A 558,049-nucleotide genomic window follows, 5' to 3' on the forward strand; every position below is an offset into this window, starting at 1 on the left:
ATAAATTAGCACATTTACTGGCTGCACCTGGCTCTCTTCTCAAGTCAGTTGACGCTTTACTCTCTCAAGGCCCTTAAAACTAAGGCAAAGTCGAAGTAGAAAACTCCCCATGACATGTTTAGTTTACAGACCATCCATAAATGGACTATGCAGGCATAGAAACATAAGACCTGAACCGGTTTCTTTTTTGGAGGATGGAAAAAGCAAACCGTTGGCAGATTCTGTGCACCTTTAACCAGTGTGGCGCGTCACTGTGGCTTCTCCTTTACCGTGATGCATGAACAGCGTAAACCCCTATATGCACCCAAAGACACCTCGGCGTTATTAGTAAAGAAATAACCATATACAGTACGTACCACGGCACGATTTGTCTGGTTTCAGTGACCTCATCAGCTTAATAACCTCAAGATCCGTGAAAGACGCTTAAACTAATAAATAACTATTGCATTCATCGTCATTTCCTAAGAAGCTTTGTTTTTTTGCAGTATTTCTTATTCTGTTTCTTTACATTAAAAATGTCACATCCAGTCGGTTCTGTGTCTCCGTCTTCCTTATTTCTGTAAAATCATTTTGTCATCCGGTTGCTTTATCCCCGCAACACCCGAGGCACGACTGAGGCACACCAGCTCCTCTTTGCGTCCAATCAGCGGGAGCTCTGCAGACTCTTCCTGCTGTAATTGGGTGGAGATGGGCGAGGAAACGCAGCCTTGGCACAACGTAAACACATGCTCGCCTTCTCCGCACCGCAGAGGGGAGTAGATGGAGTGAGAGAAACAACTAAGGAGACCGGGGATTTAAAGTTGATTTTGTCATCGTAGTTTATTGTTTTTTAAAGTAACTAACAGATAAACGGGTTATAAGTGATAACCCGTTCACGGATCTGAGAGGGTGTTGTTCCATATCCAACAGATCTGTGGATTACGCACGGCAGAGTTCCCGAGACAGAGAAAAGTTTTGAAGACTATTGTTTTGTTAAACTGTAATGTTCTATTGCGCATGTCTCAGCGCAGACAACCTACTATATAACTGCGTTTATATGGATTTTTCCCCCACAATATTTTCATTTTTTACATACAGACTGAAGTTATTCATGGATTAGAACTGGGACGTCAGCAGAACAGCAGACACGAGAAACATCTGAAGATTTATGCTTTGGGGGATGGCAACAGCAACATCAAGTCCATACCTTGCCAGCAGCAGGATTTTATCCGGGCCGGCCCTTCACTCCGATCGGAGGGGAGGCGGAATGCAGCCTGGCAGCACCGCTGTGACCACCGTGTCCAGCGGATACAGAGGGGAGCCTGCGGTAAAGATGGTGCAAGGTGACTTCATGCAGGGAGCCATGGTGGCGAGCAACGGGGGCCACATGCTAAGCCATGCCCACCAGTGGGTCACATCGTTGCCCCACGCCGCAGCTGCAGCCGCCGCGGCCGCAGTGGCGGCGGGCGAGGTGGGCTCTCCGTGGCCCCCCAACTCCCAGCCGCATGACACGAAGAGAGGAAGGGAGGATCTCCATACGGGCACCGCTCTGCACCACAGGTCCCCACATCTGGGACCCCACCAGGCGCACCCGGGAAGTTGGGGAGGCACCTCCGCGGCGCACAACAGCATCACCGAGGGGCAGCAGCAGCAGCAGCAGCAACAGCAGCCCCTCATCTACTCACAGCCCGGCGGGTTTACGGTCAACGGGATGCTGAGCTCGCACGTGGGACAGAGCCTCATGCACCAGGGGCTTGTGCGCGGGGAGTCCCCGGAACTGGACCACGGAAACCACCACCATCACCATCACCACCATAACCACCACACTCACCATCACCAGCATCACGGGGTGAATCACGAATCGCACTCAGACGAGGATACTCCGACGTCTGACGACTTGGAGCATTTTGCCAAACAGTTCAAACAGCGGCGGATCAAGCTGGGTTTCACTCAGGCAGACGTGGGCTTAGCTTTGGGCACCCTGTACGGCAACGTGTTCTCCCAGACCACCATCTGCAGGTTTGAAGCGCTCCAGCTGAGCTTTAAGAACATGTGTAAGCTGAAGCCCTTGTTGAACAAATGGCTTGAGGAGGCCGACTCGACCACCGGGAGCCCGACCAGTATCGATAAGATCGCCACTCAGGGCAGAAAGAGGAAAAAGCGCACGTCGATCGAGGTGAGCGTAAAAGGCGCGTTGGAGAGCCACTTCCTCAAGTGCCCCAAACCGTCCGCGCAGGAGATCAACTCTCTGGCGGACAATCTGCAGCTGGAGAAGGAGGTGGTCAGGGTCTGGTTCTGCAACCGCAGGCAGAAAGAAAAGCGCATGACGCCACCAGGACTGCCTCGGACCCCGGAGGACGCGTACTCACAGGTGGGCAGCATGGGTCCTGACACGCCGTCACCCTCCATAGACTGCAAGAGGATGTACAGCGACACGTGAAAATACGTGGGAAGATTTTAAATCCGAACAATGTAAGAAAATATTTGATGTTTCCCTCAATCCTAAGATAACTTTTCTTACGGCTCCCCGAAAATAACGTTGTCCAGTGTGTATTCTCCTCAGAGCGGGACAAAAGTCTACTTTTATGCATCTTCGGATATTTTTCTGCACTATGAATCAGCCTGCGGCACAGAACGGCTTATCTGCCTTCAGTAGCAAACAATTCCAAGTGTATTAAGGTCAAAGTTTGTTTACCAAAAAGTCTACTGAATGAGTAATGTCAATCTGATTCCACGCAGACCTATTCAGCATCTCTTTTAGAAATCAAAGTTCCCTTGTATTGCTGCAGAGTTTGGTGTTCCGCAGGCTTGACTGGACTGCATTGTTTCTTTTATATGAAATATCTCATGCGCTTTATTTAGCTTTGTTTTTATTGAGCAATAATTTACATTCCTTCTAACGTGTTTCTGACTTTTGTGTTGTGTGGCGGTGGATTTATGTTGTGACACAGTTTAAGAATTTACCAGTATTGTGTTTCCCTTAATAGAAAAGTCCTTTTTATCAAATTAGCAAATGTTCCGTTAAGTTTATGTACAAGTTAATCTTCTGTGTATTCATGTATAATGCTTTGGACTATTTATTTTCTCCCACTGTGTATATTTTCATGGAATAGACTAATTATTTAATAAATTTGACATAAGGAAATAATTATCTGAGAGGACAATCATTATTAAGGTTACTCCTGAAAGACACACCCACACACACACACACACACACACACACACACACACACACACACACACAGGCAAACACAAACACACCATCACCATGTGTCTTTTTAACTTACAATGATCCCTGATGCTTTTTAAATTGATATTGTCAAATGCCAAAACGAATGAGAAATGAGAAAACCTCTGCAGCAGTAAATAAATGAAGAAAATGAACAAAAACATGTTTGTGTGTATAGTTTAATGCTATTCTACCTGGGGTTTTTCTTTATAAGCAGCTTCTCACATGCCACAATAGCCCAATTATCCCAATGAGAAATAATCATCTGACAGAAAAGCTTTACGATCAATAACTTTTTTAGGGGGGTTAATGTTCCTCTTGTGATGTGATGATACCATGATTTTCTTCATTAATAATAATTCATTGAATATTTTGAAGTTTTTGACTGTTAGTCGAATAAAATAAACTATTGGAACATTATAAAAAGCATTTTTCATATTTGAATATATATATATATATAGACAACATGTTTAATCAAGAAATTAAGATTAAGCTTGTGAAAGCAGTTTGTTCAACTCCTAGCAGCGTCTTTAACAGATGAATGAATTAAAATAATCTGTCACTAACACCATTCACCCCTCTTAAAACTAATTCACCTCATCTCAGGAATCTCTTTTTGGAGTTCCCCTCCACATTTCTGTGTGATAAACGGCATGTAAGCCTGACCACATTCATCCTCTGGCAGTGCTGTGGACTTCAGCTTTGTGGAACGCGGCCATCAGAGGTCGGCTATCCCAGCTGGCGGTTCACCTCGGCAGCGGTTGCCAAGGTGACAGCGAGACGGAGGGACATAAGGCAGCAGATATTATGGTGCAGATGATGAGTTTGGCAGGTAGGCAGCCAGAAGCTCAGGACGCTTTGGGAAACAATCTGTGTGTCTTTTCTCTGTCGCTGATCCACACAAACATGACACACAATAACACATACGGGAATAAACATGCACATGAGCTGATATCCCAAATGGAATATCTTTATGAAGAGTGGAGTTGTGGAAAACAGAAAGACGAGGAGAAGAAGTGGTTTTGGTGGAACTTGGACGGATGTCAAAGGTCTGCTGGTACAGTACCTGCCAACAAACCAGACAGAACACTGAGAAATAAACATAAACCTGGAAGTTAATGGTTTACTGTAAATGTCACACTTTTAATTCTTCTTTGAGTATTTATTTTTTGGATCTCTTCCAGAAGATTGAGCTATATGTTTCATGGATTTCTGTCCCCTTTGAATTAACATGCCTCCTAACAATGCCAATTCTGAATAAGTCTCAATAACGCTGTCAAAAGACTTCTACAGACAAGCATACAAATATAGGAGAACGGTGTGTGTCTTCATTGAACATTGGCAGGATTTAGGGAAAACTCTGCTGTTGGTTATGAATAGCGCACCCATGAATGGGTGGTTTGAATGGGTCCTTACACGTTAGCCAATGCAGCCGTCATTACTCAGGTCAAATTTCAATCCGTTAACAGGCAGACGGGATGCGAGTAAAGACGGAAATATGACATTACTTCCCAAGTGTGCTGCTAAAAGAATGGAGGCGGATGCATTAGAGACAAGTGAACCAACTTTTTTAAAAGCTTTGTTAATTAGCATTTTTCACGAGCGTTTATAAAACCCTGTCAACTTTGGGGAGGTATACGTTATGTTTTCAGCTTCGTAAAGCTGCAGACATGTTGACCTAAAGAAAGAGTGTTCACATCAATGATTGTGTTTGTAGAAACACTTTTGACTGACTTTTCATGCTTGTCTGCATGGAGGGACTTGAACAACAACGACGCAAGGGACTCAGTCAGAAAAAGCAATCACAGTCCACATGTTGATGACTCCGTGTCAACGCAGAGGAAAACGCATCCTCTCAGCTTCCACAGCAATATCACGAATGGAGGACAAAATACACATATGGGGGCTCCACAGGTCACTGTAACCATCTTCTGATGCCTACTACATAAATATATTCCTGCCAATTCCTGTAAAATCTAAGCCTGTAGGATTTCAGTGTGATCCCTTAAAGCTTAGCGACGTAAAGATGGGAGATAAGGATGGAAATGGGGGATATAAAAGCTGTTTAAAAGGGGTTTGTCATCACACAACGCTTTGTCTTCCCTGAATAGTAATGCTGGGATCTGAAGGTACAAGCTGACGATGTTACGGTAACCTGGTAGTGAAGCTAAAACCCCTCAGTCAACAGAAACAGCTCGGCTCACCCGCTGTGAGTCAGTGCTCATGCATATAGAGCGCTGCAGGAATCAGTGCTGAAAACACCGGAAATGAGTCAGTACTTTCTCGAATCCGGTTCGCTCGTCTCAAAGCCTGAAATACATACGCTCAACACAGAGTTTTTTCCAGTTTTGATCCACGATGATAAATACGTCACTAAATATCTCACTGGTGAAATTTTAAGCTTTCTAGGAAATACCTGATTTATATTCAAGGTTTAAACCGTTTGTTGCTCATACACTTTAATGTGCTCATCCAGTGCGGGTCGGCCTACAACAATGTGTCATCCCTTTGGCCCTTTATACCTGCTACTCAAGCTACGTGCCAACTCCTCCTATGATGAGTGTTTTTTCTTCACCGAAACAGTATTGGAAGTAATCACCTCCTCCAATACGAGATGCTAATATTATTGTTCATGATTACTCATAGAGGTAAAGTCTTACGGACTTTACGCAAAGCAATTATTGCAAGATGATCCCACTCTTCATGCTTGTTGTTTGAGGTTAAACCCATTCAAAGAATATTGTAATGTACAACCTATTTCGCAGTGGGTTGCACATTATCTGTCGTGAATGTTTGGTGTTAATTATTCTCACAATGTGGAGATGGTTAACCACGTAAGTCTAACGCTGATTAACACACTGCGGCTTCCTCAGTGGGAATCAAAGCTCATGACACATTTTACTCCTACCTGGAGTCAGAAACAGTGGCAAGCATGCATAAATTACCCCAAAATTATATCTTATTTGGTTGTAATTTTGTGCTTGAATGTATTAGTGTAGCACAGATGTGTGCTCATCAAGTCAAAGTCAATGTCATTGATTGTGTAAGGTTTCCCCCCTTTCCAAATATTCTGATTTAGTGGTGAATGTTCTCCACTTTCCCTGTGTCTGCTTTTTGGGTAAATAATAGAGTACCAACATCTCTTCATCAAGGAGAAATTAAAGCAAACATCTGCAGAATAATAGACGGTGAAATGAATTCTCTCAGTAGCAAGCTTGTTGTGTGGGGGCCACTGAACGTGACGAGCATGCATGTGCTGGACCGGTGGAGTGGAACTCCTTTGATGGGCATGTTCAACACATGGGCGCGATGCCAATTTAGACAAGAATGCCCATGAAAACAATCAACGTCTGCATGCTAAGTGTGTGAATGTAACCGTGCATGTGTGACAATCCAACAGTTTTCTTTTTTTAAATTACTCACATTTAGAAACTAAATACGAAGAATTTATTAGTCTCGTAATTTAGTCAAATCTTAGTCAAATTCAAATCTGGAGTCAGACATGCAGCCTTCTGTCAGTGATGTGCACAATCTCCTCTTAAAACGTCCTAAAAATCCTACCAATATTTAAAACTTAAAGTGGGCATTATCAATGTTTTTCTAAAAAGAGATGCTGCAACTTCATATAAGCTCGAATTAAAAAAAAAGAAAAAAAAAGATATAGACATAGTGTATTTCTACAAACCTTAACATACCAATGCATAAGTGTCTAAAATTCAGAAAGTCACGGCCGAATGCTTTTAAGGCCCACTGCTGCCATCTCCTGCACAGCTCGATGCAGCGGATACTGATCTAACGGCAAAAGGAAAAATCATAACAATTAAACCATCTTCACGTTTGTTTTTATTCTAGATTAAGGATCATTGCATTCATTCATTATACCAGACTGCAAAACAATAAAATAATCCACAATCTAACCTCAGAGGCAGAGGATGTGATGGTGACTTTGTTGTCGCATCATATATAGTAGTGATTTATCATGTTTTTTTGTGTGATTAGTATTGTGTATAAGATTAGCTTATGACATGTTGCTGTTTGACTATTTATTTTAGGTACATTGCTGTAAATGTTGACCTTTTTCTGCTGAGACATTTATCATCCCCTTACGTCTCCTCAATGTGAATCTCCAATAAAACAATTCAACTGTGCAATTTAAATCAAACTCATTATCATTGTTATCAATCGAATGCTGATATCTTGTGCTGTTGTGTTTAGTAGAAGCCTGCTTTTTGGAAAACAAACCTGATGGTGTTATGTGAAGTTTTTACTCGCAGTCGGAGTAAAGAGTAACTCGATATGTTAAAATATCCATTAATAAGCAACAACGACATGCTGCGCGTTTGCACGGAAGCAGGTGCTGGAAAGGGCTTACATGACAGTCTGCAAAGAAACGCATTCCCCGCACTGCTCCTTTAATTCAGCGACCACCTGCGTGTCTGCCGTCAGCAGCCGCCGCGGCCGCCGCCATGGCGATCGATCCGCCCGTCAGATGTTCAAAGTGGCATATTTGGGGGAAAGCGCGACGTGCGCAGGGAGAGAAACGCGACAAACGGGTTCCCCGGCGCGAGGACAGACAATCCCGGGACCCGGTTTCCAGCGTTCGGTCGAGGTAGGCCCGTTCGTGTCATGCGTGATGCTCAGAATGGATCGCTGTGCTGCTTTCATCCGCTCTCATGGGGCGAGAATATGGCACATGCATGTTGTCTGTGATGCATCAGGAGATCGGCACCGGCTCGGAGCACACACACACACGCACACTCACGCACACGGACACACACACACACACACACACACACACATGCGCGCACACGTGTGATGGAGAGAAACGCGCTGACATGTAACGTTAAATGTGAAGGCACCGTGCAGGCGAATTGGCGGCGCTATGTAAACCGGGATAAGTGTTGGTTTATCGATACAGGGACGATTTGGGGCATCACACACGTGACCATGTAAATGTGCATCGAGGAGCTGATGCAGAGCATATTCCTCTCAGGTTGATTACGTCTGGATGCTGCTGCTTATTAAATGATGATATGGAATTGAAGACTATCAAGAATCGTATTTTATTTAGAAGTTATTATATTTTCCATTTTTGTATTGTCACATCAAAGCTGAGCAGAGCAGCTGAGTAAAAACGCTTGTTTTTGTTTAAATCGGAAGCTCGGAGCTCAGTCAGCTGATTGCCTTGATATATATAGAATTAATTAGCATTTACTCATTTTGAAAAGTGTTAACATTTCAAATTTGGAGGCATTCTATGTTGTATAGTTTTATTATAGCCTATATAATACCAGGGTTTATTTTGGCTCCTACATGCCTTTTTTCTCATTTGTATTTAGTTCTCTATTTCTACTTCTGATTCAATAGATGCTGAGCTTTATTGATTATTCCAAAAGAGAATGTCCTGAAATTAGAGGCGTTGTTTCAAGAAAAAATGTGAAACACTGTGAAACACACCATCTTTTTTCAAAGGGAATCAGAGTACAGGCTGCTTGTTGCTATGGAACTGGTGACCTAGTTGCCATGGGAACAGCCAGCTACACTATGCAGCGGCTTACAATGTGGTTGTGCAAGAATGTCAGTGGAGAGACTGTGGGTGAGTGGGGAGCACGGCCGTGAGGGTTGGCGGTTCGATCCCAGGCTCAGCTAACTGGCGTCCCGCTGTGTCTTTAGGCAGGACACTCAAGCCCAACATTGCTCCTGTAGCTCAGGACAAGAAGCGTGTTAATGATCAAGTCATTGATGGCCGAATTCAGTTTCTGGGTTCTGTTGTCTGACATATTTTGATATATTTTGGTAATAAATGTTTCCTGATTCCCTGCTGGGGTTATTGTGCTTGCTGGGACACTGTTAGGTCTTATAGGACATTTATCAAAGTCTTTGATATAGTAGTACATACTAGAAGAAGATATCTTCTGCATGGAGATGACAGCAAGATTGAAAAGGGTGAAAAGGAACTGAACATGAGACTCAATGACCCTGAACTCCTCTTCTTGTCTCCTAGCAAATAAGAGTCCACCTGGAAGGATCACATCTGAGACCTGAACGCCACAATGACTACCATGCATCGTCCCCACTGTCCCACTATCAGGAGCTGGAGGTGGAAACCATAGCAACGAACCTGTCCTGAGGAGAACTCTCTATTTTTTAATCAAAATTGCATCAGAGTCTGATGCATCATCCGAGAATGAGCTTCTGCTCAGTTGAAGGAAGACATGCTGCGCCATGGTTTGTACAATACTGTTGTGTATATGTGTGTATTTCTATTCATGTGGGAAGAATTGCATGTACTGTTTGCTTTGGAGGGTCGGTGGTGTGAATGTTTGTGTACGTGTCCATGTGAGTCTGAACAGCTGTTAATCATCAACCTCATTCAAGCCGGTGAGCGGCACATGTCTGTCCGGTGAGACTTTATCTCCCAATGAGGTGGCTCTGCCTTATATAATAGGGACTGTTTGTTTACAGGTTGCGTTTATGCTTTGTGTTTTTGTCAACATTCTTTTTATCACAGATATTACCATGGAGGACCATCTGCTGGAAGACACCTTAAAGTGCATACCTCGACAATAATCAAACATGTTCATTATTTTGGGCTGACATCCCTAAAAATAGCCGCGATGGCTTTTTGCAATGAAAGCCTGCTGGAGGAGGCGTGCGGCTTCATGGGGCCGGAGATGGTGGAAGAAGCAGCGGACAGCGTCCCTTCAGAGGCTGCTACTCCCCTCATACCGGTCACTCTGCGCGTGACCCTGGCCGCCATCATGATCTTCATGATCACGATCGGTTTCATCGGCAACGCAATCGTGTGTCTGATTGTTTACCAGAAACCTGCCATGCGTTCTGCTATCAATCTCCTCCTCGCCACGTTGGCCTTTTCGGACATTATGCTTTCCCTGCTCTGCATGCCCTTCACCGCGGTCACCGTGGCCACTGCCGACTGGAGCTTCGGAAGCGGCTTCTGCCGAGCCTCCATCATGCTGTACTGGCTGTTCGTCCTGGAGGGGGTGTCCATACTCCTCATAATCAGTGTGGACCGTTTCCTCATCATTGTGCAACGGCAGGACAAGTTGACCCCGCACAGGGCGAAGCTGTTGATCGCCGGTTCGTGGGTGCTGAGCCTCTGCGTGTCTCTGCCGTCTGTAGTCGGGTGGAGGACAGGCGCAGCGGGCATGGGGGCCGCCTGGGCGCCGCAGTGCGTGCTGGGTTACAGCGACTCCCTGGCGGACCGCGGCTACACGGTGCTGTTGGCGGTTGCGGTGTTCTTCGTACCGTTTGCCGTCATGCTTTACTCTTACATGTGCATCCTCAACACCGTGCGCCGCAACACCCTGCGCATCCACAACCACACCAGTGAGCATTCCTGCCTGCCAGCACTCAACCAAGTCAGCAAAATGAGACTTACCGGCCTGCAGCGGCCCCCTCAGATCAAGGTGGACATGAGCTTCAAGACCCGAGCCTTCACCACCATTCTCATCCTCTTCGTCGGTTTCTCCGTGTGCTGGTTGCCGCACACAGTGGTCAGCTTGCTGGCGGTGTTCAGCCGGCGGTTCTACTACAGCTCGGTCTTCTACCCAGTCAGCATAGGAGCCCTGTGGCTCAGCTACCTGAAGACGGTCTTCAACCCCGTCATCTACTGCTGGAGGATCAGAAAGTTCAGGGAGGCCTGTCAGGAGTTCATTCCCAAGAGCTGCAGACTGTGTCCCAGAGTGCCGGGCAGGAGCCGCAGGAGGGTGAGGCCGAGCAACATCTACGTGTGCAGCGAGACTCAGTCAGCTGTGTGAAGCGCGGAGGGACAGTCGGTTGATGCCCGTCCAGCAGGTGTTGACACGCACTGTTTTCAACTCTTACTTCCTCCTCATGAATAGGAATCAGAACTCAACTTAAACACTGTACTGTACTTGTCTTTGACAAAGCAATCGCACTGAAAGGATGAACTATCAATTGAAGCCAGCACTATGGTTTTGGAAATGTACTGCCAAGCAATTTCATATCATCCATTGTCAATTTAGTTCTCCATTTCATAATTAGTCTGTGATGTGTTTCATCGTGGCATTCTGTTTCTTCAGACTTTAGACAAAAGAAAAATCCTGCACAGTATAAGTGTTCAGTAATGTTCTCAGAGGAAAGTCAGTAAGCTTAACTGACTGTTAAAAAAAACATTTGTGCAGCAAAATGGCCTCATTGTGCAAGTTGAAACTGTTATTTAAAAATGTGTGTGTGTGTCATCAAAGAAGTGTGTCAGTTATTGAGCTGTGGATGTTTACATGTATGATCTTTTCATAAATAAAGATGAAAAATACAGTTTAGCCATCTGCGGGTTACCAAAGGCATCGATTCCCTTTGAGTGGATGCACAGTGTCTCCACAGCTATTCGTGTAGTCAATTATATCAGTTTACAATTCAGGTAATACCATTTGAAGGATGACTCCTGCACAGAAATGTTAAGGGTTCTTTAGCTATTGAACCCCAATGCTGAATGAACAAATTGAGTGAGTGCACTGTAGTGTTGAATATGTTTGGCATTTTTATTTAAATAAAGATTGTAGGTTGTATTGAAGTACCACATGAAACAGGAAGATGGTGCTGTTCATCTTTGCAAATTTTGACAGCTCCATGTCTTGCAAAATTCTCATGCTCATTAAAAGACCTAAATATAATTTTGTTTCACTTCATTCATTTAAAATAATTTCTGAACAAATGAGAGACCTTTGCATTGATCGCGTAGGTCTGGACCCAGGTCAGCGGAAAAACCTTTTCACAGTAAGACCTGGGTTGGTTTAGACATGGTCTCCTGATTTTGTGATCTGAGAGTATCAGATATATTCAAAATTGGTGAATCTAAATGTCCTAAATAGCAGATTTTTCATCACACAAGAAGAAGAAAAGCAGCAAATGCTCATTATGGTATACGAGAGGAATGAAAATAATCATGTTTGGAAGTTTAGCTTAAAATTCCTGAAACAATTTATGGATTCACAAAGTAGACAATATATTATTCTAGCCATGAACAAATCAATCAATCAATCAAGTCAGCTGTAGAAGTCATATTAACATTTTATACTGTGGCAGCTGGTACGCTTTAATGGTTAGGATGTTTAATGGCTACGGTGGAGTCCATCCAATCTTCATAAATGTTAAGATTCAATAACGTGACACACTTACTTACGCCAATACATTAAATCATGTGCCAACACATGACAGCCAACATGCTACCACTTCAATTAGATCACAAGGTTGCTTCTATATCACATTACTGTCTTGATGTAATCAGTTCTGTTCAACAACTCATTCATCTGAGAAGGGACTTTTTATGCTGTGACACGAGACTGAGACTGATCTGTAGTTTCCCACAACAGAAAAAGCTCAAGAACATGGTCTTTATATCAGTTTGAAATTTGAAACTTAGATAAATTTATTTACAGCAGTAAAAACAATTTCAAACATCAACTTGAGAGGATGTTAAAAGATAAATACTACCTGTGTCACATTTTCTTATATTTGTTGAGTTTGCCGGCATAGTAGGTCAACGCGCTTGATTTTGTTTGTGAAGTGTGTGAAATACATTTATGCTGTATATTGTATTGATACAGTTGAACCTGATGACAAGAAACACAGTTTAAAACCATTCAAACAGAACGTAATTAATCAAGAATGGTTTCCGTTGTTGGTTACAAACTGCGTAGAATTTGTAAATTCAAAGGGCTAAATGCTAATAGGCTAAAACGCTTGTTCACATATTTCTTCTACTTTATAAGGTAGGTAGGTATGTTGTATGTAAGTTTTGTTACACGGGTCTTGTTACTATATATGCCTGTCAGCTTTATGGTAGATGGTATATAGATCAGTCTTTCAAATCCTGTCCAGTAAAAAAAACATGGATCTTCAATGTGTGGCTTTTTAGGTGTTTGTGGAAAAGAGCGAAGGGTTGTTTTTTTCAAGAAGTTTATCCTCTTAAGCTAAATAAACGTAAGGCGTATAAGCTTTGTCACAGAAGTGAAAACGAGGCTGGTTTAGACACCTGGTTCTCATGATATCATTGGCACATTCAGTATATGCCAATTTTATAAAATATGATACATTGCTGTACAATACAATGTAACATAAACATGTATGCAGCAGTAATATGAATGTATTAGAACAGTGTTCTCAATACACAATGGCCAACGTTTCCTCTTCCTCTTAATGTAGCCTAAAAACAAACATATGTTAAAACGTGTAGCCAATCTGAGCCTTGTAAAAGTACATATTCACCTTTATTCTCTCTCATTTCAGCCTTTATGACACTTTTCTTGTCGGGGATTGTGGACTCGAGTCGACCGACCTGCGCGATGAGAACTGTCTCAATAAAGTTGGTCGAAAAGAAAAATACGCCGTGTTGTTATGACGCGCTGCATGCTGGGAAAATAATCGCATCCAATATGGCGACCCCCACGGAGCGAGACGGGAAAGCCGTCTGTAGCTCGGCCGTGGATCTATTACTGCACCCCGAGCTGTTGTCCCACGACTTCCTGCAGCTGATCTTACGGGAGGTGAGTTACTGTTGGCGGAGACACGGTGCGTGTGCGCCGGCTCGTCTCACCGGCGAGGCCTCGCTAATCTTCCTAATGTTAAGAAACAAGTTCAGCTAACAGGTTTCTTCTCGGTCCGAATCAGAAACACGTGAGCACCGGTGAGCGTGAAACTCGGGACCGGCTCACGGAGCTCTACCTGCGGCACGTCATCCCGCTGCCGCAGAGGACGTTGCCGGACAGCCGCTGGGGAAAGAGGATGGAGGCGATCCGAGGGCAGCGCGCCGCGGCCGGTCACACGTCCCACAGGTACCGCTCGCTCCCACGGAGGCTTTCGAGATGCTGGATGTGTTCCCAGTGTATGAGCTCCAAGGGATGTTAATGCTTTCAGTGTGAGCTGCCAGCTGTTTATTTTGTGCATCACTCATTTTAGCTTTATATTGAGACGGTATCACAATATGTTTTTGAAAAGTAATTCTTTACTAAGTATTTACAGAATGAGACTCGGAACATGACCAAAGATGTTGACAGAAGTGTCCACCATTTAAAGTCCCAAATAGTGAACTAAGGTGACCTCTGCAGCGATCTGCTCAGAGTGGTGGAGTAGTATAAAGCCCAAAATCCAGTAGTTTGAAGTGTTCTGCTGGCTACATGTTCGTGTAAACAAAGTAAAACTCTTGTAATTCTTGTTTGTTCGTTTTCAGTTCCAGGAACGACCACAACAGGAAAAGGCCTCCGATTGTATTTGATGGCAGTTCCTCACACTCTGGCCCGCTAAAAGTAAAGAAAACAGAGGGAACCTCCTTGTCGACGGGAACCATTGACCGGTTAAAACCTCCTCCTGCTTCAAACCTGTTTAACCCCGTCTGCAAGCTGTCTGGAAACACGCCTTCCTCGTCCATTCATTGCACCCCTGACACGGCAAACCTCCAACGGGAAGCAAACAACTCGGTAGGAACGTTTTGTTTTCTCTCCTCGGTTATGCATTACGTGTAAAAGTACCGTGTGAGTCAAGGAAAGTGTGCATTGATATCATCATTGTTACAGAGACTTTCCCGATACACTCGACTACATGACTACAAATACTGCAGATGAAGATAAAATCGTACCCCTAAAGAGGCATGGAGACATCCAGCAAAAAACAGGACATGCTATTATTTAACATACATGTTACATTAAATGTTTTTTCAGTTACAAATGATTTACAACAGAGATCAAATCAAGTGTTTTGCCAGAAAAAACGCTTCGATTCATAGTTCTAAACAGAAAACATGTAATAAACCACACATATCGTAATGCTAATTGATCAGTAACACATTACATTTGACCCCTTAAAAATGCCCTTTTAATGCTTCACCTTCCATCCCTTCAGGGATCATTGACGTCTCCAGAGGTGAAGAAGAAGATCCAGCATGTGACATGGCCCTGACCTCCGATATGCACACAGACCCTGAAGGACAGACCTCCTTTCCCACTGAATGTTGTATCTCAGTATCTGTGCTTGCCCCCATCACAGTTATCCAACTAGTTCTATCCCAAGAGGGATGGAACCCCGTGAACCTGTGTGTCCACCTCACTGCTCTCTTTCTCCCACGAGCTGACCGGATGGTTCCCCCTGGGGTTTTTGCTTTTAGAGTAACAAGCTTCCTTGTAGATTTCCACAACCGCAAGTGCCCTTACCATCTATGATCAGCAACTCTCCTCGTGTCCCACGCAGACACCTTCCCAAGGACAAAACAAGTAGCGCAACTTTTATTTTCTTTAATGGAAACAATGGTTGTCCGGTACTGATTTGCAAAAGGTGAGTGGGTGCTTCTCCTTTCTAGGTTTGTTTGAAGTGTGGTAAGTGATTCTACCGTGACATGAATAAATGGACCAACTTTAACACAAATGCTACAGACGCTCATAGTTTGGGATTACGACTGATGACCACATCTAAGATTAATTGTCAACACGTTATTAGGTGGTGCAAAGCAAAATAGTGTGTGTTTGAACTGGTGGTAGTAGTCGTTTTTTTCTTCTGAACTGATGTTTGGACTTTTAGGGTTTACTGTTTAGGGTTTTTAAATATTAGTTGTGCTTCTTTTTTTCCCTTTTTTTGAAGCTGTATACCAATCCAATGTTAAATAGCCATTTTGACACAGAAAGAAAGCTACATTTGTTATGTACTTGAACGCTGATAACAATTTCTACAAAAGAGGAAAATAGATTAAACCAGGAATATTGTTACTTTGGAAAGTATTCTAAATTGTGTATAGATTGACGTTGTTTCTTTCTTTGAAACCAATGAGATTTCATCAAAAAGAATTGCGATGCATTTTCAATCCATTGGGAAATCCAGTGTAAAGTTTGTACAGATGCTTTTTAAAATAAATATCTTTTGTTGAATTTTAGTGAAGTAGCTTTGTGGTCCATGTGTGATATGCTGTAAAGTACGCTTAAACAGACTTTGTAGAAAAAAAAATAAAGGAAATCTAAATTCTTAACAGTGTTCTTTTTTGCATCATTCGGTAAATAAATCCATAATTAAAGAGCTTATTGTTCAAGTGCTCTGAGCGAAAACAACCCTTCTGCAACTCCTTGCTAAACCCGGAAGACACAGGCTGAGGCTGAGCTGCAGCCATGGTAACCAGCAGGCTCAGCTATACGCACTGTTTTACCTCCATTATTGAAATGCTGATATCTAGCTATAGCCTTAAATCCCACGACTCCTCGCTCACTACTCTCTGCAGGCACAAGACTGTTAAAGGCCGCTAACGCAGCTGAGTCACCCATCCACAGTTATTTTTTGAGGGTGTGTCAGCTAAGCGATAACAGGACAACACACAGCTGCATCAGGCAGTGTGTTTATAGCGCAACGTTTGCTTTTTTATCCTGCCGAAGTATTGGACCCCCCCAACACCACCGTCTTTAAGAGGTCATCATCTCATCAATCTGCACTACGTTCAGTATGAAATGGATTTGCATTTTTTTGTTCAAAAGTTATGCAATGTACAGTACGAGTCAGACGTTTCCACACACTTTCTCAGTGAATTGAATGAGAACTTTTGACTGGTACTATAAATATTTTCACCCTTTTTTTGTACAAATAATTCTGAAATGTATGTGATAGCTTTGGTTGCCAATTAAAACAGTAAAGACACTTGATGAATGTATTTAATTGCTAATACAAGAACCTCATTCACGAAACCTCTACTAATTATGGCATCACGCTCGTCTGTGGGCAAAGCAACAATCATTACACTACAAAGTGGATAGTCTACACTAAATATTTCAAAACGCTTCATACAGTATCTATTTGCAACCATATTTCTGTCGCATAAGTCTTTACATTAATGTTATTTTATTAGTGATAACTTTTTCTTAGAGATTTCTTTTCTCTCAATCTATTAAAATGTATATAATACTGTTAGTAGTTTTTATTACTTGGCATACAACAATGTACATTCATAGTAATGCTAGGTCGTAAAGATGCTATGTTGTGTGTTAGGTGTATTTATTGCATCTTTGTCATCCCTCTACTGTAACATAATCCTCCAATCAGATGTATCCGCTGTCCTTCCGACGGAATTAGATGTCCTTGCCGCACTCCGGGCAGAGGATGTCATCCCGTTCGGTGAGGAAGCCACGGCCAACCAGGGACACGGCGCACTTCTTACAGTTGAAGCAGTCATTGTGCCACTGGCGCTCCTCAAAGGAAATGTACTTGCTGCCTCCAAGGCCTGAAAGGGAAGCACAAGTTAAAACAATGAAGAACGATGAATAAAGCACAGACTTTAATGCCATATCAACCAATGCTGACAGCATAAAGCGTATTTAAATATCCGCCTCTCACACTTTCCCAAAATTGCACGACAGGAAAAATAGTTTATTTGTGATTACCGCTAATGGGGGTGGTGCAGGAGGCACACTTCTTGGCATAAAGGTTGCAGAAGCAGTTGAGACAGTAGGCAAAGTCGTCTCTGGAGGTAAACCTCTGGCCAGACAGCTGCTGCTTGCAGCTGGTGCACAGGAAGCAGTCCTTGTGCCAGGGCTGGTCACGGTAGGTCACCCCACCAGTGGTGATGGGCTAATAAGAAGAATCAGGAATGTCATATGGCCCCACTTCAGGCGGTGTTTGTGTGTCTTTTAGTGAAGATGGGTAATAATTGAACGCTGCTTTGAACAGCAGTTCCAGGTGGGTGTCCTACCTTCTTGCAGTGCACACACTGCATGGCAAACTGCTTCTCATAGCAGGGCACACAGAAGTTGCTGTTGTCCTTCGGGATGAAGCTCTTGGTGCCAATAGGCTGCTGACATCTCTGGCAGGTGAAACATGTCTCGTGCCAGCTGTTCCCCTTATGCTCCATCTTCCTGGAGCCTTCGCAGACATACAACACGAGGGGTCGATTCAAGAAGAATTTAAAGAACTGAATGTGGGTTTTAGTGTCAAGAAAGAATGTACATTTAAATATATATTTGGTCTTGTTTGTGAGAACAACCGATTAGTTAGACTACCAACTCAATGTAAATAATGTTTTTACTTCATTTATTACACAACTTGTGGAACTTTAACAAATCACAAACCTAGCCTGTACATTTACATGGTGTTACAGACACATGTTCTCAACAGCTTGTGCGCTCTTTCCCTGAGATAATCACACATAATTCATTCAGCTTTGTAATGACACAATTCGCAGCATCATTTGTAAACCATCCACAGACACACCCATTTGTCAATGTCAAAAATTGGATTGCCCTATGTTGCTTCGGTGTAGACTCAACTCGAATATACACTAACCCAAACCCTTTGTAGTCTTCTTCCTACCTGGCATGATGGTTTTCTTGCATTCGTGGCACTTGGAGGAATACTCATTGGAGTAGCACTCGGTGCAGAGGAGCTTTTCGTCCTTGGTAGAGAAGGGCTTGTCCACAAGCGACCGCTTGCACTGGAAGCACATGAAGCACTCCTCGTGCCAGTGACGGTCCTTGTAAGACAGATCCTACAGGAACATCAGATGGATGGTTAGAGCCGAGCCCACTTGGGTGAAAAATGGGGTTCAAGACTGGAATGCACAGAAAGAGCCCATCAGGATCACATGCTCGATGTATTTCTTTGGTAGATCTTACCCTGGTGTTACATCCAATAGGCTTCTTGCACTCCTCACAGGTGTTGGAGTACAGGCTCTCATAACATTTCACACAATAGGGATTTTCCTCTCTCAGCACATACTTCTTCCCAAAAAGGGACTCTTTGCAGTAGTGGCAGTCGTATCGCTCAGTCATTTTCACAGAGAGCCTCTTAACCTAGAAGAGGGAAACACGAAGAGACGCAGGAAGTGAGGGAAGAGAGATTCTGTCTGAGGAATGCGACATTATGCACATTAACATAAAGCTTCTTAGGCAGTTTTGTCTTTTTCCTTCTCAGTTCAAAATATATTTCCACTGACGCTGACCACTTTTTAGGGATTGTTAATTCCAAGCAATACATGTTTTCAGTATCAAGATCCTTGTCCGATGTCGCATTTCGCTCCCTTTCATCTCTCTCCCCCATCTCTCAGCACTCCTTCATTTTGTTCTGCGCGTCAGAACTAGAAGGTGACAGATGAGAAGGACATAAATAACTTCTATCAGTCCTGCTTAGCGACGGTCAACTTTACCCCCATTGCATACCCGCTCTCCCCGTGCCGCTGCACACTGACTCATCCATCACCTCTGCGCCAGCTGTCAGCACCGTATCACTGTATCTCTTGTCATCGTGCGTGTGTGCGAGTGTGTCTCTGAATAAGTGGCTTTGAATGGCAGTAGTAATAATGGCTGCTCACAATCTGCAGCTGTTTGTGGTCTGCCTGTTAAGCCTTCTGGTTATCCCACCTGCGCCTAAACACTCTTGCTCTCTCTGGACCAACAATAGTACAGTCAATACATGTGTGAGGGCATCTTTACAAGGTGTGACAAAAGGTTATATGGGAAGATTTGAAATTAGCCTGAATATAGTGTTTATTAACACTATATTATCACACACACATATGTGTTCCACAAAGCTTTGACCCTACAAGGAGGCTAATAAAAAACTAACAAATCATGTCCGTCCTGACCACTCTTTTTCTTGAATTTCTTGTTCCTAATTCACCTGGACTCCTCAGTTGTTGTTCCCTTCATCTGTCTGTTGTATTGTGCTCGTACAGTCAGCGTTACTTCTCAACCACATGAAGACCTGTGCATGAATTGTTGGGGGTAGCCTCTTTTATCTGGCTCAAGTTGAGAGGTATTATCTGTTGGTTCTCAAGTTATTCTCCCTCCTCCCACATTCCCTCATTGTCTATCGCTCCAACCGTGACTCGCCTGGCTTATATAAGGATTTATCGGACTCCTAAAAATAAAAAAGGATAATCTCAACCGCCACAAATAAAACCTCCAGCTTTTCAAACCCGCCGTGCAGCTGTTTCCCAGCTCCGGGGGTCTCTTTGATGCTGCCCATCCGGGAGTCTCTCAGACCAAATCGCTTGATGGCAAACTAAGCGACGGCCACTTGGAGGGCAAGTGCTTGACCCTGGTGCTGCCTGATTTATCCCCCTCAAGCAACTCTGCAGTGCGTTTACTTACAAAAACGTTTTTGCAAGGAATCAATAATTTAGTTTGGCTGAAAAAAAATGTATGTATATATATATTATTTTTGCGATTTAAGAAAACCCAATGTCTACAGCTCTTCTACATCCTGCTCACATCAATGCCTTCTGCTTCAAAGCAACATGGCACCAAACAATTCCTCGTTAATTAAATGAGTCTTAATAACCGTCGGTAAGAACAAAATGTCCACTTGAATAAAGCCCTAAATTGAAGAATGTTCAAAAGAAATCCCGAAGTAAATGAAATACAAATTCAATTGACTGTTTAATAGTAAGCCCCCTTCACTAACACAGTTTAGCTGAAGGGAAAGTCTGAGGCTGATGAGAAAAGAGGACAGACAGTTGGAAAAGAACTCACAGGGGTCAACAGGGGTTGAACATTTCTTTTGGAGACAGATGATTTAATGAAAGAGGAAGTGCGTCTGTCTCTGAGACCGACAGTAAGGGCAGATAGATGGGGGGGTAGAAGAGGGGGTTAAATAGTGCAGGTACTGTGCAGGTGGAAAGAGGGGGAACATGAGCAGGTGGACGGCAGGATGCCAGAGCACAGGGAGCGTCTGTGTCCTGGAGGATGGAGGAAGACATAGTGAATGGAGACCAACGAAAGGATGGATGCGTGGAAAGGTGGAGGGGTGGATGGATGCATAGTGGAGCAGCTGAACAGAGTTGGGTCTTACCTTCCTGTTTGAGGAGTGTTTGCCTGTGCGGAGTCTGGGCAGACTGAGAGAGGAGGCTCCAGTTGAGGCGTAGTTACTCCTGATTGCATTACTCCACCCATCGAGGGCTAATTGAAAACCAGGGAGGGGCGAGTGGCGGGGGGACGAAGGGGGAGGGGTGGCAGGGAATGTTTTTAGAGATGGTCTATAAATACAGCGACGCTTCACAGCGATGACCCCTGGACCCCCTTTCACTCGCTCATTGAGCCACCGGCGAGGACGTGTGGCCTTTTAAGGTCACTCAGTTGTTCACTCTCTCACATACTCGGTGATTCACTTGCTCACTAACATGAATTTCCCTTCGTCTGTCTAATATTTGTGTTTCTCCACAGGAAGGCCTTATCATACCGTCCCTCTCAATCAAACTTTCTTGAGAAAAGCAACGTATCGATCGCTGTTTTCTCTACATTAGACAAATTTACTGTTATCAGTGTCATAATATTACGCACGCACACACACACACACACACACACACACACACACACACGCTGTTACATAATGATATAATCTTCCAATGGCCAGTTGATGAAAAAGATGCCAAGGACGTCATAGACTGTAGTCCTGTGAGATTTGCCCTGACTCAAATGTCTCGTCTGTCTTTGCCTCCCTCTACTTCGTCTCGCAGGGGAATGAGCATCCACTTCCAACCCGTCGGGTACAGTGTCCAGGCCCGGTAACGACAGACACCTGCATGGTTACTGACAAAATTATTTACACTATTTTCTGCAGCACCACTCACGCTAGTACACCACCCTCCATCAACCCCCGCTGCTCCCACTTCTGTCTTTCCTCATGCCATCACTGTCATTCTCTCTATTTGTATTGCTTTCTCTGTGTGTGTCTCTCTCTCTCTCACTTTCTCTCCCTGTCTCTCTCTCTTTCCCTGCATTTGTCTTGCTCCCTGTCTCTCTCTCTCCTTCCCAGGTCTTCCTGACCAAGTGGTCCCTTGACACTCTCTAGTGAGAAAATGCGTCACTAGTTTCAAGTGCTCTATTTTTGGGGCTCTGCAGAGTGTGTGTGTGTGTGTGTGTGTGTGTGTGTGTTGCGTCTACTTGAATGCATGTATTTAAGTTCATGTGTTGATGATGTGTTGTACGGCTGGTCCACCACTTCCAGGCTTCTGAACCATCTCAATGTGTTGAATTGAAAGGAGGATTCTGAACAGACATTTTGTACGGCCCCCATAGGATGAAGCCTATTGAATTGGGTGATTCCCTGGTTCCTATTTCTGGATGATCGGATCGTCAGAGACATCATGAGGTCATAGTTTTCACACATAATGGGATTATGACCAAAATCCTACACAACTAACGGTACTCCCATCAGGATCAGCAGTACTTTGTGTTTAGCGCCAAAATGCGGCTATGGGATGCGGGTATGAAGTGTGGTGTTATAAATAATAAAGATCGGTATCATAGCATGCTGACATTAGCATCTCAGATCAGCCTCACACGGTTGTCATCAAGGGTGTAAACTCTTAGTCTTGTTAAAGTAGCCGTTGCAAGAAGTACGGTTTTAATCAATTTGTTCTTGTTTTTTCTGTATTAAGCTGTGTTGTTTAACTTTTCAATGTTTAAATAGAGATGTTGGCTTGTTAACTCTGTCATGTCAAAAGGAAACTTGATTTAATCTTGTGGGTAAATTTGCAATAAATGCCCTGCTAAATTGGTTGGAAACAGGCAGCATGTACAAACAGGGACCTTTGACATTCGGACTCGTAGGCGAAATTGAAGTCCGATGACAGTTTGTTAAGACAAAAGAGGGTGTTGTGCTAGGTAAGAAGAAAAGATTGGGAATAGATTCCATTACTGCCCAACAAACATGGCACTTTCCCATTGCTTTATCCAATGTACTGAGATTCCCCACCCCTATAAATCACATATGTTCATAAATATATTACTATACATAGGCCCAATGTCTGCCTATTTAAATAACAGTTTTTCATTTTAGTTCACTTACTAGTCATTTTAGTTCACCTAAGTTCAGGCATGTGGTCTTATTAATGCCACAAGGGCCAATATGCTTTATGACCAACTGAAGTATTCAGACTGACTGAAGACTGCGAGCGCGTGCCCTCGGCCATTGTGCCCAAGCCCCCATGCAGCCTCTGCGTCTTGTTTGTCTTTGGCTGGTCCGCGGTCATTCCTCCCCCCACTCAGCTCCGGATGGAAGCCTCCAACTCAGCTGCTGAGGCCAGGGGATAACGGTGCAGCTGTTTAGGGCAATGCAAGGCTATCGTGATGCTAAAGCCTGGTGCTTACTTCAGCTGCAAATTCAGCCGTGTGGAAAGGTCAGGCAAGGCCAACCACATCACCACTAGTGGACCGTTAATCATTAATGCCACAGCAACCAATTGAACTGGGATTCCGCCGGGTCACCCAAGATCCAGTATGATCCTCTGGAGAAACTTCACTGCGCTGCCTGTCAAACTGGGGGAAATGGATCCCAGCAACTGACTTTAAAGAACGTGCATCTTCCCCTACGGAGGTCTCAAGTGGGCAATTAGCGCTGATGAAGAGGGACAGAATCATTTCGGGGTAAAATTAAACGTGTCACTATCGAACTTCTGACTACCACTTTGGATTTTGTGTTGATGACCCACAAATAGATTATTTTTAAACAATGTGTATTAATTAAATAGATTTAGATAAAAATCATAGTCTGTGTTTCTTGTGTGATCTTGAGATTTCCGTAATGGAATAAAAATGATTCTTTTTTTAATTTATTTTATTTTCTTATTGAGAGTTACGTGTGATGGTTTCCTAAATTTTACAGAAAGGTCCTAGTTTCTATTTTTTAGATACAATTTAGCCTGACTAGCCTCAATTTATTTAAAACTTGCTCCAATAACAAAAACAAAATTTTTTGCCAGATTGTTTTTCTTGGACAGGCCAATTGACATCATGTGTTATGGTCATCTGGTAGATATTAGTAAAGTACGCAGAATTTCACCACATAACCTCCCATCACAAAATGTCATTAGATTTGATTAAAGTATTCTACATTTTTCAAAAAGTAAAAAATCCCTTCCCAAACAGAACTGTGGGTTTCACTGTATGAATGAGAGCAAGAGTCAAATGAGGCTGGAAATCAAGCGTGTGTTTAAGTCAAAGAATATCTTCCATTCATGAACGTGTCCTGCATGGGTGGTTTGGCCTGAGGCCCCGTTGCTCACTGTGCATCTACAACAGAGAAGTGAGTCACTTTTCATGATATCTTGTATCTGCATCAGGATCATTTGAAACTGAAATCTAATTATTTTCCAAATAATTCAAATCAAAACTGGTTGGTTGGGTTTACTTGGCTGAAGAGGATTTAATGGGGAGAGTACAGCTCATTCTGGACAGTACATTTAAGAGGCCGGTGCTCAATAGTTCATGCATACATTGATCCTTAAATGCATACCTGTTAATATTTCTTAATTTCTTAACAATTAGGACAGATACATCCCCAAAACAAACCAAGAAAAACAAAACATATAACAAAAAAGAAATGTATGGTTTGCAAAAGCAACTAAATTATTTAAATTTTAAGTTTAAATTAGCGAAGACAGAATTACTTTCATCCCAAACTACAACACCTGTTCCTGTGCACTTTCCTCACCGTCGGTTTGTTTGCTTTGTTCCCTGACGTTCAAACTCATGACAATGATTAAAAGCCTCCTGTGCTCGTTTTCACTCTGTCTTCGCTCTGTGCCAAAGTAGTGATGTGGGTCTATCATATATAGACCCACACAGCAAATCTTCAGTCATTAAGCCCGGTGTTGTGTTCGCAGACCGCTAATACCCTGAAGGGGTTATGGGGATGCTTCAACCCCGCTAGTCACCCGACACTTTATTTTAGATGCTATTCAGATGTTTGTCTTTTGTCTTTGCTCCTTTTGCCTTTTATGTGTATAAAACCACGCAAAGAGCAGAACGAATACAGAATTAATACAATCTGAATCGTCTCATGTAACATTAGAAAGCACTGAGATCAATATAGAGGCTGAAAAAAGGGCAGAAAGGATCCTTAAAAATAATATTGAATATTTCAATCTTTACTGATATTGTCTATTGAAAAATAAAATAACAATAATTAAAAGGATTTATTGATCAGTGCCATTTTTTATGGTAAAACACTATGTGTGGGCATCTATGTGAGTGCAGAGAAATTCTGAGTATTTTGTTCCTTTATTGAGGGCTGATTGCCATCATCTCATCTGACAATGCGTGAGTCTGATGTCCAGATCGTTCCAAGAAGTTTCAGTAAGGATTCCCAGTCTTAATAACTTAATAGGTCCCTCCTTTTCTCGTGCTCCAGTCTCATCTGACATCTCTTATCCGGACAACAACTGCAGACCCCTCGGTCTCCGGCTGCATTTATCCTACTAATTCTGTCTGTTGCACAGCAAGGGCAGCTGTCATGGTGACACTGTGGCAACTAGAACCAAGACACATTTTCCAGAATACAGATCCAACAGGTCTGGGGGCCTGTGGAGTTTGGGGCCCGCGGGGGTGTGGCAGCTGGGGGGCCAACTGTGCCCACAGGCCCTTATTTTGTAATTCTGCTGTCTTTTATTATTGCCTACTATGACAGCATGGCCTGTATGTTTAGTTTATTTTCCCAAAAAGTAGTTTGAAACATTATTTCCTTCAGTTTAGTTCAAAGTACCTCGAAGTAGCCACTCGTACATGTTCTTTACCGCAAGAAAACATCAGTATTTGCATCAATAAGCAATGACTTCCCCAATTACAATGCTACATTTAACATGTCAGAGTAGAAAAGGAAAATGTATAAATGTGTAAATGATCAAATTCATGTCTGTATTCCGTTCAGGTGCATTAGTTTCAAGGTCCTGGCTGAACTTTACAGTATGCGTGGCAGACATTTTGACATGGTGTACAGAAGAAAACCGTAGGTGTGATTAATAATATAAAATTGCTCTGTATTTCCTCTATTTCGCATTAATAATTTCAGGGCCTTTCCACAGGGTCATCACACACTGTGCTATCACACAGTTCAATACAAACGTCTACATCAGAGCGGAACAAACAACAACTACCGAGTCCGTCAATGCCAAGAATACCAAGTTCCACCAAAGGATTTGGTGTTGCACATTTGTTCAAAGAATAACTGAACAGGGGTACATGGAGCCTCTCCAACTAGGAGCAGTACAGTTTGGGCCTGTGTCTGACAATTTGTGTTTGTCTGCATGCAAAGTATGTGGCTCAGAGAACTTTCTCTTTATTTTTTGCACAGTTTAAACAAATGAAATGGAAAGGTCTTGTTAGTGAGCTTGAGATGTGTGTGTTTTATTATCATCATTGTTTCCCCATGCGCCCTCTCTATGCGCTGAGCAGCTGCTTGCTGATGATGTAAATGAATTGCATGTGTTATCCCTCCCTGGCCTTAGCTTGGTACATTCAAAAAACTGCTGAGAATAAGTAGAAACAACTTGTAAGATTGAATCAGTTAATTCCATCATGTCTCTGAGCCCCACCGTGGACACGGTGTGTCCTGACGGCAGCGTTGCGTTCGCGAATTACAGCCCTGTGTCCTCTGAAGAACATTTTCCACACCGTACTGTCTGGCGATGGCACGCAGGAACGCAGGCAACCCCCCCCAAACTTCATCGTACACATTCCATGTAATTTCCATTTCACTCGGCCCGGAGGAGGCCTGCCACCGAATAGCCCGCATAGCTCAGGAGCCACCGGCTCATCACGCACATCATCCCTTCCCATCAGGTGGCCTTAGAGACGGACGCCAAAATAAACATCCAGTTTCATCAGCGTTGTAACTGTAGCTCTGCTCAGCGTCTCTCGGCGGGGGGGGCTCGGTGTGGCCGGTGAAAATATGAGGGGCGTGGATTTAATATAGAAGACATCCTGGTCATAGCGGTGACAGATAAAGTGTTGACAAGTGTTACTCTGCCTTGATTAATTAAGTCAAGCTCTCCTCGGGCTTAAAAGAGGAAGGCGCATGAAAGGCAAACCGTTCTAATCGCTTTGCACTTTCACGTCAGCTTTGATTGGTTGTAGAAATCGAACAGTGAAGTCTTGTGACACCAGCCTCACTTCTGAGGCAGATCCTTCCAATAGTCCTTGAATCCGCTGTGTTAAAAAACAATCTCAATTTAAGTTTGCTTGTAATTAATTTTTTTAATTGCTTCATAATCAGATGATACGGGTGATGAGTGTGGCGGAGTGAATATCCTGACACTATGATGTTGACTTGCGTGCATTCTGGCATGTTGGTTGAAGTGCACAAGTAATCAGGAGATTTCCTGTCAGCCATGCTCTGCCCTCTTGTGATGGCAGAGCATATTCTCTGTTTTCATTTCACTTTTTGTTTTTCATTGATTTAGTATTGACGTTTAGCTCAAAGAATCAAACGGTTGTTTTGCCCTCTGGTCTGTCATTTTTAGTTAGTGTGCCAGAACTTCAGGTTACTATAGAAACCTCAACTTTCCCCTCCGATGTAGGAATGAGGTTTAGACACGTGGAGGCGCTGTGGAACAAGAAACACGTGAGTAAAGTTGTTTAGTGTACCAGACCTGATGGAACTGTTTCAGAGATCAATGTCTCAAGACGTGTAAGTGGAAATGTGACTATGAAAGACGTACTTTCTAACTGAATGGACCGCTGTGTAGGCGGTGAGCTGGCTGTTATACGCTGTAGCTGCTGTGTAACTTGTGGCGTATAGGGGACATGGTGTAATCCTGGGTTTAACCAGTGTTTACGGTAGCTCCCTCTGTTGTTACAAACTGTTTGAAATCGTCAATAATAACCCAAAGACGTTTTCGTAAAACAAAAACAACTGTTCGAGTAAATAAACAGGAAAAGGTGGGTAATACCTTGAGTCAAAAGACAGATCTTATGATTGAGCTGGACCTTCTTTTGTGACCGGGGACTGACTCATGTTGACGTAGTTGTGGGTATAAAGCTCAAAGTTTACTCATCCGACACTCTTTCCACGACGTATAAATCAGCCCGTATAAATGCCGCCAGCATTGTTAAAGAGCACATCTACTTAGCAGTAAGCTATAGCATCTAGTTCATTCGTACATCTCATTTTCCCCCATTGAGTGAAGAAAATACTAATGAATCCACCTCTAATTCATTTTAGGAATTTATTCGAACGTCAAAATGAGGTCCATTCAGTTTCTGAATAAATACATTTAATGCCAATGATAAAAAATAACGTGATCCAAATTTGTCATTGTTCTCAGCAAGAGGCGCCATAGCCCCCAGAGTTTGTCCCTACTCCTCCGGCGTTGTCCTGTACCAGCCCCGGCGTTGGTGACGTCACCAACAAAACCGGCAATCAAGATGACCAAAATACACCGGAAAAAAATACTTTACAAAATTATAGTTTATTTTCAATGTTATTAAAACTGTGTTCAATCAGACAAAATGTATGTAAACAGCATAAAAATAAAATAAAAACCGTGTCTGTAATCTGTATCGACAGTACTTTTTGTGGTACCGATTTGTTTTTCTACCACTATTGCTGATAATGTCTAGAATCTAGACACAGAATCTGGATGCTCTTTCGTGAGTCCTTCACTTGTAACATCCGGTAGTTCCACTATATCACCGTTTTTATTAACGGAATTTTGAGCCCTTCCCAAACTATTTTTTGACAGTAAGAAATTAAATGAATAGTCTCTGTCATATGGTGATGGGAAACAGAAAAGTGCAACAGTCTATAGCAATATAACAGGTAATGGGGTATCCTGCATAGTTAGTACTTTTGCTACTTTTTTTTGATAATAATGATAATAACATCGACAAAGCCATTTCTATTTTTGTAAAGAATCTCAGCTCTTCCTCTATCGCCCGATAGTCACGGTCTGATTTCCAAATGCAGTCTTACTTTGAAATCTCCCGGCGGAAGTGGACCGCACATCCGGTCTAGCTTGACGCCAGTGATTGAGGTGGAGGCAGTCAGCCTGCGACAGGAAAAACTAAACGCGGAGAGGTCGAGCGGCACACAGTCGGTCTGTTTTAAAAGAGAAATAAATCGTGTGACCCGGGGACATGTGGAAGCAGACCGCCATCGCGTCGTCCTAACGCGGGCTCATTTAGCGTTTGTTTGTCCTTCCGGCGCAGCGCGTCCCCGTCTGCCCGTTGTCTCCGGAGGGAGCACTAAGGTAAGACCGCCGCCGCCGCGCAACTGTGGGGTGCAAGTTGGACGGGCGACTGTCCACTCAAGCGCCATTTAAACGTCCCCTATTGTTTGTGTTGTTTCCCCCCCTCATACAAATATGAATGACTTAATATTGATAAAAAAAGGAGGCTACGGTTGACTCCGCTCACTTTGTGGACGTGACGCCGGGTCTTTGTCTTTGCGGTTTAGCCAGACGTCGTCCGGGCGCGTTGCGGTGACACGGCGCGTTCTTTGTTGTCCTCACAACCGAAACACTTTAAGTTTTAATTCATCCGCTTGACCTTTTTGAAATATTCCATCGCGCCGCTTGTTAAAAGGCCCGTGGAGACCGGCGACCGCCGCACACTTCAGTTCTCCGGGACATTTCGTCGACTTAAATTCTACATTTTGTGTTCTTCGTGGACTTGTGTTCAAACCACAGGCGGACATTTGTCCATCGGCGTGGCGCGTGCCGCCGGAGCGTATTGTTTAAAACACGCGGTGACGTGCACGACGAACCACATTTGCCACAACGCCACAGACGCGTCCGTGCCACATGCCGTGTTTCCAGTGGCTCCGTCCCCCGATCCCAGCGCACACGACGGGGTTTCGTCGCCTCGCCTCCTTGTCTGGACCGGTTGCTCATTAATGAGAGAAATCCTCTCTACTAGTTTCCAAAAGTCGAGAATAATGTTGCGTCTTGAGGCGTCGGTGTCCGTGATTCGGCTCGTTTGTGCTCGCAGGTAAGGCACTTTGACGGCACACCTTTCTCTGCAGACACGCCCTCTGTGCAGGGCGGTCACGCGCAGATATGGGGAGTTTCGGGCATGTTGAAGTGACTGTCGGTCCTATATCGCAATCGCTTCCTATCTTGAATCACAAATCAATAAGTTTAACAGAAGGAAGGGATGTGGTTTGTAAATTCCTCGCACGTTTCTCATTTTTGAAATCTCACTACAATCAATTAAAGGTCGAGCTGTAGGACTCTCCTCAATTTGAGTTTTACTGTTACATGCTATTTCATTTTTCTTATCTTCTACATTTTTCACAATTTACTTTTTTAAATATCAAAGCTATAGTTATAACGATTTGGAACAAGGACAGCTGGACAAATAAGTTAAATAATAAGTAATATGTGTAAAAAGATATATGCCATGTACATTTCTTTACCAGTAACTAGGTACATACATTTACTACAAACACATTTTTCAAGAGGTCAACTATGTGGCCCTTCAAGTCTCACTTCGATTAAGCCTTCAAACATTTACCTGATACTGCTCGTAACTATTGAACGCCGTGGTAGTCAAACAGGTGAAAGCACGAAGCATTTCCCACACGTCTTGGAATAAGATTTAACCGGAAAGAAGATATTTTAAAACCGATCATCAGTCACAGACACATTTCTTTCATTCTTTAAATAGTACAAAGGCACTTGTGTTCCAGGCACACGGGCTGCTGCACGTCTGTCATGCTGCACCTGCAGGTTCAGCTTGTTGCAAATCCCTTCAGTGTGCGGTTGACTTGTCAGGTTGTTGTAAATTAAATATCCTGCGTGTTCGGACTGCTGTTTGGACCAATTTAATATGGACTCGGGCCTAACAAGTTTGTGATCAATCTTTTTTTAATTTGTTTTTAACCAAACATTTTCTGCCAATTTACATGCAAATAGATTGAGAAAACACTTGACTGATTCATTGAATTGCAAAAAACCTCTGTACATGGTGCACTTTGCTGTAATCCCCTGCGCGTTAATGATTAACGTCATCCCCGGACCGATACAAAGAACGAACAGGTCAGGTTGTTATTGCTTGACTTTCTTATTGACACCTCGCGGGGACATTTTCAGTGGTCTTACTGGTGAATAGCGCAACAAATTCCAGGGAGAGAAAATGTAGTCATGTTTTATTTCCCAATCCCCGACCAGATAAGGGTCAATCTGACTGAATCACGTGTGACGTGCTTGTGATGTGAAAAACTGGTGGTGTGGTCACCGTGGATCACGAGGACACTATGGGAGCCGCATCTACTCACTCACTCATAAGATGTTTGGTCTTTAAAAAACGAGTTAAAGGAGGCTGCTTCTTTTACCAGTTGGACTCAGGTCTATAGATACGTATATGGATATGTGTGTATGTTTGGTGTCACTTGTTGGTGGAAGCAAACAACATTTTAAAATGTGCATTGACTTGTATTCAACAATCGTACTTCCACGCGCAGGTTATGAATTGGCCTCTGCAGTGACTTTTGTCGCCTTGCATTTGATTTTTATTCTGTCTGATTTGTTTGCTTCTACGTCAAGCACTTGACACACAAACATGTCATTTAAATCCCATCTTAACAAATGCGATAATGAGCCCCATCCTCTTTCTTCTCTATATGCGATTGCACATTTATGAGCTGGGACTAATTTCTCTGCAGGTGTCTCTCGCGCTCATGTGCTTAATGGGCCTCAAATGTCTTCGCCCAATGGAAGCGATCGGATGTCGTGTAGCGCCGACGCGTGTAGCGTTTCTTTTTCGCCTTTAGTTCTGTGAGATTTTGACTGAACCAGAATATGAGATGCCATGACACGAAGGAGCATAATAATACATGCACCATTCTAGGAAAATTAAACGTTAAAGATGAATACGTTAATATGGTCTTATGTATTAATGTTATTTTAGTAGTTTAAGGTTTTTCTCTTTAGTGTGCGCGCTGTGACAAGAGTTTTAGCTTCAGTGTGTCGTTTTCTAACATTCCCATGGAGTTTCTCCTGGAAATTACATTTTAAATAGCTGCCCATTCCAAACAAAATCACCCAACATAACTTTATATTAACGTCTGTATTGATGCCAAATGGTTTTCAGTTCCATTGTTGCGTGTTGCAAGTGACCCTCTCTCTGCTGCAGGGAATAGAGATCAAAATGTGTTATTTTGGCTTAGCAGAAATGGATGTCGACCGCCCTGAGGAAATCCTAATCTCGCTGAGACGGAATTAATAAGTGAAAGCACAGATGGGTTCCTCATGAAGAGCGTCGCGTTGGTAGCGAGATAAAGGTCACTCTATTGTCATTGCAATCATCTGCAGTCTGGGGAATGTGTAGACATTAAACTGACAGCACGCACATGTATGACAAAAGACCTCCTTTCTATTACCCCATGACCTGGGAGCATCAACAGGATCTCTGCTAGTATTACAATGAGATGGCTGGTTTTATGTCTATTCATATCTTCCATGTGTTATGCAAGAGATGTCTTGATTATTATGCTTTTGTTGGACCAGCATGTAATGTTGGTTGGGCCGACATTTCAGTCCAAACTGCTGTTTGTTAACAAACATTGTGCTCCCAAATGGATGAATCTCAATGACTTTTGGTACTCCGATATTCATGAGGACAAAAACTAGACATTTATGTTTTCTAATGAGATATTCTTTGGTAGTACTTTAATATTTCTATTCAACATCGGCAAGTCAACACGTTAAATCGTGACCTTGCTAATGGACACAATGGTGCTTTAAACTGAACGCTTACAAGTACATAGCAGCCAGTGCCGCGGCCGGCTCTAAGTATTCTCAAACCCTTTTTTCAAACCCAGCAGTAGCCACACGCATTTTAATTCACACCTTTTGTTTGCATTGGAACTATTATTTTATTTTTGCTTCTTATCAGCAGTTTTGCGTTTCAGTGCTCGCTCTCTCCTGGGTGTTTTTCTTTTGTTCCTTGAGTACTGTCTCCTCCTCCAGCTCCATCATCACCTCTCTCACGTCCTCTGCCACCCGGCTCGAGTTCCTAATTCAAGCCCAACGCCTGAACCAACAGCCTCGGCTCCGGTGTCCCCGTGTCACCACTGGGCACCGCGCCTAATCCTCCTCTGCGACGCTGAGGGGACCCTGGAGCGAAGGAGAAGGGGGTCGGGGAGAGGATGAGGGTGGGAGGGAGTAAAGCCCTTTGTAGTAGTGGTGCAGTATCTCGGCTTTACACTCTTCTGCTCCACAAAGTCCCAGCCGCGGACTTTGTGATGGGCGGATGGTGCACAGAGACGCCTGAAAGGAGTGATGGCGGAAATGAATGAAGGAAATGCAAGAACGAGGGAGTAACGTGCGTGATTATGGGGTTTTTCCCCCGATCACCGATTGGATTTGACTGACTTTGAGGTTACGATTGGATGTTTGATTCTTGAAAAGTTTGCATCGAGTGACTCGCGCAAAGAGTTCATCTACTGTTCATAGTTGGTTCTATCGGGTTGTTTTCAGCGGAGGCCCTTCATGCTCTAATTGATTTAATTAAGCGGACATTTCCCCCCCTTTGGCACAAACCGGCTGCGTGCGGACAAACGGCGAGTTATCTCACCCGGAGCACGAGCCTCGCTCATCCGCAGTTCATCGAAACGATCCACAATCAGAGCGCCTAATGAACAGCGCCTCGGCAGTCCTGGGGAGGCCTCTTTACGACCTCTACTAGCAGCCTTTGATGGGCACAACCACATAGAGTAGGTGCTGGTGTCCTCTCAGTTATGATCATTCAAACGTTCGTTCACATTAGTCAAGAGTAGCACGTGTGCGCGTCGCACAACCCCCACACTGGGATTTGCCGGAGCAGCGGCTGTCGCTGAAATATGGTGTCTGTCACATGTTGAAATGAATAACATTTCTGGCAGCCAAAGATATCCGCTTCATCTTATTAAAGCGCATGTTGACAACTTTTGAATGCTGCGTGGTTATTGAGCAACAATTCGCAGGGTGATGAGTCGCCTCGATCAAAGCAATATCGCCGTCTTATTTCGATGTGTCAGACACACGCTCCTTATCTTCAGCTGCTCATTCGCTTTTCCAATTGCAGCCACAGGCCAAAACAAAACCATCAGACGGCAATCCTAAGCGCGGGGGGGTTGCACTGCACATATGCTAATGTTCTGCTACTATATTGTAATCACAGCAGAATGTGCTGCATTATGAAGCGGGTTAGCAGTATTTTAGCATTTACAGACTTTAGGGGAATAATTCTGAAGAGGTCCATTGGTTTGAGATGAGTTTTGAGATTGAATCGAATGCACCATTGTTGGTGGTGACGACGACTCTCGATTAGCCCTCCTTGAGTTATTGAATGAAGTTATATGAGGGTATTGTCTGTTTCTGCTCCGCGTGGAGGCTTAACTGTGTGTGGCCACGTTGGGTCTCATGCAAAGAAAACCAGCCCTCGCCGATCTGAACGACGTCACTGCGTTTGACTCCGTTGAGGTGTTGACATGAACATCAGCCAGCTAAAAAGTTTAACAGCGGTTCAAAGTGCACGCGCACTTACCGGGTACATCACCATTGAGATTATTACAACAACAAGATATGAAATCCCGTCTCGCGGCATTCGAACACTATATAAAGTCTTTAGTTTCCCGATGAAGCTTAAAGTCCACCACCAACATGGCCCTTCAGCACCTTTTGGTGTAGCATGTTTGCCTTTTTAAGCTGCAGTGACTTTACAAAGACGTTTCCAGATGAGTGGCTTCTTAAATTGACGTGCCCCACATTCTGGATCCACAGGATGAAGCACTTTTTTTTATTCTTCAGATTCGTCTTCAATTACTTTCTTTCTATGATTTCTGCTGGGTTTAGATCCTCGTGTGGCTTGTAACACATTTTCACACCGTGAGGATTATGCTGTATGTCCTTGACCTTTAAAAAAAAATCAGGTTACAACTATATTGTAGTAGCTGAAATAAACTCTTCTAGGCACATATCATGCCTTTAGTGTGGCGTCTGAAACCGCAGGAACTGTACATATAGATTAGACTGAACAACAGGCAAAAGTCACGTCTGACTGATCATCGCCAGCGATTCAGTGCTCAATAAGCCTGCACCAGGAAAGAATGCTTCATTTTTATATTTGATATCTTTTTTTTTTTTTAGCATTTAAGGCAGATTATTACCAGTTCATGTATTTTTCTTAACAAGGCGACCATAAAAATATGATGTCTTTATTTGTTTGTCCTAAAATCCGCTGCTGCTGCGTGCTTGGGAGTTGATTCAGTTGCTGCACGGAGGAATATAATAGGGCACAAAATGGATTAGAGGAGAAAGCCTTTCTCTCACACACACATGGCTGCACTCGTTGGAAATCCTGCTTTATTTATAAGATGTATAGCTCAGAGTGCCACAGGGTTCTCCTGAGAATTCAAGACTGCACACAAACAGTATTTGCCCTGTGGAGTCTGTTTTACACACACACACACACACACACACACACACACACACACTGCTGGAGGACATTTATTTACCTCATCTGCTGTTTTATCTTGGTAGAACCACAGTCATTTGACTGCGTCCTCGGCCGTGTGTGCAGACCTGCCAGCAGGTGCTTGCTGAGTGTGATGCTTTGGTGTTTTATGTGGCGGCGTTCAGTGGAAGCAGTAATGTCATCTGCTCAGGCCAAAGCGAAGAACCGAGGCGCCATTTGAGTGTTTTTAGTTGAATGTTAGATGCTAATGGGGAGAGCTTGCAGGGTGAGAATAAGTATTTGAACTTTTGACTATTTGAAACCCTTTTTTAGCCCTCGGCTAAAAGACAATAAAGAAAACTGGGTTGTGAATTTAGGTGTAAAAAAAAAACAACGTTTGTATAGTTGGTGAGCATTCAGCCAGATGTACATTCCATTTTAATGCTTGAGGGTAAGTAACGGATATTCTAAAAGCATCTTACAAGTGCAGAAATTGTAATAACTGTTTATCCAACGGTAATGTGATCACTTTAAAGAGTGAACTAAAGGCTGAAGCCACAGCTATTTTTATTAATGAGAAATAAATAGAAATAATTCCTAAATGTTTTTCTTATTCCTGACTTCCTCCACTTCTTCTCCAAATCAATCATGCTGTAATTTTGAGTATGCACCCAGGAAAAGGATGAACGGGTACAGAAAGATAACAGCAACCATTGTGTGTGTCTCTCTCTCTCTGGTGGTTTCCTAAACTTATTCCCTTAACTTCTCCTACTGGCCGTGGCGAATGTCTTCTTCAGAGCAAAGCCCGGGCTGATGCTGTGAAACAGGCCCACAGCAATACTCTGCCGTGGCTTTTGGGGCTTCTTTAGGAACTATGGTGCACATTCCACATGGACAGGAAAGTCATTTCTGTTTCCAACGGACTGTTCTGGTCTCTTTGTGCCGCTGACATCAACACTCTGTTATGTAACGGAGACAAATAAACACGTGGGGTAAAGAGCAGGATATTGGTAACGGCTCTCATGCTCCTCAGAAAGAGTTCACACATGTCTGGGAAAACCTGGATAAATTTAGACAGTCGTGGAAAATACGAGTCACTCATGGGAAATTAATGGCATGCTAAAATGTCCCAGAAAATGTTTTTCTTCCCAGCTAATATTTTAATAATTCTCATCTCCGTTTTCTGAAAACCAGACTGTTGCTAAAACTCTGATCACTTTGGATTTGGTCACGGTTTTGTAACAGAGAAACGTACTACTTTAGACACGTAACAAAAAGGCAATGTAATGAGCCACGAGGAAACGGTAGCCTCCTCTGCAACCGTTTTATTCCATCTATTTTTATTGGTTTTAGTCTGGAGACCTTTTTGCAAGAAGGCTTCTGGGTGAACCTTCAAAAGGTGGGAAAAGGAACTTTAAGGAAATAAAGGTCCTGTCTGCCTTCAGTTGTGGTGAAGACATGTGCCCTATCTGGGTTATCACCTTCTGTAGGAAATGATTTACTAGTTTCAGTTTGTATGCTCTACTTTAAGCCCGCTTGTGGCACGTACCATTGACATATTCACCGTGGACGGGCACAGTGAATAAATGCAAGTAAATGATCCACATCTGCACTTGGATGCTGGCGGTTTTAAGGCGTTCAACAGGTCCGCATGTCGGCGGTCTCTCTGCGTTGCTCACGCTGCGTTCTCTGTTGGGAGCCTTGGTCTGATCAAAGAGAATAATTCAGGTCCATAGCCGAGGGAGGAGACCGATGGAGCAGAAGGTACAAAGAGACGGTGAGCTCCAGCTGGGGTAGAGTCAACAGTGGTTTGTGATACACAGAGAACGAGGGTAAGAACATTTCTACGGACCTTTTTCGTACAGAGTTTCTGCTTCTCGTTTTACAAGATATTCTTTCGAAAGTTATATCGAGAGTAGGCTGTTTTTAAATGAGTTTGCAGCAACTTTATTTCCCTGTACGGCGTAATCAGCCTGCACGCTCATCACCTTGTGAAGCATATTGTGAATCACCTCAAAGATGCAAATTGTGGACACAGTAGATGCGGCGTGTTTAATTCCCCTCCCATGTTGCCTCATTAAGAGGCAAAAAATCTCTTCCTGCTATTGATCGCTTGCAGGGATCCTCACCAATGCACCATTATGTACATGAGAGTGAAGCGGTAGATATCGGATCCGATATGCTGCTCACATACTAGTACTCGTAGTCTTAAAACTATATCATGTGTCGCCAGGTGCCTTGAAACAGACAGTAACGCAGTAGCGTTTAGAGCTGGTATGCCGTAAGGTTTGTGGTGGAATGAATGCTACAACTCAAGAGGAGTGCCGTGCAAATTCCACGCGTCATCCGGCTGATGACTAAAGGGGCCCAAAGTTAGCAGTGACCTCTAAGAAGGAAATTGCTTTTGACAACAATGACAAGCCGCTTGTGACGAGCATCTGCACAAAGCTTTGACTTTTTAATACTTTGGTTTTTCCATTTTCAATTCTCATTTTAATCCATGTGTATATTGAGCAAAAGTACCCGAGGATTCTGGATTATCCAAAGAAGCTGCAGCATCGTCTCCGAGAGGCGACGTTGTCGTCGGTTTACTGGTGGGCAGCAGAAGCAACATGTTCTTCCAGTGAAATGTGGTGGAATCAGATAATGATCCGTGACGACGGAGATGTCTGTCTATAATTTCATTGTGATTCATCTACTCAAGTATGCTTAATGAATTATGAAACATTGGTTGAAAATAGTTATTTCTCTGAAAGCTAAAGCAGTCAATTAAGAAAAGCAAAGTAACCGATACGATCCGACCGTGTATGTTTTCAGCTCTACAAACGTGTTCCTGTGATTTATTCCTGAAAGCCTTCAGCATGTTCTTGGAATGTTTGCTCAGTCTCATTCACAGAAAGTCTGTCCTGTTGCTGCTGAGTGTCCGTCTTATATTGCCTCTGGATCGCTCAATTGACATTATTGATCACAAGAGAGTGTAAGACGAGCTGAAAAGCAGGGCCCGTTTAGCTGGGGGATTTTTTGTCTATTTGGTTCCACCAGCTGTTCATATTCAACAAAGTAATGTTTCAGAGCCAATAATACAGCGCAGTGGGGACATTTTTCTGTCCCTCCAGTCTCACAAAGGTCAATATTGCACAGAGCAAGAGCATCGCTTTTCTTCTGCTTGCTAAATTCACGCCCTGCTTCAGGTGAAAGTGTTGAACAACACTGGCAGCCAACTATTGTTTTGCTCCATATTTTGACAGGAAGTAGATGTTTCAGAGCTCGCAGGGAGAGAAAACCCCGAGTTGAATCTGTTTAGTCTGCGTGTTCTCAGAGAGAAGGGCCTTGGAGACATGCTTTACGACTACGGTTGGAAACATAAATACAACTTGTAGTAGTCCATTGTAGTGCGGTACAGTTCATTTGAAGAGCTCACTGTAGCTTAAAGCCCTTCCAACATCTCTGTTGTTTGACCTGGAAGTGACCCTTTTTTAACACACACACACACACACACACACACACACTTTATTTCTCTCGGGCACAAACACATCATCGCCCCGGGTTCTTCTCCGCCTCCTCCTGTCGAGGGATAACCGGCAGCATTGTACATCAAAGCTGTGTTCCCCACATTTGCCCTGCTGTGCTTTGCACTGCTTGCCTTTCTGTTGTTGTGCCAGAGCACACGGACACCAGACTGTCGCACGCACACATCGAGAGATAGGCGCTCCTTCCTGCTTCGCTTATGGACAAAAGCTACAATAAGGGCTAAAAAGGACGTGAGGCACACTGCGCTAACAGAGGACGGCTCTCAGCAGAGCGAGGTGCGGTGCAGAGGATTGTGTTTATAAACCTTGCATCGAACAAGCTGCCCCAAAGGAGCTGCCTCACCGTGCGCTCGGAGCGCAGTGAGGTGTGCACAGCGAACAAGGGCCGCACTGTTGTGAGCGAAGGTAGTGTGGCCGTCACGAGACGGAGGAGAGAAAACGGCCTGAAGACTGCGTTTTATGGCAGACGGGGAATGTAAGTTCTAAGGCGGAGAAGTGCGTTGCAGTGAGGTCTGCGTTGTTTACCGTCTCTCAGTGCAATCAGTATGATGGAATAACAATAGCAAATGAACACGATGCGCCACATTGTGCCACAAAGAAGCGGATACTAATTAAAACTGTACAATGGTTAAAATCGGGTGCTAAAGCAGGAAATATGCTACACAAAAACACCATCATACCAATTAGTTTTTGTGGACACTCTTGGAGATCTTTCTTTTTTTTTTTATTTGTGGGGGAAAAGAAAACCTTCTGTTAAACCATCAACATTTGCCTGTAGATTATTTTGTTGACTATTAAAGTGGATCTTTTGAAAAAAATATCAAAAAGAGTGAAGGGACACGAGTCCCATTCTTTTGGGGAATGACCGTGTCAGTAAAAAACGGGACCACACGTTGGCGATCGCCACGGAGACTCACGCAACAATGTTGGCTTCTCCCGGGAGAGGAGGGCTGAGGCAGTGACAGAGAATGGCCGGGACGTGTGAAACGTGGCTTGCAAAGGGAGGAGGGGGGAAGGGAGGTCTTTCTGTCATCAGCCCTTTTAGGCAGGTTGGGATTTAAGACATTTGTCTCAGGAAGTGTGTGAAAGAGAAACGTTGCAGCTGCCGTGGTCCACAAGGGTGGATTAGTAATACTGCCTCTTCTCTATGTTTATTAAATCTAGCGGGATGTCTTCCAGTTGCTTGCTTAGTTTGACCCAAAGGTCTGTGATTTTAGTACCTCAAAGAAGAAACGGCACATTGTACCCATTAAAACCGGTCTGAGTATCCGTTTGATATATTTTGCTGGAAACAGCAGCCTTGTGTTGGCTGCTTTTCACCTTCAAAGTTGTTGGACGCGGCTTTGGCTGCGCAGCGGGGGAGCGGCTTATCACTGATATGAGAATATCTGGTCCACCTTAAAGGTCAGTCCACCCCAATCTTCTGTCTGCCACGAAACACTCCCTCGTGCAACGGGAGTCAATTTGGGCATGTTGGGCTGCCGTACTTTGCAAAATAGAGTTCTTAATTGTGTCCAACTGCAAGTGACTTTACACAATTCACCAAAAATGTCAAAGTACATTTACCAGATGACCAAATAAATGAACAGGATTTTGCATCTCACAAATTATTTAGATATACTGGATGGATTTTGATATTGAATTTAATGGACACAGCCTGGCCTTTTTTAAAAGCTTTTTATGGTTTTGAGCCTCGGTATTTGAGATCTCCTCTTGTTCTGTTAAATAGTTTTCCGTGTTCAGAGATCATCAATGAACTGATGCCCATGCACAGTGCGAGTCAACATGCCGGATGCAGTTTGGGGCTCTTGAGAAGCACCGTCCCCCGTGAAGGCGAAGCCATCTGTGTGCAGAACGTTGGGAACCAGCTCAGCTGACAAGACCCACGAGAACAGTCAGTGCTTTTTGTGCCGAAGCAGCAAGAATTTAACCGAAAGTAAACTTAAAACGAGCTGTCTTGTTTTGATATGACTGAGCACCTTAAATGGGAAAGCACTGCTGCTCCGTAGAACAGCTGATGACTTTCACATTTAGTAATTGCTGGTTTAAATGTCTTTGCTGTTGTGAACCTCTGTAATCATCATCATTTAGAGATGGAAGCGGCGCCTCGCTCCTGCTCGTAGGCCGTGGTGGTCTGTGGGGTCCTGAGTGGATCATCTCCCCACTTCTATTTCCAGCCGACACGGAGAAGCTCCCTTGGTGCTGTGACTTGTAGTTGAGATATCCTTTGTTTTTGTTTTATTGATGACATCGACTTGTATGGAACCCGTTTTCTCTCCTGCCGCTGAAGGGGAGCAACCACTAACCTGATGATGAACGCACGTGGAAAGCCCTCCGTTTGGGGCCTGCTGCTGGATGGCTGTCTGTGGGTGACAGATTGAGAGCGCGTTACAGTCTCACAACAAAGCTGTCAGGATGTTTTTGTTCGTTTTGTTTGTAGCAGGAAGTATTTGATCGGAAGCAGACAAACATTTGGAAAACCTCCAGGTGTAAAAGGCGCCTAATTCCGCACTGTTTGGGCTTTGTTGACACGAGCGAATCAAATCTCCGGTCTGAGACCATCAGGCCTCTTCAAATCCCAGAGCCGTGTCCACAGAAGCTTCCTCAGGTTTCAGGCTGCCCACTGCGCTCCCAATGCTCCACACTGATTGCGAGCAGGGAGTAAAGCAGTCCTCCCCTCTGTGAGAAGCGACTACTGCAAACAGCGCGGAAAGGAAGGAAGGGGGAGGAGGGGAGGGGGGGTCGACGTGATCGCCAATTGGTGGAATTCTGTCCGTCTTTGACCTGAATGCCAAACTCCGAAAGCTCTGCCAGATGTTTTTCCTTTCTTTAAACATCCCCTCCTTTTTTCATAATCCTCTTTAACTTTCCCTTTCTCTTTGTGGTGTTGAAAGAGCCTGCGACCCCCCCCCCCCCCCCCCCCCCCCCCCCTCACTGAAGAGAGTATTGAAGTGCTGCTGAATCCCGGCTCAGCAGTCTGTCGCTCAGCTTTCCTCTTTTGGCTGCAGAGGAACGGGGGGGTCGTGAGGGGCACGAGCTCGTGCCTGCCTCTGTTTTAAACTTATTCTTTCCTCTTTCCTGTCCGATCTCTTGAGTGTGTTTCGATGCAGAAGCGGCGTGTTTCGTCAATGAATGTAAGTCCGTAGCTCCATGAATGATGAAATGTTCTGTTTTGTGGTTCCACCCACAGTTGAGGGGGAGCCGGCACGCTTTGAAACCGTCGGGAGTGGCGGCGTTGGAATGAGCAGCGGTACCGCTGCCTTTCTGACATACATGGTTGCCCACAGCACCGGGTGGTTGCGGTTTGGAGTGGCATTTGCCTCACTATCTATTGAGCAAGGTTGCCAAGGAAACAGAGAAATTGGTATCACGGGTGAGGAAAGGCCAAGTACTCGTGCTAGGATGAGAGCATACCACGTGGTATTCGGCCATCTTACATGAGGGGAAAATATTGGTGCCGAGTGATTTGTTAAAAAGGTTTCAGTGTCATTTTAGGGCGCTCTTGATGGAAAAATAATCCAGTTCATCTGTGACAATGTTTGACACACACCAGTCATCTGAGGGCGTTACAGCAGCAAGAAAGGACCATGCGCTGGTTTGGTTTGGTCACATCCACAATACATGGTTTCCATTTCAAAACATTTATCTTTTGCCGCGTTTACATTGAGCGTCGACATGGATCCGAAGTTTCGGAGAACCGTAAACCGCTGGAGCGCTTGGAAAGTCCTGCGGTGTTTCTTCAGTGTGGACGCACGGAACTGACGCAGTCCAGCAGCGCTATCAGCCCGGCAAAGAGGGCGTCCGAGGTCGCGGTTTGCGGCTTTACGGAAGGCATTCCTTTTCTTATCGATGCTTATTTAGTTCTGCACAAGTATTCTGAAGTTCACAAAGAAACTGATAAACAAAAGCATAAGTGCTCTTTTGTGCGAAAGGGACCTTCAGCCACCCGTCAGAGCTACGAGTGTGAGACGGGCGACAAGGAAACCGAGGGGGGAACGAGTGAGGAACAGGTTTTGACACAATTTATTGAGCCGTAATCTAGTAAACGAGTCAATTTTGAAAGTGAATTTAATGTTTTTGTGGGAGAGGGACAGATTGAGACCTGCAGGCTTAAGTCTGGAACAAAGAAAAAACATTTTTTTGAGGAAATGTTACAGAGGAAAAATGTATGCAGCACAAACTTACTCAATATGCAGGTGTATTTCTTTCACTTACACCAGCGTACCAACGTTGGCAAACAGACTTGTTGGTACCCGACTGCATTTCAAGTGAAGGTTGTTGTCGTTCATCAGACCAACCCATGGAGCTTCCAGCATACATGCCATTTCAACCTGTAGGGTGTGGTTGGATATTTTGGTAAAGTGGAAAGAGCAGGCGGGATAAAAAAAAAAAAAAATTCCTACTGAAAAAAGCCTGTTGCCAAATCTCCTCAAATGAAAGGAGCGAGCAGCACTTCCTCCAGAAGTCCCAGAGTCTGGAAACACAACGGCCCGGTTGGCGACGCTGAAGGCCCGTCCCTTCTGGTCTGCATCTAAAGCCAGAAACACTTCAGAACTATCATTTACACAGGAACACACAATAGATCTATGGATGCTATTGATGATTTTTACACTATATGTCATTTACCATTCACATCCATCCGTACACTGATGGTTGGCTGCCGTGCAACTAACGAGTCATTCACCCCAAAGACACATGAACGGAAGGAGCCGGGGATCGAACCGCCCTCCTTCAACCCGCTCCATCTGCTGGCCACAAATGGCCCAAACAAAAATATATGATCAGTACAAGGGTTAAAGAAGTAAAAATAAGTAACACGTCAACCAATTTACATTGGATTGTTGCGGCTATAAGTATCACTTTTCTTTCCATAAACATATAACGTACATTAACTCAAAACGAAGATCTATGTCGATTTGAGGAAATTCACCCAAAATTCACCCAAGTGTCGACACAACCTGCGTTGAGTCACCAGAACTTCCCCCACGTGGGGGTATGTGCGTAACACTGATGATACAAGATGACGTCACCGCGGCCGTTGCATAAATAACTTGCCTGTCCGATGACCTCGTCTTTATAGCTTGTGGTTTGACTGTAAAAAAAAGTCACGTGTGGCCTCACCACCCAGTGCAGGACCAATGGAGCGGCAGATGTGAAAATAACCTGCCGTCGTGCCTGGGCAGGAATTTTACGCAACTGGCCTGCTTTTGTGTGTTTTCAATATCTCAAATGTAGCGACGGGTAGATGGTGTGGAGCGTTCTCAACAGACGTCCCTCGGGTCTGCTCATCTACCTCTCATCTACTATGAAAGGCGACGGGTGGAAGGAAAGGTCTAATCCAGGGCTGCAGCCCGAGGCCGCGGCATGTTCACACACCTTTTAGAAAAGGTTACGTCACCGTCCCTCATCTTGTCATAAATCTGCCACCCCACCTTTTCCTGCCCCTGATCCACAGAACCACAGCTGCTTTTCTTCTCTGGTCCTGTACGTTTAACTGACCTCCTTTAATGCCTGTCTGGACCCGGGATGCCTTTTTGTTGCTGCAGTTAAAGTTGTCGCTGGAATGGGAAGTTGAGTAACTTTTTAACTTACTGTGACAGAAACTCTCCCCGTTGCGTGTTGCACAACTCCCACATTCCCCTCTTCCGCTGCGAAGAAATCCAGTTTGACTGCTTTGGTGACGGTAAGCAGAGGCACATTCGCAACTGCAGCCTCGTCCTGTGCAAGCTGTTGCACATGAACGTTTTATGGGGGGGGTGTAGCCACTCGCACGAGCGGCCATTCGCACAAATGTATTCGGCGAAGCCCGTGCCTTCTCTGTGCTCGTGGGGTAAATTGAGGTGGGATTGAATATCGGGGGTTGAAAAAACAGCCGGCGCCTCAAGTGCTCTCATTGGCGTTTCATGAAGAGTTCCATCTTTCCTGCAGTAATGGAATCTTAGATATGGTCTAATTTGTGCAGCTACACTTCTCATGGGTCATAGCTGCGTTTCGTGGTTACGCTTTATCTGTGCTCTGCCCTCTCATTACAGAATAAAAATGGAAATGACGGCGTGCGTTAGGGAATAGTCGATGCCTCTGCTCCGTAAACCTGGTTTGTTCTCTTTGTGTCTGCTCTGCCGGAAGAATGCTGTGCACGAATACTAAATATAATTACACACTGCCATAAATCCCAGCGTTCCTCAATAGCTACCGATGGCCTTCTGTGGGGTTAGAAATGAAGTGGCCAGTTCTATTTGATTATTTAAAGAAAAGCTTTACAACGCGAGTATTCATTCTTTTCTTTTGAATTGGCCCTTATCCAGAGAGCCGCTCTTCATCTGCATCTCCACTTCCTTCTTTATTGCAGTGGTCTTGTTCACTTGGCGGCGGGCTAAATATAAACCGGATGTCTCGGATAGTTCTCACACTCAGTGAAGCTTATTATCACAGAAGATGATTGGAATTGCTTCAAACTTTCCCGACGCCTTCATGGATCCAAACAATGATCCTCAACATGTAAAGGTCGTCCAGCAAAGCCACGTCCAATCAGCTCACCCAAGACCCTGTGATGTAGAGCGTGTAAGCGCTCACGGCCTCTCAGAAACGTGTGTGTGTGTGTGTGTGTGCGTGCGTGCGCAGAATGATCTCATACATTGATCTTGTGTTTTTTTTGTTCTGCTCTCTACCAAAGACTCAGAGAGGCTTTTTTGGGCTCTATGTTGCACTTTGGAGACACTCTTTCTGTCACCTGTCGTGCTCATCGTGTTTTCACCGGTTTGTCTTCAGGGGAGCGTCGAAGATGTGATGGGACTCATTCTGCTCTTGCTTCAATAGCTTAGCAGATAGCTACCAGCAGATCCACGGAATAAAGACCCAGGACTCCGACGTAGAATGTAGGGTCTTTAGTGAATTCTTCAATTTGTGAAACATGAAACACAACTTAATATTACCCTGAAAACCATTCACATACATATACAGACATATAGAAATGACTTGGCGTAAGGCCATCGTGCCAGAAATGACAAGAAGCCTTCAAGCAGCCATTAACATGACTGGTCTAAGCTAATTTTAACATTGATTTATGCTAATTGCGATTAGCATCTCTTGCTACAAAAGAAAACTGAACGAGTTAACAAACGGAATACGACTTGGTGCATATTTACATTGCTACATACAGAAACACTTCAAAGGTCTTCAAAGGCTGGCAAACAGTGAAGGTCACTGACAAAGGGAATTACTACTGTGAGAGCAGAACAAAAATGCCATAATATTTTACCCCACTTGGCGTTCCTTAATGCAACACATGTAAACCCGTTGCAGAATAGGACTCCTATATAGTTCATATTTGTTATACGATTGTGTAGTCCAACAATTTTGGCGGTTATCCTGATCTAAGTAACAATTGTAGTGCCAGTTAGATCTCTGGATGTTGTCATATTTGGTTTTACTTGTAATACTGGAAACCTGTTCAATGTGTTTCCTGTTCAATGCGCAATGCTTGGAAAAGCAGTTCAAAGCAAAACCGAGCCGCACACACAAACCCCTTGAAACACTCCTTTAAACTACAAATTGAATGTTGTATAAAAGATATGTTACGTACTCTTGTTTCAATGTTGCGGCCCACCATTAGACAAGATTTGGCACAAGTATAAATTATGAAGACGAACCCTTTCTTGAAAGTGTAAATTAGCTCATGAATCTAGTCAATAACTCGTTCACTTTGCACATTTCTTAATGTGCAAAGTGAACGAGTACATATGGGTACATACAGGAATCAATAATTCCTGTATGTACCCATCACCCACCGATTTGCCCCCTCAGTGGTTGTTTGAAGGTGAGACACTGGTGACAAGTGGTGGTTGGGACTAGTTGTCTAAGATTCCTCATCCTCACGCTGTGATGAATCGTTGCTATGGTTATTTTCACTCTAAAGCTGCGGGGGGTGTGTGTGTGTGTGTGTGTGTGTGTGGCGGTGTGTGAAGTGTGGTACCCCATGGCTCACCCCAGTGCCCGTCTCCTCCACAGGAGGACTCCATGAAAGATGACGGAGGAGGTGATTGTTGTAGCCAAGTGGGACTACACGGCCCAGCAGGACCAGGAACTTGACATCCGCAAAAATGAGCGTCTCCACCTCCTGGACGACACAAAGACCTGGTGGCGTGTGCGCAACGCCGGCAACCAAACGGGGTACGTGCCGTCAAACTACGTGGAGCGCAAGAACAGCCTGAAGAAAGGCTCGTTGGTGAAGAACATCAAAGACACACTGGGTAAGAAGAATTCATGTTCACGCCGCTTAAACTTGAATGTGTGTGTGTATATATACATGTATGTGTATGCTCCCCTCCCTGCATCTGCTGGGAGCCGTCACTGTGCACTCTGGAGAGGTGAGTTGGCCGCTGCTCTCAGCTGTCAGCACATTGTCTCCATCCCCAGTCATGACTGGAATACATTAGACTGTGTACGTAGCCGCAGCTGCCCCACGTGAGACACTGTCTGTGCATAAAGTATCACAGGATGTAGCCGGAGGCCTTATTTCTACTTTTATGCAATTAAGAAAAAACGAGAATAATCCACAAATGAAACAGACCAGGATGTAATAAAGAGATTTGTTACAAGTTCAAAAAAAGATTTCCTTTGAGGGTGAATTGCTAAAACAAAACCGAACACATAAATGTGTTGTTTTGTTCCAGAGGAGCTCTTTGCTGGAGCTGTCTGGAATAATCCTCAGCCCTGGCTTTTAAAACCTCTCAATTTATGTCATCCAGGAATCATGAAATTGGTTTGATTCTCTAAGACTGAGACAAAAGGTCTCATGTGAAAGCACTTCATTTTGTGACTTTGTCTTGGGAGGTGGAGGCACAACGTGATCGGTGTTGGGCCACTGAATCCTTTCATCCCCATGAGAGCACAGGTAGCCCCGACATGATCAGATGTCTGCCTAACTGTGTGTGGTATGTAGGTCGAGTAAAGAAAAGAATAGAGCGAAAAATGATCAGCTTGCTCTACTTTCTTCTAGCAGGAAAATGGCCGTCTGGAGCGCGGCGCTGAAACAGCCCCCGTGTTGACATTTCTTGCATCGGGGGGTGAAGAGGCAGGAGAAAATAGAAACATGTGGCAGAAATTCTAACAAGACAGGATGTTGGTAATGAAGGTGGTAACTTGATGGCCCTGAAAGGCAGACATGAGTTGAGAGGGAGGCAAGAGGGGAGGGAGATGAGGGACGGGGGGGGGGCTCCCTCAGGGAAACTGCAGCTTTGTACGGGCCAGCGTGGTACAGCCGGACACGGTCACCCTCCCCGGGGTCTGTGGTGTCTATACACACACACACACACACGTCCTCACTGACCCCATCAACCCCACTCTCCGTCACCGCAGGTCTCTGCTTTTGTCTGATCAGCAGATTGATTAGTGGAGAAATGATGGTTGCAGTGATGGATTAGTGTGCCGGACTTTGTTATTCATCGACTACAGCGTTACAACCTAATTCCATTTCGGTCTAAGTAGTTTTCTTCCATCCAGCCGGCTCTCGAGTGTTAAAAGCACGATCAAATCCAATAGGCAAGAACATTTTCCTGATGAGGCGGTGAGCAGTAGGTGAGGTCAGGGCCTAATGGATCTCACTCACACAGTTGAAGAGGGAATCCGATTGGCCGAGTGCGTGATTACTTCATCCTGTCTGCAGTCTCTGGCTCTCAGCAAACACACAGTGGGACGACGGACCTTGCAGAGCGCCTGTGGTTACCAGTATCCCCAGTTCCCCTCACTATTTACTGTGCTTCAGCACAGTTGTGTCACCGACATTCATTCAGGCAGAGTTGAATTGTAAATGGCATCATGCTGGTTTGTGCCCCATTTTCCCTTCACAGGAAAGTTCTACTCATTGCTGAAACTGGGCCAGAACTCACCAGTACACCGACGTGGGCAGTTGGATTGCTGACCTGAGATTCCACTTGAGGTCTGCGTGCCTGAGTGAATGTGAGGCATCACAGAGCACTTGGTCCAACATGAAAACGGTCCGTGGGGCCAAACGGGTTGGTGGCCGCTGGCCTAAAGCCTTTGAGCCGGTTTTACACACCGTAGAACAAGTGACGGTGTGTCATCAGTGAGAGAGCGACGGTGTTGGATGTATTTAAAAGAGCCAAATAGCTGTGAATCACAGATCTCATAGCTGTGATATCTGTGATTCCCTCAATGTACTCCAGGAAGTCACAGCATCCTGCAGACTTCATGTAGGAGCCAGGGTGTGCTTTTGATACCACTTCTTAAATATGTTGGGTTTTTCCGTATTGTATGGACTCTTTATTACAGTAACTTCCACAACCCCCCCGTGAGCGACGTAGTGTAGCAATATGCTGCAACCTGCGGTCTGCCAGGCTTTTATCGACTCACTTCCCTCTCACTCAGTGTCCTCTGGGCTTGAAAATCTCGTCTCCTTCCACAAGATGAAGAGGTGGGTGACGGTTGGGAGTGAATGTGTGGGAGGAGAGAACAGCAGGCCGGTGCCTTGAAGTGGAAATGAGTGAAGAAGAAAGGTGTGTGCGTTTTAAGTGTTTCCACTTTGCTCCAGCGTGTGTGCGTGTGTGTGTGCTTCTTTGTTACTTCGAGGCAGCGACGGTCTACTTTATTTTGACCAGATATCACCTGAAGAAGACTCAAGTCTTTGGCCCCCCCGGTCAGGAAACACTGGAGGAAGCAGACCGCCATCAGATATGTGGGATGCACACGGCTCTCCATAAACATCTGCTTGTTATTCGCGTCTCGCCCTTCTTTTCGTTGCGTCTTTGTCAGCTGGGACCTCTGATGTGCTCGTTCTAATGTTTGTGTGAGGAACAGCTGCCAAGGGACCCCTCGTCTTTCTTCACAGCCTCCCTCCTCTTCCTCTCCCTGCTCTCTCTGCCAACCACTGTCATGCCACTCTGTGTGAACCCAGCGGTTTTCCAACCAATGCAAATGTTGTACTGTGCTCTGACATTTCTGTGGCATTTCAGCCGGCTCGGTGGGACGAACCGGTGATTATCTGCCAAGACGTCTGCTGTTAGTCGCACACGTGAGCCTCCGTTGTATTTAGAAACTCACGGCCACACTTGAGTGTGCAAACACTTCGGACAGGTGAGGCAGGTGATCCAGCACATGCTCTTCAGTATGGAGGCCGTGGTACATGCTCCACTTTTCATTCCCTGTCTTCACCACCTATTCTCAGCCTTTTTGATTAGTGCAGATGTGCACACGGTGTGTAGATGCAGTTGACAGAATCCCAACTAGATAGCAAGCTGTCATTTTGTTGTGTTGGAGGAGAAGGACGTGGGGGGGAGGGGCGCTCCCCCAAGGCGATGTCTGTTAATTCTGTTATCAAGAGTTCGATCTGTCCTTCGCCGCTGAGGTATCCTGAGATATCCTGTATGCACTATTTCTACAGACGTTTTTGTGCCACGCAGCCTGAATTAGTTTCCTGCTGACCTAAACCGGCTCTTTCTCCCCGTGGGGCTCAAGCTTTTCTCTGCTGACTGAAACCTGCTTTCAGTCTTCACACTTAGAAGCTGGTTACCAAGAGAATGCTCATGTTTGCCGCATCAACTTCATAAGCTGATAATAGGTCCATTAATGCAGGTTAAAAATCCACCGTAGGCCAAATAGGTATCTGGTTCTCTAACGGCTCTCTTGTGTTTCTCTTCATGCTGCAGGTCTGGGAAGAACCAAGAGGAAGACGAGCGCCCGAGGTGCTTCCCCGACGCCCGGCTCGGACACGGAGTACCCCTCCAACGGCAGCGCGGGCGGAGCAGCTGAAAGGATCTACGACCTCAACATCCCCGCCGTAGTGAAGTTCGCCTACGCGGCGGAGCGGGACGACGAGCTGAGCCTCGTCAAGGGCACCCGGGTCACCGTGATGGAGAAGTGCAGTGACGGCTGGTGGCGGGGCGGCCAGGCCGGCCGCGTGGGCTGGTTCCCCTCCAACTACGTGCTGGAGGAGCTCGGTGGGGCAGAGGAAGGAGAGGACGGAGATCCGCCGCTGGTCTACCAGGGGGGCTCGCCGGGGACTTTGTTGGCCAATGGGCGAGCAGGAGGCGGCGGCGCTGCCGCGGTGCTGCACCTGGTCCAAACGCTCTACCCCTTCAGCTCTGTGACGGAGGAGGAGCTGAACTTTGAGAAGGGAGAGGTCATGGAGGTGGTGGAGAAGCCCGAGAACGACCCGGAGTGGTGGAGGTGTCAAAACTCCCGCGGCATGGTGGGCCTGGTTCCTAAAAACTATGTGGTGGTGCTGGATGAGCGGCCCGGCCCGCCCCCGTCCAGCGCCAGCTTCCTGCAGAACCGCCTGTTGGCGCCGGCCCGCTCGGGGAAGTTCGGCGGGCGCGACTGGTACTACGGCGGCATCACCAGACACCAGGCCGAGTCCGTGCTCAACGAGCGAGGGGAGGAGGGCGACTTCCTGGTACGAGACAGCGAGTCATCGGTGAGTCTGAGCGGCATCTGCTTTGGGAAATGGAGGCTATGCTTTATTGTCACAGCAACCTTTCCAAGCAGTGATTGGATGCTTATGGACACTTCCTCTAAAAGGTCCGTACATTTTCCACAAAAAAATGGCTGTTGTATCGCAATGATGCCGACAACAGTTACCTTAAAAACAATCCAGAATAAATACTAAACATACTATAAGATTCTGCTCAAATGGAGCCGGAGGTTTATAAGAAAATACCCTATTCAGAAGTATATCTCAAAGTAGCTGATATTGTATGTTTGAGTAGTGTTTTGTTTCCATATGTTTAAATGTGAGAGTACACTCCCCCCTGGTGGAGTAAAGCCGATTGTCTTTAAATGTCATTGGATGTGTAGTTCTGTCACACTTTCCTATTTCTGACCACATTGACGTTGTCTCTCTTTATTTTCAGCCCAATGACTTCTCAGTGTCTCTGAAGGCGGCCGGCAAGAACAAGCACTTTAAAGTGCAGCACTCGGAGGGAGTGTACTGTATCGGCCAGCGCAAGTTCAGCTCCATCGATGAGCTGGTGGAGCACTACAAGAAGGCCCCCATCTTCACCAGCGAACACGGGGAGAAGCTGTACCTGGTCAAAGCGCTGCCGTGATTCACTCACCGACACTGGATCCCACACACGAGACACCACGTTTATTCTTCTAATGCCGCCCCCAACTACGAACGACGTCCAGTTTTATCCGTCGCCTTCCAGCGGCGATCGGATGAGACTCTTTTCTGGCTCCCGCGAGACGGCGAGCGGCGCGCCGGGAGAGACGGCGGCTGCATCCTCCGCGCACGGCGCCGTCCTTCCTGCTGGACACGGGCAGCGAACACACCGGCTGCAGACGGAGCGCCTGAGGCCTTGTCTCTGATGTCGTACATAATGCCCGTTTACTACCACGCACATTGTAGGTCGCACCATTGCTCTTAACCCACACAGGAGGAAAGCCCCCACCTCCCCCCGTCCAATCGCTGGCCATCGTTTTATTCAGAAGATTTAGTTCATTTTAAAAAAGGAAATCCCTGCTCCCTGGTTCTTTTTTTTTAAATCCCTGTGTAGGTTTGAATTTGACTTTACGAAGTGACCAGAAACACGCTCTTGCCTTTTTTTCTCTTAATTTTCATCATTCCGTTACATAATTTGCTCCCATTTTGAATTTGTCTTCCGGCACCTTTACAAATTCTTTTGTCTCCACAATCCTTTGTGGTGATTGAAAATTGCATACAGTACTTCCTGTAATATTTCTAAAAGACCGTAGAGAAGGGGGGGGGGGCATTAATGCAATAGGGGAGACCTGTGAATTTCTGTAGAGATGAATGTTTTTCAGCGTAACCAAATGTGCCGCCCTGTTCCCATAGCGCTGGTCTGCACTGCACTCACCACACATGGCGTTCATCTGTAGCTCTGTGCTCATGCTTTATATTGTCACACTGGGCATCTTTCTGTAGGTCCAGAAGCTACGTGACGAGTCTGACTCAAGGAATGAAAAGACATTTTGATAACACTTTGCAATCAGAATGAATGCCGTTATAAAATAGGATCCCATCGTTTGTATTGTTTAAGTATATCTCTGGCTGTCATTTCACAGAAAAATCTATTGTAAAAAATAAATGATTCTTTCCCCACAATTAAGTGTTTGGCTGAGACGCAAACAATTAATGCCGAAACATCACTCACTGCCGTTTATATGTCAAACAGTTTGGAAATACTTTATCATTTTGGTGATCTGTGAAAATTGTCCTCTGAACGCGTTGTCAAGACAGCAATTGTCCAATGACAGCTTAGCAACTGTTACCCTGACACGACATGTCAGTGTACAAGATATTGATTAACTAATCAAATCTTCCAGCTACAGTGGATTTCGACTGCTTGACACGATGTCTGACGCGTCTACCAGCGTCCTCTGGTGAACTGCTATTAACTTCATTTTAAGCTGCAACAGAAAATAAGGGACCTAGGCTTAACAGTCAATCGGCGTCATCTTTTACTGCAAGAAACCAAATGTACAAATCTGATTTACGGAGAAGAAATATTTTACTTGTCTTTTCCTCTTTTCTTTCGTGCATTTGTTTACCAATGGAAGTGTTGTTGATCATGGGGTTCTCAGCTTTTATATGATATCTCTGAATGTTATTGAGCAATGCTATTTAATTCGTCTCCACTGTATGTATATATAAAAAAAATATTAGGTGCATATATGAATCGAGATCAAACAATGGTACTGACAACGCGGTGCCAATTTAAATACTTTTGTTCAATAAATCTTTTGAAAAATACTGATGTGATAGGCGGTCGTCTTTATTATTCTGCCAGATAACTGGCATTTCCACAATGCAGCTCAATGCTTTTATAGAACGCAACAAAATAAAGCTCACCACTTCAGGGGGGTCAGGCAAATATCCAGTTATAAAAAACTGGTATAGCGTATTATAAAAGTTTTTCCAAAAAGCTACAGTATGACATGAAAAAAAAGTAAAGTACATTGTAAGTTATACTATGTTGTGAAACATAGCATGGTATAACAAATATTTAGTAGAGTATGAAAGTGAACATGTTCTTGTATTTTAAATATGAAGTCAAAATAAGTCACAGCAGTTGGCTAGATAAGAAAATTAGTTAATCACAATAAATAGTATAGTACATAAAGTGCCAGTGCCTTATGTACAAAATCCTAATACTTCATAAAAAGTCCCTGCAGATTAGGGAATGAATAGGTCTAGATTACTAGAACTACTAGCAGTAGAGAAACCAGCAGGCAGTGCTAGTTAAAGTTAAACTCCTTCCAACAAGTTATTTTTAAGAACTAAGGGAAAGAAACGTAACCAGGCAAAACCATCCCACGTTGGCCGCAGTGCCTTCGCGGTCCACATGGTGGCGGTATTGAGCTTGATTTGATGTTGAAGCACAACTATTTTCCACTGGTTCAGTTTATTATTTATTTATAACAGTTATTTCATGGAAGTCAGTTTAGAAACAAGCACATGAAAGTAGAAAAAAAATGTTTCACAACTTTCTATGCAAAACGGGCACATAAAACGTAATTTAACTGGCTTCTGTTGCGTTAATAAAAGAAAATTAGTGGGAAAACTCAACACTGCAGCCACACTGAAAGGGGACACTGATTCTTAAAGGTTCTCCAGAGCAACACGCGTTCACATGACTGCCTCCCACGTGCACTTTAATGGAAATTAGTGGTTATTATCTTGTATTTTCTTTTACATTACTGGATCTACCTTGAATCCCAGGTAAAGCCTCTTTCTTCAGATATATGATTTGAGGTTTTGTGTATTTTTTGTCCTGCTGAGACAAAGCTGTCCTGAAGCAGGACTTCTGCGCAGCGATTGTTTTCCTCTTTAAGGACTTGGGGAAAGCCAAAAAAATCTTTGAAACCCACCAACTGTCAAACCACAGCCTCGATGCCATGAGCTGTGACTGAACATACAGGTGAAGACAGAATTCCCGACAGTGTGTTTGGATTAAATATCATGAAATAATCAAATTAAATATATGTAATTCCTATACCCAGAAGTTCACATTGTATCCGTGAATGCACCTTTTTCAGTGAGACTTTCCTGGTTTTAATGAAGGTTAAATAATGTATTTGATGCTTAAATGCACCATTTACTTCCGTTTGGCAAAAATAACCCACACTCACCAGCTGTTGTGTATTCATCTCTATCTCCTGAAATTAAACTATACATTTGTAAACTATTTTAAACATGTATATCTTAAGTAAATTGCATTTACGAAAAGTAAAGACTGTGCATTAAAGCGTCACAGACGAAGGTCGTCTGCTCTTTATGTGGAAGCTGACGCTCCGCGATGTTTGTGATGAGAAAGTCTGGATGAACAATGTGGAAACTGCTTGGTACAAACTTCTTTTCATCCGCTTTCGCCCTTGGTCTCTTTCACACATTGACAAGATCCAAACAACTGGCACTCACAATGAGCTGCTTTGTGATGTGTCCTTTCAATTCACATCCCCCTGCTGAAAAAACCCGTGTTAACACTTTAGGACATTTCTCACACCTTGTGGACTAGAAGATATAATGTTTCCTCCCTCTATAGAACGCTGATGGATGCGACAGAAGACAGAGGCCTCGCTGAAGTACTCTGGAGAGATTCAGGTTAAGGTGGGAATATGTGAAAGACAAACACATCCGCCTTCCCGTCTACTTCCAAACTAGAAGCAATCATCTTCCTGAGATCAGTGTGAGACAGACGGAAGGTGGGACAGGACCACGAGCTAATCTCCCTCTAATCCCTCACTGATCCAGGGAGGCAACAATAAAGATGATATTTGATGAAGATGTTATTGACACCTGGATTTTCTCCTTTCTAGATCCTGCGTTTTTTTATTTTTCTACAGCAAGTGTTCTCCTGAGCATATTGCATTCGGCTTTAAGGAGAATCGTGTCCTACACATTCTGAAGAGGTTCTTCATGCACATTTATGGTTTGTGTCTGAATTCTGCTCGAAGAGTGAGAGCTGTAGAAGAAAAAAGAAAAAGGCTATTGAGAAGATGTTGCCACTTTTGTGAAAGGCTCATCATTGAAATAAGGACACGCGTGTTCATCCACTCACGCGTTCTTCTGCCTTCCACCTCCTTCCTCTCCTCGGCCTTTTGTCATGTGGCTCACGTCAGCTTCGTTCCGAATCCACCCTGGAAGAAGTGCAGCCGCCGGCCAGCTTCTCGCTTTCCTGCATTCCAGCTCGGCCTGCGAGGGACACGGACCGCCGCTCCAGACCAACCGCTTCCACGTGTTCGAGTGAGTTCCTCAACACAAGCTGACGTGCAGCTCCTTTGATGAGACGCGGCGTCATTGAAGCAACGTTATAAGACAAAGTTAAATCCATGAGAACTAAAACAGCGTGTTGCTCAGTGGAGTGACCGGGTGCACGCGCACTGGGTTCCAGTACCACCAGTAGCTCCTTTGTTACAGTGGCCCAGTGCTTAATGGGGATCAAAGGCATCAGGGCGATGAAGCGTGCGCTTAGTCAGTTGGCTTTTGCACAGCAGGAGGTGGATAACAGTGGCATCCATCCGGGCTAAAGGTTATTAATTCATAACCCACAGGGAGGATTAGTGTAAAATCATTTTTTAAAAGCCACTTTGCATTCCGCTTCATCTGCAGCGTCACTAAAGAAGTGGCCTCAGAGAAAGAAAACCTCTTCAGTATTCTCGGCTGGTATGGAGACCCCCTCCCACAACTCCCCCCTCTTCCTCACCCAACGCTCTCTCAGCCTCCCATACATACATTAGTCGGGGGAATTATTGCCATTTTACACAAGAGCTTGGCCTGATTTAATGTTGAAATGAATCCATCCACTGTCCAGATTACACCTCAGTTACTTCAGTGTGACGTCAGTGATAAATAATAAACCGCTCAGACTCCTGCAACATATTTACAGATGCAGAGTTCGTGAGGCGGATAAATGCCAATCGTGCATCTTTCCACAGACAAACCACATCCAGGTGCGTAGGAGTTTCCTGCTTTTCCTTCCTTCCCAAAGCTGCTGGTGTACGGCTGCACGCACACGCACACACACACACACACACACACACACACACACACACACACACACACACACACACACACACACACACAGACGCAATGCAGAGAAGCAGCTTGGACACACATGAAAATTCATTTAGGAGCGGAAAGAATCCGCCACGCTGCAGTGTGCCGTCGAGGAGGTGGACGACATTCCAGCCTCGTAGGCAAGTTTCCACTTGGAAACTGGGAGTCGCCGCCCTCTCGCCGCTTGGCTGGGCAGCAGTTTTATGAGCAGTCGTTGCTCCGTAAGGACGCAGAGTGGATGCACAATGGCCTCCCAGCGGCTCTGTTTGAGGTTTTTGGGGCTGGCTGTGATGCTGACTTTCATGGCTTTTAGAGGTGAGCTCAACCCCCCTGTTTTCTTCTGCTTTGGGTTTTTGTTCCGTTGAAAAAGATCCTTGACTTGACGGTTGTACGAGAGAATGCTCATAAACATGCTCACAAAGAAAATGAAAAAACAGTCAAGGGATAATATGAACTCATTTAGAGCTCAAAAGATGGGATTTAAAAGCACCGTGTCTGTAGTTTTATCCAGATTCATTTCAAATCACTAAAATTTTCTGCTGCTCAATTTTGGAAGAACCACATTTAAAATGCTTTGCTGATCTTTAATGCGGGCGTTAATCACAGTGAACACTGTCTATTATTGCCTAAATTACACTATTATGTTTTTTGAACTAAACATGCGCGGCGGAGGTAGCAAGGATGCCAATTGCATTCATTCACCTCTTATCCATTGAATTTACGTTTAGACAACTTCTGATTAAACGACGCAAAATGAAATCCATCCGTGAATCTGGTTAATGGAAAAGTGAAGTATAGAACTACCGAGAATAATCAGAACATTTGCTGCACAGCAGCCAGATTAATCGCAGAATGAGAGCTTTGATGAACCATCTTCAGACACTGAATACAAACATCGTGAGTGAAGTTTGTGAAACGTCGGCTTGTATTATTGATCAACGGTCCAACTCACCCGAATTGTGCCGCACTCATTAGTTCTGCTGACTGTCCTTCTTAGACGTTTCCAGTAACAGCAGCCTGCTCAGGATCCTAAAGAAAAGAGATGGTAACATTTGCACTTAACATTGTTATTGTACCGATGCAAATATCAAACTCCACTAAACGCTATTTTGGGAAATGCCCTTTGGTGCTTGTGTGTGATTGATCTTCCCTCCAGTGGCAGGAGCTGCTTCTGCCCCCTCCAGGGCCTCCGTGGCCGTCCCCTCTTCCAAAGCCCTGGCGTTCCTGGGAAAGGTGAGCAGGACCAAGAGGAACCTTTGGGATCGCAGCAGACCAGACGTGCAGCAGTGGATCGCTCAGTTTATGTCCATGGGATTTGATGAGCAGGTGGGTTGTGGAGCTCTCGGGGGGGCGAGACCCCCCTCGGAGATTACCAACCCTTTACGCAGGAGTTTGGGGGAGAACAAAACACACACACACACACACACACACACACACACAGCAGAAACACTTGGGGTGGTTTGTTGAGACAGAAACAAAGCAGCAGGCAGATTTCTAAGACGTGAACACCTTGTTCCTGAGGTAAGGTGGTGATAGAAGTGCGCCAATAAACTGAATGAAAGCAACGGAAACATTTTCCTTACTGTTTCAAGCTGTAATAAATGAGTAAATGGTGAAACACGTGTTATTTCATACGTCGGTCTGTGCAGTTTTCTGTGTGATCTTCTCGCTGCTTTCAGGCGCTCAGGCTGCAGGTGGAGAGATGCGTCAAAGAATCCAGGATTCTTTATGGTGCCACAAGCGAAAACTCAATGTTTCTTAATAAGGCGTGTTGACACTTGTCAAACCACACCCAATCTGCTGAAGCCGTTTTTAACTCCTTAAACCCGGCCAAACACATTTTCCAGGCAGAAACAGATGAAGCAGAGAAAATGTAGTAATCTTGATCGGACATGTGGATGACAAATCCGTATTCGGCCGGTGTGAACTGTAATCATCTCTTGAAGTGTGAACGATGATATTTTCAAAAGGCCCAATTATCCCGACAATGTTGTCCAATCAATTCAATTCAAACGGCATTGCAACAACACAAACTCCCCCCCTCACAGCCCCACTTAGAGACAGTTTCAGTTTGCTTTCAGGTCAGCGTCTATCATGTGGAATTCACCAGGGACATCAAGGGGTGAAGGGGGCCGATAACAAGGGGTGAGGAGGGCGGCATTGTCTTGATGATTCTCACACAGCCCCATCCGCGACCCCTTATTGGTGTGCGTGTGCATGCGTGTGCCATGTTGAGCCCTGAAAGCTTCTTCTTCTTCTTCTTCCTGCTTCTCTGCACATCTTCTTGCCACAGCTGTGCCTTTGTTGGACACCTCATCAGCTGCCTCAAGTCTCATTAGTGTCAGATGTGTTGAGCCTGAGAAGTCTAGCGAGTCTCATCTGTGTTGTGTCCCCCCCCCACCCCCCAGAGGCTGGAGACCGACCTGTCGTACTGGATGGACCAAGCTCGCTCCAGAGACCAAGGTCGTCAACACCAATACGATGAAAACGCCCCCATCGGCCCGCGGGACCAGAGTTCCTACAGGCACGGCGCCGATGTCAACTACGACTACTACTGACTGGGATGTGTCAGTTTAACAAGAGCCGCGCAGGAGGGGAGGGGGGGGGGCGACACCCTCGTAACGCCGCAGCTGCTCTGCCAGTATAACCAATTATCTCAAATTAGCCATCGAGCAGCGGCGATGTTCACTGACAGTGAAAACACGATGTGTTATGTACGTTTTGAGGGAGCTGATTTGTGTGTAAAACTGTTCACGTCTGTGGCTTAACTCGTCTCTTTTCACTACATCATCGCAAATAAAGGCGTGGCTTCATACTGCGAGTCCCCCGCCTTTTCACTTCCACTAGACACGCGTAGAAATGTATCCCGCCACCCACATATCGCCTTCCTTGGGTACATCATATTTGAAATATTTTATTAAAATAGCATCTTATATTGATAACGCACATCCTGGCATGAGTTTTCACCAATCAGAACAGGATGACATTCTGACAAACATGTAATGTTGACATTAACGGCCTGGCTGACGCCAAGAAACATCCAGTGGAAAAACAAAGTCTCTAAATCTCTGGAGACAAAAGACCCTGAAACTGATTTAAAAAATAAAACAAAAAGCACTGATGCAGTGTGAGCCGTTTCCCACATTCTCACATCTGTCATTTAAATAACAAAAGCACAATTTCACAACGAAAAAGAAATGGTAGGATTTCTTGCCTCATATATTTATCTTTAGATTCAAGTCTGTCCATCCAACGCGAAAGCTCCGGTATGGAAAGTCCTTTTCCCGCAGTGCAGCGCCAACACAACACTTCAAGAGGCAGTGTCTCTGCTTCAAACAGGAAATAAGCGACCTCACAGCCGAGAGTGCTCCACTCAGCAGCGCACGTCACAGAGCTGCTCTGCAAGGCTCCTCCGAGGAGTCTGATCATCCTTCCGTGTTTCGGGAGAGTGAGCGGTGGAAAAAAAAAACCCGACCTCAGTTGTGTCTGGGTCGTCCTTTCTTCATGCGGGCGGCCTTCGGTTTGGGGATGTACTGGTTGTTGGCCTGGTGCTCGAGTTCCCGGCTGAAGTACTGGATCGTTTTGTTCAGGCCCTCCTCCAGGGGCACCTGTCCACACAACGCACAACGCACAAAGGTGCTGCCACCGAGTTCAAACAACAACAACACTCCTCGTCTAGTACACCAATAGTATTTCTTGTGCATTATGAAGTAATAAGCTGCGTTTCACGGTCATTGCGTGTGCATCGGCCGCGTATCACACGTACCACCGGCTCCCAGCCGAGCAGCATCTTGGCTTTTCGAATATCAGGTCGTCTTCTCTGTGGGTCGTCCTGGGCCTCTGGAAGGAACTGGATCTGACTTCGGCTCACTGTGTGTGTGAGAGTGAGTGAGAGAGAGAGTTTGCATGTATCAAATAATATAAATCAAATATTGTGTGTGAGAGATGAACCACATTAAATCAGCACAGTGGTGAGCAGGCTGCTTGCTTATTCCCCTCATTACACTAGAGATTATTCATAGTGAATAACAACATACTGTGAATGGAAACGACTAAAAAAATCTTCTAGTTCTGTATTTCAGCTAGATTTTATTTGGGAATTTAGAAAAGCCTTTTCCAATGGAAACCTGGGACACAGACATTGCTGAGTTATTCCTTGCGTACCTTTTTCTCTGAGGTGATTGCTGTTATATTGGATGAAAGGGAAAAAATGTCTACTCTGACCAATCAGCAAGGATAAGCACTTCAGAATCACAGGGAAATGTGTGTTACTGATTTAAAAATGTGCCTTTAAGATACAAAGAGGTAAGTGAGCGGGGACGGAGGCTGCAGAATGGACGCCATCTTGAATGAATGAATGAATGAATGGACGCCTTACCGACGAGACTTTTGATGAGACGAGCAAACTCCAAGATGGTGTGTTCCTCCGGGTTCCCCTGCAGACAGGCCACACACACTCTCAGTGTCATTTTCAATTCAAACCTAATTTTGAGAGAACTGGCAGGGTTTGATGAACTCACCAGGTTGACTGGACTGCTGATGTTACTGTTCATCAGCAACACGAGGCCATTCACCAGGTCACTGGTTCACACACACAGAAGCAGAGTCTTTCAAATGCATCGCCCTCGATTACGTTTCACTGCGCTTGTCTGATGCTTATTGTACGCAACGGATTTCACAGAGCGTGAGACCTTATTATCGTAATGGAGAAAATTGTTGCATTCTCTCGTAGGCCGAAACTGAAAGAGCGAAAGATCCGTACAACAAATCACCGTTTCCCAGGTCGCCACGGCAACAACTTCAATTGTCGCATTTCGAGATGATATTCAAGCAGTTTCTTTGAAACTCCTTCACTGCACCTCATCTTCCTCACACCCCCCATAACTGACTAACACTCTCAGCTCCCATAGCTCTGCTCCCCATGTGTCACTGTGCACACACTGCCCGATGATTAAGACAACCAATGTGCTATTTCTCCCTCCCTCCTGCATGCCCCCCCGTGATAGATAGAAACATTCAATCATAATCGAGGTTTCATATCACACATTGCATGTGTATTCTCAGAGATTGCGGCCTTAAGATTCTGATGCATTCGTTTTTCAATTAAGCCCGAGTTCAGTGAATGTATGATGCATTTTTGTGATTAAAAAGGCCGTTAGTAATGATTCATTTCAGCTCGGCCTTGGCATTTCGCTGTTCACATGATACCAAAGTCATACATGGCGGCGAGTTTGTGGTTCAAAGGGATTGAGGCCAGTCTCTGATTTCTCTTTTCCAAACTGATAATATTAATCTATCACCTCCGCACGGAGCAAAAATACCCCTTTAACCTGCCAGTTATTGCTTTCTGGCAGAGGGACGCAGAGAAATTGATCATTAATAACAAGCTTCAAAGTCCAATTTCTTTTACTCCTCCGTCTTGTTACACTGGTCTGCGTGAACATCAGCAGCCATACAAACATTTGATATATTTTAAACACCTAAACAGAAAAATAATAACATCTGAGAGGAGAGAAAAATAACAAACAACACTAAATATACCAGATAATTGGCAACTTTTAATTGCTATAATTTCGGTATAATATTAACTGATTTATTTTGAATTACAGTTTCATATTGTCTTGCTATAAGTGGATGGAGAGTAATAACTCCTCCATGACCAAGACTGAGGTAAAAATCAAAGAGAAATTGATGTGCTGCAGGGGGAAAAAAAGAAATATGTGAAAGTAAGCAGTCTCACCTTACGTATTGAAAGGCTCTTGTTTGGGCACCAGAACCGTACACCTAGAACAACAACAGATGATTATCATTTCTGCACAATGCGGACACTGAAGGATATGTGTTGCATAAAGCGATCTTCTTCTTCACAATCAAGTGTACTGGATTATTTCCAACATTCCTAATAATTGTATTTTCAGTTGCTTCAAAATGATTTGCTATTGAACCATATTTCAACTGTCCATTCAACCCGTAACACTAAACAAACACAGATCAGAAGCAAGGACATGTCTGACTTTTCAGTTAGAATCATGTTTGATGAGGAAGACTGGGGGGCTTTTTCGTTCACTTCAACATCGTTTAAGATGCACACAACAGAAACAAATCGATCATCACACTGAGGCTGTTTCAGTGTATGAATCCTCACACCAGAAGTCCTGAGGCGCCTAATGAATGTGCAGAAATGGTATATGCGTACGGTGAGAGGTTCTCCCTGCAGCGCCTGCAGGATGAAGTTGCTGACGACTCGTCCGTCGTTCATGTGCATTCGGGAGCCAAACGTGTTGAAGATTCTGGCCACTCTCACCTCCACTCCTTCCTGGAAGCAGAGAAACAAAAATGTGAGTGAATCACTAGTCATGAATCCAGTCTGTTGTTCCCTGGTATTGATATTGATCTCTGTATTGATTTCTGTGCTTTATACACGGTTTTCTTTTTTACATGGAATATAATCACAGCTAGTAGAGGTAGAATACTAATACGGCCACCATTAGCAAGCTGAATACACAGCAAAGTATTAACAACACAAATATTCACAAGACTGAGTGCACACTGTAATAGACGGGGCACTTTACATTAAATCACATACTTCTTTCTTTCATTTATGGACTAAAACCTCGACTATGGCGAGGGAATGTGTTTCTCTGACTTAACGGCCGGATTCAAAGGGCAAATTATCTGTCAATGAAACTCATTTAACATTTAGAAAGTACAATAATAATAATAATAATAATAATAATAATGTGAATCACATGCTACTCTGGCTAGTCTGAATACCAGGCGAGTATGACAATAGGATCTCCTCTATGGCCTTCATAATCCAGCCTCATGCATCAATACACGCTTCCTCAGATGAGATATTAATCCATCTTAGATCTTAAAACATGAATAAAAACATGAACGTTATGTAGATTGTTCTCTTGAAAATGTGGATCATGAAATGTCATGGCCACAACACGTATATGTGAGATACATACAAACGAAGTATTATCTAGTATATGTGTTAGCTTTAAATTCAGTCATGAACTATACCAAACAGAACTCTAAAACAAGTCCATCACTAAAATCCCATGAATCAACTGGTTTTCATCTTCTAAAATCCACACGGCTTAACGTTTCCTGAACTAACATCAAGTTGGCGCCACCGGCGTGTTTTCTCATGTTGCCCGTCTAATGAGGGCGACACCTGACAAGGGAATTCTCCACGCGATGTGTCATTGATCAGTTTGCTAATATTTGTCAAACACTGACGACTCTGCTCTTGGCAGGATACGAGCACTCATCTGAAAATGCACGTTTATATTTATCATCAGGCTCCTATTGATTTGATTGATGGGGAGGCTTGTGGGTATAAAACGTACATTCACGCAAACACAGTCCCTTTCATGCTTAATTGTGGCAACAACATCTGCACCTTCTTTTATAACTAGTTAGAGGGTGACATTATGGCACAAAAATGTTAATTGCTCGCATAGTCTTGTATAGTTATACAATATATAGTTATATAGTTTAATTGTAATGAATCAGTAATAGGACTTTCAGATATCTTCTACACTTTTTGTCCAAAATAAGAATATTAGTTGACCTTGGTTAATTTACCTGATCCAAAAGATCCTCATCCCTATATGTTACCTAACTTATTCTAATAAAGTTGCGCAGTAGGCCCCTAAATCACACAAACCACTGTACATAACTGCAGTGTTCATATTAAAACTTTGCTCACATGTCTAAAAACAACTAAAAATAAACCAACCGACAATTTCCCATTTTTAGAAGTTGGCCTTCCGTCTGATGAACAGGAAACATGTGGTTTCCTCCACTCACTTATGTTAAATGTTAATCAATTTTCACAACATAACTTGACCAAAGATGAAATGAGTGATAGTCTCGTCCCTGTGAACCAAAAACTGTCATCTGAACATTGAAAGCCGCCCATTTCCAAGAATTCTCCCAGTAGGTGTGAAAGAAATAATGAGTAGTCGAGGAGGAGCGGCAGACGAGGCAGATAAATAAATACCACCTGCCTGAGGGAAAGGCAAGAAGAGTCAATCATATCTGATCACCAAAGGCTGGCGTCAATCAAGACGCAACAGGGGGAAAAATGGTCTCTACATCATCCGGATTTTGAGTAAACATACATATGAAAACTTGTGCCAATGAAAGTCATGTGCCAATGAGAAAAGATGAACTGATATTTGTTTACGGATACGCCGCTATGTCCTCAAAATACACGCGTACACATAATACGCTTCACGGTCATCTTATTTTCATTATAGTGATAAAATAAGCGATTTCCTTATTGATGAGATTGTAGAGATCAAAGAACAAAAAAGGTAATAATACCATAACGGAAGGGTTCACTGACAGCTACAATATCAACTGTATTTTAGATATAAAAGGCTTTGTCAAATTATATCACAGCTTAATACGGATAAGACTAATTGAATGGTCATCGGTTCAAAGAGACAGAGACACATACTGACCTCCAAACTAAATACAACGATACTTACCCGAAGCCAAGAAGCAAGAAACGTAGGAGTGACTTTTGGTTGATTGTTAATTTGAAGGCAATTTCCATTTGGTGCAACGAAAAATAATTTTATTTGTTCATTTGATATTTTATGCAAAATATATAGCATGTTAACAATTCGGATTGCCGAAATGATTTAGAATATATTAAAGTCTCAATTGCTAGTTTCAAGTCTTCCTTCATATAAGCTTTGTAAAATATGGTCCCTTATCCTTTGGGGCGTGGCTACCTTTTGAGTGACAGGTTGCTTCCTCGCCCGTGTCTAGTTTTTGACTTGCTTGTGTTTGATCTCCCTAACAGTGTATTATCAGGTCATGAAAGTCAATTGTAACCTTATTGGTCTTCTTAAAACGTCTCATTCAGTGCTCAGTTATTAGTTGCTCAGCGTCGGTTTATGGTTTTTAAAAAATGAGACCGTGATGGCAAAATGCTGAATCTTCAATCCTTTAAAACACACAAACCAATAGATGAGTTCACAGTAATTCTGTTCCTTTCTTTCATACGGTTGACGTTTTCAACATTTAAATGTTCGGCATTTGCTTGGAAAGCACTTTCAAGTACATTTAATTTGCGTGAAAATTAATTTTTACAAATTAATTTTTTCAATCTTTAATATTTGATTTTATATGAAGAAATCTTAGAAATCAATCATAAAAGGAATACTTCTAGTCATTTCCTGATCGGATTTCAGCTATTTTGGAGTTTTGGCTCACGACTACACGAGTAGAATTGCAGTGTTGGTCCAAAGCATTTTACTTATTTAATTCACCAATGTGACCATCGATCATACAGAAATGAATGGCCTCTCTCTAGGCATGGTACCTGTTTCATGTAGGCGTAACACATGGTCTCGGCTACACGCTTCCCCTCGTCGTAGCACGCACGAGGGCCAATCGGATTCACGTGCCCCCAGTACTCCTCGTTCTGTGGGTGAACCTCTGGGTCTGCAACACAAACATTCGTGATGTAAAGGCCCTGCAATCTGCATGTGGGATAGCTTGCTTTCTATCTCACAGATTAACACACTAATATGAACATATTTACTGCATGTTTGCCTAGAAATGTCTGCTGCATTTTAGCAAGTAGAGAATGGATGACTGACATGCTGTACTATGATTTGATGGTTAAAAATGCTATAGTCTGGCCTAAAGGAAACAGCAGCCTGTACTTGACAAAAGGAACAAGGTGTGGCAGACAGCGTGTCTCTCAAAATATATTAAATATTTAAGGTTTGTTGGCCACGCTAGTAAAAAATTCAGCACATCATGATGCGTCAGTGTTTTCAAAAACTGGAAATGAAAAAAAAAAAAAGATCTTTGAGATGTTTTGAAACAAAAAAAGATGTCATGGGATGTGGGTGGTCGCGGCAACTTTCTTAGCTCAAGACGTCCATTGAGTTAATTTACATAAAAAGCAATTGCAGCTCTAGGATATGTAACGATGAGTGCATCTTCCTTACCTCCATAAACTTCAGAAGTGGAAGCCAGGAGCAGTCTGGCGCCCACGCGTTTGGCCAAACCTTGGGAGAAACAAAACAGTGAGAACACTCGCTAAACGCTTCTCTCCGGATCTCTCTGCCTCTTTTTTTGCAGCAGCAGCGGCAAACATCCGAGGTGCAAAAATTACTTTATTCCCAGTTGCAATCAAAATGATTCAACACCCCATTGCACATTAGGTTTATTGGCAAAATATACAATTTCTCAGCTGTTCGCAATAAACAAACCACACAAGAATTGTTTAAGTAGTTTAATGAAACTAATATTACAAAGGTTTTGCCAAATTCAACACAAAACGCTACTTTTAATGACTTTAATGAATTTACTGCAGTCTCAAAATTATTCAACCCCTTCATGACAAGCATCTTCAGTACTTAGTAGAGCACCCTTTTGCTGTTATGACCTGCTGCAAACGTGATGCATAGCCAGACACCAGCTTCTGACAGCGTTCCTGAGGAATCTTAGCCCGTTCCTCATGGGCAATGGCCTCCAGTTCAGTAATATTCTTTGGTGTGCGTTTTGCAACCGCCTTCTTCAAATCCTACCAGAGATTTTCGATGGGGTTCAAGTCATGCGACTGTGACGGCCACTCTAGAATCTTCCATTTCTTCTTCTGAAACCAAGCCTTGGTGGACTTTGAGGTTTGCTTGGGATCATTGTCCTGTTGGAAGGTCCAATGACGCCCAAGTTTCAGCTTCATCACAGACGGTATGCCGTTTTTTCCTAAGATTTCCTGATATTTGACTGAATCCATCGAGCCCTCCACACGCTGCAGGTTTCCAGTGCCAGAGGCAGCAAAGCAGCCCCGGAGCATCACTGAGCCACCGCCATGCTTCACTGTAGGCAGGGTGTTCTTTTCAGCATATGCTTCATTCTTCTTCCTCCAGACATAGCGCTGATCCATAGGCCCGAATAGTTCTAGTTTTGTCTCATCGCTCCACAGAACAGAATTCCAAAACTTCGGTGGCTTATTCATATGGTTTTCAGCATGTTGGAGCCGACTTTTCTTTGGCTTTTGGGTCAGTAATGGTGTGCGTCTTGGAGTCCGGGCATGGACCCCTTCAGTGTTTAGTATGCGCCTTACTGTGCAAACTGAAACCTCAGTGCCTGTTGCCACCAAGTCTTGCTGCAGGTGTTTTGCAGTCACTCGAGGGATTTTGACCACTTGCCTCCTCAGGAATCTGGTGGCAGCCGCTGACAGCTTCCTCTTTCTGCCACGTCCAGGTAGTGTAGCCACTGTTCCTTCATCTTTGAACCTGCGAACTATGCTTCCAACTGTATTTCTAGGGACATTCAGTGCTTTTGCTATCTTTTTGTATCCTTTTCCTTGTTTGTGCAAGGCAATGATCTCTTCTTTGAACTCTTTGGACAATTCTTTTGACTTAGGCATATTTCTAACATGCAATCAAACGTCACTCTGAACAAACCCGGAGCCAGACCAGGTATTTAAGTGTTCTATCTCAAGCACACCTGAACTAATGAAGCCCTTGATGTATTATCAGGTGTATTATCAGGTCATGAAAGTTGATACAGGGAGTTGAATCATTTCAAAGGGTGCTCTACCAAGTACTGAAGATGCTTGTCACGAAGGGGTTGAATAATTTTGAGACTGCGGTAAATTCATTAATCATTAAAAGTAGCATTTTGTGTTAAATTTGGATAAAATCTTTGTAATATTAGTTTCATTAAACTACTTGAACAATTATTGTGTAATTTGCTTATTGCAAACAGCTGAGAAATTGTATATTTTGCCAATAAACCTAATGTGCAATGGGGTGTTGAATAATTTTGATTGCAACTGTAGTATCGTATGTTCATTTTTGGTCTTCTGAAATGCTAGGACCCCTCGGAGAATATGGACATGTGGGATGACGTTTTGAAGCAGCAGCGTGAGCAGGAAGCTTAATGAAACACACATTAGGTATACAAGCGTATACGTTGTCATCGCTCATGTGTGTGTTATACATACTGTAAACTACTAGAAGTAGCACAGAAGTAGTACAGAAGTTCCCACACTGATCAGAAGAGGTGATTTCCTCCAACAAAAGAGACGGATTACAAGAATGTCTTAAAATGTAATAAAACATTTTGGCTCAAATCCATTTAGTGCTTGTACGAATACTGCATTTGAACAAAGTAGTAATCGAAAAGAGAAAATCTAAAATGCCTCCTCAAATGACACTATTGTCAATTTGAGCAATGCCAGTTTGCGCTTCTCATGATCAATCTTATTTCTTTTATCTTTATTGAATACGGGATTCTGTTGCCAAGTTTTAATAGTCCGAAAGAAAATAACCACAGTATGAACTCTACCACAGAACTGAAGCTTCACAAATTCCTTTCCTAAAGTGTAATATTTTTTTGATCAGAAATTGAAATACTGTTTTTGGTAAAAACATCACTCACCAAGCATGTTAAGAGTGCCAATGGTGTTGGTCTTGAGTGTTTTGATGGGATTGTACATGTAGTTGGGTGGTGAGGCTGGAGACGCCAGGTGGTAGATCTGGTCCACTGTGAAGAGAAAAGAAAATCAACTCTCTTCATAAAGGACACCAGAGTTATTTTCCTCAGTTGGCTGCAGCCTTTTTGTTATTTTGACCTTAAAGCTTTCACTAATAGCCAGCTGTACCTTTTCACTAAAGAATGCACTAATAGCCCGAAGGAGACAATGAGTCAGACAAAAAGGGTTTGTGTCAAGGGCCACATCGTCGGCTTCGGCGTTCTGACGACAATGGCAAACATAAGGCTGATTGTATATATGAAAGAATGTGGTGTGAAAAAGGACTTAGGGCTAAAAAAATAGGGGCCAGACATTAACTGTGTGCTTTTATTGTACAAGAAAGTCTTTTTGCCTTGTAATTTCAGCTTTTTCCACCCACGGCCATCTCTGACTGTGTTCTGCCACACTTCTCATCATCTACACATTTCCTCGACCACTCAGGCCTTTCTTCTCTCGTCAATACAAATGTTAAAACCTGTAGGTGGTCCGCTGTAGCGTCCTGGACCTCTTGATCCATGACTCAAAACATTTTAACTTTCAATTATTGTTTTATTCTCTTTTTGATCATTTCTCTCTTCATTGTAATACATTAACTAAGAGGAGAAGGACGAGTAGGAGTAGAAAGTCTCCAGGTGTCCTTTGTTAGTTCTGTTAGTCTTTTTCCATTTATGTACAAAATATGTGAATAGAACACTGAGGTCAGTAATGAGCCAACTCACTTTAAGGTGGCTTGGAAGAACTCTTACAAAAGATGGTTTTAAATGAATCAAACTGAAAACCCGACAAAAATGTCCTCTTCGCCCATTTCAACGTTCACTCGATAACTTCACATGAATTCATTCAATGATAATTCAGAGGGAGAAAACAGCAATGAGATGTATGCTATGCTGTTGTGTTCAATATAATGGATTTACACGGCTTGTATTGTGGTTACTGTGTGTGGTTACAATGCGTAATTAGGATTTATCACTGCTGCTGCTCTGTCTTTAGCACGGCCGTGTGCGCCGCCACGTAGCTGCATGCGAAACGCATGATGTCATCAGTGAATACATTTGATGTGTCAGACACACATAACATAGATATATGTATAATTGCAGAACCGCTAGCACTGTCCGTGATTTATATTATTCTATTGCTCGTCAATACTCATCCATTTAGCACCAGGGGCTGTTTAATACTGACTTCTGAAACCCATCCCCACCATTAGAAACTTAAAAATGAACACGGTAATCTAACTTGTCTAAGCACAACACTTAATGTCAGGTCATTATCCACTGGTCACAGTTATGAATATAGATTCCAGTTCTGTCCATTTATCCACCTCGTTGTTCATTTAACTTTTGGAAAGCTGGTGTAGCATGTCATGTGACGAGGAACAACCAATTACAGCTGGCAGATACCTTATATTACCTCTGTAAATTTCTGTCTATCATTATCTGAAAGTATTTCAGCATTTTATTTTGCTATCAACTGCAAACTGGCAAACAGCTCGGTGAGTGAAAAGGTAGTTTCTGTCTCATCAGACAACTTCCCACCAACTGCCTGAGTAAACAGGAGCTCGTTTACGAGCACTTGTCGTGGTTACGGCAGAGAAGCGGCGCTGATGCACGGCCTGCACAGAGCTGGGGCCGACATCTGCATATATTAAAATGAGAGCGTATCCATCATGCGAGAAAAACTGGTAGACTTAAGAGTCTAGAAAGGAGGTTTCACTCATTAAAACTCCCCAGCAGTGTTTTTTAAGGCATATCTGGCAGATTTGTGTGCTCTAAAGACTCCATTGTGGTAGTTTATATGGTGTTGATCATTTGTGTGTGCCATTAAACACAGCACATAAAAATAAACATTTCACTCCACAGAGATGCCTTTGTTGGGTTATGTCTACCCTTGTAGCTGCAGACACGCTGAATAAACTAAGTGAAGTGGAAAGCACACTGGGACTCACTCATCTGAACAGCAGCAAACATAAAAAGAGCTGAAATGCCTGCATGTCACCTGTGCTAATTTGATTTCTGATCACAATCCATAGTCCCGATAAATTTCATTGCTCAATGTTCTTTCGGACAGATTGAGTCGTTCTTCCCGTCTGCCAGAAACATGACACCAGGGTTTTCAGTCCATATAGTAGTAGTCCCTGGCAGGAAGCACAATTTAACAGCAAGTGTAACATTTGTGAATCCAGGTTCTTTGCTACTTTCCTACCACGTGTTACAATACCATTGCACATCTATCCAACGTTACTGCAGGAGACGTTATCATTATAGTAGAATTATTATGTCTAGAAGGAATCGTGAGCCCACCCTTGCCTTGCTCCTTCACAATTTGAACACACTTAGTTTGCTTTGGAAAATTTGGTCAAGACTTGAATACAAAAGATGCATCTACCCCCCCAAAGTTACTGTCTTGCTCACCCTCGATATAGAGAGGCTCCACCACATCGTGATTAATGAGCTCAAAGTTTTCGTGGCCAATCCAGTGCTCCACATTCCTTTTCCTTCCAGTGAAGAAGTTGTCCACCACGGTCACCTCGTGGCCATCCATCATCAGCTTGTCAGTCAGGTGGGAACCCACAAAACCAGCACCACCAGTGATCTGGTGGAAAGAAAACACGTGTTTATATTACGAACAGCAAACAAATAAGAGTCAGCCGAGACCTCTGACGTCATCAGTAGGTTTGCAGGTATTTAGTCATAAACTTAAAGAAAAGTAGTAGTAGTAGAAGTATCGGAAATATTAAAATGTGGATCTACCCTTTTCAATAGTTCCTAAATCATTTCACATCAATCCCAAGATGGTCAACTATATGGTGGTGTACGTCAACGGGGTCTACAAATTCAGCAGAATTCATCATTCTGGGACAATGAATAAAGGACATCAGCAGGACTTTCTGAGCCAGAAGTGAACTCCTCAAGCAGCACTGTGTTTTAGGATTTCCTTCCTCTAACTTCCTCTAATCAAATTGTTTGGGTCTACTCTTAGAGATTAGCCACAATCAGAGCTGAGGTTGTACTTTCAGTCTGCAAATAGCCTGTGAAACAGTGCGGCTGAAGGCACTCAAGTCCCAGTTACGTCCCAAGTATAATAGTTATCGTGAATGTGACCGTCGTCTGAAACGGTGTTTGTCGCATACCAAAATCCTCTTCCGATCCTTTTCTGACAGGAATTTCACTGGTGGGTATTTCTGAGAAAAACTAAAGAGAGAAGACAAAGACAAAATGAAACACCATGAGAAAGAAGCTGAAGAGAACAATTTCCATAATTTTTAATGTAAATCCAGTTCTTAAATGATACATTAAATGGCTTTATTGCATTATTCTGAAAGCTCTGCCCTCATAATTAAAGTGAATTGCTTATGGAGGAAGCAATGAAGCTGTACAGTCTCTTTCTTTAACATTTATATGGCACGACTTTTTCAATTATGTTTTTCATTAAATATTTCTATTTATTATCATTAATATATTTTTGTTTGTTTTAACTACAGTGAAACAATGAATTTCAAGACCTCCGCTGTTATTTCTGAAAGCAGAAGGTTGTTACACCTGATGTCTAAAACGCTGGCCAAAACATTGTAATCAAGCAAACTCGTTTATTTAACCAAATTAGCATTCACACATTCATGCCACATCAATGCTGTTTTTAAAGGCTCTTGTAATGTGCAGTATATGGCAGCTTGAAGGAAAGCACCACACAGGTGCATTGGACACAATCTCAACTATTTTTTTCTCATTAGCATTCAAGGCATTAAATGTGACTTCAATTATGCCGGCCTGCTGTGCTGAAGTCCCAACACTAGTATTACATTATTAAACATCTGGAAACTAGGTAGGAAAGCTACAAAAGCAGCACAGCTTGCTGCTCTCCCATGGACTGACACTGAACTGATGGATGTTCAAAGGAGCATTTCATTTAGTCATGTGGCTGGAATAATCACATTCTGGGTATATACGTTTATCTTTGAAAGAAAATGATATGTTTGGGAGAAGAAAATTGAAATAAATAAACATACGGTTTGTAATCTTTAAAAGGAATGTGGTTTTGGTAGAGATTCTCATAACATTCTGTTGGCGATCAATGAACTAAAAGTTCAGTACAAAAAAAGGAAATAAATGTGTAATAAGCCCGTCCAAACATTCATGCTATGGAGATGTCCACCTACCTGCTTGGGCAAAGGCTTACATTCATAATGAGACCTTGAGGTGAGTGGATTTGGAAGGAGGCCTAATGGAACGCGCAGTCAGTTTTGCCGACTCCAAATGTTTCTTTCTAGATTCCGACCATTGTGAAGCTGGTACTGAAAATTACTTTCAGCAGAATTGTTGGCTACACAAGTACAGTCCATTTACCTTTGTTCCAGATCCCGAATCTTCTCTCTGAGAGGAGCCACGGCCTAAAGAGAGCGGGGAAAAGAGGAATACGTGAGGCGCGAGCGAACGCTTGGTTCAGATTAAATTGACCCTGCAGTTTATCGTACGAGGCTTTGTGATGTCGATACGTGTTCAATGCAGTGACTCGCTGGGACCCACAGATGGTCATTTGAGTGCCCACATTTATGTTTTTGGACTGAATGTTGTGTTAAACTTATGTTTTATATTATATAATTATTTACATGTGTGTAGAAAATATATTTAAAAATAAAAAATAAGACAAACCTGAAAACTTTAAACATATAAAGTAAATATAATACGGAATGGATTCCAGATTTACAGCATATAAACTAAACCATCTGATGATCAAATATTCTATATTCTATAATATAATCTATAATATTCTATCTATAAATTGTTTTTTTATTTTGTTTTAATGCCAGGGAATAGTCGACAAAGATACAAAACATGCTGGATGGACAAAGCTGTGAAGCCTGTTTCTTCTCTTCGCAGATGCTCATCACCTTTGTTAATGGAAGGTTTGCGCCTCGATTTACATGCATTTGTGTGTATGGAACTAATATGAAAAACCAGCGTATATTCATTCTGTTTGAGTGATGAGAGGAAATAAACTACTCTGCCTCAATGCATTTATCTGCTATCATTTGAAAGGAATGTAACGTGTGTTAATGTCCTCATCATCACATGTGCATATATCAAAGTTGTCATTCACCAGATAAACATCTCTTAACGGCAGTAAAAATAATGTAATTTATAGATTGGACTCCCGGGGGCTCGTCTCGAAGAGCATTAATCCTTTGTAGCACCATGTGCAAAAAAAAGGTTCAGCAGCATGTTGAACTTACTTCATCAATTCTCTGCTCAATCTTCATTTCTCCGTGTTCTTGTATTGATCTAAAATGAGAATAAGATTAAGAGGATAAGAGGACGGCAGCTACTTTCACAAAGACAGAAAAGACAATATGTGTATATATATATATATATATATATATATATATATGACCTGATTTCAAACAGTGGAACGAATTTGGCACGGTAAAGAACAATTGTCAAGCCCTACATGGCACCACAAATTCTCAATAACTGAGTCCAATTTACACAACATCAAGGAGTGGAGTGGCTCAAGATAACATTCATCATGTACATTAAATAACCCTCATTGGAATATCCACTCATCCCATAAATTATGACTCATTGAGAGGAGAGTTGTCCTACAAAGCTGGTGTTACCAAGTTTTTTGGCAAATATTTCATATTTAAGAGTAAGTTAATTAACTAACGTAATTACTGTACCTCATGTTTGTATATGTTCCCCAGACAGCTGGAAGAGAAGGAAAAAGCATTATTACTGAAAAGTGCATCTAGAATACATTTTAGTACTGAACGATATCTATCTAGTGTTCAAAAAAGAAAAAGAGCAAATATACTACAAGCGAGTAAAAGACGTTTTCTCTCAGCTCCTACAACGTTCTGTCTGACAAGCGGATTGTAAATCATTAAACAGTTAGTAATAAACAACGCATTTCCAAATCTGTCAATCCTGGCTGATTTTCTATTTATTTCTGTCAGAAAAACTATTACTCGACACACTGGTGTAAAATCATCAAAACAGGACATTTAACGTTTGCAAAGAGGAGGCCGAGATGACACACATACAAGTCACGCGCCAAGCCGAATCAAAGGGTTTCATCTTCAGAGCAGGAATATATAGTTGGAAGATAAACATGCTGAAACAGGAGGCCGCTCTGGGCAAAACCCAGGGGCTGGTAGTCGACCTCAGATGTAGACGGTCATCTTTGGCACCACAAGATTATAAACATCGACGCACAAACATCTTGATGATCAGATGACCCAGAACACCGTGTGCCTCTATGTGAAAGATTCTGTGGTCTTTTGTCTCGATCGTGTCCACTGTTTCTAATATGGAGAAACATTAACCACAGTGATCTACATTCCCAAACTTCTCTTTATGTTCTGCACAGTATAAAGAACACTGCTGGGGATTTTCAACCATTTATTAATTCGGCTACAGTGCCACTATTAAAATTCCACTTCAGCCTTACAGAGCAATGAAAGTGTTACTATTAAAATGAATCAGCCATGATGAGAATCAAATATGAAAGCAACAGATGAGCTCAGCCACTTATCAAATACCTGCACTGCTGCCATACGAGTCGACAGAACGTGTTTCATACATATATAAATCAAAATGGAGTGCTTACTTTGAGTGAAAAGCTAAATGCATAAAAGGCATCATACCAGATTGGGCTGGTTTCTGTCCGAGTGGGCTATTTCTTTATTAAACTGCGTGGAGAAACTTGCCTGGCTAAATGTCAGTGCTTTGTCAAGATTACACTGCGTTTATGGAAGGTAGTGTGAGAACCATATTACCAAATAAGGATTCACTCGAAGGTCAAACCCAATAATTGAATTTAGTATATTTCTCTGTAATCACATGGTGATACACTAGCTGTATTTGTGTTGGATGTCAAGGCCCTGACGTCATCATAATTGACAGGGTCATTTGTGTGTTCATTATGAGTTGCAATAGCCTGTTTATTTAGCATTTTATCCTTGATTATTTTCAAGCGTTGATAATGTAATAATAACTAAAACAATAATAATGATTTGGTTGATTGATGAATTGGTGATTTAGTTATAGAAGGAGCTGGAAACTGGGCTACATTGGTGTTGAGTGGCACACTGTCCATCTAACGTTAGTCAATAAAATTCAGCTTGTTTTTTCAGGATCGGCAATAAAGTTACTTCATGCTGGCAGTTAAACGGTCGCGATACACTCAGTTTCAGAAAGTAGTGTACTTACAGGCAATGTAGGCGATCAATGCGAGGGCAAAAAGGAGCTTCATCATTCTTCTGTTTAATCCTGATATCAACCAGATGACCCGCTTCATCATCCGCTCAATGCAACAGGACACAGAACCGTACGAGCCACGCGTTCAAGCCCAACTAAAGCATTGTGGGTGACAATTGTTCATGTCTTCGAGACGTCCAAGTTTATTGGGCAGAGCTTCTATTTCATATCAATTTGATCTAGCTTGACAAGACAGGCGAACTAGGTGCTCCTGCTACGTCAACACCAAGCAGGAGCAGTTTACGTGGCTAGCAGGCTAACTGTTAGCTTGCAAACGTTAAGGTTAGACGGCAAGCTACACTGTTGTGGCAACACTTGCGACTAATTTATATGAAAACGTATCTATGGTCAACATTTCTCCAATTCCAATAAGCAAACAATTATATTAGATGAAAGGGATAATGTATCATGTTGCCAAACCAAACGCCTAAGTAACAAACAAGCAATCAAATGTTTAGCCGTTAGCACCACATTAGCAGTTAGCTTTGGCTAGCTGGCGAGCTACTTAACTGACAAGCGTAGTTTTTTTATGTCCATAGCTGTCACTGAAAAAACAACAAGCATGGATCCTGCTTCAGATTTAGATTCAGATAAACACCGGGAAAAGTATATATATTTTCATTTTAACGGTGCACAAATGCACACATGCCGGAGTTTGCTCCTCTCAGGTGGGGGAGCGGACTAGCAGATGGACGATTTGTCGTCGCTCGATTTAGCAGCCTGATTTTACCCGCAGAGACTGCGTGATGATAATTTGACTCGCCTCTACTATCAATAGTCGTTTTGTTTTATCGGTATGAGCGTTGCCATTTATAGGCTAATAGATAAGTATAAAGGTAGGTCTTATATTTACTATCATTTAATAAGGGTAACTGTACCTTTGCATGCAAGTTGCTTGAACATTTATTTTCAACACAGTGGCTCATTCATTCCATCACACGGAACTTTCCACAGTGCAGCTGACAGATCTTGTTAAATAACCACTTTAAGCTTTGGATTGTATCTGCATTCATAATATATGAGCTGACATTCCACGCCATGTATTAATCATAGTAGACGACCAAGGAAATTAGGGCTGCAAATTAATGATACTGTCGCTCGTCTAACTGGAGAACGTAAATTCAACTCAATGACAGACATGTTTTATTCTGTAAATACACATTGCAGGTACCATGCATACTAAACAGCAACAATTCCATGTTATATTATAGTGCATAAAACATTTTTTTTTTTTTTTAAAGAATGAAAAAAAAAAAATGCAATTAGGTATAACAAAATAAAGAATTCTTGAAAAAAAACATTGCTTCCTTACAGATTAAACAGCAAACAGGTTCATGAAGAGTTTTATTAGGAAATTACATAGTTATATATGTTGGGGACTTTTACTTCACTTTTCACAGTATTTATAGAGGACATTTGGGAATAAATAAAGCTAATACAGACAACAGACTGTGTAAACATTGTGCTAGTTCAATTCCCCCTTGACTATGGATAGACCAGTTGGTGACTTGACCAAAACAAACAAATGAACAGCCATAAGATTAACTGTATGTGAGATATACGCAATGAATCTACAATGCACACCTGGTGTAAACAACTAAGTAAATAAACAGGCAATTTCAGAAATTTTCTCGCTTCAGATGCATTACATTCCAGAATTGTTGAGAGTGACTTTTGTTAATAAAATGTAGGCCATTCAACACAAACTGCATGCATTAAGAGTGGACTTTAATAAATTGGTGCTACAAACAGACACATCTTCAACCATTAAATTCTTGGCAGTCTTTGTACTCGGAGTATAAACTACTGATATGACCATCTGGGGATAATCCACTTGTTCAGGTATTGAATGGAGCTTCTTTATCTCTTGGTATTCAGCTGCACACTTTGAATCACTGAGATGGCAGGAATCACAATTATTTCAAGTAACAGCTAAATCTTTCCGTCAGATGTTTTATTTCCACTTTCTTTAGCAGGTGTTGCTGAGGAGACAAGTGAACCTTGCCAACTTTTGTTGCACCTAGACATGCGGCAGGTTAAATATTAATATCCATTTGAAAGCCCAATTGAGCCAGTGTGAGTGTGGCTGTGAACACGTTTTGACTTGAGTGGGTTTCTCCCCCGGGAGGAATAGAATCTCCCCAAACAGAACCCTTTGGGACAGACTGTTTGACTTGCCTTTCTTTTTTCTCTCTTGAAATGTTGCTGTCAGCATGGAAAGAGAGCCTTTTGTCATTTGTGTAAGGAGTCTTTTGCAGTTTGGACAAATACTAACTTGCATATTTTCCTTTTATAGCAGAGAATTGGAAACTTTTGGCAGAATAAATATGCAGTCCAAGTCAACTTGAATATATTTATAATAATAATCTTGTTCAGTTTTTGAAGCCAGTCTAGGATTTGCGATTGTCCAGTAACGCAATAAAAAGGCTAAGCCATCGCTCAATATGACATACCTGAGTGACAACCTCATTTTAGTGTAAATTGATTGTAATTTATGCACATTTACGTGACTAAATGTGCACCAAATTATCTTTTGATAATTACAGCGTGGTCGATGATAGCCCTTCACACAGCCGATCTGTAATGTACATGATTTTTAATATAATGACCCTGCAGTCAAAATACCGCATGCAGTGTCGAGTTGAGTTGGGTTTTCATGCCTTTTGGAGACATTCCATTGACTCACATTCATTATCCTGGAGACCATAACCGCTTCCGGTGTTATACTAAACCTGACCTGAGTCTAGTCACTAAAACGGAACGGTTTGTCTCCACACGACAGGTGAATACTCCCACGCGCACACACACGCGCGCAGACGCACACACCTCTGTGGGCCCCTGTCATATAAGGATGTCTCGTGACGCAGGAGTTGCCCTTAAAAGAGTCTCGGCAGCGGAGCAGAGGGCACTTTACGCAACACCGCATCTTCCCTGAGCCGGACTGAGGGCGGATTACAATAGATATAAAAGTGGGAACTCGGACATGGCGGACATGCCCGAACACAAAACTCTTTGGAGAAGGTTTAATTGCAATTAAATGAATACGAGCGGACTTGACAACTCATTTTAAGACGTCAGAGGAACCCGGTGCACTCAATTGAACGCGCCGAATCCGAACAAGGGGACGCGCGATGCGTTGAGGTAACAGGTGTCCCTTTATGGGTACAACGGGGACAGGCTGGTAGGGGCGAGCCAGCTGCAACGGAAGTGGAGGAATGCGCGTTTTGAAACACCTGAAGCCCTGAGGTCCCGATGTCCCAGAAGACAAAACAGCATGGAGACAAAGCTACGCTCCTATGCGTAAAAAAAAACTTTCCGCGTTCGTAAGGGACCCCAACCCGTATAAGAACCCAAACGGCTCCAGCGTGACGAGCTCCGATGAATGGACAGCAGGATGGTTTTTGGTCAGGCTGGTCTGAATCACAGCTTCAACCTGAGCGATGACCGGGAGCTGCTGGACACGTCGGCGGGCAGGGCGAAGCTCTCCCCGACGGGCTTCGTGGTGCTGTCCGTGATGCTGGGCTTCATCATGACGTTCGGCTTCGTCAACAACCTCGTGGTGCTGCTTTTGTTTTGCAAATTCAAGAAGCTGCGGACGCCGGTGAACATGCTGCTGCTGAACATCAGCGTGAGCGACATGCTGGTGTGTTTGTTCGGCACCACGCTGAGCTTCGCCTCCAGCCTGCGGGGCAAGTGGCTGCTGGGGCGCAGCGGCTGCAGCTGGTACGGCTTCATCAACTCCTGCTTCGGTAAGCTTCTCTCTCCCCCCATGCTACTAGGCAACAAACAATAACTAAAAAAAAAAGGTTTAGAAATAAGCCAGGTTATAAATGTATCACTGTCCGATTTAGTTATTGCTTGGCCAATGTCTTTATCCCGGTGGTTGTGTTTTCACAATGATAGTTTGTATTCACTGGCCGGGAGAATGTACGCAAATTAAAATTGCAAATGCTGTTTATTATTTACGGAAATATTGTTACCTGTTCTTGCTTTATTGCACAGAAGGGTATTTGTAGTGTCAAAAGGGCATCAAACTAACTCATTAAAGGAATATCTTACCCCAGATAATAATGTATGCATCCATTATTTACCCTTTTTTTAACCTTGAATTCTTGAAGAGACCTTGTTTTTCTTGCATGCCTCCACAGTCTGAAGGTTTTAAGAGCAAAATGACCTTTTCTCACACAGGTGCTCTCGTGCATAATAATGGACATGTTAAGTTAAACGCTCACTCCTTCCCTTCCAGTGCATTTTCTCCCCCCCAAAAAGTACTATTTAAGCCACTTCGTATACTGTTCATAGCGTCTTTTTAAAAGAAACAAAAGACTGTTGATAATTTGACACAAAACCCTTTTGTGCATGATGTGTCTTGTATTTTAATGTTCCATAGACACCTGAAAGAACTGACGCCACACAGAGAAAATGTGCCTCTTTTTGCCGCCAAGTCAATTCTTTTCAGTGGCGTTTAGTGTTCAGTCTGTCTGCCAGAAGGAGACACAATAATGTACGAAATTGGAGGCAATAAGCTTCATGCCTACATCTTTCACCATTTGAAGTGACTCATTGATTCTTAAATGCGTTAATTGATTGTATATCCAATCCATGAAAGGGTTCATCACACTCACGTCCCCCAGCGCCCTCGTGATCGCTCCAGCAGTGTACCTTTTTAAAAGAAAATCATTGCTCAATAAGATCAATAGAATCATGAGTTTATTAAAGCCTTGACCACTAATGCCTTTAACATTTGTCACAATACATTGTCAAGCTTAAACTGGTCTTCAGTCGATATCAGCATGGCTGTCTTTGCTGTCTACAGTTATCAGGGCTAAAATGATTAACAATAACTACATCATCGAGACACATGTAACCGTTGACCATAATTACATCAATCAAATCAGTTTTTGGGCTAATGAAATTCAGTCATGTGTGTGTTGGGAGGAAGAGAGAAAGTCAGTAACCACAACTGCATATAACAGAAAAGATGCACTGAATTATCTCCACATTAATATCATGTTTATATTTAATTAACGTGGTACCAATATTTATTTCTTAATTTCACGATTTTTATCAATACCAGTCTATGTTGTCAACGCTTCCATTCAGCATATAGTTTTTTTCGGCGACTCTCAGTAAAGGGGGTTGTCCTTCGATCCCCAGCAGCGTTGCTCTGCGTCGGTGTGTCCTGTCGATGCATGATTAGGTATGGACGGGGTGCATGAAGGAGAATGAATCACATAGTCCGGATGAAGATCATTGTCGTAAATGTGTGAGTGCTTTCAGAACAGATTTAGAGCTGCGGCACACGAGTCAATTCAACACATGATCTTCTCTTAATTTCCTCTGTCCTCACAAACAGTTTCTTCACATTCTCATATCTGCGTCAAAATGGATGTTTGTATACTTTGTTTGTTTATTCACCTGCTGTGCTTCGTTATCCCTCACTGAAAAAAATAGAAGGTGAGACAAATTTCCATTTTATTAAAATCAGCAGGGATACTTTGACTCTCTCTCTTGTCTCCCTCTGGCATCATTACAGTGCTGAATACTGAAGATAATGTGTATCTCAGGCTGCTGTCCAGTGATACAGTGCCAGAAGACACATCCAATCATCGTTTCATGTTGCCTGCAGGGTTGTTTGTTCTATTACTGTCTAGGCAATAAAGCAGGCAACCTACGTACCCAACTATCTCCCACAACAAAGCTGATTGAATCAAGGAGATATTGACAAACTGCGAATAACAATATTAAGATCTTCCGTTTCTCAACCTTAATGTAAGATATCACTTAAGCACAGACAGAAATACGACCATTATATATTTCCTTTTAATCCTTTTTCTGTGCGTCTGCATGTAAATAACAGGAAGTTCACACAATGTAGACTCAGCAACAATTCAGTAGGTTGTTTTCAGTCTTGTCATGCAAATAAAAGATTTATACATGTAAATTATTCTATGAACATAAAATTGAATTAAAGTGACGTTGAGTAATGCCTCATTTTAAACAAATGAGGCATTAACAAACCGTTGTTCACAATAAGTGTGTGATTAATATTCGTTTAAGCGTCAGCAGCCTCACATCATCACAAACATCTGATTCTCACCATCAATTACGTTGCGAAAAGAACATTACCTCTTCACGTGTCCGCTGATGGTTGGCTACGCTTTAATATGTGCGAAGAGGGCCCGGCACTTTAGTTAAACCGCAAACCGCCATGTTAATGCCTGCTTTGAGCTATTAATTCCATCTATAAATCAGCTGGCCACCATCTCCGCCCTGCAGCCTGCCCTTCAGATGAGATAACGCAGGACGTCACCGGCGGGAAAACACGCTCAATACACGCTCATTGGACACGTAATATCGTTATTGACCACCATCAAATTTTGGGAAAATAAATCTTGTAAAGGATGTTGTTCATATTGTAAAGAGCAGTCAAGACGTGCAACAATCACCAAGGTCTTCTAAACATCTTTGACAGAGACCAGCATGACGCTGCATGAATCATCACGGATGTTACAGATTTCAAAAGCATTCGCCACCCACAAACATCTTGTCAGGTTCAAAGATTTTACGATACAGTGTGAGCCGTTGAGCTCTCTAGTTACGGCATAAAGGCAATTCTCCCAGCAAGTTTTAGCCACGCTAGCAGTTTCACAACATTCATAGTCTGTTCGCAGATGGTTTCTTCAAAAATGATACCAGCGAGGTGAAGGTCAGCACAACACATCGTAGTCTGTTAGTTTCATTTTAGGGAAACTATGTACGCAGGTCAACAGTGAGGGACAAATATTTGTTGGATCCCGTTAGATTTGTTTCATTAATTACAAATGTGACATTTGGTGATTTAAGAAATTGTTTTGCAAACCAGGAAAGTCAAATTTAGAGGTAGAGCCATTTATATTGTGTCAAACTACATCTCACCGTGTTGGTGTCACCAGTATAAACACGGCTGTGACCTTTGCTTGCTAGTTAGCTAGCTTACGTATATTCCATGCATAAATGTAACGTTAGCACACACCCTGTGTTTTATCAAGCGACTGTTTCTCAATTTGTTTCATCCCACGTTTGTGGCTCCTTTGTGTAGACTGAAGACACGAGTCATTCAAAATAAAAACTAAAGTTTTAATTTAGTAAAAAATGATAATTTCCTGTAGTTGAGGTTATGAGAGAAGAATCCGACCCAATCTGAGTATCAAAAAATTTAGGTTTTTAATCAGTGCTCAAAGCTCTCTCGCTTATTGTTTTTCTCTTACAACTTAAAAAGATTTAAAAACAACCTGTTTATAGAACATAATTCCCAATTCAAGTTGTCTAAGTAGCACAATTTACCGCAATTTACCTAGATTGTGTTGAATTTTAAAGTCTTACTAGTTCCTTGAGCTAGAATGAGCAAATCATTTTGTTATAGACTATTTCACCAAAAAAGAAAACAATGGCGTAAAAGGTTTTTCGATTCAATAAACTTATATCTGAGCTGGCAATCTGAATCACTTGTAAAGACCTTCTCTTCTCTCTGCAGAACAACTTGATGGAATGGCCTTACTCTCTCAGGGCCGTCACACCCAACACTCTTATTATTACTTTAGTCGAATACAAACCACCAGAAAATTCAAAGCAACATGGGGACGGATCTCATCTCACTGCTTATGGACGTTATGTTCTGTGTGGTAACGATTACACTGCAACAGAGGATGAGTCCGCTGACCCCATTTGATCTTTCAGTTAAAATATGAGATATAGGTGGGATTTTGGTTTCTCACATCAACGAGGTTGGAACAGGAGGGAAGTTCTCTGAGTTTAAGCTTCCCCTACGTGCTAAACACATGCAGGTTGGTTGAACTGACAACTCACATTCTGTGTTGGTCATGATCTGCATGTTTGTCAATTAGATATTCTACATTGTCCTTTAAAAATGTGGTTTCATATGTACGACTGGACATTTGAATTCATTTTATTTATCGTATCATGCTTCAAAGTGGTTTGCGTACCTCGTTTCAATGTGCCGTATTCTTAAGGGATGCAGGAAATCATGCCCTCTCTCTCGCCATCCCGGGAATGCCAGATGGTGATGGGGAGTCCTTTGAACTAAGGGGCACAACAATAACTCTCCTTTCTACGGCAAATACAAAGGGCGCTGAACCGTTGTTAACCTCATGTAGGAGTAAGGAACAGCAGCAGATGGGTCAACGCATTGCATTTGTTCGGGTTTTGGAATGGCCGTTTAGGGCGAATAAGGACTCAATAAAATGAACTGAACCCCTTTAAATGTGCACTGTTATCTTTTCTGGTAACGCACAAAGAATACCACAGAATCATAACACACGTACTGTGTTAGGACCCTGTGCTGCATCACAATGGGTTCACTGTGTGGAGACCAGCGGCATGTCCCAGTAGGGATTACAGCTGCATTGGCCACAGATAATAAAGGTAGAGAAACTCAGAAAAAGTGAGTGAAACTTGCATGTACCAACTGTAAAGTAGGATTGATAACAGATATGAATTAATTAGCGTTAGGCCCAACCAGAAAGAATGAGGACTGGTGCTCAAGTACAAAAGAGTAAGACAGTATAAGACATTTTAGAGCCACGGTATTTCCTAATTTATAGTGAGATTCATACACCATGGACACCTGGTACATGTCCACGTGGTGCACACAGCCATGTATTGTTATTGTCGCTGACACTTTATGGTTCCCTTTGATGATTTACACCACAAGATGATAGATGATACCGAACAAATATTCTTTTGTAATATCTTGTCACCCTACTTTCATGGGTTGAAAGCAAGTTCAGAAGTAATGTGAGCACAAGATGACGCACGGACCTAAGATATATATTCCAAAATACATGGAGTGTAGGACTTGTTGTGTACAGTATATATTCTTAACTACAGTAAAACTAGCAGAACTACCTTTTACAGAATAAAATGTTTGAAAAGTACGTTAAAGCCAATACGTGCCTTTATTTGACAATAATGAGCCATATTTGATTAGTTACTCAGTGGTCAATTATTAAGTGTGTAGCTTTTAGACATATCTATTGGAATTAATTGAACATAACACTAATAAGTATGTTTTGTTTGTGTTTTCATCTGCAAGTAAGAACCGTGGTTTTGTTACTCTAGAATGAGCAGCAATAATCAGATCCTTTTCATGTAGTCATCCAACACGTTTGGGCAGAAAACCACAACGGACACGGACTCTAGATATCATCATTATTGTTTTTATTGTTGTTGTTGTTTGTACTGTTGTTCCGCTACAGGCTTCACACACTGGATGAGTATAATTTGGTTACAATCTGCACCCAAACGTAGGTGGTAACATCGCGCCAGCAGACGGAGAATTTGCTCGTTAACCTGATTGTCATTTTTCCATCCCTGCCAAACGGGACTAGAGTCAATAAATAGACGTGGCTGAGTCATTTGTCACATAAATTAATGCGTATTGTAACCTTTCCCCCTGAATACCAAAGCCAGATGTGTGTGGGTTTTGTTGTGCCGACACATTGATTGAAATTCTGTGTTGCCGCTCGCTACACTTAAGTGCATCGGAATTGGAAGCAACATTTTTGAGAGTGCAATCCGGAGCTGAGTGACTTGCGGCAAAGAAACGTATGAAAGTCCAGAACATTCTGGCAGATTCTTCATTTACTCGGTTAAGCCCTTACAAATCAGAGGGGCACTTTTGAAGGCTTTGTCGAATACTCAATTGACTACAGTGCTGCCAGTTCAGTCTAGACTGTGACCTCATCCCTCCATGTAGACACTCATCTTCACCAAAGGATGGGACCTGATGACTTTAGTGATTTCCTGACCTTTCCTTCTGGGCCACCAGTAGCTCAAAGTCTTCATTTATCCAATGAAATACAGTATATACTCAATGTATATTCACAGAATTATGTAGCTCCAAAAGCACCGGGAGTTTCACGTGTGCGCTCTAGTTAAGTATATTTACAACCACAGCATGGACTGTCATGGAGTTTGGTCCACACATATGCACATCTAAAATAATGCATTGATGACTTCCAGATGTCTTCTTCCATACGTTCTCCTCTCTGTCTCTGTCAGGTATCGTGTCGCTGATCTCTCTGGTGATCCTCTCCTACGACCGATACAGCACTCTGACTGTATACAACAAGGCCGGGCCAGACTACCGCAAGCCCCTACTCGCTATTGGGGGCTCCTGGCTGTACTCCTTGTTCTGGACAGTGCCCCCTCTGCTGGGCTGGAGCAGCTACGGCATAGAGGGTGCAGGAACCAGCTGCTCTGTGTCCTGGACGGTTCAGACGGCCCAGTCTCACGCTTACATCATCTGCCTCTTTACTTTCTGCCTGGGTCTACCCATGCTGGTGATGATCTACTGCTATAGTCGGCTGTTGTTGGCGGTCAAACAGGTAGAGAGACAACAAAGTGTGTGTAAATGCTTGTCTTTTTCCTGTCTCATGTTAAAAGCAAAACCACAAATTGCTTAAATTGGTCCTCCGCTACCTACGCTTTGAGTAGCACCCTCCCCAATTTATGTTTCCAATGGTTTCCCATTTTTAAGGTGAAAAATATTCTCAGACTTTCAAACTAAAGATATAGGATAAAATGCATGCTCAATCGTCACCCCCGTAACAAACAAGGGGGTGAAGATCAGTGCCTACGGGAGTGGAGGTGGAGCGTTCGTTGAAGCAGAACTAACACAAACCGCCCTTTAACAGAGCACTTTTCTATCGGTGCAAGGTACAGGTTAAGGAATAAGCCTTTTGGAGCTTCTGGTCTTGTTGTAGACCAGGATATATAAATAAAAAAAGCTAAGTCTGACTGTCCTCTGCTGGGACCACAGAAATAGCATGCACTCTCTCCCGTGATGGCATTTGTGTTTCTTCCACCACAGTGAGCAATATTTAGTAAGAGGGTATACATTGTCACAGGCATGCTCATTTTAAGTATCCATAGCACGGCAACTGGTGCTGTCAGATTCTGAAGCTGGTTAGATCCTCTACACTCTCAGGGATTTACTTTGTTTATTCCTGAGAGCAGGATTGGTTTGGACCAGGGTATTATCATAGCATTAGTGCAGAAAGATCAGCTGCTGTTGCAGTGAGAGCCTAAAGGTATCCGCAAATCTTCTTCTTCTTTTTTTAGTTGTGATAATCCTTTATTTTTTTTGAAACACTTTGGATCTCAGTTTTAAAAAGACATGCAGATTATAAAATAATCACTGGACAGCTTGTATAGACAGAGAATCATTGACCCCTTAAAAGAAGGAGGAGCAGTTGCAGGACCCGAGGCATTGCTTTTAAGCTCCTCAGGTCTTATGTCCCAGGGACATTCCTGCAGGGATCTGTCTTCCTCTTACTGCTGGGCGGCTATTCCTAAAACCTTCTGATACCGATAAGCAACTTTGTTAAGAAGTGCCCTTCACCTATAATCACCTGCCCGGGGGGCATCTCACATTAGTTGAATTAGTTTCAGATCAGTCTCAGAACCTTTGTTTAGTCACTCTTTCAATCACCTAAAACCTTGAATCACCTTGAATAGTCCTTAAAAATGGACTCCACTGTCACTTAAGCACTATTTGGAGGTACATCTTCGCACCTAATTTCCCTTCACGTTGACTCAGAGTATTTTCAACATTGTGTGGATGGTGCTGCTGCGTAAAACCTACAATTAATGATAAAAATTGCACACATGATTATTATCAACAGGCAAAATAAAAGAAAAAAGGTCATTCGCTGAGCGCGTGTAGGTGCATGTGAAAAGTCATCATTGTGGTTTAGAGGGATTTTGCTCTTTGTAGGTGGATTCTCATCATCTAAAGCCTGTCTTACGCAGGTAGTCCATCTGGCGTCTGTGCACTCGCACACTGCTGATTGACTTGATTTAGCGACTTCACTCGATGACCTCTCAATGCTGAAGAAGCTGAGAGCAAAACTATAGTCTCACTGCTGTTATGTTATGTGTTGAGCAGAGCACAACGACACCAAGAGAACCTTCAGAAGTGTGCATGAGCAACAGCAACAGCCCTTCAAGAGTCAAGCCCATAGGAAGTAGAACAAATAATGTTTCCTCGGAACAAAAAGGCTCTACTCGTGGGGGGATCTATGGATTTGCCTCAGCACTTACATCAACAACACAAGTGAAAGGTCAGCACGTACAGAACAGATGTGGTTGGTGTGTAGGGAGATGTAGCAGTAAATAGCAGATCTGTAAAAGCGAAACGTGTCAAAGTATGATGGCAATAATGCAAGCGCAACTTGCTTAAAAAAGCTGTTTTACAGTGCGAGACATCATCCAAAAGCTGAGAGACAGCAGACGGACTCCAGTGAGTAATGTGCATGTTTAGTCGCACAACGCAGACGTAAACTCGGAGGCGAGAAGTGTCTCTTTTCCCGTGTGAGTGAGTGATTTTGTTTCATGTTCACGGATGCCATTTTGTGGTCCAGTATTCAGTTGACATAATATATAAGAAATGCAGCAACAGGCTGCTTATATGTCTGTAGTCCCAGCCAATCGATGGGAATCATCAGATGTAGAAGGGAATAAAGGTGACAGGAAAATGATTGCACTTAACTCAAGCATTCAAAGCCCATTTCGCACTGAACAAATACATCGACACCTGATTTTGTCTTTTGAGGGGAAGAGTACAAATCAATCTCCGGGCAGAAATGACGCAGTGATTTATCGCCGCCATCTCAGCTCGGCGGTGATGCAAACATGACACCGCGCTGTATCCGGACATTTTTTTGGGTGCAATGCCCCTGTGACGTGCGCTAAAGCAAACGAATGATAATAATAATGAATAGAAGCAACAGGGATTCTGGAGTCAACTTGTATCTAAAATAAAAGTGAATGGGACACATTCTTGCATTAGTGACCATCTTGTGCGTTTGAAGTGATCATGTCCATGAGCAGAGCTGAGCTCCTGCCCGGTTAGATCCCCAGCGATCCTTAAAACGGAGCATAATTTGCCTTCAGTGGGCTGTTCAGTGTTTGTCATGTAGGGAGCTGAACTCGTTTTATGTGTTCCTATGCATCAACAGAACAGAAGGTTGGAGGAAGAATAAAGAAAAGCTATCCGTGTGTGAGGAGATCCAAAGAGTTATGACTAATTGGATTAGGACACAGCTAGATGAGCTCTCTTAGAAATAGTCATCAAGAGAAAAAGTAGTAAAAGTAGATTTTTAGAATTTGTTCACCGGTGTAGATAATTATTTTTCTAACTGATCTCTGCCTTTGATTGGACACACGGGGCCTCCCGGGCCCTCGAAAGCTTAAGGTTCACTGCGTGGAAAAGTGATTAATTTAATCTGACACTAATGTACAATATCAAAGTACCTCATTATGACATGATTTGTGTTGCACTCAGATGAAGCATATTCCCACATTAAGTTGTAAAATACACAGAAAACCACTGGACAAGAAAAATGTATTCAACGAGTACTGAACATAATGGAAACTTACACAATGCATACAAATAGTAACAAAAAGGTTTTTTTTAATGGACAATGCAGTTAAATTCCAGTAAAAGTACAGACAGTTTAAATTTAGTAGACCCTAATAAACCACTCAGAGATCACTTTCCTGAAACAAGGTAAGCAAATTAGTAACTTATTTAAAATGTATCTTGCTGTCTGTAAGATTAGCATTGTAGTTTGTGCTGTTGGGGAAACCTGCAGAACATGCTTGAAAGTACAAACAGGGAGTTTTTTACAACCTTTAAGAGTTAAAAAATAACAACCAACCAAATCACCCACTTCTGACAAGGTCGGAAACGAACAACAGCGGCGATGCTTTGAAAAAACGTATTACACGTGAGGGGAGGTCCTATCGAACACACATCTCCTCTTCATCAACGCTCTCCGATTCTCATCCCCAGGTGGGTAGGATCCGAAAAACTGCAGCCCGGAGGAGAGAGTACCACATACTGTTTATGGTTCTGACTACAGCGGCCTGCTACATGTTGTGCTGGATGCCTTACGGCGTCGTGGCCATGATGGCGACATTCGGCCCACCCAACATCATCAGTCCCGTGGCCAGCGTGGTGCCGTCACTGCTGGCCAAGAGCAGCACGGTCATCAACCCGCTCATCTACATCCTCATGAATAAACAGGTGAGTCGCCAACAGCAAAACATGACATGTACAACAGCTTTATTTACACGGTAAAAAAAAGACAAATGACAGCAGGTGACATCATACAAATGGTCCATTTAAATATGAACTGCAGTGTAAGAAGAGATATTCATTGTCAAATCAGAGCCAAGAAGAACGCGCTAAGGCTGTCGCGAGTGAAACAAGATCTTCACTCTTATGTTGCAGGAAGCTGCACGAGGGAAATGTCCAAATACTTAAATGTTGAACAATCAATTAGAGGCAGCGTGGGGCAGAAATTCCCACATTAGGAAAAAACAAGGCGTGAAACATCGGCCTCAAGAGTAGAGAAAAATGAAATAAATGGTGTCTGCAAACACGTTTCTCTTCTTTACACGCAAACATTTCAGCATTATGTCCGGCGTTTAATCCTGCCAATAAAATTGCTGTCTTGAAGAGGATTAGAAATCCCAGAGCGAAACAATAGCACCTCAGAGGTCCTGCTATCAGTCCTCAACCAACCTTGACAAACCTAATTAAAAATGGAATTTGGCACATCCTTTTCACAAAATCGGGTGCCACCAGGGAACTACTAATAGCTGCACCGCGGCTGCTTGTGATTACCTTGTCCATAAGCATGCACTAAAATCTTCGTAATACCACTCTAGAAAGAAATAATCTTATAGCATAATGGCCTCACAACATTAATGACGATGGCGTCTACTTGCAGCACGGTACAGCAGATTAAGACTCTTAGCCCTGATCCTGATTTGCATGCTCTGTGCTTTGGAAATTAATCAATATTATCAAGAAATATACATCTACAATATGTTGAGGCTTTTTGTACCTTCAGTGTAATACAATCACAAGCAATAAAACATCATTTATGTCAAAAGAAAAACATAAAAGGTGGAAATCTGCATGATTTAAAACAAATGATAAAACCTCCTTAAAGTAAAACATATTTACAGTCCTTCAACAGTTTCTGACTTTACACGGTTCATTATTTAAGAGACTCTTCGAGCAGCCAATGCAATAATCCACCAGAAAGTGGGGCTGGGTATCGTCCCTAGTGCCATTTCTCTGTGCATTCTGGGCAACACGTGTCCATATCTGTCAAACAGATATGACCCTTGTATGTAACACGAGACCGCTCAACGGTGAGAGCTAGTTCTTAACAATTTATACACTGGCATCTGCAAACGGATGAGAATAACTGCTTTTTTTTGGCAATATGAGATTTACAGAATTTTGCATCAATGTGATGAAATCCTTATCATGTTTGTAATTCACTGAATTAGCCATTCCCATTAGTTTATTTTATCTCTACAGCCACTTAGTTTCCAGTTCAGGTCCACCTTGCAAAAAGCAATACTTTCTAATCTCTGCAATAAAGACATTTCAGAGGTTGTAATTTGCGGTGCTGTTGAGTTTTTTGCATTATAGAGATGTGGTTTCCAATATTTTGTCCACTGACATTTTTTAAAGGAGATTTTGTTAATTAACTAGATTTAAGGAAGTGTCAACTCAGAGTAGTCTCAGCAGAATTTCCCAAATCTAGATATCCAGTGTGGTAAAATACCCAAATAGAGGTTTTCGTCTGTCAAGCATTCAGGTGTTACAAAAAGCGTTTTTCTTGTTTGTAAAATAAATGTATTAGCGTGTGTTTCAGTAGCACTGACACATATTGCATGATACCCAGCCCTACTAAGCCGCATGTTGAGCTCCAGACTCCTCTACACACACGTACTACCAGAGCCATCTAATCCACCATCCACCAGACTATTCAAGGCAACATTTCTGAGACACGTTTTCACACCTTGTATCAAACCACAACCAATGGCACAACAACATTTTATAAAATAGCACACTTTGCAAAAGAAATCTTTTAAAAAGGCAAGATTTTTTTCGGACTGCCTGCAGATACAACCAGGCATCCCTTCCCACGCTGGACAAATACCTCTAGAGCCTGCTGCAGATGTGGCACAGACTGACTGGTTACCTAAAAATCATCTCAGCTGGAGGCAAAACAAATCCGCCGATATTACCGGTTCAAATTCCTCTTTCATAATTGTCTTCACTGAGCTGCTGACGGGTAGGAACCAATAATAGAGGATCCAGGAAATACGAAACAGAAATGGTTGTAAGAAACGAGCTTCAGTCTGTAACATAACAAGGAAATAACCCCTGGAGACCACATGTACTGCAGAGGTGAGCCGCAGGAGTGGTTTCATCATTACACACAAGAGGTACAATTACATTCAATAAAGAGTAAAGTGACAGTCGGAACCGGGGATGGTGATTGCTGAGACAAAGCTGAGAATCTCCTGCTCCCACACCTCTCAGGGCAATTACCTCCATGTCCCTGCAGTCTTGGCACAGTATGTACTGCATGTACCTAAACAGTCACAAGGCAACCAGAGGACGTGTTCAGTCGACCGACAGGCACACGGCTACGGCTGTTCCCAGCGCCGCTTTGTTCTGAACGTCGTTTTGGCCCCATTAAATTGGATTCGGCTAATCTGTCGGTAAAGAAAAAGGAATACGGGTAGGTGGGATGAACCCATAAACATAACAACCAGTGTGTTTCTCCCTGGCTCCTTGACACTGGACGAGAGGTCATCGTGAATGAGCGACAGACTGGCTGTTGTAAGCCGGCAAGCACGGGGAAGTCATTTAGTTTCAAGCTCAACAACTACAGCAGTGAGGCGTCCCGCCTGTGACCGGACAGAAAAACTTTCACAAGAAGATATCAGAGGAATGTCAAACCTGTGGTCTTTTACAATGTGCACTCTGCAAGTTCTTAATTCTGCAAGTTTGAAAGTGAGTGAATCTGTCAGTGCCTGTAGCGATGATGACATTCTGCGTGGAGGACTTTGGTGGCTTTATTACAACCCTTTTGAACCGGTACAAAAGCCAATCACAAATCATTATCAACCGGTTCATTTCCTCTTAGTGGAGAACCAACAATAAGAATTGAAATACACAGTTTACGCTTCTGCAACACCCAGTTATGGAAAATTCACTTGACTATCTAAAAACATCTGTTGCTACCCTAGTCAGCTCCACAGCTAACGTGGCTCAGCTGAAGCAGAGAGGAAGGTCTTGTCCAGCTTCATCTTGGAGACTTTTCCTGCCAGTCTCTTTTCTGGAAAACTTCTTTCAGAAGCCTCCATGTTGATCCCTCCCTAAGGGGTCTATGGCTTATGTTCTTCAAGGTCTCTAATTTGAAACATGTCAGCTCCAGCCTCCTCGTCTCCAGTGGCTTTATTGCACCTCTCCCTCCACCAGCCAGACGAGGCTGGAGTGTGTTTTTTTTTTTTTTTCGGGGTCAGAGGTTCAGGCTTCATCCTTCAGATATCACAGTTGACGGTGCTGAGGCCCGGAAGAGTGACCCGTCCCTTCCACCTAAGGTCATTCTTGGGGCCTGTGTGGATCCGCTGGATCAGGCTCTTCTCATACAGGAGGGGATGATAGGCACCCAGTGTACAGGCAGCGTCGTAGTAACGCTCGTGGTAGTGGCAAAGGTCCGTCTGCCTAATGGAGGGGATGTACTCGTACACGTGCAGCTGCTCGCATAGCGCCATCATCAGGAGAATGCCTGCAACGACAACAGAGAGAGAGCGAGTGAGACTGAAGTTCAGGTTTTAATGTTCAAAGATGCTTCCGGAGTCACAACTGGAAACAAGAACACAGAATGTATGAATTTACACCAAATGATATGCTGCCATCTTTTACCCACGTCTATCCAGGAATATTCCTTTAATGTCAACTCGTGTTAAATGACATTTTTTATTTCCATCCGCTCCAAGAACCTCTTGATACAGTCGGTCAAATGTGGAAATGTTATCATAAGTCTAAATGTGAAGTTTGCGTGTGCTGATTAAGCGCATGCACACTCAGCAAAACCGTCCTTAGATAAGGATAAAAATAGAACGTAATCCATAATGCATAAAAAATGACGACAGTGGGTTGGCCTGCCACAGCGTGCTCTGCTCTGCACCTTTCATACACTGACGTATACCAACTGAAACCAGTCCTAACCTATGCGTTTTCTTTTCCTTCCACCTTGCTTTCAAGGTCTGACAATTTCTGTCCATCCTTTCTCTTTCTGCTTGCAACTCTCTTGCTTCTCAATTGTTGCTGTGCAGCGTGGTCACAATCACCACAAATAACCAAGCAGAATCCGTGCCCCGTGATTGGCTGGAGCATTTTCTCTATAACATGTTTTGTAAGCAGAAGTTTGACCCTGTAATCTGACCAATTTAGATCTAATTTGATTATCCAATATCGTATTCATTATCATTTAAACACAATCTGTTAGACCAGTTTACAATAAATACCACCAACCTTTACTATGCAGCCCAACTAACAATATCCAGCAAACATTTATACTTCAGACCTTTACTTTTAGGCCTTTTTCCAGGAGGCAGGATTTTATGCTGATTCGACTGTGAGCAGACTTGTACTTTGAGTCTCCCTGCGAGCGTGAAGCAAAGGTCAACCACACCTCTCCGCTTGAGCCTCTATGTTGTGTTCACGCTGTCCCGTCTTTCCACCTCTTTCTCAGTTCTACAGGTGTTTCTTGATCCTGTTTCACTGCAAGCACTGGTCAGCAGAGAACCACAACACCTCCATGCCCTCCAAGACCACTGTGATCCATCTGAACCGCAGAGTCTGCAGCAACACGCTGGCTTGCACCGCCCAGGCCTCCACCGACGCCGCCAACCACTTCTGCAGCACCTCGGCCACCAAGCACACAAGCCCCCCCCTCCAAGGTCACGGCCTGAGCCTGAATGTTCTCAACATGATCAGACAGGAGAACCACAGTCACGATGAAGCAGCAAAGAATCAGCTCGACTGCCTGACTTAGGAGGTGACACCAATTTAAAAAAAAAACCCTGTTACCAGCCAGACTGAGTGACTGTTGTCAGTGGTTCTCACTTCCATTGCTTCAGATGGTTCAACCTGCAGCTCCCACATTGGGAACGTGGAAACTCCACAACGTGAATTTAAAGAACACAACCGTAGGTTTGAGAGACCCAACCACCATTTATGAAAATATTAAAAGGTTTGGATTAAAGGATACAAGCTGACCCATTCCTCCAGCTGAAACACGGCGCCATCCTTTGCCCACTGGAGATGGACTTTATCTTCTTGCATTCGTGTGCCGGCAATCAACTATAGATTTTAAAGGCCTTCTGGACCTACTACTGATTGAATCGGGCCCCTGAACCACATCTGTGAGGCTGATAAGGGCCATTGTATCGGCTGATAACAATCACAGTGGATGCGTGGAATGTCAACTAAAGCTTAATGCATTAAAAAAGTAAATGTACTTTATGTGAGCTTGTTTGTGCTTTTAATATGGACAGAAAAGAAAAACACAAAACGTCGAAACTAGACAGCCAAAAGTATGCGGACATCTGAACATTACAACATTATATAATTGTAAAAAAGAATATTTCCAAACAGCCTTCACGTTTACGGTAAAGCCGACATCAAGAACCGACACTACTTCAGCCTCAATGTGGCGCATTGTGTTGTCCGCTTCCAATTCATCCTTAAAAGAGTTTAGTTCAGCACATTCTTTATAGGTCTCACTTGTAATGTTGAAACTAACTAAAAGATCTTCCCCAAACTGCACATTATTGTCTAAAAAATTGTGTGTAACAGTCTTGGGATTTACCTTAAATTGTATTAAAGGAGTGTCGCACAAAGGATCTAAAGTACACAACAACGTGTACTTTTGGCCACATAGATTACTCGGTCCTCATTTTATGTTTTATGAACTCAATTGTAATTGTTGTAATAAAAAAGGTTTAAAGGATGTACTGTAGATGTTTATTATGAGCCCAACTGTCAATGTGATCACACATTTCCTCCCGATCACACTGGAAGTCGCTGCGCTGCTGTAAATGCAAAGCTCGTCCAGTCCAACGTTGTGCTTCTTCGATGAGTCTCATAAGTGGAGTGATGTTTTAAATCATGGTACTGACGTCTTTCCCTCCTCATTCCTCGTTGTCACACAACTTTTAAGCTGTATGTGCTTACTATTTGATAATGTTTATTTTATAGTGTCTGTTTTGGGGTTTCCTCTTTTAAGATGCCTTAAATGCTTTGTGTTGCTGCAGCATTTACTTGCATGCTTTATGTATATTGAATTCATCTTGGTGAACCTTGATTCCAATTATTCCACCTTCTCTTGGAGTCACTGGTCAAGTAAAAGCTGTGGCACTCAGTGGAAGCCATGGGAGGTTTCCACTGAGGAGACATTGATGCCGACACGTTAGACGCAGAGGAGCACATCAGAGGTTCCGTGGAAGGCCAGATGACTCCTACTTCATCTGGCTTCAATTCTCCATACTAGGAAGAGTGGGCCGGTTTGAGATCTAACTTGTTTACTTGTGGATTAGAGGGGAAGCAACAACAGTGAAGTGGAACACGCAAACCGTTTCAATTAAAAAGGTTAACCTTGAAACATGCAAACTTTTATTTTTATTTTATTAGCATCAAATATTCCCTGTGAGTGTCTGCGTGTGTGTGTGTGTGTGTGTGTGTGTGTGTGTGTGTGTGTGTGAGAGAGTGTGAGTGTGTGCGTGTGTGTGTGTGAGTGGCATCAGAGCGAGATGTGCTCCTGGAGTCACCTTCTGTGATGGGGAACCACCACAGATGAGGTTTGGAGTGCTTTGTCCGCGGGCTATTCGTTTTTGAACGCAGTAATGTGACGTAAACAGCGTTACAGTTGTGCATTTGAGATGAAAATGGAGGCTGAGCCCACCACGCTCACTTAAAGATAATTGCAGCTGGTGTTTCCCCATCACGAGATGGTCTCAAGTTGTTATTGTTTTAATTATTTAATAAACATTATTGCTGTGGAAGAGAATCATTAATGCTGTACTATAAAAAAAAGAGGCGGAGGTCGTTGTGAAAATGGCATGAAAACAACCCCCCCCAAAAAACGTGGAAAAACACAATCTTATAAAATTGAAATGTTAGGCACTTATCAACATTATGAAACATGACCGAAATTAAATGTCAGACCAATCTTTAAGTCAAAACAAAAATTGAGCTTGTGCTCCTTTAAAGGTTAAGCACACCCAAAGGCCTTTAAAGAAAGAGTCCCATCAATGGAAGGTTAATAAGCCCCATCGTCGCCTCACGCAGGAAGTACTACGTGGGCAATAGAAACACATAGAAATCTGTAAAATAATATGTTTAGAGGGTAAAATGTTTCAATTTTCAGTTTCTTTAATTCATGGTGGTTTCAGTAATACCCTGTATCTGAAGTCACCTTAAATACTAATGTAATCTTTATGACTTTCACACAGGAATGAAGGAGACCATCGTTAACTCACTTAACGGCCAAGTGGACTAAAGCAGAAGCTTGATGATGTAGTTTTTTTAGGAAAGCCATTACAAATATGTGGAGTTTAAATCAACCTGTCTGTTAGAAACTCTTATGGCTCACTGCACTTTGTACATTGACACATAAAACTACACTCGCCACTTTTTTACTTTTCTATTTGACTTATAAAAAGGAGATTACAACCGTCAAAGAAATAAAAGGTAATCAGACTCAAACACTGCAATTGATTTTTTTCCACAAAAAAAAGCCACAACCTTAGAATGTATATTAATGATGGTTTAGTTTATCAATTTATTTACATCAGACCATGCACATAAATGCATTGTTCTCAACAACAATAAAGAGGTTTTGTATCAAATTTTAGCTACGAGCTTATTTGCATCTGCAGTCCCTGGAAAGGTGAAAGAAAACAATTCAACAGAGAGCAAGACCGATCACGTCAGCTGGAATAGGACCAGCAACCCACTTATGCCCACGCAGTTAGGAAAATGTCAAAACAAGGCTCCCGACGCTGGTTGCTAAAAATCCATGTTCTCCAAGAGAAAATTGTGGCAGGTTGATCGTATTGAAAAAAATAATAATAATAATAATAATTGGGAAAAAGGAAAATGTCCTAAAGAGTTGACTTATGATGCAGGATGAGTTGATCGTCTCCGTTGAATAATTAGATTTTTGTGCTGAAAGAAGAAAAAGACAGATGAAGTGGTCAGACACCTTTATTGGAAACTACTTCGGAAAATGGGGTGCGGTCTTTGTTCCTCAACTTGATAACCCCCACATAATACCGCAAGAGACATGTTTAATATCAATATTTATACAATGCTATTTTGTAAATACCACTAATTTGCTGGCACATAAACTTCTCAATCAAATCTCAAATAGTTCCTCCCAATTTTCCTCTCCTGTATCTATCAAATCAAAAATGGGCCGAGCTGCAACATAATATTGACAAGTAATAATCAACAGTGACAAAGCCTGAAAGAATTCAGCCCTAGATTACCTTGGACTTAGCGTTTAGAAGTGTGAAATAGAAACTTTAATCATACAAGTAACATTGTGTCACAAACATATCGCTCTTCAGTATCATTAACTTTACTTTAATGGTCCTTACTTCAAAGTTTAAATGCTTAGTTAATCCCTTTATCCCACTAACAACCAGAAAAAGCAAACAGAAATCACAATACGTTGTAACCTTATTCAGTATGCGTCATTAACGCAGTTGTTAACTGTTAACCGTTTTCAGTTATCATTGTCTAAATCTACATATTTAGTGGTGGCAACATGTTCATTCTATTCAGCTTTGGTGATAATAAAATATATTACTTTAAATCTCTTACCTTAAAAGTCCATCACGAGCGGTGAATTGAGCTGCAACTCTATCGCGCTGCGCGCACACGCTGAGAAACACCTGGAACTATTTACAGCCATTGCTGTTAGAATTGTTCCATTGAAGTTATTGTGAATGAAGGAACTGTGAAGGGCTCCGATTACTCCCACTAAGTACGAAAGTGTCTGCCAAATACATGGAGTTGGGATTAATAAGTGTTTGGAAGAAAAAACGAACCAATTTGCACTCCTTTGTAAGTCTGCCATGTGTGCCACAGAAACATTTAAGATGGATAATTATGATAATTATAATGGAAATGCCTCTGACTAGAGACCGTGTTTGCATTTTATTAAAAAGGCCAGTCAGCTGGCTAAAATATAATCTAAACATACAGCATTTACTGTAGCAGAATGAACCAGAAATGACAAGAATAGAAACAAAAGGGTCCCTTTAACGAACACACTGACATTTCCGTTTTATTATAAAGGATGCAAGCAGTGAGGCATTAGAATTTAATAACACGCTAAATTCAAAGCCCTGCTGCCTTTCATTCCAGCCATCTAATCAGTGACAGCGTAGAGGACACTGCAATCAGCTACTGCAATCAAAACAGGAAAGCAGGCGCACTGTGGCTTCCAGCCAGCGCAGGACTAACAAGAGCTCTGCAGCTTGAGGTTGTGAAGCGGCCGGCGAGGTTTACGCCGTTTCATGAGATCAAAGTGATGCTTGTTGTTAGGTTGTTTTTAATTCTGTTCAATTTATTCTTTAAAAAAACATATATTATTTAGTATTCGGCCAATAATAATTAAATACAAAATAATGCTACAGACACAGAGAGAATTACACTGACACTTAAGTACACAGCTCCCCTCAAGTAACTCCCTCAACTCCCCGTAACTATGGGTTAGGGTTCTGCCCCTTATTTATAGCCGACAATTTTACTGTTTACTGTTCTCAACCGGTAGTCAGAGACAGATGGGTGCGTCCAGCTGTGTCCAGGTGTTATCTCTCTTGCTGCTAAAACAATTCAATGGCAGATATATTAGATGTATAGCCGTGCTGTGATGAGTAATAGATGTTCATAGTGGCCTCACGACACTGCAATAAAGCTACAGAATAGAACACAATCTGTCTTTTATGGTTTTGTCTCTGGCACCAAGCATCCCAGCGATGAGCTAATGTTGTAGAATCCACAGCAGGAGAATCAACGCGCTGCTTTGGAGGGCATCGCATCAACACATGCCGACACACGGAGGATAAAAGTGTCATATTTCTTAGCGTGTTGGCATCCGCTCCCCCAGCAGGCACGGAAGCGGATCCGACGTACGCCAAACGCATTTCGGCTTTATGAATGCGTTTGTGCGCGTACTCACCTATGAAGCCGGACGAGGGAGGATTGGGCTGGATGTTCTCCTGAGTGTTGCCCTGAATCACATCCCACAGTCGCCACACGTAGCTCGGGTGAAGGATGTAGAAGGGCTGGTCCGGGTGGAGTTTGCGGTGCTCGATGTACGGACCGAACAGGTTGTAGTCCGGACCGGCGTACCACTGACGAAGAAAGAGAGGGACAACTCAGCAGACAGCGGGGTTCTAAGTGGCAGAATGAAATCACTGTGGTGGTGTTTTAAAGTCGCCCCCTGTATCGCCTCCAAAACGATTACACTTTGACACAAAAAAGCGAGTAAAGAAAAATAGGCATCTTTTGTCTTGCAGTGAAAGATATTGGCCTGTTCATAACTTTGGAAAATTAAATTAAATTTAGGAGAAACACCAGATTGGACAAAAATGACAACAAAAAGTATTTTCTTAAAACATCGACAGAGAAACGATAATAAAATTAAAAATTGAATAGCACACTGAATCTAAATTTCAGTTTATATGCAGATAGGTGTCTTGGCCAAGGACACACCTTGCAGGGATTATGCACTGATCAGCCACGTCTCACGTGGTTGTCGTGGAAACGTAGTGCCCCTCCCCTCCCCGAGTAAGCATTGTGAGCGCGGTCAGGACTGGTGCTGTTTTTTGAGCAGTTTGCGCCGTTAGTGCACATCACTCATACTACATATTTAATACATGCGCAAAATATAATTGGTTGTAAAACATTTCTCTTCATCTTTCAAAAGCACCTCAGATCTTTTGCCACAACAAACGGAGAAAGCATCAGAGCTACAACACAACGTTTCTAATTATACTCAACATTTGTGTGTTTGTGAGGTTTAGAGACTTAAAACTGAAATGGAGAGTTTTCCTTCTTGAAAAAATCAATGATTTAAAACTAATGACAGATACACATTATGCCTTTAGGTCCACTAAATGTGAACATTCAAAAGTTGTACTTTTATAACTTTCTTGATGAAAGCTAAATATTTTCCTCAGAAGACAAGTTGGTTCTGAACTGCATTAAATGTGTGCTGATAAACACATATGCTTTTAGTTTTTTAGCATCAATAGATAAATAATGTGCGATTTAACAAAATCGTGGATAATAAAGTGGATTTTGTCCTCTTCAATAACCATGTCTTCGCATCGACTGAACATATTGGACGTGTTCAGTAGAGTGGCTGAAACTAGAACCATGGTGGTGAAATCAGCATATCAAATATTGATGAAAATATAGCAGAATGTAATGGATGTGCGGAAGAAACATCATAAATCAGTGAAACGATGTTCATCATCAGAGTGAACCAGCTCAGTAGATATAAAATAACCACAGGACAAAAACATTTTCATGCTATTGTCAATTGTCAAACCGCAACATTGTGATGCACGATAAGTCATCTAGATTGATATTAAAGTACTGCGCTGTTTCAGCGATGGGTCTTAAAACAATAGCTTGCCACCAGCCTTTTATTGTGTGACTCGCCGGGAAAATATTAGTGAGTGAGACGGGCTTTACATAACAAGCCCGAGCTCCTGTAGAGAAGTAAAGGTTAAAGCCTGAAAACTCATCATTGTTGATTTAAAAGGAAAACTGGGTCTATTATTATCCTGTGAAACAATTAGCATATGAAAATGAATAACAAAAAAGGACATTAATAATGTTCCAAGATAATAACAAATGGACAAATGATGCAAATTATTCAGAGAGAAACCCATAGAGAGAAGGCTAAGAATGTTAGTGACTGTGTTTTTTAGCTTATTAACCTGAACACTAAAGCCCCGCAGAAGTCTGGGAGCAGTCTATTCCCTGAATAACTATAACGGTAGGAACCGGGTTTTATCAAAAGTGTTCTGATGTTCATTGCGGTTTGGTCAGGACGCCGTTCTATGTGAAATACACGGCACATGTAACGAATTAAACGAGTGGGCCCTCTCCTCCCAGCGTGCGCCCTGCTGACACCGAGTATTTCTATTTAAGTGTTACGCTTGGGAGATGAAATATCTGTCGATTGGGGAGAATATAAAAAAATATCAAGTGGAAAATGTCTCTGTGGGGGCCAGTAAATGCAGTTAGAACGATGGTGACTTCAAAGATGAACTATATCTCCATGATGCTTCACTTCCTGGATCCGTGCTGCAGCGGTACAGGGAGGAAGTTAGGGATTACCTGTGGAATGGGAAGAATCCGAGAGTCCGTAACATTAAGCTATTTACCACCAAAGGGAGAGGAGGACTGGCATCGCCAAATATAGAATACATTATACATATTACTTAAATACTTAAAAGATGCAAACACTGGTCAGGGAGTGACTCACATTCGGACTGGATAGGATAAAGGAAGTCGATTATCTCCACTTTAGATGTAATATACTGACTCAAATACCATCAGAGTCCCCCCACCCGAGGGGGGAAAGGGGGGGGCAACTAAATCCATCACTTCAGCCCTCAGCAGAGATTTGGAGCAAAGTTCATAAAATGCTCAGCCTGCCACAACTAAAAGCTAATCATCTATATGGGGAAATGCTGCAATAAAGAGAGCGAGAAAAACGTATGTTGAAGGGGATGAGACATCAAGAGGTAACCTGTTGCACTTATTACCACATTTACTTAATGTGTCCACATTTGGTTCATTTGGGGTAATGGTAAAAACACACATTCCAGTTATAACATTTGTTTTTGATTAGATTGAATACAAAAATTCAAATTCCTTTGTACAAACTTTGTACACATTCCCTTTACTCGCGTGTACCTCTACTTCATGTCCACTTACCTCACATTTCACACCAAACAGGTGTGATTGCAGCTCTGTGGAATAGCCCCTCAGAAAACAAAACATAACAACCACTGCAGTCCGTTTTTTTCCAGGTCAAAGCACAATAACAACTGCAGTTTTAGTCATTATCTCTGAAATGAATAACATGCCACATGCAGTTCCTCTGGTTAGAAATAATAAGTCACAGTGTATCGCTCTATGAGAGGAAGAATCTACTCCCCACTTGATTTATTGCCTCAGTAAACATAAACATGAGCTTATGGTCTCAATCTCTAGGTGAAAGTATTCTTCAATACAGCATCAGGTTTATTTAATACAGTAAAGGTAAATACAAAGTCAAACAGATCATAAAAGCGGGTTATGTTCTAGGGCGTGTGAATGCTTTATGAATGACAGGTCATTACCATGGTGATGCCTAATAAATGTCTTATCCTAACTCTGGGTGTACTCAGTTCCACTCTAGTTTGTAAACTGGCTGCAGGATACGTCGGTGGATTAAAGACAGATTAACGGAGCTGTTATATGGCTGTGACAGCGGGAACATACCTTGTGTAAGTCGACCGTGTAGGGAGCAGGATCCCAGGCCACCAGGGTCACGTTCTTGTAGATGGAGCTAGTGTTGAATCGATGTTTAGGATTGGCCAAAATCTGTAAAAAGCAGGAGGTCCCAATTTTAAGGGGAGTTGTATTGATGCCTGAAGTCTCGTTGTCATCGTAAGGTCACCGGGATATTTGAAATAGCCAGCGTAGACATGCTGCTACACACATTGTTACCTCTGGACAGAGCCAGACGTCTGGCATCGTCCCGACATGCTAGACCATTGCAAATAGAACAATATCATTCAGAGCTGCTTGAATAGATTAAACCCAGAGATTGTTCAGCTTTTGGTTGATTGATGAGACATTTTCTTAGTTTTGTGCATGGTTAAAATCTTGAGTGCTACATAAGATTTTTGACTAAATTGAGGTGGCAGTTCATTTTTAAGCTGTGACTTTTGCTGGTGATGAGATTGTAGTTTAAGAAACGAGGTTACAATAATTTGTCATGGAAAAAAAAGCCCATTAATAAAACAACAGTCAGTTGGCTGTGACATGAATGATTTATATCTCCAGCATTTGTTTTACATGCGTTTGAGTGAGTGACACAGCCCTCCGAGTTGTACGTGCATCAATAATTCAATATTCTGCACCACGCAAGGCCGGACTCCCGCTCACCTGTGAGTTGATGATGCGGATGGTGGTTTTGCTCCCGACGTCTCGCTCGTATCCCTCCGTCGGCGCTGCGTTGAAGCGCAAGACTGCGTCGTGAGCATCTGAAAGAGAAAACAGGTCCTGGAGGTAATGAACTGACCTTTTAGTGCGCATGGTCCTGCGCAAAACACACACACACACATAAAATACAAAAACCTATTTGGCACCATAGAGTATGACACCAATTTTGTTTTGCCTCCAAGTTCTTTGAAGTTTTACTTCCTCCCACGAAAGGCAGCTCTTCATATCCAGGTGTTGTGCGTGACATTTTTGGATGCTTGTCACAGCCTCACATGAATTCAAACTGGGACAAGCAGCAGAAAAAATGTTCACGGCCTTGATGTGGTCACCGCTGAGTCTCTATTTCGGAGGCAACTTGTAAGAAATAAAGAATAGCTGCGTAAGAAGCCACACTGCGGCTCACAGAAACTTGAACAATAACGCAGTTGTTTGCATGTGAATGACGTCCCAATTATAGCTTGTTCACACACAAAGCTTTGTGTAGTTGGATGAATGCATGTTAGAGACGGATCAATGTGTTTGTGGCAAAAGTCATGATGCCAAAACGCTCACGGCGGCGATGTGAACCATGATCCGAGTATTTACAGCGATGCACGTCAGGCTTACAGACGTAACCAAAGTGCTCTCTAGTGGTTGGCGCCTGAAACTGACAAAACACAACCAATACAAAGAAAACATTCACTTTTCCCTCGATTCTGTGCATATCTTTGCTTGTTAGCAGCAGCGAGCCTCGCAGTTCACACATACACAGACATGAAGTCAGCGTGATGAATGCTCGCAGTAATAATTAGAAACATGCATCGTCCGCCTGAATATTGATCGGTCCATCAGTCGCTTCTCGTGTGTAGATCTGACACCAGAATGGATGATCCTCCAGCTTTTCATCCAATACTCCTTCCTCCATCCCTGCAGACACCTGACTGCCGATTGGTGCTCACAACACGACCGACTGCAAAACACTCAAAACGTGCTCACTGCCTTGACCTCGAGTTTGCCCTCCTGCTGCAATAGAATACAGAGAACACATCGGTTTCCTACAGGGCTCAACCGGACTGATGGATTTTGAAGAAGGGATCATACGTGTTCTATTCTACTGGAAAGAAGAGTGTAAAATAAGACATTTTCATAATTTGTATATGATACACACATATATATATATATATATATATATTTTTACATTTTTGATTATTGTTTAGTTATTTCTCTTTACAAATCTATATGGATGCAGTTTCCACCAATTCAAACTACAGTTGTTTATCAGTTCAACAGTAACCCAACCATGATCAATATCTAATCCTCATCTTGTTTTTGCAATTGACTTGTCTCACCAGTGGAACACATTTGTTCTTGTTGAACTGTGAGAGTTGTTATAATTATGGATAAAATAAAACCGTGGCTTTCTTTAAATCATCAGGAAATGCCAGAAGGTTTGTGACGACTACAGTGCCACAACACCATTACTCATACTCAGTCGTTGAATTGAGTCGGTGTCTGAGATTAAACTCTCCTGCTCTGCTCCTTTGTGGATGTCTGAGGTGATCTTCCTCTGACCTCGTGGAGGATTGCTGCAGTGTGGCGTCGACTCTTAAGAGTTTGTTCTGGCTCTTTGGGGCTCGTCAGATGCCTGATGACAGAGACGTATGCAACTACGTTGCAGTAGATGATGTGTTTTTTTTTCCAGATTTCCTTAAATTAGCTATATGATAAACATGCAGGTCCTTGTTACAATTACAAACCCATTATGTGACTGGGAGACATGCACAGAATTATTTTGGTGCTTTCTAAATAGAGTTTTACGAGTAAGACGTTCTTTTGTATTTACACAAATGTTATTCACTAAAAGCACAAACTATGATCCAAAATAGAGAAAATGACCAATGAGGTAAGTCAAAACTATTGTAACGAGGCTTACACTGGATAGTCATGTGTCTGTTATCTTCTCCAGCCTGTGTGTTTTTTTCCCCTCTGTTGGCCACACGATGGCAGCCACACATCACACAAACCACATAAAACAAACTGAACACTGTGCTGACAATCGAAATGTCAGTCTGCCTCATAAAAAGGGACAGAAAAAGACTGATTGCCACAGTCATCTGTCAGCTTTTTGTCACAATTCACAGCTGCAAAATGTAGGTTTTGATGCAGCGCAGCATTCTGGGGAAGGTCCGCCGGGTGAGAAGAAGCAGATAAGAGGGGGATCGATTGAGTTTGATTTCCTGATGAAGCCGAGCCTGATAATTGATGTAACAAAGTAGAGCTTTTCCAACACGGTCCGGAAGGACTCAGCTCCAGAACAATCAAACATTTGTGAGTTATTTAGTATAAGCAGCTGATCTCTGATCTGAAAACTCTTTTCTCAGGGACTGAATACTATGATGATGACACACTGAACCAATACTCTGACATATAGATGGATGTGTTTGCACTCACAGAATAAATGGCCATGAATTACATTTTTTTATTTGACAACAATCCTATATTCCCATAATGACTCTCTGGATGGCTCACCGGAGGCTTCAAATTGACTATGACAAGGTACACACATGCTGTGCCATGGTGCTAAAAAGGCAAGTGCAGTTCCCCTTTGATTATGTGCACGTGGGTCACATTATTGGACACAAACCAACAAGGAACATGGAGGGAGGGAGATTAACAAACACCTGCAGAGTCCAAGGCCTGCTGCTCAGAGCTGCAGACTGCCTCGTCAAAATTGGCTTCTCAAAATCTAAAACTCAGTAAAATGTTCTTTTTCCTCCAGCACTGAAAGAACCCTGAAATAGCAAAAACAGCTCAATATTCATCAATAAGCCAACCCGCAATCACTTAAAAGGGATTGGCTTCTCTTTTTCGGGCTATGCTGGTGTCTGTGGAACGCTGTCAGTATGCAGATGCATTATGCAATCATATAATATAAGGCATAAAGCCCTTAATAATAAATATTTTGCCTTCTTTGAGCAGCTGAATTCAGAAGAACATGCAAGGACGCTCTATGAAGGAGCCCGATTGGTTACCAGAGGGGGGTTGTGCTTTTTTCTGGTGAGCCATCTGTCACCGAGTTCACACTCTCCACACTTACCAAATAGCTGCCAAAGTCACTAAACCGAGAGCGGACGCATTGAAACACAGGGACATGCACTAGGCACACGCTCAAGCCTCTTTGTGATCTGCTTGACAACTTAATCCGAAAACGCCGCCCCCAAGAATGGAAGAACAGTTTTGCAGGGTGACCTTTAAAATTCAGTCATCATGCATGTATGTGTCTATGTACTGTACGCATGCATGAATAGCAAATATCTGAGCTCCTGGTAGTCTTGTTATACGTGTACAATTGAAGCACTTCAGTTAAAGCAAATAGCAGTTTCAATGAAATTATTCTAATTGAAAATGAATGATACCATCTCTCTATTGATCTTGACTTTTTTTTTTATGACCCCCTTCTTTGTGTCAACACACGCATCCAAATGTCAGGGCATGAAAGTTCCTTCAATTCCAGATGCCCGGAGGGGGAACCCTTTGTTCTTAAGGGAATTTGAGCTATTCATATTTTTTCATATATAAAATGTGCATCAAAAGGAAGTAAACCGTGTTAATCTTGTTTATTTCAGTGACTACATGGTGAAGATCATGCGCCGTCAAGTTTACAAGCAAATTTAGTGCAAAATCTAACCAAATATTAAATAAAAATATTTAATATTTAAGTATATTTTGCAGCCCTCTGATTGAGTGGAAGCTTGGTGCATGGGCATCACGTATTGAACGTAATAATTAAATCCGCCACGCCCTTTTCCACTTGCACTGTTGCATTGGACTTTATCGGATCACTTACTTCTCCATCTCAGCAAGTATTGGAAACTTCTCCCTCTAATTTCCGGCGTTTACACTCGTGAAAATGTGCGCATTCAAATTTCTGGCAGTAACATGTACGCTATTTTAGTAAAGACTTAACAGAGGAGCTGGTCTTGCCGCTTATACGTTTTGTAGCAGCGTGTCACAGGTTATCTTTTCTTGTCGACAGCAGGGTGGGTTTTTTTTTTCACGTCGCTTGCTTCACACAAACCTCTGTGGCCCCCCGCTGCCAACCCCCCAAACCCGTTCTGTCTCTCTCTCTCTCTCCTCCACTCACCGATCTCTTTCCCCAGCCCTGAGCGGAGGATGGCACCGGCCGACGTGACCACGGCGCAGGTCTTGAAGCTGCTGCGGTCCTGCCGTTTGTGCAGTCGCTCCAGGGGACGAGAGGGTACGAGCCGAGCCCAGCCGAGAGAGGAAAAGGGCTGCTCCGACCCGTCCACCGTCCGGAGCCGGGCCTGCTCCTTCATCTGACACAGAAGCTCATTGGCACTCTGGGCGGCCCTGCGGTGCCCCGTGTAGGAAACGCGGTGTTTGTTGGCACTGACGTAGTCCTTCATGGCGCGCTGCAGCCGAGGACTCAGCATGCCGGCGGACACGCGACCCCGCCACAACCGCTGCACCACCGAGCCCGACTCGGAGAAGTAATATTCCTCCAGGTCGGCGGAGTCGTCGCCGACCCTCCTGCCTGCTGGAGTCCTCTTTCGGAGTTCTTCGTCTACATTGTCCCTCTCATCATCTTCTTCCTCCTCCTCTTCCTCCCCGTCACCGCGGTAGCGTGAGGTGCTGATGTGGTTCTCGTACTGGGAAGTCCTCTCGCGACTCTGGATTGAAGGGTCTGAATGAGAGCCCACGTTCTCTGTCCCGAAGGAGGACCAGGCAGCCAGGCTCTGTGGGTCCAGGTAGTCGGGGCGGCTGGTCTCGTGGCTGCCATAAACGGCGTAGTGGGCACTCTTGGGGCTGTGGCTCATGTCCAGGCTGAGCTGTGGCGTCGCTGAGCTGGCAGAGGGCCGCGTCTCTGGCTCCACTCCGGGGTGGGTTGTAGTTAAGGTGGATGCCAGTTCAGGTCGGGGGCCCAAGTTGGCGTGCTGTTGGTGGGAGGCCTGGATAGAGGCAAGGCGCCGGGTGTCTGGGTGCTGGGAGAATAAAGAGCCTACAGACGTCAGGGGCTCGTTCACACGAGCGTCCAGGAAGTAGGAGAGGAGGCCGAGGAAGAGGAGAACCCAGGCCAGCATTCCCAGCAGCACCAGCCTCCGCCACTGCCTCATACTGGACTTCATCGCCTCTCACTCACGTACACGCTTGTTCCACTGGCCCTCCAACGACGACACCCCACGGCCAGTATTTAGCGCAGGTCAGCTGGGACCCTGAGGAGAGGAGAGGTCAAAGTTAGAGCTAAGCGTTGCCCGTGCATGCATGAGGCCGTGTGTGCGCGTGAAACAAAAACACACTTCTCACTAGGATCATAATGTACCTCCTGCTGGCCACAACTGGCTCAACTTGTTTACAGGTTTCTATTAACTGCAATACAATTATTGTGGTTCCATTCCTCAATGGGGGGGGGGGGGGGGGGGGGCAGCGGGGGACAACTAGGCCAGAGGGTGAAGAGACGGTATGAGAAAGAAAATAACTGCAAAGACACTGATGCAATTACTGCGACAAACACACGCACACACCTGAACAAACACACAAGGGGTAGGAGTCAGGCAGGGGGGGGGTGTCAGACAGCAGAGCAGAAGTTTGAGAGGCTCACCACAACGGATGCTTCTATTTCTTCATGACCGTGTGTCATCCAGGATTTGGGAGGACCCTGAGGAGAGGAGAGGTCAAAGTTAGAGTTAAGCGTTGCCCGTGCATGCATGAGGCCGTGTGTGCGCATGAAACAGAAACACACTGCTCACTAGGATCATAATGTACCTCCTGCTGGCCAGAGCTTGGCTCAACTTGTTTAGACGTGTCTTAACTTAGCTCAGTGAAAAACATGCCCTTTTACCACCTGGATATAACAACAGCTGGGCCGACGCACAAAAAGAACCCAGAAGAAGAAAAGCAGGAAATCACACCGCTGCTTAACGACAATTCATTTGCACAGAGAAACGGCTTCTATATGCAGCAGTGCTCAACAGAAGCCCACAGTGGAAATTGGTCCTCAAGTGTGTGTGTTCATTTAGGCATTTTTTGCAGTTTGCCTCACCTGGCGGCAATGAGGATGGGTGCTTCGCAATCGGCAGTGAAACAACATTAAAAGGTGGCGCAGATGGAGAGGCGGGGGTGGAGGACAGAGCCAGTCTTGTCAGGGCTACACAAAGAAACAGAACAAAACGGGAGAAATGGAAATGAGCCACCGGCAGCAAACCGATGACTAAATTACTCTTAGTTAGCAGCAGAAGGCGATGAACAAAGGAGCCTGATGGAATATAAGGCATAGATCTTGTAGAGAGCAAGATTCAATCTAGAAATCTGTTAGGGAGCAAGAGGAGATTGGTTCGAGTGCTTGTGGGTCATTTGCCGTCGGGAGGAGAACTATGAGAAGGAATGAATGAGAAGAAAACAATTGGAAAAATGAGCAGATGAATGTTGAACAGAAGGAACATTTGCTGTCGGGTCAAATCGTTCCATCGGAGCCCAAGGTCACTCTCCAAAACCCAAAGACAACCAGTCGAAAAGAAAAATAGTAAATAATCACATTCTAGGAACTATAAACAGACGTTTCTTTCGTTTTGGTTCACCACTATTTCTTTAACAATGACAGAAGAAATCAATCAACTGATGAAATGTTGTCGATACCGAGGATGGAAAACTTTTTAACTAACAATTTGGGTTTTAAGGTGACGGCTGTCAGTTTACATTAAATACACAGTAATGTTATCAAAATCCTGTAGAACACAATAGATTTTCCATTTTATCGGCCTAAACCCTAAATGCTTTCAAATCGGGTACCCATCCAAGGAAAAAAAATAATCAATTAATCTCCATAGAAATGACTGATGTGTCGAGGATGCTCAGACCAGACGCGATGACAGAGAACCTGGTCACAGGTCGTACAGCTGAAGTACGCGGGGGTTCAGTCCCTGACAGACTGACTTTGTCTGGGAGCGCGGTGTTGTTTTTGGTTACTGCTGTCGTTCCGTTCGATTCAATTATTGCTATTTTTGATGTTGTTTGTTTTCGAACGTGTCTGGACAACTTCTTATAAAGCGCTTTCCGTCACACATGTATGAGCTACGGAGTTGATTTTCCCTTTGTCTGCTAACCAACGCAAAATGTATGATTTATCGCTATTACATAAAGTAAAAAATAAAAAAAGATTACGTTTTTGTCTTCAAAAAAAAAAAAAAAAAGAAGACATTTGGATCATATTGGTGCAGGTTAGAATGATCTGCCTAAGTCTTCTTCTGGAGGGAGAAATTGGATTAGCGATAATATGCGAGCAAGATTAATTCAACTCCAATACGCCTGGAGTCTTTTTTGGAAATATGTACGTGACCAAAATCTAATTTTGACAACAATGACAATGTAAAATACAGTAACAAGAAAGAATATAAATACAGACCAAAATAGTAATACATCTCCCCTTACTGTTATAAAGGTAGGGAACTAAAGACTACCTATCAGCATAAAGCAATACAATCCCCCAGCACCACAACCTACATTCCATTTTGTCATCTGATGCCATTTACCAGGAAGGTGCAATGATAATGATTTATCTATTTTAAAGTGATACCAGAGTCTAAAATAAAGTTCAAAGACAGCTAGGAGCTGATTGGCTGATTGGAAACCACGATTCCATGAGGCAGCAGACACTTCTTCTTCTGTAATGTAACAAAAGCAACTTGAAGAGTGAAAGTATTGTTGCGAAACCTCGACAAGGAAAGCTACCAGACGTCATCTTGGTTGTTTCGCTTCATCAGTGGACGGCGCGCGAGCTACTGTGGGCCAAAACAGTTCACGCTGTTAAACTTTCTCCTTACAGGCTGAACCATCGGCTCCCGGTCACGGACAAACTCACACATGCTAGCAGGGCAACAACCAAACACGCCACTGCACTCTCTGCAAACCCCGATACGCTCACTTGTGTGACCATCCATGTTTGGAAGATAAAGCAAACATTTCCCTGAAAGGTGCATACAAAAAAAATAAAAAATAATAAATGGCCCAGCCAAAAGGAAAGAAGCACGAAATTATGACGTCATCCATGGTTTAATCGACGTGATCGGAGGAAAAGTGACATGAGAGAGGGGAATAAAAGTCAGACTAAACTAACCTTTTAGATTTGTTGTTGATTCTTTGTGAAACCCGTCCTTGTGAGCACAAAAATAAAACATTCCCCGCTGGTTGCTGCTCCGAGACTGCTCTCTCTCTCTCTCTCTCTCTCTCTCTCTTTTTAATGTGCCATTGTGGAAGCTGGAATGATCAACGTGTTTAACGTGTTTAACAGGGTCACAGGTCATGAGATAGTCGCTGACCTCCTGAACTCAGTAGAGGTTTAGCTGCCTGAAAGTACAACTAAATCGATATGGGGCATCTTGCTTTATTATTACTAGCAGTCATCTTTTTTGTCATATTCATTGTGGCTGTAATGACACATTGCTAAACAATTGTTATCCAAATCTCCTTTGTTCAAATGCTGATTCAGCAGTCATTCTTCTTCTTGATTAGTCAACCTCTAATCACCTCCACACATTGCATCATTTTTGGATAAAAAGCTAGAAAAGTTCCAACTATCTCTCAAATCCGCACTATTTCCACAAAGAATGCAGACTCTACAAGTTCTGTTGCGGCTCGGGTGAGTGGAGACAGAACTACAAATTGGCGCACACATACAGACACACACGCGGGTTATTAAATGGCAGGCCCACGCAAAGGCATTACACTTACAATTCCCTCCATGGGGCTTTTAATTTGAAAGGATTGGAGTGGGCCGGTCAAAAGCATTACAGTTGCAAATCTTTCTTTGCTTTTTTATTCTGAAATGGTATGTGGGACAGAGGGAGTGTGTATGGAAGGGACGGAGGGGCAGAAGGGTAAGATGTATGAGAAGAGAAGGCCCGTAAGAAAATCTCCAAACCAGGTGTTTGAGGCTCACTGGCAAACATTTATATACCGGTACCAATACTAATCCTGATACCACCAATCCTACTTTAACACAACTCAAACACACGCAATTGGGGGGAGTCATATCTTTACCGATGGGAGGGTTTTAGTGCAGAGGATGTTGTGAGTTCTCCAAAGCAAATTGGTGGTTTTGGGTTATTCAAAATAAAAGAGAGAGAGAGAGAGAGAAGAGGTGGCTGTAATGGAACGACGCTGAGGGAAGTTCTGATCAAGAAAGTTTAGAATTCCTGCCTAGATTTACTGAGAGGAGTCTTTTGTGAGAAGTTAACAGGGCTTTTGCAAGAGACAACTAGACTGCAACAATAGCAAAGGTCCACAACAACAAAAAACTGACTGACATTTTTAAAAAAAAATTGAAAAATTGAGTAACTCAAATCAAACTTAAAACATGTTTGTCAAACAATTACAAAATAATGATGCCAAAATAAATACAGCTTGAAACAAAGAAGAATTGAAGATGATGAAGGAAGCTCTTTTCCAGGCAGCCAAATAAAACCAGCAGAGTCAAATAGAGCGGCTATATTCATAGATGCGTTTATTCAGAGCCCTGCTGTAACATCCTCAATGTGTCTGGAGTCCAGGCATCAGCAGAGGTCACTGAACTGAACTCCACTACTTGACTGCCAGTGAGGTACTCGGACAAACCCTCGAGGGAATACAGCCGCAGAGCATCTCGCTGAAAATAATTCAGTCCGCCTCCTACGGTGTTCAGGCTGCGGAGGAACCGCGGTGGAGGTGTCATGAATGCTTTAAGCCCTTCCAACCAAGCAGAGGACTCCAAAGAAGCGGTTGTGACTTTGGCCACATGCAGTTTACAGAAGGTGCAAAGGAAACACTGTGAGGTTGGTTCAAAGAAACAGGTTCTCAACGCTTTCCTGTACAATAAAAGTTCATTCACAATGAGTGGGAGGATTCTGACTAGCCTAATAAAAAAATAACCACTGCTATTTAACACATTAAAATAGGGGAACAATAGAATAGTTCTCGATGACTTGAGGTTTTCAGCTCTTCAGAATGATCTGCAGTTCTATTGCCTTGCAGCTTGCCTCAAAAACAAAAAAACACTGATCAAAGACTCCGTATAAAATATTGAAACCACAAGAGTGGACTTGTTCACCACGGGAAAAAGAATGTTTTACTTGAATATTCACCTTGCAGCAGTTCAAGCCTCTACAGACTAATACATCACTGTGAGGTTGAATAAAGGCAACGGGACGACGTCCGATAAGCATTTTCGGACAGACAGACAAATTGTCTGGTCACGAGATATTTGGAATTACAGAATTCCCGATGATTTTGTGAAAAGAATGTGAGATAAATGCAAATAGAGTATGAAGTACAGATTATTAGGGAGACAGATTTAGAAATGCAGTAGAAAATGGTGCCGAGCGCATGAGTCTCCACTACAGGATCCCAGAGCCGCGTTCAAACGGCAGTTGGTTGAATCATTTTTTATCTTTTTAATTGAAGCAGTACGCCTGAGTCGCAGGGTGAAACACTATGAATCAACGCACACCTTGCTTATGCATTACTTTGTAATGGGAATATTGCATTTCCACTGTTTACCTCACAATCACAATGACACATGCACATAATAACAGAGTTATCGTTCCAAACGGTGCGTTTGAAAGCATTTATTTTACATTGCTCTTTGAGATAAACCGTGTTTTAGTTCACTGTGAGGATGAGGCAATCAGGCTTTTCATGACACCGTTATGCAGCTTTGTGTTAAGAAACTCTTAACTGAACCTGCCTCATAAGATGAGACAAAAAAAACGTTCCAAATATCAGTAAGAAAAAACAACAAGAAACCAGAGTATAGCTTTAATTAAATAAAAAATGTTATTCACACACACACAGATATTAATTATTATAATACGGGTAGATGAAATACAGCGTTCTGATTGCTTGAGAGTCACGAGTACATTATTGAGCGATAATTTACAGTTGTTCACATTGACCCGAGCGTTCCGTATCACTGCGCACTCAAAATCCCGATGCTGTTCACACACACGTACGGGGACTATTTTATCTCTAGACTAGTGAAATAAGATACTGTTTGAGGTTTGCCAGCCCTCCGTTCTGCCCAACAACACCCCCGAACTGCTGTGGACGTACAGCCTCTCGTACCTTATTGCTTTAGTAATAGACCGATATTATACATACAGACTAACTGGTATAACATCTTTAGCAGAGGTAGCAGGTATTCTGTGGTCTTGGAGCAGAGCGGTTGTGCGGTTTCCAACAGCATCGAGGTTCAGTCAGGTTTTAGTAGCATGAACTCAAAAGTACAGAAGTGACACAAACACCGACAATGGAGGCGATCTGTCCGATTCATGCTGCGGTCTGAACCATCATTTCAACACAACTTTCTTCTTCTTTTTGAGGTCAGCGCACATTTTGGAGATGTGAAACATTCCACTTTGAATGATTCAATTCCAAGTTCAACTTTGCTGGGTTTGAATACATTTTTAAACAGAGAGGCTGAATATCTGTTTGCAGAGAAGAAGTCATGAATTAATCCCACGGCCTGAGGGCAAGGTGTAAACTGGTGAAGCAGCTGATAAGCATTTCATCTTCCCATCTCAACTGTTACGTATGAGGCCAAAATCACACCAATGTAAATCCCCCATCTGATCAGCATCTAGTTCTTACACAGGTGAGTTGGAGTCAAAGCGAGGCCTTATCTATAAGCCTCAGACCGTGGCGTTCAAACCGATAAAAGAAATTGACGCCTGCAGGAATTCACTTTTCGCAAATGGAGTTCCAGTTACAAAACGGCCATTGATGCAGAGGCACTTATATGGGTATCGATCTCGTACCATTTCTAGGGGCTGCTGTCGTAATGTGAACCGTCCAAACTCAGCCCATGCAAGGCACGGTGTTCCATCGTGCAGCACACACACCGCTTTGATTTCTCAAGTCACATTAAAGATTTCTGTACGGTTGCAGATCAGACGGAGAAAAAAAAAAAAAAAAAAGGCCTGCCGACACCAGCAAAGACCGGCTGAAACTGGGACATCAGAAGCAGCTTGAAGTCAACTGAATTGAGATGCTTTAGCGTCACAAGAAAAGGCATATGCACAGACTGAATGAACAGCACATCTCTCGCTCTCTCTCCTCACTTAATGAAATGGTCCACCCAGCTCTACCCTCAGGAGGCAACGAGGTTATTACAGAAAAGGACATCAGACGTAGCCCTTTGTAATTAAACTGCCAGGGCCCGAGCGCTCCGATGGATCCGCTGCACATCACATCTTGAAACCCCAAAGTGCAGCTGTTAAGAGTAGCCTGTAGATGGAATGGCTACATGCGCCTATATAAGCGAGCAACTCAAAACACGAAGAACCAAAGGCGTGTGTTTCAATCTACGAACAATCCGGTAGAACGGTTTCATCCAACTTTTTCTTTCACTTGTTTGCCATTTATGCTAATGATGAAGCTTAGTTTCCAGACTTACACAGCAGGGAGAGAACAAGACAGGGCTGATGATAAACAGTATCTTTGTTGACATTTACCCTTTGCGTTTTATCTCTGGAAGGGAGAATAATCGCTTTTTACTTTCAAGGTAAAAGCTCACGTTCCAGGGTCAAAGGTCGCCTAATACACCTCGCCGAGCCCTAATCTTACCGCTGCTCCAGCATGATGACATAATGAAAGGCTTCCTCCTCACGTCCACTGCTTACCTTCTTTCCTTCCACCAAATCTTCCGTATTTTATAACCTACATTTAACTGTGTTGCCGGGCGTGCAGGCACAGCTCCACTGACGGATGCCCATGTGTGTTTGCTCTAAAGTCCGTTATTAACGTTATGCTGTACCCCCAAGACCAGAATTTTGATATATATGTGTATACATGTGTGTGTGTGGATACAGGAGTGCGGCTCTGCCTGCCAGTCTTTATGTTGAAATATGGCTTACTACCTGCAGTAGATCTACATGGCTCCTTGCCGCTGGCACCTGGCATGTGGAGCCGAGAACACACGGCAGGCAACACGGCTCATTCCAGCCATCCAACCGCCTGCCAATCACATGCACCAGAGCACGCAATCATCTGGCTGCACATAGTGCAGGAGGCACGCTGCAAAGATGAGCACGGGAATGTTTTGAAATCGTACAGCACACACTTTAGCAACAAATCCAATGAAGCGGACGGGAGGTTCAAGGGCAACACCTGCAACACAACAGGCAGTATAACATAACGTTCAAGCTAAAAAAAAAAAAAAAGAAAAGACAAAATAAGAAAAAAATATCGATCTCATAAGTCATCAGTATGTCCGTCAAATTGGCAGGATGCTTTCTTTTGTTCCCCAGCTAGTTGCTAACTGTGTATGTCTGCAGTTTTGGTGCAGGAAGTGTACAGGAAGTAACCGCAGCCAGATAGTAACTAGGAAGGTGAGATCAGCAAGAGAGAAGCAACGGAAAAACAGACGGCTCCTCACTAGAAGAGAGCGCTTTTAAATGACGCCGTGTCAACCATTGTTGATACGAAAAAGGTCATCAGGGCAGTTTCAAGATTGTTTCTTAAAGCAAATACGTCTTTGTCCGGGTGCATCTGAGCTTTATTGCAGCTTCAGGAGTCGCACACCGGCCAATCACGACTGCCACAAGCAAGCTTCTCAGCACCGCGTCAACAGACCGTTTCTCTCCTCGGCAGCTCTGCCTCCAAGGTAAAGCAGAAAACATATACATGAATCATGAGGCAGGGCTTCATGTGGTTGTAATACCAGCAAGGTCATTACTTTACATTACATGTCATTTAGCTGACGCTTTTATCCAAAGCGACTTACAATAAGTGCATTTAATCATAGGGATACAAACTCAGAAGAGCAAGAAAGTGCAATTTCCTCAAATAAGCCAATTTACAATTTGCTATAGCTAAGTGGCATTATAAGTACAATTTAAGTGCTACAATTTGTTAGTCTTTTAGTGGAGGTAGAGTCTGAAGAGGTGTGTCTTTGATGTGAAGGCTCTCTGTGGTGTCTTTAGAGAGCAAGGACAGCAAAGAGTCGTGATCTAGTCGAGTGTTTTGCTCTCGGTGAGGGAGGAACAAGCAGTTTTGCAGATGCTCAGAGGTCAGAGCACAAAGTACTAACTCCATTACAGTCTGATCCTGCTGATGCAGATTAGGTCTGTCCCTTCTCATGCCGCCCTCCTGTAACTGCAGCGCCGATCATATCAGCACAGCGAAAAATGTCTATTTCTGCAACCGTGTGGTGAGACCGCGATTAATCTTCCTCTAAAGAAGCGGCTGCACCAAATATTGGCCAAGAGGTGCGATGAGGCAGAAGTCGCTCTCTTTCTCACACACCCACACCCACACACACCCACACCCCCACACCCACACACACACACACACACACACACCCGTCACAGCCCATCTGCTGTACAGAATTCACACCTGATCCCTAAATCGGAGAGACGATACGACAGGGTCTGCGCGCACACAATGAGTCTACATTCTGTAGACGGCAAACATCCACAACACTGAGCCGACACCTGGACACACTAACACACATACACCTGGACAAGATCTCTGCGCCACCAATTAGCCTCCCTCTCTCTCCATCGGAGCGCCGTGTGAAGCGCCGTGTAATTACAAGGGCAAAGGACGCGTTTCATTGCAACGTAGAAAAAAATAAATAAAAGATAATAACGTCCGAATGAGCAAGAGAAAGTCTTCAGCCATCAGACACCGACTGGCCGCTCAACGTAAGACGGAGGCGGACTTAAAAGCTTGAATCCAACAACACAGTTCTTACTGTAAAAGCACTTTGCGAGTCACACAAGTGACGTACGGACATCTGACAAAATCACAAGGGCCGGGAGGAGTTGAATCACCCGGACCTCCTCAGCACATCCTCTGAGAAATCGCTTAAGACAGCAGTTTTCTGATGACAGGCTTTTCACGGCGCGCAGAGCCCTCCCCAACACAGCGAGGTCCTAGGTTAGAAATGCAGCTGGACGCCTCACCTCACGGCCCATAAATACAGCTGGGAGCGCTGACGCCCACGGCGGCCCAGCGTTTAGTTCAGTGGACGTCCACCCGAAGGCCATTTCACTCTGCTCCCGTTCTCTTTTTGTGACGACTGGATGTACATCACAATGCGCGACTGGTCACCCTCTTAAAACCTGCGTCGACCCTCATCCATGTCAGAACTAGGGATGAATTCAGAGGAGTTCAAACTCTCTGCTGTTGCTCCGAGACCTTAAACCAGCAACGTCAGTCGGGTCCAGCCACAAAGTAAGAGCAGATCTCACATATGCTCATGATTCAAAAAACAGATGCGGACAGGATTTGTTCATATCGGTGTTATTTACGGAGAAAATCCTGCCCGTAGAACAAGTCCACTAATCTACAGCACTACAGCCATCTTCATACAGTCTAACCCCCATAATCTGCCTCAACACTTGGACACTTCTGAACACAGACTGAGATTAGCAGCCTATCAGAGATTTACAGAGCAGCACATGAAAGCTGCGCCACAATAAGCTGCTCAAACCTTCCCAGGTCGTTTTAGAGGAGGAGCCCGACGTCTCACAGAAACCAGTCCTCTCAGGAAGTCAACCAACTCGTGAAGACGGCTAACGATCCCGGACGCCCACGTGCGTCTCATGAAAGAGTCCCGTCGTCCTCCTCTCAGCCGGTCCTGATGAGCTCAGGTGACTGCTGCTGGTTAACTGAAGTTACACCTCCACCTTCCCGGAGTGGCCTGCTCGTCCACTCCTTTGTGCGCAATCTCCACATCAACAGCCTTGAACACATAAAAAGGAAAACGACCTGTAGCTTTGGACGGTTACGAAGACAATTTTAAGAGTAACTAAAAAGCAGAAGTGAAAGCCTCATGAGGAGTTGAGGGAAGCTGAACTCTGAGATGAGGAAATAATATTTGGAATTTAAAAACTAGCATAAAAGCCAGATATTTTCCTTCATAGCAAAAGCCAAGTAATGATAATATGCTGGATGTGAAAGGGGGTTTGCTGAAATCTACCACATCAATTTAGGCGACAAAGGGTGGCAATGGGTCAATAGTAAAAACAATCTTTAATGCTCATTATCCCCCATTTGGTTTCCATCAATATAAATTATTAACAGACCTTCAAACCTTTTAATTTTTAAACCTTTTAATTTGAAGTTGACCATTTCTGACCTCATTCTTACGACAGACAACATCCTCTCGTGGTTGAATCATTGAGTTTTCTGTGCAGCCTCACAGCTGCAGTGTTTTCCAATTGAAAAGCTGCTTCACTCTGAGATGAACACTTTGCACATCGGTCTTTTAGACAGAACTTCTGTGGACATTATAGAAATGTGCTCATGGAGCATAAAACTGCTTCCTTTTCTGTTCTGGAATCGGATGTCCCGCTTCCCCTCAACGCTGTACAGTCAGTCACACACTCACCCTATAAACACTAAGATTATACATTCCAGGGGCTTCTGCTTTGCTCCGTATTAATTGAACTAATGTGAACATTAAAATTAAATCAGTACGCCTCACTGGGATTTGTGTTACGCTCCATCAGATTGAGCAGACCTCCTACTGCACACTATTCCACATAACTCACCTCTCATCAGAGCAGTCAATCTTTGATTAGTTACTTCTGTTACTGGGTCATCGCTGGCAGCAATTATGCATTTCATCAATAGGTATTTTTAGAACAGCGGCAAGTCCTCGCCGCTATTTTGTGGCTGAACTGACAGCGCTTAGCTCGAAGAGACGGTAGCGTTTTGGGGAAGAAACTACTCACTTTTGTATAATATTTTACCTGCGTCTCTTAAAAGATGACTTGTGTTTTTTTTCCTGTTAGGAGCTCAGCAAACATTACCCAACTAATATTTTCTTACACAAACGCAACGCTGTTGGTTGTCATGGTGACAACAGCATTACACATTGTTTCTCCCCACAAAGCGGGCAGCGGAGGCCAATTCAGTGTACAAGTCTGCTCATATGGAGGTCAGCCAAATAAATGAATGCAACCACCCTATAAATATGGGTGGGAACAAATCTTGTTCTCTTTGCTTTTTGGGACGATAGTGAACACCACAAGTGGAAAACAAGGGAACGCGGACGCGGAAAATGGCCGCAGGGCTGCAGTTTGGTGGTTTGTCATTGTAGAATAAAAGTGGCACATGTACATAGAAAGCTGCTCTCCTACTCACCTGTACTCTGCCTGCACACACAGAGAGTGTAATTACATTGTGTTTGCGTAACGGCAAATCTGTTGGGTTTGTGGGCCTTGGCTAAACATTAGCATATTCATTCATTCATCCTGAGGGAGTGGGTGGTGACATGTATAGTTCACTCCCTAGCAAAGAAAAGGATAAATAATTTAACTTTAGTTTTATATAATGTGTCATTCCAGCTGCACACCCAAAAGATTAAAAAAATTTCGAGGTCACACACACACACACACACACACACTTCTTGAGCGGCCGCACACACAAACAACACACCACACAACACTTTTCTGATGCAATGTCACTATAACCTGGAGAGGCTTTTCCCCCTCGTTTCGCAGCACAGGGACAAATTATAAATTACCCTCAATCATGTGATGTGAAGGTGAATGCGGAACATTTGGGTCACTGCCAGTGTTCAATTCAAAGCACTGAGGTGTTTTTCGTTCTTTTTTGATTGGTCAGAAAGGAAATTGCTTCGGATCAAAACCTACATGAGGAGCGAAGCACTGCAGCTGTGGATGTGGAAGGGCAGTCATGTGGAACCATGTGAAACACATTGGCACTCCTAAAATGAACTTTTTGTTGCCTGAACAACAGCAGCAGGCTTGTTCTATCATGACCCCAGAATGGCACAGACCAATAAATGCATGATCAACAATGAACGCCATAACAGGATGCAGCGGGTTGGAATGACACATTTAGTCATTAACATGACATTCAGGTGACTTTCTGTGGACGGCTGCTGATGTCGAATGGACTGCGTGAAGCTGTTAAACAAAAGCTAAAAGTACCGAGGTAACAAGTAACCAGCTCCTCAATGAGTCCAGGGCCTGTTCTCACGCTCAGCGTGGAGAACCACGATTTTCTTGCATCACTCAATGGCACCATCCAGATGAGCGGTTGGCACACACACGCACACAAACTCTGCAGCATGCGTTCATTTTGCATCCGAATGTCAATGAAGCCAATCGGTAGTGTGCAGCCCAAAGAGCCGAGGTGTTGTTGAACGAGCTTCCCGTGGTGATGATCCCCGGCCGTGCTGCTGGTAAAGTCACCCACACAAAGGATTCCCTCGAACACATTTCATCCGCGGGGCTCGATCCGAAGACAAATCCCCAAACATGCAACCGTTTTGGGGGTTGTTGTTTTTTTTTCCCCCCCTGGCAAACATCGTGCACGCACATCCTTCCCCACCGCGCGGCTCCGTCTCCTGCACGAAACGCGGGTCCGTGCGTGCGCGTGTGGAAACGCCGCCGTGGAGCGAAACAAAGCTTTTACCTCAAAAGCCGCGTCGGTCCTCGCCGGATGCCGCCGCCGCCGTCCGGCGGTCCAGTTCGGTCCAGCTCGGCTCGTTGCAGCACGGCGGGCGCGCGGGTCGGCTCGCCTCTGCCCTCCCGATCACGCAGGAGACATCCACTACTGCGCCGGGCAGAGCCGAGGGGCGGTGTGTGGTCTGTCACCCTCGCTCGATGGCCTCTTTCCTCGCATCCGACATCCACTCGGGGGGGAGGAGGCGGAGGAGAGGGGGCGGGGGGGGGGGGGGGGGGGGGGGCGGAGTCAGACGGCACTGGTTTTCCTGTTGGCCTTGAAGGGAAGGAAAGGAGGGGAGGGGAGAGGGAGCGAAGAAGGTGAGGAAGGAAAGGTAGACGGTGGGATTGAATTTGATACGCAGCGGGCACGCGGGAAACGGGAAGGACGGCATATTTATTTATGTATTATTATGAATGCTTGATAAGTGGCCAGCAGGTCTGTGGCATTGGGTGAGGAGAAAGGAACGTCTAAGGGAAACAGGCTACTTGCGGTCTTATGTGCAAAATGGGGCAATTCTAACAACCTTTGGAGAAATGTAATAAAAGCAATTACTTTAACATTATAATTTGTTTTTTTATTATTTATCTTGCAACACCCTTTGACTGATCCGGTGACCCCTGCAGAGAAGCTGGCCAGGGTCAAGAACTGCTACTTAACTGATGAGCAAAATAGGGAATCTGAACAATTTGAAGGATTCACTGTCCCAACCGTCAAGTAAATAAATAAAGTCAGGGGTAAATTTGTGTTTAATTTTGTTTCCCCCAGACCTTGGGTCAATGCAGGTGATGGTTTTGTTTTTTTGAAGCATTTATGCTAAGCTAACCAGTTCTGCCAGCTGTAGGTTACAATTTCTTTTCATAAGAAAGTAAATTGGTAGCCCCATTAGATGTTGATCTTAGTGCACAAAAAATGGAAATCGTTGATTTTTTTGATGACAACTGAGACCATGTGTGGTAATAAAGATGAATATTATGTGTCAAAGTGTGTGTGAGATAGCACAAGTATGAATTAGTTGTAACCCAAAAGTGATTTCTCATTGAGGTGGTGTGTATGCGCCACAGTAGTTGACAACTCAAATCAAATCAATTTAAAATACAATTTATTCCACTCAAAAACAGTCCAACTCAATATGAAAACAATGTCTAAAAGTAGTCTGAGATTTTGCAATACTGTAAAACCCCAGTAAAAGATGCATCTCCATTTAAAAAGACAAAATTAAAAAAGACGCCACATTGGGCCAGCACAGACAAAGCGAACGTGGCTAATCATGCCACCAGGACAATTTGTTTACCAATGTATTTAAAAGTCAAATGACAGACGGATTTCTAAAAGCTTTTTAAAACCACTGGTCCCAATTCTTTGGTCACTGTCCTCCTGTGCTGCTCCAACTGCGGCACCCCCCTGCGTCACACCAGGCTCTTTAAAGAGACGGAGTGGCTCACCTGCCGTCAATTCCGGGACGCACCTGTTGACCCTAATGAGACGCACCATTAAACAGAACAAATAAAACCGCGTTTGCAATAATACACACACAGATATTCAAAACATGCAAACAATAAAAATGAATAATAAAAATGGAAGCAAAAGCATACAGACACAAAAATCTAAAAATTACTGTATAATTAAAAGAAAGTGGTGTCTAACGGTTACATAGTTTGTTCTAGATTAATTTATTCATTTGGGCTTCATCAGATGCAGGCACTTCTCGCTGTATGCTGCAATTACTGCTGCACAGCCAAATGTGCCAATGCATAATAAATCACAACACTAAGAGATCTAACCAGCTGTCCGTGAACCGTAAGAACGACCGGAAAATAAACATGCACCGTGTTGCACTAACATGCAGTTGAAATGAGGCACAATGGCAGAAATCTTGATCCCAAAACGTTCGCAATAAACAACCACACACACATTCAAATATTTAGGGGGATTACGGTGTATGCAAACTCAAACTGCCGCCACAAAATAATGCAACCAGAGGCACCGACTCTGTTGCACACTTGCTGATCTCTTCAAAGGGAAGCTCCATTGTGGGGCATTTGGAGGCAGATGACTCACACAAACTCACTGGTGAGCTCAGAGACTGTGACAGAAATATGGAGAGTTTGAGTGGGCTCTGGGAATTGTGTTTCTGGCCCAGAGCAATATGTTAAGACGTTCATGCCAAAGTGTCTCCTACAGTCGTCCCAGCCGCTCCCCAGCAGGTCAGCAGCTCTTTGTTGAACACATGACTCAGGCTCTTATCGGCCTCCTCCAGGTGTCCGTCAGTCAGCCAAACTTCATTATACAGCGGCCTTTGTAGTGCACGACAAAGAAATAGAATCTCCCATTGAAGGGAGAGGAAGAGGTGAAAGTGTACGTGCGTTATGACAGAACAGGAGCGCACGTGTGCGCGCGTGCCTGAAAGCGTATTTCATTTTTTTTTTATCCTGCCCAGCTGCAGCACTTTTCAAACCCAAAATACCTGCGATCAAAAGGACCAATCAACCCTTTGCTATGTCCCTGACTATCCAGCTGTCAAGAATACCATTCTAGCATAGAGCCTACGGTGTCAGTGAAAGAACATTTCTGAATTCATAACAGTTGGTCCTTGATTTCAGAGAAAAGCAGCCTTTCATTTTGAGTCCAAAACCTTGGATTTTTCCATCTGAAATGACAAGTGTCATCTCCTGCTTGCTATAAGATGGTTAAAAACTCCATTTCCTGCAGACCCGTAGCAAAACTTGTAAAAGGCTATTAAAGGGATAGATTTCATGAGGTGGTGTTGTATGAGGCACTTATTCATAGTCTGTGTATTACCTGCAATGGTAGGCGGTCTGCACGCCCCCAGTTCAGAGAAACAAACAGGACAACCAGCACAAGAGCAAAGAAATGTACCGGCAAGATAAAACGTGTTCTAGCCACCCAGAACAGGCCCAAAATAAAATAATTCATTCATGTTTAAGAGTACACAGTATTTAGTATTGCCGTTTTTTTCCGACAGGCAACAAACGGTTTTGAAGCCATCCCTTACGTCCTCTCTGCTGTTTGCTGTGCTTTAAAATCAAAGCACAGATCCCATCATAACGCTCATCATCACTACCTGCGTAATCGTCATTAAGACCCATAACTGTGTCATTTAGATGAATCCGTCAAAGCTCTCCGCTGAAATCATATTTGAACATCTGGCCGTCTCTCCGATCGAGCCCACTTTGCTCTTCCCCTCAACTAATTGCGGCCATTAGAAATCTGTGAGAGCGTGACGGTCTCCATAGTGATACGCTGATGTGCTCTGCTGTTTAAACGTCCTGGTCATTTCATGCCATCTGTTTCCCCTGATTGCTAAAGCTCGACTGATAAATGGGAATTATGTGAGTCAACACATCGCGGTAGCCTCGCCGACTTAATGGGCTTGCTCGCGTCAACAAAATGCTGGTGGAGGTGTTCGGGGAAGGGCTGACAGATTGAAGGATGCAGCCTCTGAGAGCATTTGATCAGGTTTGCAGTCGATCCTCACACACTGCAGAGAGAAAACTAAACAAAGCACAGCTTGAGCTTTTCGTCATAGACAGGCTGAAGCGCCACTACATTACATTACAAGCGAGTGAACCAGCTGGCATTTGCATGGCTGAGGTTGGGTGTAAAGTTTCACCACGTCTCGGGTGTACAATGGGCCTGAACCATGTGCGAGTTGAGCAGCCTGCACTTACATCGCCTCCCGGGTCGCCAGCAAATGTGTTCTCCTAATGTTGTGGCGGATAAACCTGCAGAAGCTAAATGTTGCAGCGATGTTAGCAACTAGAGAGGTAAATGATCCTTCAGCATCCCACCTTGCCGGGCCCCGAGCCGGGCACAGAGTCCTGGATGCTAATAGGGATGAGATGAACGGGAGAGGACTTCGCTTGAAATCTTGTCACGTTGCGAGATGCCGGCCTGACATTCAGATATTCATTCGGCCACGTGGGTTTCAGTTAAAGGAAAAGACGGAATTAGTCGAAAATATGATATGAGAATATTTTTGCACTCTGCTCCTCATATGGATTATGCTCTGAGGAACAATGCAACACACCTTAATTGGATGAAAAGTACTGAAATGTCAACACTGGAATCTATTACTGGGACCCCACAACTTATCAAATACAGGTACAGACAAACATAAAAAGCTTTCTTGGATTAATTTACTCCGACGGTAATATAGACGTGTGGCCGTCTGCCTTCTGATCTCCAGTTCACTGTCTTTGTTCCACATTTATTTGTTCCTCCTGAATATTGCATGTGCCTTTTCCACATTTCTTCAATGTTCGACAGCGATGAATGTACTCAACACCCGATGGGGGATTTGTATGGAAAAATAGTGTTACCATTACCGGACACCTCTGCATGCACTCCGCATGTAAGAAAGAGCTGGAGCTCCATTATAGAGCCATTATCCCGTGTTTGGACCATTGTCTCCAGCTGACAACCATTGTTATCATGTAATAAAACACTTTCTTTTCAGGGGAAAATCAGCCATGTTTTATAAATCAACCTCTTCCAGTCAGACGTCCGAGGCAATTCAATCACTCGGGTGGCGGCCACAACTTGATTAAATCTAATGCAGCTTTTGAAATTTTCAGGTTACCGTTGTTGTGATGCAACAGACAGCCTTCATTCTCGTAAAGGAAAAATATTCTGTAATATTCTGTCATTTGGATGTAAAGGCTGTTTACATGTTTTTATGAATCATTAGAATGATTTGAATACTTTGACGTGTTTTTCTTTTGCTGCTCTTCTCGTGACTGATTTCCCTCTTCCTGCTACTTGACCCCAAAAACGTGAAATACTAGATATAGACATGGATTGTTGTATGTGATTACCAGTAAGTAAAATAATGATGCTTTTAAATTGCATCCAGCAGGGGTTTGGCTTGAGATGGGAAATTATTAGGAGGACGTGGAAGGGACTCATCACCAAACTAGACTGGATTTAAAAAAAACAGAACAATCTGTTCTTGTTGTACATTTTGACATCATAAGAAACAAGGGTTTGGGAATATAGTCTCCTGAATGGACAGAGCAGAAAACACTGCCATCGCATTTCTGGAAAATGTAGCTGTTGGAAAACAAGGATGATAATAAGCCTGGTCTGGAGGTTACGTGGAAGTTCATTAAAAATATTCCTTATGGCCTTCTTTCAGTCGTTTTAGGATTCATAATGCTGCCATCGTCATAAACCTTGTTTATGAACATCTCAGATGACTTTATGCTCATGAAACAGCTTTGATAGAGAGAGCCCAAAACAAAGGACAAGGGATATAGTGTGAATGACATCCAGTAATTGGCATTATGAAACAAGTTGCTGTGTTACCAGGTTTCCCATAAAACATCAATTTTATTGAGAGTGTTCAATTGTAAGCTTAAACTCAAAAGCACAGTGTACAGCAGGTGAAGATAGGAAGCAGGGGACTTAAAGAGGAGAGCTGGTTCTGTCCTGTTCAGTGTGATGCCAACATGGACAAAAAATCCCTAACGTGACCGGATTTGGAACATTTGCAGATCCATGGCAACTGGACAAAGTCCATCGGCCCAGAAAGATCGTTTACAATGGAAAGCTCCAGGACGGCCTCTAAATGAACCCTTTGACCGTCTAACTGGGCCCAACGGGACATTTTCAAAGGTCTTGTTCCACCAACAGCCCAAACCCTCCACTCTAATTCAATGAAATACAACAATTAAACAATGGTAACAGTTACTGTTCATCAATGAAATAATTTATTAGCAGATAAATAATTTCAGCTGTAAAAAGATTCAGCCGTTTTGTGTATTGCCTGATCGTTTCTTCTTCTTTGGTGCGGTAATCCTCTCAAAGTATGGCTGTACATAATGTTTCTTATTCTAAATCTAGATTTAAATGTGCCATCGTGATGAAAAACGCTTTGAACAGTTGAGCTCAGCCCATTTGAATGTAGCTCCTTATTAAAGTTGATCCGCGGATCGTTCGAACCCTGCTAGACGCTGTCACTCGCAGCTATATTTGTTTGTGCGGCTGCTTTCACAGCAGTGTTGAATCCCTTAAGGTTTCCCTCAGATTTCTTCACACTGTACCTGTCACTTCATGGAAGATGGCAGCCCCGTTCCCACAGCCGCCCGTGTGGCAATGGCAGACTCCGTCAGCTCACCTTTAGTACTCTCTCTCTCTCTCTCTCTCTCTCTCTCTCTCTCTCTCTCTCCCTCTCCCTCTCTCTCTCTCTCTCTCTCTCTCTCTCTCTCTCTCTCTCTCTGTCAGTGTCTCTCGGGCTTCAAGTTTGTTTTCCTATTTATTTTCTCGTCACAGTATTTCCTTGAGGCTTCACACTCTTCGACACAGCAGTTATGCGTCCTGTTTGTGTGACAGTGTGAGGTCACGATCATCCCTCTACCGATGAGATGACAGTTTGATGTTAATCCCTTAGAAACTATGTCATCCATTCACAAGCTTACCAAGTCTGTCTGTTTCCTTTTAGTGTTACATTTTTAATTGCAGCTTAGCGGGATGGCTCCATTTTTTCTGTCTTTCCTTTCCTGTTCGCGTCTCCTTCTCATCTTCTCTGGCTGTGCCTGTAATCTCGGCCTGTTATCTGACTGATGTAAGCCGGGTGTAATACCTTTAATGATTACGTGTTGTTGATAAGATAAGCCTTATTGTGCTCTTTGAAACTTTGGTATTAACCTCTCTGAATCTGCCTACCGTTTCCAGAGAAACGGGTGCAGAGGTGTTATGTGTCTTGTAATAATATAAATAATAAGCAACCACTTCTGAATGTGCCGTGTGTTTGGGATGTTGGCCTGTTTTCTAGTTGTGCATATTTTTGGTGCTGTAGCCAGAAATTGTGTTCTCATTTTGTAAAAAATGTGGTGGTCGCTTGAAAAGCAACACATCCCCAGGCAGGAACGGCGCCGTCTGGTCGTCCATTATATCGCTGCGCCCGCCTCGCGCTAGCTTGAAACTAGGTTGTTTCCATGGCGACCGAGTATTTGATGGACAGGTCTGTGTACAATGGCCAGTCCGCTGTTGGAGCCCCCACCCTCCGCTGTCATGAAGCTGAAGCTAAGGATGTAGCGTGTCGGCGTGTCCCCCAACTGTGACGTTTTGATTGCACATTTCACACTCCAAACTCCGTTTGTCTACTTTTAGGTACAAACGCCCACACAATATATTATTTTTTACAGCCAGTTCTACACTCCCACATCACAGTAACACAAAAGACGTGTGAAATTTTGCTTCACATTATGAGACAGCCCACAGAAAACAAACAAACACAGAGCCTGAAGATTCAAACATGGCAGCCTGTTATGTTCCTGAGGCTCCTCTAGCAGTTTGCATTAGAACGTGTTGTGTGACGCTCTCACCGAGTAAGAACTATGTACGTTTACTCAATCAGGCTACTACACTTTGGTGCAACTTTGGGGCACCTTACTTAAGTATTTACATTTCATGTTACTTTATTTTTTGTAAACCTCTTAATTTCGTGCACATAATATAACGATAACGGAGTATATTTTTGTACATTATGGGCAATCAATATTTTGATACTTTAAGTACATTTAACTAATGATACATCACTTGTGATTTCAGTTCACTACTTTTGCTTTTAACAGAGTACTTTTATGTTGTATGTATTTTCCTTCTACTTAAGTAAACAATCTGAAAATCCCTATTACTCATCTGTAGTAAATGTCAAACTGTAAGCGTAGTGCAACCAGTGTTAGTGCAACACAGTAAAACGAATCACTCATCCTCGATATCAACACAGACACTTGAAAGATTTCAAACTCTGAAAGAATTTGTTCAGAGTGATTTCTAATTTCTCGACAGAAGGAATTTCCTCTTAAATGCAGCATTTAGATATTTTTTTTCATGCTGAGAAAGAGTTGTGAAATAACTCTAAACCTCTTCTCTTTTCCAGCTATTTTCAGAAGGGATGTATCCGAGTGTGAAACGCAAAGCCCTCTCCAAAGGATTACTGTGTGAGTGGGATGCACAGTGCATGAAGACCATGTTGTTATCATCACTCCACTCAGGTAATAACACTAGCAATTTGCTTCTGTACGCAACAATAACAGCATCATCAAAAAAAAAGACCTTGGCGGAAGTAACTTTCATTGTAAAGTATAGAAGAGAATGAATGTTTCACTCTGTGCACACTTAAGATCTGCAATGCCCTGGTTAGAAGAACCCACACACAACAGAGGAAACTAGTTTTTATCCATGCTCATCACCAACTCTCACATATTTGGAATATCCCATTTAAACATTTAAGATGGAAAATACATTTTTCACTGGGCATTTCACTTAATTGAGGTCTTTCTGTTTAGCACACACGGTAATGCATGCTTCTCCACAATGCATATTCTCTTCCAGGCGTATTGTGATGCAGGTGAGGATTTGCATGACAAAACAAAAGATTAGGCAGAGGACTGAAGGAAATTGTCTTGGTCTTCTGAATAATTTCACAGCAAGAGCATCATTTCTGTTAAGGATGTGTGCAACCCAATTGTCAGTCAGCGTTGTTAGTATGCAGTCTTCATTCCCGGTGTGGCTGACTGTTACTGGAGAGCACAGCCGGGAGTAATTCTGCTGTGAGACAGTTTTCCATGCAACGTGAACTACACACACAGACACACGTGTCCGTGAACATGGTGTGTGTGTGTGTCACCACTTTGACCGCCACCTGAACCATTGTTGCTTCATGAGTATGTTGTTTTGAACAGCACTCTGCAATTTCAATCAAGCCCTGTAAAGGCTTTGAGCGTCTGCCTCCCCTCGACCCAAACTGGCCCGACTCCCCATCAGATATAATGAGGGAACATAGAAGCCAAGCTAGAGGTTCTGAAATGGTAATGAGAAAGAGTTCCCGGTACTAAATGAGACAGAAGGACTGATTTAGCACAGCAGAATTGGGGATTGGAAGACAGTAATAGGACACATTTCGATGGCAGACCTTTATTTAGCTGTGGAGATCAAGAAAAGGAAGCGAGGGAATATTTCAGGGTTAGATTTTTGCGGTGGATCCAGAAATGAAATGCATCCACGGAAGGAGATGGAGAACCAGTGTGAAATATTGACAAAGCCCATTCAGAGTGTGCTGAAGGGGAGGTGGAGGAGTCCAGTAAACAAATCATGTCCATTATGTCTCATTGCGTTGTTACTGATTTACCCCAAAGGTGACGTTGGTCGGGGTTTCCCTAAATCTAACTGAATAGCTTTGTAAATTTCCTTTTGGTAACATAAGGTCGTCCCGATAATAAATAAGGACAGTCCTTGTTGTGCTGTCATTATAAAACGTTTCCTACTGACCGTATGGCACCAACCCTCCGGAGACGCCTTTGCCTTTAAAAGACCTGCTTGTTCTCTTCTTCCATTGAGACAAAACACTCTTATTAGTAAAGAGGCTTCAGCCATGATGTCCCAAACACAATGTTTCTTATGCACCTTGAGTGTTTTTTTTATCCAAGCAGGAGCACATCGGGCGTCTAAGCAGCCTGCCATATAACTGACTTTCATATCCGTTATTCCAGATTATCACATACTCACACTTTGAGGGATGAATGTTATTTATATAATGTGGAGCTAGAGAACATATGAATTCATTGTTTTACCACAATCTTTTTAGTCATTTTTTGGACATTTGAATCTCTACAGAACAAGACCCAACAGACTCATGTCAGTGGGAAACGCACAACTGTGGTGACCCACAAGTAACGCTGGGGAGACATTCACTAGGGGACTGTACCTTTAAGGGAAAGTTTTGGATGTGAGGTTAACGTGCTGTCTGCAGTAGTTCTCACATGTTGTTCTGAGTGTTGAAGTGGAGAGTAAAGTTGACTCGCTGACACGCATCTCCGTCTCCTGTCTCGTCACTTTACACCCTCCACACAACAATGTTTAAATGGTATATTCATGGTACTCTATATATATTATATATTTACAATTGTTAAGGCAAGAAAGCTACTTGTTTAAGGTTAGCACACAATCATGGTCTGTATTAAGATAGTAACGTACCGATGTACAAAGTATATGATATAACCAGCACAAATAAATAGCATTGCACTTTCTGACCTCAAATGACCTAAAGTGCTCAACAACTTTTCACAACTGGCATAAAGCCTTTGCTTTCACACGGGACTTTCTTTCTCCGCGTGCCTTTCCTTTCTCAAAACGTGCACTGTATCACTCATAATACAGTCAATAGCTCATACATACAACAATAAATAATATGAAATATCAGCAGGTTTATCCTTTAACACACAATATGTTATTTCTGCCACTATTGTTTTCACTATTAAAACAATAAGTAAGAAGGGCGGATGGAAGTTGGAGCAAATGCATCTTTGCCTTGAAAAACCTCAAGATTTTTCTCTGTTTGATCGTCTTCGGAAACATGTGGGATCATTTAACATCGGGCAAATAAATAAATCGGTCTGTTGTTTTAGATCCTTTCTTTTTTTTAAGTCTAGGACAGTTTTGATATTTTAACTGCCCATGTTTTTCTCTGTCCTCAAAACAGCTGAGACACTGTTTTATGTCCTTACTTGTGCTATCCTTATCTGACACTAAGCTGTGTAATAGAAAGGACGACAAAATAACTCTTCAAGCTACCACTAATAAATGCGCCACATCTGGTCATTTCACTCACTATTCATGTATTACTCTGCCGCATCATACTGACATTAAATAACTAAGATCATGTCAACATTGTGTAACATTTCCTAACCATGTACGAGCTCATTTTCTCTCTCTTCATTGATCTGGTTCTGCAGTCGCCGACATTTGGAAATCCATTCCTGCCAATTCTCAGCTACAGTAGAGCCACAGCTGGCTCCCACTTCTTTCCCGTTGCATCTCTTGACCCCCTGCTTGGGGCGGTCCATTAGAGGCCTAGAATGAGAAGGTCTTTCTGCACGCTCCTCCAAGTGTGACGACCGGGTGCGGGGGGGAAGTGAGGGGAGGGGGGGATTGGGGGGCACATGGGTCATCACAGATACATTCCGGGCTTTCAGCCGCAGTGTTTGCCTGGCAAGCTGCCCCTAAAAGGTCAGCGGTCCATGAGATAACATTTATACAAGCATCTCATGCTTGGCTGGAGTGCTTTGGATGCAGGCGACGGCAGGAGCAGAGCCGGGTTGGTTGGAGCGAGCCTCAGGGTAAGAAGTACGAAAAAAGGCTAAGTAGTGGATAGAAGGGAAACTGCTTAAATCAGCCTGTGAGCCACTTTCACTGCGGGGTGCTGTTTATTCCACTAGTTGTTTGTTTTGGAGGCCGTGCGTCATTGATTTGAGAGGTGTGTGGGGAGGATCACTCTGTCGACACAAGTGGCGTTCATCTGAGATCAGGCCAGATTCAAGATTCACCTTTTAATTACATTTTGTCACCCCTTCAGTTGGGATCAGTCCATTGGGTGAATAAGCACACAGGCAAGACTAATGAAAACAGACAAAAGTAGTGTTGTGTGTGCAGCCACATGTCAAAGTGAAATGCAGGAGCATACAAACCCACAGACGATTGTCACCGTGCTTTCTAGTTCCTCTTCTACAGGGATTTGTTGTGTCTTTCAGCTCATTGTTTTGGGTTCACAGCCCGCGTGCTTCACCTCTCACTCGGGTTCGCTCTCCTCTGCAGCACAGCAAGAAAAACGTCACTTTCCTTCTGCAGCTCCCATAGCCAAACATTTCCCTCAGACGTCAGTGGAGACCATAAAAGAGCTAAAAGAAAAGAGAAATGTGACTGAAATGAGGTAGCCTGAAGAACAGCATGACATAATCCACATGCCCTCCAGAAAGCGGAACTTTCTACGCAAGTTGAGAGTTGGCCTCCCGACTCCGGTGTTGAGCAACAAAAGCACTTTGTTTTAAAGAAGATTGGGGTTGATGTTATATTTAATATTGCTGTTCCTCATAACACTGCTGACCTTTTTTGTATTCAATCTTATCTCACATATTATCCAAGTGCTGCCATTGGCCAAGCACAGCACAGAGCGCAAGATTGGACATTTTGGCAGAAAATGCATTAAGTTGTCGTGAGATTACTGATATATTATCCAACATTTTTGAGACCTCTATTTGTAGGTTAATCAATTGTATCGGGACAACAACAACTACTAAAAAATAAAAAAAATACCGGCTGTTTCAAAGTTGTATATTGATATGTATCTAAGACACAGGGTTGTGAGGTGATACATAATATTTCAATGTTATTATTAGAATTGTTGCAATGGTTATGGAAGTTGGGAAAAATAGGCAAGTAGAAATGATATGAGTGAGAGTGGTTAATTAAAAATATGAAACAAAGACACAAACACAAGAAAACCCTGAGAGAATACAAGCCGGTCCTTGGCTGATTAGACCTTTAGAGAAAATAGCACAAATAAGAGTGAGGCTGAAACTAAGGTTATGTGCTTCCTCCTTTCAAGCTTCTGGAGAGGAGATGAATCGTATTGTCTGAGTTGAGGTGTTAGAAAGAAGGGAGGAAATACGCATAATAACACCTCCGTTGGGATGAAGGCTTGATTCTACGGTAATTCTTTCAAAACGTTGAGCAGGCCTCCGTTAATGCATGATTTTTGTGTTGTCAGCACAAGGATAGATATATAGATATAGATATAGATACTGTATATGTATGGACAGATTTAAAAGAATTGTTATATTTCTGACACACTTAACCATTAACATTTCATAATCTCACAATAGACTCATGAAAACCAAAACTGACACTATGCACTCGATGCCGTGTGTGTTTGAATCCCTGATTCTATGAAGATTTTTGAATCTAAACATGAAAGTATTGCACATAAATCAATGGTGTGATGCTGGCTTTCAATTAATCCGGACCTCACTGTCAATGTTAGGTTCCTGGGTTGAAGAAAAACTCTCAAAGATGTATAAATGACGTGAATAGAACACTTGAAATGAAGGCGGTTTGGCTGCGGCCCGACAGCTGGTCAGTCATTACAAATGCATGCAGTGCTGCCAAACACTGATCAAACACACCGAGCAGATTTTCAGATTCTAGTCGAGATCCCGGCAACATCAAGTATGCGGCTGATTTAGGTGGAAAGACGGGCAAAAATGATCCACATGAACATTCACATTTGATTGATATGATACATAGAGCAAATCATTGTGTAAATATCTCAAACAGGGGTCCTTCAACAACCTTAAAGTGTCCCAGCCGGCCACTCACATAAACAGTCGCCGGGTTGAGGTGCCCTCAAGTTGGATCTGAGAGACATCATTACATTTAGGCAGAAAGAAGAACAGTGTAGAACAATTCGCGAGCAGCCGGGCGCTGGTTTTGCGACAACAAAAGATTTTTTTTACTATTCAAATATATGGAAGTATGTCATTTCCATCTCTTTGTATGAACTGCACGGACACGGATTACAAGAAGAAAGCAATTTGAATGTCCCGAACACAGCGGAATCATAGTTTGTTTGTTTGCCATTTGCTGTTGTTTTTTATTTATCTCCTTGGTTCTTCAATTCCTGTGTTTGTCGATATGCTTAAGAAAGACAGAATTCAGAGAGAACCTGTAGCCTCCACACAGACCTCCGTGTTGACCTGATCCGGATGGTCGCTCTGTTTTCACAACGCCGCCATAAGCTGAAACCAACGACTGACAGCAGAGCGGCAGCCAGGAGCCGTTCAGCTCAACAGAGACTTCCGATGAAATGTAGGTGCAACTGGCCCTGATAAGTCAACAAAGCATGGATCAGAACACGCTCGCCCACAGAGGGGGAACAACTTCAATCTCTGGTTCCCGCTGACTTTACTCCACTAAATCCTTACAGGGAAAACAATGGTTTGTTGCGACGTTAATGCTTTGAATTTCAAATTCAGAGATAAGTCAGGGCAACAGTTTTCGTGCTGCCGTGTTGGCAAATTACAAGTAAATCTCAATGTGAAAATATCCAGAAAAAGGACCTTTTTGCAAACCAAAAAAATGACCAACCATAAGGTTGCTTACACATGTTTTTTGTTAGTAATACAGCAATCAATCTGCTCTCACACCACAGCATCGACCAGAATACACTGTCTCCTGTCTCGCGTCATTAATCCTCGTGGAGTTTTCCTCTGGATTACACATGCAGCTGAAACCCTTCAGACCGGAACACTGCCTTTTGTGTCTGCGCTCTTTAACCTTGATAAAAAAAAACAGTGGAGCTCTGTGGGGATTGAGAGAATGTGGCTGCTGAAATGAGTTCAGTCACATGAAAGAGCAGCTGGAGGAAACGAACGTTCCCTCGAGGCCTGACTGCCGCTGCTGATACTTCCACAGATGCACCACAGGGAGACGGCTGAATAAGCATCATGGCGTGGTGAAGAACATGACCTTACGGTCCGGCTCATCTGCAGCAGTGACCCCACCCATACCACAAGGCAGTGCGCCGCTGCCCGCATGCTCTCCAACCCTCCCAATTCAACGGATGGGCTTTTCTAGGATTGCATGTACTCATGATTCCACAGTGCCTTCAGATTTGAGTGGAAAAGGGGGGTTTTTCATGACAACTTCCTCTTCCAGGGAACACCAAGGACACTGATCAGCAGAAAGTTTGCAAAGTCATAAAAGAAACTGCCCTGGTATCTGTTTTTGTGTGCCGGTGTGTTTGCATTGACTGTGAGGGAAATACAAACTTCAGCTTTTCAAACCAAGACCTTTACTTAGTTACCTAAAATTAGCATCATGACTTCAGTTTTTCATTGAAAATAGAATCTGGTTTAATGTGACTTCTTCTGTTTAAAATTATTCTACTTTTACTGTGGAAATTGGAGTTATGGTTAATCAGTGTTGTGTGATTTTACAAAATTGACGGATCCTGTCAAGACAGAGTTTTCTTGTTGTTTCATATAAGACGAGTGGAAGGAGAGGGGGAGGCTCAAAGGGAGTCGTGGACATGAGGACATGAGGAGAGAGGGGAAAAGACAACAAAAAGGGGAAATGCTGGGGAGGCAAAGTGAGGAGAGGATGTGTCTCCTTTGCACAGCCACATTGTGGAGATTTACCTTTCTTGTGTGCACAAAATACGTTGAGTCATTAAATTATAGGGAGAAGACTTGGTTTAATGTTAGAGTAGAGATAGGTTGAGGTTTGGATATAATATCCCCTGCAAAAAATATGAAAAGACATCTGTGTTAAATATATATATATATAAAATTGAGGTCTTTTAGAGACATCATTTGGCTAGTAAGACTGTACACTCTTTTTCATCATTTTATGACTTTTTATAGATAATCAACAGCAAAGACTGGCACTTGCAGCTCTCTCTGCAATATACTGTATGTAAATCTGGCCGGGGAAGGACATCATTTATCCAGAAATGTAAGTAAAATAATGATGAAAACACACACGAGTACCAATAAGAATACAGAGGATCTCAGAGGTGGAGGAGCAGATGCATGTACAGTCAGTGACTGTGGATGATAAATGTAGCGAGAAGGGTATGACAGATGGAGAGAAGAGAAAAAGGAGAATGTTTGATGACTTACACCCGTCAGCAATGAAAGGGAAGATAGATTGCATCCATTTACCGTGGCAGCAAGACTTCCTCTTGAAAGGCTTCCCGGGGGTGTTCTGTCTGCCCATAGCAGCATGGTCTCTGTCCACGCCGCTATCAATTCTGCTCTTTTCCAACGTGTTAGAGGACAATATCAGTGGCTTAACCCATTAGGTACATACAGAATATATGTAGTTTTTCATTAGGCTACATACAAGCATTTCTAAAATATATATATATAATATTAGACTACAATAGCTTTTAGTGTCTCCCTCATGTTGTTACTCACTTGATTTACATGCTTTAGTAACATACATAATCAAGTTAAGGTCAACCAACATCTTTTTCCTAAATCCAACTAAGTGGGTTTTTTGCCTGATTTTCCCGTGAAGGCAACAGTTTATTTTGACGCGTGTGTGTTGACACGCCATCACTGAGACGTGTAAATCTGACACCAGTGTCAAATCTGAGTAATGCCACCGGCCGAGCTGTACTATCTCGTTGTGCTTGGTGTGAGAATGAATTGACCATCAACAGAAGGCCGTCGAAGGATATTGCTCAAAAAAACCATATATATGATCCGGGCTTTCCCCTTCATTCACTCAACAACGTACCTGAGACACACTGTACAGAGCAATCTACCCCCATTTCTGTCCAAAATCACATTCCGCTTAAAGATACTCACTCAGACATTGTTTTTGCCTGTGTTTCTTTGTTAATGAGTCAGTCACAGTCCATCTGCAGCTTGCAGCTTGATGAACAGTGCAGCTGATGACATCAACATGCCGTCATTCAGGGCTACATCCTCTGGGGTGGATAGCAAGGTACAGTGACAGGGAAAGAATGTGTTTCCTCTGGGAAAACATTAATTGTGTCGCTCTCCTTTACACCCGCACCAAAGTTTGTGGACGTATCACAGAGTTGTGATGTTCTCCTTAGTTTGACTCCTGCCTGTGCTGCAGAGGAATCATAAGTCGTGCAATCAGCATGAGAGGCATGAGAGAAGAAATCTCCCTGAGATTCTTCAAGACGCTGCCAAATGTTCAAGGGCTAGCTGTCTATTCTCTGCCCATATGCTCTTATATTATAAGCTCTGCAAGCATGCACGGCAGAATGAAAATAAAATGAAATGCTGTCCCTAGGAGCACAAGCCCTACATGAACAAAAAGACTCATTCAGGTCTTCCGTTATACATGTGGGGACAAGGGCACAAGGGATGGAGGCAAAGAATTAGCTTATTCTGCACTATGCATTATTGCAGATGTGAGCTAATTAATTCTGAGCAACGGTAATTTATGATTCCATTCATGCATTCATTTTTCATGGGTGCCCAGTCATATGTTTTGTTCCCTTATTATGTAAGTGTTTCTTCTCGTTTTTCACAGTGGCTATTAGCTTCTTCAGTGTTTGTCTGCAACCAGATAAGACTTGAATCTGTCACTATCTCCGGCTCTTTGGTTCTGCCAAGGTCACTCTGGCTGATGAGGAGGCAAAGGAAGACAACAAACACTATTCACCCAGACAAGAGGTCGTAATCAGAGACAGCAAAGCTGTAATCAAACACACACCGCTGGCAGAAAACAGACAACGCGCGACAAAAGAATAGAGAAAAGAAATTACAGCGATATGGAGCGAGGGATTTAAGCAAAATAAACCTGAGACAAAGGGACAAAGGGGAGCGATGGGGTGAGAATTTAAAGCAAAAAGGGAGAATGAGTGGGAGAGGTGAACAGACGGACAGATGGTGGGATGGCCTGGACGGAGGGGTGCATGGAGTCAGTTTTTCCACATGTTGTCATCAAGGCCAGCGCATCAAACAAGGCCATTGTAGTAAACGTACTCTCTGTTTATCAGTCATACAGAGAAAAGCTGGTGGATGCCAGAGCAATTCTGTGGAAAGAAAGACTCAAATATCTTGTAAGAAAAGGGGATTTGGTGTTCACAGCATACGGAAATGAGGACAAAATTGAGTGAATTCCTCCTAACATAAATCTTATCCGTATGAAAGATTCTTCCCGTAGACTCGGAGGGTTTAATAAGCTCTGGGGGGAATGGGGGAGAGGGCGAGGCGGGGGGGAGGGGTGGGGGGGGGGGGTTGTTCACCATTCCTGTCTTCAGCAAGCTCACTGGGCTGAGGATGGCAGAGGAAGTAAACAGGGACGAGATGAGTCTTTTCTGAAGGCCGGGTGAAGACTGAAGGGAGGATGATATCAGTATAAGTATAATATCATACATATATATCTATATCTATATAGATATATATATATAGATATATAGATATAGATATATATACTGCATATATAATATCAGCAGTGTAATACTGCTGGCTGGGATTGTCAATGGATCCCAGCAGATCAGCTGAGACATTCTAGTCCAGGTGTCACTCAACTACTACACCTTCTTGTCTTCTCATTCAACAATCAGCAGCAGCATAATGAAAATGTGTCCCGTAAGGGAGTTCATTCAAACAACGCCATATTGTCACAATCCCACGTGGGCCGCGTCTTTTAATTACAGCATTGTTTTGAAAATGTGCGTTTTGTCATTTTGCCTGTTTTCCGTGATGAACTAATTTTCCCCTGCCCCTTTTCCCAGCTATGATGAATATTTATCCCGCTGCAGCGCAGTGTGTTACAGCGCTGAGCTGCGAGGGTCATTGATGAGCTGTGGGTCTGAGGATGCTCAAATCACACAGCAATCAGGCGTCGTCGCTCCTCTGGCCGGGAAATCACAGCAGGATTAAACACCCAGGTACATCCTGCCTCCTTCTTTTTCAAACAGGACGTGAAATTATCCGACCATTAAGTGGGTAAAGCCATCGTTGTTTGACGTTTTACATACTGAAGGGATGCATTGGGATGTTTTCTATAAACTCTGCTCAAGGGACGGAAAGTCTAATCCAACACAGAGGCGTGCGGGGGCATCCGGCTGGTGACGGGACGGTGGAGCCACAGCCAGAGAATTCAGATGGGAGTGGGATTGAGCAAGCCTTTAAACGTGTCTTGAGGGCTGGATAGCGGCGGTGATTATCCAAAGAATCATGACAGGAATCCAATGGCAGGCTTTTGTCCTCTGAAATTTCCCTCCTCCCTCAAGGATCCTTCTGTTTTCCCCTCACTTTCCATCGCTTCCTTTCTTCTCTATCCCTCTGCTGCTCTGTGGGGAACGAGTTAAAAGCATAATACTGGGAGCACTTGAGTGCTCAGGATACCTCTTGAATGCTAAACAGTCTTATCAAATAGCACAATGCAGCCCAGGATCTTAAGTACTGATGGGCAGTGAGGAGCAGAGCTGTCATCTGACAAGTCTGCATACTTTATGTATGTGTGTATGCGTGGTACAATGGATCTGAATCTACAGGCTTCAAAACATCCACATCATTAGCGAGTTGAGTTTCCTGTGAGATGCAGAGAACCAGAAACATTTGTGACATTAACATAGTTAAGTAACTATTCTGAGAAATGTTGCTTTTAAGCTCAATGAGCTAAAAAAAAAAGCTTTCAGTAATGCAGTATCTCCCCTTTGTGGTTCTCTGGCTCCAAATGTAACTGTGATTGAGTGTGATGGCTTTCACATCAAATAATTGAAGATTGTAAACTGGCTTATTGACAACAAACGTGGAAGCTAACTGCCGTCCTAAAATGGATCACAATAAACAAGTGTTGGACCAATAATTAGTTCAAAAGAAAATCTAAATGAGAGGTGGATTTATTTTTCTGCTTCGCTATATAAAGGTCACAAACGTGTCAAACATCTCGTCCGATAATTACACCAAAAACCTGTTTTAATTCAATTCATTTGTCTATTGTATTTGAAACACTTAACAAATATCGGATGCAAGTCTGAAGTAAGAATCCAGGCCATAAGAACCTTTTTACACAGAACTATATGCATTGTTCATCAATTTTCCTATTTTCTAATACTTTTCTTGGATAAAATTCATTAATCGATAATAATGGATGGAGTCATCATTTTCTCCCTGTGAGTTGAAGTGTAGTTCACGTCTTGTTAACTGGGTGTGGGATAGAAATCTGACCTGTTGATCACGCTGCGTGAAATCTACTATTAACACACCTACTTGGCATTCAGGGCACAGACAGCAGAAAGCTTTCACATTACAGCGCCTCTCACACACACACACACACACACACACACACACACACACACACTCACTCCCACATCCACAGACAAAACATTTCATCTGTATAACACTCCGCCTACACTGCTCCTTTTTGGGCTAAAATGAGCAGCACAGTGCGGCTCCGGGACGACGGCTTATGCAGGAGGATAGCGTGAGTGTGTGTGCGTGTGTGCGTGTGCGTGCTGACAAAACCTTTCTCGTGCTCCAACTCTGTTGTAATTCCACATTACAGTCTTTTCAGTGAGCGATGCAAAATAACAGCAAAGTTCAGACAGGAAACAGAAAACAGAGCAGAAATAACTTTCTCGCACAAACACACACCCTCACACACACACACACACACACACACACACACACACACACATGCAAACACACAGCATTGTAAGAGAACCTGGGTATAAAGATTTAATGTAACTGTAGGAGATGTCGTCTGGTGGTTCTTAAATTTTTAAATGTTGCTATTTCTTACTGCCACCGTGGGAAGAGACAGTTTCCTGTGGTAATCCCTTTGTAAGTGGTCGTCCTGCTCTTTGGCAACCACAATTTCCCTGAAGCATAAATACAAAAACTGTCCGTATGGTGTAAGCTTTGCATAACCCAATAATGTGCAGAGATACGGGAGCTGTAAAAGTGCCAAAAACTGAGGGTGATGAATGAGCAATACCAAAAGACAGAAAGAAACTCACCTCACCAATAATACATTTTTTTGTGGAAAAGGATTTGTAAAATATTGCAAGGACAACGTAACGGGTGTTGTTCCTTGTGCTGTGGGCATCGGGCCACCCGTTAAAAGATGCACACAGAGCATCGAGGGAATGAGGCTCCTTGGTAGAAGACTGCATGACGGAGGATGCACCTTGACTTGGGGTTTAATTTAATATGTGACATATATTTTATCTGACAGCTACTGCCCACTCACACTCAACTGCTCTCCCTCGCTCTCCCTCCCTCACACTTATTTTCTCTCTCTTTGCTCTGTCACTATCTGAAAGATAACCACACTTTTACAAAACTTGATGTTCATCCCCCCTGAGCTTCAATCTGGGGCGAGTATACATAAATAAAGACCCATCAAGAAGTTCAAAGGAAACCATAAAAACGGGCTGCGTCTGGCGGTAAAGCTTAACCATAACCAAGCCCTCGGCTTTGTGCGTTACAGGATGTTTGCGGCGCTCTGTGTGCCAGCAGGCCCGCGCAGCCGCTGAAAAGTACAACTAGGAATTCCAGTTGGATGATTTGCATGTGTGACAGTCCGCGGTGCATTCGTCCGGGTCGGGGGAAACGCCTACGCTGTTTCCACAATTCATCACTTACTGTAGTGTCAGTATAGATAATGTATTCAGAACCAAATGAAACAAGACAATAGGCTTTCACTGGACAATCTATGCCACTTATTGTTCGGGGCGACCACTGGGTTCGGCACAGTACAGTGCTTACGGTAAGCGTGTTGCGTCACTTCCTGTTACCAGCGTGTTTGATGTCATCGAACTTTTCACAGCTCTAGCTATACTGAGTTGAATGTAGCGTGATATTTTTCATCACAACGGTGAATTCTTATCTACGTGAGGCGCTGTTAAACGCCTCACCGTCTAGCAAATTTTCGCTCCATCGAATAGTTGCTTGGACGTTGTTTAGCGGCAACGTTACTTCTATTAGCGTTAGCATTAGCTTAGCAGCTAACCTGGTGATGTCTTCCCTCCCTGCCTCTCCTGCTCTTTCTTGCTCGGTGTGTCACATGTTTAGCTATTCCTCTGCCTCCCTTACCGATAACGGTACATGTAAGAAGTGTAGTATATTTGATAAATTGGAGGCGAGGCTTAGTGAGCTAGAAGCACGGCTCCGCACCATGGAAGCTCAGTCGTTAGCCGCTGTAGTTACCCCGCCCACCCCCGTAGCCGGTGCGGGCCACATAGACGTAGCGTTCGCTCCTGCTAGCCGTCCCCCGGCAACCCCCGAGCAGCCGGGAGGCTGGGTGACTGTCCGGAGTAAGCATAAGTCTAAGTCGAAGCACACGGTTAACCACCAACCACTTCACGTTTCAAACCGCTTCTCCCCACTCAGCGACACACCCGCTGAGAAGCCAACTCTGGTGATAGGTAGCTCCATTCTGAGGAACGTGAAGTTAGCGAAACCAGGGACCATAGTTACGTGTATACCGGGAGCCAGAGCGGGCGACATTGAGTCTTATCTTAAACTGCTGGCTAAGGATAAACGTAAATACAGTAAGATTGTAATACATGTCGGCGGTAATGACTCCCGATTACGTTGCTCGGAGGTCACTAAAGTTAATGTGGAATCGGTGTGTACATACGCTAAAACAATGTCGGACACCGTAGTTTTCTCTGGCCCCCTCCCAAACTTGACAAGTGACGACATGTATAGCCGCATGTCGTCATTCCGCCGCTGGTTGTCGAGGTGGTGCCCAGTAGATAATGTGGGCTTCGTTGATCACTGGAAGACGTTTTGGGGAGAGCCTGGTCTGATTAGGAGGGACGGCATCCATCCCACTTTGGACGGAGCTGAACTTCTTTCTAAGAACCTGACCCAGTTTCTTAGTGGACTTAATCCATGACCCAGAGTTCAGACCAGGGAGCAGAGTCGCAGTCTTACACACTTCTCTGCGCTTCAATCTGAGCAGTCACTCAGCATAATGAACCCTATAGAGACCTTGTCTGCCCCACGGACACACTTATCTAAGTTAAAGGTAAACAACCGAGGAGTTGTAGTAAATAACTTAATTAAAGTTAAAACTAATAATGCAATAGTGCAACAAAATAGGAGAATTAAAGGGGTCTTTTGAATATCAGATCTCTGTCATCTAAAGCTGTTTTGGTAAACGAACTAATATCAGATCACCATGTTGATGTATTTTGTCTTACTGAAACGTGGTTGTTGAATGGGGAATATTTCTGTTTAAATGAAGCGACTCCTCCGAGTCATGTTAATACTCATATTCCCCGAGGCACAGGCCGAGGGGGGGGAGTGGCAGCTATTTATGACTCCTGCCTTTTAATAAACTTTAAACCTAAGGTGGATTGTAACTCATTTGAAAGCCTGGTTTTCAGTCTTTCGCAACCGACCTGGAAAATAATCCAGCCGGTTCTCTTTGTAATAGTGTACAGGGCCCCAGGTCCTTATTCAGAATTTCTTTCTGAATTTTCACAGTTCTTAACGAGTTTGGTCCTTAAAACGGACAAGGTAATTATTGTGGGTGACTTTAACATTCATGTGGATGTCGACAACGACAGCCTTAGTACTGCATTTCTTTCATTGTTAGATTCAATTGGTTTCTGTCAGTGTGTAAATAAACCAACTCACTGTTTTAACCACACTCTCGACTTGGTTCTTGTGTATGGGATTGAGATTGAACATTTAACAATTTTTCCACAGAACCCTCTCCTGTCGGACCATTGTCTGATAACCTTTGAATTTCTACTATCAGAACCACCTCCTCCTGCCAAAGGTTTCTACAGTCGACGCTTATCGGATACCGCTGTAGCCTTATTTAAAGAAGCCATTCCTTCTGCTCTAAGTTCAGTGCCCTGCCTCAAGATACAAGAAGACTCCTGTGAAAACCTCAGTCCGTCTCAGATCGATAATTTTGTCGATACTGCTACAGGCTCTTTGAGAGTGGCGCTGGACGCTATTGCTCCTCTGGAAAGAAGAATAGCAACAAGAAGGAAGTCTGCTCCGTGGTATAACCCTCAAACACGGAACCTAAAGCAAACTGTGCGGAAGCTTGAACGATTATGGCGTTCCACCAAATCAGAAGGATCTAGGCTAGTTTGGCAAGACAGCCTTAAAACGTATAAGAAGGCTCTCCGTAACGCAAGAGCATCTTATTACTCATCATTAATAGAGAAAAATAAAAACAACTCCAGGTTTCTCTTCAGCACTGTAGCCCGACTGACAGAGAGTCACAGCTCTGTCGAGCCGTGTATTCCTTTGGACCTCACTAGTAACGACTTCATGAACTTCTTCAATGATAAGATTCTGACTATCAAAGAGAAAATTGATGGTCTCCTGCCTTCAACCAGTGCCGACCTGTCCTCCTTGGATGCAGCAGTGGGCCCTGATGCCTGTTTGGATGCCTTCTCTTCCATCAACCTTGATCAACTGACTTCTTTATTTTCAAAGTCTAAATCTTCTACTTGTCTCTTGGATCCGATTCCGACCAAACTGCTTAAGGAAGTTTTTCCTTTAGTTAGCACATCCTTATTAGATATTATCAATCTGTCTTTGTTAACAGGACATGTACCACAGTCCTTCAAGGTAGCTGTAATTAAACCTCTTCTTAAGAAACCTACTCTTGCTCCAGAGGTGTTGGCTAACTACAGACCTATCTCTAATCTTCCCTTCCTCTCTAAGATCCTTGAGAAATCCGTCGCAAATCAATTATGTGACTTTCTACAAAACAATGCTTTGTTCGAGGATTTCCAGTCAGGATTCCGAGTGCATCACAGTACAGAAACCGCACTGGTGAAAATTACGAATGATCTTCTACTTGCATCGGACCAAGGACTCATCTCTTTTCTTGTCTTGCTGGACCTCAGTGCCGCATTTGATACCATAGACCATTGTATCCTGTTGCAGAGACTAGAACATTTAATTGGTATCAAAGGAACTGCACTCAGCTGGTTTAAATCCTACCTATCGGACCGATCCCAGTTTGTGCTTGTAAACGGTGAATCCTCAAAGACCACCAATGTTGGTCACGGAGTCCCACAAGGTTCTGTACTTGGACCGATTTTATTTACCCTCTATATGCTTCCTTTGGGCGATCTTATCAGGAAACACCGCATAAACTTCCATTGTTATGCAGACGATACTCAACTGTATCTGTCGATCAAGCCAGAAGAGACGGACCAGTTAGTTAGACTCCAAGAATGTCTTGGAGACATCAAAACTTGGATGACCGGCAACTTCCTGATGCTAAACTCAGAAAAAACGGAAGTTATCCTGATAGGCCCAGAGCGCCTTCGAAGCCAGCTGTCGCGTGATACAGTTTTTATGGATGGAATTGCTCTGGTACCCAGCAGCACCGTCAGGAATCTGGGAGTTCTCTTCGACCAGGATATGACCTTCAACTCGCATATAAAGAAGACTTCAAGGACTGCCTATTTCCATCTACGTAACATATCAAAAATCAGGAACTTCCTGTCTCAAAGTGATGCAGAAAAATTAGTTCATGCGTTTGTCACTTCCAGACTGGACTACTGTAATTCTTTGTTATCAGGCTGCTCTTATAAATCTCTTAAGCCTCTCCAGCTGATTCAGAATGCTGCAGCACGTGTATTAACAAGAACTAAGAAAAGGGATCATATCACTCCTGTATTAACTTCTCTGCACTGGCTCCCTGTTAAATCAAGAATAGATTTTAAGGTACTTCTCCTCACCTACAAGGCACTTGCTGGTGAGGCACCGTTGTATCTTCAAGAGCTTGTAACACCGTATTGCCCTACAAGGCAACTGCGCTCCATAGATGCTGGGTTACTTGTTGTTCCTATGGTTTTAAAAAGTAGGCTGGGGGCCAGAGCCTTCAGTTATCAAGCTCCTCTTTTGTGGAACCAGGTTCCACTTTCAGTCCGGGGGGCAGATTCGGTCAGCTCTTTTAAAGTAAAACTTAAAACGTTCCTCTTTGATTCTGCCTCTCTTTCTACCATAATTCAAGTTTTATTAATGCACATGACTAATTCAGCTTCTTTCCGGGAGTTTTTTTTTTGTGCTTTCGCCCCTATCAGGTCTCCGTAGATCGTGGTTCCTTCGGGACCCTGGTCCTGACACCTACCGTGGCCATGCTGACGCCTGCTGCTGCCATCATCATCATCATCATCATTATTTTAGATATTAATCATATTACTTTACTCATAAACCGACATTACCCTCTCCTAAAATCTCTGTGCTCTCCCTCCCCACAGGATTCTGTGGATGGTGGTTCTATCTGATGGTGGTTGCCTCTGCAGTGGTCCTGCTGTGCGCCTGGCTTACTACTCACAATTACTTGAATCATTTCTGTCATAGGAATTGCATGTATTATACATTGTTCATTCTGTACACATGGCATCCATTGTAGTCTGTCCATCCCGGGAGTGGGATCCCTCCTCTGACGTTCTCCCTAAGGTTTCTTCCCTTTTTTTCCCTCTTGTAAGGGTTTTTTCATTTTTTGGGGAGTTTTTCCTGTGCCGATGGTGGGTTTCGGGGCAGAGGATGTCGTATGTGTACAGACTGTAAAGCCCTCTGAGGCAAATTTGTAATTTGCGATTCTGGGCTATACAAAATAAAATGACTTGACTTGACTTGACTTATTGTTAGGCTATTGACTACGTATCAGAGGGCAACTATTACTGCACCACACACTACATTTAACAGTTAGCTTATAGAATCTACTTATAGAAATGATGCATTCTGATTGACTAAAGGCTCCGCATACCCAGTGCTGCTGAATAGACCAGCTCCTCTGGGATCCGCAAAAGCTTTACTATACTTACAAGAATGATGAAGTGGTTACGTACGTCCTGCTAACAGTTTTTACACTTAATCTCAACCAGCTGTATTGGAACAGTTCATTATTTTTAGTACCAACTACTTACTTCTGGTGGAGTATTTTTTTTACATTTGCATTGTGGTATTGTTACTGTACTTTAGCAAAGAACCTAGACATTTAAAACGCACAGTATTTTCTGTCAATAGCTGCCACAAGAGCTACTTTTATATAAAACACAGGAGCAAGAGCAAACGTTGCCCGACACAATGCAGACAAAAGCAACACAGCAATTGTTCCTTTCGGTGATGACAGGTTTTCTGGCGTAGTCCTGTCTCAGTCCTCGTGGGCTTATGAATACATCCCCAAAAAACCTTCCACTAATTCAACTTGCATTGTCACTGTGCTCAAAGTAATCAAGTGGTCTCTCAGACCGCTGAGGAACATTTGCATATTTTAGAGCTGGACTGGAGTTGTTTCGTTGCAGTCGGAGTGGTTGATGGGAAAGGCTTGAGCACAGACAGTCATAGATCAATTAGATGCTCGTAATGCTGTGATTAGAGGGGGTTACGACCGCGCACCAGAACAGATTTCTGTCACTGGTTCCCGTCACTGGCTGTAACGTAGCGGTTACACATCATGCACAAGCCGGATGTAACAACATCCAAAACGCGTGTCCATTAACATGAACACGAGTCAGATATTTGAACCTTGAGTCCATGCACAGAGCATGCATCTTTGTCCAGCTGCAGCATGTCAGTGCTTTTCAATAAATGTAATTTATGAGCGGCAGGATACGCAGAAGAACGAGTACACAAGGGGGGAGAACAATAGTGCTGCTGTTCACAGTGAGATAATGGGTGAAGCTGTAGGCCTGTGCAGACGGAGCTGGTACGAGTGGAGTCAGTCAGTACTTTCATGCCATCTAGTGGTCATCACAGAAGTATTGATCACAGTCACCTACATTGTTTTCTGAACAAGGGAAGCTGCTTGATAGAAGGAAGATTAACAGGACAATGCACGCTAACCACATATTTTTCTTTTTGTGGATTGTTCTTCAAATTGTCCACATATTGATATGTTAGACACATGCTGTTTTTAATGGCATTGATCAAAGCTCCACTAAACGTCCCTCTGGCTGGCTTTGTACCCGCAATGTGTCAATAGACTCTGGGCCTTCTGTAGCTTTCATCTTTCTTTATTGAACAAGACATATATAAAAGAGTATCTACAATTCTTCCAAAGCATCGTTCAGTGTGTGCAGACACCCGTTCATCTGTTGCTCAATACCCATTCAAATTTATACAACCGAAGATTTATGAGATCAACACAACAAGCATATAGCAAAAGTGACATAGAGAAAAATAATAACTTCTAGTATAAACCAACATTTCTGTATCTAAAAATAAACAAAGGGCAATAAAAAGGATAAAATCTATACAGTAGCTCAGTATGTGTCTTGTACAAATAACACTTGTATATAGGTGGCGTAAGAGAGCTAAAACATGTGATACTGCAAACCTCAGATCAACTGGAAAGACAATCTAAGAAAACGTGTGATAACATTTGAAAGAGCTGAGTTAAACCCATATTTACAGACCTGTGAGTTTGTAGTATTGACTGCCTTTCAAACTATTAACCCATAAAAGCCAGAGCTTAGAAAGCATCGCGGTTTTTTTTAAATCTGTTTAACTCAGTTTTAGCTTAATGTCTGAAGATCTGTCCGTCCCAGAAAGCAGTGAGCCGTCCAAGCGTCTGCGGGTGGTTTGTCAACGTCAACGTGATCAGATCATGAAGGAGTGAGTTTGTTTGTAATGCTTGATCTGCAGAGAGAGGAGACACGTACATCCAATCAGTTCCTACAATTAGCTAGGGACCGTTATCGTCAACCCAACAGAATTTGAACAAGACGAGCCCCAGCACAATAATGATCACTCACATTGCGGATGGGAGGGGGGGGAGGAGGGTTGTAGGACATGGCACTGAAACACAAAGGGAGGCACTTCAGTCGGAGCTCATTAGCAGCGAATAACACGCATCTTCAGGCAAAGCAAGAATACAAATGACAAGTGAAACCGTTACCTTTTTGTCTTCTTGTCTTCTGTTCGGGGAAACAACAAAGAACAAAGGGTGACATTAATGATCACGTACATACTTGCCAAAGAAGCGTCACGTGACTCCTAATCGGTTGTCAGTGATGGATTGTATTAATTACATTTAAGCAAGCATGCATTAAGGCTGTTGTTTCTGTCCACTTGGACAACGTAAGTCCAGTAATCACTCTCTTGCAGCCCTCCGGAGGGAAATATCTGTCTAGTTAGCAGCTGAATGTTGCGCTACGTCATCATTGAGGCTTTTTTTGGTATTCGTACTTTATCTTAACTTTTACTTAAGGGGCTGATCTAAATACACAGTCTGAACTTGAAGCTGCACTTGTCTCCTAGACTGGCACTTGTCTCCTAGACTGGCCCCCTTAAGGGGCCCTGTTCCCCATGTTGTTTGCAACCTGCACAGAGACAGCACTCATTCAAGCCATTCTTTGACTTGATTATAGTTATATATTTTCACGATGCACATGATCTCCTTGCTGTGACAAAAGCCTGGCAGTTACTTAACAAAAAATGTATACTGTGTTACTGGAGACATGTCTGGGAACCTCAAAAACAATCAACATAAAACAAATGATTAATTGTTGTTGTTGCAGCTTCAGTCCAACAAAGACAGAAGATAAAACCTAGAAATACCAACCTCATAAGGGACTAAAAAGGGAATATTTAATCCAACTGTGGTGGATTTTGCCCATCACCTCATGTTTCATAAATGTCTCAAATGTAAAAGCAATGATTACCTCTTTCACACACGCAAACAAGCCGCCTCATATACAGTCTATTAAACATCCGTCACACTACTCACTCCTGCAGCAGCCTCGGTGTCGGCACACACACACGCAGATGCAACAGAAAAGGACGAGCGCCAGAATGCCTGCAGCACCTGTGATCAAATACGTCATGTTCCAAGGATCTAGAAGGAGAAGAGAGAGAGAGGGAAGTTCATCAGCCTTTGATGAGAGCAGCCAAACACATAAACGTGAAAGAGGGAACACCACATACATTCAATGACTTTCAGTTGTTGGGACACACAGCTCTTGGGCGCCCCGGCGCTGTTGGAAGACTCACAGCGGTACATCCCTGCGTCTGTCTTGGACACGCTCTTAAACTTCTGCTCCACACAAACACAAGAGGAGAGCGTATCAAATAACACAGTCTGTGGACCCCTCGGTGCACTGAGCGCGTGTAATTTCGAGTGAACTCACCAGCGTGCCCTTGTTAGTGTCAACGCTGTACGGAGAATCTGCGGTGGCCGTCAGGGCCTTGTTGTCTTTGTACCAGCGGTAGGTGGCGGGCGGCACGCTGAGTTTGTCCTTACAGAGAAGCTCCAGGCCCGAGCCCACAAACACAGAGCTCGGCACCTCACAGGACGGGACGTGAGGAGGCACTGAGGAGGCACAGGGGGGTACAAATCCCAGATGTACATTTCTGTCTACCTTCAAACACAAGGGGTTTAATGATTCACTCGCTCTATCAGTTGACAAGTTTTTGTCAGTATGTTTTACCATTTATCTTGTGAAATTAGATTTTTCATTTTGATGCCAATTTGTAGTGTGATATTTGTGATATTTTTCCCTGAAGAGCAGAAACTGTAAAGTAACCACATGGGAATGCTCGTTTTCGGCTAATCTAGCAAACGATCTTCCCTCACCGTGACACTGAAATGCAGAAAACGCTAAACTAAGTACCAGTACCAGTACCGGCTCGCATTATGGTACGTATGCAGCACGTAACCAGCTGTAACTGAGAGCATCAATCTAGTCTCTTGTCCCGCTTAATATGTGTCAGAGATCATTTTGAGTATTTCATCAAAAACATTTTTCTTCTTTTCCTGTTCCATTCACGTCTTGTTCAATTGACTGTCATTTGTCAAACACAAGATACAGTCACCACGACATGTGCAGGAAGCACGTGTTCCCTTCCTACCGAGCACATCGAGGGTCACGATGGCTTCCCCGAGGTTGACGTGGTCCTCGCCAGCAGTCACCTCACAGCGGTACTCCCCAGAGTCTTTCTGGGTAACAGAGTGTATTGTCAGCGTCGCTCCTTCCATCTCCGCCCGTCCTGCGTAGGAGCCTGTGGTGGGAGGTGATGGAGGATGGAGAAAAGCGTAACTAATGGTTTAAAAGAAAAGATAAATCAAAGGGTAATAATAGGAGGAAGGTGGGAGGAAAGCAGCAAAACATCAGCGATTTCAGCTCAGAGAATCAAATACATTTGGGCGGTAACGGTCTTTCACTGACCAGTGAACTTGTGATTAAAGTACACAAATGTCACGCCCTTTCCTTTCTTCTTCCACTCGATTCGAGGGTTCGGATCTTTCTCTGTCCGGAACTCACAGGCGAGCACAGCATCTGAGGACAGACAGCGAAGCAGGAACGCTGCTTTGTGAGCACAGCAGCAATCGTTTTGTATTAAGCATGTGTATTGTATTGTTCTGTTTTTCCCACTTTATTTTCCCTTAGTTAATATTCCAAATTATTCAAAAACATAGAATGTATCTGGTATTCTCATTTAAGATGGACTAAATAAATCATCTCACCCACTGTCTCATCTTTGATGTGAAATTATTCCTAAATGTGGCCATTACTTAATATCAACACCACTCAAGTCCCACTCATCTGATATTACAATTCGGACACCAAAACATAATGCAAACTTTTCTTTTGTTGTTATTACTATTTTTATTTCTACCAACTGGATGGAAAAACCCACTGGAAAATATGGTGAATTTGATAAAACAAAGACTTCAAGTTGGAAAAATATTCCAGACACATTATACAATGTTGTTCTGTAGCGTTGTGCTCAGTTGAGGTTTTGAAGGATGAACGGATGATGCTGCACAGTCTCACCTGTGTGCTCGTGGACCTCCACTTTGGGTTTACTGCTGCTCACCGTCACCGACACGGAGACCGGACCTGCAGGGGACAGCGCACCAACCAGTGGTCGTGAGTTGTTAGATGGTTTTACCGTCTTTTAGATACAGCATGTGTTGGAGCTTTTTGGACTCCAGTGCATCAGAAACATGAAGGTGTAAACAGGATAAAGACTCCAGCAGAATAAACATCAGTCCGCACAAAGCAGCCTTGTATTCATATAACAGTTGTAACAATTCACAGTGCATATCGGCTCTCTTTTAGTGTGGATGCACACATGAACCCTCAGACACGTATGTGTTTAGATTCATCCTGCTGGTACCAGGAGCGGTGGTGTGCAGGAATGTGGGTGATGGATGATTGTCTGACAAGAACCTTACACCGACCTGATAACCTCTGTCCCACCAGCACACACACACACACACACACACACACACACACACACACACACACACACACACACATTAAGTTCCCCCACAAAAATGCATAGAAGTACAAACATGCTGAAAATGACAATAATTGTTCAAATCCAGCGGCGGTAGTCAGCTTGTATTCCTTGATGATGGTTTTCTATGGCAACAAGTTTCCACACAAGCTTTACCAAAATATAAATGAATATTAGTATATTTCAATTGATTAAATGTGTGTTTTTTTTGTATAGCAAACATAAAATGCAATAAACCCAGTGCTGCTCCCTGTGAAGGACATAACTACAAAACATGACAGTTACATTGGAGACTCTTTTATTTGGGAAAAATCAAACCATGCGTCTGTTTTGGCATTATGAGGTGAACACATGGTGACGGTGAGTGTGTGTGTGTGTGTGTGTGTGTGTGTGTGTGTGTGTGTGTGTGTGTGTGTGTGTGTGTGTGTGTGTTTGCCACACGCGCACACATCTTTTGCAGACAGAGCAGGTCTTTGTGACAGTAACCCTACCCTCCCCAGCTGGCTCGATAACACACACCCAGATATCTGCACAACACACTTGTGAGGCCCCACGGTGATTGAACCTTTAACCCGACCCTCAGTCTAACCGAGACCTTTAACCTCTGAGCTGAATCGTTTTGCAGTGAACTGATGTTGACCTACAGCATACCTATGGGTCATGTTGAAGACATGATGTCCATATTGTCATTGATGTTATACATGTAATTCTGAAATGTCAAATGACATGAATGTGCACTGTTTAAAACCCTTATACCCTTTTTAATGCAGTACTAGCGATCAAAACACCATGACATTAGTATTTAAGAAGAAAAGGCCTCTCTTCGCCAGCCTTGTCCCAGCTGAGGATATCTGAATCTTTTAATCGCTTTGAGGAAATTTGGACCTCATTAGTAAAGTCAAGAAAGATCAAAACACACGTCAAAGCTGCAATTATCAACGTAAAGCATGTTGTTTGGACAGCAGACTCCTGCCCCTGAGAAATCCCACCGCAACTTCAAATGCATTTCTCCAGATAGCGAGTTGTCGTTTTCATCTGAGTCAGCGACAGGGTCAGCCGGGGGCCATCGTCAAACTGAAAGGTCGGGATCTGAGGCTCCTCCACAGGGCCGGGAGACGCGTTTCATCACCCTGTGGATCTTGAGTTTGATGTAAACAGGGAGCCCAAACGCTGCCACTCCCTGCACAACGTCACCCTCTGATGCAGGCCGGGAACACATCACAGGTCTCACGTGCACTAATTCAATCTTACAAATTAAGGATAATAAAAACATAGCAATCAGTCTGCTTCATGTTGAAGTCATTAGGAGTTCTAATCATCTAGTTAATTGGTTGCACGAAGCCAAAACTGCATCGCTTAGAGAAAAAAAATCTGTTATAAAAAAATGATTCTTCAATTAAATTGTTGGCAAATCGCATAATTTTTCAGTATTTCTGATTCATTGTTCCAAATATTTAGGAAGAAATGTAGTGCAGAAAAATGACAGAGGGTTATTCATCTTTTAATTTACACCCCAAAAAAGTAAAACAAGAGCAAAGTCAAAATGTCTTCTTTTTGTTAAAGTGAAACATTAGGCTGGACCCCCCACATCACTCCTTCGGTATCGGAAACACATTATTATTATATTATATTATTTTTAATGCACATCTTTAGAAAGGTTTATCATTTTAAGAGTTTCCTGTTGATAACACACAACGCCTGTGGGAATATAGACAAGCAGAATTCTAAAACGTGCCTATTAACACTTGCCCTGTTGCACAACTTAATGTACTTCTTCCTCTAAAAAAACTCTATCGATATCCCACATCTACAAGCCCATCAGCTTCTTCTTGTGCAATAAACCACTTCTCATTGTTTAACAAATAGAAATAAACTCACTGTGCATCAAAGCGAAGAGAAGAGGCAGCGCCAATAACTTCATGGTGTCCATGTCTGGTCCGTCCTGCTGGTTCGCATGTGTCTGTCCCGTGTGGACGTGAGTTTTACTCCAAACTCTCAGCAGCCTCCCCAAGTTGCATCTGCAGCAGGCGCGTGCGCTCTGGCGTCTCCTGGACAACTGTCGTGGAGCGTGCACAGGAGTGCAGAGCTGCTGCTGCTGCTGCCCTCCGACGCTCAGGGAGGCCAGCAGCGTGTCAACAGGCAGTCCGTTAAGTCTGAGGGTGAAATCATGCCACATTACCACTAGGTTTGTTTTTTTCTCAATAAACAGGATGCTTGAAGCTTGAAGCTGGAGACGTGAGCCATTGGGAGTGAGACATTGCTTGATTGTCTGAGTCACCACGTGCCTTGAAAGCGTAAACCAATAAAAATATATCATCACTATTATGTGCAAACTAAATCATTTAAACTAAACTTGCATGGAAGAAAGTTTTTAAAAAGTGGCATTGAGCTCTTGAGGTATCTGAAGAACAATTCCTCACAAGTACCAAGAAAAAAATCATTGTTCATTTAGAAGAACAAATAAGTATATAAATGTTTTTCTCAAGACGAAAAGAAATGTGCTTAGTTTTCTCAACTGCCTCGTTGGTGACATAATTTCTTAAAAACAAGTAATCCTCAGTGTAATTGCATAAAGACAAATATCCCCATGGTTAGAGCTGTGGGTGTAATAGGAGGTGCAGAGACGGGACAGCTGCTGGCTGAGCTACTGTGTCCTTGGCTATTAGGTTTCTCTCCACCACCGGCCACACAACAGCTCATTGTCGCTCATTCCCGTTAATGTGCACACATGCCTACACTTGTGGCCATATGTGCACACAAAGACACACACAGGGGCCATCCATGCAGACACGTGTGCATACGCGTACGAGAGGGATACAAAGTCGCCAAATGGCCACTGCGACACCTGTTGACAATCAGTGATCCCAGCTGCTCTGCTGAGAGCCGGACACACTGCTGTCGTGGTGCACACACACACACACACATCCGTGACAACACACTGTTCCCTTCAAACAAACATGGTTCACACGTGCAGTAGCAGTCAAAGGTTTGGACACGTTTTCTCATTCAATTCAATGAGAAAACGTGTCCCAACGTTTGCCTGGTTCTGCACACGTTTCTTCCAGATAGTGAAGCTCGTATGAACGAAGGCGGGACTTTAAGTGCGGTGGGATCGACGGTGACACAACCAGTGTGTGTCCTTCAACAGCTGTCCCACTCACACTCGACGGCACAAAGTTCAACAAAACACCGTGAACCTGGATTGATTTCATTTTAACATAAACATCTCTCTTTAAGGTCTGGAGAACCAAGATGTTTTACTAATAGTAAACAAGTTGAACATGTTTACGATTAGTAAAACATCTATCTACACATATATGTGTTTTATTTCAATTCCCAGTGTTCACCCTTTACTACGGTTTCCAGGTTGAATGACATGTTTCCTCAAAACTGTGTGAAAGCAGCATGAGACAGAACGACATTGCTGAATCAGCAATGATGCTCCATGAAAGTATGTCCCAATAAATGTATGTCGAATGCAATATTGCAAAAACACCAGGGTGCAGGGGGGGGGGCCCTGACCCACAATCCTCTGCGCAGCGCACACATGAGCACAAGAGTCAAAGTTCAAGGTGGGATGTTTTTATAATGAAGTAGTACGTTGGAATTAAACTGCAGTATGTACTTTGTAGGCAGCTTCAGTATGTTCAGCAGGTAAAAGATAGAAAATGAGATCGGGAACGCAATCAAAGATCAAACTTAGGAAGAAATACAAGAAATGTAATGATTGAAAACTTCACAATAAGTAATTTTCGTACTGTACTTTACAACCGAGTGAAGAAACAACAGAATTTAAGCAGGAGGGACAGCTAGTTTAAATCAACGCACAATAAATATCTTTATAATTGTAATTGTTTGTTCAATATTCCCGGAAAACACAACAACAACATGAGGCCCGGCGACGGCTGACACAGATCTAAAAAAATTAAAGGTGTTTTTTTCAGTTTCTCTGGGCCGGTTTGTTTCCTCCTGACAACAGTCTCGCCCTTTGTTATTTTATTAAAAAAGAAAACACCAGTTCTTAAGGAGTTCAATGACAAACACGACAACGGGAAATTTATAAGATCACTGAATTACAGTTAATGGTCAAAGTCTAATCCAAGAGGAAGCTCGGTGTGAGAATTGCACGTCAATTATTTAAGTTTTGTTGCTCGTTTGTGAGCAAAATAGTTTGTTTTGTTAGTCATATTTTATGTTGTGTTTTTTATTTAATATTGTGTCTGGAAACAATCTTCTTACTTACCTATTTTCCGTTTAGGAATCAATAAACTACTTTCTACTTCCTTAATTCTGTTGCTGCATTTCAAGAGGAAGCAAAAGAGAAAAATAAGAGCTTTTGATTAGATAAGGTAACTGTTGTTTATGACTTACAGACAGAAGTGGAATAAAAGGGGCAGGACTGATAGTGTCAATAAAGATCAACCAAACCCATAAATATCAGACGCAAAGAGAAGCAAGTGAAATCTTCGTCTTCTATCCTAAATACAGATTCATTCAAACAGATGAATATGAAGACGCTGGCGTTATTCTCACTCAGCCTGGCAGGTACGACATTTCGTTACAGCATTCCTCCACAAATGTTTACGTTTTTCCAATTCTGAGTTTGAGATCGGTCAAAGAAGACTATGTTTAAAGTTAAAATGCATTTACATGTGCTTTAGTAGGTAGGTTTGGTAACCTCCATGTAGAGAGTGAAGTTATCACCAACAGCGTGTTCATTTCATCAAAACAAGTACGAATCATTCTTATTGTTGTTTATTAAACTAGAGGATTGTAGCAACTACTAAACTTGAAAATCACCATATGAAAACACAACCTGACCTAACATGACTCAGCAGTTTCCTGTTTTACCGTCTGCATCCAAAGTCACATTTTCTAATAATTCCTACAATGGCGGCAGGTAAGGCAATCTGCATCATTTCACCAGCATTGGTATCTGTTATTTGGTCCCTGCAGTGGCTCTGGGAATGTCACCACTTGCTCCTGGTGTGGAACATAGCCCCGAGTTGAGTCCTATGCTGGGAGACCTGCTTCCTGTGCAGGGTCATGTGGTGGTGGAGGAACCTGCGCCACAAGTCAGGCCAGGATCCGAGGAGAAGAAGGAAGAATTGTCTCCGAAGCACAGTGGGGAAGTACTAGAGATCCGGGAAAAGCCACAAGTTGGCGAGGAGCCAGGCGGCGAAGTAAGCGCAGAGATTAAGAAAGAACCAGATGTCGAAGCGGGGCCAGATGTAAAGGAGGATCTAGAGGCTGAGGTGGAGCCAGAAGTTCATCTGAATCCAGAGGTTATGGTTAAAGTAAACGCCGATGCAGAGCCGGAGGTTGAGATGGCGCTGATTGACCTTGAAGGGAAGCTTGAAACGGGCCAGGATTTAGAAGAGAGGCACATTGACATGGAGGGAAAATATGGAATGGGTGAGCCAATCATGGAGCTGGAACCACTGGAGGAAGACAGCATGCAGTTTTCACAAGTGGAAAACCATTTGATGGCAGCGTTTCAGAATCACAATTCGGTCAGTCTCCCTCTCGCAAATAGGAGTGATATTGATTACGAAGAACCAATCATGGAGCTGGAGCCTGAAGAGGTCGGTCAGCAGGTCATGCCACGGGCTAGTATCGTGGAAGAAGGGGAGAAGCGGTCTTCAGTGGGTCTCCCAGAAATGGAAGGTCACAATAGTGTGGCATTGAGAAAACAGCCATTGAGGCAGGGAGTGAAAAACCCAGAAGAAACAAGACCATCACCAAATCAAGACAATGAAGGTAAAGACATAAACACAGCGAGGAAAGAGGGAATAAATGCAACAAGGACGAAATGTTGTTCTTTAGGTACACTGGAGTTTTGTTTAAGATTTGGAAAATAAAAGTGAACCTATCCTTAAATTTGAATCCAACCTGTCATTGCTGTAATTTCACATTTGACCACAGGGAAGAGCCATTGTCCTGGTGTGCTGCTCCACGGGACGTGTTACCAGTTCTTCACGGGGCCAAAGACGGCCTCGGATGCAGAGGTATTAACACTGTGTGTGCGTCATAGATTCACCAGGAAACCTTTATGAAATTAAACTTATTAAGCGACACACAGCACGGTCCATAATCTCACTCTGTCGAATCCCTTTCGTTGCAGTTCTTCTGCCAGGAGCATTTCGCCGCGGGACACCTGGCCTCCATCACCGGCCAACGCATCCACAGAGAGGTGATGAACATGATGCTGCAGCAAAACGGATTCCTCACTCGCACCTGGATCGGAGGATTACGATATTTAAAGGTGTGTGTGTGTAATGAGTCAGATAGTAACGGGTCTTATGATGCTCATGATGTATTCCCCACCTTCACTAATCACATAATCAAACGCGGTTTATTTCATTGCTGTGTTTGTATGTGGGAAATAAATTGAATTAACAAGCCCCTCATGTGATTATCCATCAATTAACCACCTGCTGTCTGTCAGACCGGCCGCTTTATCTGGTTGGACGGATCCCACTGGAGCTACGCTGACTGGCTGTGGGGGGAGCCCAATAACACGTCGAATCTTGAGGACTGTGTGGAAGTGCTGCCACGAGGTGAGAGTCACAATGCTGTAGCTGAACTGGAGGGAGAAAAATACTTTTATGTTACACTAAAGAAGAATGTCAACCGATGTGTCTGACTTTCGGATCTGCTTATTGTTTCAGGGAAGTTCAATGACTTCACATGCTGGGAAGCGCAGCCATTTATCTGCTCCTACCCCTTTCAGTGAGTTGGCTGCTCATTTGTGCAATTTGATGCATGATTGGCTGAAGGAATTAAACATAAAACATTTTATTCAATTCAACGGGAAGATCAGAACAACTATATATCCTGTAAATAAAAAATTACTTCTATTTATTCATGACCTTGTTGTGGTTATATCCCTAAAAAAGCAAGCCATAATTTCAATGTGTCCTTTGTACCTGTTGGGTTCCGTAAACGATCCATCCTTGTGGTGCCGTGCTAAGCCGATGAAAGCTGCTCACAATGAGATTTCAGGTTCACTGTCGGCAGCATTGCTGTCATTCTGTCAGAGTTGCATCTGGACTCACTGGATTCCAACCCTGGCCTTCCCTCTATAAAGTACAGCAGCTTAGCGCCCATTAACTGATATGCACACACTCGCGCTGCACATGCGGCTGATGTAAATCCTGCAGGGGCTCACATGTTGCAGTGTGTGACTCTGACTCATTTTCCACCGGCCACATCACCTTTTTCCTGAGCTTTGCAAGTGCAGGTGAGGATTACCGCCTCCAAAGCGATGACTGGCAGCTCCTCTTCCTGTTTTAATACCTCACTGCCCCTCCGGCTGTATAGATACAACCACCACCACACACACTCATTTGCTTATAGTGAAAATGTTACAATCCGTCACTGCATTAGTTGGCACGTGTGAGCGTTGCAGATTCTCCATTGTTCCACTACCTGGAAAAGGGTCTTCTGCTGGATTTAAGAGATCACCGTTTACGTCAATAAAACGTGAGCCATTTTGGCAAAAAAAGAACATCTGTGAATTCTACCATTCAGCTACAGTGATTGATGAATGGAGTAGCTGCCGTTGGATTTATGGCGTTGACATCGTAGCTCTCTGGAAATCCCAGAATACCTCGACAGCCTATTGTAGTGTTGCTGTTTAGAAGTAAGTGACTCAGTGGTGCTGCTCGCCATCTGTCAGTTCAAGTCATTTTTGAGCTTCTCCACCAGCTGCCCGCTGCCCTGTTTTGGTGCGAGTGAGTGTTCACACACACAGGCGGTGGATCCTCCCGACTGAGCTGAATGCCACTCTGTGCCACTTTGTGTCGCAGGCTGGACTGGAGTCAGGCTTTTAGTGCAGATATGAACAGTAGTACTAATCTGTATGTTTTGATGCATGCAAAAATAACAAACAACAAAGTGTGTGGTCAGAAAAAATACTTTTTGCTCATATCAAAGGTGCGAATGTAAAAGTCATATAATTGCCTCTTAGGTTTAAGTTTTAACAACAAATAATGCAGACTTTATAATATGTCTATCTTTTTAATGCATTGCACAACTTTAAGGTATTTTCCTATACATGTGTGCCTGTTTTCCTACTTTTCATTCATTGTGGTTTGAAAAAACTTTCATGATTTGTGAAATTACAATCAAAATAGTGAGGTAAGGCATTAATCATTTTAATCTGACTTACCTTGTGACAATGTTTCTTTCTGCATGTGATGTTCACTGTAACACAATATATTCTGCAATACATCATATACTTATTTATATATGTATATATATATATATATATATATGTGTGTGTGTTTTGTATGTATATATATATATACATACAAACACAGACCAATGGATGTTTGGATATGATTAAAAATATATGTGTGGAAGCTTATCAATGTTTGCTAAAGGGGATATTTGAGTCCATGTTCCACTTTAAGTGGCAGCTCAAGTCTGCAAAGACTGTTAAAGAGCAACAAGTATCAAGTTGCAGCATCACAACTCAGAAAAACAGTTTATCCCTCGCATTCATTTCCTCTCCCTATAGCGTCACTGTTTAATGAAGCAACAACCAAACGGCCCAAAATAATATTGATATTTCTTTTATTGATTGTTTATGCGGCGCGGAGGAGGCTGCAGTCACGAGGAAGGTTCAAAGTAAACATTAATAACCCAACTCAAAGGGAGTCATATCATCCCAATTATTCCTCAACATAACTGCTTTGAACGGTTGATTGTCTAATTGGAGCTAACTGGAGGAGGTATGATGAAGAAGCTTGCAGGTGGAGCGATGGCACATAGGGATGGAATAATGTTTGGTACAGAGGTGTCTGTGATCCAGGTTTTTCTCACTCTCCCGCTGATTGTTTTATAAACTATGACTATTTCATGTGAAGCCTGGCAGGTGGAAAAACATCCATCCCAAAAAATCTACATACGTACATGTATAAATATATTGGCACGGTGTGAAACTATGCAGTTCTCAAATATTTGCTTGTCCCTGCTGTCTTATATGAAACTATGATTAGTTGAAGATGAGAGGCAATCAAAAGGCATTCAGCATTTGTTGCCAAAGACTTTCAGAGGATACAAAATGCTGGATCTGATTTCAAAGCCTCAAAAGTCTACAGTGAGATGGATAATATACACACTGGCAGTTGTTGTTGGTGTGGTGGGAGGGGGCCGGGATGCTCATCTCTCTGTCACAGAATATAAATCTGCGCCCGAATACCCCCCCGCCCTCGCTCAGGGCTATATGTCACCAGCGACGCTGCGTTTAAGAACACCAGAACAAAGAGAAAAGAGGAGCCACAGGCGATTGCAGCATCCAGGTATGTTTTAGCAACGTAACGCTTTCACTCTGGTGGATGGGAAGTGATTCACTTACGTTCTGATGATAATGATTCTCTGTGGATTACATGCAACTGTGTCCTTTTAGAATGGAGATCCAGCTGAATGTGTTTCTGGGGTCAATGACGGGCCAAAGAGACGGGGGACTAACTAAATCTAGTCTTAGAGTGGACTAAATCTATCCACTCGTAACCCATTCCAACTTATACAGAGCAAAAATTAATTGCAAACACACATATAATTTAATTATGCGCACGAAATATAAAACGTTTTTGTTTTGGGGTAATCCAGATAACTAAAAAGTTAAAAGTCTTGTTAAGTTAAGTTTTTGTTGTTAAGTGAGCTTAAAATGACAGATAGTAAAGCTGTATGTATGTGCGAAATATTGCAGACAATCAACTGTTTTACAACTATTTGTGGCGAAACAGAAAAGACATGTGGGCCTATGGCTTTAGGGGGTCCTTCCACACACCAACGTTCTTACTTTCATAGAGATCAGTAACCAGAAAATCTTGGGCTTATTCAATTAACATTCTTCATAAAAACACTTTTTGCACATTTACTTGCCTCCTAATAATCATTTGAAAAAAATACATACATATTTCTTATAGTGCTTTTGTTTTTTACTATTTTTTTCTATTTCAGACCTGTATGTGAAAACCTAGTTGAAAAATAAACCATATTATGATTTAGGAAATCCAACATGTCCGACAGAAGCATCACGAAAGAAAAGAAGGAGGAGGATGACGAACAAGAGGCTAAACTGCTGGTGGAGCAGAGTCCCACAGATGGAGGTAGTGTTGGATGCAATGTGAATATCTGTGCTCTGCATCACTCGTCTGGGCGTCTGTGCTGCAGAGAAACACATGCAAACAGATGGATTTGTTCTAATGAACAGTCCCATAAATCGGCAGCATAATTCTCTCCTCTGCAGCGTTAACAGACCAGAACGCGATGGCACGAGAGGCTTTGGACAGGAGGAACATCTGGGAGCCGAGTGTCTACTACACGCTGGGCAGAGAGACTTTTTTAATCGCTGGTCACGACATCAGCATCCGTGAATCCATGGATACGTACGGCGCTCTGATCTGGCCGGGGGTACGCGTCCCGTGCACTTTCTCTCGACTCCTCTGCTGAGGCAAACGTGGTGACGAGAGTTTGTTTTGTAGGCCGTGGCTTTGAGCCAGTTCTTGGAGAACAACCAGCAACAAGTGAGCATGATGGACAAGGCGGTGCTAGAGATCGGGGCCGGGACCGGCTTGCTCTCCACGGTGGCCGGGCTGCTCGGTGAGTCTAAGTGCAGTTTACACTGCGCGTCAAACATTAAACATTCACCGGTACATCTTGACACTGAAATAATAACAGGACACATCAGACTAAAACTAATTATTTATTAAATTAGTGATTTTAGGACATTTTTGTAGAACTTGTTTTTAATGTATCATAGAAAAACATGTGCTGTGTTCAAACAGTGGTACTGTTTGAATGTGGTATTAAATTGTTACTGCATTAATATACGCTGCATATCTTCTGGTTAACTGCTCATACGTCACATTTTTACATTGGTGTTGGTGGAACTCGAGGACACCGGCCGGTCACCAAAACACTGCTTCATTGTCTGAGGAACATGAATATCCACCCACAACAATTTCTTTGCGTCACAAGTACGCCAGCGGGCTGTAGCTGTGAAGCTTTTCCTGTGATTGTCAGACTGACCTCGTGACCCTTTGGTCCGTCTTTCAATCATCCTTATACATAACAAACAGAAGCATCTTTTTATCAGTAAGAGTGACTGCTTCACCCGCCACAGCCGGATTCTACGACAACCTCACGGTGGTGCTGGAGGAAGAGTCGGGGGGATGGAATGTTGATGGAATTCATGCTCAGAGTCAAAAACTAAACACGGAGAAGCAGCGTTCAGTTTTTCTGCTCCACATATCTGAAAAAATCTCCAGGAAAGCTGCAGGTCTGCAGAGTCCCTCAGCTCCTTAAAATCCTGATTAAAATTTTTTTTTTTGCTGCTACTTTTAATTGACCATTTCTGCAATTTGGAATTCTTAAAGACATTCTTAGATTGCAAAAATTTCTTCTATTTTTAGTTTTTACGGCTGTTTTTCGTTTACGTATCACTCCATGTTGTAAACTGTTTGTAAATCTCTGTCTGTAAATGTTTGGATGTTTTTAATGTTTTTATGTGAATTACCTTGTTGTTGCCTTACCTTGCTCAATCCGCCACAATGGACCAGTCAGCAAAAAAAAACGTTTTTCCTTAGTCTGTATTTCAACCGCTATTTTCTTTCGCACTCTTTCCCAGGTGCCTGGGTGACAGCGACCGACCTGCCAGACATCCTGCCCAATCTGACTTTCAACCTTCTGCGGAACACCAAGGGCCGGTCCCGCTACGCCCCTCAGGTGGCCGCCCTCACCTGGGGCCAGGACCTGGGGCGAGACTTTCCCTACCCGTCCTTCCGCTACGACTACGTGCTGGCAGCAGATGTGGTCTACCCCCACGGCTGCCTCCAACAGCTGCTGGAAACCATGCGGCACTTTTGCCGAGCGGGGAGCCGAACCACGCTGCTGTGGGCCAACAAGGTGCGCTTCCAGTCGGACTTGAGGTTCACAGAGTGTTTTAGGAGAAGTTTCAACAGCACGCTGGTCCTTGAGCTCCCACAGCAGGAGGTGAGGATCTACAAGGCCACAGCCAAGGAGTGATGGAGGGGCTTCAGAAGGGGGGGGGGGGGGGGTGCTTTGATTTGAAAGGCTTTGTGTTCAAGTTTTAAAAGGGGAAAATGCAGCCGGTTTTCCTCACTGATTTTATATGTTCTAGAGAAAAAAAATTGATTTGTCCCATGCAGAGAAGTGTTGATCTAGTGAATAATAAACATTTGAAAGCAATAGAGAGCCTGAGAGGCTTATTATTCTGAATTTTCACCTGGACAGTCCAGAGCCAGCAGCTACTGCAGCACTGCACTGTGAAGGAACAGTCTGATGTTCATTCTATGTACTCACTTCCTTATTGACAGTTAGTTGACATAAATAGACAGCGTCATAAAGAATGCAGGAGTGTTTGACCCTCAATATTTTGTGGGGGACGGCAACCAGAGCCCCCTAATCTTGAAATGCAAATCTACATCCAAACAGCAGACTGAAATGAAGCTCAGATTTTAATTTGAACAAGCTCTTTTATTTGCCAGCACCTTTTCATACAGTTGATTTCTGATTCATTCAACAATGTTTTTTTTTTTTAAAGTAAAATGTTTTGTTGTAAACAAAATCTGAGTTGACTCATGACAACAGGACCAAAATAACCTATCTGCTGTGCTTTTTTGTCAGCAATTATGAAACATCTGACAATGCAGCTTTTGGTATTTTAACAGCAGAAGTTCATTAAGCTGCTGATAGTAAAAACTAAGGAGCCTAAACTCAAAGAAAAAAGCTCTTTCTATTAAATGGCATACACTCTACAGAAGCACATGTCCGTCTGTATGTGTGCTTTACGTATTTTCAAAGTGTTTCAATGACTATGATATGCAGCAGGTTGATGACTTTGGCTGCTCGAGGATCGACTCCCGGCGGAGATCGTTTGGGACGCCGCCGCGAGGACCCCAGATGTTGAGCTCTCCATAAATGCCCGTTTCGATCATCTCCTCCTGCCAGGGAATCGCAATGTTGCCCGAGGAAAACTCATCAAAAATGGTCTTGTCGGAGTCGTCCAATCCGACTCCCTTCACCGAGGAGAAAGCCCCGACATCATCCAGGCTCTTGGCGTACACCACTTTAGGGTCGGGGACGAACGGAGGAGGCACAATACCTGGAGGGGCGAGAAACAATGCAAATGTTTAACACAACCCTCAACACGAAACAAACGTGTAGAACAAAAAACAACACGGTACCTGCATTCAGTTTCCTCCAGTTGATGTCCCTGAAAAATGGGTGAGCTCTGATCTCATCACAGCATCCGTTCTTAAAACTCATCCTCTTATCAACCTCTTTGGCCAGCAGCCCGTCACAGAGCGCCTGCGCGTGCTCACTGAAATTATCCGGATAGGTAACGACCCTGGTGAGCATGCGCTCTTTCATCTCGTCGCGCTCAACCTAAACGAGAGACCAACGCTCTGAGTGTCAATCCTCTCACTTATTCCACAAAGTTGGCCATTTTGCCCGCGACGTGTTGAATGGTGAAACGTGACTGACCTTCTCCCCCCGGTTTCTGAACGGGTTCTTGGCAGCCATGAACTCAAACAGCGTCACTCCCAGAGTGAAGTAGTCGACTGAAAAGTCGTACTTCTCTCCTTTCAGCATCTCTGGAGCCATGTAGCCTGCAAGAGACAAAGCCGGACCATTGGGGGGCGGTTTATGTCGGGTACATTCACGGAGAAATCACGGCTCTCAATAGGACGCCGTCGGTACAGATGAGACCCACCTGGAGTCCCAGCATATCCTTTGGTCAGTGTTTTGCCTTCTTTCAGCTCCACGGCAAGACCCAGGTCAGAGATGCGCACATTCCCTGGTTGGACAACACGAAAATATCTTAATTAGTTCATATTTATACACGGGGGAGGGTTTTCTTGTGTATTGTTGAAATCAAAATGTCTTACCGTCGTTATCTAGGAGCACATTTTCGGGTTTGAGATCCCTGTAGATGATTCTTTTCTGGTTGAGGTGCTCCAAGCCTTGGATGATCTGAGCGATGTAAAAACAGGCTCTTGTCTCCTCAAAGCCCGGGTTGTTCTCATCCACCAGGTAGATGTGGTACCTTCAGGGAACAGAGAGCAGGTGAGATTGGGCTCCGTCCTAAAGGTATATCATCTGCATTAGGTCGCGCTGTTCTCATTTGGCAAACACTAGTCTGCACACATTCAAATGGGATTTTAAAGGGATTTATTTGAATGAAGACAACCTGATGTGACTTTAAGGGACGACACAGGGTTATTTTCGTCATGTTTTTGTAAAGCTCAACTTTGCATATAAACCGCAGTTCAGTGCATCTTTAAAAGATGTTACTGAACCTTTATTTCATGACTGTCAGTGAGAAACAAACTAATGTCCCCGTAGTTAGAGACCATTGCTCGGGGATGAATAGTGTTTGAGGACTGTATTCCCAGCATCAAAACATCTTTCTCACATCAGTCTTTTGTCAAGAGACGTCAGAGATATTGAAAAGGTATTGTAAAAAAAACAAAAAGTTCTGTTTGTCAAATAAGAAAAAGTGTGTGAAATTACTTGAGATCTCCTCCATTCATGATGGTCATGACCAGACAAAGTTCCTCCTTTGTCTGGAAGGCGTACGCCAATGACACAATGAAGCGACTGTGAACCTTCTCAAGAATCCTCTTCTCCACCGTCGCTCCCTACAGGAAGACATTAGAAAATTCCTTTTTTTTTTTACGACAATGGTATATTGACAATTTAAAACAAAAAAAGTTAAACTGAAGACTTTTCTTCTGTGGAGTTGAAGACAAACATGCCAATTGAAAAAGAGGTTAAAGTACATTTAAAAATGACCTTAGACAAGTCAAGGGCAAGAAGTAACTGTGCCAAGAAGTTCCATTCAGAAGAGCTTTTCACTAAAGCTCCCAGTAATCACTCTATCCTGGTCTCAGCATTTAATACTGCAGGATAAAGCCAAACGAGGCAGGGACAACGATGATTAATACCATCCAGCGCAGCGCCTTTTCTCTACAGCAGGACGCCAGCAAAATGCTTTTATTAAACAAATCGCTGCTTGCATTGCAGTCAAGTGCTTTCCGGAGGAAATGCTACAGAACCGCTCTCACTTTGTGGCACATTATGGAAAAGCTGAGGGTGGATTTATTATTAAGATGTCATTTTTCTTTTTTATTAATATTAATATTTGTAAATGCATCAACATACAAGAGACTAAAAAATATTGCATTTCCAAACTATTAATGACACTATAGTCATTAAAATATAAACATACTTCTCCAAGGATCCCCAATTGGATTTAATTGAATATGAGCAAGAGGGACGCTGGTTCTCTCACCTCATAGCCTTTCCTCTTCTTCAGCCTCTTCTTGTTGAGTTTCTTACAGGCGTACAACTTTCCCGTGGCTTTCATCTGACAGGCAGACACCTCCCCAAAGCCACCTTTCCCCAGCACACGGAAGTCTAGGAACCAGTCCGCGTCCATGGGCTGCATCTCCAGCCACTTCCACTGCAGATACCTTTTCAGAAACAAGCTCTCCAGGAAGGTGGCGTAGGGCGCCTCCCGCAGAAAGTCCAGCGTTGAGGCCATCGCCGCAGCAAACAAATCGTCGCCCGCAGCTCCCTGGCTTTCCTTCACCTTAGCTACGATGTCCTCTGACAGGAACGAGCAGTAGTGTTTGGCGGCGGGGTCCATGTAGCGCTCGACGATCTTTGAGGCCTTCTTTGCTCTGTCAGAGTCCTCCGCCAGGTCGTATCCCTCGATGTCCTTCCACAAGCGGCAAGCCCCGTGGTGCTCCGCGTTCGAATCCAGGAATTCCTTAAAGAGGCGCTTGCCTATAGGCTGTTCCACGCAGACGGTGTCAAAGGCCAAATCCAGGGTATCCCGCAGGTGCTCGCACACGGTGATGTGGGGCAGTTTGAGGCGAGAGTGGTACTTCTTATCCCGGGCTGCTGCGGTGCTGGTGCCATCGATGCTTCCACGAGCATTGATGTAAGCAGAGTTAGCTACCACTGTGGTCAGTCCTCCAATATCCATGCTGAGGGCCGGTGACTGTTAGGCAACGCAAAGGGGAGACATTACAAAAAGAGCAAACTGATGTAGCAGCTGCTTACTGATGGGAAAGAGGTAAAAGAATGAAGCGAAAGTGAGAAAAAGATGTGCACAGATCACAGAGCAGTGGGAGAGGCAGCATGAGAGCGAAATGGGAACTTGAGACTTATCTCAACTAGATCCCAGCACACAGAGTACTGCATCACCATCATTTGCGTACACACACACACACACACATACCTGAGTCAACACCTTTTGGTAATCCATTAACACCCTAATGCCCCAGACAAAGTGTGCAAGCACATGATGCAACAGAACAACACAAGAAGGGGGCATTTGAGTCCACTGACGGAGCGGACGCTAAACGCAAAGCGACCATGTTGGTGATTAACTCGGAAACCCACAGAGCCAAAGTCAAAATACAGTGGAATGTCGATCAGTGCAAAGGACGCGTCAGTATGTACAGCAGAGAGGAGCATTACTGGGCCCTACAGTGATGGTGATTTCGTGGGGAGTAAATAGTTGCATGGAATTGCATTGCATAACCACATTGCTAAATAAATGTCATTGCAATTTTCAGTACCGAGTAGATTTCAGTCCGATGGTGTCGCAACAGCGCGAAGTGCAGTCACAAAACTACACCGGCGTGTATTTGGGCAGAGTTAAAAAACACAGGACAGTGTAGAAAGAAATGGCCATTGTTACTGAATACAAAGCAACAATTATTTGTTACATTTTAAGAGATTAACCAGTGATGTGTAACTTATTACATTGAGTAAAAGTTCAAAGTTTCAACTCTACTACAGCAGAAACTGTAAAAAAGTACTTTCATTATTAAGTGTTGATACGTCTGTGGAGAGATCGCATTGAACAGCATCAAACTGCCAAAATGCAGTTACTTTACACCTGAAACTTGCAGATTGTAGTTGCGATCAAAATCGTTTAAAGATCAGAGCGGTCGGAGCAAGAGGGCCCGAAGCCCTTTGGCCCCGGGTGGAACCACAGCTGTACGGTGTGGGTTGCTGTAAAGGCTCCTCCGGCCCGACCGGCCACAAATAGAACAGCTGGAGGACAAACACTGCAGCCCTCGAGTTCAGCGGAACTTTTGAGGGGTTAAACAAGAGCATCTTGCGCTGAATACAACAGACCTTTCACAACTTCCTCCCCTCCTGCCCATCATTCCGTCCACAGGCAGAAAGGTTCATTGACACCCAGTGCTCCAAACCTCTTCTGTGGCTGGTCCAGCTGAAGTTCTTGCCACGATGGCTGACACTCATTGAAGGCCACGTGCCAGCGTCACGGCTGGTATCAAAGGGAGTCCTTATCTTTACAGGATGGAATCACTGCTTTGTGCCAAAGCCGCAGATTAGCAGGGAGACGTCGAGAAGACGAAATATGGGGTTCAGGAGGACACCCGCTTGTTTTGACCATCTCAGACTAATATCTGTGTCAGCTGAGTTTGACCCAAAGAACTACGCCCCCCTCACCCTCCTCATCATTTACACTGAAACTGCTTTAGGACGGTTTTGTGCAGACCAGAATGAGAACATTCAATGCACATATGCATCCATGTTCAAAGATGAAAATACCTGCTTGACGTCTGCTGCTTCAGGCTCTGACTCAATAAACAGGCGTCAGAAACTGAACAAAGCCTTCAAATCGTCCCCGCGGCACGTTCTCCATTTTGGCCCTCACCGATTCTCCATGTCAAAAACATTTGGGCTCCGCTTTTTTTTTTTTTTTAAAGGACACAGACGGCGAGTGCCCCTGTAACTCCGTCGTTATATGGAAATTAAAAGCCGCTGGTATCATGAGAGTTCAGGAGCACATAATCAATAGTTCTCACCTCACAGCTGTCCGCTTGAGAGTCTAACATGCAGCCGTCCTCTGAGAAGCCAACGCCTCCCAAAACCCGTCAACCGCACACTCAAGTCTGGGAACTAGTCTTCAGCCATTGGCTCTTTGTTAAAAGAACCACGTGTCTAGAATCAGTTGAGGGTCTTATAAACAGTCATTTTCAGTTTAAAAAAAAGGCAGAACAAATATCTGAGGAATAGAGCCCACAAATTATAGATACAAAATTATTAAAACAATCTATATTTTAATTTGCAAACTTATATTAGATTACAGAAAAGGTTTTTGGAAGAGTCAGTACATGTGTTGCTAAGTTTTAAAAGGGAGATCTTTGAAGGGAATACATAAAGACCTATGCAACCACACATTTTGTTACATCAATAATTGTGTACGTTCTATCTTTACCACTGGCCTCTAAAGGATACTATAAGCTACAATCGTCGTAGGATTCATATACGTAATTCACAAACAAAGCTTATTTACCTATTAGGAGCCTGGGTTGAAAAAAGTCTTTACCTTGCTGGTGCCATCATTTTGTAAACACTACCAAGGCGTTGACAGGGCGGTGATGGAGAACTCCAGAATACAAAAAAAAATAAAATAAAAAAATACTAGCAAACAAGATCAGGAAAGAAGCTGCCTACAGAACAGAAGGAAGCCGACCCAACACAATGGAGGTTAAGAAACTAACAAATTATTGCCGGGAACACAAAACAAAAAAAGTATCAACACTTCTGATGGAGTCCCATCCTGGGATGCCATGGCAACTGTATTAGTCATTCACAATCCGCGTGTTGCATGAACACACAGGACACTTTGGCCATCTCAGAACACTTTGATCATCGACATACGCAAATGCAAAGTAGTAGGGATAACTTTTCAAACGGGTACGGTATACATTCTCCAACAGCAGGTTTTACAGAGGTTAAGTAAGTGGGATGGCTTATTGAGAAGTGGGTTAAACATACAAAGGACTTCGGCGTGGGGGGCCGGGCCACAGACTATAGTCCCTTGGACGACACCTGCCCGAAGGCCGCCTTGCAGGGTCGGTAACAAAAAAGACGGTCGCAACGTACACCTCTGTTCTTTCAATATTCATCTACACCCCTGAGAAAGCCAGACAGAAAAACGGGCATGAGAAACGGGGGGGTGGGAGGGTCGAAGGAGCACAAACACAAAGGGGTCTAAATGCCCCGCGGTGACGGTGGTTTGAAGGACTGTGCTTGTTGGGAGTGGCGAGGCGCAGGCGGGTTAGTCTTCGTCGTCGTTCTCGTCGTACTCGTCCTCATCGTCCTCGTCCCCCATGTAAGACACTGGGGTCTCCACGCGGGACCCGCTGTAGTGAGAGTCATTCGAGCTGGAGGCCATGGTACCGTCGGTGCAGCCGTCACTACGGGCAGAGCGGAACTGAATTTGAATCTTTTTTTTTTGTGATCGTGGAGGGAAAGGGGGGAGAGATCAGACCTTGAAGGGGGAGGGGGGGGTAACGGGGAGGACTTCTCACCTGCTTGCAGGGTAACGGGTTCCATTTGCGGAGGAACCTCCAGTGATGTAGACGTTACTGATCGGACCCTTTGCCATCTCTGGGGAAATTCAAATTACATGGACATTAGATTATTGAATTATCACTCACATCTGCAAACGTTGTTTGATTAAGTACTTTTTTCAAACGACTTACGTAACATTTTCACACTGTACTCTGTGGGTAATGCTGGAGGCAAAAGGACGAATGAATCCACAAAACTACAATAATATAAATCTGCTTTGTCCATTGTAGGCCGAGACCAAGCTTCTAGTCCCATTTGGTTCAAGTATAACAAATTTAAGTCTAGATGAAAGTGAAAGCAAACTGACCCACCAGAGGATATTATGATTGCAGATATGTGGTTTGGCACAATGTCGAAAAGTTAAAACTAATTACTTAATTCAGCCTCTGATTATAACATCTGGTCAAAACAATGTTATTGAAATTAAAAATAAATAAAATAATAACAGAAGCCTTTCACCTGCAGATAGCCGCCTATTTTGGCCATTCTTTTTGATTTGCAAGAGCTTTTAATGTGAAGCGGAGAAATGGATGCGCCTGGTTTACATCAACAGTAGCCAACAAACGATGGACGGATGGGTCACTCTGGGGACTGTGGCACTGACCTATAACATAGGGCTCCAGAGCTTTGGGCACCAGGCTGCGTGCAACCTTCAGATCCTCTGGAGAGCACTTCCCCACCTCCAAACCACAAGCCATGCCCATACGCTTCAGCACCTCGATGTCATCGTGGATCTCGAACATGCTGTCGAAATTGAACAAATACTCGAACCTGCGGACGAGAGGGGGTAAGGACAGAAGACATAAGAAGGGTCGAGCAGGATTGTGGCCATCTTGCAACTGAAAAGCCACAATTAGGGTTCCCGCCTCAGCTCTCCTCTAGAGCCAACGATTGTTGCGTATTAGGTATACAGAATCTGTGAGGGGGAAACTCTGGAGATATAGAAGGAGAAAAAAAAAAGGGATTTCAGAGCAAAATTTTATTTTGACCCAGCATTTTCCCCCCCCTCTTTTGTCCTTTTGTTTCTTCAACCTCTTCAAATGTGCTCGTGGCACCTTTTCCTCGATGATAAATGAAAACGTTCTTAGTTCATTCATAAAACGTTGGATTTGAAAAGCTCTTCTGCGTTTTAAGAGGAAAGGAGAAACGCGGTGGGCTCGCTGTAGTTCCTTGATTCCAAAGTATTAGGGACATTCGCATATCGTCCATATGCAAACCTGTACCCTTGTCTTTTCCTCCTAAACTAGCTTTAGTCATCTTTGCAGCCCGATGAAAGGTCTCACGCTCGCTCAGCTGCTAAACAACAACATGCTCAACTGCCACATTCCCGAGAAACAGCATCCGTTTATCAACCTCATCACGAAACACAACCAGGCTCAAGATTCAGGAAAAAACAATGTTCTTTTGCTCTCAATTTGAAAGAACACGAGTCTTGAACTTTAACTTTCTATAGTAGCACGATCACGTACTTGTCATTGGAGATGCTGCAGTCGATGACCGTTTTCTTGCTGGTGTTGACGATAATGAAGGGGAGGTGGATGATGGAGTTGGGAGGTGGAGGTCTGTTTGCTTGCTGCTCCGTCTGTCTGTTCCGCTGAACCAGGTTCTTAAAAGCTATTTGCTGGAAGATGTGACAGAAAGATACAAATTTTCATCTGCAGTCCTGCTGTAAATGTCTCAAACAGAGCAGCTGACTTTGTAGCTCAGCACGTTTGTCGCTGATAGTTGATGCTGTGCATTTATCATTATCCCAAACTAATGCCACACGCCAGCTTTGATTCTCACTGCACAAAAATAATGTTCACTATTGAGCGACGCCGTCAGAGAGGTTTTCGCTACACGTTTACCATTAATGGGATAGTTTGCTGTGGTGTTGAAGAAGGCAGCATCACAGTGAGAGGTGTTGATATTTTTCTCCTTCCTACTTCAATAAAATAGGATATTTCAATCCCCCCCCAATGAAGTCGGTGCATTCCCACCTGCAGTATGAGCTCCTGAAGTTGCGATTGTTTCTGCTTAATTCTTTCCAGCCGCCTTTGTCTCTCCACCTGCAGTTAAAAGAAGGAAAAACAACAAGGATCATAAGACGTAAGGCGAGGCGTCCTTTAGATGAGCTGTAGTGAGAATAGTCTCGTGTTTGGTACCTCTAGGTTTTGGCACTCCTGCGCCGAGTTTGTGGGAAGGCCAATCCATTTGATTTCCTTCTTTTCTTTCGAGATTATGTTCATGGCCATAAGCACATTGAGTGCATCGTACACACGCCGCCGAATGTTCTTCTGGTCATACACATGCTAAAATGGATGGAAAAACAACATAAAAAATATTAACACCATTTTGAGATTGTAACAATCATCAAAAAATATAAAGAATTTCAATGAAAGTCAAGCAGTGCACTTAATGACTGTTTCCAATCCATTTCTAAATCACTCTGAAAGGATGCTACGCCGCTGCAGCACTCACTGCGTCATTGGGCGACATGTGGCTGTCCGCAGAGCTGAATTCTGCAACCAGTTCATCTGCCACTTCATTGTAGGTGGTTACTCCTTTCTTCTGCACCTTCTCACATACTTTCATGGAGAAATGCCTCAGGCCCTTCCCGTTCTTTTCCCCTTTCTTACCCCGTTTTCTGCAGAGAGAAAAGATACCCAATTCAATTTTCACATAAAACACAATGATGAACATCTTTACATTTTCTCCCTCGATATCAGATTCAATTAAAAACTTAAACATTTATTTCCCACATCGATCCAAAATGACGTTGAATGCTTTTAAAACCTAACTCTTTATTTGAAAACTTACCCTGATGACCAGGGAGAGGCGTCTGATGGTTGACTCTGAGTGAGGAACTGCGAACTGGGCGTATGTGGACTGTTTACCAAAATGGTATTAGATACAGTAGGCCTCTGTGGGGTTCCTATCACCTACAGGGGATAAATAAGGGGAAGACAATATTAACGCATAGTGATTATCAACTTATAGGCCATTGGAGATGTGAACTGAGGATTTTGCTTGACGTCTGGAACACTGATGTGCAGTTAGAGGTAGTTGTCCCTTGCTCCCCTTAAGTCTACCACTATTTGTTATTTCTTGGTTGACATTATGCGACAGGTTATTGTCCATGACTCAATACACACTTTTTATGTTGAGCGCTACAGCCACTATTTGTTGCTACAAGAAGAAGAGGCACAAGGACCCGGGTGAAATACTCCTTCACTCAGGTGATATCTAAGCTGATTTTCGTTACATATACATTCCACGAATATAATGGGATGATGAGTGTAATCCTGCTGACTGCAGAGTTGATAAGCTTAGGCTCAACTGCCTTCTACCTGCTGCCCGGTCACCTCACTGTGATAATGGGGGGGGGGGGGCTTACACAACAGCAAGACACAGCAAAGACTTCCAGCAAGACAAATCTATACATATATGCATCCGCGGGACACTGACACTTCAAAAAGCCCAACATTATTCTTATTGTATTGAGAAGTTCTAAGCGTGGTAGAGAAAGCCCAGAAGTCTGATTATACATTATATTGTGTGGTAGTTGTGTGTGGAGCATCACTCACCATGTGTGGCATATGTGCAGCAATGTTTACGTTGGACGGCCCAAGAGTTTTGGGTAGAAGCTGCTTGGCCACGGGGACAGCTGTAGGCTGGACAGTTACCAAAGAGAGGACACCTAATAGGGGACATGAGGAGAGCAGTAATTAGAGGAGCTCTTGATCGATACTGCATTGCCCCCTGTTGTCCAATAACGAGCACGTGGGCCTAAATGTTAAGAAACGTTCTTCCAGTTGTGGGACATGCAATCAATGAAACTAAACAGTAACATCTGCTTGTTGGATACATCCAATCTGGAATAAATCCCAATGGACAATATAGCATCCCTTTGCCATATTTGCAAAAGTAACTTATTAAAACGATGCATACCTTTGCTAGGGCTCAGATTCTGATCGATGAAAACCTTCAGCTCTCCGTTTGTTTCTATCAGACCAACCTGCAAAGGAAAGGGACTTAATGCGGTGATGTATAACAACATTAAAGCCATTGCATGAATCCAGAGGAGGAAACATACGGTTGTGGCATATAAACTACAAATTAAAAATAGTTACTTACATCTTTAGCCATGATCCCAAAGGACCGGAGGAGTTGAGCTTCAGGTTAAAAAAGAAAGTATTCCTCTTTTTGACACTTTTCAGACCCCTGAGGACAGAAAGCAAACAAACTCATAATATGTTCCCATAATGTTTCCATATTATTCCAGAGCGTTTGATTCATTTAATTTGTTTTAGTATAAGTGAACTTAAGTTCACGTTGAGGCCCATTTGGACTGCAGCACACTGTACAAAGCTACAGCTCCACCATTAGCTCGTGTCCCCCGGTATTGTTCCCACGGTGAGAAATTGACGGGAAAATGTCAATATTTCCGAACCATCTCAATCGCATAAACCTCTGTCGTAAATGTTTGGATGCACCGTGTGCGCGCAGAAGCACAATAGACCACCCAATGATGCCCACAACTTTTACTGCGCTAAGTGTGCCCAAGGCCTACTTCAGGTACCGAGCACGTCCGGAGGAGAGGCATCGTCCAACTTCTGCTACAGGTCACGCAGCCGATGCTAACTTTAGCACACCGGCGCACAACTAATAATGTGACCTAAGGAAAAGCGCCTCGTGTTTACAGATGTTTAAAAAGGTCACATGCGGTACAATCATCATTCATTCGGTACAAAAGATAGCAACGAACGAGCCCCCTTCCTCCCCTGAATGCTGCTAACGTTAGCTAGCAGCTAGCGTTGGGATCAGCTCGCTGGTGTTAGCTAGCTAGTTAGCTCGTGCACGCTTTGAAAGGATTGACACAAAATTGAGCGATTGTTGGGTCTTGTGCTGCGGATCGCAGACAGAGTTGAGTGTGGGTTGACGTCTAAGAGACGTGTAGGCATTTCGCACGGTGGGTGAGGTTAATATGACGATCCTGTGCACTTACGAGTGCACTCTCCTGCTTCTTCGGCGGCTGTTGTTGTTGGCATTTCAGAATGGAGGAAGAGGAGGTCTAAATCCCACCAAACAGGAAACAAAACTAAGCGCCGTTCAACTACTTTTTGATAATTCTGAGACTAATTCCGCCGAAAGATAAATGTATTGGTGCAAAGTGTTTAAGCATATGCTTCATTTTCTTCAACTTTCAGTGTGTCGTGGGGATCCGGGTAGTAATTGCCCGACGCGTCGAGCATTGGAGCTGTATTAAAAAGTGATCATTTACAGTTAATACAGACAGACGAGCCAGCGAAAGAAAAATAAAACATAATGTCAACACTTCATCAGAGGCGAGATGTGTTTGATTACAAATGTAATGAAACATTTGAACCTAGACCCCCCCATAAAAAAGATACTGTCAAAATGTTTGATGTATCGGTTATTTTCTGTCGATTAGATTAGTAATCAATGTGTTATCGCGGATTATTGACACTCTTGGGTCTCCAGTAGTCAGATACTGCCGGCTGCCTTTTAGAGACAAACAATACACTTGTGCAGAAGTTTATTCAGACAGATTATTTATTTATTCTGATAATAATAAACGTATAAACCTTTCTCCCTAACTAACGTTATGCTGATGTACATCTCACTGAATACAACACCGGGTTAAGATGGATACTGAGCGAACATACTGGTGTAAACACACGCATTGTATCGGTTTGTTTTCGTTTCGTTTTGATAAAATGTACCCTTTGGTCACAGAGGACCAGAGTCTGGCGAGCAGATGGACCACAATCAACAGTTTAACTAACCGCAGACCTGCCGGTGACCCCGCCGCCGTTTGCCTCATTCACACCGACGTTAACTTCGCAACTTGTCAGAGGATATGTTACGTGAACGGATGGAGTTTGGGTGGGGGGCGACTAGTATTGTGATAATTAATAGCAATGGCCGCGGAGTGTTTTAGCAGCAAGCTAACCGGCGATCTTCCATTTCTGAAAGCCAGGAGCGCCGGTGCTTTGTTAGCCAACTGTCGATCCTCAAGCGCGCAGCTAGCTAGCTAGCTAACCCACAGCTGTCAGCGACAACACTGACAGAATTAGCTGCTGTTTTACTACGTTGGCTTTGTGTCGGCTGGCAATATACATTTGAGACTTAGCCCCCCAAAAAAGGTAAAACGGACGTAAAACATCGACAGCGAGCCACAGGTGTATAAACGCGGCTTACCGGTGCACTTCCCAAGTTAGCAGGTCGCCTGTTAGCCTCCGCTATGCTCGCGCCGCTAGCCTCGCTACAGCAGCGCGTCTCACAATCTGATCTTGGCGGTGTCTCGATTTAGCGAAGTCTGATTGGACGGCACCGATGAGACGAAAGCACGCGAGTCGGTGTGGTTCATGCCCACAACTCTCGTCCCATGGATGCCAGATGGCGTCAAACGCACGTGTAGCGCCCCCTGCTGGACAGGAGGGTGAGGGTGCGTTTGACGTCCTGTGCTCCTCTCCAACACCATGAAGCTGCCTATTCAAGACGTTTTGGCGATCTGGGAGAAGAAATGTAAGAAACACATTCACGTGGAAGCACTCAGAACATAACAGTCTATTACCTAACTGTGTCTCAGATTCATCAATCCGCCCTAAATTATTATTATAATATGATCCCCGAACAAACTGGTAATCAACCACCCACTTCCGAACTGACATATTCTGCTTTAATTAATTAATTTACAAGTTTTTAATACCTTGTAAATTTATTGTAATTACCACTTAATTGATAGTAAACAATTGTAAATTTGTTCAGACATTTGTCTCCCATAGTCTCTGTCTCTGTGGTCGTTGTGGCGCAGGGGTTAGATGTTGTTGGTTCGATTCCAGGCTGCCCCATGTGCCATGTCGAAGTGTCCCTGAGCAAGACACCTAACCCCTAATTGCTCCCCGGGCAAAAATGTGAAAAAGCCATGGGTTTAAAGTGTAATGTAAGTCGCTTTGGATAAAAGCGTCTGCTAAATGACCTGTAATGTCTCTCTATTGCTTTGTGTTATCGGACCTCTTCTCTCTCACATCAGCATGGAGCTCAAAACAACTAATTCATCATTTTTTGTGAGAAACTATGATATTCTTTGTGAGGAACTATAATATGGAAGGATATCATAATAGCAGGATGTTGAATTGCTATATAGAGTTGTTTTCTACAATTTGAGTGTAGACTAAATTTTTTGTTACATAATTATAAGAAGTATTTTAGAATTAATACAATTGCTTGAGTACGATGATCGTAATACCCATGAATATGTTTTACAACTGGTATGAATAGCAAGACTTTTCCAAATCCGCCTGCTTATTCATGTTGTTTCACCGTAAAACCACAAAAAAAGGAAGACTGACATGCAAAGATACTTTATCAGTTTTCTATACACCCTTCACATTTGTTGAAGGGTGTATTCATTTTCACACGAGATAAAAACTCACACTCCACCCAGTAGACTATTTCTTCTCATGTTATATGCAGTACTACTAAATACTAAATTAAAACGTGTCTTTGGGTGTCAGTAGTCAGAGCGTGTAGGAGCACGGGGTGAAGGGTGGGGTTCAGATACATTTTTAAAGTGTTTTTAGGGAGTAGTCCTGTGGTGCACAGTGTGGCCTACAAAAGCAGTGTAAACTACCTCACTTGCACTTCCTCTCTCCCCCGACAAGACAAGACAAGCGCGAGGATTCATTTGGGCAAATGACAACCACAAAAGGGCAAATAACAGCACTTGCACAGTTACTGTAAAAGCCCCGCGTTTCCTTCCAAACGCCACAGACGACCAGAAACCCACGAAAAGCTGCTCGACCTACTTCCGCGCAGCCGCAGAATGAGCGACAGTCGGGCTGCCGAACTGGTCAAACAGCGGGTGTGAAAATGGTAGGTAACCAAAATAAACACGAACCCGGCCGCGGTGCCGCGGTGCCGTCCACGCGTGCGTGCTCGCGGCGTTAAGCGACGCGCCGTGTCGCGTTTCGCGAAGCCTTCAGCGACTAGTTACCGGCGCTCGCTGCCGTCACAGGGAAGGTCAGTGGGTGTTTTGTGGAGCAGCTAGCTAGCTACTCGTCCTCCCCTTTTACTGGCAGGCTGGTAAACTTCGGCTGTGATCGGGTTCAGCGGTTGGACCCCGAAGACAGAGACACACACACACGCGGGGTCGTTTGACTTAAATCCCGGCGACAGTCCGTTCCCGGTGATAGTTTCCCCCCCCTGGATGTCAGCGTTGCATTTAGGCTAACTCGGCTAGCATTAGCCGGCATAAGTTACCAGCTGGTGGAATGTGTCCATGCTAAGCTGTGGTTGCCCTCCTGCTCCGCGTGCACGGCGGTCGGGACGGTCACGGCCCTTGGACCCGGTGCCTGCTCTTAATACCAGAACTCTGCGCAGGCTGCAGCAGCTGGATGCACTCGCAGTGTTGCTCTCCGGTTTACAGGAAATGCTTCTCTTCGGTGTTGTGCAAGTGGCCATATTATAGTGCAGCCGGCGTGGGGGGGGCACGGTGGCTCGTGCACAGTGTGCAGGGACGCGATCACCATCAGGCTGGTGGATCGTTGGGTAAATAGTCAAAGGTGGTCATGGCAGTTCACCAGAGCCCCGAGGAGAATACTTCACTCGTGTTTGGTTTTGTCCAAAACAAACAGTCCAAAAACTCAGAGATATTCATTTGAATGTCAAAGAGGAAATGACCAAATCCTAATGAAATGCTTAATCAATTATCAATTTGTTGTCAATCAGCTACAGTTGTGAAACCAGAAATTGTCTTGAATTAGGTTAAAGTATGATCATAACTTTAATGGTTAGTTTTTGTTCGTCACCGGCCTTTAAAAGTTGCATTCCAGTTAAACGGCACTTTATTCTGAGTTTAAATTCTTAACTCGCAAAAATATTTTCAATAAAAGTGTCTCTACTGTGAAATATTGGTGTATACATTATTCTTACAACATTGCGAAATTAGATTTATCTTCTTCTTTTTTTTCTTTTTTTTTAAATGAACGCACCAGACTTGTTGCAGCTCATGGTCTGGGTGCTGGCATCCCGCTTCCCTACTCATGTTACAGCTATGACTCTAGTTATCTGAGCCCCCCCCTCCTGGGTACAGCATGTGCTCTGAGAATCCACAACATCCCCCTTCAGAAAAGCCCCTGTTGGATAGGACAGAATCCCCAGCGCCATGTCCCATAGCTTGATATACGAGTGTTCCACGAGTGTCTCGCGGTCGTCGCCTGGATGCCTGTGGATGTGTGCGTGTCGCTGTGTGTCCTCCTCTGTGTTTCGCTCTGTGTTTGCGCGCTGTTGTCCGTGTTCCCCGGTCTGATCGCGCCGGTGTCTGACAGCCCCTGTCCTGTACTTATGCAGCACAAGCTAAAGTCTTCGCAGAGGGACAAGGTACGGCAGTTCATGTCCTTCACGCAGGCTGGGGAGAAGACGGCCGTGTACTGCCTCACGCAGAATGATTGGAAACTAGAAGTGGCCACAGACAACTACTTTCAGAACCCAGATCTCTACTGCAAGGAATCCATGAAAACGTCGGTGGACCGAAAAAAGCTGGAGCAGCTGTACAATCGCTACAAAGGTAGGCGGGACTCCTGTGCAGTGACGTGACATGTTTACTAGAATAGAGTTGCTTTTCCCGTTATTTCCCCCCTCGATAGATCCCCAGGATGAAAACAAGATCGGCATTGACGGGATCCAACAGTTTTGTGACGACCTCTCACTGGACCCGGCCAGTATCAGCGTGCTTGTCGTCGCGTGGAAGTTTCGTGCTGCCACTCAGTGCGAGTTCACCAAGAAGGAGTTTCTGGATGGAATGACCGAGCTGGGGTGAGTGGTTACATCGGCGCCGGGCACACAGGAAAATAAGCACTTTGCCCCCGAAGTATCTTTGCACGGCGGTTCGCTCCGTGTGGCTGCAGGGAGGGAAGGTTGTCTATTTATAGAGCCTCTCCACCACAGGTTGAGTATTCTGTGTCTTCGTGGAATGACTCCGTGGAAGAGCTGCTGTGTTTTGACTGTTGAAGTTCACAAGTCAAAGTGCATGAAGGAAAAAACACGTGACTTTTTGTGTTTCTTCCATTTGTCTGTGTATTTATTGCTTGTGTTGTGTAAACGATGTAGGTGTGACAGCCCCGAAAAACTGAAGGCCCTCTTGCCACGGTTGGAGCAGGAGCTCAAAGATAGTGGGAAGTTCAAGGACTTCTACCAGTTCACCTTTAACTTTGCCAAAAATCCTGGCCAGAAGGGTCTAGGTAAGAAGAGTAACAACAACAACAACAACAACAACACAGCTCGCTGAGTGCTGTCACTGAATTGCAATCGCTTTGAATGAAGTGTTGTGCTTTCTGTCCGCGTGCAGACCTGGAGATGGCCGTAGCCTACTGGAACCTGGTTCTGTCGGGAAGGTTTAAGTTCCTCGATCTTTGGAACAGATTCCTTTTGGTGAGTCACGGTGAGATGAGGATCTGTGTCCCCGCAAACACGGATCTTATCAAGCAGATCGGCTTGTGCAGAAATGCAATGTTCTCCGTTGGTTAAATCAGCATTTTTGAAGGCATATAATACTCCCTGGCTTCGTTGTTCTTTACAGAAAGAAAAAAAAATGTTCGGTATAGTTGAGGATAGAGGAAATTAGGAAATTAAAGAAAAGGAAAATATGTAAATTTGAAAAATTGCGTTGCAGCATCACATGAGTGCACACGCATTGTGTTTGTCCTCTAGAACCAGAACCAGGGATTTACACTGCGGCGTGTGTGTACGGGGTTTACAGAGTTAAGGGGGGAAAATTAATACCAGCTGAATAAAAACATATTGATTTATATTGACCAGCACTTGTCCGTTACAGGAACATCATAAACGATCCATCCCAAAGGACACATGGAACCTATTGTTGGACTTTGGGAGCATGATTGCGGACGATATGGACAACTATGATGAGGAAGGTGAGTTTTGGATGACAAAGTTGCTCAACATTTGGCATTGAGCCGTTTGTCTTCTCTGTTGTGCTGCGAATATGAGCGTTTTTATTGAAACCGATGTGACACTGACAATATCCCGTTGTTTGTCTTTCTCAGGCGCGTGGCCGGTCCTTATAGATGATTTTGTGGAATTCGCCCGACCAATTGTAACAGGATCAAAACGTAAAACTCTCTAAATCCAATCCCGACTGGAGAGCCAGAACCTCGTTTCTTTTACAGTGACTTCATAGTTTTTTTTTTTTTTTTTCAAGACTTGTACAAAAAAACAACAACAAAAAAAACATTGCAGACTTTAAAGAGAAAACGGAAGCACTTTAACACCTTCCAGCGAGCGGACTGAACACTATGAGAAGTGGAGCAGCCGTGTTCTTTGAGGGGTCGTACGGACGCCGCCGGTCTCACCGACGTCTCTGCGGTTCTCCGCGTCCCGGACGTCCCTCTGCTCGGCTCCAGGAGGAGCGCCACGCGTCAGTGGGGGAGGGGGTTCATCGGCTGTTTGGACTCTAAAGGGACTGAAGAGGCAAAAACTGTGTTTTAAGACTCTCCCTCGTCAGCTTTGTTTTGTCACGTGAAGTTTAGGGGCAAAGGTGCAAAGCTTGTCTTACTCTTAACTTCAGGACCGAGTGCTCACTACACCAGCACCAACAGAACTACAGTTTTTACTGTACATACTGTATCTATTGGGACAGTTTACAAAGAGAGCTATACGAAGAATAATATAAATACGTTCAATTTATAAAGGCAGAAGGTGGTTATTTTATGTACAGTAAATGCTAAGATCCCCTATCGGGACGCCTCAACATAGTGGATGATATGCTGTCGGTTTAATTGTTAGATGGATCTGTCAAGTCATGGAATTGTGAGCTTCTCATTGAAAGCATGTTGAGCGCTTTTTACGTCCCCTCGGGCTGGTTTCACACATTCATTTTCACTAAAGTGAAGGCAAGGCTTTGATTTGGAAGGAAGTGATGTCGGTTGGTGGTATTCATTTGTCAGAATAATCCGCGGGGAGTCGGCCCTCGAATCCTTCGAGGGGCCGAGTCCACAGCACCAAAAAAAAAAAACCCATTTCTTTCTAACTGTTAAGGAACAGTATTTTGTCCCTTTTCTGATTCTGCAGCATTTAAATTGAATTCAAAGTGAAGAAAGAGACTTCCCCGTAGCATCGCATGATACATATCTGTATGTTACAGCGGCACAAAGCCTTAAGTTCAGAAGCCAGGACACTAAAGAGGGCAACAACCGGTCGAAAAAGTAAGCCTTAAGGATAAATATCTGTCTGTCCAATATTTATATTTCATACGCGCCCATCTGTCCAGTGTTACTGACAGTAGTGAAAGTTAGAATATATTGTTAATACATCATGTAAGTAGCCGAAGTATATTGTTCATTACAGAAAGATGGAATAAAGCATGAGTTTTCCCATAATCATTCACACAAATAGTTCATTTGTTGATCAGTAGCTGCTCACACACGCAAGGGTTTGAAAAGCAGTTATGGTAAACACAGCGTGAAAAAACGTGTGTTAAAGAAAGCTTTAATATTTTTTTTCTCCCTCTTTTTTTCAGATTTTCCCTCCATGTTGTTAATTGTTAATAATAAAGTTAATTTAACAAGATGTCTTCAGTACTTGCATGTGGTATTTGTACATTTGATGTTAAGGCTTTTAACAACAAACCCCATGAATTCCATATTGTTTGTTCTGTTTTGTTTCTGTTGCAACTTTACACTGTAATATGTCAGAGGTATATTGTGTATAATGAGGTGATGAAGACGTCTCTGGCATCAGACTGGTAGTGTAAAGTTTTAACATCCTCGCTGTACTTCCTAATACGCGGCAGGTCAGGTGATATTGAATCTACGTGCTGAGCCGTCTTCTGCAAAGGACTTCCAACTTCCAGTCAGCGTGAAATTGTGTTTCGCAAAAGTGGTTTTAAGGAGACGAGGAACTGAGAGCCTGCTCACGAACCACAACATTCTGCTCCAATAAGGTGACGGCCTTTGTTTCCGTAGTTTGCTTTAATAGCTGACCATCAACGTAAAGGCATAACGGAGGCACCAGTGAGAATGAAGGGAACAGCGGCAGAGCTGCTACTTGAATATATATATATATATTTTTCTTGTGTCTTTCCTAAGGACCCGTCACTTGCAATAGAAGCCACTGAGGCAGTTTCCTTTTGAATGTCCAGTGTGAATATTTACAGGAAGCTGAGCCTGTTACAGTGCACATACTGTCAATGACAAACCAATGTTGACACGTCGTTTATGGAAACCAGCATGTCCTCATTATCCTCTCGAGTAACAATCTCACAGTGAGTTTATATTTTACTGTTTGAACCGTTTTTGGGGGCGAAATAGCTGATTTCCGGCCACTCGTGAGCAGCATTGATATTAAATATTCCTCACAGTGTGGAGACACTTCAAATACCATTTAGGTCTTTTCAGATGCAACTGAAACTGCTGAACAATTGGTATTTCTAAAGGCGGGATTTCAAGGGAGGGGGAACGGGTTTGTGCTCTGTTCCTGAAAAGGGAACAATACTTCACCATCAACACTTTATTTTCGGTAAATCATGGGTAGATCATCATATGTAAAAGTGACACAAGTAACCATGACCTTTTCTCTTCCTCCAATTGTTTTGCATGCAAATGAAGCCCATACCTGTGGATCTCACCTGGGTGTTGCTCTAACTAGCCCCTCCTCTCGCAGTAAGCTGAGACATTCGAGACTCAGACTGCTTTGTTATTTACCTTTGCAGCAGCCGGATCTAATCCAAGGAAAAGAAATGGAATAAGCTCCTGTGTGCCGCTTGTTAAATATCCTCGGCGGACTTCTACCTGCAGCGGAAGGCACAATGGAAATGAAAGGAACCGCTTCTCAACCTCTTACATGTAATAACGGCAGTGAAAGGTGAGCTTGCTGGTGATGTCGCGTTCACTCTGACTTCATCACTTTCTGTTGGGTATCGTTGTTAAATGTTTGTTCTTTATTTATCTTCTTTATTATTATCAGCTTATTTTCATCAACTCTTTGCATTTGTAAGTTTTGTTTTATTCAAACATGTAACGCATTTATTTTTTAGAGGTCAAATACAAAGTAAAATATCCTAGCTGAGCATTACTTTGTGGAAAATATACTAGTTTATTCTGTTGAGCCTGAATGTTCCTCCAAGCCACCAATCTCACCTGAGAGTAATTTAAAACGGAGTAACCATCCAGCCACTTGATCTCCACACAGCAGAAACCCAACCTCTTGGAGGCTGTTGTAATGTCTGTCATCAGGGGACAGGAGCAAGGGGAAAGGGGTGGGGGGGGAGTGACCCCAGATGTCAGCCGCCGCTTCACACTCGTGAACTTAGTGCACGGCGGCCGCACGGTGCTGACCTGTGTGGATCTGCCTCCTCAGGATCGACCCCTACGGCTTCGAGAGACCTCACGACTTTGAATCCTACCAGGAGATGATGAACGAGTACGTAGCCGTCCTCGACCGCCGCTCGATGAGATGGTCCAAGCTCCTTCAGGAGAAACCACACGTGGAGAAGAACCTGACAGGTATCAGGCAACAGACGAACAATTGCTCTCTGGTGCCTCCGCGGTGGTCATGTGGCTTTAATTACAACATCTTTTTTACAAGTGAAACGCTACGTGCGTAAGGGCGTCCCCAATGAGCACCGGGCCAGGATTTGGATGGCAGCCAGCGGTGCACAGGAGCGCCTGGAGAGCAAACCGGGTCATTACCAGTCTCTGCTGGCCATGGAGCACGACACCAAGCTGAAGGAAACCATCCGTACAGGTGCACGCTAAAGGCATTTTGTCAACAAGTCAAAGTAAAGAGGATTTAATTCCATTCAGCTGCGTTAGTTTCAGGCTATTGGTATGTGGTGAATGCGACAGAGGCATCACCAATGTCAGTTAGAAGCACACAAAGAGTCTGGATGCCGTGAAGAAGGGTGCTCATCCCGTCTCCCCGGTCCCCACCACCCCAGACATGCACAGGACCTTTCCTGACAACGTCCTCTTCCAAAGCAGAGCAGAGCCCAGCCTGCAGGGGGCTTTGTACAATGTGCTGCTGGCCTACGGACACCACAACACGGAAGTGGGATACTGTCAGGTGAACAAATCCATTTCTCCTCCCCACTGTTAACATAGCATCTGTTTGCCCAAAGAACAGGACTGGCTGGTCTCTTATTATCAATTCATACACATGGGAAGAGTTTTCTCTAAATGGTTTGTTTGCTTGAGCAATATTCACTTTGTTTCCTGGACAGAAAACCCAATAAGGCACATTTTGCACCATCTTTAGGTCAAATAAAGGCAGAGGATGTTTACTAATGGTAAAGAATTAAAAGAGTACATTTACTTTATGCTTTCCCAGACATGCAAGAATGTCATCACAACTATATTGACGATATATTAGTGAGACATCCTTCACTAACTTTTTCAAATATGTTGTTGGATGTATCCGGTTCTGTCACGTGTTTGCACACACATGTCAGAATGAGCTACAGTAGTGAATGCCAGCAGGCTGTTCTGTTCATGTCAGGGCATGAACTTCATCGCGGGCTACCTCATGATCATCACCAAAGATGAAGAGAAGTCCTTCTGGCTCATGGACGCGTTGTTGGGCAGAATGCTCCCAGGTACCGTTTCTTTTTCTACCCACAGGCATTATTTGGCCCGGGAGTGGTTCGGTGCACTCATTTAACCCACCTGCAACAAAGGTTTGCACACGTTCCTCTTTATGAGGGGAAGAAAGACCAGATCATGTCACTGCTCGACCCCCTTTCATTCAAATGTGTTCTTCGTCATTTTATTATGCTGTAAAGTGATCCTCTTGTTACTTGTTTAAACCAATAACTGTATTTTTTTGTGGTGCACTTGCAGCAGGGTTTGGTCACTGATGTCTTAAATAAATATCAGGGTAGTTGAGGCAACGTATTTGTAATGACTGACACCTTCTGGACAAACGTAATATGCAACATTTAGATTTGATCTGAGAAACAGAAAGAAAGGGCCAGCGCACAACAAGCGATCACTACTGCACCCAGGAAGTATTGGACAAAGAAAATAAAAACCTCATCTACTTGGTGGATATTGCAGACTTCTACAGCCCGGCCATGATGGGCCTGAAGACTGACCAGGAGGTTCTCGGGGAGCTGGTGAAGGCCAAAGCCCCCGCAGTGGGACAGCTCATGGCCCAGTATCCCGGCATATGGACACTCGTGGTGTCCCGCTGGTTCATCTGCCTCTACATCGACATTCTCCCAATTGAGGTACGGAAGCGTTCTCTTTAACGCTGGAGACAAATGAGGAGTCCGTGGTGATGTTTTACAGGCGTCTGTGCACCGTTTCTCCTTTCTTGCAGACGGTTTTGCGAATTTGGGATTGCCTTTTCTACGAGGGCTCCAAGGTTCTTTTCCGCGCTGCGCTGACTCTCATCATTCACCACCAGCCAGAGATCCTCCGAGCTCGCTCATTGACCGACGTGTGCGAGTGCTTTAAACAAATCACCTGCGGCGCTTTCACCCTGGACTGCCACACCTTCATGCAGGTGCGGCGCGAAAGGAAAGCAAACTTAGTAGGTGGTGAAACCACGAGAAAAGCCAGATACCTCAAAATGTACACCCAAATATTTACAGTGTACTATTCATACGTGTATTCATTAATTTAGGAACATTTAAAAATATATATTTTCGTTTTTTTAAATCATCAGACGCTGGAAATAGTGGGGAATTCTTCCGTGTTGCATCTTTGACAGATTGCACAGAGAATAGATTATAGTATTATAATAATTAGAAAAATAAGTGCCATGTGAGGGATTTGATCCACTTCTGGAATGCAAAATCCTTGTTTGCAGAGAGTGTTATTCGTGGATAAGGTGAAGCTGAAGCTTATTCGGTCGGCCTTCTAGCTGCGTAAACGTCTTAAGAGGGAAATAATCCTGAACCTTCATCAATTTGGTGAAATTCTCTCAAACTCTGTTCACAGAAAATCTTCACAGAACCTGGGAGCTTGTCGACGGCGACCATTGATAAACTCAGAGAGAAATGTAGACACAGAATACTGGAGGAAGAATCCGGAAGGCCGTAAAGTGTTGGATTCAGCACCCCCCCCCCCCTCCCCCTCCCCCTCCATGTAACAACTGTACTATGATGACAGTTGATCCACCACCAGATGCACTACTGGGGGCTTCTTGTGTTGCTTGTGTTGAGATCTCACACTAAACAGAATGTCAGCTGCTATAAAAACATTCATTCATCAAACCTGATACTTATCTATTTAAAACTGCCACTGATTTTAGGACATGCACTATAGAAGTATTATTTTTGCAGTAGTTTGGGAGGGAAACAATTGCTTTGAAATTCCGTTTTATATTTATTTTAATTGAAAGAGGGAAATATATCTCAGTTAACCTGTTCAAACTACACAAACCTGTTAATCTCTCTAATCTTTTCCCTGATCTAGCTTACCGCAAAACTGCCTCTGCCAAATAAAGGGAAAGAAAAAAGGGTCATTTCAATGTTCCATTTTTGGTGCCTGGGGCCGATCGTAGCAGACAACACCATGTGTTTACCAAACACCGCGGGACGTCTTTCCTCCACGCTGCGAATACAGACGGACACACTGAGGAGCAGAGATGTGATGAAACTGGACAGTAACACTAAAGAGAATTTAATAATCAGTCATTCACACCTGCAGGATGTAAACCCCCTTACATGAAAAAAGGGCTCTAAACTATTCATGCATTTGCAGGATTCAACAGCACTATTATTCTAGAATAGTGCATTGACTCTTTTATTAAGTCCAAACAAACCAGAAACCAGTTTGACAACCGCTGAATGAACGTACAACGGCCAAAATGAATCAAATAGTGTTCATACACGTTTATTGACCTCTCCTTTAGAAAACGGCTCAAACAAATCAATTAAAACCCAATTAAATCACTACATGGACATTTAGATCACGGTGGATAAAAACATAACCAAGATAACAAACATCTGCACTTTCTCCCACATCAAACAATGCACATGCGTGGTAGTAACAGTATATGAGGGCTACGGGAGACACACAGACGGTGTCCCAGGCAGTGAGCAGGTACCTCCATGGTATTTACTTTAATCCCATCTATGTTACAGCTGGGAAGGCACTGAATAACACAGGACACATGTCCCTGGACACTTTAGTCCTTAGAAGACAATATTTGAGATAACTTTAGTGCAACTTCTTCCACTAAAGAAAAAAAAAAAAAAACACGGTATGAATCATATTTAGGGGAAAGGAAACAAAAACTAGACAACCAGTGGATTTAAAAACGTCCAGCGTGTTATTACACCTACAGGATGTCGTGAACGTTCTCATCCACCCGAGAGAAGTGGGTGTATGAGAGTGTATTTTAGTTTGTTTGAGGGAAACTCCTGTTTGGTGCAAACATTGTAACAGACTGCAAACCATCATTCCTCAAATAATGTCACATTTTGGGAAAATCTGTGCCTTGAATTTGGCCATAAACAATTATCTTACAAAGTACCCCTATAAAATCAGTTAGGTACCCTGAAGAGGGAAATAAGGGACATATTTCACACCCATTCCAGTGAACAAAATAAATTCCTAAATGCATTTTAACTTTGACTCCTTGCATGTCCTTTTTAAGATTAGTTCATTGTGATTTTAGTAGGTTCACATAAAATCTGCAAGCTAGGGCTGAAAAGAAACCTCAGATCTTTCCTGTATGAAGTGGATTAACTTAGTCAAAAATATTCCCTTTATAATAACAAACCTCATTTGGGGAAAGACCACAAAAAGGTCTTCAAAGCAGATGAACAACAAGAAAAGCTACAGTAGCTTTTCCATCAAAGTCACACAATCCCTCAAAGTTCCTTTCACAGAAATCATAAATAGTAGAATACAATTTGAGAACTCTTATTGATCAACATCCACGCTCAGCTTCACGTAGTACCGGTAGGTCCCCCCCCCCCCCCCCCCCCCCCAATTCATCTCAATCTCCAAACAAAGCCCCCTTTTCTTTCCAAAAATGAGCGCCCCAGTTCAGAAAAAAAAGGCTTATCAACCTCAAAGTGACAATGACTAGTGTTACTCATGAGGGCAAATAACAGCACACGCAGATGCAAGGAGAGGCGGGGGGGGGGGGGGTTTAGTAGTCTAATGAAACAGTGGTTAATCTTAAGAGTCGGCAGCTGCGCGCTCTGGTCTCTGGGGACATGAGACCTCAGATGGTCTGGTAGCCGGCGTGGCTCCGCTTCCTCCCGATGAGGTACGCCAGGAGCACGATGAGGACCAGGCCGGCAAGAGCTGCGCCCACTACGATGGGGATCAACATGTCGTCTTCATCCAACTGGCATTCCTCCGCTGAGAGAGAGCGAGAGAGAGAGAGGGGGGGGGGGGGCATTAAAGCGAGACGAAGCACATTCATTTGAACCTCGAGGCGACTGGGCGGAGGGCCTACCTGCTCCAAACTGATCTCCGCTGAGACCGAACGGCTGCACCTGCAGCTGGAAGGTGTTGATGGAGAAATTCTGGGCCACAGTCAGAGTCTGCTCCTCGTGGCACATGTACGAGAACCCAAAGGTGCCCCGCAGCGAGTCCAGACTGCGGTTGGTGGCTGAGAAGCGCTCTACAGCGGGAGCACGGGGAGGCACTCGTTACGGGAGTAGGAGCAGTGACGGGACCAACGAAACGTGACGCATTCAACGGTTACAGAGCGGCTGGTTTTCTACTGAAGGAAAGGTCTCTGTGTTAAAGTAAAACATTAAGTAGCACCTAGTCAAAATAGTTCCTTCCCCGTCTAAATTAAAAGTAGTTTACAACACAGAATCACTGCGTCTTTGTACATGTGACACGAAACCGCAAAAATCCAGATTAAATTACAAACAACGGAGTTGGATCACGTGCTTATTTAACCAGATAAAAGTAGTTGCCATAGGAACTGGTGGGTTTAATGGACTCACCTTTCATGTCTGGCAAGTCTGCTGACAGAGACACTTCACTCAGGTGGTACTTCTTGGACGTGGCATTCTGGAGAGAAGACAGTGAGACCGACAGAAGTCAGTTATGTTGCAGTAAAGGGAGTTTAACGCAAGCTCCATCTGGCGCCTAGTGGCTACTTCATGAAGTACAAGGGGTTTAGTGCACATGGTTGTGAGGGGGGGGCCTTTGTCCACCTTTCCTGGCTTAAGGCTGGCGCATGCTTCTGCGTCGTTAAGTAACGTGTTTTGGTCAAAGACGACCTAGAAACTCACGTCTTTGTATGTGGAAGTTGTTTGTTGGTTTATTTATTTATCATAGACTTTATTGCCCCGTGCATCGCCACTGTTGCTTTTTATCGCAGACGCATTTGTCCCGTATTTTCCTCCACAACATTGTGCACCTCTCGACCGGCAAACCGGCGTTTGCGGCGATTTCCCTCTGTGAATCCAACCCGCTTCTACAACCCGCCGATGGCGGCGTGTATAAGCGGTCATATTTACGGATTTCTTCCATCAAAGGTTCTTCAATCTGCTCCGTTCTCTCATAAACATTCTTCGTTTTAATAATGGCGGTATCGGGCTATGAAAGCGGAAATGTGAGACTCCGTAAAGGACGTAGTTAGCGGACCAATCGCAGCCTGGTGCGCTGCGGGAGGCTTGCGTCGCTTGCGTTGACAGCGACGCAAGCCTAGAAAAATGGGCAAGGGGGGCTTGCGTCTGCGTCGCTCTGAAAGCGCAGAAGCATAAACTAGGCTTAAGATTGACAAGTCCGAGGAGCATGAAGCGCGGACACACAAAATAAGCAGGCAACAAATACCCTCAGTGACTTACCAGAGTGAAGATAAAGGTGAGGTTGATCTTCTCTGCCTCCGACGAGAGCAGCAGGGAGGCCCTGTCCGACTCACATGACCCGGAGGCCTTTGTCACATTGGGCCGAAGGTTCAGAACCTCCTGCACCGTCTGTAGAACAGACGTTAACATTTAGCATTGCAAACTTGTTAATGCGTCTGTATATTTAGCTCCAGCGGAATTCAGACATCTGCGCGGTGGGTTATATTTAGGCACCTTATTTTGTGAGTTGAAGGTGACGTTGAGCTGGAGACCCATGGACGCCAGTAAACAGGCAGTACCGTTGCTACTGGCGACCACGTAGTTTCCTTTCTCAGGCCTGCCGGGGTCTTTGTGCGGGGCGGCAGTGGTTTGGGCTGTTGTCGGAGGGGCCACTGTAGCCAAACCCTGGTGCAGCACAGCAGCTGCAAGAAGCGTATGTTGAGAGTCTAGACGAGGATCACTGAGATGTACATTAAATAAATAGGATTTCAACCAACAGTAATAAATAAAACACTTCTGAATTTAAGTTAAAGGCTTAGGTTTTTTCAATCTGCATGATGGGCTCATTTTGATTACAGGATTTCACTATAAGTGAGTAAAGACCCCGATTGGAGTTCAACCTTAAGATTTTCCTTTCCATTTTTATCTGAAAATGCCTATTTTCTCTTGGTCTTGTTAGGTTAGGCTGGGACAAGCTTAATCGGTATTCAGACCCTTGACTAGTTAACATACGTTTAAAAATACACACGCAAGTCATGTCATATTCGATACCAGGCTCGCAGTGACATCTAAAAACCAATAATTCATTTGGATCTCGAAGAAAAACTTGTTTTTAGAAGAGTATTTTAAATGGTTGATAAAGGAGAAGTAACTCCGTGGTGTGATTATCAAACACAAGGAGGAAGTGGATTGAACCGTAGAGCCCCACGCTTTAAGTAGTACGTACCACAATAAGCCAAACCCTATATGGTTTATTATAGTAATAAAGAACAGGGCTGGAAATCAATCTTTCTGTCGATAAAACGCCAGAAACTAGTGAGACGGACGTGCACGAGGAGGGGAATTCCTTTAATAGGCCACGTCCAAACGACGGCTAAAACCATCTCAAATAACAAAAACATTGCAAATTGAAGTTATGCGGATTATTTGTCTGTCCACTTGTTAAACAACTCATTGTCCCAACTTCTATCAAGTCAGAATATTTGCCACGAAGATCCAGTGACGTTGCAGCAGCATAATGCAATATAATATGGAATACTTCTGGCTGTATCCGTGCAGTACAATGTGTGGAGAGTTTGAGAATAGAAAGAACAATAACTTAACGTTTCATTTCCGTGAAGTCGTTGCAGATTAAATGCCCATGAAGCAGAGGAGCCGGTGGCTAACTGAAGCTCTCCCCGGCGCTGCGGCGCTGGTTGGGGGCAGTTCATCTGTGACCTTCGGTAACGGTACAGTTTTGCTCGCTGTGTAATTGTTAATAAAAGAAAGTAAACACGAGGGATAATCACCTAAAATCAACTGCAACGTCACTCCCAGGAACCATGGCTGCACACCGCCGATCTGCGTCATGTTCCTCGGGTTCGTCTCTGGCTGCTCGTCGGGGAGAATCACAGCAACACAAGAGTTAGCTAACGCTAGCTTAGCGGCTAGTCGGGCTAACGTTACCTCAACAACAACAAGCAAAAAAAGAGAAACAAAACTCAAGCGCACGGATTCGTTAGGATGATGAGGCGCAAATCCCAGAAAAAACCCACTAATAAACTTCTTATATTGGCATACTGGCAGCTTTAAGGTCAGTTTAGTTCCTCTTTTTTACACTTTATGACCAACGCTTTAGCAAAGAAGTCTAACATCAGGGTCATGTGACTTTAAGACACACCCAGGGAGTCACGTGTTCAACAGCAGACACACGCCCTGCTCATTTAAACATTTATTTAGTTATTCAAGTTTAAACACAACACACTGACATGACTTTATGTTTGTCATGGACTGTCTTAAGACTACAATTTTGAGACACAATACTTGTGTACTTTACTCAAACATCTTGTTTAACATCAGATTCGAATTCAATAATAACCTTTCAGACGATGATTTCCATTAACAAGACATCAGACCGCTAACTCTAACGTCAACACAATACAAAACATTGTAAAATTATAAATCAGTGGCCCCTAACATTTTTATCTTGCTATCAATAATCTCGTTGTCACGTTTCAGATGTTTAGCAGCTCCGCCAAAAACCCTCAAATTTTAGCCAATTGATTAAGGACTGTAACGGTACGCTACAATTATATAATATTATACAAAAGAGCAACAATTCCAGTCCAGAAAATGAAAATGGATTTCTGTAGGAAAACATTGCTTTCATTTATTAAGTCACCTGTTAATCAGAAACAGATTCACTAGAGAACAGGACTGTTGGACTGTAGCCTAAATGCAAAGAAATATAAACTAGGTCATCCATGACACTTATGTATCAGTCTAATCCTTCTAATAATATCACATATGATTAAATATTAGTCACACGTTCAACATTTCAAGCATGACTAACAATACCTTTTATAAGTTATTTTAAGTATTGTGTTTTAATTTGAATTGAAGGTGCAGCGGAGGATTTAGCTGAATCCAGCCACGATGTAAAGGATTGCAACCAAGTGAAACTACTGAAGATTGTCTTATGATTTTAGTGACACGCCCCAAATTTTGCCACTGTGGCCTACATGAGGTCTGAGGTGTCAATCAAGGGGTCTCGGGTCGGGCTTGATAAAGCACACTGATCTGCTCCGGAGTCAGATGCAAACAGCTTATTCACAGACGGTGTCCAGAAGCTTCAATGTGGGCGTGTAATGAAAGGCCTCAGGAGTCAGGACTCAGTCACAAGCCCCTGAACATTTTACGTCTAAATGTAAAAATAAAGTCAACTTCCTGAATTTTCAACTGCTTTTGCTTTCATCGCTGCTTGTTCCATCGTCTCTGTCAGTGTCACAGATCAGTGCGATTATGCAACTGAAGACTGACGCAACTTTGTGGAAAGGTCTCATTTCTGTAACCTCTTCCTTTACACAGACACACACTGACATTTGCGTATAATGGGGGTCAACTTATCTCAAATGACCTTTTGAACACAGTTACTTAAACGGGCCGTAACCAGATGCAAATGTCAAAATCAATCCCCCTGCAGTCAGCGGACGGACTCTTTATATTTCTCTAGTTGTTCACCGACGGGCGCATTTTGTATTTAACAATCTCGATAATCTGATTTCTACTCTGATAACTTCCGGTTTAGTCTTCCTGCCACATTTCTAAATACAGCCCTGTGACATATACTGCTTTTTAAAATGTTATTCTTCCCTACAACTACCTTGAAAAGCGGATGCAATGCAGTTTAGGAGAATAAAGGAACACAATTCATCACATGTCAGATTGTTGTCTAATATATAACCTCTATTAAATCTAATTTTCAGAAATTGTGAGTTGACTGTACATGTGAACTAGTTTTGTAGTTTTAGCACAACTAGTATTTCAAGGGGTTTGAACTTGACGTGGGGGCTGACGGATGTTCAGCACTTTGAAGGTCCCACAGCCGACGTCTCAGTCCATTGACAGTTCAGCCACTTCCTCTGATCACAGAGAGTAAGAGTGAAGCAACCAGAGGCAACAAAGAGAGACAGAACGAAAGAGAAGCACAGAACAGAGCACAGAGAGAGACATGGGCGCGATGAGGACAGGTGTGTTGGTGCTGTTTGGGCTCCTGGTGCCCGTTGCCTCAACTGGTAAGACGCTTTCTTGACTTTGTGATTGAGTTTGGGCTGAAATGTTTGTCTATGGGCTGAAGGACGCCGAAATAACCGGGCCGGCGTCGGAAAACAGCAGCGGGTTTAATAGACTGATGGTGAATCAGTTTATGACTGAACCCGACTGCGTCTTAATATTCAACATCTGTAATAAAAATCTCTGTAAGGCCTTTTCTGCTCGGATAACTGGCAGTAAACGTAGCTGTTTAAGGTTTTGTAATGAGAGAGTGATCACGTTTTCCATTTAATGTCACAGAATAGTGACATGGAACACTGGGAGTAAAATGATACTCAATCATGCAGCAAACATATTACTAAACATTATGTTCATTGCTCTTTAATTCCACATACTGAAGGAGCTTTTTTATTCCTCCCACTCTTTTCAAAAGCTTCTTCCTAAATCACATGTTGCAAAAAATAAATGCAAAACTGTCAGAACAAATTACCCCAAAAATGCACTGCATTTATTTCCTTTGGGTTTAACTTAAGAAGTTTTCATGAGTAGAATTTTGTGTGTATTTGATGTTTTCCACGTTGTCCCTTTTATGCAGTATAAACTCGGGTTGAGCAAAAATATGTATTCAAAATGATAAAAAAACACTTTTAAGTCTTGTCAAGTATTTCGATCAGAATCATCATGATGAAAGAAAGCGAGTGTGAATAAATAATCTCCCTGCAGACACTTTACTGAGTGTGAAAACACTGAAGGTGAATTCCGGCTGTTGGTTCTCTGTGAGGATAAAACATCGACAGTCGCTCAGCAGAAGAACTCACTCTTTGTTAAGCAGTGTTTCTGCCATGAACACGTTGATACACGTGCTTCACTGCTTGCACACGCTAACAACCGTGTGCTATTTTAACTCGAATAGCTCCGTTTGCTTTATTATGAAAAAGTCCAAATACATGCTTAGTAACAAACAATCACTAGATAATTATCAGTGTTAGCGTTAAGGATAAGTGTGATCAATTATGTTCAATAATATTCAAAAGAAAAATGATCTCATTATTTAACGTAGCGACTAAATTTCCTCTTGTTGCAGCTCTTTGTTTTCCTCAAATGACACAGTGACGTTTTATTTGTTCTTTTTCTACTTTTTTCTATTTCTATTCTTTTTTATTTCCATTAAAATCCAAAATACAATTGTGTGTCTTTGCTCGGTGTAAAGTTAACAAAATCCCCCACAAAATTGTTTAATTCATCTGACCAGTGGGTTTGCTCACAATAAACATTTGCTCAAAACAAAGTTTTAAACTTTAAACTTCTATAGCTGCTTTAGAATGTAACAACATTCTAAAGCAGCTATGGAAGTTTAAAATCTGACGACAATGTCATAGCTTCAATTAAACAGTTAAATTTAAAGTTTTTGAAACACGGCTGCTCTTTCCGACCGCAAAGCGAGATAAACAATTCTCACTAAAGCCACAGAGCAGCCCGCCGAAGTGAGAGGAAGACATTCGCTCTACCGACATGCAGATATGTAGTTTCTTATTTCCTGTTTCAGGGGGTCTCACTGAATTCTCCGCTCCAATACAATGTACAGGTATATACAATACATATAAATATATAGCTAGATACAGATATGTATATCTACACATATATAGATATAAATAGCATATTTCTAAATAAATGCAATGGGCTTCTTTAATGAATGTGCAAAGCTGTTCATGTACTACATACATGTACCGTGAACTTAAAAACTAACAAAAGTGCATTTCACAACATGTACAATGTCATTTTCTACTGGGACACTTCAATAAAACAAAGTCACCATTAACATTACCAAGGTGTGCACATGGATATGTGCACGTTACAGTATATACTCCAAGGCATTAGTGTATCATGTTCATTCCACTGGTCCCTTTCTTTCACACTGCACACGTCACTTTTCACTCGTCACTTTTGTCGCTTTCTGTTCAATGGTGCACTTTATGTTTTCATATTTAAATATTTGTAACTTTAACTTTATTCCTTTATTTTAAACTAACCCATAGCCTTATACTACTAACCCATAACATGCACTGTTGTCTTGTCGTCCATTGTCGTACTGTCTGCTGTTACGCACCAACCACCAAGTCAAATCCCTTGTATGTCTGACATATTATGGCAATAAATGTTTCCCGATTCCTGATATTAGCTCTTAATACAATGCCATTCATTTGATATTATCAACTCACTTTACCACTCCGGCTGCTTTTGAGCTGCAGTAATGGGAACCTTCCTGCTGAAGATAATTCTATAGTCCTAACTGATATAACCTGTCAAATATGGATCTGTTAGCCAGAGCAAATATGTAGATTCTATAGCTCACAATATGGAAATACTGAAGCCTTGCAGATAAGTAATAAAATATAAATGTTGGGCCTTTTCTGTCCATCAGAGACTTTTTTCACCGATCCGGTCATCTGCTACTTCCTGGACTCGATACTGGTGGTTTACTGCCTCGTGGCCACGGCGCTCTTCTTCAGAGAAAAGGTGAGCTCCACCATACGATCATCTGTCAGCCAGTTACCAGCTAGTCAACTCAGTTTTAACCGATTACGCTTGAATAACTTAAAAACTAGTTTCCCATATGTAAGTCATCAACTAGTAGAGCAAAATGTCCGTTTCAATGTCTCACAGCACATCTTCAAATGTTTGGTTCTGTCTCAGAAGTCTCATTGGAAGGCGTTTGTTTTTTACACTGATGTTTAATCAATGATTCAAACAATTAAAGAAGTCTGCATGGTGCAGCCCTGATCTTTAAAACATTCATTTTTTTTTGTTCTTTATAAAAGTTCAACCTTTTCTTGGTCTCGTTGTAGTTTATCTACCCCCGATACGTCGAAGGATCTGTGAGTATCCATGTTTTCCATCTCTCCACTGCTTATTGATTTATTTAGACTGATTCTATTCACGAGTTCAGGTGTGTATGTGCTGAACATGTGCATTTTCCCTTTCTTTCTGGTGTACCTGACTAAACAGGGAGATAACGCCATATACCAGGTAAAGAGAACCATCAAGGCGTTTGATGACCAGACAATGTTTAACTCAGCTGCTCTGATGGGAAATATCACTTTACAATGTCACGTTCCCTCTACAGGAGCTTCAGAGAACAGAAGATATCGATACTTACCAGGAGATTCAACAATCAAAAGGAAAAGTAAGCGGGAATTTTAAAGGTCACATTCTCGCCTGTTCTGGTGCCAAAGCATCCACTTGTTTTATTGTATTTGATCTTTTCCAGAAAAAAAAGAAAGAGAAGGCTCAGGTAAGACTGTTTACTCACTCACATGGTCTCACAGCCAAAATGAAAGGAAACATTTGAGGCAAAAGGAAGTTTGTTAATTGCAAATGTTCAAATGTTTTGATCTACATTTTAAGCAAAAGTTCCTGAATGCTTATTTATTCGCACAATCATTCTGCAAAGAGAAAAAATAATACTAATCTCAAACAATTCAAATTAGAACTCCCACGGGGGCCGTTGTCCCTGCAGACACGTTCACTTTTCATAAACTCACAGCTCATAACATTAACGGCAGTTGTTAGTTTTATTATTTACACCTGATTTTGTGTCCTCGGTGAAAAGCCTGTTAAAGGGGGATTATACCTCGATTGAATAGTTATAGCTTGATTTTAACATTAACCAGTTAAGTGCTAAATAAATATATCCATATTAATAATCTATAATAAATAAGTGAATGTCCACTAATCCAGTCACCAAGGAGTTAGAATGTTTATCCAGATGCTCTGATTCTCTTCGATATTGATTAGTGGAATTGCGCAATATGATCACATTTCATCTAACTCTCTGATCTGAAATGAGTTTTTTGATTTTGGTCATGTCGACTCCTCCGGGGTCAAATGTACGCCAAGTTTTATTACAAACAAAATATACCAAAATATCGCTTGTTATTACTGACTAGAAACTAATAATATTCTGCAGTGTTTCATGTTGGAAGATCTTAAACTGAGTGTCTCTCCTCCAGTCGGCCCAAGCGGAGTCCGCGATGCCCGAAGGCGCCGCTGCACCTCCTCTGTCTCCCCACTGACGTCCTGCAGGGTTCAGACAGCATCGAGCATTTCATCAGGGATATTTAGCTGAATTAGTGATCCTATTAGGGGAAGTATTTTAAAGACCAAATAATTAGCAACATATCAAGTAAAAATTACAAACCTGCTTGAAAGAAAATCAAGACTTTCAAAAAAGTCATTTGACGCTTTAGATAAAAAAAAATTCTGCTATTTTCTCTTAAATAATTACTGTAGTGTCAAGACCGTAAACTCTGCAATCCAGATATCTTACAGCCACACTAGCAAGTATGGGGCTGCACGCTAATGCTAACTTTGCATGCAATGTGTATCAAGCATGTGGTTCTACGTGTCGCTTTGGCTTGTTAGCATGCGGATACTGACTGATTGGATCAAACATGACAGAACGGTTTCAGAAGCCCGATGTTACTTTAGTTATGGTGTCACTGACTCACTGAGAGCAGCTTGTAGCTACAACATGTGGATTCCAGCTGCTTGATTTGTCCAACTGAACGGCATTAAAATTGAAATAAAAACACTTGGAAAATGTTTTAATGATGTTTACAACAAAAGAGAACTGTACAGTTACAGTAAAATGTTATTTTAATATGTGTATAAAAACAAAACCAACAAAAATACAGCAGACAAATGCATCAAAATCTACTATGTATCCTGATTCACATACTTAAAACCCCTACACAACCTTTCAGGTGTTCGCCGCCGTGACTGGAGGCAGTTTAGTTTGGTTTCATTTTCCTTGTCGTCATTTTGGAGCAGTGTGTCTCAGTGATTTGTCCACGATGGAAAGCAGGATTCCTTTACGTTAAGACTCCTGGAGAGACAATTACTAGAAGACGGCAGAATAAGAAAATGGGAGAATAAATTGGGGACACATTCCTTTAGATGAGCCCATGCTTTCCACGCGAGTAGTAAATGTTTTACAGAATGCAGTTCTTGAGATACACAGACAAAATATTTACATGGTTGGAGTTTCCTTTTTTTTCTCATTTTTCCTTGTTGAAAGCTATGGTCACTTAGGCTGTGAACTGATAATCACACACATGACAAATCCCAAAACATACAAAAATACTATATCTTTAACCTACCAAGAGTAAGACAGTTCTGCAATTAGTTCCATGCTGTGACAGAAAAAAGATTACAACAAACAAACGAGAAACAGACGCTTTTCCACGCAAGTTCTTCCCGGAAATATACCAAAATATACATCTAGCTTTGGAATTACTGAGGCTAGGACTAGAGCCAGTGCTGGGTTTGTCTCCTAATACACATGCTGCAGGGTTGAGGGAGAGAGAACAGAGAAAGACACAGGACAGAGAGATCTCTTTGGTATCTGCAATATTTGGATTTTTGCTTTGGGATCGCGCTTGTGAGGTCCTGCAACCTCACCTGGAGTAAAGCATCACACAAAGTGTCACTGAAGCCCGTCGGCCAGAGGTTTTAGCCGGAGGGACACAGTCCATGCAGAGTGAAGGACCGTGATGCATAGTGTCACAGCTGAGAGGAGTCCGTAGTGAAGAGACAACGTCAAAAGGGAGGATGGGGGGGGCGGGGTGGGGGGACACAGCAGTGAGAGTCAAAAAAGGGCCGCAGGATGTGTATTCCTGGAGACAACAGGGTCAATGTTCTGGACTATACAGTGTACAGATGACGAGGAAGAGACGGACACACTTGAGCAAGGCGGGAACAGGATTCACGCCCCAGTCCTTGAGAGAGAGCGATAGAGGCGGGGGGGGGGGGGTGGCGATGGGGCGGCACCATAGCAACAGCGCTCGAGAAAACACGGGAGTCCCGAGCATGTACAGTGTGCACAGGGTTATCCCTCAGTGGGTATTAACAAACATGGCCCATCTAACCACCACATTGGTGTGTGTCTTTCGGAGAAGCCCGCTCAGTCTCTTGTCCCCCCCGCCCCCTTTTTCTTTAGTCCCCGCCCACAGGCACTGAAACCGCCCAGTGTTTCCGGGGCGGATACACATTCGCATGCAATGAAAAGCAAACTCTTTACAGACGAATCGAGGACACGGTTGAGAGCGTGCAGCCAGAGAGGGGGGGGAGGGGGGGGGGGGTGTAGACGGGCATCGCTCGTATACAATCAAGTTAAGAGTCTTTGGTTATGTTGGTACCACAGGAAAGCGAGAGCGCGCCGTCGTGTGGGAAGGCATGTACATACCTGTACTTGTTCAGAGGGAGAAATAAAAATAATAAAACGACAAAACAGGATTGTCAAACTTAAAGTGTTCAAACGTGGAGGGGTCGTCTATTCATATGACAAAAAAGTGACAGTAAAAGAATACAATATACTCAAATAAACCTAAATCTCAAGTTACAACAATTCATTTCCATCCGATGCCGACAAATAAATCAGTGTGCAGCAAAAAGAAAAAAACACCAAATTGTGAAAGAAAAACCATTCAGGAGTACTGGTATGGGATCTGTCCCCCCCGTGTGGTGGCCTTTCACAAAGTACAGGTATGAACGGGCTTCTCCGCCGACACAAGTTTCTTTATTTACGTTTCTTTTATATATTTTTTTATATATTTTTAATTTATTTTGTTAGTAGATTAAAGCGTGTTTCACTCAGTCTCGAGTTATAAATGAGGTATACAGATTCCTTTGCCTAAACCGGTGCTCCACACTTCCTTTTGTCAACCTTAAAAACCAGCCAGCGCGGCAGGTCGACAAACTTCAACATCCACGAGAGCCTCGAGAAATCTCTGGACTGCGCAGTGAAACCGAAGCGCGCGAGAAGCCATCGGCAGAAACGACGTCACTTGACAGTTAAGATCATTAGTAGAGATTAAACCGTCCAACTGTGATCTGGAAACTGGACTTTGAACCATAAACGGGGTTTGCTTTAGGCTTTAGTTAATCAGTATCGCCCCCCCCCCTCTCCTCCTCTTCTCTGGACAAAAAGTACTCTGAGGTCTCACCATGCTTCTAAAATCACTATCGGACACCCGATGGAAATGCACCATAAGGGTTTGCAGACTGCCCTCCTTATTTACTCTCACACACACACACACACACACACACACACACACACACACACACACACACACACACACACACACACACACACACACACACACACACACTTTATAAGAATTATTAGTAAAGCTTTTCTCACATGTATCCTCAACCTCTTGAGTCACACCTAAAAACATCGGTAGCAACATAATCATCCCACGCTCTTAAAATGCCCAAAGTACACCGTTTTGTTACAGTAAAAACAATGCACCAGGTGAGCTCACCGCGCGCTCGCTCTCACACACACACACACACACACACACACACGCACACAAAACAATGCTACAATGCTCATGTCTTCTACGTAACAATAAGGCATAAATGATAATGTTAATCTTTGTCAAACTAAGAAAGCCAGTGATCTTGCCCTCTCGCACTATACAAAACAATTAAGGCATAAAGTAATATAAAAAATATTTTAAATGATTGTTAAAGACAGCACAACAAATCAAGTCCACGACAACAACAAAAAAAGAATCTATTTAAAGACTAAGATCAGATGCTTCAGAGTCAGGAGCTTCCTGTTGAAAAGCCCTCGCAGGGGTCAGCAACGCACCACTGAGGCGCCGTCTCAAGGTTTATTCTCAATTTTTGGTCGTCAGGTTTTTGTGAATAAAAAATAAAGATTCCTACGATAGTAAAAATGAAAGATTGAGGGGAGTTTTTCCCCCCCTCTTTTTCGAGTAAGCATGATAAACACTACATTCAGTCTTGATAACATACTGGTTCAAATATAAAATATGAATATCTTACACGGGTATATATATATATATTTATATGTATAGAATTAGGAAAAGATCGTTTCTCTAATTCAGATAAATATTTCAGTAACATCCTGCAGTGCCGATGGCCACTGGTTTATCCTGTTCAACTCTTTAGCAACTACAAACAGCACTGGAACAGGACCGGGTCCTCTAGGAGCCCAACGGGGCCCCGAGGACGGCAGCCAGACACCCGCCTAGCTGCAAAGAGAAAGGCTTTTACTTTGGCAGAAGGATCTCAAAATAATAATTAAACCTGGAAATACCCCAGAAATAGTAGTACTAGAAAATAGCAGTAGTAGGTTGTCCTTTTATGTGTGGTTTATCAGTATAAAGCTTGACTGGGGAGCCAGACAATGATTACACATGATTCTACATGGTTCTATGTTCTATGTTTAAGTGCTGCTGAGGTATATTCAGTTAAAATAATTCAACAACAGAAAAGAAGTACACTAAAGGATAACATGGACAGATTACACTGCTTACGCTCTCGGTGAGATTATCACGATGGTAATTTTTGGGGGGTTTTTGGACGTAGCACAGCAAGGCTACGTTGCGCGTGTAGTTTGGTCGATTAGTCCTCGGGCGGATTTAGGGAGCGGGATAGATTTCTTTTTCTCACAGCATGCTGGCTCAGAATGGCGGCCCTGGGAGGAGGGGGGGTATCTGGTTATCTGATGTTCCAATTCATACGTTTCTATAGACTGGAGGTCTGAACCACAAAGCCTGATTTCACTCGGTGTGGTCATAAAGCTATAAGGGAGCACGCTCCTCTGCAACAGGACTTTCAGCAGCAAGTTGTTAAAGCTAAAGTTTCTGTGATCCTCATCCGGCAGCAACAAATCAGGGATATCCGGCAACGACGGAGGTGGGAGAAGGGAAAATAATTTATCAGCAGAGTGGGGAATAGAGATCGCGTGAATGTCAACTTGCGTGCTCGGACAGGTACAGAAACTACTGAGGAAAACCACTTTGGTTTAAGCTGTTGTTTTATGGCTGAATATTGGTACAAACCTCAAAAAACAAAACCCTTCCGTGAACGCTTCACAAAAGTCCAAAACTGCTACCAAAATAGATTAAGAAAGGAAAACAAAACCACCAAATGGCCGGGCGATAACAAAGATCAGGCGTTATGGTGAGGGCCCGGTGATAAAAATAAAATAAACTTTTTCATGCCCCAACCCACCAATCACCCTCTTTCTGGTCAGTTGTGCTGCCAATTCAAAAGTTGAGCGATGAGACACTTCGTCAAATAATAAAAAAAAAGGTCATCTTTGGAAAATAATCATCAAGATATTGCATTTCTATATTCTGTTGACAATGAAGAGAGATTTTGTACTCATAAATATATTGACTACACTAACCTACACCGACTACACACAGCAATTATTTGAACAAATATTTTTGGTATATCTTAAAGTACGTAAGCCAGTCGAGTGACTGCAGAAAAACAAAAAGACAGAATTTCATTCCTCCCAAGACAGGCAGACTGCAGCTCATCAATCCAGTTTTTTGGTACAGATACTGTGCACAAGTAGATACGACGGTACTACTATCAAAGAAACAAAAAAAACAAACACACAATACAATAAACCCCACCAAGCCAATGCCACCATACACCCACCCCCACCCTCCCCGACTAGTCCTCCCCGAAAACAGGCCGGTCAGCCTTGTGGATAATGCAGCTACCCAACTCTCGGCGTCTGCCTGAGCTGTAGACGACACATGCAGACTTCTCCAACCCCGACTCCAAACTAAAGGTACAGACCTCCGAACAGACGTCCATCCACAACACCATCGCTCTGAAGACCGCTGTGTACAAAAGCAACTCTGCCACCGCAGCAAAGCGTAAAACTCAGTGTTTCCAGAAGGACAGACTCGGAGGGACACGCCTCGTCCCTCCGACCCTTAAAGCAGTGATAACCTTTATATCGGCCACTTATTACTTGTTTTTAAAGCCTTATAACCACGATTAAAAATTGATAGTTAAATCTTAACTCATCAGATTTACAAAGTTCTGAAAATGTTAAAAAAAGACAAAAAGAAATAAAAAGTTTCTGTCTACATAACTTTGATATGATTTACATTATGGCTGTCTAAAAAAAGAGTGAATCAAAGATTGGGTGACACAAATCCCCATTAGTGATGATGAATATAGTGAAATTAGTAGTAAATTGTTCAGTTTGAATGCTAAAAAGAGGAAAATCGCAACGTTTTTGGTTAGAAGTATTTCAGATAAATTTCTGACCTGGAAATTGGAGGACATATATTATGTGTGTGTGTGTAATATATATATATATATATATATGTATATATATATATATATATATATATATTTATTTATTACACACACACACAAAATGTGAACAGTTTGATGGTGCCGAGGATGTATATATTTTTTCCTGGACAGTTCTCAAGGTCCATGAGGAGCCGCAGGTCAACAAGTGTCCATCTGGCTACTGTTGGTGGGAAAAAAACATCCAAGAATCATGAAAAGGAAACAAAATGTATAAAATAAAAAAAAATTAAAAAATTAAACCTCAACCTCATTTGAGGTCATTTTCTTTTTGGTGGCAGCAAAAGGATTAAATAATGATAGATACAGTGGAAAGAATGTTGGGTGGTTAGTGAGGCGCAGAGCCGAGACCCAACAGCCTCCCTGCGAGGTGTGAGAGTAGTGCACGGCGCGGGAAACAGGGCGTCGACCCGGGACGCAGCCCGACGGGCTTCACTGGGCCTTGGAGGCAGTGGTGATGGTCGAGGCCTGCACCGGCACAGCGGCCGCGCTGGCTTGATGGTGAGCATCAGATGTGACCTGCAGCCCCCCCGGCCCGGCCGACACCAGGCTGAGGGGGGAGCTAGTGAGCAGCGACAGGTTCTGGGGGGACAAGAAGATCGGCGTGCCGGTAGAGGTGTTGGCGAACAGCAGGTTGCCGTCCAGGGAAGTGATGCCACTCGAGGCCAGAGCTGTGGAGAGAGAGGGGGGGGGGTGTTATTGGTCTAAAAACTATTATCACTCACTCACTCTCGTCTTTTGTGGTTCTGTAAAGACAAAGCACCCAAAAACCATTTGAGCGTTTCTGCTTCAAAACTGTTATCACATTAAAAAGGTGGGGATCCCCACCTCCACACAAAGCCTTCTGGGACTCCATTGAGTGTACATAGTAAGGAAAGGTGAGTAGAGGAATAATTGAATATACGTACATTGATACACACCTTGGATGGTAGCCAGGGTGCTGTTGCTCATGAGGGCAGGACTCAGCCCGCCCCCAAGGCCTCCGGTCAGACTGAGCAGGGCCCCCCTGGACACAAGGACAAGTTCATTTAAATCAATAGAGAAGACATCGGACACCGAGAGTCAAACCCACAGTAGCAGTAATCAGAGGCCTAATCAACATGACCTCTACTGACCCCGGAGAGAACTGGGAGGATGCCATCAGTCCCGAGTTGAGCCCGGCAGCAGCAGCCATAGCAGCAAAGCTGCCGGGTAACTGTGCGCCCTGCAGCGCCGCCGACAGCCCCGACGCCGACACCATCACTTGACCAGTCCCCAAAGTGGTGGCTATGGATGTCGGGACCTGGTTGAGGATGGTTTGTACCTTGCTCTCCGAGTTACCGGACTGAATGGTCGTCGGCGAGGGACTTAGAGACGGAGAGCTGGCGGTAGTGAATATCGGCGCCGCGGAAATGACGGACGCTGTGTTCGTGCCTTTGAGGCAGCGCGGGGAGAAAAACGCAACGTCGGCATTCATTTGTGTCATTTTGTTTGACTCGACAATCTGTTTTCCTGGAGGCAAACACATCTGTACACACCTGTGAACGACAAACTGGAGACGCTGGTGCTGGTGAGAGGCATCACTGAGTTTACAGTCAGAGTGGTGGGTGTGTTGATAGTTGGACTGCTCACAAGGCTTGCTGTGCTGGCCACCTGCGCAACAGAGAGTGAGGACTGAATGAGCTCTGCTGTCACGCTGCAATAAACTACAGCCACAAACAAACAAAGGGTATCTTCTGGCAATGGAGGCGGTTCCAGAGAACAATGATCACCATGCACGTGTCATAGTAACCCTACACATAACAGACTGACGGATTTTCTGGAATGAAACAGACACTAAAACATTCTAGAAGACAGTCCTTGGGAAAAATTAATTGCTCCCCGGGCAAAAATGTGAAAAAAGCCACGGGTTTAAAGTGTAATGTAAGTCGCTTTGGATAAAAGCGTCTGCTAAATGACCTGTAATTGTAATAATTGTAAAAAACAATTGAATGTGTCCATCCTTACTAAAGGGCTACTGGGGGTGAAGAGGGTTTTGATGGGGGTGCAGCCTCCTCCTCCGCTGCTGGGAGGGTTGATCCTCTTCTCTTTCTGACGGCGATTGCAGAACCAGACCCGAATCACCTCCTTCTCCATGTTGAGCTGGTCGGCGATCATGGTGATCTCTTCAGAGGTAGGTTTTTGGTTCTGCTTGAAGAGGGCAAAAAAGCCAGAGATGCCCTGTGAGCACTGAGGGGCCTATTGACTGTACATCTGCTACTTGTTTAACACGGAATGGTAAAGCGCCAACTAACTTTCCCAGCACAGATCAATATTTATGAGTTCACGAAAATGTGCTTCTAACCTCCAGAAAGCTCTTTTCTAAGGCCACTCGGATGTTGGTCTCAATACTGGTCCTCTTCTTTCGTCGGCGGTTGATCCCCTCGATGCCCATGCCCGGGGAGCCCAGGGCACTGGGGCTGGACAGGGACTGGTCCGATGTCAGGGTCTCTGCACAAACAGCACCGACACAAAAGGAAGGGAGGAGAGGTAAAGGCAAGGCACTGCAAGGGATCCCTGTGCAGGCAATCACAGCATTCCCGCTGTTTTCAGGTGGGTTCAGGGACAAACCTGCATCGTTGAGCCACTTCTCCAGCAATGGCTTCAGTTTGCACATGTTCTTAAAGCTCAGGTTCAAGGCCTCGAAGCGAGAGATGGTGGTTTGGCTAAAGTCGTTTCCGTACAGCTTCCCCATGGCCAGGCCAACATCGCCCTGGTGAGGAGGGAAACACACAACAAAAAGAAAGGTTTTAGAAAGGCCACTGAACTTAACCAGGACTTTTGTTCTATACATGAATTTGATTGTGAAAAAAATATCCAGAGGGGGAAAAACACAGAAATTGCGAGGATGATCAACCTATTTTACACACACCTGTGTGAAGCCCAGTTTGATGCGCCTCTGTTTGAAGAGCTTGGCAAACTGTTCCAGTTCCTCCAGGTCGCTGGGCTCCTCCATAGTGGGCGTGTCCAACCGCTTGGGTGTCGTCTGAGTGTGGGACAGGGACTGGATGGGTGTGGATGCTGTTGTGCGGGTTGGAGTGGCAGGCTGCAGCAAAATATAGAATGGAACCGTTATCGGGCTGAGGAACAGTTTGGAAACGTAAGAAAATACACGTGGCATTAAGGAAACTGCACCAAACAAATATATGAAGGTTGGCTTTGTGATGTGATTATATTCAAATACCTGGATTACTGTGGGCAACGTGTGAGCAACGCCGGCATTACTGAAACACATTCTCTCAGAGTTTGCTTGCATCATTACCAACCTGAGTTGCAAGGGTGAGGCTTTGTTGAGTCGGCAGGAGGTTAGCTTGGCTTTGAGGTAGATTTAGAAGACTCTGGGCTTGCAATATGCCTAAAGAGTGAAAAGCATGACAGTTAAGAAAAAAAAAACAATACAATATTCAACAGACATCTCTTATCTTAGTTCTGCATGCAAATCAAAGCGGGCGGGTGTTTGGCTCACTCTGTTGGGCCTGTGTTGGCTGTGAGATGATGAATTGAGTAGGCTGCTGTAGTGTGGCGATGGGGTGGCCGGGCTGCAGCAGGACGAACTGAGGCAGACTGAGATTCTGCGGCTGTAGCTGCTGAAAGAAAGTCAACAGTTATGAGTAGGAGAAATGAGCCGTTTATCATGGTGCCCTACTTATTGTTGTGGAGAAAAGAACAATCCTCTCCATTCTCTACAGTCATCAACTTAAAGCAAATATCTCGGCAAGAGTCAATTACAGAGCTAGCACGGTTCTTTGAGATTGCTTTTTCTTGTCTCAAACCAGACGCGATATATTTGTATTTCATTATGGTTTCCATATAATCCACATTTCAGTCCAAGAAACAAGAAATGTTTTCAAGAAGATATTCAGAAGCCGACTCAAGAAATAAGGAAAAATAATTCTTCTCTATAAATTACATATACAATTAGTCCTGTATGGCTTGGAAAATGACTAAGGTTTTGTCTTGTGTCTTTAATCGCATATAACAGTGTAAAACGTATAAATAGAGCAATTTTGAATCTAATTCCATGATGACCTTCTGTGGCACTGATGGAATGGGTCTTCCATGTGAGCCTTTCAGGACTGCGAGTGTGGTCCCAAATATACATTAAGGATTTGCAGAAAGACACCCGCAGCAGATTGGAGCTTACAGAGGCGATCTGAATGGGCTGCGACAGGGGCAGCTGGCTGATGGGTGTGGCTGCGGTGGCCGAGATGTTGGCCCCGGTGGTGCTGTTCTGCTGGTTGGCCGAATGCTGCACGGCTGCAGCCAGGAACTGAGCTTGGGCCTGCTGGATCAACATCTGCTGCGCTGGGGTCAGGGTCAACTGAGGGAGAGAGGCCAGGTCAGAGAGGGTGAGGGCACAAAGGAGGATCAGAGGATTCAAGTAGCCCGTGAGGAAATCAGTGTTATGATACAACACGAATGGGATGAGTTAGTGTTGTCACAACACTTTATTGGCTTTGATAGATGTGAAAGGTTAAGTTTTTATCTTAGAGATGACTCTAAAACCACAATGGGATATTGAAGAAATCTGTGTTGCGTAAACGACCTGTGACACTTTTACACACCGGTCTTGACATGATTGCTGAGAATCTCTAGTCTCCACTAAGTGCAATAAAATGGGTTATTTATTTATCACTCACTTCAACATCAGGGGGATTTACATTGTTTGATGCCGTTGCCAGCAGTTGTTTAAATAGCTGCTCCGGTTTACAGTCATGAACTAGAATGTCCTTAACAGTCAGACACTGAAGTTACTTCACCATCATGCTGTTATCTAAAACTATGACTTGTTATAAAAAGGTATCAAAGTCGCACTAAAACCATTGTTGTCGTGGCAACACCAACATGAGCCCAGACAGGCAATTGGGGAGAACATTCATGCAGCTAGGCAAAGGCACGATGGCAGAGGAGCTTATCGATGTCCCATTGAAACTCAAATCCACATGCACGGTAAACATTCAAACACATTCAAAGTGGCCGGCCTTCTAGACCGCAGCATGCCGCCACCTCCCCACCCCCAGGAGACCATGGATGGATATGGAATGCGTCGTGTGGTAGGCCTTTCCAGGCTACGTCCAAAACGACCCCTCGGCGTTCTGCGACGGGTAGAATTTGGATATACCCCACTGATCGCTGGTGAGCTGATAAGCAGGCAGACACAGGCACAGGATCGGGGCGAGCAGCCATTTTATCACCCAATCTTTCAGTGACAGGTGGACAACGTGGTGGTGGTGGCCCAGATGCATGGCCGCGACCACATTTGAAGCGCAACGGGTCACTTACTCCTGCAATCTGTCCCCCGGCCAACATTAGCTGGGTTTGAGGCAATACGCTCTGCTGGATGGAGGTCGGAAGAGCGCTCGAGTCTTCAGACTTAGACTAGTGGAGGTGAAGCAAAAAGGGAGGCTTACCATAAAAAAATAGCAAGAAGATCTTAAATGTTTTCGTTGACAGCAATTTGAATGGATGAGTAATTCAGACCAAAAAGGAGCAGTCTGGATAAAACACCAAATAATACAATGAGGCGTGAAATCCCTGCTACCTGAGTGGCTTTCTGAGAATGAGCCTCTGGTCTTTGAGCAGGGAGAGGAATAGAAATTACAAAAACCAAGTGAGAAGGAGTTTTTAAATGTGCTGCAGCCTTCAGAGACAAGGAAAGCCAGTGGAAGAGTTGAGATGCTAATTAAAATAACGGTTATGCAGTGCATGTAAATTCTGCATAGATTTGCATATTCTCTGCCATCTGTTTCCGAGCAACCGCAGAGCAGCTAATTAGCATACAGGGTTGATTAATCCGCCGTGTTGCCAGGCGACACACGGAGAGCCTGGCTCATTTAAATTAACTCCTTTTGCTTGTGCATATGTGGGTGCGGATCAGCACACCTCTGTTCAAACTTCTGACCTAATTTCATTGTAATTCTACAATTAACATGTGTGGTCACACCCAAAACATTATCTGTGAGACTGCCGCCGCTGAAACGAGACGACAAAAAGTCACCGGTGTTTGAGTATGGGATCACGCGCGTTGTGCGTTACCTGTTGGAGGATGGCTTGTGCGTGTGCATTAGTGATTGCACTTGTGGTCGGCACCGTCTGCCTCTGAAAGTCAAACCCATTGATTTGGATTCCTGCGGATGGAAACACAGTTAATGAAACGTGCTGTCAGAGGAACAGAGGACATTTTTCTCATTGTGGTTTTAATTGGCAACATAATTTACGCTCTTGTTATTTCAACACGGCCCACAGTGAACATGTGGCGGCATGCTTGAGCGGAACATGCCGCTGTCAGGTGGAAGGAAAACATTGTTTTAACAGTGACAGCAGCTGTGACGGTAAACCAAAGTTGTTACACATCTGCATGCATTTGGTTGGCGAATTTAAATGACGACACTGATAATGACAGGTGTTAATGTTGCATAAATTCACCCTCTCGCAGTGGTGATTCAAAGATGAACACTCAGTCTTCCATGTTCACCTTGAGTTTGTTCGTTGGTTGGTACACAAACTCACTGAAGCAACACTGAGTAGAATCAGTGTGATGTTCAATGGACACAAGTGAGGACAACTCTGCATTTGATAAAGAGAACTGCAAGGAATTTGGAACACTGCCATGTCTTTCTTTTTTACCAGCCAATAATGCAGGGGTCAACACAGGACGGATTTTTTTTCCTGATTTGCACTTTGCAGACATTTTCATTTTTGCAGGCAATTTGAAACCTGTTGAATGAGGAGGTTGAATTGAAAATCCTGATTTGCGTCCCGTTAAAAAGAAAAAGCTGGAGGTCACTCACCGGTGTTCCCGTCACCACTTTCCATTGCACATTTAGTAGTTCCTGACTGATTATTCACTTTAGCATCTGGAAGAGCCAGACAGAGACAGATAGTGAGACAAAGTCACACAGACCGCCGGTGAAAACATCACAATCCTGCCTCTGTGAGTTGACTCTCATGAGGAGGGCAGCCCATAATTGCATGACATTCCGACTCCGCAGTTACATTTCTGTCACATTCACCATTCAAAGTGGCAAAGATTAATGAACACAAATCACAGACACATACTGGCTGCATTCACAGCGAGAACGACATGACGACGGTAACATTAACGCTATACAACACGCGTAACGTTCAACGCGGAGGGAGCCTTCCGCAACTTTCGACGTGCCACCCGAGGGGACCAAATCCGCCGCGACCTCAACAAACTCACCCGCGGCTGTGTTTTCCAGCATGGCTGCAGAGACTAGCCTGGAAAACTGCCTCGACCGGGCAAACCCACCGGCGGGGCGTCCGGCGCTCTGTTCCTCCTCCCACTCTTCACCCTCCACTGGTCAGCGGCGAGCGGAGTTCAGTGCAAGCAGAGCGACACACAGACACAGCGGCACTGTCCGCCACACGGTCCACTGACCAACACTGGGACACGCACACTGGGGAAGCCAACAGGGTTTAGGCAAACAGCGCTCTCTCTCTGCCTGTCTGTACTCTTTACTTTCTTTATAGCTCTGCTGCCCCTCTCCCTTTTACAGTGCCTACTTTGCAATCCCTCCCCCCACCGTCTCTCGCTCTCTCTCCCTCTGTCTCTCTCTCTCTCGTGCCAAGATTGTCTGTACTTCTGGAAAAGTTCAACCTCTTTCTGGAATGAAACAAACGACAAGTGCAGCTGGCGGGCTCCTCCAACCGCCGCCCCCCCCCTCCCCACATCTCCAACTCTATAATGAAGCATAATCAGTATTCAGCTGATTAAAGCCGTATGCAAATTTGCCCCTACCTCGTTAGCAATGCAAGGCTTTGAAGTCCTGCGAGCGGCGCATTTCACACTGGGCTCTGAAAGCTTTCTGCATAATTTAAATCCCTATAAATATTTATCAGCTCATTAGCATATTAATTGGATGGCTTTTGGAGGACGATAAAAAACAGGGGAATAAGGACGACACACAGGCGGGGGGGAAAAAGTGCTCAAACTAGCACTTGGCTCAGAACAGGGAGGGGAGGCAGCAGCACAAGACCAATTATTGTGCAAAAGCACGGCTAAAAAGTAATTAGCTAAGAGCAGGTGAAGGGCGGAAGGTATCCCAGAATGCAACGTGAGGCCTGTCGGCAATGGTCTGCACATGTTAGCAAGCCGGTCCGGATTAATAGGACGTCTCAGACTGCTCGTTCGAAGTATCTTCGGGAGTCATGGAGACCGGGCCTACTTGCTAAAAAGAAGGGAGGGGGTGGGGGTGGTCTGGGCTATGAGTGGGAGGGGGGGCGCTCAATCGGAAATAAATAACTTCAAATTAATCCACCACAAGCCCGTCATTACTGCTAGACCCCCTGTGGCTAAGGCATTCCTCAGCGAGCGACTACAGAGGGTGGGCGGCGGGCTGTTGCCCTCCATGTTTATGAAGTGTTCGGGGATTAGCATATTTAGATTAGCTTTACATTCCATTAGTATTTCATTTCGGGGGCCCTTTTAAAATTCTTTTCCACCATGCTCCGAGAGTTACCGCAGCAGGGGAACAGCCGAGCTGCGGCGCCGCGCCGGCGTCCAGTGAATCAGAAGGACCGGGGCGGCGCTGCTGATCCAAAGCAAGAACAACAACACAATAAAGCTCTCAACTTGTTCACTTCTCTCGTTACCCGACGGAAGGCATTTACACCCATGCTGACCAGATCAAACGGTGCCGAGAGGGCCCGCTAGCGTCAACACAGAACGTGCTGAAGAACAAACAGACCGTTATCAGCGCGGCACAACGGGAGGGCAAGTGTTCCGTCGTCAAGCAACGCCAGCAGCGCTGTGTAAACAGCAGCGTGCTTGAATGAAGCCCAACTACACACCTGAACCAGTGGTGGTTGCTGGTATTTTCCAGGTGCGTTCAAGCGCTCCTTCATCAACACTGCTAATGTTCAGAGTGTGGTCGTTGGAAATTATTAGAAACTGGATGGAAGTATTGCGGAAACACCTCTGGCTATTTTCTAAAGCTACAGGGGCATTTTAATAAGTTGATTGTTATGATAATAATAATGATTGAAAAGACTGGAACCAGTGGGTATTAAAGCTAGAAAAAGTACATAAAGTAGTTGCCGATTCATTTTTTGTTTATCATGTACATGGTCAAACATATGCAATTGATTAAATAAACGATATGATGTGACATACTTTCATGCTAGACCTAATAATCCTTGTTGATCGGGGTTGGTTTGTGTGTTCTTCTTTCAGTTGGCAAAGCAGGAACTAGATGTTCCAACCATTTTCTCATTTTTTTGCTACTACTGCTAAGCTGACACAAATTAGTGTTGCTGGAGAGTTATGAACGTGTATTAGGTTTTACTAGCCAACGACAAATCAATTATTATCAGAAGAAAGAAAAGACCAGCCATATACCGATTTAACGTCTTATTTAACCAATTGATTAAATATTAAGTATCCTTTGGGGGGAGATTTCTGTTAAGGCAATGGCCTATTATTTTGATTAAACAAAAAGTCCACAAATTCAAAAATAAAGCAGACAAATCCTCACTACAAACTGAAATGTGTTACGTATTCTCTAGTTCAGCTACCTGCAGAAGGAAATAACCGTCTGAGCATTAAACAAACACTACATTACTAAGACGCTTACTATTGATCTCCTCAAACAACACAGCATTTGGTTAAGGTCCAAACTAATGTTTAACAAGATGGTCACTTAAGATCAATAGACATGCCCTGTCTGTGTTGGATCTCCAAGGGGTCCATCTTTCTGACCTTTTCAACAATCACATCCCAAAAACAAATTTTAAAAAAAGGAGACAAAAGCAGTAATCAGCCGTGCACTGCAACACATGTAGAGTTACTTGGTTGATTCGTTTGCAAAACGCTGTTGTGGAACAATGCATTACACAAATATCCTGCAAAGAATTTTAAATAGATATCTCATTAGCACCGGGACAGGGGACAGGCAGGCAGAATACTGCAGAGCCGCTAATATGAGTGGGGAGATTCAACATGAGACAGGGCTAAACTTAATTAGTACGTCCACTCTCTCCACTGCTACGTGCAGTCATCTTAAAAACACAGACTGCATCGAGACTGTCGGGGGAGAATTCGTTGAGGTGCATATTGTCTCAAGAACAGAGACCACTTCTCCTTAGAAAGGACAGGAGCCCTCCGACAGGTTTGGACAGACTGGATGGTCACCAGATAAACAACAACCTTCAGCCTTCTGGTTAAATCAGAATCAACATAAATACCCAAACTGTTGTAACGTTGCTGTACATATTCTTATTAAAACAACACATGACAACACATCGTACAAACGGCTGCAAGAGGATGAACAAAATAGGGTGCGCTGTAATTTGATGAGGGGTAATGCAGCTAACACCACTGTAAGCTACAGCGCTATCTCATGGGTGGTCATTAGCCAAATGTCTGTAGGCCAGCTGGAAAATTCAACCTAACTAAATTAAAGTGAAGGTTCTAGGGAGTGGAGAGTCGGAGTATTCAACTCCTTGAGAACCGCACACGCAGAGGTTAGCTCTGATGCACTGCTACGGTCTGTTGATGCAGGCAGTTTCAATCCAGATAGATGGTGTTTTTTCATTTATGTAGCAGATCCGAGCAATAACTGCTGGTTTCAAGTGCTGTGTACTTAAAACTCTGAGTAACATAAAATGTCTGGGCAAATGTTTATTAGGGATCTTCCTCATGGAGAGTCCTAGGGGACAGAAGGACAAATGATAAAGACATCCTCCACGCATAAGCCCCTCTGGTTTACGCTTGTGAAGGCCTCCATTATGTGGATTATGTCATCATTCATCCCCACTTGTAACCATTTCCACTGAAAAAAAGGGGTTTTCAAACGTGTGCCCCTTACCAAACGTATAGCCTGATACAACCCAACAATTCAGTATGTGGTCGTTTGTGCTAAACAAATCCTCTTTTTACAGATAATGTCTGATCCCCAGACAGATGTCTGCTCTACGTTGCTAAATTCCTAAAAGAACATTTCAGTTCAGATCACTAGACACAAGTGGTCATCTGTGTTAAGCACAGCTCGGATTAGTTGTGATACTTTCCTCCACAGTGAAAAAGCTCAACTGACTGCAGCCTTCGTGGAGGCCTTCCCAGTACTTTGAGATGGCATGTCCTGAATGTATTACTGCGAACGATGCATTATTCATAACAACTGTGTTTACAGTAATGAATATTCATGATGGAACTACAAGGCTGGAATGAGAGTGGAACTGAAAAACTGATTAAATGAGAAAAGTAACCTAAGTGTGAGGACAGAATTATATCTCGACTCTTCGTAAAAGAAGCCTAGTTTAATTTGTTATATATATTTATTTAGGTAAGAGAGCTTATTTCCAGACAGTGGACATACTTTATTTCACAATATGCCAACACACTCGTTTTTCTTGGCTTGGGGAAATCATTTAGTCTACTGTCTTTCTTGGAGACATATTGTCGTCTGTAATGTAATTCTATCATTACCGTGGGCAAAGTTACCCTGTGATACTCAGACAAATGAACCGGGGGTATCCATATAGTGGCTTTGTATCACGGTTAATACAATGCAAATAAACAGTGTGGCCCAAGACATCGGGGTGACTTTATTGTTAAAAATAAAACAAGAAAAGAAACACTGCAAACTAATTGAATTCAATATTCTGTTCTCACAAAAATAACTGTCAGAAAAATAAGCCATATTCTTAGAACAAAACAAAAGTAAGCACACCCATCTATCCATGTACTCTCGTGTTGGGGACACATTTTGCATTGTATTTTCTGTAAAGGCAACCTGATCTGTGAAGTAAAAACATAGTATATATGTGTAGTATGTAATGAAGTATAATGCAACTCAGTCTCCTTTTTTTTTTTTTTTAAATAGCACACTGAACTTCGCAGAGCTAAAGGGGAGGGGGGAAGTGCCATCAAGCTGTGTCTTGCCCGGCCCGGAGCCGACGGGGTGAATGGTAAGAATGCCCTGCCTGTTATTATTGTGGCTTTCCGGAAGTGGGCCTCACCACCCCTCCCCGGGCTTGCGGGGGGATTCACAGGTAAATCTTTGTATTCAGCCCAAAACTCCTGCAACAACGACAGCCTGTACGGACTCCCACCAAGTTCCCCCCCAAAACAGCTCAGTCAATTTAAAAGTTGTAAGAATAAATTAAATATTCTAATGAGAGAGACGAACAGTTGAGACTCCCACTTCAAAAAAAGGCAGCCAGTTACAGCTTCAAGACACTGAACCGATCAGCATGTACACGTTTATATTCCTTAACTCCATTAAAAAGAGGGTGTAACGTTACGTTAAAGTTGGCGTGTGACCGACAGGAGCCAGTTATGGAGGTATGGAGTTAGCCGGTTAGCCAGCCGCTGCACGCGCGGACAGTACGCGTTTTTTTTTTAATTTTATTTAGTTGTTTTCTCCACCAACGCATCGTTCAGTATTTACACACCAACTGTCATGTTGACATGCAGTTGTTGCGTCTGGTGAGCTCCAGCTGAACTCCGCACTCGGGTCGAGTCGGGCCCGCACGAACGACACAACAGGCTGCTGCCGAGGCTCCGCTGCGCCGAGCACAAAAGGCTGAGGGGGGGAACGCCGAGGTGACACCGCGTATCTAACGAAAACACAGGTTGCCTTCAGTCTGTTCGCGTTCCCTCTAAATACAATTAAGGTTTTTTTTTAAACACACATAAAAAAAAGAAAAAGAAAAAACAGAGCGCATCCACTTCCCCGGTTGGGCAAAAATGAATATGCAAACCTCCTCCAAAAGCTTCGGCGTGTGCATCAACACAAAGCCAGAGCGCTAGCAGCGGAGCTAACGCTAGCCTGCTAGCATCCCCATTTCAGTCAGATCGCCTTAGCGAAATGTCTAAATGTGTCATGTACGAAACCGGGCTCGCGTCGGCGATTACTAATAAAATATGCTAAGTTGTATTTGTCGGCGGAGGTATGAATATGTAGCGGCGTACAGCCGTCTAATCGCACAAAGGGGGGGGGAGAGGCATGTTTCCAATAGCTGGTTTCCTCCTCTGTCAAATTACAGTTGGCTAGCTGTGTGTGAACTGCAACATGGCTGAACACCTCCTCGCCCGAGAGCTCAACGTGCGTCTTATCTGCACTCCGTTCGTCGCACATCGCGAGTAAGACAGTTTGAATATGAATATGTAAAATGCTGTAATCATTACCTGGTCCTGAACTCTCATCTTGACTCGCTGCTCCTCCGTCCGCCATTTTGAATATTTAACCCAAAACCCCAGCCCTGAGCCTCGCAGCGCCACGCGCACGCACGCATGTACATACATGCACACGCGCACACTTTGGTGCACGGGAAAACACCGACTCACCTTTGTTTTTGGTAGCAACATGTTGCGTGCCCTTGGAAAGATGTTTTACTTATATTTAAAAACAATTTATTTTAAAGAAATGTTTTTGACATAAATGTTGTGCACTGAAAAAAAGTTGTGGTTTTGTTTTTTTTACGTTGGTGCGTTGATATTTTTTCAGACGTAGGTACTCCCAGTGAGCCTGCATAGTAAGGAAAATATGCTTGGTGCGTGGTGCTCGACGACCATATGAGTCAAGAAACCAATTAATATCATTTTACATCCTTCCTGAAAAGAAAAACAATTGTCAGTTGACCGTGCTCTGACCAGAGAAGGAATATTTCACTTCTCTAATATGAAGGGATGGAAAGTGGGGACATGTTTCCTTTTATCCTAGCCACTTCCTACATTTTGTTCATTAATCTGCATCGCGTATACCAAGGAAAAGCCATTGCATTGCATCCTCTTCCCCATTCACTTTTCAAGAATTCATTTTTACGCTCAAATTATCATGCGGTTTGATCATATCTATGAATGGTTTTAAACCTGCATTTGAATGATCTATAAAAAATAAATAATGTTTTATGGAACTAAAATGATTTGTTTGGGCATTGCAGTGATGTTTAACTGTAAGTACAGTAACTAAACAAATAAAATAATAATCATACTGACATTCTATGTTAGCATCTTCTTACAACCAGTGTGTTACAAACCACTACAACTTCTTATTGATCAAACAGGATAAACAGTGTTTATGTCCCTATCGTTAGGGCATCTAATGTATTGTGCAGACATCTCAGTGACCATCAAGTTTGCAAAGAGTTTCTGTAAAAGTCATTTTTACAAGTTAATGCAATACAGAATTTAAAATCAACTTTCATTTCAGCTGCACAACCATGCAAAAACAACACGACATGCAAAAACAACACAACAAAAACAAGCAATCTTTAATAGTTAACCCAAAACACCGTAAGGCTTGATTACCAACCGGTTAACAGGGCAGGTCCACCTTCACTGCATGCAGCTTGATTCTTGGTAATTTGATTAATAGCACATTTGCACCAGAAATGATCTTTAATATCACTACCCAACGATGTAGCACTATCTTGTGATGGTGCCTCGTGTTAAAAATGTACTTTAAAACCCGTATTTTCTCATGGAAATTTATCTCACGTTGCATGTATTCATGAATACAAAACCCCCATAAAGCAACAAACGGGAAACCTGTTGCCAGTTAGTATAGCATATAGTATTAGTGCATTTATTGATAAATAGTGAGGTAATTATGTATAGACTACTGTACGTGATGAGCAGCTACAGGGTACCTATCCAACACGCAGGAGGTTAATAGGGTCACAACGGATATTGTTTGTGGTTGCATTTTAATCGGGCTGTGCTCCACTTGGGAAAGACTGCTTATTAATTGGCATTGCAAGCACCTGGAACAGAAGATAAATAGGTACAACCATTTTACATAAACCAGCATATAAAACTAGGAACATTACTTACATCCTTTTCATAAAATTCACAAAAGCATTCATTACGTCTTATATTTATTGAAAAAGAAAGTACATTTATTCAAGTACTCTACTTAAGTACATTTTTTATTCAGTAACTGCACATTAGTATTTAAATGTCATGCTTAGACCCCACTCCAAATAAGAGAGAGACACTTTACTTGTTACTCTGTAACTGTATTTATCCAACAGCTCCTAGCTAGTAGTTCAAAGTAAGATTTGACATTTTTAAGAGCTGGTAAACCAAAGCCCATAAATGAAGATCAAACGATTGAATGGCAACTTTTTGGGCTGCAAATCGCAGGCAGAAAACAGTGTTTAGTTGGGTCTCCTCTTAACGTAATTTAGTTTAAAAACCTGTTTGAGACCCATATTCAATAACTCACAAAATCTGATTATTATTTATAGATTATACAAAAGTAAAAGGACGCTGTTGATGAGTACTTTTCACTTTTCTAAATGATTTTATTTTACTGAACAAGCAGTTTCACTTGTAATGTATTGGTACTTCACTTATACAAAGCATCAGAATATTTCTTTCATCTCTGTATTAAATGGTACTACTGTACTTTAAATGGTATTACTTCAGTTTGAAGATCATTGTAGAGATGTAAGATCTTTGGCCTGGTTGTGTCATCATACATTTGTAGGTCAGGGATTACCTTTTTGTATTGAACATCCCTGTCGGTGGGCGGCACGGTGGTGTGGTGGTTAGCACCGTTGCCTCACAGCAAGAAGGTCCTGGGTTCGATTCCACCCAGTGGCCTTTCTGTGTGGAGTCTGCATGTTCTCCCCGTGTCTGCGTGGGTTCTCTCCGGGTTCTCCGGCTTCCTCCCACAGTCCAAAGACATGCTCTGGGGATCAGGTTGATTGGTGACTCTAAATTGCCCGTAGTTGTGTGAATGTGAGTGTGAATGGTTGTGTGTCTCTGTGTTGCCCTGCGATTGGCTGGCGACCAATCCAGGGTGTACCCTGTCTATCGCCCGAAGTTGGCTGGGATGGACTCCAGCCCCCCCGCGACCCTGTGTGCAGGATAAGCGGTTTGACAATGGATGGATGGACATCCCTGTCGGTGCAATACTGCGGCCTGCAGGTCAAACCGAGTAAAACCGCAGGTGTGTGGAGCAACTTGCTTACTGACTGTGATCAGTTCAATTATTTATTTCCATTTTGTTAAATCATTTTTTGTACACTGTTGTTAACATTCCTTTGACGTGTCTCTCTGTGTATGCTGTATGAATTAAATCCCATATCTTCTGTCTCTGTAACATTATAACATTAGAATTTAAGTCATTTTAGTAGCCTTTTAAGGGCAGGTTTAATCGAGGGGATAGCAGGTCAACGATTGGTTCTCTGGTGACATGTGACCTATAGCTGTTTTATTACCTGGAAATGCTTCCTTCTCCATATCTGGGAGTTCACCGTGAAGGTCAGGCGGAGTCTTGCTCTTGGACTGAGACCGCTAATTTCAGATTTTGTACTCACCGGACACTTTCATCCTCGTTCAGCAATGATCGCAAAGAGGCAGTTTGAATGGCGAAAGCTATTTCTGATCGTCACAGGTAGGTTTAATGCGTATATTCTTTCTCTTTTTCCTATGAACCACTACCACACCTCAATTATATTATGACCTGGGTTAATCATTAATCCAATGCCTTGCTGCTCTTCAGGAAGAAGGATTGTGTTGAACCTAAAAGAAACCAAACCATTTATTAAATCTACTTTAAAGAGAAACAAAAAATACAAAATAAACTTATATAAATGGGGATATGACATTTCATATTTATTTTGTTCCAGTACTTCCCTGCTGCAGGAGTTTGCAGGTTTCGATTCCAAAGAAAGAATACGAGGTTGCAAGGGGAGGTGATATTACTTTGACCTGTTCCTTCATCCCGGCCAGACCCGTCACCAAATCTTTCGTCCTCACATGGGAAGGTTTCCCCAAGAAAGAAGGCGACCCCATGGTGAGAGGTTTGACTATATACACTATATGTGCAGTTCTAACATCTTCTAAATACAGCTCTAGTTGGGAACTCTGTTCATTTTACATAGAAAGACCACTTAACTTGTCCTTTGGAGATGTATTTAGCATGTGAACACAGTTGTATAATGTTTTTATCTCAGTTTGTGCGCAATCATGACAGAAAGCAAGAATGGGATCATGGGGTGTGAAAGACGTGGGTGTTTACTTAACAGGGAGTGTCTACATTTCAGCGGCAAATGGGAAGTGTAGGTTTCGCAAATGGCCACTAAACTGTAATAAACAGAATCCCAATAGTAACATATTCATTTATTTTGATATTATTGTGTTTATTATGATGTATTGACATTCTTAGAGAGCTACCCTCACAGAGACAACTGCTAAACCAGGGACTTAAAGAAATAGTTATATAGACTTTATTTATATCAAGATTGTGAATTGTCGACCTTTTTAAAATGGACAATGATTCGATGTGGCAAAACACCGTTTACATACGGAGCCGTACTGTTCTGTCACTACACCTGGTTCTGGGTAAGTTCTCGTCATAGTGCTAGCGTTTATGGTGGTCATGACCTTTGTTCTATGAGTAAGTCAAGATTGCATCTGGCTGCACATTTCAGTCTTTATAAGATGCAGAATGTATACTACAGTTTTCATTCAGCAAAACAGCTTAACACACCATTTTGTAATTTGATAATAAAACATAATACACTAAGATGAAGTATTGTTGTGAAAACCAAAAGGGAAACTGAATAATGCAGATTTAGTACAATGTTAAAGTCTTCCTGAATCAACAATCTGGCTACCGCTTTAGATGGAAATAGAAGTTAGAAGTTATTATTAGAAAAATGTTATAAGGAAATAAAAATAGAAAATCTAATAATTTGTTCAAAAAGGCTTTGTTTATTTATATATTTTAATGCTAATGCCAATTATCTGATTTAATGTCTAATCTCTTTGTATATATATTTTACATTGAAAATTTTGGGGTACCATATTGTATGGCATACGATCCTTTAACATGATGTAATGAAATGTCAAAATGTGGCATCTCATTCATGATATTTTTAAGATGCTGATGAATATCAAGTAATGAGTTATTACCATATTGTATTGTTGTATTATAGTGATCAGATAGTGTAATAAAATATCTCTGTGTTCATCTCTCTAGCTCACCGTGGCAACCTACTTTATCAACAACCCAGTTGACATTGCACCTAATTATGAAGGCCGAGCCACTGTGGAGGTGAACATCAACACACAACAGAGCACACTGCACCTGACAAACGTGAACGCACTGGACAGCCGCATCTACCAATGCAGCGTCATGATCCTAAACGATGGCGAGGGAACAACATCTGCCACCACGTCCCTTATGGTCCTGGGTGAGAATTAACCACTAACCTGTTGAAAGTCAGTTTATCTGACAGCTCTGTCAGCCCTTCTGTCTAACGTCTCGTTTACAATTGCATTTATATTTGGTCTTCATGAATATGTCATGTCTATTCTGTTAGCAAAGTTCTGCGGGGTGATTCTTTTGACTGAAATTCGTTGTTCTCTTCCAGTGCCTCCTTCTAAGCCGATCTGCAAGATTGAGGGAGAAGCAGTGTTCTTTCAGGACATTACTCTCACTTGCAGGTCTGAGGAGGGATCACCTACGCCCCTGTATAAATGGAACAGCTACAGTGTCCAAAGCATTCCCAGAGCATTTCCACCAAAAGCAACTGAAAGTATGTCTGAACCATGTTTCAACCATCCGAGTGTTACTTTGAAGAATGCATCTTTGAGAGGCTGCTGGAGCATTCCCCTCATTGATGTGAGTGGAAACAATGCCCCATCACCAATGGTTTGGCCTAATTTCTGTCATTACTTTGCAGAGGATGGAGCTCTATCCCTCTTCAATATTTCAACTGACACATCTGGGTTCTACACTTGCACGTCGACAAATCGGATCGGTTCCAGCAGCTGCAACTTAACTTTAGCTGTGACGCCCGGTGAGTGTTTTAACACGATCCACCTTGCAATCTTTGCCCAGGCTCTAAGTGTAAAAGCTATTTGTCTTTGGTCCTTTGTCTGCAGGCAGTATGAATGTTGGGTCCACTGCAGCTATAGTTGGGGGAGTCCTCGCAGGTGTGGTGATACTGGGGATTGTAATCTACTGTTGCTGCTGCAAGAAAAAGGGCAAAGAGGAACAATATGCTGAAGGGTATGTGTGATATAGCTCGTGTGTTGCTGGCACTCTATACCACATAATGTAATAATACTGATTGATACTTAGACCTAACCATGTTGTCTACCCCTTTTTGCCTTAGTGACCCTGGTGAAACTGCTTATTATGACAGAGATGGTTCTGAAGCTGGAGAGCCATACCGGGATGACAAGTCAAACAGCATGACGAAGCAGGCCAACCAGCATGAGGACAAAGACATCGTTCCTCAAAACAACTACGTCGTTAATAGAGTGGTACACAAGTCGGAGGACGATGAACACAGTGATGTTGACTCTCGACGTAACCAAGACGACCAGCGTGATCACCACCGTGGAAGTCGTGATAACCTTGATGATGAACGTTACGGTGGCTGTCGTGATAGACTTGATGATAAACGTAACCATGGCAGCGGAAGCCGCGATCGCCTTGACGAACAACGCAATCGGTACGGAGGGAGTAGGGATCGCCTCGACGATCAACACGAATCTTACCGAGGCAGTCGGGATCGCCTCGACGATCAACACGAATCTTACCGAGGCAGTCGGGATCGCCTCGACGATCAACACGAATCTTACCGAGGCAGTCGGGATCGCATCGACGATCAACGCGATGCTTACCGAGGCAGTCGGGATCGACTTGACGATCAACGCAATCGTTACGGAGGGAGTAGGGATCGCCTCGACGATCAACACGAATCTTACCGAGGCAGTCGGGATCGACTTGACAATCAACGCGATGCTTACTAAGGCAGTTGGGATCGACTCAACGATCAACGCGATGCTTACCAGGGCGGTCGGGATCGACTCGACGAGAGGTGCGACCTGTCTGGCGGAAGCCGCGATCGTCTCAATTACATCGATGATTAAAACAAAAGCCGGTATGAATGACCTTGTGTTACTGAATGTCTACACACCTTGAAAACACATTTTTTTAATGCACAAAAAATATTTTACTGAAACACGACGCGATCATACTGGGTGTTAGGGAAGGTCACAGACGACATAGTAGAATCTGTGGCGTTGTTCAAAATGTTAAGCGGGCTACGTCATTAGCTGCCGACAATGAAGATGCAAATGTCCCTTGCTAAGGAGCCAGCGCGAGCAGTAGCCCTGTGAGCTTGCTGTACCTAATGGTAAGAAAACGTGTTGCATTGTGCCGCGCCATCTCACAGAGACAAAGCTAAATTTATTTACACATTCTCGCAAATGTTATGAATTGGCTTCTAAAAAAAAATCCCCAGGGAAACAGTCTAAATTAAAAGTGTCTCTAATATAAGCCGCCCCAATACAAAAGTAGCATTTTCTTTTCTACTCCTCGTTTGAGAATATTCAGTTGGGTGACGCTAAGCCTTGTGACATTGGGACAACTGTCTTCTAGTTGTCGATGTTTTGTGGCCGAGCTAACTGGACCACCAGTCCCGTTGATTCAGCAGAATTCTTTTCTTTAAAAAAAAGTTTTACAGTAATTAATCCAGGTTTGACCGGGTGTTTAGAAGGAGGTCAGCCAACTAAATGCGATTCAAACAAATCAACCTGGTACCTTCTGACCCTGTGACACCTGTTGCATTGGACTAACATTTGATTATACCTGACCTGTTTGTTTTACCTGTGTGAATAGACTGGTAACTTCTTTTGGTGAGTGTTAGTGTGGTTGCTATAGTTACCAGGAGTTCCCAAATTGAAATGTAATGGTGTTTAAGATGATGATGATTAATAGTTTAGATACCTGTAAGAAAATTTACTATTTAGGGTTTTGACATGGATACCCAAGGTCTTTAGATAAAATGTTTACTAATAGTGTCGTCACACGCTTTGTGTGCTTTGTATTTTTGTTAAAGTGAGTCAATGAATGTAAATTGGTCATTGAACACCAATCATTAACATAAATATATTGTGATTGTTCTTTTTGTTCTTATTGTGATTGTTCTTTTTTTAATCAGACTAAAGTGCATCAGCTGTGCTGTAAAGTTAGATTTACACCTTTTTTTAAACGGTTCAATATGTGTGGAAAACGTGCCGGTTAATGACTTTTTTATTGTGTGATTTTTATGTGGAACTTTTCCTTGTTTCATTTTTTTTGTCCGATAGATGATTCCCCATAATGTAAAATTCCTTCTTGTTTTATATGATGAAAAACTAATTCAATAAACAAATAAATAAATAAACGGTGGTTAAACGTTGCCCTTTCCGTGCAGTGAAATTCCTCATAACTCGCAGCCAAGAGTGACCGGATTTACTCATGGAGGAGCCCCCCTCCCTCCTCCACCTTCCTCCCCCACCTCCCTGCGCCACCTCCACACCGCGAAACCTCTCGACCCTCCCCGGAAAAGCCCCCGGCACCACAGCCGCTGCGGAAAATCCACAGATACAAAAACTAAAGACAGAAGTTTACTAATATTGCCGTGATCGTGCGAGGTACCGGGCGCGCGGTGTTTGGACCCACCTATAAAGTGGTACAGTCCCGTTACGCGCAGCCCGTGCGCCCCGTTCACTGCCGCAGATAGCGGACAACCAGAGGGACCAACATGCGGACAAAGTGCACTTTACCATAAAACGGACTGTAGAATGAACTTTTACCGAGCGGCTCCTTTGCTGGCAGCATTGGGTGAGTTTCCTCCACGTTACTATGTATTCTTCATCTGTACGACGGCAGCGCAACAGGTTGTTGCTCCTGTAAATGCATCGCTGACTGCAGACGCGATACTCGCTAAAGTACTTATGTTGCGGTTTTGACGTCTATCTTTTTTGACGGCGAAGTCAGCCAGAGGAATGCGAGAGACTTGGCATCGTGTTTAAACAATTTAGTAAAAAGTTAGGTGGTTTATGTGACGACCCTCGGTCATAATGGTGGGATTAATAGCGCCTTGTAGACCTAATACACATAAGGAATAATAGTGACCTCTGGGCCGAGGGGCTTGTCATTTGTCTCTTACGGTTTGTTATTGGACATTTTATGCTGTTTTATGGTAGCTGTATTTTACATTTTAAAAGAGCTCCAAGGATTACTTGATAAATCGACCGATAACATTATTATTCGGATAATTCATTCGTCACTTTAATTCACAGGAAAAACATGTTGAATATATCCTGGTCTCACGTTGTCTAATGCTTTGATGCTTTGTCATTTATGATAGTAAACTATGTGTTGTCTGTTGATGAAATAGAACAAGCAACCACAGACATCTTGGGGCGCAGGAAAGAAAAAATATCCCTGTCAGAGACAAATCAAATGTACAAGAGTCTGACATATAATTACCGTGAAACAAGCCATCAGTTTCAGCCCAATACTGTATTTATTTTGCCTTTAAAACTGTATGTAGGTCCCACAGAGTGCACATAAGGTCTCGTGAAGGCTGGACATGAACATGTGAATCTGCACACAGCACCTTGACAAATATACTCTCTTCACTTGCCACAAACCTTATGCGTGTTGCTGTTAAATTGCTTTGGAATTCTTCCCCAAACATGGAGACTATATTCAGTTTTATCATTGTTTCTTTGTTGGCCCTAATGTCTCAATGTGAAGGAATGTACGACGCAGAAAAAGCAGGAAATGTGACAGCTCTGGGGAGGAAAGGTCCGTCCGTGTTCAGGAAACACGCAGCGCCCAGCGGCAGAGCTTTGACCTGGAGTTAGTTTGTCACAACACACTATAAGGGAGGTCTAATACCGAAACAAGGCCTTTAGTTCGTATGCAGGTGGACGAGGTGACTGTCTGCAGGCTCTGTAACCTGTTCATTAACCTACAGTGAGTCACACCCGGTGATAAACCTCATGAAAACAATCATTTGCACCACATCCTCTCAGCTCAGGCTGAGGCATTCATGAGTAACGGTTTGGTTTGAATCTCTAGCACTTAATTGGTGTGTTCACGCCCCAGCTGGAGGAGGCCTGATGCTCTCATTGGTTGGGAGTGTATGCCCCCCCCCCCCCCCCCCCCCCCCCTCGACTCCTCAAGTGGGACAGAAAAGAGGGAGCAGCCCTAACAAAGGCCTGGGCCATGAAAAAGGGAAACAAAGGGAGGACCAGAGCCTGTGGGAGGAGCACTGTAGCTCGGTCACCTCTCCTCTTGTACTTTTATCCTGTATAAAAATCATCTGGCTCGATCTCTGCACTTACAATATGCAGACAATGTCCAGATAATGAGGATGCTCATCTGACCAGACTCAGTTTATTATTAAAATCACCTGGCTTACTTTTAGTAAGTCTGTGAAACATTAGCATACTAGCTTGAAACATGAGCGGATCCGACATACATATTGATTGTTACGTCTTCTTTTTTTAAACCTAGTTTTTAGTCTTTTTCAAATTAGATATGACAACCATTGTCTGGTTCCGGCCTTCTTGAAATGTGATGAGCCGAGTCAAACGAACCAGTCAAATTCCATGTGCGCATACTTTTAGATAATACTGTTGCACCACTAAACACGACATCTGACGAAGTCACGGTGGGCGTTTTTCTGCAATTAATCAGAAATACATTTTAGCTGCATTCCAAAGGTTGCAAGTCTTGGGTTCATGTTCAAATGAACCTAGAAAAAGCGTCCATTTTAGATGGAAGACGAGAACCGACCTGAGGAGAGTCGGGCTGGTGGACTTGTTTGGTTTAGATTTCCTGTCTTTCTGGGGAATGTTTAGAGGGAGTTCCTGCCCCACCTCGAGCTAATACGACTCGCAGAAAGCACCCAGGAGACTCCGACCTCTCCATCCCCTCCCTCTCTGTGTTGACAACCCCCTGCCTCTCCAAAGGCTCCCCAGCCCCCCACGCTCACTGGAATTTAACCTTCCTGACCCCGGTACCGAGCAGCGGAGCCTAATCTCTGTTCCTGTCTTTACTCCTGTTTTAATATGAAGCTAAATGTCTCCCAGTGAATGAGTGCAGTGAATCACGCAGCCGAAGAAGAAGCGCAGCTGTTTGTCTTTGTCAAGATGTCCTCTGCATCCTCTTCCTGTCTTTTTATTCTTGTTCGCGTTTACTCTCAAATGTAGTTTAGTCCAGGAGTCCTGCAACAATTTGCTCCCCTCATTCATATCTATGAGGGTAGACTGAATATTACTATAGAGCACAAGTGAATACAAGTATTTAAATTTAAAGCAAAAATGCCCCCAAAAACCTCCACTTCCAGCCTTTATATTGTGAAGATGTTCTGCTCTTTCCGACCTTATTTGATAATATCTTTAGGTTTTGAATTGTTCTTTAGACACCTTGAAGCTTTACTGGTACCTGGACTATTAATTGACTAATTAAGAATTGGCCTTTCTAGAATGGGCTCTTAAAAAAGCAACTCAACATTGCACTAGTTCAATCAAAACCTCTTAAAACCAGTTTCAACCAAAGTAAAAATCCTTTTCATCTATTAAGCAGAAACATGATTTCAGCTTCTCAAACGTTAGGATTTGTAATGTGCATCATTGTAAACTGAAGAGGGTTTTGCACTGTTGGATGGACATTTGGATTATTTGGACATAAAGGAAATTCCATTTTTGATAAAAGTCCATATAATTGATTATTCCAAATCATAATATAGCAATAAATGTGTGGTGATAGTTCTCCTCTATAGTTCATACTGGGGGCGACGCTCCTCTCTGGGTTATGTTATGAGTGAATAAACTCTGTGAAGGTCCCTGGTATTGATTACTCTGGGTCAAATAGGCGAACCTGATATTTCTCAATGCTGAGAAATGCTGTGTTTGAACTTGCACAACTAAGTACACACATTTAAACAATATTTGTACCACATTCTAAATAGTCAAATCCCGTCTCTTGCAGACAGAACCTCTATATTTAGGCCTATTCGTCTCCGACCGCAGAACTTATTCCCATTTCCTTCCTTTCTCCTCTTGCCAGTGTGCGTGTGCGATGGCGTGCACGTCACAGTGCGGGAGAAGCAGAGGTTTGCGATGCTCTTCCAGTCCGTGGTCCTCCCTTGTCAGTACCAAACGGCCTCCACCCAGAACCCGGTGGTGCAGTGGTGGTACAAGTCCTACTGCCGAGACCGCACACGAGAGTCCTTCACCCTGCCCGAGAGTCTGGGCGTCCAAGCCTCTGAGCTGGGCGCGGCGTCCCACCTGGAGTGCTCCGACAGCGGCCGCACGGTCCGGGTCGTGGCCTCGGCGCAGGGAGCCTCCATGACGCTGGCTGAGCACTACAAAGGACGAGACATCGCCATCGTCAACAGTAACGTCATCGCTCTTCTCTTAAAAGTTATGAATTAAGGAAAAGGAGTTGCTGCAGATAACCGATAACTGCTCTCGGGACTCAGCGCTGACTGTGTGTTGTGTTTCCTGTTCTGTAAATATACCTCTTTTGTCTCTGTCTCACAATAGAGTACACACACACACACACACACACACACACACACACAACCATGACCTCCTGTTCTCACTCCTATTCAAGTATGACTCGTTGTAAAACCTCAGGCCTTATCAAGGCAAAACACCCGTCTCCTATCCAGATGTGTCAATGGGACACACCAACATCTAACAATGCCGGCTGTCCTCGTTTAACACAGTAAAAAGGATAAAGGTTCACCCACATGAGGAATCAATGCATGCCGATAATCACTTCATTTATACGTTTAATTGAATTTTCATTGTTTATCACAGAAATACCATTATGTTTGTTTTGGCTTCACAATATTTTTGCAGATGATAACATTTAACAATAAGAAGCTTAAATATATGTAAATGTGCTGTAAAGTTAAAATCTGCATTCAAACCTCAACACTTTTGTCACTGACAAAAAAGAGTTCATCAACCAGTATTGAAGAAAGTACAAATCTGTTTTGTAATTTGTATTCTAGCATTACTATTTGATCCATCATTTCTTTGTTAAATCAAAGGCAGTTCTCTTTTTGGTTCTATCTTTTCAAGATTTGAGACACTTAGCTTCTCGTCAAAAAATAAAAAGAATGAGGTAGAAAAACCTGTTAATACTTCTTAAATACTGTACTTTTTGATAAATGTACTAAAACTAAAGGTATTGTAGAGGTGCCAGTATGTTGAAACACAACCCATCAGTCACACATCACTTCAAACGTGCCAATGTGCTCCCAGAAGCTGTTTAACAATGTCACCATAGTGTGATTGTTGTTAATGTTAATCAATCTGATTCAAAACCACCGCTATTAAACACTGACGTGCTTTGTGAACGTGACCTGACCTTTCTTCTTGCAGCACATCTAACCTTGTTTCTGGTCCCTGTGCAGAAGCAGACCTGCGCATCGGGGAGCTGCAGTGGGGGGACAGTGGAGTTTACTTCTGTAAAGTCGTCATTGCTGATGATCTGGAGGGAAAGAACGAGGCCCAGCTGGAGTTACTGGTGCTCGGTAAAACTACTCTTTATTTACACTCGAAACACAGAAAGACGCAGAGAAGTCTGACCACGGTCGACTTTTCATATTAAGCTCAGTGATGTTTTGTTCCACATGTTGCTAAAAGTTTTAGCAATCGTCTCGCTGTTGCTCTTTGTTTCCAAAGTGTTTTTACAACAGTTTCCATGGATACGGCCAGATGGCGTTTTCCTCTTCACACGGTTCAGGCTAAAGGGTTGACGTGGAATTTAATTTGGAGATGCTCAAGTAAAGTATTTCAAACGTGTGCTCAAGTACCGTACACGGTAACAGAGGTGGAGAGTCGGTTAAAGCTGCAAGTTAAAGCTGCTCGGCTGTTTGTGTGTGATCATATTCATTTGTATTCAGTTGGTAATAAATGAACAGCTAACCTTTTGTTTCTAAAAGTCAGAGATTCAACCTCTTCTGTCAATAAAAATGCTCAAAGTCGCCTGTCCACAGTCCTCCAGAGAAAAACTGTAAAGGCCATTGTTGCCATAGCCACTCCTTAAGCTGTTACCATGGCGATGGGATTTTACCGAGGAGACTGGAACATGTCGAGTGTTGCTGCTGGTGTCAACATGAGAGGAGAGATGCAGAAAAGAGTTTGCCCCCTTTGACGTAGGCTAACCCTGATGCTTCTTGTAGTATTAGTCCTCCTCCACTGAACCTAATCCGATTATAATCAGCTCACAGGAGAGAGGGGAAGTTAAACATGTGACAGTAACAAGACCATACCGGCTTTTAGTTTCACCGCGTTGCAAAGAGAACAATGGAAATAGAAAGTGTGCAAAATCCCCACTGTGTCCGATTAGCATGTCATTATGTATTCAGATCTCACACTAAATTATATACACCAAAATGTATGGCAATAGTTTGCCTATTGGGGAATTTTAAATTTAAATAATCTTCAAATAACTTCCCGAAAATCTACGACTTAACTTTACGCTTGTAATTTTGTACGCCGTAAACAGGCCAGTGCTTATGCTAAGCTAAGCTAACCCGTTGCTGGTTCCAGCTCCGAGTTTACCGCACAGACATGTCAGTCACCAAACTCAATAAGCAACAGGTTGTGTTTGGGGCGCCGTTTGTAAAATGTTGCACTTTCTAAAATGGTGCTCAGTTTTGGTACATTTAGCATAATCATATTGAAAAAAAGCACGACAATATTCAAATTTTTCAAACATTTCCTCTCACGTCCTACTCTTTTCTTTTAGATTGATTTTTTTCCTCTACTCTACTCTTTTTCCACAAATGTTCTCTTCATGTGCTCCTCCATTACTCCTTCCTGCACCTCTCGCTGCCTCACAAGCTTCCAGGGCTGCACAGCTCCTCTGCTCTCTCAGGTTACTCAGTGTTACCGAGCCTCATGGTATGCAGACGAACGTGCCAGGGAACCAAGATTACTTTTTTTTATCAGCTGGAAAGGTTACACTATTCCCCCCCCCCTCCTAGTAGCAGTCTACTCAGCACTCTCTGGAGCCAGTGGGTGTTTAGTCAGACAGTCTTTAATTATAGTCTTTGGACACCTCGCGATGTAGACGTATTGAAAACATGAACACCTGCAGCTGTGTCTCGGGCTCAGCCCACCTGTCGCAGACCCGTTGGTGTTACTCTGTTTTACACTTTTCTAACTGCCTCGAGTTTTTCCCTTTTTTTGACCTGTTTATCTTGTATGCAAAGCACAAAGAGACGGAGATTGTGTCACATCGGGACAAATTGCGTGACCTCTTTTGACGGGATTCCATGCTAGTTTGTCGTCCCAGAATGTGCCCCAGTTTCTAAAAAACCCTCTTTGTCCTCACACACTGACTCTCAGGGGACCTCTTTCTGTGTGTGTGTGTGTGTGTGTGTGTGTGTGTGTCTGTGTGTGTGTATGCATGTTGTATGCATATATATTAATATGTGTAATCGCTGCGCTGTGGACTTCGATACAGAAATAAAGCACTGCTGGCCTCCTGCTAAAATTAGTAAAGTGCATTTTGAACTCTGACTGACATGACTGATTGTTAATGCTCACACGTTAATATTTGAATTTAAATACTACTAAGCATCCTTTTGTATGAGCATAAACTCTGGGCACCAAAACAATATCAGTGTGGTCAATGTGATGAAAAGACTACAGCCATGCTATCTGCGCTACGAGGCTGCGGAGCTAAACTCTAATGTCAGCATGCTAACATGCTCACAAGAAGTCAACGTGATGCTTCTTTAGCATAAAGAATGTTTAACCATTAATCTTCTGGCAGGCATGAATGTGTGTACCAAATTCCATAGCATTACATTCACTGTTTTTGAGACATTTGACATTTGTCCCCAAAAGTCGGATAATGACCAAAGTCAGTGGGCCTCACTAAACGTCATGCTAATATATCCAAAGTATTAGGATAGTTCAGTCTGGATCAAAGTAGCAGACCACAACCTTTATCATCCCAAGAGCCACGCTAGCAAACAAATGTCCTCACAACAGCATGTAGGAAAATGAATTGATGTAAAAACGCTTGTCACTTCAGTTCCTGGGTTGGTTACTGAACATCACACATCCACAGACACCCTTTTGACTCTCGCTTTCTGCTGCTTCCTCTGCCGGCCTTCACCTGTGCTCTCCCTCTCTCTGCAGGCAGGACAGGTCAGAAGGACGATATCCTACCTGAGTTTGATGTGGAGATTATGCCAGGTACGGCACCTCAGCTGCACTTCCGTTTCACCGCCTGTCGTCCTCCAGCTTCCTTTATGCTTTCTGACGTTTCATTTTCACCAACCAATCAACACTCTCTCTTACTAACAACATTCATGAGCGCATGTTTACACCGTTCTAGATAAAGTTAAGGAAACATTTACAGAAAGTTGTGCGCAACCGAAACTGGAAATACAAACACTCAGTTATTGTATCTCTTATCCCTGGTCACGGTGTAACTTCCACAAGGGAGATTTGTGACAGTGACTGAGCGGATGTGGCTGTTGGGCACACCCTCAGGAAGTGTGTTGTTGGGGTCCGGATACTTCAGAGATGTGATGATGGATAACTTTTAATCACAGTTCCTTTGAACTTAAATGAAGTGCCATTATTTTTAGAAAGATTCTCTTTGGTCTCTTTGAAGGGGTGAGTGAAACACCAGCATGTCTTTATTTAACTTGGTTGTGATTTGTGTGGTTTTGAACACTGTTTGGGAGAATAATAATATATAATATACATTTTGAAGAGATCTGGGAACACGATGAGCTCATTACAACGACAAGTTGGAAGCACAAGTCATTGGATATCAGTTTAGATAGAAATAAAAAAGTGAGAAGTGAATGATACCAAAAATGTCTTTAAAAACCTCTCATTGCGCAAGACAACGTTGGGTATTACAGAGTAGAAGTTGAACCAAGAGATTGATCTGTAAACTGGGATGAATCTCTGCAGTTGAGGTTTTGGGTGATAATATACATTTTTTCAGTTTATTAGTTACTGATTTTCTGACTCCTCATATTTCTTGCCCCCTTGGACTTTGTATGTACAGTACTGCATCATCTGTCCCCCAGGTTATCTATCTTTCACAAGAAGAGCGTTCATAAAGTACGCCTATGTTGTATAAAACGGAGAAAGAATCACATTTTAAATTGCAAAAGTTAAAACTACTGTGAGGAATTTACTTTCTGTGGCCGCAACGGGGAGATTGTCTACTGCTACGTAGTTATTTTTAATCATTGTCGTCGGTGCAACAAAGCCGTACTCCACACAATCCCATCTGCAGTCGGAGCCCCGGCTGCAGGAGGAGAACTCCACTCTCTGCAGCAGCTGCGCCTCCTTCTCCTCCTCCTCCTCCTCCTCCTCCCAGGAGCAAACCTTCGTTGCTCTGCCGATCACCACTGACGCAACGCTGCTGGAGACCTAGGCTGCATTGCTCAAACCACAGGAGGGAAGCGTAAGGAAGAACTGGGACTTAGAAAGGATGGATTTTCTAAAGGGAATCTGGTGCTCGGAAACACTAAATCAACACACAACAAAAGTGCCTCATAGTAGCTTCAGCCTGTGAGGGAGCGGAATGTATGATGAAGAGGAATCTAACTGTCACATCGGGGCGTAAGGACGGAAACATCTTAGCAAGCTCATCATGAATTGTCTTAATGTAATATCTTGAACTGTGTGTGTGTGTGTGTGTGTGTGTGTGTGTATTCCAGAGTGGGCGTTTGTGGGATCTGTGGCCCTGGGCAGCATCTTGTTCCTGCTGTTGTTGGGGATCTGCTGGTGCCAGTGTTGTCCCCACTCCTGCTGCTGCTACGTCAGCTGCTGCTGCTGCCCTGACACCTGCTGCTGTCCGCGACACCGTGAGAAACACAAACCGTCTTTTATCATGACCACAACTTGCACGCGCATGCTCAGTATCGACCTGACGGCAGCCCTTTGTTGTCTTGTTGTTCTGCTGTGCAGTATACCAGGCGGGGAAGATGGCTAAGAGTGGTCTGCCTGCTCAGGCTCCTGTGTATCCCTACTACATTCCTGGTGTTCCTGCCGGTGTTCCTACTGTTGTTCCTCTTGCCCCTTCATCTCACGCGGAGACAAAGATCGCCTCCATCCCTTCGGTGGAGAATAACCTGGCTGGAGGTGAGTATTTAGGAGTTGTGGAGAAGCTATGTATTATTTACTCTCGGCTACACTGATTTGACTCATTTCGACTATCATCCCTCATCCTCAAGGCTTCAACCTGGAGAATATAGAAATATCCATTCATAACATGCATGTTTTCTATTGTAATGTCGGATTTCAGTTAGTTTAGTCTTTTGTAAGAATGTCTTTTGGACATTTGCATGTATATCTGTGTGTCCCTGCATGAACATGTCCCTGTCATGTCCCTGTGTGTGTGTGTGTGTGTACGCATTCACAGCCCGCATTGGTTATCGACTGAAAGCCAGTCCAGACCAGGACTCAATGAAAGTTCTGTATTACATTGAGAAGGAGCTGGCTCAGTTTCCCTCTACCGAGACGGATGCATATAAACGTAAGCCTGCAGCGATCAGGCCGGTGTCTGTCCTCCGTGTGTTCATGTGTGAGCACGGTGTGTGTGTGAATGAACCGGTGCTTGTTTTCATCTCGTCCTCACCTTTGTGTCATAACATCTAACTGTCCTCGCTTAGAGGAGAAAAACGTGTTTCTTGTTGATCGCCTGGTCTTACACACAACATTATGAATGATCAAAGCGCCTCAAGGTCCACAGTTGAAACGTTCTCATCGTTGTCAGGACAACTCAAAGTTTAATTAATGTTATAAAGCCCTTTTCGGTTTGAATCAGTTTTTTATTATTTCTCCAGTCTTAACTGAACACATTAAAAGGAAGAAGCTTGGGATATTTGTTGGTGTTGAGAAATTACATAAAAGCAATGTTAGTCTGTCATCAATCTGTCTGTCTGCCTCTCAGCACTCAACTCCAATGGTTCCATATATATATGAATATATAAGATATTAAAATTGAGGTCTATTCCTAAAACAGCTTAGAACTGTAGGTTTTAGCAGAAGTTGGGAGTTGTATGACAGGAGGACATTGTATGTTAGATTGGCTTAAAGTTGGCTTTCCTTTATTGGAGAAACATTGATTCATTTATTATTTTTTTTATACTTTTTGCACGAAATAAAGAGAATATAAACAAGCTACATCTGGCAATGGCTACCTGGGCAAAGTTTTTTTGGGGTTGGGTACTTACATTTAGTTTGTTGACAATATAGTCATCAAAAATAATATTCCTAGATTTGTCATTTAAATGGTGTGAGACATAAGGGCTCTTTGTCTGCACTCAGTAATCCACAGTCAGCTATAATCAGTGCTCATGATTATACAGTACAATCATACCCACGTACGGATTTCTCTCTTCAAACACCTACAAAGCGCTTCCATCCATGTTGCATTTCATCGTTTCACGTTGTGTTTTCCAGTGGCAGGATACAGAATAAATGTTTTCCAATTGAATTCTATGAGGAAAATAGCAAATGCCGCAATGTTTCTGCGCCAACAGCCAGTAGCTTCTCAGAGCTGAGCTCCCTTCACGATGGAGGGAACACCGACTTCAGGCACACCTACCAGACGGTGCAGATGAAGGCGCTCCCGCCCATCGCGGACCTCGATGACCAGTCGGTGCTGAGAGCGTCTCACCGTACGCAGAGCCGCAGGCCCAGACGGATCAGAGGCAACTACTCAGACGATGAGCTCGACAGAAGGTACAAGCGCGGTGTTATTTAGCGCATGCTTCCTATGTGACGAGAGAGTAAAGGTCACCACGACAGATGTTGACACAAACCGGTACATTTCCGTTTACCAGGTACTTCATTACATGTGATCACTCTCATAGGCTCATTTCTGTGGAGAAAATCATCACAGGCATATGTTTGCTGCAGCCACACCACTAAAAACATGTTTTAATCTACTTTTAATGTGGGATTTTATGACCTGCAGTAAAATGTCCATTTACAGCGTATGAGTGAATTATCATTGTTACGATACAAACTCTGTGGGCTGAGTTGTGCGCTCGTCCTGCCCGCAGGTGGAACCCCCGCTCAGAGCACCTGCAGAGGAAGACGTTGGACAGAAGAGGGCGCACCGGCTCCCTGGACGAGCTGGAGGATTTCGCCCTGACTTACGGCTCCCGAGGTCGTCGCGCTCCGCCACCAGGCCGGTCCTACGAGCGGGACGACAGCCCTCCGAGGCGCTTCTACAGAGACGAGGATGACGGCTGGGTCCGCCGCAGCCCCTCCCCTTTACCTCAGAAGAGGAGGGACACGTGGGACAGTGATCGTCCCTGTCGACCCCCACAGGGCAAAGGGTACGATGACACCTTCCTCAGCAGCGTGCTGGACAGCAAGACCAGGGGGCGGGGAAGGGACAGAGGGGCTTGTAGACCGGACGAGGACAGTGACACTCCCTCGAAAGGCAGCTCCAGAGGGAAGGCCAGCGATAGTTACTACAGCCGGTCGCCCAGCAACCGTCCAGAGGAGGAGGACCCTCTGCCGCCGTACTGTGAGCGGGAGGCGGAGCGGCACCGCAGGGCGGACTCGACCGTGGACCGGTACCGCGCTGCGGAGCCTCACAGATCAGAGCTATACGCGACCACGGAGCCCGCCATGAGGCCTTTCTGTTACACCCGCCCCCACCAGGGGCCGTCCCACGCGCTGCAACAGGGGGGCCGAGAGGAGAGGGACAGGAACCGAAACCTGGTGAGTTACTTGTAGCAGGAAAAAGGACTTCCTTCCCCCGCGTCAGGAAAGAGCCTCTAATGCCTGATTGACAACAAATCCAATGAAAAGTCCCCAAACATTCTGTCTTGGTTGCCAAAACCTGATGTTGGTTGGATGATAAAGTGCAGGAAGATGCAGTAAAGTGGGTGTGACCTATTAGTCTGTAGATTCACTTGTGCTCAGAGGATGTACGTTTTGGTTTAGTTACTGAGAGGTGGAGGTGACCGATGACCTGCTGTAGTTCAAACTGTGTTGTTGAAGTCGTTAATGTTGGAGGCGTGCATGATAAGGAAACTTAGAACAAACTGCCCCAAGTTGAATGGCGACTACAGCAAAAAATGGCAACTAATAACCCTCAAATTTTAATAACAATGATTATTCCTCTTGTCTTTTCTTGCTGAAACATATTGTTTCATATTGCTCTGCAGTCCGGGAGTCACAGAGCTCTGGACTAGCCTGACAAATCTTTGTTAATCTACGGCTGAATATAGTTCCCAAAAAAATGCACTATTACTTATTTTATACATCAGATAAAGGCAATGCCGCCAAAATGACTACTGTCTAAATATTGACATGTTTTGATTGATTTTTTGTTCTGAGCATCACAGAGAGGAACTACTGAGAGTCATTATTGGTTTTGGTCTTTTCGTGGGATTTGTTGACAACACGAATAAAGAAAGAACAACAATACCAGCTTTGTATTTTGATGTTTGAAAAAGTTTGACACTATTATGAACATCGTCTTAATGCACAATTTATGGTCTTAACACTGAATCGATATCCTTGTATTTCCAACAATTTTATCTGTCGTATTCGTACATATGTATACATACATATACATACGTATTCTTGTAGTCTTTGCAAGGGCCACAGTGCTGCAAACGCTTGCTAACTGGCTTGCTAAATATTGAAAAAACACCTGTATCTTTACCACTAACACGGCTTGAGCTGCATGATTTCTGTGAATAATCTGAGGACTGTCTTGACCTCGCATGAGCACGAAGTTCCTAACATGTGGCTCTCGGTGTATTTCTCTAACAGAGCACTGCACTGAGCAGGGACTCTCTCATAGTGTGACAAGTTTTCACAGCCTCAACCCGCTCAGCGCTGCCGGTTCCGAGTCCAGCTCGTCTCCATGAGAATAACTGCACCACAGAGACGGCAGTAGTGGATCGGACAAGGATGAAAAATACATGTGCGCTTTGTACAGGACGCTTTTACTCGAGTGCATGAATTATGTCTGGGTATTTCTTCATGTGTAGTTAACAGATGTTGTGTACGTGTTTCTTCGTTTGAGTGCGAAGGTGTTTTTATATTTTCAATTATTTGCCATTTTTTTTAACTGCAGGATTCCACAATCTTATGTTTTCCTACAGACTTCACACTTCTCCCTCACTTAATACATTGCAACTCAGGTTCACTTTGTATTTGTGTGTTTGTCTGTTGTTGATATTGTTGTACTGTATGAAAGTACTGTACCTTGAATTTTATCTGAAGATTTTTTTTTGCACTGCTTAAATACTTTTTCAATAAAGAAAACTTTAAAGATGTCTCCGCTGTTTTAATAAAAGAACATTCAGCGTTTGGTTTATAGAATGTTAGAAAGTGGTGAGAAAGGCACAGCAACATTAGCCAAAGAGAGAAGTCAAATGTGCAACAACAAGACCCAAATATATTGGGTTCATAATCACATAAGACAAAGAAAAGCACCAACTCATCCCAAATAAACAAATTCATATTCATAATTCATATATATATATAAATATATATATATATATATATATACTTATAGATCGTAGGTTATTGGAACTCTTTTTTAATCACTAGATAAGGTAATCAAGTACTCAGACGTTATAGCAAGGACCTTTTTTCCCGAGTCTAAATTCATTGTTTTATTTGAGTGTTTAATTTGCGCTCAACGCCTCCAAATTGACCACAGATGACACAAACTAGTTTTTAGGCTTGAATTTATTTGCATTTCATATGTTTTGGTTACATACATAAGGACATTGTCTGCAGCAGAATTGGTTGTTTGAGCAGTCAATGCACACCGCATTGTGCATCAGATAAAGCAGGTGTACTTCTTATCGAAGCTTATCAAAACATACACAACTAAAACAACACTTGAGCTTTAACCACAACCAGAACTACACACAATCCGCACACTTTATTATGTAAACTGTGTGCAGCTTTAAAATGTTTAACTGGCAGATCACTATGATAACAACTAACTACTATGGTGTGAATTGGGGTCTTTTTGCAGTTCTTGCAGCTCTTGGTTTCTGCTATTGGTGGAGAAGAGTGAAAAGCACACAAACTTTCTCGCCTCCCAAAAGAGGAAAACGATATCTCCATAGACTGTTTGCAGTGTAAAGTGTGTTTCTTTTTCAGTCCTTTGTTTATATTTAACATAGAATCTCGGCCCAGCAGATCTGTTCAGTGGCGACTTCAGCAGGTCATCTCTCATCTTCTGACTCCGGTTGCGGGCCTCGAGTTTTCCGATCAGTGGACCCAGTGCATTTATTTACAGTAAACTTTGAGACTCGGTGTTGATTAAAAGAAACACAACAACTATCCGGAGTGGATAGCAAGGCAGAGAACACGAAAGGGACATCCTGCCCTGATACCAACGAGGGAGGCATTTGAAGAACTGGCGTGTCTCCAGGTTCAGAGGGGAGCCAGACACAGACGTGATGGCGAAACGTTGCATGAACGCAGCCTTTTCCTCAGGATCTCAAGAGCACTTCAGTAAGGGGAGAACAGCACTCGAGCTCAGCCTTGTTTTTGTGTCAACGGTAAAGCTTGTTGGGATCCAACTTTCCGGAGGAGGGGCTGCAAACATCCACACACAAAGAGCTCAAGAACAATGAGACACATTCTGAGAAGGAACTTTACGTTTCGGGGCTGTAATAAATGAAAAACCATCGTCGAGACGACCTGTTTTTCTACGCCGAGTATTCACATGATGCTCGATTCAACATGGTTGAAGGAAGCTTTAAGATTGTCTTTCTGTGTCCACCTCTCTTCTGTTGCTTTTTCCTGCTCCGCTGTTCATTTCCCCACGTTACACCTGTGGCAGAGGGCGGGGTCAATGATGTCACCTGAAGCTGGAGGAGGGGGAGGGGGACGATTCGCCTCCCTCTCTCTCTTCCTCCCCCTCTTTCTGTGTGGCCGTGTTGTTCCTCCAGAGAGTAGACGCATCCCCCAGCATGCCGCCTCGAGTGTGAAGAGGAGTCACGATGCTCGGCAACGGACGACAGACGCTTTTCCACAAATATTGCGGATTTCTGGCGGTGTTCGAGCGGCCCCCAGCTTAGAGAAAGGGGGGAAACTTCCGCGGAGGAACGAGAGCGACGAGATGGGAAATTTGATACTGATGACGCTTCTGCTGGCTCACCTGCCCACAGGTGAGACTCCTAATGGCTTTAAAAGGGAAACACGTTTTGTCTCTTTACGTCGACGTTTGGTAGTTTTCGCCTGTTTTTTTTTGTTCAGCGAAAGCGCAGGAATTTAAGGTGAAGCCACTCGAGCAAACAGTCGAAGCGGACAGTGGTGCGTGCGAGTTAATTATCGACAGGTGGAACAGGCCAAGGCCGACTGCGGTCACGTGACCGCTGCTCCACTCTGCCATGATAGTAATAAAAATATATATTTATGGGTCTGCATCGGATCAAACGTTCCCGAAACTAATGTAGTTAGATGAGGAAGTTGTGTTTGTCAATAGAATAAACGTTTTCATGATCGTGTAATATGCTGAATAATGGATCAATTGCAGACAGACGGTACATTTTAATAACCGTGTTGTGCTATATATTATGGTACATATTAGGTATATTAAGCTAATCATTTGTTTATTATTAGTTTGTAGATTTGTTTACAAAAATTTTCCCAAGAGCCAGTGTAGTGTATTTAATGTTTTGATCCCCCTGTTTAATACCATGTAAGACAAAGACATCTTTGCACTATTATCTATCTATATCTTTACATCTAATAGTATGTACTTATGGTAGATCTGCATGTTTTTGTTGTGTGGGGAAATCTGGTTTTGTCTGAAAACTATGAAAAGTTCTGTTTTTTTAAATGGAATGTTCATAGAATATGTTCCCAGTAGTTTGTTCAGTTTTATATTCTCAGTATATAAAGGCCAAATTGTTTAAGCTCACTCAGCTGTAAACTAAGAAATAAAAATCCAGTGATATTAATGCAAATATTTACTCACGTCAGCTTTTCAAAATATTCTCTACAGTAGTTTGGGACTAAACTTTTGTAATGAATAAATAATGGTCAAATAAGATTTTATTATTATTATTATTATGTTATAAATACAGAGGCCAGCACATACATTAATCTGTCATTCCACATCGCTGATCGTGATGAACGAGTGTTAGTGTAGAGAACAACATGTGCACATGAGCATGGCTTCTGTTTTAAACTAATAAGCAGTTTTGTCAGATTCTTATCAAGCATTCAAGAACAAAGCTGTTCCCGCTCTATAGTGATTTGTATATCGTTTCATCGGGGTGCTGTTATTTCACTCTGTCGTCATTTTGTCAGAGCTGCTGTCCATCCAGGTGATTGTCCCACAGAGGGAGAGGAGCACCACCTTGTTTGCCTCTGTGATTCTTCGCTGCGACTACTCGACTTCTGCAAACCCTCAGGACGTGCTGGTCACCTGGAGGTTCAAGTCCTTCTGCAAAGACCCGGTGCTGGAGTACTACTCCACAGGTGAGGCTGCAATTGGAGGAAGTTGCTGATTTTAAAGTGCGATAGTGCAGCTCAACCAAAACAAACAGATGGAGGTGGATATTAACAGCACTTTAGACGTTATCACAGTAGCTTTTCATTCTCAGCACTAAAGACTTGTTTTATTATATTGTCGCGCTCAAAAGATGACCAAAACATATTGTATTAGTTTAGTAACATCTAGCAGAACTCGTTCTCTCAGTGTTAACACTTTTATCCAAATAATAAAAAGGAACGTTTCAACGAAGATTTCCCTCACAAAATGTTAAATGACAACTTGATACATTGTTTTTTTCCTATAATACCTTCTGTTCTAATACACCTTGTTCTTGTAGTATCTAAAGCATGATTAGTGTTTTTTCATGCGTATTATCTTAGAATAGAATTTCCCACACTTTGTTAGGCTATTCCTGAATAGTTTTTAAAAGCCTACATATTAATGCAGTAGGAAACTGAGGACATCATTTGTGAAAATGACCCAGTATGAAATTCAAAATAGCGATACGTACGGTTCATATAAAGTTGTGCATGTATAATATTTCAATGGAGACTTGTAGCCTAACTATTGTTTTCGATGGGGAATTGTGGACTCTGAGCTTCATCAATGGTGACGATCCTTTTGAAATTCCCTTCACACAAGCCTAACTCACGACTCAGAGTTCAGGTTTTGTCCAAGAGTTTATTAACGCTCCTTCCTTAGAACAGGGTCCAGATGTTTTGTTTCTGGGCAGACATTTTGCAGCACATGTGTTACCAGCAACACTTCGATGTTCAACAAGGGGCTGCGGTTCCAGTTGTATCTTGTATCTGTAGCCATCACAAAGTGGTGACAGTTGTGCTTTTCTTGCTATGATGAATCAACAGGTTTGCTGTGAAAAACGGAGGTTTTTGTCTGTATAAGATATCCTTCTGAAAGTGTGTCTGTAATTATGAATAACTGATATTTTATGGTTTTATTCATCATTTTTCATTATGGTTTTATTCATCATCATGAGCTATACACTGAAAAGCAAAAAAAAGCTAATTTTACTGTTTTATAAAATATATGTTGTTCAATTACATTCCAGCTCTATAACCAACTGGAAAAGAGAGGCTGGTTTGATACTTTTTGAAGGAATTAGTGCCAAATGTATCATCATTGTTTGAGTGGCATGAGGTAGACCGATCTGGTAGAAGGTATTTCATCCTATTTTCGTCTGTCCCTGAAGCCTATCAGGCCTCTCTGCAGCTGGGTCAGGACCCCGCCAACGACTGCCCGGACAGACAGCGAACAATCCGCACTGTGATCCAGAAGAGGGGCATTAATGAGCCCACCCTGGGTGTAGAATACCGAATACGCAAAATTACCATTCAAAACAGTGAGTCCAAGTTTATTCCCATCGCTATGTTGAGACAGTATTTCAGTGCATTTCATTGCAAATATTTTGTGTGTTGTATTGAGCATCTATTTGTTTGAATATTTTTAGTTCTGATGCAGTTCTGATCAAGTTCATCATCAATACCATTGTCTTCATTCCAAAGTAATGTGACGTTTTTTCGGCAAACAGAGGCCGACCTGGTCATCAATGAGGTGATGTGGTGGGATAACGGCGTGTACTTCTGCAGCATCGACGCTGCCGGGGACACGGCGGGCGACTCTGATCAAGAAGTAAAACTCATCGTGTACCGTGAGTTTTCCCCCAGTTCAGCTCGTGATGCTCGACAGAGTGTCACAAAGAGCCTGGAAAAAAAGTCTTCCAGCGAGTGAAACGCCAGTAATCGGGTTTCCGCTCGCTTGTTGCAGACTGGCTGACCGTCCTGTTGATCATCATCGGCGCCCTCCTGCTCATCACGCTCTTCTGCATATGTTGCTGCCAGTGCTGTCCTCAGAAGTGCTGCTGCTACGTCCGCTGCCCGTGTTGTCCGCAGACATGCTGCTGCCCGGAGAAAGGTACGAGAGACCGCCGACGCCCCGCTAATCCTTAAGGAAACCATACACAATCTACACAAACATTTATGCTGCGGTTAAACTTTGTCTTTTGTATTCGTTCAAGCCTGCGTATCAAATATCTGCCACGTCCTTAACCGAGACAAATGAAAGCATCTGACTCCCTCTTTGTATCTCCAGCTGTGATGCAGCACAGGATGATTCGAGACGCTCAGAAGGCTATGTCTCCCTGGATGAACGGTCAACCCATTTACGCTCCCATTAGCTCCAACGCCTCCTCCCAGGGCGTTCCCATACTGTACTCCGGTGAGGCTCACACCAAAGACTTTTATGCTTTGTTGAATGGGATGTTGCGTCATACCTTCCTTAGAACAAGGGCGCACGGTTTCAGTAGTTGGAGGACACATTGTGTCACTGTATGAACACCACTTTTATGCAGATATTTAATATATGTATATCAAGCAAATAACCCATTATGATGAAACTGGTTTTGGTGCTTTCAAAGATGGTCCAACAAAAGACAGGAATAGTCTGTGTAAACTACTGGATTACCCGAGTATAGCATAATTAAATCTAAATAAAAACTATAGAAATGGGGGAAATAATAATATTGTGTTGGAAGTCCCAGAGAAAAAAAAGCCATTGTTGAGATTAAAGCAGCTATAATCACTATGAATAATTGATCATAATGAAGGTAACACGTTGGTTGATGATTATCTATAGCATCATCATCAACCAACGTGTTACCTTCAGCGCTGTTTTGGTTGACTTGCCACTCCCTCAGAGAAAGCCAACTGCATGCAACCCATCCAACACAAAGACAGAGACACATTTAGTAATATAGTGAGGCATTTAGCAGCCGTAGAGTTAGATATTTCCCGAAGAACGAACATGTTGCCCCCTAACTGCTGAATACGCTCACAATATCTCAACTTTGCGACATTAAATTGTATCAACGGTGTGTTTCCAGCTTGTTTCTTGGTGCCTCCATGTGGCCAAAAGTCAGCTGGTGGAGATTATTCACGTCTATTTCTGTGTCACTTTTGTTCCAGGCTCATACTCTGACTACCCCACCAAACAAAACTTTGCCATGGTGCCCATGGAGCTGTCCCCCATGGCCCTGCAGCATCAACCTCATCCAAACCACATGAACGGCAGTGTGCATGGCGGCCACCCTGGTCAGGTGTTGGACTTCCTGGAAAACCAGATGCGGGGGCTGGACATGGGAGCACCACAAGCGGTTCCTTACTCTCACCAGAATATGCTCCCGTTGCAGCCTCAGGCGGCTCCCCAAGCTGTGCCCTACACACCGGGGCCCCCGAGCATGCTGTCGGCCCTGGACGAGATGGGGGTGAGAGGGGTAGAGAGACGCGTGATCACCCTGCCTCCCATAATCCAGCGGGTTCCCAGCTTTCCCTCGCGCAGGGGGCCGGCTGACGGAGACGGAGCCAGAGATGGTTCAAGAATCTCCAGCCAGTCCAGTGGGAGCACGAGTCGCCGCGGAGGAGACAGCCGTGGCTACCGGGACGTCTCTCAGCCCAGGCAAGGGATCCTGCGCGATTACAGCGACGACTCCGAATGGGAGAACAGGCGAGCAGGAGCGCCACGCGGGAGTTCGAGGAACAGGAGAGGAGGCCCGTCCGGGAGGAGGGGAGGCGGATCTCGACCGCGGACCCGCAGTCGCGACGACCTGATGGAGGAGCTACACAGCACTGCCGCTCGGAGGGAGAGGAGCTATTCTCCTCCTCAGCGGCGCGAAGGGCCCTGGAGCTCAGACGAGGAGGACAGCGGCAGGAGGAAAGGAGGTAGAGGGAGGGATTGGCCGGAGAAGCCCCCCAGTTACTTCTCCATCGAGAGCCAGCTTGGAAGTAGCAACGGTCGGAGGAACTACGACCGCTTTTCGGTAAGATCCAAATACTGATATCGACTCAAAACCAAAACTGAGGTATTGTCTTTTGTTCATTGCATTCTGTCCGCTGTCTCTTTGTGGTCTTTGCTTCTTTACTTCGTTTTCCGCCATGTGGCGAGTGGAGCACTTTGCTCCAGAGTGGTAATGATCACACCCTAACTATTTGTGCAGACGACCACTTTCAAATTCTGTAAATAATAAGGCTGTCTTTACGGCCTACGTGAAGCCAAACTGGGAAGTTGCCCAATACTTTGCTTTATGAGCAAATACCTGCAAAACTGAAAACATTTCCCATAAAAAAAACCTCAGCTGTAGCATGCTAACATGTTAAACTAAGATTGTAAACATGTAAACGTTATGCCTGCTAAAATCAGTAGTTAGGGTTAGGGGTAGTGAGCTAAGAACAGACTCGCAGTGCCGCTCGCATGGCTGTAGAATTAAGTATTCAAGCTAAATCACCTTTTTAACTTCTGCTATTTTGGTCCTTTATTTGCCATAGAATCTTATTTAAGTGCTTAAAATGACAAAAGCATTTACAGCTAAATGTATTTGAAGGATCAAAGGTAAATGTTCTCATAATGCATAATGGCTTATTTCAGGGTAAATAAAAGAAGAAGAAAAAAGAAGAAATGTACTTAAATATGATGCAGTATATTACACATGTAAGAAACTTATGACTGGTCCTGTATAATAAAGCATAAAATGGGGATCCAATGGGACATGATTGCACTTTACTCAAGTACAGTAGGCTACTTGAGTCGATGTACTTAGTTACATTGTATTGCAACATGAAAATCTGTAACCATATTCCTCCTCTGTCACTTTTCTCTCTTAGGATAGAAGTTCCCGTAGTGGCACCAGCGTAGTCATCTGAAGCATTTCAAACACTTCTTTTCTTTCTTACTTGTTTAAGAATGTTTTGAAAGCGGTGAAAATGAAGACAAATAGTTAGTTCTTTTTTTTCTTCCGTCCAGCCTGCAAGAATATAGTTGTTGTGAAATGTAATAATGATTCTTAATAAGTAATAAATATTCTGCATGGGATACTTTTACTGTGAATGCATCACATGGATCTGCAAAAAAGCTTTATGAAGAAAAGCTTTTTGTTTCATCCTTTTAAATTGCAGATGTTATCAAGCCTGCATGCGCTTATTGTTCTGGCTGTTTAGAATTGAGTAACTTGTATCTGGTGATGGGTATTTTTTGATGTAGATGTTCAATAGTTTCAACAAGCAGAATGGGTACTGTCAGAATGTGTGGGTTATTGTGAACACGCTATGAGTGATCAACTGATATGTGGATGTTTTCAGAATTTTGCATAATTTCTATTATAACTATTTTTACGGTGTTGTCCTTTTTGACCTTTCATTCATAAAAGCACTATTAGACAGCAATAAAACGTGTGTTTGTAAATGTATGAAGATCAACAGATTTGGTGGACTTACTGTATTTGAGTAATCAGCATCAATGCAGAATTCCGATCTTCATTGTTTCCTTTTGTATCATGATGTGTCTGTTTTTAAATAAACTTTTTACAAACAGTGTGAAGTGGATCATTTATATAATTTCTTTTTAAATGACATAGATCGATCGATTTGTTGGCCCCAACCAAAATATCTACTGGGTCCATTGTGTCAAAATGTAGTTAAATGATCAGAATACATTTTGATTTCATTTTAGTCCTATGATTCCCAACTCTGAATAAAGTTCCATTTAATCAAATTAAGGAACTAATTGAACAAGAAACTCAGAGAAGAAATTAAGTCAACTGAATGGGGAGAACTGTATTACAAATTGTGAGTAAATAAACTGAAGACTCTGGACGTTGTGCACTGTTTTTTTGACCAATTTCGTAATTTGACATAATAACATAAAGACACATTTTTTGAAATGATGAGACGTATTTAATATACTTTGAATAACTTCGGGGTGATGAGCTGAAGATGGAGCTGTTGTTCACTCGGTGGAGGGGGTGCAGGAAGGGGGGGGGGGCGTTCTGATTGGTTGCTCCGGGGGGGAGAAGTGAGATTGTCAAAGTCAGAGGATCCTGGATCAGCTGTTAGCTGTCTATCGCCAACGACATCCACTGATAGCCGGCAGCCGGGCTCTACGACCACCTCTACGGAAGATCCAAGTCAGAGGCCCCGCAGCTTCAGGTCAGACTAGCATGAATGTTAGCCACCGGCTAGTTAGCTTCAGCAGCCGCGCAGATTGTCTCGTTGAGAAAGAGAAGCGACGGGTAGCTACTAGCTAGCGGGGGGTTAGCTTAGTTTAGCTAAACATAGCTTACCTGCGACAACCACACACGGCAGATTTTCCATACGAACACAGTGAACACATTGTTGTTGTTGTTGTTGTGGTGGTGTTGCTGCTGTGACAACAGCACATAGCCAGCTGCGGTTGTTCACATCTGCATGAAGGGACGTGTGCTCGTGTGTCTTTCCGCAGTCAGCATGAACTCGCTCCCGGGAAGAGCCGCGCTGTCTCTGTGCAGGAGCACGGCGGCCGGCGGGATGAGGGTCTTCGCCGGCTCCCCGGGTCGCCCCGCCGGTGCCGTGCCGGTGGACGGGGCCTCTCTCCGGGCTGTGCGGGTCTGCCACTCCGGGACGAGCCGCCAGGGCAGCACGACTACCAAGAAGCGGGGCTACGACATCACCAGGAACCCGCACCTCAATAAGGTGAGCCCTGCGACGGCCCGGTACGCCCTCCGTCTACCGTGATCGCAACAATAATAATAATAATAATAATTCATGTCAGGGCATTATGTGTGGCTGCCATTTGTTGTATGCATGTACACAAATAGATTATTTCGTTCGACAAGCAAATATAAGAAATGGCATAAGCATATATTTATACTTTATTTGTATTGTTTTAGCTTTTGGAATACTCCCAGTCAAAGAATCGTTGGCATTCTGTTTTATTGTATGTTATCTGGCTCAAACGTGACGTGTGACCCGTCATCTCAGCTTTTCTGAAGGCCTCATCATGCTGCCACACTTCCTTCCTTCTATTCATGTTAGCGAGCTACAGCCCAGGACTGCTGCATGAACGCCTTAGATGCTGTCTAAAGTAAGATAGTTCACTCCACATCAGGAGCTGGTCTCCCTCTTATGTCCCTATAATTTATCTGACTATCGGATTTCAGTCCGTCTTAATTAAACCTTAAAGTATGAATCATGCTCTCTAAGATAATCATAGTGTTTTAATAGTGGCGATTACACTGCTTACATAACAATATCAATGCTTGAAGGCAGATAGAAAAAAATGCTCTTTCCAAATCTGGTGCAAAAAAACCCTCCGCCAAGTGAGTCATCCAGTGTTTTGGTTGGGTTTAGTCAGTAGCCACTCTTGTCATTGCCACTCTGCAAACTTGCTAAGCTGTTTGCAGTAACTTCTCAGATGTCCAATTAAATGAAATCATAAAAATCAATGCAATGTTTACCGTATGTCTGTTAATCTGTGACTTTCTTTGACCATTTATGACCACATTTGTTACACATCTTTTAAATGGGAAATGTTTTGTCTCTCATTGGTTAGGTGAGACTAGTTTGAAGTTTATGTTAATGAGTATCTCCTTTTTAATGACGTCTGGCAGGCAGACGTTTTGTTTACAGTGTAGTGTTGGTCAGCCAACATACTGGAAAGCGCGCAGCTTGTGGAACCACCGTGGATGTAATGGTTGTATAATGAATGGAACCATTGACTTGATATCTAATCCCATATTACATTTCGCACTTTGCCAGTACAAGGGTACAAGGGTGCGTTTGGATACTTTCACTTACAGTCAGTTAAAAAACGAAAGAAGAAAACCCGACCTTTGGAGGCCAGTTTCTTCCCCATGTAGGTCAGCGCTTCCTGTGCCGTGCGGGAATAGAGTGGAAACGGAGAAGGCGACGCAGTAGGCACGAGGACAGAGAAGTGAAGCTAACAGGGGAGTGAGCTCAGGCGCCCGCACTATTGGCCAGAATAAATAGATTAAACCTCACACTCCTCCAGTCACGCTTTGGAAAGAATGCAGAGACAGAGGAGCAGCGGCACTAACCGTAACCAGAAGGCAGAGGGCAACAAGGCTGCTTTCCAGAATGAAAGCTAGTCCTCGTTTACAGCTTTAAGTAAACAAAGACTTTGTCTGACTTTTTAAATGTGGCTCTTTTGACCAGTTTTTCCTAACAACCAAATGGCAACTGAAGCGTAATTGGGAGAAAACATAAAAAAGACCACTGTATTCGGGTGCAGGAATGAGTCATAACAACCATATTCTGTGATGACTAACACATGAGTCAATGTGGTCAGGGTTGTTTCCTTAGTGAACCTCACCCTGTGCAAGCTTTTCTTTTTTTTTTTTCCAGTGATCAGAGTGTTGTCTAACTGCTCCTCTTCCACCGTGCAGGGAATGGCGTTCACCCTGGAGGAGCGCTTACAGCTGGGCATCCACGGCCTGCTGCCCCCTTGCTTCCTCTCCCAGGATGTGCAAGTACTGCGTGTCATGAAGAGCTACGAAACGCGTGCCGATCCTTTGGACAAGTGAGGGAACCGACACCGACATTTACAATAAAGCACGCTTTAAGGGCTGTGCAAGGCTACATGTGCAGAGGTTTGAATCGACCAGCCTGGAGCTGGGTCAGATATCCTTTAGCAGGTCTGACCCGTTTCCGTTGTTCTCGTTAGTCTCCGTATGATTTGAAACTTAATTAACTGTCATGTAAAAGAAGGGTTTGTAAAGGGACGTCCAGCGGCCTGGTAGTTATGACCCGTATCAGATAACTGCAGGATCTCTTGTGCGTCACGTACCTCTAACGCATCATATTTCATGCAAAAATGTTTTTAGCACCGTTGCAATTAACATAAATCTGTGAGAATGATGATGAAAAATAGCGACGGCGGCTCTATGTCCCAGGTACATCCTGCTAATGACGCTGCAGGACAGGAACGAGAAGTTGTTCTACCGTTTGCTGACCTCTGACATCGAGGAGTTCATGCCCATCGTGTACACTCCCACGGTGGGCCTGGCCTGCCAACAGTACGGACACGCCTTCAGGAGACCCCGGTGAGCGCAATCCCATCTGCACCGTAGCTGCACAGCACCACTGTTTGTTTAAGTATTTCTTCATCCTTACATTTGGTTTAACATCCTCTATGAAGGAATGTTATTCATATTTTCAAATGACGCACTTCTGCCCAACGTCTCTCGATCACAGTTTGGTTTTCATTCATATCTCTTCGGACAGTTTATCCTTTACGAACAATGCGTCCGATGTTTTGGTTTAATCTGAATTTCAATGTTTTTGTCGAGTAAAATTATTTGTTTAATTAGCATTAGTGTGTTTATGTTTGTAATGTTGTGTACTGCTGTTTCTCAGTTGTACACTAAACAAAAAGCCAAAAGGGTGAGTAAATTGAGGTCACTTGCACAGGGAATAAAAAAATCAAAATAGGGTTTTGCAGTCGTTGTTGACCTGTCACTCCTGGTTTTAGATCATTTCCTATTTGCCATCCAATTATTGTAATCTGGATTACTGCGCATCATCAAATCAATACTGATTAAATAAAAACCCTTCTTCACAGGGGACTCTTCATCACCATCCACGATAGAGGCCACATCGCTACCATGCTCAACTCCTGGCCCGAGGCAGACATAAAGGTACACACACACACACACGCACACACACACACACACACAGCTGCTTATGGCTGGGAAACTTAACAGCGTATGATCCCCATCTGACTGACGCGTGTTCCCCTGCAGGCCGTCGTGGTGACGGACGGGGAGCGTATCCTTGGCCTGGGGGACCTGGGAACCTACGGCATGGGCATTCCCGTCGGGAAGCTGGCGCTCTACACGGCCTGCGGCGGCGTTCAGCCCCAGCAGTGTCTCCCCGTGCTGCTGGACGTCGGCACCGATAACCAGGTGTGTTTCCTCACAGTCCAATCAGTTGTAAAAACAGAGAGGAAATATCTGTTGTCAATTAATGACTTGACTTTTGTTCTAGGCGCTGCTGGACGACCCCTTGTACATCGGACTGAAGCACAAGAGAATCCGAGGGAAGGAGTACGACGAGCTGATTGACGAGTTCATGCAGGCAGTGACAGACAAGTGAGTAGAAACAAAAAAGGAGAAAGAATACGTGAGCGACTCTCGAGGTCCGACCCCGTCACTCCGTCGCTCTGCAGGTACGGGATGAGCTGCCTGATTCAGTTTGAGGATTTCGCCAACAGCAACGCCTTTCGCATCCTCAACAAATACAGGAATCGATACTGCACCTTCAACGATGACATCCAGGGTACGTGAACACGCAGCTGTGTACTCACAATATATGTCAGTAAATATTGTACGATAACTGATGCAACAGGCAGTGAACACTACACACATGACAATGATACAACTTTAAACAAATGTTTAAGTCATACAAGAGGATTCATTTCTTTAACTTAAAATATCACACGACCATCAACTGAAAACAACATGTATAAATTACAATACTTTTTTGTGTTTTCTTTTTTTTTTCTCCTCAGGCACGGCCTCGGTAGCCGTTGCCGGGATGTTGGCTGCTCTGAAGATCACCAAGAATACACTCTTGGACCACACCGTCGTGTTCCAAGGGGCGGGCGAGGTGAGAAGGTTTCCTGCCCACCGGGTTTTATTCGGTCCTGAAATAAAACAAACTACTCAAATAACACATACATTTGATTTTCTTCTCCCAGGCTGCTCTGGGAATTGCTCACCTGCTCATGATGGCCATGGCCAAAGAGGGAATAAGTAGAGAAGAAGCTGCCAAGAGAATCTGGATGGTGGACTCAAAGGGTCTCATTGTGAAGGTAAAGTCGTCCTTCCGCACGCTTCCCCGGATACCGGCTGTCTCAAAAGCACCAAACGGAATAAGACGCGTTTTTTACTCCTATTTAGGGACGAGGCAATCTCAACCACGAGAAGCAGGAGTTTGCTCATGATCACCCGCACATAAAGACTCTGGAGGAAGTGGTGGCCACCGTCAAACCCACCGCCATCATAGGTGAGTCTACCTGGAGGTCACGTTGTCCTTTTTTAATGGTATTTAAATAAAGCCTTTTTGTAACTCTCATTGTTTGTTTCATCCATTTCATCAGTTGTGGAAAAACAGAGAAACCTATTAAAGGTGAATTTTTGTCGTCCCGGCTTTGCTCAGATCAATAATAACATGGTAGATTCCTCCAAATCAACTAACCCCATCAAAGACTTAATGCACATGTTGGCTTTTATTGGTCTAAATTCAAACACTGCATGTGGAATATATTATCAGACTTTCAATCAAAACCGTAGCGCCACTGTGTCAACATGGTCGCGTTGTTTCAAGACAATTATTACAAGTAGAACCCGATCCTTAGATTTAAAAAAAATATATATATATACAACATGGGGATTTCTTTGGAGCCGTTGCTATTTAAGTGATTTTGAGTTGATGGATTGTCTCTTTGTCCTGTTTCCTGAAGGAGTGGCAGCTGTCGCAGGAGCGTTCACTGAGAAGATCATCAAAGACATGGCGTCCTTCAATGAGAGGCCGATCATCTTCGCCCTGAGTAATCCCACCAGCAAGGCGGAGTGCACCGCAGAGCAGTGCTACCAGCTCACGGAGGTAAGGAGCAGCATCTCTGGATTGATCGAAGGGGCTATAAGAAAAATGTTCAATTCATTACAATCAGGCCTGCTATGGAGTTAATTTGCTTTTATTCAGTGTTTCCCCCTCAAATGTCCTAGAGTGTGTGTGTGTGTGTGTGTGTGTGTGTGTGTGTGTGTGTGTGTGTGTGTGTGTGTGTGTGTGTGTGTGTGTGTGTGTGTGTGTGTGTGTGTGTGTGTGTGTGTGTGTGTGTGTGTGTGTGTGTGTGTGTGCGCTTGAGATGTAAAAAAAAACAAAGAACACATACGTACCTCATACAACTTCTTGAAATCCTATTTTATTAGATGTATTATTTTGCTTGCTTTTTCTGTCCTTTTTGTTGATACATTTATCACTTATGAGGAGCCATCACCAGTTTTAAACAACAGCAAATGATAAAAGTTGCCCAGTTTACATCTGAGCAGACGTTTAACGTTTCTGTATGAATTTTCTATATGTGGTAACTGAGGTTCTGTTTTGGTGCCAAACAATAATCTGATCCCATGGTAAATCTAAATCGTTCCGTTGTATTTACAGATGTGCTTTTGTCTACTATGCCCTCTCCCCCTCTTTTCCTCTCCAGGGCCGGGGCATCTTTGCCAGTGGAAGTCCGTTTGACAAAGTGACTATGGCTGACGGACGCACCTTTGTCCCCGGCCAGGGAAACAATGCCTACGTCTTCCCCGGAGTTGCTTTGGGTGTCATTGCTTGTGGAGTACGCCACATATCTGATGACATCTTCCTCACCACAGCAGAGGTATCGCCTTCGCCTTTCTACCACGTTAATGTCTGTCTATGAGGACTTCAGTTCTAAATAAACATGTGTTTTGTCAGGCGAAAACTGATGGGTGAAATTATACCCATTGCACACACTTGTGTACCTTTTTTTAATTTAAATAGTATTTTAACCACAATTCAACCTTGTATCACCCCCGTTGTTTCAGGCGATAGCTGGTATGGTAACAGAGGAGAACTTGGCAGAGGGAAGACTCTATCCTCCTCTCAACTCCATAAGGGAGGTGTCCTTCAAGATCGCAGTGAAGGTAAGTTCCTGTTCTCACGTGTGACTTCAGTCCAGTTTCAAATACCACAGGGGGTGTAAATATTTTGGCATGATGGGTTGCATATGTAGTTAAAACTGGTCAACTAATGTTGTATCCCATTACTTATCTCAAAGTGTTTATCTAGAATAAAAGTCAGAGCTCCCAACGGCTGACCGAACATGTTGATAATGGAAATTTTCTTTCCAAAAATTGTGTTTCCAGCAAGATTTTTTTTCTAAAAAAATTAACGTGATTGTAACTACTGTACTGATTTTGTGGGTAACTACTGTGATCCAGAAGTGTTAAGATGTGAATTGTATTTGTTAATTTAATTTAAATAAGCATCTGGTAAAGCGGATTCATATTGTGTTTGTCACAAAACTATATTAGGAGTGAAAACTAAACATGATTAAATGAAGATATTCATCAGGAATGTGTTTGTGAGTTTGAGCTGATTTGATCGACACTAAATATTACTGCTACTAGTTATCGCTAAATTCTGATTGGCTGCACTGAAGTAGTGACCTCACCAATATTTCCACCCACTTTAACAGGGAAAAAAGAGATATTTCATTTGAATATGTTCATGTTTGATCCCTTAACTTGCAGTAAGAATCTCTATTAATAAAATAACAAATACTCCCCTCTTCCATCTGTCCTCTGGCAGATCGTCAACTATGCGTACAAAAACAACATGGCTTCACTGTACCCCGAGCCGAAAGACAAGGAGGCCTTTGTGCTGTCTCACATCTACAGTCCGGATTACGACTCCTTTGCTCTGGACACATACAGCTGGCCACAGGAAGCCATGAATGTCCAGGACGTGTGATCCTGTCTCTCACTCCCCAAACTCTGTTTGTGTGCTGATGTGGTGTCACGTACGATCTCTTTGCCAATGATCCTCGCCTCTTCGCTTTCTCTTTGTTTCTGTCTTTCATTTATAAACGTTAGTGACTCCGTAGTGAGTTGTATACCTGTCTTTTCAGAAAATGAGCTTCTTGTTTTATCAGTTCTGCGTACCCGATTTGAAGGTGTTGACTAAGTAAAATATGTTATGGTCACACTCATGACCAGCATATGAAATATCTTAAGCGTGACCTAATATGATTTAAGCAACATGAACGACACTCCTTACGTTAGATTGTCCAGCTAAGATGTTGTTGTATCCTTTTTTTCCCAGAGACAAATCAACAAAAATATATAGTGATCAATAACGCACAATGCTTCCTCTTGTCTAAACACAACTGAACAGAGGACTCATTATAAAGCTTTAAAAACCAGATAAAAATGAACAGAAACTTCCAGGATTCACTGCTACACTCCTTCCATCTGCCCCGTTTAGACTTAAAAACACTCCGTCTACGTCTCTGCCTCCCTGTGAGAACCAGTCATTCTTAACGGGAGGGACTTCTCTTAATATGTTCAGAGGAGGCATTTTGGGGGATATGGAGTCACCATCAGGATGTTTTTGTATTATCATGTCTTTTTCTTTTAGTTTTGTACAGAGATCTCCTGTTGTGGTGTTTTAGCCAAAGTTGCAGATGAACTGTATCTTCTATTTGACTCCTAGAGAACATGATACTCTTGCAAGCCTTAGTATTGGCAGATATGCGCAAATGTTTTTCAAGGGAACAGGAAACTTTTAAAATAAAATTGTAAGCAAAACATTAAAGATTTCTGGCATTTTTGGATCATTTTGTTGATAGCTGCACAAAACACTAGGCAGTCTGTATTATTTGTGATTTCTTAAGGCCGTGAGCTATTGCTAAACTTTTGTTCACTTTGGATGTTCGGCTACCTGCTTCACCAGCAGGTCAGTTTTAAAATGTGTTCGTATGAGTGCTGTGTGAATCCACCTCTTGTTGCTCCACACGTTCCGACAGGAAGCAGAGCTGAGAGAAGAACTGGTGTCTTGTGGATTAGTCTTCCGAGAAGCATAATTAGTTTGCTTCGTTAATTCTTTGAGGAGACTGTTTTTCAAACCATTTCAGTAACAATTTATATCTTCTTGACCTGATTAGGAGATTTTTTTTCCCCTTCCCTTTAGGTCGGGTCTCTTAAAAATAGTTTTCAATTTAACAAGTTTATTGTACTGCACCAAGGAGTTTAATCAGGAAGGCATGATGAAAGATACATCACCATTTTGTGATTTTGACATAAATATCATTCCCCCATATACAGAATTATATATGGATATGTCTTCTTGCTCATTAACAATAAGAAAAGAATACATTGGATCTACGATGAACATGTGACAGCAAGCAGCATGCGCGTATTAGAAATAAGAAGCATTTGTGTAATGGAGCTGATGTTAGAAATCTATTAAAAGTCACAGATGAGGATATAAAAAGGTGAAAAGATTGTCCCCAATAAGTGGAACTATGGTTTTGAAGGATCACCCAAAAACTGGGTGAAAGCGATTTTAGTAAAGGCATTTTACCACTGCATGTTGTGTACTGTAAACAACTAAAATACCTTTTACACCTATAGACCAAATTGGGGACATATATAGATGAGATTTATCAATGTACTTCAAGTATGTTGTCGGTTGCAGAACAGGTAATCACAGAAAGCCGTGGATTTCATTTAAATCGCCTGACATGCAACATGAAAACATTTTTAACAGCCTGAGGAAAATCTTGAAAAGAAGAACCCACTGAGTCTTTTTCAACACTAACAAACAAATACGTATGAAGTTCAAGCTACAACCTTGAAAGAATACGGACTCCAAATTTGCGAAACTCCTGCACACAGAAACAGAACACTCTGGCACCAAACCAGAGCAGATGGGAAGTCTTTGGCATTTAAAAAACAAAACAATAGTAAATATAACAAGCAAGTCAACAGAGATCGGTCCTGTCAGCCAGGAGAGTCACTCAGTAGCATCTAAAGGTGTTCAGCTTTGGGGAACACAGCTTCGGGCAACAAAGTCCCACTATTGTCCCTCTCTCTCAGCTCCTCTTCTTCTACGGACAAACGTAAGACAAAAGCATGTCGATCATGTTCTTGACGATGACTTCGGGTGGATGGAGAGCGTGAGGAAGGTGGTGTGCCACGCTCATTTGCCAGGCGTCCACCAGCAGCACGTTCATTCCCTTGAACATGGACCGGAGCACCTCGTCCAGCTGCAGGGAGTACCAGTCGCTGTTGAACAGGCTCACCTCTTGGTCCAGGGCCTGGAGGTTCCCCGAGCGAATCACGACGACGGTCCCCGGCGCTCGGTCCAGCAGCCTCACCAGCGCGCGCCGGATGTGACGCAGCCGCCGGATGTACACCTCCACCGGAAAAGTGCTGAAGTGCGCCCAGATGCTGAGGACCACCACGGTGTCGGGGCCCCCGGAGAGGCCGTCCAGCTCGTTGGAGACGTAGCGCAGCTCGCTGGACAGGACGGTGGAGAAGCGGATGGGCGGGCCGTGGCAGCGGTACTTCAACAGAATGTTATGGGTGCTGTCCACCGCCATGAAAGGCCCGACGTTTTTAGGGCTGTGCAGGTTGAACTCCTTTAACCCTGAGCAATCAAGACGGAATGAATTTAAGTGGCGGTGAGAAAGAAAGAGACACGAGTGGAGAGTTTTTAAAACTATAGGACAATAACTGACCTGGTACCAAAGCAACGAGGTACTCGAACCACTGCCTGACGGTGGAGTCTCCGTACATGTTGACCACCTTGTTCTTCAAACACTGAGTGATGGCAGATAATTCGTTGAACTGGCGCATCGTCACGTCGCCCAACGGCCTCCACGAGTCTTTGTAGAAATATCCAGACGGCGCCAGCTTACCGGGCTCTGGGTTCTTGCTGCTGTTTTCAACCTCTACTTCTGATGCACAGCAAGAGAAGTGTTGCAGACGAAAGCAACGGACTGAAACGAAGCTTCCCACATGACAAACAAACTGCACGGGTCACTGTGCAGGTGCAGCCTTACCTTTCCTGGGAGGCAGCACGTTGATTCTGTCGGGTCCTGAGGCGTGTACATGAACTTTAATGTTTACACCGCTGAGACAAACGAGACGGAGTGATTCAGTGTTTAAGGTCTATAGTAAAGGTTGAGTCTGATGGAGGTCTATATTGTCGCTATCAACAACACCCCCCTACCCCCCAAAAAAAGAGAACTCCACAGTGTGTTGGCCCCTCTCAAATAGTTTCCAAGTTTCCTGTTGTACAGGTTAAATCATTCACCTACATCAGAAAGTGTATGATGTGCATCATGATAGACGAAAGCGTCACCCAGTGCTGATAGTAAGCAATACGTCGTAACACACCTGACCTCGCCATCTCATCACCACCTGTACTAGTACAAACCTCTGGAAGAGCAATGCTTCTTTGGCGGTGATGATGTGCTTCAGGTAGCCTCCTTTGGCGTGGTTGATTCTGGTGTCACAGCTGAGCAGCTTGGGCTTGTAGCAGTACCAGGGCTCCCCTGTGTGAAGGTCCGTGTAGTTGCACAGGGGATGTTGGTCGGAGGGCAGGCACATGTTGCACACGGTCGACTCAGACAGGGAGCCCAGGCGGAACAGACTCTTGAAAAACACTCGATCTGGTCGTTCCTCCCTCAACCGGCGCAAGACTGAAACCGCCTCGCTGGAGTGCACCAAGGTGACCTCAACCTGCGCCGACCCCGCCCAGGGGAGAGGGAACATGGCGGAATAAAAGCCGTTCCTGTGGTCCACCACTTTGCCCGCTACACCCGCCCTGAGCTCCGGAGAGTGCAGTCTGGCCAAGAGGAAATCCCCGCCGTAGAGCTTCGGGCGACCCAGGAAGTCGTGCATTTGGACGAGGGCCTCCAGCTCGTCGCCCACGTGCCACTCCCTCCGTCCCTTAGTGGGGAGGATGGCGAACAGGCTGTGCGCCGGGTCGCTGGTCTGGTGCAGGGCGGGTGTCGCGGAGCCGGGCCGGGGCTCAGGCCAGGCGATGGACTCCAACAGGTATCGCTCTTCCAGTTCATCTTCGGGAAAGGGTTTCTGGCCCAGTTGGGCACAGAAGGTGCGGTTGTGATGGAAAGTGGGGAGATCCACAAAGGATGACTGGATCCGGCTCTGGAGCTGATAGAGGGCGGAGATAGTGTGGCAGTTCCAGTTCTGAAGATAAAGGGAGGAGTGTTAGGAGGTGCTGCAGGAAGCAGGACCATCAACATATTAACCTTGGGGGAAATGGTGATAATTAGCATAGGAATTGAGATATGGGATATACGTGTTCCGTGAGATCAAACTCAATTGGACCTTTGACCACTAAATTCTAATCAGCTGATCCTTTGAGTGGACATCTCTGCAAAATGTGAAGTTCCTGCTAAGCGTTCCTGAGATAATGTGTTCACGTCCTGAGGCTGGACAGTATCGCATGTTTAACCAAACAATATCCAGGTTACCTCGTTAACAGCGGACTTATTAGTGATCAACAGAACGTATCCATATTGATAAGAAAGGCACGTAAGCTACAGTGTTATCCAAAAGATACACAACGAGCTGCTAGCAGATAAAAAGTAAAATGACAGGTACATCCGCTTCCCTTAAGATGTCATTGAGAAAAGCCTGTGTGTCAATCACTGCTCACCTCCACAGTGTGGATGTTGCAGAGCAGGAAGATGAGGCCAGACAGGGCTAGGAAGAGGAAGATGAAGGCATATTTGGACAGATATCGGCACATGGTGGCCTCCTGCATCCCATGATCAGGCCCCGTTACGCTCAATGTGGTCACACCCGCGATGAAGGCGTCATTTCCTCATCAGAAACTGATGCTGGCGGACGAAATCTGTGGAGGATCCCAGACAGCATTTACATCTGTGCCAGATCCGTTTTCTTATCAGCAGATCCGGGCAGCAGTCACACTCACTGTGCAAATTTGCACCAATTTTGCGACAGACTTGTCTGTAGCTTCCTGACTGTGATGGGTGCGGCGCTGATACAGGACAGCTATGTGGGCCGGATACACGTCTGCTGCGGGGACCCGACGCGCCGAAACTAACCATCGCTTTTTTGAACCTGATTGCTGCATTACTTATACGCAGAGTGGAAGACTGCAGGCTTCAGACTTTCTAAATATCTCTTTGTTTCTTTGCTTTGTGTGCTTTTTAAATTCTTACAGGAGCAGTGAGGAAGAATCGGCTTTCGAACAAAGCCACAGACACCGAAATTAATCAAATAGCCATCATGGATGGTTTGATCTGGCTTGCGACCGTGGGGGGTGGTCGCCGTGCCCGGTCACAACCAACTGAGCTGCAGTGATCACATTAGGTTTTGTATGTTTATATTTCTACTGTTACTGTTTATGACATTTTATACCTCCACACACACACACTTTTTTTTCTGCATGCACACACGTACACGCTGTTCATGCTGTAAGTGCTCTTTTGCCTTATTGAAATAAAAAAATATTTTGAAAATTACAAATTGTGTGGGTATTTGTTTGGGCTATCACAGACTACAGCCAGGTGAGCCCCAGATGTCAAATATGTGTCGCAGATCTGGGCCAGGTGAGCCCCAGGTCCCGAATTTGGGCCAGATCCGCACCACACGTCATGGGGTTAATAGCTGTACTGGGCCAGTGCGGGACCAGATCTGTCTCTGATGAGTAATTCCAACCTGTTGCGGTATTGGGCCGTTGGAAAAAAAGACCCCGGATCAGGTGCGTTAAGTGGATCCCCGCCAAATGCTAATAAAAACCTGGCCCAGATCTGGAACAAATACATTTTGCTGGCTGGGATATTGATGAAGCTTGAAGCGATGAAGCTTCCATCTCTAAAGGTGAATAAGAGGCAGATTTAAAAGCCGCGTGTCGAGCGCGCGTGGCTTTTGTTTCCGTAAGAACCTGTCATCACCCCCGCGGGTCTCCTCGCTCGGTGGATCTTCCATCTTGAGAAACCTCGGCGGCGCCTCTCGGCCAGCGGCTCCGTCACGTGAACAACACGGAGGCGCCGGGGACCGAACCAGCGGGGCCCGATGCGCCGACACGCATCACGTATGATTCATACGCCCGCACCCATGACAGCTAACAGTCCACGCAGGCGTACAGACACACACACACACACACTCACCTATTACGTCGATGGATGGACACACTGGAGCGCGAGACGCATCGTCCTGGTAACCATCCATCTGTAAAGCCGCTTATCCGTCATGCAGGACCGCGGGGGGCCGGAGTCAATCGCAGCTGACATGGGACGGGACACGGGATCCACCGCGGACTGGTCACAAGTCTATCAGGGCTCACACAGAGACAAAGAGGACGACGGGGAGGGGTCGATCTGTCCCGCTGCGTCCTCTGGTGGTCGGACATTTAAAACCACAGCGCATACAAAGCGGAGGAATTTGACTTGACTTTGCGGTTGGTGCGTAACAGCAGACAGCCGACAATGGACGACAAGACAACAGTGCACGAGGAATAAAAAATATATGTATATAATGCTATGGGTTAGTAGTATAAGGGTATGGGTTAGTTTAAAAATAAAGGAATACAAGTTAAAGTTAAAAATATTTAGAAATTAAAAAGGGAAAAAAGTGCACCAGCGAACCGAAAGTGACAAGTGACGTGTGTGTGTGTGTCTATATATATATATATATATATATATATATATATATATATATATATATATATATATATAAACAACTCTGGTTTCCTGTATTTGCGTGGGTTATATTAACTTACTAGTATGCTGTAATGACCTGGCTTACCTTTAGTTAAAGTCTTTACTCCCTGTCCTTAAATACAGCCCCACGTACTTGTACATCACGTACTTGTACATGACTTGAGTATTTCCATCTTTACTCTACCAACATTGCATTTCAGCGAGAACATATTCAAATTGGATCCATTCTTGCAAATTGAACTGCCAAACCTGTTTAAAATCATTCAAATGATCTCAACTTAGATCAATTACAACATTATTTTATATTTTTATACTGTGACATGTCAATAGTTTTCAACCACTGCCTGTCAACAACCTATACAATAAATATTATATCAGGCTATACCATACCTACCAGTGATAGGATGAAGAGAAGAACCCACAGGCACAATCATTTTAAAATAACATGAAACACAATAACAATTGGAAAATAATAATTTTAGATTTATTTACATATTTTCAAACTAAAGATGCTACAACATTTTTAGATGATGTGATCTAGACTTAGATACAATCGATATAAAACAGTTCAGCTCTTGAATTAGATTGGATTGATAGTAAGCCACAAGTTTCACACATCAGCTTCTGATCTGATTAATTGTTTTACATATATATATATATATATATATATATACATATACATATATATATACATATATATATATATATACATATACATATATATATACATATACATATATATATATACATATACATATATATATATATATATCACATATTGTATTTAATACAGTGGATGTTGATAAAGAGAAGGCGATGTACAATACCTGGTCTTTTAACCAATAGATCTACTGGGTTTTCCATTATGTATGATTGCTTTCCAGATACTAATATATTCTGAAGTTACATCGCGATAATTTCTTTTAGTCACAGCGGAAAATGTTAAACAACAGAACAGATTGAAATGTACGAAGCAGAGTTTCAGTGAGTTTAACTCAGTTATGAGTTGTCTTGAGTTGTCTGAGGGGAAGAGCGGGACGGTGTGGTTTTGCCGGCCGACGCTGGTGAGACGGGCCGTGCTCTTTCTGTTCTATCGCTGATCCCCTCCTCCGCCTCCTCTTCCCTCTGCTGCACCGAGGAGAGGTACTGCTCCAGCAGGCTGCAGTCCGCGCTGTCCGCACCGGTGAGGCCGCTGTGAAGCGGGCTGAGGGCTCGCACCGTCTTCGGAGAATCCGCCGTCCCGCTGCTCAGGAAACTGTCCTCCTGCGCTGCCTGCTGATCACTGGTTGACTGGAAGCCAGAGTCGGGGAACGAGGAGTCTGCGGAGGATGGGTTCGCCATGCTCGATGTGACAGGCGTGGCGGCCGCACACAGTCCTGCAGCTGAGACCTGAGCCGGGGGGACGGCCTGACTCATGCTCGCCAGCTGCTGCTCCACAGACTGCTTCCAATGCTCCATAGACTGGAGCTACAAGGAGAACACGGGGAGATGTTGAACTAGCTGGGCAGCCACAGGAAAATGTACAATGCCATGAACAGACATTTTCACACACACACACACACACACACACCTGTTTCCACAGGAACTTTACAGCTTCCTCCTGGACCAGTCTTTGTAACCTCTCTTCTTCATACTGCTGCTGGACCCTGCAAAACATAACCCACATTTGACCGGTTGATAATCTTTGTGAAATATCATTGAATACTTTAAATAAACTGTATGTAACATTTTTTAACAACAAGTAAAACAGAAAATTGACACGTACCTGTCCAACTGTCCAGACAGGGAGAGGATGTACTCTTGCATCCTGCGCAGACGAATTTCGCCGCGCACCTCTTTGGCCGCGGGGTGACAACAGCGCGTGTGCTGTCCCCTCCACCATGACTGGATTTTAACCGCTGCCCGGTCTGCTTCCATCAAACTTGATTTACTGGCACACACACCTGTGTTTTCCTGCTTGGGGGCTTCTTTTATCTCTTCCTTCCCAAAGTCAGAGGATGTTTCCACACCACATTGAGGTTTGCTTACTCCGGCTTCCGGTGGCTGAGCTGTTGGAGCTGCACCCAAAATAACGTCCTCTACAAGACCCCTCTCCTGCCCACCCACTGGGGGTGAATGATGTGTCTTGTTTGTGTCGTGTCTTTTGGGCTGTGCTGGCCGCTTTGGAGCCAGGGAATCGGGTTCAAATGTCTCTGTCTCGTCCTCGCTGTCAGAGCGGACCGTCTGCGGCTCCGGATCAGATGTGAAGGGAAGAAAGGTGGACTCTGAGGAAAGCATGCTGCCGTTGAGTTTCTCCTCATCCGTCTGAACATCCTCCAGATAGATGTGCTCCTCTCCGAGCCGCGGGCTGCGAACTACCGGCGGCGGCGGGTGAGAGGAATCACAGCTCATCCAGGTGTTGAACTGCACGACTGGCTCTGTAACCAAAGTAACCACGGCAAAGAGATCACATCATTTGCAAAGAGAAACAATAAAACTGTCCCAAGACGGCCTCTTCTTACCGGTCTCCTGTACTAATGGAGCAGCAGGGGGGGTCAGCGCACTGATTTGCTTCACCTCTCTGGCTCCCCCCTGTGGGACTGGATGGGACGGACTGTGCCTCTCCACGTCTAGCTGAGTGGGGCGAGGAGGACTCGGACAGCCTTCTCGTGTCTCCTCTAACAGCTGCCGTTGGTGAAACCTAAATAAAAAAAAAAAAGTCAAATGAGGTCATTTTAATACACAATTCCCATTGAGAGGGATTTATGGCGATGAAGTGAGGATTGGATGATTAGTCTTCGGTGTCTGTGGTGTTTTTTTGAGCTTCACGTATTGTAGCAGACCAAGTTCAGATTTATACCTCTGCTTATTGAGGATCTTCTCCAGTTTGGCGTCTTCTGCAGTCTCCAGCGCTGGCGATGACGTCAGAGGGCAAACAGTGGCCAGGTATTGAACCAGCTGAACATGCTGACCTGGTCGGTATGAACGTCCTTTTCCCTGACTGTAAAGCCACTCGGCTTTGAGACTGTTATTGACAATTGAACACAATAAATTAAGATATTTAAATAATCTGATGCCATTAACCCTGACAAGCAATTTGTAACAGCATCGAAATGTGCACACCCTTCTTTCTGCGACACGACATAGCCATCCAGAACCTTGAGGCTCAGGCACCAACTCATGACGTATGGCCGATAGTCAAAACCTGGCAATGAGGGTGTTGCCATTACACAAGGGTTGCTCATAATGGACAGCTGCTCCAGTTCACGGAGAGGGGCCAGGTAAGATGCCTACGGAATAAATCGTCCAAGGATAATTCGCATTTATAAAATCAAATGGAAGGTAAAGTCATGAAGGTATGAAAGAAGATATTTACTTCATTAAGATCCCGTATCTCATTTTCTGCCAGGGAGAAGATGGATAAGTTGGCAGGTAGGTGAGCAGGAACAGCACGAAGTGTTGTAATGCTGTTTCCATGGAGTAACAGCGTCTGCAAAATTGACAGATTATCCATCAAATATACATGGAAGAAATCTGGCACAGAAACTGTCTTCTTGTTTAGGCTTACTTTTGACCTCAAGAGGCTCCAGCGCTCACCTTTAATGCCACCAGTTTAGTCACATCACCAATGGTGGATATGTTATTGTCCGACAGATCCAAGTGTTGAAGGGAAACACAGTTGTTGAGTTGCTCGATGACCTGAGAAAAAAAGTTTCAAGTAAATGAATATCTTAATGCATTGTGCTGAAACTGACAGTTTTATCTGTGAAACGACATTGTGTAAATAAATTAGACAGATGGATATATCAGTCAGGTATAGGTAAGAATTTCTCCTTACTTTAATGTTGTTCCCAGACAGATTCAGCCATTTGAGGTGTGGCAGGTCTCTGAGCCCCTCGATGTATCCGATACTGTTGTTTGGAAGATTGAGGACTGTCAACTGTGTTAGCCGAGACACGCCCATCATTCTCACCAGACGGTTACTGGCTACAGATAGCTACGGGGAAGATTGTAAACAAGGCCTTGGATCAAGCAATGGGAGTTATCAGTGAATATGCTATAAACCTGTAAAAACAGCAGGTAGAAAACTGAGCAAAGCGCTCAACGGGTTTAACCACCTGCTGAAGGCCTGGGCTCCTTTCCAGATGGTCTAGTTTCATTATATTGTTTCGGTCCAGGATGAGAGTGTGAGTGTCCTCTGAGCAGGTGAAACTCTGGTCCAGCTTTTGCATTCCCCTGGCCGAAAGATCCACCACAGCTCCTTACCAGAGCAAAGAGGGTGGGGATTAAAAGATACTGGAGAAGCAATTCTAGAAATACAAATCACCGTGGCTACATATCACACGATAGCTTCATGCAACCAAACCCCTGCAGTACAGCTGGTGGCAGACACTCGGTTTACTGTGATCGAGGTGAGGCTGCTTAAAACTCCAAATGGTTAACAGAGAGGTGAATGCTCAGTGTTGTGTTGTAGTCAGCTGGTGTTACTTCAGTGTAAACACATGAAAATATCTGCCAAATAACAAAGGAATTGCATCCTACGCATTTCACAAACTAACGTACGTTAACGTCACCCAGACAACTTGCAGAACATTAAGACAACAACAAACAATGGCAATCCGTAAGTTTGACCGCACATGACACATGGCCCATGATATTTTGATCCGCATCTTCTGACACACTTGATGTTGACAACGTTAGCAAACAGCAGCTCTCTGGAGTCTGGGATGATGCTTACTAGCTGACATTCGCTAGCCGGTATCATAGAAAGGGCTACGCTGTAAAATAAACACACTCAGCAAGGCTAAACTTGAACTAATATGTACCGCTTACCCGCATTTGTATCGAATTGTAAATCTGATACACCCATCCTGTCTCCTCGGGATGCACCTAACGTTTGTTAACTAACGTTACTAGCAAGCTGCAGACCGTGGGGTCAAAGACGAGAAGCGCCTGTCGCTTGTCAAACGGTTAAACTGGGAACGTGCTGGGATATGTAGTTCTAACAGGCCGCCTCCCTCATTACAGTACAGTAATTGTGGCTTAAAAAGACTACAATTATCGTCATTTCCTACCGCCAACCAGGTGGTAGTAAATAAAGTAAGAAAGAAGCTAACCGATAACGTTAATAACAAAAATGCGTGGATGTAGTACCACCTATTTTTATTATTTCATTTTTTATGCATTTGACGTTCCTCTTTATTATCACTTTAATCAACCAGGAACTAAATTACTGTTTTCCCGCTTACTGTTACGCTTGCTGACCAACGATCAGTTTGTGACGTTGCCCTTCTACGTATTGGACATGTTTAATTGAATTTAACTCATATTTTCAAAAGCAACGATTCTATTCATATACGTGATTCAATGTTATGCGCAGAGTATTAACAATACTTGTTACGGTTTATTTAATAAATATCCATTTGTTGTTTGCAACTTCCGTTTCCGTACCCGTCATCTTTCTTTCCGGTTTGGTGCCCTCTCGTAGCCATCATGAAGTGAGTGTACAGAATACTATCAAAGGCCATCTTAACGCTTAAATAAACGTTCTGACTATATTATATATTTTAAGAGTCACTGTATACCATTTTCTTTTAGTGATGCTCGCTATTTCTTGTTTTCAGGGTCGAGTTGTGCAGTTTCAGTGGGTATAAAATATACCCCGGCCATGGCCGCCGATACGCCAGGATAGACGGAAAGGTAACCATTTGACCCGACAACGGGTTACAGCTACGCCGTCTTTTGCTACGGTGTTTAGAACAATTTACCGGGTTACGTGTTTAGTTTCTGCTGTGGATGTCCGCAACCGAATCGGTGTTCTGTGGAATCGGTCCGTCGACTCCTACAATGCTACTTGCTAACATTAGCTGCTAACGTAAACTGATAACGTAAGACGTTGGCTAACGTTACCAACCCGGTCTGTCTCTATCGGCGAGGAGCCGTGTGGACAGCATTCGTGTTGTAATCATGGAGAGTTGGCAACATGTTGCTAACTCGTATTAAAGGTAGTAAATGTACACCTCTCCGGGATGTTCCTATAGGTCCATACATGTCTGCCCATTATTAGAGTGATGGTCCATCATAAAGAGATTTGTTTCGTAATCCGGTCTTTGATAGGTGTTCCAGTTTCTCAATGGCAAATGTGAGTCAGCCTTCCTGTCCAAGAGGAACCCCAGACAGATCAACTGGACCGTTCTCTACAGGCGCAAGCACAAGAAGGGCCAATCTGTAAGTAAAAATAATAATATTAATAATAATAGTATGTCTTAACCGTGGGATATAACAGCCAATATCTGCTTTTAAAACTACAATTTGTTGGTCTGATGCAGATATTTGTGCTGGTTGTTTCTTATTAAAGCTGTCTAAAATACGAAACTGTTCAAATAGTCCATTGCATTTGTTTTTAGGACTTCTACGAACACTTGACATGTCTTCATGGCGGCGGATGTAGAACAGTTTTCTTTTTGCTTTTTGCTTTTGACTGGTCTGCATGGGCGTTGAGACTATTAAACACAAGTCAATACAGTTCCCACTCACATACTTGTTTGGCTGCGGGTGGACGGCGTGCACGGCGACCGTCTGTGTTATGTGCTGTTGCCTGACTGTGTCTTGCAGGCTGGGCAGCAGTGCTCACCCCACACCTGCGGCCATAGAATAAGTGGAGATCATAGTACTGGTCCTTGACGTCTTTATCGACATCTCACCATTCGCCAGCCTCCAAATTCTCCTACACGCCACAAAACTATTGCCGAATATGTTGCTGATGTGTAGTTTTTACTGTGTTACAAATAAACAACGGTCCCTTCGTGTGTCTGTGTGTGTGTGTGTGTGCTTTTTACAGGAAGAGGTGGCAAAGAAGCGCACCCGTCGTGCAGTGAAATTCCAGAGGGCCATCACAGGAGCCTCCCTGGCCGAGATCATGGCCAAGAGGAACCAGAAGCCCGAGGTCCGTAAGGCCCAGAGGGAGCAGGCAATAAGGTGAGGACTCAAATCGTGTTATGTGTTTTTAAAAATAATTGTTGGTTCACTCCAATATTAAGGGGCTGTCTGTTAGCAGAATCTTTTTTTCTTTGAGTGTTGCCACCTCAGTGGTAGCAAAGGTCTAATGTGACAACCTTTTTTTACTATGATCAACATCACCGTAGAATCAATTTGGTCACAACCAAAGTCTGTTTTAAAATCTTAGTGAATTTTGTTTGGAAAAAAATCATGAATATTGGGATGAGCTGCCAAATATATATTTAGGATATTGGACATGGTCAATGAAAGACCCACACTGACTCTTATGTTTTGGGTGATGTTTGGCATCGCGTGTTCAAAACAATGACGTTGTGAAGGAAATTAACAAAAAAGTTGTTGATGCAGCAGTTGTTGGCAGGGTTAGAAAAGGCAAAACATTTAGTTTATAGAACCTAAGTGTTAAAATCAATAATGTACTGTGAATAGTTCTCACCAGCTTCTCCTGGTTTTTCCTCAGAGCTGCCAAGGAGGTCAAGAAGGCAAAGCAGGCAACCAAGAAGCCCGCTGCAGCAAGTGCAAAGGTAATGCTTTACTGAGGCAAATATTGTATGTTTTAACGTCACTGTTTTATAAATTGATTTGGTCTCTGTACTTATTGTATCTCTCCTTCTGCAGACGTCTGCAAAGACCGCACAGAAACCCAAGGTGGCCAAGACCATGAAGATTAACGCTCCTCGTGTTGGAGGAAAACGCTAAATCTGACCCGTGGTTCGGGTTGTGAATAAAACGATTTTGCTTAACCAGGATATGTGTTATTTGTAATTTTAGAATCCGGTTGAAGATCGTATTGTAATCCATGCCAGTATGGTTTTTAAATGTCAGACTGCAGTGTTAGTGGATTTTTACAGTTTCCTCTTTTACCACATTCAATACGTTTGAGAAACAAGGCCGGCCAAATAAGTGTTCTGGATGGGATGTCGATGGGTAGTCGATGGGTAATCAGTCTGAAAGACGGCCATTTGTATCTTGATTAAAACATTGGTCGTTCTGCTCTAAATCGGGTCAATTTCAAGACTACAAACACTGTTCGGTGAAACACTAGTTGGAGACGTGTGATTCGTCACCACAGAAGCTTTGCTGTTCTATAAAATGCTGAAGCAGTGAGGACTGATGGCTTAGTTTTCTATTGTAGCTCAATCAACATTTGCCCCTTTCACTCTGCAGTATACGTCCTGCTGGCTGTTACAAGTTGAAGCCAGGAGTGCAAAGATTCATGTGCTGTTTAGTCACCTCAGGACTGTGGGTCAAGAATTGTCCATGGTGGATGTTTCATGTCACTGCTCTGGTGCTGCCTGGGGAAGTAAGTACTAAACTGATCCACAGTTTAGTCACTTGAACTGAATCAGCTGCAGGTGTTAAACAGGATTTATTAATCTTTGACGACCATCAAAGTGCCATTTGTTCAAACAGTCGGCAGATAAAGGAGTATTGTAAAGTGACAGCAATTATTGCTAAGAGGTACAGTATGTTGGTAACGTGTCAGGGCAACATGTAAATGAGAACTATTCCTACACAAAATATAAAACATTTCTAGTAACTTTCAAAAGCACGGATTTTTAAAATGTTTAAAACTAAAATTTGAAAGCTGTTGGCAGGTCAGTGTTTGCTTTGTTGACTAAATCAATAAAAAGCTGCACAGGCTAAATACAAGCCATTGGTTTACATTTTCCTGACACACAATCAGAAATTAACAGCATCTTTCTATACAGTGTTAGCAAAAAATGAATCAAATGATTAATTATGACTCACAGATTAAAGCATTTCAAATGGAAGAAATTATTCCATGGTTATAAATGATTTAATCATCATTGAGATACAGATGCCACAACTGTTACCTGATTATAAATAAGTAAATAAAGATTAATTTGGAAACATTCCGCGTTCAACACACATCCAAGACTTACGCGCTTCTGGAAATCAATGCACGAGGTACCGATTGCTACACCTGAAGTATAAAGATGGACGAAGAAGAAAAAACCTCCCAACTAGTGCACGAGATAAAACAAATGGAAGAATTTACAATCATAAAAGTTGTTAAACAACTAATACTTGTGTGTTGGTGGCGATAATTCTTGAGTGTATGTTGACGAAGGCTCTGTTTGTTTTCTCTCTTACACCCTGAGGAGGTTTGAAACTCGAGAAGACGTGCACCTTCCCAACAGGCTTAAAGTGTGATCGAAGGATGGTTGTTATGGAGACGATGTGTGGAGATGATGGGAAGGGGCTGCTTTGTGTGACGTCTCCGTTCAGTCCACTGGGGGAGAAGCACTCAGGACTCTGCAGCCACTTGGACTTCTGCCTTCTGATCCTGTTTGTACCTGTCGAAAGGAGCAGATTGAACACATCAGAGAGATGTAATAGTGAACAAAGTGCCCGGGGAGAGGAGGGTGGGAGGGGGGCTTTGAATAGCAGAGGCTTTTGTGATCAGTCACATGATTTTCCCCTTTTCTCTGTGAGAAGTACAGATGAACTCCACACTCGATAAGCAGTTTGAACTTAACAGCTGCCGCACAAATCTCACTTGAGGTCGAGGCTTTTTTCGGACAACGCCCCACTTCCTTAATGTTATTTATTTACTATTTAGTATTTATTCTATGGAGTTCAACTGGGAAATGCTTCAACTCAGATCCCGACGGAGTTCAGTTAATGGTTGAAGCCGCAAACAAAAAGTACAGATGAAACACTGCTGTACGTTATACATTTACCACGTGTGTCCCTGGCGCTGCACTCAAACATTAACTGGCAGAGATCAAGGAATGCATTCACTCATCACACGCTCATTGTAACCGATCAGAGACAATGAGGACACTCCTACCGGGGAATTGACCGCGATAACATTTTGTTTTAAAAAAGGCACAAACCTCCAGATCCTGTAGAGCTGGGAGGATCCCGCGATGCCGAGGAAGAAGTTGACACAGAACAGGTTCCAGTTCTTGGGGGTTATGACTAACGAGTATCTGGACCAGACCAGGCCTGGTGGAACAAGGACAACAGGAAGTGCGGCGGTTATGCCCACTGAGGGTGAACCGGCGTGTGGACACTGTTCGTTTTGGCCAGAGAGCAACAGATAAGATCCGTTCGAAGACACACATTGCAAAAGCAGATGCATCAGATGACCTTTGGCACAGAGCGGTCCAAATCTCTCTGGTGACCAGATTGTTTGCAAAAGCGCTTGAATGCCTCGAGGCAGATAAATGACGGCCAGGTGACATCGACTTTGTTTTAAAACCGTGTACATTTTTGTTACAGAACAAGACTCCAGGGGCATGAAGGTTATTTCTTTAAATCTATTTCATCTCACCTGTGGCCGTCAGCACTGCAGACTGGGAGGTACTGAGCTTCTCCGCCGGTCGGGTCATATCAGCCAAACCGGCTCCAACCAGCCCCTGTGGAGGGTTAGTCAGTGTTCATTCACTGCATGTTGGGGGATCCGTTTGCATCGATAGTAAGGACACAACGGTGTGAGGTTAAGCCCTGAAAGTCTCTTAAAACCTCCAGTGTTGCACAGGAAAACAAACAAAAGGCACGTACCCATTTAAACACCGGTGCCCAGAAGAATACGGTTTTTGGACCTGAAAAGAAAGGGTAAAAAAAAAAAAAAACATGAAATGTGACCACCGTATTTTGTGTAATTCTTCAGTTTCTGGTTCTCCAATCAGCTGCGGTGTAACAGCGACATGGAGGCCTCACGGTGTCCAAACACACGCAAATAAAAGCTGCTGCTCTTGAATTGACCATCCTCGTATAAGAACCTGTTTGTAATACTGAAGAAAAGCTAAGGGGTATGAAGATGCGTCGTGAACATGAGCTGAAAAGTAGGACTTGTGTCACTGCAAAGCCGGCGCTGAGGGAGGCGACTTCAGTCGCCGCCCCTTTTTACCTGTTCAGAGTTGTCCTTGACCACCACAAGGTGCCCAGTGACGCCAGCAACTCCTTAATATCAGTAACAGTTCAAACGTGTGTGTTTAAGTTGTACTCGCAGAATAATGAAGACATTTGGTTTATTACGACACAGTCCCATGCAACGAATGCCACCTTCATGAAGGTGATAGTGTTCGACATCGGCTGTTTTTTTTAGTATCTTGGTATCATTGTTTGTTGTGCTGTTGAATTGCGTTGCGTTTAAGTGGGAAATGTGTCTACATTCATCAGTCTGCACAGTGTCCTCATAGGAAGTGTGTTGACAAAATATACCGTCATGAAGGTGAGATTTATCAGATTTAAGGCTGGTGTCTTACATTCTTTAGCTGGAGAAAGTTGTGGGCTCTCCTCTAAACTACAAATGTAATTGTATACGTTTTGAATCAGTAATAAGCAGAGACACAATAAATCCTCCAACTGTAACTTTTTCATTTTTTACATTTATTTTATCTTTACATATTCTGTGGCTTCGCTGCTGCAAAACAGAATGTGGCCTCTGGGAAACAATTCATGCTTAACTTAGTTATTAGTAACTTCAGTCCAATTAGAATTAATAGGACCATCATCGAAGTGTGAACACAAGATCCGATAAAAACTTTGTTTTTGTTATTCAAGTTGATATGACGACAATAACATGGCAACTGCGCTCGAAATTAAACCACATTTAGATGCGTTTTTCTTCCTAATCGCAATACTTTTGAACTCCCCTCAAATCCAGAACTTAATGCCCCATAAAGCAGCTTCGTTTTCAGCAGCCTGTGATTCAAACTGTCTGTGATAAACTGAGGATCGCGTTGAAAAACAACAACTTCAAACAGTCGTGCCACCAACAACAGACAAACAGGAGCTGCCGTTTGACCCTCTGCGTGAGATTCATCCGTAACAGCTGGATGGATCGTCCAACACATCCAAAACAGCTGGATGGACCCCTCATCGGTGAACAGCCCCGCGAGAGACACCCCGGACACCCAGAGGGGGGAACTCTACATTACCCGCCGGGTGGTTGTACAGAGGTCTCAGCTTGGCGGGCAGCATAAGCTCGATCTTGTCCAGGATCCGGTGGTAGTTCGCTCTCAGCGCAGCCATCGCTGTGACGTCTGATGTCCCGGTTGAAGTAATGACACGGAGCGGAACTTCAAGCTAGCTCGCTAAATGGTTAGCACGCTGTACGCTCGGCTTTGGTTAACGTCGGCCTCCGTGTATATGCGCGTAAGTTGTAAGATAAATAAAAGGCAGGTCGCGTGAAGGTTAAACGCCGCGCGAGGATGCTATTGTCCTACTATCGACCTTGGACCTGGACCACTATCTCCAGCGCGCTGCTAGCTTCAAAGGAGCATCTGACTGACCGACGCGACGAGGTGACTTTCCGTACGATGCAACCTACCGTGTGAGGGGCGGGGTTAGACGGGCCACCTGTTCTGATTGGTCGCCCTGGTCCCAACCCCAAAATGATTGGTTCGAAAATGAGTGTTTATTTTTTTGCCCGGCGTGTCCCAATGAATGACAGCGATTCACCAACTTTATTGAGAAAAATATAAACATATATTTCTTAACATCATAACCACGAGAGAGCTGTTTTTAAAGATGCTCTACCACCTTACTATACTATAGTTCGAATGTTATGCTCCAAATGTCACATTGTTGCTTATGTTTTATATTACATAGTTGATCAAAACTTTACATTGTCTAGATTGGCATTGTATACACAACAAAATGTTGCAACTGTACTCCTGAAAGACGTCTGTCCTCTGTTGCCAGCTATTTACACACAATCCTCTACGTATCAGATGTGAGAGGAGAGAGGTTCAAAGGTCATAGTTCCATTTTATAAGGTAGCTGCAGTCTGCGATGTGGAAGGCAGCTCCGTTTCACAAAAAAACAACACACGTGTTTTCCATTTGGCCCCGAACAGGTTAATCCGGTTATTAACTCGGCAACATATACTTTTTGTTAGTTTTCTTTCAAACTTTTAAATGGTGATTATCTGTATAACCAGCATGTTTACTTATGTTAAAGACAAGAGCTACAATATGAAACAGAGATTCAATTATATTTTAAATGCAACCCTTAAAAGTGATTTTTGAGGTTTTTTTTTAGGGAAGACTCTGATACCTCCAGTCTGAACAGTCTTGATGTATGAATTATTTTCCTATTTGGCATAAGATTATTTTTGGAACAATAAAACCCTTAAAATACATGTATTGAAATACATGAAGTTGTTGAATCAATCACACTGCCATTCAATATTCTAATTCTAGGAAAAATGGCCTCAGCAATCTGCAGCGCAATGTGGTATTGCCACTTTTAACTAATTTAAATATTTGAACACCTCTTCCACCACGACTCCACATCGTTTCCTTCATTCCAAGCTTTCCCCGTCCCCGCTCCTCCCGCCTGCTTCGCGGCTGAGTAAAAAAAAACGAGCGCTCCCTCTCAGTCAAAACACGTTGTTTATCGCGTTGTTTTGGACACAGCTGACCGCTGCCTGGCTAGAAGAAATAAACCTGCCTAGCCTAGCAGGACGGACAGTTAGCAGCGCAGAGAGCCGGAGGACGGTGTGGGTAGACTAGCGAGGACAGCGGGGACGGGGACAGCAGCGCGTCTTTCACCTCCAGCGATGCGGACGCGGAGCGTAGCAGCCGGCTAACATTAGCGCCGTCCCGACCCGCAGGGGACCGACGTCGATGGCACAGCCGATCGACGATCAAATAAAAGGCAACATCCACGGCAACGCGTTAGCTTGCGTTCAATGTTATTGTTAATTCAAACCGTCATATGGTCACAATGTCCTGGTCTGGAAACCTGGTTTGGGATGTAAACAAACGTCTGATTGGATACAACGAGCCGAACACCATCCGGACCAACTACTTGGGTAAGAACAAAACGACCCTCTCTGATGCTAACCCTCACCTGGGGGGATACGGCTGTTATTTCTCTAAATAAACACCGGTGACTCCGCGGTGCTGAATCGGATCCACTGACAGCGGATCTACCGAATAACGGAGATCTGCTAAGTTCTTCTTCTGTGGAGCAGCGAACATCTCTGTGCGTCTGAACAACAGCAGAGTCTGAACACTATGTTGATGAGGATTATTATTCTCTCTATACATATATATTATGTATATCATTCTTAATAGTGCTGCTTTTTATGATGTAATACATACGGAAAAAATAAAATTGATCTCCCTCATTCAGATGATCCATTGTTTTTGTAGAATTGTGGCATAGAATACATTTCTGTGGGTGAATTGTCATCTACAGACTCCATCATCATCTCTGTCTGTCTATACCTACCAGTCTTTCCATGTAACCGAACTGTAGATGTAATGTAGTAAAACGTGGGGATCATTCTAGTAAGCTATTCACAAAGAGGGGATGCGTTATGAAGTATATTTTGCGCTTTTCCAAAGTGATCATTAGAACCTCTGGAAACAACAACATTTTGTTTGGTGAGCAGCTGCGAACGGGCACAAGCAAAATGTAAAACATGCAGTAAATGGTGCAATATTTTTGAGGATATCAAGCCGGGGCATCAACACCCTGCCAGCCTGATTGTTGGATTTTTCCTCAAAGAAAGTGCCTACGGGGAATAAAGGAAGGCCGTTGCTCCGGCCCTAAACTTGGAGTAATCTACCAAACTTCACCGGTGTGAGTTAACCTGCAGCGATCCCACTCCTCATCCACACAGTTCTGTGTTTGGCTGCACGTGCGTGGACGGAGGGGAAACCGAGAGGTCCAGGAGGCCATTGTGGCCCCTCCATCGGACCTGACGGAGGTTGACTGAACATACGTAAGCCTGTGGAGGTGGGGCAGGTGCCACACAGGCTTAGTCAGCGCTGCATTTAGCTTGACGGAGATACGGTTGGAGCTGTTATTGTGTTATGGGTAGATGATACATGCAGTGATGTGGGGGTCAGAGCTCTTGTAGGATATATTTAGCTTCAATAGAGGAGGGAGGGGGGGACAAGCAGTGGTCTACATCGAGGACACTTCCGGGGAGGTTATGGATCACAGGGCTGTCTGTGAACTGAAGAGAGATTTAAGCAATAATAAGTTGGGTAAGATAGACAAAGCATTTTAATATTCGTGAAACTAGAAATAAAACAGCTGAATTCATTGACGCGCAGGTCTGGATGCACATTGCCTCGAAGCATATTCTGTAGTCTGTGTTTTTTGGCTCAATGAAGTTGCTACCTTTGCATTTTGATACTGTTCATTTTCACACCTTATTATTATTTGTATTAGTCCTTTTGACTGGGAGCTTCAGAGGAGCTTGTAGCTCATCCTTTGCGAATTCAGACTCGTTTTATTCCTGCAGCACTAATGAAACCTGTCGGTGCGAGTCAAAGATTGTAGCTTTTACAACTTTTTTTTTCTTTAACAAAAGAGAAAACATCTTTCCCACATACAACGAAGGAAAGTTATAGTAGTTATTACATGACAGTAGTTCTGCATGCAGCTATGTTCAGTATGTCTGGTAATAACCAGAATAGTACATTGTTTTTGTAGGTAGAATACAAGAAATCAACACACTTTAATTATTTTCTCTTTAACAATCTGAAACTGTGTGCAATTAACACACAATAAAGATGTATTTGCAAATTACAAGGTAATACAGAATGTGATATTGTATTATAACTTAATGTAATAATTTATGTTTTGTATCTCTTTGTTAGTAAATGAGATTTGCCATCCTCTTTTAAAAAAAATAAAGCCAAACACTGACAAAGAGACGTATTTATCTAGATAATATTGATAATAAATATAAAACATTAAGTGCACAATCATAACTTTAAACAAAGAGCAGCTAGATGAAGCTGTTGTTGTGGTTTCTCTGTTTCACGTACAAGCATTTTGTCATTTTTGTCAGCCAAGAACACCTCCTCTGTTTAGCGTTGTGCGTTGCATTGTGGGAGAATTGTGTCAACGGCGCACTCGTAGGTTTTTACTGGAGTCTGGAGGCTGAGCGTCCTTAAGAACTCTGCATTGTCTCTTTAACAATGTGAACGACGAGACGGAAGCTGTTTAGAGTCGGCGTCTCACATGTGGTGAGAAGTATCACAAAATAACTTGCTCATGATGAGTTCCAACGGTTTGCAGCAAAGGACTCTGAGAATTGGGACTTTAATATGTGACAAATCACTCCACTGTGAAGACAAACTACTTATTGTTTGAGTTAACGCTGGAAAAGAAACCATCAGCATCATCACACTACTCCTGCCATTTATACGGTTTTACCAGTTGGTGCAGGGAAGGCTTTTTCTGCACGAATAATACATTCAAATAATACATTCACATATTTTAAACCAGTTTACAAAGCTTCGGTTGCATGTAACTAGAGTGAAGATGGATGCACAGATGATCGATGGAGCTGGTGTTCAATAACATAATAAATAAATCCTGTGAACTTGTCTTTGTTTTACAGTTGTGCTCTTTCTCTTTTTACAGGCAGAAGAGAATTTGTTCAAAGACTTAAACTTGAAGGGACGCTGAATGTACACGATGGCTGCGTAAGTGCCCCTGATTCGTTCTCTTTTTTTCTCCATTTGTTTTCAATAGAACATAAATCTTTGTTTCACCTTGAAAAGAAAGACCTCTTCATGTGTTCCCCTCGGTCCGTGAGTGAGGCCTGAGTTTGTGACTGAGAGCAGTTCTTTGACTCCGGGCCAGGTGGTTAATACCTCTGAGAAACCCGACGCTGCCACGACAGTCACACGTCCTGTCACACTGTCGGCCCGGACGTCAGTCCTGACGCGGCGCCACAACAACACTTTTTTTTTTTTACTTGTATGTTATGAATATGTCAGCTGTCCTTTTAGTGTAGAGATATATTTGCTATTATAAAACGATAACGTGTAAATGGGACTTTCGTTGGAACTGTTACTGCAGATAGATACTGATATCTATAGATACATACATGAATAAAAACAGGAAAAGTCACCCCCTGCGTTTAGATCGTTTTGAGATGGAGCCCTGTGTCGGGTGGGCCGGATGTGGTAAAGGGGCGTGCAGGCGGTGTAATTTCCCTGATTGCAGCAGGGTGAGTCTGGAGGACTAAACTCTGAAGCTGCGACAAGCGGGTGTGAATGAAATATCGACCCACAGATCGACAGCGGAAGCTCTTGTGCTCCGCTTTGGATCCACGGATGAATCGCTGATAAATGAAACGTGTGAACAGGATTCTGCGGTTATTTCAGTCAGTTTTCCAGCTGGTGAACAAACCGCTGTCTAGTGTCATTGATCCTCTGGTCGCATTATCCCAGAGGCAAAGGGACCCTTTTCTAACCATTTTTTTTCTCTTCAAAACAATGAATCAACTCATCCCTTTGTCACTATGTCAATTGCAAAGTTAACATCTGTATCTTTGCATAATCAGATGTATTAACTCTCCCCTCAGGTCAACACGATATCCTGGAACGACACGGGTGAATATCTCCTGTCGGGTTCAGACGACACCTTTTTGGTCATCTCCAACCCGTACAACAAAAAGGTATCATAGATGAAGAAGCACAAAAGTATTTTCTATGTACCTACAACGTCTCATAGCGACTTGTCTTTGCTATCAGCGATTCAAGTCCCTTCTCGAAGCGGTGGCGCTCTGTGTGTTTGGGACCTGAGAACATGTGACCGTTTTTCATTTTCTCTCCCTCCAGGTCAAGAAGTCCATCCGCTCGGGCCATCGGGCGAACATCTTCAGCGCCAAGTTCATGCCCCACACTAACGATCAGGAGATCGTGTCCTGCTCCGGAGACGGCATCATCTACTACACCAACACGGAGAAGAGTCCCGAGCACAACCGGCAGTGTCAGTTCACCTGCCACTACGGAACGGCCTACGAGGTACCGGGCGAGAGGGACGCGCGGCGCACACGCCTTTCTGCCTCACTGGTTCCGTCTCCTAACCCGGGCCGCTGTTTTTCTTCCGTCAGATTATGACGGTACCAAATGACCCCTACACGTTTCTGTCGTGCGGGGAGGACGGCACGGTGCGGTGGTTCGACCTCCGCACGAAGACCAGCTGCACTAAAGAAGACTGCAAAGATGTACGGTGACGCTGGTTATTTGGTCATCTCTCTTTTTATTTTACTTTTTTATTCTTTTATTTATTTTTTGTTTTGTAGAATGTTTAATACATCACGTGTGTGTTTTAAAGAAGATGAATAATATTATTAATGCATATTTATATGCATTCTACACTATGTAAGGTCATGCAGATAAACAGTTTGCTTGGCTTCAGGCCAGCGTGTGCCTGTGTGCGTGCGAGACAAGCGCTGCCCTGTAGATTGCGTTGCATCTCGTATTCCCCGCTGGGGATCATTGCCTGGGACCTCAGCCCTCCCGTGTCGCCTCGCTCTTAATTACCCCACAAGCCTTTGCATATTTTCAAGTCAAAATCCACAACTGGAAAATATCAAATGGAGCGGAAATATTTTTCTTCTTTTTATTGTTGACCTTTGGCGGCCCTATTTTTCTGTTTACCTGTAAATAATTATTTCATTCAAAACGCCACCGGTGTTGCTTGTCACATTAGCGTCCGTCCATAATTTGGCTTGTTTCTTTCTCTTGACTCCAGGACATTCTGATAAACTGTCGGCGGGCAGCGACCTCCATATCCATCTCCCCTCTGGTGCCGTACTACCTGGCCGTCGGCTGCTCCGACAGCTCGGTGCGGATCTACGACAGGCGCATGCTGGGCACCAGAGCCACAGGTAAACACCACCCGCTCGCCTGAGGGGGGTTTGGACTTGCATCACTTTAGGACAACGTGTGCCATGGATGGATGGAGGGAAGGAAGCCGGTTGGAGTGGCTCCTCTCTTGGTTTTTAGTTAGATCTTTACATAAATATTTCTGAAAAGCTCCAGACTTCTTGAATTCATTAGAAAAATTGTTTATTGAGCAGCCTTTTGTACACAATGTTTTTTTTCTACGCAGCTGTTGAGAAAAAGTAATGATTAGATAAACAATAGTTTAGAAAGGGTTTATCTGTATAGAAAAGGTCCTTTTAGATAACAAAATAAGATAATAAAAAATACATTTAGTTCTTTTTTTTGGTATTTTTCTATTCCATGCCATTGTAAATGTAATTTTATGTTATTGGGGATGTCAAATTGATACAAATTAAATTATTTGTAACCTCTCTTCACTTAACAGACCATACAAAAGCAATCCAGCAGAATATTTTCTTGAAACTCATCCATCAGCCATCCGGCGATTCTCTTTTCTTTTTTTTTCGTCCGCAGGTAACTACATGGGCCGGGGGACGACGGGCATGTGCGTGAGGTTTGTTCCCGCTCACCTGTCCAACAAGTCGTGTCGCGTGACCTCTCTCTGCTACAGCGAGGACGGTCAGGAGGTGCTGGTCAGCTACTCCTCCGATTACATCTACCTGTTCGATCCCAAAGATGACCAGGCCCGAGAGCTGAAGGGCCCGTCGGAGGAGAGGAGGGAGGAGGTGAGCAGCCAACATGAAAGCAGGGGGGGGGGTCATGCCATGAAACTCGATTCAGACATTGGTGTAATACATTTTCCGTGGTCCTCTGACTCTCAACTGGTGACATTCCCGTCACCTCAGCTGTCGTGCTGATGAGCGAATGCAAGACAGTGAAAAGGCTCAATGGGTTCTACTTTAAAAATACTGTTAAAAAGTATTAAATGTGTCATCTTATCTGGTAGTGTGAGCATCTAGTCTTTTTCTTCTTGCTCTTTGCGTGCGTCTCACGGTGCCGGTGCTTGAGAGCCTCGCTCAGCTGCGTCGAGATGCAACCGACACACACATTCCTTTCCAAATACAGCCACCGACGCAGGCAGCTACCCTCCAAAATAGTTTGGGTTGAGGCGGAGGGGACAGCCAAGGGAAAGTCCCCTCCCCCCATACCCCACCCCTCCACCCCTCCACCCCCGGCCTTTCCCTCCACCTGTAAGCTGATTCATTTCAAGTATGTTGCTCTCTGATGTGTTATTCTACGCTCTCTCTCTCTCTCTCTCTCTCTCTCTCTCTCTGTTTGTCACCACCTCCAGCCCACAATCACACCCGAGGACGTTTCCGGAGTGAAGCAGTTGATAGCCTTAGAAAAAAGGGGCTCTTAGTGCACTATTTCTGGCTCTCGGCCTGTTGCCCTGTAAAGAGAGCCAGGGGACTGGAAAGTGGAGGCAACCTCAGTTGTGCAGCCAGAGAGGGGGGAGGTGGGGGGGAGGGGGGGCACTCTAAAGAGGACACTGACAGAGACGAGCAGTGTTTTGCTTTGGCAGCGGAGCTATTTTTGACCATGCTTTGACTGACAAACTGCTAATCTTTCTCTGTGTGTGTGTGTGTGTGTGTTTCCACAGCTGAGGCAGCCTCCGGTGAAGCGTCTGCGTCTACGAGGTGACTGGTCTGACACTGGACCCCGAGCTCGCCCAGAGAGCGAGAGGGAGAGGGACGGTAAGATCACAGCCGTCTGCACGGCAGGCGACGCGCATGTGCTCCCGCTCGTTGGGTTCAGAGCTGAGGTCTGTAGCTACGGATCGGACCTCCGAGACGCCCGCCCACTTGTTATGAATGTGTTAGCCACGCATTATTTATGCCATTTAGATTCATTCCTCGATCCCTATTCATAACAAATAAAGTGATTACGAAATTACGGTTCCTGCAAGGCAGCAAAATCACAGCAGAAAAATAGTTTCCGTTCTCATGAAAGCTTTTATTGAACAATGCAACCTTTTAATTGAATCAATTATCATCACAATTATCAGAATTGTCCAAATTGCAAAACATGAATCTGATCCACTGAATCTACCGTCCCATTTCTTTTCATGAGAGTTGCGTTATGACATCGCTGTCATGTTTGTGTGCACCCGTGATCACTTGTGTCTGTGCTGCAGGTGAGCAGAGCCCCAACGTGTCTCTGATGCAGAGGATGTCGGACATGTTGTCCCGCTGGTTCGAGGAGGCCAGCGAGGCTCAGAGCAGCAGAGGAACTCGGCCTCAGACGCGACCCAGAGGTGAGACATTGAACGGGGCTCGGACACAAAAAGTTTAGATTTTTACTCAAATAAATAAAAATAAGTATTAAGCGGACATCTTCCAATTCTCTTAAAAAATATATATATCTAAGTACTGCTGTTTAATTACTGATATTTACTTATTGAAGACAGTTTGGGGTTATTATTTTAACTGTGCTGTAAGCTAGCGTTAGTTGTTACAGAAAAGGCTTTTCCACTGTCTTGTTACTATAACTGTCACATTTACAGTGAGGTGGATCGATAGATGGATAATGCCAAGCACTAGGTGTTTTACCTGAACTACTTGTATGTATCAATAGTTCAATATTTTAAATAATTTCATGTAGATTTTATATTACATAATATCAGTTCATCCTGAAGATTGTTGACTGTCTATTTATTCTCTTGTTTACGGAATAGCCATCGGTCCTGAAGGAGCGTCGACTACTCCAGCTGCCGCCGCCACCGGCTCCAGCGTCCCCGAGAGGCCCGTGGGGTCGATACCAGCCGCTCCTGACGCCACCGCCGCCGCCGTCCGTGAATCCGCCTCCTCTTCGTCCTCAGGGTCGTCGTCAACGGTCACAGCAGTTCCTCCTTCCAGCTCTTCTTCAGTGGAGAACTCGGCTCCTTCCTCCTCCCCCCTCGCCTCCTCGCCTGACTCGGAGCAGAGTGGTCAGGCCGCTGCGCCCGTGACCTCCGCGCCCGTGACCTCCGCGCCCGTGACCTCCGCGCCCGTGACCTCCGCGCCTGTGACCTCCGCGCCTGCACCTACGTCGACCTCAGAACCCGCGCTCTCCGGTGAGAAAACCATGCACACAACTGTCCCAGCTGTTGACTTACTCCTCAGTCCAGTGAGTAGGCGTCCTTATATCAGCTGTGTGTGTGTGTGTGTCGGAGCCACTCCACTCAAGCAGCAGCCTCACGTCACTTTCTGTTCTGCAGCATCCTGTTGTCCTCTTCCCCTCTTTCTTTATTTACTTGACTTTTATTTACCTGACTTTCCGCCCCCCCCCCCATCATTCCTCTAATCGTGCATTCCCTCTGCCTCTCCTCCTCTGCCTCTCTGTCAGAGTACGGTCCTCATCGGCTGCCCATAAGTTTAGTGTGTAGGCGTTTGCAGAGGCTGCTGCGGCTGGCCGACCCCCCGGGACAGGGTCAGCGCGCCGCCCGCTCTTCTCCTCCTTCTTCCTCCTCCTCCTCTCCTGCAGCCACTGAGAGGCAGTCACAGGGAGCTGCCACTACTGCCGCTGAGACGCAACCCCTCACAGGTTACCCTCCCCTCCGAGCTGCCCCTCCTATGCAGGACAGGCGGACATGTGGTGTTTCTAGAGACAGTTGGGCTGCAGAAAGACCCGGCTTTGATAAAACTGACCACTAATCTCTCGGTGATCCTCTTTCCATTCCCCCCCATGATGCACCTTGTACTGATTAACCTCTGTAGGCGTCGCTGTGTCGCCTCTCCACTGTTTGCTCAGCCCCTCCCTCACTAACGCTCTCACTTCATCGCTCCACCTGTTGCTTGAGTTTTCACCAGAGTGGCAACAGGATGAGACTCTGCTTTGGATCATGTGATGTTCACCCATTTAAAAAAAAAAAAAAAGAGAAAGACTGATCGGCTCTCTAGACCAGCGGCCCCCAACCCTTTTTTGCCACACGGACCGTTTTTATGTTCGACAATATTTTTGCCGTGCGCAGCGAGTAGTGGACAATTGCATAAGGTGAAAAACAACACTTGGGAAATATGTCAAGAGGGACGAGCGCACGTAATTAGGAGAGAATCTGGTCAATTTTCCAAATAAAACATTTGGGTTGGGGACCCCCGCTCTAGACTTGATTCTCTATGGTTTGATCCGTGTAGTAAAACTAAAGCTCTGAGTCTTACGCTGAAGTGATTTGTTCATCTCATGCATGTAACGGGCTTCATTGGACGTCCAAGACCAACTCATTAGTTAACTGTTTGCATTCTTTATGTTAATAATCGGGTTGCACTGATGACATGTAGGCTTTTGTTTGGCTGTCACGTGTCATCACTAATACGACGTATTTCAACAATATTTTCGAGAGGTCTGAATTATTTACACACCTTTTTCAAAAACAAAAATGTTTATAAACATAAAAATGTATTATTATGTTTGCATTTCCCTTGTGGGTTCTCACAGTGAGCTGGATGGTTATTGTAACATTGCAGGGATTAATAACTTACAGCAGGACGTGCAGTGAGCATGAACGACAGCTTCTCCTGCTTGGCCTTGGGATGGATTTCAACCCGACGCTTTTAACCCCTCGTGCGCCTTGACTCTGAGCCTTCAGGTGTGACGTCCCTGTCCGATGTTTAGTGGGTCTCATTTGTGTTCCAGATTCCCCCTCGTCTGTGGTAAACAAACAGCTGGGATCCATGACTCTTGATGAACAGCAGGGTGCGTCCCCCCCCCCCCCCCCCCCCCTCCCCTTTGTTCTTCCCTGCCACGTGCTTTTCTTCTTCACCCTCCTTCATAAAACCCCAACACTTTCTCTCAACCCTCCGCCCAGTCTGTCCTGTGTTGTTTTCATGCCTCGTATTTCTCTCCATACACTACTTTACTTTCCCATCATCTATCCAGAGTAAGTGTATAATAAGAATAATCAAGGGAATCAAAATCTCTTTTTAGTTTGCTAGTGGACATTCATCATGAGATAATGTGACATTATATTATTGACATGTTGATAAGTAACAATTCTACGTATCTATGTGTTACATTTTGATTTACAATGTTAAGTTAAACCTGGTGTTGCCTTACACATGGTGGAATGACCCGAGTCTCAGTCTCCACACAGTGAGGCCAACAGCTTCCAAATGAACACTCTGTATTGGCTGAGCATTAGTTTGTGTCTTGTAGCTGGCGATAGTTCACCTTTGTCTGCCCTGTAAATGTCCGCTGCATGTTTGCGTGGTTTCTCAGTGAGAAGCAGTCTTGCAGCAGACGGCGGCATGTTGCTAGTGGGCCTTTCAAACAACCAACAACAACATATATACTAAACTATGTACGACATTACGACTATGTACGCTGAGATACCAGCAGAACTGATTTACAGTGAATCCTTTGCCCGTGTGTGCAGAAGCCGCAGGTTCACGTCCCGATCCAGCTGTTTCTGCACCAGTCAGCACCAGCGCACCCACCACCTCCACCAGCGTGGCCGGCACCAGTCGACCCAGTGGCGCAGAGCCAGTCCTCAGCCTCCACTACAGCTCAGAGGGGACCACCACCAGCACCATCAAGCTGGACTTCACCGATGAGTGGTGAGGGATTTGAGTGCAAGGCGATAAAAGACCGATTGAAATAAGTGTTTGTATAGTTGCCCTTTTATCCGTGAAGCATGTGATAATGGACCCCTTCAGCAAGGCGATTAGGTGGGGTGGGGGCCATAATGAGGCAATTGAATTCAAACAGAAAGCAGGCATCAAAGCAGGCGCCAACCTACGATTCTGAAAAGTGAAGCCAATGCAAGCGCCATAAATGTGTATTCTTTCAGATAACCAGCAGGGGGCGGCGACTCTGTTTGCAAAAATAAGTGATTGTATGAAAGTCCATGAGACGTGGGGCCGTACTTCTCACTTGCTTTTTTACCACAGTAAATCAAGTTTATGGTCTAAGTCGCTAGATTCAATGCAGCATTTAGTAAACTATGGTCCCTGATATTTTCCCACATAAATCAAACATGAAGCATGGTGAATATTTGTTACTCTCAGTCACTGTCTCAATCTTCCTCCACAGGAGCAGTAGCACATCCAGCTCAATGGGGAGTGGAGGTCCCAAAGCATCGGAGGCCGTGGCCATCCAGAGCAGAGAGACTCTGTTGGCGGAGAGTTCGGTGTCGGAGCAACGTGAGTCCTTCGTCATCAGGAGACCTGCTCTGACACAACAGGAAATCAAATTAGAAAAAGTCACTTGCGGAAAAGCTATGCTGTCAAAGAGGCCAGCGAGTTTCGCATTTTTAGCTTTTTCCCAGTGCTGATGGCTGTGTTCCTAATGTTTGATTTGGAGAAACTCCACTGAAGACACAACGTCATCACTATCATGACAACAACAAATCTTCAAATTCATTGGTGCAAACAATGGAGAGCGACGCTGTAATAACACAGGACTTGCACTCTCTCACCTTTTTAATCAGCAAGAAAATGAATATGAAATGCACACAAACGCTCCTACAAGTCCCACGTGTAGCCGTGTGTTTTCCCCCCTTCAGCTCCGCCCGCGTCCTCGGGGCAGCAGAGCGTCCAGGCCGCCTCCACGGAGGCGCCCTGCAGCGCCTCCTGCTCGGGGGCCCTGGGCAGCTCGGCGGCGGGCTCCTCTCGGGGGGGCGCCGTGGCCCCGCCACCGCCGGCGGAAAGGAGCCAGCCGGAGGGCAGCGAGGACGCGTCGGGAGGCTGCAGGAGAGCGGAGCCGAGGGGGGGGGAGGAGGAGGAGGGCCAGAGTCAGCCCGCACGGGGCCACCAGGACTCCGACGACAGCGACGACGATCCCATCCTCATCCCGTCCACGAGGTTCAGAGGTCAGGGACAGAGGTACGCCAGACCGCTCCCCTTTCAGCTCACCCGCTGCAAGCAGCAGAAACACCCTAATTTATTTGAATGCAGGTTAATTAAATCTGTGATTGTTTGTCACTTTTAACGGGAGGATATTTTGATTCCTTTGTGATGCCTTCCCGTTGACTGTTTTACTACAAATATAGATTAAATTCCAGAGGATCTGCAGTAGGAGATAGGATGATCAGGTAAAGTGTTTGCACTAAAACCATCTAACCTCCCAGGTGTGTGCCATGCAGCAGAGCATTGCAACTCTACAGCATAACGTGATAAAGAAAAGCGTTTCGTTGCTTTGGTCATTTCACTCACAAAGAACTAACACACACACACACACACGGCTGACGGCAGCGTGAGAGTGACGTGCATGTGATGTCTGACTCAGCGGAGAGCGGAGCAGCAGCAGAACGGCCGCATTTTGAAGATGTTGTACTGGAGAGATGAATGATCGAAGAAAGTGTGCATGAAGGAAAATAGTCGGACAAATAGATTTTTGATCTGGAGGTGGCAGATTATTTTTTCTTTCCGACTAGTGTTCTACGTGCACAGTGTTGATTCCACTTAGTGACGCCACCGTTGTTAGTGCACAAGACTTTGCACAAACAACAATATAAGGAGCTTGATTCAGTTATGATTTAATTTGCCTTTAAGTGGCCGCTTTTCAGCTTGGAGTTTGTCATTTGGTTGAATGGATTTTTATCGCCACAAATTTCACTCAAGATTCAAAGCATGAGTTCATCAGCATCAGAGGCAGCATGGGTTTGTGATTCTTTTGTTTTTTTCTTCTTCTTTTGTTTGCTTACTTTATGATCTCATGTATGGTTTTGGTTTTTGTTTTACAGACGCTCAGCCGCCGCTCGGATCCAGGAGCTGTTTCGCAGGAGGAAAGAACGAAGGGAGATGGAGGAGAGCGAGACGCAGAATATCAGGAGACCCTCAGTGAAGATGGTGTACAAAGGCCACCGCAACTCCAGGACAATGGTACACCTCCATCTCATATACTGTAGAGACCTCTTGAAATACGTGCTTTATCTAATAGGTTGAATTGATCCCACTCTGTGTGTTCACTATGAACCTGGGAGGCCGACAGCTTAGCACAAAATGAGGGGCGGTTTCTTTTAACGGTGTCTTTTGTGCAGATAAAGGAGTCCTGTTTTTGGGGCAACAACTTTGTAATGAGCGGCTCAGACTGCGGCCACATCTTTGTCTGGGACAGACACACAGCGGAGCACCTCATGCTGCTGGAAGCCGACAACCACGTGGTGAACTGCCTGCAGCCGCACCCATACGACCCCAGTGAGTCGTCTCGTCTGACCCCGCCCCTCTCCGCCTCAGGTGATCAGACGATTTTACGGAGTATAGTAATGTTTATTCTTGTGGTCTTTTTCAGTTCTGGCATCTTCAGGGATTGACTACGATATCAAGATTTGGTCGCCACTGGAACAGTCGGCATCGTTCAACAGAGTCCTGGCCAATGAGGTACGACAGTGGACTGATCGGTTAATTGATTAAAATGTGTGCGTTTCACATAACCGACACAATGGATGTGTCTGTTAAGGAAGGAACGGTTTACTTTTCTATTGATTCCCCCCCAAAAAGATAACTGATGGGTTCTTCTGTAAGAGTATTTGTAGCTGTTCTTAAACAATCTCCTTCTTTGGGTATTTAACTTGAAGTGTAAATAGTAGTAAAACAGCTTAATTTTTTATTGATTTTCCCACCACAAAAAAGATAACTGAACTATCCTCCCCCGAACAAACCCACCTCTCTGGGCAAGATGTAACACATTTCTACTCTTTTGCACAGAATTAATGTTTGGTAGTGGGCATGAAGTACCAATCAAAATTTTGGACACTTTCTCCTCCATTGAATAAGAAAGCGTGTCCAAACTTTTGACTGGTCCTGAATGACGTAGCAATATGCTAACTAGTGTACTTAAACAGTCAAACCCGTTTAGGTTATATTATATTTTCAAATAGCAGACGTCTTAAGCACAGGGGCCAATGGAAAAAATGACATTGATGTTTCAGTCAGAACGGTTTTCCCTTTAAGTCGATTTCAACTTCCATCACACTCGCTCTTCGTCTTCGCCATCTTTCCTTTCAAGGTAATAACTCGGAACGAGCTGATGCTCGAGGAAACCAGGAACACAATCACAGTCCCGGCCTCGTTCATGCTCCGAATGCTGGCCTCCCTTAATCACATCAGATCAGGTACACCATTGGTTTGAACGTTGGTGCCTGTGGAAAGACGGGCAGGACGGACACTGAACACTCACCTTTTTTGCCCTCCTGCAGATCGACTAGAAGGCGATCGCTCCGAAGGTTCAGGACAGGAAAATGAGGACGAGCAGTAGCCCGCTGGCATTTTACTTTAAATAACTTTCTTCTCGCTGTATAGCACTTGAAAAGGAAAAAAGAAAAAAAAAGATTTGTACAAGTATAGTGTAGAATATTTCCTTTTGAAAATTAGTGTAATTTCTAGCCCCGTGTTTTTTTAAGATGACTTTCTTACTGATGTTTCTGTATGAGGATAAAGTACATCTGTGTGAATGCAAAAGGCAACGTCAGTATATATATATATATATATATATATGCGTGAGAATAATGGTGGCTGGTGTGTAAGGATGTTACGTGCAATATTATTTTGTTAGGAGAAAGTGAGCTTTGATCAGTGTTAATGTGTGACATTTTGAATTTGTAGCACAAAGCTAAGAAATGTCGATGTGCTGCTCCAGCAGCGCCGCATGTAAACAAGGACTTTAAGTAAAAACATACTTGGAGATTGCTTTAATTTTATTGTTGGAGAGAAACAAAGCTGTGATTCTTCTATCCAAAAGGGAGATGTCAATACAGTAAATCTTTTACAGGATTTTGAAATAAAATAGCTGGAAAATGAAGCTTAAGACTGTTCAACAAACTAAAATCCCTTTTGAATTTTTGACTGCAGAAACTCCTCAGCAGCTGCACCTTTTGTAGCAGCTAATGTAGCCTCGAACCATTAGCATCAAGTAGCAATGAGGAATGATCTGCAGGTTGAAGGAAGCAGTGAGCCGGATCAGTCTGGACGACCTGCACATTTCAAATAGTGTGTGTTAGTCATCTGACCCCGGAGACACTATTTAGCATTAACTAAAAAAAAATCCTCACAGGAGCTTTAAGCTCATTTCAAACTAAACTAGTCTTCAGACACACCGGATTGAGTAACGTTTATTGGTAGCACTTCAAACAGCTCTTCATGTTGTACATTGTTAGTTGGTAAGATGGTTTCTTCTGTAAGAATGTTTAACTGTTCTCTATAACGACCTTATTGTGATACGGTGTGTGAATAATGGTAAAGCCGCTTCAGTTTATTACTGCAAGACATGTGGTCGCTGTTGAAACATCGCACAAGCTTCACAACCACGAAAAAAAGAAAGTTCAGAGCGTTTATATGAAAGCATTTTAATAGAACAATCTTGATACAAAACCTTATGGCAAATATTTCTAATACTTAAACTGTATAGCGAAAATGAAAAAGGTTACATCACTTTGTGTATAGTACCATTCAAAAATATAAAAAGATGGAGGTAAGACTGAAGCACTGAACTTATTACAAATATCAGTTTCTTTCATAACTTTAAAGGGAGTGCTGGAGTGTAATCTTGAGGTAAACCACATTTGCCAACACTTATTTAAGAGCAGTTTTTTGTTAAAACGACCACATGGCAGCAACAGTAAATTCCTGACTGGTAAGCGATGATACTGTCTACAGTAATTCTTGATTTCTCTGACACAATGAGTAGTTTATATGTGAGCGATCACATACTGTAGCGGTTAATAATAATGTCATTACCATTCCCGTTTCTTCTCCTCTGCATGTTTATAATCAACACAGGTGTTTTCCTATTAAGCCGTGGAAAGTTTTTCCATAATGAATTATGGATTTCCAATGAAAATACATACTTTCCTATGCAAAATTGCTCCTCGGCGTCATGGTTGGGAGCTTATCCCAGCATGCACTGGGGTAGAAGTCAACAGACAAAACCGTAAAGGTTATTTTGAGTCTTCAACCCCCATCAATAGGCCTTCTCTACAGCAAACATTCAGACTCATGACAGCAGGAAGCCCACAGGTGTTACTAAGAACACTAACTGGGGGGCTCTGTTCCAAGGGCCCCAATAAAAACAGGTCAGTGAGTACTGTTCGCTGACCCATCACCGGTAATGACACATCGAAAGGCCTCTTTGATTCAACCGTGATTAGAAATTGATGGTTAAGACACTTAATTTGGAAAAGGGCTTAATTCAAGAATTTATATGCTAGTCATTGCTGTCAGAAGGCCTTTCGCTTACTGTGGTTTTAAATAAACAGTCATTTAGATCAATCTTTTTTAAACTAACTTTCTATCACCAAAAAGACGTAACATCTGTTACACACTCCCTTTAAATTCCCCCTTTATTACATTTAAGGCCTTTGACTGATTATGGCGAATAAGAACTCTACTTACGGGGTCATATCAATTAATTTTTCTTAAACCTCCAATATATTTCACTTTGACACTTTGATTTTAAATAAATACGGATGCAGATCATTCAAGCTAATGAAAACCCAAAGTAATGGATATTATGTTTCACTGTCAATGACCAGTATTTTAACTCTCACGTGTCCAACTCTGCATGCGGAAAACGCGTGTGTGTGCGTGTGTTCTACCAGCACACTGTCGTCTGTACCTGAATAAAGAATTTGGCTTTGAGATCGTCTCGTAATAAAATAGTTTAAAACTAACCGAAAACATAGGGCAAATTCTGAGGACCTTTTAACAATACAGAGTAATAGACAAATTACTACAACAATGTGATCCTTTAGGTTACAGTAGTTAAGGCTTCCTATTGATTACATGAAACCACACAAGACACTGATGGCGCACCTGGTTCGACATAGTGGAATTAATGTGCCTCTTTGTTTGCTAATCATTTCAAGTATAGAGTACCCATGTGCAGACAGGTCAACCTTCATAAACTGCACCAGCGCGGGACAAGCACCACTCTAAATAGTCACATGTAGAAGAGTTTGGGGTGTGCGCAGTGTAAAAAACACATCACCACACCTGCTTGTGTTCATGCTGGTTTTTCCTCCTCCTACTCTTCTCGGCCATCTTTAACGATCCCTTCATCAATGCTCTCCAGCCTCAGTCTCTGGCCGTCCAGGTATCTGGGTCTTTGCGCCGTTCTTGTCGTGAACAGCCCCCCCGGGAGAACCAGACCGTCCCCAAACAGGGTGAGCTTAGCGTCGCTCTCTATTGCTTTTGCCAGACAGGAGGCGAAGGTGTCCAGCGACTTGTGCACCTCTGCGTGGACTTGAACCGAGGACGTGGCAGTGTTTTCGGCTGAGGAGAAAACCACCGATACTATCAGACCAATGTTGCTTAGTGTGGGGCCCTTTGTTGACTACAAGTATCTTTTCAAACCCCCCAGTAAGTATGGAGTTTCCCTTCCCCTCTAATCTGTTTATGGAAATGATACCTTTGGCTTGCTCCACCTGGTCTTCAAAGGTGACAGAGCTCCTCCTTTTTCCGGACGGATTCCCGTGCTGTTGTGGGTGGGAGGAGCCGTCTGTGGAGAAGTCGTTTAGCAGCATCACATCTGTGCCTGTATGGGAAACATTACAGAGAAAAAGAGTTAATCGAGAGCAAAATGGAGAAGTAGACACATTCCTAATTTAAAAAAAAACACAAAGACAGCTGGACAATTCAGGATATCTCATCCACTTTCAAACGTCAGATAAGTTAATAGGAACACAATTCTAACATGATATCTCAAACTAACCGAAGTTTTTTGTTTTTCATGTCTGAAGAGTAGGCTGTAATGTTCCTGAAGAGAATATACTCCGTACTCAATTTAATTTCACACAAGAGTAAACTATGTCATTATTTCAATCCAGCTTCTTAAATGGATCATTGTTTATCTCAACTAAGCGTATATTTTTGTGGTCTGTAACCATTCAATCAAACATACACGTAGTTGTGGCAGATCTGCATTTCATTATGTGAACATTTATTAAAAAGTTGTAAACTTATTTAAAAAATGGAACATCTTTGAGGGTCAGTATGTTAATGTTAATTGAAAAATGTTGATTGGTAATTATTTATTGTTGGCCTGAAGGGCGTTTAACATGCAGCACTTACATGAGTCCTGAGTGAAACTGAAGCCAGTATCTCCCGTGCTGCTGCCTGGAGCCAGCAGATGACCTCCGCCGGCCAGCATAGCGGTCAGGTGAGGGGACATACCCAAATCTGAAAGAACACAAGCAAGATCTTGTTGAACAACATTATACAACATGTTAAATAAACGGAAAATAACCAAAACAGGCATTTTGACACTTAACATAAACCACATATTATTACACTAACATCTATTCCAGCAAACTTTGCACACAAAAACACCTCTACTAGTGTGTCTGTTTACAGTATACAAAAACAGTTTAGTGTGTAAATAAACTGTACCAACCTTCTCTGTACATAAGTTGTTTTTTAAATCTTTGTTGTCCTTGTGCTGACTGACTGTATGCCTATTTTTATCTTCCCAAATAATTTTTTTTGGTCTATGAATTGTTATCTTTACCTAAAGAGGTAATAAATAATAAAAGATTTTGAAAATTACATCTTTCTTTTTGATCGATTTGCATGACCGCCGCTCACCCACCTGTGATCCTGTTGGAGATGCTGAAGAGGCGGGACGTCCTTTGCCGCGTGGCGAACGACTCTCTGTAGTAGCGATCGCCAAAACACATCCCCAGCAGCTCCTTCCTCACCGTCTTATTCCACAGGCCGTAGATGAACGGGTGGCACACGGCGCTGCAGAACGACAGCCATGCCACCAAAGTCTCCAGTCCCTGAGACACACTCCCGTGTCCCCATAAAGCCTCGGTGCACACCACCGCGACATACGGCCCCCAGGTCAACAGGAAGGTGCCGACTACCACCAATATGGTGACAAAGGCCTTGCACTGGCTCCCTGCGTACACGAGGCTCCGCCGGCTTCCATTAGAGGAGGTCGAGGTGCTGGAGTTTTTACGTCCGTTCTTGTGGGCGCCAGAGGAGTCCTCGTGGGCCACAACCACCGTCCCACAGTGCACCTTCCTGGCTTTCATGCGGGCAACGCGGAAAATGACACCGTAACAGGCAAGCATGATGAATAAGGGGGGGAGGATGCACCAGATCACCCAGAAGGCCGTGTAACTCGGCTCTCTGTGCCAAGACGCCACGCAGGTCCTCTTGAAGCAGTCGAACTCAAAGGAGGACCAGCCAAACAGAGGCGGCAGACAGCCCACCAGGGAGTGCAGCCACACATAGGCGATGGCAACGACAGCCCGGTTTCCCGTGATCTTCATGGGGTAGATCATCGGGTAAAGAACTGCATAGTACCTGTTCGAATGAGAGGCAAACACAGTTAGGGAAGGGGGCCCTCCGGTCCAAATACAAGGACCGACTCGGATTTCAGTGAGTGATACAGAAGCTAAGGGCTAAAAGCTGCACTCATCCCCCCAACAATGCTGTTAAGTGTTTTCCAAAAAGCTGCATACAATCGAAACGGAGGCTTGGCAGGAGAACAAAAACATGCACTGTAATCACAAACTCCCAAAAGGTGACGAGGGTAATTAGGAGAGTAGAGGGAACAGTGAGGACTGTGTGCTACAGAGCTCACTTACAGTAGATCTCAACCACACTTTGCAACAATGTCACTTTACCTGAGAGACGTTACATTTCAACCAACCTGAAGTCCATCTAAAGAAAACTAAATACACTCATGTTCACTGGTGCAAAACTGATAAACTAGCAGATTATTAGTTTAGAAATTCACAGAGCCCTTGGGAGACATCTCTTTAAGACTAAAAAACTCTGGAGCTAAGCAATGTTCATGAGACTAATTCTGCTTGCTAAATGACCCAAATCATTTCAGTAATACAATTGTTGACAAAACTTTAAAACAATTACTCTTTCATCTGCACTTTGTGGGGAAAAGCATATCTTTTTGCCTGGATGAATTTAACGCATGTGGTCATATTATCCAAAAGTGTGTAATACGAGGGAACTCGTAAAGTACCTCCAGTAAGCAGCTCACCTACGTTTTTTAAGTGACCTGCTAAAAGACATGAACAAAGTCCAGAAACAAGCTTGTTTTTGTAACCATGGGGTCAATGCTTTGTCAGGATAAAAGTTGTAACATAACGCTGGAATTGAAAGCTGCATCAGTCACTTCTACCAAACAAAGGACCAACGTATGAGGTGCCCACAACTAGAATAGGTAAATAAATCATAAATCATTATCTGTACTTTAGACTCCAATAATCATCCAGCACTGACCTGTCGATGGCAATGGCTCCGAGGGTAAGCATGCTGGCAGAGCTGATGAGCAGGTAGAGCAGGGCAGTGAAGTTACACCACACAACCCCAAACACCCACTCCCTCCTCACGGAGCTCACGGCCACAAACGGGAGCACCAGCGCGGACAGCAGCAGGTTGGACACGGTCAGGCTGAACACAAACTTGTTGCTGGGCGTGAGCAGGTAAGGCCGGCGGTAGAGGGTCGCCACTATCAAGAGGTTGCCCAGGCAGGCCAGGAGCGTGATGGTTACAATGGAGACCGACTCCAGGGCGGCCAGGCCCTCAGCATTCCCCACAGCGCTGCAGTTCCTGCTGATGTTCATGGCGTGAGGCTGGGCCACCAGATAGGTGCGGAAAGGGTTGGCGACTGTTGGTGGAAAGGCGTAGTTAAAAATGATGATATTACAGAGGAACATAATCTGACTGTTAAAATGCCAAATCACTGCTGTGTGGAAAAGTTTGGGGAGCAAAGAACCACCATTTTCAGAGCTAAAAATGTAATTTAATTTCCCCGACCCAAAGTGGATTTGTTCCAACTTCTTGTTTTTTTTCCCCCAACCATGTTCCCAATGATTTTTAAGTAAAAGCTGCAGCGCCTGACATTTAAGAAGCTGTAACCAGAGAAGGTTTTGGCCTTTTTTGATGACTGAATTAAATTAGAAATTAGAAATCAATGCCGGTACATTTTCTGTCATTTCCGCTACAACAGATTGTCCTGAGATGTATGAACTGCATGACCTCAACTCTGATTAAATAATAAAAATAGTATTGGTAATGTACTCACAGTACCACGGTACTTGTGTTTTTCATATTTGTGCTACTTCATTTAAAACCACAACACATTTCAAAACAGCAACATTGTACATTTTACTGCATATTCATACAAGAGCTTTAGTTACTTTGAATACTGTTAGCTTTTCACAAATCATAGATTTGAAAATAAGATAGTTGGAGATTAAACTATGCAGCAATATGTAAAGTTAATCATTAGCTAAAATTCAGCTACAAAATTATGCAATATTGTAGCTAATAAACAATATGCACCAGTTCCTCTATTTACAAATGGGTTCGGATTCTGTGATGACGCTTACGGTTTTACTTTTGAGGGTATAACAGTAAATTAGTAATTAGCTTTTTACATTTTAGCACCATTGGTAATGTTGAGCAGAGGTTGTAACGTTGAACATGTAACCTTAAAGATATCTGAGCAATTACTTAAGAGTTTTTTTTACACCAAAATAAAACCAAATGCACGTTTCGGGTAAAAGTTTACGGCAAGAAAAGTAATATCAGTGGAAGCGCTTTTCAAATGTAAATCCACGGCTAGCTCACTTATCTACCGTTAGCTTCGGTTGACGTTAACATTATTTTACCAGAAAGAAACCATATTGTTCGTCATCTCCCACTTCGACGTTAACGTTACTGGGACAATCTTTACAGAGACGTAACGTAAAATGACAAGTCTGTCCCATTAGTCCAGCTGTAATGAAACGCGTGTGTCCCCGCTGGTAGACGCTAAACTTGTGACAAAGTGTTCCGCCGGTCTCGGCTCGCTAGCCGCGGCTAACGCGTCCAGCCGGTAACGTCCGTTAGCCCGGGCTAGCTCCAACTTTCTCCCCATTGTGCCCGGTCCAAACACGGCTCTCCCTCGCACACTTTTTTACCTGCTTCGGTTCGGCGCGGCGGCTCCACATTTCCTCCTTATCAAAAGGCGACGCGTCCATCGCAATTGCCCGTTTTCACGCTTAGTGGCCGGACAGCCGGCTGCGGGTTGAGCGCCGGGGGAAACGCGTGAAAGAAAAAAAGCCCGCTCCTCGACATTGCGGAGGTGGATAACGCGAGTCCCTCGTTAAGCCGCGGGCGGCCAGCTGCGGCTGCAATGGCGTCCTCCCCCTTCTCCTCCTCTTCCCACCTCAGCCTCTACTCGTTCTCCAGTGGGTGGGTGGTCGTTTCCCCAAACCGAGAACGGTCTTCTTCCGCCATTGTTGTCCCAGTGACCCCCCGATGTGCAGCTTTCGTTAGTTGTGCCACTTTATAGAAGTTATGCGCCTTTTAATGATCATGACACACGCATTGCGTTAACGGTTAATGTGTTTCGGGTGCAACGTGTAGTTGGTGTAGTGCATTTGTATCGATGTTACAGAAAATATGTGCGCGTGTGTATTTCCTTAATGACGGGCAGGTGGTGTTTATGAATGAAGCGGTTTGTGTCATTTTTCATCCGTGTGGACCACCCACGTGGATCAAAGATTCCCGCACATCAACAACGCGTCATCCGACGTCCTCCAATCAACGAGCCGGGACGCTACCGCACGCTTCCACCGGAGGGCGCACATCCACCTCCATGCATCCATGCAGGTATACTCGGTGGTGTAGTGGGTATACTGGGATTTCTCCCCTCCCAGCGTCATACTCGCCTGTCCCAGAGAGAGCGGGGTTGGGGGGGAGGGACCTTTTAACAAGTAGCAAAGGATTTATTTGCAAGGCAATTTAACAAAATTCACAAACATGAACATAACCAAAACCTGTTGAATGTTTTAGAAAACAGAGAACCTACGGCAGAATTCTCTGTGCAGGTTCCCAAATTACTTGCTGTATTTTTTGGTGTTTCGCAGTGGCTCTTCCTGCATGGCAAGTGTGGGGAAATGAGCAAAAGATTTGTTCATAATTAGTCTGGAGAACAAAGTGAGCTTGGATGCGAAGGCTTTCACGTGTTTGTACATGTCGTGAACAAACTGATCTTTTCCCTGCAGTTTCACATTCAGCTCATTCATGTGTAAAAATATGTCCACAGCAAACACAAAGTCATTAAGCCAGTTCTTGTCGCTTAGCTCAAGGAATTCATTAGATTTTCCCATCAACTCCAAAAATTCAATGATGTCCTCTTTCAGCTTCTGCATCAGTTTTCTCCAGGAATCTAATTGACTGTGCTGAAGTCATCTTGCTCTCATGAAGTTCACAAGTTTTACAACTGGATTCACAACATGATTAAGCTGCAATACAGACTCACACAGGGATTCCTGATGGCTTATGCAGTGGAGGAAAATAAGGTCCTGGTCAGAGGTTTCCTCTATCACTTTATCTTGGTCATACATCTCGTTGTTCATTTCAGGGACTCCATGGTTAAAAACTCCTGTTATTGCAAAACTGTCATCAATGACTCGGATAAAAATGAGGAGCTGAGCAGTGTCTTTTATGTCTGTACTTCCATCCAGTGCCAGTGAATATAACTCAAAGGAATCTGACTTTTTGTGTATTTGGCTCAATCTATCAATCAGTTCCACACAGCGAGTCACAGTCCTGCGTGATTAACTGACTTTTTCAAATTAGCCTTTGTTCTCCGGACACAAGATGTCGGCTGTCTGTACCATACGTTCTTTTACAAACTCCCCTTCGGAGAAAGGCTTGCTAGCCTTTGCTATTTCGAATGCCACCAAAAAACTTGCCTTGGTAGTTGACTCTTGAATCGCAGTTTGTTGGTGAAAAAAAGGTTCCTGAGTCTGTAAATTACATTATTTGCCTGGTGGAGGTCACTGAGGTAACAACTCCACAGTGGCAAAGCCCCTGGGATTGATGAGATCGGTCCGGAGATGCTGAGAGCAATGTGTGTTGGGGGGCTGTCATGGATGACACGCCCCTTCAACATTGCATGGAAGTCTGGGCCAGTGCCAAAAGAGTGACAGACCGGGGTGGTGGTACCCCTCTTCAAAAAAGGGGACCAGAGAGTGTGTGCCAATTACAGGGGTATCACACCACTGGTAAAGTCTACTCCAAGGTGCTGGAAAGGAGGGTTCGGCCGATAGTTGAACCAAGGATTGAAGAGGAACAATGCGTTTTTTGTCCTGGGCGTGGAACGACGGACCGGCTCTTTACTCTTTCAAGGATAACGGACGGGGCTCGGGATTATGCTCATTCAGTCTACATGTGTTTTGTGGACCCGGCGAAGGCGTAGGACCGGGTCCTTCGAGAGATAATGTGGGAGGTGCTGCGGGAGTACGGGGTTTACAGACCGGAAACACCACAAGGGATCGGTTTTGGGCAATGCGAGCTGTCTCAACCGGACATTTCAGGTCGTCGTAGCGATGTGAATGAATGAGATGGTGCAAGATCTTGCAAGGAGACCCAATGCTGTTTACGTGCACGTACTGGGACTATTTTTCTCTAGACTACTGAAATGCGTTTGGTGGCGAACACTATTTTGTGCTGAAAGGCAGCTATTTACTTACTATTTATAATTTCACTGGTAACTGTATTATGAAAGCAATAAGGTACTTGAGGCAGAACTTTATTTTCAATAATGTAACAGTTTGACGGTTCATATCTCCATTTTGTGTAAAAACCCTATTGATTGTTTTACAAATTATATTTAATATGAATCACTCCATTAGACCACCATTACATGTCTCCTCTTGCGCGCCCCCTAGAGGCCACTCGCGGCACCCCAGGGGTGCCTGCACCACACTTTGGGAATCCCTGCTCTAAGGCATTAAACAATGAAAACAGCTACTCTCGGGTAACCCGCCCTGTGGGTCACATCAGACATTGAACTATTCAGAGGCGCCTGAAATAGGACATTCAAACTTTATGACACGAAAGTACAAGTCCACCTTATGTTAAAGTTAAAACTTGAGCGAGGGGATCTGTGGAGCGTAGTCAGTCAGAAGAGACACCATCAGACCCTGAAAGAGAAGACGGGTGTGACGATCAGCTTACGGAGAGTCAAACTCCAGGCGGACACTATTCTGACAGGAACACCTGAACCCATGCAAGTATAAAACGGTTATCACCAGGTTACTCACCATGATCGTCCACTTTCTATTCTCTGCCTCAGAGAAGACGAGGGAGCGGGACGAGTAGAACACCTGGTCGTCCACCTCCTCCATTTTGCGGGGGAGACAATGCAGGAAGGTCCAGTTTGCTTCGGCCACACTTCCCGTCTGTAGTGGAGCAGAAGCAAACCGGCTTGAACTCAGTGACAGAGGTGACGTTAGACTTTAGCACGTTCGCAAAGTATTTACCTGCCAGGCGGAAAGACATATTCTTTCTGACCAAAATAAATACTGTAACCTGTTTTTAGACAATTCTATCATCATGTCCAAGGCAATAGTTTTATTTAAAGCCTGCCTGGAGATTTATAAGCCAGATAAAGTCTGTGATTAATGCTAGAGTGAATGTTTACCATACAAACAATTAGAAGAAAATGTGACCATGTGCTAGACCGTGTTTTTAAATTACCTGCATTGTGATCTGGTAACCTTTAAAGTCTTTGAGCCTCTTTTTCTTTTCCTCCTCCTGTCCCATGCTCACCCAGGTGTCAGTGACCAACACATTGCTGCCGCGAGCAGCCTCCATCGGGTCAGAGGTCAGAACAAGCTGAGTCCCATGCTGAGACAAGATGCAACGTTATGAATGAATAAGAAGTCCTTTGACAAGAAGTGTTTTTAAAATAATGACATCTGCAGACAACCTCACTTCTTTGGAGAGTCTTTGTGCCTCTTCAATAACACTCCTCTCTGGCTCATAACCCTGTGAATCAAAATACAGCTTCAGGTTTGTACATAACAAAACACAACCACTGGCCTTTGTTTCCCAACACACTGGGAGGGATCTGATGCTTGAGGTTGACAGCGTGCATCTATATCTGCCAACTATAAAACAAGACAGTAGAGGAAGGCCCAATGTACTTTACGACAAGAAATGAGGCAAACCTTTGGTGTAGCAATCTTAAGATGAACTCCCAATTTAGCTGCAGTCATCATGAAGGAGTGGAGGACGTTGTTCCCATCTCCAATCCAGCTCACTGTTAGACCACTAAGGGAACCATAATGCTCCTGGGGGAGAGTGGTAACGAAGAACACACAACGTCATCATCAATTTCTGGAAGGAAATGGCAGTGTGCGTAGGAGTCGCAGTACCTGTAAGGTGAGGAAGTCGGCCAGAATCTGGATTGGGTGGTAGAGGTCGGACAAGCCGTTAATAATGGGGACAGAGGCCTCCTTTTCCAGCTCCTCCAGGGTGGAGTGGCTGTACACTCGGGCCAAGACAATATCGCAGAGCCCCGAGAGAACTCTGAGGCAGGAGTTTACAAGTTACACATGTAAATGAGACAAGGAATACCATGCAACCTAGGACTTCTCCAGATAAAACACATGAGAAAGGAGTACAAAAAGAAGGCTGGTTCCAACCAACCGACTGACATTAATTAAATCTTATTCCCATGAGCGAGAGCATGAATATAGAGCTCACCTTGCTGTGTCTGTGCTACTCTCATTCACTCCAAGGTGGATGTCCTGAGAAGTGAGGAAACAGGGGTGTCCACCCAGCAAAGCAAAACCTGGAATTATATATTATTGAAACAACCTCAATATTCCAAATGGCCAGCTGGTGCATTAATGCAACAAACACAACCTTGTGCAAGCGTAGATGAGGAGCAGTGCAGGGAACGAGAGGAGTGGACCGCAGACGCTTTGTTCCTGGATGGACTGAAAGTCGCCTTTCAGCAGTTCTTTTGTGTCCATGTCCACAATGACCTTAACGCTGCTGAACACACTGGCGAGCGGTATCAACCCAGCTAACAGCGCAAGCTGCTACATTTCCATTAGCTTGATCTTATTCGTGTGTATTGCTTTCTTTTATAAATTGTTATCGTAATCATTATTATAAAGGATTATTAGTAATATCTCATTACCACTATTTTACTTTACAGTAAAGCGGATGTATCGTGTTCATAATTGACTTTTCTGAGAGTGCATTTGCTCTCTTTACTTTATTTCAAGTGCATTGTTTGCACTTTAAAATGAGTGTAGAGTAATAAAACAATTAATCCCCCCAAAAATATTGTTCCAATTGTGCAAATGAACACTTACAAACTTTCTTTGTAACATTTTACCATCTGCCTAAAATCAGTTACTTTTTTATTACAAGCACAAATTGAATACAACACCAGACACCTGTTTCTGTGGACATTCTTGTCCTGGTGCTCCTCTTCTCAAATATCATAGCAATCGACTTTCCTTGCAGAAGAGGGAGATACTGAAATACAAATGAAAGTTAGTTACATTTAAATGATCCACCGTGAGGCTGCACGGTGAACCTGAGAACGTTTACCACATGCACACTGCAGCAGCCTTTACTCGGCGTTAGCAACCTGTTTCTCATGCTTGATCCGGTGTTTTAGATCCCCTGACACCCACAACAGCCTCTTGATCTCATCTGCGCTGAAGTCTTTCAGAGTGAGACAGCTGCGACCCTTTAAGGGAACCGAGCCGAGGGAAGCGGCCCCGCTGCTGAGAGACACACACGAGGACACAACGCGTATCAGTCTAGTGGCTCTTGTACTAATATTTGTGTTACTAATAGAATGGACGAACCTAAGTAACGTCACGCTAACCCTGCAACAAAGTTTCCTGGAGTTTCTTACCTGATCCCTCGTGACGAAAGAGTTTTAAAGCATTTGAAGATGGTGTTGTTTACAAATAGTAGTTTAAAAGACATTGTTGCTCTGGTTAACTTCAATGGAAAATAAACTCAGTGGGAATGTTTCATCAGAGTAAAAGGTTCAATCGCTCGCTCTCAGAGGGCTCACAGCCAACCAGCGCTGGAGCTACCGCTGACGTCACAGCAGAACCCGGAAGCGAGGCGTGGCCTCCTCCCAAGTGTTCACTGTTTGTAGTTGTTAAGATGAGATGGGACGAATAAGGCTCTTTTGGTTATTCATGTTGTAATGTAATGTATTTTATCTACAAATAAAAAAACATGAATTCCTATAATGCATTTTGCACATACAGTCTGCCAGTAAAAATAAACAAACTGCAAATATAGGCCATTGTTACTTGTTATATACACTTTTGATACATTTTAAAAGTTACAGATGTAGAACTTAAAACCATAATTCGTCTTTTTGTTTTCCTTTCAGTGAGGATTGTCTCAACACTGAGTAATTACACCATGAATCTGCTCCCTTGATCACTTAAAAATATATATGTTGCACCTATGAGTAACTTTATTTTCATGTTGAGTTCTGATACAGCAGCCAACTGGCTCTCATCCATCCCTCTTCTACGCCATCATGATCATCTGCGCAATCAGCACCGGGCGGGGCGGTGCAAGTGAGGATGTGTGAGGGGGGAGAGCAGTGGAGATGACGGGACAGGACGATGTGGACATACCCGGTGAGAGCACTTAATACAGTTAACCAGGATACAAACATATCTTGATGAATGGTATACTTACCTGCCCATTGTACTAGTGGTTCCCACATATCCCATGTGTGTGTGTGTGTCTGTGGTTGACCTGCAGCTATTTCTGTCAGGCAGCTACTTAAATGGCTTGACATGAGACATCAGGTTGGGATTTAGCCGGTGTTAAATTAGAAGAGAGTGTGTTAGTGCTTCCTTTAAGTCTTGCAGGGTTAATTATACCTTTCAAGGCTTCTTTGAAAAGATAGTACATTTGTCCTCAGCAACAGGAGCCATCTTCACATTTGGAAAGAGCAGTTTTGGTGACAACATGCCTGGTAAATTCTGGTTGAAGAATGACCAGCCAGTGCATCTATCTTGCGGAGGAGAGCACACTGCTGTCATTACAGGTGCAGACAATCTATGCACATTTTAAAAGGAAACACGTACTGTGTTCAACGTTAAATATTTGAGTAATTAAATAATTATTTTTCCAGCAGAAAATGGCAGGTTGCTCATGTTTGGTGGTAATACTTCAGGCCAACTGGGGCGTGGATTTAAGCCTGCAGCTACCAAACCTGAAACTGTGAAAGGTGAGTTATTTGACATCAAAACTGTAAATAAGGATTTCAATTATTATAACATACTATATAATTCATTAACTGCTTGGTCAGTGAAATTAAAAAAACAGCAGAAAAGCCAAACAGTAACATGGTACATTTATTTACTTAATTATCATACTTAATTTTTGACTATTGCCCTAAAAAACAGGAAAATATTGTAATATTGTATAACATATATAATGACTTTATATAAATTTAACAATCAGTGTATGAAACTGTTGTATTTTTCTTTCAGCCTTAAAGTCTGAGAAGGTGAAACTTGTAGCTTGTGGGAGAAATCACACAATTGTCTGCACATGTAAGATGATTAACAAATAACATCAGAATTTCAAACATATTTCCTTAAATACAGAACCGAAGGGCCCAGAATTGTTTGTGTTAAATTCAGTTTTTGTGTATCTCTAGGGAAGGGTAGTGTGTTTGTTACTGGGGGTAACCAGGAGGGGCAGCTTGGTTTGGGCCACTGCAACAACACCACATCCTTTCACCTGCTGCAGTCCTTCTGTGACCGTGCACCAATCAAAATGCTTTCTGCAGGATGCAACACCTCAGCTGCCTTAACAGGTCCGAACATTGACACTTAATAATGTAACAGGAGCCTCCGTCAGACCAACGTGCTGCTGCCAAAGTCCAAACTGTGTGTGTGTGTGTTGTTTGTTTTAATACTCTGTGTGTGTTGTGTTGTGTTGTTAGAGGACGGGAGGCTCTTCATGTGGGGAGACAACGCCGCGGGTCAGATCGGTTTAGGGAAAAAGAGCTTTGCAGCAGAACCCACACAGGTGGATGTTGGGAGAGCGGTGATGTGGGTCTCCTGTGGGTACCACCACTCAGCATTTGTCACAGGTACGACGCAGTCTAACCAAACGCAGCACAGGAGACTGTTTGAGGGTTCATTTAACAAGCCTCCTCATTCCAGCGTTGTGTCGGCTCTCCTTTAGCGGATGGAGATCTCTACTCGTTTGGCCACAGCGCCAATGGAAGGCTTGGTCTCCAGGTGGAGCAGCTGGCCAATCACAGAGTCCCTCAGCGTGTGCAAGGGTTTCTGGGTGATGTCACCCAGGTGTGCTGTGGAGGGGAGCACACTGTGGCCCTCGCAGGTAGGTTTGGACACTTTTTTTTACGGTTTATATTTGATATATGTCAGAAATACACTCATGTTGGTATTGAAAGAAGTATTCGAGTGTGAATACCATCGTGTGGAAAAAGCAGTTTGTGGTTTTAGCTAAAAATACAGTATCAGTAAAATTAAGTAATAGTTTTACTAGTAAAAGTTCTCATTATGCAGACAGGCCTTTTTTATGGATGGAATAACTCATTTTGCACATTTCTCAAATAATAAAAAAAACAAGAATAACGAATAAAATAATCAATATACAACAAATTCTGAATGCATAAATTATTCATCTGTAAATTAGTAAGCAGAGGTAAACACTCATATGGTCCTTTCCCTTTCTATGACAATTGTTAACATATACGCATAAATTATTGTCTTAAAAGGAATTTTTAGAGAAGCGTGTGAGAATCTTAAAAGAAGACACATTACAAGAAAATTCATAAATTCGACTTCTATCAATAATAGACATAAATTATATAACATAAAATACTTTCCACTACTGCTACTCGTCGAAGCCGTCCATCACATTGTGTCTGTTTTGCCGTGCCAGAGAACAATGTGTACACGTTCGGCAGAGGTCAGTACGGCCAGCTGGGCCACGGGACGTTTCAGTTTGAAGCTGATTTGCCAAAACCACTGGAGCACTTTTGTAACAGCAGCATCAAGCATGTCGCCTGTGGAGAGAACCACACCGCTGTGATCACAAGTAAGTACTCCCCGAAGATGCGTATTACCGATCATCTGGATGCGATTAAATAGAAGTTTCAGGCTTGATGTAAAGCGTTTGTCCTCCTCAGACAGCGGGCTTCTCTACACGTTTGGTGATGGTCGCCACGGGAAACTGGGATTAGGGGTGGAGAACTTCATCAACCAGTTCAGACCGACGCTCTGCGCACGTTTTCTCAAGTACAGTGTTCGGCTGGTAAGTGGATGTGAGGAACAGGCTCAGGGTGGCCTCGTCCCCCTCAGCTCCACCTGTGGGGGTCGTCAAATGTCCTTTATCAAAACACTATTGAGCTCTATGACTGCAGTCCCTCTCACGAGCGGCTTATCCCGTGTGATCCTCGCCAGCGTGCAACGTGGAGTCATTGTGTGTCCCCCGTTTAGGTGTCGTGCGGTGGCGACCACATGCTGGTGCTGGCTGAACCCAGACTGGAAGAGGACGTCCCAATCAGAGAGAGCTTTTGGGAACCAGGTGACATGGAAATGCTGCTGCTGGACACTTTGATTGATCCTAATCCGATATTCCCAATCACGGCCCTCGCTGCTCGAGCTCGCCACAGAGACAAAGTGAGAAGCCTGCACCGTGGTGCTTATTTTCAGATGGTTGCAACCTGTAGGTATCTGGTTTCTGGTCCGATTAATTTTACTATTTATGAATGTTTTTAGGAAAATATGAGATATAAAAAGAAATAATTCTAGGCCTAATAGTCCTTTCTGGTTTGTCACCTTGACCACTATGATTGTATGTGAACAAGTATTAAATTGTATGTATGTAGGTTGAGAGGGGCTCTTGTTTTACTCTGTGAATCCTGCAGAACGTTTGCTGTCTTAGCTTTAGATCATTGTAATCACAGTTTACCTCCAGTAGAAAGCAGTATTACACCAAGTTGTGGCTCTGCTACAGTGCTGCTGACTAGCCGGTTGGGGGAGCGCCATCTATGTTCAAACCTTTTACTCAATTTTTTTGTTGCTATTTTTCCCATCTTTTCTTTCAGGGAAACTCTGTGGAGCAGTTTGGAGAGATATTTCACAACCTTCCACGTCTGAATTCAGATTTCCTCAACACTTCCTGGCAAACGTCCAGAAATATCTTGACTCCAAAAACGTCCTCGAAGGATTTAGTCGCCCCTTCATCTGCCCCAAAATCAGCAGTGAAAATAAGCCCACAGCCCTCCTGTAGATCTCAAATCTCATCCCTTAAGTCATCGAGCCCACATTCTCAATCATCAAACACCTCTGTGACTAAATCCTCTACTGCTGCTTCTTCTAAGTCCAAATTCAAAGAGCTCCGTTCTGCCTTACCATCACCAAAGACTATAACTAAACATAGCACCATAGCATCTCACAAGAGGTCTTCAAGAAGAAGACTGTGTGGAGCGGCAACCGCCAACAAGGCCTTAATTGATGAATCTCCTCTAACACCGCAAGAGCCCTGCAGTCCCACCAGACCCTCCAGTGACATTTCCAATAACCATCATCCTACCTCGCCTGAAACAGGTATTTTGAACCCATAATTTCATCCAGTTCTGAGCTGAGTTTTTACCTTTTGTTGGATACTACTTGTTTTCGGCTGCTTCTGTAACCCAATCATTGTCGGTTTTTGCAGAGGGAGATGCTTCTCATGGAAGAATTGCAGTAGAAGAAGTGAATGAGAATATTTCTGAGGATGGAATCGGCCCAGACTTTTTGACAAACATGGTGAGAGAACTTTGGTTTCATTTTAAAACAGTAGAGTGATACAGTATATTGTCCGCAAGGTCATAAAGGCAGAGTTAGTTGATCTTCATTTGGGGTTATTTTCCCCTTTAGGCCTCTTGGTTGTAGGCTGGATTATGTTCACTACAAGGCAGGAAGCAGCAATGTTAAACACACACTGACTCACTGGAAAAGTGCTCAGGTCAGCATACATACTGTCTGTGCGTCTGTGGAGACATGTTCCATTTCGCATAACATTGAAGTGAAGTATGAAATCAAATTCAGTGTTATGGTTTCTTAATTTTTACCCATTTCTTTTCAAAATCTTTCTGATGAATCCCCTCAAAGTGGATTCAGAGATTATGAATTGATCTGCTAATTCACAAACGGGTCTGGCCTGCAGCCAAGATACAGATGTAGCAGACTTACACAACATCACACACACAAACACACACATATGTGTCATAGTGCAACATGTGGCGCACAGCAACCCAAACAATTCATTGTTCATTACAATCTTGCCATAGTAGAAACTTCAGGAGTAACAAATAACCATATAAAGTAGGATTCCCTGAGTCCTCAAGTACATGCACCTCAATATTTAGTTAATTGCATTACTTGAACAAATGCAACTCAGTGCTTATGTTCAGTCATGCGTGGCTTTACATGTGTGACAGTTATGAACACGTGGACCACAGTTAGTAATCTTTCATTTAAAATTCTGCTATGACAGAGCTGAAATGTCTTTTCTCACACCCAAGTGACTCCCAACGAACCTCTGTCAAATGCAGACAGAAAAACAACGATTCCATTCATCTTCTCTCCACTGTCACCAAGGTTTCCTTTACCTCCCACCCACATCTGTATGTCAGATATGTTGATGACTAATCAGTGATCCGCATCATGTGTGCCCACCATGCAGTGGAAGTATAAAGCTGCAACAAAGGGAAACATCTCAAATTCTACTTATTACATGAGTAATACACTAATTCCAAGCTATGCTTTTTACTGGCAATATAATGGCTTCTTATGTACTGCTGCAAACAGTTTGTATGTTGGTAATTATATTCATTTTTATCCATCTACGCCCGCAAAATCTACTGCAACCTTTGTCCCAAGATTTTCTGATGTAGTTTGTATTTTTATTAATAAACAAGAAACAGCTTCCTCATACCAGCACTGCCTTGCTTCTGGCAGTAAAACACATAAAACATTAAATGGCTACAGATCCAGTAATGTTGAATACAGGTCTGCTGCTGTGGTGGTTCAAGCTTCCCTTTTTATAACACACAAAATCAGACAGACATGTGACCTTTTTCTCCCAGTTTTATTATCATTTTTACATCCCCATTTCCTTTGTGATTTGGTTTAGGAGAAGAAGAAAGGCCCAGCTCTTAGAAGAACACCGGACGAAGGACATTTGTTTCAGTTCAATGGGAATCCAGGACAAAAGTCTCCTACGGCCTCGCCCGCAGTGCTCGTGAAAAGCTGTTTGAAAAACACATTTAAAAGCATCTCACCCGAAGGCAAAGAGAATAGCACCAAGCAGTCCAATAAAGTCAGAACTCACGTACAAACTCGGAAAGAACCCTCCGATTTTGAATCACCAAAACTATCTGAGTCAAGCCAAAAAACTCCACAATCTGTCAGGAAGACACTGAATGAAGCACAACGGGGACTGAATAAAGTGAAGGGAAATGACAGGAGAAAAAGAATTGTGAAAAAATGCAACATAAACAAAGAGGAAATGGAGGCCGTCACTTTAAAGAAAAACTTGGGGGGGGCAACAAAACAGGAGGAAAATAAATCGTCTTTTCAAAAGACACCTCATGGTATCGAGATCACAGAAGGAAATGAAACAACAAGCAAAAGTGGAAGTGGGTCACCTGTAGAAAAAGATGCTGAAATCCAGAATGAAAGCACAGAAGTCAGACGTGTTGAAGTGCAGGTGCAGCGAGTTAAATCAACCACAACAAAAGATTTGCACAAGGTCGGCACTGCTCTGGGAAAAGGTCAAAATAAAGCACCGGATTCAAAATCAGCACCAGTGGGGAAAGAAACCACACGTGTTCAGATTAATACTAATAAAACTGGAAGGGTGAAATCTACACCTGTGAAAGTTGAAGGTGAACTGCAAGAAGTCAAAACCACACTAGTCAGAAATCAAAGTAAATATGGAGGAAACACTTCAATCAAAAGTAAAAGCAAAGCAAACGTTTTAGAAAAAGAGTCAAACAGTCCGCAAATGAGTGACATGACTACAGATGAGCAAAAGATGCCTGACGCTGAAAAGTCCAAGCTCAAGGCTGAAAGAAAAACCGGAAGAGAAGGAGGTGATGAAGTCCGAGTGGAAGGAGAGGAAGACTCTGAAGTCATGACCAGGGCCAAACCGAGAAGCAAGGAGACCGAGGCTTCCAGCTCGCCGATATCCCAGCAGGATACACCGCTCGAACTCCGGAGTAAACCCATTTCCTCACAAAGAACCGGGGCGGTTCCCAACGGGGGGGCGAACTCCCTGCCGGCCTCGGCACCTGTTGGGCATCTGATTGTTTCTGGAACGCGCAGAGAGGAAACTCAGAGCCTCACCGAAGAAGAGCCGAGGTGGGGGGAGATCCTCGGTGCGGCGGCACGTCTTCTTCCGGCTGCTGGGACGGCAGCTGCAGCTGTGGGGCTGCTCGGTGAGGCGGTGACGGCCGTGGCGATGCTGCAGTCTGATAGTGACCCAGTTACCCCCACAGCCCCCAAGACGCCGGGTCGAGTGAAACATTTCACGAAGCAGGGGGCAGTCACGCAGCCTTCGTTTTCCCCGACGGTGTCACATTTTTCTTCCACAGAAGGTCCAAGTTCGCCGGAAGGAAGCACGAGGAAAGGCGGTCCGGTCAAGGAGAACGTGGTTTCAGAAGAGGAGGGTCGTGACGCCACTCGGTCACAACAGCGGGTGAGGAAAATGGACGGGGGGGGAGACTTCTCACAAACAAATCACGAGAACAGCGGCGCAGATGAGGGAACTTCTCAGCAAAAACACGAAGGAGACGAGAAAACGCACACAGATCGCGGCGGAGAAGAAGCCGATACTGTAGACGAGGAAAAGGAGGTGGATGAAGAATGTAGAAGCAATGTCAAAGACAAAGAGGAAGAAGAAGAAGAAGAAGGGGGAGGTGAAAGTATCAATGAGTTAGAGGAGAGTGTTACAACAGCGACTGAGGAAGAGCAAGATCATGAAACCTCAGAGGGTGAGGAAACAGGTTCAAACAGTGAGGAAGAGGATGAAGGAATTGAGAAGGCTCATGTGAATGACACGGATGATGGGAAAGAAGAAAGCAGTGAGAGAGGAGGGGGAGCAGGAAGTGAGTCTGATGAAAGTGAAGAATCTAGTGAAGAAGAGGAGGAGAGTGAGGTGAGCGAGGATGAGGACGATGTTGGCGTTGAGGACTCGGGGAGCAGCAAAGAGGAGGAGGAGGACGGACACAGAGGTGACGCTTTAGAGTCCGATTCTGAAGTAGAAGAAGAAGAAGAAGAAGACGAAGAAAGCATTGAGAATGAGGAAGATGAGGAACTAAGAAATCTCGACAAAGGTGAGGATGAAGAGGACAACTCAGATGAAGGGGAAGAGGATAAGAGTGAAGGGGAGGAGAATGAGACACAGGACAAAGCAAGTAAGGATGAAGATAGTGAGCCTGATGAAGACGAGGAAAACCAGGATATAAGTGAGGGGAAAGAAGAGGAGGAGGAATGTGAGACTAAAGCATCTGTAGATGAGGGAGAAGATGAGGACAAGACTGCTGTTGAGGAAGAAGAGGGTGAGGATGAGGATGAGGAAGCAGAAGAAGGAAATGAAAAGGGTTCAGAAAATGATGAAGAAGTTGAGGAAGAGGAGCATAAGGAGAAAAAAGAGAGTAAGGAGGGACTCACAGAGGAGGAGGAAGAGGGTGAGGAGGACGAAGAAAGTAAGGAGGGGTTTACAGAACAGAAAGAAGAGAGTGAGGAGGAAGAAGAGGGTGAGGAGGAAGAAGAAAGTAAGGAGGGGTTTACAGAACAGAAAGAAGAGAGTGAGGAGGAAGAAGAGGGTGAGGAGGAAGAAGAGGGTGAGGAGGAAGAAGAAAGAAAGGAGGGGTTTACAGAGGAGGGAGAAGAGGGTGAGGAGGAAGAAGAAAGTAAGGAGGGGTTTACAGAGGAGGGAGAAGAGGGTGAGGAGGAAGAAGAGGGTGAGGAGGAAGAAGAAAGAAAGGAGGGATTTACAGAACAGAAAGAAGAGAGTGAGGAGGAAGAAGAGGGTGAGGAGGAAGAAGAAAGAAAGGAGGGGTTTACAGAGGAGGGAGAAGAGAGTGAGGAGGAAGAAGAGGGTGAGGAGGAAGAAGAAAGAAAGGAGGGATTTACAGAACAGAAAGAAGAGAGTGAGGAGGAAGAAGAGGGTGAGGAGGAAGAAGAAAGAAAGGAGGGGTTTACAGAGGAGGGAGAAGAGAGTGAGGAGGAAGAAGAGGGTGAGGAGGAAGAAGAAAGTAAGGAGGGGTTTACAGAGGAGGGAGAAGAAGATGGCAAAGGAGAGTTAGGAGAGGAGGAAGGAGAAGAGGAAGAGAAGGAAGATGAAGAGGAGGAAATAATAAAGATGAATGAGAAAAATATTGAGGCCAGAAAGACGATGGTAGGGAGCAATGATGATGAAGAAGAAGAGGAGGATGTAGAAGAGGAAGAGGAGAATGAAACAAAGGCAGAGACAAATCTCAGAAACCAAATCGGAGCAGCAAAACAAGGAGGCCTTGAAGAAAAAAAAGTTAGTGATTCCGGGGGAATTAAAGATGAAAGTGAGGAAGACGCTGACGAAGAAGATGAAGAGGGAGACGAGGAGGAGAGTGAGGAAGAAGGAAATGCTGCTAAACGTGGTAAGATACATGATAAAAAGAAGGATCACAAGAAAGAAAAGGGGCAGGAAGAAGAAGAAGGGGAAGAGGAGGAGGAGGAGGAGGAGGAAGAAGAGGAGGAGGAGGAAGAAGAGGAGGAAGAGGAGGAAGAGGAGGAGGAGGAGAAAAAGAAAAAGGTCCATTCAACAAAAAACATGCAGGCGTTGCCTCCCGACAGTAAATACAAACAACATAAAGAAACACCCAAACCAGCAGCGAGGACGAAGCAGAGCGCCGCAAGAGAGAAGAAACCAGACGACTCGCAGCAGTTCTGGGACAACGTTCTGCCTCAGTACCTCGATCTGCACTGAACGTATGAACAAAACAGTTTAACAGTTATATTATTCGTATTGTCAACACATTCAACACAAAGACCAGAAATCAGAGGCATTAGTCCGTCTCTCAATGTCTACGAACTTTGTCCAATGATCAGATTGTGAATTCTGCATCGAAATCCAACCCTGCTAATGTGTCCTTCACTGCCTGAGAACCTGTGTGGTGGTTTAAAAAAATAAATACTAAAATGCACAAAATGAACCCCGTGAATGTAAGTATACAACCGTCAAAGACAATAAAACTAAACCCAGACAATATTCTTAATCATTGGCTGTAACACCACATCAAGGTAAAGCGATGATGAGGACAACGGACCTTTTGATCACCTGACCTCAAACATTTCAGCTAAACCGTCGGCTGAAGCCACATCAGCTCAGGAGATCACGGTCACTTCACCAAACGTCTCCACTTCCAGTTTTCTGACCAATCCAAAAACCCTTCAACACCTCCATGTGTGGACTCGCCCCCCCAATCAGCTTTACCACAGAGCCCGTCGCTCTTGCTGTGTTTCTGTGTTTGTTACTGTATAAAACTGATAATCAGGTGTAGGAGATGTTAATACAGAACACATTACTTATAGGGTTGCTATGGAACATTTATTGGTCACTATGGGAAACCACTTGGACCCAACTTCATGTAAAATGTTCACATCATTATAGAGTGAAACACGTAGTAAACTCATTTTAATCGCTCCACTGTGTTACTGCATGAGTTGTATAGGTGTAGTTAAGTTTGTGATATTTCACAGTATTTAATAGGCAGTTCACATCTTGGGTACTCAAGTAAAGCATAAGCAGCAAAGGAATGTCACGATCTTAAATGTGCTGAAATATCTCAAACAAAAGTACTGCAGTTGTGCAATTTTGACCTCTTGACTTTGTTTTTTTGTTTTCTTGACATAGTTTTAGGGATGTGTTGTATACTTTTGTCCACTGCATTTATCTGAAACAATAATAATACTAATAATAATGCAGTAACCAGTAGGTTACAAAATATCTATAGTAATACGACAACGTGAAATGATCCGGTCTGTACTTTTACTTAAGTTTTTATTTCAGGCCTCCAAGCCTTTCTACTTTTTCTCAAGTAAAGGATCTTTAAGTAATTCTTCCACCACTGAGTACACGTACCCCCGACTTGTCCTTGCAGCATGTAACTAGCATGCAAACACATTGGCCACTAAAGAGCACCAGAGGAGTCTAGCAGATCATTGTGTCCTGCGGGTGGGTTTCGTTGGCCTGGCGCCGGTCACCGGGCCCGGTCTCCGCTCGGAGAATCCTCCCCGGTGTCCGGGTCGGGAGCGAGAGGCGGGCCTTCGGGAAGCAGGAATGCGCTGCAAGTCTCCCTGCGCGAGCTTCCTCCTCCACACGCTGCCGACATGGACGCGTGGCCGCTGGTGCTCCTGTCCGTGCAGCTCTGCCTCTGCTCCGCGTACCAAGGTAAGGAGGTCACCGGCACCCCCCATTCGCCTCCCGGACGTCCCGAGCCACTTTCCCGGGGACCACGCACGGAGGAGGGGGGGCACCGAGGGACATAATCGAGCAGTTTTAGATCGTCCGGTGGGAGTGAATGGGATGGGGTTGATTTTTGGGGGGAGGTTAAATGAAACTCTTTGTGTTGGGTGAATGTTTTTTTCTTTGTTGCATTCGTCTGAGGCTCCTTGTCCTCTCAGCTGGGTTTTTGTCCTTCTCTTTGGTGAGCGGCGGGGGTGTTTCCGCGGAGGGGGAGGACAGCGGGGGGAGTGCCGTGTGCATCTGGGGGACGTTTCTCTGCACAGAGCTCAGTCTGTGGTCCCAGTGAAAGCCTTTGGAGTGTGCGAGCTGTGGAAGTTCTCAGAACGAGCTCTTCACCAACCGCAAAGGGGCTGTAGATCTGTAAAGTACTTTCAGTATTGAAGGATGAGTTGATCATTACACTAACCAGCAGTCATTTTGGTAATCAATTTATCTTTTTTAAAGTCTTTTTTTCAGCTAAATCCCCAGTTCTATATTTTCTCTGCTGTTTTGCTGTATTTTCTACCATTGTGAGTTTAGAATCTTTGGGTTTTGTAATGTTGGGTCGAACTCCAGGGTATTTGATGACTGACCCTTCCTCACCCTTTATTGACAATTCATTGATTAATGTGTTTGTAAAAGTCACACTGAGGAAAGGTATCCGATGTTAGAACATAGGGACTAGACTGATATCGCTGGTTAGACAAGCTGGGCCCGCATAGCCTGCAGAGAGGAGCTGAAAACACTTCAAAGCTCTGGATGGAACAATGTGTGTGTGTGTGTGTGTGTGTGTGTGGGCACAGTGGCAATGTGCCTGTAAATGGTTGGAGAGTGACTACTGTATGATCATACAGGCTGAAACATGAACACAAGGAGCAGAGCAGATTTACTCTGACGGACTAAAAACTGCCTGCTGAGCGGACAGCAGTCTCTGCTCTGTACTTGCGTGAGTGTGTGTTTATCAGGGGTTTATTTTACAGGGGTGTGTTTGCGTTCGGGTGGTCAATTAACCAGTTGAGTCGTCGAGCGTGCGCGCGTGTGCATGCTTCAAAGCTGACCGGCTGTGCTTCACAATGACTCCTTTTTCACCTTTTCAGCTCTTTTTTTTTTAAGTCTCCAAGCCTGGAATCCGTTCTACTTTGCTTCTTACTGTTAAAAAACCACTCAAGCAAGTAGTCATGAAAGTCAGATAACATTTTCCACCAGGATTCTTACGCTGAGTCAGGGAATATACATCCACACTCAGGGAGTTATTCGGGGAAATGCCATAAAGTTCCATCCCTGGAGAACAGCCCAGGGTTCAGTTGGGTCTGAGCCAGAAGTAAACCGGTACTTATCTACGTATCCATCTCAAGCAACATCAGTCTCCATGTGAGGCTTGATGTGTCTGCAGAGTGAGCTGATGATTGTTTGTCACTATCGAACCCTTTCAGGGACTTGGTCCATTTTTTATGCATATACAGTGCAGCTACAGCAGACAGATAAATGCTATATATTAATTAAGCAGCCCGATGTGTTGAGTTTATAACTCTACTGACTACTAAACACTTTTTAAATAAATCCTTTCCAATTAACTGTGCTAACCCTTATTATTAAATGTTGTGTCCCTCAGGAAATGTAACTCCTCGTCCTACGCAAGCAACACATTCAGAAATAAATCAGTTTTGATTTAAACTTATAAATACAAATATGGGTCATTACTACTTATCTACTGTGGTGAACCTCACTGACGTCCACAGTGCTATTGAAGATGAAAACAGCAGCAGCAGTTTGTTCCTCAAGGTCAGAAAAGGCTGACGTGTTTAAGAAAGCAGTTTGAGTGGCACATCATTAGTGTCACTCTGTAATCGCGGCATTTTGAATCCAGCGATTCAGGAATGGGATCCTATTTTATTTTCTGCTCCCTTCGGCTCTGTTAGCGACTCACAGGGAATGAGCTGCCACATAATGACGGCTTGTGCTACAGAGCCGCAGATAAAAAAAAGCTAATTGGGCTATCGGCCCCTGTAATTCAAAGCTCCCAGAGGATTGTCAGGAAGATGGGCTTCATACGCTTAGTGCACAATTAACATTTTGACTTCCCTCTTGCTGAGATCCAATTTGAAGAAGATGAACAGAGAAGTGATGCTGGCTGCTGATCCCAACTCATCACCGGATCAAATTTTCTTTTCTTCACATTGTTTGAATCTGGAGTGCTTTTATCAACGGGGACTAACCAGGCGATGACAATTCAATCCAAATGCAGGGCTGCAGTCCAGTGTCATGTTTGTATTTCCAGCACCACCTGACTAGAAAGGTAACAGCAGCAACTGTTTAAATACGCGTGCCATTAAGGATTGGTCAAGGACATTTGCATTGTGCACCCTAAATCAAAATGTCTAATTCTCTCAACCCTGCCGAGTATATATGATGCACCTTTTCAAAGAGATGACCTCACACGGATTAAAGGTTTGAGTTTGGTTTAATCATGCACATTTTCTGCTTCATACTAGAACATATGCAGAGTCCACACTGCTCCGAGGATCCTCCCATGTCTCTTGTTGTCTTGGTTACTTTAATGAGAAGGAAGTCCAAAAGAAACAGTTCAAGATGACTAATAATAAACAAGGGCTAAATCATCTTGCATGTTATTGTGTTATTGTTGATATAACAGCTGGTTATATCTACAGACAATTAGCTTGTGACAAAGGTCAAGCGACTTGCAACACAAGTTGAATTATACCTCTGTTCCATTTGATAATAACTGGAGGCCAGTGTGGCACAATTGATTTATTATAAGATATTTAGAACAGAGTTCAGGGCCCTTTTCCAATAACAGAGATATTTATTAAATCCTCCTGGGATTTATGCCTAATGCTACGGCCTTTGTTATTTTCTGCTTCCATTGATTTGGCTGAACTGAATTGGGACAAACTACCAGTTCCAAAGGGACGTAAATATGGATAACACAGTGGACAAAAACTCCTTAAAGGTTTGTAGTGTCATGTGGATTGATGTATCTCAGCAGAAACTCAGCATTCACTAAAACGCTTACACGTGTAAACAAAGAACAACGAACGACAGACAACTTCAGTCTCTGCTCCGGCAGACATTTTTCCACTCTATCTTTATGTTGCAAATATTTATTTTGCTGCTATGAATCCCTTTTATATGGTCTTTTGCGGACATACTTGTGCAGAACTGGTGGCACTAATAGAGCGTTTCCTGGGGGCGGCTCCACAGTTGCATGGTTTTAATGTCGAGCAGCAGAACAAACTATCCGCTTTGCATGAGCATTGACTTTATGCAGTTGGAACAGCAGGGATGAAATCAATGAAACAAAAACACGAGGGCTACATGCTTTATCGTTTCCTGTAAATCCATCGTACATGTGTAGGCAACTTAAACCCCGAGTACCAATGGTTGACTAAATACATTTAATGGTTGTTGTAGAAAAAGAGCACATTAGTAGTATCCGCAGCTTTATGGCAGGATTATGACTTTCTTGAGGGGATTTTTGCATTTGAAGAAAAAAGAGTGAGCTTATCCTCTCAGCCAATATCTTTCCGGATCCTTTTGGCTTTTGTATCTTGTTTCTTTGCATGGAATGGCAGCAATTTGTTACAGAACTCATTATTTTTCCGGCCCATGAAGCCCAGACTAATGTTCACTTTGAAAGAGACACACACACACACACACACACACACACACACACACACACACACACACACACACACACACACACACACAATCTCACACCTGTAATTCCTTTTCCATACCTTTCTCTGCCTCTCTTCCTTCCTCCATTAAGAAGCAGACGATGAAGTTTTCCCATTAGACTGCTACATCTGACTCACTCAGTATGTGGGTTTTCTCTGCACAATCTATGCTGTGTGAGCCGAGTGTTAAAACCCCAAATCCTGTGTCAGTGTGTGTGTGTGTGTGTGCTTGCGTGAGAGGGTTTGCATTAGAGGACTTTCAGGGTTTCAGTCCAGAGAACCTTTATTGAGAGTGATAGAAAAGCCACGATGAGGAACGGAGGGAACGGGAGGTGAGGTGGGCTCTTAGCATCGGCTTCAATGACCAGCATGCGGCTGGTATGTGAAGCTGAAGGAGGCTTGAACACTCCTCTCCTGAAGACACGGAACAGAGGACACATTCACTCTGGGCTTCATAACATCCCGGACCAAAACACCCTTCCCCCTACTTTAACCCCTTCCTCACACATTCCCTCTTTACGCTGCATTTCTACTGCTTCCTCACTCATCCCTCTGTCCTCTTCTCTCAAATAATCCTGCTTGCTCATTGCGATTCCCCTCACGTTTGTCTTCTAGGACTATCACTCAAGTGTGTCCTCCACCAGCTCCGCAGCCACCACTGAGAAATATTTTGGTTCCCCCTGAATGCTTCCATTTTATGTTTGCAATGTAATTTCTCTGTCTGAGTCATCTGTTCACTGGTGAAGTTTGATTAAAATGGTAAGTGTGATCAATGGAGCTGTTTTGGAACCAAAGCTTTAAAAATGGTTCCACTCCCTCCGTTTTTTAACAAATGCAATGGAAAAAATGAAGAAGAAGAAAAAAGCAATACTGGATTAATAGGAATGAATGTGTGTGTTAAACAGATTCATTTTTCCAAACCAGGTGGGATCTTTTGTGATGTATTACTTGTGCATGCTGCCCGTGCAAAAGATCCAGATGTCCCCTCTGGTTCAGCTGAAAAGTTAAGCAATATTTGTAAGCCGGTATAAGTGCTGTTTGCCATGACGAAAAGAGGCAAAGAGGTCAAACCAGGACAACGCTTTCAAACATTGCTTAACGTCGTGCATGCGGCTCTCGATTGCTGTATTAGTGGCTTTTTTTCTTCTCTTCTTCCATCCCCAGGGTCAGGACACTACCCAAACGGAGACGATGAGGACTGGTATTCTCGGAGACACACAGGTGAATACATGCTCAGTCGAACACGGCCAACACATTTGAAACACACGCCACAATACGAAGCCATGAGAATGTCCTCATCGTTGTAGAAAACGATGGACAATGGATGAATAAATAAGAGATAAACCATAAACTATTAGGTCCAAACCCCTCTGACCTGTGAGTCAACCCAATGGTCAATAGTCTTTTATGTCTTTATTGGGAGGCAAAAGGGAGGTATTTTTATACAATAGCCTACTTTTCTGATCGAATAGTTGGATTATATCCTTATAATTGCAGCTGAACCATTAACACAGAAATATAGGATTAGAATTAGAAGTATGTCTTTTCTCAGAATTAGAAGGAATCTTTAAAAAAAAGTCAAAGTAGCGTCCCGATTCAGATTCGGGGTCAGTAATACGCGGAACATTGTTGTCCAGGCCAAATCAAACTGCGTAAAAGCACAAATGTAGTATTATTTTCTCTTACGCAACGGTTGTGGAAACTTTGCCAACACACAGACACAGAGAGAGAGAGAGAGAGAGAGAGAGGCTCACTGTGTAATGAAAACTCGTTTTTATTCCAGCTGGAAATCAGCCTAAAACGGTGCGGTTTCCCTTCAAGCGTGTGCATACGTGTGTGTTGATCCGAGTGCCAGTCCTCAGCCACAAGGAAATAAATAGCAGATTTTGATTAAATTTGTAGCCACCCATCACCCATACTTTGAATATAACAACGAATCTTTGTCATAGGTCTTTTAGAGACGGACAGAGGTGTCCACCAAGAGAAGAGCAAAGTTGAAGGCAAATTAAATCATCATGAGTATTTAAGGACTGGTCTTTATATTTTACACACAGACGCCACATCTGTATCAAACTCCTTATTTAACTTTTGCAATAAGGCCGTAATTGTCAGTGAAACATCTGCGGTCCGCGTGGTAATGCCATGTTTTGACGGACTACAGTAGCACAACCAGTGTGAAAGAAAAGAGCTAAACTCCCAACACGACTGTGGATGTGGAGGTTTTCTCCCTCTATCACTCACAAACCTTAAAACTAAGTGCCTTCTTTCCCTCAATTGAGATGATCTTCTCTGGCTCTGACACGGTTGGATAATGAGATTGCAGATAAGGTAAAAAAGAAACCCTCCGTATCAGTTTGAACTCAAATGATGGGACGGTTTTCAAACATTTTTCCAACTTAGAAAGTCTTTCTGGGCTTTTATAGTCATCAGGTAAGAGCTTATTATCAAACACTGATAATCTTTCTCTCCAAATCTTGCAGAAAAACACAATGGCCTCGATGCTGTCAAGGACAAGTCATTGCAGCTGTCTTCCTCTGTTTTTTAGGGAGCCCGTGGTGTGCGCCCATTAAGGTGAAGCACGGGGACGTGAGCTGTCGTACGCCCAGAGGAGAGAACTACAGGAACGTGATGGGGACTCGCTGCAAAATCCGCTGTAAGCAGGGATACGAGTCCCAGAGCTCAGAGGTGGTGTGTATGGCCAGCAAGCACTGGTCCTCCAGCTACGCCTGCCAAGGTAAAAACATCCACACATCCATATATACACTCATGGACGGTTCTCATGTTACATTCTAGGTTTGGGGATTCCTGATTGTAATGAGTCCACTTTCTGACCTTCTCTACAGCCGCGAACCACAGCTGACTGTCTTCATCAGAGGAGTTTTTTTGTCCTAAATTAAAACTGCCTTGATGTTCAGTAATTTAAAAATTGGTTTACAACAAATTTGTAAATGACTGCATTGATGATTGAATCTCATGTACCGGGTGTCTATTCTCTGCAGGGTGTAAAAGTGTTTTTGAAAATAGTATTTGCACCGTGGCCCACTAAATCACTCCGTGGAAGGTTATGGCTAATATTGCTACTACTGCTACTACCTCTACTATTAGCACTGCTGATCTAGAGTCAGATCAGGTTAAGGGGTTCTCCTCTTGCTTTTTTTCCTTCTGGATAGCTGCGTAATTCAAACATTTAATCCAATAGCATCAGTGACGATAGTTGTAACAAAAGACCAAGATGCGCCAGTTTTGTGTATTATTAGATACCGGATATGCACCAGATGCATTGTATTTACCTGAAGCGTATTGAGAAAATCATCCCTTTACAAGCCCTTCAACACTGAGTGCTTTTCTCTGACAGAGATCCGCTGCGCTAAGCTCGACATGCCCGTTAATGGCGGCTACAAGTGCTCGGACGGCTCCTACTTCAACTCGCGCTGTGAGTTCTTCTGCTCGCCAGGATTTATTCTGATGGGGCAGAAGACGGCGACGTGCCAGTACCGCAAGACATGGAGTGCTGGAGTCCCTACGTGTGTTGGTAAGACTGTGTGTGTTGTGATTTTGTGCGTTATTTTATTTCACAAGACCCCTGGGCCGCCAAAACACATGTTACATGTAATTATTTGCCTATGGTTTAATGTGAGCTGCAGTCCACAATGTACTCCTCATAATATAAGGTTACTGTATATAATTGATGTTTGGAATAAAAAGTCCAAGCCTCTTGACTTGTGCATGTAATCAGACACACAACGGGACATGTGGTTTGTCTCTCGTCACCAGAAAATGATAAATGTTTTTCATGCTTTTGCATCTGCAGTCTGATGCTGAAAATGGCCAAAGCTGGGATTTGAGACCTGCACTTACAGGGGATTGTAGAATTGGTTGAATGGCCTTGTGTCCTCGGTAACGGTGGACAATCACACCGCACCTCAGCTATTAAAACCATACCCGCTTTTTGTAGAGAAATCCAGTTCATCAACAGTGATAATGATTCACTTTACTTATTTTGACCCTGAAAGCCAATCTTTGGCCAGATCCCTTCTAATGCAAAACTTTTCACAGAAGTGTTCTCATGTTGTCTCAAATCATCATGCTTTTAATGCTCGCGGTGACTGAAAAGTACGGGTGTTTTGTAGGATCGATGTGCGTGGTTGTGTTTAATGGTGCTAATTTAAGCTGCAATAGTTTTGGCCGGCACATTGGCCCACAGTAGCAAACCAATATCACCTCCAAGGCAACGGTAGTTATGGGTTACATGCATGCATTTCTCTACGCTGCAGTACACAAGGTTTTTTACGTGGACCACAAAATGAGGAGGATGGTGATTTTATTGTCTGGTCTCAGACAAAAGGATGAAGGATTAAATGTAAAATTCCCTGACTAAGTCTGCGAATTACCCCCATGTGCATATTTAAGATACACATCTAGTTTATGATGTGTATGTGTATGTGTATTAGTCAACTGGAAACAAGTAACCCGCTAACTGCTTTTGCAACCAACACAGAGGTGTAGTTTGCTTATTTATTAGCCACAGGTTATTAAGTGTTTTGATATAAGAAGGTGCTTTTTGTCAAACTGTCTGAAATCAAATAGTTTCATAAATGAGGAAAAATGCAGGTGGGAAATCTGCCAGCATAATCATTACTGACTGTAGTGCAAGGCTGGAAAAAAGTCACTTACTCTTCCTGACAAAGAGAATTCACATTTCCTATTCATTATTTTTCGCCCGTGTTGTTAGATATACAGTTCTATGTGATACTTAAAGAAGTCTCTCTCTTTCCTTCTCTATAGATGTGGAACCTCCAAAAATCAAGTGTCCCAATCTGAAGGATAAGTGGGCAGAACCAGCAAAACTGACGGCGAGGGTGACCTGGGACACACCCGAGGGCGTAGACACGGCCGACGGCATCCTCACAGAGTCAGTCTCACTTCAATGCACCAAGCCTGCTGTTTTCCTATTGGTGATTGTTGCACTCTGCACAGGTGGATCACTGTGAAAGATTAAAACACTGCCTGTCTTTTGCAGCGTTATCCTGAAAGGAAAACCTTCAAAGTCAAACTTCCCGGAGGGGCTCCATAAGATGTCCTACACCGTGTTTGACCGCGCAGGGAACAAAGGATCCTGTCGCTTCACAGTCCGAGTGCGAGGTGACCTAATAAAAGCCTTTTCTTCATTTTGTGGGGGAGGATTTTCGGTAACACTGTATTTTGTAGGGTGATTTTCAGGAAGCCTCCCAGAAAGTAACTTGGTCCTTAAATTGAGGAAAAAAATGCTGTTCTAATTATATTATATTTATTTATAGTGTTATAAGCCATATGTACTGTTGTAATTGCACAGTCAGTCAACTGATAACAATGATAGCAGTACAATAATACAATAAGAAAATAGGAAGAATAATTCCCTGATATTTTGAGTGAAAAGTGCCTCTCTGTGTCCGCAGTGCGCCGCTGCAGCGCTCTGTTTCCTCCAGACAACGGTTACATGAAGTGTGACAGTGACGCAGACAACTACGGCACCACCTGTGAGTTCACTTGCACCGGTGGCTACGAGCTTCGGGGCAGCGCTGCCAGAGTGTGTCAGTACGGACTCACCTGGTCTGGCACAGACACCACCTGTGCAGGTACATACTGCATGCAGATAGACACACACACACACACACACACACACATACTTACACAAACACTGCAATCTATTGTCTTTTATTTACTAGTAATCTAATGTGTTTCTTATTGTGTGAGTCAATTCGGGGAACAATTTCCATGTCTCATCCCGCAAGCTTTGACTCTGTTGACACAACAGTCTGGTGCTACATGTGCTAAACTGGGTCCACGTGAAAGAGAAAAGGACCCACCTGCACCATCCATCGATTCAAACTGATTCCGGAGGCCTATCTGTCAAATTTCAGTGAGAAAAATGATCAGATGGGAGAGAAAACTTTTTCCATACTAGAGTTGCAGCTTTCTTTGGGTGACATCTGCTCAACTGAATGAAATAATCAAATGATCAAAGCATCTCGCTGTGTTGAATATGATTTAGTATTCTCGTTGTCCTGTGCGTCATATCTTCTCCTATCACCTAATTGCACATTCTATGTCATCACAGCCATGAACATCAACGTGGGAGTGCGCACAGCTGCCGCACTGCTGGACCAGTTCTATGAGAAACGAAGGCTCCTCGTTATCTCGGCTCCAACTGCTGCCAATCATAATTACCGCTTCCAGATGACAAACCTACAGGTGAGGCGCAACTCACAGAGTGAACACGAGTTGCGTGTCGGTTAACCAGGACGGACGGAATAGGCGATGGAAGTCATCGCTGCAGTGATTCGCGTGTCCAAAAGGGCAGTAGATGCGTGTTTGATTTTCTCTCCACGCTTTACTGCGTAAGTAGGACAAAGCAGAGAGACAAATAGATAGGAAGGGGGGCTGGGTATGGCGTGTGTGTGTGTGTGTGTGTGGTGGTACAGAAAATGTCAAGACAATGATTAAATGATACTGACACTGGCTTTGATAAGGTTTATTCTGAGGCTGGATGTTTCCACGGTTTGTCACAAACCGTTAGCCGTGACCTTTCAAAGTTACGGGATGTCAGCTGAGACCTTGTTAAAAGTTTGCGAACAACCTGAGTGATCCGTCTGGGAATTTGTCTGCCTGTGAGTTGTTTTTTCTTATTCTGAGCAGAATTGATGCTCTATCTATAATTTATGGGTAAGTTGATCAAGGAGTCGGGTTTGGCTGCTATTTCATTCTATTGTAATGGATCTTTTGGTTTGGGGTTGTGGTTTGGACAGCAACTTTTCTAAGTCGTTTTTAATAGTTAGAATAAACTACCATTACCTTTAAAAGTTAAATTAAATTAAATTTTAAATTAAAATGAAAACTTAATATTATGTGTACTCCTTTTACCTTATCATACAACCCGGAATATGTGGACATGCAAATATAGTTAATTTCCAACTAAAGGTTCACACTCTGCACATAAGTTATTCTGACCAGTGAAGGCAAGTAAAATATAGGTGAACTTAAACAAATCAATATAAATGTATATGTCCTCAGTAAGACAGTATAGATAGAAATCAATAACTAAGCTATGAAAATGCTAAACATAACTTTATTTTTCCATATCTTCTTCTCAGCACGCTCAGTGTGGACTTGACCTGAGGCACGTTACAGTAATCGAGCTGGTTGGCACCTACCCAGCACAGATCGGACGGATTCGACACAGGCTGCTCCCTCCAGCACTGGCCCTGCAGCTCAGGTACACACACACACACACACACACACACACACACACACACACACACACACACACACAGCGGAATCAAAAGTAAAAGTACTCACTGTGCAGTAAAATGGTCCCCGTCAGTGTTTTTGGCCTCATATTACTGCTGCACGAATGTATACGGTGCATTTTCGTGCTGTAGTAGTAGATGGTAAAGGTTCTGCTGATGTTAATTTATCCATATGTTGATGTGTTGAATCTGCAGCCATGCATCAGATTCTATAAGATCAGCATATTTTTGTGCAGTAGCTGTTCTGTGAGATCCACATATTTTTAAAATAGAAACAGACCTGTTTTCAGCCTTGTGGTGATAGATTTTCCAGCTGATTCAAGAGATTTTTGTAGTTATTTTGTTTTGATGGAAATTTGTAAACTGCAAAGCATGAAGCTGTCTGACAGATGAAGAAGAGTAAAAACAACAATTTACTCAAGTAAATACAAGTACATAGAAGTTGTACTTAAGTGCAATACTTGAGTAAATGTACTTCTCCACCACTGCTGCTCACTGAGCTGATGTGCGTTTCCTAGGTTACTGCTTCAGATTCCTCAAAGGTCTTTCCAAATGGTGCTGGTAGATAAGCAGGGAATGGACAAGCAACGCTACCCGTTCCCGATTACAGCAGCTGAATTATTCACCACCGTCGACACCTTCCCCCTCCGCAAGGACGAGATGGTGCTGCAGCAGGAAGCGGGCCAGACCTGCCAATCATAGGACACGGACTGTCAGCCATCTTTGATCCTTCTCCTCCTCAGTCACAGCAGTCTCCTTCTTTTTATCCTCTCATGTCACACCTGCCTACCGGAACTCATCCGGTCCTGTTTGCAGAAGGTGTGAGTGTGATCTGAAGCATTACTGAAAGAGGTCACCAAATGGAATGGGTCACATAGTACTTTACAATCATATTGATTCCTGTGTCTTCTGTATCTGTATGTTTTATTATTATTGATATTTTCAAAGCAGAATGTTTTATTATTTTTTACAAAATGTTAATGAACCGGCGTCCCCACTTTTCCAGTCTAATATTTATACCTCACATCTTTTAATAATAATTTACACTCTTTGAAATAATGTGTGTGTTTTTTATGTATTTGGGACAGTGATGCTTTGATTAAAAGGTCTATCATTGATGATGTAATCCTCAGTGTGTCAATGTGAGTGCCAAAGACATGCATCGTCCTCTGAGGACAACTCAAACGAGAAATTGAAGAAGTGTACAAGGAAATCCAGGTGCGTCTGCAATCTCACTGCTAAATACCACTTAATCCTACACACACCTCCTTTAAATCATGTTCTTGCCCATGTGACCACATGCATCATTATTGGTCTCGCTCAACATTTTGAGAAATACTTGTATTAACGGTCTCAACCAACCAGCAGGAACTCCTTAGACGGTTGGTTGTGTTACGTTGTGCAATGTGAACTCACTAAACCTAGTTGTTGACTCATGAGACAATAGATAGAAAAGGAAATGTGTTTCACTGGCAGACATTTTCTGTTCCAACTCCAAAAAGAGAGATAAAAAAGTCTTGAAATCGTCGCAGAATGTGTTGTATGAACACACAACTCTGTTTCCATCCTTTTACAAACACCCAAAGCCACAGTTATTTAAATAAAACAAAAGTGTCTGAAATCCATTTCCTTTTTCAGTCCTGGTTAAGTGTTGCTTCATTTTTAGTTGGATTTAATAAACATTTTACTGGTTTATTGAATGTCTCATGACTCTTTGGACAAAAAACAAACCCGGTGTAGCGATCACCCCACACCAGGACAGCGCTCCTCTAAACAGTTACACTCTTATACAGAAAAGGCAAACAGTCTATGGAAAGATGGATTTATTTCAAAATAACAGATTTGCGACCAACGGTGTTTAAATACAGTTTGATGGTTGGAAACCAGACACGACGGAGATGCATGCTGTAAATCAAGAGCTGCTTCAGTGATCAGGTATTGCACGAGCCTCTCATCTTAAGTATGTTGTACATTAAACACCATGTATTATTACTATAATTGTGCTGTGGGAAACAGTTCAGGGAGTTCACAGCGAAGGGTAAGCACGACAAAAATAGCATTCCGTTTGAGAAAAAGGTTTTTCACGGTTTAACGGTTGAACGTTTGTTGTGAAATTAGTGATCCGTCACAAGAGGCCGGACGGCAGCGGGGACAAGGTGAGTGCCGCTGTCTCGTGATTAAGATCCCCCTGAGATGAAGGCAGCTCGCCTCAGCGCTGACTCACTCTTTAACCAGCGGCCTCGCTCTCTCAGGGTTCCTGCACTTTCTTTACTGACGATCTGTTCACCAGGGCGCTACATGACTTCCTGGTGTCCCCTCTAATACCGTGCAGTTTCTACGGTCACACTGATACAGTGATCATTCACATGGACCTTAGTTATTGTGTGACCTCTCTGGGTTCTTTTTCTTTGACAACCAAAGGTGGAAAGCAAGCACCTTTCAACGCCTTTAAGCCACTTCATTCTTGATCAACAGAAAATAATTGGCACAAGATTTTGAATTAGCTAAGTCTACTGCGACAGCCATGCGAGTACCTTTGTAAGGCTGTGAATTAGCTCAGTGGAGGTTTGAGGTAATTGCTAACATCAGCATGCTAACATATTTCCAAAACAATATAATGATATTTAGGAGGTATACCATATTAATCAACTTTGTGTAGCCTGTTAGCATGCTAGTATTCAACGATTAGTACAAACATTGTTATTACTTTTGGCCGAAAAAAAACGTTAGACACAAGACAATAAATGTCTGTAAAAAATGACAATATTTTAAGTCGTCTGTCTTGTCCGTGAGGGAATATATCATCGATATAATTGCTAGTGTGGCTAAAAATACGCAACATTCAATGACTTCAGTTCTCAGATCTGAGAATTTGTTATCTTGTGCTGTTTGATTTCATCGTATATCGAGTGTCTTTGGGTTGTTGTTGTTTTACACATTTTCTGGCATATTTTAAAGTAACTTATTTTTTAAAAATCACCTACAAATTTAGCTGCAGTCTTTGTTTTTGAGGACACTCCAAAATCAGTATTTATACTTTTACCTCACATTCAATATCAGAGCAGCCTGTAGGCGGATACTCAATTATTAACAATATTACTTTGAATCTAAAACAACACTTCTAAATAAAAGATGGTCACTACTTTGAAGATTAAAGACGACTGAGAAATTTGACAGTGCTACTGTTCTAATTCCGACTAAGTTGTTACCTTCTGTAATAAATAAGTCTACTACTTGAGGAGGACATTAGTACAAGAGCTGGTCACTTTCCACCTCTGTGTATAAGGGAATGACTCCCGTCCAAGTCTCTTCGATCGCAGATCAGTGTCTCATCTAACGGCTTAACAAAAAGGTCTCCGTCGGCTGTAACTACATGCAGATACATGAGGCACAGAGACGAGGACGGACACATCTGGATCCACACCGTGTGCTTATTCCACTAGCTAAGTTACATACGACACATGTTTTTCATTTACAGTTGTAAACAGCAGTGCTTGGTCAAAGAGGGGATGCTTATGCTTTGGAGGGGGGGTAATGGGTGTAAGGAGTATGTAAGGCATGACTGGCTGAACAGGGTGTATCAGGGGAAATAAGTGGGCAGAAGCACCATCTCTATTCCCTAATGAGTGTTTAAGTCCTGGCCGCTTTTTCTTTTTTTCTCGAGCGTTCCACTTCTCCAGCCCTCTGCCTTCACGTCACATCTTACTCTCACTTTGGTTCTTCCATGTCCTCTCTTGTCTGTTGTTCCTTCCAGCTCATGCGTTGCACTTGCGCATGCTGGATCGTAGCATCAGAGTACACTCGTGAGGGATTTCTGGGTTTTCAATCATGCGTTGCCACAGCCGCTGTTCCTCCCCGTATGAATCCATCCAGTCCACATCATTACCGTAGCTTTTGCCTTATGGGGAACAAAGACAAAGATGTAAATATTTGGGTTACTATATTTGGGCGAGCCCGAAGGAAAACACTGTTGGGTAAAACACAAAGTCCTATCTGTAGTTAACATAAGTTTTCATTTTATGTCATGTAAACAATATGTGGTTCCTTTAAGCACCTATAAATTTAATAAATGTTCTAATTGTCCTTTATTGACAAGCCAGACTATTTTGGGGATTTGTCCGGCAATTTCATGCAGAACAAACACCAATTGGATGTCTCTGTAGTGTGTAAAATACAAAGGAAAATTGGCCTCCCTTTCCATTCCTCCCAAATCACAGAGCTCACAATTTGTTTTTCACTCTGCAAACATCGATAGCTGGAGGGAGAATGACTGCTGTTTGGTATCCATACATGACTTTCATTTTGTGTTTTTAAGACATTAAGACATTTTTTAAATCACATTAAAAGCATGTGTTCATGGAGCAAACGTCACAGCACAGATTATTCAGTTACACTAAAAGTTCTCAAGCAAATGGAGAAACTGCAAAGCTACAGAGGCTTTTATCATCGTATTAGAAATTCAGTGCAAGACTTTTATGACGTCTCGTGCCGTCAATCCTCCACACACCTGTACCAGCTCCTAGCCTGACTCCTCCCAGGAAGACATTGCTGGCCAGGGCTTCCTTGTCCCACACGGTGAGCTCCAGGCAGACGTTGTTGAGGTCTCCTGGCTGCAGGCCGCAGTAGGTGAAGGTGTGGTTCCACTGCGGGTTCACAGTGCGCCGCTCCACCACCGTCTTGTGCTTAGTCGACTTGTTGGTGTCAGGGAGGAGGTATCTGGCAGGGGTTGGAAACAATTTTACTTTTTTACTTATTTAATGTAACAAGGGAAGCAAGGACCCAGAGGAGACAAAAAAACTACAAGTAAGAGAAAAATGGGCACAAATCAGGAATCAGGAATCAAGAAATTGCGTCTCCTTATCTTTACATGTCTTGGAGTTACAAATAGCACCCGTATGAAGTTTACAACCCCATGAGGAAATCGTCTCACCCTTTCACAAATGGATCTGAAGTGCCTCCAGACTTGACCGCAGTAAGATTTTTGGCTCCTTTGACCAGCAGCTCGACCATGCCCCCTCTGGGCAGAGTGAAGCTGCTCGTCTTCCTGCTTTTCAGGAAGCCCTTTTTCACTACGGGACGCACAAGAGCAAAAAAAAAAAAATCGTCATTTCGAACGTTTTTTATACGTAGACCTGGAGAAACAGAGCGTCCGAGGCAAACACATTCCGCACAGACATACACATGCATCTTGTCTGTACACAGGCAAAGTGTTCAGGACATAGAGTATATATTTATATAATAATCATGTGGTTTTAACACAGAAAAGAGTATTTAGGCTTCAAAAAGCTACAGTATGTATTCAACCCATAGACACAAAAACTGAATATCTAAACAGAACGCCCTTAACTTTCAGTGAGACGATAAAAAGGTGTTAGAAGAAATCTAAATGCTAAATTTCTGTCTGAATAAATAATTTAGTAACGCATTTCTTTTGATATTAATTCAGTTTAAAAATTCACTGAAGTATAGTCAGTGAAGAGATGCAAAGATCTGGACAAAATAATAAAATTTTCTTCTCAGCTCCACTCCAGCAGGAGCACACTGCACCAATTTGAGACATGAAATTATCAGAAATTAACATTAAATTGTGTACAAACATTTTATGCTTTATTTTTGACAAATATAAAATAATCCTTCAATAGCTAATTTCAACAAGCAAAAAAAAAACCAAGCAAACAAACAAACAAACAATTAAGTAAAATGTAATAAATATATTGATCATCACAATTATACATTTACCTTGTACTTGGTCCAAGGGCAGCATTAGGTTTTTCTCTGCAGGTATGTACTTCAACACGACAGTCAGTTCTCCTTTGTACTGCATTGAGGAGTCCATATTACTCTCCGCCTACACAAACATAGTTCACAATATTAACAATCCACTCAACAGCTTGTAACGTCGCTGAAAAGAACCCCAGCATGTGTGATAACCCTCCGATTCTGGTTTCTACCTTGGGCTGCAGAGCGTACCAGTCCTCTAACTGGGAATCAAACTCCCAGGAGTCAAAGGTCAGCTCCACCTCCCCCAGGAAGCTGTTGTGTCCAAACCGGTCGTGGTGCCACACGGACACCTGCAGCGTCCGAGTCTCCAGCTGAGAGTGGCTGATCACGTACTGCACCACACAGCGAAAAACACCAGCTCATTGTTATGAAAGTTTGAAATACTTTCGGTTTGATTCCTCGTTGGAGGTTTATGGAGTTTTTCGGCCACTGACCCTGAGATTCTCGTTGAAAACAGGGTTAATGGTGTTGGCCTTGATGCTCGTCTTCCTCTTGCTCTGTCGTGACGTATCTGGCAGCAGGTACGTCTTCACATATCTGCCGTGGACAGAACACCGCGACTCAATCGTGCTCTTAGGCCTGCATGCTAGACACATGCTGGACCAGTCACACTAAAAGAAACAACTAAAAACAATTTGGAAAAGCGAGTGACTGATTGTGTTTTTTTCTCACGTGTCAGAGCGCTGCCGCTTCTCGTCTCCTGTTGCCAGGTTGTGACACTCTTTCACCAGGACGTTGAGAGCACCAGTTTTGTAGCTGTAGCTGATGTTCAGCAGGATCTCACCGCTCACCCGGGCGTTGCCATAGTCACCAGTCTCACTGTACATGCTCATCATGCTGTTTATACTACTCTGTTAGGCAAAGAACAAAGACAAGAGAGGTGGAGGTGAAGCTCAAGGTGAGATTAAAAGGAGGGGGGGGGGAGGAAACGGTGCATGAGGTATAATGCATAAAAGAGAGAGGAAATCTTTAAAAAGATAAAGAAAACAATAACTAAAGCATTAAAGAACGCTGATGAAACAAGTAGAAATAGAACAGTTGCATCCCTCTATGAACGTCAATCTGTTGCAATACATGGCAATGTTGAGAGGAAAACAAGATTAATTTCTACATTGCTGCATCCGCATCCCCACAAGGTTGTATACTGATTGTATACAGTGATTGTATACTGTACTGTAGATTTTCAGCCTGATGAAAATATATGACGCAATGACTCTTACTCTCATCCAGGCTTGCCTGGATATAAAAAACTACAGTATTATCTGGAGTGAGAATCTCGACAGTGACGCATATGGTTTATGCATTTTCTAATTAGCGAGTGAAAGGATAAGGTGGAAGTAAATAAGTGACCCTGATTTCTACATGTGGTAATGTATATCTATACTATGTATTTTATAGTTGTGTCTTATTCCTTTCTCTTTTATTTCTCTCAGAGACACTTTTGACCATTCTTTAGTTCCAATAGTTTCCTTGATTGACGTCTTGGTTGCTTTAAAAAACAGTAGATAAATAGAAATAATAACAAATACTTGTCACAGTTTTTCAAAATTTGTTAGGAGAATGGAAGCTGGATATCATGTGGTTTCGTTATTGTCTGTGCCATCCAAAAGTTCATTTCTCATTGACAGTTGGACACAGAGTTTTGTTGAAGAGCACATTTTGCATGTTGAGTACCTGCAAAACACATTTCTTAAATAGATGTTGGTGTGAGCACGAACTGAATTCAATATTATACCGAAGTATGTGTGCGCTGATGGTTTTGTTGCTGCATTGTACTGTTTTATCATTTAGTGGTGAATAACAAGGCATGCACAGATGTGGAAACGGAAAACTTACAGTCTCAGCATCTGAGTCGGGGATATTGAGGTACCCCCACCTTCTCTCTGAGCCAGGAGTGGAAGACTAGCAAGCATTTTAATTTATAAGATATAGAGGAGGGAAGGAAGTAAAGATGGAAGGAAGGTGGGTGGATGGATGGCAGGAAGGGAGGATGAAAAAGAGGAGAAAGAAGACAGGTCTGAGATCTTTGATGTGTCAGTGAGAGCAGACCCAGAGCACAAGCCCCCCCCCCCCCCCCCCCCACCTCCTGAGGAGAAGATGCAGAAACCCTGTCTACAGGAGCACAGCCAGAAGCCACAGCACGTATGGTTACCATGGTGATTATCAGATGAAACCACAAAGATTACAACTCTTCTGTAACCACTGGACATAAACACACACACACACACACACACACACACACGGACAGGGCAAGTCAGAATAAGGCGGGTAGTTCCTTTGTGATGTTTACTATTTCAATGGGAAATCATTATTTTAAATTACGTTGAGCCACAGTAGTGTTGTAGCCCAAGTGATGATGGAGAGTGAAATATACCTACAACCTTTATAATTCATGAGATGACATGATGAATGTCCAACAAGCGGGACGACTGTCTCGCCTGTTTTCCACACACACACAAACACACACACACACACACGGACTGAACAAGCTCATGAATGGGACATAAACCAATTATTTGGGCTGTTTGAATAACTGGATTTTCTGCCAAACTTGGTACTTTATAGGCAAAGTCTTCAATTCAACTGTGCTCAAAGCCCAGAGGTGTGAACATGGGAAATCAACACCTGTCTTGATAATATGCAACAGCACTGACACACATGTAAAGACGTAAAGGCTAATTAACAGTTACAGACAGCAATCTGTCACATTACGATACTACATGCTATGTTATGTAAATGCAGCAGGCTTTAGAAGTTTACAACGCCAGAGGAAGACTGTTTACACTGCAACAGTACGCAGGCAGTGAGTACTACAGTACGTAGGCGCTCACACATCGGCTGATGGTGAGTGTTTCAGCACATTCACGTGTTTGCGCTGCGTGAGAACACACGTCACCTCCCAGAATCTGCTTCGGATAATGTTATGTTTGCACCGGGTTGCTCATGGGCGTTACCGTGGACACGGCGTTGCTGATGCGTCGGCTGGGAGTCTTGCTGTGAGCTGACATCAGGGCATCGATGTCTTCCTCCGCATCCTCATCAGAGAACTCCTGCGAATGACGGCATTCAGATTTAATCAGGACGGAGACGCCATCCGGGAAGGAGGCCAAAGCGTCTTTGTACAAAGCGCAGATTTCCACCCAGCAGCTCTGTGTGGGTGGAAGCAGCCAGCTTCCATAAATTCAACCAGACAAGTCGGGGCAGGGTACTGTGATTTGTTTAGTTGTTGTTCACATGCAAAATCCCCAATCCCATTGGGTTTCCATCAAAGTCAATAAATGGAGGAGCAAGAAAATAGATGTGGCTCTGTGTGTGTGTTTGTGTGTGAGACAAAGCAGCCCTATAGTGACCATCAGATCCTCCACCTGTTGTCAGCCTACAGCCGTTTAGCAGCTTGTCGTGCTCTTTGGAGTGAGCTCATCTGAAGCCTCACGTTGAGTTCACCAGCTCACATCTGGAGCTCAATACGGACACACAGCACAGTGGACGTATGTATTAAAAGGTTACTGGAAAATCTATGCGGCGGTGGTCCTGCGGGGGGGGAATTGGTTTAAAGAAACCAAATCAGTGTGAAGAGTCACAGCTGAAGGATGAAGAAGGAAAGCGGCGAGGCGGCTCACCGCTTCGTTGAGCCCGGGGACCGAACGGCTCCGGAGACTGAAGGCGTCCTCGCTGGGATCAGAGCCGGCAGCCGACAGGTCCATCTCCGAGCGGCTGTGATCTGGTGCAGGGAGGGTGGAGAGGGAGGCGGGGGGGTGGGAAAGACAAGAAACAAAAGATTTTGGGACTGAAAAAGGGACTGAGGGACCCGGAGGGCATATAGAGAAACAATATAAGCAAACAGTAGAAGAGGAAAGTGGAAACTAATTATTCTTTCCAGGTTTGGGGGAACATAGTGAATGTGAAAAAGCTGAGAGCAGCCGGACAGAAAGCTGCCTCTTACTTTTCAAATATAACTTTAACTACACTGAACTTAAACTCTGTATGCCCAAGGAAAAAACTAAATCAAACATATGTTATTGTACATGCCCACACACGAAGAAGCTTTTGATAGTGTTTGTTGGATGTGTTGGACGCTGCTACATCAAGCCTGCTGACACAGCTGACAGTGTGTAGCTGCGGGGAACAGAGCGTGTGCGCTGCGCTGACGCACCAACGCTGTAGGTCAGCAAAGCCGTACTGGCTGTAACTGCCGTATGAGAGTAGACATTACGGCACCCTTTGCTCTGTTCTATGCTCTATGTTTATTGCACCATGTGTCACTTGGCTCGGGTTTTGTGGTTTGAAAAAGCTTCTGTTTTGTTTGTTTTTTGTGTTCGGATCAACTTCAAATTCAGTTTAGAGCTGGAAGGCATGTTATTTAACTTTAGAGACAGCCGGCATAGCAATCAATCAAAAGTGGAGTAGGATTTTGCAATGTGAATAAGATGGAAAATCTGCAGCGGGCCACTTATGCATGAATCTTTGAAAAGAGAATCAGAGAATCAGAGCGTGAAGATCTGCGGACTCTTCCGGGGACTAACTTTATCTTTGGAGCACATCCAACGACACACAGGGCACAAGGCTGTGAACACAGTCAGAGAGAAGTGCACAGATAGTGGGCTATACAATCAAAATGGTCAGCGCTACTGTTTAATACTGAGTGCATGATCTGACACATGTGCAGGCGTAAGTGGTGATCCTCCTCTTTTCCAGCTCACGGCACTAACCGAGCCACTTAGAGAACATCCTGACACACTTGGGAGCAGTTACTAGTGGAGACAAAGGATCTGAAGCTGAAAGACAGACCATTACACTTATAAAAAGTAGAGAGTTCAACTCGTTTTTAGCAGAGCGGCAGACAGTCACAGGGCTGTAAGTTAATAATCAGTTACATCTGCTCCCGACTAAGTGTGCGAGCCGCTGAGTATTTGTGCACAGCCTTGATTGTACCGTCTAACGTGACCTTTGGCGTGATACGCCGCCTCTGACTCACTTACATATTAAAATGGTTGTGAGCTAATAAGCTGCAAGACAACAGCGGGAGTCCAACATGAAGCAAAAATTTTAAAAAGGCAGTGATACCTGATGAAACCGATGCCCTGGACACAGAAATCGTCGGGGTGCCAGAATTTGTTCTGTGGTGGCCGGAAGCTTTTTTTTCCGGCACAGCGTCACCGGAGTCAACGCTGGCAACGCTCTCCGCTCCGTCAGGCTGCGTGCAAACACAAATCCAACACACACACAATGTTTGAATAACAATTTAAACGGCACGATTCCCCCAGTGTGATGCTGTTTGTGTGTGTGTGTGTGTGTGTGTGTATATATGAGTTGCTGACCCTGACCCTCCGGTTGTCGCTGGGAGCATCTGGAGTTTGGCAGCGCAGGTTATTGGGCACGGTGGGCGTCCCCGAGGACTCCAAGGCCTCGGAACCGGCCCTGAAAACACAAAACGTTTAACACACATGATATTCCCTTTATCTTTCATCATGAAATATCATTTAAGGCCTTTCGTTGTTGTGTATATATTAGTTAAAGTGATTTAATTGTTACTGTCACTTCACTTTTCTTTGTAACCAACTTCTCTTCTCTATTTATTAACACAGTTTTGAACAAGGTACCTAAATGCACAAAAAGAAAGTCTCTAGTCACATGTTGACAAAGGTCACTGCTGAGAGCATTATTATCTATCTATTAAAACATGCATCGAGATCAAAACGAAGATTGGCATTTTCATCTCATTCAAGTAATTCCTCATTAGATCCTGTTTGGGACTGTATTTTTATGAATAATAAATCATTTTAAATCAGTGGTATACAGCACACACATCAGTCAGTTCGTAGGTAAGGATGGACACCTGTTGGAACGTGGACTCGGTGCCGAGCGAACACTTCTTACGCTTTGAGCGTCTCCATCCGATACAGACTTGACACTGGCGCTGTCGACGCCGTTCTCCGGCTTCAGGGCCGATCGGCTGCCTTTTTTATCCATCTTCGCCCTCCTACACACACACACACACACACATACACACACACAGGAAGCCCATTATCTACTCTTTAAGAGAGATAGTCAGTCCATGTCCATTATTGAGTTATTACACAGAGTGCCTTTGCTTCATCAAGATTATCTAAGTCACAACTCCACAGGTTGCATCCTGCAGGAAATCTAGAACAGGTCACATTATTGTGATTAATTACTTCCACAATGTACCTGCTGAACATCAAAGTCTATATGGTCATTGTGAGTGTCACACTCGTAGAGTGAAGGCTGACTCAAGGGGGGGGGGTCACATTTAAAAATGTAGATCCTTCTGTAGTAATGCACATTTCAAATAACACACATAAATGTGCAGGTAATTACATGTAAATATAACTCTTTGCCACACCAGCACGCCAAAACCATGTCTTTGCAAGTGCACTTGTCAAAATTCTGGCATATGAATCAACTGTTTATGGATGACGCAGATTCATATAAAAGGAATCAACATTGTCCCCCCTCTGAATACTCCCTCACACTTTTAATATAGTTATTACTGCTATGATCTTTATTATTTTCTTTAATGACAACATCATTAGTCAGATCACTTATGAAATAATCACAGCTTCTTATTATTTTTTTACGTTTTTGGACTGAATCACTGTGATGTCTTCAGGAAGAGTGCAGCCAAGATGTGGAGCGGTAGAAGCTGGTACAATCCAGTTTTTGCCGTGTTGCTTTGCCAAATAAATAAAAAAATGTCTCTCTTTCAGATCAAATGAGTGGCCCCTTGATGGTTTCTCATGCCTCTGTGCTGAGAAGTTGAATTTCATGTGCACTCTTTCTACTGCACTGCTGCATTAATCAAACAAAACCTCTAATATTCGGAACATGTATGTGTTTGCATGAACGTAGATGGAGTTGTTTGGCTCTTCCCCTGCTTACCCTTTCCTCCTGGCAACAATGTTAACTATTGCACTTCTTTTGGATCTTGGGGTGTCGGATTTCTCCAACTCAGAAGGGGTTGACAGGTTCTCTGTTGACTTTTTGTCTGTGACTGGAGATCAACAACATGTTATTGATGCAATCAGAACATATCCTACTCCTACTCCACATAACCCGTCTGGTTTGGGAAACAGGACACACGGTGGTGGAACTCACCGGTCGGGCTGCTCATGATCGTCTGTTTGATTACGTCGCTGCTCGGCGCTCCCTGCTCAAAGCGCTTGGACCGCTCCTCCAGGAACCACTCTCCTGTCACCTCCTTCAGCTCCCTGCAAACACACAAACACCAGCCTCAGCGTTCAGGACGCACAAAGACACGCCAATCGGAGAGTTGTTTTGTGACGTCACAGTGACGCCGGTCTAATTTTGAAGATAAACAACAAGCCAGTAGGATTGTTTGACGAATAATAGTTTTACTAAGTGCATGAAGGTATTGACAACACATTGCTGTCAGTACTTACTCAATGTATAGAACAACAATTCCCAATAATAGTATTATTATTATTAATTAAATATTTGGCAACAACTGGAACTGAATAGACAGAAAATGGGTCGACCAATAATTAAAATACAAATGTAGATTTCTGGACCGTATCTTACAGCATGCAGTCTGCTTCAGTTTCACAAATTCAGTTTATTTCTTCACATTTATTTCTGTTGGATATGCTTTTAGTCGGAATGAGCCAAAAACATTGCTACAAGCACACAGAACATTTTATTTATTCTACTTACACAAAAACATTTTCATGGTCACAGTGTTCAGCGCGGAGGGAATGGAGAACTTATCTGTGCTCCAGTAATAATGGAATTGATTTTTCTCATTGTGTGAATGTTACGTGTGCAGAGCGATTGCAGAAATATCTGTAAACATGTATAAACCCCCAAAGTAGGTACCACAGAAAAAGGTCTTTAGTGCACAGGTGGGTTTTGGGGGGGTTGTTATTTGCGTCATTCAAGCCCTATTAACCCCTCGAAGAAGACGGCACTGAAAAAGACTCCTTACTGACAAATGGAGACGGATGTGGTGTCATTAACTATCTGATCCGACCCTTCTGGGTCCCGTTGCTCTTTTATACAATAAGCTGTTTTTAAGGCATCGCACTTACGAGATCTTGGCACAAACGTTACATCTCCACTGGTGTCTTTTGGGGGTTGTAACGCGGCACTCGTCGCAGACGCGCAGCTGACACTCCTTGCAGAGATCTCCGCGGCCGAAGATGAGGCCCAAACTCTTCATGCAGCGAGCGCACTGTCGCTCCTCCGGCTCCTGGGGCCGACGGGACCCTTTCCGTTTGATCTCCAGCAGCTCGTTCTTCAGCTTCCTGCAGGGAAGAACGAGGAAAAGCTCAAGGGACTTTAAAACAACTCGCTAATATGAACGGCAAAACGGCAATGCTGAAGTCCTCACCGTATCCTCTTCTCCTCTCGCTTCCTTAATTTCTCATCTTTCTGCAGCACCTTGAGGATCATGTCTCTTTCATGTTCCAGGAGAAAGGAGAGGTTCAGATCCTCCCCGACCTGCTCCATTTGTCCCTCAGTCTACACTCGGCCGGTGAAGTCACCAGAGAAAAGATCTTGCAGGAAAGATGTCAGAATGAGCTACATTATGCTAGAAAAAGCTCCTCTTTGGCAAATGTTCTGCTAATAGTTGTGGTTCTTTTAGTGCTTGCATACTGCAAAGTGCGTATCTCCAGCGTTTCCTCCTCTGATCTTCTGTTTCTTAGGGGAGCTGACACGAGTGGACCGTTCTCAGGAAGCCTAGATGAGGTCAAACAGACACGAAAGAAAATTGGTGAAACATGACTGACATTAATAACTCTTTAATAATAAAAAAAAAGATTAAGAGGGTTGACAATAAAAGTCCTGGATTAAGTGTTTTTATATAGAATGTTAATTAATGCATTTATTAAAATAAGACAATGGTTTACAGGATGACAAGAGGGAGCACAAGTAATTGGAAGACATTCGACAGCTCTACTGCAGCTTAGCAAGCTCCCAATTAAGCTCCAAACCTGACATTCAGAGCACAACACCTCCATTTCTCAGCTTCTATTAGCAAAGCTGTTTCCTGAAATTCACGACAACACCAGGTCTAATGATTTGCACACCTGAATGTCAATGCACTCAGTTAAATAACATTAATTTGGCAGATGTTTTGTAGAAAGATGGACGGAAATGTCAGTATGCAGGTGCTTCACTTTTGGTCCTGACTGAAATACGTTATAGCAACATGGATGGATCTAGGGGTCCCTATTAAATCAATTAATCTAGTCAACAAGTCAACAAAGTCAAAAGAATGTTTGTCAAATAACAATTTATCTGCTGGTTCTTTAGTCTGAATACTATGAATGAACACAGAGACTCGATTTGCAATAGTCGCTGTGCCTGACCAAGTGAACTACAGTGAATTACCCGATTTGCACAGAAATTGCTATCCATGCTTTGAATGAAATTGACTACGGAGATCAGAAACTGGTACATATGGGAGGACAGAGACACAACTCTGCCGTTGCTTCTATAAATTAAGTTTGAAAATTAAAATCTGGAGCGATCTGCATAAGCCCACAGCAGCCTCCTTCAGTCCTTATTCATTACTGTCTCATTCATCCTCGGCCTTTCTTCTCTCGCCTCTTCCCTTCACTTAACATAAATTAGCCATAATGAACCGGCAGACATCATCTCGGCTTCCTTAGAAACCAAAGGCACACCGTGACATTAGTGATGATAGCATTTGAGGCTAAATTGCAGATATATTGTAACCAACCAAAGATATTTTCCTTTACAGAATTTTATTCAGGAAATTATACAGATTTAAAGAAATACGGTTGCATTTAAAATACTTAAGCTCAATATAGACAACCCTTATGATTCCCTGACTGTGACGAGTTCAGAGCTTTGCTAGCGGCTCTGAGAGGCTCTGTTGGGCACAAATGGTGCTTTGAGCGGAATGCTAAAGTCAGCATCTTAACAAGCTCATAACGCTAACATGTTGATGTTAAAGGGGCTGTTTTATGTTTGTGTAACAGCCCGCCAAAATTAGCTGATTAGCGCTAAACAGAAAGTACAAAGCATGGCTGAGTCTAACAGGGTGTGATTAGTTTTGCATGTATTTGTTCAGATGGATCAGGACGCACCTGATGGTGTCAATGAAATAAAAGTATCATCACTCATAACAATGCATCCTGAATGTACGAACCAGATTTCCTGGCAGACCATAAAATGGACGTTGAAAACGTTTTAATCTGGATCAAAGTGGTAGATTGAGAAGCAGTTGTTGCCATTTGGAGCCAGTGAGAATAAATAAAAACAACTTGAAGTAGCCTTTTGTCTTACTTCCTGGCTTTCCGACTTGCTAAGTTTGAGCTCCAACTTACTCTACTGAAAAACGGTAGCAGATATCCTACACAGTCGCATTATACTGAATTATGCTTTTAAAAAACGGAGTTCATGTAAAGCAAGACAACTCTAGTAGCCAAGCAACCGTGACACATGACACTCCCGCCGCTCTGGACTGACTTCAACAATCAATAAAGCAAAACTAATATTTATCTGAGCATCTTTTATTTTGCTGCTGCGAGAGCACAACAGTAGCTCGGAGTTTGAGTTGCGTGCTGCAGTGGGCGTTTGCCCTCCCTGAGTACACAACGCACGCGTTCCAGCTGCTGCCCTCGCTGCCCTCAGCAAACACCAGTCACCAGACGGTTAAAGGCGGAAATGGACTCCCAGCTCCGCGCCAATAAGGTAGCTACAAGCAACATTTTCATCTCCTGCACGATTCACATTGTTCAAACAGGAATCGGATGGTTTATCTTTGCTCCACCGGAGGACATCTGGCCACAAAGCCACCCTGTAAACTACTGGATCTTCTTGTAACTACGTGGCCTTTTACCACCTGTCAGTGAGGTGTGATGCTGCAGGTGAAAGAACCCAGGAGCGGTGAGAGCAGCTGGACTCCAGCTGGCAGTAACGCAGAGTAGACTTGGATGACAAATGCTTCATAGGATGAACGTGATATTAACAAAATGCATTTGTTACCGAACAGTCAATGAGTGGAACAGAGATACCAGCACAACATGAGTGTTTCAGTCACAAACCACGGCCCACAATGCTTTGGGAACAGCTTCAGCAGCACTGCGCTGCACACAAAACTCATTCATGTATACGGCCACATCCGAACTAACTCTCACAGTTAAGACGCAGTTGAGAGAAGCGTCTCCCACATATTTTAAATTGAGCTTTCGTCTTGTTATTTCAACGAGGGGCAGAGGATTTTTTTCGTTGTCTTAAAGGTAGTGGATAATTCAGCTTTTTATCCTTGTGTCAGCATATCCCTTCTCTCCCGGGAGGATAACACTTTTCCACATAATTTACTTTAGCACATTTACTACCGAGCAATGTCGAAAGCAGCCCGGCCAAATAATTAATGAATTAGACAAACTACACAAGTTCAATGCAACACACAGTGTCAACTGTGTTGACCATCATGGTCAACATTAATGTGACACGGCAGCAGACAATGAGCGGCAGCGGGAGTCTGTGGATGCCATTAAGCAGCAGTTCCCTTCAGCTCAGCCAGAGACCTCTGTCAGCTGGCCAACACAGACTAGTACCTGGTACACGCACACAGAACACCAGGCGTGTATTAAGTGTAGAAAATGGGAATCATTCATCAGAAAAAGTCCAACAACAAAAACTCCGCCGTGACACGCTGGCTAACGACCATGCTGAGTATGTTGCGTATAGAGAACAAGTGTGTCTTTTGCCCGAATATCATCACGGTAACAATGGTGCTGATCAAAGAACAGCAACGCTCGGTTCAATGGCAAATTCAATGGCTTTTCTAAGTAGTGAGACGAGATGAAGCACAGGGGACTTCAGTAAAATTTCTCCACATCAACCTTTAAGGGTCAGGCCAATCAGATGTGCTTGTAGTGAGTCAAACATTTCCTCTACACGCTGAGGCTGCTTAATAAAGGAGTAAGCACGTTGTTTAAACTGTGCACTGCAGGTCGGGACAAAGAGCCACACGGTCGTCGTTGTACCTGAAACCGTTTTCCAGCCTGCGCAGCTTATCTCAATTCAGAGGAAATGAAGCAAATACGATTCATCTTGCAATCTCAGCCGCGTAGCTTCCTGCGTGTAATCTGCTTCCTGGGATCGGATGTGGCTACTGAGCCCAAGGTGTGAAATCGATAGAAGGCCCCCGCTCTCACAGAGAGCTTGAGATGAGGTCTGGCGTGCAGGAGGAGACTAGAGAGGTTTCTGGGAAGAGACCTCAGGGAGGAGGAGGAGGAGGAGGAGGAGGAGGAGGAGGAGGAGGCACGTTCAATTACATATGACACGTTTTACAACATGTATCCTTTCTTATGTGTACTTTTCACCAACGGTGTGAGACTCTGGCCGTCTCTCTTTTTCTGTCGCTTGCTTTGTTGCTCTCTGACACGAACACACACACACACACACACACACACACACACACGCAACACACCTCAGGGTAGATAACGTATCTGCACCACTACAGTGCTTTAATAACCTGCTCTCTCAGCCTGGAGACCCGTCAGACACCCTGTTTGTGTCACTGCTAATCAAGCGAGGACCTGTCTGCAAACACTCCTTTTTCATGCTGAGGACCCTCTCCAGTGTCCATAACTCTGCTGAGACATGAAGACCATCATATTGGGTCAATCCAAATCCAATTTGAGACCCCTAATTACTTTGCAGGCTCAAAGGCAATGAAGCGACGTCAGGCAGCCAAATAAATCCCTCACCTCTGTCCAGCCTGCCACTGTGTGCAACGGTGACTTGCATTCTGTCCTCACGCCATTCGGCCTTTTGTCTCTGAATGTAGGTCTGCTGGGAGGGTGAAGATGTCAGACTGCAGCCGAGGGAAAGATCCAGCTGAACCACAACCAATGCTTTGATCTCTAAACTACACATTTTCCATGCTTGGATAATTGCTGCACAGGAGAGGGGGTCAACTCGGTAAAGGCCGGGGTGCACAACAAAGTAATTTACGTGTCTGAAGACAAAATTGATTGCGGTTGCTATGACGAGCCTCACCCGAGGCCTTGGGGGATGAAGACGGATGTCATATTGAGGAGCGAGAGACAATAATCTCTCAAGTGGGGAAAACAGCGTCTCACAACGAAAGGCAGTCATGCTGCTGCACTCATTTGTAGACAGGAAAGGTCACGTGAAATGTTGTTGGAATGTCCGTTTCAGAAGGATAAATATATTGTCGGATGCAAAGTGTCTGTATTTTTCCGTCGTGGTCTTTGACCGATGGTCAAAGATCTTTCCGAAGATGGAATTAGGGAGCTGGATTCAACACTCTAACAGTCACGCCAAATTCGGGGGTGGGGAGAGAATCCAGTTTTAAATGTCTCTCTTTTTCAATCTGCTCACATCAGGTCGTGTGCATACAGCCCAGTTCCACACCAGGAGTCCATTCAAACGGAGACAGCGTGTGCATTGTTAAACACATTTCAACAACGATCTCGTTTCCACCTGCTCTGACAGCCAGCGCCGCTGTGGCCGTTTGGAAAAACAAAATCGTAATTTCTGGCGTCCTTTGTACAAACTGCTTTGTTTACTACTTAGAATTGCCAAGCCCCACCATACAGGTGCGATTCTTCCACATGCGTACGCAGTTCACGACACTTGAATATATACTTAGGAAGGAAAAACACTTTTTACTGCTAGGATTAAGGCGCTATGGATTTTACATCCATAAAATATGTTATAAGCCAATGAATTCAAATTCATTATAAGCCTATACAATGATATAACACTACGTGGCCATTAGATTTACATTTTGCATACTTTTAATTAAAGAACCAGTATGTAGAATTAAAGAAGGCGATATGAGTGATTTGCTTTTATTTATCTAACATATTTCTCTACCACACTATATTTACCCGTCCAGGCCTTTCAGAGTTGTTTTTATTTAGTTGTTTTTCAGTTCAGTTGCTTCTAAAAACCTCGTCCAGGGCTACTTGTCGAGTGTCCTCTCATATTATTCCAGCACTCCTCTTTCCACTTTCTGAATATCCTGCATCCGTCCAATCCCAACGCAGCCTCGTTGTCCTCGACGCTTTGTTTGTGCCACTTCCAAACTAATTAAGAGGAAAGGGCAGCGTGGGCTCAGGAAAGAGGCTTCCGCCGCGCAGACGAGCAGAGAGAAGGCCCGGAGCCAGAGAGGAAGCGACAAATTGGTTTCTGTCGTGTTGCGTGCCGAGTGTGAACGGAGAAATGAAAAGATAATATCAAATCTGGACTTTAGGCACAGGAGGAGCAAGAAGTTCAAATCAGGTGTTTAATGATTACTTCAATACAAGTCAGGTCCTGTGAGCTTTACTTTAGCTCTAGAAGTCGCAGCCGCTAACTTCAAAAATAATAATTAACTTTTCACCCCCCTCATAGATGAAAACACATCAGAAGTACTGTGGTTACTGTTGCATGAAGTTGATACTTCTGGAACATTGCTTTATCACTTCATCAATAGTTACGTACAAATTGTCGTCAAATATAAAAAGCACACCTTTTACTGAGCTCTAATGTCTCAAGCCGGCTTAAACAGGATTTCCAGGTTTGAAGCCTTTGATATTTTAATGTTCTCACATTCTCAGAGATTACCATGACTAATAACCACCGCTCACACAAATGTCAAACAACGGCCAGTGCCATTTTCTGCATGATTCTAAAATGAGTCCACGACTAATTTGAGTGTAAAACTGGGTTTCATTTGTACAGTGACCGCCTGACTACCACCATGTTTGTAACTGATTGATTCAGTGTTTTGTGCTGAAGATGCTGATTAGCAACAGATTTACTACAGCATGTTGGCATGATAATGTTTGTTGATTTGCGGGTCTTTTGTCATAAACCAATGACACCAACACAATTGAAACCAACACAATCTTCATGGTGGTCATGCAACGGTTTAAACCTTAAAACCTTCAGCCCCTGAATACCTGACACTATAAGTCTATAAAACACTGGAGAAATAGAAGCCTGGGAACATAGGAATGAACTCTTGGTGCCCTAAAATATGTACCTTTATACATTTTGATAATTGGATCAACATAAAATGTGTTGATATTTACAAAAGCAAAAACAGAAACTGAATTAAGACAACCGTTGTCATAGCTATTCTTATGTATTTATGTTTCTTTAATGCTTAATGCAAATGCATTTTCTAAGATATTTGTTGCATCTTTAATTATATCACAAGCTCTTTGCATGAAGAATGAACCGAGTGACATCAGCAAAGGAAAGTCATTTATAATTATCTTCTTAAAATAACACAGACCTCTGCAATTCGTTCTCTCAATGTTGCAATTTAGTTTATTTTTGCAGTGCTTCAAAAATCCACATAATTCAAATTAAATTCTTAAGGCGTATCAAATTCATCCTCAATAAATCAGCTTATTTATTAATGAGATTAATTACATACAGGACACATGCTTTCTGCGTGGTAGGTTATGGAGGCATCAAACACAAGCTTCTCGCTTCATCTTCTGTTTAATCAAGCCTTCCCATAACTGCAGGGTGAAACAGGCCAATTTCCTCTGCCAGAAACACCACTGAAATGTTCCAGTTTTCAAACCACACGCCGCCTTCTGCGCCACAGACCCGACACTGTTCGAGCTTATGATGGAAACTGTGAGACAGTTCAAGTAAAGAAAATCTGGTTGTTGGATAAACACGCACATATTCAATGTAGTGTATCGGAAATTGCAAAAAAAAGAGGATGGAGGGAAACACATCTTTAAGGAATCAATAGCTAAAACTAAAATATAAGAAGGATTAGTTGATCTTTTACGACATGGGTCTTTCAGGATAACTGAAGAAAACCTTTTTGTTTGTCAGCGTATTAAAGATTTCCACACACGAGCACTTTAAGATCAAGAGATGAGCGGTTTCTGAATCGAGGCTCGATCTCATTAACCCAGTTTCAGTCGAGGCCTCTGCTGCTTCTTCACAGAGAATAAGAGAGGCGTTTGGTTTATGAACAGCTCCCTCTCCTTCCACCAACAAGGCTCAATATTTCATAGCATTCCTTCCCGTTTAACTGCTGCTTTCCACATTTGACGACGCTTTGATGCACTGCTGGCTCAAGGAGAGGGGAATCTTCTGAAAGTGCTTGTGTGTGTGTGTGTGTGTGTGTGTGTGTGTGTGTGTGTGTGTGTGTGTGTGTGTGTGTGTGTGTGTGTGTGTGTGTGTGTGCGTGCAGACCGGTGGGACCATTAATCACAGTGTAACACCTGAACAGCATGTGTAATTTCAAGCTGCAGCGGACACTACTGGATTAAGATATTCTTTTAAAGCGTCGCCCTGTGTCTTTTAAGTTTGATTGAAGTGTGTGTTGGTAAATTAGCGGAGCTGGAACACAGAGCAGACAGACGGACAATACAACTCAGTGTTTGGAGGACTTTGAAGTTTCTGGGCCGGATGTCTGGATCGGTGAATAAATATCCTGCAGGAAAGGCAAGTTGCTGTTTCAGGCAGATGGATTTCAGGTTTGGAGCACTATTAGATTTTTAAAAAGGATGCATCAACAGGACCAAGTCAAAGAAGCATGTGGAAGGATCCACCCACACTGATCAGAAGCCAGAATATTTCATTTGCTTGGGAGCTCCATTTGTGAAATCAGCAGGAATCAAGAGGAACAATATACATGTGTTCCTCCACTTAAGAGGATACATTTTCAGTTCGGTCTATTTGGCAGCCTGATTAAATAAAACCTTTCACAAAACTTTGGCGTAGATCCAAATCTGATCAGATGCACAAGTTATTTTTTTAAATAACACGGACCTCTGCAATTCCTTCTCTTGCAATTTAGTTTATTTTTGCTTCAAAAATCCACATATTTCAAATTAAATTCTTAAGACGTATCAAATTCATCCTCAATAAATCATCTTATTTATTAATGAGATTAATTACATAAAGGACAAATGCTTTCTGCGTGATAGAGGCATCAAACACAAGCTTCTCTGTTTAATCAAGCCTTCCCATAACTGCAGCGTGAAACAGGCCAATTTCCTCTGCCAGAAACAAGTTTTTTTTACTAGAGACACGGTCAAGTGCCCATGTAGTTGTAGATTAATGGTTATTATTTCAATCACTTCTTGAGGTATGCTTTTGTTTTCACCTACTTTTGATACCAAGGCAAGACAAATGAAAATGAAAGCATACTCGGACAGCCCGCTTCATCAGAACAAAAGCCGTGGGGTAAGAACAACAATTTGCCTTTTTACGGAGGGTTTGTGCCAGTTTCTTGACTGGGATCAGTCATTTCCTGTGGTCTCAGCTGGTTGTCTGCTCATGTCCCATGTCTGCACCAAACATCAAATTATTCATTTGAAAGATGATGCAATTATCCTTTTTTTTAAAGGAAAGCTAAAAAAGAGAACCAGAATTATAGATGTCAACATGCCAGACTGTCCTCCCAACATCATATAGTACAATTTGTTCCAGCAAACCCCTAAAACACATATTGACACAACAGGGTGACTCGGAAGGGAATGAGTAACACCGTTGTTACTGGTTACTGTTGTCAAACGTTTCTCTGTTTCATACTGAAAGTCAACACTAATTGTGACTTTGATTGTTCCTTTTGATCGGTGACAACGAAAGGCTTTATGAAGAATTAGTTATTTCCCGATTTCCGTAAACCTAATCGAACCAAACCAGTGTTGAGACTTATTTTGAAGAGAGTTTGAACAACCAAATATGTTCTTGTTTCATTTTGAGGATTTTTATGTGGTCCAGATGTTCTGCGGGAAGTATGATCTTGGAGGGGAAAACCAGCAACCCGTGAACCCGAAGATTTTCATACACCCTGAAGGTGTTCTTTGTCTTATTGATAAGAACCAATACCGCGACTGCAGACACTTCAAAGTGGACTTTGCCCTTTGCAACAAATAAAGGCACGGTGGACGGGACATTCTGCCGAAACTAATGAGTAATGCTCAAGAATGTGTGATTCAAATGTGCACGGCACTTAAGAACATTTTATTCCTACAGCTGGAGAATGAAAAATATCATCTCATGTCTTCAATAAGGAGTTCAGATACACAAGCTCTACCTTCATGCTCTACCTTCATGCTCTTTGCCTGTATTATCTTTTTAACTATTGTCTTGCCATGCATGTTTCTTTTCCAAATGTTAAATCTTTAAAATAAGAATTTTAATAATATACTTTAAAACGTCATGATTTAAAAAAAAAGATCAACTAAATAATTTCCCACTCAGCGTTTGTCGGTTATAGATTTATAATGAGAAAACGTCAAGGTTGTGACTCCCACTCATTTCCTTACAGCTGTCAATACAAATACACGTACTGAATAAACACCTCGATGTGGACGACTTGCAAACAATTAATCTAATTAATGTCAGTGTTTGATGTACATTCTGCCATATTGACTTTTCCACAAAGCAAACCCAGCCAACATAGGAAATAATAAAATAATGATGTCGTTATGAAAAAAAAAGGTTCATTCGGTACATGTGTGAATCCACCCGTTTGCCTCACCTGCAGGTTGAGGTGTCCCACCATCCTATTAACAGCCCCGTGCCTCCCTCAGAGGTTCAGTTTAACGTGACACAGCGCCCAGCGTACGTCATGAGTCCACACGCATTCAGGGTTTAAAAAAAGGCTGGAACAGAGGCATCACTTCCTGACCAGTAATGTAATACCTCAACTGAGTCATTCCTCTCAGCACTGCTTTCAAATTTCATTTCTGCTTGTTTAAGTGTTTTTCTCTCCTCCCTCGCACATCTGCGGTGTCGGTGTACGGACGGGCTTCCACTGATTGCCTCGCCGCTGCCGTGATTGAACGGGCATGAGTAGCATCTCTGAGGCCGCAAGGGGCTATAGGCTGCATACCAAGCGGGGTATGCACGAGGGAGCCACAGATACAGAGAAGCATCAGTGAGTGGGTGGGAGGGAAACCCTGCACAACAAAGCACCACAGAGTTCAGAGTTATTGAATGCAGCAGCACAGACAGGCTTTGTTGCAGCAGCTGAGGTCATTGACAGAGTTAATCTTCATATAATCGTGCAGAATATAGCGGGTGTTATGCGCTAATATTCATGTTTTAAATCAGCTGTTGTACGTGCGTCTCCATTAAACGTGCCAAATGAGCTGTTTTTGAGAAGAAGACAGGATTTATGTGAGGGACTGATGCCAATATTACTGCCATTTAAATACAGAAAGCAGTAACTACAAAAGCACCTGTGTTAACAAAAAGGATTTTATGTTTTATAACGGTCAGACAATTTATTCCATGCCGACATTTAAATGTTGCATTGCTTTCTTTTTAGGCATCATAATATCTAAATACAGGAACGGCCAAAAGAATGTGTTCTTTTAGTGTTATTAAGTGGCCCGAGGGTGGCATTTGGAAATGTAAAACATTATACGAAACCCATTTTCATTTAAGTATTATCAACTGACCCAGAGACCCGTTTGCTTTTTGTATTTTAGAATGAATGATTTGGGGCACTTGCCGCAGAGTACAAAACCTTGGTACCGCCAGCTGCCGTCTGATGCCTGTTGCTCATAATTTATTGTTATCCTAGTATGAACGGCCACTCTGCAGCTCATGTTACCGGACTCTTGAAAAGGTGGGAAATGATTGGAGGGGAATTTAGCCGGGTGCAAACCAACAACCACACTGGAGGCCCCTAAATCCCACATGCTGTCCCTTTAAAGGGTTTGTTTGAAGGGATTATTTGTGCTGATATCAATTTGATAAATGATCTGATACCTTTTAACAGCGCAGAGTGGTTTCACCGCTGATCGGGTTTGGGCAGCTCACTGAACTGAATTACCTAGTTGGTGGTTTATTAAACAAGTAAATACTGTTTTAGCGTTTGCTAGCTTGGGCTGCATCACCAGCTTCCACAGGATAGAGAGAGATTCATTAAAGCCGTCTGGTTTAAATGTTGTGACAAAGTGACATTTTTGGAATTACAGTAAATTTGTATATAAAATGTTTATTTGAAAATATATATTTATATGCAAAAATGTAGTTAAACATTAAACATGTAGTCAGTCAGAGTACATCGTCTTGCACCACGAGCTGCAGCCTGTCACAGAAACGTCTGCCACAGTGACACATGTGTGACTATATGTGCCTGACCACACACACACACACACACACACACTTCTACTACGTCTTGCCTACTCCTGAAGACGTAGACGTCTAACGCTGTGTGACTACACTCCCCGGGGCTTCGTTCTGCTCCGCTGGATGAGCGCTGGCTGACTGCATGCAGAGAAATCAGGGAATCCCTGCGTTCTCTGGCTTCTCTCCTCATTTCCTCCCCCATCTATTCCCCCTCCAGCAGCCCTGAGTGTGTGTGTGTGTGTGTGTGTGTGTGTGTGTGTGAGCTGTACAAAAGCTTGGTTGTCATTAGGGAGCCATTCTCCCTGTGACAATGATAAAACAGCCTCCGCAGCAGACACTGCATCCAGCGCTCCGTGAGCCAAATGAACCAATTTAAAGACGTGTCATGGTGACGAATTACATGGCGGCATGATTTACGCAGCGAAAAGAAAAAACAAGGAACCCCAAAAAAAAGGCAGTGTGGAATTGGTCAGGGATTTGTAAATGTACACATCGTATACTGTACAAACGTTCAAGATGCTTCTTATTTTATTAGTAATCGTTTTAATTTACAGCTGTTTCTAGTCTCACACACCTGATAGAAAACGCTGGCTAAAGGTTGTCCGTGGCTACTTTGTCAGAAGGCACATAGCCGGCAGTCTGACAGGTATAATAGCACCTTTAATAAGAAGAACTGGCCTTTTCAGACTACGTTGGCTCTTTGAACTGGTAGTATTATAAATGTAGCACTTGCTGCCAGATAACTGCAGTTAATAAGGAAAAAACATCTAAGTCCACTGGTCTCTCGTCCATGTTTTTACCTGAAATCTGTTCAGATTTAACCAAATGTTACATGAGATTTAGTGATATCCAGTCGGCTGGTCAGATGATAAAGTTGTTGTTTAAGTACAATTGTACGTGATTGTCTGTCAATAAATATACAATTTAAAGATGAAAGGGCTAATTGATTGTCTTGTCTGGATTGTTTTCTGACATTTTACAGGTCAAACTACTGATCAAAACCATTATCAGAGTCATCGGTGATGAGTTACAACCCTTTTAGACATCTTGCATGTATTCCAGACGCAAACTCTTCTGGCTCCTCAGCAGAGGCTTCAAACGTCTGCCAACGTCTTAGCATCTTCACAAGAAGCTTCACATTTTCCTCGATCCTAAACTGCATATCACGTCTCTGCTGTGCGAAGCGTCAATCAAACACAAGCACAACACCAACTAATCCGAGGCAATGATGAATTGTAATGAGGGGTGCACCTGACACGTCTCCAGCCCTGGTGCATGTTCAGAAAACAAAGCAAGAAATTCAGCCAATGCTGCAGACATTAGGCAGCATCCCTGTGGGTCTGCCACCTCTTCAGTAACACCTCCCCGAGAAGCAGAGGGATATCCTGGTGATTCCTCGTGAAACCAACACAGGCGTCAGTAATCAACTACTGACATATTATAGCAGCATAAAGTTGATTTTAAATGAAGTCCCCCAAACCCCCAGTGATCGACTGATCCAAACCTCTGCCCGTCATGTCGTGACATCGTGGCTATGGGTTTCAAACCCCTCGGGACAGCAAGTTAATTCATGCAACATATTCTCGGCACATTATCAAAAACAAGTGAGTCGACTTGACTGCAGGTTAATATACCTTCGGCACAGCGGGAGGCAACAAGAAGCCCGAAGAGGAGCGTTTTACTGCATTGCACCTGCCCTAACGCGCTCAACTTTAGGGAAGTGGGGCTGCTTGGACCCGTCGATCCGTGACTAATCCTCCAAGGTCGTGGTCCTGGTGGTGTATAAACAGCCCCCCCCCGCCTCCACCAAAAACAAAAGACACCAACCGAACAGCACATGACACATGGGGACGAGCGGGCAGCGGCTGACGGTGCCATATGCCGGAGGAGACCCGCAGGTGTCGGGGGGGTCCCGGCGTGTTACCGTCTTACCTGATGCCCATCGGAGGAGAGGAGGAACCGGCAGGAGAGCGCGACAGGCCGGGGGGAGTCCGTCCCGGGATCAGTGACTGTACGTCAGCGTGTCGGTGCGCCTCGGCACCGTCTGAAAGCGCGTATCCACAGCCAGGGTGTTCCCGGCAGGAGGGGGCGTGGTGTGTGCGCGCGCGCGTGTGTGCGTGTGTGTGTGCGTGTGTTTGTGAGAGAGAGAGAGAGAGAGAGAGAGAGAGAGAGAGTATATTTGTTCGTAAGTACGTGCGTGTGTGTGCGCCCGCGGGAGCGTGCGTGCGTGTGTGTGTGTGTGTGTGTGTGTGTGTGTGTGTGTGTGTGTGTGTGTGTGTGTGTGTGTGTGTGTGTGTGTGTGAGCGAGAGAGAGAGAGAGAGAGGGTATGTTTGTTCGTGAGTACGTGCGTGTGTGTGTCACTCAATCCTCATAAATAGCATTATTCCAGACAATGCGACAGCTGTTTCTTCAACCCAGACTCTGTGTTTTCAGAAATTCACTTAAAAACTATTTCCTAGAAATTCCAACCAAATACATTTAAGTAGTTCTGTGCTCTAAATAGGTTCAGGGCGACTGCATCCTGTCACCTGTCGTAAATTATGTGGCCCCATTTTCCTGCTGTGATTCTCCAGAGTCTTATAATTATTCCGTTATTATGGGCAGAACTCTGCTGCAGCGTTGATTTAATAATGAACCAAATGGTTTGGTCATTAGACCATTAGCGCCAAAAAAAAGAGTAGAAGATGGATGGCAAGACAACTGTATTCCAAATCAACACAGCTTCTTTGGAAAGCGGACTTGGCCCTATTGCGGCTAAGCGTCGGCTAACTCGGCTGTGTTCCGGCTCGATGCGGCCAAATGTTAGCCAGCTTTGGACCAGATAATTTTTGCCATATCTGTCCCAGAAGTATGGGGCATATCCTGGAGCCCCATGCAGGTAGGGGACTCCATAGTCCTACTGGAGAGGGATGATTGGGAGGAATGGCCTCGCTGATCTGAACCCGAGTGGTTGTTTGTTATTGAACGTATGTGCCAGTCACGGATTGTCCATAACAAACACCATGTTCGAACATAAGGATGTTCATGTGTACGTGGTACCAGAGCACCCTAGGCCAAAGATCAATGATCGATTTTGTAATCCTATCGTCTGATCTGAGGCCGCATGTTCTGGATGCATGTTGTATTGCCATAATGTATCTGTGTTAAAAGATGAACATGAATTGTATGTATTTGCTTTCAGGTGAAGGAGCCACAGACACAACCCGCCCTGATTCTACACTACAGCCTAATGGATCTTGTATTTGTATTTATTTTGCAGTGACAGCGCAGAATGTATGAACAAGGGACACACTAAGCCAGATAGCTAATTTATTTATTGTTGAAGTTCCAAAGTTACTAAAAATAAAAACGTTCTGAGACCATTATATTTCCTGTAGTACATTTATCAAATATAGATGTACAGTATAATACTGTACATACAACATAGTGTACATATAATGTATATCAGAATGATGACATGGAATGGATATGGTTCAAAGTGGGCCTACTTTTAAATGTTGTATATGTTATATATATATATATATATATACATACATACATATATATAATGTACATATATAACAACATATTCCCATATAGGCATTTGGTTTACCAAATATTAAGAATTAAGAATATTTAATACAGTCTGAATTCAATCCGTAGTTGTTTTTTAACTCGAATGGCTGCTTTATTTTCCTGATAAATAACGGTGGGTTTACAGTATTTTCATGAATGATCAAATATGACGCTGTTTTTTATGTGTGACTTCCACCGCCAAGAGGCAACGCAGGGAAATCAGTCCCCCGCTTCAGTAGTAACAGTCTTGTCTTTTCTGCGCTCGTTGACTCTGGAACACAGGAAGTAAACCGGAACTGAGTAGCTACACGGAACTCCACCCGACCCGGTGACATTAAAGTAATTAACTATAATAACGTAACTCTGTGCGAGTAACGATGGAGGAATACAACTCTGGAGATGAGGTAAACTTGTTTTGAATACAATTTTTATCTTAACTCATTAAATCTCTGCCGTCAAACTAACGTTAGCTTCTGCCAGCTAAACCGGCTAGCAGAAGCTAACGGTAATTTCCATCGAGGTGTGGTCACTCAATATTATTACATCTAACGTTAACGATCAAGTTGCTGTGAGGGTTAAATTGATACATTTTAAATACCTAGCGTTCATATATATATATATATATATATATAATTTTTTTTCTTTTTCCTTTATATATATATATATAAAGGAAAAAGAAAAAAAATGATACATGATAGAAATATTACTATTTTTATTATTTAATTAAAAGTAATTCATTCAAGTTATTGAAATTAACATGTACTTTATTTTTTAAATGTAAGTGGTTTGCTTGATAATGTTAAACATCTCTGCAGTTTTGTAAAGTACATTTTGTGCCAAATGTTGTCTTGGTACGTATTTGGAAGTTCAGTTTGTATAACCGTTTGTATATACAAATTGTATTTACAAATTGTATATACAAATTATGTATTTAATATAGATTTAGTCTATACGGTGGTGCATTTTTAAATGCCATACATGAAATGAAACACAACAGATACCACCAACTGATAACGTTTTTCCTTCTTTTTGAACTTTGACAGCAGGTAGTCTTCAATGCTGATGATGTCAACATCTCAGTTAAAGAGGTACGTTTGTGCTTCTGAAAACATTGAGACATATTTTAATGGTGAATAAAGGATTTAGTGTGATGACAATGTCCATGTCTCTCTCTTTCTCTCTCTCTCTGGCTCGGTCTCAGTGTATCGAAGGTGTGATTGGTGGAACAGATTACAACCAGAGTAAAGTGAACCAGTGGACGGCCGGTATAGTTGAGCACTCTCTGACTCATCTGGTGAAGCAAGGACGTCCGTTCAAATACATAGGTGAACCAACTGGCCTTCGTGAACAGTGACCTGAGACCTCAGGACGCAACATTGACATGTGACACGTTTCTGACTGAGTTAAGACTGCTGTCTGATGTTTTGCAGTAAACTGTACCATCATGCAGAAGAGTGGCGCCGGTCTCCACACAGCCAACTCCTGCTACTGGGACACTGCCACTGATGGTGAGAGATGATTCATAATTACAGCCGGAGCGCTTTTGCAATTTGGTTTGGGTTTCACTGCAGTTACCAAAAGAAATTCTTTATTTCACTGCGATAATGTGAAGAGAACGTGCTGATCATCTGTACAGCTACCCCAATGGTAATGCATGCTTTAGGTGATTCAGAAATTGTATAGTTATTAATCAAAATTGTCAAACGGTACTGCCACTACTTTGCGATTTCTCCTGCTTGTTTGTGTCTTACAGGAAGCTGCACAGTCAGGTGGGAGAATCGCACCATGTACTGTGTGGTCGGTGTGTTCGCTGTGGCGCTGTGAGCTGTCATGTCTGATGCTTGAAACGTCAGCGTGACCATGAAGCCATTGAGTTCCTCAGATGTTTCCCTCTGAATAGACACATAACTTTTTCCCCCCACAGGGTTAAATAACATAACGGCAGAAAAAGGTTTGAGAAAATATTGCCTTGGAACGACCAAGAAAGGATTTTCAACCTGGACGCAGCTGTGTTGACTATTAAGATCTAGATGGATGCTAGTAATGTGAAACTCGATTCTTTTTAAGCCGTGCTAGCAGCAAGGCTCTTGGGATGACTGTGAAGTTTACCAACAACTATGTGATAGATTGCCCTGAAGTTTTCTACCCATATTCAAGCCTCCGTTGTAATTAGTTTTGGGATGCATTATTTTGCTTTGTCAGCAAATACCTGCAGGACTAAAAACATTATATTTAAAGCTAATAAACTCAAATGTTGACGCTAAGATGGTGAACATGGTAAAATGTATACCTGCTGAACGTCAACGTGTTTAGCTGTGGGTGCTGCCTCTGCTAGCATGGCTAAGGACTGTCAGTTGTCTTAGTTAATTTATTTAAGTACATTCCTAAATGTTAGTGTCTCTTTTAGTCTGAGTTTGTGCTTTATGGATCAGTCTGTAACTGTGGATATGAGATATCTATTTCCAGGTATGATGGAGTTCATTGGTCAGAAGGATAAATGCACTTTTTCTAGACATTTTCTGTAGAAATCCTTGATTTCTTCATTAAAACGTGGTTCATGAACGCTGTTTAAAGAAGTTTATTGGAACGACTCCAGTGTGGTCCTTGTGTTCACAGCCCGCTTTTTTGGTATCTTAGTGTTATCTTCGTATAAGAATGTGATTTGAATTTCAGTTAATAAAAACTTTCAGTTTGAGAGTTTGTCCACTCGATCTCCATACGAGGCAAAGCGTGCTGAAACGGCTTCTTGGCTTTAATAGAAAAATGTGACAATTTCCACATATAAATATAAATTTATTTTTAAGTAGGATTATAAGCCTTTTCATTTTTGCTCTGTATGGGAATGTCCAATTTCTGCAATACATTTCTTTTTTTTGGCTCATCTTAAAAAACGATAATTTGATACATGAGGCAGTCATCATTCTGCAGGTACATGGCGAAAAAGAGTAAGTGCAAAAACAAACACTGACATTCTCTCTCATACACAATTATACATTAAAGGTTGAAAAAGCAAAAATGCCATCAAAAATATCTTACAGATGCTAAGATAATACATTTTAGTGTGCACTTGGTGTAAATATTCTATACTAGTGAGACACAGATTTAGAGCCAACTTACATTGGCTCTAATTACAAAAATGCAAATACATCTAAAAGCATTTCACATCACTGCAACTGTTGCTCAGCAGTTAAAACAAAGCCACTTAAATCCCTTTTGTAAACGTGCAAAAACATTACGCCTGGAGAAGGTCGTACTTTACAATTAATGTGTTTGGTGATCAAACAGGCTCTTTAAATAATGTGTGGAGATTCACATCTCGTCACCAATCCCAAACACATCACAGAAGCAGCGCGTATCAATGATAAAGCTGTGATCCAGGAGTAAAAAAGCTGATCGCTTGCAGCCATAAAACTACACGGAGCATCAGAACACTCCCCACTCTCCCGCCCTCCGTACAAAACAGATCCTCCCTCCTGCAGAAGTTCATCTGAGGCTCGACACATGCACGCCTCCATGCCAAACACAGATATCAAATACAATCAATTGAAATGCACGGCGCCCTGTGGTCAGTAATGCAGCATAGAAGTAGACACACTAAAAACAATAGAAGTAATTGCTGGGTCCGTGACTTTATTTGTAAGCCTGTCAAGGGGCTTGTTTTTATTTTGTGTTCACTGATGTAGGACGTCTCTGGAGGAGAACAGAGGTGAGATGGACATGTGAATCGGTGGCGGAGGGGTTCGTGTGGCACTTGGAGGGTTAAAGCGCGTGTGATCAGACTGTCCGTCTCTCCTCTGGGCGGCACGTCCGACAGGCGCTTTACGCATTGCAGGATACACTGTGGTTGACGTCGCCGTTGATTCCACCACATATATTATTGCCCACTTCATTAGCATTCTCACAGATTGTATCACTGAGCATGTCGTACGACGTTTCATTAGGCACGTCGTCTGCGCTGTCGCTGGCCGAGTCCAGGGCCTCGTCGTTAGGCGGCCCCGCGCTCTTAGCGGGACGGGGCGCGTCTCCCAGCGGCCTGTTCTGTGGGGAAGCAGAATTGCACATGAGACAGAGGAGAGACGAGCAGTTCCAAAGGCCCTGGGTCATGCTGGAAGAGAAGAGCCTCCGACACGGATGGCAAAACTGGTAGAAGACCAGCATGAAGAAGATGGCGATGGCGTAGGCGACCAGCAGCTGCAGCACCAGCAGCGGCGCACAGAAGAACTTGTAGAAGTCGGTTTTGTAGATGTACCACAGCAGGAGCAGCGAGGCGTTCTCCACAAAGCGCATCATGTAGTACACGGCCATGCGATACCAGTTCTGGGACTTGTTGATGAGGTCCGGGTCGTTGAGTTTCACCTGCACGGCTGACCAGCAGAACATGTTGATGCCGGCGTAGAGGAAGGTGAGCAGGCAAAGCACGATGGTGGTCCCCACCCTGGTCAAGGTCTTTTCTATGTTCTCGGGGAAGGGCGAGTGGCTCTGCCAGAACAGGATCCACGGGTACAGGAAGAAAACCAGGAAGTTGAGCAGAACCACAGGCAGGACCCAGAGCTGCAGCACAGAGCTGAACAGAACCAGAACCACCACGCGAGTGGCGATCTCAAAGCTCCTCCACAGGAAAATGCACACGTAAGCCATGGGGCGCACGTCCACTTCATAGTCGTCGTATTTGATCTTAATGGCCAGGATGTTGCAGCGCAGCGCCCCGTACACAATAGACAGGAGGGAGATCACCATCAGAGTGCCTGACATTGTAAAAGAGAGATAGATAAGTGAGGTAAGCGTGTCCTCCAAAATTCATTTGGGTTCATCTTTTCCCAAAAGAAACATTTTTTGGTCTTTGTTAAGATTATAAAATGTTGGTATCATGCATGTTTTCTGTCCTGAAAGTATATAAGACAATATTACAGTGTATGGTGTCTATGTGATCTACAAACTGAATGAAAGCCCCACATCACCACATTAAAGGAGCCTTCTTTTTTCTTCATTAGTGCACAGCAGTGGAGGCATCATAAAAGATGGGATTTGCTTCTAAGAAGACTTCAGATAAACTTGACTGTGGATTCTTCCCCTTATCCCCTCCATTGAAATGGCCTAAATATATATTTTAATTGCCATTACATAGAGGGAATTGATGATTGTACTGACGGTAAAGCCCTCCTTTAAAAAGGCCCTGAGGCTCCCTTTCATCACAATCAGGCTGTTAAATCGCTAAGCGTGAAATAGAAGTGTCAGACGGTCCGGAGCAGAAGAATTTATGCATCCAAAACATCATTTGTCCTAACTTGAAGACCAGATGCCTCGGTTTGCCCTTGTGTGAAACTTCTATAAATCTCTCTCAGAAATAGAACAACTGGCTGGCTCAAAGCGTTGGACAGCCAGGTGTGCACCTACTGGCGGAGAGAATCACCATTTTCCCTCCTGTGAATCAGAGAGGTGGTTATATAACATCACTTTGACTCATGAAAACACCATCCTCTTATTTCCAATATGGCTCTTAGCTGATCGGCCCACACCACGGTGGAGCTGTGTACTGGCAAGAGGGGTGGGGGGGATTAAGGGGACATGTGACATAAGTCAAACCCACTTAAATTCCTCCTCCTCACCTCGTCCGACGGAGACCCCCTGCTGCAGGACGCAGATGTAGAGCTGTAGGGTGAGCTGGGGGGCCGATCCCAGGAAGGCCTGAATTACCGAGGTGCGGGCAAAGGCGGCTCGGTGTGTAAACAGTTTCCCCTCCGCCTGCCCCACCTGCCGCTCCACCTCCTCCGACTGTCCCCGGCGAGGCATCTGCTTCTTCCTGATGATGCTGACGTAGGGCTCCTCCACACGGCCCACACTGCCATAGATGCAGAACGCCTCCAGACACCTGCAGGAGCAAAGCAGCATGAAAACAGCAGCAGCGCTGGTTAGATCACATGTAACGTTTTACAAAACGGAGCGAAATGTTGATAGATCGAGATCAAATAAAGATAGAAAACCAGATTCACGCTTATTGAAAACGTTTCCTGACATTTCAGCACAGTGTGAGGAATGCTGTTTTGCTGAAGGTTCTCATAATACTCAGGATCTTTTTTCTGATCCCCCACTGATCATTTTCAGCATGCCGACCTCACTGAGTGTGCACATTATTAATATTGGAAAGGAAAACATACCTAAAGTGCAGCTTTGACCAGGTTGGTTCTGAAGGACAAATATGTATTCATGAAAATGTTGATGTTTTATCCAGTGCTGCAAATAAGCTCAATATTAAGTGTATTTAATATTTTTAATGTGTTTTAGTGAATTAAATTTCCATTACAATTGCAGAGCACATCTTTAAAATTGTCTGTTCGTTTAAAACCACGGTGCAAATCCAAACACACATTTGCAGCTGTCCTACAATCAATGAAAGGATTGACCTCAACCCAACTCTCAGGTCTTGAAACGTGATCTATTTGAACACTAAAAAGCTACAATAAAAGGTTCATATGAAGCCATTGTTTCAACACTCGCACAGTTAGGCCAGGAATCATTTTTGTTTATGTGGCAACAATACCTTTTGCTGCGTGTACACGAGCATTGAGCAGCCTGTTCATTCGAATGTCCAGACAGCTGTTGTGCAGCTGCGTGCAGGTGGAGACTAGGTCGAGGCTGCAACTGGTGCACAGCACCACTTTAACACCGAGCCAGGAGGATTTAATCCACAGGGGTGCTGAGGGTCAGACGGTTTATCGGCTGGAGCGGCACGCACCACCGACTCCATTAAAATACAGATAAATAAATAAGAGTGGAAAGAGTCTGTCGGTGTCTCTTTCAGATTGCAGAAAACAAGTGACCTAAGTCTCATCGACGGATGAAGAGACGAATATCAGTTCCAAACATCACTGATCTTCATCCTCTTTTCAGTGAAAAGAGGAAGTGCAGACAGATTTTGACAAAATAATGTTTATGTGGCGGTGCCTCGTGGAACCAGACCAATCAGTCTCTCCTCTTCCTGACAATTAGAAGCACAATAACTTCCTGTCGTTTTCATCAACAGCGGCAACTATCTTTAGCTTCCAGATTCCAGGTGAGCAGAGAGAAACTCTGTTCTTTTAGTAGATTAAACTGAAACAAGCTTCTGTTATCAAAGTCTGCACATATTATGTTGTATTGATTCTTCCAGGAGAAGGAACCATAAGAAAACGACCGTTTTCAGGGGGGGGGGATTTTCAACGTTACAAAAGCTGCAGGAAAAAAAAGCCTCAGTACACAGACCTTAAGTCAAGTTTGTTTAGTGAAACTCCAGCAATGCATTTTTAACCCTTGAGAGACCGATGAAGTCAACTTAGGTTGACTTTTCTGAAAGACAAAATGATGCATCCTCCTCTTATGAAGTTAATACGTTTTTTAAGATAAGAAGCTGATAAGAAAGAAAGAAAACAAGTTTTCCGCCCTGAAAGCGGTCTTGTTGCAGTTATGATGCAAATAAATGAGCTGATTGTTAGTGATATTTGAAGAGTTGCTTGTTGAGGAAGTTGGCAGCAGAGACAGACGTTTCCCTCCCTGGTTATGTTGTCAGAGATAAGGAGCCGCAGCCACTGTGTGCTATTCTTAGATATGCTCTTCACTGAGGAAAGATGTAAAAGTCTGAACAGTAATCATCCGAAGCCACTCGAGGGGAAACAGGCCGGCCGGGGTCACATCCACAGAGGCCTCGGCTGGGGCGTCAACGTGTTTGCTCAACTGGTCGACCAGAGAAAACCATGAAATATGGATGTTTCTGTGACGTGGTGAATATAGCCCCCTCTTTAAGTCGGTGTTTATCCTCAAGCTGAAGGCTAGCTGAATGCTGAGGAGCCAGAATGAGACTAAGGGACAATAAACTAGCAAACAAGTCTTTCTGTCAGTAACGTCAATTTAACTGAATAATTTAGATAAGAATCCACCATTTAATGTCTATCTATATCATGTCTAAAAATAGTAAAACAAATTAGCTGAAGCTTAATTGTATACATTAAAACGGTAGGTTTTGTCCACAAAACGTTGAACTGAAGAGTTTTCAGGTGTTCATTGATTTTGATTTGAGAGATACAGTGACAGCGTCCGTCAAGTCCAAGATAAGTGCATTTCTTAAGATGTTTTTATCAACCTAGCCTCTTTTATATTTCAATGATGACTTGCACAGGAAAAAATAATACATACTGAATTAAGTCATTTTTAGGATATACTATGTGTTGTTTAAAAAAAATTACACTGCTTTATAAAGTCCTGTGACCATTAAGTTACATGCTGCCATGTGCAAATATTTGACTAAATAAATTTGCTGCAGGCTGAAAGTTTTATTTTTATTTCAATCTCATAATGGGTTTCCAATGGGGCTGCAACTAACTTTTATTTTTACTAGTCCAAGGTTCGATTTTCAATGTTTTTTAGTTGTACAGCTCTGAACTAAAAAAAAAATCAGTTTACTCCAAGAGAACACAAAGAAAAGTAGCAAATTGTCTCTTTTGAGAAGCTAAACTAATTAAATATTTGGATTTATTTTCTTCAACAATAACGCAAACGGTCATTATTACCAAAAGAAGACATGCTGATCGATGGGTTTCCACTTTCAGCGTTTGTCTCCATATTTCCATCTCCCCATGTGGTCTTTTGTTTGATGTGTGACAACATGGTTGCTCTGCATGCCTGACAGCAGGGAGGCTTTGGACACCAGGATCAGGATTAGGCTGCTTTAACTGGAGCTGGTGGTCCCTCCGGATCCGGGCTTACACAGATCAGGCCTGTTACGCTCCGTGTGTTCAAAGGGTCCTCCGTCATAACAGTCAGCTTCTTCTTCTTCTTCTTCTACATCAGCCACAGCTCAAAAGAGGAGATCTTGGTGAAAGCGGGAGTGGCAGCCCGCTGTGCGGTTTATGGAACATATCGATACGCTTATTGATCAGCTGTTTGTCCCCGAACTCGATGGCGGGGGGTCAATCCCGGCAGCCGGTGCATGTCTGCAGCCAGCCGGGGACAACAACAAAAAAAGGCCGAAGTGAATGAAAACATGCGCATGTGCGCAATGCACTCGGTAAATTGACACGAATCGACACCTTCAATGGCGTGATTAGGGGGCACAGCTGGATCACGGGGGGGTAGGGCGCCAGCACTGACCTGACTACGGGTCCGAGCTGCAGGATGTGCAGCAGCAGGACGAGCGGCCGGTCCCTGCTCAGGTCCCGGTGGATGAAGGTGAGGGTCAGCTGCACCAGCACGGACGGCACGAGCGTGAAGAGGAGCGTGAGACCCTGCCAGATCTGGTCCCCGGCGGAGCGGTACGTGGAGCTGAGGTAGAGCGCCGCCGTGGTCTCGGCCGTGAACAGAGACACCGACACAAAGATGGAACTGGGGAGGCGCATCCTCGCTCACTCCGCCATTCGGGTCCGGGCGTCCATACGGCCGCCACCGGGGAGTCGGTCAGCCCGCCCTGCCGGAAGGGACGGCGTTGTTACGGTTCCCCCGCTGCCGCTGCGGCTCATTTGCGATGTCTTTAGTGCGGCCAGGGTGTGTGTGTGTGTGTGTGTGTGTGTGTGTGTGTGTGTGTGTGTGTTTTTCTCACGGAGAAGTGTTGTCCCGGATGGAGTCTGTGGAGGGCGCACGGGGCGCTGCGGTCTCCGTAGTGCGCCGTGTGCTCGCGAGACCCCCTGCTGTGGGGTCTGGAGATGTTCCGCCCCCCCGAAATGGGGGCATGGTTTATATTTGGCTAGATGTGAGGCTAGTCTCCCTATATTGTGGATACATGAATAGAGTATAGTGTGCTTTTCTGATCCCGTTCACACAATTTGAATGGAAATATAAAAAGATAAAAAGAGGAAGGACATCAAGAAATTGTTGGGAAAACTTAAATAATCGTTTGAGTGCGTGAACAGAAGGTCTGTGACCTTTTAAACTGGGACATGGTGGACACATCCTGTATTAAACAGAACAGCACTTCAGTATTAATATTCAATATCACACAAATCTACTGAGTCAATGTACCTTAGGATTTATTTGAGATCTGATTAACATAATTATGGCTATTATTATTTTTTTAATTTCACGACGTGGGGGTTGCATTAATGTTTCAATAGAATGTCTTGTATCATGTATTAGTTCCCACACTTGTGCTGCTTTTTATGTTTTGGTCAGCAATACGTTTTTGCACTCTGCATATTGTAAACTTCGTTGTACTCATATTCTCTCTTTCTTTTGATAAATAAATTCGATTTCTTTGTCTTACCCAAGATGAGATGATGTTTTCTTCTTCTTTCTGCTGTGTCAAATCACTAAGTTGAGCAATAAAACATATAGATCACAATACAATACAGTAACGTAAGAGTATCGTCAGAGATTCAATGATATATGTTTTTAAAGATCACACTATAGTCACTCATGTGAGGCTGTGAACGCAGTTCAATTCAATGATGTTACGTTGAAAACAAAATCCCTTTTGTTCTGTTTATCTGGAAACTTTATTTATAACAATAACCCCTTTATGGTTTGTTGTTGGCAGCTCGTATTGCAGCACACGGACAAACACAGCTCAGAAATGCTTGGAAAGCATTCGGAAACTATTTCGTTGTCATTCAAAAACTTTTTTTGCCGTCTCGAACCGTGAGGATGTCCAAACACTGCCTGAAGCATTTTCAGTTTCCAAGTCATCATATATCATGATCATCATCATATCCAAGCGATAGAAATGAGTTTTTGTGGGGTTTATCATATTTGTGTGCTTTGAACTAAAAATGACATTCTTAAACTGACACAATTTGTTCATAGTCTCACAAGACTGCAGTCTCACAAACTTTGTTTACTTGAAAATTAGCCAAAAGTCTAAACAAACGAAATGTGTTGAACAATTAAAATTCACCCCGATCACAGTTTCCATCTCGGTTCTTTGTGCTTCTTCTTCAGTCCAGCTCTTGGGGTCTAGCGCGAGGGGAGCGAGTGTGTCTTTTAAGGTCAGTGAACAAAGCAGCAGTAAGCCAGGCTCCACTCCTGCAAAGACACTAAACAGAGAGGACCCCGGTCTGCTCGGCTGCAGGAGTCGGACCAGAAAACCAAACTGTCCCCAACAGGCCTTCAAACAGATCGTGGCCATTCATCACCGAGCAGGGGCCGGTTTTTAACTTCTCCACTAGGAGAAACACACAGTCAGTCTTTGTTGAAATACTTTAGTTTAAAAACTTATGTGGGTGCAGGAGGTTACTCAAGTCGAGGGATCACATAAGTCATTAGAATTCATGTCGTGTTAGTTAAACTATGCTGTCCCCAGAGCCACAGTTAGTGTTGGGAGGGTTTCACTGGTTTGTGTTTGACCTCATGACCTCAGTTTTTCTAAAACTCAGACTATAGCCGTGTAGCAAACAATGGTCTTTGAACGTGGCACGTTTCTTTCTAGCTATCTGTGTCACTATAAGAATAAATCATTTATCCAGGGAAACCAAACAATGAACTCATTCATATTCTTGCAGTTGAGCATCTTGTCCACCAGGTGGCGAAAGACGCCACAGTCTGCTCTCCTTGGTGCTGAAGGAAAGGTCAAAAATGGTCCAGTTCATCATCACCGTTGAAATATACATGCAGCAGTATGTACATACTTGTACTTGTAAATATGAATGACAAGGTAGTGCAAGTTGTGCAAATATGGCATAATTGAAGAGCAGAATGTTCAGTGGCATGGGGCTAACGCCCCATTCGGCACCGGTACGATGGAGGTGGTTTTAAAGCAGGTGACAGGCTAAAGATGTCCGTCAGGACCGCAGTCAGCTGCACTGCACAGTTCCTGAGCACGTGCCCGGGGACGCCATCAGGGCCAGCGGCCTGGAGCCGCTCTTGAAGTGCCGCTCCATCCTAAGCTCGTGGCTGTGCTTGGCCTTTTTGATGCCCCACCTCAGGTCAGCCCTGGATGAGCCGTAGGCCTGAGCATCACCTGATCTGAAAGCAATGTCACGTGCCTTCAGCAGCAGGTGAACCTCTCCAGGGTTCATCCAGGGTTAGAGTTGTCTTCTGGTCGGGGAATGTGGAGATCCTTTTGAGGGTGGTGACAGCGTGGACATTGGTGTTATATAGTCCAGAACAGAGGAGGCAGAGGCGTTGATGTCTGAGTGGGAGTCCAGTGTGGCCTCGGTGACAAACACACTCCAGTCTGTGTGTTCAAACCGGAGGTGTGGGGCAGAGTCTGCTCCCTCCGGCCTTACGTTAACTGTCCTCACAGTGGGTTTCACACGTCTGATGAGAGGTGTGTATTTGGGGAGAAGGAACATTGAGAGGGGGTCAGACTGTCCCTGGTGGGGGGGGGGAGCAGCTTTGTAAGCGTCCGTCATGTTGGTGTAAACGTGATACAGTATTTGTTAAACAAATACACAATAACATATCTTTATGTGGAATTCTATATGGTTGTGATTTACCTTAACTTTAATATAACATTATCTGGAGTACTGCAGTCTACTCGAGTGCACATTTAAGTTTGTCATACTGTCATAATTTAGACTTCACTACATTTATCTCACAGCTGAATTTAATTTGCAGATAACAATGAAACATTTAAAAAGAAACACATTATTCATTTTTGAAATAAAACACATTGTTAAAAATTAAACCACTTGTGAGCAATTTTGCCTCTGATTTCACTTGAAATGGGTTAACCGTGTATCCCTTAAACTTTAAAAAGTCCTGCTGATAGATTGGATAATGTCCAAATAATACTAATGTATCAGACACAAGGTACATTTTCTGTAATACTTTGTATTTGATGCTGCTTTTGGGGTTTTTAAACTAAAATAAATATGCAGGCATCTAATTTATTGTCTCAGAAAAATGATTCAAGCCCTTCTTAGATGTGACAAGTTTACATGGTGATTTCTTTATTTGAATATATCTATTAACGCATGAACATATGCTATTTAATCAATAGCATCAACATAAAATGGTTTAATAGTTTCACTTATGAGATTTGTTTAGGTTAAAGCGTGCATGTGTCAACTCAAATTAATTCATTAATGAGGACTACCCTTTGCGCAAGCGCCACATTCTGCGCTTTTAGCGCCGTTCTGCCTTTTTTGCGGACTGAAATTGGCTGCAACATCATTTTTTCCGGCTTGGGTGGAAATCCGTTATTTGGTAAGTAAGGTTAACTGTTTTTTTGTTATGTTGTTAAATAACGCTTGCACACAAGTTGTGTAGTAGTAGTCGCGCGCTCTGTGTTCGAAAAGCGCCTGGTGACGCGTGCGGAATATGTCAGAGGGACGAGCGCACATAATTAGGAGAAAATCCGGTCAATTTTCTAAATAAAACATTTTTCAGAAAAAAAAAATATATAAGCTTTTTGTGGTGCGGCCCGGTGGTTGGGGACCACCGGTCTACAGGTCTAGAAGGAATTGAGTGGAGTACTTTGATTTCTTCTACTGTGGTAGAAATGTAACTACAGGCATTAGGCGCCAGGCCTATAGGCTACCAGGCATAGCGCAGCCTGAAAAACATAGAAATAGAAGTGTTGGGTGTGCACCCTTTTTTCAAACTTGCGTTTGGGAAAACCGGACGACCGGACGAAACCCTGTCAATGTGCGTGTTGGGTATGCACCTTTTTTTCAAACTTGCGTTTGGGAAAACCGGACGACCGGACGAAACCCTGTCAATGTGCGTGTTGGGTATGCACCTTTTTTTCAAACTTGCGTTTGGGAAAACCGGACGACCGGACAAAACCCTGTGACGAAACCCTATTTTCCTTTCTTTTGTTTCTTCAGTTCCGCCTTTTCTCTTTTCTCCTTTTCTTCCCTCTCTTTCTTCTGCCTCTTCAGCAGGTCATTTTCTGCCTCCTGACGTTCCTTCATTTGCTTCTTCAGCATCTTTTCTTTCTCCTTCTCTAACTTCTTCTCCTCCTTTCTCATCTGCGCCTTTTCCTTGTCAGTTTTTTGGGCGAACGCCTGAAGGTGGAGGTTCCAAACATGGAGGTTATCTTTCTGTTGTGTCAGGAGCCTGATATTTTCCTCCAATTGGTTCACTTTGAGACGCAACTCCTTTTCCATCTCTCTGCTCAGTCTGGCACTCTCCTGCCCTCTCTGGAAGTGCTCCTCCTGTAGTGCATGGAAGGTGTGGCTGTGTTGATCCAGAGTCGCAGATTTGATTTTACGCTCTGCCTCGCTGCGGATGATCTCGATTTCTTTCTCCTTCATCTCCAAGGCGAATTTGATATCAGTAATCTCCTTCTCCGAGGCCTCCTTACTGAGTCTCTGCAAGTCAAGTCCCCTGGCCTCCTTTGCGGAAAACTCACGTCTCATTTGATCTTCCAGAGCCATGAGTTTTATTTTCCACTCGGCCTCCACCAGGATCATCTCGCTTTCTTGCCGTTTCTGCTTGGCCTCGCTCCAGTTCTGTTCTTCAAGAGATTTCTTTTCACTGGTTGTGTTAGTGATTAGATTGTCCTTTTCCAGGGTGATCTGGCTTTTCTGTCTGTCAAAGTCGTCTTGCAGAGTTTGGATCCTTGCAGAATGCTCCTCCTCTCTTACAAGCCATCGTTTTTTCCACGCGGAGTCCAAGTTAACAATATCAACTTTGTTCATGGAACATTTGATATTATTCTCTTTAATCCAGTTCTCTTTGTACTTCTCATTCTGCGCTATCAAGGACTCAATGGCACTGTTGAATTTATTTTTCTCTTCAAGCAGAGTTTGACAAAGAGAGCTGGTCAGTTCCTCCTTCTCTTTCTCAAAGGCTTTCCTGTCAGCCTCTGCTTGTTTTGTGATGGATCTCTCTGACTGTAGAGCCTTCATTATTTTGGCCTTTTCCTGCTCCCAACTGACCTCCTTGGTGACCATCTGCTCCTTCAAGACAGTGTTTTCCAAGTAGAGCTCGCTGGCTTGTTTTTCGATGACCGATATGGTTTTTAACAAGCCCTCAGGCTCTCTGCTGGGACTTTGCTGGTCCAGCACTGGTGGGGCTAGGCAGCCCTTGTTTGCAGGTCCACTAGGAGGGCTGACCCCCTGTTCCATCCTCTTCTCAAGGGCCTTCTTTTCAGCCAGTATTTGTTTCCTGATGCATCTCTCTGCACGTAAAGCCTTCATTATTTTAGCTTTTTCCTGCTCCCAACCGAGCTCCTTGATTGCAAATTGCTTCTTCAAATCAGCATTTGCTGATGCCAGCTCAACTTCTTGTTGGACGTCCAAAAGGATTTTTTTCGGGTCCTGCATTCTAACAAAGTGGTAGTATTCGATAATGATAGAATAACAACGTTTCTGTGAATTTGTGTCTTTGTATGAGTAGCTGTCCCTCTGTTCTCACAAGCTGTGTCCCTGGGTGGCTGTCAGATACAAGTGGCAGTTAGAACTGAATTCTAACCAAACATTCTATTTCTAGATTCCAGACTGGTGTCACTGAATGTCATATCTTAGATGAAAGGGTTAGAATGCGATGATGTCGTGGACCGTGATGTCAGAATGAGGTCACACAGGAATGTACAGGCTCAATTACCGATGTTGTTGTGGCTGCAGGGAATCACTTATTGCCGTCTATTGATCACATTCTAATTTGTACTTTTTACACAAGGAGCCTACTGTACAACTTTATTTTACAGTAACACGATCTATACTTACAAAACACATACAAAACACAAAACAATCTCATAAAATAAAACATTATGCATCACTCTCTTTAAAATTACTAAACACATGAGTATTCAGAAGTATCACAGTTAGCAGATAACACACCGCTCTACAGCTTTATTCGTTTCCAAGATGATTAAAATGGTTTTCTGAGAGAAGTTTGTGCCACATTTTAAATTGAAATAAGTTTTTTATCAATTCTAGAGATAAAAAGCGGATGAATGCCAAGCAAAGGTCATTATGAATTACCATTGGAAAAGACGGAAGGTGCATTCATATTGAAGAAAGAATTTTCTATTTTTTTATTTTCTATTTTTTCTAAATGGAAGGACACGGATGATGGAGAGAGCTGCGGTGTCGAGGAGGTCGACTCTTCATCACAGGAGAACATGCATTCAGAGATCTGAAATATATAGTTTGGTTCAAGGCGGTTGATACATAATACTGGAATTATCCGGCAGTGGAATAAGCAGCAGCTTTCAGAGTGTGTTCTTGGTAACGAGGTCACATGAAAGTCTGTATCGAGTCCAAGCAGCATTTGTACTTTGAAGGCCGTTTTTCTCAGAAGTTCCACTTTTATTTTTTGGTGGGGGGGGGACACTTTTAAGAACTACCAGCCATTTTGTTCTTTGAAATCAAATTTGGCAACAAAAGACTCTGGAAAATTGGTTTAAGTCATGTTTGGAGAAGCATATTTTCATCTCTGTTATCTAATGCTTTGATACGGAAAAACTGAATTAGCATTTATATTAGAAAATGATTTTGAGCCTAATTGGCATCTGCGCAAACAACAAATAAGGACCTTTAACAAAGTATCGATTTTTGACATTTTGAACACAAAAAACACACATTTTGACCTTTTAAGAGACCTCTGAAGGTCACTAATATGATGGTGGTGCTTTTACTCTTTCACTTTATTTACCGATTATCTATTTTAAAATGTTTTACAATGACAAACACACAAAATATGTAATAATATACATCGTTGTAAAGAATTACACAAATGTAACTGACGCAGAAGGACAACAGTAATCAGGGGCCGTCACCCCCACTCGCCCTAAACAGCAAACAATCGATTTGCAGGGGACATCAGCGGCCTGAGGAATGTGTTTATGTGGATTGACATTGTTTTTACACAAAGAATGATGAGACTTATATAGTGAATACTGTTGTGAGAACAGCGACCACCTGAAGATGTCCTCTTCCAATGCAACTGTCTCTAAAAACAAGATCATATTTTACTGTAATGGGCCCTTTGATAATTTACAAATCCAGCATACCTCTTTCCAGCTACTTCCACTGATGCACACTGTGATACCTCCCAATCACATCCAGGGAAATCCTGGTGTAACTCCGGACTCTGCAGAACATTTGTGAAAATCTGTACCACTCCCCCCCCCCCCCCCCCTCCACACTGCTATTGATCTGTCGCGCGCAAAATGCCGCGCGCCGCAGCGGGAGGTCCCATCGCTTATAAAGTCGCTGCAGGACGCAGCGGGCTCTCCTGGTGAAACCAGCCCGTCCCTCCCTGCCGAACCTCGCCCTCGTTATGAGCCCGGAGGACAGCGCGGCTCCGGTCCTCAACGTGTCCACAGAGGAGCCTCGGCACTACAACATCTGGCTTCCCGGCATCCCGGTCGCCGCCGTCTACGGGATCGTCATCGTCGTGGGTCTGGTGGGGAACGTCACGCTGATGAGGACGTGTCTGACGGTGAAGTCCATGCGGACGGTGCCCAACTTGTTCCTGTCCAGTCTGGCTCTGGGGGACGTGCTGCTGCTGGTCACCTGCGCCCCGGTGGACGCGAGCCGCTACCTGGTGGACGAGTGGCTGTTCGGCCGCGTGGGGTGCAAGTTGATCCCGTTCATCCAGCTCACCTCCGTGGGAGTCTCCGTGTTCACCCTCACTGCGCTCTCCGCGGACCGGTAGGCTCCACTTACGCGTCTGGGCATGTTTTTAGAAATAAGTACTTAAATACTTATCTTCTGGTTTGTTTAGATGAGCCTCTGTTGTTTAAAACAATGCATCAACGTGGTGGGTGGAAAACATCCTCATGTTCTCTCTTCACTTTCAACCTCAAAGTCGAAAACTGACTGATTTCACCATTTCTATTCAGTTGGGGAATTTACAGACTACGTTTTGAGTACATTTCAGTAATTTCTTTTAAAATGTATATCACAAAACAGAAAGTTGACAAAAACAGACAAATGTTTTTCCTTATTGAATAAGTCCCCCTGTGACTGTTTTCTCAAGCCGCAGCCCCCAGAAACATATTTATTTTGCCCCCTGTTGATATTGTGATAAATGCTAATTGGCCTCACGGCATTTCGAATTTATAAAAATAATGAAGACAGGCAAATTTCCTTGTATTAGACATTTAAAAAAATAACCGTTTTACAACATTTTCTTTTTCTTGTTTGTACAGTTGGACAAACACGATCGTACAAACAATAAATCTTGTTTGTACGATTGTACGCTTTTTAAAGTTATATCAGAAATTTCTTTCCAGTTCGAATGATTATTTCATTTAAGCTCTCATTTAAGAGTGTCCCAACTGTTCCAGGGAGGAAAATGCGTACATTTAACAATATTGTGCCTTTTACATTTTGGTTTAGATGCTGCTCCTTCTCATACAGAATGCATTTTAAAGCAATAAAGGAATATAGATGCATGAGTTTCAGTGTTTTTGTTGTTTTAATCTGTTGGCCGCTGCAAACAGCTCTTAGTGCCTTCACACAAAATGTAATACCTGAGATAAAGAAATCATCCTCCATTACCTGTAACTCATCCGAGCCATTTTTATGTGTATTATATGTATATGTGTTTTTCTATCTCTGACCTACGTCCAGATAAGGTTTCAAAGCTTATCCGTCACAAAAACATTTTTCTTTTCTGCAGTGGCTTTTAAACCTGTGTTTGATGAAGAAATTATAACGAGGTGATCCGTTGAGTTCATCCTGAGAGGATCGGTCTCTCCACACGTCGGGGGGGGGGGAAAACGGTGTCAGCGATGCTCTTCTGTGTCCAGGTACAAAGCCATCGTCCGACCTCTGGACATCCAGCAGTCCAGCGCTACGCTCGGCTTCTGTCTTCGAGTGGGCGCCATCTGGCTGCTCTCTGTGACTCTGGCCATTCCCGAGGCCGTCTTCTCCGACCTGCACACCTTCACCACCAGCTACAGCAATGAGACGTTTGTGACCTGTGCGCCTTACCCCCACGCCGGGGAGATGCACCCCAAAATCCACTCCACCGCCTCCTTCTTCGTCTTCTACGTCATCCCGCTCCTGGTCATATCTGTCTATTACTTCTTCATCGCTCGCAGTCTGATCAGGAGCTCGATGGACGTCCCTGCTGAAGGACACCTTCATCTCCAGAAACAGGTCTGATTGCAGGGTCCTTTCAATTTGTTCATCTCATTTACACACCTCTCTCTAAACTATGTATTTACATAGTAAATGATGATGATACAGATCAGACTATCACGATAGATCTTTAGTCATAAACCAACCCTGTAACTATTTAAATGTTAATCTAATTAGGGGGTTAAATGAAAAAAAGGATGACCAATTTGATTTGGATGTTTTTGGAAGACGGATGTTAGCAATCGGTACAATAAGTTGCCGAACAAGCAGCAAACTCAAAGAAGGAACATAATTAAACGTTTCCATTGTTGTAAAATGAGGCGTTTTGCTGGCAGAGAAGACTAATGTGTTGGTGGAAAAGCACCACGAAGGTCCATGAGTGTCTGTTAAATGGTAGAAGCCCGTCTCTTTCCTCTCTCTTCTTTCCTGTCAGATCAAGTCCAGAAAGCGTCTGGCCAAAACCGTGCTGGTCTTTGTGGGTTTGTTTGCCGTCTGCTGGCTGCCGAGTCACGTGATCTACCTGTACCGCTCCTACCACTACGGCCAGGTGGACACCTCGCTGGGCCACTTCGTCGCCAGCGTCTGCGCCCGCGTGCTGGCCTTCGCCAACTCCTGCGTGAACCCCTTCGCCCTCTACCTGATGAGCAAGCGCTTCAGCAAACACTTCAACCAGCAGCTGGCGTGCTGCACTTCTCCCAGACGCCTGTACAGCCAAAGCAGCGGCAGCACAAACATAACCACCGTCTGACGCCATCAGCGCGTTGCACGGACCTCATGGCGGCCCACGCTTCAGCACGTGACCTTGTTTCACGCATGTTTACCTCTGATTTGGGCATTTGAAATGGAAACTGTTGTAATCATTTGGCCTTGAATGTCTTAATAGTTCATTTATCTTTCTGTTTTCATTAGAAAGTCACAACAGAAAAGTGGCCACAAAATGACGAGCTTGATAAAACACAATGTTCAATGTTGTTAACTGCTGCTTCGTAGAAGTGTTGACCTCCTGCAAATTGTTTGTCAAATGTTAAATCACTACAATTGTCAAATGTCACATTTTGTACGGAGAGATGGTTCTGTTGAATTATATTTGTGAGTTGATTGTGTGTTGGTTGGCTATTCTTATTTATGGATAAAATAATTTGGTCATTTATATGTTTTTCAATGTGCAATATAGACCACAAGCAGATCTTTTTTGCAATAGTGAGTGAAATATTATTTTTTCACAGTGAAAGGAAAAAGATGAAAGAAGAATATTCACACACTGTGGATATTTTGCATTTTTAGTCATGCGTAGCTGCCGGCCGTCCACATCTCAAAAGCTCTTGGACGTATTGCCATGAGATCTGAAAGCGGTGGATTACTCAAACTGTCATTGATTCATTTTGTGACGACTAATGGTTTAAGCTTGAGTGACGTGGTAGCAGTTTAACAGTGTAGTGTGACAATTACATAAATAACGTGCAATTCACAGAACTGCGGTGTACACTTGTTGTTTTATTATGGTCCTCACTTGGAAAATATTGCTATTTATGTTGAGTTGATCTTTGAGCTGCAACTAAATAAAAAGTGATGTGAATGGATGTGAAACCCAGATGGGATTCTGTCTCCGTGCTGCATTTCTCTCTACAGTGAGACACTGCTGCACATCTGACCTTTAAACATGGAGCAACGCGTGAAGTGAATGAAGCTCAATACTGAGGCATTATATCCTTTGAACCATGAATATAATGTCGTAGTAAATTCCCTTTGTATTGAATCTATAACCTACAAACTCGCTGTGAACTGTGGCGTCAAAGCAAATGTCGACATTCATGTTGCTTAACCCAGAGGGCCCTCTGTTTTCAACACGGTCAGAGGCGGCTCTGTAGATGAAAGAGTTGGTCACAGGTAGAGCATGTGTGCGCTGACTCTAAAGAGGAGCACGCAGAATCACAACATACAGTGGATCCCGCTTTCAAAATCTGCTGCTGAAGGCCGAGGCTTTTCTTCGCTGTTTGGATGAAGGCACGTCAAGTTAAATCAGATCAAATACGATTTTCTCAGGGCTTCGTGGAGGTGACCTTTCAGGGTGACATTTGAAGACCGGAAATTAATTTCCCTTCAGCGGTGCCGCCTTCAAAACCCAGTCCATCGCTCAGTTCATCAGATCCCCTTTTTGTTTCCCTGCTGCTTTCAACATGTCACATGTACTGTGCTTGAGTCTGCCTCCTCCTTCAATGTCTCAGATTTGACAGCGCGTCTCAATCTGGCAAAATCCCTGACAGGTCTTCTTTTCTTTTTTTTAAAATCTATTTTGAAAGTCAGAAAACCGATGGTATAAAAGACTGTGGTCCTTGAAGACAATTCAGCGAGTTAAGGTTGGTTGGACCTCTCTGGGAACCGTCACCTTATCGTGGTGGAGAGGTTTGTGTGTCCCTATGAACCTGAGGGCTGTGTTGTCGGGAGCCTTGTGCTCCTGGTAGGGTTACCCTTGGCAAAGTGGTCTCAGGCGAGGGGCCAGACTAAGAATGGTTCAAAACCCCCATGAAAAAACGGAAGAGGGAAGGAGTTACCCGGCCCGGAGGAAGCCCGGGGCCCCCATTTGGAGCCAGGCCCAGATGGAGGGCCCGACAGCGAGCGTCTGGTGGCCGGGTTTACCGCGGAGCCCGGCCGGGCACAGCCCGAAGGAGTGACGCGGCAGCCCAACACTCTACTCCCCATGGGCTCACCACCTGTGGAGGAAACCGATGGGGTCGGGTGCGCTGCTACAAGGGTGGCAGTGACAGTGGGGGGTCTAGACGGAACAGACCTGGGCGGCAGATGCTGGCTCTGGGGACGTGGAACGTAACCTCTCTGGGGGGGAAGGAGCCGGAGCTTGTGCGGGAGGTGGAGCGTTATCAGTTGGATCTGGTGGGGCTTACCTCTACGCACAGCCTCGGCTCTGGAACCAAACTCCTGGATAGGGGGTGGACTCTATTCTACTCCGGAGTGGCCCATGGTGTGAGGCGCCAGGCGGGTGTGGGGATACTCATAAGTCCCCGGCTGAGTGCTGCTACATTGGAGTTTACCCCAGTGGACAAAAGGGTCGCCTCCCTACGCCTTCGGGTGGTGGGGGGGAAAACTCTGACTGTTGTCTGTGCATATGCACCAAACAGCAGCTCAGAGTATTCGGCCTTTTTGGAGACCCTGAATGGAGTCCTGCATGGGGCTCCTGTAGGGGACTCCATAGTCCTACTGGGAGACTTCAATGCGCACGTGGGCGACGATGGAGATAACTGGAGAGGCGTGATTGGGAGGAATGGCCTCCCTGATCTGAACCCGAGCGGGTGTTTGTTACTGGACTTCTGTGCTAGTCACGGATTGTCCATAACAAACACCATGTTCGAACATAAGGATGTTCATAAGTGTACGTGGTACCAGAGCACCCTAGGCCAAAGATCAATGATCGATTTTGTAATCGTATCGTCTGATCTGAGGCCGCATGTTCTGGACACTCGGGTAAAGAGAGGGGCAGAGCTGTCAACTGATCACCATCTGGTTGTGAGCTGGGTCAGAGGATGGGGGAAGACTCGGGACAGACCCGGTAAACCCAAGCGTGTAGTGAGGGTGAACTGGGAACGTCTGGAGGAGGCCCCGGTCCAAAAGATTTTCAACTCACACCTCCGGCGGAGCTTCTCTCACATTCCTGTGGAGGTAGGGGACATTGAACCAGAGTGGTCTATGTTCAAAACCTCCATTGCTGAAGCCGCGGCGGTGAGTTGTGGCCTCAAGGTCTTAGGTGCATCAAGGGGCGGTAACCCTCGAACTCCGTGGTGGACACCGGTGGTCAGGGAAGCCGTCCGACTGAAGAAGGAGGCCTTCCGGGTTATGATATCCGGTGGGACTCCAGAGGCAGTTGCAGTGTACCGACAGGCTCGAAGGGCAGCAGCCTCTGCCGTGATGGAGGCAAAGCAGCGAGTATGGGAGGAGTTCGGGGTAACTATGGAGAAGGACTTTCGGTCGGCACCAAAGTGTTTTTGGAAGACCATCCGGCACCTCAGGAGGGGGAAACGGGGAACCATCCAAGCTGTGTACAGTAAGGATGGGACCCTGTTGACCGCGACTGAGGAGGTTATCGGGCGGTGGAAGGAACACTTTGAGGAACTCCTGAATCCAACTACTACGCCCTCTTTGGTGGAGGCGGAGCTGGAGGCGGAGGAGGGATCATCGTCAATTAGCCTGGTGGAAGTCACTGAGGTAGTCAAACAACTCCACAGTGGCAAAGCCCCGGGGATTGATGAGATCCGTCCAGAGATGCTAAAAGCAATGGGTGTTGGGGGGTTGTCTTGGATGACACGCCTCTTCAACATTGCGTGGAAGTCTGGGACAGTGCCAAAAGAGTGGCAGATCGGGGTGGTGGTACCCCTCTTTAAAAAGGGGGACCAGAGAGTGTGTGCCAATTACAGGGGTATCACACTACTCAGCCTCCCGGGTAAAGTCTACTCTAAGGTGCTGGAAAGGAGGGTTCGGCCGATAGTCGAACCAAGGATTGAAGAGGAACAATGCGGTTTTCGTCCTGGTCGTGGAACAACGGACCAGCTCTTCACTCTTTCCAGGATCATAGAGGGGGCTTGGGAGTATGCTCAACCAGTCTACATGTGTTTTGTGGACTTGGAGAAGGCGTATGACCGGGTCCCCCGAGAGATACTGTGGGAGGTGCTGCGGGAGTACGGGGTGAGGGGGTCCTTGCTTGGGGCCATCCAATCCTTGTACGCCCAAAGCGAGAGCTGTGTTCGGGTGCTCGGCAGTAAGTCGAAGGCGTTTCCGGTGGGGGTTGGCCTTCGCCAGGGCTGCGCCTTGTCACCAATCTTGTTTGTGGTCTTCATGGACAGGATATCGAGGCGTAGTCGGGGGGAGGAGGGTCTACAGTTCGGGGGGCTGCGGATCTCATCGCTGCTTTTTGCAGATGATGTGGTCCTGATGGCATCTTCCGTCTGTGACCTCCAACTCTCACTGGAGCGTTTCGCAGTCGAGTGTGAAGCGGTCGGGATGAGGATTAGCACCTCTAAATCTGAGGCCATGGTTCTCAGCAGGAAACCGATGGATTGCCTACTCCAGGTAGGGAATGTGTCCTTACCCCAAGTGAAGGAGTTCAAGTACCTCGGGGTCTTGTTCACGAGTGAGGGGAAGATGGAGTGTGAGTTTGGCCGGAGAATCGGAGCAGCGGGGGCGGTATTGCACTCGCTTTACCGCACCGTTGTGACGAAAAGAGAGCTGAGCCGGAAGGCAAAGCTCTCGATCTACCGGTCAATCTTCGTTCCTACCCTCACCTATGGTCATGAAGGATGGGTCATGACCGAAAGAACTAGGTCACGGGTACAAGCGGCCGAAATGGGTTTCCTCAGGAGAGTGGCTGGCGTCTCCCTTAGGGATAGGGTGAGAAGCTCAGCCATTCGCGAGGAGCTCGGAGTAGAGCCGCTGCTCCTTTGCGTCGAAAGGAGCCAGTTGAGGTGGTTTGGGCATCTGGTGAGGATGCCCCCTGGGCGCCTCCCTAGGGAGGTGTTTCAGGCACGGCCAGCTGGGAAGAGGCCCCGGGGAAGACCCAGGACTAGGTGGAGAGATTATATCTCTGCACTGGCCTGGGAACGCCTTGGGATCCCCCAGTCAGAGCTGGTAGATGTGGCCCGGGAAAGGGAAGTTTGGGGTCCCCTGCTGGAGCTGTTGCCCCCGCGACCCGACCCCGGATAAGCGGTTGAAGATGGATGGATGGATGGAAGGTTGGTCGATAAGGATACTGACAGAATGTGGGGAGAGAGGATCCTCACTTTGGTGGATTTTATTGTATAGCAGCATATCTTTAAGGAGGATATCTACAGAAAGTTCTCAAATGACTGCAGATGTACTACATTAGGGATTCCAAATGACTATTTATAAACCACAATATCAACACTCAAGGCAACTGCACACAAATTAGACAGCGTCCCACAGACCAATTACGGAATTAGGAGCCAATTACAGATAAAACAGTAAAACACTCACAACTAAATGAAAACGCAGCTCCTATTGAGTGCATTCACGTAATAACAGAGGCACAGTGTGCAGAGCAGTGCAACTGTAGTGAGTCCACGACCTCAGGCAGAATACAAGATTACAATCATACTTATTAGAAAATACAGCACTTAAGTGGATACAGACATTTACACTTCTTCCTCACTTCCTTTCCACGCGAGGAGTCGGGGTGATTAGAAAGCGCGTCATTAAAAGTATAAAATGCAAAAACCTGATACATCACAGTTCCGGCTATATGAACGTTTCTGAACAATGCTTTTATCGAAGTCCCGTTCTCTCGGGTTAAACACATTCGTTCCACTTGGGAATGAGGGAAAAGGCACAAAGGGGCCGGAGGAGACACAGAGAGCCCCAGTAGCAGAGAAGGCTCATTTGTAGAGGAGAAAGTCCTTCATGCTGTGAGGGAGGAGGAGGCCAGTGGCTCTGTGGAGGCGACTTCTTCCCAGACTTCGGCGAATACACAACCGGCCGAGCTGACACAGAGAGCGGGGACCTGTGCGGGGATTTAAAAAAAAGAAAACAGACCAATGAAGTGTTGTAATGCCACAAACTAAATAAAACGGGTTTATGTACTCGCATGAATAGCAAGGCCACACCTTTTTTCTGTAGTGCATCTCTCACTGCGCTGTTTGGGGGGGACAGATCCAGGGGAGTCTTTCCCTCCGAGTTCCTACAACACTCATCAGCCCCGAAGTCCAGCAGGAGATCCACAACGTCGGCTCCTCCTGCTTGGACCGCCCCGTGCAGAGGACTGTCCTGCCCACACCCGATCCCAACATCCGCTCCTACAGGTGTACACACACACACACACACACACACACGCAGGGACGGTCAATCCGTACCCCTGACAGTACAGATAGTCCTTGTTCCATGTGCTCCGTAGGTAAACCACACATTCACACGTCATGAACCTTTGTCTGCTTTCCCATGTTTCATGGCGACAGTGTATTTCGACCGCTGTCGGTAAAACAAATTGCCCCTTGAGGAAATGAAAGGTCTGGAATCTGAATCGGACTCTAACGGAGACAAAACTGACAAATGATCTGATTTAGGGGAAGCATTTTTTCTATATGTTGTAACAAAGACGCTGAGAAGCTCTCTCATGTTTGAGTTATTGTCTTGTGCTACCATGTTACTTTTTTGTCCTTTTTTATTCAAATTGTGTAAAATTCTTGGTAGACTATAAACAAAGTCCTTCGGGTTAATGTGAGAAAACGGCAATGAAACCAAAACAAGGCAAGGATTTGATGTTTTGTTCACATTTCACTCTTAGAGGAACTAACAGATCGCTGTGACTTTTTCCTGACTGACCTGACTGCAGCAGCAGCCCTGCGCAGGCCGCGGCCCGCGCCATGCAGGCAGAGTACAGCGGCGTCCCCACCACAGGAAACTCCATGTCGATGGGGGCCCCATAGGACAGCAGCAGCTCCACACACTCATTGTGACCTGATGGAGGAACGACATCAGAGTCTGGCCACTGACCGATCCTGTCTTTACACCTAACACATGTTTGCACGCGCACCTTTCTTGGCGGCCTCATGGATGGGGGAGGCCAGCCGGCAGGGGCTGAGGACGGAGGCCCTGTGCTGCAACATGAGCCGGACACAAGCAGCACTGCCGCTGCTGCAGGAGTTGAACAGAGGTGTGGCGCCATCTGTCGATACTGTCTCCACCTACGTGGAGGTAGAGTAGGGTAACGTCTGTCCATCGGTTGCAACAACTAAACGCTAAATGACGGCCATATTCCAAGATGGCAAAGGCAGACATCACTGAAGTACAACGGCAGACATCACTGAAGTACAACGGCAGACATCACTGAAGTACATTTTACAGATTTTGGCAGCTCAGAAAAGGCCACAAAGTTCCTCACATAACTCATTCAAACCTGTAAATAGTTGTTGAAAGCTCAATGCTATTAATAAATGTGTATTCAGGTCCGAGACAAACTAGTGAAACAAAAAAAGGAGAGTTGTATATATGTTTAAGCTTCCATAGTAAAATTGTTGATGATGAAATTTGTGTTGCGTCAAAAAATGATGACATTTATGATTCTCCAAAATCTGCAGAATAAATAACTGAACTAGATATGATACCCAACTATTTACTTTTGTTCATTCCCAAAATAAACATAGTAAAAGGAAAAGACCAGGAAAAAACAGCAACAACGGAAAACCCAATGTTCTTACATTTGCACCATTCTCTAGCAGGAACTTGGCACAAGCGTAGTGGCCTCCGAGGCACGCCTCGTGGAGAGGAGACACTCTGTCCAGGGTGAGCGTGTCTACGTGGAAGCCCTGCAGGGGAGATCGGTGCAGAGAACAGTCAGAAACAACGGTGAATGTGCCGTGCGTCGCGTGCGCTCACCTGGGGAAAACACTACCTGGACGATGAGGCTCCTCAGGTGCAGCAGCCTCCCTTGGTAGGCGGCTTCATGGAGAGGAGTTCTGTCGGACCAGAAGTCTGAGACACAGAGAAGATCAGGAATGTCTCAACATTTAGAAAATAATCGGATGCGCTGAAGGCCCACTGCATCTATCTGTTCATTGTAATGTTAAGATGAGCTTATTTAAATACACGTTCATCCACTTTCTCAGGGTCACTCCAAACCCAAACACACTGAAAACTACAACCATCTGCTGCAGATCGCAGGCAAAAACACTTACATGCAAAGTTTGAGTAAAGAACCAAAGCACTATGAGAACTCTAAATGCACATACATGTAAAGCAAAACCACACTGACTCAAATACTCATTTTGGTATGAAGTAATCCAGTTGCTAATCTCATTTTCTCCAATATCACAACCAAAGTGAGCTGAGAGAGCTTAAAAAGATAAAGAAATAACTCACCAGCCATCAGCGAGTTGCATGCCAACCCCTGGTAGATGTACAAGGGCCTCTGCCAAGGTTGTGGGCAAAGGGAAACCTCTGTCTGAACATCAGCCATAGTGGAAAAGAAACAACAGAAGACTCCTCAAAGACGGTCCAGGACTTCAAGGCTGACACACAAAACCCGACGCCGGCCTTCCTCCCTCTTATCTGGGTCCTTGGCCACTTCCCCCACATTGCCATCTCCCGCCCACCCTCCCCCCAGACCAACGATACAGCCCACATACATAACAATGGATCTTTGGAAGGGCCTGTACTGATGATACAACCTCACCTGAGCACAAAGAAAATGTGCCTAAAACAGGTTCTGACCAGTTTCACTTCAGATATTTGGGTAAAAGAGTCAAAAAGAGTTTGTAATCCAGCTTCTGTTACTTACATACTTTCACCCCCAAAATTATTTTGCCACTTTCCCTAGAAAAAGGCTCAGCACAAAGGAATCTCACACAGTTTTGATGACTTTTTACGTTATTTGTTTTAGATCTCTCCACGTGAAGCGACGTGGTTCCAAGTTTCTTTCGCAATCACAACACAACGCAAATCTCCGTCAGTGGCTTTTAAGAGCCATGCCACCTGGTCTCTTTCCTACAGTTTCACAAATTTGTGTTTTGTCCGGCACTCTTCATTCCACAGAGCAGTATCACTTATCAGAAGATTCCGAGAAGGATGAAACTGTGTGGACAATCTCAATAAGACATACATGAATCATTAGAAAGTAGTGTTTATTTCCCAGTCTGAGAACAGCTGTGTTTAATAAATATGAAATTCTTAAATTATTAAAGGAGTGTTGATCATTTTAAAATCATACAAATAAACTCATTTGGCCATATCTATATACAGCTTTGCATAAACAGTGAATCTTTCCCACAAAAACACTGATTTATATAAAAGTATGCATCAAACCGAAGCCCGTTTATTGCTATCATGTTTCCCAGTAACAATAAAATCAAGCAGCCCTTTAATCCGTCTGGTCAGTTCAATTTATACCAAGTGTAATAAAAAGAAAAAGCTTATTGAAGGTCCCAGGAGTGGCACAGAATTCCATTTGAATGGTTTAAATATAAAAATAGCTAATTCAAAGTCTTGTTTTCACAAGAGGTCCCTTTTGATAAGTAAATGTAAACAATGTCCAGAGTTACCAGGAGCACATTCAGCATCCAGCCATGTTTATAAGTTGCCACCACAAAGAGAACACATGACTCCACGACTTATGGAGCGATTGCATCGTCGACATTCTTGGTTCTGCCGCTTGCTCCCACGGCATTTTTCAAATGAGCTCCGACTTCACCGGGCGGTTCGCGCCTCCACAGTCCGTGGCGGCCGGTAGCGTCCACGGCGACGTCCATGACCCGGTCCGGCACCCACCACTGCAGCAGCAGCAGGAATAGAAAGTCCAAAACGGCCACGAATGCAAAGATGGAGCCGGCCACGGGGCCACAGCGGGCCCTCAGTCTCCGCACGCGTCGGTCCAGGGGAAGCACCTCCTCTCCGGCTATGCGGTCGTACACCTTCGGAGGAACGCAGGACACAGAGGTCAATGGGAAGCCCCCGGCTGGGTGAACACTCATTTACATGCACAGAAAAAAACTGATTACAGTTGTAAAGGATGTTTACTGCTGTAACCCGGGACCTCCTTCTTACTGCAACTGCATTAGTAATACAAGATGCAGCTGCTTGATGACTTTAGCGTGTATTGTCAAAATAGTCCAGTGTTTTTCTACGGAACAGATTCATTTAGAATGTGCTTTGTGTCAGCTTCAGTTTTTTTTTGTTTCATGTCCATTTTAAACTTACAAATACGAATATCAGTATTTGTTAAGACGGCAAACAAAGACAAGAGTGATTGTTTTATTGAACACAACATTTGAGACATATGATTTAAGATGACTTTAAACCAGTTGCTTACATCCTACCCTTTAATCAAACATCTGATCAAACACCCCGAAACTAAAGCTTCAGCAGTAGCTCGCATTGTTTTGTAAAATAATTAAAGCTGAAAGAAGAAGGCGGGAAGAACATGCCAAAGAACGAAGAAAAGGCAATTGAAAGGAACAGCAGGTTTCGGCAATAGAGAATTTACCTTCTCGGTCCTCTCGGCAACGTTTCTCCAGGTGTAGAGCTTTTGCACACGAGCGTGGATGGAGGCGGGGGAGGGGACCGTCCCTGAGCGCTGCCGGGCAATGACCGTCTCCAGACCGTCACATAAGCCCCGCACAGAAGCCTCACACATGGTAATCAGCTCCTCAGGCAGCACCTCCGGAATGCCCCCTACACGAGTGCTAACCACCTGAACAATAAAACAACAACTCGATGTAGACACACATAAATAAGACGTGCGTTAATGTGTGTTTCCTACTCAACTTTGCTGGCTCCATCAGTCCGTGGTGGACTTTTAATTAATTCTATGTCAGTATTGGATAATGGTCACTATTAGCTATGGCCCATTTTTTCCTTTATGAATGGAAAACCCTATTTTAAGCGGTGCAATGAGATGGGGTTGAGCAGCCTCCTGCATGCACACACCCACAGGAAATCTGTGGCAAGAACACTTCAACATCCTATTCAGATGAAAGGGGCAGTTTCTGTAAAACTGGTTGGTTTGAAATTAGGAAATAGTCTTTTGTTGTCTTTTGTTACCATTTTGTAGCCATTAAATAGTTGAACGTGTTATTTACAAAGTAATCGGAGGTTGATCATAGTTTGTATCGCGAAAAATAGTGAAATCAAAAGTTAAGGACAAAATAATAAAGGGTTAAAGTTGTTGAAAGTAAAATGTAAAAATGCTGCTATAGGAAACATTGCCTCTAATGTTCAAAAGTATCAAGATTATCACATCCATCTAACACTACGCGGCCATCAATTTACTTCTCTCCAGCAGAGGGTGCTACCACTAAAACCTCCGAGTTGCCTTGTAATTTAACTCCTTGAACTATTGTGTGAATGCCAACACACCTGCAGTCCACAGCTGGCTCCCTCCACAATGGCCATGCAGAACGCTTCGGTGAGAGACGTGTTGAGGAAGATGTGACCCTGCACCAGAACTCCACGAACATCTTTATGCTCCAACGCCCCGAGCAGACGGACCCTGAGAGGAACCAATTCAAAGAGGAGCACAAATAATACAGTAGGTAAAATGCCCTGTGAACGGGGAAACTGGCTTATCTGGTTGGGAAAGTGGTAAAAAATAATTCCAAATACACCATTTTTAATCAGAACTCAAGATAGAAGTAGTTGAAGAGAGGAAGACTTGGCTTCCTTCTCTTCTATGTTGAGAGTTGCACTACAAGTGATGAAGATGGGCTGAAGTGCCACTGAGCATTTCAATTATCCTGGAAACAGGAGTTTAGGAGGAGGAGTTAGAGTATGTGGGGGAAGAGTCCTGATTAACTTACTTATAAGGGAAAAATAACAATTCACTATAGCTACAATTATTTCTGAACATTATATCTAACTATAAAGCAAGGCCGAGTGCCGTTTGTGTGTTTTACTTTCCACTTCTTCGCTGCACTGCTGCTCGTGGTTAAACTTTACGTTTTCAACTGTAAATGCAAAAATCAAGATGATCATTTTCGCTCCTTGATTCTACAGCCACAGGCGAGATGTACTCTTACAAGCCATGTCCACTTGCATCTAGATCATTTTCCCCTCTAGATCATACACTCCCACTTCTTTGGGGTCAACAAGCGATAAGCAGTTGGCTATTACAGAGAGAAAGTCCCAAAAAAGGTTTTAGTGGTACCCCTAAAAAAAAGCATTCATCCAGCAGCACCTGTCGTGTAGTTGGTATTTCTCCCTCACTTCCTCCAGCACGAGTCTTTTCGGCCCTTCTCCACCAATTAGAAAGTGCAGATCCGGATGCTTAAGGCAGAGCTCCGGGATTATTCCACCAAGAAGATCGATTCCTTAAGAGGAAGAAAATATGAACAGTTGTTTAGACGATGATGATGCAATACATACTTAAAGCTGATTACAGCATGACTGATGCTGAATGTACTGTTTATGTTGCTGATACTAATAGTAATACCTTTGCGGTACACAAGGCGGCTGACCACAACAATGGTGATCCTGTCGTCATGGCGCTGGGAGGGGTCGGGGGTGAAGTCCGTGGGGTCAACAGCGTTGGGAATAACAGATACTATCTCTGGGTTGAGGGCTGCACGGAGCACGGTGTTCTCCTTACTGGTGTACGACACGCACACAGTGTGGTTGGTGTCGCACAGCGACACGGTCAGAAGCTTGTTGGTCAGCACGGAACTCACATCAGCAAAGCCGAAGAGAGAGTGGTCAGTGAAGACCTGCAAAGGATAACGCGCTTTAGGTTTATCTCCACATATGATTTTGAGACTCGGCACGTAATAAGTTAATTTACCGTGTTAAGGCCCATGGTCTTGGCGTGGAACAGTGCATCATGTCCCATAGCGGAGAACGAGCTGTGAGCGTGCACCACTGTGATGCGCTCCCTTACAAAAACACAGCGCATCAGTGGGAGACTGTGGAAGCAAGTGGTGGCTGTGGACTGGTTGTACATCACCTGCAGGGGGAGGTAGTAGACCTTCAGTCCGTTGGTCAGGTGCCGGACTCCCTTCCTCCTGCCGTAGGCGTGCGTGACAATCACCACCTTGTGTCCATTTTCAATCAAACACTGAGATAGCTGGTAAATGTGACTCTCTACTCCTCCCATATTCGGATAGAAGAAGTCAGACACCATGCAGATGTTGTGCTTCCTGCTGGGCACGGCGGCAGCGTCTTTAGGGGCTCCACAGACTCTCGGGGGGGTTGAAGGGTCATTCACGGCATGGGATCTCCTCCGTTGGCCCATCGTAGACAGCTTGTGTGCACCTCACTGAAATGAGTTTAGTCAATGGTTAGTTTTTAAACAGCAGGAGTCATTTGGGTATTTTTCTTCACAAAAGGTTTCAGCATTCCCCTTTTTCCAAATGTAGCTCGTTTCTGTTAAATGCCATCATAAATTCTATATTTTGGGGTTTCAGCTATTTATTTCGCTTTTGTTCGGGAGTTGTTTGGTTTTCTCTGAGTCGAAGGTGACGGTGACTGGAGGTTATTTGCTTTTATTGAATCTCGACCAACATTGTAAAACTCACACATAATTAGGTTATAAATCTTAACAAACAACAATCTCGCAAATCAGCACAAACCACACTCTTCGGAGATTAACGGTATCTGCTGTAATGTCAACGTTATCTATATATTAGCCAACTCTTCAAAGCTACATTGACGTAACGTGAGTAAATCATCCATTAGCATCAAGCTAACCGGCTGCGTTCACATTTAACCACTTTACAGATATGAAAGCAGGTGGGTTCTCTATATGTGGGAATTGTCTTACCGTGGACAAAATGTCAACCCTGTCGCAGCCTATGAGAATACCCAGAAATCATTTTCAGATTTAGATTCATTTCTCCTCGCGAGCTCTGAGGTAGAAACCAGTTACCCGCCTGTAGCACTTCCTGGTGTGTGACTGCGTCACACGCAATGACGTAATGATTCTCGCATGGGGCTCTCGTGCACATCCGCCGTAGGGCCGTTTGAGGTTTTCATTTGTCATTGTACAGCACGGAGACCCCACGGAATTTGGATTATACTCCTAATTTTCCACATAGGAACGAAAACAAAGAACGAGGACTAGCATAGTATGTGGAGGGCGCAGGATGAGTTAAGGAGTGCGGGGGAAATATGCTGTTATGAAGTCCACTTCTCTCATTCCGTAGATGTGTTTTGTATTGCAATTTCCCCGTAGCGCTTTGCAGGCTCCTCTTCTGACTCTTCAAGATTGTGGTCTTGCTCTGTACCGCACACACTCCGTGCCAGTTTGTATGTTTTACCATCAAGATTTTGTATATTGCTCCTCTGTAAAAGTTGACGAGAAACTTTGTCTCCATCAAATAAAATTCCGAAAATTATTATTTTAAGTGTTTAATAGATATTCAATAAAAACATTTTTAAAAACAAGATATTTTTTATTTACAGATTCGTTTTTTTGTCACATTTGATACATCAGGCAAATTATACAATTTGATGGGAATGGATGGGATGGGAATTTTGCCATCTTAAGTTTTCCTTTAGGATCAATATCATCTCTCTGGTTTACTGAAGTTAAGCAGGAGGTTGTTCTCTGAAGGTTCTTGTTTTTCTGTCGTCTTGTTGGTATTTAATTCAGCGGGAATTGTGAAAACAGAGAGCTCCTCATGTGTGGGTTTGCAGCTGTGTGGGTTCAGCAGGAACAGCAGGGCGCTGAGCACACAACCCTCTGCTGTGGTGTTCGAAATTTCCAATTACTGTCTAATCTAACTAATGTCTAGCTTGTTCAGGACAAATCAATTCACAGAAACGAATGACTGAGAGGATGAAAAACTAACTTTTTCAAGGACAAGGCTAATGTAGAAAAAGTCACAAGGACTTAGATTACTGTGGAGCAACACCTGAATCACAGAGACAGAACCAACAGATTACGCTACAGTAAATCTCTGAGAATTAATGAAGTATTCATCTTTTTTTTACTCACATTTGAAGGATATAGTGTATATACATTCTATTTAAATGCATCAATTCATTTTCACATCATAGAGGAAAATCTCATTTTATAGTCCTTAACCCTGAAGGAAAGATGATCCCGGGAAACATTCATAAAAGCTTCCAAGATGAACATTGTTTTCAAAAACACCACATTCCGTTTGTGGCATTAAAACAGAATGAAATCACCTTGAAGGAAAGGAAGTATTGGAGAGCTTTTGATGCCAAATTCCTAACAAACCACAGTTTGGTGGGAATGTAAGTCTATGCTTCTGACCATTGGGTTGGACTGTCAGGAGTAGTTTGTTTTGAGCGTGGTGAACTTTAGTGAACCCTTCTTTTCTGAACCCCTACAAGACATGGAAAGAGAGATCCAGTTACAACGAGAGCAAAAAGGGGTAAGGCTCAACTTTACAGTTGCAATAACAGTAGTGGTTTAACCAGTACAACTCCACAAGTCATCTTTTCATAAAGATCTTTGGTATTATGCCAAAAACTTACTGTACAAGAGGAAAATAAAAAGTCCAACTACGAACATGATAGGGAAGACTTTCATGAACCTCGTGCTTTCTTCAGTTCCTGAGAGAGAGCAAGAAAGAGAATTACATTGATATAATGCTTTACAAAATTATTGCAAACTACAAAATTATTTGAGGTCACATCATAACCAACACATTTTACAACATCTTGTGTTACGATTGTAAAAAAACTTAAAACGTAAAACATCGTTTTTCAGCAGGAAACTAATGGATTGCCTACTCCGGGTACGGAATGTGTCCTGACCCCAAGTGAAAGAAACCTCAAGTATCTCAGGGCCTTGTTTGAAGGGAGTTTGTGAGTTTGGCCGGAGAATCGGAGGAACACGGCGGCGGCATCGCACTCGCTTTACCGCGGCATCGTAACCAAAAGAGAGCTGGGCCAGAAGGCAAAGCTCCCCATCTACCAGTCAATCTTTGTTCCTACCCTCCTCCTCATGAAGGAACTAGGTCACGGGTATACAAGCAGGGGGAAATGGGTTTCCTCGGGAGGGTGGCTGGCGTCTCCCTTATTTAGAGACAGGGGGAGAAGCTCAGCCACTCGTGAGGAGCTCGGAGGGGAGCCGCTGGAAGCGGGAAGGAGCCAGTAGAGGCACGGCCAGCTGGGAAGAGGCGGAGGTGGAGAGATTACATCTCCACACTGGCCTGGGAACGCCTTGGGATTCCAGCTGGTGGAGGTGGCTATGGAAAGGGAAGTTTGGCCCCCCCACGTGACCCGACCCGGATAAGCGGTTAAAGATGAGATGAAAGCGAGACTTAAAATATTGTAATGAATGAGTAATAATGGGCTAAATGTAACTGCAATCCTTTTTTAAATAGATGAAAACAAATAGTTACCAGACGATCGTTGAGGGTTCAGGGTGGTTGAATCGGTTGGTGGTTCAGATTCTGTAAGATTTTGAACCAATTATTTAAATTCATGGGTGCATGAATGAGTGATCAAATGCTGCAAGTATGCATAAGGGATGAATGAGTCACCAGAAACGCTGAGATATACAACGGAATAGTGGTAGACCTCGTTGGTGTGAAAACAGCATCTGTATTTCCCCTGGTCCTCCGATGTGACATTGGCAAGGAGAATAGAGCAGTTATTTCTGTTCTCAGACAGAAATGTTTTGGTCCTGCCCGTGTACCTATTTGACTTATTAAGCGCCTCAGTGTCATTCCACTGCCACTTCAAATTTGTGCCAATCTTGCAGGTGCATGGCAGGAGGACGCTGTGTCCTAAGACACCTTTAATAGTCGTCTCATCACCTAGAAGAAGAACAGATGAATTGGGATAAGTTCAGTTTTTAAACATGATTTGCACGTTTAGCCTTGGAAACTTGAGTTGACTGAAATAAATTGAAATAGTGAGTTCAAAAGTAGATGTTTGGTCTTGACAAAAAAAGAGAAAAGTTCACTAAAGTTGACAAAACTATTTCTGTGAACCCAAGATTTTGTAGCCAAATTGACATATTACAGTTATTTTCCTAGTTTGAAGAACCAATGTGGAATTTGACATTCTGGCTTTGCAGCAGTCTCTGTTGGCGCCACATTAAGTGTAAAGCCTTTACACAAAATTGCTCCGAGCTAATATCTTTAACTAAGAGTTTACACAGGGATGAATTATATTAAATAGCAATATTCATCATTGTTTTGAATAGACGACTGAACATGTACAAATAATGTAAGCTTTGTGTAAAAAGTGATCACAAGCGGTTCTCCTTTACTGTACTTAAGTTGAATATAACACTGCACATTACGGTTGCCAAGTTAAACTAATACCTAATCAATAAATACAATGTGAAAGGGGCATTGTGAGCAATTCCTCTTTTGTTACTTAGTTATTTTCTTCTTACTTGTGTAAAATGAAGAAGTACTAATCTCAAAAATACGATATAGATAACATGTCACTCACAGGGGGCTGTTTTCAAGAATGATTCAGATAACGATGAGAGTTAGAGACATGCCAAGTGCCACACTGCACTCAGGCTTGTTCGTCATGTTTACATTAATGGTAGGAGTCCACACATCTTGTATTGCGGCGGGAGGACCTGCTCCTCCTCAACGCCAGTTTAGGGCAAATAGAAATCTTTTCTTCTATATCTAACAACAAGTACAAAGCGCAATGTTCTTCCTGCTGTTAATCAGATGTTCTTTCAGCCTGCTGGCCGACAGAACTGACCTGTAATCTGACAAATAAATCTACCAGAACGAGAGAAGCTGTTTGGCTGAATTCTTCCAGATGTCCCCAACAGGGCTTCCAATTTTGATCTTGTTCGTTCTTTCAATTTTTACGTGAATTTGTCTTGTTTTTAAAAAAAAAAAAGAATCATATTGCTTTTACATTTACATCTTCATTCTAGAAGAAATAACCTTTTAGTTGTTAAATCAATTTATGACCTCACTCATCACGGCCGTTAATGTGTCTCTCCCTTTAGTTTGAGTAATAACTTCCGGTGTTATCTGTGATTCATGTTAAGCTATATTCAAATACATTACAAGGTGATTATATGAACGTGCAATCTATGAATCACTGCAGGTTTCACTGAGGTTACCCGATTGAGTAACTCAGAATCTTTGATGTTAAACACGACAAATAAAGCAGTGTGGTTTACAACCCAAATATATTCACTTTGTCCCAAACACTGTGCTGTACAAAAGTCTGACAAGTGTGCATACATTTATTTAGATAACAGAAAACAAACCCATATTAGTTCATTAGTGCTTTATGTATTAATACACTGTCTTTGGCTTTTACTAAACACAGCATTGATACACAAAGGACTTCCATTTCCATGCACTATTCATTATTATTATTATTATTATCTATTTTACTCTTTACTGGAAACACTCAACACTACACAGAAAATTTCAGAGAGTTAAATTGACTCTGTGAGATTCAATTTGAACTCTAAGCTGGTGTTTATATTGTCCCAATCTTGTCAGTGTTAAATCAACACTCAACAAAGTGTTAACAAGTTGACTCTGAATAAGTGTCAAAAATAAATCTGCCCAAATACAGCGAACACCAGTGAGATGCGCACGAGTGTTTCGTTAGTACCGAGCGTCTCGACAATAGCGAACGTAAGAGTGTCTCCGTTTCATTAGAATGCGTGAGAGTGTCAGTAGTTAAGTCCTAAACGTCCCCTCATAAACTCTGCACTTCAACCCTTTTGCCATGTTAAGAGTGTATGAATGCATGTACCTGTAATTGTTTCCTGGGTCGTGATATCAAGAGCACCATTCCCATATAAGGGCAGTGTTCCCTCCCCTTTTCTCTGTGTGTACCCGTCACTCCCGTGAGCGGGCAGTTGAGCATGTTCTGCTTACATTAAAGAATGCCACGAGTCGGATGGCTAAAGAGATAAACGCCTGGACGTCCGTTCATTCTCCGGAAATCATTGTTCCGCCGCGCAGGTAGGCCGAATAAATAAGCCTACCTGTCAACATGCCTAACACCGAAAAATTAACTCTAAGAATTTTGCTGGGAGGAATTATAAAAACAAGCATATCTGATACAATACATTTTCAGACACAGACGAATGGTTTCAATGATGTGAAGACTTACCTGACTCACTTAACACCATTAACACCATTGACACCATTAACAATCCCAGGAAGGTCCTCATGTTGCGCTCTGCGGGGAAGACTTAACACATCTGGAGGGGTCTGGAGGACTGCGGTCAAATTGGTAGATAACTGTATAAAGAATGTCAATAATCCGGTCTGTTCCGCAACGCGTGGTTGTCTTGACTGCATTGGAAAGATCCTCCAAAATGTGGCGGAAATCCCGTGAGCATGGAAGCAAAGCGCACAACTCGGATTCACACGTCCGTCTCCAGTGAGAGAGAGCGAGAAACTAAGTGAGTGAAAGAGAAACTAAGTGAAAGTTCAGCCGCGTTTCCGGAAAGCCAATTTGGAAATTGAGAAATCCACTTTGCCTTCAGGATAATACAACAACAGTAACCACAACGGCATGTGATAGAAAGCCTATGAAGGGATGACAATTTTTAGCACAATATTCAGAATATATTCAGTTATATATATATATATATATATATATATATATATATATATATATATATATATGTATACATACTTGTACAACATTAAGTTATACAACATAATTATTTTCAAAAGTATACAAGAATATAGGCGGACCGTGGTGTGAATTCGGCACAATATCAATATAGAACAGATGGAGAGGCTGTGGGTCCCATTATGCGATTAGCTTGGCGTGAAAGCGCGCACACGCAGCCAGACGCGCGCCCGCCCGCCCGATCCGATCCGCACGGCCACCAGCGAGAGCGTAACACGGAGGGACCATCGGAATCGGAACACTGGAACCGCCGCTGCAGTCGACACACGTTATCGCCTGCGTTGACAATTCCAATTTCCAACGGGGGGGACTCGTGAACACACCGAGGGTGTTGGATACCGGGAGGACGGCATGGGGGAGCTTACGGCCTTCTTGCTGTTACTGGTGGCGACCTTGACGCTTTCATCCGAGGTGAGCGACGTACGCGGCGGAGGAAATCCTAGCTGTTCCGTATGGGGGGGGGGAAGAGTCGGTGAGCCGTTCCCTGGTTTCGCTGGTCTGCGGGAGCCACAGCGGCCACCGAACCCACCTCAGCGCCGTCGGTTCCAATCTGAGTAACAACGTTAAAAAAACTAAAAATAAAAGAATAGATCCGACGCAGATTAACGCGTTCCGCTGGTAACACGGGCCCGTGCGGCTACCGGAGATAACACGGTTACCGGGGGCTCTGCTGAGGCCCGCTCTTTGTCCATCCAGTAACGGGATCAGTAACGGAGTTATTTTTCCCCGTGACAGTTTGGAACATCTGGTTCTTTCAATATGGAAAACGGATGTTGTTGCACAGATTTACTGGTTTATAATTAGCAAACCGCATATTTCCACAGCCGCTTCCCAGGCCTGCCGTTGGATGTCTGATTGACAGCTTCGCCCTGTGGCGTCGGACATGTTTTGACGGGTTCGGGGAGTGGAAGAAAAACACATCTGTTTATTGTTCTGCGACTTGCTGTAATCAATCGATCTGTCGCCAACGTCTGTTTAGATAGCTGACGTTGATTCACCAAACCAACGCAGTTGCTACGCTGTGGAGGGCCAAAGCCCAGCGTCCCCTCTCCCAGAGAAGGACACGGATTGGCATGGCAACGCTAGCCGCTCGTTGCTAACCAACGTCGTCGCTCTCTGGTTTGTCCTTTTTCATAATCGTGACCGTTTCAAATAGACAACATCACGACACACCCGCTGGACCTGACAACCGCAGCACTCCAAGCACACATGTTTATAAGTTAAGCCCCCCCAATGCAAATGTTTTTATAATTGTTTTTTATTTTATTTAGCTGTGCTAATTCGCAGTGCTTCTGCGTCGACCTGGCCCACTAACGTTACCGCTGCAGGGTGGCGAGATTGCTGAGGAGAATAGGAAGAAAAAAAACAAGGATGCAGTTTTTTTTTCTTTCTGACACAAGCAAGATGGCGCCTGCAGCTCGCTCCTGGTGCTGTGCAGGGAGAGGGAGACACGCCACGGAGCTTAGGATCAGCTGGAAATGGGACAATCGGGGGTCGACAATGCTTAATGGGAAACGGATGCATGCATCGACTGTCTCGTTACATGCAACATTTAGTGCATGTGTAGTGTTAAGTGCAAATAAGTCAGGGAGGCAATACTCTCAACTAACACTTGTGTGCTGCAGAGAACGATGTGCTTACACAACAACAGGCCGCCCTACAAAAGCTGCTGCAACACTGCACTCCACGGTCTCGTGATTTTTTTTCTTTGAAGACCAGGTTGGACTGGTTGTCTCAGTGTAATATGATACCAGCAAGCATAGAAGCAATTCACTGGAACCATAGCACTTTGCTGGATAAACTTGTTTTCAACAACCGGCGATTAAAGGACTTCAGCTAATGATACGTGAACTTATTACATTACATTTAGCTGACGCTTTTATCCAAAGCGACTTACAATTAATGCATTCAACTATAGAGATACAAACTCAGAAGAGCAAGAAACAGGAACGTGCAATTTCATCCAATAAGCCAATTTACAATTTGCTATAGATAAATTGTACTTATAATGTCACTTAAGTGCTAGAATTTGTTAGTCTTCTAGTCGAGGTAGCGTCTGAAGAGGTGGGTCTTTAGATGTGAAGACTCTCTGCTCGTTCCACCATTTTGGAATCAAGAATCATTTATTGCCATAATATGTCAGACATACAAGGAGTTTGACTTGGCGGTTGGTGCTTAACAGCAGACAGTACGACAATGGACACCAAGACAACAGTGCACGAGGAATAAAATAAAATCTAAGGCTATGGGTTAGTAACATAAGGCTATGGGTTAGTTTAAAAATGAAAGAACAAAAGTTAAGGTTAAAAATATTTAGAAATTAAAAATAAAGGGCACCAGCGAACAGAAAGTGACAAGTGAAAGTGACGTGTGCAGTGAGAATGAAAGTGACTGGTTTTGGACAGCAAAGATTCGTGATCTAGTCGAGTGTTTTGCTCTCAGTGAGGGAGGGACGAGCAGTTTTGCAGATGCAGAGCGGAGAGTGCGGGTCGGGATGTCTTGTTTGACCATGTCCTGGATGTAAGCTGGACCCGATCCATTCACAAGGGAAGGAGAGAATTAGTTTGGTGTCATCGGCATAGCTGTGGTAGGAGAAGCCATGCGAGCGAATGACAGCGCCGAGAGAGTTGGTGGGTGCCCGGCAGGTGCGGCCGTCAAGGTAGGGCGAGAGAAGGGAGAGAGCAGAGCCTGAGACACCGAGTTCCTGAAGGGAGGAAATAAGGATCTGGTGGTTTACTGTGTCAAATGCAGCAGAGAGGTCCAGAAGGATGAGGACAGCGGAGAGAGAGGCGGCTCTAGCAGTGTGGAGTTGCTCTGAGACAGCAAGGAGAGCAGTCCCTGTGGAATGGCCTTCCTTGAAGCCTGACTGGTGGGGGTCAAGGAGGTTGTTATGGTGGAGATAGGAGGAGAGTTGGTTAAAGATCGCACGTTCAAGAGTTTTGGACAAAAAGGGAAGAAGATAGACCGGTCTGTAGTTGTTTTCTTTAGGAGAGGGTTAACTCTTGCCTCCTTCTTCCTATTTTAAGCTTGTTGATTCCAACACTAGGAGTGTTCACGGTGCTCAATTAAAAAAAAAGAAAAAGAAATGGCACAACTAGAAGTAGAAGAATGAATAACATTGGGCAATGTGCTGATTAGGTGATTATTCTAACTCAAAAGAGGCAAATATAATGTATATATAATATATAATTTGATCTTCAAAACAAAACATATCATGAAGCCATAATTGGTCACTTAAAAGTTTGTCAGCAGATTGAATGTCATTGCGCGGCATCTGTCTAGTTGATAGATGCCCGAACAAGTGAAGGCCCAGAACACAACACATTCAGACTCCTACCAATTATTTCCACCGACAAAGAGGATGGGAAAACAATAAATGCAGACAGCTATCCTACATCCTTTTGGAAAATTTTGGTTGTTGTCCCTTTGCTTTTCCGTCAGCTTGATTTTGAAAAGCTGGTGATGTTCGATGAGTTTCTTTGTTCTTTCCAACAATAGGCAATATTATCTTCTTCAATATAGGAAATGATCAAGACTGGCTAACAAAGGGTAAATGTGCTGCCTTGTGGTTTCGCTCACCAGATTATGGGCTCTTTGGAATGAAATTGAGTATCTTGCTTATGCTTAAAGTGGTAGCAATAATATGCTGCAATATTATAGAGTGATTTAAAGAGGCCTTTCACTACAATTAGCTAATCCCAGTATCAAGACAGGTATGCATGATTGCTAATTCTAATTATACATAAGCTGCATCAGGATATATATATATATATATATATATATATGGCTCAGTTATACTTTATCCAATCTAGAATCATGATCTTCTTTTTTCCTCTCGTTCGTCCAGGTGCCCGCTGATGACTCTGTGGCTTTGCTAACTGAGCCCCAGGTGGCCATGTTCTGCGGGAAGCTCAACATGCACATCAATGTGCAGAGTGGCAAATGGGAGTCTGACCTCTCGGGCACAAAGAGCTGCATCGGCACCAAGGAGGGAATCCTGCAGTACTGCCAAGAGGTAACTAAACTCAGGGAGACTGCCATGTAGAGAGAGAGTTACACAGACGGTAGACAGGAAGACACAGCTTATGTATGTAGAAACACCGCCAAAATCTCTCTTTTCCCCAGGTGTACCCAGAGATGCAGATTACAAATGTTGTGGAGGCCAACCAGCCCGTCAGCATCCAGAACTGGTGCAAGAAAGGCCGCAAACAATGCCGCACTCACACACACATTGTGGTGCCATACCGCTGCCTGGGTAACTGGTTTTGGTGATATAGTTGCACTTCACCGAGCATGTTTTTCTGTACGATTGATAATGGATATACACCCAACCTGTAATGAGCAAAGGAATGTTCATGTTGCAGTTGGAGAGTTTGTGAGCGACGCCCTGCTCGTGCCTGACAAGTGCAAGTTCCTGCACCAGGAGCGCATGGACCAGTGTGAGAGCCATCTGCACTGGCACACTGTGGCCAAAGAGGTGAGACCATCACAGCATTCAATATCACTTCATCCACTTCTACTGGCATCTCGCCTTAACATTAGATCTGCTGCTGTCTTTTTTTGTCTTCTATTCCTATTCTAATCTGGTCTTCTGTTGCACTGGATGATGTCACACTCCTTTATTCCATCCTTCCCCATCTGTTGTTAAACATCCACACAAATTGGATATGATTTTTCATTTCCTTCAGTCACCAAGGAAGACGACTGCCTGTTTTTTTTTAAAACCTCTATTATGATTATAGTTATTATTTCTGGGCTTTTCTCCTCAGCTCCAGTTTACCACAATAAGCTTTCACATCCTCAGCATCACAGCCTTTTGACCTTATTGAATGCTGCGCGGTTTTTATTTCTTTTTTGTATAGTGCTCTAATGATGTCATGATTTTGGCCTTTTTTTGTTAACTTTAGTCCTGTGGAGACCGCTCCATGAATCTCCATGACTACGGGATGCTGTTGCCATGTGGTATTGATCGTTTCCGAGGGGTGGAGTTTGTCTGCTGCCCGGCAGAGGCTGAGCGAGACTCGGACAGCGCGGCGCCAGAAGGGGAGGAGTCAGACGTCTGGTGGGGTGGAGCTGAGGCCGAATACTCCGACAACAGGTATTGTCCCTCGCACACGTTCATCCAGCGTGACGGACACATCGCTGATGAGACGAGGACTGAACCAGTCGCTCTCCCCGCAGCATGCCACAACCGGCAGCGCCAGAGGCCGTGACTGCTGAGGACGAAGAAGAGGATGATGACGACGAAGAAGACACTGAGACTTTTGAAAGAGATGACAATGGAGGTGGAGACAGAGATGATGATGAAGATGAGGAGGGCAACGACGACGACGGTGACGACGATGACGACAACGACGTGATCGATGAACGGGATAGCGATGAGCGCAATGCTAATATCGCCATGACAACCACCACCACCACCACCACAGAATCAGTTGAGGAAGTGGTTCGAGGTAAGAAATGAACCGTGTGCACCCCCTTTTGTTCATTTCTGTTTATTTTGGGGTTATTTGTCACGTGGTGCTTTGTTGATTGCTTTACAAGCTCACATTTTGAATTCATTTCAATTTGACATTTAATTTGCTTTTGCCTGTGTGTACATATCTCAGCCGTTTGTTGGGCTCCTGCTGAGTCAGGCCCCTGTCATGCCATGCTGGAGCGTTGGTACTTCCTGCCTGAGAAGGGCCGCTGTGTTCCCTTCTTGTTTGGGGGCTGTGGGGGCAACAGGAATAACTTTGATTCGGAGGAGTACTGCCTAGCTGTCTGCAGCAGCTCGTGTAAGTCCCAGGGCCGGAGCCGTCTAAACCTTGATGTTCACCCCGCCACGAGTCTGATTCCTGTCCCCAGGCTTCTGTAGATGTTTCTCATTCACTTTCCCTGCCTCTCCCTTTCCTGACTGTCTGATGGCTTTTAACCATTTTGAGCGCCGATGATTTGTGTGCCCGTCTTATATGCAGTATTGTAGATAAAAACATTGTGTGTGTGTGTGTGTGTGTATAATGATTGCATTGTTAAAAATGTGGTATGGACCTTAAACATCTGACCTGTAGTTGTCAGGTAATATTATTCAAACAGGAATAAATATAAAAGTTCTAAGTTGTAGTGATTTAATAGTCCTCCATTGTGGTCCAGAAACTATCTCAGACTTTGACCGGACAGATACTCAACAACGGTAAAAGCAGTGTATTCGTTCATTGCTGTCCATAAAGATAGACTATTCTTATCTGTAGCATTAGCAAGAAGTTTAGAGACCAGTCACTGAGTCACACAGTCCATGAGTACATGGAAAGTCCGTTGTTTCCATTGTGGAAAACTGCCATGACACCCTGGCAGAGATTTACTTCCAATCCATTTAATTATTCATGTCATCATTTCGACACTAACCGATACTCCTTGCAGCATGAGGACGATGCAGCGTGAATATTACTAAACGTTGAATGTCAGTGTGTGTCGGCATGGATTTCCACACACACGTTTGTTTGCATGTCTTGCAGCGGGAAGGTCTGCTTCTGCAGTGGTCTGACCTAAGGATGTCACAAATATGTTCTAACCAGCTGAGTTCTGCAGTGTGATACCGGTCACAGAGTGTGGAGGGTGTCGCTAAGGGTTAATGGCTGCCCTGATCCTGACTCCGCACTTTTCATCTCCCACATTAAATAAGGACATATGCACTTGGACTGGAAAACCAATCACCGTTCATCCACTGATGACCGGTGTTTGTTCCAGGATTTGTCTCCCTATTAAAGCAATCTTGATGTAGCTAACACTCGTCTATCTTGCCTCTGTAGAATGCCTTGTGTGTTTCGGAGCCACTGGGACAAATGCTTTTTCACCTGCTTCACGCGTCCTCTTAACTACCCTGAGTGCTCTGTGTTTTGATTCCTGACTCTTCAATCTCCTCCAGTGCCCACCGTGGCCCCCAGTCCTCCAGACGCCGTAGACCGGTACCTCGAGTCTCCGGGGGAGGAAAGCGAACACCCTGACTTCCAGAAGGCCAAGGAAAGCCTGGAGGCCAAACACCGAGAAAAGATGTCCCAGGTATGCTTGTGGGTGCTAAAGATTTTGCCTGGTCAAGGTGTCCAAATGTATGTCATGACGAGACGAGGCCTAAATGTGTCTGTGTGTGGGGCTCCATGTCCAGGTGATGAGGGATTGGGAGGAGGCTGAGCGGCAGGCCAAGAACCTTCCCCGTGCTGACAAGAAAGCTGTCATCCAGGTAGGACACAAATCTCAACTCCTTTTTGTATTTCATTACCATTTGTTTATTCCTAAGGCGATTGTTGCGACAATACATTAGTTCCATTATCTAGGACAAAATTAATCCAATTTTCCAATTAGTCCACCAGTATTTTGGATTTATAGATGAATATCTTTTGCTCTGTTTTTTAATTGATTTGAATGCAAAGATTTTTGTAACCCTTATTTGTTGAATTGAAAAGCATTTTTCAATGCTCTCATTTTCTTTGTCTACATTTTCTTGCATGCATCCATTATCGTAGAAGTATCAAAATTATTTCAGCAACGTAGTAGTTTCCTCCGCCTTCCATTATGGTAAATATATATATTTCCCAACACCTTTCCGGGTGCATGGCACTGTATTTGCAGCACTTCCAGGAGAAGGTGGAGGCTTTGGAGCGGGAGGCTGCAGGAGAGCGGCAGCAGCTGGTGGAAACCCACATGGCCCGGGTGGAAGCTCTGCTCAACAGCCGCCGACGCCTGGCTCTAGAAACGTACCTCGGCTCCCTGCAGGCCGATCCGCCACGGGTACACACACACACACACATACACAACCATGTCCATATCTGGACTTCCCATCACTAAATATCTGTTTTGATGACGTGGTATCCAGCCTCGTCAGGTGTTGAGTCTGCTGAAGAAGTACGTCCGTGCTGAGCAGAAGGATCGGCAGCACACGCTGAAACATTATGAACACGTGCGCACCGTAGATCCCAAGAAGGCCGCACAGATCCGACCTCAGGTACTCGACCCGACCTGCGTACAGTCGAAAAAGCTTTTAGTGGTTTCAAACATTTTAATCCGTTAAAATGCTGATATTTGTGAATTGTCACTCCGGCCTAAAATGAAACAATACCGTAACTTGTTGACTTTCTTTTTAGGTTTTGACCCACCTACGTGTGATTGATGAGAGGATGAATCAGTCCGTTGATCTGCTCTACAAAGTGCCCAAAGTGGCGAATGAGATCCAAAGCCAAGTCTGTAAGTGTCTGTTTGTACGATATCATCAATATAAAGAGATTAACCGTTTTGAAAGAGTTGAAAGACTTTTCAAAAACATTTCATTAATTGATTAGTTTGTCAAGAAAAAATGTATCTACAGCAATTAAGTTTATGCATAAATAGTTTCAGCTTTCTCTGTCCGTTATGATAATGGTGGGAAAATATAAACATAGTTTTAGGAACGCTATTCAGACATTTGAAAATGTTGCCTTTGTCTCTGTGAAGTTGTAATAGTGATTTTTAGATTTATAGTCTGAATAATTAGTTGATCAGTTAGGAAAGAGATCTGTGTGAAAATAATCAATGGTAAGTAGCAGCCTGAGTTAGTATGTTAAACATGTCTTTTAGCATCCGTCATGTTGTAATTTGTTACTTTTGAGGAGAGATGAGCTCATATTGGAATACTGTCTAATTAAGACCTTACATGCAGTCCTAATTAAATCGTCCCTCACAACCTCTCCGTAGTGCTGACTGAGGGTGAATCTGTTTAACAGCATGTCTGAAGTCATGTGATGGACGGCATGCTGATAACTGTTCGTCTCTTCAGTAATCAGGACACGCCGTCCCTCCCTCCGTCCCTCCCATCATCTTCATGCTGCATCTACCTTCGCTCACGCTCTCTTTTTCCCTTTTCCTCGCCAGCTGTTATAATGCAGAGAGTTCAGACGGAGCTGTCTCAGCAAGTCTCCTCACTGCAGAGTGACAGGCGGGTGAGTCGAGTTGCACCTTTCCCTGATGTCTGCATTTCTTTATAAATGCCAAAAACGTGGCCAGCAACCGATTGGATGGGCTAAATGAAAAGCCCTAATCACAGGAGACGCGTTTTGCCATTGAAGCAGTTGTTGAGCGCTTGCTCGAACAAAAGCTGAAATAGTTTTTTTCTAAAATGTGTAATCTCTCCGACCACAAAGGCTCCTTGAGCAGAAATGCAGATGAGCATGCTGATGGGTGCACAGAGTAAATGCATATTTAGGGGAGGGGACAGACAAGACACACACACACACAGGTACATTCGTGGGCATTGTCAGACTTCGCACCTCTTTGAGCAGTCATCTGGATTAGATGGCGTTATCAGAATGGTGCTGTGTGTGTTGCAGGTGAACAGCAGGGTGAGCTACGGTAACGACGCTCTGATGCCTGATCAGACCTACAGCTCTGCTCCGATGGACCCCGGCCTGGACCGACTGGGATTCATCCACCCCGAGAGCTTCAACCAGCCCAACACAGAGAACCATGGTGACGCACAAAACAACTCTCGTTTTATGGTATTCAAACAAATATCTTCGTGCCATGTGGATGTCAATTTGACTTTTCCATATTTACCCCCCCCCCCCCCCCCCCCCCCCCCTGCAGTCGAGCCCGTTGACGCTCGTCCAAATCCAGACAGAGGACACCCCACACGACCAGGTGAGTGTGCGATCAAGTACCTCGTGTCCCGTTAACAGAAAATCCGTTGAGATGTCTTCGTTGCCTCGTGGAAACAAAAGAAATGTTGACATTCAGTGTTACTCAACTGATTGTTTTTGTTTTTGTTGTGTGTTTTATTTCAGTGTCTGCGGCGAAGGCAGAAGTGCGGATGGAGAGTGAAGAGAGGCAAAGTGCTGGTTATGAGGTTTACCATCAAAAACTGGTACGAAAACACATTTTGTGATGTTTTTTAGTCCTGAGTTGGTGTCTCTGCTTTGTGCACATTAACAGTTTAGTCTTCATTCTCAATGGCAGGTATTTTTTGCTGAGGATGTGGGTTCCAACAAAGGTGCCATTATCGGACTTATGGTCGGCGGGGTTGTCATAGCAACTATCATTGTCATTACTTTGGTGATGCTGAGGAAGAAACAGTATACTTCTATTCATCACGGAGTAATTGAGGTAAAGAAAGGGCCTTGATGAATAGGTTTTGAGGGGACTGGAGCAAAGCGAGTAATTTGTTTGTCAATGTTAAGTGGGGGACAAAAAACACATTACCAATCCACTTTTATTTTGGTAGGTGGACGCAGCCGTGACACCAGAGGAGCGTCACCTGGCTAAGATGCAGCAGAATGGCTACGAGAATCCCACCTACAAATTCTTCGAGCAGATGCAGAACTAAAGAGCTGCTGGTCCACATTTTCCCTCCACACTCTCCCCTCGTAGGCTCCGTTCTGGTCCTTGCTCTCAGCCCCTGCACCCTCATCTTCTCTCCTGCTTTAAGGGCAAAGGAAAGGTGTGAAGCGTGCCGTAAAATCGTTATTCTTTTTTGACAAAAAAGATAAAGTGAAATCTTTGTATCCGTTTTCGTGCCAAAAAAGGTAAATGGAGCATTAAATTCCCAGATGGCACAGAGCCCCACATGAGCGTGTATTAACCTGCAGTTGATTTGACAAGGGTACCTGTTCCACCTGCACATTTCTGCCAATCGCAACCAAAACTTATGCAACCTTAACAAAGTGTTTGTACTGGAAAAAAATGACCTGTTGATCATTGGTATGAAGTTACGCAACTGAAACCATCAACATATAAATCCAGGCAGTTAAATTTCCGCCCCCGCCCTCCTCTTCTCTCTCTCGCTCTCCCACGTACACGAACACACACAAAGAGGCTCTCTCAGGCCCTTTGCACAATTGGAGCCCAACTGTTTCAGGTTTGTTTTAAAATACGCAGGAAAAACTAAACATTGTCAAAGTGTGTAAAAGTTCAAGCATATGGAATGTTTTTGTTTTCTGATCTATTTTTATTTTGTATGTGTAATATATTAAGACTGAGATTAGCTGTAAGTATATGTAGTGCATGGCAATATTGATTGACAGATTCAGTAAGTTACGGTTCAACGGAGCGTTCCTCTTATTAGATATTTTAGCAAGATTGTACATTTCCCTTGTGTCTTCTTTGTGATCTTGTGATATGAAGGAGAAAACCCGTATTCAGAACCTGGTCTGCTTTGTCGTCCCACAGACTTGCTTTAACTGAACCGTGGCTTGTTGCGCTCACCCCCATGCTTCGCTGTTGTGTCAGCTGCATGGGCTCAATGCTCTATATGTGATATATGAAGTGTAACGGTATCCAAAAGGAGGACTATTGTTTGCGTTCTATGCACTCTTTTCATTTAAGTGTGATCACCAATTTTATTGCCGTTTATGTCCTCGATGACAATTCACGCTGTTGCTGCACAACGGGGAGGTCAAACTTTAGGATGGAGGTTTTCTGAAAGCGTATCATTCCAGATTCATCATTCCATTCTCTTAATTGTTAACATTTGCAAGATGGGAGATCCGGCTCTCAACGGCCCACTTTAATTAGGAAAATCAGCCTCTCTTTCCGTCTTGTTCTCGTCCTTTTCCATTCTTGCTCTCCAGCCCTCATTTGTCTGTTTACCCTCTTTCTGGCGGTGTCATCTATTTTGTACAGTGAATGCTTGACATGACATGTCATGTCGGGCGTTCAGAGATCCAACGTTTTGTCCTCTTGAATACATTCCATCATCAAATATTGCTTACGCAGTCTATTTTTCTACATTTCCCGTGTATACATGTACATTCGGTTTGTCGAGTGGTGGATTTCTTTGCCCCCATATCATAAAGTATTTTAAGTCCTCCAGTAGAGGTGAAGAATCGTGATCCACATGGAGGATGAGCACAACTCTGGTCAGACATTTCTCTCCCTCGATTATGTTATCGACACCACCTCCAGTACATGAATGTGACATGCTTATTGTACTTTTATACCACAGAAACACATATCACCTCTCTGCACATCACTCACATGTGTACAGATATTAACTTAAGCTCTTAATCAGGTGAATGTTTAAAATTTGTATCAATCTTCAATCTGGGTGTCTTTGGATGCTTACATTAACCCCCCCATTGATTCAGACCTTCCTTGGCGTGTAGTTAAATGAATCATTTGCTTAGAGTAAGACAGCTTTCTACACTCTGTATACCATGAATAAAATTTTGAATGTACGTAAATCTTGTACTGCTCGTCATTTTGAATCTCCTATAATTGAGATTATAAAGGGATTACAATGTTCAGATGAAAAGACAGAGTCACAGACATAAAAAAAAAGCTTGCCACTTTATTCCCTCTAGTGGACAAAAAAGGGTCCAACCATTTGGGGAACAAACACTAAATAAAATACAAAACAGGTCTTTATTAATGGAAAGTATGAAAATACACTTGTCCTGGTGGCTATCAAAAACATGAAACGCCGGTATATACAGTGGAAATTATCCTAAACTACAATGTTTCACTCACACATTCACCCATTCAGTCAGATGCAAAACATTTCTCACATTCGCCCGCCACATTCGTTATAGTTAGAGAAAAAGAAAAAAACTGCCTCTGTAAAACTTCCAGACTTAAGAAGAGAATGATAGTTGATAATCCGCGCTGATCGGGGATCCTGGTGGACACAGGCGCGTCCAAAAAAAAGAAAAGCAGAGTTGTTTTGTTTTTCCAGTCAGTGGTGAAAAGCAAACTTTGGCAGCCTGAGGGCTCTTCGACGCGACCTCCTTTAACTTTCTTTTTCTAGCGTGGTGGCCAGCGTCACTGTGGTGATGGGCTGTCCGATGCCGTGCATCTGCATGCGCGCCAGCTTCTTCTGTTCACAGTCGGTCACCAGGTTGTTGAGCTCGGCGGCGCTGTAGCCAATCAGAGTTCTCAGGTCGCACACAAACTTGTAAACAAAGCGCTTGCCCTGCACCTTGCTGATCATGTCCCCGTCGTAGTAGTACCTAAATGAGAATGTGAAAGTCAGAATCTCGCTGCATGACTCCCAAATAAACTCCAACGGTATTATTATTTATTTTCTTAATGACAGAAACCAACCTGAGGGCTCTGCTGAGTTTCTCGTAGTTCATGGTGGGCTTGTTCTTGCGCTGACCCCATTTCTGGGCCACAAGCTCCGGCTGGTTGAGTTTGAACTCGCCCTCCTCGCCCACCCAGGAGATGCAGTCTCTTGCATCCTTGTCCGTCAGCAGCTCCAGCAGGAACTGCCACAGCTGGATCTGGCCGTTGTTGCCTGGCACCAGAGAAACACAGCATTTAGTGTGAGGAAACTTCAAAATATAGATGCATTCGCATCAGTTATAGATATCAATGAACCTATTCATTTGTTCAGGATGACTATTTTATAATCACCCAACACAAAGAAATATATTTCACATTTTAGATGCTTCTGGCAGATAAGTGACATAAAACACTTAAGTGACCGTCGAAGGAGTTGCTGAGGGAGGACTACCTGTGCGGTTACCGGGCGAGCTGCGCTCTTCTCCACCAGATATACGGGGAGTTCTGGGGCCGCGGCTGTGCTTCAACACCTTGACGACAGTGGGCGTGCTCACTTGAGCTGGGATTATATGCACAGCTGGAGACACAGAGGAGAGACGTTAAAGAACATCAAAGATCAAAACAACGGCTTTTCCATTTATAATGAATGTCTTCGATGTCTAGCTTTGCGCTTATTCACGCTCCTGTAGGCTGGTAACAGTGTTCTGTGCGTTTCATCAGATGAAATAACGTAAGCAGCTCATGACTGGCCAAATGTAGTCCTGAACAGGGTCTACATTTTTCAATCAAATGCTTACGTTGATCAATGGTGACTGTAGCATCCCCTCCAGACTGGTCCTGGCTCGCCAACACGTCTGAAATGAATACAAAAAGGTTAGGACCAATTCATCGGGCCATAATAGAGAGGAGATGCAGCTCTGGCCTTTGTTTTGACTCATGACGACTCACATTTGCGCAGAAGTTCCAGGTGACTCCAGAGAATCTCTCCGTTGGGCACCTTCTGAAGAAACTCGTCCTGGCTGAATGAGCACAGATCCCGACCTGGGATGTGAATGCTACCGATTTCCATCTCGTCGATGTTGAACTCTTTCATGACCCACACAGCCCAGTGGATCACCTGGTCAGCTGACCAGAGCACAGGATCTGTGAGAGAGACATGACACACAATCCCATTGACTTGTTACCGTATTAAAAGGTGGGTTTCAGACAGAAATGCATCTTATGTTTAGTTTTCCTCACCGTACGGTATGCCCAGGCGAACCTGCTCTTTGCGGTAGCCTTCAAGTGCCGCGGCCCAGCGGGTAACCTGCTCCGACGTCTCGTCCGAGAGGCCCGATCGCTCCACGGCAATGAGTTGGCCCTCCTCCACCATAGTTCCCTCCTCTCCCGCCGCATCTGGATCGATCACCACCTCTACCGTTTCCACCGGCTTCACGATTTCCAAGATGTTCAACTTCTCCTCACCTGGATGAGGGGGGGGGGACATGGCACTTTGAGTTTGGACAACACCAAATATAAAACTATATATAAACATGTGAAGCATCCTGTCATTACCTTGTTTGGTTATTATCTGCAGGCTGAGCTGCACGGTGCCATCTGTCTTTACTCCCTGGTCGAAGAGGCTGTGGTCGGGGTGAAGCTACACGGAGGAAAACAACAGCGTTGATTCAGAGCTCAAAAGAGACGCAACTCTGCACTCTAAAGTTCCATATGGCCGACATTACGCACTTGTAATTATTGAACCAAATATAAATCTTTGATTTATGTACACATTGTAACCTGAATGTCCTGCAAGCAAATGTCGTATGCGTCCAGTGAAATTTGGATACGGGGCTCCAAAAGCTTCTTTAAATTGCCAATGGGCTCATTTATGTCGATATCTTGTTGAATCAAGTCTGATGCAGTGATGGTCTGCTCCTCGACACTATTTGGAAATGAAGACAAATTGCTGTAAATGTGAATTATTTGCAAGTGCGGTTAAAAAGGCGGTTTCAATGTTACGTAGCTTACCCTTCCTCCAGACATGCCTGTTTCTCCCGTTCATCGATCTCGATCTCTATCATCTCCTCTTGTTCACTTTTAGACATTCTGCTTTATACAGAGAGCCAAGCTGTGGGAAAGTAATGAAAAATATTTTTATCCCAACTGTAATTCTCATCCTCTTCTTCAACCAAATCCATTTGAAGGTCTTCAAAACACTGATTAACTGACTATGACCAATACATGGTGTGAATTAAAGCCGTATTTTGTTATAACGGTGGTAATACACTCATTTTGTTGGCATATGTATTGTGTTGGAGGGAATTAAGTTGTTTGTAACTAGTTTTTTTAGAGGCCAAAGGTGACGTCCTCCAATCTCAGTAAGTATTCAATAACACAAAATGAGTTAATGAATGTGGGTTTTTCTTTTCATAACACCATAACGATTGGAGTTTAAAACGTCCATAACACCGTACGGTGGTTAAATGACAGATAAATCGCTCACTGCTGGAGAAAACAACTATCCTGTAGTTGGAAAGTTTACTAGCATAAACCACTTAGATACCCCCGGATAAAAAGTGGAAAACATCGATGTCCCAACTAATAAGAGACCATTTCATCTCCTGTGTGTAAATGTGGGTTTAATGGTCGATGACATAAAAGGGGGGAACTGCAATTGGGGTGTTTTGTACTATCGAGGCCTCCCAGCCTCGACTCCTGTCCGGCGGAGCCCGCTGCTGACGTTCGCCTACTCGAGGGCGAGGCTTTGGCACGCTGAGGCCAACTGCTAGGCCAAAGTCTCCAAAGCGAGTAAACAAAACGCATCCTGGAACCGTGAACACGAGTCTTGGAAACAAGTGGAAGCGAAATGTGTCCATCGGGCCACGCGTGTCGGCGCACTGGACGTGCTCGGCGCCGCAGCAAGTTGGCTGCCGTTTTCGCAGAGAAAAAGCCCCCGCGGGGCGGCGAGGCAGCCCGACACACAACGGTCGATCCCGGAGCAACAAGCCCCCGTGAAACATGCCGGCAACGCATCGCGCCTCGTCACTTCAGTTCACGTTTCGCAGAAAAAATCACTTTAAATCTGCGCGTAGAAAACTTTTAGAACGGAAATAGAATAAACGGAAACAAAACAGCATAGGGCAAATGGAAAGGAGCCGGAAATCCTGGCTAAGGTTTACAGAGTGCGAGACTTCCGAGAGCAGCCGCGATGAATGCGACACGAGCTTCCGTGGAGAGAAAAATAAATAAAAACAACTCCAGCCTGCGATGTCGCGAAAAAGACACGGGAGCAAACGCTCAGCTAAATTAGGAGCTGCGGCTAGCCGGACCAGCCGGGACTAAAAGACGCGTTTCGTTGAATCGTCTCTGGGTGTGTAACGCACTGTGTGTTTTGAGGCTGGATCCGGCGCTCGGTGCCACGGCAGCCCGCTGCCCGCTTTACCTGCTAGCGCGCAGGCTAACAACGCTCCGGCGTTGACTTTAGAGTTTGCTGCTTTTTTCTCCTCCTCACGCCCGACTGGTGTTTTGTTTGTTTGTTTGTTTTAGATTAAATAGGAAGTCCCCCGAGAAGCGGCGTTAGCGGTGTTAGCCAGCGTTAGCTTAGCCGTAGCGGAAGTTCCCTCCGCGAGTGTGTTTCAGGCGACTAGCTAGCTCGATGTTAGCCGGCCGCTCCCGACGAAGCTAAGTAATCAACAACAGCTAGCGCGAGCTAGTGAGTTAGCCACAAAATAGCGGGAAGGGTTCTAATCGCGACCAGCCGAGCCACAGTATTTCAACCATTTCCCCACACTTCCCTCCGTGCAAAACAAAGAAGCTACACGCATCTCAAGCAGATCCGTACCTCTTTGAACGTCGGCCTCGGGAGATGCTGAATAGTGTTCAAACTGTGGTAGATAAGCAGTCAAAACTCACAGTCGAGTCGTATCATGCAAGTTTTGGGTCAACTACACACAGTCGGAGGAGGGCGGAGACTAACTGGAAACACGTTAACGCGGCCCTAAGACTGCTGTGCGAAAAGGTAAACTAGTCGTTATTTAAGCGTGAGCTTTATGTCCCAACATATGAATTTAATGTGTTTTACTTAATTATGTTTACAGGTTTGCTCGTCAGATTTAAATGGTAGTTATTTATTTAAATGACCTAATGTTTAGCAACATAACTACCAATCATTCCACCAAGTAACTAACATTTGATGGTGCCACCGACAGAAGTTTGGTTTTGAAATCATAATTTTGCTGTTCAATTGAAATTAAAGCATATGCAGTATGAGGCGGGAAGAGCAGGCCAGTAGTTTGAAATCAAGTGTTTTGATTACTTGCAACAGAGTGCGCTGTGTGTCTCTGTTCAGCCCATCACATTTGCCCTGTTAATTATAATTTATAATAATAATTTGCAGAATTATTATTAAAGGTATGAAAATTGAATTTGGACACCCCCCACCCCCATCCATAACAACTCAGTACTGCGCAGGGGCCCTTACCAATTCAGTATCTGTGTATGAGGTTCAAGATGTGGCTTTCAAGGCCGTCATCCTTTCCCCAGTTTTTTATCCTGCTTAATAGAAACGATTTTCGGTCTCTGATAAGTGAGGGCTATATTGCTGTAAGAATAAGAAGAGGAATAAATAAGGTGTACTGTGATATTCAGAGACAAAATGAGCATTGCCTGTCCACTGTCCAAGAAGCTCTTCATTGTATTTAATATACATCATCTGGATTCATGGGTTTCTGGAATCCAATAATCAAAATAGTATAGCAAACCGATATTCAGCAAGGCCTAGTTTTGTACATAATATTTTTATGTTTCCATCCATCTTCAACCGCTTATCCGGGGTCGGGTTGCGGGGGCAACTGCTCCAGCAGGGGACCCCAAACTTCCCTTTCCCGGGCCACATCTACCAGCTCTGACTGGGTGATCCCAAGGCGTTCCCAGGCCAGTGCAGAGATAAAATCTCTCCACCTAGTCCTGGGTCTTCCCCGGGGCCTCTTCCCAGCTGCCCGTGCCTGGAACACCTCCCTAGGGAGGCGCCCAGGGGGCATCCTCACCAGATGCCCAAACCACCTCAACTGGCTCCTTTCAACGCAAAGGAGCAGCGGCTCTGAGCTCCTCGCGAATGGCTGAGCTTCTCACCCTATCCCTAAGGGAGACGCCAGCCACTCTCCTGAGGAAACCCATTTCGGCCGCTTGTACCCGTGACCTAGTTCTTTTGGTCATGACCCATCCTTCATGACCATAGGTGAGGGTAGGAACGAAGATTGACCGGTAGATCGAGAGCTTTGCCTTCCGGCTCAGCTCTCTTTTCGTCACACAGTTGTGTTTTTATGTTTGAATTTTCTCAAGTTAAAAGCAGAAAGGTGTTTTTCTAATAAACCTATCTTGCTGAAAATAAATATGTATTGTTTGTGGCTTCAATCGTTGACCAAAGAAATCTTTATTTACTAATTTATTTTTACAAAATCTTCATCCCTGCGGATCATTTTTTAAAACAATGTAATACAGCAATACAGTGTAAATATTTCGGTCAGTAATAAAGATAATTTGGCACCATGTGTGTATTTTAAGCTATAATCAGTTATAATACCCACTTATTTTTAATTTATAGACAATCACTCTTGGTGGTAATAAATATAACACTGACCTTGTTTTGGCACCCCTCCTTATTAACAGCCCCCTGCACTAACAGAAGTTACACTATTCATTTTCCTCAAATAAGTTTAAGTTTATTTCCACTTTTGAATACAAAATTGTAAATCGTGATTTACTGCTTTGACAAACGGGTTTCGAGGTCGGGGATGCTACACGTGTGGAGGTACAATATGAAAGCAACTCTTGTTTCGAAATTCACGCGAAAGACGGAAGTGACATGTGTTGATGATATTTACAAAATCCGGTTATTTTGTCCTGCCTTCAGAATAAAGTATTAGTGTAACTTAATTTGAAAGCACATATGAATAGGACGTTTGATGTCTCACGTTCCGCGACTTCTCATAAAGAACTAAAACTCGAGCAAGCTTTTTTAACAAAGTTAAATTATTTCAACGAAGGTTTAATGATTTTTCATAGACGAATAGAATTATATACGATTAATTATTTTACCGTGAGAGTAGTCTGAACAGGAATGCATGAAAATAGTACGTTTTTTCCTTAAACATATAAGACCAGTACAGTGGGCATGCTGGACTAAAATAAAATACTACTTAACAGTATGTTTTATTTAAGCTAAATAATAATACTGGGATACAATTGTTAAACAAGAACATTTGCCACCACAACAAACATTCCACTAACGTCCGACACATTTGACATCGACAATTTCCAGACAGCTTTATTGGACATGTATGCTTACGTATACATGGGATTGGCTTTTCCTTTGCTCTCCACCTACTGTACAAATAAACAAATAAAATGAGGACAACAAAAAAATAAAACAGGTGAAGCTATAAACCTTTAGCATCTATACAACACAGATATAAATATGACCTAAACATACCCCAGTATATGTGTGTGTGTGTGTGTGTGTGTGTGTGTGTGTGTACATGTGTATATGAACATAACTTAAAACATATACAACAGTGAAATTGCTATTTAATTAATAGACGAGCTTCACAATTATAATATTTACTGCAGAGACATTGGAATTGATTGCTGTTTTTTCTCTCTGATTTAGTCAGTAACCGTTATATTTGTAGATTGCACGTTTATTCTGAAGGAGACGACGCGGATGTCTTGTCGGTGTTGCTGCAGCTTGAGCACAGGCGAGCCAAGATGGCAGAGTACCTGGCGTCCATTTTTGGGACAGAGAAAGATAAGTAAGTAGTCCAGGTTTATTTAGTTTATTCTTCCGCATTTTTGTTATATTGTTCTGCTTAGGTCCAGTCCGACTAGTAGCACTGTTCTCAGCGGGGGTCCCCGTCTCCAGCAGGGAGCGGTACACCGGCTCCGGCGACCAATGGCTAAGCTAGCGAGAGCACGCTAGCTAGCGTTTGTAAAATACCGCGCTGCGACTGTTAGCCTCCTCGTCGGGGTCCGGAGCGGTGCGAGGGTGGCCTGAAAAATAAGCGTGACTTCTGAATTAAAATGAATAACTCTAAACATTACATATGATTTAAACGGCTATGCTAATCACCGATGGCCCTTGCGTTAGCTCACCGTAGTTTGCATTGAATGAAAAGCGTAGAAACCTTTTGTTTCCGTGGGAAATACACGGCTAACGCTTGCCACTAACGAAGCGGGCTGCTCACGCTGCTATCATGCGAACTAAAGGGGAACTATGTTCATTTAAAAAAAAAGTTATTCCCGTGGCCTAAGATCGCACCACGTATATATTGAAATGCATGAGCAACTCTTCCCACCTATCCAGAATTGTGACGTCATCCAGTTTAAACTCGGGAGCTGTTATAACGTGACCGACAATAGTTTTTGCAATCAACTTGGATTGACCATTTTATTTTTAAGAACCGAGAACACTGTAATATAATAAAGTGAATTTGTTTGTAAATAATTAAACAGACCAACTGGTGCTCAACAAAATCCGTGTCTGGTTTATTTTCTATTGAGCTGGTCAAGATGGATTTTCTTCTGTCTTTCAACGAGAGTATTGTTCCCAAAATGTTGGCCTACATTCGTAGGAAATGTAAATAACATGTATTAATTAATATGATCTTAGAAGGTTGACTCTTCGTTTCTCTGAAATGATCCATACCACTGAAAATGAATGTTGCTCAAATGTCATACCAAAAGACCCGACACGCTTAGTTGATAAATTGGATATTTGATTGAAATGTATTTAATCGGAAACTTTCTTTTTGATCGTTTTTATTATTGTAAACCATGTGCCAGCGAAATGAAAACTACCCCTGCAACAATAGAAGCAAAGTCTACAGAAATTCTTTTCCTCATCCACAGTGTTCTCACTTTTTCCCCAGGGTCAATTGCTCCTTTTATTTCAAAATTGGAGCTTGTCGACATGGCGACCGCTGCTCCAGATTACACAATAAGCCGACATTCAGCCAGGTAAGATTGTAAATTGGTTTTCTTCTATGGTGTCCCACGATACCTCAACAATATTGTTCTCATTGCACGTAAAAATGATGGCATGATGTAGGTCTGAAAGTGGGCCAGTGGCTCAATAGTTGGAGTGCATATTGTTAGATACCAAACTCCTACCGTTGCCTGTGAATGCATTTGGTGCCATTCTAGACTATCGACACATTTAACATTAATAAACAAGAGCAAAGCACTCTGGTCAGCCGCGCGGCTCCAGGACCTGAGGAAGAGCCGCTGCAAGCTCCAACGCCACAGGCCAAGCGCTTGGCCCTTTCAGAAGATGCAGGGCCTAAGTTTACCAAAACAAAGCACAGAAACTGCTCCATTTCCAGTTACTTTTGTGTATTTGGTCAACATAGGATTGGAAAAAAAAAAAAAAAATTACATGGATTTTTTTAAAGTTCTTGTTGTACATGAAATCCTTCTTTTGTGCTTTAAAATCAATGTAGTATTATTGCTGTTTGACACGTATATTTGATATATTGAGTGATTTAGTCCAAAAAGGGAAATGTATGTCTATATGTATTTTTCAAATCTAATGAAATCATCCCAATAATTTGCCTTTTTTTTCCCCCCAGACAATTGCCCTCCTGAACATTTACCGGAACCCTCAGAACAGTGCCCAGTCTGCTGATGGCCTCACCTGTGAGTGTCTCTATACGTCTGAGTATTGATATGATGTAAAAAGGAATCAAATACAGGCTTTTAACTCCTGTATTTTCTGTTTCATAAACACAGATTAAAGTTAGTGACCAGTTAAAATAAAAGGCAACGTTGCTTGAAAAAATTCACATCAAAATAATCCGTTTCATTGAATAAAAAGAAACCACATCATGTTCTCTTTCAACAACTAGGTGCCATCAGTGACATGGAGATGCAGGAGCACTATGATGAGTTCTTTGAGGTAAGTTCTGAAAGTCCCATGTAGGGAAGGTCCGCCTCACTCTCTGACATCACCTCTTTACATCTGCTTCACTTTATTCAACTCTTTGTCTGGTACAGAACAGGGAAAGTTTTTTTTACCTCAGTTTTTGCATTAATTAAACAAAGGAAATGTGTTTGATATGTTGGGTGCTGCCATAGATCTTCCCATGGAACACTCGTAACAGAAAGCAAGCGCTTTCCCAAAATGTCCAACTACTCCTTTATTTGACTGTTGCTCAACGTTACATCAATTGCAAATGAGTCACGTTATGCGGCACTTCACTTTCAGGAAGTCTTCACTGAGATGGAGGAGAAGTATGGAGAGGTGGAGGAGATGAACGTATGTGACAACCTCGGGGACCACCTAGTAGGAAACGTGTATGTGAAGGTGGGTGTCTCAGTCTAAACACCATGCGGCCACTTGTCTTTTGGCTTTGATCCAGGGCTGGGGAGCTCATCTAAAATATGTTTTATAAATATACACAGTTCCGTTACGAAGAGGATGCTGAGAAGGCCGTGATAGACCTGAATAATCGGTGGTTTAATGGACAGCCCATCCATGCTGAGCTCTCCCCCGTCACGGACTTCAGAGAAGCCTGCTGTCGCCAGTATGAAATGGGGTGAGTGCTGCAGGACAGAATCTGATTGTAAGAAACGAGGCTCTTAAGAAGTGTCATTCTACACCGGTGTGACTCGCCAGAGGCCACGACACGATACCACCATGATAATGATGATTACACAATACCATAATATTGCAGTTTGGTGATAATTATGACTAATAATAACTGTAACTGTAATAATCATGTTAAATAGTAGTTTTCTTCATATTCAAATTATAAGGATATAAAATTCATTTTGATGTCCTTCAAACAACAGTATTTAATCTACAGTGATCCATTATGCCACTCAGAGCATTGCGCTTCAAGTCTTGTGAGTTTATACAGCTTGTCTATTGTCCTCCGTTGAGCAGTGGGTCAAACACATCTCGGTGGTTTGTAGGTTCTGACCCAAAGCTTTTGCAGAGTCCTCTCCGCTGTAACTGATGGCCGTCGCCTTCTCTCCACAGAGAATGCACTCGCGGGGGCTTCTGTAACTTCATGCATCTGAAGCCCATCTCGCGTGAACTGAGGAGAGAGCTCTACGGACGCCGGAGGAAGGGGTACGAACACTTCACCAAAACATTTTTTGCGTTCACGCACTTCAGTAAATCTAACCGAGAAATCACAATCGCGCCTCCTTTATTTCCACAGCCGCCACAGGTCTCGCTCGAGAGAGAGGCGCTCCCGATCCAGGGACAGGGGTCGGGGAGGCGGAGGCGGGGACCGAGTAGGAGGCGGTGAAAGAGACAGAGGCGGTGACAGGGACAGGGGCGGAGGCGGGGACAGAGGCGGAGGCGGCCGTGACCACGAGAGACGCCGCTCCAGAGACAGAGAGCGTTCTGGACGATTCTGAACCACAAGCCATGACTACTTGTATTTTCCCTCCCCGTATCCCTCCCTAGTCTTTCTTCTTCTCTTTTTTTTTTTTTTTAAATGTTTGTACCCTTTCAGATCTATTGTAGGTATAATTGGAAGGTACCTGATTTTGAAGCTGTGACAGCATTGATGAACCGTTTTTTCTTGATTTCTGAAAATGACTTTCACCTCATTAAATTTCACATTTTTACTTAACGTGACTGATTCATGTATCGTACCTGATAATACTAAACTACAAAAATCATTTTCTTATATGCTGGCCATGCCCGATAGGAAAACCGCAATGATGATACATTATTTAGTTTCTTAAGACTTATTCAATAGGCCATGTGTTTTTTCTTACAACACAAAGCATTATGGGAGTTGAACTTCATGCAGAGTGTCCTGGATATTTATTTTAAACACATCACAAGAATATGTTTGAAACATGAAAACCTTAAATAAGAACAAACATATTGTTACACTGAACAAGCACGTCTCTACAGCCACAGACTGACATTCCTAGACGAGTTTATTCTACATTAACATTTGAGTTTTTCATACAGTTTTATGACAGATTAGGTAATTCTGACGTGTGATTAAAAAAATACCCTGATAAACAAACCAGTCAGTGCCAGTGAAAAAACATTCATATTGCTCTAAAATAATATCAACCACATGGCAGAGAGTCATTCTTACTCAATGGAATGGAGCTTATTTAGCTGTAAAATAACACTATATGAGCAATAAGTCAGATATGAGCAACGGCAACAACACCTGCTACCGTGCGTGTGTGTGTGTGTGTCTGTGTGCGCGCCTGCCTGAGCCTCCCCTTTGTAACTAAACGCAAGCAGGAAAACTTAATGAGTTGATCATTATTATATTGAGATATCTGTGGGACTGTCAATTTTAGTGGCTCTTTTGCAGACATTTAGAGTCCTTTGTGAAAACTTTCCATTAGTCATTTCTACAGATTTTGACCAAGGCAGTTACCCATAATTCATTGCGTTACTGGTGAAAGCCTGCAAGCAGCGACTCTTCCACTGCTTGTTTAGCGGTGAGCTGTTTTGACAAAATCACATCAGGGAGTAAAAAGTATGAGATAATTTTCCATGTTTGTACATTCAATTATTTAGACATATTTGTTCATTACTGTAGTAGATGAGGGGGACCCAGCCTTGTAATTTGGGAAAAATTACACATTTAGGAAGCGCAAACGTAATAATTACCTAAGTGAATGAGATGTGGCGGCATCTTGCAGCCTCTATGGTCACAATCCCTTAACCTAAATATGCCAGATGTGCGAGTCCTTTTCTGCAGCTTTGAATGTACGTGTTTGGATGGTGTTTCAGGTTCTCTATTAAAAGACTAAGGATTGGTATTAAAAAGTATGATCAGGATAACCACACTTTTAACTGAGCAGGGATCCAAGAGTCGGGTGGCGCCAAAACTTTAAGCCTGTTCATTGATTAACAGTTTTGTTTTGTAATAGTTGACATGAATTAGAAAAGTAGTTGTCACTTTTCTGCATTTCACTCTTTTTGTCACTTTTGCGGAAGTATCAACTCTTCCGGGTCTGAAGAAGGCTTCACTACCTTTCCCGCAGTAATTAAGCAATTGGGTTTAGTCTGCACGCCTGTCAAAATGAACACGACTAGAGGGACACCTTTTGGTTTTCTCATTTCAGAAAACAGCATTATTGTTCTCCTGGAAAGTTGAGACGTGTCGGTCTGCAGTTGGTTGGCTGCAAACTATCAGGTTTGGTGTTACATTTAAGGGACATATTGGATACATAATGATCTAGTTTGTTTTCATGTAGTTTCAATTGGTTGCCACTAGATGTCGCACTGCAACTGCAAAGTTGCAGTGCGACTGATCTTCAGCTGCTCGGTTGGAACGGCAGTCCAGGTTTCTGAGTCCTCAGTTCAGGCCTCCTCAGAAAAAGCTTTCACATGACGGGAATTAATCTCCAGTTCACTCCAGATTAATTGTAGCCACCCCAAACCCTGTTAGCAGGTGTGTCGGTGCACTTGCAGAGTTGTGTGGACCCAAGATGATGTATATCAGCAGCAGAAGATGCTTTGCTGAAGGACACGAGGCAGACACAGTTTCTAACGTGTGTCCGGCACATCATCTTTTGGTATTCATCCCAATATTTTGTGTGTGTGTGTTTCCGCAGTGTCTGGGAACCATTTTGTTCTCTGTGCTGGATGTGAAGGTCCAAACTTCAGTCAGCAAGGTTCTCTGCAAGCATCACACGCAGTAGTTCCATACATTCAAAGTTAATGAATAGACGTGTTTGTCTACTCATGTATCTCTCCCCCAAAAGGTGATATGCTAGGTAATATGCTGTAGTTTATGTTTTTTCTTTGTCTGCAATTTAACGTATGGCATCGGCTCTCCCCAGAAAGAGCCGATGGGTAAAGTGGTGACAGGGAGACGGTGTTACGTCGCCGTGAAACCCGTCGACCCCCTTGACCTCATCACCACGAAGGAGTGGACATTTGGTCTTCTCACCACGAGGCAGCGCATGGCTACCTGCAGCGCTCAATCACCAATGTCATTTATTACATATACTTTTAGCTTATTTAATGTGATAAAAATGATAAGAAATGCAGACACGCCCTGGTCACTTGTTCCTGGTTCTCGTGTGCTTATCATAATGTGTAGTGTGTCAAACAACCAGAAGGTGACAGCACTGACACGCTGTACTGAATATTTCAATGCTGGTGAAAACACTGAGTTCAGTGGAATCTAAACGGCCAGTATAAATAAATCAAAATCATGTACGGTACTTAAGTTCTACTGGAGAAGATTGATACCTGGTCAGCTTTGTTTAGCACAAAGAAGGAAAGCTCATAACTGTTATATGATGGGTCATTATTGTTCTTTGGGAGCAAACACCTGTACACAAAATAGAAAAAATACCTGCACTGTAAACTCCAGTTTGATCAAATGATCCCATGACCTTTGGCCTCCGGCCTCTGAGTCTGTGGAAAACACCACGTCCAGTCGCCACCCAACTTCAACACGCCTGCAGCGCCTTTATCTCTTCTTTTACATTTTCCATCCTAGTCTTTTTCAGCCCTTCCTCTCCTCAGTTCACACATCGCGGATAAGCAGCGAGTCTGACCCGTGGTGCTTGCTGACCGCTCTACGAGCACGTACAGCCGCTGTTCAAACACTGGCTACGTGCAAGAACACACAACCTAGTTTGAACCGTCGACTGTACGACATGAGCCGCAATGTAAACACATCCTCTGGGATTCATCCCCTAAGTAGCGCGTGGAGAGTGAGTCACTCTAACTCACAGACATTTCACCCAGATCAGAACAATAAAGGCGGTTAGTATATAAACATTTAAGCCACGTTTTTGACCTGTGGCGATATTGGTCTGCTTCCAAATATAAATATCTCAACCAATAGTGGATCGATCCAGATGATGTTCTGTACCGACATTCATTGCACCCACAGGACAAAGCTTATTGACTTTGCTGGTCATGCGGCTTTACACTACGGCGCTTTCTCAACAGCTATGGGATGAAGTGCCATGAAATGTTCACAGCCCCCAGAGGACGTGTCCCCAAGTAATTATCTGAAAGAACCCTGCTGCTATTACTGTAGACATTTTTGGATACATTTACAGTAATTCTTGAGACCGGATATGAGATTGTTCCTCAAGTTATGATAAAACTTATCGGTTTCAACAGAAGGTTTAACTTGTAACATTTGTGCAGTCATTAGAACGCGACAGTGTCTATTTCCTGTTTAGAGAGCATGAAATCAGACGAGATCCACAGCAGGCGCAACAAATGTGCCCGTCAACACTCCCTTAACGGAGGCGCACACCCACAAACACACACACACACACACACACGTACACACACACTGTGGTGTGAATGACATGTCCTCTCTAAGTGGCACAAATTGAGCCCCGCCGGTTCCTGAGCCAGTGACGGAGGACCCTCGTCAGCGGGCCGCTGCCTGCGGTCACGTCACCCAGAAAGACCTCTGGCCCCTCGCGCCGCAGACAGCGTCAGCAGCAGCAGGCATGCTGGTGCCCCCGTCACGCCTCCCGGCCCCCATCATCTATTCCCTGGAGGGGCGTCACTGGGTCGTGGCACCTGCTGTCGCGACCCCTCGCCGAGAACATCACACTCTGCGTCAGCCCTCCAAATGGTCCGGACCCTGGACTCTTGTCCTCGTCACTCCCCATTGATGGGAAATGGCCCAGTTTGGGGTTTAACCATGAAGGATACAACGTGTTTGGAGAGCCAGTGGTTCCGGTTATGTAACGCAATAATGAAAGAAAATTCAAGTTCAACAGCTTCACAGCTTTGTAGTATCAACGAGTTCTGAGAAATGAAAACCTCAAAGAGATAACAACATTCCTCGAAGACCGGCAGGGATGTGCCTTGAGCAACATTAAGAGGAGATGATGGGAACGATTTGCAGCTCTTTGTTAGTGGGGAAATGGTTATCCGAGGAACTATTGCATCTAAAACTTTTAATTCTGAGGAATTATTCAAATTCAAGCCAAAAAAACTGACATATTTCACTGTTTTATACAATTAATCTCATAACAATGATTTGAAGCACACATTCACAGGTAGCACAAAGGACAACATGTAGTCAGCTATAGGTACACAAGTAAAGAACGGCAGTGATCATTTAGTAACAACTGAAAGCCTCTATGGGATTCTAATAGTTGATAGTGTTGAAAATAGCACTGCTCCTGTGAGCCACACACAGCGTTCAAATGGGAAGTTCGAATTTCATCTCGACCTTTTCACCATGCGTAGGCACTTGAGGTCTTACTTTTTTTAAAAGGATTAAGTCATTTTTCTGCGTATCTACTGCTGGTGAAGAAGGTCAGAACAATCTCAGCGTGATTCTGATTCCCGCTCAGATGACTTTGCCCTTAAGATCGTACATGTTGCTTTCAGAAAGGGGATCCTGACTCCTGAGAGGAAATGCCTCCTCTCGCCAGCAGGAACAGAGCACAATGGAGAACATGGGGGGGGGGTCACAGGGTTGGAGTGAGGAAGTACGAGTTCTGCTTTTCATTTTATCATCTTGTGTCATTGCTCCGTCAGAATGCATAACTGACAAGCGTGTCGCTCATCCTCTTCTGTCTAAATGTCCTCTTGAACTTGAATCATATTGTCTCCCCGCAGCTACTTGAAAATGCATTTAAAAAAGTCATTTCGATGAAAGAGACAAAGCTGGAATGGATAGAGATTGAAAGACACATGCGTAAAGAGAGGATGCAATTAAATAACTGAATTAGAGTCAGACGGACGGAGGGCGAAGCAGCTGTTTGCTCTGATTTGGGTTTTGCGTCACAGTCGAGCCCCCTCAGGGGGAGCACAGCGCTTTCAAAGTGACCTTTGCACTCTGTTGGGAGGAGCGGCAGAAGGGGGAGGTGCAGTTCGCAGTCGTGTTGTTTGCCGAAATGTGTTTATTGTTTCTCACATTTTCTTACAGTGACCCTCTGGAGAGACTAAAGTACCATGTCTCCGTCTCCGTCTCCGTCTCTGTCTCTGTCTCTGTCTCCGTCTGAGCTCCAGCTGCCAAATGTTCAACTATTCCAGTCCAAGAAGCACTCTGGGTGGTTTTTGGCCTAAGAGTTTTCAATACCACCGTTGTTGATAATATTTATTATGAATTTTCTTTTATTGTACTGTAAACTATCATTTTAAAAAGAATGAGATCAGATGACATCCTAAAGTTCTTGTTTTTGACAATTTATTAACCAAATTTGTCACAAAAAAAAGGACTCAAGGAGACGTACTCGAGGATGTGTACACATTACAGGACGACAGTAGCAGCAGTACCGCAGACCAAAAGGAGGAAGCCGCCACACAGATGCAAACCCGCACCGGCATGCAACAACACACACAAACACACACACGAACACACACACACAGATAAGTTGCCAAAAAATATGACAGGAGTATGAAAATGTGAAAATGATGGGTGGATACATTCACGGGCCCTTTCTTTGTGCTGAATACCAAACAGTGGAGTGCACATGATAACCGGCTCACAGACTCACGCGTAGACGAACCCAGTCGGGCCTCTCAGAAGAGCTTGAGGCTGATTTGCAGTGAAGGGCGGAGGTGGTGCATTAGATGGAGCTGCTGTGAGTCAGCTGGCTCAGAGAGACGCTGCTCTCCAGGCTGCATGGACGTGTCTCTCGGGGGGGGACAGGCGCGCCTTTTCTGTTCTGGAAACCCGGAGTGCAAGCCGTGCCGCCGCTGCCGCTTTTCAATACTTCATGACGTGCGAAGCCTGGAAACCAGGCCTGCCCGGCAACACACAGGAGCACAGAGTGACTTTAGAATGTTTTTATAAATCAGACATCCATTAACAGATTAACTCTGCCCCCGTTGTTGACTCGTTACATGATATTCTCACAACGAGCACACAAAGACAACTGTCACAAACACAGACAAGCCCGACACATCACTTTTTTTTGGTATGTAGTCTTAAAGGAGCTCAACATTTTCAACATTATAAACATGATTATAGCAGATAATGATAATTGTCTACATGAAGATTTTGTGGAGCTGAGCAGAGGAACGAGTTGTTGTCCGAGCTTCTTCTTGCGTGGTTGACGTGCTCTCACGCGGCGGTTACGGCTGGTAACGTCGGCCTCGCCAGCATCGTTGTTGTGTAAACACTGCTCGCTCTGTCAGCACTTTCGCTGTAGTTTGCACCGTTTGCACCGTCAGCTACAAACCGCTGCCTGCCGACATGTCGAGACGATCGAAATATTCGTCTCTTGCACATATTGGTAGTTAGCATCAGTTGTTGGAATGAAAATATGCATAGTTTCTTCTTGCTGAAAATACGATACTTTCTCAGTAATTGCAACAAAAACAGTGATAGAATCCCTCTAAGAGAAACCCCATCACGTTTTGAACCAACAGGTAGCTACTTGGTCTCTTGATGTCTGCAGCGATGGCTCTGTGGGGCCTGTTGACCCTCATTTTGTGCCTCATCATGAACTCACAGCATCCCTGCTCTCAGCGACCTTGCATATCACAGCTTTATGTAACCGTAACGCTCTCTGTTTTCATGGACGTGTCACATGAGCTCCTTCACAGAAGCCTAGAAGTGCACAGTGTGCGAGTGAGGTGCGTCTGCAGCATGTGTTGCCTCTCACACAGCTGCTATTAAACACGTCTTCTTTCAGTTTATAGCAGCTGGGTGGCAGGTTGTTTGCTGTTGAATTGATCTGAAGTATACGTTTGAGTATTTGCATTGTATGGTATGTTCTATTCCCCTACAACAAAATATTGTTTTAAAAAAAATATTCAGTTACTTTTAAGATTACTTTTTGCTGATTTTGAATGATTGTGATGCACTGAAGGATGAAGCGTTCCTTTATGGGATCATAAAGCTCAATAAACTATTGAAAAACCTTCCTAGATTCATCCGGAATACACATTGCTACAAAGATGAAAACAGCTGCATCACAAACATAATCTTATGGAATATAAACCATTGCTATATATTAAACTTCACAACATTAAAACAAATTTAACATCAGCAGCATGAACAATAGAGAAAGCAAACTTCATATGAATGCATTCATATTAATCATTATTATGCAGTTATAATAATCCCAAAACATTATCCATCGTAGAAAAATTGTGGGACCATTTTACTGTAAAGTACTTTCACGTGTCATATTTTAAGTGCACTTTACTAACAATACTTTACACGACTTGAGTAAAGGATCTGAGTAGCTCTTTGATTGTAAATGAGTAAGTAAATGTGTGGTGTTTTAAAGGTATTTTATCATGTGTCTGCAGCAGATGATGGCAGAGATGCAGACTCAGGAGCCTTGTCCTCCCATCTGTTTTATTCATGTCTTACGTCAATGTCTCGACGCTGTCACACAGAGAGAAGGGTTTTCCCGCTCACTTCCCCCTGAGAGCTGCTGCCAGCCCCGCTTTGTTACTGTCGGCGTTTATTTCCAGGAGCGAAACGTCCTCGGAAATACTGAATCAACTCCATGATGAATTCCCTCGACTTCCTTGTCTGTTTTGTCGGCGTCATTTTCCAAAAGTGTTTATGCGCTGAGTAGTAAACTAACATATAGTTATTTCCCCCTCAGTGAAACGCCAAGAAATGAACACGAGACCATGACGTAAACAGGATGTGCGCTCACTTCCTCTGAACGAATTGCTTGTTCCTGTCATTTAACTTGAGGTCATGCAACAACTTTGTGCAGCAGCGCCTGGAAACGCGTGACAAGACGCCTCGACAAGTTCCATAGGGCCTCATGACTACTGGGCCGGATCAAAATGTTACTTGTCTCAAACGTGTGCTGCCGAAGCCAACCCGTGACCTCACACTCAACCCACTTCCCTGCCCTCTGTGCAGTTGTGCAAACACACATGACCCACTTAGACAAGCTTGCATGCTCTCTCTCTCTGTCTGCCTCTCTGCATGTTGTATAACCAACCGTTCCGAGTAATGAAAGACAGACTCGTAAACATCTTGCAGACTGTTGGCTGTATTGTGGAGCTGGAGTAGCTGACGTCAGTGCAGGCTGATGACTTAATGTGTCCCCTGCAGGCCGGCGAGGTGACGGTCAGAAAGACAGACAGAGAGGTGACACAGATTAAACAGCAAGCCACATTAGGCACAGGTTCCCATATAGAAACTGCAGAAAAAACAAATGCAGATGGGTTTGTTACTAATGTTGGATGCGAAAAATGCTGTATTACAACAATGAGGCTGATGACGTGTGTGTGTACATTTCAGTGTGTTATCATATGAGCGCATTGTGCATTATTCTTACTCAATGCCAGTATTTCATCTTCAGAATCTTTCATTGTATTGTTGTTTGATGTAGTAACAAAGTATTTATCCACTCTGCCTTTTTGGAATGAAATTTAAAATCTGAATCACTGAAAGTTAAATACTAAGCTAAGTTTAAATCCTCCTTTGATGTCATTATTTTTAGTAGTTTTTGTCTTTAAATGTAATCTATTTTATTTCCTCGGGTCATTCAGTTCAAGTTCTGTCCTGATGCAAAATTGCAGCGGACAGAGGAAAAATATGAAATAGGAAATAACGAGGTTTTCTTTTTGTAATCTTGAGGGCTATTTCATATAATACAAGTTAGAAATTACCCATACAAGGGTTAAAGAGGTCATTGAAGCCTTATCACCGGCAGCCGTTGTATCTGGAGGGTTTTCCTAGATAAGTCCTGATAACTAAAGGTTATCTTTGTTACATAGGAAGGAGCCAGAGGCAGCCGGTGACTCCCGACCACTACTGATACCCGTGATGCCTCCGATACCTACCTGCAACATGTGGCCATGTAGCAACAAAGCAGCAGCACTGTCTCTGGTGTCACAAGCCCAATGAAAGAGGAGCTGGCGGCCTCGGAGTCAGGCTCAGTGACGCACCTACCATCTGACTTCAAGTCCTTCAAGTTTCCACGGAGACACAACTTCTGACACGGCCGTGTCATGATTCAACCACGCGGTGAAGCGAGGCACTGTGACTCCTCCTTTCCCTGAGCATTCTTCCTCATATTCCCTTACAGTGTCTGTGGGGAGAGAAGTTAAACACTCTGAGCTTGGAAAACAAAGAGGCTTTTGCAAAGATAGAAAAGGGAAGCTCATCACATGATATCTCAGCCAAATCTCACTCCATTTTTGGAAGAGAGCCGTGGGAAGGTCTCTCTGTAGTCTGTCAAGAAGCTGCAGTAATGGTTTCTGGCTAATCTTTGGGAGAAATGCGTATAAGATGTTTAAAAAAATAAATAAAACATGGTTAACACACACATTATAATTGCATTTAAGCCTGCTAAGTCTTTTCTCATAGGTTACTGTAGGTTTGACCATATTTCGCAGATTTCAGTTATATCAGTTAGAGATATTGCAAAGGAAATAATAGCAGATTGAGGTCTTGGGGCTGTAAAAACAAGCATTTGATTTGCATTTAGGCAATTTAAGAGTGTTTATTGTAAGCAGACTCTGCGGCTGCGTTGATGTAAGACTGTACTCGTCACCATTCTTTGTTTGCATGTTTCTCGAGTTCACTAGTTGACTGTGTGGAATGATCATCAGACATTCTGCAGTATTTGATTGCGTTTTGGTCCCCAAAAGAAAAAGACAAAACAATTCATGAAAATACAAAACAAATGAGCCGTTTTTAGCTAAAACTGTCATACTATATATGAGAATTGATACATATGTATATTATATAATAAAAATGCAATAAAACCTTTAACGCGTCTGCTGGGTCAACTGTAGTGGACATAGCAGGCTAAACAAAACACGTGTTTGTCTTACTGTGGGAATTGTTGACGCAAAGACAATTGCAAGCGTTGTCCCCCTGCTTGCTTCTGAAAGATGTGATGCATTAACTGAAGACAATACTTGTTTGATGCATTGTTGGCTCGGCTATTTCTTTTGTTAGAGACAGAAGTTGGGTGTGTAATTCAGCACACACACACACACACACACACACACACACACACACACACACACACACACACACACACACCGCTGGGGGAGCTGAGAGAGCAATGGAATGTAAGGCCTGTAATGGAATGCTCACACACAAGCTTAAGCCAGCTGTACAATATTAACAGAGCCCAAAGTGCGTCATAGCTGCCACAGCTGACACTCTGTGTGTGTGTGTTTGTGCATGTGTGTGTTCGGCGCTTCCCTTTAATCTCTCTGTTGCAGTGCCACACCAGTCTTGTGCTGATGTATGAGCCTCCAAATTAAAAGTCCTGGGTGGTGCAGGAACAATGTGAGAACATTAACATAATGTGCAGTGTGACATAAATGGAGCATGAGAATGTTCCCAATTTGTTTCATTGAGTCATACAAACATTTAAGCTTCTCGTTGTTCTAAACCTGATGATGAGAACATTTAAAGTCAAACAGGATCTGCAGTTTCAAGCAGTTTACATTTTCCATTACAGTTTATTTCTCAAGCACCATTAGTGTCATACCTGGTTACACTCCTGTTGTGGAATCCAAGCAAATGCAGTTTTGAGCTACATTTTAGTTTATACCCACATGGCACGGTGCCTTGAAACTGAGCTCAAGTTTACTTACTCACTCAAGTTTTGTCTTCCATATGAATCATCCTGGTGCTGCCCAACTATATGCTCTAATTCCGGGTGTGTGCATATAAAGTTCAGGCTTAACCAGCGCCTACTCCCAAAATGAGCCACTCATCGTGTTCATCATCAACAAGTGAACGCAAAATAACTCACAGTGTAACATTTCTGCATCAAGTTGCGCTCAAACACCTGACCAGATGATAGAGTGAAGAAAACCTAATAGTTAGAATTAGTTGAGATGTTTCTCAACTTATGAAACACATGACATTTCTGTGTGCTGCCGTGTGATCACCAGCATGTCCAGGCTCTCCTCGTCCTTGTTATTCTTCCCCTCCAGCGACGAGCTTCAGGCGAGTCAGTTTTATTACAGTCATTGGGAACAAGGCAATGGAGCAAGTCGCACCTGTATCAATAGATCGATTGAATTATTTTAGCAAATAATATATTTTGGTTCGCAGATGTTCGTAGCAGGGTTCTCTTAGATGAGTTCTATCCTGCACTTCCAAAAGTTATTTATTTGCTTTGCTCTGAACCTCCTGACGGTTCACAAATCCTCTGGTGTTCACACCCGTCATCCAGCCAGAGAGCTCGAAAAATGGCAGCGACGCAAGTGTGCTGTTTCTCACTCACTTACACACAATTAGGAGAGTGCTGAACTCATTGAGCAGAGGAACCCAAGAAGCCCCCCACAAAGGCTCCCCGAGAATATTTCTCATGTGTTTCTGTTCAGGCCAGTGGAGTTCGTGTGTTCACTATCTGTGCCACGAAAATAGTTCCCGTGACCGATACAACATTTACACGGCAGGTCTAAACCTCTCTTTTGTCATCAGACGTTGAGTTCATTTGTAATCTGTAGCTGGTCCCTGAGGAGGGAAATTATTTTTACAATTCACGCAATGAACGTCACTTTTGATAAGCCGGTTATTTGAATGTTTTGCGGCGCGCTGTCGCTGTGTGTAACATTGGATTCTTGTCACTTCCTGTGTTTGTTTGTGTATGTGTGTGAGAGAGAGAGAGAGGATAGCGCCATCCAAGCCACATTAACGCGCAAACTAGTCCAGTCGAAACCTACCAAATACTTCTTCTTCTTCTTTACTGCTTTTGCTGTTTCATATTTCGACAAGTTAAAACAACTAGACACTTACGAAGACGCACCATTACTCTTTTACTACGATGATGAGCAATAAGAACACCAGAGTTACCTCACATATATCTTTGGCATTTGTTATTAGTCCATGTCAAGTATTCACTGTGTACCTACACTGACTTATCTGCGATATCAGCTGACATGTCAGTCCTGTCCTTTCCGGAGTGGAGCTCCGTAAGAAGCTGTCGTTACTTCTGCTGAGGTGGATGGAAACTGGGTGAATTTTGTAAAGGAACAAATAAAGAGGAAGTAGACTATTCACAGTAAATAATTGTTAGAAAGAAGAATCCGAGCTTCTGTGTCTCAGGTGTACACATTCCGCTTTTCTGTTTTATGTCAACACCGCGAGCGGAAGGTTGTCGGTGAGTTTTTCCACAAACATGAATCAGACGGCCACCGAGTGCTGTTGAGAACGATTTGCAGAACAGCTTGTTCGTTAATTCAAGGTCACGTCCGCAGCAGGCCGCGGCTGATGACTGGTTTGTTTTGGCTGACTGCATGTCGAATGCGTGGCGTTCCTTTTGCAGCGAACCCTCAGGAGCAGCTGCCTGGGGGGTCAAACGCCAAATGTCAAGTCGTACGTTAAATCTATCAGCACATGTAGGTGTGGAATAGTCTCGCTGCAGGTGTTGAAACGGAGATGGCGAGGCGGCATGTGGCTCACGGGTGGTTTGATGCAGACAAACTGTCCGCTCTCAGCTTTATGACCCGCAGGAGGGACCTCGGGGTCCAATGCATCATCACTCTGCATGTCTCGTTGGGTGCCAGCGCATCAACAGTTTGCCACGTCATCAGTAAGTGAAAGGGGATTAAGGGTTGTTAAGAAGCTAATGCACCCATTTCTGCGTTGTCCAGAAGTATTTTCTCACTGTCATTGTGTCAGTTGTCGATGGATAAATTATAACATCTGTACAAAATAGTATAACTCAAACTTAATCAAGCTGCCATCAAAGGATTTTATGATAAATAAAACAGTATTTGAGATACGACCTAAAGTTTGGCTGCACCAGATTTATTACAAGTATTCAGTAATAGAAAGTATCATTATTTTAGACATGCTGCAGAATGAAATCACAGCATTTCATCATACGGATCATTACATTTAAAGATTAAAGCGTTGTATTTATCACAAGCTTTTTTAATATTCGTGGAAAGATGCATGGTTGTGCTAAAAGATGAGTGTGCAATGAAAATAATAAGGTTGTAAATGATAATCAGAAAGACATATATAAAGCATAGATGATTAGATTAAAAGTCTAATAATGTAAGCAGTTTTCCAGCATATATACATATTAGAAGTACTACAGTTGATGAATCTTCAACTTGACTAAATTCATCAACTGTAAAAAACGAGTTGTAAAAGTGCAGTGAAGTTTTGTACAGTTAATATCAGTAAGGTTATGATCATAAAACATTCAAACCGAGTTTAGGAAGTGAACTTTATTTAAATAAATAGCCACATAAATAAACAATCCTTCTTGGTTCAACAATCTTTTTCTTTCCTTTCCTTCTTCCCTTCACACAATCACACACAATCAGACACACACACACACACACACACAAATACATAGATAAAAACACTCACACAATTTAAATGACAAATCAGATAAAGAAAAAAAAGAAATAGTTCATCAAAAAAGGTCATCTTACACATTTGCAAAAAGTGTGTTTTGTGAAGTTCTTTCATCATGGGAAACATTTTTTAATAAAGTGCTTCTGTCTCCACGGATCGTTCAAAGGTCAGACAGGGAAGATAGAGAGAGTTCAGAGTAGATATTGAACTTTCGTTCTTCCGCGTATCGGAGCTGTAGACCTCTGACCATGAGTTTATTCAAAGGCACAAGTGTTGGGAGGGAGTGCAAAAACAAACCAATTGAACTAACTAATTGAGCTTGCAACTATTTATTACACATCTATTGCAGCTCTCGAGTATGTTCTCTGAGTTAGAGTGCACTAATAAACCAGCTTGTTGTAGATCATTTATAATTATGGACAACTAAAGAAAGTTCAACTTCCAGCACAACGTGGTATATTGCTATGTTTGGATTTATTTTTCTTTTTTCTTCTTTTTTTCTAGAAAAGTAAAAAAAAAAAAGGAACACGACTACGGTCCTGATAGTAAAAGCTAGAAATGTCAACAATATCAGCATTTGATGGAAGCGGGCGTTTTCTCAAAGCTAAAGCTAAGGAGATAATTTAGGATATATGCTTGCTAACCACCACGCTACATTTTGAGGACGCATTCAAAGTGAAAAGTCAGTAGTGTATCTGTGATGGATCGCCATCTCTTGTGCTGTTCGCTCTTTGGTAAACCCAGATTCTTCCTTTCAGTTAAATAACTATAAGCATACTGTGTGAAGAAACAGCATTTTGAAATGCCTTAAGTGTTTCTATCAATTTTACAGCATCAAGCAATATGTTATATATCTAGTACCTGTTAAAGTCAGCTAGCACAGCAAACCAAAAAGGAATAACACAACGAAAATGTACATTTTGACCATCCTATGCAGATCCCCATCCTCCTTCTGTATTTCAATATGAAATATTGCACGGTTCCCAGTCTTTGTTTTGTCCAAATTGACAGTCCTCCGATATTCTGGTATTGAACACTTTTTGTTCAGCGAATATTTTTTTTTTACAGCTTCCCAAGTACTTGCTCCTGCGGAGGTAGAAACATCATCTTACTTGAAGGTGCTCATCAAACGAAGGGAATACGGTCTTTGTATCCACAAGTGTAAGGTGATGTCCCTGTTGTGCTTTACTCAACCAGACACCATCTTCCTTCCGTTTTGGCTGATAAGGATGTAGCAGCTACTTGAGGTAAAAGCAGCAGTTGCGTAGCTACAATAGCAAAACAAATAATCACAGTTTCAATACATATCAAGTCCTTCAGTGAAGCTTAGGGCATTGTATTGGATGTCCATTGCACTGCTACAGAGAAATGTCTTTCAAAGGCGGACAAAGTGGAAAAAAGAAAATTGAAATGTTGGTCCTTTGTCCAATGAGGTGAAAAACATTGAGTACAGGAAATGACACAATACGTGTCTAAAATATAATGAGGAAAAAGGGAGGCTTCCTGTATTCAACAAAACCATAAAATGGACTTCGACATAATACAAACGTGAGCAATAATTGTATCGGCTAGTTTCAGCTCTCATTCAGGTCAGCTAATGAGAGTTTTAGGTCTGTTATTGCTCCTCTGGAGTCCAGAGTTTGGTTATTGCTTAGTCTATAGCTTATTATATCAAAAGAGCACACAACATACATACGTGGTGGGGACACATTCTCGTATGTGTACCGCATGTTGTTGAACAAAGTGTACTTTTGTCGCTTGCGCTTCGCTTTTTGTTCTTCCTCCTGAATTTTGCTCTTTTCTTCTCAGCTCAGCATCAAGATTCTTTCTTCCCGCGGACAGAACAAATAGCTGGTGCCTTCATTTCACCATCACACAGCTACTGAGCTGCATGTCCGGGTCGGTGCCGGAGGCCGAGCTTGTGCTCCACAATGCCGGTTTAGACAGGATGGGGAAGGTGCCTCGTGCTGCCGACTGGGGCTGCTGTTGGAGGATGATGGGGGGCTGAGGTTGTGTTTGCTGGCTGATGTGCAGACGAGCCTCTAGAAGGTAAGCGGCGGAGGCCACGGGGGACAGAGAGGAGGCGTAGCAGCACGAGGGGGATGAGGAGCCGCCGGAGGAGGAGGTCTTGAGGGTTTTCCAGGCGACGTGCGATAAACCCAGCGAAGCTTGCTGAGAGGGCAGGGCGGAGGAGACGGCCGTGTCAAACATGGAGGGGGAAGCGAAGGCCGTAGAAGGTGGAGGAGAGGGTGACTGCTGCTGGGCCAGAAAGAGCAGGGGATTTTGTGTTGGTCCTGTGTGAACAGCTTTGATCTGAGGCTGAGGTTGGTGCTGGATCTGTAGCATCCTGGAAAACACACCAAAGATCAGACTCGCTATATTTGCATCAAGATATCAGATATATTAGAGGTAACAGAACGCTTGTATGAAATAACTGGCAGGTGTCTCACCTTTGCTGGTGCAGCACCTCCTCCAGCATGCTGCGGTGCTCGCAGTGAGCTGGACCCGCTGCGCCTCGGCTGCCACGTGTACTGGAGAGTGGAGGAAATACCTGCCTCGTCAGACCCTTAATCTTATTTAATCCCAGGAGCCCTTTAGTACGTGTGTTTTTCCTCAGCTGCTGGCGGAAAGCTTTAAGGCCTGGGAAAGACATGTGAGAGAGTTACACAACCGTCCTCTGATCTGATAACGTGACACCTTCTTTTTTTTTCTTTTTTAAATCAGCTGAGTGCGTAAACAAATCTTGTTGTTAGTGCTCCTGTACCTTGTGTGAGGGAGGTGTCAGAGGCTCTGCGGCCTTCCTGGAAGCTGGCAGCTGGCAGGCAGGCCTGGCCCTGGGGCAGGAGGTGGGAGGAGACGGTCAGGGGAGCTCCAGCAGGCAGCAGAGCGCCACTCTTATTCCCAGAGGCCAGAAGGGTTGACATCTCCCCCCGAGCCTCCCGCAAAGTGGGAACTGCACTGGATGAGGACTTCAGACAGCCGTCAGAAGAGGCGCCATCTGAGGGACAGACCACAATACCTACAGAAGGGAGAAGAGAGGACATTACAACTCTGCATGCGCGAAAGGACTGACCGCTGCGTGGACTGACCGCTATGAGATCACATTCTTACATGGGGGGCTGCATTGGTGGAAACGGGCCGACACCTCGGCCAGGGTGTGTCTGCGGGAGGTGGTGGTGGGAGGGAGAAGAGGCCCGGGAGTCTGCGTTACCTCCTCCTCCTCCAGGTCCCGGGGTCGCACTTCTTCGCTGATGCTGGTCTCCAGCAGGCTGTTGGGTGAGATGGAGCGGTTCCACAGCAGTCTGTTCAGACTGGCCTCCGCTGGAAACACCACGCGCTGAAACGGGAGGAGTTGGACTGTCAGCCACTCATTGACAGGCGCAGTATTTGCATTATCAGTAGACAGGGGCAGAGGGTGAAGCCTCCCAACGTCTGAGCTGCTTAATGGTGTCTAATCGGCAATTACCTGGAACAAGCCACTTTGGTCGTACTCCATCTCCGGGTACACTTGAGGAGTGCTTTTGGCCGGAATGGAAAATGCTGTGCTCCTAAAGCTGTCGGTGGACTCCATGATCACCTAGAAGCCAGCAGACAGCACGCCACGTTTTAGAACTCAAGCGTAAAGCCGCATGTTACGTCGGTTCTAGGTATCATTTTACACTCAATACACGCAGCTGAGGCGCTTACCTCTGGGCCGGTGGTGTCGGAGGAGCTCCTGGGTCTCTGGCTCCAGGTCCCACACTGGCGGCTCAGCTGTTGGTTGCGATGCTCTCTCACTCTCTCCAGCAGCAGGTAGTAGATTGCAGAGAAGTGATTATAGCTGCTGCTCTGTAGAGACTGGGGAAAAGAAGACGCAGCAGATTAGTGGTGTTTCCTCTCCTTGGGGCACAGTGTGAGTCTCCCAGAACCGCTCACAAAGTGCTAAAACGCCACGTTCAGTCACCTCGATCGTCTTCTGGCGGTTGATGCCCAGCGTGCTCATGATGCCCAGCACTGGTTCACTGTAGTCCCCGAGGTTGGAGTTGTACTCCGTCAGGGAATGGCTCAGGGTCTGGCGGGCGGCTGTTGGGTCTGCCAGCATCCAACGGTGCTGTTTGATCTGGGCCACGCTGATCCTCCTGGCCGGGTCCACCACCAGCATCTTACGGATTAGGTTTTCACAGTCTGGAGGAGGAAATGGAACGTTTAGTTTGGGATTTTGATTCAGGCAGATTTCAGAATTAGCGCTATTTCTTTTGCGCTGCTGTTGCCGTTATACCTTGAGACATAAAGAAAGGGATTCTGAATCGTCCCTCAGTGACTCTTTGTCTGAGTGCAGGAAGGCCGGGTCCATCAAATGGAAAAGAGCCACAGACAAGAACATAAAGTACCACTCCCAGACTCTGTAAATAAAATAGCAAAAAGGAGAATATTAACATAAGAAGAAAATTAATGCTGGATTGAATAATTCTGCCAATATTCTCATTCTGCAAGCTTACCCAAATGTCCAGCTGCGGCCCTTCGTACTCTTTCCCTTCAAACACTTCGGGGGCAGCGTAAGGCGGGCTGCCACACCATGTGGACAGAGGCTCCCCTGCATTGTAGAAGTTTCCAAATCCAAAGTCTGTACGTACACAGGAAGAGACACACAACATTAATTCAAACTCGTATGTTTTTTTTCTTCAATGAGGAGCTCAGGGCGTCTTTCAGTGTCTCATACGAGATCGTATTGAGCATTCACAATTCATAAAACGTCTAGTCTTTCCAGAACAATCACTTGATTCAGAAATGTTTACTACTTCCTCAAGAGGGGAAATCAACAAGAATGCAAAACAGCAGCAGGGTTCAAAGATAGGGTGTCAGATTTAAAGCATTGCTAACCGCGGACCTACCAGCCAGTTTGATGTTCATGTTGGCATCCAGCAACAGGTTCTCTGTTTTTAGGTCGCGGTGAACAATGTGGTGTTGGTGGCAGTAGTCCACTGCTGTAAGAATCTGCCAAAACTTCTTTCGCGCCTCATCTTCACTCATACGGCCATTTGTGGTCAGGTGGTCTGGAGGGATGAGGGATACTTTAGTTCAAGTCGAAATTTGGCTTACAGTCATTTTAAAAGTGCAAAAAAACATATTTGAAAAAGCTTAACTCACCAAACATTTCTCCGTTCTTCGCATACTCGGTCACAATGTACAGCATGTCTGTGGTCTCCATTACCTAAGAGATACAAGAGAGGGAAGAAAAGTTGAAGTGTTATTAGCGGCTGGTGAACATGAAGGGAAAAACCTGTTCCGTCCCCATGTCCTCTGGTTCAGCCTGCTTCAGGCATCTCTTGCCGTGAGACATTTTATACCACATCCCCAGAAGGGTAAATACATTCATACACAGACAAATCATTAGAAATGTATATATATGTTATTCCTAAGACTGGCTAGTTGGCAACAGATTATCTCTTTGAATGAGTGTATCATAAAAACCATAGTTTCAATCACTTGAGAAAGACGCCCAATTCCCAATCCTTCTCTTAGAGCTCATAGAAAGCTTTAATTTCCCAAGTGAGCCCTCAGGGACGCCGTAGTTGAGCAGAAAAGCAGCTCGTCATACGACAAAGCCCTGTCTGAAATTAAATTAAATATCACTAAATTCCACTGAATGTTGGAGTTTAATTCATTTTGTCCAACAGCCCCTTTAGAAAGCCGAGAGGAGGAGGATTCAACACACTGTCCCGTCCGAGCGGCGAGCCGTCTTTATCAGAGGGACGGAGCAGCTCCCCGGGGCTCTGTCACCTTGAGGTGCAGCTGACGTCACAGCTCTCGAGAACAGGCACAGCACGTCAAGGACCCTTAAGCCAATCCCCGAGCAAGATTAAGCCTTTAGGACGAATGTCCATTCATTTTCCACGAAGTAGCTCTACGGTTGTTGGTGCTAAAAGACGACTGAGAGAAATATTCAAAGCGAAGACTCTGTGTTGGATGGCAGCTGCTTTCCATTGGGTGCAAATATTTCAGATGTCTTGTATCGCACACATTTCTTGTAATTTAGTCTGACATATCTGAAATCTTACATTTAGAGGGGAGTGTATGATTGATGCAAGGTCAAAGAGAGGCAGAAAAAAAGGCCTCAATGGTCCTTGACAAATAACATTCTACTCTCATGAGAGAATAGAAGGAGCGGCTAATTTATCAGGTCACAGGTCCTAGACGATCATTGAGCCATCTGACCAGCATCGCTCCCGCCAACCCAAGGGCACGGAAAAAAAGATGCAGAATGCATCACATGCAGCACAGAAAGGGGTCATCCATGTCGCACATCAGAGCTGTCATTCCATCTTCAACAGCACATGGCCGATAATAATGCAACTGTATTCATTTCATCTTCAAAATAGGTTGAATAGGTTTCTTGATGTTATTTAACATGTATTGTTATTATAACCACTAGACTCTATTAAACCTTTATTAAAAATGCTAATCCAGTTTAATTTCCTAAAGCATTAGCTCCGAAGATAAATGCCTTGTATGTTTGACATATTTTGGCAACAAATGTTTCCTGATTCCTGATTAACGCTCACATAAGGCGAAGGAAAGAATCAAATCCTTACAATTGTGGAGCCGGACAAAGGGAAGGTTTCCCCATTTTTATCTCCCAGTTTCGGTCAATTGGTCACTACTTCAATTGTCTTATTGTGAAGGCCTTTTATGAAAGAAAGAAAACAATAATACCATGCTTTTATTGTTTTAGCCAAGACAGATCATTTCGTAATAAATACTGATTGACTGCTTAATGACTGACATGAAGTAATCTCTCAACAGCAGGGAAACGGCACAGCGGCCTCTGTGTGTTTTTCTTTGCGTGGGTGAACGTTTGTCTCTTGACAGACGCCTGCCACAATGCCGGGAAAGCCAGCAGAGGGAAAAAAAGCGGATTCCCCGACTAAGTCTTCAATATGATTAGAAGTAAAGCAGCGCTATGTGGCGCGTTCACGTGCCGTGCGGACACGTTGCACGTAGCTTTAACAGATGCTAATTGGCTCAACGGTGAGACCTTTGGACACCTGTTTGTTTAAGCAGAAGCCTCCGGACCCTTCTCTGCATTCACCATATCTACCATCACCTCCACTGGTTTACAACTGAAAACACCTCGTGCGTAGCACCGACGTGGTGGTCATGATTATTCTCAGTGTATCTCTTTGACACACACACACACACGTACAGGCACATGCAGACACACACAGGGGGAGGTCAAAAGGGATTGCACTAATGCCGTTGTGCTGATTCAATGTGCTCTAAAGAGTCACCGGCTCCCGACAAGCTAATCCAAAACCATCAGATAACAAAAGCACCTTATTTTGCAGATCAGAATCCACATTTCAACAATAACGAGGCACAATGGTCAGCACCACAGTAGTAAATGAGGGTAATACATAAGCACCCATTTTGCAAAGCTTCCCACACCATTGCATTTTACACTTTCGTATTCATGCATGCGTTGCTGAACTTTGAGCCGTCACACAACCAGCATTCACAGTGGACGATGTATTTCAGGATGGATAAGTCAATGATGCACGCACACGCCTTTCTGCACGCAGACGCGAAAGATAATACACACCTGGTAGAGTTTGATGATATGGGGGTGGTTTAGCAGCTTCATAATCTGCACCTCTCTGTAAATTTTTTCCAAGTTGGAGGGGTTCAGTCTGGTCTTGTCGATGATCTTAATCGCCACCTGAAAATGAAAAATTGGAATAAATTAGAATCATGCAGCTTTGATAATGTGTAAATACAGCCACCGAATTTGGAGGAGCGCTGCTGACCTGAGTTTTAGTGACTTTATGTTTGGCCAGTTTCACCACGGCAAAGTTTCCCTTCCCCAGGGTGCGGATGATCTCATAAAACCCGACCTGCAGGGGTCTTCCCTGGGCAGCGCTGGATTGAGCCCCCCGGCTGTTCTCGGTCATGATCACCATGTTGCAGCCACGGTCAGGAGGGAAAGTATAAGGCTGCTACCTGCAGAGACAAAGGCAACCCTGTATTTCAGTGCTCTTCATTACACTGCATATTCAAAGATTTTACTTTTTTACAAAATAATTTTAAGGTTTTTTGTTGTCCAAATCAACGAAGTACAACAAATTAATTTAAGCGCACTGGTCGGGAGTCAGTGAGATACTATCAACATTTTCTTCACAGTCATACGGTCAAAATTGAAATTCCTAATACGGCAAAAATAAATTGATACGGGCATGTTTCTCTAATATCAGTCCCATAGATCCAATTCAATGAGAATGATGAGTGAATTGTGGTTAGTCAAATTAGAAATATATGTTTATTAGTAGTGGTTTTGGTTTCATACGAAACTAAAACACGTGTCTTTGGATTGTGTAAGAAAATTACAAGATTACAGCGAGGAAAACGTGAGGTAGTGAGGCGAGTCCAATGGAGAGAAGAGTCTCGTCTTACCTTAATAAACGGACAACAACCTTCTCTCGCAGTCCAGGCGGCTCTCAGAAGAGACGTAAACCATTCCACAACCACAGCGGCGAAAAGTAGGAAATGGATGTAGAAAACGCGCAATAATAAACTTTTTCTTTCGCCTCTTATAATTCGACTTTTTTTTCTTACAAGTCTTTGGGCCCGGGACTCGGCTGCGGCCGGTGTGTGGCTGAGCGCTCCGCCGGAATGCAGAGCGCAGGGCTTCGGCACTCACAGGGGGAACTCCTCCTCCGCCTCCCCCCTCCTCCTCCCTCCGCCGCCATAACAAATTGATACCCACCTTATTAACGTCACACCCGCGTCAGAGCTCCGAGCTGGGTGCAAGGCAAGGCAAGGCCGGGCCCGAGCGCAAGGCACGGGTTGCCGGGCAACCGCGCGGCTCGGGCACACGGTGACGTGCGTGCTGATGGAGGGGTTGCTTGGAGATGAGGACGGTGACGTCAGTCGTAGAGATGTGACACCACGTGATGTTTCCCTCTGCCGGGCTTCTGCCTCGCTCTCATTTCGCACCGCGCGCGTGAAACAGGAACAGGAAGCAACTGGTGATTCTCAGTTAGGGTTTTTTTTTTTTTTAAACGCTTAAAAAAAAAAAAAAAACTTGGTTCCACCTGAAAAATAATAGAAGGAACTCATACTCATTATTGTAGCATAAAACACATTCAAGTGTTTATTTAATCGATTTTATTAAATGATATCTTATTCTATTATATCCAGCTCGATTTTTTATGGAAAATGGATACGTGCTGCATATTCATATCTTATTTGTCTGATTATAAGTTATGGATCCTTTCCACTCTGTCCATTTCCGTTACTATTATATTGTATTTTATGTGAAAAATAATCATATTACCAAACTCTCAACAAAGTAAATGTACTCTGTATTCAGTGAAAAGGCAATACAAAATTGGTGGAATTATCTGGCCAACGTTGGAGATTGTCTGTGGCAGAAAGTGTGTGTGAATACCAAAAATCGTCAGTAGAGAGACAGATCGGCCCCTCCCACAGTCTGAGATGTTAACGGAATGCAAATTGCATACAAAATGTTTCAGCTGAAAGGTCACGCAATATGACCCAGATGAGACTTAACTGAATATTTTGTGTTAGTAATCCCAAGTAACAAAGAAAAAATAACTTTAAAAGATTAAATCCATACACAATATATCTTTGCATAACATAAGTACTGAGCAGCAGCTGCTCGTGCTCCACAATTCTCCTTAAGTGCGATTCTTATAGGTTTCATACAAAAGACTTGTGACAACATCCTTAGTTGGCAATGCATCAACTTCCATATTTGTGCAGACGATACTCAGTTGTATCTGTTGATCAAGCCAGACCAGACCGACCAGCTTGTTAGACGTCAAGAATGTCTTAGTGATATTAAAACTCAGAATTCTTCTCACCTACAAGGCACTTGCCAGTTTGTGGAACCAATTTCCACTTTCAGTTGGGGAGGCAGACACAGTGAGCTCATTTAAGATAAAGCTTAAGACTTTCCTCTTTGATCACGCTTATAGTTAGTGCTGGCTCAGGTTAGCCTGGACCCGCCCTTAGATAAGCTGCTATAGGCCTAGACTGCCAGGGCACTTCTTAGGACGCACCGAGCACCTCTGTCTCTGTCTCTCATTCTCTCTCAATAATGCACATCACTAATTCAACTTCTCCCCCAGAGGTCTTGTGCCTCGCATTGTTCCGTATTGATCGTGGTTCCGTCTGGACTCTCGTCTTGCCTCCTGCCTGGCCTTACTGACACGTACCGCTTCTAACACCATTATTATTCCCATTACTATTACTGTCAACAGCCTGTTCATGTCTCCTGCCATGGACCTGCTGACATGTGCCACCATTTTTATTATGAATATTAACCACATTACTATTACTGTCATCATACACCCACATTACCCACTTTGCTTCTTTCCTGAAGTCTTTGTGGTTTCCTACAGGTTCCTGTGGATGGCGGTTACACCATCTACACCTACAGGTATAGGTGTAGATGGTGTAACGACTGGTGTTACTACTCGCAGTATTTGAATCATTTCTGTCGTATGAATTGAATGTGTTGTACATCTTTTGCGGTGTCTATTCTGCACACACACATGACATCCATTGCAGTCTGTCCATCTCGGAAGAGGGATGTAAGGTTTCTCCTAAGGTTTCTTTTTCCCATCAAAGGGCTTTTACCTTTTTGGGGGAGTTTGCCGATGTGAGGGTTTTGGGGCGGAGGATGTTGCTTGTGTACAGACTGAAAAACCCTCTGAGGCAAATTTGTAATTTGCGACTTTGGACTATACAAAATAAAATGAATTGAATTTATTTCAATGTGGGGTCAAGAGCGATGGTAGTTTGTATCACCAAACCAGACGATATGTAGATATGTAGATATTTTGATGTTTTTTATTTCATTTTTTTTATGCCCTTGAGACGTGTGTGAATATGTTAAGCATTGGCCAAACCGCATTCAGCTCAAACCAGTCTCACAGGCACAACTTGTAGACATGAGGACATTGAGCACTTGCCAAACACAAGCGGTGACGGTTCAAGTATTTTCTGTGTGTGTAGGAAACAAAAGACAAAATTCCCATTATCAGTCATGTTAAGAGTATCTGCAAATAAATGATATATACAAATATGCACGATTGAGCTTGTTTTGTTCTCAGGAGTTATCAGTGTTTACTAAAAGAAGGTGACTCATCGGGCATGTTTCGTTGCACATTCATACGCAAAGAAAAAGCCACATGCAACTTTGCTCCTTTTATCTTGTGCTTCTTGTTAGCTTTTTATCAAATGTGGGTGCACCAAGGTCTACTCAGGGAGGTACTTCCTCTTTTAGTTCTTACTTGAGTTTTGAGGAATCACACGTTCCCGTGCAGACTGACGGTAAACAGGGGGTGTATGACAGGGTGGAATTAGTCAGGATTCTCTCCTGGACTTGTTGCTTGCACAAGCATGCTGAGATATTTCACCAGTGCTCACTGGCTGCTGTCCACATCATCAAATACAACAATTATGGCAGGAACGTTCCTTCAAGGTAGACATCAAAACATTCTGGTGTCATGTAATTATGTCTAACTATCAGATCTAATTAAGTTCACATTTCCCCAGGCTTTTCAGACAACACGTATGAAGGTCCAATGGGATTTCAAGGTCAGAATCACAAGACAGCAGAAATCCTTTAAAGGCAACATAACAAGATTGAACATTGAAGATTGAACGTCGTAAACAAGAAAATGTCATACTTGTGTCAAACTACGACTGAAAGCCTTTATTAACCTGTGCTGTGTATAAAGTGTTTCTGTTCAGCTGGAGGATCAATGTTGTCTCATTGTTGCATGTATGTAAGACTTCTCTCCGCTGACTGCAGTGACCTCCGTGCTGCACATCTCAACACCAAGTGTGACACGGTGACTTCCAGAGAACATCTGTCGAGCCTGACCTCGACTCAGCAAAGCGTCAGCACGGCTCTTTGATGAGTTACGACTGACTCATATAATGTCTTAGCCTAAAACCTTCAGTACGTTATATTATATTAACATTTAATACATACTTTTTGACATGTGGTACACAAACTACAACTAATAATTATGAACAAATACTCACTTATACTTTATGTTTACTGCAAATCTCAGCTTGGTGGCACGCTGAAAGAAATTAAGAAAAGACGGTAAACATCATACCAGTTAAACATGAAGATTGAAAAAATTCACAGCGACAAATTCTGGTGAAATATGGTATAAATGTTCAATCAACATCTAATTGTGACTTCACCTGTATTCGTCTCGTTATGTATACTTGTTTACGTGATTAAATATACAGATACGTTCTTCACTTAAGCCTGACGTAGAAAAAATGAACATAATGCACGAATGACGTACATGCAAATATGGCGGTGCCGAGTCGACATCTCCCTAAATGTTGCCGTCCTGATTGTTTGCATTTTCTCGCGGCTCACTCCCCTTTCGCTTCCTCCCCTTTTGCTTCCTCCCCTTTTGCTCCCTCCAATGGTTCTCAATAGCTGCCTCCTACATTCGTTTCCAATCTGTAACGCAGCTTCTCGGCTACTGAGACCAGCTTTCATAATCACCGCAGAAACACCCATCAAGCTTATATTCAACACACATTAGTGAAACACAGCTAAGCCAGTTCATACCGGGTGTGCTGCGAGGTAATGATGCAGAGCTTCCTGTTCTGAAAGTGTAATGTGTGTGAGATTTTATGAAGGAGGTGGCTCTGTTTATAAAAGCTCTTGCTTTGTTTTTATTAAATTGTGATATTTGCATCTATTTGCAGCTCTTTATCAGTACACGGCACCGGGTGGCTACCCGAGGTGTTCCACCCACTGACATCACGCCATTTATTAAGCCATTTCAGTTTATGCACTCTGACAATTTTGCAAAAAGCTCGAATTAATCGGTCTCGTTGTGTCCCGTGGACAGACAGTGATAGCATTCTTCTTTGGTAATTAACACTGGTCAGTCTTTGCTTGTTGACGTTGGCCGTCCTCATGAGCTTGTGCGTCAGCCTGTCATCCAGGAGGTCCAGCAACAGCACTTCTCACGCAAACAATCTCAGTGTGTTTCTCACACACGTTTTACTTACTTAGGGGCTTGTGTTTTCAATTCCCATAAATCATTGTGTGAGGTGGGACAATAAAGTCGCTGGAAGTTGAACTGGAAAAGGATCCATCTAATGACAAGGAATAGGCACAGTGTTGTGCGGTTGTGGAAATACACATATGGTACACTGATTATTTAGTTGCTTTTCCACAGCAGCAGTTTAGTGGGACAGGCCCTTAGGGGGGCAGAACGCTGGAAAAGAGGCTTGATTTATGTCACTGATTTTCACAACCTTTCCACTCAGGAAGCACAACATGCAAATGGGTAACCTTGTTTCTTTTTCATTCAAAACAACAAACTAGAATCCCCTAACTGGTTAGTTCGATGCCATTTTAACAAAGAAAACATTGTATTATTGTGTAGTGGAGAAACGCTGCTTAGTAAAAATAAATTTGCCATATAGTTTTTTTCTGGTTTGTCTGTGAGCTGGCAATTGGTATGCAAGTAACAATTGAATGTCTCTTTTTATTTTAGTGTTAGATTTGATTTGTGATGGTGGCTTTGCAGCCATTTTGCTATTGTTTTGTTGATACATCTGCTTTTTCTGTAACAATATGCTGAGAGATTGGTGTTAAATATATAGTGTTTCTTTTGGCTTTAAGGCAAACAGGTCATCCAAAGACACAGAGTAAGACCATCTTCGTATGCAATGTCATTTAATGCCCCTGGTAGCAATGCAATCTGTTTTTATAATCACCGTGTAAACAGAAACAAAGGCATTTTCTGCTAAAGAATGCACCATGTATTGTTACCTCCTATCAGCACAGCCGCTGATACAGTGGTGTCGGTTATCTGAAGATGTAAATACCTGGCCACCGCCTGTTTCTGCACACGGTGCTGCATAGAGCCTTTATGAATGCTTGTGTGCGCAAAAGCCCCTCAGGAGACAGAGCCATGTGCGTCATACAATGGCTCAGCTTATTATTCAGAGCTGAGGGGGGCAGGGGAAGGGGATGTGGGGTACCAAGAAAGGTGATAGTCCTGACAAGGGGAATTAATTGAATAATAGATTATTATAGATATGCTCAATGAATTGATGAAATTTAAAAGACAAAAAACAATGAGTAAAGGAGGAAATTAAACAAAGACACAAAGGGTAGAAAAACAGAGGGAGCGGCAAGGAAAATTATAAGAATGAGGCCAGCTGTGAGTGCTCTTTTTCAACTGCTATAAAGATTGCTATAAATGATTTCTTAATTTAAAGAAAAGTCTGGGTCACTTTTCTTTGTCTTTACACTCCATCCACACACACACACACACACACACACACACACACACACACACACACACAGACAAAATATGAAACGACAAGGGATTTACCGAATTGAGCATCTCATGATGAAATGGATTTGATAAATGGGACAATGGAAAAATGTGCAGAAAGGCAGGACATGATTAAATCATGTATAAAACAAATAAAGTCATCAGCTACACCAGACTGCAGGATGTAGGAGGGAGTGGGGGGTGGGGGTTAAGGGGCTGACCGTGTCAGATTACTGGGGATTGGAAATAACTGCATGTGAACAAATGATTGTATTCTGGACCAGTCTTTGCTTGTAGTGGTGGACCAGAATGTGACATTGAGTCCAGATGGGGGGGAAAATGCCCACATTGAAATGAGTTATCCCCCCAGGTGTTACTGGCATCCTGTCCTCCTGATCATGCCACTCAATGTCCATATGGTCTCTCAGCTGGGCCCCTAAAGATGGACAACATCCTTGACTCGTCAGAGGAAGTGTAGAAACATGTATGTTTACAGAGGGCAAAGTTAGTGGATGACTTGTTAATTTTCTTTACTTAATGTCGTCGGGCTAACCTACAACATCTCCGTGGCTGAGTGAAACCTAATGGTTTTTTTGACATGGGGGTAAAGGGTTTGAGAGACATCTGCCAGAGAAAAGAGCAGCTAAGCGTGGATTAAGAGACACTAAGCTGGGTGGCCGAGAGAGGGGAAGGGATCCTCTCCTGCACCAAAACCAAAAAAGGAAAGCTAGAGCTGGGGTCAAAAGGTCAGTCCTCGTGATTTGTAGGATGAGTTGTGAGGTGGTCTGGGGCCCAATAAAATAAGTTCTTCTTACTTCTTCCCTAATTAACTACTAGGATGTAAACAAAAGTATATGTCGACATGCGCAATATATATACAGGGAATTACAGACTTTTTTTTTTATTTGTCGTCCAGCTTCCTGCAGAGCTGGAAGTTGTTGTTTTTTTAAATTCATTTTGCAATGCATGGTTAGATTCTTGTGTTTGAGAAGATGGAACTGTACCAAATAGTGAAGAACATAATGTTCTAAAAACACCATCATGCAGTGCTGCGTAGAAGTGCATCACTCATGTTGTTCCTTTCAACACTGCAGGTACTGCTTCCCTTTTTGAGGACAAACTGTGCCAAGGTCCCCACAATGGAAATCATCTTCACAATTATGACTTGGTTTCTAGTTAAGGTTATTGAATGGTCAGGGTTAGATACATTTTGGTCTTGGATAATAAATGTTTCCAGTGAATGGCTGTTCAGACAGAAGGCAAAGCAAATTGTAGGCCGGGCCAGATTGCATACGGAGTAAATGGTAATGTTTCACCTTGAGCAAAACACATATTGCAGACTTGATAATTGGACTGTTGTACACAAATAATACAAGCCAAGCATTTGCTCCATTTTGTTCCCCAAAAAACTCACGACAATGCAACGTCCCCTTCGTGATGAATGTTAACAGGTGTGTGCACCCACGTTAAATGTGTCTGACAAACTCTTAGCATAGCATTTATATTTTACTAAGTCAACAGCTGAGTTTTGAATTTTAACATTATGAAAAGAGGCACTGTTTTTAAAGTATTAAATTTTCCTAATTTGCACACACACTGGTGCAGCTGTCTAATGTGTCGTCAGGTACTGTCAACTGACAGGAAGCCGTAGAGCCCTTATTTCTGCTCGGAAGTGTTTTGCATTGTGTTTGGATTTTGTTGCTAAGGCTGTTGTGAGATAAAAGCAGACCTCAGATAGTTTGACACAGTTCCTGTCCTGTTCTTCGTCCAATACTGCGCCGCTCTCTTTATCCAACACCAGACCACCCAACGCTCACTTTAATGATTAACGTCAGATTGAGTGCAGCACAAAGGCCCCGCTTGGTTCCATCTCCTGTCACCCACCCTTTTTCTGCCATAGTTTATCTCCATTCACTATCTTCTCTGCAGCAACTGAAAACTGAAAATAAATATCTAAGACAGCGAAGCAGCCAGAGGAATCACCTGCTACTCTGTGCAGCTTCTCATCCCGCTCAAAGCACACATTCCACCTCCAGACATCATGCTATTTTTAGCAGCTAAGATAAGTAAGAACCTGTATATCATGTATGACCTCCCCCCTAATAAGAAAGTTTCCTTCTTCTTTTCATGTTATCCATGCCTCCCACAATGTGAGTTGAACATCATTACCTCAGTGTGATACTCACTTTGTATAATTACTGTCAGGCGCACGGTGACATTTCTGCGGCGTTAATGATGTGTTGACGGGATAAAAACCTGTAGGTTTGATTATAGATATCCTGCTTGTAGGGGTCAGGTAGGCGGCTGAATGCCACACCAGTTAGATGTCTAGATTAAATATGAATGATGTGCTTGTTTGAAACGTGTTCCCTTAAAACACGAGTTTCTTAAAATTAGGCTACAATATACATTATTTAATCTCCCCTTCTTCACATCGAGCCTCCTCCTCACATCAGAATCCCCGTCACTATTTTCCCTCCTTTTCTCTCCCTCCCCTCCATCCTCCTCCTCCTCCTCCTCCTCTCTGGCAGCGAACAGTCTGCTTGGTCTACAGGGGGTACGGACAATGATGTCAGCAGCCTGCGTCAACGTCTCAGGGGCACGCACACGATGCCCTGAGCCCGGCTGAGCCTCCCGCAGAGAGCACTGCGCTCCAACAGAATTCGCACAGCGTTGCGTCCTCGCGTCGGCACGTCAATCTTCTCCTCCTGTTAAATCTCTCAACGAGGACAGGTGTGACCTCCGCAGGAAGCCCCTCCAGCTTAACAGACGCACGCAAACGTGCGTTCATTTGTGCAAACACACGCCGAAAGATGCAAAGGCCTTACGGGAAATGGACGTGTTACCTTGAATGTGCGGGTGTGACTGAATCTTTCCTGAGAAGCACCAAACCGTCGAGTTCTCCCTGTCAGTCGTGACCTTTGACGAGGAAAGAATAAACACCTCCAAGAAGTTACTTCTAATGCTTCTTGTGGTTTACGGTAGCATTGTTGTCCTGCTGGGTGTGTTGGGTTTTCAGTGAAATGAGTCAGCTTGACTGTGGTTTGCATTCGCGGTTGACCGTATCGTAAAGTGGAATAAACACCGACCGCAGTGCAAAAGAACTGGTTCGGTTTCAATGTTATTAGAGACAAAAAGGGTGGTGGAATACGTCAATGACGCTCGTAAATCAAGGGATATTTTATGATTAATTCTGTTGGCAAGGTACATTTGCGTCATAAAGGACGTTTAAAAGTCAGGGTTTATTTAAGTCTGATCCAAATGACTTGACTCTACAAAGAAGAAAGGATAGCATTGAGTTTTTACCCATATCCCTCCTTAAATCTTTGCCCAGTCTTCTGTCACAAGGGCTGAGTTATCCTCACTTTAAGTCACTAGATTGGATGCATGCTCCAAAAGTGCTGGATCTTCACAACATGCCGATGTTTAGTAACAAGTAACAAACTGAACTTCATTTCATTTGTGAAATTGGAGCCTCGGCTGTGCCTTTGCCCGGCATCATGCCTTGATGATGTCTAACGACGTCATCATCAAGCTCACGTGCAAACAGCGGCCTTAACCGGCATAATTACAGACGGTCCGTTGCTGTTTTCCACTTAAATTGTCGATTGGTTCTCTGCATCTGCTCGGTCTTTCACTGTAAGATCCAGCACTAGGTTCAGCAGAAGCGAGAGGAAGGGAGTGTGAGGTGAGCCATTAGCTGGTTAGAGCTGTCCGAGGGGCTGCGACCACACAAACAGAGCGTTTGTGCTGCATTTACGTCACACAGCAGCTGTGCCCCCCTCCGACCCCTCCCATGAGAATCTACCAAACAGGCTTCAGCAGTAGGAAAGAAAAACACAGCAAGGATCCATATGTTTGCCTTTTGCAGACACGCTGATAGGCGCTGCAATGGGAACACACAGCACGCAAATGAGATTAAAGTGATTCCCTGTGGCATTTCCAGGAGGTGACAGGAAAAGATTCATCCACGTACATCAAGCTTCTCTAATCCATGACATGACATCTGTTATAATCCTCGTTGGCATTTAGTGCACACGGTTGAGTGATTATAACAGGTGTCATCTTATGTTTAAAACAGGCTTTAGCCGGCATGTGTCCACCAACAACAGTAAGCGTGCGTGAGGGTGTGAAGTCACCGAGCTGCAGACTCATAAATGGGCATAGATTAGCGTCTATTGTGGGTTTTAACTTCTCACTCTTAATTATCTGGGAACTTGAAAAGTGCTGGAAACGTTCCAAGAAAATCACAAAAGGGGAATGAATGTTCTGGAGCTGCTGAGGGTTAAAGGTTTCTCAGGAGAAAAAGGTCCTTTTGAAATAACGAAATGAATCTGTATCAACTGAGCAGCCCTTCACATCACTCTCCATATTCTTTTCTCTTCCCGTCTCTGATGTCACATTAGAATAGACGAGAAATAACACACTGCGTTTGTTGTTTGAGTCATTGACGTGTACGTGTGCTGGCATATCAAAAAGCCTGCTTAGTATGTGAAAGTCGCTGAATGCCGAGTGTAGCTCTGCATGGTCACAGTATTTAGAGTACGCGGGGTTGTAGCGCCGTGAATGTGTACTTTGTGCACTTTTGTTTTTGTTACACACTGCCGTCTTTTGTGAGAGATGAATTTCTGTTTGAAATCAGACACCAGATTGTACAGTCATAGTTGTTCTGAGGGTTACGGTTAAATGCTAATATGAGAATCCTCACATGCTAAATTATAGGTTTACTGGTAACAGTGTTACCAATCTGGGTTTAGCATTTTAGCACGTGTGTCATAGGCAATAAATACCAATTTAGGCTGACGGTTTTGTTGCTTTTTAGGTATTTGGACATTTGAAGTTCAGACATTTTAAGCATCGCCATGAATGTGAAGCTGCTGGTGGTGCTGGAGGAATGAGCGTCATGAATTCCTTATTCAGTAATCATGAACACACTGACAGTGTAGCTGCAAACATGAATGTGGGTTTAAATGTCATTTTCGAAACTTTGGATGTACATTTTGAAAAAGACATTCAGTTATTTACACAAAGAAACATTATAATATGCATGTATTTAAATGCTTTGGAAATATTGCCTTTGACATTTTATTGCTATAGGCTCATTCAATGAGCACCTGCAAAAATGACTTAAGATAAGCCGAGAAAGAAAGGGGAAAAAGCTGTTAATCATAATCTCTCTGTTGTAAGAGCTGGTGCTGCGCTGTCGTCAGAAGCAACTGATGTCACCGCTAAAGCTGCAGCCCCCCCCCCCTCCTCCTTCTCCAACACACGGAAAGACTGCATCACTGCTGGGCCCGATGAGCGCTGTGCTTCTCCCTGGATGGCACCTCACCGGGTACATAAGTGACTAAGCAGCCACTCTTACAGGTTTATCTAGTCTTGCCTCTCTATTAAAGGCAAGCGCAGTGTTTGGAGCGTTGTAATCTAATGAGAATGTGCTGCACAAGTCATACTGTTTACTGTAGATCAAAGACCTGTCATGCAAAGAAATGTGTGGTGAACGAACAGAGAGAACAAATCAATATACAGATGATGGATGCTATGAATTGCAGATGGTATAATAGTGTGTGTGTGTGTGTGTGTGTGTGTGTGTGTGTGTGTGTGTGTGTGTGTGTGTGTGTGTGTGTGTGTGTGTGCGTGTGTGCGTGTGTCTGTCCCTGATATTATAGCGTACTTCCTCTCTGCAGTGACACCATGAATCACCCAAAAACACGAATGGCACAGTAGGACTACCTTTACCTGCAATTAAGGTACCAAATAGGGGAAGATAAGAAAAAAATCAGAGACCAGAAGAATCAGCATGCGCAAAGAAAACGTAGTGAACAGAAGAGCAACCAACAAGTGATGGTGTGATATAATATACATTATTATACTAGTTTTGTTGTATTCTGAACAGCGATTTTGCCAATCACATTGAATCAACAGTCATCCATTAACTTTTATTTTACATACAGCAACAAAACACGGTAGAAAAGCAGACTACGTAGGAACCAAAACAACACCAAACAGTTTTAAAGACCATAAATAATCAAACAAAATACGTTTCAACTTTACAAGCAAGGAGGAAGCTCTAAGAAAAGGCTATTAAACTTTCTGAGCAGGAAATATAATCCAAATAGTGACTTTTGGAATGTTGGTGTGAGGTTGGGGAACATTTAACACGGAAAGAGGCTGAAGTCTTACGAGGAAGATTTTCACCTAGATAAAGAAAGGCAGGAAAAGAAAATAATTGGGGAAACGCTTGTTGCAGTAAATTACGGTGGCGGTAATGCATGATTAATCCGCGCTGTAAGCTTCTTTTGTTGTGTGAAAATCGAGACGTGGGTTCTTTGCGTCAGAAATACAGAACAGAAAAAAGCACGTACACTTCATTTTCCTGCTGTGACCAAACATATGGCTACAGTCCTGTGCATGAGATATTATGATTATGATCCTTTCTTTTACGAGGTTGCCGATTACTTTCCATTCCCTTTTCAGCAAACCCCTATTCGGTCTTTGATTCTTATACGTCTAAGGGAAAAAAGACACCTATGACTAATTTAGCATTTCTGTTGCTTTTCACATGTGAAATCTGATGTATACAGTGAGACACCATCCGCTTACAGTAATATGTTCCTCATGGGTCATTCCTTGCTTTTCATAACAGCCCATTGTTGTCCCTTCATTCAATAGCGTGGTCCTTCAGTTCGAGAGAATATAGCTTCTCCATTTCACAACGCTCGTCCTCGCAGTCACACAGCCGCTGCTGGAGCTCCGTCTCCAGCCCTCTCGTTAAAAAGGTAGGCTGCATTATCTTGCAATTGAGAAATGAGTGTGAACGCTGTGCTCTGTGCGCGCGTGTTTTCTGACGATCTCACTCACTCACTGTGTAAATCCAGCATCTATTTAACCCACCAGTCCTGCTGGTGTTTATAAAAGCGATGCCGAACACCTTTGCGTCATCTTTCATCCGTGCGCAGCTGACTCAGTGAGGATTTGTCAGACGTCAGCGGACAACCCTTTGTGCTCCTGTTACATCGTGTCTGAATGCATGACAGACGGGATGTGCTGGCCACCCTTTGCATTTTTCACATGCAGTAATCTAATCTGGTTTTGTCAGAGCTGAGGGAGAGCTTCCCTCCCCCACCCCCGGCAGTATGAATAGTGACGATGGAAATGCGGTGGAGTGAAGTGAGCCTGAACTTCGAGGGAGTCATGCTGATCTTAGCAAACAGACGGTATTGAGGTGGGATATTGACCGAGGCCGATAAGGTATCGGCAGACATTCCTGTGTAGGTGTGCAATCAAGCTTAGCGGCAGAGTTCAAGACATGGGGACGTGCAACAGGTCCATAAACTCAAATTGGAATGAGGCGATGGGAGACAGAACGATCCCTCATTAGACTGACTAGACAGTAAAAAACATCAAATGACTTTACCTCATAAATCCAAACCTGTTTGTTGGTATTTGGCTAAAGCTGACAGACTTCTCAATGGAACACTGTGTTCACTGGGTTGGCCAATAAATGTTATACACCGTTGGACAACGTGGACGGAGAATCAACAGTAAATGTTGTGTTGCTGTTGTTACTCAGTCATACAGTGGTGATATGCCTAACCCTATGCTACAGATAGTTTGTCAATTAGGATTACTAACTTTATTTGACCAATTTACTTTCTACGTGTCCTTCCCTGACGTTAACAGAAATAGGTCCTTTGCTTCTGTCGGACACTAAATATGCTGTGGTCTCCTCGCAAAGTGGTGCCGGGGTGCCGGGATGACGTCTTTCTGTGGCTCAACCCTGTTAGTTAGCACCACGCCGTTCCCTTGGAAAAAACTCTTTGGATTGTTCCATTAAATTCTGGATTATGGCAGAAAACAGCTATGTGGCTTTTTTTCACAACACTTGATGTAAAAAGATACGCTCAAAACCAACCATACACCGTTGTGTTCAAGACTGTGAAGGCAGTTCACGTTCACCTTCTGTAGCAAAGTCCCTTTTAAGACACCTAAAAGCCTAACACGCGTGTGCCTATGTACAGTATGTGTGTGTGTGTGTGTGTGTGTGTGTGTGTGTGTGTGTGTGTGTGTGTGTGTGTGTGTGTGTATGAGTGTGTGTGTGTGTGTGTGTGTGGGGGGGGGGGGGGGGGGGGGATCAGAATTGAGTTTCCAAAATGATAAAAGCTGACTTTGATGTCACATGTTGAAGAGAAGGAGGCGACTTGGGAGAACTGGGTAATGGAGTGCCTCCACAGCCCAATGAAGTGGAGCATGACATCATCCCAGTAACATCAGTGTGACGCACTTCACTGTGGTTCATTAGCATTCTCTTCGTTCCAGTGCACACTCTGACAGACCTGCCCCTGATTGATGGCTGGGTGGTTGGTGCTTTGGAGTAACTAAGCAGAGAAACCCTGCCTGCTTTCTCCAACTGTGTGGTCAGAATCCAACACTTGATGACGGCACTTGACTTAAACTGGGACATTAGATCGTAAGGTTCATGTCCAAACCAGATCTAAGAATGTTGATATTGATTGCTGTTGAACCGTGATTGGCTTTTCATAAGCTTAATAGGGAAACCACTGCATCACACATTATGATGACCGTCTGCAATCAATATCTTCATCCTTAATGGGTCGACGTGGCGCAGGGGTAGAGATGGTGTGCCAGGCTGCTCCATGTCCCATGTTGCTCCATGTCCCATGTTGAAGTGTCCTTGAGCAGGACACCTAACCTCTAATTGCTCCCTGGGTTAAACATGTAAAAAGCCATGGGTTAAACATAATGTGAGTCACTTTGGATAAAAAGCGTCAGCTAAATGACATGTAATGTAATCCTATGTACAGAAATAATACTTCCCTGACTACCAAAATAGATCATCCTGTACTGTTGATAAATGTGGGTAAAAAGAAACCTAATTTATAATAGTAAAAGAACTGCTAATAACGTTTTAAAAAGTCGATACTCTGTATCACCCTGACCCTGGTCAGAGCCTGCATGTGTTGTTCCATGTATTGTTCTATACTTCCATCTGGTGGTGCTAAAAAGCAACAGAACGCTGGTGAATATTATTAGTGTCACTGGAGTCTGTAGGAGGGAGACTGAATGGATTGGGAACCACACGGCATGTTTAGTTACACTGAAGGTGCATTCAGAGCGATATCTGTTGGGACTAGCACTATTTTCCGATTAGGGGTAGTTGAACGTTTCTTGAAGCAATGTTTCCTTGACATTGTGTTGGGAACGTTTTCTTTTAAAAAAACACCAGTGTTGTTTTGTTCAGTTTCCTGAATTGAATATTATTTTTCATTTTTTTAAACTTAAATTTATGTAAGAACTTTTACTGACAAGCGACAAGAGAAAAAATGAATTAAGATATTTAAAACAGAATCTGGACACGAGTAACAATTGCTCAATCCACGGTTTCCATGTGATTATAAAAAACACTCGTGAACCTTATTATGTCGGCACATTTCAGTATATCAGTGATGCATAGTCAAACGAATAAATAATTTAATGTTATAAGCACTTACAAGTTCACACAACACACCAATAACTTTTAGGACCACTGGACGTTCTGGGGCCCGCTTGTCGTAGTTAATACGCAAGTATCCAGTTTATCTTTGAAGTTATTCTGCCCCCTGGTGGTCAGAAAATAAACTGTAATGGGGGAGAACGGGCCGCCAACACAACGCACCCTGATTTCCAATAGGTGGCGTTACGACTCGTGAACACACAGCATCGACAGGAGAAGAAAAAGAAAAAGGTCCGGATTGTGAAATCCAGTCCGTATTTTCTAGCCCACTCCGCGTTTCTCAAGTTTCAGAGCCACGCCCCCCCCCCCCCCCCCCCCCCCCCCCCCCCTCCCCTCCATTCCGTGTCGTCAGGCAGAAACACATTCGGCAGGCTGGCGGGTGTCGGGATCCTCAAGGCACAACATCGGCGACCAGAATTAAACAATAGACAGCCATTGTTGTGGTCCGTTTCGAAGTAGCCAGGTGGTTTTGTTTTGTCGATCTCGCTACGATGTCGGTAGGTTTGGAGTCGGGATTCTCGAGCGAGGAGGTGCTCACCAGCCGCTTCCCCCTCCATCGGGCGTGCAGGGATGGAGACGTCGGAGCCTTGTGCTCCCTCCTTCAGTGCACCTCAAACCCGGCTGACCTCGCGGTGGAAGACACCTTCTACGGCTGGACGCCTATTCACTGGGCCGCTCACTTCGGAAAGGTTAGCCCCGCCGCTAGCCGGGTCTTTCTTTTTTATTATTTTTACCGGACACGATTGGGACCCGAATGAGCGCAGACGCGTTCCTCGCCTCGGGAGGCAACCGTCGTGAACGAGCGGCAGACGGTTGACCGTAAACGGACGTTTCCGTGAACTGTGCCGTTATGCAGCGCGCGTGCGTATGTCGATTATCTGCCAATACAAACAAATCGCCGTCGAGCGGGAACCATTTTAACAGTAAATGAATGAAACCTTGACAAAAGGGTGCGCGGAGAACCTAACTCCAGTTAATTCAGCTAACATTAGCTTAATTGATGCTAATTAATCTAAAAGTTTAAACACTTTAATCGTTTTAAACTACCGTTTGGTGATTATGGCGCAGCGTGCAGCTGCCTCAATAGTCCGTAATAGTCCCCTTAAGTCGTTTTCTAAAGCTTTTAGAGTTTCACTTAAAAACATGTAACTTGCAACTTTCAAACCCAATGTAAGATCACTGAACAAAATGGCAACATGCGTCTTCCACCGAGGTTGACGCGGGAAAAGGGCTGGCCTACAGTTCACTCATGAGCACGCAGGACGGGCAACAGTGACACACGTCTGCCGCTGTAGGACACATGTCCACACCCGCCCAAATGTCTTCCCTCAGACCGAAGCATGAATTAACCGCTTCACGTACCCTTTTTTCTCTATTTGTCTATCTCTCCACCTTCTGTTTCCACAGCTGGAGTGTGTGATGCGTCTGGTTCAGGTGGGCAGCGGCGTGAATGCCGTCACCTCCAGGTTTGCACAGACACCCATTCACATCGCGGCGTTCGGGGGCCACCCGGAGTGCTTGTTATGGCTGCTCCGAGCTGGCGCAGACATTAACAGACAGGTACACATCGGATGCACACACACACACACACACATGCACAGACGTCTGCGTGCTGTACACCCAACTGTGTTGCAACGTTAAAACAAAACAAAACACTAACTTTGACATTTCCTGGACAAATATAACAAGTGAAGCTGCAGAGTAAAAAGAGACTGTTTGTAACAATTCCCAGCACATTACATTTGTGTAAACGATCAAATAAAAAACGTCCTCTGACGTCGGCGGAGTTACATGGTTGAACTCTGACTGATCCCATTAAGAAGGCATCACTCTAAAGTGGGGTCACGACCCCTCGCCAGTCAGCCCCTGCTACATACCCCACGTCCAGATTTTCTTTTCCTTGTTGTGTTAGACTGCATTTGTGCTCAGGCCATTGTGTGTATTACTCGTCACTCACTATTTTTAGTCTTTGTTTCCTCCCTCTATGTGTTTTCATGCACTCAGGCTATATTTTAAGCTCTGTTGCACCGCTGAGAGAAATCGGATTAGTAGGTCACGATGAAAGCTGTCGTCATCATGGAATGCATTTCTGTCAATTTACTCTGAATTCCTCCGCATATGGGAGAATTCCCACTTGGGGAGACTACACATTGTGCGATTTCCTCTTGCTAATATTTAGACCAGTGTTGGCCAGCAGAATAGCTTCGCGTTAAGCCCGTCCCACTTTACAATGTGGGTTTTTTTCTCTTTCTTTCATCTGCCCTCATACTAATGTGTAACTGTAATTGTGTGTGGGAGGAGGTGTAGTTTGTTTGAAAAGTTCAGGCTGACGCCCTGTTACAATCTCCTGTTTTTTTTTACTTTGTAAATGGAAACAGATTGTGCTTAGGAAGGGTATATTTGATTAAAACCAATACACAAACATGATTTTATATTTAATCTAAAACAGTGCTCAAACTGCTTTTTTTTATGTGTGACTGCTTTCTTTTGTCACCGCTCAGGACTATGTGGGCGAGTCGCCCATTCACAAGGCTGCTCGTGCGGGCAGTCTGGAGTGCATCAACGCTCTCTTGATTCAGGGAGCGAAAGCTGAGTAAGTCCTGTAATCAGATCTGTGCCTTCATTTCTTCTCCTCTGTACTATCCAACATCTGAGTTGCACTTTTGCAAGGGACCACCACCAAACTCGAATCCCAGCAGCGACGTTTGAATGCAGAGCCTCTGCAAATTAACTTCACAGATATGAACGCTAGAGTGTTCAAGTTATCAATTGGTGAAATCTGCAGATTAAAGAAGGTGGTGCTGTAAAGTGAGATTTAATGCTAACTTCAGACTGTACAGTGTACATAACTGTAAACCGTGCACAGCATATTTTTTTATATAATTGAATAACTTTTCAGACGTGCAGGTTGAACCTTTAGCTCCGTACAGTAAAAGACTATTGTCTCAATTAGGGCTGTCAAAATCGATGCAATTAATACAATAAAATATTTAGGTTAAGTTACGCAATTTTGTTTATTTCCAGTGTGCGTTGACACCGGCAACGAAACCCCTACGCGTCTGCAGTCTGTTAACGTTAGATCGGAGAGGCCGCGGTGGTAGTTGAAGATGGATGGAGAACTGTGCAGAGAAATTCCTTCTTGTGTCGAACAGAAGAGTGACGGACGGCAAACGGGCCGCTTCAGGCACTAATATGCTAAGCTAGCTGCTAGGCTAAGTTAGCTGCTAGCCGGAGCGCGATTAATGCATTTCAAAATGTGCGATTAATTAGTTGATTTTTTTTAATCTATTGACAGCCCTAGTCCTAATGCATGTTTAGTAAGTCAACTTTATACCAAAGACCGTTTGGTTATGACGTGCATTATATTATGATATAAACAGAATTGGTGGTGCTCCCTTGAAAATGTTACACATTTTGTTAGTCCGCGAAATTGTTGTTTATCATTGCAACAATTCGCATTAAATTGTCCTCTTTGTGTAATAATATTGGCAAAGACGTATTGAGTTCCTGAATCTTCCATTCATGTTCAGCAGACACTTTCTGTAATGAATTTAATATAAGTAGACCTCCGTGCAGTACTTTTGATATCAGGTATCAGCTGTGCAAATCCAACACAATTATTACACGTACAAGAGGACAACTTAATGTAAAGGATGATAAACTATTGTTAGTATAGTATGCCATATTGCATGATCATTGTTAAACCTTAAGTGTGATTTCCTTTATTTGTTTTTGTTAGTGTCTTGCATATATAACTCGACCTGATGACCAAATGCACATTACTACTTTTTCTAAAGTCCTTTTTACTTTCAGTATGAAAGCTATTATGCCGTTGCATAGACTGAAAATGCATCATTCACACGTAAGTGGATGCAAAGTTTACGTTTTAGGAAGCTGAATGGACCGATTTGTTATTTTATAACAGGTGGTATTTCCTCATTAGATTATGTGTAACCAGCCAAGACCACCATGTTTCTTACTGGTACTTGAGGAAGTGGGTTTATGATCTATGTAAATGTTATACTCAGTCAAGCCTTTTTAGTTGGTGGCTCCCTTTGTGTAGATACATTTATAGATTACATTGTTCTTGTTGGTGCATGAACAGAAGCAGAAGAGACACAACCCATCTTTCTTGTTTTTTAATTCAGATCCTGTAAAACCTGTGGGGAAACTAAACGATCACAAACAATTGTGTCAGTCTTTGTGGTGTTTGCACATCTTAACTGACAATTATTTGCTCCCCAGGTCGTGTACAGTCAGCTCAATGCACTTTTAATTAACCTACTGCATATGTTATCAAAGTATGCAAACGTTACTTTTTTATAGTTTTATAAATTAGGCCATTTTTTGTTTGGCTGCAGTAGCAATACTATATAATATTGTAGACACTGACATTAAATGTTGCAGCAAATTTCAATGAAAGGTTCACGTTTAAATGTTTGTCTTTTTTAGCCCAACTATCAATTTACTTGCACTTTCATTTTTTGCAACAAGCAGGCTTTCTTTCCTTAATGATTAGATGCCAGAGACACAAAACAACCAGGGGTTTTACAGAAGAAGGTTCTTATGTGGAGAGAACTTGGTCTTAATGTGTTTTTTTAACTCTGCAATTAATACCAGTAAAGTTAATTATAATTACCATTGTGAACTATTTGCTCTACCTCTTTGGCACTTGTTTATTGGACTACATGGCCCTAGTTACGTTAATAAATTAAGTGGAATTTGTTCTACATTTTCCTGGAGGTTAGTTGATCCTGACAGCTGAAGCACATTAGTTTTTCTTAGTCTGAATGTTAACCAATAGGACTTTATTCTTAGTTTTCCACAAAACTCCTGGTTGGTTTGTCTGCTTCAATAAATTAAAGCCAATTTGTTTATGTTGGCATATATAATAAATGCCTCAGTTGTTATTGAGGTATTGTAATGTGCATTTGGTTATCATCTGATAATGAATATTCATGATGGAAATGATGAGTGATTTCTTTTTCCCTCTTACAGATTATGCATTTTGTTTAGTTTACTATCAAGTTACTTTTCTTTGTTTATGACCCAGAAATGTATAGACGCACCACTGGGAGGGAAACTAAGAGGCACACTGGGTGGGAATGAGGCTCATGACAAAATAACTTTAGACAAACTTAAAAGTTAAGTGTCATAATTATAACCTCTCACTTATATTTTATAATATAAATATGTGTTCTAACTTGATTAAAGAAACAAAAGAAATGCTGGATCAAAGTAACAAAAGTTGAGACCTAAATATTACTGACACAAAAATATATGTCTGTACTAAAATTCAACTGAAAATGTCCTGAAACAATATACAATTTGTTTTAATACTATTTTAATTGCATAGTAAGAAATATTGTGGAATATTATTTAATTCAGGTTTTGTGTACAAATTTACATTTTCGTAGTCAATAAAACTCTTAAATGCAGGTTCAAATAATATACTTCTCATATCTTTTTAGTGGTAGTGTAATTTACTTGGGAATAAATGCTGAATTGTTTAATTGATGTTAATGATAGTTATATTTCACCAAACCATCAGTATAATAGTACATTACCACAGCGTTGTAAGTTACCTAAAAATAATCACAATCTATGAATGCCTATTCATAATGCTGCAGAGATGGTTAGCATCACACTGCTTCCCTTTACAAATAACCTCTGGGATTTGGGGATTATTGCCAAAAGTAAGCTGTGTAGCAAACAAACATTGACAATTTACATGTTTCTCTTAAGAAAAATAATCTTCACAAATGAACGCAACTTTTACTGCAATTGTAAATGCAATTGCCAGAACAAAAGCGCTAACGTCCGGCTATAAACTAACTCCGGCACAGTCGTATGGCTTATTGCAAAAATGCCAACTCATTACAGAGGATTTTCAGTGCAACTCATTATGGAGTGTGCCGCTAACAATGCACTGCTAGAGGGACTTGCTTCCACTAAAAGGCAGAAGCAGCAATGTGACCAGAGCACAGGAAGGCTCTGATTAACACACACGGAGAGAGGGAGAGGGCCTATGTTCTCTCCTCGGCTGCTCAGTACACCACCTACACGCGCATAGTGTTGGCTTCTGCATCGGTGTTCTGAACCGAGCATATACAACCTATTAATGGAGTCTGCTTGGTCCAGTATTTCAATAGATTAACCAGTGATATACTTCATTTATAGTTCTTGGTCCATGCCTTTGAGTTGGACAATTTACTTTTGAAACGTGCCGTAAAACACCCTCATAGATGGCAGTAAACAGTTGTTCAAACTTAAAATCAATACAAAACGAATCGTCAAAATATGACCACCAACAGTGATGCTGCTTTAATTATTGCTTCGCACCAAGAAAATTTGCGACATCATTTAATTAATATTGTTATTAAAAATAGTACAGACACTAAATTTTATGTTGATTGTTGAACATTTTACTCCTCGCTATTACCACAAAACTTCTCGCCAGAAAGCCTACTTCCTTACCGCTCACCATGTTGAGTGGATTTTCTTCCGTCTTCTGATCAAAGGCGTTGCATCGTCTCACTTCTTCTGTTGCTCTTGAACACACCTCAAAGACGGCGGCTGGGCGGTGGCTTCGTGTGACAACGTCATTATCCTGTCTTTGGCCTTTACTGCTCAACTGTATGCGCGGTTGTACAGCACTCGGCAGCTGTTAGTTTTCCTACTCTTCTCTGCACTGGTGCAGTCAGCCTTTTGCTTGTTGAGCAAGAAGAAAAAGAAGCTGACAGGCGAGTGTGTACACACACACACGCACACACACACACTGGAAACACTGCACTAAATGGATCCATTTCTGATCAATAAGGCAGAAACGCTATTCAGAGAGCTCCCTCGCCATCTGCTTCACCGCTGATTTCAAAACGTTCCTGTTTGCAGTCTGGTTTTCATCACTATGAATCACTAATCGCCCAGCGGCTCCTGATTGTTGAAGCTTTCTACTGTCAGCGGCATTTATTCAGTCCTATGAAATGTTGACGAACTGCGTACGAGATCAACAGGAACTTTAATAAAAAAACATTCCAGCAGTATTACGATTGGAATCTATTTTCCTGTCCTCTAAAGCCCGCCTACCTTTCTCCCCAACACTGATCCATATGCACACTGGGACTTTTCCTTGCACTTTCCTGCACTGAAGGATCCTGGTTCCGGTTCAAGGGATGCATGTCTTTATGACAAAAGAGAAAAGTGCGCTCGTCCTTGTTTGTTGCCTATCCTCAACCGTTTACACGCTGGGAAGATTTCTTTGGGACTGCAGGAACTACGTCTGCCTTGCTTTAGTTCGGGGGGGGTCTCGTGGTCTCACCCGGCCTTGAAGAAACCGCTCTCCTTTGCTCTCTTGGACTTCTGCTCAAAAACAAATAGTTATTAGACAAAATGCGGGGGGTTAAAATCTACATTCTGTGCCCTATGGGTCTTACTTAAATAAATCCTAAACCAAACATTGAGAGTACAAATAATATCCATGTCTATCAATGGAACAAAATGAGCTGAACTTTATCCGGAAAACACCGAAAAGACAAGTTTTGTCATTAAAAAGCAGCTTCTATTATTTGTCATGAGCCTCAGAGTGTGAAGGTGGTCCATTAGCAAGCTAACAGCAGATAGGAATGTGTTTTGGAGGCTGCCGGTGTTTAGAACCACGCAGAGACTCAAGCGTAGAGCAGCTGAGTTAGACGGGTTAGATCTGCTTACCATCATGTACTGAACTGTGTAATGCTAACGATCATCCTGTTGCAATGGTTATCACTGTCATTTCACTGTATCCAATATTTGACTTCATACACAGAAATGTTTTTCTTTTGTATGTCACAGTATTAACCCTTTACAATACTATAGCCTGTTTTGACATCTGATCTGTCACCTTTTCCTCTATGAAAGTGACATTTAAAAAAAAAAGTTTTCTATATTGAAACAGAACCGTACGTCTTAATGTTTTGCAGCCATTGAATTGGAAATGACTTGGTTTTTTCAAGTAATCCTAGAAAGGGGAAGAATAGACACTGCTGAGTCTGCCCCGTTCCCTGGGATAGCCGCACTGTTGTGGCATTGAGTGTTCTCACTATCGCTTCCTATCTACACACTGGCAAACTGTTGAGGTATTTCTTGCGGTGATTGGTTTTAATGCTAGGTTTTTATGAATTCAAACTAAAGTTTTAGACCTGCATGCTTTGCTTATTATCCATGATTGTTTCTGTATTTAGCCTTTTTTTGTTGTTATTTTATGATTTAGTTTTTTTATTTTGTGAACTAACCATAGGAGCCCTTAATATGGACAGGTTTAATCACGTGAATCCCATGTCAACATGTAGCATGATAAAAGGATGCCTCTGGAAGGTTAGATGATAGTTAGAGAAGACACATATTCTGTTCTTAGGACGGGAAAGCAAAGCATACCAGGCATTTACAAAAAATGAACGCTTCATTTTAAAATTTCCACACTAAATCTAATAATACACTCTTGTCCATTTTTTGGATCCGTGCTGACTGTAGATGTCAGGTCTCACTAAAGAAATGCTGTAACCAAAAGGGGTCTCTAAGTATTTTAGAACTTCCTCTGAAATCAGATGGTCCAGCTTGTTTGTTTGACGGACACTTCAAACCTCTGTCTAAATACTTGTAGGGTAAGAAGTCTTAACCTCCTTATTTCTTTTTGACACAGCTTTCAAATGGGGCTGGGATAAACAAAACGTACATGGGAGTTTGTATGAGTGCTCGTGTCAGATCTTAAAGACTTAAAATAAAGGGTGGATTTAACGGTCACCCTCAGTAAGAATTTCAGTGTAGGTTTGTTGCTTGTATTTGGCTCCAGAGGCTGCAAACCTGAACAGCATTCTTCCTCTGGACACGTTTCTGTAGCATTTAACAGGAAAGAATGAAAGTAAATATAGTTGATGCTGTCTGATAATTTGCTTTAAGTTTTTAAAATCATTCTGTGAATTGCTTAATGTTTTTACTTGTACCTCTCTGGTCCAAAGGCTAACAGTTTCTGTTAAATTAAATCTATAAATCCATTTTCATTATACTTACAATAAAAAAAAACGTTTTTTTAGACATTTAGAAAAACATTTCTTGTAGTGAGACCAAACTATCTAGCTTATTATAACATGACCGTTGACATGAATTCCATCATTTGGGAAAATCTTTTGGAAGCGTTCATTTTGAAGGGGACGGGTAATTTGTTATTTTGTGATTTAAATTTGTTTTGTTTTTAAATACTTAATCAAATGTTTAATGTGCAATAGCTCTTGAAATGTTTCTTTTTTGCTGTTTAGATAAATATGAAGAGGAAGAAAGTTTTAAACAAAATGCATGAGCAAACGGGGTAATTTGAAATCATTCATTGTGTGGAAGTCAATGTCATCTGGTTTTCAGTTAACAACAATGGTTGAAGTGCTTAATCAAATAGTTCAAAGTATGCCAGTTTTTTCTTGAGTAATGATGGACGTAACTATTCTCTTGTAAAATGATAAGTATATAAAGCACACTGCAGATGCAAAAACGTTTTTAACGTTTCCCTCACATTTTTAATATAAACTCTAAGCTTTGGGCTACAGTCCCATTTCTTTTACAAAGACCCAACTGTTTGCTTCAAGAACTCATTTATCAGTTCGATGACATTTGGACCCAGAACAAGTGCAGGCTTGTTGGCTAATTGGCCATCGGAGCGGAGAAGCGCTCTCATCATTAAGCTAAAAGGCCTCCGTTGTTTGGAGGAAGACTGCCGGACAATTGTGCTCCTACAATTATTTCTCGTCGGCAGCAGAAAACTGAATTTGTCGTATGCAATCATTTATCAACCAATTAACTGCAGCAACGCACTGGTAAAGATATAAAAGATGAGTTTAACCTTAATTTAATTAGTATTATGTTTCCGTATTAATCAAACACAATAAGGTTTTATTTTCCAGCGGCATTGCTTCCATACTTAATGACATATGTGAGTCTGAAATTGAAAAACACTGTTTGCTCATTCATTATTGAACTCCAAAGGTCATGTAAGCCCTGCTGCGCCTGGATACGATTGACACAACTGTATGTAGAGCAAAGACTCTTAATTGGAGTGATGAATAGTGGTACAAGCGCCGCTAGCGTATTCCGGTTGCTTTATTTTTCCTTCCCTTGTTCATCCCTCTTGAAACAAGACTACGCCTCCACGACTTGACCTTCCCAGGAGGGGATTCCTGGGTTTCTAATGGTTGCACTTTGATTTCCTCCCAGCTTTTCATTCTGTGGAGTTTCCCCTGAAGACAGCACTTACGTTCCGACCTCTTTTGGATGATCTTGTCTATGAAGAATTCTACAATCTCTCAGTCAGTCTGTGTCGTGGTCTGTTTCCCGGACTGCAACCCCACAATTGCCACTCTTGGTTTCCTTTTTGCATCATATATTGGAGGCATAGCGAGATTGTCTGGATGCGGCCTTTCCAAAATCCTGGAGCAGTATCACCGGTGGATATGTGAGAAGACTGTGACCGTTGACCCTTTGCAAAAAAAAATCCTCCTTGATTTCGCAATTCTCCCGCAGACAAGTGGAGATCTTGACGTCGCCTGCAGAAATTCTCCTTTTGGATTCAATCATCTCAGCCTTGTCTGATTATTTCCGGGTTCCATCAAGTTAAACGGCTCCATACATACAGTTGTCTTAATCATGTCCTCTCGCAGCAGTCATGTTTCCCTATTGATTTGGAAACTTTGTACCAAGTTTTATGGAAGATGCCCATGATCTAAGCGGATCAGTCGTCATCTCATGAGGATGACGAATATGATGTGAGGGGGTAGAGCAGCACAGGCTATTGCTATACATCTGTGTGTCTGTCTGTCCGTCTGTCTGTGTGAGAGAGAATACCTGCTTAATGAGTCTGTGTGTTTGTGTGCGCATGAGCGTGTCTCATTTTTGTTTTTTATTTGTGTGAATGAGCGGTCCAGTGAGCGTCCCTAACACGCGTCCTTCTCGTTGTGCAGTATGAGGAATGCCAGTGGGCTGACCGCTGCTAACCTGGCCCACGCCCAGGGGTTCCAGGAGTGCGCAGAGATTCTCTCCAATGCCCAGAACTTCCAACAAAACATGGCCCAGTCCCATAACGGGGCTTTTCTGAACGGCGTGACCCAGATCGGGGGCCAAGCTCGTCCCACCATCCAGGGACGCAGCTTCTCGAACGGCGTGCCCAACAGAAAGAGGTCGTTTGATGGCATGGAAGCGAACGCGGGGAAGAAGGCCCGACCGAACGGTAGGTCACTAAGCTCATCTAATCTCTGTGGTTACGTTTGGATTTACGTTTTTTTTCAGGTTTCTTTTAGAAAGGAAAGTAAAAACCGGCATGCTCCAGCTGGAACATCTGTAATTGGTCTGGACTGCTGCACACGCAGGCATGCTGGACACATGCAGTTATCATTGCGGCTAAAGACTAATACACAGCATTTATTTGCACAAACCAGACTGCTTAGTGTGTAAAAGTTAAAGACCAACATAAATATACTCTTATTTCAACTTTGGGCTTCAAAAAATTGGGCTTGTACTTGATCTACACTTAAGAATGGATGTTCAACCTTTCATTTATTTTAGCATCAGGCATCACCTGAACGTTTTTGTATGCGTCTTATCCTCGTAGGTCTTTTGCTTAATGGGAATGGGCCACTGGGTGGCGCTGGAGAGGTCCAGATGGAAAGCATGAACGTGGAGTTGGCGGCGGCTGTAACTCCAGGTGGGCCAGGACCCTTTGCATTTGGGCTGAATGGGTTTGCGCCACCACAAGGGCCGGGGCTCATGGATCAGTGTGAGGACCAGGGGGGACTGGGCAGGTCGGCCTCTGCCACTAAAGAGCTCGAGGTCATCACGGTTGCCTCGATGCAGACGCCATGTCGCTGCACCAACTCTTATGCCTACCTGTAGAAAGCGCGCGTCTCTGCCCACATGCTAACAGGCCCCTTTTGTGCAGGATATATCTTTTTGAAATTGTCTGGCAGGTTTTTTTTTTGCACAACATAAGCATAAAGGAGGACATTTGTTTTGATTCTGTGGTAAGCTACATTTGAAAGATGTATAGCCGTAGGTGTACTGTATTTTCTATATGCACCTAATTCTACTCGCATAGATTAAAAATATTGATTTCTTTGTCACAGTCATATTTAATGCATCCGTCCAGAGATACCGACTATTGTAGTGATTCTTTTTTATTTTGTAATCATGATAGAAGGGTGAGCTTTGTTTCTCAGAATTATACTGCTGCATCCCCGATAACAGGAACTCTGCATCCCTCTGACCCGATAGGGTCACCAGTGGATATTGGCAGAACAGAGAAATTAGGTCAAAGTTGTCTGAAATCGTGCATTGTTGCATAATCGCTAAAGGATGAACTTCATTAGTCATGAAGATGTTTCTGGTGTGCTTCGCATGTCAGTGACTTTCATCCCGACTAGGTAAGAAAAAATAGTTTATTTTTAATTCCATCAGAGAAATGGTTATACTTGAGAGATGTAATATATATATACATATGTGTTGCTTAGATAGTTCTCTTTAGCAACATGTTTCCCCGTTGAGTTTGTTGAATATAATTGAGTAGACTTTTATTTTAAATAACGCTAGATTGGAGACGAAATGATAAATAAATGCATAAGCACTCTTTAATATACATAAGAAATATCGTCTGACGTTTACGGTTACCACACATTTGTAGACGCTCTTTTGAATTAATACTTGCCTTTATGCCAAAGCATATTCCAACAAGAATGTAGCTTGTAAACTATAAAGAGTCACTGTGCAGCTTTTTTGTGTTTCATAGGTGTCATGTACTCATACACAGCGGTCAATGGGTTTGGATTTAGCCAATTGTTTTCTATTGTATGATGTTTTTTGTATGGAAAGTTTTTTTTTGTCGATTAGTTGGACTTGCAGATCTTTCGGTTGTATAATAGTACTCAGATTTTGAAACGTGTAATTGGCCATTTTACAAACGGTTATTACGAATGAACAGTGCTGCTCAAGAAAATTTGCATGGATTCGCAAAAAGCCTTATTTCTCGAGCTGTATTGAATAGTTTAAGAGTAGCTCAATGTACAATATTCAACTTTTTATAGATAATGATTACAGAAACTCTGTGTTCTTTCTGTATTTTGTAGTACAATTTCATGTTAAATGGTTTGTTTACTTTGACCTACATGGCCGAGAGTGTGAGTGTCTAGTTATTCCGTTATGAACATTCAATGCATAATACTAAGCAGGTTTAGCTTGTGCTTGTGTGAAATAATTAAATTGATTGATTTCATACTTGTGACTGGTGGACATTTGATTTATTGATGTTTCTGTCATTTTCTCTACTTACTGTTTTTAGTGCTGACCCGCAAAACGTGGGGGAAAAAAGCAATTATTTTCAGATAAATGCAAAAGACTTCTATGTGTATATATCACATATAACTAGTTGCACTGGTCTAAACTAGTTCTGCTTATTTTGGGTTTCAGATTATGGAATGGCAGATTATGATCTAAAAGCTTTACGGTTTTCATTACTTGATGCGTAAAGCTGGAAAACCAGTGTGGAGACAGAACACCTAGTTCTGTCTCCACACTGGTTTTCAAGCTTTGGCTCCAGCAGTAACTTTTACATAAAGCGCTGGATCTTACGTAGCAATTTACTGATCAACTGTGAGAACAAAACCTATTTTTCTCTTAATTTGTTGAAAGGCAGTTCCATAATAGCTTCTAAACTGCTTGACCAAGTCCCCCTTTCAATCATATTTTCCCCCTGCTGTTCAATATTTATAGAAAAGGGGATTGATTCAAATCAATATATGCCCTTTGACCCTTTTTCTCGTTTTCAGTGGCAGGTGAGGATTTTTCCTTAAATGGCCACAGTCGAGCAGAGCTTCCATTTGGGTGTTACCCAGGAGCAGAAATCCACCACGGCCCACTCGCCTGCAGCGACTCGTCCTACCCCGGCACGGGGGGCAGCCAGGTGGAGCACCAGAAGTGTGTGCGAGCAGAGCAGTTGTATGACCACGCCTTCTACACCACCATGCAGCTCTTCCATGGATCCTGAAGCACAGAGGTTCCCTTTGTCAGACTGTCCTTTCTGCCTGAATGTTGTACGAGTTTAAACCAGCATTAATTTGCCTTAAAGCCATTGAGTGGTGCTGTTATTCATTGATAATCTTTGTTTTTGCTTTTTTGGAAAGGGCAGGCCCGTCTTTGTGTTTGGATTGAAATGTGTACCTGATTGTTGATTTAAGAAGGGATTTTTGTTTGTATTGTTAAAGAAAAGGTGTTTGTGTAGCTTATTAATCAAGTTTGATTAAGCTGTATATAGACATGTTCTGATTGCTAAACTAAGCATCTGCATTGAAACTGCCAACATTTGCAATCGAATTCTGTCTCATCTTGTGGAGTGATCCCTGTTAAATGTTTTTTGTACTCATTAACAATTAAAGTTTTGCAAAACCTTCAGTTGATTCAGCTCATTGTATCACAGCTATAGACAATGTGAAATAAGTTATGTGTGTCTCTGAATACAATCATGAACTCAAGCCGTATAGATAGTGCCACAGGAGACTTATTTAAATTCTAAATATTCCTCCCAAATGTTGTAGAGTGAAGCATAAAGCTGTTGACAACTTTCCACTTGGAAAAATTCTAATCATCACATAATGTAAAGCTTTTAATGTGTGTGCCATATTTAGTTGTGTTTAGAGAATGTTTAACCACTTTTAAAACGTTTTTTTTTTTTTCGTGACAGAATGATTTCATTTGGTGGCACAATCTAAAAATATGTATATGTTCTGGGCCCTTGCATGAGGCAATTCTCCCCAGATGGACGATGTTGTATTAGAAGAACAATGGATCCTTCGCTCCGACTTCAGCGGTGATCGGGCCCTGATAATAATAATAATGCCATTGGAGGGAAAATAGGTTCCTCATTCGGTCTTTGTTGGTGCTTGAGCCCAAATGATAATGAGGAGAAACGTACAGTTTCAATAGGCCCTTCGTTGGCCCGACGTGGTCGATAATCGGGCTTTAAATATCTCTATCCCACTCGGGCCCGTACAGAGGAACAGCAGCGTATTTCGCTCACAGTCATATGTCACTAGGCGACCTTCGTCATAGCTGCGCTGCACAAACACCACGTCACTGTGAGTGCGAATGGGGGAGACCAAGAGTACGGTCAAATATACCAACGCGGTATATACATTTATCTTGCTGATATGCAACAGATTATACTAATGAAAACGTTTTTCTAAGCGGCAAAAGGATACACCTGATTTTCCTGAGGCAGAACATTTTTTTCAACTCGATACTCGAATTAGTCTCCCCCTCTTTACAGAGTGTGGTATCGTCTGGTAAACCTAGCTGGGCGAGCTAGCTGGACAGGATTATCTAAAGAACGACGGAAAGCGTCGGGCAGCTGTGAAGGAGTGAACATAACCGTTCAACACAATATAACATTTGGGTTTCAAATACTCTCCTGATAACGTATTGGGGTTATCAATACGTGTTTCACAAGTAGGCAATGTCAACCCCGGCCAGAAGGAGACTCATGAGAGATTTTAAACGGTAAGCCGACGGGTAAAAATGAACCGGGTAATGTTGGGCTATGATTGACAAAAACAGCTAGCATTAGCTTAGCTTACGTTATCTGAGCATAGCTAGCAATTATATATTTTACTACATATTGACATATTGATTCGGCGATATCCATCGTAAATATGAACGCAAAGACCATCGTGAATTTAAGAACCTGCAATATTTGAGTGAAATAACTAATTTTGTGAAAGCCCCTTGGCCACAGCTAACTTAGCTAAAAGCTAACGTTGCTAGCCGATACACGTTAACGTCAGCAGGATAGAGTTACCGTTTACGGCGCATAGATAACGTTAACTATAAAGTTCGCGTCACAAAAGACTGATTGGCCATTTCATACTTTGGCAAAACAACGTATCCAACGTAAATGCTTCGTAGATTCAAGGCTATCGTTTTTACAACATTAATTGGAATACGGTGCTAACCAACATTAACGTTAGCTCCGTTACCAAAGGTCCCTACCTAAGTAAAACAGCCCATCAAAAGTAATGTTAAGTTATTCAAATCTTTAATATGCTTTTACATTTTAATAGTAATAATGGAACCCTGCGGTTCGTTTCAAAAGGTTTCAGAGAATTAGCCCTTTTTGACCTTTTAACACCCTTAACTGGGTTTCTATTTTAAAAGTAATAATAAAGAGAAGTATCACTCCACCACCAACATAGTTCCCTAAAATCTAATTATTTTATTATCAACTAGATGTTGAATTTAGGCTACAGTTAATTATAATTTATACACTAATACGCTACATTTTTAAAAATATTCCAGTTGGCAGGAAATTCCAATGCCCATTGTGTACATGAATCATTATTTGATTAATTTACATTTGCTAAAGTGACATATGAATATATTTGTTTGAAGACAAAATATTATTTTGGTAAATTGACCCTCACCTGGGTCAATTGTGTAAATCAGTAATAACTATAATGTCTGCTAACAGAAAGGTGCAAAGGAAGTGTGTAGATTGGTGCTCTCTAGAGTAAAGGAACACATTCCATTGGAAAAAGCTGTTTCTATGTGCTGCAAGTGCCAACTAAGTCTACGTTTTGGGATGTATTCGCACACACACATTGTATTCACACACATTAAGGAGATTGATTGAAAACAAATACATCTGATTCTTTTTTTCTAGTCTTAAACAATTCAGGACCATTCCTAATTTCAAATGTGAATTTTTGCAGTGGTTTATTGTGAAAAGGAAAGTGGTCATTTCATTATGGCATTCACCTGACTCGCTGAACCCATCTAGTTTTCTGCTTGTGGATCCTGCAATACCCCTTCACTTTTCTTTTTTGTTGTGAAGGCTACAAGAGGACCCACCAGCTGGTGTTAGTGGTGCCCCCTCTGAAAACAACATCATGGCGTGGAATGCCGTCATATTTGGGTAAGCTGTTGATGCATAGAATGGACTAATTGACCAAATTCCCCCCACAATTGCAAATGTTTGTGAAGTGGAAAATAAATGACAAAATACCTTTTTTCTTTTTTGTTCCACCTCACAGCCCTGAAGGCACTCCCTTTGAAGATGGTAAGGATCTCACTCTATTCATTACTTTGTTTAGTAAGGCATAAGGTCCTGCATTGCATATAAAACTATTCTAACATACTTCAGCATTCAAGCCCCTTATTTAAAATGTGTCTTATGTTTTTCCAGGTACATTTAAACTCATTGTAGAGTTTACAGAAGAATACCCCAACAAACCACCCACCGTACGATTTGTTTCAAAGATGTTTCATCCAAATGGTAGGTTTATTCTATTATCCTGTGGTTCATTACATTGTTGCTATTTTTGTGTAGTGTTTGATTGTGTTGTTTTTTTCCCCACAGTCTATGCAGATGGAAGTATATGTTTGGACATCCTACAGAATCGTTGGAGTCCAACATATGATGTGTCCTCTATTCTTACATCTATCCAGGTAGAAATGTTCAATAAACAACAATACAATATATATATATATATATATATATATATATTACCAATGACAAAGAACTGAGGGTACTCCGTTTTCAAATATACAAAACATAGAAAGCCAACCCTATCTTTAACATTGGGAAACTTTAACGTTAACTAACCTATTGTGGAAAAGTGTTGAAATTAAATGAAACTTATAAATTTGATGGTGATTGGGTTTGGACTTGAAATTACCTACAATAGCAATTCATTTGATTGCTTTATTTTTTTATATTTTCATACTCATGACTATATTATCAGTGTTTTGAACTTGAAATGTCCTTCGATCTTTCATCTTAAAGTACCTTTTTTGTCTGACACACAGTCCAAAGTTAGACTAATCAGCTGGTCAGCCCTTACAGATGATTTGTCTTACACTAATGTTTCTTTACCAGCACCATCGGCACATTTGTGCTGCTGCCTGCATGAGAGTATTGTGTGGTCACACAGATGCACTAGCACTTGTATAATATGACCCGCACTGCATGCGCAAAGCTTGTAATTTCCAAAGTCCACAGAGGGAAAAATCCTATATTGAACAACTTCATCATATCATCTGACATCGGGTGCTGTTCAGACTGTCTGCCAACAGCACATAGTCTCTCCTCCTACAGTCCTGCCTGCAAGTAGAAAGCAATCGTGACACGTTCAAAGAAGAACTTAAAGGAATACATTTGTTTTAAGGTGACAGCAAATATGTGTCAAACAGTTCTTAGAAAGGAAATCTGAATTGGCAGATCAATTTTTTAAGAATGCCGAAACAGAGTTATAACTGAAGTATAAGTATGAACGTTTGAGATGGACATTAATATTTAAATGTATATTCTATTGGGGTTGAAATGTAAAAAAAATAGAAAATTAATTTGTATTTACACTTTTAGATAATGTATTCACAAAAACATTTCTTTGATGACAAAAGCCAGATGACATTTTGGAAAATGCCGGTGTCACCACCCAAGTATTCTGAAGTCCCGTTTGAAACTGATGTTCTTGACACGCAAAGAGAAAGTTGTGTCCAAGTAGATGGATAAATGGCATTAAAGCAGGTCGGTTATATTGAATTCAGTATTGACCTTCTCCCCCCGCAGTCCCTGCTTGATGAACCAAACCCCAACAGTCCGGCCAACAGTCAGGCCGCCCAGCTGTACCAGGAGAACAAGCGGGAGTACGAGAAGCGTGTGTCTGCCATCGTAGAACAAAGCTGGAGAGATAGTTGACCTGACAACTCGATAGCTGCTCTCTCCATTGTTAAGCTGTGTGTGCTGCAAGGTTTAGTGGAGTACCTTTTACTTTTTCCCAACTTCTTTGATTTTTAAGCTTTTATGCACTTTACCGTCATCCTCCCTTCATAGAATGGTGTTTGTTTTTTGCCCGTCAAGAGGGATTTATTTTTCCATTTTATCCACATATCCCAGTCTGTCAGAGGAAATGTGTTGAATCTTGCTTTGATGTTTTTTCAGTATGGACTTGTGGGCCATTACCCAAAAATTCTAGTGTGTTCTTGCTGTAACCCCCCTCCCTTGACTTATTATGTTAAATGTCTTGGAGGGTGTGTGAATTAAGTCATGGTTCATGTTCCGTTTTGCTCCTTATCGTTTCCGCCTGTTTCTCCGCTCCAATGAGATCCATCCCAGCCTTCTGTGTGAGAACGAGCAGCCCACGCGTCACGGACTACAACTAAATTAGACATCTTTACACCGTGTCTCTTGCTGTGTTTTGAATTCTGTTACATGCATGACAGAAAGTGTATTTACGTTCTTGCTCAGTACTCGTGTATATAAGAAGCCTGCAACTGAATTTATGTACAGATTTTACACTGGTTGTCCCCTGTCATTTTTTCAGCACTTGTAAATAAAAATGGCAAATCCAGATGTGAGAAGCTTTTTATTGGAACCGCAAATTCAATACTCTTGGATGTGGGCTTTTTTAGTCCAATCTTACTTGTTTTTTTGGAAATTACAAATTAATCTGAAGCAGTGAGCATAAGTGAGAATGAATAAGTGATCACTACTTAAAATGCGATGTGAATCCTCACGATAGCACAGAACTGTAAAAAAAAATCTTGTAAAGTTAGAAATTTCAAAAGCCATTGGAAAGAATATAGGAGAAAAGAGTATAATGCCCATGAAATGTTTGGACGATCAGTCCCAATAGGTCACGGATTTCATTAACTTGATCCTATGCGACGCCTCTGCCAATGTCATCGCCTAGTCATTTTACCACACATTTTCATAGGAATTTATGGCCAAGATAAATCCCCTCTGACATTCTTGAGACATCTCGTTCATAACGGGACGGACGACTTGAAAAATAAATGCCTCCAAAGTGAAGACATATAAAACTAACCTTTGAACATGTTTTTGGCCACTTGGCAGATCAAAGTCCTACAGGAATTATTCATTTAGAAACATTTTATTTGTGAAATGACTTCAGCAGATGTAGAGGGGGGGGTGTTGCATGCATGATGAAAACAAAGGGGCAGTGACTTACATGCAGGTTGTCCTGTAATGTGTCCATTCTTTACAAATAGTTTCAACAACGAGGCAACAGTCTAGTTTCTCAGCCATACAGAAGTTACAAAAATAACTATTTACAACATTTCTCAATTCTTTCTCGCTTTTTTTTTTTTTGCTGCTGAATGGTAACAAAGACGAAACATAAAATAAATCCTTTACTGAATAAGTGTTCATTGGGCCGCCGCGACGAGCTACCTGTTGTACGCCCTCTCCTTCTTGGCCCTCTCTAAGGCCTTGTCCATGGTCTTCTCATTCTCCCCCCTACACTTGGGGCAGTACCACTTGCCCTTTGGCTTATGGTGGAGCCCGACGCATGAGAAGTGGAACCACTCGATGGGACACTCGTCGTTATCACAGCCGATCATCTCCCCGTAGGACACCTGCTCGCACAGGCAGTACGTGGGCTCATCCGGGTCGATGGGCAGGTCTGGGGGGGACACTTCTCTTTCAGATTTGCCTTTGGACCTTTTCTTCTTCTTTGAGGAGGTCTTGGCCCTCTTTTCCCGGGATGCGCCCGCCCCCACTTCCTCCGCCTGATCCAGACCCCCGTAGCTTTCCCGGTTTTCTCCGTTTTTCTGACGTCTGGAGCGTTTCCCTCCCGCCTTGTCTCCGCCGGCTGAGCTCGGCGTGACCTCGTCGCGCTTCTTTTCGAGGTTGCCCGTTTTGCCGGGCGTAACGGTGGACGCCGCCGCTGCCGCCGTGGCCGCCGACATTAAGGACACTGCGGTGGCTGCCATGGCGGTTGCCGTGGGAACGTGACTCTCGGGGACTTCTTGAGAGGAAAGAAGCAGTTCAGAATGCCAGTCCATCTGTCGTGTTCGGTTCTCAACCAACTCCACCTGAAACACAGACAGATTTACTGTGAAGCTACTGTTGGCCAAAAATGAGGATGACTAAAACATTTAAAACTAGAATTTGCTTGTTTGGACACACACACACTCAGAGCTGGACGTTTGCCCGTGAGCAGCTGCAGGGCTCTCTTAACGTACCATTTGTCCAGCAATCTGGATCTTTTCATCGCCGAGCTCTTGACTACGTATCAGCGCTCTCTGAATGGATAACTGGAGCTTTCGCCTCTGAAGTGAGTCAGATTCTCGGCGATACCGTTCATAAGCATCATCAAGCTCCTTCAGGACATCTGCCAAAGAAGAAATGAGGACAAATTTACTACTGAAAATCAACATAATCTCCAAGGGAACACACACAATTAATTCTATTACTCGCCAAATAAGTTGTTTTTCTTGACTGTTATGTGCTGCGCAGGGCGCTTTAGCCAGTGAATAATGAATTTACAAACCAATCAGACGGGCTAGCGTCACATTATATTACATCAGTTTCAGCCAGGTGGACCAGGCGTGTAGTTGTTGGGTTCAGATAACGTTTCAAATAGCACTGCCAAGACGAAAGGTGCTTCCTGTGCGTTGATAAAGCATGCCGTGTGGACAAGGCAGGAGGTGAGACGACCGTAAGACGGGAGTCGTGCGTTAGGCTCAAGCTAGTGGAAGAGGTTGAGAGCCGGTGGTTACAGTCATGCAGCGAAGCTGTAGTGTGTGATTGTAAATTACAGCTTGTCCACAATTTTCTGTGTAGTTTCTTAAGTGTTTGGTTGATACTGTCGTGTTTATTGTGTCCAGTGCATCTCTGCCACACTACGATATGCAATTCAAGATGATATCTTGACAAATACAATTTTGATTCATTGAGAGGACCTGTTTTTTTTTATTTTTTACCTTGATACTTGGCATCAATTTCCTTCATCAGGGACACGCTCCTCTGCAGGTCAAAGGGTAGTGACTCCACCAGGTCCAAGTACTCCTCCACATAGTTCACCACCGCGTGGCTCGGGTCGCCGTTGGCCGGGTTCAGCATAGCAGACCGCCTTTTCTTACCTGTTAACATTAAACATGTGCTGAAGATTCAAACGCTGGAAACTATTCGTTCATTTAGTTACACAAAAAAACTTCATGGTTATATATTCCCATTATAAATAATTTGAAATCAGTCCATAAATATACACGATAAATAAAGACAGGGGAGAGGGGGGCACAACTATATCCGTGAAACAGTCGGACTGACGACGTTGTCAGTCACTTGGGAGTTTGCGGTGAGCGCAACTCACGAAGAGAAGACAACACAACGCCAATCAGTCACTTAGCACAACACGGATGTTAGCTGGGTAAGCTAGCTGGATTCCCCGTCACATAAACCAAAAAACACACACGAGTGCGTGATCGGCCACTAATAAGTCAGAGTGAATACGCCCATAAACAACAGCTGAGTTCCCGAGTCTAATAATAGTCGTGGTAATTACCGCCGACGAACTAAGAGTTAAGGTTACGAACTTTCGCCTCTCTGTAAATGTGAGGTTGGCCAAACAAACGGGTTTACTTTGACATTAAGTTACATAACCGACTGAAATGTTTTCCTTGGCGGTTTGACAGCGTTGAAGGTTTAAGCGAACGGCACCGAAACGTTAATGTGTCAAACAAAGATTCTGATAACCAGCGTTGGGAAAACAGGCACTTCATTCAATCACGTCCTAAACAATCACACGACACTCAACTGCTGCGTCCACGAGTCCGTCACATCCACACCTTCATTATGACGATCAGCGATCATTTAGACATTTTAAGCGCTCTGGTTTATATCGTTTTCGCTTCAATGTAACCAATGTAGCGTTCTGTTAGCCACATTAGCGTACGTTAGCTTCTAACGCATAACGTTTCTCTTACGATTCACACGAGAGGCAATACAAATTGTATCATTCAACAAAGCATCTACTCTCTAGCTGGTAACTAAGCGGCTGGCAGATGTATTTACCTGGTGTGGATAATAAACGCGTGTGTTTTTTGCAGCGGCGGTTCGGCGCTCCGTGATGCAGCTCCTGCTGCGTTGCTAACGCTAGCTCGTGTATCGAGCCGTAACGGTAGCAGGGGTCCTGCCAGCAGTCCGCTGGTGACTTATGTTAGCTGCCAGCTGAAGTGCCTGAACAGAACCCACTGCTTTTGGGCTGGGCGCAACTATCAAGTCAACTGATATAATAATAATTTATACTTCCGTTTTTCTTCAAACGTTGATTTCATGCGATTTCATCAGTTTGATACATAAATGCCTGAATTCCAGCAGAAGATCCTGGTGAGTTTTCCATTCCCAAGTCAACAAAGGCACTTTGCTGTGACAGCATCCAAGAACATGCTCAAAACAACAAACAGTCACTCACACAAAACCATATTTATTAAAAAGATTTAAAAAAACTATGGTTTACAGTGGACATTTATCTTACCACCTCAGTCTCTTTGGTGGGATGTGAACATTTTTCTCAGTGTTAGTGTCTACCTTCATATAGTCATAGGCTATATTAGCAGTTCCTAAATGCAAAATTCAGTAAGTATTTGTCTAGCTTTTTTAAAACATTGATGTTCTGTTGACTGATTTCAGCTTTCAAATAGTTTTTTGAAGGCTGAGCCAATCTCCTGTATCATGTCTGCTGTGGTGGTGGACCTGCCATGTCGCTGGAATGCTTGACTGTTGCACTGCCTGGTAAGAGAACAAGCCCCGAATGCTGCAACCATCGATGGATTTACACTGGGGGACCAAAGGATGTGGATTAGGAAACACACAGACATACCGTTATTTGTATATTACACATTAATAGGCCATACTACTGGTTTGACTTCTAATGATTGTTAACAGCCATGTGACAATAACGATACGTAGGCAACTAAAGGCTATTTACAACATTTGTTTGATGGTTATTTTCTTGATTAATCATTTCATCTAAAAAACGCCAGAACATGGAACAACTCCCCTCACAGTTTATCATGTCATGTATCAGAGACATAAGTCAATGGTATCCAATATGCAAAACGCTAAACATTGTACAGAAACAGAATTAGCATGTCCCAATACATCCATACATGCCTCTTTTTCTGACCAACAATCCCAAAGACATTAACTTCATCTTGGAAAATTACTAGACAAAAATTAATCATCAAAATTTTTGACAATTGAGTTAATTATGTGTAAACAAAACGTTCAAATCGGACCAACGATAAATCCATAAAAAGGTTACTTCATATACTAGGATAGATTACGTGTATCAAATTTGATGGAATCTGCGTTTGATTTCTTCATTACTGATGTAGATGGAATGAACGGCGGGTGAACTAAAATGTATAATACTAAAAATACAAAAATTATTAAAATAAATAACAATAAAATTATAAAAGGTGCTGAACACTCCTAAAAGAAACGCTAATTGTGTCTTCACCTTCTGCTTATTCCAGCTGCAGAGGCAGCATGAGCCCAGTGTGCAAAAACTCCCAGAGATCCAGAGAGAAGATCACCCTGTCCACCACATCGTCTCCCACTTCCCTCAACACTGCATGAGATCACTGAAAACCACAATTCACAGCATGACACACTCACCAAAGGACAAAAAGAAGCTCTTACATTTCTCAGGATTCATATCCAAGTAGTAATAAACAAAAAGTGGAAAAAGGTCAATGTTTTGCTCTAATAGTTTATTTCCTGAACATATTTTGTACAATGTACATAAACGCTGCACTTACCCTTACTGCCATCTGTAATGAGATCATGCTCTCCTTTTAGCACCATAGTGAGGTTGCCCATGGCTACACTGAGCTGCATGATGCTGCGTTGATGGTCCCTGCTGTCCATGGGCTCATGATGCTGAAACACACGGAAAAGGCAAAAAGACAAACATTCATTAACACACAGAAAGCCATGTTGTGTGCCATTAATTGGTGGCGAAATCACATTTGCAGAGAGACCCACCAGGGCTTCGTACAGTCGAGTAAACTCCATGAGGTTAGGTGTGAGGATGCCCTTTGGGTACCCTTGAATTACAGATGGTTGCTGTGTAATGAGCCATAATCCGTCCTGTTAAAAAAAAAAAATCAAAAACGACAAACTCACTCAGAGGCAGTGGACAGATTTGCCGATAAAATCCCATCTGTTCAACAGTAGGAACTTACTGCGTCAATGATTATAGGGATATCTCTCGCTTTACACTTCTCGATCGCCTCCTAAAGAGAGAGGGAAAAAAGGTTATCTAGAGACGTGTTCATTTATCCGTCTAAATAAAGCAGGGCTGCAAGTCAATGTCAACTCAGCAGCTGATCTTTCTTTCAAGTCCTTGACATTCCCACTATGGCTTGTCTTCTGGGAATGTAGTTTCAATCTGGACCATTTCAGTTGGAGACAGCCACAAACACGAGGAGCTGTGTAGTGTGCAGCTTAAATTCAACACTATCAAACAACTGTTGAAAATCCGACTTTAGTTCCGTGTTATGGTCGTGTACACGCAGGCGCCATAGAGACTGTTGGCAAGACTGAATCAGTGCAATACAGAGCACGTCGAATACAGGGAATGTATTCGACGTGCCTTGGCAGTTTTCAGTATTGCATCTTCCCTCCCTAGGCCTGGTCCCACCACAAGGCCGTGAAGTCTTGGGAGCCACTTTTCTATCTCTTCCACTGCATTGGGACTGTCACTGGACACACACACACACAAAGAAAGACAAACCTGCATTAGACGAGTCTGAATCCATACATTATGAAAAGGCCAATCTTAGATTTGTTCTTTTGGGATTAAAAGAACGTGTGTGCATGCATGCACACACAAGGTAAAGACTAGCAGTGGAATGGACGTGTTTGTGTGTGCTGTTGAGCTGTGTTGCATTATACAGAGGTGTCTCTATATATATCCTACTTTTTTGATAACATATCCTATAAAATAATTGTATCCTGTCAAAAATCTATTCAGATAATAATTGGTCCAGGGGGCATCTGTACTTACAGAACGGGATGGACTATGAGCTCTGGGCTGTATGATTTGATAACTGTTGCAGCATCTTTGGTGCAGAACACATGAGATAAGTCCGCCCCCTGGAAACAAGACAAAGAACAAGAACAGTCATTTCACCCACATTGGACCTGTAACTCAAAAGTAAATTTAGACTGGATAAGATTAATGCGAAATCAGTCAGAATCATCGCTCACCACTTTCAATGCTGAGATGGCTGCAAAGTATGGCGCTCCAGTGTAGCTTTAGAGTGTAAAGAAGAACATTTTAGGTGAAATGTTATATAGGACGACAGAATGTCGTCCTATACAATATTTTGTGGTGAACAATGTGGTACTATGGGAAAATTGTGACGTACTCTTGGCATCCTCCAATGATCCCGATACGTCCATCTTGTCCCTTGTGCTTTTTCGATGTCAGCGGTGGCACCGTTTTCTTTACCAGTGAGAGGAAGTCATCATCCATGACTCTGTGTGACGCAGACCCCAAACTGTAGTAGCGTTCAAAAACTGAGGGAACAAAAGTGGCAGTTTAAGTGTGCGATGCTTGCTCACCTCGAGTCCTTGTCTAACCTACGCTTTGACCAAACGCAGACACAACGACGGTGAGGCAATAAAACCAACAGAACCGCAATATGCACTGCAAATTAAGGAAAATGAAGAAACACCTAACTAAAGAAAACCTGCACTGGAGTGACACCTCACTGAGCCTTCGCATCGCCGCTGAATAATGGCTTTAACTTCCACCTCAACGCTGCACTGTGACGCCGAAACGAATACCTAATCCCTGGGGATCTGGGTTCACCAGCGGATTTTGTCGGGGGCAACAGTCCGTCCAGGGCGGAGGGCGTCTCAGATGACCGGACGTGCCGCGTGTAGATGACGGGGAGGCGCCGGAGAACGCGGGAGACTGGCCTGGCGGGGATGTTTTGGACGGAGTGGCAGCACGGCCGGGTCTGGCGGTGGAGATGCTGGAGAACATCTGACCGAGCATCTGGAGCATGTGCAGCTCCTTGGCGTGTTCGGCCTCCCTGCGCCGGTCTTCCGCCTGTAGGCGCTGCTCCTCCATCCGGTAGAAGTTCTCCTCAGCCTGGGTGCTCTGCTCCAGGAACTGCTCCATCAGCTTCTCCATAGGGAAGTTGGCGCGGCGCTTCCTCGGCCGCTTGGGCGTTCTGGTCGACGGGTTACTGACCGACTGGCTGCTGTTGTGGGGTCTCACTGGAGTGCCTGAAATGGAGACGAGGGAATCATTGTGGGATGCAGTTGCATGACAGAATCACATCACTGTGAAGGAGCAACGCACGTGGACGATGGAGGGAGAACTTACTGTTATTTCCCACAGTCACCTTAACTGGAATCGGGATGGGAACAGCGGGGTATTCCAGCTTCACTTCGGTCTCTGCGGGATAGGGACACTCCCCCGTGCCCTCAGAGTACCCGTCCCGAGCATCTTCTCCATCCTCCTCCTCCAGCCCATCGCCGGCCTCCTCTCCTCCCGCCCCGCTGTCAGTGAACTCCTGGGGATCGAGGGCGGCGCGGTTGCTCAAAATCCCCTCCATGGCGTCGTAGAACTTACAGATCTTGTGGTACTGCCCGTTGTTGCGGAGATTCCCTTCCTTCGCCAGCAGGTACTGTCTCTTGAGGCTTTTGATGCGGACCCTGCACTGCTCCGGCGTCCTCTCGAAGCCCATCGCTCCCAGCCGGCGGGCGACGTCGCGGTAAACGAAGCTGTTTCGGAAGTTTCCATCCAGCGCCACCTGGATGTCCTGCTCCCCCCAGATGTTCAACAAGGTCCTGGTCTCCACGTCGGACCACAGGAAGCCCCGCGTTGTGTTCGCTTGCATGGCGGGGTCCACACGGGGTCGGCTGGAGACGTTGACACTGCGGATTATAATGGACGGCCGGTCTGGATCTTTGCGCTTAGCTGCATCAAAGCCGCGGGGCACCGAAATCCCAAACAGCGACAACTGGCCATTTAGGTAGTTTGGAAGGACTAGTGGCAATAATAGGTGTTGGGAACCATTATTATGTTTTTGTGCGGCTGTGTGTTTGTGTGCCAGCTCAAGTCTAGACGGCTGTGTTTTTACGTCGTTTGCGAAAATGCGTAGCGTCGTACTTTTGGTGAACTGACTGGGGATCGGTGTTACCAGCCCCGTTCCCATCCTCAGGCGGCGGTTGGTAGAATTTCAAAACGGACCTCCGATCAGTAGTCTGAGGGTGACTTCACTGTTCTCCCGTCAATGCTAACGTTATGCCTGCGGGGTCCTAAAAGGTGCCGAATTAAACAACCATCTGGGACTCAATATGTCAACTCCTCGTTAGCTTAGCCAACTAGCATTACAGCTACCAAGGCGTTGCAATGAAATACAATGAGACAATGTTTCGTTCACTTTACCTTTCTCGTTCAAACAGACCAACGTGGCAACAATTGACAGGGCAACTGTGAGAAAGCAAACGGCGAGCATATGAATGTCTTGCGGCATGTTGTTTTCATCCTTCAAAACCCCGTTTGTTGGTGGCAGTTCAGTTCTTCTTACCTAAACTGGGACTGTGCTTCAACGCTGACAGCCGAGGGCAAATTATCCCAATCACGAGGCGCATTGAACCAGTAACTTAGTGCAGGGAGCAGGAGTGGGTGATGCCTTCACTTGTGCCTCAGACAATCCTAGATTCCGTCAGGTCAAAATCACCACAGTCAACAACTGAGCGGCCCAACGGGAGGTTGTGTGAAGCTGCACTTCCTCTAATGGCCGCTAGATGCTGGTTTGTTGATCTTCCACCAAATCATACCAATATATTAGATGATCCTTAATAAATTCAGATACACTACCCTGGAAATTCTATTTAGCATATATTTCTTTGGACTCGTGTTGTGTTTTCATTTTAATTATATGCTTCAATACATAGGACCTGAGTACCTCGTCTTTATATATACATATATATAATATATATATAAACTACAAAACAGGGTAAACAGTTGGATGCGACACACACAGTGCAGTGCGACCTTAGTGGGTTGCGGTGGTATCAGGTGGGTCGCAAGGGGAAATCAATAATTATATTATTTCAAGAACCTCATTGAGAAATTCCCATATTGCAAACGTTCAAATTATACACACTGCCGTTGACTCCCTCGAAGCCAAATACAGATCTATGCTCAACATTGCACATGAATTAAGAGAGGCCGTGTCACGTCTGCAACCCTGTTGGAAATGATTTGCAGTGGAAATCAGACTCATTGCAGCCACAAGTTGCATCAGCACATACGAATCTGCCCGGGTTGCACTTTATTGTTATTATTTTGAAAAGATGTTCAGTGCAAAAAAGGTTAATTAGAGCCCCAATAACCTATTTTCTGACAAATATTTGTTAATTCTTACACAGATAGAACTTGATTTCCTTTTTTTCTGATGGAGCAATCTGGTTTATTTGAGAGTGCTAGCATTTTTTTTTATTTCATTGTTTGAAAAAGCTCAGATGGAGGGTTCACAAAATGTTATTTCAATAAATACGCAACACGTACAATTTTGTTGCGGCGGCGGGGCGTGAATTTGATTCCTTCTCCAAAGTGGGTCACGAGAGAAAAAAGTTTGGTGAAGACAAATGCAGAGTTCAGGGTAAAGTACCCCACGGCCACGTGACACCCCTCACCTACTTCCTGTTTCCCCTCGGTCCCTTTTCAAAGTTCAGACAACAGATGGAGATCGGTCACCCTGCCGCGAATTAACTGGAGTTTATAAAATGACGTTTATCGGCGGAGTTCGCGAGCGCGTTCACATCAAACGGAGCTAAAATCGGGTTCCTCCTTTTCGACGACGAAGCGAGGACAGAAGAACGCGCGCGCGCGCGCCGTGTTGCGCTGCGGGACCCGACGACTGCGCAACATGCCCGAGGGGTCGAAGATGAAGAAGCCCGACGTCAAGGTGGTGCTACTGGGGGACATGAACGTGGGCAAGACGTCGCTGCTCCACAGGTACACGGAGAGGAAATTCAAAGACACCGTCAGCACCGTCGGAGGAGCGTTTTTCCTCAAACAGTGGGGGCCCTACAACATCTCCATCTGGGACACTGCCGGTAATACCCCCCCCCCCGTTAATTTGTTTTTTCCTTTTCCACTCTTTGACTTCAGCGTTTATTTAACTTTTGTTTACCCGTTAACGCGTGATCTGCCCACCTGAGGCAATCACCAGCACGTGACCGCTCTCTCTCTCCATACGACTAATAACAACCCTGCGCCTTGTGCAGCCTTTATTAATCAAAGGCTCACAGGTAAACAAAACCAACGCAGGTCCAACACGCTCAGGCCTTGACAACAATGCCAGCGGGCTGATTGGATTACACCTACTTTATCTTATGTTGATAGAAATCTGCTGGAGAGAACCGCTAATCATTAACACGGCGTTTGGTTGGAAAGGCACAATGTTATTGACCAGTGTGAAAGTATACTGGACCTTGGTCTTACTGTTGGTCAAACGTTTCTTTTCAGTCCTAGTTGGACTTGCTTGTGCTTAAGGTGCATTTGATGTTGTTGTAGCTCTGTGATGATTCAAGACCAGAAAACACCCCTCTCACACTCACCCCCATGCTTCCTAAACAAACACCTCGAGGTCCTGCTCGTTGTTCTGCAGGCCACAGTACTATTTTATTTTAAATAAATGTTGTGTTTCATATAATAAGCCACTTCACACAGTCTCTCCTGTGAACAGCTGCCTCAGAGATTGGCTTCACAAATGACAGTTACTGCTATCGCTTCTCAATGGAAAGCTTAATAAAACATCCAAACATCTTGTTTACACGTGTAGGCACATGACCACCGAGAAACTGCACAGGCCTTTTTCCATTAGGTGAATCCAATTCATCTTGAAATGCTTTTTCAGTGAGGAAACACAGAAACAAAACATATTTATATGACGGTGGCTCACTCACTTGTATGACTCAATTAGCAGTTTTTATGCTCCGTACCTGGTAATGCATTCTCTGTAGAATGTTCTTAATTTGCCTGAACGATTTCTTCTTCTACACACACACACACACACACACACACACCTAGTTGTGTCTATTACTCAAAAAATCCAGCTTTTTTTTAAAATCCATTTGAAGAGTCACAATGAATTGGCATACATTCTCTCTCGAATCCACTTGTTTGCGTTTCATGATGGTTCTTCCAGGAACACGTCGTCCAGTCATCGCTGATGAATACGCTTATAACCGCACCACATTCCAGGATTGCGTAAACACGACTCACAATAAACCCTGTCGAGCAAAAACCCACTGCACAGATGTAGAATCGGTGAGCCACAGAGATTACAGCCAAAGGTCGACCGCGTCACCAGTCAGCTATTTCCTGCCAGTGTTGCCCCAACTACATGACCTCTGGGAGCAGACTCTTGTGTTCATTTCATCTGGTGGAGAAATGCTGGATCAGCGCTGAGTCACTTCCACGCCGCTGCGGCAGACTTATCCGCGTCGGCCATAAAGCGTTGGAAGAGTGGCTGTTCCTAAAACATGTCAGAAGTTTGGCTCCGCTCTGTTGCTAAAGATAATTATTTTTCCATTGATGCCACTTTTCAGTTTGGTTTAAAAGTCCTGTGAAGAGATTTAAGCTGCCCAACTTGTTTCTATTCCTCTTAATAGTCAGGTGACGGGTTTTGTAGGGAAGGACGTGACTCCTCGTGCTTCAACCTTTTCAAACTTGCATAAAATGGAAATTTTCAGATAAACTAGGAGAACAGTTATTTCACTTTTTTTGCCATTCAGGCAATAGTATTTAGAAAACATATATCTTCATACCTCACATATTCAGTGTATTACAAAGTATTCCAGGAGGTATTTGTGGTGAATTAGTGTAGTTAATACATTCTTGGATAGCAGTACTACGGTCAATACTGACAGTATATTCATCACAACTGATCAAAGGAAAACAGTAAAATATATTTAGAGTTTGAGTTATTTGTAGGATAAAACAAGGACTTTGAGGACACGTCAATGTGATCTAGAGTGAGTGAGCTTTTTTTTCTTCTTTTTGACAAATTTTGGGACATTTTACAGACACGATTAAGTTAATCGACAAAATAATCCTCACCAATTCTGCTTGATAAACTTTATAAACCGTATTATCTAAGAGACCAAGTGTTCCCACACGTTGTGCCCTTTCAATGAGGCCGCATATTTCCCCGACAAAGGTGGTTTCTGTTCTCAAACCGCTGACTGTCGGCTGCTCTCTCTGCCGTCCTCCTGCGGCGTTGTTCACACAGCTCGTCTCTCCCGTCTCCTCAGGTCGGGAACAGTTCCACGGCCTGGGCTCCATGTACTGCCGGGGCGCCGCCGCCGTCATCCTCACGTACGACGTCACCAACTGGCAGAGCCTGGCGGAGCTGGAGGAGCGCTTCCTGTCGCTGACCGACACCGCCAACCACGACTGCATCTACGCCCTGGTGGGGAACAAGGCCGACCTCACGGACCCCAAAGCCCAGCTGACCCCGAACCCGGATGTGGCGCCCGATGAGCACGAAGAGGAGCGGACGCCGTCCGGTTGCCCCACGCCCCCGGCGTCCCCGGCCTCCCTCTCCGGGGTGACGCTGAACAAGCAGGTTACCCCCGAAGAAGCAGCGGCCCTTTATGGGAGAATACTGCGCTACAAGGGCCTGGAGGAGAAGAGCAGCCTGCCCGCCGAGAAGATGTGCTTCGAGACGAGCGCCAAGACGGGCTACAACGTGGACGCCCTGTTCGAGGCGCTGTTTGATCTGGTGCTGCCTTCCATCCTGAGGAAGAGGAACGAGAACCAGGAGTCTCCCACCGTGGACCTGGAGGAGTGCCGCGGCGGCGGCGGCGGCGGCGGGAACAAGCGGGCCAGGTCTGCCTGCTGCTAGAGGCCACCAGGGACTCGTGTCCAGCGGAGGACAATCTAGACGTCGGTTTGCACACCAAATACATACTGTGATGGTTGTACTCATTTCTTTTGACTGAGACCCAACGGCATTAATGATCTCCCGTTTGCACACACACACATTCCTGATTCTGCCAGAAGCCGTTAGCGTTCGTAGTGTCCGCTGACATTTAGAGGAGAGGACATAAAATGTGTTACTTTATCACTCTACGCCCTGAGAATCTTCAACCACTGAAACCACACTAGTATCCCAAAAGATGTGTCTGTGATCAAATAACACGCCTAAGAAGTCAATCAATGCTTTTTGTTATTGTTTTACGATTGAGAATTCCACAAATGTAACATTACTAATTGTTATGTGGCACATTGCAATGTTTATTATTGTTATTTAAGGTTTCAACAAATCATGTTTACCTGTGTTTTCTTTTATGCTCTGCTATTAGCGTTGAGACGGATCTTTTTCTTAAAAGGCACATTTCAAGCTCTTCAATGGGAAAATAGTTTATACTTAAATTCAATTAGTTTATTTTGTCATAATAAATATCTATATTTTATAGGCGGTCTGGTCTGCCTGATTTAGATCTAGATTGTGAGAGTAACACAATCAGAAGTATAACAAAGTTTAATCTTTACAATGCAATGAAATAATCATTTTATGAAAATTGTAAGTATATCCCCAGCCAAAGATGTATTTTCCAAACAAGTGACTCCAGGTGAAGTAGAAGAATTGACCTTTCTAAATTGTGTAAATATTCAGGAACAGTGACTGTAGCTAAAGTTTGACCTTTGGTTGAAGGTGTTTACATTCTGTCCTGTTGGCAGTTCAATAACAAGGTGATTTTTAAATGAAAAAGAGTGATACATGAGCAGTATTAGAGAAGACATGTTTAAACTCAAGTTCAATCAGCTGGTATAAATACAAACGGAATCAGTGCATTGTGTGAACATAATGGTGCTTGAAAAATGAAGTGTTACAGGTGATTTTGCAACAGTTGATAAATGCATAAAACAGATGAACAGCTTGAAGAGAATAATACAAAAAGCAGGATAATACTGTGAATAGTATAACAAAAATAAAAAAACAATAGTTGGAGAGGCATTCTCCACCTGGCTGAGAAGCAGTGTTAGTGGCTTTATGGTGGGCTGTGTACCCTAAACAATAAAAACACCTAGATAGATTAAAGCAGTGCACACACATGGGCGTCTTTGGTTCAGCTGTAGTATACGGCCTCTGATCGATGACGATATGTCATCGCAGCTGAGGTAATAAGTTAAACAGTAAGCACCAATCCACATTTAACACAACAATACTGGTTTTCCCATAAAGCTGTTGACTTTGTTATGGGGCTTCTCTGGTCTTCTCCACAGTGGGACATTTCACTCACAGCTCAAGGTATCGCAGTCGTTGCGAATCTGAGCTCTGTGTCTTGGTGGGAAAGTTTGACAATATTTAAAGCAGTATTCCAGACCGCCCCCCTATCCTCCCAACAACGCTTTGGTTTTATTACACGGCGAGCAAGACGACACCAGACTCGTGGAGTCCCTCACAAGTTCTTCATGCAGACCTGGCAGCGACTGATGCGTGACAGGAGCTGGCCTGCTTTGAGCGTCTCTGACGCCGGCTCCGTGTGGAACGACCGATCGATGGAGGTGAGCCAGAAACTGTGCTCGTTGGCGAAGTAGTGGCAGGCGCCTTTGGCCCCGTTGCACTCAATGAAGGGCGTTGTGCGGAAGTCCTCAAGGCAAGAGCCGGGCGATGATAAGGACTGACCTCCGCCTTCGTTTCCTGCCGCTGTGTGCTGCGAAGGACCGAAGGCGAGAGGGGAAGAAATGAGGAAGGCGAGAAAACAAATGCACACGAGAGTGTTGCTGGGAATAATTGCACTGAAAATATAAACTGAAAATAGTGCCACAGAGGGGTTAGGAAAATTAAGACAGACAAATACACATTTATTTAGTTTTCTTCATTGTGTGAGTATGGCAAACGTTTCCCAAATAAGCTACAGATTGTTTTTGTTTGCATTATGGTGCAAAGACATTATGCCTGAGTTTTGATGTAGTGGCGCATAATGTTTCCCGAAATAATAGTTTAGTAGGAAACAAAATCCTTCTGCACAATGGAGGTGAGGAAAAATGGCGACCTCTTTCTACCAAGAGGGAATGGTTATGTTGTAATATGTGAGCCTGAATGGGTCCCCCAACTAGTATTGTGCTTCCATTAACGTGGCGGTCTATGAAACGAAAGACTGAATAAACTTGGGTCCAAACCTAAGCAGCAGGGCTGAGCCATCGTGACGTTTAGTCACTATCATGGTTCAAGCTTGAAGTACTCTGCATAGAAAGGCTACATTATATAATAGTTTTTACTTGCTGGATTGAAGTAGTCAACATTAGTAAAGTACCAGTCAAACGTTTGGACATAGTGCATTTTTTCTCATTCCATTCAATGAAAAAATGTCCAAACCTTTGGTACTGTATATTATGAGTAGTTAGTGCCCATGAATATTTTGTTTGCGTGGTTTCATCAAAGTCTCACAATTGACATGAAATGAAATGACAGCGATGCTTAAAATCCGGCAACTTGTCATCATCTAGCGGGAAGCCCAGAACTCACCATGAGGAAAGAGTAACCGATCCACATGCTGCGCCAGCCTGCGGGACACTGCGGGATGGTGATGTCCTGGCTGTGGACTGCGATGGCGACGGACGGAGCTTCGCACACCGAGCATCTGCTTATGTACGGTTTGATCTCTGCCTCTTCAACGGGCATCATGGGAAGAGGAGCCGTCGTCGACAGCCAGTAGGACTTATCATTTCTGCTGGCGTAGTAACAGATGTCTCCGGGATTGCAGTAGAGGAAAGGCATGCTGTTGAACCGGGGGAGACAGGAGCCCGCCAAACCTTACAAACGACAAAGAAACAAATTATAATCAAAAATACAATTCATACACACACACAAAGTGTACGGTAGATAAATTGCATTAAATAAGACTGCCATAGTTAAAAAAATCCAAACAAATATAAATAGCAGAGCTTAATTTGGTAAGCTTCAAACTGAACGTGGCATCCGCTGTGCCACAACCGATTGGTGCCTTTACGAAGGCGAACTTGTATAAAACAGTGAAAATAACGGTAGTGTCAATTATCCAACGTTGGCTAAATTTGGCTGCTTCAGACTACTGGTCATAACAGACCAAGTGAAGCTGCTGTAGGAGACGAGCCTGAAACCCCAAGGGTGCATTTTATCATGTATGAATTAAACTTTTTACTAGTTGTGCTTTTTGCTTCTTTCAAAAATGAAATAGTCTCTCTTTATAAGAAGTGCGGTAACATTTTTCATCCTACTTTTCAGTCTGTGTTACCTGTGGAAGAAGCAACACTGAAACGAGAGCGTGCAATACATTTCTGCCGATTCCTTATCAGTGTTTTTAGACTTTCGTGGAATATAAAGCAGAGCTTCAAAAATTGGTTCTCCATTAAGCTGTGTTCTGCCTTTGATGTATAGTGTATTCATTTAGATATAAAAAATGATTGCTAATGAAAAGTAAAGTGGAACTCCCAATGGAATTAACTGAGGATGAGAACAAGCAGCGGGGAAGAGGAGTATTTCACAACTGCTGGATTTACCTGAGTACACAGATGATTGTGAGATAGTGTAACCAAAACAAGACCGTCCCTTTCTGTCATCCTGTCATCTATATCTAAAGGACACTTTCTCTTGTTTCCAGCCCCATCGTACCACTCTAGCTCGCTGTGAAAAGACGAGCGAGCTAGTGGTCTGCCCCCCATCAATCTGTGCCAGCAGTAAGATGTGCTGAGCCTGATTGTTCTGGAAGGTCTTCTGCTTCATTGGATCAAAATGGTCTGTTCTGACAGGGCCGTGCCGTAACAAGCTCACACTGGATGGAAGAAGCCAGACCGCACAATGACTTACCAAGATCCTGGTTGTGGGCCTTTTCCTGGCCCTCGAGGTACAGTAGACTGTAGCCGTCCCACAGTTTAGACATACCCACGGGACACATGGGTGTCTGATCCGATTGACTGTGTTTCACCAGCAAGTAACCCACGCTGACGCTGCGGCCCGGCATACCAGGCAGCCCGGGGACACCAGGGTTACCGCGGCGACCTATTGAGGAATGAACTCATTATCTATTATATAATGGACTCATACATGCACACTTGATACACTCAGCACGGTGCAACATGGTGATGTCAGTCAGATTCTACTTGCATTGATGCACTTGGCCCTTATTAAATAAATACTCACCTGCTCTTAACTGATTATTCAGTCATTAAACCGACACAAGAAAGCCCTCTTGGTAACTGTTCCCTGCTGAGGAGTCTCCGCCTACTTTAAACTGTTCAATCCAGGTCTGTTTACCCTGCTTCAAGTCTGCCCCCTGGGGTCATACCCACCTTCCATCCCTAACAGGCCGGGGTGCCCCACTTTTCCAAACTCTCCACGAAATCCAGGTGTTCCTGGACGACCACTAATCCCGGGCATGCCCTTCTGCCCACTGGGTCCTATGAAACCTGTACAGAAAGCATATGTGTCGAGAGCGCTGGCAGTCAGTAGGAGCTGAAAGCAAGTCTTCATAATGATGTCGTGGGAAACACTGACCCGTAACCAGGTTGTTATAGTTTACAATAAAGGAAGTGATGATAAACAACTGACCTGCATCACCAGGGGGGCCCTGTGGCCCTGGTTCCCCGCTGTGGCCCTTTGGTCCTTGGATACCCTGTGGTCCTCCAGGGCCTCTATCGCCTGGAAGGAGAATAGGGATGGGAATAGGACCCTGCTTTCCTGGAAATCCTTTAAAACCTGCAGAAAAGAAACATCCCGTAATGAGTAAGACAGAAAAACATAAAGGACCAGGTGTGGTAACATGTGAGCAGTCTGTATCAAGTGTATAATTTACCTTGAGGTCCAGTGTTTCCTTTTGGACCGACTGGCCCTCTTTCTCCCTTTACACCGATACCGCCGGGAAGTCCCATTACTCCTTGGTCTCCCTTTATGCCTGTAAAGATGATTTCAAAGTTGTAGTACATGTTTTTGTTGCCATTGCAATATTAGAGTGCTGCATGGAAGGCAAAACAACAATATTTCTATTGGATTTGGGATTATTAAAGAATATAACAAAAACAAATGATACTACACATTTTGTTCAGTTTCTAAACTGAAAGTAAAACAGGAAGTAAGAAGGACAAGTTAGGCTATAAGCAATTTACCACCACTAAGATGACGGTAGATTAGTGTTTGTTTGTCAGCGACAGCCTTTGAGAAAATGGTGATTTGGTAATTTGGGTCTGATTCCAAATCTCATAAAAGATTTATTCTTGAAAAGTCCCAACACGTCATGCTCACCTTTCTTTCCAGAAATACCATTTGGCCCCCGGTATCCAAATGATCCTTGATCTCCTTTGAATCCTTTCCTGCCGGGGACTCCAGGGTACCCATGTATTCCCGGCACACCCTTCGCCCCAGGGGGAGCATCCACACCAGGAAATCCGCTGGCTCCAGGGAAACCTGAGGCACAAATGGTTTAAGATGAATAAATACAGTTAGTAGATAAATCCCCAGCATCAAAACCAGGCTGAAGTGAGAGTTCAGCTTCTTGATTACTTTACTAATTAATCCTAAACATCAATGCCTGCCTACTGACTAAGTAGTAATAAAGAATATAATACCAAAATGAATTTACACTTCCGTCTTTCTTAATACTGAAAATCGTGTTTTCTTGGGTTGCAGAGAATATTGATATGCGTGAGTATTGCAATATAATGTTTATTATTAATAATAATAATAATTCATCATCATTCATTCCATTTTTATTAAAAATGAAACTGTTTTTTTAATGTAAAATACACTAAATAAGAGTTCTTGATAGAAGTAGTGAGTAAAGTAAATAGTATTTCGTTCATAGTATAAACGTTCTACCAAAAAGAGGAAAGGGGGGAGATTAAGCTCTGGTTGTTTTAACAATAACTTTCTTTGATTCTACTGTATCTTCTCACCTTGGTACCCTTTAGGTCCCGTAGAGCCCGGCTCACCGCGGCGTCCTGGTCTGTCCGGAGTCCCGCTTTGTCCTTCTGGGCCGCGCAATCCCGGCAGTCCAGGTTGACCTTGGTCACCTGAATGAGTGAAACATACATAGATTGTTTCTAGTCTTCACATGGTTAAAACCCGACAATCACTGCCGTGTTGCCGTGTGTCACTGGCTCTTTCTTTGACAGCTGTGCTGGTTTCGTAGATGCCATATTAATGTAGAAGGGTAAGGAGTAATGGCGGACCTTGAGGTCCCTGGAAGCCTTTCAGACCCGCAGAGCCAGGAGCACCAGACTGGCTGTTGGCGTCGCCACTCTGTCCCTTTTCTCCTTTGCCCCCTGGTTCCCCAGCTGGTCCAGTGATATCCAGACCTGATGAGAATATGGAAACATTTTTGTCAAACTCCTGAGATCTTTACATAAATTGGGACCAGGTCTCTACTTCACTGGATATAGTGAAGAAATATATTTTGATTAAGTATACCAAAAGTGTTTAGTGATACGTGAAAGCACTGCTTATAACACAGATTATTAGGGACTAAATCATTAAAGTTAGACAAGCATACTTCATACTCAAAAACCCATGTTGCTACAAGAGGACAGTGTGCAGTATGGACGTGGTGTAATTACATTTGATTGACAGTGACAAAACAAACCACCACCGCCAACAACCGTCATCTGTTTCAATGGCCAGTGAAAGTGGCCATTGAAAATAATCCAGATTATTTTTATGGATTGGATCGAATACCTGGTGTTCCTGGGATACCCTTTTGTCCCTTCAGTCCATCTAATCCATAAAGGCCTTTCAGCCCAGGGAAACCTGCACACATTTGCATAGTTAAATTGAACATGGTGGACAAAAGAAAGGTAGTTTAAAGTAAAAGAAAGAGAAGATGCTGGTCTGGTTATGTTACCTTTGTTTCCTGGGAAACCGGGTAACCCAGGGTTTCCATCTTTTCCAGGAGGTCCAGGAAAGCCTTTTTGACCTTGATTACCAGGCGTCCCCCTCTGCCCATCAGCGCCTGCAGAAAATATAAATTTTGTTCACAAGATTGTGTACAAGTTGCATTGTGATTCTGCTACACTGCTAATTATACCGTTAGATAAGGAACGTGAATGGGAGTCTCTTGCCTGGGTACCCTCCTGTTCCCGGATCACCTGCCTCTCCCTTTTTCCCTTCGATTCCATCAAAACCAGGTGAACCACTGTCCCCCGTTTGTCCAGTTAATCCTTTCTGGCCTGTGAAGGAGGTATCAAATGAATCATATCACCAACAAATGAGCATCTAAATGTTCAGTGGTGCCGATCAACGCTAGAAGCCAAAAGCTGTATAAATGATTGTACCTGTTTCTCCTGGAAGGCCATACTCTCCTCTTAATCCAGTGGTTCCTGGAAGGTCTATGCGTGGCCCTTTGTCACCTGCGATCAACATTTTTGTCATAATCACTTTATAATTAGCACCCAGATCTCCATCTGTCTTGAGTTTGAGTTTGAAGTAGTACCTTTGCCTCCCTTCCTTCCTGCGTCTCCTGATGCTCCGTAGGCACCAGGACTTCCTTTAATCCCCTGAAAATAAATGATAATTTATCAATGGACTATATCACGTCTACGTGAAATGTTGCAGTAAAGGAAATGTTGCAATACAATAAATGTATGTAATGTAAATAAAAGACCTAGAAAATAAATTATGCAACTGTTCACAAGCTGAGTTTGGCTCCTCTTGAAGGGTAATGAGTGGCTCTTTAATGAAGAATAATCAATATGGATTGCCAGTATGAATCTTCTCACCCTGTTGCCTTGCATTCCCTCAAAACCAGGAATTCCTCGGTTTCCACTTGGACCTGGCATTCCTTTCATCCCTGGCAACCCCTCTGCACCCAGGTCACCAGGGTAACCTTTCTTATTGCTGGGGCTTCCAGGAAGACCATGAGTTCCCTCGTAGCCTGGCACACCGGGCAAACCCTTAATACCTTTGGAACAAAATTAAGAGGAAGTGACGCGTGAAAAGACTACATGGAAATTATGGAAAGAGTGACCTGATATAATTTTTAGCAGCTCACCTCTCGGCCCGGTAAAACCTTGATTTCCATATTTTCCGAAGTCACCCTTGGCTCCCTTCATCTCGCTACGCTTCTGGAAGGGGATTTGAGGCTTATTTCCGGGTGGTCCTGTCTCGCCACGTTCACCTGACAGAGATGGTGAGTCGAAGAGTCAATGTGGCTGTTTCACACCAAAACATACAGCATACTTAAGATCTACTGGAATGACAAAACATTTATGACGACAGTCTCACCTTTCTCTCCACTTTGACCCTTCACTCCTTTTAAGCCAACTTGTCCCGGAACTCCAGGTTCTCCGACAAAACCACTAACGCCCTTTACCCCTATATCACCCCTGATCCCCTCAAAACCTGACATGCCAGGGGACCCTTTGTTTCCTGGGAAAGAGAGGCACCATTAGACGTCACTGAAACAGCTAACTCTTCTGGACAAATTGTGGACAAATCACGAGGCTACATAGAGCTGATAACATTGTATGTTTAATTCACTGTAATTGCATTACTAGATTATTTCTTCAAAGTAAATATCTGAAGAACAAACCCTTTATTCCTGGAAGTCCTGGACGTCCATCTGCACCCGGTGGTCCCCCTTCCCCTGGAGGGCCAGACTCTCCAACAACACCATCATTACCGTACTTCCCTGGGATGCCTTTTAATCCCATTGGACCAGGTGGGCCCAGGTCTCCTTCAGTTCCCCTCTCTCCAGTAAAACCTGGTGAGCAGGATGCCAGAAGGATGGCAGAAGGTAGAAGGGACGTCAGACACGAACAAAAGCATTTCTGAAGGAGGGTTCGAAGCCGTGCATGCTTACCTGGCTGTCCAGTACTCCCGAGCGTCCCAAGAGGACCTGCTTGTCCAGGATCACCGGGGTAGCCGTACTGGCCAGCCGGGCCGGGTCTCCCCTCCTCTCCCTGCAGGCCCAGTGGGCCACGCTCACCCTTGAAGCCAATCATGCCTGGCATGCCAGGTATTCCTGGAGGAACGGATGAAGAACTTTAGATAATAGCTTATTCAGGAGGTAAGGCACAGAGGCAAAGAAAGCCTAAGAGAAAGGCAGCTTAAATACATGCATAGCGAGGACATGGCTGACCTGGAAAGCCGAATGCCCCTGGATCTCCGATCTGGCCTTTATTGCCTTGAATCCCAGGCAGTCCTGGTTCACCGGGGGGTCCTGTCGATGCTCCAAAGACCTCTCCGTGAACACCCTTCTCACCTTGCAACCCGTACCGGCCGCTTGCACCAGGCACACCAGGGGCTCCTACTGAACCTTTTCTGCCTGGAACTCCCAAGTCTCCACGGGGGCCGGAAAAACCTGTATTAGACACACCCCTTATGTTAATAAAAAAATGTATCTGGACTAACCAAATAGGAGATGTAAGCAATTATATCTATCATGCTACGGCCCAGTTCTTCCAGGTCTCATTACGCCACTTCTTACCTGGTGGTCCAGGAAGGCCACCAATGCCTTGATCACCTGTTTCTCCCTTTTCTCCAATTACTCCTAATGGACCCCGGGGTCCTTTTTGGCCCGGGAGACCTGTTGGTTATCCATCAGAAATTACTCAAAGCAGGGGCCCTGAAGTCAACATTTATCAATATTGTTGTTGCGTTACCTGGATAACCTGGTAGTCCACTAGGTCCTGGAGGTCCATGCAGCCCAGGAGGTCCAGGAAAAGCATCGCATAGACCTGAGAGTAAAATCTTCTTTAGGGCAACATGATGTAGAGAGACTATTTTGGTTTGGTTTGATTTTTGTCAGCTCACGAGGCCGTATAATCCAGACGCAAAAGCACAATAGAGTGGTTACAAAGAGAGCAATATGGTGAAAATGTTATTATACCAGCTACCTGTTACATCCACCTGTCCTCCATCTTCTGTTTCACTACAGCCGCCTTTCAGTTGCAAATGAGAATGAAAAGGAGAGACAGGGAGAGTGAGTTCGAGAAAGAGAGAGAGAGAGAGGGGTTTTCGAAACAGGAGTTACTCAAAAGCAAAAGCATTATCTCAAACAGCATCGCTGCAGCTTGTTTAAGGGATGCAGCCGCTGCATCATGGTCACATCAAGAGGTGAAGACAGAAAAGTAAATACAATGGAAAACTGTATTCGTCATGCTTCTTCCTGTCTTTATTCACAAGCTATTAAAGGGTCATTTGCAGTTCACTGATTTTGCATTAAGAGAGAAGAATTAAAATGAAATACATCTTTGTAAAGACGGAGCAATGTGCATCCTCATATTGAGGTTGAATAAAAAGGATAGAAGAAGCCACCTCTTACCTGGGGCGCCAGGAGACCCTGGAACTCCATCATACCCCGGGAGGCCATCTTCACCAGGTAAACCACGTTGGCCTCTGATCCCACCAAGGACTGAACCAGCTGTTCCAATTAACCCGGATATACCAGGTGGACCAGGCCGTCCCGGGAAACCTTTGTCTCCCACTTCTCCTTTGGGACCTTCACCCTGTTGACATCAACCAGCATCAATATATTGTAGGGGAGAGTTAATTTCTCATAAGAGGAAATGAGCAAAATGAGATCATGTCATTTTTTAATGAACCGCCAATATAAATCTGCCAATATGATGGGTGGACTCACTGGAAAACCTTGGCTCCCGGGCATGCCAGGAAAACCATTTCGGCCCGGAGCACCCAAAGCGCCGGGCTCACCGTCTCGCCCGCGATCCCCTGGATCGCCAAGTTGTCCTACAACACACACACACACGCATAGGAACAAACAAACAATCAGTACATCATGCGCAGAGAGAGCAAAGGGATCACGTGTCCTATTCGACTCACTTGACCACAGGTGCTGATCTGACATGAGATTAAAAAAAAACACAGGTACACTGCACCTTTTTGTGAGCCCACGATCGAATCTCCCTTTCGACCCTTTTGACCCGTTGGACCGTCGACCCCAGGAAATCCCTGTGAGACGGCACAGAATAGTGTGAGGGTGAAGGGCTCAAAATGAACAACGGAAAGGAAAGAATGAAGACGGCTTGATTATTCTCACAGGCAATCCCTTGTTTCCTTGGGGACCCGGGTCGCCTGAATCCCCCTCCCGACCAAACTCTCCAGTCATCCCGGCATCACCACCCTCACCAGCAGGGCCAGGTAACCCAGGTGAAGAGTTTACCACATCGCATTCACACAGCCCGTGATCGCCTAAATGGTTACAGTATTTCCCCCACAGGAAAGAAATATGAAGTGTTATGGTGTAAATACATTAGAATTTAACTTATTCTTTTAGTAAGGGTAAATTAAATGGAGGTATTACTACGTCAGAATGAAACCACTCTATGTTCATTTAAAAATCAATCATTAGAATCTCTGTTAGCATTAAAAAAAGTATAACTACTGCACCTTTCCCTCCTTTGGAGCCTGCATTGCCGGGTCTTCCCCTCCCACCGGGAGCCCCTTTGAAGAACTCATCCCCTAGAGACACATATAATTTGAGAAAGAGAATCACAATAAATGTATAAATGAGAAGGAATAGTAACATTTGATTTACTCACTCGGTCGCCCACTTACATGTTCCCTTCGGCCCTCGAGGGCCACTGGCGCCCGGGCGCCCCCTGTCGCCTGGGGGACCTGGACTCTCAGCAGGGCGTCCTGGTTCCCCTGGTTGGCCCTTCTCTCCTGGCTCGCCTTTCATACCAAATGGCCCCGTAAAACCCCAATCTGACAGATACAAGAGGAGATTGAAAGGAATATTTATGTTAAACTCAGAACTTCTTCTCAAGTGATCAAAGGTTTAACTTTTCTGGGAGAGCGGTATCCTTTCCTGCTAATGCAGCCCCGTTGTGAGCAACGTACATTGTGTCACGCGTAAAGTACCAAATGATACGGCGTATTTTATCTGGTTTATTTTGTTTTTATTCCAGTAAAGACTACTTTTGAAATGTCACAAAGGAAAATAGAAAGACTACTTGACAGCGTGTACCTCGCGTACGTGTATTACATTACATTACAGGTCATTTAGCAGACGCTTTTATCCAAAGCGACTTACATTACACTTTAAACCCATGGCTTTTTCACATTTTCACCTGGGGAGCAATTAGGGGTTAGGTGTCTTGCTCAGGGACACTTCGACATGGAACATGGGGCAGCCTGGAATTGAACCTACAACCTTGTGCTTCCCAGCACACCTTCTCTAACCCCTGCGCCACGACGACCTCGCAGACGCGGCTGCCTAATAACGGTTTCTATTGGAATCTTCCGATATAATGTTAAATTTAATTTTAGGGTGATTTCATTTAAGATCCAGATCCGCATAGCATTTAAATATTATGCGTGTTTATTCTGTCCACTGTGGATGTCTGTGATATTGTCCACTATTCTACATATGACTGCAAATATAATTTATTTAGTAAATGTTAATATTGACATTATAACTGTGATAATAATTTTACTATATGTAAAACACAAATTCAATGTATTTCTGTCCTGGAAATGTGATCCCTCATGTCTCTTCCTTATCTTGATGTTTTGTAGAGTTTTTATCTGAGGCATCTAAAGACAGAGGGTGTCATATGATGTACGGACACTTGATTTTGGGATGTATATAAATTAAACTGACCTCAGACTTTAACCATTGTAAGTGTCATAAAGGCTAGTGTTCCCTTTACATATATGTTGTATGTGAATGAATATCTTGGCATCGGTTTACACACCTTGTTGCTGGGTGTCAGAGGCGGGAATACCCGGGGGTCCAGGGACGCCTTGGTCTCCAACCGTGCCCCTCTCCCCCCGCGGACCCTGCTCACCAAGAGGACCGGGAGGACCAGCTTATCAAAGTAAAAGCATAATAAAAATTAAAAAAATATGAATTAGCATTTCATGCACAAAGATAACAATGCCTTAATCCATTTGTGTGTAGCTCTGTAACACAATACCTAAAGGATTATAAATCGTTTTACGCTCCTGTTACGTCCTGATTTGAATATTGTACTATAAATAATAAAGATAGTTCAGTTTGTTTATTACCAACAGAACAATCCAAATACTAGAGATCTTTACCACCTTTGTGGGTTCATTGCCACATTTGTTAAACACTTCTGTTTTTGAGTTGATTTGTGGTTTGTTAAAGTTCAGTAGTGCCATTAAGTTCCCCCACAGAACAACTATTTTTAAAAGGACATGTTAGTATGTGTCAGGCAGGTTCTATCTTCAAACTGTGTATCTCTTCCCATGGCTGATAATTAGACGGTTTCCCTGGTATAAATCATCTCACCTGTTGTAGAGCCGGGCCAGAGGGGTTCTGTTATCAGTTCTCCTGGGTCACCTCTGTCTCCCTGAAACACAATTAACTTAATGTCACGGCTGCAGGTTTACTTGTGATTTAAATGACTGAAATCCCATGCCGGTTGGGCTCCGCTTTGACACATATCCTGTTATTTTTCTATTTATTTTTATCAGATAATAACGTGATCATTTTTTTAAGGACAAAGGTGTTTAATAGCATGTTTATTATACCATTGCCCCGGAATCAATGACTGCAAAGATTTATGATGAGTTCAACGAGCATGAACGAGTGTATTCTCACCTTAGAACCATCTCCACCTTTTGGTCCTTGATCTCCGGTATCCCCCTGAAAGAGAGAGGTCATCATGAAGTTATGAAATCACATCACTTATCCTGATGCAACCTCTCTATATTTTCACGGACGCATACCCTGAGCCCAGGACGCCCATCTTGGCCAGACAAACCCTAGAACGGCATAAACAGCACATTTGATCAGTTTAACGCGGAGAGAAGACAGCTGGTTGCTGGAATGTGTAGAAATGTGCCTCTGCTCACCCGTGGTCCAGGTAATCCCGTCACACCAGTTTCTCCTTTGTTGTCACCCTGAAATAAAGCCAACCAAAGAACAGATGAGCTCAGGGACTGACCTGCTCAGGTGTTAACATGAATGTATGTGTTCGTATGTTTCTGTGTGTGAGTGATCACACACACACCGGGTCTCCTGAGTCTCCCTTCAGACCTTTCTCTCCGCGAGGTGCCTAAAATAATGAAAAGGGGGAATATTATTGGAGCTTGTATCAGTGTCCGTACCACTCTCATTTATTATTTCAGATTTCAGAGACCATCTTTCAACATTACAGCACATGTGCACATGTAATGGATGAAGGTGAACGTGTTGAACATGTACGGACCGAGGGAAAGAAAACCTGCTGATGAGTAGAGTTTCCTGGTAGCCCTTGTGGTCCGATGTCCCCCTGTGGTGGAATTAGGAAAAGCAATAAAAGACAGCCAGCTTTAAGTAACATTACTACAGTTCAAAAATACTGTTCAATTTAAAAGACCCTCAATAAAAATAGACCTGCAAGTGCAGCAGCAAAATGTGCTTAAAATATTGAAGACATAATACTTGTTAAGGCAGAGAGAATGTGACAGACCTTATTAAAGACTTTTAACAACTAAACAAGTGGCTTTTAGGTGATGACACCTTTTGCCCATGTTATACAACAATATAAATAATAAAGGCCAGTAGTTAACCAGAAAAATAGCAAAAAAGTAATTGAACTACTCAAATCCCAATAGAAACATGCATGTAGTTGAATAAACAGCAAGATACTGCTAAATGTAGTTGAACTACTAGTTAAATGACATGTCAAGTCACCCCAACAGTACAAGTACAATTAAAATACTCAAGTTAAGTTAATTAACCTAAAACATTGCACTTCAACATAGTAATTAAGTAAATTGACTACATTAATTTAATGAGGATCTAAAGATGAAGAGCTCAAGCTGAAGTGGATCACATTACAATAGTAACAGCAATGCATTTTGTTTTAATGGCATTTGATTTACAGCAGTTATATATAGACTGTAGATATTAGTATGAATATGGAAAACATGACCACTCACTTGTTCTCCTCTCAATCCCTTCAGCACTTTGGGCATGGTGCCCTGCCAAGAAAAACAAACCAACACTTATTTGTATTCATAGATCACATTTGTATCATATATTACATTGAATATATATATAATATGTATACTTGTTGCCTTACCTTTGGTCCACGGGGGCCGGGGGGCCCTGAGGGACCCTAGAATGGGGCACACACAGGATCCTAATAAGCACTGTTTTTATCATAATCAATGGAGGTAAAATGAAAACACACACACACACACACACATACCTTTGGTCCTGGTAAACCTCTGTTACCCATCCATCCCGGATTTCCCTGAGACCCCTGACAAAAAAAAAAGAAGTATTGCAACAACAGAAACTGTATTTATGGATCAGACAATAGATGAACCCCGTTGTCTGATCATGTCTCATGAAAAGCATTGGATAGTTGGATTAATGTGCTTTACAAATATTCCGTTGAGTCCTGGTGTGCCCGGATCTCCCTGTGGAGAGATGGTCAGAGAGTCATGAGGTTAATAATATATATATATTTATTTATTTATGTATTTATATAGTATAGAGTTTCATTAAAGCAATATCAAGTTGCTTATGCAATTTAATGGAGCCAGGAGTTCTTCAGAAGAAAACCCAAGAGAGGTTTTCACTCCTCCTCCTCACCCTGAAGCGCCTCATGAACACACTGACGTCCAGAGAGTCTCCCTTCTGTCCCTTCCAGCCCGATTGTCCCTGAGGGATGAAAACAAAAAAAGAGAGAGAGCCTTTAATGGTCACTTCGGAGAAACAAACACTACATATTTACATGTATGTGACTATCCTCCGGTCGTTGCACTTACAATTAAACCAGGTGAGCCATTATAGCCGGGTGGCCCCGGTAACCCTGAATCGCCCTTCGTCCCGTTACAGCCGTCCGCACCTGGCTTCCCCCTGGGTCCGGCTTGTCCCGGGTGGCCCTGCGGAGCCAATGTGCATTCAGAACAGGCAGTAGCTACACACGGCAGGTGGAGTCACTACAGCGAGCCGCTGGGGCACCGGCCTGCTGGATGGACTTACGGGGATGCCGTCGTTTCCAGAGAATCCAGGAACACCGGCATTTCCCTGAGGAGCGATGACCACCACACAGTAAACAAGAGAACCAGAGCGTCGTGACTTTTAACAAGTAGATTAACCAGAGAAGGATACTTTACCACGGCGCCTTTTGGACCTATGATGCCGCTACGGCCGCGGTCACCTTTCTGCCCCTTTGGGCCTTCAATCCCAAAATCCCCCGGTCTCCCTGGAGGGCCGTGGGGGCCCTGAGGGCCGAGAGGGCCAGGGTGACCCTGAGATTAGAGAGGAAGATAAGAATACACCTATTAAACTTTGTATTTCATCCAAATGAACTGCTTTGGTGATATGAGGGGTTAGAAAAAAGAAAAATATAGAAGAGAAGATTTGAAAAGTGTTATCAACACAACATAAGAATCCCATCAATGCAATAAGAAGTAGACACACCTGTGTATTTCTTTGATATATTTAAGGCTAATTCCATCTAATCTCCAAATGTCTGCTTGTAATGTGGGATCGCATCACAAGAGGGAGACAAACGCCTTTATTTCTAGTTTATTTCTAAATCTTCTCCATCAGCGCTCCACCCTCTCTACACCCATCCAGTGGTCAAACAGTATACTGTCAGGATAAAGAACTGACTGCCAGAATCAGACATATAAAAACCAACAAAGCGATGCAACTAAATACATAAATGCAACCAAACAGAAACATCTTGAGTAAATATTTAAGTCCAAAAAATCTTTTCGTCTTTTAGATATTCTTGGTTTTAGAATCATTTGCATGCTGAATTTGTTTCCCCCCTTCCTCTTAAACGCAGCTGAAAGATTATTTAAGAGCCCAGAACACAAATGTTGGCGGTGACAAGATGAAGTTAAGGTGGATAAAGCCAGAACTGCCGTTAAATATCCCATTTAGTTAAGGCTGTTAAAAGAAGATTTTGATAGCTGACTGTTTTAAACTACAGACAGACCCTTAATCCGCTAGCTAAATATAGCAACTTGATTAAGATACTCCGAGTGATGAAGGACAGAAGACAGGAGCAGAGCAGATAGGAAGAAGGAAAATGTTTCTCCAAACCAGACCTGATTTTTCTACATCAGGTTTGTATCTGCTATTAGACAGCTTTGCGTGGTGTGTGAGGACTTGGCAGTAACGTGTGCGTCCTCTCTTCACCTTCGCCACCAAAATCACTTCCGCGTGTTTCCGTTGTTGAAAAGGAGGGCAGGGAGGGGTCAGTGCCATTGTGGTGTGTGGCGACAAGGAACAGGTGCCTCAAACACACACACACACACACACACACACACACACACACACACACACACACACAGTATGTATACAAGTATATCTCCATGTTGAGGGTATCATTTACATCTCCAGAGGACTGGACCTGACCAGTGAGGAGGCGCGAGGGGGGCTGACATGATACAGGCGGTGGTGGGGGGGCAACAGAATAACATAATAAAGTCTTGAGCTCAAAGATACCGCGGGAGGCCCGACCGTGTTCCTGTGAGAACCAACAAACAGAGTGACGTGGTCATTCCTGTGTTTGCGGTACTTGCGCGTGGTGGTCGGGGCTTTGTCTATGGGTGGCTTTATGAAACAGGAGGTGTGTGTTTTGTCTTCATCTCGGTCCTGCAGCTGTTGCTTAGAGAGCAGACAACCGTCCTGTCAAAACAAATACAACTTTGCCCGAGTGATGGGAGGCGTTTCATGCGGGCCGGGAAGTTTTCCACCATAACTTACAGCTCACGATATGTTAACATCATTATGATTTGCCTACAAAGCTTTAAAACCGAGCCTTTCTGGAAAACTGAGATAAAGATACTGTGGACCACACAGTGTTCAATAATTATAAGCGAATAAATTATTTGCACTGTCTTGCCAAGATTATAGAACAACTTAAAGCTACGGTTGGTGATCTTGATTTAAAAAAAACAGTGTTTTCAGCTAAAGTGGTGTAGTGGTTAGCACTCTCACCTCCCACACAGATGCCTCGGGTTGAAGTAAGTAGCAGAATTCAGTGGCAAATGAAGTGAAGTCTTATTATAGTCTTGCGACAGGTACCACATGTTTTGGCAAAACGGTTTCCTTTGCAATGAACGTTCGTGTTCTTCGAAATGCCCCAAGCCACATTAGCGTAGGTGAACTCCACCAATACACTTACAATTCAATCATTCATCCTAACAAAGAGGAAATATCAAAGTAATAAATCAACAGAGGGGAGTGGAACCACAGTGACAGCGAGAGGAGCGCTCTAAGTCATGTGCATGTGTGCAAGTGTGCGTGAATGTGCATGCGTAAGAGATTCCTATCTGAAGCACTTCGATGGTAAATGATATGCACTGGTCTTTACCTGTCTGCATGGCTTAACCAAAGAGCTGATTAATACCAGTCTGCTCTAAAAGCTGATAGCAGGGGAGACGCTTTTAAGTGCATACTTGTGTGTGTCGGTGTTGAACAAACAGCTACATATGCCGTATGTACTGTAAACATTCAAAATCTAAAAGGTACAGGTTTTATCAGATATAAAATCACAAGCTCATGAAAAAGGCCCCCATGAGTAAGTTTTCAGAAAAACGACCCCCCTCAATCATTACCTGTGACCCACAACGAGTGCGTGTCTGTACCTGCAGCGACGCCGTCCTCCCTCTCACAGTTTTCTTATTTTGCTCAACCTATAGGAGCCAGATTGTAAGCACACATCCAGGCGGAAAGTACGCAGAATGGGGGGGCAACTTTCTATGTTGCGTTTATGAACTAAAACGGACAAGTCATATTGAAAATGCTAGCAGTTCTTCTTTAAGGTGAACAGTAATGAGGCACTCGGGGGCGGAGCTTCTGGCCAAAGCCTGTCAAACACAACGTAATATTAATATGGGAATACGTTCAAATCAACCAGCAATTTATTAAAACACCTTTGAATATATTATAGTCCAGTTCAACACCACTGCAAACTACAACCTAAATGATGAAGAAGTTAATCAGAAGGGACAAGTATTATCTTTATAACGGTATAATTTATGTCTGTTTCATACAGCAGCCTACTGTATTTCTCTCCCCTCTTTGTCAGTCCCTCCACAGCTTTATTTCCTTCATACCTCCACACTCCCCATTCTTATCTCCTCATTCTACCATATTTCCTCCACTCCTCCTCCGAGCTCTTGATTGCTCTCACACCCCTTTGCATCTCTTTGTAACCTCTTTCTTTTCTGCCTGTTTTCTTTCACTTCCCGTCTCTCCCGAGTGGAGAGTGACCTATAAATCGCAGGTTTTTTGGGGGGAAATGACAAAACATTATTGAGGGGGAGGCATAAATTCTAGACAATAAATAAACCCCAAAACAATGTGATGCCGCAGGGAGTGGATGGAGAAAAAAAACACAGGACTGGTTAAGAAAAAATAGGAAGGAATAACAGCGTAGTGTAGTAAACCACTTCTGAACCTGTGGAGAAAGAGCGGAAATCAGAGGAATTTGAGGACTCTGAAGTCGGTCATGAACCCATCATTAAGCTCAGGAGACACGTGCTGCCCTCTGACTTTCCTCAGTAACTGAAGCTCCTGTCTTACCTTCAGCCTTACGTCCCGTGACTTTCATGATGGGACACAACGGGCCATCAATATGCAGTCAAATCTACTGAGGTTACTGGAGGAATGAAAAGGAAATGGAGGCAGCCAAAGGGAAAACAATAATCCTAATGAGTTAAGTCAAGTTAGTTTCATCCGTCTGCATATGAAATCATCTGCCTTCAATTTTGAAGGAAAAACAAAGATGAGGAGCTCATCAGCTGTGGGGATTTGTTGTTTTTATTGGTCTTACTTCTTAGTAAATTGGTAATTTTATATATATATATATATATAATTACATCTCAAATATTTATATATATTTGTTGGGCTTTGGTAAATTGTAACCAGGATTATTTAATTGTTTCAATTTAAAGATAAATCAATTGCACAAATAACAGTAATACACCATTGAATTGCAATCATATTTGAAACGATGAAAACAAGCGTCCACTGAGTGCGTGTGTGTGTGTTGAGTGAAGCTAAAGCTGCACTGAAGCTGTGAGCTCACAGCAGTGAAACTTGCTCCAAACAGGAGTCACCAATGTGCGTTTTAAACTTCATTTCACTCTGTTGATCAAGCAGTCCAAGGACGTCGATGGCTCATAGGGATGTATTTCATGGTTAAAATCCTAGTCAGCAATAGTCTGCTTTATCACTTCCATTATATTATATTACATGGCCTAACAGACGGAAAGTTTGTATGTCAGGAGGAAATAACAACAGACTGAAATAACATGATTGAACCACACAGAGAAGTACGGATGAACTGCACCTGACTAAACAGGAAGGCATCTGTCCGTCTATCCGTCTGTTTGTTGTGTGTGTGTATCAGTGTGTCTTTTGCATATGTAGACCACCGTTCATCTGCTTTTTAATCAATCACTTCTCCCACACATACACACCAAAACACACAAACCCTTCCTGTGTGACCAAACTGACTGAGACTGAGGTGTGAGATGATGGGATGCGGATGGTGGAACCAAAAATGACACACAGCAGATAAATAAGGGAGGAAGATCCCCAAAACTGCCGACCCTTTAAACCGCTTGTTGCCATTTGTTTTTCCTGATGCAAAGATGAACCTCTTATTTCACATATCACGTCCGTCAGGGACAATGACCTGTCCCACATCCATCATTTGCAGCTGTGGGAATGTGAGGAGCGTTTGTGTGGACCGTCTCCTCCAGTTAAACTTGACGTGTGAGAATCCAGATGAGCTCACAGGTTCACATCGAACAAGTCCTCATCATCATTGTTGAGTGTGGAAAGGAGTGCAAAAGAGCTCTTATATGACCTCAAGTGTACAGGGTTTCCAAGCCGTGGGATTAGTAGGCGTTTTACTTCTGCAAACAAGTGCCTTCATGATGTCAAGGGATTTCTGAGAAAACCCTCCTTCTCACCATGTAAAAAACTACATTAACCATAATCTCTCTAGGTCCTCTCCTTGCGTGTACGTGGGTGTGTTTGCATTTCTCATTCCTACATCTCAGACCTATTAAAAGTCCCCCCCCCATCTGAAACCACACATTTCATCTGGACCCAGACTGTCCCTTGGGGTGGACGGTTTTGGAGTGACTCACTAAGAACAGGATGGGAACACGCAGCCCAGTTCACGGACCTCTGACCTCTGACCTCAGAGAGGAATAAAATAAATCAATAAACAACCGGCCGGAAGCTCTCTCTGTTATTCCTTTTGTCTGTCCACGCACACTGGGACATTTGGTCATTTGTTACATAAGTCATGGACAGAGTTACTCATCAAAAGACAAAGAGAGTCGACAGGGATGAGGAGGTACGATAGATCACTGAAAAAGAGACACCACGATGTTCTTTGGCACCAACAAGAACAAGGCTTTACCATTTCCCACATATTTGGAATGAACCAGCTCGGGTCGTGCATGTTCTGTTCTCGTTGATGAGGGAGATATCAGGGTTAACTTCCCTTCCTCCCCCGCGTGTTTTCTCACCCTTGTAACGTCTGTCTGGTCCCTGATCGTTTCCACCTGTGTCCAATCACCTGCACCTCCCAGTGGATTCAAACCATCTGTGTCCCTTGATTCTTGCCTTTTCAGTACCTTTTTTTCTACTTTTCCCACTTCAGCCTAAAGTATATAGTGTATAGTATATAGTATATGGTTTATAAATAGTTTTGCATCCGTCTTGCATCCTGACAATAAAATCGCCTCAACATGAACCTCCAGCAGTTCTGTGTCTCTTTTTAGGTATTCGATTCTACATTCACATGAACATTATCCTCTGATGTCATAAAAGTGGGACGTGCTAATAACTGTTAAATACTTTTACAGTATCATCTGCAGACCAGCCAGGGGGCCCTTGCGTCGACACAACGCTCACTCGTGTAAACCGTAGCCTTGTGTTGAGGTCTGCGAGCTGCCTGCTGGGGGTTTACAATACGGGACGTCGAGGTATGCTTGCCACTAACAGAAAAGGGGTTTGGTGTTTGGGGCTTGTGAGCGAAGCTCACTCCTCACACTGACCTACACATGGCCAACCACTGCACGAGGAACCTACGGAACTGAGCATTCACTCGTTTAGTGGATAGCGAGGTCTTTATTCGGTCGACAGCAAAAAAAAAGAGAATGAAGGAACTTGAGGAAAGAAGAGAGACGCTTTAGGATTGAAGGAACGTCGAGCAGGAAGAAATGGAGGAAACAATGCTTGAAGCAGGAGGCCAGCGAGGTGGATTACAGCACGTATATGTCTGCTTCCTCTCGGACCCCCACAATCAGGTTCAGACCCTTAAGTGGATTTGGCCCCTCTGCTCTGTGACCTGGCTCATGTTTTTCTTGAATACATTTTTTGGGGACTCATTTCCTCAAGAACAGCATCCCATTCTATTAATACCCGGGGGGAGTGGGGCTCAGCCTCCCGGGAGCTGGGGATCAGGGGTTAAGGGAGAAGCTTGGGGGGCTTTGCTTGGAGGAAGAAGAGGTTCCCCTCCTGGATGCCCTGAGGAGGAATCAGGCCGAATAAATAAACATCTGTAGATGATGTTTAGATATCTATTAAATTGTTCAAATCTCTTGCGGTTAGCTTCTCGACTCCCCGGTCGGAGGAAAACTTCTGAAAGTCCTTGAAGATCCCGACGGATCATAGCGGATTTAAAAGGATATGCTGACAGAAAGAAGTCCATGCTGGCTGCAGCTGTGACAGCCACATATCAAAAGCAGTACCCAGGGAAGGATTATCCATTACAAAGTTGACATGCTTTGTTGCCATGGAGACAGACCCCCCAACCAGATTTGTAAAAACACCATTTAACCGTCATCATCTCCGCTGGCGTGACAGTTTCTCCAGTGTAAAGAGAGAGAAGTAGAGGGGTTAAAATGGACGACGTGCAAACAAACATCCGTCCCGCTCTCTGTTTAGCCGTTTCGCCACAGAGTGGTTTGGCTGCCTTGGGACCACTTTATATTAGAATGCATGTGTTTAGACGTCGCGCTGATCAGTGCATCCACTGTCAACGAGCACGTGCATGCAGAAATCTGGCACGACCGAGGGAACATAGTGGGAAGGCCAGCGGTCAGACCCAAGTGTACGTGTGTGCGAACACTCGAGGCTGGGGAGGAGGTGGTGGTCCCGGGCTGAGAACACACAAACTTGGACATCTGGGGCCCGACACCTGTGCTATGGCCTCACGTTAGTGGAATGAGAAGTCTGTGGTCCAAGCACATCTGCGGCTTGTGTGTGTGTGTGTGTGCGTGCGTTTGTGTGTGAGAAAGAGCTTGATCTGGCCGGTCACGAATGAGGTGTTTCCCTCACCTCAGAGGCCGACCACCTGTGTGCCTGTTTTGGGCGTCTGCCTGTGTCTGAGAGTACGCTGTGTGTTGTGTGCCTCTCCACGCCTCTCTACAGTGGACGGCCCAGGACGCAGTGAGCTGTTTATAAAACGTCCACAAAGGAGAACTTCATTTCAGGCGGTATGTATATTGACTTGGAGGGTAACAGTTTACACAAATGTGAGAAAGTTTTAATATCATTTTAATATATTTTTTATCTTTTGTAATAGGTTTCACTAATAAAATAAATCACTACTTTTGTTGTATAGATAATTAATCAGAAACTTTTCATCAAGTGAAAATGCAGCAGAGTCCATGGATCCAGCCTTTCTTTATTTTATAGTCGTTCGAAAATGAAAATCTCTAGCGAGGCTAAAAAGGATCGAAAGATAAATGGATAATGAAAATAATTGTTGAAGTCTCAAATAGCTTTATGGGAATATCAATTTTAAAAACAGCATTACAAATGGCAGTGGGAAAAACAAGGTCTGGAATCTATAAGGAAGTAGCCAGATGGGATCTTGGCCCTGATTTAAAGTGGACTGCGGCCAGTCACATTAGTGTCAGTGATACTCATGTAATCCTGCTGTCTTGGCCCACAGTCCTATCTCGCCAGCCCGGAAACGTTTTTTGCATTTCCCACATAGGGAGGCACCGGCCAGAGCCATCCAAGATATGGTGCGTGTGAACAAATCGGGGCCGAGGTGTGCGTATGTTCATGGTTAAGTGAAGGTGAAAGGCTTCTCAGGTATCTTGGTGTACTTTACACATAATTGATATTTCCCCGGCAAAACTATAGTCATATATAATGTCAAATGACAAAACTGTCATGAGATACACAATTTATGAAGAAAACAAAACTGCACTAAAAACAACTGTTGAAAATAACATGAAAAGTGGAATAAATATGAGATGACTCACATTATTTCCTCTGCTGCTGGGCCTCTATGTATGTTTCACAACATGGCCTGATGGAGAACACATGCCGTTGCTGTGGCGACGCACAACCCTGGTCACATGTTTCCTACATTTTTCCCCGAGAACCCCCTCAGTCAACCATAACACTTCATGGCTGCCGTCTTCAAATCAAATGTGCACATGACAAATGATGCTTACACCGTTTTCACTCAACCTTCCTTCTGTGATTGGACACAGTGGACAGATGTGATTTCTGTGGAATGCATCCACTGTGTGTATGTGTTCTTCAATGACACACAGAGGCTTTTAGACGGAAACAGGAGAATGATTAGGAGAAAGTCCCAGAAATGGGGGAGGCTTGTTACGGGGTAATCGTCCTGTTTCATAGTGATAGGGACTAAAGCATGCTTAAGTTCAGAGACCCAGGAGGAAGCAATCTGCCAGCCACAACACGAAACAGAACACCGCCGGGTTAGTCAACTCGTCTTGATCTCGTTTGCCCCTGTCAAACCGGCCGTCATGTGCGCCGGCTGATTCTAACATGCCAGGCTACAGAGAAGTAAGTAACACAAGGCCAGTCACCACCGCCCAGATACACACAAGGTTGCAGGAGCACTTGAGTGCTGACTGACTGTAGTCTGTCCCGCTGGGAGGTGGATAAGGTCCCGATGACATCGTCAAGGTCGCGGACAGAGAGCGTCACATTTTCCGACTTGCGCTCTCTGTCTGCTGGTGGGGGACGAGGCGCCCCCCAACATAATGGTAAGGAAAACACTGATAAATGTGAACTCACTGTTGCTCAGAAGGTGCCTGTACTATTGTGACTTGTTTTGCTATAACAAACTAGATCAAAGCTTAAAGCCTTGCCAGTGACAAAAAGCTTTGGTTTTGTATGTATTGTTCATTCTGCACACATGACATCCATTGCGGTCTGTCCACCCCGGGAGAGGGATCCCTCCTCTCACGTTCTGCCTACGGTTTCTTCCCTTTTTTACCCATGTGAGGGTTTCTGGACAGAGGATGTCGCATGTGTACAGACTGTAAAGCCCTCTGAGGCAAATTTGTGATTTGTGATTTTGGGCTATACAAAATAAAATGAATTTGATTTAAATTTTTTAATGTGATTTACAAGGAATATTTAAACTGCTTGTGTGTAAAGGGACTACTGCTGTTATAAAACACCACCTTATTTAAAGGGTTTACATCAATAACAGAGTGCAGTACACTAGTTTTGAATTAATTAATTTGCGATTAATCACAAATAAATCATGCAATTAATCGCGATAAAAAAAAAATGTAATTGTTGCACAGCACTAATTAAAATGTATCAAACTACTACTATCATTTGTGATTATTCCCGTCAATTGCAGCATTATTTTCATGGCTTAATTAGATAATTAAGTTGACTCAAATTTGCACTTTCAAACCAATTTTTGGAAAGGTCAATATTGTAAATGTTTTCTTAAACATGTGCCTGGTGGCTATACAACACCATGCTACAGTATCATGTACATATCAACACGGGTGTAAGAATACGTGTTCAAGATTTGGAGCCTTTTGATTATCACGGGTGAACCCAGAACTGGATAGGCCAGCTCTGCATAGTTACGGTTGCTACGTTGGGTTTGACGAATATAAAGGATAAAGGATATAAACATATGTGTGTGATCCCCTGTGTTGTAGGAGTATATATATATATATATAAAGTCGCTTCTTTGTCTGCACCCACAAGAGTCCTCTTGTTCCTGTAACAGCACCCATCATCTCATAATGTGAGTGAGCAACTTTTATAGGCTCTTAAAGCCTGACCACAGCTGAGTCTGTGACGGCGGGTCAAACTTTTCTTTGACCGAACGGAATTAAAAGTAAATCAAAGAGAAATGGAAAAAGCAGAAGCCGGAAAACCATGAATTTAATGTGAACTTCTGATGTTCACTTCATAGATAATGGAGGACAATTTTGTGTCTGATTTTTAATTTGTTCTCCTTTCAAGTGATGTTTTTCATTTCGTTCTGCATTCAATTAGCACAAACACAAAGTCCACTTTCAATTGGCCTGTGTCAAATTCTTAAATATAATGGATTATGGCCTACACATAATATTTATATCCAGCAATGACAGGCACGCGCAAAGGAATGGCATCCATGGTATGGGAGAAAGCAGAGGTGAGGCTTTTAGAAAGCACTGTATCATCCACCTAGAAGCCCTCTGTGCCAAGACACTCCAAGACATAATTCAGGAAAGAGGGCTACAGCACAGAGAACTTCAAGCTTTCTTTTCTGATGTTGTTGCTGAACACGGGGACCTGCTCTACCCGTCCTATGAGCGCTGGCTAAGTCGTGGCTCCGTGCTGCAGCGTTTTTGTTCCCTGGGATCAAATATCGACGGCGTTTTTCAAAGAGACGGGCGGACCTCTTTATGAGCGGAGCGACTCTCAGCAAAGCAAAGAGCAGCTGGAAGCACAACTGTATGTGCACATGAAAGCATTCCGTGCAAAGCTCCGCCTCTTTTAATCACAACTGCACAACTTTAATGTAGCGCGCTTCTCCACGCTGTCAGGAATCAAATGCTCATTTAAAAAGATCGAGCTGTCTGCGAGTCTCTGATCGCATCTCTCATTACAGAATTCAGTCAGCGCTTGCGAGACTTGTCTCGGTTTCCTCTGATGAGACGCCACGCAAAAACAATGATGGGCCTGTTGATGTGAGCAGACATTCTCTCAGTGAACTCCAGAGCCAGGATGACCGACAGCCCACTCTGGAATGTTCTTGGCATCTCAACGGCAAAATGCAAGCTGTCCGGTCACTGGTCCCACTGAGCGGCTCTGTTTCCATTACAGGTGAGTTCAAAATGCACACACTTTTTATGTGTTAATGAGCCCAATTTGTTTTTATTAATTCAGTCAATTACAGTTGATAACAAGTTTTAACAAACATTAATTGATATGTTAACAAGCCCAATACTAAATTTTCTTAACCGTCTTGAAACATCCACATCTTAACTGTCTTGACTGACTGACTGAAGAAAAAAATCTTCCCATCAAGAGTTTCAGTGGCAGCGGCAGGTCTTTGCTTCCCTCCCCGCACGCACACATTTAAAAAATTTAAATATAATTGCTCCTAAGTCGGTAGTTCCTCCCTAATCGAGCCTGTCGCAATCAGGGTCAGGGGGGACGGAACGCAGGGACGGATACGTCTCCTGATTGCAGGTTTGTATTGAGGGGCTGACAAAAACGCATCATGTCTTCTACCACAACGGAAATGCATCTGAAAGGTTTTAGCTAAATGTTTGCTTCACCATGAATGTAATCAGTTGAGCTTCGAAAAGGTTTGATATTTGGAGAAGTTGGAAAATGTCCCTAAGTCTTGGAGGTTATGATGCTTCAAACAGAGTGGCAGAACGCCGCTTCCCCTTTTGGTAGAAGTCTTTGATCTTTTCCGACCCGGCATCACTGCTCCTCTGTGCCGCCATCCTGTCCCTGAGCGTTGGGTGAAAGAGCATGACGGCCGCGGTGAGAATGAAGGTATGACAACTTGTTTTCATGGAACAAGGAGATCTCTTCCATTTATAGCCGCAGCTCAAAACACAGACAATCTTGTTCCCCTAAAAAACAGAGAGGCTATATTAAAAAAAGATCAGTGGACCGGCATTGTGCTCAGCTTCCTGAGACGTGTGTCATTTCCTGCTTTACATCAGCTGGGGGCGGCTGTTCCCATGGCGGAACGGACAGCATCCATCAATCCGCACAGCGTCTGTGTTCGCCCGACCATCTTACCCGCCCCCCTCTGTTTCTTTATCTCTCCGTCCAATGAACGGCACGAGGAGAGAGCGTGGGCTTGCGCAGAAGGCCGCTACTGCTCTATTCAAAGTGTGCTAAAAAGAAACCCTGTCTCTACTTCCCGTTTCCGAGAAGTGAAGACGGAAAGACGCGGAGCACAAAAGACAGCGTTGATCTGCCCAACATGTTGTCTGGAGAGGACGCAGGCTGCCTGGTTTCTTATGCTGCCGAAGGTTTATAAGCTTTAGAGACCACAGGCTTCTTGGGTTTGATAACACCAGCATCGGGATTCCTTTTCCTCCATCCAGCCACATTTTACTGTCTCCATGGAGAAAGCGCCCTTGACTTTTGTCCATGACTTATTTACTTGTTTATCCATACTAGGGTTGCTCGTCTATGACCGACCTCGGGGACAACAACGGTGCACAATAACAGCGAGCGCTGAGGGGAACTGGATATTCTGCGCTCTCTGCCATGTGAGTGGGTTGTGAGGCTGCAGTCAGCTGGCCAAGACGCTGCTCTCCATCCACAGCAGAAAACCCAGGGAATAAATATTCATTTCCCACCAAACAATCAGCTATATTGTTTCACTCTCCCGCTCACACTTTCTGTGTCTGTCTGGATATATATTCAACATCTCACTTGGTGAAGAACGGGAGCGCCAGCATGGATTCATAAAGAACCTCATATGTGCCTCTGTGCAACATCTGTTTGCCTTCCTTCCTTCCTTCATGGCTCACATCTTATATTCTTTATTTAAGCAATAAGGTACTTGAGGCAGTACTTTATCGCCCAATAATGTAACAGTTTGAGGTGCGGAGGGCCGGCAACCATCGAACTGTTACATTATTGAAGATAAAGTTCTGTCTCAAGTCCCTCATTGCTTTTATAATACGGTTACCAGCAAAATTATAAATAGTAAGTAAATAGCTCCCTTTCAGTACAAAATAGTTGTGTATCGCATATAGTCTAGAGAAAAATAGTCCCCGTACGTGCTCGTAAACAGCATCGGGTCTCCGTGATCAAGATCTCGCACCATCTCATTCATTCACATCGCTCATGACGTCCACCTGAGCTGTCCGGTTGTGAAAGCTCAAGATAAAGATAAAGATAAAAGACAAAATGTGAAATAACGGTCGTGTAAAAATGGAACGCTCGGGTCAATGTGAACAGGTACTGTACATTATCACTCAATAATGCACCTTCTGTGACTCACTGTCAACCAATCACAACGCTGGATTTCATCTACCCGTATTATAAGTTTGATTAAGAAACAAAACATTGTTATTTTTATTTTCTTTAGACGTGCATTAACAGATCTGTGCCGGCTACTTATGGGCAGCGCAACTAGCTGTAAACAAAATATTTACATATTGTCGCACTTTCAATTTGTAATGTGGGGCAACGGTGGCGCGGGAACTGCAAGGTTGGCGGTTTGAAGCCTGTCTGCTCCATGTCCCATGTCGAAGTGTCCCTGAGCAAGGCACCCAGCCCCTAACTGCTCTCTGGCAAGCGTAAACCTTGGGTTGTTTGCAAATGACAGCCCATCCAACAGGTGTGGAGCAACATTTGAAACAAAGCTGCTTCACGTAGTGAATGTAAAGCCGGTATTTACTCTCCTTTAAGCTCTGTTTTGGTCTCCATCAACTCATGAGGGAAATATCAGGCTCGACTATTTACACCATCCAGTCGCGAACCTTCTCTGTCCGTTGTGGAGCAGTGGGTGTTTATGCTTGATTTATATTTTAAACAGCTGCCTTCTGAGGGAAAAAAAGCACCGATAAATGAATCCCCCAAAACAGAAAAAAGAAAATGTTCAGTAGAGCGGCGGTGAAAAAAGAAGGAAAAATAATGGCCACAGAGACGATAATGCTCAGATAAAAGAATTGTACATAAAGTAGCCCCACCAAGCCGTCGACAGCCAAACAACCATCACCCAATCGCCACAGCTGTCTCAGCTCTCAGCCAATCAAGACAGCTGCAAAGCATCAGTTTGACCTTTTCAGTGAAGCGTCATCAGCGGGACTTGGGAAGGGATTTGGGTGGAATGGACGGAGGCGTAAAGCTTGAGACCCCAGAGGGATGAACACATCTGTGAGAATCCATCTTGGTTTCCATTGTGTTCTTAAACATTTACATCAGTTGGGTAACGCGGCAGCTTCTCAGCTGCATCAGTGAGGTTTATGGCTCTGAGGCCATAACAGCTGAAATGTGCTCGCGATGAATCAGGAGTGAGAGAAAAAACAGGGGAGAATTCCTCGGATGGTTTAAGAGCCCAAACAGTGAGCGTGAGAAATGTTTTCGTAGTTCATTTTTAGCAGGCCAGATGTGTGAAGGACGAAAGACTAAGAGTATATTTTTACTTCTTTACTTTTTCTCTCTTTCAATAGACAACGCGCAAAGAATGTCAAGGTGCTTAAAGCTGCTCACTGTCGTTATCACTTTGTCGCTGGAATAGTTTACTTCACATCTGTATGACGCAGAGAAACAGTGAGAGAGACGGGGGAGGAGGAAGGGAACGCCGGTCTCCCGATCCCGTCACCGCGCTTTTGCATCCTTCAGATGTGGAATGTGGAACTTCCTCTCTCTGCCTCCTTGCAGGGTTTCCTGTATCCACGGAGAATGTGCAGGTCAAAGGTCTGGCCGACTGTAAAATCGCTCTGTAAGTTCTCACTGCATGCCGAGGTACGGTTGTTGGGCCATTCCTTTCTCCATCTCTGTATTTTTTAAAGATCCTCCCACAGGAGCTGCACTTAACTGGAAGGAGCAGATTTTCAGTCTTTATAGCACATGTTATGTTATGTTATGTTATAGCACTGTTGAACTGAGACATTTATGCTTCCGGTGAGCTCTGTTTAACAAGATAAGAGACATGATGGGCATTGGCCTTGAAAGGTTTTTCAATGAAACGTACCGACGGTCACCTGACTTAGAGATTTCCTAGTATTTTTTACTAAAACCTTCTGTGGAAGTCTCAGAACTACTGTCTGTATATTATTAAACAGACGTACAAGGTGAGGGACTGTGAGTCCGCTGGGTTCAAAAACACTCTGTGGTTTCAGTCAAATGTTACAAACACCTAAATTATTAACAAAATGATTGAAACTTACTAATTTCCTCACTGTATTAATAGAATGTGTATTCTGGTCAGCATTATGTGCTTTCTAAATGCCTTCACCTGTCCACTGTTGCCTTCACCACAGGGCAACAGACGGGATGTGATAAATATGGATCTTAAAAGACATTTCACTTTACAAAGAGAAATCATTCCTGAAACGCCCTGAAAAACTAGTCCTTCAAGCAGGAGGTATAACGGGGTGCAAGTACTTGATGCAACTTGGGTCCATTCTTTCTTTTTGCTTCATTTGCTCCTCAGGCACAGCACAGTCCTGTCTAGTGTGTAGCCACGTATTTGGAGTCAGAAACGGCTTCTCTGTGTCTACCGAAAGCATGTTTCAACCTTGAAAAGAACCAATTTGCTAAACGGATTAAATCTCTCCAAAACACGTGTTGACAACTGCAGGAGGCGTTAACCGCCGGACTCCTCTGCATTGCTGAGCCCGTAGTCCGTGATCAGAGCGCTATCTGACGATCTGCTCAGCACGTGTTGGAAGCACGAAGCAGCCGAACCCCGGCTCTCCCCCTAAGCGTGTTATCTCAATATGTTTAGTCTATGTCTGTCTCTCCAGTCTCGGTAAAACCTATGGTTCCTATTTCTTCTTTCTGTCTTTCATTTCTCCCCCTGGCGGGTCTCCCAAACTACATTCACTCGTCCCTCTCCGGCCTCCTCTTGTTGGGGGGGATGATGCTGTTAATGCATTTCAGCAGCACCGTCTTCCATGTGGCTGAATGCCGATGACAGACTTGTACGTCCACATGATTTAAAAGGTTCACATTGCGTTGTTGTGAAGTGGTATTCAGCTAAAAGAAGGTTTGGGGCCGTGATCACAAATGATGCTGCTGTGAGCTTTGTTGGCAGTTAATCTGAGGTATTAAAGATAATACATCAGATAAATAACAACGATGTGTCAGTCCCTCTAAGGCTTTGAGACTTATCAACACTGCTTGTCGCCCCAAATGTTTTTAGATGGGTTCCAGACCAACGGGTCCCCAGTCCCCTCCCCTCCGAACCTGCGCCGTGCTTTCAACTCACTGCAGCGTGAACCCGTCCGTGTCTGATTAGACAGCCAGACTGACGGATGTTGCATGATGAGCGTGAAAGCTGGTTGGACGGGTCAAACAAACGCAGGACCTTCACCCAGAGGACCGCTGGCTGTGTCCCGGAGGACACAAACTCATTTTCTCATCTTATTTTTGTTATTTCATTTCTGTACGTAACTCATACTTATATTACTTAACAAACAAACAATTTAAGCCGCTACCAAAATCGCTTGCTAAGCCTAACCAGATCCTTTCCCTGCTGAAGTCAGAACCCATCATTCTTCTCGCTGCCGCAGCAGCTGCAGTGTAGGAAACACTTTGAGAGTACTGGAATTGGTAGTTGCATCTTAATTTGTTAAACAAAACAAAGGTGTGGTTGTGTTCTCGGAAAAGGCCTAAATCATTTAATGAATCAGCTGGGCAATCTCATTTTAAAGCAAACATTACTTGCAAACAACACCGACTTTGTTTGGGTCTATTTGTAGCCGTTGCTTGATAAATATTTGGTGCACTTCAGGGTATTTACAGCAGCACAAACAATACCCGCAATGTTAGCTTTGGTGTTTTTATGATATCGGTTGACATTGCAAGAATAAAAAGATCGACGAAGTTCGCCACAGGCTTTGATAATAATTTTTCTAAATTTTGAATTTTGAAAGCACCATACATGATCATGGCCTTGTTTTTCTTCTCCTGAATCATAAGCATAATCGGATCAACACAGAGGTGAAGGAAGACAGGGACAGAAAGAGAGACGGATGTTTTCAGCGTGGGACTTACCCTGCCACCCTTCTCTGGGAAACATTTACATCCTCCGCTGCAGTCTCTTCCTCCACAGGGGCCGCTGTGCTTCTTCCCACCCTGTCGGACACAAAGAACACAGCATGAAAGTCAGAGCTGCGCTTTTGGAGGTCACATATTTAGGAAACTGGAACATTTCGCTGTCCACTTAATTTACATGAACCCAGTGCAGCTATTTGTCCTTGTGTTGTGGCTCGCTGTCCTCTCGATGGGACACATCACACGGGGTGTCTGGCACAATGTCGTGTACTGTAGGTGTGACGTGACCAGCTATGTTTGTGTTCACACGGGTTTGTCGAAACATTTGTGGTTTATGTGCGTAAGATTGTTGTTTATAATTGTCTGGTGTGCAGAGAGGATGTTTTGTATGCGGCTCGAATGACTCATGGTAGAAGTCCCTTGAAAATCCTCTTCATCAAATAGTCTGAGCCCGGCCGCTGACTGGGGACAATTTGTCTGTAGACGTCTGCGTGCCAACCAAACCACCCACCATCACAGGCCGATCTGTGCTCGACGTGACACAATCAACAGTGGACACGACTTGATCAAAGACAGCAGTCACACAAACGGCGTTTCCCCATCCAGGGGTCAGAGGTGGAGCGACGCTAAGCCGGCTGGCATAGCTGGTAACGGCATTAAGACAGAATGGTGTCTTGGGTGACTTTTGTGTTGATGTGGTGTTTCAAATGAAAATCACATGCAAAATCTTCATTCGAGTTTCATTTTTGGATCATGTGCCGCGACCACATTTCTTACTGATCAGAGACTGAAGCAAAACAATTAGGATCCTTGACAAAACTGTAGAGACAAAATAATGTGCAATGAGGAGAGCCGGACTTTAGCTCTTAATGCTTCAAATCCATCCACAGGCACATATCAGCTCAAATCCATGCTGAAACAGCTGACTGAAGCCAAATGTCTCTGTGAGTCAAGAAAGAAACAAAGAGACACATTTCATACGGCATCGATTCAACAAAAAAAGAAAAGCAGAGAGGCTCGATGTGACCGATTATGACGTCTCTCTCGCGTCTCCGCCTACGTGCTCCACCTCCACAGCCATACCATGGAGAAGCACTCGATACCCTCCCGTCTCCCTTGTTTAAAAGTGGCAAAAAAACGGCAGAGAAAGAATCGGATGAATTCTCCCTCTTCACTGTGACAGCAGACCCCAGCGGGGGCTCTTACAATGGCCACATTGAGACCCGCCTCGGACACAAAGGCCTTCTTTTACCATAGAGACGTTGTCCTTTACTGATCCCCTATCTCTACAACAAAAAGACCCTCTTGCCCTCCCTCACGGAATGCGCAAGGCGGCATTTCTTGGTTAACTACCAGTGGATGTGAGCGGTTCCTTTCAAACCCTGTTTGATAAAGCAAAGACATGCAGTGATGTGTTTAAATTAGCCTGCGTGCTCTGGCAGCGGCTCACTCTGTCCACACACACCATCCTCTCTGTCCCCTACAATTATACCAAAGTACTGCCTTTTCTCCATCGACCATCACGATTACCTACTGTAGATCTATGGTTGAACGCACTTATTGCAAGCGTCAGCTAACTGACATGTAATGTAATGTAATCTTAGTTTCTTAGATATTGCTTTGCATTGCTGCACTTATTTAGATCAGCGCAGTAAAGCTCAATCAACAATCCTCCATATCAAAATGTAAAAAACATTGATTAAGTTAAAGAAAACCCCTCTCATGGTCAAACCATTCACTATTTGGAGCGACCACAGTTGTATTTTCATTAATCAGGATGTAAGGAAAAACATTGTGGCCTTTTTATCTGGTCCAGGTCAGTAGCTGTTTTCTTAAGGTTGTATGGATGTCCAGAGTACTTATATCTTGCAGTGACTCCCATTTTCTGAATTAAGGACCCATTAGTGGTATGTATTCCAGAGACGTTTTAAGGATAAAAGTTAGTTACTATGTGTCTTTGTCATGAGAATTGTCAGACAAATGACAAATTGTCAGTTGCTCGGCTGTGGTTTGTCATCTCTCTCTGCTTCTTGTTTACATGATGCCGCTGTGGATCATCTTTTGTGTGCTGTGAACAAGTTCCAGTGATTGGGGACGGAAACACGCTGCAGCCATCTGCCCCACTTCAAAACTGCAATCACGTGCATAAACGTTCACATGCTTTCCACAAAAAAACAAAAACACCCACACCACCTTTCAATATAAATAACCTGTGCAACTGTGTACAACCCTCAGACCACACACACAAAAGTCAAAGGACAAGTTAAATGTGCCATAGAAGATGGATTATGAAAAAAGACCAAGCAACAAACGTCTGTCTTCCTCTCAGAGCCAACTCGTTGTGTCCTGAGACAAAACAAAGTCTGATGCTCTTTGGCCAAATCCTCCATTTTGAAGCGTGTCTGACGAGTGTATTATAGTTTATTGCCATAAGGATGTTGTAGAGTTCAGGAGCAGCAAATCCACAAGGCCTCACCCTTATTTAAGTTTAGTAGATATATATCTAACTTGGATCAGTCTGTCGAAGCAGAGCCAAGTGAGTTGACGTATGTATGATGTCTGCTAGTTATATCTGTGCTTATCTATGTGTGCGTGGAGGTGAACATACTACAAAGCCATTCGTGTGTAATATTTTTGAGATTTACCATCTAGCTGCTGCCTTCATCAGTGTTTCCTAACATGAGCTAACATGTATTTGAGTTCTTGGAGGAGGTCAAGCCCCACTGGTTAATGCTTTGCTTAATGAGGAATGCTGTTTTTGTTGCCTCCCTGCTCTTTACGACCGCGCTGGTGCCGGAAAACAAATGACCTTCGATGTACAGTAAAAATGAATTAACACCAGCTGGATCGACAGCTCTGTTTCTCACGCTCAGTATTTTTTTCCTGCTACATTGATTATCAATTACAAGAATATATTTAATTAAATACAGGAGATTTAATTTGTCGTTAATAAGCAAACATTTGAGTTAGTAATGGACCAGTTGGAGACATTTTCCTTTACGTAGTTTGTCATTCCATCAGTCTATGACAACGCACAGGTAAGGAAAAGGTTCCCTGGCAGTTCATTATGGAAAACCGCCGACAATATCCGGTTACACTATGATGTCTCATAAGATGCTGTGGCTAAATAAAGTTCACTAATTTCATGGCATTCAATTATACTTTTTATGATTCTATGATTTTTGCTGTATACCAAAATTGGATGTCAGCTAATCAGAGATGTTCCATGATAAGATGTGCCATGATAAAAGTCTGATAGTTTTGATTGTACTTTATTTTGGTGATTTACTTCCACACTAGGTATTTTAAGAGGAAGCATTGGCTTTACTCTTGAGGGTGGCTGTCCAATATCGAAGCTTTTGAAGAAATCCTTTTTGTTTTTAAAAACAAAATTGTAAAGAATCTGCTTGTTGTTTCATTTTTGGTGAATTGAGTAATCATTTCCATCATGATAGTAAACGTGTAGACACGATGGTGGTCGGGTTTTGTGGATTGTCTGTGGTCAGCCTGACTCACCGTGGTCTTTTCCATGTAATGTAAACAGTATGTTTACCCAGACATAAGCACTCCCTCACTCTTCCTATCAATGTCAAGAGCAGCCATCAACAACAGCACATAGCGGAACAGGATGAGGACTAAAACTGACTAAAAGAAAGAATGTAGACCAAACCAACAAAAATAAAGATGCAGAAAAACAATGTCAGATCTTGAGAGCAAGATGCAACTAATGGGGAAATGTATAAATGTGGCCTTCAGCTACAGAGGCTGGGAGGATTTATGGTGTTCAAAAGCAGGAATCTAATCTATGAATCTAATCTAAACAGGATTAGATTCATTAATAATTAGACAAAATGGACCCATAATCCCTGCATGTTTGAAAAGACTTTCAAATGCCACCAAGAGAAACATCATCTTCAAAATGTAGGTTTTTACTTAATTTATTGCAGATGAGAACATAAAATATTCAATGAAACACAGAAAATACACTTTGATGCCTCTCGCCTATTAAATGAAATGCAAACATACGACACACACAGAAAGAAAGGAGACAGATGGGGGCCGTGATGTCGACACACAGCTGTACATTCCACATCTCCCCCGGTAAATTACTCAATGAAACATCCCATGATCCCTGCAGATTATTAACCAACTAAAACCGTCACTCAGAAATATGCGTGACGATATGCGTGCGTTGGGTTGTTGTGACTGACGGAGACAGAGACAGATTTCAGATGGAGACAGAAAATCCCCCGTTTCTGACTGTAATTTTCCACATGAAACTATGTTTTTTATCTAATACCTGAAAAAAAAAGCTTTCCTCACACTGATAGCATTTCTTACTCTCTGTTGTTCAAGCATTCACACGTCAACCTCTGTATCACTGAAAGATCACGTCAGCAACATCAACATGAACCTCAGGTGATGGAAATGACAAACGGCCCCTTTGAGATAGTTTCACACATGGAAGGACGCAGGGAAGCAGGGACGGTGTTTGTGTCAGACCCTCCCCGTGTTTGAGGAACAGACATCACAGACTATTCCAGGTCAACATGAGTGTTTGATCTGCGGGTGGTGATGACACGGTTCGCAGGCTGGCCATCAGTAACTCACGCTGGGAGGATGGACAGATCTGAAATACGGCTGCTGTGATAACGGTAATTACGGCTCTTCTTGAATCAACAGAAACCGAATCCATCTACAAGGAACCCTGCGACATTAAGTGGGTCAGAGGCTGTTGCTCGTCCTTAATGAAGAATCGTCCCTGTGGCCTTTCCACTTTGACCTTGGCCTACAGGAATGCCCGACTCCACAGATCAATGGTGGATGCCCCCTCAATTCTACAAACACTTGTCTAATTAACCGATCCGAAGGCTGCTGCCCGCATCATCTAACTTCATAAGAACTTACACTGGTAAGGTCTGGTCTCAGGAGCTATAGGCTCAAGAAAACCAATATAACCCTGATACCAAAATAAATACGGGGCATGCTTCAGGACGTGGATGTCTTGTGATTGACAGGCTTCAAAACTGTGTATGATGTAAGCATTATTTCCACTGGGAATGGCTGGTCCACTTTAGTTTCCAGTTGATTTTCAAAAAAGATAAATAAGTATCTAAGGGGAACTAAAAAGTACTTAAAGGAATGTTACTGTATTATCGAGGTTTACATTCATTTCAGTTTCATAATCTTATGATTCTGACATCATTTTTAATGTTTGAGACTGATTGAGACAGCATGTATATTCTGTTTTATTTACAAACACCAAGAAATAAAGGTTTAATAGTCTGCGAGTATATTCATGCACTGTATGTCCGACTACATGTCCCGGTTACCAGAGGCCCTTCTTCTCGCTCATAACGAGAAGCTCAAACGCGTTGAATGAAAAACACCTGGCCGCTGTTAACAGGAAGCTCCGAGAACGGTTCCTGTAAGTGCTACTCACGTCCGTGATGGAAACATGCTGGGTGATAAGCCTTCATGCGTGTCTGGCCGATATCTCAATGTCAGTGGACAGACGGATTCTGCACCGCGCGTGTGATACTCCCTTCCTCCAGCTGAAAACGACCTTGTCAAAGGATCCCATGAAGTTCACATCTGAATCAAGAGGGTACATTAAATATAAAACAGAGGATGAATCCCGATAACTTTGAGGCTCACAACTCTTCCTCTAGCGCCACCAAGAGGTCGGCATTATATACTAATGTTATTCCGATTGTTCTCAGCTGTACTTGGTGCTAATTTGAAAGGGTTGGCATTTGGGATGTTAACAATTAATCGTTTGCAGCTTTGAGCTGAGCATTTTGCCGGGCTCGTTTTGGTGTTTCAGCGATCAGTACCAGAACACAAGCGGCTTTAGGCCAGCGTGCCCAAAACCGCAGTTTATGCTTTGTGTGCAGCTTCAGCTTCTCGCTATGGTGCGAAAACCTGAATTAAATGATCAGATCATATTATGGTGAAATTGCTTTGCTGGCCACATTGGATCTGGACCACAGCTTCTGTGAATCAGTGCTTCTTCACAGCTAATTGATGTTCCTGTCGTACCACCGTCAACTTCCTGTTTGAGTTCACACAGAGACTCAAACTCTGAGAAATACCCACAACCACATTCACACAAACAGACAATCAAAAAAAAGAAAATGAATGAAGTTCAAATGTCTGAATGTTAACATGGGAACAGCTGTGAGAATAAACACATCTTCACACTGAAGCAGAGCTATTCTAGAAAGTCACTCAACGTTTTGAAAAATATCAGACACATCTACAGAAATGACCGAATGATTGGCTCTATAAATCCAAAATAAAGGGCGCCAAGTGGGGAGTGGGAACAGAGGTCGGTCTGCTAGGAGCAGGACGCAGCTTTAAAAGGGGAACATGAAGTAGAGCAGAGGGACCTGAGAGGAGCAGAGTGGACACTCCCACTCTGCTCCTCTGGCTGCTCTCCAGTGTAAACACGGCTCTGGTTTCTGCCCGGGACCTGACGCAGCTGGACCTTTCCTCTCCTTGACTGGCCTCAGGTCACGCTGGATCTCAACTCCCATTTCCCAGAGGGGCACACTTCTCATCAATGCTTCCTGCTACAGTCTGACCTAAACGGAGATGCGATTAGAACTGTTTGGCATTTTAGCGCTAACTGTCCAATCTGTCAGACTTGCTGTGTTGAAGGCCCTACTGTTTAGCCTTCTAATCAGATGATCCATCACATCCAGATGGGAGGATCCGTTCAGTAAGAACATGGACATCTGATACGCCTGAGAACAGTCATGTTTTCTCTTTTTCTTCTACTTACGAGTAGACAATGTCCTCATAGGGATAGAATGATGACACACATTGCTAAATAATAGATATATACATATTAGCTTTAATTACTCGTGATTGGATGATAGGTTTGGTAAGTCCTGAGTCCAGAGACAGAGAGGATGTAAATTACGCAAAAACAGAGGCCTTTAGTCTTTAGACATGCTGGTGGTTCTGTGAGGCTGCACTCAAATCGGTTCTTTGGAGCTAGATGATAAAAATTCATTTTAGAGAATACATGCCGATATTTCTCAAGAACGTTCTCTCAAAGCCACAAACGTCAGCCCCATGTGGCCGTTAGACCCATCGATGGGTACCAGTAACCCATTTCACTGCTATCCTCCACATCTCAAGGGATAAAGGAGCGGGACAGAGAGTGAAAAGAATTATTGGTCATGGTTATGTTCCCACAAATTGTGCATTTAACTTTGTTTTTCCCATGACAAGAAATAATTCAGTTATATCAATTCGACCACAGCTGCGATGGGAATGAAGGTTCTGGCTCCAGTCCAGAGGAAATAATGCGTAAAGCCGGAAAGTGAGATCAGGGAATGGCAACGTTCCCACTTGATGGGATTGGGACATTGTGGAGGGCCTACAAACACCAGAATATAATATGAATCAAATTCAAACAAATGACCATGTGAGCACCTGTTGAATCAAACAACGCGTGATATAACAAGCCAGCAGTCTTTTTGTGAGAGTACGTATGTACGGTCTTAGTGTAAACACAGCTGACACAATCCTTCCATCTGAGCTCACTGAGGAGACGTACCTCTGCTGAGGAGAGACAGAGACGTGTGGGACGAGGACACGAGGGGGAAGAGGGGAGCTGAGACATTAAGGAGACGAGCGGAGAGGGGAAGAGTACAGTAAAAGAGAGGGAGGACAGACCGTCGGCCAAGTGTCCCTTTAAGAGAAGGACGGTGAGAGGGCGAGGGGGACAGAAGACAGGGAGACGGAGAACAGGGGGGGAAATTAGGCTATAAAAGGAAGCAGCGAGAGACTGGAGCCTGGGAAGACTGGGTGGAATCCGTGCGGCAAGACCTTATGGGACCCTTTTGTCTCTACATTAATCACTGCTAGATGGAGTAAGGGCAAAGGACAGGAGCGGACATATGCAATATATGGGGATTTTCCAGAGGCAACATCCACGAGGAATTTCCGAAACTGCATTCCAAGTCAAATAAAAGTGACTCTACTGCAGGACGTTACATTCACACAGGGGAACTGATTATTGCTGCTCGCACATAAGGTGCTGCAGAGGAGGACCGCACGGTAACCCAATAGAAAAAGCGTCTTCCTGCAGAACATTATGACATTCTAAATAACAACAAAATAATAAGTTCAAGCATCTGTATGCCAACTAAAGGACTGACAGACGCTGACTTGTTGCAGTATAAAAGCTTCAGAAAACCCTAAGCACTTTATCTCTGTGTGTGGATGAGCAGAGAACCATTTGAATCACCGTATAGTGCGGCTCTTTAGACTCTTTAGAGATAAAACATACTGCACATACTTTATAAGAAGTCTAGGGGTTTAGTTTGTCAACTTCCGAAAACTCTGAGGTATTTGGAATGAGACCAGAACAGAGTCAAGTAGAGAAGGTCAGACTGCCACCAGGCTTCACACGTACGTTCCCTTTTCAATTTCATGATACTTTGAGTACAGTTTGAACAACAATGGGTTCACATTGCGAACGCAACACGTACTCAGTAAACTCTGGAATTTGTGGCGTCCAGCGGCTTGTAAAGGAACTCTTGACACGTTTACACTCCAACCTGTTTCCTTTTCCTGTTTAGAGAGCCTCTCTGGATAATCTATTTTCTCTTCACACAATGCACTCAGGATGTGTCCCACAAAACTGAACTTTGCTAAGCCCAAAGATCAGGAGCAAGTACGAGCAAGAAACTCACACACTCACAATACCTGCTTTCGCTGGACGGATTCACTGGACTTTGAGTCCTATGTTTTCTAACAGTATTCATCGATGTGTGCTTGTTTAACCAGTGGGGGCAAACTGCCAGGCTCGCCAGGACGTCCCTCGCTCGCACAATGTCAAACCCCGGAGACCAATCAAATAATCGCCCCCACCACATTTCAAACAGCTGTTCCCGAGGAGAACAATACCAAAGCAAACAAAAGACACGCAGAACGGACACCACATTCGCACGTGAGCAAGCGTGCATCCACACCAGCGTCACGCAGGGAAAATGTGGCGAAGGTCAGCGAGGTCGGTCTGCAAAGTGCGGGCAACACCTCGGTGGAAAATGACACGCATCCATGCCTGCGCACACCGGTGACAGGGAAGCCCCACACATGGGCTTCTCATCCGAGACGCAGCTCCCTGCAGCACAGTACAATGGGCTCTTCCCTCGATTGTTACAGTCGGGCGATCTCCGTGTCACAGACAATATTTTGGCAGGCAACGTGCCGGCCATTTTTCTGTCCTTATCACAGGCAGACATCTCCCCCCTCGCCCCGGACACACGCCTCCCTCTGCCATAAAACAATCACTTTTGAGGGGGCGGTCACGCGTCTGCGTTCCTTCGGGTGACCCCCATCACGCAGCACTCATCCACACTTAGACGGAGGCTTAAGCATCTCCAAGAGAAATGCTTGGCTGTGAAACCAATTTTGACTGCAATTCTATCATTTTTTTGATTGTTTTGCATGTTCTCTTACGGTTCTTTACAGCGTAATGTATTCGATTTGGTTTGGCTGTGCGGCTGCAAAGGCAACCGTGCTAAATAAGCACATGCTGAAACAGCATTCACCCCGAGCATCCACTTAGCTGGTGATTGCTAAAGCAGATGTTGCTGCCGGGCTTCCAGGTACTGTAGGAATCTGTGGACGCAAATGTCTCCCTTTCAGGGCCAGAGACCAAACTCCCACAGCTGAGACATCCTCTTCCAGCATCATCCCCGCCGTCCACCGTGCTCAAACACATCTTGAAATATATTCTCATCCACACGAGAATCAAAGCCCCTCACAGGGTCCTCTAGGAAACATCCTGTTAACATTACTGCCTCTAGAGCCTTCCTTCCTCCGCCAACGGACGCTGATAAACGGTCATTTTTATGTGCATTGTTTATGTGCAGGTGTGAAGGGCATTAAATCATGTTTTTAGTCATGGCATTGAATGCAAATCAGGAAATCGAAAAATTAGGATCCTCTAATGAAACCGTCCCGAAGGAGCAGTAATGTAGCACTTTGGAGTCAAAACATATGACCAATAAAACTGACTGAAGGGATCAGAAACGGTTTGAGCATAAAAGGACAACCGTTCCACGTGGATACACTTCAGGGTCGGTTAAAAACGTCTCATGATAAAGAGTGTGAGACTCAATTCAGCAGTCAGTCAATATCATTGATAGGAAGCAAAATATTCGTTGGTACCCATGGTCAAATATGAGGATTTGTTAGATTCTGTAGTTCACAGCAGGACAAAAACTAGGGAGTCTTTCGTGGAGTCTTCGGGGCAGCTGAATGCGGCGCCTTCTTCTATTTTTGATAATGTGTTTGACCCCTTTACCCATACCGGCCGAACCTCTTCCCGCAGATACTACAGGCCTCGGGCCAGATCCGCTCTCTATCGTAACCTCTCCTCTCTCACCTATCCCACCCGCTCCACTCATGTCCAGCACCCCGTCACAGGAGGCCTCTGGAACTGCCAGTCAGCTGACTAAATGTATTTGGGTTGAGGAATGTTAAACATTTGAAACAGGAAAACAGGGGAATATTTACTTTCTCAGATTTAAAAGAAATGATGAATAGATCAAGATGATAACGGTGGGCGGTAGTTTACTCAATCAGAACCGCTGGTTGGAAGCTCCTAACACTTTTACAGAATTAAAGAGGCTGCTTCAGACAATTTCCGTCACAATTCGACCTTCACACCCATTCCAGCTCTGATTGGCCAGCAGCCGAGATCAAAAAGGAGCCGGGGCTGGAAGTTCTGTCATGATATGCGTTCACAGCTGAGCTCAGTAATGCGAAGGTTGTTCAGGAGAGACGGCCTGAAAATGGGTTTTTATATTCCAAAACTGGAATAATTCATTCCTCAATAATTGGCTCTTCACTCTGCCCTAAACTGTGGCCAATTGAAAAACAAGCAAAATATAACCAAAGAGGCTATTGCACCTCAGCACGCTGACCGAACCAGGAAGCCCGTTAAAGAATCCTGTGTGAAACGTCACAAGTTGTTGTTTGATCATTCACCATTTTGTACAAGTAAAATCATTATGTCGTTACTCAGAGCTCATGACTCCCTGATCCCGTTTCAATAGCTTCTTTAATCCGCACACAGACAGGGGCGTTTAACCAAAAGGTAAAATGCCGATTCATCACATCCAGAAACTGAAAGTAGTTCTCTGCAAAGGGCACGTGGTTGATGCCAACCTAATATTAGACAGCTGCCTTCCTGTAAAACTGCCCTTGAGCAAAGCAGCATAATACACAGAGGAGCTGAGCTGTGTCACACGCTTTTAATCAAGGCCTTACCTAATCTGATAAAAGCAGCAGACAACTGGCCTTTTCATCACTACCAAGAAAGTAACAAATGTCTGACGGAACAACGAGCATCTGATCAGCACACACAGGAGAGCAAAACACACTCAGTGTAAAAGTCAGGAGGTGTAGGAGAGAGAGAGAGAGGGGATAAACAAGTAATTGAGCTGTTACTTTGGCCTAGTAAAACATTACAATTGTTCAATAAAACATCTGTGTTTTCTCTTTCACATAAATCTCCAGAAGTGTTTATGGATATAAGGAAAAACAATAAATCATTTTACGTGTATGTGGAAAAGTTTTTTTTTTCCCAACGCAGGAGCAGCGAACGGTAAAATCAACACACACGTGGATCTGCTCCACTGATACTGAACACACATTTCTCCAATAGGAAGAAGGCAAGACCTCCTCCAATGACACACAAACGCCCGCGTAGGACATTGATTGGATTTCCATTTTCATACATATTCATAATTTCCAAATAAAAATTGAATTGAATTGAATTGAATTAGCTCCTTCATCCCATCATCCTATTTAACAGTTATGTAAAGTTTCCTAGTAGTTCCTGAGCTGTCGTATTTACAGGAATAAGATGAACCTGAGGTCAAAGTGACCTTCACCTGTGACCTCGAAAATCGTCTCAGTTAATCTTTCATTGAGAGGCTAAGTGAGCCACATTTGAAGGAATCACTTCCCGGTTTTCCTAAGACATTGCATTCACGTGAATGGTGCCAACAAAATTTTTCACACTTGAATGTTTTGAACGTTTTAACAAATAAAATCTAAATGCAAAAGACATTCTGATCCATGTGAACTGTTTAATGGTACGTTCTGGAAAAATTGGGGCCACTAAAGGTTTATCTCAATTTCCTGAACTCCTCATATAATTCCCATAACAGTAGTGGATGGAAACACGGCTTTGAGTCACTATTGTTTTTGCCAATTCACAGAACATGTGTCCACGTGTTGCTCTTCGTTGGGTAGACTCATGGCTACTTTCACAGTTTGATGTGCTTGTGACATCAAATTTCGAGGCACCTGCCCTTTGACCTCTCGTTGACACCATTCTTATCGGTGTTTACGGGCCCTCCCTTCCACTGGGGGCCGGTGTCCTGATCGCTGTCTCTTTTATGTCTTTCAGGATGTTGATTGACAGCTCAATGAGCCACGCCTGAGCCAGCTGCGAGGTCTCTCCTTGTGAACATTCTTTGCCTGGTTTAGTTAAGTTTAGTCTAGTTTAGTTAACCTTTGAACACATGGTTTTATTTAGCCCTTTATTTATGTTGCAGTCCTTGAGCTGGTTGTGACGTCAGTAGAAATCTGCGATGGTGGATCATTTGGATTAAAGGGGAAGGCATCACAGCGCTACTATCTCACAGGGCTCATGTCCTCAGTGTCATTTTAAGTGGTATTGTCTTTGGGTACAGACTTCCCTCTTAATGTTTGTGTCTCTTTGCTTAGCATCAGGTGAGGTATATCAAATCAAGACTGTTTTTAATCTCCGTTAGTTGCAGCGGGGATCACTCCAGTATAGACAGGAGGAATACTATACGTTACCAGTAGCACCAGTAGATATTGGAATACAAGTTCTATTTTAGAACTTTCTTTTTGAAAAAAATGTAAATCCAAATCATAAATATGAAAACCATGTTTCAGTACAAATTCAGATCTTTTAATCTGTATTTTACCAGATTGAAGCTGTTTCCATTCATTTATTTACAACATAAAAATCCATTAGCAGTCTCTTAAAAACAGACAGAGTGAATGTATCCTCAAAATGTATTTCAGTGCCATAACGCAGGTGTAAGTACAGCAACTCCTAATCCCTACCAGGTCAAAGGAGAAAACAAAGCACATGGCTCCATGACAGTGTCGCCGTTTATTGAATGCCGGGTGAATGTGAAGCACTGAAATGTCGACGTGAGTCCATTTCCCAATGAACTGCACGCGCTTTGCCGTCATTTACCAGCACGCACGCGGAGTCCCTCCCACAGGACCAGCGACACTCCCAACGTGCGACTTCTTATCTCTAACCAAAAAAAACAACCGCGAGTTTCCAAGTGAAAGTCAACAAGCCAAAAATCGAGCACAACGTGGGAGAGGAAAAAAATAAAAATAAAATAAAATGAAATAAATAAAAATAAACTTACCGCTTGCGCTCCGGAGGCGAGGATGGCCACGCAGAGGCACAGCAGCAGCATCCTGCAGCCAGAGGCGGTGACAGCGTTAACACACAGTACTGCCACCGACTTCCCCAAAAGCGAGGCTTTGCAGCGCAGCGGTCCGCTCACCTCAGGTCCTTCGGTCCTCCGTCCCGTTGTCCCGGCATGGTCCCGCTCGTGCGCACCGAGACACACTTCAAATCCACTGTTTCGCTCGTGGAAACGCGTCACTGCATGTCGGCCCGAACCCTGATGAGCAGGTCGAGACCCTCGAACGTTAATAAGCCCGATCACAGAGTCCGTGCATGCGATCCACCAGGAAACAACTTCATACTTTATCCCCCCACAAAAAAAACTGTTCTCGCGAGGTGCGCGCGGAACAGCTGGAACGATTAATCGATTTCCACGAGTGGTCAATATGTCATTAAGTGATGTTACTTACTGTGACGGGAATGGAGATCACGGGGCCGGGACGCTTCGGTTTGAGGTATGAAGATACCTGTGGCACCAAAACCTGCTCCGATACTCTGCAAAAATAAACCCACCAAAGTGAGGCGCGCCGTCCCGATCTCCTTACCGAGAGAAGGCAAAGTGTTTGTAACATGCACGCTCGAGTCCCGTTTGCATGGGGGCGACGGGGGTCGGGTTTTTTTTTTGGGAGGGGGTGTGGTGCAGCAGAAACAAGACCAAGTTGCATTGATCGGGACTTCACATCGTCTCGGACAAAGATGCAGCCCAACGTGTCCGCGCTCCTCCGATGAGTCAATAGTTTACCAGAAGAGCGCGAGAGAGCACGAGGAGCTGCAGACAGGTGTTGTTGTGTTCTTAATTTATTTTTTTTAATTGTTGCGGGTCCTCCGCCATGCTGCTGCCGTCCTCCACCCTGCTGCTGCTGGCGGCTCTGTACGGCGGCGTAGACCTGACGGGGGCTGAGGTGAGTGGATGGAGAACTACACCTTAGGACGCATATCTCCTAAACTTGGTTCCATTAAGGGAAGGAGAGCAACTTTTAAACAAAGTGCCTGCGACGGAGTTTTAGCGTAGACGTGCACACAAGTCGGATAGTATATTACCACATGCATCTAGTGTATTGTGTAGTGTATTCTGTAGTATTTGTGTAGTATTTGTGCTACCGTGTGTTTTTCTTTGATGAGTTCAGACCGTTAAGTAAACATTAATAACTGTTCATCTGTTACTGAGCTTCAGTCCCATTTCAGCGCTTCACTGTCAAATAGAGTCTCTACATCTTCTGTTTGTTGTTTGTTTGAATATTCCTAAATGTAATTATTAGTTTTATAACTGTTATTACGTGTCGCTTCAAACACTTCTCATCTGTTTGTGAGGCAGTTCTAATACTTCAGAGTTGAATTTACTCGCTGTGAAGCCTCTTTTCCAGACGGGGGGAGAGAGAGAGAGAGAGAGAGAGAGAGAGAGAGAGAGAGAGAGAGAGGGAGGGAGAGAGAGGGAGGGAGAGAGAGAGAGAGAGAGAGAGAGAGAGAGAGGGAGGGAGAGAGAGGGAGGGAGAGAGAGAGAGAGAGAGAGAGAGGGAGGGAGAGAGAGAGAGAGAGAGAGAGAGGGAGGGAGAGATAGAGATATGCAGGCGTGTGTGTTTGTTAAAGGGGGAGAGGACGGAGGGGAGAGGAGGGAGGGGAGTAAGTGGGTAAGAGGGAGACTTGGATATATTATAGTGAAATACCTTAATGCATCAATACTATGTTTAGATTATCCAATACAATCGTTGTGATTGTGTCTCTTTTAGAGACCTTTTTATAATCTTAAAGTGAGTATCATGTTCGAGTGGATAAACCGATGACACTGAGTGTGTATCTCTTCTCTCAGGGTATACAAATGTTATGTTCGACATAAACATTTTTAATGCACTGATATCTGATGGTGCAAGGGAGTGGAAATATTATGCGTTCAACCAGTTTTGTCAGTCAATCTTTCGCAGGGCAAATGTTTGACCAACGGGAATTTCTTGGCTGCAGTAGGCGGCATCCCACACGGCCAACAGCAAGGTTCGGACATCCAGGTTTCTCATTCAAAAGTAGTTCAATGGAAAACAATAATATGGCAGGAAGGACGGGGGCTCCGAGTCTCCCCTGAGAACAGAGAGAGTTCAGAGGCCTGCTGCTCCGCTCCACCCATCATTTGTTTTGAAGGGTGGGTGGAGTTTGTGGCAGAAACATCTCTCACGTGAGTAACAGAAATCCAGGTGAGGGGGCGAAAAACACTTGTGGAGCGTCTCAGGAGTAAAGATGAGGAAATACCGGCTGTTAATTTGTTTGCATTATTGCGCCATTGAGCTTCATGTTCAGTTTCGGGGCAAATTGACACCTCTCAAGGAAGCCTGCTATTATCTTGTGGGGACTTTCTCTATTTCCCGGAGGGATTTAGAAATTTATATTTTCACCTGTGATTGATCGTAACTGCAATTTCTCGTCACAAATACAAAAAGTCAACTCGAAAATGAACGACCCACATCCACACTCCTAAAACCTTTCCTCCTTTATCCGCAAACTGGGCATAGTGGCATTGATGTCCCGTCCCCTGTGTCTTATTTAGGAAAACCGATCCTCTTATTTATTGCATATTTAGACAAAGCTTTGATAGAAGTGTACGATGCTGAGAGGCAAGAAATCAGGTTAAACAAAGCAGCAGAATGAGCTGTTTATCTTCCGTCTGCATGGATTTAGAAGCATAAACACGAGAGAGACGTAGGACATCTGGACACAGAGAGGACGGGCGAGGAGGTGTTTAAGTGGCCGAACATCTTGTCTCAGGTCAGATGAAGCCGATGACATATAGAGTGGTTCAACAACAACAACAGGATTTATCGTTGGGATTCAGCTTATTTTCCCATCCACCCATTAGAGGTTCAAAACAGGAACTTTGCGCTCCTGTCATCCATCCAAAGCAGCCCGGGGGACGGAAAGGGGCTTTCCTCACCAGCTATGTCCGTAACAATGAAATGAAATACTTAACGGCCTTTTGCTTTTGTGTCCTGCATCTTCATTATTGTGAATCTGGTGAACAAAATCAGTGTTTGGCCAAAGTCCTCATGGCGCTTTAGTATGTTTATCTCTTCTACTCTCCACGTATGCAGAGACGTGACACTGACTGAGTATCGCAGTCTCCTGTTTGGGCTTCTTCACCATCAGTGGTGCCAAACTGAGGCCGGTGGTGAATATACCGTATGGACATTTCAAGGCCAATCCCTGATATTTACATTCCGCTGGCTGACATCAAAACTGAGACAAAAGTGTAACGTGACAAAAGTGTAGAAGTGAAACCCAACACTCACAAGTGATGACTCTGAGACGCGTCTGGGTCACGTTGACTTTGCAAAGGTCATAATAAAAAGATTATGCAAGATTGGCTTCAAGCCCTACGCTCTATTTATGGATGAAGCAACAAGCTAATATTTAGAACCATGTCAACCTTTGCTCCCAATACTTTCAACACATCATTCGATGAGTATATTTCCCCACTGTTTAAACGAATAGAGTGTCTCCCTTGGCGGTCATTTAATCAGGACAGAATGAGTCATTAGTAATTCCTAGAGGAGGAGAAGGAGGAGGATGAGGAGGAAGAAGATCAGATTAGCAGAATCCTGGAGTGAGAGTTTGTGTGTGGGATGTTGGGAAAGGAAGTAGCTGGTGGGAACGATGAGCCTCTGAGTTCTGCCAGGTTCCACCTCCCGGATTTTGCCCTGGTGTCCCAGGACAGGGTGAACCCACATGTGTCGGGAGCTGTTAAAGTGTGTAAATCGCCTGTTGAAAGCTCGGAATCCTGCTGTCCAATGCGCCCACAAGGCTGCCTCTTCCCCAACAGGCACAACAGCTGACCCTCTTACTGTTACCGGCCACCAGCCAAGCAAGGCACCCTGGGAAGGCATAAACCTGCCTGACCCCCGTCTCCTCCCAGTGCTGTAAAAATGCCTACATTTGCCGGAGTTGCGATCATGTGAGTGTGCCTGTATTTTGACAGCAGCCTCCGGCGGGCAGAGATAACACTTCCCCAGCCTTGATGCTCAAGTAGTAAAGGATTAAGGAGTAAATAGAGGTTAAGCATGGTAAAGACTGTTTCAATTCCCCGCGGTCCAAACGTCACCGATGAGGCATTTATTGATGTTTGCAACATTTGCTTTTCACATATTCAGTCTCACGCTGATATTTTCCGCGCTGGTGTTGATGCTTGGGATCGGTTTACCTCCTGGAGGTGTGTTGCTATGGTGAAAGCGCTTTTCGGTTAACTGTGAAATCGGTGAGTCATGAAGGTTAATTTTTGGTTCGGTGGGAGACGGCGTAATGGATACATCTGTCTGACAGGGAGGTGGGAGGAGGAGAGTGATGATGGGATGTAGCGGGTGGCTCTGTGGGGTGAGAGAAGGAAGAGGCGAGGGTGAGGGTGGAGGAATGTGGGTCGGAGCCAGAGATTACAACCCGTAGCAAATCTCTTTCTCTCATAACCTTGACCTGAACTTCCACCCTGCTGCTGCAGAGTTGTCCAATCGAGACTGTTATGGGATAATTACATTGATCACTTTGTGGGGGAGACTTGTTGAAATGTGATGGTTCGTTCGGGCGGCTGTAAATAAATAATAAATATGAATAATGTAATGCTTCACTGCCTTATTAAAACATTTCCAGACAACCTTAACATCTGTGGTTGCCATGCAGGATAGTGTAATTCTGGCTCAAAGGTATTTGTATGTGGAGGTTTTAGGTATGTGGGAACCTGCAAAAATGCTAGATTTATTAATCCGGGTGAGCGTAGGTTTGCTTTGTTCAAATATTGATCCATTACAACCTGATACGACCACATTTTTTAGTGGGACTTAAAGCTCCTTTGCACTGCATGTGCAAAGCTTGGTATGAATCTAGCAGACTGTATCTCATCGATGAGTCTTCCAGGAGAAAGCCTATTGATGGCACACGTCTTTAACTGTTTAAAGCCTTAATAACACAAGAACCCAACGTGCTATTTATCATTTCAATGTGATTATTAGCCGTAGTATGTGCTTCATTACACCGAGGTTGAGTGAAATTCAGCCATGTCTCAGATATCCAATGCTCCCATAATAGAGTGGTTATTCATGCCTTGTTAAGATAAATACATTAGGTGTGTGTGTGTATGTGTGTGTGTGTGTGTGTGTGTGTGCATGTTTAACAATACATTGCAACAATCACGACAAATATTGGTAATGCCGTTTTCAGTTTTGTCCTCAACGCTGGAGCTTCCCAGATAAACATAGTTTGTGTCTTCTCCCTCTGTCAACATGAGAGAATTATCGGCATAAGTTGTTTGTTTTAGAAGTCATTAACCGGCCTTGAATACAGAATAAGAAGGTCTAAGACAAACCCTTACGTTTCCTTTATTTTTGTTTGTGTCTGAAAGAAAAAGACAGTTTGTTCTCATAAGAATTTGTTAAAATCAAATAAAGATCAAATCTGTGGTGGCTTTAATGAACAGCTGACCTTTTATACCCCTCCACAGAACTGCGTGTTCCTGATAAATCACAGAAGATTGCAGCAATGGAAAAGAAAAGAAAGAAAAAGAAAAAAAATGTCATTGATATTTGTGCCGTGACAGCTTTTTTTTGCATGATTGCTTAGACTCAAGAAAGTATTGCTGTCAGTCCACTATGGTTTTAAACTCTGCTGCATTTTAGTCATGTTTAGTCAAGCCAGAGCAAAAAAAACTAAAAAATCATCTTCCCCACATCCAACTCTGGTGGAAATACCTTTTTCTTTCACTTTCATTTCACTGATCCAGCGTATCGTAACCTAAGTAGTTCAATTATTGAGCTATCAGGTAGCAGGTGGACCCAACTTTGAGACACAAATTGAGAATAAAACAACGTTTAGAGTCTGGTAGTTTCCACAAAGCCCCAAGGATTTATTAGTGAATTCTCAAAATAACTAACTAACATCTGACTGTCACTGTTTTGGGCCGAGGGACAAGGTGTTCAACTGATGGAGTTAGTGATGATCGATTGAACGAGGAAGGAGACAATCCTGTTGGCTCCACATGACAGTGGGGTCTTTTTACAAAGACTTTCCTTAGAGCAGCAGGCCTTGAAATAACAACTTCACATAGTGTACGGAACATATAGGTGGCAAATAATCAAAATCCTCAATTCAGACTTTGGCACAGAAATCGTAAACTGCATTTACAGAGGAGCATTGATAGAAATAGCAGATTCGACTGTAGTTCAGAGAACCGGAAAGTGTCTCTGCACCCAAACCCAGAACCTTGAACCTCTTTCATGGAACAACAGACGCTTTATCCATTTTTTAAAAATGGATAAAGCCGACAGCAGCAACGTTAGGTTGCTGCTGTCGGCTTTTCTGTGTGAACTTGGAGACACTGGGAATTGTTCATTTGTGTAGCTGTCTACCAAAAAAAGAGCTTAATCAGATATCTTTAGGACAGCCGGTCACATCGCGAGGTTGACATCAGAAGCAGAGGCGATATGCTGATCTTTGAATGCATGGCTGAGGCTCAGCGTAGATTAAGACATTTGAACTGATAGGAGAGCAGACTGGTTCTCCCAAGTTACAGCCTCCACATGTCGGCTGTAATGGTGACGGAAGAGATGAGGCTTGATATGGAAACAGGAGAACAATAGAGAGCAGCTCTGTCTATTAGATAACTATCATCCGAAGTGTATGGTTTGATTATGCGGCTAACGGGCTCCATTATGTCCGCTGGCAGACTTGGAAGTGAAGTGCTGGGATAAAGGCCGTCTGTCTCTGGTCTTTGGAATTTCCGCTCGTTCTCACACTTATTCTTGCTCGCGTAGTGTCGCCTCTATTTCTTGTTCCTGATGTCAATAATGAGGGGTCATTTCCTCGCTGGGAACAAACAACTCCAACATATGTGGAGAAGGCTCAAATGGAAAAGACTTTGTTAAAAAGGATGTAAAATCCGAGTTTCTGTGCACACACACACACTTCCTGCATATGCATACTCCCTGATGGACGCATTGTGTCGCCCCGTATTACAGTTGTGTTAATGCTGCATTGCATAAATGACTCACGTCCTAGATTGTTCCATCTTTTTATTTACTTGCTTTTCTATTTAAACTAATCATCAACCCTCCACGTATGAAATAGATTTGTTTTTTTTGTCTCTTATTGGCAGCATGGCCGTGCCCACCGCTGAGGTCACCTTTGGTCAAAGGTCACAGTTTTATTTTCCTTAAATGTCGATGTTTAGTTTGCTTGGATGTAAACTGCGACATATTTGGTCGGTACAAAGTTGCTGAGGTCATTCCTCGTCCTCACGTGCTGACGCTATAGCCAGATACCAGATACCAGCACTCTTGAGAAACTGACCCAACCCCTTCTTGTCTTTGTGAGCATAAAAGGCAAGGAAGAGGCCTTCATCCGTGTAGAAAGAATGGCTTTCCAAAGCCTACATCCTGTGGCACAGCGCTGCGCATTCTCAGAGGAGCAGCTGAACCACTCAGACCTCGGCAGCCGCCGACTTGAACTGAACGGGCCCTTTCTCAGAGAAAACAAACGTGGCGACAAAGTCATTATTTCTTGCTCCCTTGTCTCTCTTTGATTCCACCAGCACCTGCCCATGCTCACATTTTCATTTTTTCTGTGGTACAGGCATCCAAGACTGAGGCAAATGCAAACAATCCCCTTGGGTTGTATAGAAAGGTTGTGGTTTTTTATTGTGTGGAACAATAACAGCTCAGACCAGTGATTAGTGGGCAAACCAAAAAGACTTCACACTGGCTAAGACAACTGGACCTAGACTAATCTCAATTAGCTCCTCCGATTTCTGACAATTCACACTTGTGTTTTATATGGGACATAAACAACATTTACTGCATTTGAGGAATTAGTACGTTTATTTCATCATCGATTAATAGTTGGCTACAGAAAAAAACCCTGTAACCAGCTGTTCTTGGGTGGAGTTCTTGAGTGTTGATGTGTGTGTTTGTGCCGTAGAGTCAGTAAGTCCCCCCCTAAGGGAAAAGGAATAGTCTTAGATCTGTGTTGCGTAATTCTTTTTTAACAGGGTAACATTTTATTCACATTCACATAAACACTGACAGCGAAGGATTACGAGCGGCTATCAAGATGACCCCTTCTATTGAAAACTGTTTGAACGTCCAAATCCCCTGTAATTGTCTGGCCAGAGGTTACAGGTCATCAGGATGAGCGTGAGAGGCCCATTTGTTACTGGTCAGGATGGGATGCAGATGGACGAGCTGATTAAGGAAGGTTAGGGACCTTTGTAATCCAAGGCAGGATTATTCCACTGGGTCTCTTAGAGGCATTAAGGTGGAATTTGCCCTAAAAGCAATTGAGTGTTTTGTGTTGTTCATGATAACCAAACCATTGTCAAGAAATATAATGCTAGTGATTCAGTGAATTAGTTGAATTTTTCATGCTCCTTTTCTTCAGTCTAAACAGCTGTATCATAGCAATCACACGCACAGTGAGGAACAAGCAGGGAACAGTTTCCTGAGCTCCCTTCCAACAGCTGCATTTGTCCAACTCGCTCTTGGAGATCACTCGATTCCAGAGTTTTTATGGACAGACACAGACAAACATTGAGCAAACAAGCAAATATTGAGAAATAGTCTGAAACAATTCTCCCATTTGTTGAGTTAATTTAGCCCGAGAGTCTTCCTGGTTGGACTGTTGATACGGCTGCTTCTGATCTGCTAAAGCGGGCTGCACACTTCTCTTTGCATGTCCGCTCACATGTTGAACAACTTCTGCAATCCTAGAGGATGAGCTTTGGTCTGCAGCTCTGTCCGTGGTTGCCCATGTTAGGCTCCACTGATTTACATAGACGAGTGCTCACGTGAGGTTTATTGAGCTCAAGTAAAGCGTCGACCTGCATGACGATGATAAGCGGGTGATGATGCTGCTGTTTTCTAAAAACTACTAGACCCCATCTCTCCAGAGCCATGCACTTACAGCTGCTCCGGTCTTCTGGTCCCACATTTGCTGACAGGCAACTTTAACCTGGTCACACATGATCATGCTTGAGCGATTGGCTAGTGGGTTTGTTCATTGCGTGTGTGTGTGTGCGTGTGTGTGCGAATAGCTACTTTCCTACACATCATTTGCCGTAAGCATTTGCTCACGCATTGTTAGCATTAAATATTAGCTTCACTCATCAGATATGCATGCGTGTGTAGCAGATGCAGCTGATTTAGGTTAAAGAACCCACACGGTGGTGGTAATGAAAACCTGCTGCCTGCAGCCAGAACAGACATGTTTTACATCTTTCCAGTATTTCTCAGCAAACGAGCGCTACAGGACTCTCTAAATAAAGGACACAGAAAACGTAGCCCTGTGTTATTGCCGGACGTTGTATAATATGTGTAGGAATCTCAACTTGTCCTTTTGCTTCTCCGCAGCATTCACATGTAACCCAGTAACACCACCAACATGTTATCTTTTTTCAAATATGAACCTATTTGTGTGAATTTAATGACAAGCTAATTCTCTCCATCTCCTCTGGGGGATTGCCGTGTCGCTGTATTCATAACTAGAATGATAGTTATTATAATCATTTCTTAGATTAATGTTATAATTTGATTGCTGTTGAAGCATATATTTAATTATTACCACTGAAAAAAGTGCTCTACATGTTTTGTTTTTCCCCTGGACCAATTTGGTTGTAATATACAGCATACGCCTGGATTTCTTTACCTGCTGCCATTACATCCGTCTTCCATTTTGATGTCACTTTATGTATTTATTTTTGTCACATTTATTCACTAATACATTTTTAAAAAGAAAGGACAAGAAAAGGTTCCTCTTAACTCTGTATCTGTCTTGGCGTTTCATAAAAATGTTTCACATCGTAGCATTCCAGTTGGTGCATGTGCTGCTCACCCACACAGACCCACACGCGCGCTGTTTACGGAGCAACTTGCACCAGGAGACGTGTCTTCCAAGTATGGCAGTCAGACAGAAAATTCCCCTCCTCCACTTCTATTCTCTCGAGCCAGCCTCTCAGTACCACAGAAGGCCAGGAATGCCAGAGCAGCACAGTCTGAAATAACTTAGCGATCCTCCCCCCACTCGTTTTTTATTATTTTATTATTTTTCTAATTATTTTCTTCCTCCTGTTTCAGTGAATGCAGCCCAGGACAGTTTGTGGGGACAGCGTAGTTGCGATCAGTAGCACCTGAGCTACTGATCCAGTAGATTATATGTCATGAGTATCAGCTGAGTAGTACAATTCAACTTGCACTGTTGCACATGTGTATATGTTGCTGCTAAATTTACTACGCGGTCTTGTATTACCTGTATCTTAGCTTGCTCCATAACTGTCCCATTTGGTGTTGCTTAATGGGCCCTTATCGGCCGGAGCATGTCTTTACGGGGTGTCTTGTGCAGGGTTAAACCGCTCAGACCAACAAAGGACACAGAGGCTTGTCAAAGTCACTTCAACAAACATCGGTGAGAAAAGGAAAGAAAAAACCTCCACCGGTTATTTCAGCGGGATTTGTTTTTGTGAAATGTTAAATTTAACATCGTTGCACAATATTGTGCTGGTAACAAAGCCATCGCATCGTAGTCATTAAGAGTAATTGGATCAGCCAACTGGCCGTCAACCCAAACAGCCCATCGTCCAAAACATAGACCCCAAACTACGTGATGCAACAATATGGCCACAATAATACCTCTGCTCACATGAGCAGGCTGGTTTTGGAGTCATGACCGTATAAAGTAAACCGGATATATTATTGGCTGAATGTCACATGGAGCCAAATGTACACGGTACTCTGACCCATCACATCTAACGTTCCTATAGAGCAAACACACCAGCGTTCCTTTAACCTCTGCCTCCCTCAGTACTGGGCTCATGGCCGCTTTCATGACCTGTTGATTTAAATAGAGGCTATTCAAGTATGCCTGCTGGGATGACACCTTCCTCAATATGAACCGCTGGTAAAAATCTTTTTGGGCCAGTTTGTATCACGTGACTGATCCACCAGAGGTAAATCCACACATGATCCAGGAGCAATTCGGAGATTCATCTTTGAGCTTTACACCATGGCAAGATTCAGAGTGACTCTGGGCCATTTGGGCTGTTCTTGCAGCTAAAACAAAACCATTAAGCAAAACCTCCAAGAAAGTAATCATGTGACTGACAATACGGTTGCAAAGGCGGTTGCATGAAACTGTTAATTGCTGAAGTTTAGTGGGGATAGAACCCCCTCTGGGGGTCAACAGATTTGGGCATACTTTAGCCCTCCTTGTACCTGGCATTGTACCGTTGCTCACTGTAACTATTTGTATCAGTTTGGTGCTGGGTGCAACTCACATTGCGTTCATCAAAGCTTCCTTTCATCAGCACCAGCCCTCTCACTCTCTTGGCGTTCACACAGGACTCTTGTTAAGCTGCCAATAGACTCTGTAAGAAATGCTTGGTTTGTGGAAGAATGTAGGCGCAACAGATCTCCAGAATAAAAAGTAAGTAAGCTGATCTGGTTTCCCCCTCAGGGAAACTCCTATCAGCAGGGAAGGAAGACTCCTCTCTCAGCGGAAGAGATAAACCTTGTTCTCTGTTTATATAGATTTTGAGGTTGCCGGCTCAGGAAAACAGCTTTTCCCCTGAAAACAACAACAAAAAAGAGCACCGTTTTTTAGCATTTATGTAACTTTCTAACATAGGCTGATGTCAGTTCCTTAACGGTACTAATCTTGTGAACAAAGTGGCTACTTCCTATAGTCTTACCGTGCAAATGTGAGCATAAGTGTTTTGTATGTCACGAATCTGCATAATTAATTAAGTAAAGTAGTATAATTGCAATGCCCTCTCAAGATGCATTTGTGATTACTATATGTTAGTTTACATATACACATTCACCTTACCGGTCTTTAATCAGTGTGTGTGTGTGTGATATGTGTATAGAAGAAGAGAGGATATGAATACTCATCCGCTGAGAAGCCAGTGGTTTGTGAGATTCTACAGCCGTGGTGGGAAGTTAGGGCAGGAATGTGATGTCATTCTAAGAAACGTCTGTGGGTGACATTGACCAGATGTTTCTGGGGTCTTCCGATGCCCTTTACAATGGCTGTAAATGCTGAATCCATATGGAGCTGATGGAAACGCTTCTCCCCCCATGTGGTTACAATCAGTACTGCCACACTTCTTATTGTAACATGTGTACAACGTGTGTGTAGTGGGATAGAATTTGTGAAAAAAAAGATTTAAGTAAACATTCAAGCATAAATATCCCACATGAGGAGGGACGTGCCCATTCATGCTTTAATTAGTTAAGAAGCGTAAAGCCTGTAATTGGGTGTTTTATGAGAACTTTGAGGTCAAGAATGAAGTTTGAGTCTGTACAATATTTTGATTGATTGTTGGAAAGTTAGAGTTAGAGCAAGCGGTTAGCGTAGAGATGATTCTGCAAAACAATTTCCATTTAGTTCATAGTCTGGAGCTTTTATTCACATCACATGAGCTTTGTCAGGAGATGTTTATACTGTATTTGAATATTCATCCAACTCCCTCTAGCGGGGAAGATCATGTAATATGATTGAGACACTTGTTTAGAACAACTGCTACAGAAACAAGCGCTCGAGGTGGTTTTATTTTGTCAGTTGGAACATTGCGCTCTGATGTAAACCAACGGTGGACCCTCCTTACTGGACAAAGATAAAAGATGTGTTATAACGCTTCTCTGGCTCCTTGAAGTAAACATTACTGATCACTTCCTCTCTCCTTGGCTCATCTGAGCGCTGTGACGTATTTGATGATGTCAGACATTTAGACTCGATTTATCGAGTATTATTGAAACATCAGGCCTTTTATGGAGGAGGCCTGAACTGATGTAACGTCTAGGACTGAGATACTGCCACAGCAGACCCTCAGGCCTCTGTGTCCGTGCCAGCTCCACACAGCTTCAACAATCCCAAACACACATTATGATGAAGCCCTGTTTTCTGCCCGAAAATGCAATCACTCTGCCAGCACACGTCCTGTTGCTTTTTCACAGTTTGCAGACGTCCAAGTCTGCACATCCAGACTCGGGAATGACATAAACACTTGTCCTGAGGCACGTCAGACTGTCTGCTGTTTCCCAGAGGGCTCAGTGACTCACAGGCTACTGTATATTCACAGAGGACACCGGCACTCATCACACAGCCTGTTTGCTCTGCGGAAGTAACATCACCTTATCTGCTCCTTCTCCGAGTACCGATACAACACAGATGCTCCTTTGTTTTACAGTAAGAAAATGTGTATAATGGAACCTTCCTGCAAGGATCTGAAGAGGATAATCTAATGTGAGGTATAACATGAAGAGACAGTAACTGCGATACTTGACTGGTAGAAACAAATAACTCAATATTCATATTTATATCCAAGACGGTTTATAAAACTGTGTTTTTGTAGTATAATGCGATATAAAACACTTTCAATGTAGTTTTTAGATATATTATGATATAAGTATCAATCAGCTTTTTGAAATAAATGAGGTCAGTGCAGCAAATAAACAAAGCAAAGAACTCTATTTGACGCCTCTCAGTCTTCTATAGGGTCATAAATCTATTTGACATGTAGCAAGGTAAAAAACAGCATAACGTGGATGTTCATCATCATTTAACCTCTTGCTTCAGTAAATTTAATGCACCTTCAGTCACTGTGTGTGCGATCTATTTTTTTCTGGTGTGCTGCGTGTAATCTGGTTCGTCTACACCACTTCTCTCATTAGCGTGATGTTCTTTCAGTGAGGAGCTCAGCTGGGTTTGTCTTCCATATCTTGCTTCTGGTGTTTTGGGTTTATGGTGGCGGATAGTGGAAGGAGAATGAAAACAGACAGAACAAAATCAGATATAAAACACTTTGATCCACTGGCAGATCACGGAGCTGTGTTTGGAGAATCCTCAGTAGACATCACATGGCTGGCTTTTTGTTTTCACACACGGGCGCACATACCGTCTTCATCATCGAACGCCAGTTTGAGGCCTGACTTATGAACATGCAGGAATGTCTGCTCTGGTTGGTTGCGACTGAAGGAGAAAACTGCAGAGAGTAAAAACAATGAGCACCTGTGATTTATTTAAATGTGAAAAGACACACTCAAGGAATCAGAAGCAAAGAGGTGAGCTGGACAGAGTTAGACATGTGTGAGGGAGCTGCAGTGAGAATATTTAGCAGGCCACACGTGTGTGAATAGATGAGAACAAGATGGAGGCCTGAGAGTGGGGTCTGTTTTCTGAGCTTTCCCATGCTTTCAGAGCCACATATTGATCCGATTATCGGGTATGTTAAAGAGGACTGCGTGTAAGAAGAAAGACAGGATGCTGAGTTACAAAACATGTCGAATGAAAACCGACATATGTATTAGATGAAAGGTTTTTGGAAGGGATCACGTATGTGATGTATGCGTGTGAGAAAAACAGGCACACAGAGATGAATATTTGTGGGACGCCGTCCACGTGAGTCCAGCGACAGCTGGACGATGGAGAAAAAAGGAGGAGGGGAGCAATGAGAGGGAGACAGCCAAGGCAGAGCAGGCCAGTTCCCAGGCTCCATCCTCTGGAGAGCCCAGAGGAGAGGAAGCAGGAGGAGGTGGTGGTGGAGGAGGTGGGGGGGGCAGCTGCAGTGATATGTGCTTGCATGTGCTTCTCCAAAGCTTATCAGAGCAACATGATGCTCTAAAGAAAGCCTGTCTTCATTTAAGACTCGCAGTCATCAATGAACATTACAGCAGCAGCGTAGTTGATTAACAATACACAATAAACAACACCTGAAGGTAAACAAGGTCGCACATAGTGACAAACCCACAGGGAATTTACCACCACTGCACTTCTCTTTAGTTCTACTGAGTGTTTTAGCATCTTTCAGCAGCTTGGTTGTTTTGGTTCAGTGCTGAAATAAAAGCAGCGAGGGCGCTAAAGTCCAGCAGTATGTCAGCACTGATTCATTAGTCAAGAACTCAGATGATGATTTTGACAGAATCAACCCTTGAATGATGAAACCGTCACAATTAACTGCGAGATCAGCAGACGCGCATTAACACGCTGTCGGGCAGGCGGCTCACTGTGGGGATTTACAGCATCAGTCATGAACGAGGCGAGACATGATTCATGATGCAATGATTGATGACAGAAGTTTGTAGCACACTTTAAACATCAGACGGGTACATCAGGTGACCCTCAGGGCTCGGCTGTTATTCCCAGCTGGCTGCCCTTCTGGCTGCTCTCTTCATGTTTATTATTCTTCTGTCCCTTTCTAAATGTTCTATCTCCCAAGTGATGGCTCCTTTGTATGTTTATTTTCCTCCTCAGGGCTGCGGGGCATCATGTGGAAAATGTGACTGCAGTGGTGTGAAAGGAGCTAAGGTGAGATTTCCATATGGCAGTTTTTTTTCTTCTTTTCTCACACATTTTGACACACAGTTATTTTGCAGTTGATGCGAACAACTTTGTAAGGTCGCGGCGAGCCTTAAAACAGTCAACGTTCTGACTGAGCGGGACGGACGGCCTGGGTGGAAAAGCGGTGTTTGGGGCTCAGTCACGGAGCAGAGAGCAGGACGGGAACAAAGATCAGTTTGAATTGGAGCATGTCCGTGCACACAGCTGGGGGGGGCTCTCGGCTAGTCGAGATGCACAAGTGATGTCACAGGCCCGAACTGTCCGTGAGCCTTTGAGCTGTCGGCCCTCCAGCAGGAATGTTAATCACTGTCCTCAAACATGAGGAGTTCTTATTAACTATCTTTAGCAAAATGTGCTTTTGCTGTTACAATATATTTTCTTCTGTTAGGCACTCGCTTTGAGGCCTTTCTTTGTTTTATTTAAGTCATAACGTTTAAATCACCAAAATAAAAAGGCATGTTGATTCTGGGTAATATTATTTCATTGTCAACAACTCACTAGAAATGTTAATACATTTACGCCCTTAACAAGTTCTGGCTTTGTGGCCACATCCTGATACATCTCTGTAGATCAGTAACAAGTACATTAATGGTACGGGCACCGGGGAAGGAAATATTTCAGTCGCAAGAGATGAGAACGTGCCAGTGGACTGTGGGATAATTGTGTATGTCCTGATCAATTTAAGATTGAAATAAAAAATAAATCCGCCTTCGGCTGGTCACAACCAGTGGACATATGCAACGTGCAAATTAGAGGTCACTCGTCACATTGCTTTGTTTTAGAAAATTGGGAACCAGTGTTCTAAAGTTTCTAAACATCTTACTGTGTGAGTGTTCATGTGAATTGTTGGCTGAGTTAAATCAGACGCCTGCAGGGTGTTATCTATCCTCTCCGTGCAACAGTCTGGCCTGTCATGGCTCATTCCTACAGCAACAGTAGCCAAACATCCAGCTCCCCCGACAACAACAGACGTACTCACTGTGCTCAATGGAGCTCGGCCAACCCGCTGAGGATCCTAAGCACTGCTGTGTTTTGAAAAGTTTCTAGAAGGCTCCAAAAAGCCCACGTGAGCTTTATTTCCAGTGACGTAATTTCAGTAAGTTGGACAACAGGAGTTTTTCACGGTAACCCTATCGATGAGTTCCAAATGCTTGAGATCCCGTTTTTCTCCCGGCTGATAGAATACAGATGTGCTGCGGTCAGAGAGTGGAAATGGACACAAAGGGTTTCTCATGCTTGGCGGGTCAGCGGGTCGAGGAGATTAATGGATGATGTTCTTTCAAGCAGGAATGCTGCCCTCTAGTGGACTGAAGTGGAAATAACATCCAGCAGTTTGAGGTCACTGCAGGCACTAATAGAATTTATTTTGACCAATAGTATTTTTTTATTGTTTTGTTTTTTAATATTGTCCACTTAACAATTGTTTTCATTATGAAGTCAAATGCAATTAAGTCTTAGAACAAAAAAGTGCTAATCATTAGCTTTTTGGCACTGGATTGATAATTGGCAGAGTTCGCTATGTTAAAGAGCTAGAGTTAGGGTCGTCGTGGCACAGGGGTTAGAGAAGGTGTGCTGGGAAGCACAAGGTTAGTGGTTCGATTCCAGGCTGCCCCATGTTCCATGTCGAAGTGTCCCTGAGCAAGACACCTAACCCCTAATTGCTCCCCGGGCAAAAATGTGAAAAAGCCATGGGTTTAAAGTGTAATGTAAGTCGCTTTGGATAAAAGCGTCTGCTAAATGACCTGTAATGTAAAGACATACAGACAAGAACATTTATAAAGACAACATTTGTTATAATGTTGTTACAACAAATTATACCAGTACAGTGAATCAGAGAACGAAGTACTTAAGTAATTGCAGAGTTACTGTTACCCCCATTTAATTTGCTTTCCCCATGATATTTCTCTGCAATAAACTATTCCTTCTAATCTCAGTAAATAGGAATATTTTTATCCTCACATCATTATCCTGTGCTTCACAGGGTGAGCGTGGATTTCCTGGTCTTCAAGGTAATATGGGTTTTCCAGGGATGCAGGGACATGAAGGTCCTGCAGGACCAATGGGCTCCACGGTCAGTACACACACACACACACACATCAAAATGAATAAAGCTGCGCTGTTTTTTGTCTCTTTGTCAATACTTATATCATTGTTTTAAACTGATTTCATACATAAATCAGCTACAAAGATCATAACACGTGTTTCTGTGTTGGGACGATGCTGATGTCGTTTGTTTCTCGTAGGGAGATCTGGGTGACACCGGAGCTGCTGGACTGAAAGGAGTGCGAGTAAGTGACCAACCATCCTAATTATGACACACGGTACAATGTGATGTGACAGACAGGTGGCGTCTTGAGACAGTAACACTGATCACTCGTCTTCCAGGGTCCTCCTGGTCTGCCAGGTTTTCCGGGAAATCCAGGACTACCAGTGAGTGTCTCTGATCCGCATCTCATCCTTCAGTGTCTAGTTACATTTACAAAAACAATGTTGACATATGCATATGGTCTATTTGTGTTCTCCCCCATAGGGAATCAATGGAAATGATGGACCACCAGGTTTGCACGGTATCCCAGGGTGCAATGGGACTAAAGTAAGCCCCTTC

At 43.6% G+C, this 558,049-nt stretch overlaps 51 protein-coding genes, 3 long non-coding RNA genes and 1 other non-coding gene across 131 annotated transcripts in view; 28 read left to right on the forward strand and 27 right to left on the reverse strand.

Annotated features, from left to right (window-relative positions):
• The first annotated feature begins 685 nt into the window (after window positions 1-685).
• Window positions 686-3,371, forward strand: pou3f3a (POU class 3 homeobox 3a). Its single transcript, XM_040202509.2, has one exon. The coding sequence runs from the start codon at window positions 1,148-1,150 to the stop codon at window positions 2,417-2,419; it is 1,272 nt and encodes a 423-aa protein (XP_040058443.2). The 5' UTR covers window positions 686-1,147; the 3' UTR covers window positions 2,420-3,371.
• A 4,211-nt stretch (window positions 3,372-7,582) lies between these two features.
• gpr45 (G protein-coupled receptor 45) lies at window positions 7,583-11,865 on the forward strand. Its single transcript, XM_040201800.2, has 3 exons — window positions 7,583-7,817; window positions 9,213-9,436; window positions 9,720-11,865. The coding sequence occupies exon 3, from the start codon at window positions 9,826-9,828 to the stop codon at window positions 10,987-10,989; it is 1,164 nt and encodes a 387-aa protein (XP_040057734.2). The 5' UTR covers window positions 7,583-7,817; window positions 9,213-9,436; window positions 9,720-9,825; the 3' UTR covers window positions 10,990-11,865.
• Window positions 11,866-13,572: 1,707 nt separating this feature from the next.
• c16h2orf49 (chromosome 16 C2orf49 homolog) lies at window positions 13,573-16,202 on the forward strand. Its single transcript, XM_040201801.2, has 4 exons — window positions 13,573-13,737; window positions 13,862-14,025; window positions 14,421-14,667; window positions 15,089-16,202. The coding sequence occupies exons 1-4, from the start codon at window positions 13,627-13,629 to the stop codon at window positions 15,143-15,145; spliced, it is 579 nt and encodes a 192-aa protein (XP_040057735.1). The 5' UTR covers window positions 13,573-13,626; the 3' UTR covers window positions 15,146-16,202.
• Window positions 16,203-16,854: 652 nt separating this feature from the next.
• Window positions 16,855-21,159, reverse strand: fhl2a (four and a half LIM domains 2a). Of its 2 annotated transcripts, none has more exons than XM_040201802.2 (6): window positions 21,002-21,159; window positions 18,826-19,002; window positions 18,524-18,698; window positions 17,907-18,076; window positions 17,599-17,785; window positions 16,855-17,438 (listed from the first exon to the last, which is right to left on the reverse strand). In XM_040201802.2, the coding sequence occupies exons 2-6, from the start codon at window positions 18,979-18,981 to the stop codon at window positions 17,287-17,289; spliced, it is 840 nt and encodes a 279-aa protein (XP_040057736.1). In that variant the 5' UTR covers window positions 18,982-19,002; window positions 21,002-21,159; the 3' UTR covers window positions 16,855-17,286. The 2 variants fall into 2 exon arrangements, with proteins under 2 accessions (XP_040057736.1, XP_077946353.1); XM_078090227.1 differs by lacking the exon at window positions 21,002-21,159 and adding an exon at window positions 19,829-19,851.
• Window positions 21,160-28,602: 7,443 nt separating this feature from the next.
• On the forward strand, window positions 28,603-53,622 carry nck2a (NCK adaptor protein 2a). Of its 3 annotated transcripts, XM_040202124.2 has the most exons (5): window positions 28,936-29,177; window positions 45,663-45,769; window positions 46,902-47,143; window positions 50,558-51,324; window positions 51,761-53,622. In XM_040202124.2, the coding sequence occupies exons 3-5, from the start codon at window positions 46,918-46,920 to the stop codon at window positions 51,953-51,955; spliced, it is 1,188 nt and encodes a 395-aa protein (XP_040058058.1). In that variant the 5' UTR covers window positions 28,936-29,177; window positions 45,663-45,769; window positions 46,902-46,917; the 3' UTR covers window positions 51,956-53,622. The 3 variants fall into 3 exon arrangements, with proteins under 3 accessions (XP_040058057.1, XP_040058058.1, XP_040058060.1); XM_040202123.2 differs by lacking the exon at window positions 45,663-45,769 and having other exon boundaries at window positions 28,603-29,177; XM_040202126.2 differs by lacking the exons at window positions 28,936-29,177; window positions 45,663-45,769 and adding an exon at window positions 36,888-37,196.
• On the reverse strand, window positions 42,949-44,533 carry LOC144388738 (uncharacterized). The gene is made up of 3 exons (XR_013452964.1): window positions 44,394-44,533; window positions 43,521-43,639; window positions 42,949-43,425 (listed from the first exon to the last, which is right to left on the reverse strand). It is a non-coding gene; the product is annotated as an uncharacterized LOC144388738 (long non-coding RNA).
• Window position 53,623: 1 nt separating the features above from the next.
• LOC120834227 (uncharacterized) lies at window positions 53,624-56,148 on the reverse strand. The gene is made up of 2 exons (XR_005714428.2): window positions 55,931-56,148; window positions 53,624-55,834 (listed from the first exon to the last, which is right to left on the reverse strand). It is a non-coding gene; the product is annotated as an uncharacterized LOC120834227 (long non-coding RNA).
• Window positions 56,149-56,849: 701 nt separating this feature from the next.
• Window positions 56,850-59,743, forward strand: ecrg4a (ECRG4 augurin precursor a). Its single transcript, XM_040202127.2, has 4 exons — window positions 56,850-57,243; window positions 57,926-57,973; window positions 58,085-58,254; window positions 59,337-59,743. The coding sequence occupies exons 1-4, from the start codon at window positions 57,132-57,134 to the stop codon at window positions 59,484-59,486; spliced, it is 480 nt and encodes a 159-aa protein (XP_040058061.2). The 5' UTR covers window positions 56,850-57,131; the 3' UTR covers window positions 59,487-59,743.
• An 86-nt stretch (window positions 59,744-59,829) lies between these two features.
• On the reverse strand, window positions 59,830-77,481 carry uxs1 (UDP-glucuronate decarboxylase 1). The gene is made up of 15 exons (XM_040202121.2): window positions 76,660-77,481; window positions 75,129-75,156; window positions 74,682-74,730; window positions 73,795-73,838; window positions 72,582-72,642; window positions 71,863-72,043; window positions 69,358-69,462; window positions 66,915-66,974; window positions 66,278-66,399; window positions 63,125-63,244; window positions 62,669-62,712; window positions 61,449-61,509; window positions 61,307-61,364; window positions 60,695-60,798; window positions 59,830-60,536 (listed from the first exon to the last, which is right to left on the reverse strand). The coding sequence occupies exons 1-15, from the start codon at window positions 76,748-76,750 to the stop codon at window positions 60,405-60,407; spliced, it is 1,260 nt and encodes a 419-aa protein (XP_040058055.1). The 5' UTR covers window positions 76,751-77,481; the 3' UTR covers window positions 59,830-60,404.
• Window positions 77,482-79,552: 2,071 nt separating this feature from the next.
• tmtops2b (teleost multiple tissue opsin 2b) lies at window positions 79,553-98,306 on the forward strand. The gene is made up of 4 exons (XM_040202122.2): window positions 79,553-80,456; window positions 86,770-87,095; window positions 90,566-90,799; window positions 95,349-98,306. Exons 1-4 carry the CDS (start codon window positions 80,090-80,092, stop codon window positions 95,649-95,651), a joined length of 1,230 nt encoding a protein of 409 aa, XP_040058056.2. The 5' UTR covers window positions 79,553-80,089; the 3' UTR covers window positions 95,652-98,306.
• Window positions 90,159-123,570, reverse strand: st6gal2a (ST6 beta-galactosamide alpha-2,6-sialyltranferase 2a). Of its 7 annotated transcripts, none has more exons than XM_040200579.2 (8): window positions 123,320-123,548; window positions 110,940-111,044; window positions 110,499-110,555; window positions 109,023-110,112; window positions 104,843-104,940; window positions 104,174-104,275; window positions 100,848-101,022; window positions 90,159-94,379 (listed from the first exon to the last, which is right to left on the reverse strand). In XM_040200579.2, the coding sequence occupies exons 4-8, from the start codon at window positions 110,023-110,025 to the stop codon at window positions 94,132-94,134; spliced, it is 1,626 nt and encodes a 541-aa protein (XP_040056513.2). In that variant the 5' UTR covers window positions 110,026-110,112; window positions 110,499-110,555; window positions 110,940-111,044; window positions 123,320-123,548; the 3' UTR covers window positions 90,159-94,131.
• On the reverse strand, window positions 98,411-100,841 carry LOC120834228 (uncharacterized). Its single transcript, XR_005714429.2, has 2 exons — window positions 99,485-100,841; window positions 98,411-98,824 (listed from the first exon to the last, which is right to left on the reverse strand). It is a non-coding gene; the product is annotated as an uncharacterized LOC120834228 (long non-coding RNA).
• A 27,073-nt stretch (window positions 123,571-150,643) lies between the features above and the next one.
• Window positions 150,644-157,541, reverse strand: jam2b (junctional adhesion molecule 2b). The gene is made up of 10 exons (XM_040202481.2): window positions 156,769-157,541; window positions 154,422-154,487; window positions 153,813-153,923; window positions 153,496-153,645; window positions 152,775-152,956; window positions 152,572-152,680; window positions 152,375-152,482; window positions 151,544-151,562; window positions 151,401-151,443; window positions 150,644-151,284 (listed from the first exon to the last, which is right to left on the reverse strand). The coding sequence occupies exons 1-10, from the start codon at window positions 157,205-157,207 to the stop codon at window positions 151,246-151,248; spliced, it is 1,266 nt and encodes a 421-aa protein (XP_040058415.2). The 5' UTR covers window positions 157,208-157,541; the 3' UTR covers window positions 150,644-151,245.
• A 1,832-nt stretch (window positions 157,542-159,373) lies between these two features.
• LOC120834460 (uncharacterized) lies at window positions 159,374-161,756 on the forward strand. Its single transcript, XM_040202457.2, has 6 exons — window positions 159,374-159,435; window positions 159,847-160,650; window positions 160,816-160,898; window positions 161,015-161,155; window positions 161,339-161,450; window positions 161,562-161,756. The coding sequence occupies exons 1-6, from the start codon at window positions 159,393-159,395 to the stop codon at window positions 161,624-161,626; spliced, it is 1,248 nt and encodes a 415-aa protein (XP_040058391.2). The 5' UTR covers window positions 159,374-159,392; the 3' UTR covers window positions 161,627-161,756.
• Window positions 161,757-164,072: 2,316 nt separating this feature from the next.
• mettl21cb (methyltransferase 21C, AARS1 lysine b) lies at window positions 164,073-167,112 on the forward strand. Its single transcript, XM_040202458.2, has 5 exons — window positions 164,073-164,198; window positions 164,911-165,011; window positions 165,152-165,315; window positions 165,387-165,504; window positions 166,532-167,112. The coding sequence occupies exons 2-5, from the start codon at window positions 164,921-164,923 to the stop codon at window positions 166,927-166,929; spliced, it is 771 nt and encodes a 256-aa protein (XP_040058392.2). The 5' UTR covers window positions 164,073-164,198; window positions 164,911-164,920; the 3' UTR covers window positions 166,930-167,112.
• Window positions 167,113-167,379: 267 nt separating this feature from the next.
• LOC120834459 (rhodopsin kinase GRK1) lies at window positions 167,380-171,721 on the reverse strand. Its single transcript, XM_040202456.2, has 7 exons — window positions 170,222-171,721; window positions 169,441-169,568; window positions 168,816-168,973; window positions 168,641-168,724; window positions 168,412-168,536; window positions 168,111-168,312; window positions 167,380-168,028 (listed from the first exon to the last, which is right to left on the reverse strand). The coding sequence occupies exons 1-7, from the start codon at window positions 170,918-170,920 to the stop codon at window positions 167,739-167,741; spliced, it is 1,686 nt and encodes a 561-aa protein (XP_040058390.1). The 5' UTR covers window positions 170,921-171,721; the 3' UTR covers window positions 167,380-167,738.
• Window positions 171,722-173,016: 1,295 nt separating this feature from the next.
• tfdp1a (transcription factor Dp-1, a) lies at window positions 173,017-182,816 on the reverse strand. 4 transcript variants are annotated; one of them, XM_040201497.2, is made up of 13 exons: window positions 182,605-182,816; window positions 180,541-180,853; window positions 178,453-178,539; window positions 178,267-178,333; window positions 177,903-178,015; window positions 177,136-177,257; window positions 176,797-176,962; window positions 176,481-176,627; window positions 176,316-176,384; window positions 175,806-175,957; window positions 174,941-175,107; window positions 174,294-174,372; window positions 173,017-174,179 (listed from the first exon to the last, which is right to left on the reverse strand). In XM_040201497.2, exons 3-13 carry the CDS (start codon window positions 178,462-178,464, stop codon window positions 174,041-174,043), a joined length of 1,233 nt encoding a protein of 410 aa, XP_040057431.1. In that variant the 5' UTR covers window positions 178,465-178,539; window positions 180,541-180,853; window positions 182,605-182,816; the 3' UTR covers window positions 173,017-174,040. The 4 variants fall into 4 exon arrangements, with proteins under 4 accessions (XP_040057431.1, XP_077946357.1, XP_040057432.1 ...); XM_078090231.1 differs by lacking the exon at window positions 180,541-180,853 and having other exon boundaries at window positions 182,605-182,815; XM_040201498.2 differs by lacking the exons at window positions 180,541-180,853; window positions 182,605-182,816 and adding an exon at window positions 179,324-179,577.
• dcun1d2a (DCN1, defective in cullin neddylation 1, domain containing 2a) lies at window positions 181,842-186,927 on the forward strand. 4 transcript variants are annotated; one of them, XM_040201500.2, is made up of 7 exons: window positions 181,842-182,217; window positions 183,694-183,910; window positions 183,990-184,158; window positions 184,453-184,583; window positions 184,691-184,773; window positions 185,177-185,273; window positions 185,406-186,927. In XM_040201500.2, exons 1-7 carry the CDS (start codon window positions 182,215-182,217, stop codon window positions 185,483-185,485), a joined length of 780 nt encoding a protein of 259 aa, XP_040057434.1. In that variant the 5' UTR covers window positions 181,842-182,214; the 3' UTR covers window positions 185,486-186,927. The 4 variants fall into 4 exon arrangements, with proteins under 4 accessions (XP_040057434.1, XP_077946359.1, XP_040057433.1 ...); XM_078090233.1 differs by having other exon boundaries at window positions 182,170-182,364; XM_078090235.1 differs by lacking the exon at window positions 181,842-182,217 and adding an exon at window positions 183,460-183,578.
• Window positions 186,928-187,180: 253 nt separating this feature from the next.
• On the forward strand, window positions 187,181-191,823 carry LOC120833996 (growth hormone-regulated TBC protein 1-A). Of its 2 annotated transcripts, XM_078090232.1 has the most exons (9): window positions 187,181-187,300; window positions 188,069-188,220; window positions 188,716-188,861; window positions 188,944-189,102; window positions 189,296-189,420; window positions 189,853-189,949; window positions 190,410-190,582; window positions 190,675-190,860; window positions 191,298-191,823. In XM_078090232.1, exons 2-9 carry the CDS (start codon window positions 188,165-188,167, stop codon window positions 191,397-191,399), a joined length of 1,044 nt encoding a protein of 347 aa, XP_077946358.1. In that variant the 5' UTR covers window positions 187,181-187,300; window positions 188,069-188,164; the 3' UTR covers window positions 191,400-191,823. The 2 variants fall into 2 exon arrangements, with proteins under 2 accessions (XP_077946358.1, XP_040057635.1); XM_040201701.2 differs by lacking the exon at window positions 187,181-187,300 and having other exon boundaries at window positions 188,021-188,220.
• A 355-nt stretch (window positions 191,824-192,178) lies between these two features.
• On the reverse strand, window positions 192,179-197,027 carry lamp1b (lysosomal associated membrane protein 1b). Of its 2 annotated transcripts, none has more exons than XM_040201703.2 (6): window positions 196,633-197,027; window positions 195,359-195,546; window positions 195,125-195,253; window positions 194,276-194,342; window positions 193,774-193,941; window positions 192,179-193,676 (listed from the first exon to the last, which is right to left on the reverse strand). In XM_040201703.2, the coding sequence occupies exons 1-6, from the start codon at window positions 196,691-196,693 to the stop codon at window positions 193,537-193,539; spliced, it is 753 nt and encodes a 250-aa protein (XP_040057637.2). In that variant the 5' UTR covers window positions 196,694-197,027; the 3' UTR covers window positions 192,179-193,536. The 2 variants fall into 2 exon arrangements, with proteins under 2 accessions (XP_040057637.2, XP_077946362.1); XM_078090236.1 differs by lacking the exon at window positions 196,633-197,027 and adding an exon at window positions 196,448-196,569 and having other exon boundaries at window positions 195,359-195,584.
• A 1,695-nt stretch (window positions 197,028-198,722) lies between these two features.
• On the forward strand, window positions 198,723-203,468 carry LOC120833760 (uncharacterized). 3 transcript variants are annotated; one of them, XM_040201198.2, is made up of 7 exons: window positions 198,726-198,897; window positions 201,297-201,391; window positions 201,721-201,750; window positions 201,881-201,901; window positions 201,999-202,058; window positions 202,143-202,166; window positions 202,885-203,468. In XM_040201198.2, exons 1-7 carry the CDS (start codon window positions 198,834-198,836, stop codon window positions 202,945-202,947), a joined length of 357 nt encoding a protein of 118 aa, XP_040057132.2. In that variant the 5' UTR covers window positions 198,726-198,833; the 3' UTR covers window positions 202,948-203,468. The 3 variants fall into 3 exon arrangements, with proteins under 3 accessions (XP_077946378.1, XP_040057132.2, XP_040057133.2); XM_078090252.1 differs by having other exon boundaries at window positions 198,723-198,897; window positions 201,999-202,166; XM_040201199.2 differs by lacking the exon at window positions 202,143-202,166 and having other exon boundaries at window positions 198,727-198,897.
• Window positions 203,469-207,707: 4,239 nt separating this feature from the next.
• LOC120833759 (POU domain, class 2, transcription factor 1) lies at window positions 207,708-222,327 on the reverse strand. Of its 25 annotated transcripts, none has more exons than XM_078090237.1 (15): window positions 222,204-222,283; window positions 215,842-215,907; window positions 215,087-215,178; window positions 214,334-214,429; window positions 213,195-213,371; window positions 212,517-212,634; window positions 212,317-212,405; window positions 211,923-212,096; window positions 211,622-211,763; window positions 211,356-211,501; window positions 211,019-211,201; window positions 210,550-210,664; window positions 210,148-210,445; window positions 209,941-210,038; window positions 207,708-209,703 (listed from the first exon to the last, which is right to left on the reverse strand). In XM_078090237.1, the coding sequence occupies exons 1-15, from the start codon at window positions 222,247-222,249 to the stop codon at window positions 209,465-209,467; spliced, it is 2,079 nt and encodes a 692-aa protein (XP_077946363.1). In that variant the 5' UTR covers window positions 222,250-222,283; the 3' UTR covers window positions 207,708-209,464. The 25 variants fall into 25 exon arrangements, with proteins under 25 accessions (XP_077946363.1, XP_040057120.1, XP_040057130.1 ...); XM_040201186.2 differs by having other exon boundaries at window positions 211,356-211,510; XM_040201196.2 differs by having other exon boundaries at window positions 209,953-210,038; window positions 211,019-211,198; window positions 212,517-212,637.
• A 2,784-nt stretch (window positions 222,328-225,111) lies between these two features.
• On the forward strand, window positions 225,112-230,212 carry LOC120834503 (uncharacterized). The gene is made up of 7 exons (XM_040202536.2): window positions 225,112-225,420; window positions 225,656-225,822; window positions 227,011-227,224; window positions 227,405-227,569; window positions 227,717-227,833; window positions 227,919-228,045; window positions 228,152-230,212. The coding sequence occupies exons 1-7, from the start codon at window positions 225,369-225,371 to the stop codon at window positions 228,792-228,794; spliced, it is 1,485 nt and encodes a 494-aa protein (XP_040058470.2). The 5' UTR covers window positions 225,112-225,368; the 3' UTR covers window positions 228,795-230,212.
• A 99-nt stretch (window positions 230,213-230,311) lies between these two features.
• ildr2b (immunoglobulin like domain containing receptor 2b) lies at window positions 230,312-244,138 on the forward strand. 4 transcript variants are annotated; one of them, XM_040202314.2, is made up of 10 exons: window positions 230,312-230,652; window positions 233,896-234,225; window positions 235,256-235,375; window positions 237,999-238,055; window positions 239,546-239,692; window positions 239,796-239,969; window positions 240,250-240,363; window positions 241,373-241,574; window positions 241,898-242,567; window positions 243,630-244,138. In XM_040202314.2, exons 1-10 carry the CDS (start codon window positions 230,613-230,615, stop codon window positions 243,663-243,665), a joined length of 1,890 nt encoding a protein of 629 aa, XP_040058248.2. In that variant the 5' UTR covers window positions 230,312-230,612; the 3' UTR covers window positions 243,666-244,138. The 4 variants fall into 4 exon arrangements, with proteins under 4 accessions (XP_040058248.2, XP_040058250.2, XP_040058249.2 ...); XM_040202316.2 differs by lacking the exon at window positions 240,250-240,363; XM_040202315.2 differs by lacking the exon at window positions 237,999-238,055.
• Window positions 244,139-244,629: 491 nt separating this feature from the next.
• Window positions 244,630-252,710, forward strand: ildr1a (immunoglobulin-like domain containing receptor 1a). Of its 3 annotated transcripts, none has more exons than XM_040202313.2 (8): window positions 244,630-245,995; window positions 247,143-247,313; window positions 248,540-248,689; window positions 248,879-248,998; window positions 249,115-249,261; window positions 249,439-249,564; window positions 250,311-251,161; window positions 251,767-252,710. In XM_040202313.2, exons 1-8 carry the CDS (start codon window positions 245,551-245,553, stop codon window positions 251,773-251,775), a joined length of 2,019 nt encoding a protein of 672 aa, XP_040058247.2. In that variant the 5' UTR covers window positions 244,630-245,550; the 3' UTR covers window positions 251,776-252,710. The 3 variants fall into 3 exon arrangements, with proteins under 3 accessions (XP_040058247.2, XP_040058244.2, XP_040058245.2); XM_040202310.2 differs by having other exon boundaries at window positions 252,003-252,710; XM_040202311.2 differs by having other exon boundaries at window positions 252,008-252,710.
• Window positions 252,711-253,085: 375 nt separating this feature from the next.
• Window positions 253,086-261,512, forward strand: me3 (malic enzyme 3, NADP(+)-dependent, mitochondrial). The gene is made up of 15 exons (XM_040202317.2): window positions 253,086-253,322; window positions 253,615-253,844; window positions 255,557-255,690; window positions 256,064-256,213; window positions 256,732-256,807; window positions 256,913-257,074; window positions 257,157-257,260; window positions 257,338-257,447; window positions 257,680-257,777; window positions 257,869-257,982; window positions 258,071-258,176; window positions 258,634-258,776; window positions 259,381-259,554; window positions 259,742-259,840; window positions 260,508-261,512. Exons 2-15 carry the CDS (start codon window positions 253,620-253,622, stop codon window positions 260,667-260,669), a joined length of 1,857 nt encoding a protein of 618 aa, XP_040058251.1. The 5' UTR covers window positions 253,086-253,322; window positions 253,615-253,619; the 3' UTR covers window positions 260,670-261,512.
• Window positions 261,513-261,923: 411 nt separating this feature from the next.
• On the reverse strand, window positions 261,924-267,178 carry nxpe3 (neurexophilin and PC-esterase domain family, member 3). Its single transcript, XM_040202319.2, has 6 exons — window positions 266,869-267,178; window positions 265,389-265,586; window positions 264,141-264,916; window positions 263,764-263,834; window positions 263,440-263,658; window positions 261,924-263,348 (listed from the first exon to the last, which is right to left on the reverse strand). Exons 2-6 carry the CDS (start codon window positions 265,494-265,496, stop codon window positions 262,807-262,809), a joined length of 1,716 nt encoding a protein of 571 aa, XP_040058253.1. The 5' UTR covers window positions 265,497-265,586; window positions 266,869-267,178; the 3' UTR covers window positions 261,924-262,806.
• A 1,011-nt stretch (window positions 267,179-268,189) lies between these two features.
• Window positions 268,190-272,387, reverse strand: cep97 (centrosomal protein 97). The gene is made up of 11 exons (XM_040202306.2): window positions 272,233-272,387; window positions 271,518-271,660; window positions 271,238-271,396; window positions 270,997-271,098; window positions 270,776-270,889; window positions 270,523-270,689; window positions 270,260-270,424; window positions 269,922-270,100; window positions 269,186-269,837; window positions 268,991-269,066; window positions 268,190-268,887 (listed from the first exon to the last, which is right to left on the reverse strand). The coding sequence occupies exons 1-11, from the start codon at window positions 272,267-272,269 to the stop codon at window positions 268,420-268,422; spliced, it is 2,262 nt and encodes a 753-aa protein (XP_040058240.2). The 5' UTR covers window positions 272,270-272,387; the 3' UTR covers window positions 268,190-268,419.
• A 96-nt stretch (window positions 272,388-272,483) lies between these two features.
• On the forward strand, window positions 272,484-275,159 carry rpl24 (ribosomal protein L24). The gene is made up of 6 exons (XM_040202334.2): window positions 272,484-272,897; window positions 273,024-273,099; window positions 273,517-273,627; window positions 274,241-274,377; window positions 274,877-274,940; window positions 275,035-275,159. Exons 1-6 carry the CDS (start codon window positions 272,893-272,895, stop codon window positions 275,113-275,115), a joined length of 474 nt encoding a protein of 157 aa, XP_040058268.1. The 5' UTR covers window positions 272,484-272,892; the 3' UTR covers window positions 275,116-275,159.
• On the forward strand, window positions 273,954-274,134 carry LOC120834545 (small nucleolar RNA SNORA23). Its single transcript, XR_005714461.2, has one exon. It is a non-coding gene; the product is annotated as a small nucleolar RNA SNORA23 (small nucleolar RNA).
• Window positions 275,160-275,766: 607 nt separating the features above from the next.
• Window positions 275,767-279,740, reverse strand: mpc2b (mitochondrial pyruvate carrier 2b). The gene is made up of 5 exons (XM_040202335.2): window positions 279,333-279,740; window positions 277,951-277,991; window positions 277,721-277,805; window positions 277,281-277,392; window positions 275,767-276,737 (listed from the first exon to the last, which is right to left on the reverse strand). Exons 1-5 carry the CDS (start codon window positions 279,424-279,426, stop codon window positions 276,689-276,691), a joined length of 381 nt encoding a protein of 126 aa, XP_040058269.1. The 5' UTR covers window positions 279,427-279,740; the 3' UTR covers window positions 275,767-276,688.
• dcaf6 (ddb1 and cul4 associated factor 6) lies at window positions 279,724-295,801 on the forward strand. 9 transcript variants are annotated; one of them, XM_078090255.1, is made up of 22 exons: window positions 279,724-281,212; window positions 283,789-283,850; window positions 284,738-284,830; window positions 284,994-285,179; window positions 285,269-285,382; window positions 285,913-286,048; window positions 286,581-286,792; window positions 287,668-287,761; window positions 288,202-288,321; window positions 288,742-289,015; window positions 289,046-289,119; window positions 289,392-289,589; window positions 290,679-290,738; window positions 291,418-291,598; window positions 292,074-292,183; window positions 292,546-292,864; window positions 293,032-293,073; window positions 293,725-293,863; window positions 294,022-294,178; window positions 294,273-294,361; window positions 294,990-295,095; window positions 295,180-295,664. In XM_078090255.1, the coding sequence occupies exons 1-22, from the start codon at window positions 281,116-281,118 to the stop codon at window positions 295,236-295,238; spliced, it is 2,922 nt and encodes a 973-aa protein (XP_077946381.1). In that variant the 5' UTR covers window positions 279,724-281,115; the 3' UTR covers window positions 295,239-295,664. The 9 variants fall into 9 exon arrangements, with proteins under 9 accessions (XP_077946381.1, XP_077946380.1, XP_077946383.1 ...); XM_078090254.1 differs by having other exon boundaries at window positions 288,742-289,119; XM_078090257.1 differs by lacking the exon at window positions 290,679-290,738 and having other exon boundaries at window positions 288,742-289,119; window positions 295,180-295,801.
• A 508-nt stretch (window positions 295,802-296,309) lies between these two features.
• On the reverse strand, window positions 296,310-303,594 carry gpr161b (G protein-coupled receptor 161b). The gene is made up of 6 exons (XM_040202320.2): window positions 302,911-303,594; window positions 301,226-301,613; window positions 299,565-300,286; window positions 299,048-299,155; window positions 298,386-298,511; window positions 296,310-298,249 (listed from the first exon to the last, which is right to left on the reverse strand). The coding sequence occupies exons 2-6, from the start codon at window positions 301,567-301,569 to the stop codon at window positions 298,002-298,004; spliced, it is 1,548 nt and encodes a 515-aa protein (XP_040058254.2). The 5' UTR covers window positions 301,570-301,613; window positions 302,911-303,594; the 3' UTR covers window positions 296,310-298,001.
• A 1,921-nt stretch (window positions 303,595-305,515) lies between these two features.
• Window positions 305,516-308,869, reverse strand: otc (ornithine transcarbamylase). Of its 2 annotated transcripts, none has more exons than XM_040202327.2 (10): window positions 308,667-308,869; window positions 308,394-308,532; window positions 308,197-308,278; window positions 307,493-307,580; window positions 307,162-307,315; window positions 306,955-307,077; window positions 306,719-306,772; window positions 306,482-306,631; window positions 306,046-306,183; window positions 305,516-305,925 (listed from the first exon to the last, which is right to left on the reverse strand). In XM_040202327.2, the coding sequence occupies exons 1-10, from the start codon at window positions 308,738-308,740 to the stop codon at window positions 305,866-305,868; spliced, it is 1,062 nt and encodes a 353-aa protein (XP_040058261.2). In that variant the 5' UTR covers window positions 308,741-308,869; the 3' UTR covers window positions 305,516-305,865. The 2 variants fall into 2 exon arrangements, with proteins under 2 accessions (XP_040058261.2, XP_040058262.2); XM_040202328.2 differs by having other exon boundaries at window positions 308,394-308,529; window positions 308,667-308,853.
• A 400-nt stretch (window positions 308,870-309,269) lies between these two features.
• On the forward strand, window positions 309,270-318,935 carry rpgra (retinitis pigmentosa GTPase regulator a). The gene is made up of 13 exons (XM_078090263.1): window positions 309,270-309,417; window positions 309,708-309,833; window positions 309,924-310,016; window positions 310,282-310,344; window positions 310,452-310,610; window positions 310,740-310,889; window positions 310,985-311,143; window positions 311,711-311,866; window positions 311,958-312,082; window positions 312,268-312,450; window positions 312,879-313,380; window positions 313,490-313,581; window positions 314,951-318,935. Exons 1-13 carry the CDS (start codon window positions 309,387-309,389, stop codon window positions 318,785-318,787), a joined length of 5,676 nt encoding a protein of 1,891 aa, XP_077946389.1. The 5' UTR covers window positions 309,270-309,386; the 3' UTR covers window positions 318,788-318,935.
• Window positions 318,936-319,902: 967 nt separating this feature from the next.
• Window positions 319,903-332,415, forward strand: srpx (sushi-repeat containing protein X-linked). Of its 3 annotated transcripts, none has more exons than XM_040202324.2 (10): window positions 319,903-320,251; window positions 325,168-325,224; window positions 326,549-326,737; window positions 327,359-327,535; window positions 328,789-328,915; window positions 329,024-329,145; window positions 329,439-329,618; window positions 330,101-330,234; window positions 331,134-331,255; window positions 331,808-332,415. In XM_040202324.2, the coding sequence occupies exons 1-10, from the start codon at window positions 320,191-320,193 to the stop codon at window positions 331,989-331,991; spliced, it is 1,353 nt and encodes a 450-aa protein (XP_040058258.1). In that variant the 5' UTR covers window positions 319,903-320,190; the 3' UTR covers window positions 331,992-332,415. The 3 variants fall into 3 exon arrangements, with proteins under 3 accessions (XP_040058258.1, XP_077946398.1, XP_077946399.1); XM_078090273.1 differs by lacking the exon at window positions 319,903-320,251 and adding an exon at window positions 321,204-321,251; XM_078090272.1 differs by lacking the exon at window positions 325,168-325,224 and having other exon boundaries at window positions 320,044-320,251.
• A 682-nt stretch (window positions 332,416-333,097) lies between these two features.
• Window positions 333,098-359,261, reverse strand: sytl5 (synaptotagmin-like 5). Of its 4 annotated transcripts, none has more exons than XM_078090267.1 (19): window positions 359,100-359,236; window positions 345,705-345,788; window positions 345,439-345,604; window positions 345,137-345,352; window positions 344,187-344,299; window positions 343,971-344,082; window positions 342,907-343,050; window positions 342,395-342,488; window positions 342,135-342,264; window positions 340,691-340,791; window positions 340,025-340,120; window positions 338,907-338,972; window positions 337,743-337,921; window positions 337,505-337,607; window positions 337,241-337,402; window positions 337,029-337,137; window positions 336,220-336,358; window positions 335,797-336,005; window positions 333,098-335,187 (listed from the first exon to the last, which is right to left on the reverse strand). In XM_078090267.1, the coding sequence occupies exons 3-19, from the start codon at window positions 345,555-345,557 to the stop codon at window positions 335,045-335,047; spliced, it is 2,235 nt and encodes a 744-aa protein (XP_077946393.1). In that variant the 5' UTR covers window positions 345,558-345,604; window positions 345,705-345,788; window positions 359,100-359,236; the 3' UTR covers window positions 333,098-335,044. The 4 variants fall into 4 exon arrangements, with proteins under 4 accessions (XP_077946393.1, XP_040058241.2, XP_077946394.1 ...); XM_040202307.2 differs by having other exon boundaries at window positions 342,389-342,488; XM_078090268.1 differs by lacking the exon at window positions 338,907-338,972 and having other exon boundaries at window positions 342,389-342,488; window positions 359,100-359,261.
• A 1,632-nt stretch (window positions 359,262-360,893) lies between these two features.
• LOC120834377 (dynein light chain Tctex-type 3) lies at window positions 360,894-363,304 on the forward strand. 2 transcript variants are annotated; one of them, XM_040202336.2, is made up of 5 exons: window positions 360,894-361,127; window positions 361,767-361,811; window positions 361,925-362,048; window positions 362,154-362,231; window positions 362,477-363,304. In XM_040202336.2, exons 1-5 carry the CDS (start codon window positions 361,101-361,103, stop codon window positions 362,545-362,547), a joined length of 345 nt encoding a protein of 114 aa, XP_040058270.1. In that variant the 5' UTR covers window positions 360,894-361,100; the 3' UTR covers window positions 362,548-363,304. The 2 variants fall into 2 exon arrangements, with proteins under 2 accessions (XP_040058270.1, XP_040058271.1); XM_040202337.2 differs by having other exon boundaries at window positions 361,770-361,811.
• A 191-nt stretch (window positions 363,305-363,495) lies between these two features.
• Window positions 363,496-370,814, reverse strand: xk (X-linked Kx blood group (McLeod syndrome)). Its single transcript, XM_040202323.2, has 4 exons — window positions 370,289-370,814; window positions 369,844-370,156; window positions 366,330-366,592; window positions 363,496-365,468 (listed from the first exon to the last, which is right to left on the reverse strand). The coding sequence occupies exons 2-4, from the start codon at window positions 370,086-370,088 to the stop codon at window positions 364,543-364,545; spliced, it is 1,434 nt and encodes a 477-aa protein (XP_040058257.1). The 5' UTR covers window positions 370,089-370,156; window positions 370,289-370,814; the 3' UTR covers window positions 363,496-364,542.
• A 2,331-nt stretch (window positions 370,815-373,145) lies between these two features.
• On the reverse strand, window positions 373,146-376,075 carry LOC144388741 (uncharacterized). Its single transcript, XM_078090271.1, has one exon. The coding sequence runs from the start codon at window positions 375,894-375,896 to the stop codon at window positions 374,427-374,429; it is 1,470 nt and encodes a 489-aa protein (XP_077946397.1). The 5' UTR covers window positions 375,897-376,075; the 3' UTR covers window positions 373,146-374,426.
• A 137-nt stretch (window positions 376,076-376,212) lies between these two features.
• On the forward strand, window positions 376,213-381,247 carry LOC120834371 (gastrin-releasing peptide receptor). Its single transcript, XM_040202329.2, has 3 exons — window positions 376,213-378,230; window positions 379,334-379,685; window positions 380,101-381,247. Exons 1-3 carry the CDS (start codon window positions 377,857-377,859, stop codon window positions 380,413-380,415), a joined length of 1,041 nt encoding a protein of 346 aa, XP_040058263.2. The 5' UTR covers window positions 376,213-377,856; the 3' UTR covers window positions 380,416-381,247.
• Window positions 381,248-385,445: 4,198 nt separating this feature from the next.
• Window positions 385,446-388,739, reverse strand: asb11 (ankyrin repeat and SOCS box containing 11). Its single transcript, XM_040202330.2, has 7 exons — window positions 388,542-388,739; window positions 388,075-388,154; window positions 387,881-387,988; window positions 387,217-387,367; window positions 387,006-387,140; window positions 386,291-386,479; window positions 385,446-386,187 (listed from the first exon to the last, which is right to left on the reverse strand). Exons 1-7 carry the CDS (start codon window positions 388,636-388,638, stop codon window positions 386,063-386,065), a joined length of 885 nt encoding a protein of 294 aa, XP_040058264.2. The 5' UTR covers window positions 388,639-388,739; the 3' UTR covers window positions 385,446-386,062.
• Window positions 388,740-389,285: 546 nt separating this feature from the next.
• piga (phosphatidylinositol glycan anchor biosynthesis, class A) lies at window positions 389,286-394,182 on the reverse strand. Of its 2 annotated transcripts, XM_078090270.1 has the most exons (8): window positions 393,928-394,061; window positions 393,112-393,423; window positions 392,950-393,040; window positions 392,605-392,875; window positions 392,350-392,482; window positions 391,533-391,665; window positions 390,661-390,867; window positions 389,286-390,088 (listed from the first exon to the last, which is right to left on the reverse strand). In XM_078090270.1, the coding sequence occupies exons 3-8, from the start codon at window positions 392,995-392,997 to the stop codon at window positions 389,789-389,791; spliced, it is 1,092 nt and encodes a 363-aa protein (XP_077946396.1). In that variant the 5' UTR covers window positions 392,998-393,040; window positions 393,112-393,423; window positions 393,928-394,061; the 3' UTR covers window positions 389,286-389,788. The 2 variants fall into 2 exon arrangements, with proteins under 2 accessions (XP_077946396.1, XP_040058256.2); XM_040202322.2 differs by having other exon boundaries at window positions 392,950-393,423; window positions 393,928-394,182.
• Window positions 394,183-394,537: 355 nt separating this feature from the next.
• LOC120834374 (sodium channel regulatory subunit beta-4) lies at window positions 394,538-399,806 on the reverse strand. 2 transcript variants are annotated; one of them, XM_040202333.2, is made up of 5 exons: window positions 399,201-399,806; window positions 396,626-396,901; window positions 396,485-396,535; window positions 395,613-395,690; window positions 394,538-395,461 (listed from the first exon to the last, which is right to left on the reverse strand). In XM_040202333.2, the coding sequence occupies exons 1-5, from the start codon at window positions 399,259-399,261 to the stop codon at window positions 395,436-395,438; spliced, it is 492 nt and encodes a 163-aa protein (XP_040058267.2). In that variant the 5' UTR covers window positions 399,262-399,806; the 3' UTR covers window positions 394,538-395,435. The 2 variants fall into 2 exon arrangements, with proteins under 2 accessions (XP_040058267.2, XP_077946401.1); XM_078090275.1 differs by having other exon boundaries at window positions 399,210-399,396.
• On the forward strand, window positions 398,947-411,913 carry appb (amyloid beta (A4) precursor protein b). Of its 5 annotated transcripts, none has more exons than XM_078090265.1 (18): window positions 398,947-399,049; window positions 403,579-403,746; window positions 403,857-403,986; window positions 404,096-404,208; window positions 404,639-404,829; window positions 404,913-405,184; window positions 405,341-405,508; window positions 406,636-406,769; window positions 406,873-406,947; window positions 407,337-407,495; window positions 407,581-407,709; window positions 407,849-407,948; window positions 408,612-408,679; window positions 409,067-409,205; window positions 409,323-409,376; window positions 409,520-409,599; window positions 409,692-409,838; window positions 409,957-411,913. In XM_078090265.1, exons 2-18 carry the CDS (start codon window positions 403,627-403,629, stop codon window positions 410,056-410,058), a joined length of 2,181 nt encoding a protein of 726 aa, XP_077946391.1. In that variant the 5' UTR covers window positions 398,947-399,049; window positions 403,579-403,626; the 3' UTR covers window positions 410,059-411,913. The 5 variants fall into 5 exon arrangements, with proteins under 5 accessions (XP_077946391.1, XP_077946392.1, XP_040058238.1 ...); XM_040202304.2 differs by lacking the exon at window positions 398,947-399,049 and adding an exon at window positions 399,883-400,142; XM_078090264.1 differs by lacking the exon at window positions 398,947-399,049 and adding an exon at window positions 402,316-402,390.
• Window positions 411,914-412,000: 87 nt separating this feature from the next.
• On the reverse strand, window positions 412,001-416,735 carry gabpa (GA binding protein transcription factor subunit alpha). 3 transcript variants are annotated; one of them, XM_040202325.2, is made up of 10 exons: window positions 416,557-416,735; window positions 414,744-414,843; window positions 414,513-414,657; window positions 414,288-414,372; window positions 413,973-414,197; window positions 413,682-413,876; window positions 413,531-413,587; window positions 413,185-413,310; window positions 412,773-412,965; window positions 412,001-412,678 (listed from the first exon to the last, which is right to left on the reverse strand). In XM_040202325.2, exons 2-10 carry the CDS (start codon window positions 414,818-414,820, stop codon window positions 412,459-412,461), a joined length of 1,323 nt encoding a protein of 440 aa, XP_040058259.1. In that variant the 5' UTR covers window positions 414,821-414,843; window positions 416,557-416,735; the 3' UTR covers window positions 412,001-412,458. The 3 variants fall into 3 exon arrangements, with proteins under 3 accessions (XP_040058259.1, XP_040058260.1, XP_077946400.1); XM_040202326.2 differs by lacking the exon at window positions 416,557-416,735 and adding an exon at window positions 416,158-416,502; XM_078090274.1 differs by lacking the exon at window positions 416,557-416,735 and adding an exon at window positions 416,099-416,347.
• Window positions 416,736-419,382: 2,647 nt separating this feature from the next.
• On the forward strand, window positions 419,383-423,355 carry u2af1 (U2 small nuclear RNA auxiliary factor 1). Its single transcript, XM_040202331.2, has 8 exons — window positions 419,383-419,524; window positions 420,641-420,728; window positions 421,340-421,406; window positions 421,616-421,665; window positions 421,975-422,073; window positions 422,172-422,305; window positions 422,752-422,844; window positions 422,936-423,355. The coding sequence occupies exons 1-8, from the start codon at window positions 419,481-419,483 to the stop codon at window positions 423,135-423,137; spliced, it is 777 nt and encodes a 258-aa protein (XP_040058265.1). The 5' UTR covers window positions 419,383-419,480; the 3' UTR covers window positions 423,138-423,355.
• Window positions 423,356-436,818: 13,463 nt separating this feature from the next.
• Window positions 436,819-445,903, reverse strand: sik1 (salt-inducible kinase 1). Its single transcript, XM_040202302.2, has 14 exons — window positions 445,394-445,903; window positions 444,751-444,943; window positions 444,546-444,662; window positions 442,094-442,157; window positions 441,838-441,999; window positions 441,445-441,569; window positions 441,225-441,348; window positions 440,910-441,130; window positions 440,654-440,803; window positions 440,433-440,543; window positions 440,078-440,303; window positions 439,731-439,985; window positions 439,417-439,606; window positions 436,819-439,313 (listed from the first exon to the last, which is right to left on the reverse strand). Exons 2-14 carry the CDS (start codon window positions 444,901-444,903, stop codon window positions 438,827-438,829), a joined length of 2,385 nt encoding a protein of 794 aa, XP_040058236.1. The 5' UTR covers window positions 444,904-444,943; window positions 445,394-445,903; the 3' UTR covers window positions 436,819-438,826.
• Window positions 445,904-461,130: 15,227 nt separating this feature from the next.
• ankrd10b (ankyrin repeat domain 10b) lies at window positions 461,131-475,264 on the forward strand. 2 transcript variants are annotated; one of them, XM_040201005.2, is made up of 6 exons: window positions 461,131-461,502; window positions 462,221-462,373; window positions 463,315-463,406; window positions 471,790-472,055; window positions 472,437-472,529; window positions 474,643-475,264. In XM_040201005.2, the coding sequence occupies exons 1-6, from the start codon at window positions 461,305-461,307 to the stop codon at window positions 474,858-474,860; spliced, it is 1,020 nt and encodes a 339-aa protein (XP_040056939.2). In that variant the 5' UTR covers window positions 461,131-461,304; the 3' UTR covers window positions 474,861-475,264. The 2 variants fall into 2 exon arrangements, with proteins under 2 accessions (XP_040056939.2, XP_040056940.2); XM_040201006.2 differs by lacking the exon at window positions 472,437-472,529.
• A 630-nt stretch (window positions 475,265-475,894) lies between these two features.
• ube2al (ubiquitin conjugating enzyme E2 A, like) lies at window positions 475,895-480,216 on the forward strand. Its single transcript, XM_040201023.2, has 6 exons — window positions 475,895-476,368; window positions 477,699-477,779; window positions 477,898-477,923; window positions 478,050-478,139; window positions 478,224-478,312; window positions 479,436-480,216. The coding sequence occupies exons 1-6, from the start codon at window positions 476,325-476,327 to the stop codon at window positions 479,562-479,564; spliced, it is 459 nt and encodes a 152-aa protein (XP_040056957.1). The 5' UTR covers window positions 475,895-476,324; the 3' UTR covers window positions 479,565-480,216.
• Window positions 480,212-483,905, reverse strand: ing1 (inhibitor of growth family, member 1). The gene is made up of 4 exons (XM_040201021.2): window positions 483,684-483,905; window positions 482,594-482,752; window positions 481,853-482,001; window positions 480,212-481,702 (listed from the first exon to the last, which is right to left on the reverse strand). Exons 2-4 carry the CDS (start codon window positions 482,730-482,732, stop codon window positions 481,055-481,057), a joined length of 936 nt encoding a protein of 311 aa, XP_040056955.2. The 5' UTR covers window positions 482,733-482,752; window positions 483,684-483,905; the 3' UTR covers window positions 480,212-481,054.
• A 169-nt stretch (window positions 483,906-484,074) lies between these two features.
• On the reverse strand, window positions 484,075-489,447 carry naxd (NAD(P)HX dehydratase). 3 transcript variants are annotated; one of them, XM_078090277.1, is made up of 13 exons: window positions 489,227-489,431; window positions 489,085-489,129; window positions 488,017-488,570; window positions 487,470-487,916; window positions 487,049-487,199; window positions 486,888-486,933; window positions 486,685-486,773; window positions 486,271-486,379; window positions 485,861-485,911; window positions 485,661-485,765; window positions 485,435-485,555; window positions 485,134-485,257; window positions 484,075-484,448 (listed from the first exon to the last, which is right to left on the reverse strand). In XM_078090277.1, exons 3-13 carry the CDS (start codon window positions 488,531-488,533, stop codon window positions 484,298-484,300), a joined length of 1,911 nt encoding a protein of 636 aa, XP_077946403.1. In that variant the 5' UTR covers window positions 488,534-488,570; window positions 489,085-489,129; window positions 489,227-489,431; the 3' UTR covers window positions 484,075-484,297. The 3 variants fall into 3 exon arrangements, with proteins under 3 accessions (XP_077946403.1, XP_040056951.2, XP_040056948.2); XM_040201017.2 differs by lacking the exon at window positions 489,085-489,129 and having other exon boundaries at window positions 489,227-489,447; XM_040201014.2 differs by lacking the exons at window positions 489,085-489,129; window positions 489,227-489,431 and having other exon boundaries at window positions 488,017-488,988.
• Window positions 489,448-489,908: 461 nt separating this feature from the next.
• rab20 (RAB20, member RAS oncogene family) lies at window positions 489,909-493,979 on the forward strand. Its single transcript, XM_040201022.2, has 2 exons — window positions 489,909-490,763; window positions 492,966-493,979. The coding sequence occupies exons 1-2, from the start codon at window positions 490,574-490,576 to the stop codon at window positions 493,556-493,558; spliced, it is 783 nt and encodes a 260-aa protein (XP_040056956.2). The 5' UTR covers window positions 489,909-490,573; the 3' UTR covers window positions 493,559-493,979.
• Window positions 493,930-540,648, reverse strand: col4a2 (collagen, type IV, alpha 2). Of its 3 annotated transcripts, none has more exons than XM_040201007.2 (48): window positions 540,507-540,648; window positions 540,194-540,313; window positions 540,053-540,104; window positions 526,599-526,679; window positions 509,735-509,869; window positions 509,601-509,645; window positions 509,384-509,500; window positions 509,208-509,276; window positions 508,997-509,032; window positions 508,819-508,872; window positions 508,690-508,725; window positions 508,547-508,588; window positions 507,832-507,894; window positions 507,634-507,678; window positions 507,476-507,523; window positions 507,350-507,385; window positions 507,222-507,266; window positions 506,910-506,970; window positions 506,350-506,463; window positions 505,208-505,357; window positions 505,040-505,111; window positions 504,690-504,841; window positions 504,529-504,601; window positions 504,273-504,379; window positions 503,955-504,138; window positions 503,524-503,571; window positions 503,293-503,367; window positions 503,118-503,216; window positions 502,770-502,991; window positions 502,491-502,652; window positions 502,221-502,391; window positions 501,914-502,057; window positions 501,681-501,806; window positions 501,409-501,590; window positions 501,123-501,186; window positions 500,965-501,039; window positions 500,752-500,859; window positions 500,535-500,642; window positions 500,369-500,440; window positions 499,867-499,992; window positions 499,591-499,707; window positions 498,941-499,102; window positions 498,495-498,593; window positions 498,251-498,397; window positions 497,992-498,108; window positions 497,510-497,701; window positions 496,190-496,476; window positions 493,930-495,374 (listed from the first exon to the last, which is right to left on the reverse strand). In XM_040201007.2, exons 2-48 carry the CDS (start codon window positions 540,229-540,231, stop codon window positions 495,120-495,122), a joined length of 5,013 nt encoding a protein of 1,670 aa, XP_040056941.2. In that variant the 5' UTR covers window positions 540,232-540,313; window positions 540,507-540,648; the 3' UTR covers window positions 493,930-495,119. The 3 variants fall into 3 exon arrangements, with proteins under 3 accessions (XP_040056941.2, XP_040056945.2, XP_040056942.2); XM_040201008.2 differs by having other exon boundaries at window positions 494,448-495,374; window positions 503,527-503,571; XM_040201011.2 differs by lacking the exon at window positions 503,524-503,571.
• A 109-nt stretch (window positions 540,649-540,757) lies between these two features.
• Window positions 540,758-558,049, forward strand: part of col4a1 (collagen, type IV, alpha 1) — a 32,557-nt gene continuing 15,265 nt past the window's right edge. The window contains exons 1-6 of the mRNA XM_040201012.2: window positions 540,758-540,998; window positions 555,358-555,411; window positions 557,426-557,515; window positions 557,688-557,732; window positions 557,830-557,874; window positions 557,975-558,037. Coding sequence (XP_040056946.2) covers window positions 540,927-540,998; window positions 555,358-555,411; window positions 557,426-557,515; window positions 557,688-557,732; window positions 557,830-557,874; window positions 557,975-558,037 — 369 coding nt within the window. The 5' untranslated portion in view covers window positions 540,758-540,926. The remainder of the gene's footprint in view (window positions 540,999-555,357; window positions 555,412-557,425; window positions 557,516-557,687; window positions 557,733-557,829; window positions 557,875-557,974; window positions 558,038-558,049) is intronic.

Source organism: Gasterosteus aculeatus, chromosome 16 (assembly GCF_964276395.1).
Source record: "Gasterosteus aculeatus chromosome 16, fGasAcu3.hap1.1, whole genome shotgun sequence".
Classification (NCBI taxonomy): domain Eukaryota; kingdom Metazoa; phylum Chordata; class Actinopteri; order Perciformes; family Gasterosteidae; genus Gasterosteus; species Gasterosteus aculeatus.

Bases quoted from the DNA above. Each gene is read 5' to 3' on its own strand.
- pou3f3a (XM_040202509.2), top strand. From the start codon at position 1,148: ATGCTTTGGGGGATGGCAACAGCAACATCAAGTCCATACCTTGCCAGC.
- gpr45 (XM_040201800.2), top strand. From the start codon at position 9,826: ATGGCTTTTTGCAATGAAAGCCTGCTGGAGGAGGCGTGCGGCTTCATG.
- c16h2orf49 (XM_040201801.2), top strand. From the start codon at position 13,627: ATGGCGACCCCCACGGAGCGAGACGGGAAAGCCGTCTGTAGCTCGGCC. The intron at 13,738-13,861 runs GTGAGTTACTGT...GGTCCGAATCAG, and splicing joins TGCAGCTGATCTTACGGGAG to AAACACGTGAGCACCGGTGA. The intron at 14,026-14,420 runs GTACCGCTCGCT...GTTCGTTTTCAG, and splicing joins GCCGGTCACACGTCCCACAG to TTCCAGGAACGACCACAACA.
- fhl2a (XM_040201802.2), bottom strand. From the start codon at position 18,981: ATGACTGAGCGATACGACTGCCACTACTGCAAAGAGTCCCTTTTTGGG. The intron at 18,699-18,825 runs GTAAGATCTACC...ATGTTCCTGTAG, and splicing joins CTATTGGATGTAACACCAGG to GATCTGTCTTACAAGGACCG. The intron at 18,077-18,523 runs GTAGGAAGAAGA...ATGTCTGCGAAG, and splicing joins CAAGAAAACCATCATGCCAG to GCTCCAGGAAGATGGAGCAT.
- nck2a (XM_040202123.2), top strand. From the start codon at position 46,918: ATGACGGAGGAGGTGATTGTTGTAGCCAAGTGGGACTACACGGCCCAG. The intron at 47,144-50,557 runs GTAAGAAGAATT...TTCATGCTGCAG, and splicing joins GAACATCAAAGACACACTGG to GTCTGGGAAGAACCAAGAGG. The intron at 51,325-51,760 runs GTGAGTCTGAGC...CTTTATTTTCAG, and splicing joins TACGAGACAGCGAGTCATCG to CCCAATGACTTCTCAGTGTC.
- ecrg4a (XM_040202127.2), top strand. From the start codon at position 57,132: ATGAGCAGTCGTTGCTCCGTAAGGACGCAGAGTGGATGCACAATGGCC. The intron at 57,244-57,925 runs GTGAGCTCAACC...TGTCCTTCTTAG, and splicing joins GACTTTCATGGCTTTTAGAG to ACGTTTCCAGTAACAGCAGC. The intron at 58,255-59,336 runs GTGGGTTGTGGA...CCCACCCCCCAG, and splicing joins CCATGGGATTTGATGAGCAG to AGGCTGGAGACCGACCTGTC.
- uxs1 (XM_040202121.2), bottom strand. From the start codon at position 76,750: ATGATGAAGCGGGTCATCTGGTTGATATCAGGATTAAACAGAAGAATG. The intron at 62,713-63,124 runs GTACGCATATAC...TTGTTGTTCTAG, and splicing joins TGCAGGGAGAACCTCTCACC to GTGTACGGTTCTGGTGCCCA. The intron at 60,537-60,694 runs GTACGTGTGATA...TTGTGTGGACAG, and splicing joins TGCTCGGCTGGGAGCCGGTG to GTGCCCCTGGAGGAGGGCCT.
- tmtops2b (XM_040202122.2), top strand. From the start codon at position 80,090: ATGGACAGCAGGATGGTTTTTGGTCAGGCTGGTCTGAATCACAGCTTC. The intron at 80,457-86,769 runs GTAAGCTTCTCT...TGTCTCTGTCAG, and splicing joins CTTCATCAACTCCTGCTTCG to GTATCGTGTCGCTGATCTCT. The intron at 90,800-95,348 runs GTGAGTCGCCAA...CCTCTTTCTCAG, and splicing joins ACATCCTCATGAATAAACAG to TTCTACAGGTGTTTCTTGAT.
- st6gal2a (XM_040200578.2), bottom strand. From the start codon at position 110,025: ATGAAGTCCAGTATGAGGCAGTGGCGGAGGCTGGTGCTGCTGGGAATG. The intron at 104,276-104,842 runs GTGAGCGGGAGT...TGCTTTTTACAG, and splicing joins TCCGCATCATCAACTCACAG to ATTTTGGCCAATCCTAAACA. The intron at 101,023-104,173 runs GTATGTTCCCGC...TTTCTTCGTCAG, and splicing joins ACACGGTCGACTTACACAAG to TGGTACGCCGGTCCGGACTA.
- jam2b (XM_040202481.2), bottom strand. From the start codon at position 157,207: ATGATATATTTTTATTGGTTTACGCTTTCAAGGCACGTGGTGACTCAG. The intron at 152,681-152,774 runs GTGAGTTCACTC...TGTGTGGAGCAG, and splicing joins ACACTAACAAGGGCACGCTG to AAGTTTAAGAGCGTGTCCAA. The intron at 152,483-152,571 runs GTATGTGGTGTT...TTCTCCTTCTAG, and splicing joins ACAACTGAAAGTCATTGAAT to ATCCTTGGAACATGACGTAT.
- LOC120834460 (XM_040202457.2), top strand. From the start codon at position 159,393: ATGAATATGAAGACGCTGGCGTTATTCTCACTCAGCCTGGCAG. The intron at 160,899-161,014 runs GTATTAACACTG...CTTTCGTTGCAG, and splicing joins AGACGGCCTCGGATGCAGAG to TTCTTCTGCCAGGAGCATTT. The intron at 161,156-161,338 runs GTGTGTGTGTGT...GCTGTCTGTCAG, and splicing joins GAGGATTACGATATTTAAAG to ACCGGCCGCTTTATCTGGTT.
- mettl21cb (XM_040202458.2), top strand. From the start codon at position 164,921: ATGTCCGACAGAAGCATCACGAAAGAAAAGAAGGAGGAGGATGACGAA. The intron at 165,012-165,151 runs GTAGTGTTGGAT...TCTCCTCTGCAG, and splicing joins GCAGAGTCCCACAGATGGAG to CGTTAACAGACCAGAACGCG. The intron at 165,316-165,386 runs GTACGCGTCCCG...TTTGTTTTGTAG, and splicing joins GCGCTCTGATCTGGCCGGGG to GCCGTGGCTTTGAGCCAGTT.
- LOC120834459 (XM_040202456.2), bottom strand. From the start codon at position 170,920: ATGGATATTGGAGGACTGACCACAGTGGTAGCTAACTCTGCTTACATC. The intron at 168,725-168,815 runs GTAAGACATTTT...TTGTCCAACCAG, and splicing joins TGTGCTCCTAGATAACGACG to GGAATGTGCGCATCTCTGAC. The intron at 168,313-168,411 runs GTCAGTCACGTT...TCTCTCGTTTAG, and splicing joins TCAGAAACCGGGGGGAGAAG to GTTGAGCGCGACGAGATGAA.
- tfdp1a (XM_040201497.2), bottom strand. The intron at 175,958-176,315 runs GTGGGAATGCAC...CACATCTTCCAG, and splicing joins TTCAGGAGCTCATACTGCAG to CAAATAGCTTTTAAGAACCT. The intron at 175,108-175,805 runs GTACGTGATCGT...TCTCGTCCGCAG, and splicing joins TGCAGCATCTCCAATGACAA to GTTCGAGTATTTGTTCAATT.
- dcun1d2a (XM_040201499.2), top strand. From the start codon at position 183,565: ATGCCTGTGGATGTGTGCGTGTCGCTGTGTGTCCTCCTCTGTGTTTCG. The intron at 184,159-184,452 runs GTGAGTGGTTAC...TAAACGATGTAG, and splicing joins GATGGAATGACCGAGCTGGG to GTGTGACAGCCCCGAAAAAC. The intron at 184,774-185,176 runs GTGAGTCACGGT...TGTCCGTTACAG, and splicing joins TTTGGAACAGATTCCTTTTG to GAACATCATAAACGATCCAT.
- LOC120833996 (XM_078090232.1), top strand. From the start codon at position 188,165: ATGGAAATGAAAGGAACCGCTTCTCAACCTCTTACATGTAATAACGGC. The intron at 189,103-189,295 runs GTGCACGCTAAA...CCACCACCCCAG, and splicing joins GAAGGAAACCATCCGTACAG to ACATGCACAGGACCTTTCCT. The intron at 189,950-190,409 runs GTACCGTTTCTT...TGGATATTGCAG, and splicing joins GTTGGGCAGAATGCTCCCAG to ACTTCTACAGCCCGGCCATG.
- lamp1b (XM_078090236.1), bottom strand. From the start codon at position 196,554: ATGAACTGCCCCCAACCAGCGCCGCAGCGCCGGGGAGAGCTTCAGTTA. The intron at 195,254-195,358 runs GTGCCTAAATAT...TCTGTTCTACAG, and splicing joins CCTTCAACTCACAAAATAAG to ACGGTGCAGGAGGTTCTGAA. The intron at 193,677-193,773 runs GTAGGCCCTCCG...GCTCTCTCTCAG, and splicing joins CGGAGATCAGTTTGGAGCAG to CGGAGGAATGCCAGTTGGAT.
- LOC120833760 (XM_078090252.1), top strand. From the start codon at position 198,834: ATGGGCGCGATGAGGACAGGTGTGTTGGTGCTGTTTGGGCTCCTGGTG. The intron at 198,898-201,296 runs GTAAGACGCTTT...TCTGTCCATCAG, and splicing joins GGTGCCCGTTGCCTCAACTG to AGACTTTTTTCACCGATCCG. The intron at 202,167-202,884 runs GTAAGACTGTTT...TCTCTCCTCCAG, and splicing joins AAAAGAAAGAGAAGGCTCAG to TCGGCCCAAGCGGAGTCCGC.
- LOC120833759 (XM_040201185.2), bottom strand. From the start codon at position 222,249: ATGGCGGACGGAGGAGCAGCGAGTCAAGATGAGAGTTCAGGACCAG. The intron at 212,097-212,316 runs GTTGGTAATGAT...ATTTTGCTGCAG, and splicing joins GCCTCACCCTTGCAACTCAG to CCTGCCACTCCAACCCGCAC. The intron at 211,202-211,355 runs GTTAGAAGCACA...GCCCTCTTCAAG, and splicing joins TAGAAAAGAGCTTTCTGGAG to CAGAACCAAAAACCTACCTC.
- LOC120834503 (XM_040202536.2), top strand. From the start codon at position 225,369: ATGATCGCAAAGAGGCAGTTTGAATGGCGAAAGCTATTTCTGATCGTC. The intron at 225,823-227,010 runs GTGAGAGGTTTG...TCATCTCTCTAG, and splicing joins AGAAAGAAGGCGACCCCATG to CTCACCGTGGCAACCTACTT. The intron at 228,046-228,151 runs GTATGTGTGATA...TTTTTGCCTTAG, and splicing joins GAGGAACAATATGCTGAAGG to TGACCCTGGTGAAACTGCTT.
- ildr2b (XM_040202314.2), top strand. From the start codon at position 230,613: ATGAACTTTTACCGAGCGGCTCCTTTGCTGGCAGCATTGG. The intron at 240,364-241,372 runs GTAAGCCTGCAG...CTGCGCCAACAG, and splicing joins CGAGACGGATGCATATAAAC to CCAGTAGCTTCTCAGAGCTG. The intron at 242,568-243,629 runs GTGAGTTACTTG...TTTCTCTAACAG, and splicing joins GGGACAGGAACCGAAACCTG to AGCACTGCACTGAGCAGGGA.
- ildr1a (XM_040202310.2), top strand. From the start codon at position 245,551: ATGATGCTCGATTCAACATGGTTGAAGGAAGCTTTAAGATTGTCTTTC. The intron at 247,314-248,539 runs GTGAGGCTGCAA...CTGTCCCTGAAG, and splicing joins GCTGGAGTACTACTCCACAG to CCTATCAGGCCTCTCTGCAG. The intron at 251,162-252,002 runs GTAAGATCCAAA...TTTCTCTCTTAG, and splicing joins GGAACTACGACCGCTTTTCG to GATAGAAGTTCCCGTAGTGG.
- me3 (XM_040202317.2), top strand. From the start codon at position 253,620: ATGAACTCGCTCCCGGGAAGAGCCGCGCTGTCTCTGTGCAGGAGCACG. The intron at 258,177-258,633 runs GTGAGTCTACCT...TGTTTCCTGAAG, and splicing joins CAAACCCACCGCCATCATAG to GAGTGGCAGCTGTCGCAGGA. The intron at 258,777-259,380 runs GTAAGGAGCAGC...TTTCCTCTCCAG, and splicing joins AGTGCTACCAGCTCACGGAG to GGCCGGGGCATCTTTGCCAG.
- nxpe3 (XM_040202319.2), bottom strand. From the start codon at position 265,496: ATGCAGGAGGCCACCATGTGCCGATATCTGTCCAAATATGCCTTCATC. The intron at 263,835-264,140 runs GTTTGTACTAGT...CGTTTGTCTCAG, and splicing joins GAAGCATTGCTCTTCCAGAG to CGGTGTAAACATTAAAGTTC. The intron at 263,349-263,439 runs GTCAGTTATTGT...TTGATTGCTCAG, and splicing joins CCTCGTTGCTTTGGTACCAG to GGTTAAAGGAGTTCAACCTG.
- cep97 (XM_040202306.2), bottom strand. From the start codon at position 272,269: ATGGGTGTATCAGATTTACAATTCGATACAAATGCGG. The intron at 270,690-270,775 runs GTAAATATCTTC...TTTATTCCGTAG, and splicing joins AGATACGGGATCTTAATGAA to GCATCTTACCTGGCCCCTCT. The intron at 269,838-269,921 runs GTAAGAAGAGGC...CTTTGGTTACAG, and splicing joins TCCATTAGTACAGGAGACCG to AGCCAGTCGTGCAGTTCAAC.
- rpl24 (XM_040202334.2), top strand. The intron at 273,100-273,516 runs GTAACCATTTGA...GGTCTTTGATAG, and splicing joins ACGCCAGGATAGACGGAAAG to GTGTTCCAGTTTCTCAATGG. The intron at 273,628-274,240 runs GTAAGTAAAAAT...TGCTTTTTACAG, and splicing joins AGCACAAGAAGGGCCAATCT to GAAGAGGTGGCAAAGAAGCG.
- mpc2b (XM_040202335.2), bottom strand. From the start codon at position 279,426: ATGGCTGCGCTGAGAGCGAACTACCACCGGATCCTGGACAAGATCGAG. The intron at 277,393-277,720 runs GTGAGATGAAAT...TTGTTCCACCAG, and splicing joins TGCAGTGCTGACGGCCACAG to GCCTGGTCTGGTCCAGATAC. The intron at 276,738-277,280 runs GTTTGTGCCTTT...TCCTTTCGACAG, and splicing joins CAGCTCTACAGGATCTGGAG to GTACAAACAGGATCAGAAGG.
- dcaf6 (XM_078090254.1), top strand. From the start codon at position 281,116: ATGGTCACAATGTCCTGGTCTGGAAACCTGGTTTGGGATGTAAACAAA. The intron at 285,180-285,268 runs GTACCGGGCGAG...TTCTTCCGTCAG, and splicing joins ACTACGGAACGGCCTACGAG to ATTATGACGGTACCAAATGA. The intron at 288,322-288,741 runs GTGAGACATTGA...TTTACGGAATAG, and splicing joins GCCTCAGACGCGACCCAGAG to CCATCGGTCCTGAAGGAGCG.
- gpr161b (XM_040202320.2), bottom strand. From the start codon at position 301,569: ATGAACATCAGCAGGAACTGCAGCGCTGTGGGGAATGCTGAGGGCCTG. The intron at 300,287-301,225 runs GTCAGTGCTGGA...TCATTCGAACAG, and splicing joins GGAGCCATTGCCATCGACAG to GTACTATGCAGTTCTTTACC. The intron at 298,512-299,047 runs GTAAGTGCTGCA...TTTCCCATACAG, and splicing joins CAGTTTCACTCAGGACTCAT to GCACAGATGTGATGCTGCTA.
- otc (XM_040202327.2), bottom strand. From the start codon at position 308,740: ATGTCTTTTAAACTACTATTTGTAAACAACACCATCTTCAAATGCTTT. The intron at 307,581-308,196 runs GTGTCTGGTGTT...ATATAATTCCAG, and splicing joins AAGAATGTCCACAGAAACAG to GTTTTGCTTTGCTGGGTGGA. The intron at 307,316-307,492 runs GTGAGCTCTATA...CTCCTGCCTCAG, and splicing joins AGTAGCACAGACACAGCAAG to AGTTCTCTCGGGGCTCTGCG.
- rpgra (XM_078090263.1), top strand. From the start codon at position 309,387: ATGACGGGACAGGACGATGTGGACATACCCG. The intron at 311,867-311,957 runs GTAAGTACTCCC...TGTCCTCCTCAG, and splicing joins CCACACCGCTGTGATCACAA to ACAGCGGGCTTCTCTACACG. The intron at 312,083-312,267 runs GTAAGTGGATGT...TCCCCCGTTTAG, and splicing joins TCAAGTACAGTGTTCGGCTG to GTGTCGTGCGGTGGCGACCA.
- srpx (XM_040202324.2), top strand. From the start codon at position 320,191: ATGGACGCGTGGCCGCTGGTGCTCCTGTCCGTGCAGCTCTGCCTCTGC. The intron at 320,252-325,167 runs GTAAGGAGGTCA...TTCCATCCCCAG, and splicing joins CCTCTGCTCCGCGTACCAAG to GGTCAGGACACTACCCAAAC. The intron at 329,619-330,100 runs GTACATACTGCA...ATGTCATCACAG, and splicing joins CACAGACACCACCTGTGCAG to CCATGAACATCAACGTGGGA.
- sytl5 (XM_040202307.2), bottom strand. From the start codon at position 345,557: ATGGAGCAGGTCGGGGAGGATCTGAACCTCTCCTTTCTCCTGGAACAT. The intron at 345,353-345,438 runs GTGAGGACTTCA...TCTTCCCTGCAG, and splicing joins CGAGAGGAGAAGAGGATACG to GAAGCTGAAGAACGAGCTGC. The intron at 337,138-337,240 runs GTAGAAACCAGA...ATGTTTGTGTAG, and splicing joins GGTACGCTCTGCAGCCCAAG to GCGGAGAGTAATATGGACTC.
- LOC120834377 (XM_040202336.2), top strand. From the start codon at position 361,101: ATGGAGGAATACAACTCTGGAGATGAG. The intron at 361,128-361,766 runs GTAAACTTGTTT...GAACTTTGACAG, and splicing joins AATACAACTCTGGAGATGAG to CAGGTAGTCTTCAATGCTGA. The intron at 361,812-361,924 runs GTACGTTTGTGC...GCTCGGTCTCAG, and splicing joins TCAACATCTCAGTTAAAGAG to TGTATCGAAGGTGTGATTGG.
- xk (XM_040202323.2), bottom strand. From the start codon at position 370,088: ATGCGCCTCCCCAGTTCCATCTTTGTGTCGGTGTCTCTGTTCACGGCC. The intron at 366,593-369,843 runs GTCAGTGCTGGC...TTGCTCCTGCAG, and splicing joins CAGCTCGGACCCGTAGTCAG to GTGTCTGGAGGCGTTCTGCA. The intron at 365,469-366,329 runs GTGAGGAGGAGG...TTACAATGTCAG, and splicing joins GGGGGTCTCCGTCGGACGAG to GCACTCTGATGGTGATCTCC.
- LOC144388741 (XM_078090271.1), bottom strand. From the start codon at position 375,896: ATGCAGGACCCGAAAAAAATCCTTTTGGACGTCCAACAAGAAGTTGAG.
- LOC120834371 (XM_040202329.2), top strand. From the start codon at position 377,857: ATGAGCCCGGAGGACAGCGCGGCTCCGGTCCTCAACGTGTCCACAGAG. The intron at 378,231-379,333 runs GTAGGCTCCACT...TTCTGTGTCCAG, and splicing joins ACTGCGCTCTCCGCGGACCG to GTACAAAGCCATCGTCCGAC. The intron at 379,686-380,100 runs GTCTGATTGCAG...CTTTCCTGTCAG, and splicing joins ACCTTCATCTCCAGAAACAG to ATCAAGTCCAGAAAGCGTCT.
- asb11 (XM_040202330.2), bottom strand. From the start codon at position 388,638: ATGGCTGATGTTCAGACAGAGGTTTCCCTTTGCCCACAACCTTGGCAG. The intron at 387,989-388,074 runs GTAGTGTTTTCC...TCTCCCCTGCAG, and splicing joins TGAGGAGCCTCATCGTCCAG to GGCTTCCACGTAGACACGCT. The intron at 387,368-387,880 runs GTAAGAACATTG...ACCTCCACGTAG, and splicing joins TGCTAGAGAATGGTGCAAAT to GTGGAGACAGTATCGACAGA.
- piga (XM_040202322.2), bottom strand. From the start codon at position 393,399: ATGGGCCAACGGAGGAGATCCCATGCCGTGAATGACCCTTCAACCCCC. The intron at 392,483-392,604 runs GTATTACTATTA...CTTCCTCTTAAG, and splicing joins CCGCCTTGTGTACCGCAAAG to GAATCGATCTTCTTGGTGGA. The intron at 390,868-391,532 runs GTGTGTTGGCAT...TTTATTGTTCAG, and splicing joins GAGCCAGCTGTGGACTGCAG to GTGGTTAGCACTCGTGTAGG.
- LOC120834374 (XM_040202333.2), bottom strand. From the start codon at position 399,261: ATGAGGACCTTCCTGGGATTGTTAATGGTGTCAATGGTGTTAATGGTG. The intron at 396,536-396,625 runs GTGACTCATTCA...AAAATCTTACAG, and splicing joins TGTATATCTCAGCGTTTCTG to AATCTGAACCACCAACCGAT. The intron at 395,691-396,484 runs GTAACTATTTGT...GCTCTCTCTCAG, and splicing joins GAACCCTCAACGATCGTCTG to GAACTGAAGAAAGCACGAGG.
- appb (XM_040202304.2), top strand. From the start codon at position 400,083: ATGGGGGAGCTTACGGCCTTCTTGCTGTTACTGGTGGCGACCTTGACG. The intron at 400,143-403,578 runs GTGAGCGACGTA...TCGTTCGTCCAG, and splicing joins CCTTGACGCTTTCATCCGAG to GTGCCCGCTGATGACTCTGT. The intron at 407,496-407,580 runs GTACACACACAC...CGTGGTATCCAG, and splicing joins TGCAGGCCGATCCGCCACGG to CCTCGTCAGGTGTTGAGTCT.
- gabpa (XM_040202325.2), bottom strand. From the start codon at position 414,820: ATGTCTAAAAGTGAACAAGAGGAGATGATAGAGATCGAGATCGATGAA. The intron at 414,198-414,287 runs GTAATGACAGGA...CCCCTCATCCAG, and splicing joins GCAGATAATAACCAAACAAG to GTGAGGAGAAGTTGAACATC. The intron at 413,311-413,530 runs GTAAGCATTTGA...CTGTGTCTCCAG, and splicing joins TACAGTCACCATTGATCAAC to CTGTGCATATAATCCCAGCT.
- u2af1 (XM_040202331.2), top strand. From the start codon at position 419,481: ATGGCAGAGTACCTGGCGTCCATTTTTGGGACAGAGAAAGATAA. The intron at 420,729-421,339 runs GTAAGATTGTAA...TTTTCCCCCCAG, and splicing joins ATAAGCCGACATTCAGCCAG to ACAATTGCCCTCCTGAACAT. The intron at 422,306-422,751 runs GTGAGTGCTGCA...TTCTCTCCACAG, and splicing joins TGTCGCCAGTATGAAATGGG to AGAATGCACTCGCGGGGGCT.
- sik1 (XM_040202302.2), bottom strand. From the start codon at position 444,903: ATGGTGATCATGACCGAGAACAGCCGGGGGGCTCAATCCAGCGCTGCC. The intron at 442,158-444,545 runs GTGTGTATTATC...TGTATCTCTTAG, and splicing joins ATATCATCAAACTCTACCAG to GTAATGGAGACCACAGACAT. The intron at 442,000-442,093 runs GTGAGTTAAGCT...TCATCCCTCCAG, and splicing joins GAAGAACGGAGAAATGTTTG to ACCACCTGACCACAAATGGC.
- ankrd10b (XM_040201005.2), top strand. From the start codon at position 461,305: ATGTCGGTAGGTTTGGAGTCGGGATTCTCGAGCGAGGAGGTGCTCACC. The intron at 461,503-462,220 runs GTTAGCCCCGCC...CTGTTTCCACAG, and splicing joins GGGCCGCTCACTTCGGAAAG to CTGGAGTGTGTGATGCGTCT. The intron at 472,056-472,436 runs GTAGGTCACTAA...TTATCCTCGTAG, and splicing joins GAAGAAGGCCCGACCGAACG to GTCTTTTGCTTAATGGGAAT.
- ube2al (XM_040201023.2), top strand. From the start codon at position 476,325: ATGTCAACCCCGGCCAGAAGGAGACTCATGAGAGATTTTAAACG. The intron at 477,780-477,897 runs GTAAGCTGTTGA...TCCACCTCACAG, and splicing joins TGGAATGCCGTCATATTTGG to CCCTGAAGGCACTCCCTTTG. The intron at 478,313-479,435 runs GTAGAAATGTTC...CTCCCCCCGCAG, and splicing joins CTATTCTTACATCTATCCAG to TCCCTGCTTGATGAACCAAA.
- ing1 (XM_040201021.2), bottom strand. From the start codon at position 482,732: ATGCTGAACCCGGCCAACGGCGACCCGAGCCACGCGGTGGTGAACTAT. The intron at 482,002-482,593 runs GTAAAAAATAAA...CTTCTTTGGCAG, and splicing joins AATTGATGCCAAGTATCAAG to ATGTCCTGAAGGAGCTTGAT. The intron at 481,703-481,852 runs GTACGTTAAGAG...TCTGTGTTTCAG, and splicing joins TCCAGATTGCTGGACAAATG to GTGGAGTTGGTTGAGAACCG.
- naxd (XM_040201014.2), bottom strand. From the start codon at position 488,851: ATGGGAACGGGGCTGGTAACACCGATCCCCAGTCAGTTCACCAAAAGT. The intron at 486,934-487,048 runs GTACGTCACAAT...TACACTCTAAAG, and splicing joins ATCATTGGAGGATGCCAAGA to CTACACTGGAGCGCCATACT. The intron at 484,449-485,133 runs GTGAAGACACAA...TTGGTCCCCCAG, and splicing joins GCAGCTGGAATAAGCAGAAG to TGTAAATCCATCGATGGTTG.
- rab20 (XM_040201022.2), top strand. From the start codon at position 490,574: ATGCCCGAGGGGTCGAAGATGAAGAAGCCCGACGTCAAGGTGGTGCTA. The intron at 490,764-492,965 runs GTAATACCCCCC...CCGTCTCCTCAG, and splicing joins CTCCATCTGGGACACTGCCG to GTCGGGAACAGTTCCACGGC.
- col4a2 (XM_040201007.2), bottom strand. From the start codon at position 540,231: ATGCCGGGACAACGGGACGGAGGACCGAAGGACCTGAG. The intron at 505,112-505,207 runs GTAAGTGGGCGA...ATGTGTCTCTAG, and splicing joins TCGAGGGCCGAAGGGAACAT to GGGATGAGTTCTTCAAAGGG. The intron at 501,591-501,680 runs GTGAGCTGCTAA...TTTGTTCCAAAG, and splicing joins AGGTTTTACCGGGCCGAGAG to GTATTAAGGGTTTGCCCGGT.